At 57.4% G+C, this 549035-nt stretch overlaps 19 protein-coding genes across 23 annotated transcripts; 11 read left to right on the top strand and 8 right to left on the bottom strand.

The window, feature by feature from the left end:
- Positions 1-11960: 11960 nt before the first annotated feature.
- On the bottom strand, positions 11961-15782 carry NME6 (NME/NM23 nucleoside diphosphate kinase 6). 2 transcript variants are annotated; one of them, XM_074144660.1, is made up of 6 exons: positions 15665-15782; positions 15436-15538; positions 15280-15319; positions 14651-14811; positions 14207-14384; positions 11961-12812 (listed from the first exon to the last, which is right to left on the bottom strand). In XM_074144660.1, the coding sequence occupies exons 1-5, from the start codon at positions 15752-15754 to the stop codon at positions 14218-14220; spliced, it is 561 nt and encodes a 186-aa protein (XP_074000761.1). In that variant the 5' UTR covers positions 15755-15782; the 3' UTR covers positions 11961-12812; positions 14207-14217. The 2 variants fall into 2 exon arrangements, with proteins under 2 accessions (XP_074000761.1, XP_074000760.1); XM_074144659.1 differs by having other exon boundaries at positions 12493-12812; positions 14288-14384; positions 15665-15763.
- Positions 15783-16026: 244 nt separating this feature from the next.
- RABL2B (RAB, member of RAS oncogene family like 2B) lies at positions 16027-32202 on the top strand. Its single transcript, XM_074144658.1, has 8 exons — positions 16027-16157; positions 16262-16291; positions 16463-16542; positions 27536-27615; positions 29051-29162; positions 31034-31131; positions 31379-31462; positions 31756-32202. Exons 1-8 carry the CDS (start codon positions 16051-16053, stop codon positions 31834-31836), a joined length of 672 nt encoding a protein of 223 aa, XP_074000759.1. The 5' UTR covers positions 16027-16050; the 3' UTR covers positions 31837-32202.
- A 994-nt stretch (positions 32203-33196) lies between these two features.
- Positions 33197-35552, bottom strand: LOC141479283 (acrosin-like). The gene is made up of 5 exons (XM_074168379.1): positions 35335-35552; positions 34826-35029; positions 34472-34737; positions 34044-34189; positions 33197-33731 (listed from the first exon to the last, which is right to left on the bottom strand). Exons 1-5 carry the CDS (start codon positions 35403-35405, stop codon positions 33384-33386), a joined length of 1035 nt encoding a protein of 344 aa, XP_074024480.1. The 5' UTR covers positions 35406-35552; the 3' UTR covers positions 33197-33383.
- A 645-nt stretch (positions 35553-36197) lies between these two features.
- ARSA (arylsulfatase A) lies at positions 36198-41603 on the bottom strand. The gene is made up of 8 exons (XM_074167840.1): positions 41374-41603; positions 40816-41056; positions 40149-40367; positions 39526-39695; positions 38951-39075; positions 38651-38778; positions 38141-38243; positions 36198-38027 (listed from the first exon to the last, which is right to left on the bottom strand). The coding sequence occupies exons 1-8, from the start codon at positions 41601-41603 to the stop codon at positions 37726-37728; spliced, it is 1518 nt and encodes a 505-aa protein (XP_074023941.1). The 3' UTR covers positions 36198-37725.
- Positions 41604-46479: 4876 nt separating this feature from the next.
- Positions 46480-48661, bottom strand: LOC141478882 (acrosin-like). Its single transcript, XM_074167832.1, has 5 exons — positions 48453-48661; positions 47944-48147; positions 47590-47855; positions 47162-47307; positions 46480-46827 (listed from the first exon to the last, which is right to left on the bottom strand). Exons 1-5 carry the CDS (start codon positions 48521-48523, stop codon positions 46480-46482), a joined length of 1035 nt encoding a protein of 344 aa, XP_074023933.1. The 5' UTR covers positions 48524-48661.
- A 3803-nt stretch (positions 48662-52464) lies between these two features.
- Positions 52465-54890, top strand: LOC141478873 (acrosin-like). The gene is made up of 5 exons (XM_074167821.1): positions 52465-52682; positions 52988-53188; positions 53503-53768; positions 54051-54196; positions 54531-54890. Exons 1-5 carry the CDS (start codon positions 52612-52614, stop codon positions 54888-54890), a joined length of 1044 nt encoding a protein of 347 aa, XP_074023922.1. The 5' UTR covers positions 52465-52611.
- A 32858-nt stretch (positions 54891-87748) lies between these two features.
- On the top strand, positions 87749-440161 carry SHANK3 (SH3 and multiple ankyrin repeat domains 3). Its single transcript, XM_074166270.1, has 23 exons — positions 87749-87796; positions 94590-94916; positions 129223-129426; positions 133220-133291; positions 145504-145612; positions 161475-161626; positions 162895-163062; positions 164118-164234; positions 165523-165600; positions 188583-188649; positions 204063-204396; positions 240457-240650; positions 290512-290625; positions 313406-313481; positions 350777-350859; positions 364138-364262; positions 389254-389389; positions 392023-392103; positions 395044-395067; positions 399132-399259; positions 400650-400755; positions 413310-415635; positions 439618-440161. The coding sequence occupies exons 1-23, from the start codon at positions 87749-87751 to the stop codon at positions 440159-440161; spliced, it is 5613 nt and encodes a 1870-aa protein (XP_074022371.1).
- Positions 440162-448428: 8267 nt separating this feature from the next.
- On the bottom strand, positions 448429-461535 carry MAPK8IP2 (mitogen-activated protein kinase 8 interacting protein 2). The gene is made up of 12 exons (XM_074168934.1): positions 461471-461535; positions 456268-456373; positions 455378-455611; positions 453622-453724; positions 451030-453477; positions 450517-450592; positions 450228-450400; positions 450016-450125; positions 449801-449920; positions 449314-449384; positions 448966-449064; positions 448429-448501 (listed from the first exon to the last, which is right to left on the bottom strand). The coding sequence occupies exons 1-12, from the start codon at positions 461533-461535 to the stop codon at positions 448429-448431; spliced, it is 3678 nt and encodes a 1225-aa protein (XP_074025035.1).
- A 4753-nt stretch (positions 461536-466288) lies between these two features.
- On the bottom strand, positions 466289-468074 carry LOC141462538 (adenylate cyclase CyaB-like). The gene is made up of 4 exons (XM_074144441.1): positions 467912-468074; positions 467536-467637; positions 467264-467389; positions 466289-466601 (listed from the first exon to the last, which is right to left on the bottom strand). Exons 1-4 carry the CDS (start codon positions 468068-468070, stop codon positions 466458-466460), a joined length of 531 nt encoding a protein of 176 aa, XP_074000542.1. The 5' UTR covers positions 468071-468074; the 3' UTR covers positions 466289-466457.
- Positions 468075-468192: 118 nt separating this feature from the next.
- Positions 468193-472664, top strand: CHKB (choline kinase beta). Its single transcript, XM_074168060.1, has 11 exons — positions 468193-468393; positions 469339-469447; positions 469671-469784; positions 469976-470109; positions 470328-470432; positions 470802-470860; positions 471018-471105; positions 471211-471319; positions 471419-471525; positions 471674-471755; positions 471886-472664. The coding sequence occupies exons 1-11, from the start codon at positions 468254-468256 to the stop codon at positions 471940-471942; spliced, it is 1104 nt and encodes a 367-aa protein (XP_074024161.1). The 5' UTR covers positions 468193-468253; the 3' UTR covers positions 471943-472664.
- A 2931-nt stretch (positions 472665-475595) lies between these two features.
- Positions 475596-488600, top strand: CPT1B (carnitine palmitoyltransferase 1B). 4 transcript variants are annotated; one of them, XM_074144198.1, is made up of 19 exons: positions 475596-475654; positions 477847-478010; positions 478115-478254; positions 479109-479280; positions 479703-479804; positions 479892-480029; positions 480361-480438; positions 480531-480638; positions 481341-481425; positions 481539-481734; positions 482407-482592; positions 482676-482781; positions 483786-483902; positions 484353-484517; positions 485462-485596; positions 486429-486581; positions 487381-487494; positions 487729-487821; positions 488323-488600. In XM_074144198.1, exons 2-19 carry the CDS (start codon positions 477870-477872, stop codon positions 488410-488412), a joined length of 2319 nt encoding a protein of 772 aa, XP_074000299.1. In that variant the 5' UTR covers positions 475596-475654; positions 477847-477869; the 3' UTR covers positions 488413-488600. The 4 variants fall into 4 exon arrangements, with proteins under 4 accessions (XP_074000299.1, XP_074000301.1, XP_074000302.1 ...); XM_074144200.1 differs by lacking the exons at positions 475596-475654; positions 480531-480638 and having other exon boundaries at positions 477870-478010; positions 480361-480458; positions 481358-481425; XM_074144201.1 differs by lacking the exons at positions 475596-475654; positions 486429-486581 and having other exon boundaries at positions 477870-478010; positions 488323-488591.
- A 2918-nt stretch (positions 488601-491518) lies between these two features.
- On the top strand, positions 491519-493482 carry LOC141462414 (dromaiocalcin-1-like). The gene is made up of 5 exons (XM_074144229.1): positions 491519-491573; positions 492014-492111; positions 492202-492345; positions 493199-493307; positions 493415-493482. Exons 1-5 carry the CDS (start codon positions 491519-491521, stop codon positions 493480-493482), a joined length of 474 nt encoding a protein of 157 aa, XP_074000330.1.
- Positions 493483-499896: 6414 nt separating this feature from the next.
- Positions 499897-501845, top strand: LOC141462436 (rheacalcin-2-like). Its single transcript, XM_074144253.1, has 5 exons — positions 499897-499963; positions 500043-500137; positions 501038-501202; positions 501308-501413; positions 501778-501845. Exons 1-5 carry the CDS (start codon positions 499897-499899, stop codon positions 501843-501845), a joined length of 501 nt encoding a protein of 166 aa, XP_074000354.1.
- Positions 501846-503426: 1581 nt separating this feature from the next.
- On the top strand, positions 503427-505817 carry CIMAP1B (ciliary microtubule associated protein 1B). Its single transcript, XM_074168957.1, is given in 7 exon segments — positions 503427-503535; positions 503644-503847; positions 503935-504036; positions 504655-504678; positions 504681-504775; positions 505495-505635; positions 505740-505817. Coding segments are annotated over 7 exon segments (753 nt in total).
- A 1630-nt stretch (positions 505818-507447) lies between these two features.
- TYMP (thymidine phosphorylase) lies at positions 507448-512477 on the top strand. Its single transcript, XM_074167808.1, has 9 exons — positions 507448-507574; positions 508064-508266; positions 508349-508447; positions 509099-509228; positions 509333-509451; positions 509814-509976; positions 510580-510810; positions 511433-511573; positions 512314-512477. The coding sequence occupies exons 1-9, from the start codon at positions 507448-507450 to the stop codon at positions 512475-512477; spliced, it is 1377 nt and encodes a 458-aa protein (XP_074023909.1).
- A 623-nt stretch (positions 512478-513100) lies between these two features.
- Positions 513101-514249, top strand: SCO2 (synthesis of cytochrome C oxidase 2). Its single transcript, XM_074167797.1, has one exon. It carries the CDS (start codon positions 513101-513103, stop codon positions 514247-514249), a length of 1149 nt encoding a protein of 382 aa, XP_074023898.1.
- Positions 514250-515829: 1580 nt separating this feature from the next.
- On the bottom strand, positions 515830-526720 carry NCAPH2 (non-SMC condensin II complex subunit H2). Its single transcript, XM_074167981.1, has 20 exons — positions 526613-526720; positions 526330-526431; positions 525853-525908; positions 523572-523650; positions 522841-522912; positions 522593-522672; positions 522015-522166; positions 520455-520523; positions 519905-520014; positions 519732-519803; positions 519468-519534; positions 518859-518966; positions 518311-518364; positions 517592-517662; positions 517406-517481; positions 517196-517261; positions 516931-516983; positions 516414-516515; positions 516070-516219; positions 515830-515967 (listed from the first exon to the last, which is right to left on the bottom strand). Exons 1-20 carry the CDS (start codon positions 526718-526720, stop codon positions 515830-515832), a joined length of 1785 nt encoding a protein of 594 aa, XP_074024082.1.
- Positions 526721-528317: 1597 nt separating this feature from the next.
- LMF2 (lipase maturation factor 2) lies at positions 528318-536818 on the top strand. The gene is made up of 14 exons (XM_074167980.1): positions 528318-528414; positions 529247-529500; positions 530866-530894; positions 531173-531369; positions 531609-531787; positions 532008-532146; positions 532512-532646; positions 532771-532876; positions 533192-533288; positions 533421-533603; positions 534673-534841; positions 535060-535171; positions 535423-535531; positions 536480-536818. Exons 1-14 carry the CDS (start codon positions 528318-528320, stop codon positions 536816-536818), a joined length of 2145 nt encoding a protein of 714 aa, XP_074024081.1.
- Positions 536819-537678: 860 nt separating this feature from the next.
- Positions 537679-539818, bottom strand: MIOX (myo-inositol oxygenase). Its single transcript, XM_074167788.1, has 9 exons — positions 539660-539818; positions 539438-539518; positions 539179-539341; positions 539016-539083; positions 538448-538557; positions 538277-538344; positions 538095-538144; positions 537879-537991; positions 537679-537787 (listed from the first exon to the last, which is right to left on the bottom strand). The coding sequence occupies exons 1-9, from the start codon at positions 539816-539818 to the stop codon at positions 537679-537681; spliced, it is 921 nt and encodes a 306-aa protein (XP_074023889.1).
- Positions 539819-549035: the final 9217 nt, after the last annotated feature.

The raw sequence follows: 549035 nt of genomic DNA, 5'->3' as shown, positions 1-549035 counted from the left end.
CTTAAAAAAGCACAGGTTCCAGCTGAGGATGACTCACCACATGCTGTTTGTTGAGCCACAGGTGAATTTAAGCTATTGGGGATCTCCAGTGGCCTGGGCTTCCTGACCTTTCTTCCATCATCCTATTTCAATTTTCGCCTGGACACAAGGGTTTTACTGGTGTGTGAAGCTCTGATGACCGTGTCCACATGATGGATGAGGCACAGGGAAGCAGTTACTGCTCATAAGCCTCAGCCGAGGGCTGTTGAAGGTAGTGCTTGCTGAGTGCCTGTGGCCAGGGCTGCTGCTGCCCACCACACAGGGCCACGAAGCCCAGCAGATGTACTTCCAGGTGCTTTGGTGCGCAAACACTGCCTGGTGCAGCAGCTGAGGCTGCTGAAGAAATTGGGTTGAGAGAGGAGTTAAAAACCACCTGCAATCACCTCATTTTGGGGTGTAGATTTGTCCCTGTCAGCACGGGCACACACAGCACTCAGCTCAGCCTGAAACCAGGGGCTGCTCTCGGCTGGGTGAGGAGAAGGATCCAGAGAGACTTAAGCTCACAGATATGACAATATGGGGACAAATGGCTGGAAAGCATCAGGGCAGGCTGGCTGTGACAATACAGGGCACCTCGGGAATCACGGGTGGTCTTGGGGCTGTACATAATAGAATCCTGTTCTCCCTCTGCAGCTTTTCCTTTGGTTCCATTCGGTTGCTTCGGTAGATGTCAGGACTAAGCTACCCCTGAATCAGAGCAGAAGGTAACTGGCTGCTGTACCGGCTGTCGCTGAGCAAGTGTTTGCCAGGAGCTGTGGTGGGAACAGCTCTGGCTTCTGGGCAGGTTCTCACTGACAGCACTGGGGTGCGGCTGGGGTGCGATGGAGGATTGTACATCACCGAACGCATGGATTTAGTTCCCTGCTATTCTGACTTGGAAATCATATGCTTCGGAACAAGGCTTGCCCCAGTGCAGGGAGCTTGAGCCGCTTTTCCTTACAGGTAACTCCGGCAAACCTCCTGTGCTCAGGGTTCAGCAGTGTTCCAGGCGTGCCATCAGCTCTTGTCACTCTCCCTTACTAAACATCAAAAATGTCACCTGATGGCTATGCAGGGGCCCATCGCCATTATATAAGACCAAGGTGAATATGAGCAAAAAAGAGAAAACATTCCTTTCCTCTATATAGATGCATTTTTAGCAACTGAGGTTAACTGTCATGTCTCTTCACAGGATTAGACAACACAGTTAAATTTCATGTTGGTACCCTTGCTTTAGACTCATTAATCTGTTGTTAATTTCTCTGTCCAATGTATCTACATACCTGTCATGATTTTAAAGCGTTGAGCAACGGAGAATTCACTACTTCTGTTGGGAGTTTTTTTCTTATAGCTACTCACCACAAGAAACTGTCACAGCACTGTTAGAAGTGGTGTCCTTTTTTTCCTGTTAGAACTGCTCGAATGTCAGCTCTGTCTCATCCATAATTTTCAGGTCTTTCCCTTCCAGATTAAGGACCCTCAGTTCTAATAGTATTTTCTCTTTGCTTCTATTTGCACACGGTGATGAGAGTATTGGTGTTTACTAAGTAGAAGAGCAGCAAAGTTCTGATTAATTTCTCATTTGCTCTCCAGTTTTTGAACTTTCTTTTTTTTTTTTTTTTAATTTTAATATTGAGGTCTTGACCACTGACTGGTGAAGGTCTCCAGCAGTCCCCCAGATCAACATATTCTTGAATAATTTGGGGTTTTTTAATTAGTGATTTTGCATCCATTGGACAGGTATGTAAGGAGTACACCATCCAATATTCTGGAAATCTCGGGCCATTGCTCTTCCTTCAGGCAGTCACGTGCGTTTTGAGGCGAGAACAGCCCAACCTCTCTGGCCCAATGAGGCAGCCAGGAGCCAGTGGCCAGAGAAGGGCAGGAGCCGGGAGCCACCGCAGCAGCGTTCCCTGGGAATCAGCTCCTGCCTCAGGCTGCCCCTCCCTGCAGAACTACACAACCAGCACCTATACATTCAAAATTATGTATGTGTGACCTTCCACAGCACTAGAGCAGTTGGTGGTTTTGTTAGGGCACAAGTGCCTCCCTGGTGTAGGTGTGAGAGGAAGGGTGTCTCCAGGACCTTGTTGGACGCTTTTACTACTGACCTTTTAGCCAGAGGCAGGAGTCTCCTGACAAGTTATGCTGAAGCCAGCACCAGTGAAGGTGGGGACCTGCCTGTTACACGGGAGGAACAGGGGAACTCAGGAACCAGAGTAGGAGGTTGGGCATGTAGGGATTAGTCACCTGTTTATGCTCCGAACTGGGGCTCAACACATGGAAATAAGAGCAGGTGAGCATGAGGTGTGTGAGCCCAGCACATGTGACCAACGAGCCCTTGGTTTGATGTGGGTGCACAGCGATGATGTGTAAGTCACCATATTTGCAGCAGCAGCAGCAGGGACCTTTAGTTCCACTGCAGGAGGGACAGTGAGTGCTAGAGAGCTGCAGATGATGGTCTCCCCTTGCCCACAACTTCAGGCTGGATTGGGCACGGAGCTACAGGGCTGCAGTTCAGGCACAGGAGTGATGACCATAATTTTTCACTGTGGTCTGGGGCAATGCCAGTGGACACCGCCACATGGCAAGAAATGCCAGATTTAAGCCCTTTGTCCTCAGACATGCTGTACACAATGAAATAGGAAGACAAGGTAGGAAAATCTCTCTTTCGCCCTTGGACTGCACAGGAATGAGCCTTGAAAGAGTCTCCACCTTGCCTCAGCTCCTTTCCTCTCTCTCACACTCTCACTGATTTCTCTTGGTAACTAATATTTAGCTAATAACCAAGTATTTCCCAGTGCAGCTACACCTTTTCCCACCGCTGACCAGTCCAGAAAGGTTGGACAGGGGCAGAGAGGGAGCACTAATGCCACCAGCACTGCGGAGGCAATTCCCCTGGGAGGAGGAAAGTGCCCCTTCGATGGCGATGCACTGGCCCGAGACCCAGCTCAGCCCTGGTGCAGTCCCTGAAGCAGGGTCCCTTACATCACCGCTGTGCACTTCGGTACAGCTCCAGCGTTTTGGGATGCATTATGTCCCCCTTCCTCCTTCAGGAGGCCAAATGTGCTCCGTGCCCACCCAGGGAAGCCAGTGCTGCTCCTGCAGGAGGATGTGGCTTTCCTGGCCAAGCCACCACATCCCATCTGCACAGGTGAGCAGACCAGGTAGCCCAGAGCACAGTGCCATGGGAGGCATGGTCCAGTCCCAGTTTGAGGTGACGGCTGAACTGAGGGAGCTGGCAATAACACAGGATTAATTTATCCTGAAAAGGACTGGATTGTCTTGTTTGAGACATCACCAGCAGCCACAGCCTGCTCGCATGGAGCCCTGGGCAGCGGTACTGGGTTTGCCCCCAGGCAGAGTGCCAATAGGGACCCCTGTGAGGGTTCCACCATGAATGAGACCCTGCCCCACCACGGGGGGGTCCTGCCCTCCCTTACCTCCTGGTCCAAGGGCAGACAGTGGACGGCATCCAGTGCTTAGTAAGAAGGAAGAACTAGCAATGGCCCCAGGTGCTGTCCGGTTTGTCTTACCTGTGTGAGGAAGAGCCTCTGTGTCCTCCAGGCTTGCGGTGGGGGAGAGGCTTTTAACCCAGCGAGGGCCCTGGGGGAGATGCTTCCAGAGATAGCTCCTGTTCAGTGGCAGGAGCAAGGAGCGGAGGAGCATTCCCCCAGTCAGCCTGCACAAGCGGGATCCAAGCCCACAGGACAAAGACCCCTGGTACAGGACCCACCTCGATCTCCTGTTCTGCTCCAGGCTCTGCCCAGTGCAGACCAGGCAGAGGTCTCCAGCCCTGACGTCCTGCTCCAGCCCCATGGCAGCTCTTGGGGAGCCTGGGCTTCAGCACACCCAACCATGCCAGGGCTCTGGACCACAGGAGGGTGGCTGGCTGAGAGCTGCAGTCCCCATGCCCTAGGTCCTTCTTTATGACCCCGATTTATCTGTTTTAGGGCTGTGAGGTGCCTACACCGGCCCATGCCAGCAGAGGGGCAGCAGTGAGGAGGGCTGGGCATGGGCCGTGCTTGCAGCAACAAACCTGTGGGCAATGCAGCCATAAGGTGTGGCATCTGGGTCACATCCGTGCTCCCACCAGCTACAACAGCCATGGCCACCCAGGCTGGGCTGCACAGGGCTCTCTGGAGTGGAGAGTGTGGTCCAGGGGACTAGGAGAGGACATGGCCATAGTGGGACTGTGATCTGGCAGCAGCTCTGACTGGACTTAGTTAAGGTACCAAGTAGGGTCCTGTGAGTTCTTGAAGAGCTGGGCAGCAGGATGATGTGGGCTTACACAGGGTGAGCACTGCCTGCTCTGAGCCTGGAGCTGTTCCCAACAGAAACAGTGGGTTTGGGCTGGAGTTCACCACTTAAGTGCCACAGAAATGTGAAGTGGGGAACCCAGAAAATGTGATGACTGCAACAGGGAGCGAGTCTAGAGGTGAAGACTGAGACATGATTGTTTCTGCAGCAGGAATAGAACATTGCTTTATTGAAGTCTTTTTGCAGCCTCTGTTTCCTGATGAATAGGAGTTGGTCCTATAACAATCTCTGTAGCTGAAACTTCAGAAGTTGAGGAGCTGACATTGGACACTTAAGGTTCAGCAAGACAGGGAGCTGGGACACCTTGTCTAGACCATGGTTTTGCCAAGAAAGGTTGGACCAGATGATCCCTGAGATCCCTGACAACCTGGAGTTCTGAGATGCTATGATTCTGTCATCATTTGGAAAGTAGGGAAAGCATTGACAACAGCCCTGCAGGGGAAGGAACACCCTGTGTGGATGGTCAGCACAGACACCAGAAGGAGCTGCTGCCTCAATGAGGGGAAGATTCGTATCGGAGAGGATGTCTGAGGTTGTAAAAGCTGAATTAGAGGTAATTAAGAGCCCTGAACGTCTAAGGGCATGTTTTCAGGGAAGCTGGGCTGATGGGGTAGAAGAACCATGATAACATGACTTTGTCACACAGCCATTTGCTTTGAGTTTACAAAATTACACCTTTCTCTTCTGGCAGTGATTAACATTTCCTTATTTCACGCAGCAACTCAGCAGCATAGCATTCCGTTATAACCTGGCTGCTCTCCCAGGGTTTTAGACCAAGGCACACACTGTCAGCATTCAGAGAAACCCCCTTCCACAATGATAATTGAAATAGGGCTTTGCTGAGACCACTAACACTTGGCACAAATATTAAAATATACTGAAATCTTGCCAGATGCCAGAAACTTGGTGTTCAGTTCTGGTAATCCCTATCTATTTTCTGTGGTAATGTTTTCAGGGCAGCCTTTATGAGAAGAAATATCAATGTTTGTATCGTCCTCGGGTCTACTGAGTCATATCAAATACAGCTTTTGGGGCCCAGTGAGGAAATCAAATCTCCATGAATTTGTTAAAGGATTTGATTTTTAAACCAAATGCCTAAATTTGAGGGTGTAACCCCAGGAATTGGGCCCAGTTCCTGTAAGTGCTCATCACTTCTAGAAATCACTCTTAACTGGGTGCAGGGCCCTTACCTGCTCCAAGCATGTGTTGCACTTCCCAAAAAATAAGCGTGCTGTTGTAAAACTGGGAACTTCTCCAACTCACGTTTCCCTACTTGTTTGGAGAGATGCATTCTTCCAGCTCAGGGATTTGTTCTCAAGCCAAAACCAGCATCGCTTTTATCATGGCTCACTACAGCAACACCGCCAGCTCGCCATTAATGGTCTCCACATGTGCACAAATTCCTCCTTTGGATGCAGAGACAAGGAAAACAGTACAATTCATGGTGTTCAGTGTGGCAGGAATCTGCTTGCTGGATCCAGCCCCCACCCAAAGCACAGCCAGCTCCATGGTCAGGTAAATCTTCTCTGGGCTGTATCTGCCTAAGACCAGAGATCCATCTGAGACTCTGCTCCACTACTTACTGATCCTCAGAGTGACTGTTGTTCCTTACATTCAGGTGGAAGAAAACCCCTTGAACTTCCAGGTCTGAAACCTCTGGGGGGTTTGGTTGATGGTAAGCTCAATATGAGTCAACAACGTGTCCTGGTGGCCAAAAGGGCCGGCTGTATCCTGGGGTACAGGTAGCTGGTCAAAAGAAGTGATTGTCCCACTATACTTAACTCTGCCTTAAGTACTGTGTGCAGTTTTGGGCTCCACAATGTAAGAAGAACATAGAAATGTTAAGTTGTGTCCAAAGGAATGCAACAAAGATGGTGAAAGGACTAGAGGGCATGACTTATGAGGAGCAGGTGAGGTTACTAGGTTTGTTGAGCTTGGAGGAGACTGAGGTGACCTCATCACTGTTTACAACTTCCTCACGAGGGGGAGTGGAGAGGGAGATGCTGATTTATCTCTGGTGTCTGGTGATAAAACACGAGGGAATGACTTAAAGCTGTACCAGGGGAAGTTCAGATTGGATCTTAGGGAAAAGTTCTTCACTGAGAGGATGGCCAAGCACTTGAATGAGCTCCCCAGGGAAATGATCATGACTCTGAGACTGTCAGTGTTCAAGAAGCGTTTGGACAACGCTTATATATATGGCTTAACTTTTAGGTTGTCCTGTGTGGAGTCAAGAGTTGGACTCAGCGATCCTTGAGGGTCCCTTCCAACTGAGAATATTCTCTGATTCTTAGGAACTTGAAACCTGGCGAAGTTCCTGCTGACTGGAAAAAGGGGAACATAACCCCGATATTCAAAAAAGGAAAAAAAAGAAGACCCAGGGAACTATAGGCCAGTCAGCCTCACCTCTGTGCCTGGCGAGATCATGGAGCAGATCCTCCTGGAATCTCTGCTAAGGCACGTGGAAAATAAGGAGGTGATTGGAGACAGCCAACATGGCTTCACCAAGGGCAAATCAATGCCTGACAAAATTGGTGGCCTCTTACGATACTGCCACAGACTTGGTGGACAAGGGCAGAGCAACAGAGGTCATCTACCTGGACTTATGCAAAGCATTTGACACTGTCCCACACAACATCCTGGTCTCAAAATTGGAAAGCCATGGGTTCAATGGATGGACCACTCGGTGGATAAGGACCTGGCTGAATGGCCGCACTCAAAGGATTATGGTCAATGGTTCAATGTCCAATTGGCAGCCAGTGACGAGTGTTCCTCAGGGGTTGGTACTGGGACCAGTGCTGTTCAACACCTTTGTTGGAGACACGGACAGTGGGATTGAGTGCACCCTCAGTAAATTTGCCGACGACACCAAGCTCGGTGGCACGGTTGACACGCTGGAGGGAAGGAATGCCATCTATAGAGGGACCTGGACAGGATTGAGAGGTGGGCCCATGCAAACCGCATGAAGTTCAACCAGGCCAAGTGCAGGGTCCTGCACCTGGGATGTGGCAATCCCAGGCACAAATACAGGTTGGGCGGAGAATGGCTAGAGAGCAGCCCTGAGGAGAAGGACTTGGGGGTGTTGGTGGATGAGAAGCTCAACATGAGCCGGCAATGTGCACGGGCAGCCCAGAAAGCCAACTGCATCCTGGGCTGCATCAAGAGAAGTGTGGCCAGCAGGTCACGGGAGGTGATTCTACCCCCCTCTACTTTGCGCTCGTGAGACCCCACCTGGAATACAGTGTCCAGCTTTGGAGTCCTCAACACAGGAAGGATGTGGACCTGTTGGAACGGGTCCAGCGGAGAGTCACGAAACTGATCAGAGGGATGGAGCACCTCCCCTATGAAGACAGGCTGAGAGAGCTGGGGTTGTTCAGCTTAGAGAAGAGAAGGCTCCGGGGAGACCTCATAGCAGCCTTCCAATATCTGAAGGGAGCCTAGAGGAGAGCCGGAGAGGGACTCCTTGTCAGGAAACGTAGTGACAGGACAAGGGGTAATGGTTTTAAATTGGAAGAGGGGAGATTTAGATTAGATATTAGGAGGAAATTCTTTACCGTGAGGGTGGTGAAGCACTGGAACAGGTTGCCCAGGGAAGCTGTGGATGCCCCATCCCTGGAAGTGTTCAAGGCCAGGCTGGATGGGGCTTGGAGCAACCTGCTCTAGTGGAGGTGTCCCTGCCCATGGCAGGGGGGTTGGAACTAGATGATCTTTAAGATCCCTTCCAACTCTAACCATTCTATGGTGTCTGGACTTTCCCTACTGCCTCTCATCCTCCCTCCACGTCGCGTTGTGATGAGCCTGGCGTTCTTTTCACCATAACCTCCCCACAGGCACTGGGAGGCTGCTCTTTGGTCCCCCTCCCCAAGGCCATTCCTTCTGCAGCTGAACAAGCCCAGCTCCCTCAGCCTCTGCTCACACTGCAAATGCTCCAGCCCTGACCATCTTGGTGGCTCCTCACTGAACTCTTCTGAGTTTGTTGGTGTATTTCTTGTTTCGGGGAACCCAGCACTTGATGCAGTACCCGGATAGGATCTCACAAGTGCTGAGTAGAGGCCGATAATGACTTCCCTCATTCTACTCCCTGTCTGTTCACACAGCCCAGGATGCTGGTGGTCACCTTTGCTGAGAGGGCACACGGCATGTCTGGCTTGCTGCCCACCAAGGGTCCCTTGAGGGGTCTTCTGCAGAGCTGCTGCCTGGACAGGCATCCCCAGACTGTCTTGTTGCCAGGGGCTCTTCCTTCCCCAGTGCAGGACTTGGCATTTGTCCTTGTTGAATTTCATGGGGTTCCTTCTGGCTCATCCTTCCAGTCTGTCTAGGTCTGGATGGCAGCCCTGCCCCTGAGCGTGTTGCTGGTCCCCTTGATGTGGTGTCACCTGCGAATTCGACAAGAGTGCACTCTGTCATCTCTTTCATGTCACTAATGAAGGTGTCAAACAGGAGGGGTCCCAGGACAGATAGCTGTGATGCTCTATTTGTCACTGGCCTCCAGGCAGAGCATGACCTGTTCACCACCACTCTCTAAACCTGGTGATCCAGGCAGTTTTACACCACTGTTTTCACTGATGGTGCTGTTCCTTTGACACAGGTAAGCAGGTACCTTTCATCCTGCATTTCCTGCACACACTTCTGCTGGCTGGGAACCTCATTTTCCCTGGCTTTCTGTGGCCAGATCTGGCGCAGGAGCTGGGTGGTTTGTTAGCAGCAACCTCTCTCCCTGCTGGCTGCAACAGGCTTGTGCTGTTTTTCCCTCAGTGATTTTTGACTATCACTGATGCAGTTTGGATGGTGCTAAAACCACTGTCCACTGCAGACATCACCCAAACAGTAGTTCGGACAGATTTCATACAAACAGTAGCTCAGACTTGTGTGTTCTCTTTTTCCTTTGAACATCCTGAGCAATCTGCTCTAGTGGGAGGTGTCCCGGCCCATGGCAGGGGGCGGGTTGGAACTAGATGATCTTTAAGGTCCCTTCGAACTCTAACCATTCTATGATTCCTTTTAAAAAAATCTCCATGGGCAAGATTCTGCATGATTTTCTTATAAATGCCACTCAGAAATGTATCACTCAGACTTACTTAACAGAGATTATAGCAAAACACTGTTTTACTATGACATCAATATGGTCGAGTGTCCTCAGCTTTCAACTCCCTGGTACCAGCCAGATGTTGTCATACTGGTGGAGGTCCCAGAAGAGGCCAAGGAGAGGCTGACACCACTTTGTTCAGCCCAGAAAGGAGAAGGCGAAAGGGAGACCTTCCTGGTGTCCGGAGCTACCTGATGGGAGTGGGGAGAGATGGTGGGAATGGACTTTTCTCACAGTTTCATGGTGACAGGAAGATGCAACTGGCACAAGCTGTGACAGGAGACATCCTCACTGGATGTCAGGGAAACTCCTTCAGGCACCGGATCAGTCCTGAGAGGCCACGGACTCTCTGTCCTTGAAGACACCCAGCACTCGCCTGGCCACAGCCCCGAGCAGCCTTTGCTAATGGGTCCTACTCTGAGCAGGGCTGGGACCAGGGACTCCTTTCCACCAGCACAAGTCTGATTTCTGGAATTAAAATCTCATCAGGTTTTGTAAGAACAATATTTCAGGTTTTTTCCCATTGATTTTCTCAGGGAAAAAGTTTCCTTTGGGATTTCATTTTATTTTATTTGTTTTTTTAGATAGGTTGCTGTAGTTGCCTGTTACCTGCCAGGCAAGAAAAAAGAATAAGCAGAATTTGGCATTTCCAGTTTGGCCCACCCAAGACAGGACAAAAGCCTCACACTGCATCTTGTGAGAACGGTAATGGATTGTTGTCTGACTTTTTTTTTTCCTAACCCTTGATAAGGAGATTTTTTTTTGGCTGAAGAAAATTGCTGTCTCAAAGCTTTTATCCAGTTTAACTGACTGCTTGTGTTCATATTTTAGAAAAAAAGAAAGGCAATGAGGGTTGCACCTCTACGACCCAACTATAAAACTGGCCAAAGCTGACTGGATTCACTTGTGTTTGTCATGGGCTACGAGCGTGCACAAACTCGAACACCATGATCACACAACCTGAAGTGACTTCTTACCCTGTGGTGTCACCCATCCCTGCACTGCAGGGTTTGGGGACAGGTCTGACACCTACAGAGAGTCCAAGAAAATGGAAAGTGGGGTCCTGGCACCAGCCCCGGGGTCAAGTTTTCTTTCTGGCCAACCTGTACTCAGAAAGCGATGAGGAAGGTCTTTCCTGTCTCCACCGAGCAGTGCTTTTGTCTAGTGATGGCTGCCCCGTGCCTCCTGAACAGTACCGGCCCTGTCTCCATCCCTGCCCCTTTCCACGGCCAGCCCTATCCTCCTGCAGCACCGAGCCAGCGCTCCCGGGCCTTGGGCAGCAGCTCTGCCCCAGCGGCCAATCAGTGCGCTTCAAACGAGATGCTTTAAAGAGAAGGCTGAAGTTTGAGGAAGAAGTTTTCTTGTTTTCGGTGTCTGCTTAATGCCCGTTCCCCACAGGCTTCTCCCCACTGAGAAGATGCCACCAGGGTTTCAGCGTCAGTGACTAAAAGCCTTGAGCGCCTCACTCCCTCCCCAGCACATTCTTGTGAGACTTGTAAACGAGGCACAAAGTGGGCTATTAAAAGTTTGAGGCAGTCGCTGGGGCAATAATTTCGAAGCTGTTTACAGCTGCTGTCATCAATTGCATCATAGGGCAGAAGTTGAATGAGACACAGAGAAAGAACATCTTTGTTCTATGTAGACTTCCCATCTTTGAACTATTCCCACTCTAGGTGAAAAAATACACAAAAAATTGTTGAAGTATTAAAAGGAGAAAAAGGTAAATAATACAGCAGTACTTCAGCAGTCAATATGAAATACCTGAATAACAGTAAGTTTTATGGAAACCATAAGTTACTGAAAGATGAAATGCAAAGCTGAAGTTCCACAGCCATTTGTAATATCAGCTGCGCCATCGATTGTGCTTCTTGCACAAACTCTTGCTCTGCTCCGAGGCAGTGGATCTACAGCAGGTATGTATGCTACAGCCACAGGCAGAGACTGCTATAGGCATGAGGGGCAGTTTGATATCCCTAGCTTTTACCGGGAGCTATGGGTTCCTCACCCATCTGTGGGGTGGGTGCATGGGAAACAGGTTGATGTTTAGTGTCAGCCCAGGCTGGGGACGGAGGGATGGGGAGCAGCCCTGCCAAGAAGGGCTTGGGGGGCTGGGAGGGAAGGGGAAAGCTGGCCATGAGCTGGAAACGTGCACTGGCAGCCCAGAAAGCCCCGCGCACCCTGTGCTGCATCCCCAGTAGCGTGGCCAGCAGGGCGAGGGGTAGGATTCTGGCCCTCTGCTCCGCTCTGGGGAGACCCCCCCCCCAGTGCTGCCTCCAGCTCTGGGGCCACCAACATCAGAAGGACATGGACCTGCTGGAGTGGGGCCAGAAGAGGCCACAGAGACAGCAGAACTGGAGTGAAGTGTGAATATGATTAAGAGATTTAAGCATTTGAGATGTGAGGAGAAGCTGAGAGCTGGGACTGTTCAGCATCGAGGAGGCTGAGGGGTTTATCAAGGTGCATAAATACCTGACGTGAGGCAGTGAAGAAAACCAGTGGTATCCAGTGAACAGACAAGAGAAAACAGGCACAAACTGAAATACTACAAATTTCACTTAAACTTTTTTTTTTTTTTTTCCTGTAAGGGTGATAAAACAAGGTCCTGAGCGACTTGCTTGAGGCAACGCTCCTTCGAGGCAGGGATTTTGGACTAGACAATCTCTAGAGGTCCCTTCCAGCACCCAGCTTTGTGTGGCTCAGGTACATGTGGCACCTGTGAGGGAGCCTGTACATCACAGGTGAGGACTCCAGGGTGTAGCTACAGAAGATACACGGGGCAGCACGTGGCTACATGAGTGACAGGTCAGTGCTCTCCTTCCTCCCAGCATGGCTTTAGTTCAGACTACACCCACCTCAGGGGCTCTGCTGCTATTTAGTATTTCCCTTTCTGCATTTCATCTACCCCTTTTTCAGTAGCTGGTGTCCCCAAGACTGTGGAGAAGTGAAATGCTAATGACAATAAAGACAAGATATGTCTCTTTGATTTAAGTGCATCTTATAAAGACGCATCTTATTTTACAGTGCTAAATAGAAGGAAGTCATAAGATGACAAAGAATTCACGGCGTTTGTCTTATACCAGGCCTGATGTTTTCAACAGTAAAGACAGAGATGCCTGAGAAAGAAGCCACAGAATAAAATCTCAGGCAAAATAGAAGCAATACTGTTCAGGGAAGACTGTGTGCCAAAGATTCAATCCACCTTAGTACTGGAAGTACCACGGTATTAAATTGCAGTCTTGGACTGTGAGGGTAACAACCACGTCCTCAGTCAGCCTTTCTACCGTGCCAACCATCAAACTGCCAGGCTTGCACCAAGCTGTGGACTGGACATGTCCATGTGTCTTCTGTGCAGGAAGAGGCACCTTCCCAGTTCATACATTCTTCAAACCTGTCAGTAAAACAACAGAAAAAAGTGATGAAACAGCCAAGAAACCAAGTTATTATGTGCTGAAGTGTGGCAATGCCAGGTATCAGAAGGCTGGGATGACAATAGGTGACAATATGCGCGAGTCTCTGCAGTGTGTTCTCAGTCCCTTTTATCATCATTCCTAACGTTCAGCTGCCTTTTGACCATTCCCAATTGTTTAACTGAAAACACGTCGTGTAGCAGAAGTGCTTTACTGAAAACATGTCATGTAGAAGTGCATCTTGTGGGGCAACAGGAGCCCACAAGGGCATACGAGAACTGTCAAATAAATATGAAATAAAGCCCACAGAATTCAGCTCTCCTTCCATATGTGGGCCTACAAACATCATCACTCTCATCAGAGAGCTGAGAGAGGAATACAACAGCTCTCTTCATTTCGAACAAAAGGGGCAGAATCCGTTCATTCCCTTCTAACTGCAAAGAAAAACGGGTCCCTTTGCCTAGGATAAAAATTCCAAGACATTTGGAATTTATTTTTTTTTCAAAGAAAAGGCTTCCTATCAGAAATAGAGACTAACCACGGTGCAAGATGGCAACTACTAGTTATTTTTCCATACTGGATGCTTCGTTTGTGTTGTGTTCTCCTAGAGGCACATGCCACATTCTCATTTATACACTTCTAACAGGCTCTGTTAAAGCAACTCACCCCTGGACCTGAGCCCCCACAAGCAACATTTCAGGTGCAGAGACAATAGACACCTGGTGATACCGCACTGTAATTTACAGGGGGGCTCTCTGACATAACTCCAGTTGTGACTGCAGGCCTAAGAAGGTCTGGAAAACATTCTGCAGGGAAAAAATGATGGGAGGACTATCTGCAAGTTCTGTGCTCGCTGCATTTTTCCAGTCTGTGTCCTGGTGTAATCCTCTATCAGTGGTGAGCCCGGGTCCTGCCAGCAGGTGAGAATCCCTGCGGGATGGCAGAGTTAATATTGCCCTGCTTACTGCTGCATTTTCTCATATTCTTTTCCCCGCTCTTTTCTCCTTAAGGGGCTGTGGGAACAGAACAAATATTAAGAATCTGAGGCCTACTATCAGCAAAACCAATCATATCCTACCTGGAACCATCAACCTCCTTTCCACTAGCCCATTGACAAACTCCCCTGTACCGCTCACACCCAAATAAACACGAGGGATCAGTGAACTGTAAGGTCAGACCTTCGTATCAGGTGGGAGTACTGCTGCTTGAGAAGTTTTTCCAAAAATGCCCCAGCACCTGTATGCTGCATGAATAACATGATCCTAGGTAGCACAACATAATGTCCGTGAGGTCTTTCCCACCCCCACACTCCTAAAAACATACCCTGGCTCTATGTCTTGCTATGGGGCTGACCCCAACAGTCAGTAAACCGTACCCCCAGGTAACTCAGAGCAGCTCTTTTCCTTCATCCCCAACAAGGCAGTGGACACGCTCCTCTGCGTTGTAATACACCTGCCCGCAGCGCAGACGTGGCTCTTCCTGCTGGTACCAGAGCTCTTCGTTGAACTCTGGGAAGAAAAATGCAATTTCTCTGCTGGCTGATGCTGGTGAATCTGTTAGACAACAGAGGAAAAGAAGATGAGAGATGCCAGTCTGCCACCACAAATATGTGCTGTGTTCCAAAGGGAAGGACAGAAGCCATAAAGAAAAGCACCAGGCTCAGTCACACCAGGAGAAGTGTGAGTGGAGCCTGCAGAAGTGAGCAAATCATGAACTTTGACTCCCAGAAGGAAGGCAGACAAAGGCAGACAAAATACCATCATTCACGCCTCCCTGAGCTCTAAGTCTTTGCCCAACACTTATCCAAGGACAGGTCTACCTGAGCCATGAGTGGTATTCCTGGTGTCAGTGAGGCCATAAGCTCCTCGGATGGAGTCTGGGACGCTGTTTCGGGCTCGGAATACTTTGGTGGGTCCCATCAGGGATCTCCAGAGGGAAACAGCATTCTCATGGGCCAAGATATAAGCCCACATAGGGCCACTGAGAAAAGGACCAGTGAAAAGCAGAAGTAGATAAGGTTACATAAGGATATAGCTCTTTCATTCTTATAAATACAGCAAGTGCAAAGAAGCAAGGAAGTGCAACTGCCATACAGTGCTTTCTGGGAGGGGATACAGACCTACCATGACACTAGACACTGAGACCGTGGCTCAGAAGCAAAACATTTGCACAAATGACCTCCTCCTAGTGACGGTACCCACAACCTTTGGGGATGCCACCCACCAAGTACTACTGTTGTCACAGCAGAGTTGGTTCCTGACATTTCTCCACCCTCGAGCCCAGAGCCTTCTCCCTCGGTACACTACAAGCACCAGCTCCCAGTGAGATGCATCCCTCGCCGAGAGGGACCCCTCCAGGTGGGGAAGCATCGCTCAGGCCAGGCGAGGCTCCACTTGCGAAGCTTCCTCCCCCTGCCCCGCGCAGCCGGGCTGCGGGCGTGGCGGGTACCTGGCCATGAACTCCACCAGCCGCTGATAGAAGAATCGCCCTGCGGGAGAAAGGGCCCGAGTCACACAGCCCGGCTCCGCCGGCACCGGCCCTGTCCGCCGGCCGAGGCCGCTGTGCTGCCGGTCTGCTGCCCGGTGGGAGCCCCGGCCCGCCTACCGGCGTGCTCCCGGTAGAAGCGGCGGCTCTCCTCCCGTCCGCAGCGCAGCTCCTTGGCGCGCACGATGAGGAACCGGTTGCTGAGGATGGTTTCGTGCACGGCCTGCGGGCAGAGGGGAGCGGCTGGGCGGGCGGCACGCACCCGCAGGACGCCCGGGACGGACCGGCAGACCAGGCCAGGCCAGGCCAGGCCGGGCGGCGCCAGCGGCGCGGTGCGACCAGGCCTCACCTCCAGCACCAGCGGGTGGGCCACGGCGTCCGGCTTCAGCAGCGCCAACGTCAGCTGCAGCGGCCGCCCGCCGCGCCCCGCCGCCGCCATGGCGCCCGCCGCCGCCAGGCAGCGTCGCGCTGGTAACGTCATGTGAGGCGCAACGTCGCGGGAGTGACGCACTAACAAGGGGAGCGGGCAGGGCAGAGCACAGCGTGCGGTGACGCACAGACGGAACGTGAGGGAAGGGCGGGGCCTGAGGGGAGGCGGGGCCCGAAGGAGGCGGGGCCTGAGGCGAGGCGGGGCCCGAGGGAGGCGAGGCCTGAGGGGAGGCGGGGCCCGAGGGAGGCGGGGCCCGGGTCAGGCCCCGCCGTGTCGCGTAGCAGCGGGGACGCGGAGGCGGTGTCATGGCGGATGCGGCGGCGGAGGAACAGGCCCAGGGTGAGGCCGCGGCCGGCGCTGAGGAGACGGTGAAGATCATCTGCCTGGGCGACAGCGCCGTGGGCAAGTCCAAGTGCGTGACCGCCCGGCCGGTTCCCGCGGGGAGGGGAGCGGAGCGGAGCGGCGGGGGGGCGGCTCAGTGCCGCGGCCTAACGCGTGTGCGCTGTCTGTCCGCAGGCTGCTGGAGAGGTTCCTCCTCGACGGCTTGTATCCTTGTGCTGCGCCCTCCGCGGGGGGCGGCCCGGCCCGACGGGAGGGAGGCCCGGCCCCGGGAACCGCGCGGGGCCCCACGGGGGAGCGGGTGCCGGGCGGCGGCGGCGGTCGCTGCGGCGTCGGGGGGGGACGTTTTGCTCCGACGGCTCCTTAACGCGGTGGCAGCCGCCCCCAGCAGCTCTCCACCTTCGCCCTGACCCTCTACAAGCACCGCGCTCGGGTGGACGGGCAGGCGGTCCTCGTGGGTAAGTGGGGCGGGCGCTGCCGGCGCGGCACCGGTCACCCCGTGTCACGGGTGGAAGTTCAAGAAAAGCGTTGTTTTGTTCTGTGGTTTGAGTTGAGGCTCTGCACTGCTGCCTGTGTGGCTGCTGTTTCTGTGTTTTCAGAGTGCTGCAGCTCAGGAGGGGACTGGGAGAGGTCGTCTTGCACAGCTCTGCACCGGAGAAACTCGTTACTTAATGATACTCTTCATTGATATGGATAGATATAATGTATTTAAAGACTTCCAGTGGCAAAGACTGCTTAGGCCATCTATTGCAACGTATCGAGGTTCTTACTGCTAGAAAGTCTTTCTTGATACTTCTTTATTCAAGGTAGACCAGTTATTTCCTGTGTTTCCTGGACACTAAACACGTTTTTTCCCTTCCTGTTTTGACGCGCGGAAACAAACCCTACAACTCGCAGAGAGTTATAAAGCAGGTATGTTTATTGCGGCGCCGGGTGCAAGGGGGATTTCTCCTCCTAACTTGCACACCCTTAGGCTGAACCCGTAGTTATTTATAAGGTAAATCATACATATGCAAACTATGGGATGGACTAATACAATTAGTTCTAAGCATAGGTGTGACTATGTTAATTATTTCCGGGGCCTCATTATAATAAGTCTCCTCCTCCAGGCATGTGCGTATCTTCTCCTGATGTTTTTCTTTGGGGGGGCGTTTCAGGGAGTAAGTTCCACAGTCACTGAGCCGGTTCCCATCGATTGTTTTGCTGATAGAGGCCGTAAAGCCTCTTGCTATCTTCCTGTAATTGATCAGGATGTTCCGTTTGTCTTCTGAGTGGTCTGACAGGGGTCGTAAAGCTTCTTGTTATCTCTCCTGTTATCGGTCGGGATGTTCCTGTTAGCCTGCGAAGTGTTCTTTCAGGGCTGAGGCCCACGTCCGCTAATTGGGCAATTCTTTGTTTTCTTTCTTCCCCTCCAAGGTTGAGATATACGTCCCTGTCATGGTTAATCCTTCTATTTTCTGTTTCAATCCCCCCTTTTCTTTATTCATTTGTAAATTCTTTTACAATTGCCTATAACACACTTTCCTTCTCCATCTGATTTCTAAAATACTTCCCTGATTCCACTCGTTCCCAGAGCTGATGCTTCTTCCATTGAATGTATTCGTCTTTGGCCCCCATGGTACAACACATAAAACATCTAGCTAATACACATACTAAAATTCCTAACATGAGTATTGCTACTAAAAGGATAAACAGTTGTCTAAGCCATGCCAGGTTAGGTAACCATGTGGTTAACTTTTCCCAAAAGTCTGAGAACCCAAATGTGGTATCATCTTGCGCGGTCTGATGCAAAATCTGAGTTTTAGCTATGAGATTTTGTAAGTCTTTCTCTATCCTTCCGCTTTGGTTTACATATGAGCAACAGCTCTGATTAATCACTGCGCATAAGCCTCCCTCTTTCCAAGTTAATAAATCTAATGCCGTTCTATTTTGTCCAACCACATTTGCTAATGACTGGACTTCTTGTTGAAGTGCCTGTATAGCATCGATTGTAGATTTCTCAAGTGCTTCTATAGTAGCTGATATGTTTACAATTGCTTTCTCCAATTCACTAACACCCAGGGATGGTATAAGCCACCTTACAAAGCTATGGAATCTTGTTCCCCTTGTCACTAAAGGGTTTTCCTTTGGCTAGTTCCAGCGCTCGGGTTAGTGCTATTATCTCAGCCTTTTGGGCTGATGTATTTGGGGCCAGGGCTTTGGACTCTATTACCTTCTCTGTGGTGGTTACCGCATAGCCAGCTTTGCGTATTCCCTGTTGAATGAAGCTGCTCCCGTCGGTGAACCAGGAATCCTCTGCATCTTCCAATGGTTCCTCTTTCAGATCTGGTCGACTGGAGTACACCGCCTCGATTGTTTCCAAGCAGTCATGGGTCACTGATTCTCCTGCAGTTCCGCTGAGGAAAGAGGCTGGATTGACAATATTAGTTACTCTTAATTCTACATCATCTTGCTCTATCAGGATAGCCTGGTACTTGAGAAACCTCTGAGGTGAAAGCCAATGCCCTCCTTTTACTTCCAGTACTGCTGAGACGGTGTGTGAAACCATAACTGTGATTTTCTGGCCTAGGGTGAACTTACGGGCCTCTTGGATGTTTATTGCCACTGCTGCCACTGCTCGGAGACAGCTAGGCCACCCTTTACTTACTCCGTCGAGCTGTTTAGAGAAGTATGCCACCGCCCTCCGATAGGGTCCCAGATTCTGAGCCAGGACTCCTAAGGCCATTTCTTGCTTTTCTTAGGAAAACAACCAGAAAGGTTTAGTAGTATCGGGTAATCCCAGGGCAGGTGCTTCCATTAACCTCTTTTTTAACTGATGGAAGGCTCTGTCCGCTTCCTTGTTCCACACAATATTCTTTGAGTTAGATTTTAATAACTCGTATAGCGGCTTTACCAAGAGTCCGTAGTTATATATCCAGAGACGACACCATCCTGTCATCCCTAGAAAGGTCCGAAGTTCCTTAGACGTCTGTGGTCGAGGTGTCTGGCAAATGGCCTCTTTCCTCTCCTTCCCGAGTGTCCGTTGGCCTGCGGTTATTTCATATCCCAGATAGGTCACTTGCTGCTGGGCTATCTGTGCTTTCTGTGGAGAAACTTTATAGCCATTAAGTCCAAGGAAATTTAGCAGGCTCACAGTCCATTCTAGGCATGTTTCTCTGGTGTCAGTGGCGAGTAACATATCGTCCACATACTGCAATACCACTCCTGTCCCAGGCGGGCGTTCCCACTGTTCTAAATCTTTGGCTAGCTGATTTCCAAAAAGTGTTGGGCTATTTTTAAAGCCCTGTGGTAGCACAGTCCATGTAAGCTGTGTTTTCCTTCCAGATTCTGGGTTTCCCCATTCGAATGCAAATAAAAGTTGGCTCTCTGGGCTCAGAGGCAAGCAGAAAAAGGCATCCTTTAGGTCCAAGACGGTAAACCATGCCAATTCAGGTACCAATTGAGTTAGGAGAGTGTATGGATTTGCTACTACCGGATGTAAATCCTCAACAATTTTGTTGATAGCCCTGAGATCCTGTACTATGCGATAGCTACCATCCGGCTTCTTAACAGGTAATATTGGAGTGTTATACTCTGATTCACATTCTTTCAGCAGCCCATACTCGATGAACTGGTCTATAATTTGTTAGATCCCCTTCCTATCCTCTATCCTGAGGGGATACTGTTTGACTCTCACCGGTCGTGCTCCTTGTTGAGGTTTTATCACTATTGGGGAAGCACTTTTTGCTCTCCCCGGCACTCCCGAGGCCCATACCCCCAGATAAATTTGGTCTTTAATCTCCTCAGGTACTCCTGGAGTAATGGGAGTTCCTATCAGGGCCAAACTTAGTACTTCAATTAGTTGATCTTCTCTTATCCGAAGTTCAATTTTTCCTTTTTCGAATTTAATTTCTGCTCCCAATTGTTCTAATACATCTTGCCCTAGCAGGGGTTTCGGGGAGCTTGGCATATATAAGAATTTGTGTATCCCCAATTGTTTTCTCAATTTGAACCTAAGAGGTTTGAGAAAATATGCCTTTTCACTCTGGCCAGTGGCTCCCTTTACTGTTACAAAATCAGTATCAATAGGGGTCAGGGCTTGATTCAAGACTGAGAACGTTGCTCCTGTATCTACCAAAAATTCTATTTCCTTTTGCTTTTTCCCTAGCCTTAGAGTAACCAGTGGATCCGCTAGGGTAGATTCCCCAGGTCCCCGCCAATCTCTTTTAAAATGGGCCTGAATTTTTTCTTTTCATTTCTTTGGACACTCATTCTTCCAGTGTCCTTTCTGCTTACATCATGCGCATTGATCTCTTTCTAATGGTTTCCTAAAGTTCCCATTTCTTATTCCCCCCTCCTCTTGTAGTGCTGCTACCAGTGCCTGTTTGTCCTTTCTCCTATCCTCTTCTTCTCGGTTGCTAAATACTCTCCATGCCTCATCTAACAGAGTCTCTAGATTTCTACTTTCAGTTGTTCTTAGTTTTTGCAGCTTCCTCCGGATATCACTAGCGGACTGCCCTATAAAGAGGGATACTAACTGCTGGTTTCCTATCTCTGATCCAGGGTCCAAGGGGGTGTAGTGTCTCATTGCATCTTGTAATTTATCCAAGAACTCCGAGGGAGTCTCCTTCGGCCCTTGTCTTACAGCGTATAGCACTGACCAGTTAATGGCTTTCGGGATAGCTCTCTCCATCCCCCTTATAACCCAGTCTCTATAACTGTGTAATGCTTCCAAGTGAATGTTCCTATTTGGGTCCCAATGAGGGTCCTGCAAGGGGAAATATTCTTTAATGTCTCTTCCTGAATCTCTCAGGTGGTCCGTGGCTATATCTTGAGCAGCTTTCAAAACCAGTTGTTTCTCGGTTTCTGTCAGGTGATCTAATAATAACTGGATATCACCCCAGTCAGGATTGTGCTGCTTTACCAGAAACTGAAAATGTTTAGTGACCCCTACGGGATCATTCCGATAATTCTTCGCCACGTTTTTCCAGGTTTCTAAATCAAATGAGGAAAAAGGGACTTTTATCAATATAGGTCCTTCCGGACCCACGGCTTCCCTTAAGGGTGCCTGAATCAATGCTCGCCCTGTTCCCTTTCGGGTACGGGACAATACCGGGCTATCAGGTGGGGTTCCGGAATCAGTTTCTCTATCTCCTTGGGAAACATTTTCGTCTCCCATTACCTTAACCGGCAGTAAGTAAGTTTCAAGTAAATCCTCTTCTCCAAAACCCCGAATCTTTCCAGGCTTTGTGCATCTCTGCCCTATGCTACAGGCCGAACAACATCTTTTTATATTTGCCTTCATTTCTTTCCTTTTTTCTTTCTCTAAGGCTAATACCATCAGGTCTTGTGGAGGTAATAGCCTGCAGTCCCGTTGGTACTCCGGGTGGTTCCGAAGGGTGAAAAACATGTCCGCATATGTGACTTCATCCCACTTTCCTTCCCTTCTAAGGAATAGCATTAATTGTGATATAGTATTGTAATTAAGGGTCCCATTAAAGGTCCATTTCTCCTGATCATCTAGCTTGTAAAGGGGCCACCATTGATTACAATATTTAATTAAGGTTTTCTTGTCCACGCTGCCACCTGGTGGGCCTCCGATCTCCTTCCAGTGTGCTAAAATACATCCTAGGGGACTTTTTTTCAGTATCCCGCCTCCTTGATTATTGCCCATTTATGTCTTAACCCTTGGTTAAGAGGTGACCCTGATCTCCGTGTGTCACCTGGGTGTTATTCCTGTTTCCCTCCCGGGAAATGGCACAACTATATCCCTGTCGCTACCTTTATCTCCAGGGGTAGGCTATGTCTCCACAGATTACTTCTTTCAACTCTCCCGCCCACTCGATCTTTTCCCACTCAGTCCAGCTACCACACTGTGGACACCAAAAATTGTCTTCCTGATCTACCCAAACCTCCGTATTACAAGCAAAACACTTTAAGATAAAAGTAGGATCACAAACGTTATCCGAATGTCCAAGACACTGCCACTTAATAGTCTCAATATTAGGTTCACACAATGTTTCTTTACAGTCTGTCATACGCTTCGTTCGTCTCCGGCCACTCTCCTCGCGGAGAACACGGAACCGCGGATCGGAACTCCGCACTCGCTCCACAGCAGTGCCGCGTCTCAATCACTCATTTCACTCATACAGTAATTTCCACCTTATATTAGACAATAACACGGTCGTGGTGCCTTATGACAAATACAACAAGTAACAAACAGTATTACAATTCCACACACTGACACAAAAACCAAAACCGAGGGATCCCACACAAGCATAACCCAACCGTTAGCCCAAGCTTGAGCATACCCCGGGGCGAGTACGCCGACTCTTTACCACGCGTAGGACGTCTCCTTACAACTTACAAGTCCCCCCCTAAGAAAACTCTAAACATACCTGGTCCGCAATAGATGGTCCTTGTCTGTCCCCGCGGTGATCTGGATGAGTGGGGGAGTCCGTCCGAGAAATCTCGGGGGTACCCAGAGGAGTCCCGTCCTCAGCAGGTCCCGCAGCCGGACAGAGGGGGTCCCATCTGGGTCGCCAAATTGATGCGTGGAAACAAACCCTACAACTCGCAGAGAGTTATAAAGCAGGTATGTTTATTGCGGCGCCGGGTGCAAGGGGGATTTCTCCTCCAAACTTGCACACCCTTAGGCTGAACCCGTAGTTATTTATAAGGTAAATCATACATATACAAACTATGGGATGGACTAATACAATTAGTTCTAAGCATAGGTGTGACTATGTTAATTATTTCCGGGGCCTCATTATAATAAGTCTCCTCCTCCAGGCATGTGCGTATCTTCTCCTGATGTTTTTCTTTGGGGGGGCGTTTCAGGGAGTAAGTTCCACAGTCACTGAGCCGGTTCCCATCGATTGTTTCGCTGATAGAGGCCGTAAAGCCTCTTGCTGTCTTCCTGTAATTGATCAGGATGTTCCGTTTGTCTTCTGAGTGGTCTGACAGGGGTCGTAAAGCTTCTTGTTATCTCTCCTGTTATCAGTCGGGATGTTCCTGTTAGCCTGCGAAGTGTTCTTTCAGGGCTGAGGCCCACGTCCGCTAATTGGGCAATTCTTTGTTTTCTTTCCTCCCCTCCAAGGTTGAGATATACGTCCCTGTCATGGTTAATCCTTCTATTTTCTGTTTCAGTTTGCACCAGCTTTCTACGTGTTTGAACACTGTTACCTTTCTCCTTTATCGGTGAATGAAAATCTGGAGATGAGCTGTCAATACGCTCTTGCAGCCCAGGAAGCCAATTGATCCTGGACTGCGTAAAAAGAAGCACGGCCAGCAGGTCGAGGCGATTCTTCCCCTCTGCTCTGCTGGAGACCCCACCTGAAGTGCTGCATCCAGCTCTGGGATCCCTGGTACAAGACAGACACAGACCTTTTAGAGCAGATTCACAAAAATTATCCGAGGGCTGGAGCACCTCTGCTGTGAGGACAGGCTAAGAGAGTTGGGGTTGTTCAGCCTGGAGAAGAGAAGGCTCCGGGGAGACCTTACTGCGACCTTTTGATATATGAAGGGGGCTTGTAAGAAAAGTGGAGAAAGAGTTTTTACCAGGGCCTACAGTGACAGGTCAAGGGGCAACAGGTCAAGGGGCAACAGTTTTAAACTGAAAGAAGGTAGGTTCAGATTGGGCATCAGGAAGAAATGTTTTATATTGAGGGTGGTGACACTCAGGTACCACTGGCCCAGGTTGCCCAGAGAAGCTGTGGCTGTCCCATCCCTGGAGGGGTTCAAGGCCAGGTTGGAGGGGGCTTGGAGCAACCTGCTCTGGTGGGAGGTGTCCCTGCCCAGGGCAGGGAGTGGCACTGGGGGGGCTTTAAGTTCCCTTCAACCCAAACCATTTTGTGATTCTATTTCTTCTCTCTTTTAGGGTAAACAACCTCACTTTATTCTGCCTTTTCTCATAGGGCATGAATTCTAGATCCTTTGTCATTCTTTATGGCTCTTCTAAATGATGCCCCATCCCTGGAAGTGTTTAAGGCCAGGCTGGATGGGGCTTGGAGCAACCCGCTCTAGTGGAGGTGTCCCTGCCCATGGCAGGAGGGTTGGAACTAGATGATCTTTAAGGTCCCTTCCAACTCTAACCGTTCTATGATTCTGTGATTCTGTAAATCCTGTTCAGTTGGTTCATGTTTGAAATACGTTTTACAAATACAGAGATGGTTCTTCATCAGAATTCTATCAGTATACATCACCACTGAGTGAGGAAATCCTGCAATTCTTAAACAACTATTATCTGTAAAATAGCAAAACATCATCCACCTGTTTTGCTGGTTGCATTGTTCCTAACCTGATTAGTAACAATGGTTTCAATAATAAACTAATGCAGATAAACTGGGATGGTTTTTAATATGGTTCCATATAAGTTCATAAGGAGAATTAGAAACCGTCCTGGGAGGCAAGAAAGAGAATGAACAGTGCTTAGCTGATTATAAGCTTCAAAAGAGGGATGTATTCCAAACAGCTGTGGTAATATTTGGATATAAAATCAGAATATTAATTTCAGAGATTTTATAGCTATCCCAAATTTGAAACATTAACTAACATTAACATTTGAATCATTAACTAAGACTCCTTTTTAAAACTACTACAGCAAGACTGTGTCTAATTCTTATTTCTGTGATTCAAGAAAAGCATTGAAAATTGGTGGAGGTTTGTGGTGGGTTGACCTTGGCTGACCACTAGATGCCCACCAGGCCACTCTGTCACTCCCCCTTCTCAACAGGACGGCAGGAGAAAATATGATGAAAAAGCTGGTGGGTTGAGGTAAGGACAGGGATGTTACTTACCAGTTTCCATCATGGGCAAAACAGACTCAACATGGGGAAATTAATATAATTTACTGACAATTAATTGTAACAGAGAGGGATAGTGAGAAGTAAAACAAAACTAAAGCCACCTCCTCTCCATCATCCCCCTTTTTTCCCAGGCTGAACTGCACTCCTGCATCTTCTGCTCCCTCCTCCTCCCCCTGAGCGGAGCAGGGGAGCGGGTAATGGGGTTTCATAACGCTTTGCCTCTGCTGCTCCTTCCTCCTCACACTCTTCCTCTGCTCCAGCGTGGGGTCCCTCCCATGGGATAGTCCTTCACGAACCTCTCTGGCACGGATCCTTTCCACAGGGTACAGCCCTTCAGGAACGCACTGCTCCAGCGTGGGTCTCCCATGGCCACCGGTCCTGCCAGCAAACCTACTCCTGCGTGGGCTGCTCTCCACAGGCCACAGCTCTTGTCAGGAGCCTGCTCTGGGGTGGGCTCTCCACGAGGTGTAGCCTCCTTCAGGGCACATCTATCTGCTGCAGTGTGGGGCTCTCCCCAGTGTGGACATCTGCTCCACCACTGTCCTGCAGGTGGAGGACACCTGGACATGGGGGGACCACCTGCCTCACCATGGCCTTCCCTACGGCTGCAGGGGAATCTCTGCTCCGGGGCCTGGGACACCTCCTCCTTCTTCACTGACCTTGGTGTCTGCAGAGTTGTTTCTCTCACATTTTCTCACTCCCCTTTCTACAGCTGCTGCACAGTGTTGTTGAACCCCTCCTTAAAAATGTTCTCACCACCATCGCAGAGTGGATGTGATTTGGCCAGAAATGGGTCTTTCTTGGAGCTGACAAACTGGCTCTGCCTGATGTAGGATCACCTTCTGATGCCTTCTCACAGAAGCCGCCCCTGCAGCCTCCCACCCTGCAAAAACCTTGCCACTTAAACCCAAGACAAGGTTTCAGAGAAGAGCCATCAGAACAACTGAAGGGTGGTAAAAAGGGGCCTGGTGATGAGAGATTCAGTCTGGGTAACGTCTGAGGGAGAAGGTAAAGCATCAGAGAACAGGAACCTGGCACAAAAGGAGGCTTCAGCATAGCAAGAAATATTTAACAGGCTCTAGTTAATGTTAGGTAAACTCAAATAAAAGATAAGGTGGCTTATTTTTTTTTAACCAGGAAGTGAAACTACTATTAAAGCAACTTGCAAAAGTATGGGTTCGTATGTTGGGGACTTATTTTTACCATGCATTATTAAGTAGCTTGCTCTAGTTTAAGTAATTCATCTGGCCTATGTTATGCAAGAATTCACAGGGTCTTCTGTCCTCACCTTTTATGAACACAATGCTGTCATCCAAGCTGCCCTGCAGAGAAGACCTGTCATGAAGCGCAGTTTGTAAAGGCAGGCAGTTTGATCTGAAGACTTTAAATTGTGCTGAATTACCACTTCCCTTGCTAGCTTAATTTTCACTCTGCTGAGCTTTTCTTAGTGGCCATCATCAAATTCCAGGTGGTAGAGTTAGGAATGCATTAAAGTGTGTATTTCTTTACTCTGTGAATCTTATTTTTCCCAAGGATTTTAAGGTTGATAAATTCCTATGTTGTGGAGTGACATGGGGTATGACAGGCAAGATCTGGAGGATTTAGTAATAAAAGCAGCAGTGTTTTTCAGTAAGCCATGGCACATTCTCTCAGGAGAGCTGCCACATTGTTGGGAAGTTAATTTAGGGACATCCAGTATGTCGTGGTCACTGGCACCTCTTTTTTCCTTCTAGGTGAGGATTCTGAAATGACACATTAAAAGGATCAGGCAGTTTTAGAAGCTAAGCAAAATTACCCAAAATGAATGCAAATACGTTCTGATGACTACTTGTGTATATTTTGGGCAGTTTGAGAAGTCACCATCCTGCAAGTCTGATACAGTATCCAGTCAGAAACTAATTTCAGTGCAAAGTAAACACAAAGGAAAGTGGCTTATTTGTCTTTAGGTGGAGCGGCACGACTCAGTCTGGCTCACAGAGGTATAACTGCATCTGGTGGTTCTTAGTTGAAACTAAGTTTATACAACAACTAAGACACAAGTATTAGTCAATAAATCCAGTAAGAGGAGGGGGGGAGATCTCTACCTGAGACGCACAAAGAGAAAAAGGCATTAAAATGTTGATACCTGCTCAGGTGTCCTTCACGACACCACGAACTGGGTCCTGTCTGACTCGGGGTAACTTGCCCGTTGTACTTCTAGAAGGAGTCGTGCCCCTGGGAAGAGCAGCGAAAGGCGATGGAGCATTTCCCGTGGCAGGTGCCTGGCTACTTATTGCTCTATCGGAAACCAAGTTGTTTCAAGACGTTTAGGTTTTGTTTCGTGTTGTCAACTCTAGTAACAAAGTACCAAACATTGTTATCACTCTTTGCCCTTTTGACTTTTAGCTCTGTCTTACTGTCTTGTGTAAGTCATGTCACGACGACTTTTCTTTTGGTAAGGTGTTGACAGCGGTGTTCAGTGTCAGCACGACTCATAGCTAAGCCTAGCTAAGAAAAGGTCCTTGTTTCGCATAATCTCTTCGCCCTGGAATGTTTCAGATGAGCAAGGTGAAAGCTAATTTGTGACTCTGAGTAGATGGACTGGGCTTTGTGTCCTGTGTTCAAGTTGCGAGGAAATCAGAACTTGGGAAGTTGTGTCATTCTAAGCTTGTTTTTTGTCTTGCAGACTTCTGGGACACAGCTGGACAGGAGAGGTTCCAGAGCATGCATGCGTCCTATTACCATAAGGCTCATGCTTGTATCATGGTAAGGGTGGTGCCTCAGCTGTGATCTGCTGGGATTTTGACTAGTAACAGTCCTGGCTGACTCTTGGCCTGTGTGTTACTTTTTATGATTACCCTGCCTTCTATTTCTTGTCTCTTCCAGTGGTTTAAAAAACTTTCCTATATCGTTCTTTCTTCTCTCACCAGATTAAACCACTGTAGTTGGGTATGTTTAGCTCTCTGCTGTCTTTCCTGATAGCCTTCTTACTATATTCCATGGCTTTGCTGTCTTCTAAATTTCCTTACTGTTGACACTGTGTTTTCAGCAAGGTGGTATGTGCAACTGAATGTGCTCATTTGGGAGCAGTCCTGTCGGAGGCGATGCGAGGGAGAGGGCATTCCTTTTTCTGTGGTGTGACTGTTGGAGGATTATGTAGCGCAAAACTGTTCTGACATGTTCTGCAGACGTACCACATAAGACATTCTTCTCTGGTCTTCTGCTCTTTCTATTTTCCTATACTTTGTGCTTCCCATTTAGTAGCTCAAATCAGTCTTGATTCCTGACTCCCGACCTGCTTCAGTCCCTTGATTTGTGCTGTTGCTCTAACTTTCCACTGTTTCTCATCACTTGTGAGCATCAGTCAACTTCATTGATATTTTAATTGTTAATTGTTAAAATAGAGAAGCCTCTCATCTGACCCTGCTTAGCAGAACAGATTAGAAGCAGAGCAGAGCAGAAGAGAGTCCAGCGCAGGGCAACAAAGATGATTGAGAGGTTGGAGCATCTCCCTTATGAGGAAAGACTGAGAGAGCTGGGGCTCTTTAGCCTGGAGAAGAAAAGGCTGAGGGGAGACCTTATTAATGCTTCCAAGTATCTAAAGGGTGGGTTGAAGGAGGAGGGAGCCAGACTCTTTTCAGTGGTTCCCAGCAACAGGACAAGGGGCAACGGGCACAAGCTGGAACATGGGAAGTTCCATTCAAATATGAGGAAAAACTTCTTTCCGGTGAGGGTGGCAGAGCCCTGGAACAGGCTGCCCAGGGAGGGTGTGGAGTCCCCTTCTCTGGAGATCTTCAAGACCCGCCTGGATGCAGCCCTGAGTGATGTGCTCTGGGCAACCCTGCTTTAGCAGGGGAGTTGGACGAGATGATCTCTAGAGGTCCCTTCCGGCTCTGACAATTCCGTGATTCCCAGTGCTTGTTCACTGTCACGGGTGATAGAGTGCTTGTCATAATACAAAATAAGAACATAAAGGAAAATGAGGGACTGTTTCCTGCATCATGCAAAGAAACAGACTGGGTGCATGTTCAAGGCTTGCTGGGTATTCTCGCTTTTCTCCTTCCTCCTTTCTAGCAAAGGCCACTTTCCTTTGTTGATGTCCTCCTGGGACAATTCTGGATTCTGACTTGTGCTTGGTGCAGTGGATTGATACAGGGCTGTCTTGCTGTTGGCCCCACAATAGCTGGTTCTTTTTTGGAAGGTGTTTGATGTGCAGCGGAAAGTCACCTACAAGAACTTAAACAGCTGGTACAAAGAGCTGAGAGAATTCCGCCCAGAGATTCCTTGCATTGTGGTGGCCAACAAAATTGATGGTGAGTATATCTTCTTCTTTCAACCTCTCAGGATTGCAATGTGATTCTCTTCTGACCCAGTTGAGAAAGAATGTCATTCGTCGATTAGGTCCAGATGAGTTCTTCAGTATTAGTCCCTCAGAGCTGTATTTTACCACAGGAATAGCTGAGTCCTCTACTGACCTTGCATGCTGTCTTATAGGTCCTAGACCTTGCTTGACTAGCAATTAAAAATACAAACTTGATCCATTTAAAGTTTATGCAAGTGATGTCCTTCCAATTCTGTCCTTACCATTTCATCCAGCAAGAACCCAAAAGCTGATTGGAGCAGTACCTAGTCAAAAATTGCAGGATGTCTTGCTGGAAAAAGAGCATAACTTATTATGTGGCTTCCCCTGATACAGTCAGTAACTGCCTGTGCCTTGCTAATTCAGCCTGCAGGTTTCTGTGGGACTCCTCTGTGCTAAAGTGTCTAAATATACCTGCTGGCCAAATTCTTACCTTCCTCTGCAGGTGACTGGATGATTCCCTCCTCGTAGGAATGCCAGCTTGGCATTCGTTACTGCTGTCATGGGGGTTGTGATCTGTCTCTGGCACCCTGTCAGAGCACATAATGCAGCAGCTCTCTGCTCAGCATCCACAAGAGAACACATCCCCTTGGACCACATTCTCCTGCTATTCTCTGCCAAGTACAGCGTCAGACGTGGGCTTCCTTGCTGACATTCATGGCAGAAATCATCGCAGCTATGAATAGGTGTCTGCACCTGAGTAAGGTGTCTGGGCTCCCTCTGTAGTCTGAGGAAGTTCATTTGGTTCAGTGGTGTGGTTTAGAGTTAATAAAAGCCTTTCCTATAGGATGTGTCAATCCAGCCTTGAGTCCGCTGGTTGCACGATGGTACAGGGGATCCGAGGCAAATGGGCTTGGTGTTGATGGCCGTAGTGTAGACAGAACCTCTGGGTTGATGAATCCTGCATTCTGTGTGAGTGGACACTGCACCAAGAGAGTCCCCTGCCTTTCCTTCTTTGCTGTATTCTGCCTGCAGTAGGAAATGGCCAGCCCAGAGCTCTTAATGCAGGCCCAGTCTGCAGGAGAGGCGATCCAGCTTCCTGCAAAGCGGTGGGGAGCGGCTGCCTGGGCAGTGCCCACTGGGAAGCATCTGGAGTCTGAGCTACTTCAGCTGTTGCTTCCTTGAGAAGATCATCTGGAGTCATCCCCCTGAGCTGGCACATGGGTGTCCGTCTGTCACCACTTTGAGCTGCTGCTGCTGTGTCAGCACCTCCTGAAAATACACAGTAGGTTTGTTCCAGAACTGAAAAAAAGCCTCTGGCCTCCTGAGGTTGGGGCAGCTGGACCTAGCTGTCTGTTAAGTAAAAATATGTAACAGTGGAGTAGTTTGTACACTGTGAGCGTGCCCCTGACTCACAGGAATAGAGGTAACATGGCATTAAGGGCAGTGGGGAGTTCTGGTTAAAAAGGCCAAGCTGGAGAGAGAGGCACAACTAGTTCTGGCAGCGGTGTCCAGGTCACGTGGAGACAGAAAAGGCATAGGGACATGCCTGGAAAACATTCATAGCTACTGCACGGCAAATGGTATGTTCTGAGCTGCAAAGCATTATTCGTTTATAGCACATCAGCATCCATCAATAATTTAGTCAAGCACCATGGATAAACCAACAAGAACTCTTTTCTTTTTGTATCTTCTTGTCAATGGTTTCCTGATGCTGCTGCTTTTAAAACGCTATAGCTCTCAGGGAGGACTCTGCCAGCCTTGTGCTGCAGTGAGGAGGCCCTGACGGCTAAATCGGGCTCCATCTGTTCCACCCCTCCTGCATATGTGGCATTCCCCCTACAGTGATGTCTTTCTGACCACTTCTCCTTTTTTTGCCCTCAGCGGACATGAAGGTGACCCAGAAAAGCTTCAATTTTGCCCGGAAGTTCAGTTTGCCCTTTTACTTTGTGTCTGCTGCAGATGGCACCAACGTAGTGAAGGTAAAACACAGCTATTTGGCTCAGCATCCAGGACACCCCTGTATGGTCCAAGGACATGGGGACTGCTGTAGGTATAGAGAGCAGAAAATGGGCTAGCGCCTCTGTTGGGCTACTTGTGAGGTCCTGGTAGCTATAGGTAGTTGCCAGATTTGTTTTATTTTTCTCTTGGGGTGTGGGAACAGTTTCCATCTGTTACAGGAACCCAGTGCCCCTTACTTTGAGTGACAAGCATTCTCCTTCCCATCAGCTCTTCAACGATGCGATCAAACTGGCGGTGGCTTACAAACAGAATTCGGGAGATTTCATGGACGAGGTCATGCGAGAACTGGAGGTAAGAAAGGCTCTCCTTCCTGCACTCCTCCTAAGTGATGAGGACTCTGCACTTTTTTGCCTCAGAGAAAGCAGAGCCTGTGGCAAAGGTTGAACCTTTGCAGGCATGGAAAGATTTGCCTTATGCTGGTTACGCCATGAGGTTTGTGTGCTGCCAGCGTCTAGGTTGGGAGGGGTGAGGTGTTGACCCTCTGAAGAGCCCACACTACCCTAGGCCGAATTGGAAAGAACCACAGCAGAGTGTAGCTGTTGCTCACATGCTTCTCAGCAGCTCCTTCTCCTGCTCCTTTCCAGAGCTTTGACCTGCAGAAGAAGAGTGAGGATTTGTCGGATCAAGAGGAGAGCTGCCCTGAAGAGACGCCCCCATCTGCCTGAGCCCCACACCCTGAGTTTGTTTTTCCCCTTTGCTCTAGATTTCGGGGGCTGGTTAGAGCTACCTTCACAGAGGAAAGTGATTTTTCTCACCCCCGAGAGCTCTGGTGATGGGCAGCTGGGCCTCTGCCCTTTCCAGGGGAGACTGTCTGGGCATCCATCCTTGGCTTGGCCCGAGCCACTGCACCTCCTGGTCAGGAAAAGGGTGAGAGTATCCACATGGTTGCTCGTTACTGCACGCTCCTTCAAGGCAAAGCTCACCAGGAGAGCTGAGCCGCTCCTGGACCTGCAGGGCAGGGTCCTGCCCAGATGCTTTAACGGTACCTCCTGGAGCAAACTAACACTAAAGAATTTTTTTCTAAAGCTTTGAGCTTGTGTCCTTCCTGCACTTCTGTTATAACGCAGCGCAGTGACTCTACAGCATGAGTCCAACCGCCAGCCCTCCCCGCTGCTGCCACAGCCCGGACAGTGCTGCCCCTCTGTCCACCCTGGGGTCTCTGCTGCAGAGCTGCTCTGGGTCTCCTGCCCCATTCTGTTGGGCAGCACCAGCTCCAGCAGACTTGTGGGCACAGGGGATTTCACCTTTCAGGTCTGCTAGAGCGGAATCAGGTGGCTTGTCCTGTCCCAGCCCGATGGATACGGCTGCTGCTTCTCCCATGGGTATGTGCAGGAGACTTGCTGCATTCCAAAGAGCTAGAAATGCAAACACACACACGGATGGCCACAACTAATGTGAATGGCAAAACAGACTGACACAGAGCAATGCCTTTACCAGCACTGATGTATATGTAACCACCACGTACATCAACATGAACACACTCCAGTCCTTCTCTGCATTTCCAGGTGATCAGGATGGAATGTTTACAAGTGAAACATGAACACACCTTCACCCCTAGATTCATAAGCACAGCACATGCACAGATTCCTCAAATAGCAGTATGGAAATTAAGTAATTAAGTGTTATGTATTAGCTGTGGCTGGATGTCAAGCTCATTGCGCAGTCATTGCTGCAAATCTTGGGTCTTTCTAGATCCGTGTCTCCTGTGTCATGAAAGAGCTCAGTTTCAAGTTCACTGGTGCATTGCACACACAGACACACACTCTCTCTCAGGGATCCCACCAGTAGCCGGCCTAAGCCACTTTGTGTTCCCAACTGCTGTCCCCGAGACCTCTAGCCCCTCATGACCTGTGTTCCCTTCTTCCACTGCACCCTTACCCTCCTCTCCCACCAGGCACATGTTCAGCCCTTTGGGTGACTCTCCCCCTTCGTGCCCCACTCTCTGCCCACGGCCTCATCCTGCAGGTGCCAGGCATGGAAGTCCTTGCCTGGCTCCACAGACTGAATTGGACTGAAGCATGGTTAGCTGTGAACATCAGTAACTTTATTTCAACAACCAAGTCAACATCAGCATCTGCGTGCGCTCAGAGGAGCGTGGCAGGACAGAGCAGGCCTTGGGCACTGAGGCTGCCTTTGGACCAGCAGGCATGGCCCCAAGAGGAGATGGTCGTGGGACACTGCAGCCTGTGCTGGATCCTCTTCATCCTGCTACTCAAACGTTTTTCCCCCTGAGGGCCTGCAGGAGCTCCTGCAGCACATTAAAGAATTGCTCCAGCTTCGGGCGTGAAAATGGACATGGTGAAAACTGGCTCGATTGTGTTGGGATTGGCCTTGGGGTTTGAGAAGGAGCGTAAGTGAAGGGCACATGTTGTGTTGGAGTAGCCGTTGCTGCTGGACGCAGCCCCATCTGGACCAGGATCCAGTCGTAGAAGTGCTGTGTGGAGGTGTAGACCCCGGGCTGTTTGGCTCTGGCGCAGCCTTTCCCCCAGCTGGTCACCCCAACCAACCAGAAATAATCCGCAGTTGTGTCTTTGCACACCAGGGGACCACCGCTGTCCCCCTGCAGCAGAGGAGAGAGGATGGAGGTGTGTTGGTGGCCACCGTCAGCACTACGGGGGCTCCTGGATGTGTGGAAGAAGGATGTTCTGGGACTGGGATCTGGACCTATGGCTGCCAAGAGCAGGGATGGGCTTTCTGGGCAGAGTCCCGCCCTCTGGGACCAGGGGAGACACTGGGCAAGGACCTGCCTCTGGGGAAGGGGAGGCGAGCCCCAGCAGCGGTGGGGAGCCCATCAGAGCCCGTGCCAGGGTGTGTGTGGCGGCGGTGACAGGGCTGCTGTGCTGCTGGGTCCGGGCTGGGGGCACCCTCCTACCTGGCAGGTGTCGATGATCCCGTACGCGTAGCCAGCACACAGGTTGTTGCTGTGGATGGCCCCTGCGTACCACCGGCTGCTGTTACAGAGGTGGGTGTTGAGGAGGTGGACCGGGGCCTCCTGCAGGACATCAGGTCGTCTGGAACCTGTCAGCACAGAAAGCAATTAACCCCAGCAGCTCGTTGCCAGTTCTCCCCCCTCTCCCCGCCTGGTGAGCCCCTTCCCCAGGGCTCAGCTTTGCACCCGGGAGGCCTTGGGTCGGTGCTTCCCTTTGGTCTCGTGCTGGGCAATGGGCCGGGTCCATCTCCCGATGGGCACGCGTCTCCACAGCCCGACTTTGGCCTTCGCCCCTGCTCTCGGGAAGCCCAGCCCGTCTCCCCAGCGAGCCAAGCTTGCCCTCGGGACACCAGCACTTTTGGGGAACTCACTTCTTGCATTCGTGGCGCCCCAACCACTGACGTAGCAGTTTTTCAGCTCCGACACCCTCAGCGAGGCGTCGGGCACGCAGGCCAGCTGTACGTAGTAGCTGCACTGGACTGGGTGGTCCAGTTCCAGCAAGGCGATGTCGTTCAGCTGCGAGATATTGTTATAGTGCTCGTGTATCAGGAGCCGCTGGATGTGGCGCACCTGGACCTCCGGGCCCATCTGAGACAGCCGGTTGGCCCCGATCACCACGCGCCACAGGAGTTCGGGCCTGGAAGGCAGATGGAGAGGGGTGAGAGGGAGCGGAGCCCCAGGCTGCAGCAGCCCAGCCCTTCCCTGCCCCAGACAGTGCCCCTCACCTGTTCTCCAGGAAGCAGTGGGCTGCTGTGAGGACCCACTGGGCGCTGATGAGGGACCCTCCGCAGATGTGCTGCACCACGCCGCCTTCCCAGACTATCTGGATGCTGACCATCCATGGCCAGGCCCCCGGCTGGGCGTCTGTGCCCCCCACGACGCGTGACGCACCGTAGCGATGAGCCAAGGGCCGGAGACCGCAGCTCGCTCTGTAACCAGCAACTCGTCACTCTCCTGCCCCGTGGCTCGCTGCTGCTCGGGCTCAAGGTCACCGACCCCCCTCCCCACAAGGCGCTGCAGGGCCAGGGGACCCCCAGGGCGAGCGCCTGCCCACTCCTGTTCCTGCTTTAGCCCCACAGAAGAGCTGTGCCAGCAGCCTGGAGGCTGTCCGGGATCTCAGGCTCCCCCCTGGCGCTGGGGAAGCTGTGGCGTGGCCACGGGGGATAAGCGGGCACCCTCCAGTGAACCCCGTAAGGGTTGCCCAAGCTGCCTCCCAGAGCCTCGGGCCGCTTACCCACAGTTGTCCCAGGTGCCCTGCACGGGCCGGCACAGGGCCAGCAGGACGAGGACCAGGAGCACATTCATGGTGCCAGTGGCACGTGGCAGATGCAGGAGCCGAGAGCTCGTTGTCACCAGCAGAGCAGCAGCCCGGGCAGTGCTGGCAGCGCCGGCAGCGCTCGCGGTGCCCTGGTTGCCAGGGCTGATGTCACAGAGCCCCTGGCTCCGAGTGCTGGGCAGGGGCCTATCAGGAGGAGGGGGGGGCAACATGGGGGGTTCCGAGCAGGAGGGGTGGCAGAAGCTGGGCTCAGACACCCCCGACAGGCCCCGCTGATCGCTCCGGTTGCGGGATGAGGGTGTGCAGCCCCATGGCCAGCGGCAGCGCCTGGCTCCAAGCCACCGCCTGCCGACAGCCCACAGGAAAACCAATGTGGCACCACAGCCCCTTGGGGAAGGTCCCTGCCGCCCTGCTCTGCAGCCCTTGGCCACCACGTCCTTCCCAAATCACACACCAGAGAGCAGAACTGTGGCCGCACGCACTCGGTTGGGTGCTGCAGAGCCCCTCTGGGGATGGCAGTGATGCGTGAGGCCAATAATTCAAGCACGGCCATGCTGTGTCCCCCGTCCCGCACAAAGCAGCGTCCCCTCCTGCTCTCGCTGTGTCAGCCATGGCAACACCCCCAGCAGTGCATGGGCAAAGAGATGCCACTTTAAGCTCTAGATAGAGACGGATGCTGCTGGTCAGCCGACCTGCCATTCTCCACAGCATTGGTAAATCCTTGTCATGATTTAACCCCCACCACTCAGCCACTCGGTTACCCCTTCTCTGTCCACAAGGGAGACGAGGGAGAAAAGGAGAGGAAAGGAAAAAAACCTCATGGGTTGAAATAAAGACAGTTTAATAGAATGAGATCGGAAAAATAACACAAAAAATAACAATAACCACCTGTCCTGGTTGGGCCACTGAAACCAACAACAGATGCTCTCCCCCAACTCTCTGTCCACGGAAAGAGGCGACCTTGGTTGTTATAGCAGTAAGTATAAGCAAGAGCCCCTCTGCATGCCGTTCCTTGGCATAAATTAAAAATAATCAGGTCTTATCTCTCTGGGAGTGAGCAGTGTCTCAGCAATATGCTGTTAACTTCAGACAGTTCAATTAGTTAGAAGAGCCTCAGCTGCAAAGTAAAATTAGTGAACAGAAAATTGGTTCTGGTTTACCTCAGACCAGGAGCCACCACCTGCTGAACTGGCACCATCCTGAGCTGTGATCAGGCATTCCCACCCCCTGGCCAACCCCCAGTTACCTACTGGGCATGTCTGTGGTATGGAATATTGCATTGGCCATTCCATTGCTCTATTCTTCTATGGAAAGCTAAAAAATAGTCCTTGATTAATGTAAACATCAAGGATCCCATCACACACAGGCAAGCTGCTGGTGTCTTTCTTGTTTGACTGAGCCCTGCACCTGATCACCTCAGTCCATCCCACCTTCTTCTTGAGAGTGATTCCAAACCTGGTGCTGTGTGGCCCCGCTCTCTACCCGCTGGGTGGTGGGTCCAGAGGCTGCCAGCAATGGTGAAGGGAACAGAGGCCCCAGGGACCCTGCACCTGGAAACACCCAGTGTCCAGGGCCAGCGCCAGGCGGGAGCACCGTGTGCGTGTGCCATTCGATAGCGAACGTGGAGCTGGACTTGCTCACGAGCAAGGGGGCAGAGATCCTTTCAGACATGTGGGTGGCACATGGTTGCAGCCCCCCTCGTTGATCAGACCCAGCATCCACAGACCTTACAAGTGGCCCCGGCTGCCAACCCCCGGCCACGTCTCCACCTCCCGGAGTCACGTGGAGGTGCTTGAGCATGCATTCCCTGAGCTGCTTCCTGCCCACGTGTGTCCCCTCTGCCCTCGCAGCACAAAGTCCTGCCTCTGAAGCTGCCAGGACCATCCATCCCCTCCTTCTCTTGCTGGGCTCCTGATGCCTGGCAAGGGATGGTGCTGCAGCTCCCAGCTCCGTTCCCACCCGGTGCACAGCGTGCCCCCAGCTGAACTGGGATCTCTGGACACTGGGACATGCCCTTTGCTTCATCTTGGTCATAGTTTGAAAGGAGCTGTTCTGGCTCTGGAGATGATGCCGTATTGTGGTCCCTCCCTGAATAAGCCAGGGTTTCCGCCAAGAGGCCTCATTTTGAACGTCCAACACAGTGCACAGGGTCCACTGACTCACACGCCTCACGAGCCTGGTCACCTCCCTGTCCCACAGTTTGCTGCCCCAGTTCTGCATTAGTCATAGCTCTCACTGAGCCAAAGACACAGGGTAGCTCCAAGGCTGAGCTCAGTTAGTTGGGGGTGTTGGGGGGGTTTGGGATAGGGTTCAGTGTGGAGCAACCACAGGGGACGGAGCAGCAGGAGGCTAGGAGCAGCGGCAGCAGGAGGGCTTAGGGGTGCAGTTGGGCGCGCAGCAGGGCTGCAGGGCAGGATCCCTGCCCTTCCTCATCTGGCTTTCCCCGAACTCCATGCGCTGTTCAAACAGCACTTTCTGCAGCTGGATCTCCTTCAGGACCTGCAGAATCTCCGGCCCCGCGCCGCTCTGCAGCAGGTCATAGTTCTCGGCCGGGTCTGATTCCAGGTCAAAGAGCAGCGGGGGCAAGTGAGGGGCCAGCGGGGTGAGCCCGTGGCAGGCCTGGTCTGGGGTTGTGTCACTGTGGAAGGAACCTGCAAAAGAAGCCCCCAGGGGTAGCACGGTTTCTCCTCTTTGAGCTTTGGACAGCAAAACCATATGGGACCTCACAAAGCTGCCCGAGCCGAGGAGAGGAGGCAGCACCAACCTTGTGTGTAGTAATGGGCCTTGTACTTCCCCAGCCTGACAGCGAAGGGGCCGTGCAGCGGATCGGGAGACGGCGGGTAGAAAAACATGGTCCGACGGGGACTCTATGGGAAGCAGCAGAGCCATGGTCACCTGTGCAGCCACCGGGCTGAAGAGAAGCCTGGAACAGGATCAGGCGGAGACTCCCGGGTGTCACATGGGAGCCCCAACACTACAGCCAGAACACGGCCAGAGAGAGAGGAAGCTGACGAGCAGCAGCACCCTGTTCGCTCCCTACTCACAGCCACAGGGGCTCTGCCCATCCTCTGCAGCTGTGGGGGTTTGGCCTGGCAACATGCTGCAGGTGTTAGAGCTGAGCAGCCTGGGAAGCTGCTCCCCCTGGCATGGGGAGCCCCATGGCATGACCCTACCAGCCAAAAGGTCCCAGCTCATGGATGTCCCCTGGCCCCCAGCTGGTTCGACTCTGCAGGCACTCAGCCTTCATGCAGCCAAACCAGCCTACAGGACTCACCTTCCCTGACCCAAACAGCACTGGACTCAGGTCATAGCCATCCAGGGCAACTTTGGGAAGAGCTGCTCCAGCCAGGGTAGCCAGGGTTGGCAGGACGTCCAGGGTGCTTGCCATCTCATGCGTCACTCCTGTCACCCACCACAGCAAGACACAAGGAAAGGTTCAAGCGCCTGATCCCACTCCCACCCCTGCCATCCTTGCTTCTCTCCCACCCTCTGCTTGTCCTGGGGCAGCCGGGTGGCTGTGACACCCCTGCCTTGGCACCGGCACGCAGAAGGCATGAGCAGTGCCAAGTCTCACCTGGAGCGATACGGCCTGGCCAATAAGCCACTGCTGGTTCCCGCATGCCACCTTCGTATGTTGTGCCCTTCCCACACTTCAGAAGGCCAGAGCTGCCCCCACGCGCCATCCGCATAGTGGAGGGGCTGTGAGAGAGAAGAACCACCTACCATCAGGTTCACGCTACCCCTTCCCTGATGCTGCCAACGGGGCCATGACAAGAGACATGGTGCCAGCGAGTCACACTGCCATCCTCCTCAGTCTGGTGAGGGAGGAGGTGTGGTGCAGGTGACGAAGACTGAAGCCACCCACACACAAAGGGAATGGGGGTACATTTGGGCTGCTGCATGCTCCTGGCCCGAACCCTGTGAGGTTTCTGCCCACAAAGAGGGGCACAGCTGAGTCACAGGAACATGGAGCAGATCACGCACTGTGTCCTCTCCAGAGCAGCATCCACCTCTTGCCTCACTTCAGGGTCTCACCTGGCAAAGCCACATCCCTTTTGCCCCAGTCAACCAATGCCCCATTCTGGTTCCCCCATGCCACAGAAGCAGAATCTTACCAGTGACAAAGTGCCCCCTGCTGAGCCCACTCACCCATTGTCAGAGGTGAAAAACACCAAGGTCGTGTTTGCAAGACCATTTTCCTCCAGCGCCTGCAGCAGCTGTCCCACTGAGCCATCGAACTCCAAGAGAGCATCACCAAACGGCCCCCGCCGCGACTGCCCCGCGTACTCCTGGCTCGCAAACTGGGGGTAGTGGGTATGCTGGAGACAGAGCAGAGCAGATTGCTGCGTGAACTCCCAGAGCTGCAGCTGGTTCCCAGTTCACCCAAGAACAGGGAGCACCCCAGCTAGGACATGGAGATATGTGACAATACCCAGGAGATGAGAAGTTCCCCAAGTTCAGAAGCACCTCTCAGAAATGGCAGAAAGGAGCTGAGCCCCAGGAGAGGATGTGGAGCCCCAGAGTGGGAGGGTTCCCAAGCTGGACTCCTGGCCCAGAGAAGCAGGCAAAGCTCCAGAAAGATGCAGCCCAAGAACATTATCAGAACAGCGCTGCTGTGAGACCTGGACCTTGGAACAGCAACTCCAGGTCATCCAGGAACAGGCAATCACTGCTCAGCACAGGCTGAAGAAGCTGAGATGCCTCCCTGCTCTCCCCAGAGGACAAGAGCTGCCCTCCCCACCCTCGGCCTGGAGCAGCCCCCCCCCTCCTACATGGGAGGCATAGTAGAGCAGGAAGGGGAGGCCTCGTCGGGCACAGTCAGCGATGAAGTCCCGGGAGAATTTGTTGTAGAGCGGCACCAGATGAGGGAAAGAGACCGGCTGCTGCACGATGCTCTGGTTCCAGAGCAGTGGGACGGGCACCATGCCTTGGTCACAAGTCCCAAAGCACTTGATGTCGGGTGGGAAGCAGGTGAGATTCTGGCAGGGGCCCTGGAGAGAACAAGCAGCACTTTGCCTTTTCCCTGTCTTGCATGACAGGGAGCAGAACAAAGTCTCCCAGAGGCCCACCACCAGGTCCTACAGACACCCTTGGGGCAGCCACTTCCAGAAGCCATGGGGTCCGTGCCCACCCTAGAACTGCGCATGGACCACGCTGCTCTAACATCATTTTCTCCTGGCAGCCATCCAGATGTTTCTTTGTAGCCCAGAAGCTGACCTTGACAAAGGACACGTGTCCCCACACACAACTGCCACCAACGTTCTGCAAAACTGCCCTGTCATCCACCAGCACCCACCTCTCGTGCTCGCGGCCCCCCACTCCCTTCTGCCCAGGCAAGCACTAACCCCGCCTCTCTATGTGCTTTCAAGGCAGCTTCATCTTTCAGTCATTGTCCCCAGCCAGACCCGGGCACCCTTCAGGGCGCGACAGGTCTCTCACCTGGTCGTGGGAGTAGGGCACTCCCAAGAAGTGGTCAAAGCCCTGGTGGATGGGCAGGAAGGAGCCATTAACCCCCAGGCCAAGGTGCCACTTGCCAACCATGGCTGTGGCATAGCCCTCAGCCTTCAGCACCTCTGCAATGGTGACCTCGGAGAGCGGCAGGCCTCCCCGCGAGTCGGGGTTGAATACACCGGGGTAAACCCCTGAGCGCATCTGGAAGCGGCCGGTCAGCAGGGCTGCCCTGCGGGCGAGAGTCGAGAGAGAGGAGACAGCCATCACGCTGGAGGCAGCGCGGTCACGGTGCTCGACCTCCTCAGCGGGTGCCCCGTTCCTCGGGGCCCGGCAGCGCGGCTCCCCAGTGTCACGGCTGCCACCTCCCCTGTCTGTGGGGACACCGCAGCCGGACCTTTGGGCCTCCTGGGACACGGCACCCCCGTTCCCGCCAGCGCTGCACCTCCCCAGCTGGGCGTCCAGCCCGGCCTCGAAGCTGCCGCCATTCCCGCCCCGGGGCCCCGCAGCAGCCGCCAGCCGGCGGGGCGGAAGCGGCGGGGGACGTACCGGGAGGGGCTGCACACCGGGGAGCTGCTGTAGAAGCTGGTGAAGCGCAGCCCGCGGGACGCCATCCGGTCCAGGTGCGGCGTGGCAGAAGAGGGGTGCCCGTAGCTCCCCAGGTCCCCGAACCCCAAGTCGTCCGCCAGCAACAGGACGAAGCTGGGGCGGGCGGCGGCGGCTCCGCGCAGGGCCAGCAGCGCGAGGGCCCACGGCAGGGCCCGGCCCCGCGGCCCCATGGCGCTGCCACCGGGGGAGGCCCCACGGCCCGCGATACGCGCGCTCAGCTCAGGCTGCAGCGCTGCCCTCCGCGCTCGGCCCGGCAGGACCCGTCCCGTCCAGGCAGGGCCGGCGGCTCCGGGACCGGCGGGGCCGAACGCGCCGCGGCCAGCTGATCCGCGCGGGGCGGTCACGTGACCCGCCGCCGCCGCGAAGCACGCCGGGAGCTGTAGTCCGCCGCCGGAGGCGCCGGTCGGGGCGGCCCCGGGCCCTTCCTGCCGCCGCCTCCCGCACCGCCCTGCCCGGCGCAGGCGGTCTCCGGGGACCCGGGCCCGTCCCCGGGTGCAGCGGTCGAAGGTGGTTTATTAACAACAGCGGTGGCCGGGTGGCCCGAGTGGCCGTCCCCTGCCTCCCTCCTGCGGTGGGCGCCAGCCGCCGCCAGGCCGGCTCAGGCCGCTGCTCCCGGGCTCCCGGCTTCTGGAAGAGCAAATGAAGCCGCTTCTCTCCAGATGTCCCCAGGGTGCAAAACCGCCTGGGACAGGCAGAGAGCGCGGCGCTGTTTGGGGCAGGCCGGGCTCTGGGGGGGCCCGAGCGCTTCTCAAGCAAAGCGTGTTTCCCTGCAGCAGTGTCCAGGCTCGGGGGCTGCTGGTTGTGCCTGACCACGTCCTGCAGATCAGCGGCTTCTAAGCAGAGCGAGGAAGGGGCAGTGGAAAGAGCAACAGCAGTTCTCTGGAGGAAGTGAGTGATAGGGAGGACAAGGAGGAAAAGGGGAGGTTCTGCAGCCCGGGAAGGCTGTACCTGTTGCTGTGTCTGGTTTTGCAAACTGGAGAAAGCTTGGAAGACAGGCACAGGATCGAGGGTGAAAGTCTTGAAGATCCAGTTTCTCCAAAATAAGAGTAAGGCAAGACCAGGGGTGATGTACAAGCACAGGCAGAGCACAGGCAGAGCGGTCTGGCATTAACCACACAGCAGATGTGGGGACTTTCAGCCCAAAGACAAAGCCGGAGTAAGGCTGGCTAATGTCCTTGCCTGGGTCTTCCTACATGGATGTGCCTGTGTTTTGCATCCAGCCAATGTGATCAATCTGCTCTGGGCTCTCCTGTTATTACTAGTCAGCATTTCTTAAGACCCATCCCATTTTTACAACCACTTTCTAATGTGCCAGTGAACTCTGCTCTCTGTTGCTCCCTGTCCTCCGTAGCTCGGTCTGTCCCCGTAGCAGCCCTCCTTCCCTGCGTGTCCAGCCCCAGGCCTCCTGACGGGCTGGCCGCTGGCAGGAGGAGGATGCTGGGGCTGCTGCTGTGCTCACTGACATCAATCCTTCAGGGCCAAGAGGCAGAGCAAAGGTGGCTGGTGCTGCAGCAGGAGGTGAAACTCCTGCATAATTCATGGAGCCCACTTCGCTCATCGGGCACTGCATCTTGCCCTGCAGTGCCTGGCCACAGGGATCAGGAGGTGGGAGCCACAACACTGAGAGGAGAGCAGAGGGGGCTCTGAGCTCGGGGAGTGGGGCAGAGTTTCAGAGACCAGAGAAGGAGCAGGACAGGAGGTGTGGGATCCTGGGCGCTGTGTGCAGGTTACTCAACTGAGCGCGGTGTGGTGTGACTGCCCCAGGCTGCATGAGGCACTGGTGGGCAGAGGTGGGACATGGGCATGAACGGTGTCCACGCAGCCAGGCATGGGAGGAGACTGTGGCAGAGCAGTGGGACCACACGCTGAGACACGTGTGATGGGCTGTGTGTGTGAGTGGCTCGTGAGCGTGTGGGGGGCTAACAGGCTGTATGTTTGTGTAGGTGCAACACTTTCTGTGGGTGCACACGTGTGCCTGTGTGTATGCCTGCGTGTGTGTGTGTGCATGGACGCGCATGTGTGCACACATGGACAAGTAAGTTTGCGTGTGCAGCCGTGCGAGGTGCAATCTTTGTGTGCAGCATCGCTGGGTGTGTGCTGTGAGCATGTGGGGGGATGTGGGAGCACACTGAGTGCATGCATGGGTGCCGTAGGGCGTGCGTGCACTGTGTGTGTTCTGTGTGCGCGTGTGTGTGAGCTCTGTGCATGCTGTATCCAGCCCATGGTCCTCCTAGAGCATGTCTCCTTGTGGAAGAGCTGGAGCTGAGTTGGGAGGACTCTCATTCCCAGGAGGTTTCTCCTGTCTCAGTCCAGTGGATCTGACTGCGGTTCCCATGTGCAGGTTCTAGAGACTCAGTTTATCTTCCAAAGAGCCAGACCACATGGAAGAACATAAACACACACCTCACGGACATGAGTGGCAAAGCAGATTGACAAGGGTAGAGCAGTACCTTTATCAGCAGCCACTTCACACAAAAAGCACAACCCAGCGCTTGTCTCTCTCTTCTGCTGATCAGGACTGATGTCCAGGAGTGAAACACACACAACACTCCCTAAATTCCAAGCACAGCATGTTCATGATTTCCTTAAATATTAACATGGGAATTACGTTCAATTAAAATCTGGGTCTGGATGTCAAGCTATTGGGACTGTTTAGCATGAGGAAGAGAAGGCTGAGGGGAGACCTCATCACTCTCTACAACTACTTGAAAGGACACTGTAGAGAGGTTGGTGCTGGTCTCTTGACACGGGTAGTTAATGACAGAACGAGAGGGAAAGGCTTCAAGCTCCAACAGGGTAGGTTTAGACTGAACATTAGGAAAGAATTTTTCACAGAAAGAGTGGTCGGGCATTGGAACAGGCTACCCAGGGAGGTGGTTGAGTCACCATCCCTGGATGTGTTTAAGAGACGTTTAGATGTGGTGTTGGGGGATATGGTGTAGGGGAGAACTTTGTAGTGTAGGGTAGATGGTTGGACTTGATGATCCCAAGGGTCTCTTCCAACCTGGACGATTCTATGATTCTATGATTCTATTTATCGTAGAATCATAGAATCTTTTTGGTTGGAAGGGACCTTTAAGATCACCGAGTCCAACCGTTAACCCAGCCCTGCCCAGTCACCACTGACCCATGTCCCTCAGCACCACATCTTTTAAATCCCTCCAGGGATGGTGACTCCACCATTGCCCTGGGCAGCCTCTTCCAAGGCTTCACAACCCTTTCGGTGAAGACATTTTTCCCAATATCCATCCTAAACCTCCCCTGGTGCAACTTGAGGCTGTTTCCTCTTGTCTCATGGCCTGTTACTTGGGAGAAGAAACCGACCCGCCCCGGCTCCACCCTCCTTTCAGGAAGTTGTAGAGAGCGAAGAGGTCTCCCCTCAGCCACCTCTCACATCAAATCCCCCTTAATTACATGTGAAATCTGGCTCTTCCCTATGGTACTGTAACTCCTGCCGGCTTCTCAGTCTGTTCGTTGTAGGCAGCGTGGCTCCAGCACAGGGTGGCCCCAGGCAGAGAGCCATCTCCTGGCACAGGGCTGGCCTCGCTGCAGCCCGCTGTGGTGGCCCCAGCGGCACTCACCGAGCTCTGCGGGCAGCTGTGGGGCTGTGCAGGGCCAGAGCCTTCCCCTCGGGCCAGGAAGGGGGGCACAGCATGGGGCAGGGCAGGTGGGATTCTGGGCTCCCAGTCACCTGCAAGTTTTCCTCTCTCGCCACACCACCTTGCTCTGCTCCTGTGAGCACCCTGCCCTCCCCACTCCCAGTGCCCCCCCAATCCTCAGTACCCCCCATGAGCATCCTGCCCTCCCCACTCCTGGTGCCCCCCCCAATACCCAGCCCACCAAATGCGCTCCAACAGGTGAGATGACGACCCAGGCACTAGTTTTGTGGAGCAAGGTGGGTGTTCAGCTTCTCTGGGGAGACCCACCTAGACATGAGGAGTGCCAAAGGCTGCATCCATCTGGGTGCGGGTATGGGGAAGGGCAAGGCTACTCTGTGGAAGCTTTGAGGGAAGAAAAACCCCTCCCGGAGCAAATGCACCCTCCACAGCCCTGGCTCTTGGCAGGAAAGACACCAGATCCTGCCCCGAGTCCCAGCAGCAAGAGGCATCACTCCATTCCCATGCCGCAGCCAGCCCCAGGTCCTCTCCTCTGCCCGGGTCTGCCCCATGGACACCACCCAGCGTTGCTGGAGAGGACAGCCCAGCCTAGAAGGGTCCGGGGCAGGGTCTGTGGAGGGTCTGGGCAGGCTGCTGCAGAGCCATGCAGTGCTCAGGCTGGCTCCACAGAGCATGGCCTGCCCCAGGCCACCCAGACACGAGGGGTGCCACCCAGATTCGTGGTGGCAGACCCCTTCACCCTACCATAGCCATCCCCATGTTGCTCTGCAGCCCAGGATAACACAGACAGGAAAAGGGCGAGAGTATCCATGTGGTTGCTCGTTACTGCGTGCTCCTTCAAGGCAAAGCTCGCCGGGAGCGTGGAAACGTGGCCGGGGGTTGGCAGCCGGGGCCACTTGTAAGGTCTGTGGATGCTGGGTCTGATCAACGAGGGGGGCTGCAACCACGTGCCACCCACATGTCTGAAAGGATCTCTGCCCCCTTGCTCGTGAGCAAGTCCAGCTCCACGTTCACCTGTCAGCTTCTCGCTCTGTTGGCTGTGGTCAGCGATGTCTCTTGTCACGCTCAGGAGTGTCCCAGGGTGGCTCTGAGCACCCTCCTCTCCCACCAGGCACATGTTCAGCCCTTTGGGTGACTCTCCCCCTTCATGCCCCACTCTCTGCCCACGGCCTCATCCTGCAGGTGCCAGGCATGGAAGTCCTTGCCTGGCTCCACAGACTGAATTGGACTGAAGCATGGTTAGCTGTGAACATCAGTAACTTTATTTCAACAACCAAGTCAACATCAGCATCTGCGTGCGCTCAGAGGAGCGTGGCAGGACAGAGCAGGCCTTGGGCACTGAGGCTGCCTTTGGACCAGCAGGCATGGCCCCAAGAGGAGATGGTCATGGGACACTGCAGCCTGTGCTGGATCCTCTTCATCCTGCTACTCAAACGTTTTTCCCCCTGAGGGCCTGCAGGAGCTCCTGCACCCGAGTGAAAAATTCTACCAGCTTCGGGCGTGGAAAAGGGCAGGAGTCAAACTGGCTCGATTGTGTTGGGATTGGCCTTGGGGTTTGAGAAGGAGCGTAAGTGAAGGGCACATGTTGTGTTGGAGTAGCCGTTGCTGCTGGACGCAGCCCCATCTGGACCAGGATCCAGTCGTAGAAGTGCTGTGTGGAGGTGTAGACCCCGGGCTGTTTGGCTCTGGCGCAGCCTTTCCCCCAGCTGGTCACCCCAACCAACCAGAAATAATCCGCAGTTGTGTCTTTGCACACCAGGGGACCACCGCTGTCCCCCTGCAGCAGAGGAGAGAGGATGGAGGTGTGTTGGTGGCCACCGTCAGCACTACGGGGGCTCCTGGATGTGTGGAAGAAGGATGTTCTGGGACTGGGATCTGGACCTATGGCTGCCAAGAGCAGGGATGGGCTTTCTGGGCAGAGTCCCGCCCTCTGGGACCAGGGGAGACACTGGGCAAGGACCTGCCTCTGGGGAAGGGGAGGCGAGCCCCAGCAGCGGTGGGGAGCCAGCGGTGGGAAGGCGACTGGCCCGTCAGAGCCCGTGCCGGGGTGTGTGTGGCGGCGGTGACAGGGCTGCTGTGCTGCTGGGTCCGGGCTGGGGGCACCCTCCTACCTGGCAGGTGTCGATGATCCCGTACGCGTAGCCAGCACACAGGTTGTTGCTGTGGATGGCCCCTGCGTACCACCGGCTGCTGTTACAGAGGTGGGTGTTGAGGAGGTGGACCGGGGCCTCCTGCAGGACATCAGGTCGTCTGGAACCTGTCAGCACAGAAAGCAATTAACCCCAGCAGCTCGTTGCCAGTTCTCCCCCCTCTCCCCGCCTGGTGAGCCCCTTCCCCAGGGCTCAGCTTTGCACCCGGGAGGCCTTGGGTCGGTGCTTCCCTTTGGTCTCGTGCTGGGCAATGGGCCGGGTCCATCTCCCGATGGGCACGCGTCTCCACAGCCCGACTTTGGCCTTCGCCCCTGCTCTCGGGAAGCCCAGCCCGTCTCCCCAGCGAGCCAAGCTTGCCCTCGGGACACCAGCACTTTTGGGGAACTCACTTCTTGCATTCGTGGCGCCCCAACCACTGACGTAGCAGTTTTTCAGCTCCGACACCCTCAGCGAGGCGTCGGGCACGCAGGCCAGCTGTACGTAGTAGCTGCACTGGACTGGGTGGTCCAGTTCCAGCAAGGCGATGTCGTTCAGCTGCGAGATATTGTTATAGTGCTCGTGTATCAGGAGCCGCTGGATGTGGCGCACCTGGACCTCCGGGCCCATCTGAGACAGCCGGTTGGCCCCGATCACCACGCGCCACAGGAGTTCGGGCCTGGAAGGCAGATGGAGAGGGGTGAGAGGGAGCGGAGCCCCAGGCTGCAGCAGCCCAGCCCTTCCCTGCCCCAGACAGTGCCCCTCACCTGTTCTCCAGGAAGCAGTGGGCTGCTGTGAGGACCCACTGGGCGCTGATGAGGGACCCTCCGCAGATGTGCTGCACCACGCCGCCTTCCCAGACTATCTGGATGCTGACCATCCATGGCCAGGCCCCCGGCTGGGCGTCTGTGCCCCCCACGACGCGTGAGGCACCGTAGCGATGAGCCAAGGGCCGGAGACCGCAGCTCGCTCTGTAACCAGCAACTCGTCACTCTCCTGCCCCGTGGCTCGCTGCTGCTCGGGCTCAAGGTCACCGACCCCCCTCCCCACAAGGCGCTGCAGGGCCAGGGGACCCCCAGGGCGAGCGCCTGCCCACTCCTGTTCCTGCTTTAGCCCCACAGAAGAGCTGTGCCAGCAGCCTGGAGGCTGTCCGGGATCTCAGGCTCCCCCCTGGCGCTGGGGAAGCTGTGGCGTGGCCACGGGGGATAAGCGGGCACCCTCCAGTGAACCCCGTAAGGGTTGCCCAAGCTGCCTCCCAGAGCCTCGGGCCGCTTACCCACAGTTGTCCCAGGTGCCCTGCACGGGCCGGCACAGGGCCAGCAGGACGAGGACCAGGAGCACATTCATGGTGCCAGTGGCACGTGGCAGATGCAGGAGCCGAGAGCTCGTTGTCACCAGCAGAGCAGCAGCCCGGGCAGTGCTGGCAGCGCCGGCAGCGCTCGCGGTGCCCTGGTTGCCAGGGCTGATGTCACAGAGCCCCTGGCTCCGAGTGCTGGGCAGGGGCCTATCAGGAGGAGGGGGGGGCAACATGGGGGGTTCCGAGCAGGAGGGGCGGCAGAAGCTGGGCTCAGACACCCCCGACAGAGTCCCTGACTGAACAAGATCAGAAAACAAAAAATAACACTAACAATTATAATAACATAAGGCACTCTAACCGCCCGGTGAATTGCCATTGTCCTGAGCAGTGATCATGCATTCTCATCGCCTTATGCCCCCCATTTATATATTGATCCTGATGTCTATGGTATGGAATATTCCACTGGCCTTTCCATCATTCTGTCTATTTTTCTACGGGAAGTTAAAAAAAAGTCCTTGAATAATCGTAAACATCACTCAGCACCAATTAAAACAATAGTTATTCTTGACATTCCCGTCACAGCAATCCCTAGAAAGAAAAATTAATTCTTTCCCAGCTGAAACCAGGACAACCCTCCATCAGCCCCATCTCCTCATTAGCCTTCTCCAGCCGCACGGTGCAGCCTTGCTAACACGCAAGCAAGGGCCCGGCAGCCACGGGAGGTCTTAGGAGCAGGAGCAGCCACGCACATGGCATTTGCTGAGCAGGGCTGGTCCCTGGAGGGCAGAGAGCAGGGGCTTGAAGAAAGGAGCCTCAAAGCTGGTAAAAGGTGCCAGAGCCTCCTGCTGCCATCCCGGCTTGTGTGGCCAGGAGGAAGGCACATGCCTGAGAGGGCAGCCTGGTCCCTGGTGTGGCCGGGCAGGCCCTGTCTGAAAGGGCAGTTGCTGCTCTCAAGGCCCTGGAGGTGCAGCATGGCTTCATGGGCACCACAACTGGGCCCCAAACAAACTGGGCTCAGTCAAGGCTGCTCTGTTTTTTGAAAATTGACCTGAAGGTGGTGCCCCGTATCTGCGTAGGGTAGACAGAAGGCAGCCCCAGAGAAGGTCCTGTCTTTTGTGGATACCCTGCTTTTCCAGCAGCACATTTTGCAAGTGGTTAAGGGGGGATGATGAGAGAGGTGGCCACACTTCTCAGACAATTGAAGGAAGAGTTGGGGTCATTTTGGGGCAAGGAATCTGGCAGGGACACAGTACCCAGGAAACCCCATCGGTAATGCCATGGGAGTCCAAGGTGATGTCACTCAGAGCTCCTGAGACACCAATCTGTTCACAGATGGAGCAAACCCAGGAGCAGGGTGGCAGATAGCCCAGGGGGGGCGTCCCTGGTTTGGGAGGAGAGACAGGGGTGGAGAGAGGGAGGAGACAAAGAAGATGAAGGGGATGTACAAGCATGGAAAATGGAGACGAGGGGACATGAAGGAGCCTGTCACACATGGGCAAGCTGCTGGTGTCTTTGCTTGTTTGACTGAGCCCTGCACCTGATCACCACAGTCCATCCCACCTTCTTCTTGAGAGTGTCTCACATGCCCATGCAGCATCCTCCACCACACAGACCATCTCCAGCACCCCCTGGCACCCAGCCTACAGCCTAAGCATGCAGATGGAAAGAAGCAGACATGGCCTATGGAAAATAATGTCAGGAGCGGGAGCGGAGAGAGCCCATCAGGAGACTCCAGCTGGCATGTGAGGGGTGGTACGGGGCTGTGGAGGGACATCCCAGATCCATCTGCCACCTGGAAGCTGCGGGATGTCTGCCCAGAACCACCCCCAGCCCAGGAACACTAAGGCCTTCAGCTGGGGGCAATCCCCTGCTGTATCTCCTCACACTGGGGTGGCAGAGACCAGGTCTGGGACCAGGTCTCCCCACGTCAGGAAGCAGAAGTGACCCCGACCCTTCTCCTAGAAGGGAGACAGACTCTCTCCTGCACTGCAGCCCCCTTTCTGTGCCCCCTGCCAACAGCCCCTCCACACCTGCACCTCCTTGGTGCAATCCTGCATCCCTGCTGCTCAGGCAGCCTTTGTCCATGTTGCTCCTGCATGCCAGGCTGTGGCTGCATGTGCTGGTGGCACATTGGTCCCTCTCCCGTGGACACCCTCAGCTTCACACTTATCTCCAGGGCCTGGCCTCGTGGGGACAGAGACCTTTGCCTGCACCGTCACTGGGTTGTTGCAGAGCTCTCGATAACCATCACACCAAGACAACATAGAGCAGCTCTCCAAATGCTCATTGATGTCCCTGTGATGCCGTTTCACAGCACCAAGCCCTCTGCCAGTTGTAGCACCTTGAACATGACTCCAGCCACCACCCTGCAGCACCCTCTCCTTGCTGCTCTGCCCCACCAGACACACAGTGCTCGGCTGCTGCCAGCACGAAGCAGAGACCCGGCTGCTGTGCAGGGAATTTGGTAGAGCTCGCTTGAGAAGTGTGTCCCTCCATGGAGCTCTGCTCGGGTTCATAAGTGTCACACAGATGTCACTGCATGGGGTGGAGAAGAGTCCAGAATTGCCCTTGGTGGAGCAGCTGCCCTGTGGACATCATGGTTTCCTGTGCCCTGCGAACCCTTGTTCTTGTGTCTGCAGACCTGGAACTCCAGGGTGAGTTTTTCCCCAAGTCTCAGCTCTTCTCAGCCTTTGGCCCCGGACAGCCTCGGGGGCACACACCCTTCCCCTCAGCGCCAAGTGGCTCCTGGAAATGCCACCTCTGCCATCAGCGCGTCTGGGGGACCCCGCTCCCCCGGGAGCAGCACAGAGCTGGCTCAGAGGCGGCTTTGTGCAGGGGGGGACAGGGGTGACAGGGCTCTGCAGGGGAGCAGCAGCATCCTCAGCACAGCCCTGCTCTGAGCAGAGCCCAGCTCCCAGCCTCAGCGGCCAGAGGACAACGGAGGCACAAGGACGTGGCTCCCCGGGGACAATCTGAGCTGGGGGTGCTCCCCTGCATGTGTGGAACAGGCGCTCTACCCTCACCCCACACCGACCCCACAGCTGTCCTCCCCACATCTTCCATGCCCACCTCCTCCTACCACCGCAGGCTCCCTCCTTTCCCCCCTACCCTCCCTCTGCCTCCCCTTGGCAGCCCCAAATCCCGGGAACCGGGTTGCTGAACCCAGGCAGCCAGAGCTCCTGTGGGGTCCTGCTGCCCGCAGAGGGACCTGCCCTCAGCCCCCTCTGCCCCCAGCCCAGCGCTGTCCCCTGCCAGGTGAACACTCCGGGTAATGCACACACTGTGCCCGTTGTGCCCAGCAAGTGGAAGGCACGCACACTCAGCATGCACGCACACTCACAAAAGTGCATGCACATGCAGCCTGCCTGCGTGCACACAATGCCCACACAGACTGCGCATGCTCTGCCCTGTGAACACACGTGTGGTGTGTGCATGCTCACAGGCTCACTTGTATGACAGTGCACATCTATGGTGTGCACCCACAGTGTGGTACATGGATGCAGAGTGCACCAGACACTGACTGCACACACACACACAGTGCACACATGCCGACATGCCAGTGTGTGTGCACCCAGACACGCACACACAAACAGCGTGCATCGTGGGGGCGTGCAGGGTTGTCCCACTCGCAGATCATGGTGTCTGCCCCGGCTGTCACCAGGCGGGCTCTGCAGCACCCAACCGAGTGCGTGCGGCCACAGTTCTGCTCTCTGGTGTGTGCTTTGGGAAGGACGTGGTGGCCAAGGGCTGCAGAGCAGGGCGGCAGGGACCTTCCCCAAGGGGCTGTGGTGCCACATTGGTTTTCCTGTGGGCTGTCGGCAGGCGGTGGCTTGGAGCCAGGCGCTGCCGCTGGCCACGGGGCTGCACACCCTCATCCCGCAACCAGAGCGATCAGCGGGGTCTGTCGGGGGTGTCTGAGCCCAGCTTCTGCCGCCCCTCCTGCTCGGAACCCCCCATGTTGCCCCCCCCTCCTCCTGATAGGCCCCTGCCCAGCACTCGGAGCCAGGGGCTCTGTGACATCAGCCCTGGCAACCAGGGCACCGCGAGCGCTGCCGGCGCTGCCAGCACTGCCCGGGCTGCTGCTCTGCTGGTGACAACGAGCTCTCGGCTCCTGCATCTGCCACGTGCCACTGGCACCATGAATGTGCTCCTGGTCCTCGTCCTGCTGGCCCTGTGCCGGCCCGTGCAGGGCACCTGGGACAACTGTGGGTAAGCGGCCCGAGGCTCTGGGAGGCAGCTTGGGCAACCCTTACGGGGTTCACTGGAGGGTGCCCGCTTATCCCCCGTGGCCACGCCACAGCTTCCCCAGCGCCAGGGGGGAGCCTGAGATCCCGGACAGCCTCCAGGCTGCTGGCACAGCTCTTCTGTGGGGCTAAAGCAGGAACAGGAGTGGGCAGGCGCTCGCCCTGGGGGTCCCCTGGCCCTGCAGCGCCTTGTGGGGAGGGGGGTCGGTGACCTCGAGCCCGAGCAGCAGCGAGCCACGGGGCAGGAGAGTGACGAGTTGCTGGTTACAGAGCGAGCTGCGGTCTCCGGCCCTTGGCTTATCACTATGGGACATCACGCGTCGTGGGGGGCACAGACGCCCAGCCGGGGGCCTGGCCATGGATGGTCAGCATCCAGCAAACCTGGTACGCCGGCTGGAGGCACTTCTGCGGAGGGTCCCTCATCAGCGCCCAGTGGGTCCTCACAGCAGCCCACTGCTTCCTCGAACTCAGGTGAGGGGCACCAGGGCACGGGGCTGTCTCCACCACCCCAGCTGGTGCCCTGTGCCAGCACCACATGCTGCTCTCGCCCCAGTCCCTCACCCCGCGCCAGGGCACTCCCGAGCCAGCAGGGACTGCTCAGGAGAAGGCTGGGTTTGTGCCACAGCTCCCCAGCAGCCATGGCCTCCAGCTGGCCATGGCCTGTGCCCGAAGCGCCTCCATAATGTGGTTTTGCTCCCTCCCTGGGGAAGCCAAGGGCAGGGAAGGGCTGGGCTGCTGCAGCCTGGGGCTCCGCTCCCTCTCACCCCTCTCCATCTGCCTTCCAGGCCCGAACTCCTGTGGCGCGTGGTGATCGGGGCCAACCGGCTGTCTCAGATGGGCCCGGAGGTCCAGGTGCGCCACATCCAGCGGCTCCTGATACACGAGCACTATAACAATATCTCGCAGCTGAACGACATCGCCTTGCTGGAACTGGACCACCCAGTCCAGTGCAGCTACTACGTACAGCTGGCCTGCGTGCCCGACGCCTCGCTGAGGGTGTCGGAGCTGAAAAACTGCTACGTCAGTGGTTGGGGCGCCACGAATGCAAGAAGTGAGTTCCCCAAAAGTGCTGGTGTCCCGAGGGCAAGCTTGGCTCGCTGGGGAGACGGGCTGGGCTTCCCGAGAGCAGGGGCGAAGGCCAAAGTCGGGCTGTGGAGACGCGTGCCCATCGGGAGATGGACCCGGCCCATTGCCCAGCACGAGACCAAAGGGAAGCACCGACCCAAGGCCTCCCGGGTGCAAAGCTGAGCCCTGGGGAAGGGGCTCACCAGGCGGGGAGAGGGGGGAGAACTGGCAACGAGCTGCTGGGGTTAATTGCTTTCTGTGCTGACAGGTTCCAGACGACCTGATGTCCTGCAGGAGGCCCCGGTCCACCTCCTCAACACCCACCTCTGTAACAGCAGCCGGTGGTACGCAGGGGCCATCCACAGCAACAACCTGTGTGCTGGCTACGCGTACGGGATCATCGACACCTGCCAGGTAGGAGGGTGCCCCCAGCCCGGACCCAGCAGCACAGCAGCCCTGTCACCGCCGCCACACACACCCCGGCACGGGCTCTGACGGGCCAGTCGCCTTCCCACCGCTGGCTCCCCACCGCTGCTGGGGCTCGCCTCCCCTTCCCCAGAGGCAGGTCCTTGCCCAGTGTCTCCCCTGGTCCCAGAGGGCGGGACTCTGCCCAGAAAGCCCATCCCTGCTCTTGGCAGCCATAGGTCCAGATCCCAGTCCCAGAACATCCTTCTTCCACACATCCAGGAGCCCCCGTAGTGCTGACGGTGGCCACCAACACACCTCCATCCTCTCTCCTCTGCTGCAGGGGGACAGCGGTGGTCCCCTGGTGTGCAAAGACAACTTTGGGGACTACTTCTGGTTGGTTGGGGTGACCAGCTGGGGGAAAGGCTGCGCCAGAGCCAAACAGCCCGGGGTCTACACCTCCACACAGCACTTCTATGACTGGATCCTGTTCCAGATGGGGCTGTACCCACAAGTAAGGGCGTCTCCAACATCACGGAATTGGAGTCATTTTCTCACCACCTCCACACCTTACCAGAGGCCGAGGCCAGTGCCAACACAATCGGGCAAGCTTGGCTCCTGCCCATTTCCACGCCAGAAGCTGGTAGAATTTTTCACTCGGGTGCAGGAGCTCCTGCAGGCCCTCAGGGGGAAAAACGTTTGAGTAGCAGGATGAAGAGGATCCAGCACAGGCTGCAGTGTCCCATGACCATCTCCTCTTGGGGCCATGCCTGCTGGTCCAAAGGCAGCCTCAGTGCCCAAGGCCTGCTCTGTCCTGCCACGCTCCTCTGAGCGCACGCAGATGCTGATGTTGACTTGGTTGTTGAAATAAAGTTACTGATGTTCACAGCTAACCATGCTTCAGTCCAATTCAGTCTGTGGAGCCAGGCAAGGACTTCCATGCCTGGCACCTGCAGGATGAGGCCGTGGGCAGAGAGTGGGGCATGAAGGGGGAGAGTCACCCAAAGGGCTGAACATGTGCCTGGTGGGAGAGGAGGGTGCTCAGAGCCACATGACAAGAGCGTGACAAGAGACATCGCTGACCACAGCCAACAGAGCGAGAAGCTGACAGGTGTTGCAGTGCCGTAGGGAAGAGCCAGATTTCATGGGTGGTTAAGGGGGGATGATGAGAGAAGTGGCCACGCTTCTCAGATAATTGAAGGAAGAGTTGGGGTCATTTTGGGGCAAGGAATCTGGCAGGGACACAGTACCCAGGAAACCCCATCGGTAATGCAATGGGAGTCCAAGGTGATGTCACTCAGAGCTCCTGAGACACCAATCTGTTCACAGATGGAGCAAACCTGGGAGCAGAGGGGGACAAATAGCAGAGGGGGTGTCCCTGGTTTGGGAGGAGAGACAGGGGTGGAGAGAGGGAGGAGACAAGGAAGATGAAGGGGATGTACAAGCATGGAAAATGGAGATGAGGGGACATGAAGGAGCCTGTCACACACAGGCAAGCTGCTGGTGTCTTTCTTGTTTGACTGAGCCCTGCACCTGATCACCTCAGTCCATCCCACCTTCTTCTTGAGAGTGATTCCAAACCTGGTGCTGTGTGGCCTCGCTCTCTACCCGCTGGGCGGTGGTTCCAGAGGCTGCCAGCAATGGTGAAGGGAACAGAGGCCCCAGGGACCCCGCACCTGGAAACACCCAGTGTCCAGGGCCAGCGCCGGGCGGGAGCACCGTGTGCATGTGCCATTCAATGGTGAACGTGGAGCTGGACTTGCTCACGAGCAAGGGGGCAGAGATCCTTTCAGACATGTGGGTGGCACGTGGTTGCAGCCCCCCTCGTTGATCAGACCCAGCATCCACAGACCTTACAAGTGGCCCCGGCTGCCAACCCCCAGCCACGTTTCCACGCTCCCGGCAAGCTTTGCCTTGAAGGAGCACGCAGTAACAAGCAACCACATGGATACTCTCACCCTTTTCCTGTCTCTGTTATCCTGGGCTGCAGAGCAACATGGGGATGGCTATGGTAGGGTGAAGGGGTCTGACACCACGAATCTGGGTGGCACCCCTCGTGTCTGGGTGGCCTGGGGCAGGCCATGCTCTGTGGAGCCAGCCTGAGCACTGCATGGCTCTGCAGCAGCCTGCCCAGACCCTCCACAGACCCTGCCCCGGACCCTTCTAGGCTGGGCTGTCCTCTCCAGCAACGCTGGGTGGTGTCCATGGGGCAGACCCGGGCAGAGGAGAGGACCTGGGGCTGGCTGCGGCATGGGAATGGAGTGATGCCTCTTGCTGCTGGGACTTGGGGCAGGATCTGGTGTCTTTCCTGCCAAGAGCCAGGGCTGTGGCGGGTGCATTTGCTCCGGGAGGGGTTTTTCTTCCCTCAAAGCTTCCACAGAGTAGCCCTGCCCTTCCCCATACCCGCACCCAGATGGATGCAGCCTTTGGCACTCCTCATGTCTAGGTGGGTCTCCCCAGAGAAGCTGAACACCCACCTTGCTCCACAAAACTAGTGCCTGGGTCGTCATCTCACCCACCCAGCAGCCTGAAAACGGAAGGTTAAAGTGAAGTGAGCTTATGGTGGGGTTCTGTGTGAGCAGGAGAGAAAGCTCCTCTCCAGCCACAGTCACTCCGCGTGTCTTGGCCTCGAGCTGTGCGTGGACACTTCCCACAGAGCGAAGTGGGGGAAGTGAGCTATGGGTCCCTGCAATGAGCAGCCCCATTGCCAGGCCATGGGGACGATGCGCTGACGGCAAGGCCTCGGAATGCAAAGCACAGGCACGGGTTGGGAGCTGGGCTCCAGCAGAGAAAATTTGTGACGGGTCTTTAAATGAAGCTGGTTGCATGTCATGCAAGAAGACCCTGTTCCTGCAGAGCAGACTCGGGTGCAGCTGAGTGAGCAGGAGCAAGGGGAGGCAGCAGACTGCAGGATGGTGCCATGGCCCCTTGGGGACAGAGCGGGATGTTCTCGGTGCCATCCAAAGTAACGTGGGAAATTGGTATTTTTCCCAAATGAGAGCCAAATGCAGTTTTGTGCTGCAGGAGGCAGTTGCGTCCCTCTGGGCTGAGGCTGTGCCCGGTGGGTGATCCAGGCAGTGAGGAGGGGAGGCGACAGGCTGAGGGGAGAGGAGCGGGCTCGGGAAGCATGGCAGACTGCGAACGCCTTGGAGATGGCAGGCTGAAGGGCAACGTGTCCAGGGAAAGGTGTTACAGGGGAAGAAAGTGCTGCTGGCAGCCCGGCTTTCCTCCTTTGCTCACCACCCTCTCCAAAGCCCAGTGATGCCTCCCCATCGCAGCCAGCCCCCGAGCTGGCCAGGCCATGCAGAGCCCTTTCCAGCCACGCTCCTGGCTTGGTGGGAGGGCTGGGGGTGCTGCCTGATGCTCTGCCTGGAGCAGAAGGGTGAGCTGTGCCCCCAGACAGTGTGTCCTGCAGAGGGTTTGGGACATGTAAGGCCTCAGCCAGCTCTGGGGCTGCAGCCTGTAGCATCCAGAAAGCCCCCTGCCCTGCTCCCTGGAGCAGGACCCCAGGGGACAGGCGGTGGGAACTCCTGTGTCCTCAGGGCTCAGGGCTGGGACGGCTGATGCTCAGAGCAGGGCGCTGGGGCAATGGCCATGGAGTCGGGGCAGAGCGTGTATGGTTGTTGGAGTGCATTTGGGGGGCTGGGGATTGGGGTGGGGCACCGGGAGTGGGGAGGGCAGGATGCTCATGGGGGGTACTGAGGATTGGGGGGGCACTGGGAGTGGGGAAGGCAGGGTGCTCACAGGGACAGAACAAGGTGGTGTGGCGAGAGAGGAAAACTTGCAGGTGACTGGGAGCCCAGAATCCCACCTGCCCTGCCCCATGCTGTGCCCCCCTTCCTGGCCCGAGGGGAAGGCTCTGGCCCTGCACAGCCCCACAGCTGCCCGCAGAGCTCGGTGAGTGCCGCTGGGGCCACCACAGCGGGCTGCAGCGAGGCCAGCCCTGTGCCAGGAGATGGCTCTCTGCCTGGGGCCACCCTGTGCTGGAGCCGTGCTCTCCTTCATTGCGCTGAGCTGCTCTTCCACACCCTGCTGCTTCCCACAGCTTGTCTCTCCCCCACCTCTGGCAGCTGCCAGACAACATTTCGGGAGATGGAGCAGACATGTCTGCAGCAGAGACTTCAGAGGGGCTGGGGAGCTTGCAGCAGCTCTGCACAAAGGAGGTGGTGTGCAATCAATCATCAGATCCCCCCACCCCGCACGCTGCATATTTAATGGCTCTTTGGGTCTTAATGTTTAAATCTATCTAATGAGCATTTAACTGCTGCTCAATATTTAATGTCTGGATGTTCAGAGTAATAGTCCCATGTATCACAGCGGGTGCTGGTCCATCACTCGGGCACGGGGAGAAGCTGCAGGAGAGGCTTTAGGGCAGGGCCAGGGAGGCCGGGGGGTCTGCTCCACGACATCGTTTGCAGGGATGGCAGGTTGTCTCTGCACCATGAACTCTTTCTGACTCTCTCTGATGTCTGACTCTTCTCGGCGGTGCAGTAAAGCTGGAGCTCGTCTGTGCTGGCTGGGGATGAGGGCCTGGTGTCCTGCTGTGGGGCTGGTGCTGGAGCCGTGGGCTGGGAGCGGCCCCGGGCAGCCAGTCCCACTCGCTGACACCCTGGCCCGGGCCCACAGCAACACCCCGCACCCAGCCTCTGCCCACAGCAGGTCTGCAACCCGCCCGATGGTTCTCCTGAGCAGGCAGCCCCACCGTGGCTGTCACTCCACAGAGGCTGCATCGAGACCTCTGGACACTTGGAGGTGACTGCAGGGTCTGTCTCCGTCCCTGCTGCCCCCATCACTGCCTCCCCAAGGGCTGCAGCACATGGTTTTATCCTCATGTTCCTGCTCATCACTGGCGATGACTGCAAAGGCAATTTGTAGATATGCCTGTGGCTGGAGCAGGCAGCGATGTGGTGTGGAGTGACCTCAGCTCCCAGAGGAATGGGCACAGCTGCCCTCAGGAGCCTTGCCTATAAGCTTTACTGCTGGACAAATGCCCGTGGCGCCAAAGGTGAAGGATGCTGACAAGAGTCATCATAACCAGGCTTTTGGCCCATGTGACAGATGGTACGTGAGACAAGGAGGAGACCCTGAAGTTACCAGAGTAGTTCCTGAGGAACCAGTTCACAGGGACGGAGACATGGAAGGCTGGTGTGAGCTGGCTGTGGTAGTGCATCCTTTTGGGTGTCATAACATTGTCACTGTGTCACGATGGGCTGGTGTGAGCGTGCAGTGTGCCCTCCTGGTGCCTTGGGCCTGGGTCCTGCTCTGTCTGTGAGTGCTGCGTATTAGGATTGTGCTCCTGAGGGTTTCACGGGTTTGTTTGCCACAGCCTGTGCCCAGGACTGCCCCGTGGCACAGGGTCTGCTCACCGGCTGCTCTGCCTGCTGGTGCCGTGGGGCTGCCTGTGACCCACTGGAGGCAGGTTCCGTGTAGGGCTTTAGTTGTGGCAGAGACTGGGGATTGCCTGGAATGGTTGGATCGGGAATCCGGGCAGGCAGCCTGGCAGTGCACCCTGTCTGCATCTCCTTGGTACTCGGTATCTATGTGAGCACACCAGGACGTGCCTACACCAGAGATGGTGAGGAGGGGAACACTGTGCCCAGACGCAATCTGATGTATGTGCAGCAGGCTCTGGTGCGCACGCTGTCCCCCCAGCTCAGTCCAAGCAGATCTTGGGCCGTCACATCACGTTCAGCAATGCTGTGGCACGTTGCCCCTTTTCTGCAGAAATCAAGCACCTCCCTCGTGCTCCTCTCTGTGGCTGTTACCCCGAGGTGGGGTTTGGTTCCTGGGGCATCTCATGCTCTGGGCTTATGACTGCAGCAGCTCCACACCCCCTGGACAGGTGTACAGATGTAAGGCAGTGACTTTGCCCCAGTGGGGTCTGGGGCAACTGCTCATCTTCTGGCATGAGCCCTGCTGGCTCCCCAGCTGCCTGCCTTGTGCCCTCAGCAGCACACTCCTCCCCAGGGAGGGATGCCGAGGATCCCCCCCACCCGTGTCTGCAGGTATGTCCCTTGCCAAGTGCTCACGTGGGTGAGATGCAGCCCCGACCCCACCCCTGACAGCATTCTCCATGCGTGTCCTGAGCACCCACCACGTGCTCCCCCCTTGCCCATGGGATAACTGCTGTCTCTGGTGTGGAGGCTCACTCTCTGCCATCTCAGAAGGGCTCCTCCATGTACCAGGGGATCCCTGCCCCACTCTGGGAGCCCCAGAGTTGCAGAGCTGTGCCCCAAACTGAGCACTAGCAGACGGGCAGAGCAAGCCCTGCTGTGGTCTCATACAGCCTGCTGTGTTAATATGTGCCTGTGAAATCCTCCCCCGCTGCCAAACTGTGCTTGGCCTCCTCTGGTTTATCTGCCTCCCTGCCCTTTCCAAAATTACCCTCTCTGTCCCTGTCATAGAATCATAGAATCATAGAATGGCTAGAGTTGGAAAGGACCTTAAAGATCATCTAGTTCCAACCCCCCTGCCATGGGCAGGGACACCTCTCACTAGAGCAGGTTGCTTAAAGCCCCATCCAGCCTGGCCTTGAACACTTCCAGGGATGGGGCATCCACAACTTCCCTGGGCAACCTGTTCCAGTGCCTCACCACCCTCACTGTAAAGAATTTCTTCCTTATATCTAATCTAAATCTCTTCTCTTCCAATTTAAAACCATTGCCCCTTGTCCTGTCACCACTCTTCCTGACAAAGAGTCCCTCTTCAGCTCTTCTGTAGGCTCCCTTCAGGTATTGATAGGCTGTTATAAGGTCTCCCCGGAGCCTTCTCTTCTCCAGGCTGAACAACCCCAGCTCTCTCAGTCTGTCCCCAGGCCCAGACCCGTTCCCAGTCCCATCACCATCCCCACCCCAGCACCATTCCCGTCCCCATCCTGATCACTGTTTACATTCCTGTCGCCATCATGGTCTCCACCTCTGTGCCTCTCTGTCGTCTTCCCGGCAGCTCCCTCCCCACCCGCCGGCTACTCCCGCCGATCGCTGCGACTGACTTCCAGGGCTTCTGAGGGAGAGAGATACCTGATTAATCCCAGAGTGAGCTGTAATCACATGGCAATAACTGCACGACTCGTGCTTATCTGAATGTGTAATCACAGCAATGAATAATATTCAGGGCTTAGCACCTCACTAATTAGCACGCTGCCGGGAGGGGAGAGGCTGCATCAGCTTTATGCAGCAGGTCCCATCCCTCTCCGGGACCAGGCTCTGCTGTGGGGAGGGCAATGACCCTCCTCCTGTTGGGACACTGCTCCAGAGGTGCCACATGTGTGGCCAGACACCATGCTGTAGTCCCTGACCCACCGCAGCAGTGGGGACCCTCGTACCTCCCCAGCCCAGCTGTGATGGGGACATTGTCCCACCTCATGCAGTGACTCCTGCGCTGCCAGGAGGTCCTCATCTGCCTGTGCTCCAGGCAGCAGCCATGCCCGGCTTGTCCCTGTGTGCTCACAGAGGATGTGGTGGCAAGGCACCATTCCCTGAGCCCAGTGTCTCCCATGGGGGCTGTGGGATGCCTGTGCAGCATGGGCATGCCAGGCTGTGCCATGCTGTGCCCTGCTGACACACAGGTGGGCACCCAAGGAAGATGCTCCTGGTCCTGTGGCTGGCAAAGCTGCTGGCTCACATGCCCCTTGTCTGCCTGCTGGTCTCTCCCAGCCTGCAGCAGCGAGGCAGAGGCTTTGGTGCAGCACAAAGGTGACAAACTATGGCTATCCCAGCCATCCCTGCAGGAATATCCCAGGCCACAGGCTGCCGGTACCATCAGCTCCAGGTGGCAGAGATGGTGCCTCCCTAGCCTCGCTGCATTCGGTGTCATCGACCCAAAGGGAGCAGGAGGCCCTTCTGCCATGGCCAAGAGTGACAGAGGAAGGACCTGGGAGTGGAAACCTCTGCCACGATCCATGCCTGTGCTAGTCACAGTACTCCATCCAGAGAGCCAAGAGGGACAGGCTGAGAGTGCTGCCTGTGCCATGCCCTTGTGGGGTGCAGTGAACCACCACTGCCTGTGCCTGATAACCTGCCATCAGAGGGGGCAGAGACCCTGCCAGCTCAGCCTGGAGACCTCAGTACTGCCGTCATCCCCACAGACCTGCTGTGAAGTGAGGGACAAGCTGCAGTGGGTCTGGAGCTGCTGCCTCCTCTCACCACTCACAGGCAGCCCTCCCAGTGTGTCATGGCACTGACCCCCTCTCTGCTGGCCACCCAGCCCTGCCCTTTGCTGGCCCCAGCCACCACAGCCCTGAGGCTGATGTGACATAGACCAGGGACATCAGCCAGTCCTTGCCAAGTGGAGCAAGACCTAACATGAACCAGCGACACATGTACCATGAACAGTGAAAAGACACACTGTCCAGATGAGCAGCGTCCACAGCTTCATGTGGCATGTGGTGAGCACAGCCCCCAGTGAGCACCATCCCGGTGTGCATCCTGCCCATGGTGACACTACCCGTGTGTGTGTGAGCACAGCCCAGATGAGCCCTCCCTGTGCACACATGCACATGGCCCTGCGTGTCCTTGCTCCACAGACAGCACGTCCCGCTCTCCAGCACCCTGATGGCTGAGGTGGGGTGTGTGGAAACGGCTGATTTTCACCACCCTCTGTGGCGAGAGCCTGGGGCAGTGGGGCTGTGGCTCTAGCAGGGCCAGGGCACGAAGGCAGGGGGCCATGCCATGGCCACGCCAGAACAGCATGTCCTTGCAGGCAGGCCGGCAGAGATGCAGCCTCTGGAAATGTGCAGTGTCACCAAATTAAGAGCTTAATTAGCAGGCATGTTTCCCTTAAGGAGCTGTCGCCTCATTATCATAGAGAATGGTGATTAAGCAGCGGGAAGGGGCAGGTGCTGCCAGCAGAACCTGGGGAGGCAGGCAGTGAGCGCTCATTCCTCTGGCAGGGCAGGGAGTGTGTCTGACACCATCCTCTGCCCGCCTCCTCTCCCCCCTCCATCCCAGCACAGCCCTGCCCTGAACATCTCACCCTACCCAGTTGTCCCCCCATGAGCTCCCTTTTCCCCTTGTCCTGTCACTGCAGGCCCTGGAAAAAAATCTTTCTCTGTCTTTCTTATAAGCCCCCTTTATGTATTGAAAGGCTGCTATGAGGTCTCCCCGGAGCCTTCTCTTCTCTAAGCTGAACAACCCCAACTCTCTCAGCCTGTCCTCATAGGAGAGATGTTCCAGCCCCCTGGTCATTTCCATGGCATCCTCTGGACCCACTCTAACAGGTCCATGTCTTTCTTATACTGGGGAGCCCAGAGCTGGACGCAGTGCTCCAGGTGTGGTCTCATGAGAAGAGAGTAGAGGGAGAGAGAATCCCCTACCTCAGCCTGCTGCCCTTGACTGTAGCTCTTTGGACAGGACCATCCAGCCAATTCCTTATCCATATAACTGTCCATCTGTCAAACCCATATCTCTCCAATTTAGCAGCAAGAATGTTGTGAGGGACAATATCAGAGGTCTTACAGAAGTCTGGGTAGATGACATCGTAGCTCATCCCTTGTCAACTGATGCAGTTACTCCATTGGAAAAGGCCACCAGTTTACTCAGGCGCGATTCACCCTTGGTGAAGCTGTGTTGGCAGTCTCTAATCACCTCCCTGTCTTCCCTATGTTTCAATACCTCTTCCAGGAGGATCTGCTCCATGATCACACCAGGCACAGAGGTGAGGCTGACGGATTGGTAGTTCTGAGGGTCCTTCGTTTTATCCTTTTTAAAAATGGGCATGATGTTTCTTTTTTTCCAGTCACTGGGGGCTTTGCCTGACTGCCACAACTTTTCAGATATGATGCAGGGTCAAGTGCAGATGGTGCTTAGGCTGGCTGGTGGCCTGGCTGCAGGTCAGTGTCCCTCGCTGCCCAGAGGACATGGTAACACACCCAGCCTTGGGGTCAGGAGTGACCAAAAGGGCTTGGAGCCATCCACAGATGGACCATGGGCAGGTACCAGGGGTCTGAGCCCTGTCGCAGCCCAGGCTCTGGTTTGCACCAAGCAGCGTGGACGCTGCTGTGGGGACCCACCACCAGCTGCGGGCAGTGCGGGAATGGGGCTCGGTTCCATGTCGGCAGAGACGGTGGCTGTTCTGGTTCGGCAGACCAGCATCTGTTTTCCCAGTGGGGACTGCAAACACTTGGCTTGTTTTGAGTCCTGGGAGCACACAAAGGGTACGCCTTGGCGCTGGGGATGCCCCCCAGAGGAGATGCAGTTGTTTCTTGCTGTAAAGCTGGTCAGGACTTGCATTCAGGGTTCTTTGCAAGGTGGTAGAGAGAATGCTTTGAAAATATGTTTATATGCAAAATAGGCTCAGAAGGCTGAGCACGTAAAGTGCTGGGCTGTGCCCAGTGGGGTGGAATAAAGTCTTTTGCCATGTGAGGTGACTGCACTGCATAAAGCACCGGGGGAGCCGAGAGTCCCTATAGACTCTGGGCACAGGCAGCCACGCGTTGCCATGCTCAGGGGCCCGCAGCGTTCCTGCACACCGGGTAAGGTGGGCTGCAGCTCTTGGGAAAAGCACAAAGACTGGCATTCAGGGAAAGAGTCAGTGTCACCCTGAAAAGAGGCCACGGGAGAGTTTGGTATGCCGTCTGCAGCACCAGAGCAAATTACTCTACAGGGAAACAAAAGCCAGGGCAGAGGTTTGGAGAAAGGACCAAAGGCTTTATCACTGTCCTGAAGGTGTGATGTGGTTAGAGGGACAGAGATAACTCTGCCCTACGGCACAGGGAGCTGTAAGTAAAGCTTTTCATGTCACTGACCTGCCTGATCCTAGGCACGGCATTGTCGGTGGTTGCATCCTAGTAAAATCATTCTCAACTCTTGCAATAACGTTTGTTTTGTGTTGAGGGTTACCTGAGGCACACGCCAAGGCTTCATCTTCCGGGTGGGTGCTGAGAGCAGCCCACTGTAACCTAGCTGGGTGCTCAAGAGACACGGTGTTTGCCATGCGGCATGATGAGCTGGAGAAGGAGCTGGTAACACAGGGCACTGGTAGAGCAGAGGCATTTTCAGTAACAAGTGTTAGCCAGAGGCTCTTCAGCAGCACCACTGCAGGGACTGTGTCCAGACCTCGGCATGGGAGGTTCCCAGAGCAGGACAATGCTGCTGAAAGCCATGCACAGGCTGCAGGTGAGGAGGTTCTGGACTCACCTCCCAGCACAGCACAAGTGACAAGGGCAGGAAATGGTGTGAGATACGAGGTTCCTTATATGCATCGACGACGCAGTGGTGCTGCATGACGTGGGTTTTGAGAAGGCATGGGCTGCAGCCAGTGTCCCAGGAACCCCCTTGCCGTACGCCTGCGCTCTCTGCCCAGGCAGATCACGGGTCACAGCCTGAGCCGGGGAGATGCACAGTTGGGTACATGCGCTCATCAAAGCCTCTGCGGCAGGAAGCAGAGGGCTGAGCATGGGGTGCCCTTAACGGCGCGCTCAGAGGCTGCTGCTGGCAGAGCCCAAGGCTTATCTGTGTCAGTGAGGAAGATCTGACATTTCAGAGTCCCACAGCAGCTGCTCCTACACCATGAGCTCGGGGAAAAGAGGCAGCTGCACCTTCTGCTATCATCAAGAGCTGGAAAACACAAGGCCTCATCCTGCATTTGTCCACCTTTTAGAGATGTTCTTGGGCCACCAGCTTTGTACCAAACACCCAGGAATGGCATGAAGGGGACAGCATAGGATCCAGCATGTGGGACATGGCACAGAGATGGAATCCCGGAAAATAAACAGTTTATTCTATGAACAGCCAGGCGGGACTCAGTGCAGAGGCAGAATGCAGAACGCTGGGTCCAAGCAGACCCCAAATGCAACACAAGCAGTGCCGGTGGGCAAGTGCAGGCGCTGGGGACTCACCTCGGGAAGGGCGATGTGGGGACAAAGGCCGTACACCATCTGTCGGTGTCTGGGCTGCTCTGCACCCACGGTGGCAGAGGTGGCCCAGCAAGGAGCGTCAGTGCTTGGAGCAGGAGGCAGGGAGGCTGAGAGAGGAGCCTGGCGAGCTCACTGCAAGCTGTCCCTGAACTGGTACGTCCCACCCTGGCTGGGGACAGTGTCCTGTGCCTGAGGAGCAACGCCGTTGGCCATGGCATTCGCCCAGGGCTCCTGGTGTTGGTTGGGGCAGTGGTGGGCCCTGCAGATGAGGACCCAGACCCTGAACTTGGCTCATTGTTCTGTGGGACTCAGAGCCCAGCAGAGACCCGAGGCTTTGCTTGAGGAGCCACACTGTGAAGGTTTGGGTGATGCATCATCTCCACCCGGAGCTCTCAGCAGCATGACTAACAAAGCTCTGGGCACCAGCAGGAATCACCCTCACCAAGGGCTGCAGAGAGCAGCAGTGAACTGGGCTGGAGGGCTGCCCGGTGCACAGGCTTGTGGCCACGCTCTGCTCACTGTGTTAGCCCTGTCCCTGCCTGTGCTCAGCTGGAGCTGGTTGCTCCTCTCCCTGGAGCCAGTCCCTAAGCACACGGAGTGCCTCAGGGGAAGTGGTGTCCCTGTATGGTGAGAGAGGCATTTTGCTGACATGCAGAATCATAGAGAGGTTTGGGTTGGAAGGAATCCTTAAAGATCATCTAGTCCAACCCCCTCTGCCATGGGCAGGGACACCTCCCACCAGACCAGGTTGCTTGAAGCCCCATCCAGCCTGGCCTTGAACCCCTCCAGGGATGGGGCATCCACAGCTGTGTTCTCACTCTAACCAATGCCAGAGGGAAAGCCTCTCCTGCAGCTGCCCAAGAAGTTCCCTGCCCGTGCTCTGGCCTTCCTGGAGACTGGGTTTGGGGGGAGGCCGAAGGAGCTGGCATGATCCTCTCTGTGCTGCCAGGAGTGCTGGGCATGCTGCCGGCCCCATGGCGACTGCCAGCCCAGCCCCTCTGCTTTCATGAAGAGATCTCCCTCTCACCGTGCAGTGCACCGGAGCATGGGGGCAGCCTCTGCTGCCACAGCCTTCCCTCCAAAGGACAGCAACTGAGGGGGCTTCAGCCAGCCTCCCACCTCCCCACCATCCCATGCTGTGCCATGGGCCACTTAGTGATGGAAAGAGCAAGTGTGAAGTAGGGGGGCCCAAAGGAGGAGGGGGAGCTGAGCTGTCCCTCTGATGCTGGGCCCTGCTGCCCCATCATTTGCCCCCATCAGGGCCTGCAGGACCTCAGCAAAGCGCCCTGACAGAAGTCGGGCACAGGGAAGGCAGTTCCCTGCTCCAGATGGAGCCCAACTCATGCACCGAGTGTGAGATTCAGAGACACCACCTGCCTCTGCTTCCCTGCAGTGAGACCCCTACCTTGGGCATTGTGCAGCATCCCCTCATGGACCCACAGCAGCCACATCTGCTCCATGGTGGGCAGGAAGCAGAGCCACTTGGACTCCCCCCAGAGTCCCATCTGCCTGGCCCTTTGGCCCTCTGGCCTTTCCATGGTCATCATCCGAGCTCCTTCCCCGTGGGCTGTATCCCAAGGGCGAGTGCCTGTGGAGCCTCCTTGGCTCCTTTGCTGGACGTGGTTTCCCAGCCCTGCCCTGGTCTGCCCGGGAGGAGACTCTGCCAGAGCTGGGCGGCTTGGACTGCCCCCTGTGTCTGCCCCTTCCCCTGCCTCCCCTGGCCCCCTACATGGTCCCTGCTCTCCTCCCGCTGCCAGACTGGAGGGACCAGATGGGCCCTGCCTCCGCCTGGCTCCGCGCTCCTGTCTGGGAGACACGGCTTCCTGCTGCTTCCCACTCGCCAGCATTTGCATCGCACTTGTTCCCTGACCTTTGGAGAAGGCAGCGCAAGCAGCGAGCTCCGTTCTGCACGCTGAGGCCCCGTGCTCCACGGCACAGCACTCTTCTGCCGTCCCTGCCCCATGCCGGCCCCAGGAGGGGACCCCCACCCCCACTGAGGCCCCCCAGCCCCGCTGAGCCTGGTGTGCCCATCTCCCCCCAGGAGTGTGTGCACCACCATCGAGCCCCCCCAAGTTTGGGACTCCCACATTACCGGGGCAGAGCCCGTCTGTCTGTGCTGGTTCAGGCTCCCAGGCTGACCTGCCCTGCGTGCTCGCACACACAGTGCCGTGCCCACATACCTCTTTGGAGGCTGAGGCTCTGCCAGGACCGGCACGGCCCCGTGGTCAGTCAGAGTTGTGTACAGAAGCTTCTCATCCGTGCATGGACACAAACATGTGTCCCCTCCGCGGGACTGCACTGGGCCTGCCCTAAGGGGCAGAAGGGATGGCTTCCCATTCCTCCTGGGCTCAGAGGTGCGGGCCTCATCCAGCTGCATGTACAGACATGGGCACGAGGTTCCTCACTGTCTGCACTGCACATACTGACAGCTGCAGAGATCCCCTAAGCTGGGCACACTTTGGGCTATTGTCCCCTGAGCGATGTCTCCTCTCCCAGCTCTATTTCACACTTGGTTGGCCTCAAGGGGAGCTGCCACATCCAATATCTCAGGAGCTGCTCGTATCGAGCCGCCCTGTGCCTGGGCTGCAGTGAGAAGGAGCTCAGGAGCGGGCTGCCCCACCACAGCTCAGAGAGACCTGGGAAAAGGTCTCCCCCTCTGCCCTCCTGGGGGATTGCTGGCCAAAAGGAGGAGGTTCTGCCCCACATCACCCAGCTGAGGCCCATCCCTAATGGTTTAATTGCTCCCTGTGCCATGCAGCCAGGCTCCGCTTGCTGGACCTCCACCAGGACCCGTTTACGTGTTGTTTTGCCCAGAAGGGGTTCCCAGGGCTGCGAGACCCATACCCATCCCACTGCCCTGTGTCTAGGGCATGGGCCCACCCCTGTGACCCCAGGACCTGTCTCCCTCCCGTGCAGCTGGAACTTGCTCCTGATGCCGTGAGGCTGCAGAGCGTGTCACAGCTCTGAACTGCTGGTGTGAGCGCTGCAGTACCCAGAAAACGCCCGGAGTCATGGGGCTGGGGGAACGTGTCAGCTTTATAGGAACAGTGCATTCTCGGCTCTCCAGGCCTGTGAAGGAAATCTGGGAAGTTTGCCTCCATGAGACATGCCTCCTATGAAGACAGGCTGAGAGAGCTGGGGTTGTTCAGCCTGGAGAAGAGAAGGCTCCGGGGAGACCTCACAGCAGCCTTCCAATATCTGAAGGGAGCCTACAGGAGAGCCGGAGAGGGACTCTCTGTCAGGAAGTGTAGTGACAGGACAAGGGGTAATGGTTTTAAATTGGAAGAGGGGAGATTTAGATTAGATATTAGGAGGAAATTCTTTCCTGTGAGGGTGGTGAGGCACTGGAACAGGTTGCCCAGGGAAGCTGTGGATGCCCCATCCCTGGAAGTGTTTAAGGCCAGGCTGGATGGGGCTTTGAGCAACCCGCTCTAGTGGAGGTGTCCCTGCCCATGGCAGGGGGGTTGGAACTTGATCTTTGGGGTCCCTTCCAACTGTAACCATTCTTTGATTCTATGAGCTAAAAAATACCCAAAGAATTGCAACTAAACATCTTATGACCAAAACCAGGCCAAAGGCACAGACAAAGCCTGGACGCTGTTTCCCAGCCTCTGAGGTGGCAACACCGTCCTGGAAAGTAGCAGGAAGACATCCCTTGTTGGCTGCAGCTCCCCTCGGAGGGTGGAGGAGGGACATGTAGGAGCAATGGCCAGCGCAGGTCATGGGGGATGCTGAAAAGCTGCCCCATCGGTGGGGAGAAGAGCCTCGAGAGGTCCTGTGGCTGGCTGGGTGAGTCTGTCTCTCCTGTGGCTTGCCTGAGCCGGGGGTGACTACTGTGGTGTGACTCCCGCTGCCCAAAGGTGGGACTATGGTCAGGCAGGGACAGAGCCCGGGATGAGGCAGCAGCTTGTTCCTGGAGGGGACACAGCATTCAGGAGAGCTGGCACCTGGGTCTCTGCAGCTGGCAGGCACAGGTCTCTGTGCAGCGCAGGCCATCAAGGGCATGCCTGGCCTCCTTTCAGCCGAGCCCACTCCGACATGTGTCCCTGCGGCACACTGTGACTGCTGTGGCATGCACAGAGACCACCGAGCGGAGCAGGGCCAGGGGCACACCGGGTCAGGCAGCCAAGGACATGGGGACACAGCAGGGAGGGCACGTGGCGGGAGGGGGTGTCCCCACTGGCAGGACAGGGTCCCTCCTCTAGCCAGAGCTGTGCCAAGGGTGCTGCTGCAGGGTGACACACTGGTCCCCTGTGCCCTGCCCCACTGCCCTGACCCTGCCCACGCCTGCCCAGGGCAGACTGTGTGCCCCAGCAAGCACCCTGGGCCAGGGCACCATCTCTCTGTCCATCCGTCTGTCTGTCCATCCGGCACTGCTGCGGGCAGTGCTGCCTTTCGGTGCTCTGCTCTCGGCACCGCAATGGGGTTTCCTCCCGGCCGGCGGTGCTCCCACAGGAAGGGAGAATCTCTGCTTTGGCAAGGTGTTTCCTGACTGCCCAGATAGGATGCGGAGGCACATCCTGACCCCCGCAGATGTGCACAGACCCCGGAGCTGTGCACAACACAGACCCCCTGTGATGCTCGGCACCCCGCTGCACCCCAAACACACACAGTTGTGTGTGTGCACGCAGGACCCCGTGGCCAGGCCCAGGACGTCCGTGTGTCCCAAGGCCGCTGCCTCGGCCCATCTGCGGCAGGACGCAGGGCGCAGAGGGGGGCGGTAGCCTGGACGGGACAGGGGTGTCCCCTTCCTGACAGGAAAGGGGCTGAGCTGGCGGCCACAGGTTTCCTGTAGGCTCCAGCTCCGCGGGTGCCAGGAGCCAGAGCAGCCTGTGCGGGAGCACGCGGGTCCATGCCAGGTAACAGCAGTGAGGCTGGGCTGGGGGGCCCGGCAGCCCCCGAGCGGTGTGGGGCTGGAGGCTGCTCTGCTCCCTGCTGGGACCATGGGGGAAGCCCTGGGAAAGGCATCCCGGTGCCCCCGTTGGGGCCAGCAGGGCTGGGGCAGCTCCCGTACCTCACCCTGGGGTCAGCAGGGTGGGCTGGCCCCGGTGCTTTGCAGTGGGGTCAGTGGGGCTGGACTGGCAGCACAGGGCTGGCCCACGGGCTTTGGCTGCGGCTGTGGACAGTTCAGGCTATGCCGTGGGGCAGGTGTGTGGGGCAGGGCCGTGGGGCAGGTGTGTGGGGCAGGGTCGGGGCTGGGCCATGGGGCAGGGCCGTGGCCGTGTCGGGACCCCAGGGCGAGGGTCCCCGCCCTGCTCGCGGGGCGCCCCGCTGTCACGGCCCGGCCCCGGGGGCGCGGGGCCGCCAGCGCGGCCGTGCGGTGCCCCGGGCGGGGGTGGGCTGGGACCGTCGCTGCCGCCCGCCCGCCCGTCCGCTCTCCCCGGGGCCGTCGGGGCCGGAGCCGCCGTCGGGGAAAGGCCGAGCCGGGGCCGAGCGCGCCGCCGCGGGCCGGGGCGGGCGGAGGGTGCTGGAGGGCAGCGGGGTGCAGCGGAGCCGCGGGGCGCCGGGGGCGCGGAGAGCCCGGGATGCCGGCGGCGGGCGCGGGGCGGCGGCCGGTGCGGGCGCGGGGACCGGGGCCGGAGCAGCCGCCTCTGAAGTTTTCCCTCCGCCCGCCCCTTCCCGCGCGCTCCGGCTCCCCGTTGCCATGACAACGCCTTAAACTAACACCCGCTGCCGGCGGCGGGGGCCGAGTTCGCGGAGGATCCGCCGCGCGCGCCGCTCCCCGCCCCGGCCCCGCCGCCCCCGCCCCGCCCCGCTCCGCTCCGCTCCCGCCGCCGGCGGCCCCGCTGCCCCCGGCCGCGCCGCCGCTATGGTGGCTCGGGCCCCGCCGCCCGTCGCCCCGCAGGTAACGGGCGGCCCCGGGGCAGCGGCGGGGGCGGCGCGGCCGGGGCGGGGGCGGAGGTCAGCCCTGCGCGGGGGCGGGCGGGCGGGCGGCTGCGCTGCCCCGGGGATCGCGCCCGGGCGCCCGCGGACGGTCCCGGTCCCGGTGCGGGTCCGGTCGCGCAGGTGCGCGGCGGGCGGGGGGCCGGCGGCTCGGCGGGGCACAGGCGGGAGGGCTCCGGTGCCGGTGTCGCGGCGGGCGGGCTCGGCGGCTGCGGCAGCCCCGCGGGCAGAGGGAGGCTCGGCGGCGGGGCCGGCGGCTGTGCGCTGGCCGTGCGGGGGGTGCCTGGCTGCGGGGGTCGCTGCAGTGGGGACTGTGGGGTGCGCCGTGGGGCAGGGGCTGGGGTTTGCCTTGGTGTGCTCCCGGGTGGGGGCCGTGGTTTGCAGAGGGGCGTCTGTGCTGGGCATCGGGCCGTAGCGCACAGTCCCCTGCGTTTATGCCGGGGAATTTGGGCCGTGGTGCGTGAGTCGGTGCCCATCCTGGGGACGGGGGGCTGTGCAGAGCGGTGGGATGTGTGCCGTGGGGAACGGCGCTGTGGCTTCCATTGGGGTGTATACGAGGGTGGCCGTGGCTGTGGTTTGCAGTGGGAAGTCTTGGGGGATAGGGGCCATGGCTTGCATCAGGATGCTGGCACTTCAGGACAGGAACTGTGGTCAGAACTGGGGTGCCTGTGCTGGGAGGTAAGGGCTGTGATGTGCTGTGGGGCTGTGGTTGTAGGGGGAGTCTATTTTGGGGGTTAAGGGCTGAGATTTGCAGTGAACAATGCGTTGGGGTTTGCAGCGATACGTACATGCCGGGAGGTAGGGGCCGTGGTCAGTGGATGGGATGTGCTGGGAACAGGAGCCCTGCTTTTCGGTGACACGCAGGCAGAGCATCCATCAGAGGACGGGGACCATGACACCTGGTCCAGGAACATTAGTCAGGCAGGGGGACTTCTGCTGCAGGCATGGTGTTGCTTTTGTGACTTACCTGTTTGTGGTCCTTGTGTATCTGGCACAATTGGGTATATCTACCCTCAGGGCTTCGCACATACCTGTGCATGATGCTCAGCAACCATTTTTCTGTGTGCTCTGTTGCCTGTGTGTAAGCACAATTTGTGAGGTAAGGCATCTCCACCCTGGGCTGTCACGGATAACGAGCTGTTCTCTGGGCTCGGGGTGTGCTGGACTGTCCTGTGTACGGGGTTTGTGTGGTTGTGCTTGTGTCTGGGCCCCAGCTTGCCATTTTGCCGGTCCCTGATGTCTCGTGGAGCTGCTGGAAAAGTGAGAGTCTGCCACTCTTCCAAAACTGGGTCAAGGAAGCAGGAAACTCCAGAGCGGGGTTTGACCGCAGGGGTGCTGGTACCCGCGAGTGCCTGTGGATGCGTGTGTGAGTCGGGGTGCCGGCATGAGGGGAGCTGGGGAGTTACACAAATAGGATTTAAATCGGAACCGAACCTGCTGTTACTTGCCCTGATGTCTATGGACTGGGATGCTCAAAGCCTTCGGCGATGTAAGGGTTACATCTGTTGGGCACCTGTGAGAAACACACGAGGCAGATGTTGCGGCTGTACCTACAGCAAGGCCTGGTGGGAAGGTGCCTTGCTGTGCGGGTGTACGAGGCGTTCTTCCAGCCGCTGTGGGTTTGTGCCGGAGCCCTGGGTTGTAAAGATGGGAGCTGAGGGCCTGGGCTCTGCTCCTCTCTTGCTCTGGGTCTCCTGGCGAGTGCTTTGCCTGGGATGTGCAGTTGCTCTCGGTCAGTCAGGGCTGGCCGAGCGACGCTGGCTGCAGCCCTCGCAGATGGGAAGGTGGCACAAGACCCCGTGCTCTGAGAGGGGGAGCTGGAGACACTGGGACTGGGGACTGCACGGGGTGTGGGCATTGCTTGCCTGCCCGCGATGAGGCTCGGGGCTCCACTTGCCAGGGGACAGTGTGGGGACAGGGATGGCTGTCCCTGGGGCATGGTGGGGTCTTTCCCTCAGGAACTTTATAGACTTCGCTAAAAGCTTCCCTTGTCATCTGTCTCAGCAGTGACATGCAGGTAATAGAGACAACGCATCCCAAGTTTCCATAATTTCTTTGTTATACTGACACTTAAATGCATTGCAAAGTTCTTCTGTGTTTTGCACCTGCACAGTAGCCCTCAGTGGAGATTCTGCTGACTCTGCCAAACCTGCAAGGTATGTGGCAACAGGGGCTGAGGGCAAAAACGGGCACAAAGGAGAGTATTACAAGGTCCTTTTTTCAAATAATAACCTTTTTTTGCTGTTGTTGTACAGCATGTAACAACTAAATATTCATATAACACCTAAGTATTCTTAATATTGGTAGTATTATGATATGAATAATGCATATCTGCACTGTTTGTGTTTTGTACTGCATTGTTCACTTAAACCACTATTGTGTTCTGGAGGTGCACACCGACAGACACACGAGCAGCCTGCTACAGAATATTCTGCTGAGATTTCCACCAGCTAAAAATTATTGCTGCTGCCTCCGCACCCGAGTGCGTAAGTGCACATGCAAATGGTGAGGCACGCGTGCGGAAGCGGTGAGGAGCCGGGCACGGGGCTGTGGGGTGTCCGTGGGGTGGGGAGGGGGCCGGGGCGGCAGGCTGGGGTCCCCTGCCCGCCTTGTCAAGCTGTGGCATCCCAGCAGGGTGAGGGTCTCCGACAGAAGCACCGCAGGAGCTGGGGGGCAATGGCAAAGCAGGTCCTGTCCTGGAGCACTGCACAGAACTGGGGTGGGGGTCCGCAGAGCTGGGCTGGGGGCTGGTGGTGGGGTTTGGGGTAGAGCTGAGCTCCCCCGTGAGAGCCGGGGCGGGGGCTGGCGGTGGGGTTTGGGGTAGAGGTGAGCTCCCCCGTGAGAGCCGGGGCGGGGGCTGGCGGTGGGGTTTGGGGTTTGGGGTAGAGCTGAGCTCCCCCATGAGAGCCGGGGCAGGGGCACACGTGTGGTGGGGACGTGGGAGAGGAAGCTGCTCCGGGTGCTGCCCTCGGGATGAGGAACGTTCCAGGGATGGCCACAGCTGGCAGGTCGCGTTGGGAGGGCCAGCAGCGCTCCTGGCTCCTGCCCTGCTCTCCCTTTGTGTGGGAGCAAGGAGGGGCTGCAAGGGCAACTGGGACAAGCTGGGAGCAGAGCTGTGGGGCAGGGAAAGGGTCCCCTCCCGGGCAGCAAGGGGCCCCCGCTGCCTGCCTCCTTCCCCAGTTCATGCCCACTGCTAGCCCAGGAGGTGGGATTTGGTGGTCCGGCTCTGCCCCTGGCACTGGGGACACAGGAGCAGGAGCCGCGGGGGTGCAGTGGGGGCTCGGCCGCCTTGGGGGGCTGGCAGTGCTGTGGGGCAGGAATCCCCTCCGCCACGGCAGGCCTGGAGCAGGGGGAGGCCGTGTAGCTAAAATGAGTACAAAGAGTAAATTGCCATCCCACTCCTAAATGCAGCTGAGCTGCTGTAACTGTGACAACAGGCAAAAGCTCTGGTTCATGGGAGCCTTGGCTCCCGTTGGCAGCGTGGGAAGGGGAGGCAGCACTGGCTTTGTGAAGGTCTCCCCAGGATCAGCCCGAACTTTCAGGGCTGGGGGGTCTGTGCCGGTTCCCGCGGTTGGGCTGCCCACCTCGTTAGGAGGAGTGGAGGGTCGGGACGTTGGTAACCCAAGAAGCAGGTCGATCCGGAGACTCGTCTATCATTAAATATTGAACATTCTCTGGCGGCAGCGCCAGCAGCTCAGTGAGTTGGTGACTCTGGATGCTGTGTGCGCTCAGCTGTGACTGCACGGGTGACTTGGTGGGGGGGGAACGGGGCTGTGCAGAGCTGGGGACGGTGCAGGGAGGACCACCAGCCCCAGCTCCTCCCTGGTCAGAGCCGATCCCCCAGGACGTGTTGCGCCCCACAAGCAGCCTCTCCTTGCTGAGAGCCCCCCATGGCGGGGCCGGGCGATGCTCCAGCCCAGCCCCTGCTCTCAGGGGCTGCTCGTTTGGAAGGAGTTGCTCCTTTGAGTCGTTCTTTCATGCCAAGGAGGATGACTTTGCAAGCTCCGGAACAGCAGAGAGACCTGGGTGGGCAGGGGTGGGTTTGATGTTTGGCTGGGCCTTGTTGGCACCGAGAAACCCGAGGGTGCCGTTTAGTTCAGGGCTGCGCGTCTCCCCAGGACGGAACCGCTGGGTCCTGGGCTGTGTCCCACCTCCCTACAGCTGCTCCCCCTGGGGACGTGGGGCTCCCTCCCCGGGGAGAGGCTGGCATTCCTGGCTTATTTAAGGAGTGGTTTAGACTTCCAGGTCTGGATTCTTCTGCTTTTTATAGACATCCTCAGGGGAGTGCAAAGAATGGCAGGAAACGTGGCGGCCCCGCAGGCACTCGGCCCTGGACGCTATTGTTCGGCGCTGGCGGAAGCCAGCCGCAGGCAGGGCTGCCTGGGGGACCTTCCCCTGACCGGGGGAGGCTCCGTGGGGGCTCAGCCACGTCCTTACAGCATCATGTAATGTTTCCTGGCCTTGGTAGGAAGGGACTACAGCTCCCGGCGTGCATGGGGATACAGGACATCGCATGCTGGGGCTCGGGGGCCGTGGGCTGAACCCCTTCCTCCTTGTCTCCTGCTCCTCTGCAGGGTCGCAGATCCCTGGGGCTGTGACAGGAGCCTGCTGGGACATGACAGCCATACTCCAGCTCGCCCTGACTGTCTGCTCACCTCCAGCCTGAGTCCCACAGCCCCCTGGAGTGGCTGTGCCGAGCCAGGCTGTGCCAGGCAGTGCCGTGCTACCGTGGCCGTTTGGCTGCAGTGTGGCGAGTCCAGTGGCTGAGCTTGGGCTTGTACAGAGATGTGCAGCGGTGTCTGCTCGTGGCACCACAGCCCTTGGCCAGGGCTTGTGGCTGCCCCATTGCCAGGGAAGGCTCGACGAGACAGGAAGGCATTTCTTGTCTGGAGCAGCTGGAATGGACTCCTTGACGATGCTTGAGGGAGGGACCAAGTGGGGTAAGGGCCCCGGGAGACCTCAGGAGGCAGAAATGGGCACATCCCCCCGGTAAGAACCCTGATCACAGGCATCTGTGTGTGTCCCATCTGCCGTATCATAACCCCGTGGACATCCCGCTGTGCAGAGAGGCATTCCCACAACCCTCCTGAGACAGGAGTCTCCAGATGCTTCCCAGCTCCCAGTTCTGTCTTGGGGACACTTTTACTTCCAGTGACTTGTCATTTTTGATCATGTCGTGTTTGTCAAACTGCTGGGGACCAGCTGCTGTGGCTACTGCGAGTCTGCAGTCCTCGCCTCTTATCCTGGAAAGGGAAAAAGCTGAATGAAAAGCAGGGAATCTGGACACTTGTGATAAAAGAGTCAGACTTGGACAAGCAAAAGGGGAAAGGCAGAATTGCCATTCATGAGCAGGAGGACTAACAGCCTCCCTGGAGCTCTCCCTGCCAGTCTGAACAAGGCCCCTCTGGCTCCACAGACAGCAGGATCCTCAGGGACTGCGAGGGCTCGGATCCTGGCGGTGTGCAAGCTGCAGTCTAAATACATCACAGATCATCTGCATAATTTATTCTTCTGTGAAGAGTTTAATTTATCAGGTCCAATAATAAACTCATAAATCTCCTTTGCCTGTTATCAGGGTTGGGAGAAGACGCTCATGTTATAAGCGTTTAATTTATCTCCTGAGCTGCTTCCCGAGCAGATCGGTGCCTTTGACGTTGCTGGATGCATATTCCCATGGTCAGCGTTCCACCGGGTCCTCCTCACCTGAGGACAGAAAAGATAGTCCTTGAGAGGCCCAGGTCAGAAGAAGCTCAGGAGGTTGTACTGACCCAGACCTGCTCTGGAGGTGAGGGTGGGATGGAGACAGTGGGGAGCCAGGAGGAAGATCCATCCTGCTGGAAACTGAGCAAGGCTGGTGCTGGGAGCCACCCTGCAGTTCAGAGCCACCCTCGGGGGCCCTCTCACTGCCCTGGACCACCTCTGGCACTGCCCTGGGGCGTTGGTGACTGGCTGGGGACCCACTGCCTGCACTGAGGGTTGATGCTGCTGGGCACCAGCAGAGCCTGCCCGAGGGGGCTGCGTGGCCTCACCAGGTTTGCTGCTGTTGGTAACTTGGGTTGGTGTCATCAGCCACAGAAACCTCTAGATCTGGCTGGGAACTCTGGGTTCTGGGCCTCAAGGGCTTCCTGTGGCCGCGAGCGACACCATCGAACTATTTCCTTCTCTTACTGCGAGATCCCACCACATTTTCCGTTGCCCTCATGCTGTGAGATGAAAAGAGCAGAAGTGTTGTCTCCTTTCTGCGGACTGATCAGGATGTTACAGCCTTTTATCTGTGTCCCTTCCTATTTGCCTCCTTCTAGGGCAGCAATCTCCACTCTTTCCTTTCTCTACTGATGACAGTTTCTCTTGCCCTTTGGTCATTCTTGCCTCCTGTTTCTGAGTCCCCTTGGTTGTGCATTTCCCCAGGGACCGCTGGTGCCCAGTCCTGCACCCTTTAGACGTGTGGGGCTGTGCCCAGGGTGATGGCACCTATTCCCCACATGCTCGGGTGCCCATTTGGCTCCCAGTGCTGCTGGCGCTGCCCCAGCGCCCCCATGCCCAGGGGACGGTGGTGAGGGGCAGCCGGTGCTTGGCTGGATGGGGGACAAGGTGCCTCTGGGGGCTCGCAGCTCAGCTCCCCGGGGCTGTGCCGTAGCTGTCCCGGCAGCCGTCACAGCCTGGGGCCTTGGTGTGCCTCTGAGGAAGGCTCCCACGCTCCATATGGCTGCCACGTGTGAGGGGTTTGGTTAGATGTCCATTTGATGCCCATGTGATGGCCCAGAGGGTGTGGGGCTGGGCCACCAGGCGTGCTGGGGTGCTTGGGTTATGTCACCTGTGGTGACAAGTAGCTGTAGCCACGCTGCTCCAGCCCAAGCCCACTGCCTCCCTGGGCTGAGGCTGGCTGGAGGTGGCGGAGTGAGCTGGGAGCAGGGGCTGCTGGAGACGCCTTTGGTGGATGGGGAGTACTTGCTCTGCAGCACCGTGCCACCGGCCCCCTCATCCCAGCTTCCTAATTGCAGCAACCAAGTCTCCTGGCACCGCTGACAGCCGTGGGGCGGGAGGGTTTGGGGCTGGTCTGTTCCCTGGCCTGGCGTTGGACCGCGCTCTGTGCTGCAGCGAGGGATTTTGGGTGGTGCGTGGGTGGGAGGGAGACTGTGTCGGGGTCCCTGTGCCCAGGGGTGTCACCCCTCAGCCCTGCAAGGCTGTGCTTGCTGAGGCTCTATGTCCCCGCAGACACAGCAGTCCCCTGCCCACTGCCGGTCCTGCTCAGCCTTGGTGTTCCCGGTGCGAGGTGCTGTTTTGTTTAGGTCCTACATGCACAGCTGTGGTGGGTTTCCTCTGTTTTCATGGCAGCGGCGTCCCGCGAGCTTTTCTGGAGAGGGGAGTCAATGGGGCAGTGGCAGCTGTGTCCGGAGCATCGTGCTGCGGCCCCGCTGGGACCTGGGCAGCGTCATTTTACAGAGGCACACAATAGCCGCTAAGTTTTCCAGGTGCATCTCAGTGTCTGTGATCCTTCTGCCAGGGGAGGCTGGAGTGTATCTTATGAAATGTTTAAAGCCTGGTGGCACCCCGGCTGCCCGCGTGTCACCCCGCCAGCGCTCCACAAAGCCGGGATCCCTGTGGCGGCCCCTTCCTCCCCCAGCACCTTGCACTCACCGACACCAGCTGCAGCACAACGGGCGTGCTCCAAGAAATCCCAAGTCATACATTTTTAATTTTCTACAACACAGCAGCCATTTCAGCCACTCACCCAGAAAGGATCTTTAATGAGAAGCAAGGAGAGAGAGCAGCACATAAGAGAGCAGAGACATTATAGATACCCTGTTCTCTTTTCCTGGCTGCCCGTAGCTCTTCCTAAATGTAGCCTGGGGCACTTCCCGTGTCATCTTCTGGAGGTGGGCACAGCTGGGCCCTGGAACCATGCTGCTTGTCTCAAACTAGAGGATTGACCCTGTGGAGGAGCTGACCCTTAATATTGCTGGCATTTCAGCTCCAGCCTGCCCAGAACCCTGCCTGGGAGTGGGTGACACAGGGCGGTAGAGGTGCAGGAGGACCCCCCTGGCCCAGGGTGGGAGAGGTGTAGGAGGACCTCCCCTGACCCAGGGTGACTGTATCCGCCTTTCCTGATGCTTGGGCCGGGGCTGTTTCCTCAGGAAGCTGCATTCCCCTTGCTGAGCCGTGATGTGACCAGCAGAGGCAGGGGGCTGCTGGTCCCCCAACCCACCTGGGAAAGGGGCACAGCCCCTGTGGCACTCCCCGGGGGGCTGTGGAGGTGCCAGTCCATGGGGCAAGGATGGCCCCTTGCGGGCAGGAGGGCTCGGGCGCAGGGGGGACAGGGACACTCTGTGGTGGGGTGGCAAGTGGTGGTGCGAGCTGCAGGTGACCTTCCCTCTCTCCTGGTGTCCTGCAGGAGGTTTGCTCTGGGGATGCTCTTGTTCCCAGCTCCGTGGGTTCCGCTCCAGGGCTGGATCTGCTGTCTGCATGGGTGCTGCATGCCCAGGGGCCGCGTGGGCGCTGCGCTGTGCTGATGCTGTCCTTGCTTTCCGTTCTCCACAGGTTGATGAAGAGGGAGGAGCACTGTGACCCCGTGCCTGTGACAGTCATTTCAGGTAAGTGCTGTTCTGTCCTTCCCTTTCTGCCATCAGAAACACCCTGGGCCTCCAGAGGGCAGGAGGTGGGGAGAGGGCTCAGGCTGGTGAGGGTCCTGCAGCCTTGTTCCCAGGTCTGGGACAGCGGGGACAGGGGTGCGGCTGTGGTGCTTGGGGGAAGCTTCATGGAGAGCTGAGGGCAGAAACGGGGGCTGTGAGGGCTGGCAAAGGATGGCAGGGCTGAGGCTGGAGGGGACAGGACGTGTTCAGGCGGGCTGCAGGTGATGTGGCAGCAGTTACAAGTCAGGGGTGGGTCATTGCTACGTGATGTGCTTTGAGGAAGACTCAGGCGGAAAGGTCTCAGGGGGACTGGTGAACCAGGTCTGCCTGGGCCCGTCCAGCTGGATCCAGGGTGACCCCTCTGATGGATCCCCCCAGACCCATCCAGCTGGGGTCCAGGCTCTCTGTCTGGGACAAGTACCACTGGTCTCGGAGGTTCCCGGACATCACACTGGTGTGGTGCCCTGGCTGCTCAGATATTCCTCATGCAATGGGGCTTTTTCCTGCCCTGCCGGAGGACACCGGAGCCTTCGCAAGCGCTGCCCGTCCCCAGCGCTGGTGTGGCTGGTGACCGTGTCACCCAGGGCTGTGCTCCAGGACTGGGTGCTGCCTGCAGACCGTTCTACAGACCGGGACGAGTCTTGGTGGGCGCTGGGTGCGAACGTGCAGCACGTTGTGAGCAGCATTTTCTTTGGCCACACTGAGTCTTTAAGGTGCTGACTCTGTGGCTGCTGTCAGGCTGGCCCCAGGGGAGTTCGGTGCCGTGGCGTGAGGGCAGCTGGCCCCAGATGTGCACAGTGAACCCCCACCACCGTTGCTGGCAGGCACCAGAGCTCATGTCCCACAAAGGGCATCAGAGCAATGGGGGGTGCCCCTGCCCCAGGTTGCCAGGCCGAGGGCAGGGGCGGTACATGTGTCCTTCCAGGGCACCGGGTGGATGTGGGCAGGGGAGGGACGCAGCAGCTGCTCGCTGTGACCGTGGTAGGGCCAGAGCCTGGCACTGAGGGAGAGAAGGGGAGTGAGAGCTACGCTGGGGACAGGAAAGCACGAGGGACAACACGGGAGAGGGGAGCGGGGAAGATACTGCCCGCAGCTGGTGGAGAAGCAGCTTGAGGTGCAGGACACACTGGGGAAGGGTAGGGGAGAGATGTCCCGTGGGGGTGGGAGGTGGCGAGTGACAATCATCTGCCCATGACCTGGGGCTGGTCTGCCCCCTCCTTGCCTTACATTCGTTGCTTGGTGGTGGGAGCAGTCTCCTGCCCTGTGTCCTGCGCTGCCCTGGCCTCTGCGTGCTCCTCTGAACAGCCTTCTCTCTCCCCTCTCCACAGGGGTTTCTTGGTGCCCAGCACAGACCCCAGCCCCTGCCTGGCACGGTACGGGCTGGTTCCTGCCAGTGGAGAATCTGGCTGAGCTGTTCCCGCGCCTGGGTGTGCTCCCACCTCCTGCTCCCGTGCACCAGTGCACCCAGGGCTGGGACTTGACTCCAGCTCCTGCCCCCATGCCCAGGCTGTGACCTGCCAACCCCCTTCACTGCAGACGTTTGCCATGTCCCACCTCAGGGCAGGGACCCCCGTGCACCCCATATGGTGGGTTGGGGCTGGGGCTGAGGCGGTGCCAGCCTCTTCTCCCTGTGTCCCAGGCAGGCTGAGCCGTGGCGTGCAGCAGGCTGTGCATGTCAAACTTCAGGGTGAAGGCTTGGAAACCAGAGGATGAAACAAAGGAAGCACGAAATGCTAATGTGCAAGAATAGTGGGTGCTTTTTCTGGTTTCAGCAGGCTCCTTTCAGAGCCTCGTTTCAGCCTCATTCCAGGACCCCTGGAATGCGTTGCCACTTCACCTTGTGATTCCCCAGATAATCCAGGCTGCCCGTACAGGGCTGGCAGTGCTGCGTGGGCCGAGCCGCGGGGGCCGCGCTGCGTGTTTCCGCACGGGGGCTGCGCTGCGCTGCGGGGGCTGCGCTGCGGGGGCTGCGCTGCGTGTTTCCGTGCAGGGGAGTCGCTGTGCCATGCTGTGCTGTGCTCTGCCATGCCATGCTGTGCCATGCTCTGCCGTGCTGTGCTGTGCCGTGCCATGCCATGCCGTGCTGGGCGGTTCGGGGCTGGGGGGCTGCGGTGTGGTGAGGGGTGCTTCCCTGTAGGGCTGTGCTGGTTGTCTCAGCACCGGCTGCCAGTGCAGGGCAGGTGCAACCTTGGAATATGTGCAGTGGGGATGAATGGTGTTTGTGCTGAGATGTGGGCATTGATCCAAGCTTTTCTTCTGCTGGCTTGTGTGTTCAGTGAAGTCAGTCCTGCCTGGTCCCAGAGCTCATCCTTGACTTGCAGGGCCCAGATCTGATTGCTGTGGCAGCATCCTTTCTGAACACTTGCAGCAGGTCACTCCTCAGAAGACAGTGCTCTAACCTGCTCCCCTTCGTTCTGCTGCAGAACAGCAGATCCCAGTGGGAGCGGGGCCCCGTGGAGCTGGGCTTGGGGAAGGCAATCCCTGTTGCAGGGCTTTGTTCCTGGCCCTGAAGGGGAAGGACTGTCCTTCCCTGCTACAGCCCGAGCCCAGGCCTGTGGGACACGGGGAGGCTTCTTGATGTCTGTGGGAGGCTGTGGCCGATCCAGGAGCCTGGCTCGATCCGGCTCCGCTGTGTCCCTGCCGTGGCTGCCTGGCCGGCTGCTGCCTGGCACCTCTTCCCCGACTCCTGCCTGTGGTGGGCTGGGCGGGCGGCTGGAGCAGGCAGGGGTGCAGGCAGGGGAGGATGCCGGGGAGGCGATTAGCGTCTCAGTCCCAGACAAACAGATGGAGACAGCGTTATCCTATTACCTCTGGGCTAAGCGGGAGAGGCTGAGCGGTGTGTTCGGGCTGGCTGGTCAGTGGGTGCTCCGGGCTTCTGCGGCAGCAGGATGTTTTTCTGTGGTGGCAGCCACCCCGACGCCAGCTCTGGATAGTGTCTGCACCGGACAGTGTGGAGTCCTCGGGAAGAGGTCAGGTACACGCGCTGACAGGGGGTCAGCATGGCAGTCCTGCGCCCTGCGCGCTGCTGCCATGGCCCGGAGCTTTGGCAGGGGGGCCAGGACGCCTGCAAAGTTGGGTTGCTGGGGCCGAGGAAGAGGATGGTGATGGCACCTCACTGGTGGCGATGGCAAGGGGGCAGGAGGTCCTGACAGCAGCAGCTTTGCTGATTGTGTAACTCCTGGAGGTCTTTGGGTTTCTTGCTTCTTGCTGTGTTGTGCTCCTCCTAAGCTGGAGCCGGGAGGGTGGAGGAGCCGTGCGGGATTGCAGGAGGCACAGGGTGGTCCTGGAGTGTGTGCAGGGTGGCACGCTGGGCCAGCCTGGGCCATGGTATCACCCACACATCCAGGGGCTGTGCTGCCGTGGGCTGTGCCTGCTGCCCACTATGCAGGGACACAGAGGTGCCTGCCGAGATGAGGGTGGGAGGTGTAGGAACCCAATGCTTGGATTTATTAGTTCTTGAGCTGTGCCATCTTCCTGGACTGGGCTTACAGTTGTGCCCAGCAGTGATGTGGTGAGATGGAGGGAGCAGATGTGCTTTCTGCCAGCCTGTCCATGGTGGGGCTTCTCCAGGGTCTGTCCTCATGTGTGTCTGACCCAGGCATGCTCCTCTCCTGCATCGATGGGCTGGGAGTGTGTGTGGGGTCCTTATGCTCTGCCTCCACATGAGGAGCTGAGGGGGGTTCAGTGACTTGTGGGATGGGAGGACATGCCAGTCCATCTGGTCACACCTCTGGGCAGAGGTGTCCATGGCCAGGCTGGTCCATGGGACTCTGGAAGGGTCTGACTCCCTGCTCTGGTCTGGGAGGTGATTTCCAGCTGCTCCCGTGGTACTGTGGGTGGTGCAGTGCCACCAGTGAGGAGAGGTCTGTCCCTGTCCCTGCTGGTCTCGCTCGGCAGCGTGACCTGCGGACTGGGCAGGCACCAGGCTGCAGCGTGGGTGCAGGATCGGGGACCCCCACGGGGTGCACAGGGCCTCGCACGTGCTCCGTGAGAGCGTGTAGCTGTGGTTACCAAGGTGACCGTGTTAAGTGATGTTCCTATGGCTACACACCGCTCCTGCTCAGAGTTACTGCGGGGGGGAGTGTGCGGAGCTCCCAGGATACCTGGTGCCTCCCGGAGAGGCTGTTCTCATTGACACCGTCCCCTGGCTCCTGTGCTGGGGACGCCTTCCCGGGGTGGGAGAGCTGCGCCATGGGCCGTGGGCTCCGCTGGGCTCTGCTGGGCTCTGCAGACCTGAGGGCCCGGGGCTGAACCAGCCGTACAGGTCTCCATGCCCGTCAGGGAAGGACCTGTGGTTTGCAGACACCCCTGCTGGGACAGACTCGGGGCAGGCCCTGTGTGGTGATGGGGCTCTGGGGACACCAGAGCAGCCACCGCATCCTTGGAGCCCTGCACTAGTGGTGCTAGCTGGGATCCATGGGTCCTGCAAGCTTCAAATCCTTCAGCCACCTCTGCCTTTCCCCAGGCTCTGTTCTCCCCCTCGTCTGGGTGCACCCTGAGGTGGGGTGCTGCGGGGACAGGCTGGGGTGCTGTGTGGCCTGTGCTGCACAGGGAGGGGTGAGGGCAGTCCGGGAGGAAGGACTGTGGTCACTGGTGTTTTGCTGGGAACCGGGAGAGATACAGGAGGGGGCTGCAGGGCGGGAAGCAACAGGGACTTGTCCTGACTGATGGAGAAGAGCCTGGAGGGATCTGAGACATGGGTCAGTTGGAGAGGGAAAGGGGATGTCGGGGAAGTGGTTCTCCACTCTGGATTTGCACTGGAGTGAGCCCAGGCTGGGAGCCTGGAGGGACTGTCCTCACCTGGGCAGTGTCCCCGTGGTGCTGACCATGGCAGCCACTGGCATCTTGTTGCTGCTGCGGGATCCTGGAGCCCCGCACAGGGATGTTCTCCCCGGGGGCAGCCAAGGATGCACAGAGCCCAAGGAGTGAGGCTGGGATGGTGCAAACCCAAAGTTGCCTGGGAGTTAACTGTTCCTGTGCAGACCAGGAGGTGGCTGGCTCAAAGAGGGAGGGGAAGCAGCCAGAGAGCAAGCAGCAGACCCTGGGGAAGGGGACATCGGACAGAAACAGGGATTTAAGAGGCTACACATATGACCAGGGCTGTGTGTGCGGGCTGATGGGACTGGGTTACAGGCTTTCCACCCCAGCCCCTCATCCCTGCTCTTGTGTCATTGTTCATTGCCATTTCTGCTTTACAGGAACAGCTAGAGCTGCGAGCTGCTCCTGCTAAAAGCCACCGGCACAAAATGGGCTTGTTTTAACCTGGGCCAGCTCCTTGGGCCAGCTGGCAGCGTGGGCTGCGTGTCCAGCCCAGGGGTGGAAGTGAGTGCACAGGGATGGGGACAAGGACCAAACTGCTGTGTCCCAACATTGCTGCTACAACGCCTGTGTCATGCAGCCTCAGCACGCACGTGCTGTCCTGCCTGCCCAGCTTGCCAAGGGCAGGGGGTACGTGGCCAGGCAGTGGGCAGGGCTGAGCCTGGCAGTGGCTGTGCTGCCCCCATGCCACACTCAGGGCTGTGTGGCCATTGCCTGGCACCAGATATCACTGTGTACCCCGTGTGGGGACCGCGGGGACAGAGAGAGGGTTCGCCGGCCTGTGCTCCTGACTGGGGGCAGCCATAGGTGCTGCTCCTCCACCAGGGGAGCCGGGGGGCCTGGCTGGGGCTGTTGCTCCTGCTCTGCCCTGCGCAGGCTGGCAGGGAGCTCTGCCGCCCATCAGGCCGCCTCCGAGGGCCCTGGCTCCTTCCTGCAAGGGGGTCAGTCCTGCGTTCCCCACGGCTGATGGGGCAGGGACGGGGCAGGGACAGGGCAGGCGGTGTGGCCGTGCTCTGGAGCTGGGGATGCAGGACCCTGAGGGAGGTGGGCAGCCAGGGGTCCGTGCAGGGTTGTGACCCGCAGGAAGCGTGCGTGTTTTGGGGCAGGGATTGCCACCATCTGTCCTGTTGAGCTGAAGAGATGTCTCTGGCTGGGACAGTGGTGGGGGTGAGCAGAAAGCCTTTGCTCTGGCCGAGTGGGGCTGCCCCAGGGCCAGCCCGGTGGGGAATCAGCTCCTGTGGTTTTGTGGCGCTGCACTCCCTGGTGGCCACACAGCGGGTTCCTCTCCTGCAGTGGTGAGCAGTGGATGTAGGCAGATGGTAAGGGGCTGCAGGACAGGTAAGGACAACTCTCGGGAACCCCTGTGCCAAAGGCTATTGCTCCAGAACTCTGCAGACAGGAGTCCCTACGAATCGCCACCAGCTGTGCACTGCGGCTGCCTCCACATGTGTGTGTGCGGGGGGGAGCTCAGGGGTGCCCCCGTCTCTCTGCTGGGTGCTCAGAGACACTGATGAGCCCCGGCGTTCCCGGGCCCGCCCTGGGTGGGTGTTGGATGCTGCTCCTTATCCCGCTGCTCTGCACCGGGGTCGGCACTGCTCCGCTGTCACCCTGGGAGAGCCCAGTGCTGGCCGGGTTTGCTCCTGAGAGCCGTGTGTCGCGGGACTTGCCCTTTAATCATCTGCACATCCCCAGTGGCCCACTAACCCTGGCCAACGGGGAAAGGGAACATCAATTGGCAGGAGAATTACCCGTCAGGCACAGTAGGATGCTGCGGCCACGGGCAGGCTGATCAATGAGCTCCGCTCCCTCTCCTGATCCTCGTTAGCTCTGTGCATCCTGACATGGTCTGGGGCTGCAGTAAGGACAGTCCTGCCCCTGCCCCTGCCCCTGCCCCTGTCCCTGCCCCTGCCTGCATGGGCCAGCTCTGGAGGACATGGGCAGTGGTGGCAAAGGACGAGGTTGGGCTGGTACAGACCGCTTTGTGCTCCCTGTCACGTGGGGCTGGGACGGAGCCATGGCAAACAGCAGGGCCGACTGACCTGCTTGTGCCCAGATAAGCGGTGGGGACGGCTCCGGCAACGCGGGGCCCTGACTCTGGGCACGGAGCTGGCAGGGCACCACGGACCAGCCCTGGGTCGGGGGGAAGTTGGCCCGTGGGAGCCCCAGACTGTGGACACCCCACGCGGGACACCCAGCTCAGGCCCCGTGGTGGGGGCAGAGCCGCACAGTCCCTCCCGCTCCCCGTCCCCCCCGCGGAGGCCACCGTGCCTTCCACAGTGCTTGCAACCATCGACCGTGCGTTCCAGCTGCAGCCGCAGCCGCCCCTGGTAAATCAGTAACGTCTGGCCTGTGGGAGAGGACGGCTCTGCTTGTCCCATGGGCATTGCCAGCCAGGCGAAAGCGGAGGCTCCCCGCTCCTTTGAGGTGAGAGCTTGACTCCGTGCAGCCGCGTGGGAGGGCCAGGGGCTCGGGCAGGGCTGTTAAACGTGACCCAGGGCTCCCCGGTCCTGAGAGGACTCAGGGGTGATGAGGAGCTTGCACAGCACCTGCAGGCAGAGCCGGGGCCAGGCTCGGTGCCACCGCAGGAGCGGAGCCAGGCGTGCTGTGGGAGCTGCTGGAGCAGGTGTGGGGTCCGGTCTCCGGAGGGGCAGGCATGACCTGGGCTCCATGGCCGTGTCTGAGGGTCTGGCAGGGCAGGGTGGGTGCTGGTGCAGGTGAGTGAACGTGCTGCCCTGTCCCCGGTGCAGCTGCCTGGGTGCTGATCTGGAGCAAGTCGGGTGAAGTCTGTCCCCGTTGGTCCTTTCACGAGCAGCGGCTGTACCCCAACAGCTCTTCCTGCCACCACTGCAACAGCCCCAGCATCTGGTGCCATTCCCAGTGATCCCAGTGGTGACAGCCCCGTGTGCTGCTCTCTGTGCCCACCCTGGCAGTGACACCCCAGGAGGAGCTGGATCTCCCCTTTCCCCCCGCTTGTGAGGCTGGTGTATCCACCCACAGCCCCGGTGCGGTGCGAGGAGCCCTGGAGCACAGGGACCTGCTGCAGTGGTTCCCTGCCTGCCGTGGGGAGAGCTGGGGTGTGTGTGCTTCTCCCACACCCCAGCATGACCCAGGTACTCGCTCCCTGCCGAGACGGTGCTGCACGAGCTGTCGCTCCCGGACATCTCTCCTGGGAGAACAGGACTCATGCTAGAGCAGCTCCTGCAGGCTCCGGTCCCGAGCCCGAAGCGCCCTTGCTGGGCAGGCACACCTGGGGATGTGGGAAGCCAGATGCTCCCATGCCTGTGTGTATCCAAAGAGCCTGTTCCTCAAAGGGCCGGGCCTTTCTGGAGTCACGGAGTCACTGGGCAAGTGAGCGGAGAGATAAAGCCAGAGGCAGGGCACAGCAGGAAAGCAGGGCTGGAAAGGGGAGGGAATTTAACCCTGGTGCAGCCAGGGAAAATTGCCAGTCCCGAGCAGGCTGCGTTGCTGGCTGTAGTAGACTGGTGCTCAGAGGTCTCTGCAAGGGAGTGTGGCTGGGTGCAGGTTAACCCACTCAGGTGCTTGTGGCCACCATGGCTGGGTGGCCAGCAACCCCCGCAGAGGAGGATGCGGAAGGTGTGCAGCTCTGCTTTGCTGAGACTTGTAAGATCTCCCTTAATTCTGGAAAGATTGTCGCTGTTGCTGTTTTGGCATCAGCTGCTGTTATCACTGTTTCCTTTGCAATGCTCCCTAGCAGACCGTCAGCATCCGTGGGACTGCGGCTGGGGTGGGAGCTGAGACCTGCCCGCGATGCACACGCTGGGTGATGGTTTTTGTAGCCTGGAAAGGCAGGAGCCACACACAGGAACCCTTTGGAAGCGTGTTCTTTTGTGTCCCTATGAATCCAACCTTGGTCCCTGGGACCGAGGCCCCTCCTGAGTCCGTCAGTCCCTCCAAGTGTGTCCCTGGGGAAAGGGGTCTGCCATGCAAGAGCAGACCACGTCAGTGGCACTTGTTTAGCCTGCAAAGTGAAGTCTGAGCGTGGATCTAATTGCTGCCTGTGATATGTATATAAATACTTACATAAACAAAGGAGGGGAGAAGAGCCGCACAGGCTAACAGACAATGCTGACGCAAGAGCCCGGTAAACTAGCCGTGAATGTGTGGGCTAGAAATTAGGCCATTTCTAACCATCACAGCAAGGAAGGGTCTGAAACAGCTTTCCAGGAAGAGGAGAGCGCGTGAGAGGAGAACTGGAGGCAGGAGTTTGGTAAGGGGATTTCAGAGGTGGCACCAGGGGTGCCAGCAGCCCTGTCCCTAAGGATGGAAGGACAACACTCCCGCAGCCCGGCGCTGGCTCTGCACAGCCCTGGGCTCTCCTCCCAATGCTGACAACAGCCACAGGCCTTTTCACTCTCTGGGCTCCTGTTGTCTGCGGCACCTTACTTCCTCCCAGGGAGGTGCCACCTTGCCCTGTCTCAGGAGTAGTTCCAGCTGGCAGCCCTGCTGCCTTGGTTTCTTCTTCCTGCCCTTACCATGCACTGGGGATGCTTGTCTTCTTTGGATCTCACCTCTTGCACCTTTCCAGGTCTCTCCACCGCGGTGCAAGCACTGCGCATTTCCCGGGATCCTCCTAGCCAGATCCCTTCCCTCCAGAGGAGAAGTAATTCAGTGACACGCCAGGTGACAGCCATGGTTCTGCAGAACCTCTAACCCAGGGGGAACCCGGAGCCCCGCTGGGGAACTCAGACAATGCCAGAGCAGTGTTCAGCCCTGTGGTGTGGGATGATCCCATGGCAGGGCTGCCCTTGGTGGAGGGGTTTGTGAGGGATGGCAGGGAAGGTGGTTTAGGCTCTGTAACACAAGGAATGGAGGAGAGTGGGGCAGGACATCTGGGAAACCTGTTTCTCACAGCATAAGAGGTAAAGGTCGCTGGACTTTCCAGCTTCTTGTGAGGGCTATAGCAGAGTGTTTGGAAATCCAAATAAACTGCTCTACGCTGGGTTTCACCTTTCAATGCTCCTGGTGGCACATGCAGGGAGCTCCACTAGACTAGTGAGGCATGACTTTCTTTGGTGGAAGCATTACTGATTTGTTCCTGTCACTATAAAATCTTCTTGAAAGATTTTATAACCCGCTTTGATGATTTTTCATCCGTTTTTCCTGGTGTTAGAATAAGACTCATTGGATTATAATTTCTAAGATACTCAACTTGTATCTTTTTTTCAAGATAAGTGATTTTTTTCCTCAGTGGAGAAGTTGATTTAATAAGAGAAAATGAATGTGAATGACTCTGCAAGTCTGTAATGGAGTTTGGGGGTGGCCAGTGCATTTTTCCAACCATTCACAGTTGTGTCTTAAACATTATTGGGAACTAATGAGGTACCAGAAGATTGGGAAAAAAAGCAAGAATAATCCTGACAATTACTCTCTGGAGCATTTAATTTTTACCCCTAGTGAAATAACAAGAGGGGAAAAAAAAGAAAGAAAGAAAGAAAATCAACGAATGGTACTGTTTGAACAGAAGTGCAGGCGGAGACCGCGGGCACAGGCTCTGATGGGTGCTGCTGCCAGGCTGGTGGAGGGAGATTTGTCCCCGAAAGGCCACGAGCTGGAGCTGCCTCTGCCCACTGGGACACCCCGGCTGTAGGACTGGTTTCAGGGGTAGATTCTTGGGGGGCGTTGGTGGATGAGAAGCTCAACATGAGTCGGCAACGTGCACTGGCAGCCCAGAAAGTCCCCAGCATCCTGACCTGCATCAAAAGAAGTGTGGCCAGCAGGGCGAGGGCGGGGGGGTGCAGATTCTGCCCCTCTGCTCTGGGGAGACCCCCCCTGGAGCACTGTGTCCAGCTCTGGAGTCCTCAGCACAGGAAGGACATGGAGCTGTTGGAGCGGGGCCAGAGGAGGCCACGGAGATGCTGGGAGGGCTGGAGCCCCTCTGCTGTGGGGACAGGCTGAGAGAGTTGGGGGGTTCAGCCTGGAGAAGAGAAGGCTCCGGGGAGACCTTGGAGCCCCTTCCAGTCCCTCAAGGGGGGGCTCCAGGAAAGCTGGGGAGGGACTCTGGATGAGGGAGGGGAGCCCTAGGAGGAGGGGGAAGGGTTTGACACTGAAAGAGGGGAGATGGAGCTGAGATGTGGGGCAGAACTTCTTTGGTGTGAGGGTGGTGAGAGCCTGGCCCAGGTTGCCCAGAGAAGCTGTGGCTGCCCCATCCCTGGAGGGGTTCAAGGCCAGGTTGGAGGGGGCTTGGAGCAACCTACTCTGGTGGGAGGTGTCCCTGCCCAGGGCAGGGGGGTTGGAACTCGATGTTTTTTATGGTCAGGTGGTGACAGCAAATTGTGTTGCATCACTTTATTTTGTATATTCTTTTACCATTACTATCATTATTATTTTTCTCTTCCATTACTGCTGTATTAAACTATCTTTATCTCAACCCACAAGGTTCCCCCCTTTTCTTTTTCTCCCTTTTCTGCCTACCCTTCTGTAGGGGGGGCAGTGAGTGGGTGGCTGCGTGGCCCTAGGTGCTGGCTGGGGTGAAACCACGACAGCCATCTCCCTTCCTGACCACTCTTACTCCTTTGTCTTTTGTTCTGTGAGAAACCTCAGGTCCTTGGCTGTTGGTGACTCATGGCCGTTTCATCCACTTTTTCCCCTCGCCAGCCCCACCTCGTCCCTGGTGACCCTGACTCAAAGCCGCAGAGCCCAGCCTGTTCCCTGCAGCCCTTGCTTTTGCCAGGTGGCTGTTCTGCTGCAAAGCCCGCATCCCTTCTCCTGGGACCCGTGAGATGCTCAGCCCCAGCACGTGCTCTGGGGAGCTGCAGGTTTCACGTGCCTCTGCCTGGGGCCAGGACAGACACGGGATGGGGATCGCTGTGTGCTCTGAGGAGCAGGAGGCTTTCCGACACCCCCAGTCTTCTCTCCTCTTGCCCCCCTGCCCTGCTAGAGAGCTGCTCTCAGACCCAGGGAGACCAGCAGGAGAGCTGCTGCGGGACAGGCACCCTGGAAAGGTGTGTTTTCGGCTTGCTTTGCCACTGGGCAAGGATGTTTTGTTGTACCTTAAAAAGGGACTGGTTGGGGATGGCTGAAACTGTCACGGCACTGTGTCTTCCTGTCTGGGCACAGGCTTGACCCATGCCAGGGTGATGTTGTGGGACCAGAGGCGACGGGGGCCCAGGGTGCAGGGGAAGCTGGAGACTCCCTGCTCCTTGCCTCTGTGAAGCAGCAGCAGCCGGACAGGACCTGCGGCTCTCCAGCGCGGGGCTGCAGGTGTGGGTCGAAGGAAAGGAGGAGCCGAGGGACCGGCTGGAGGCTCCTGGGATGATCTCGTCGTTTGTTGTGATGGAGCCATGATTTCTGCCTTGGGGCTACTGCCTTGGACTTGCAGTGCTCGTGCTCCAGCGCCTGTTAGGCTCCCCCGGTGACCCCAAACTTCCAGGTCTGCAGGTGCATCCTTCCCCGCCTCTCAGTGCAGCCGGTGCAGGGCATTTGCAGCAGATGCTGCTCCAGCTGGGAGAGTTGCTGGGGGCCGGGTGTCCTGGCAGAGTTAGGCTCTGGCTGATGCCTGCCTTGTGCAGTCCCTTGGCCTCAGGGTGGGAGGGCCGAAGGAAGAGCCATTAGTCATTTCCTGGACAGATCCAGGCCATACTGTAAATCTCTCCAGCTCTCAGTGGTTTGGGGGCTATTTCTGTTTGAGGATTGTCACGTAGATTAAAGCCTTGAATCCCAGCCAGTGATGGACCGGACACGGTCCCATGCACAGTCCTGCAGGGCTCAGCCCAGCGTCCCATCTGCTCTTGGCAGGGCGGTCACCAGCCTGTCCTTGCCTGGGAGCACGGGCTTGACCTGCTGGGCAGGCAGGGTCCTCCTGGCCTTAATTAGCCCTCACTGGCAGAGGGACTGTCAGAAATAGCAGCCCGTGGTGGCTGCCGCTTGTGTCTCTGCTCTATGCTGGAGCTAATGGTAGCGGTGCCTGCCACCACTCCGTGTGTGCACACGTGGCTTCTGACTGAGACGGGTCCCTGGGGCGGAAACGCAGGTCAGCCCTCCTCCACTCCCAAAACCTTGGCACAAGGGCACTGCTACATCCTGTTGTCCAAGTTCGAGCCAGCTTGGGAACCCCCTGGCAGGCAGCCCCAGCTCCTCGCCTGATGGGCTGTGGAGGTGCTGCTGGAGCCTGCAGCCCAGAGGCCAGCCCGGGGTGGGCAGAGACACATGCTTGGTGGTGGCCACCTCTGTGTAGGGGTGTCAGGGACCTCACAGTGGGCAGCACTCCAGCAACTGCAGGATGAACAGGGCCAGAACCAGACTTTTTCTGTAAAACCCAGAGACAGGCAGGGTGCTGAGCTCCCCTGAGTCACACCTGCTTGTCCTGCTGATGTCTAGCCTCCTCCACCCTGGCAGACAGGGAAGAAGCCAAGGATGCCCTCATACACTGGTGTGGATGGAGGATCATGGTTGCAGATGGGACAGGGCCACTGGGATGAACCGCAGGCACTGGTGGTGATGTGGAGAGAAGGCAGTTGATCAAAGGAGCAGAGCAGGCCCCGGAAGCTGGGACAACCTGTCTTCTGCCCCAGGGGGCTGTGCCCAGCCCCCCTGCGCTGGCTCTGGCATGTGCCCTGCGTGCTGAGCCCTCCCTGGGGGAGTGGAGGCTCTGGGTGTTGCAGCGATGGGGTCGGCCCAGGGCAGGTCCATGCTTTGCTGGACCGACAGGAAGAGTCCCTTCTGGATGGCTGGTGGGAGTCATTGCAATGGGGGCTGTACCCACTGTGGGGGCCAGGGAGGGCCAGCAGTGGCAGTTGGCCCTTACTGGGGTATGGGGGGCACGTGTGGAGGTCCCTGCATGGTGTGGGGCTTCTCAGTGAGGTCCCTGACATGAGGATTCCCATGTAGGGTGGGGGTGGTCCTCTGCAAGGTCCTCAACATGAGGATCCCTGGGGGTGTGTGTGTGTGTGTGTCCCTGCAGGTCCCTGCCATGGGGAACCCTGTGGGGGTCCCTCTGTGGGATTCCTGTACAGTTGGTTGGGGGTTCCAGGGTGAGGGCCCCGGGATGGGGATCTCTGTGGGGGACAGTCAGGGGTCCTGTACGAGGTCCCTGTGGGGGTGGCCTGGGTGGAGTGTGGGGGTCCCCACCAGGTCCCTGTGTGCAAGGGTGAGGGTCCTCTGCCGGGGCCCCCCCCCGCGGGGATGCCCATGTGCAGGGTGGGGGTCCTCCACCAGGTGCCCCCGCGGGTCGCGCTGACCGCCTCTCCTCGCCCCGCAGGGCCCCCGGGCGGGCTGTGAGCGCGGCCCCCGGTGCCGGTGCCGGCCGCCCCGCCGCGCCGCACGGAGCATGCCTCTGAGCCCCGCCGGCAGCAAACATGAGAGCCCGGAGTCGCCGCCGCCAGAGCCGCCGCCGCCGCCGGAGCGACAGCCCCGCGCCGCCGCCGCCGGGGAGCCGGGCGCCGGCCTGCGGGAGGAGACGCGGCTCGACCCGGCCCGGGGCCCCGGCGGGCCCCGCTCCCCCAAGCTGGCGGCCCCGGCGCGCATGGAGGAGCCCGCGCCCGGCGCCATCGTCGTCCGCATCGGCATCCCCGACCTCCAGCAGACGGTGAGTGCGCGACCCGGCCCCGGCCCCGACCCGGCACCACCCGGCAAACTTCGCACCCCCGCGGGCAGGGGGGCGGCCGGCCCCGGGCCCGGCAGGACGGCTCCCCGCTGCCCCACTGCCCATTGCCCCTCTCCCCGGTGGCGCCCCTCTCCCAGTTGCCCCTCTCCCCGCTACCCCTCTCCTCGGTGATGCCCCGCTCCCCGGTGCCCCGCTTCCCATTGCCCCTCTCCTCGATGATGCCCCTCTCCCTGTTGCCCCTCTCCTCGATGATGCCCCTCTCCCTGTTGCCCCTCTCCTCGGTGATGCCCCTCTCCCCGTTGCCCCTCTACCCCTCTCCTCGGTGATGCCCCTCTCCTCGGTGGTGCCCCGCTCCCCGGCTCCCCTTTCCCCGCAGAGCCCGGCGCGGCGGCGGGCGGAGCGGGCCGGGAGCCCCGGCTGCAGCGCTGCCTTCCCGGGTGCTCCGGACCGCCGGGAGGGGCCGCTCCCGCCGCCGGGGCCCCGCACCGGGACCGGGCTGCGCTCCGCCGCCTGCCCCGAGCGCGGGGGAAGCGGGGATGGAGGCGGGGAGCGGGCACAGCTCGGGAGGCTCCAGCACCGCCCCGACACCGGCACCGGCGGGTCCGGGCTGCGGGAGTCTGGAGCCGCAGCCGCTTGCTGGCAGCGTGGGCAGGCAGGAGCAGGCGGGGTGTGCGGGCCGCAGGCTGATCCCAGCCCGGTGCGGGTGTGCGCGGGCGGTGCGGGTGCCGGGTGTCGGGCCCAGGTGTGGCACAGCAGGGTGCGGTGTGTGCTGGGCGCAGCACCGCGCCGGGTGGTGGTATGGTGTGATGTGTGAAGTACCGCGCCACGGTGCCGGTGCCACAGGCAGGATGTGCAGGTGTGACCTGCCGGGAGCCGAGGTGTGACACAGGAGAGCACGGGCGTCGTGGTGTGTTGGCCAGGGCGGCTGTGACGTGGGGCAGCGTGTGTGACACAGAGGGGCAGCGGGTGGCACGGAGGGTGTCTGGCAGGGCACAGCGAGCCGTGGAGGGTGTGTGGGGCTGTTACAGACCGGGGCAGTGCTGGGGGGGAGTGAGAGCTTGGAGACTGATCCTGGTCAGTGCAGGGGAAAACTTCACTGAAGGGCTGCCATGACTGTGGCCCTAACGAGGAGTGCTCGTTAGCAGTGGAGTGCTGGGAGCTGTGGCTTGCCTGGGGATTGGTGGGCTGCGAGGCACAGGGAGCTTGTGCTTCTCCGGGACAAGGCAGGAGAGGGGGTGTCCCTTGGGGATGAGGGGTGGGAAGAGATGAAGAGATGGAGACTTGGGGCAAGCAGAGAGTTGCTGGGGCTGGAGGGGACTAAGGGAAGTGAGAGCTCCCCTCTTCTGTGGGGAAAGGTTTCTCTTTTGGAGACTGGCTGGGGGGGCTCCTGCTTGGTGACAGAGGGGTAGCGGCTGGGGCCAGAGAGTTGGCTGGAGGACGGTGGCACTGGCACACTCGCAGGCAGAGCTCTGCAGGCTCAGCTGCCAAGCGCTGGGGAGCGGCAGAGGCAGGCGAGGCAGCACTGCCTTTGCTGTCGAAGAATTGGACAGACGCTCTGCTCTGGCGAGGGCTGACCTTGTGCTGCAGGAAGGGCTTTACACCCGCTCGCTTTGCCCCTGCCCCGGCTGCGGTTGTGAGCCAGGCTCTCAGGGACACGGTGCCTGCTCTTTCCCTTCGCCCCGACACATCAGCTCTTCCTCTGCCATCCCTGAGCTGATGCATGGAGCCGGCTCTCATCCTGCTCCAGCCCTCACCCCAGCAGCACGGGGCAGGGTCCAAGGACTCTCAGTGAGGGCAGGTGCTCTGCTCACTGCCACGGTACCCACCTCTCTGCTTTGCTGTTCCTTGGGCACTGCTCTGCACCTCCCTGCCCTGCCCTGTCCTTGTTTTGGGATTGTGCGTGGGCACTGGAGGAAGCAGGGATGCTGGAGTCAGTGTGATGGTGTGTTGTGACCCCCCCCACCCCTTTCCCGAGGCAGTGGGGGGAATGGGGGCTTCATGCAAAGCAGAGCATCTTTGCATGTATAAAGTAGGAATTTCCCTCCCAGGTCTCCCTTCCCCGGGGGCAGATGCATATCGGAGAGCTGAAGAGTGGAAATGTTTCTGGTGCAACCTCTGGGGGCTGGGGGTGGGAGCCAGCAGAGAAGGAGTCCTGGGGGGCACCTGTGGGCTGCCTGGGGCTGGTGGCCCTGCTCCCCCTGGACACTGAGGGAGGCGGGCAGGCAGCAGAGGGGCAGTGGGGAGCGCCGGGGAGGTGTGTGCGGATCAGAGCACCACAGCGCTCGCATCCTGGCAAGCGCAGCCTGCGCACTGCGAGCCTGCTTGGTGTGCAGAGGAGCTGGCTGCAGCCGCAGCTCGGGGCTCTGGCTCTGCAGCGTGAGCAGCGGGAGCTCGCAGGCCCTGCGTGGCACTCCGGGAGCGGCAGCGTTGCCCCGGCAGCCCTGTCCCTGCTGCCTGTCCCTGGGCTGCCACCCCATGGGGCATCCTGCGCTGGATTTGCCGGGATCCAGGCGGGAGGCTGCGCTGTGGTACCTGCCCCTCCTGCAGGGAGAGGCGGGATGGAAGGGGATGTGGGTGCAGGCATCCTGCGGCACAGTCTGCTCAGGGAGGTGTGGGAGGCAGGACGGTGTGATGGATGCTCTGTCGGACCCTCTGCTGCTGGGCGAGGGGAGCCGGACCCCCCGTGCTGCTCCCTGCACTGAGCTCCCGTGCTGTCACCAGCCTGCGGCCGTGCTCGGGTCTCTCTCTCAGACCAAGGCAGTGCCTGCAGAGGGCTGTTGCGTTCATGGCTCCGGTGGGGGCTGGCTTCCTAAATGAAAACTGCCTGTTTTGCAGACTCCTGTGCTAGCTGAGGAACCTTCACTTAAAGGGAGGCAGGAAAAGCCCAGTTGGCTTAATGGTATGCATCCCGAAGAGCTGCATCGTGTACTGTGAGTGGCCCTGAACTTCCCCAGGCTCCTGCCCATCATGCCTACACATCAGCTCCCTGATCCAGGCACTTGCAGTGCTCATTCCTCATGCCTGGAGCAGGCAGGCTTGGTCCCTGTCTGCAAGGTGACATCCAAGCAGGTGGGGGTCTGACCAGTGCGAAAGGGGATGAGGGGAAAACCAGCAGTTGAGCCTGTTCCATCTGCCACTGCCGGGCTTGCTGCTGCTCTTCCCTCTCCCTGCGGCACTCTGGGATGCGTTGGAGGATATCTGTTGGGTTTTGGAGAAGCTCACAGGACGGATGCTTTAGAGCTGTGTGTGTTCCCTGCCTCCTTCTCCCCTCTCCTTGGCCTCACCCAGCTGAGAGCAGTGAGCATCCTAGACCTCTCCCCTCTTGCTGTAGCAAGCACTTGAAGATGGGGATTATCTCTTTTGGTATCTCCAGGCACAGGGCGGACAGGCAGCTTTTCAGTAACCAGTCAGACTCCGTTAGCTGCCAGCGTTTCAGAGATCGGGACTTCAGCTGGGCAAAGTTGAGTTTATTCAAGTTCATGTCTTCTCTCAGGGTTGGAGCCTCCATGTGGGTTTTTAGACTGTCAAGCAGCTGACTTTTGAAGTCAAGTTTCCCAGCTCTCTTGGAGTTGTCTCCAAGACCCTTTTAGGTTCCTTTGCAACTCTCCATCACTGTCTTTATTCAGCTGAAAGCCTTTGAATTCACTGTTAGTGGTTTCCATTGTTCAGAGCAAATCTCCACCCCAGGCTGTGACCTTGTCTCTGAAAAGGCAGTCTCTTCAGGTACAGCACTGTTTACATCCTAATGATGGGCCAGCACTTCCAACTTAAGCAGTCTGAGTGACCTGCACCACCTCTGAGCTCTGGGAAGAGGGGTTCAGCTGCCCTGCACCCATACAACAGCTTGAGAAATGGAACCTGGAGCACGGGAGGAACAGGACACGTCTCCTACTCCCGCAGACACGGGAGATGCAGAGAGGCAGGTGGGGATGGGGCAGAGGAGGAGCCCGTCTGCGGTGCAGAGGCCAGGCAGGGGTGTGCTTGGGTGGGAAGGGAGCACATCGGAACCACCAAAAGGAGAGTCCCTTCCTCACAGTGCAGAAGTAGCTGGTGGCATTCCCTGCCGTGTAGGTGAAGATCTCTGCTGGGGACAGGGACAGGCTATAACCCCCCCAGTATACCGACCCACGCGGTTTGCAAACGGCCGTCCTTTCTGACAGGCGGAGCTGCCCCAGGGAGCTGCAGGGTTGCCAAAGCCTATGGGCATGGGGCAGCCTTGTGGTGATGGGGGCCATGGACTGTCCTGGGCAGGGGCTGAGGCTGTGGGAGATGAGTAGTGCTTGGCACATGCTGGCACATGATGCTTTTCTGCTGGGTGCTGCCTGGGACCATAGTCAGGAGCCACACGATGCCCTACAGCCTGAAGGGTCCTCTGTCCCGCATGGCCCCTGGCAGGCACCCCACTACTACCTGGGTGTCTTTCATAGTGCCCAAAATTTGCTGTCCCCTGTTGCCCTCGGTGAGCTCTCTGTGTGGCAGTTGAGGCATTCAAGGCAGGTGTCTGGGGAAAGGAAGGTGCCACAACATCTTGTTGCTTCAGTTTTGAGTCCTTGCCTCCTCTCCTCCTCTCCTTTCCCACTGGTGGTTTCTGAAGGAGTTACTGGCTCTGAGTCACAGCGTCCTGTGTATTTGGGGGTTGAGCTCTTTGGGAGATGCCTGGGTCCACTGTGATGGGACACTGGCTCCTGCTGCTCCCACCCGGGCTGTGGGCAATGTGCTCCTGCAAGGAGGTTTTAGGGGACAGTGGGTGCAAGGGGGGTAGCCGGTCTGCGGGGAGCCCCGAGGTGGAGTGAAGTCAGGGCAGGTCATGGCGGTGGCTGGGCAGGAGGAGGAGGAAGGACAATTCATGCTGTAGTGGAGGGGAAGAGTGATATCGAGAGGCAGGTGCTGATTTGGGAGGAGAGGGAGAAAGCTGCGTGTGTTGGAGGGGCACGGAGCCGTGGATGGGCTCCTTGCGGTGGTGCCATTCGGGAGCGTGCGGGCTGGGACTGGGCAGTGCAGGGAAGGCGGGTGTGCGGGGACACCGGCTGGAGGGACCGTCCATCCACGGGAGCTGTGTGACCGTGGCTGCCTGGTGATGCCGGGAGCACGGGCTCTGCCCCTTGGCACTGGCACTGCCGAGAGGGAGCAGCCCTTCTCCTGGCGTCTGTGTGGGCGCAGCCCTGCGGTGGTGGCCTTGGTGGCCTCAGGCCAGGTCACTGGTCCCCAAACTGGCAGGGTCACAGTAAGGTGTAAGGTGGATTTGCAGCCCTGGGCAGAATTTGGTCTCATCTGCAGAGCGGACCATGCTGCAGTGCAGCCTGTTGGCTGTGTCGCGGCCGGGCCGTGCAGAAGGGTCTGCATCCTGCGGAAGGATGTCTGTCCGGTGGTGTCCCGGCAGAGGGTCTGACATACCTTTCCTGTGCCGGCGTCTGTCCTGTGGGAGGGCTCCTCCGCCTCACAGGGCTTTGGGGATGTGTCGTGGACCAGCGAGGAAGTGTCCTACAACCAAAGGCCCTCGGAGGCACGGAACCAGCCCCCATTGTGAGAGGCTGTTTGAGGTCCCCGCTGAGGCCAGGGCCTCCCTTTGCGGTGGGATGGAGCTGCTCGTTTCCCTATGAGGCTGCAGAAAAGGCTCTCCCCTCATCCCGCTTCTCAGTCACCTGATACTTCATGTTAATATTTTCTGACTTGTTATCTCCTTAATGCAAATGAAAGAAGAGCCTGAAAACCAGTGCAGAAAGCATTGATTCTTCTGTTAAGCCAAGGGAAATGAAGAAATAAATTTTCCTATTATAAAAGAGAGATAGGCAAAGTTTTCCTGAACTTCTGCTTAGCCAGGACTGGTGGAGGGAAAGTGAGCTGCTCGGAGATGGCGTGGCTTGCCGTTCCTTCAGGATTTGATGTGAATTCACAATCCCGTGAGCGCAGCTGCAGTCCCTCCTGCGAGCAGTACCAGCGCTGCCTCCCTGCAGCCCGGTGAGGCAGGGATGGGGTCGCCGCACGCCATGGGCATGGGCCGCCCAGCGATGATGGGGGCACGGGGACGTGGAGTTTGCCTGTGGGCGGGGGGAGACGTGGTGCGGTGGGCGCAGGGCGGGTGGGGAGGGGGCTGCGGTGCCTTTGCTGATGTGGCTCTGGGTGCTGCAGAGGGGCCGTGTGACAAGGGACACTGCTTCTGACCAGGCAGCTTGCAGAAGAGGGTGCTCTGTCTGTAAATAAAAGTCCCTTCCTGTAAAACATGCTACCCGCTGTGCTGTTTCCTCTCCCCGAAGGAAAAGCAGAGAAAAGGCTGGGGGACTTAGGAAATCACAGAATCTTCTTGGTTGGAAGGGACCTTTGAGATCATCAAGTCCAACCAATAAAAAAACCAAACCAAACCAAAAACCAACACCAAAACCAACACAAAACAACCAACCACACACCACACCCACCCACAAACAGACAGAAACCAACAATCTCGGGCACTAGAGCATGCCCTGAAGTGCCATGTCTACATGTTTCTTAAATACCTCCAGGGATGGTGACTCCACCACCTCCCTGGGCAGGCTGTTCCAGTGCCCGACCACCCTCTCAGTAAAGTAATTCTTCCCAATATCTAATCTAAACCTCCCCTGCCGCAACCTCAGACCATTTCCTCTGGTCCTGTCATTATTCCCTTGGGAGAAGAGGCCACCACCCACCTCTCTACAACATCCTTTCAGGGAGTTGTAGAGGGCAATGAGGTCTCCCCTCAGCCTCCTCTTCTCCAAACTAAACTAAAATGCCGGGGGACACATCTCCTCTGAGCCAGGGAGTGCCAAAGCCTCTTGCTGTGCTGCGGTGTGCTGTGTCCCCTGGTGATGGCCCACCACACAGGACGGACAGGGCTATGAGTGGCACATGAGGTGGTGCTGGTGGATGCTCAGCAGCTCCCGGGAAGCAGCTGGGAGGGCGGCTGCAGCACCGCGCCAGCAGGCATGGCCGCAGATCGGCTCGTAGCCCACTCTGGCTTCCTGGGCAAGATGCATCCGTCACACCAGCTGCTTTCCTGTAGCTACAAGGAGTTTCATTCTGCACGGCTGGGTAACACGGCGCTGGATGTGGACACCTCAACAGGCAGAAATGCTGAGCTCATGAAAGTAATTGATAGGAAAAGGATGAATGAAACTGTTCTTAACATTTGTTGTGGGTTAAAAATCCAATAGTAAAAATCATAGTGGAAATCTGCTGACATCTGTGCTTTCTGTAAACTACTGTCCTACATCCACGTTGTTTCCAGGGTGGCTTCAGGTGTTGGCAGAGCAGGAGAGGCTTCCTGGGGCGGCGGTGGCAGAGGCCTGGGGCAGCACCATGCTCTGGGGTGTCCCGGCTCCCCGCAGCACCCCCTGCCACCAGGGCTGATGCAGTTGACGTGCAGACTTAGGGTAGCTCTGTCCTATATACGCTGTGGTATGGATCAACACAGGGGACCACTCAGTGGCACAGAGTCCCTCCTCGACATCAGCTGCTGCTGCACGGGAAAATGCGAGAGGCTGCTGTCATATCAAAGGAGGAGGAAGAATCGCCTGGTCGGCAGCGTAGGCTTTGAGCAGCGGCGTGTGATGCTGTAATTAAGGCCTGTGAGGTGCTGAGCTGCTGGGGGGGCAGGGCCAGTGTGCCCCTTGCTCAGCAGCTAGCTCAGTGCCCGCCGACAGCCTGGCCGGCAAGTGCCGCTCTCCCCTGGCTCCAGGGACCATCTCCCGCGGGATCCAGCACTCGCTGGGAGACCCCATGGTGCTCCCAGCTGCCCTGTGTGTGTCGGTGTGCTGCGGGGCTGAATTTGAGGTGTAACCCTGCTCGATGGGCTGTGCGAAATGGAGGGGACGTGCGGGGTGCAGGCACGGGCAGGGCTGAGCAGACCCTGTGGGAGAGCAGGGCTGCAGACCAGGGTCCGAGCCTTGCACTGGTCCCAGTGCAAGCCTGTGGCCACTGTCCCGTGCCATCCCTGCTCAGCCGTGCCGGGGGGCAGTGGTGCGGGAGCTGGGCTCGTTGCTGGCGGTGCCGGTGTCCGGTGTCAGTGCGGTGCTGGTGTTTCCCTCCATGGACCCATCCATACTGTGGCTGTAGGGCAGGGAATTGATTTGGTGGCCCAGGCTCTGTAGGGACTTCCAAGATAGCAATTTATTTGGAGTTTGATAACCTGGGAACCTCCCCTCCTCCTTTAACCCCGGTCTGCATGCTGCATGAGCTGCTGGTGCATTCTGGTGCTGGCCCTTGCCCAAGGAGGGAGCGTGACCTGGGCAGAGGAAGGAGGATATGATGTGCCAAGCCCTGAGGCTCCTTTCTAATGCTGGTGGAGGTTCTCTGTCTTGCCCGCCGGCTCCTGCCTTTGCTCCGTGGCAGCTTATCCTCCGGGAAGAGCCATTTCAGCTCAGCTTTTGGCTGAGCATTTCTCTGTGGGAGAGGGTGGTGGAGACCTGGGATAAAATTATCTAAAACACCTACAAGATTTATGAGATTATACTCTGTTTTTTAAGGAGCCAGAAACATGCCCAAGCCAAGGTTTGTGTCTCTGAAATAGTTACGAATTGTGGGTCTGTATCATTAAAACATGTTTGAAAACCTATTCCCAATGTCTTGCGGTGGGAGCGCTTTGGAAGTGAGTCGCAGCCTTGCTTGGGGCCTGGGGGTAGGAAAAGGTGGAAATAGAGAGATAATCCCAGGAGAGCGCAGAAATGCCTCCAGCTGCCGTCAAAGCCCTCGCTGTCTGCAGTGTGTGCTGGTGCGGAGATCCTGCAAGGTGTCTGACCAAACCTGGGGTACATCCCATGGGAAAACGCCTTTTGCAGCAGGCGGTGGGCGGCGGTGGCCACCCTCCACAGGGCCAGTTGCCACCAGGCTTGTAATGGCAGAGTGGTGAGGCACAGGTTTCCTATTTACTTTTTCACTGGAAGCAGGGAAAACTTGTTCCAAGGAACCACGGCTCAGCACATCGCATAAAAAATGTATATGTAGGGAGCTAAGAGCCTCCTGCAGAGGAGTGGTGCTCAGGAAGCTGCTAACTCTCGGAGAGCTGGAGCTTATTGAAATAGCTCGGAAAGATCTGGAGGAACGGTGATGTACAGCTGATGAGACTTCCTCCCGGAGATTTCCAAGGGCCTTTCTTCTCCATTGTGTGCTGGCAACTCTTTTTCCTTTGCCTTTTAAATCATGTTAGAGCCAGACTGAGGAGCTGCTGTAGGTTAAGATAACATTTTTCCCCATTAGCTGTGACCCGCAGCAGCTCCCTGCGCCGGGTCAGCACACACCGGTGGAGCTGGGGAGGAGATGGGCCCCTTTGGAGGTGGCAGCAGCCTGACGTGTCTGTGACCTGCCTCCATCGTGGGGGACAGAGGCCTTTCTCCTCGTCTGGGTTGTGTTCAGCTGGATCTGGTGCCACATAGAGCCCACCGGCACTGGTGGAAATGGTGAGTGCCCATCCCTGCCCCACGTGGAGCCAGCACCGGCACTTGTGCTGCCCTGGGGCGGATCTGGTGTTTTACTCCAGGTGTTTTATTCCAGCTGTTTACACTGAATCCCCGAGACCAGAGATGAGTTGTGAGCTCCCGCCGGCGCGGATGGAGCCTGCAATTTAAATATACACCCACCCACACCTTGCTGTGCTTGGGTCCGTGTCTGCTATCGCAAAGCAGGAGTAAAAAGCTCAGAATCATGCTCTCGCATTTCATCTTCTCCGCGGTGATTTTTAACTCGGGGAGTGGAGGGGCCTCCCTTCACTAGAGGGGCCTAGGAGGACATGGCCCTGGTCCCCAGGCCACTTGCTCCTTCAGGAGGAGGAGGAGGAGGAGGAGGAGGAGGAGGGCACCGGCCGGCGCAGCCCCTGGGCGCAGGCTCCTCTCCTCTGCCCTGGGCTTCGCCTCTCACCAGTTTCCCAGTACCAGGTACATCCTAAAATTCCTTTTTCCGCGCTCTGTTCTGTCTCAGCTAAGTGAGCAGTGAGAAAAAAGAAAATCAGGAGAACTTTATTGCTGCAAAGGGGAGATCCGGAGGTCAGGAATTGACCCCCAGCGTGGCCTAAACCTGTGCTGAAAACTTTGATCCTTGGCCAAAGCGTCTGCTTTGTGCGGCTGTAAAAATCTCTAGCTGTCAATAGCTGTATTGGATTTTTCACCCCTTTTAGGGGAGAATCAAACCACTTATGCACATGCTTTGAGATGCGTTTTGATTACAAGCTGCACATTGTTTTTCCATAGGAGCCCGGGCTCTTTCAGATCAGATTAATAGTGCTCGATGAATGAGGCAGCTGTTCCGCTTTTTTTTATCTTTCTTATTCACTGTGCAGCCCCGCGCTTCATTACCGTGCGCTGCTGAATGCGGCACCAGCCATGACACATTTTAAACTCCCTTTGTAGCTTTATTTTGCATCTGTTTTCCTAAGGCGGGCGTTTGAGTGCTCTGTCAGCACCCAGGCGGTGGGGGCCGTGGAGGAGCGGACCCCAATCCCCCCTGTAAGAGACCGTTGCGCTTCACCCACCCTCCCTCACACCCGGCTGGGGGGCTTGGGGCCGGCACGGTTCCCTGTGTGAAGCCGGTTCAGGTACTGACCCAACTTGTCACCGTAAATCAGTGCGTTTCCCTCGTTACAGCCGGCTCAGCCCGCGGGTGAGCGGGTCCAGGGGACGAGGAGCCCGGTGGAGGCTGAGAAAGGTGGGAAGAGCTTGCTTTCCTCGCCCGCTCCAGCCATAAAACGCAGCCTCGATAGGGTGAGACCCACCGGCTCCAAGATCTCGATGGCTGCAAAGAAACAGTTAATTTCAGTAACTACTGATAAAAATCCCTTTTTATGCCTGTTGCCTGTGGGTGCAACGGGTATTTTGGTGGCTTACACACTTGGTATGAATTCAGCACAGGTAGTTCAGAGCAGTTGTATTTAATTTGTTAGTACTCAGAAATACTTCAAGGTGCTAAATGAACATATTTTAATGCCGGTTTTTATCTTGGTCCACTTTGACTTAAATCGCAAGTCAAAACCTACTCATCCTCTATTAAGTAAGAAATATGCTATTTCTAAAGTATTAGGGTAAAATTAAAAAATTGAATTTATATTTTATGTTATAATTGCTTAAATAGATGCATACAGTTACAGAGTGTCTACTTAGGAAGAAGCACTTTTGGTTGTAAAGTCTATATTAAATTACAAATTAATCTAATGTAATGGTTAGGAATTGATCCGACTCAGCCTTTCTTTAGGAAAATAGCTGAGGACTACCAATGCAAAACAGCATCAGGCTTGATTATTTACATCCAGGTTCTCTGCCAGCTGATTTATCATGGTTAAAATTGGTGATCGCTTTGACTTAAATCAATCCACTTTGCTTTATTATCTGTGTGGAGGGAGGCTCTCGCCCGAAGCGGGAGAGCTGGGGTCACTGCGCCGGACCCGGGGCTGCGGCTGATTATTTTGGGGACTGGGGAGTTTGGCTGCCAAGCGTCGTGCAGCATCCTTTGGGACAATGTGGGTGAATTATTTAATGAGTTGTTTTGAATAAGTGCAATTTATTTGCATAAAGCTGTTCAGGCTTGATTTAAAGCAAGGCGTGTGAATATGCCCGTGTGCGGCAGCGTGGCGGATCCAGCCCTCCGCTTATCAGCAGGGCAGAGCCCGCAGCTCGCCCTGGGCGCCGCTCTGCGGGCATCGCGCCGCCCCCACGGGGAAGGGAGCCTCCTTCTGCAGGGCACAGAGGGTGTTTTAGGGTGTTTCGGGCACCAAGGGCGGTGTGTTGTGAAGCCCGGTGGCTGCGGTGCGTGGGCCGGCTCCTGCGGCCGGGTCTCTCCACGGGGAGAGCGGGAGGACCTCGCCGTGTGGTGTCACGCCGGGGATCCCTGCGTTTTGTCCCCAGCAGCGGGGTGGCTGGGTTGGCTGCAGTGAGGGCTGTCCCTGGATGCCCGAGCTGGGGGTGCAGCTGGGGGTGCCCAAACCTCCCTCCAGGGCAGGGGCTGCAGAAGGACAGGCTGTCCCTGGCCGCGGGGTCTGTCCCGTCCTGGGGCACTTGGCAGCTGAGGACCAGGCTGAATGGGGCTTTGAGCAACCTGGTCTGGCGAGAGGTGTCCCTACCCAGGGCTGGGGGGTAGAACTAGATGATCCCTTCAACCCAAACCATTCTATGACTCTATGACCCTTCCTCGAGGTGTCTGGCAGCTCGGGAGGAGCCTGTGGGTCCCGGGCACTGCTCTGAGCCCGTATTTCTCTCCAGTTCATTGCTTTCTCGTCCAATTGCTCTGAGGAGGTTTGAACATGACACTGGCTAATGAGACACGTCCCTCCGTCTTGTACGTTTGTTCCGAGTTCGCACCGTTCCCTTTGGATGGAGCGGGACCCCCATGCAGGAGGGGCTCCGGAGGGTCCCTGGCAGCGCGTGGGGCCGACGCACGGGCAGTGCTGGTGTGAGCAGGGCGAGGAGAGGGGGCCGGGGCAGGCGGCTGGAGCTCCCACAGCCGTGCTGGTGGTCGGTGCTGAGCATCGCAGCTCCTCGTGACGCCCCGTTCCTCGTGTTTCACTGGGAGAAGGTGCTGAATTGGGGGGGGAAGTGTTTTCCTGGAGCTGAGCATTCACGTCTCGTTTCTGTTTCCAGTGATGCTGCTCAGCCCCGCAGAGAGCTTGTGATCAAGTGGGTCAATAGCAGTTACCTCACCCTAACGTTTGGGACGTGCCCTTCGCTGTTTAAGGGCGGGCGCCAAAAGCAGCGTTAAGTGTCGTCAGTGCAAGAGCTGAGGCGAAGAGTCACGGTCCTACTTGGAGGCTCAGAGACACGGATGGTGGAGGTGATAAGTGATGGAGAGAGAAATGGGAAGAGGTTTCACCCGTGATGACTACACATCTGAGCTAGAATTTTTCTCTCATTAACATGGGTTATGCTTTTGCTTCCCTGACTTCCAGCTGGACACACTCATAAATGTATTTAACATACAAATGGGAGCTGCGTTTCATTCTTCCCTGTCAGGTTCACTCCAGGGCCTCCAGCATCCTTGGATAATTTGCTGGTGCTTCTGTCCATCCCTGTCTGATGCCAGAGCCAGCTTTGTGGTAGGGCACGCTGGACATGGCCCGAGTGAGGGACCTCGAGTTCCTGCGGGAGCTTCCTCCTGCGGCATTTCTGTGTCCATACGAAGAAATATTTTAACATGCTAAATGAACATGTTTTAATGCCAGTTTTTATCTTAGTCCACCTTGACTTAAATCACTTTTTCTACTTAAACAGAGAAAACCTCTTTTCTTGCAAAGTCTCTACCGTCAATCTGTCCGACGGTTGCTGCTTTGCTGGCTCCCTGTGCCAGGAGCCAGCCTTTGGGGCAGAAGGTGGAGGAGGCAGGAGGTGCCACCACAGCCCCACGGGATGGACCTGCTGGGAGGGAGGTGGCAATGCTGGTGGTGATGGGGCTGGGGGCCAGGAGACTGGGTGGCTCTCTGGGGTGTGGGGAGTACATAACTGCCAGTGGAATGGATGGAGGAAAGCTTCAACAAGGCACGAAGGATACAGTGGACACATTTTCCTTGGGCTAAATTGTCAAAATGGGTGTTTCTCTCGTCTTTCTGAGCTCCGTCCCCTAAACAGTTGCAGACCTGTAATTGCCAGAGCTTTTGCAGCTGGAAGGTTCAGCCATGGATCCACGCCGGGAGCTGAGGGTCTGTTTGTGGCCGACATGGGCAGGGCAGGGTGGGTTTCACGGATCATCAGAGGGAAAGTGCTGCAGAACACGCTGCGCTGCGAGCGCGAGGTCCTGCGTGTGCGTGCGGCGAGGAGCTCGGAGCAGCCACAGGCTTGTGCTGGGCACTTGATTTTTTTTTTTCAGCAAGAAGACATGAGGGCAGCCCTCTGTCTCTTTCCCTGCCTGTGCTTAGAGGGCAAAGTGAACATAATTGAGCCATAATTCACAGTTACTGGAAAGAAAGCATGGGCCACAGTATGAGAAGCAGTATTGGAGCTTTATATTACAGCTATCTCCAGAGGAGATTATTTTTATTAAAATCTGGGTTGGTGGAAAATTCTGAGATTAGCTTCATTTTTAATGTATGGTTCTCTGTGGATCAGCCCAAAAAGAGGCTTCCTGCTGTCTCCAGCTGCCGAGCTGCCAGCGTTCCTGTGCCCGGCAGCGCTGTGACACGACACCCGGTGTGCTGAAGATGCCCAGGTCGAAACGAATGTCCAAAGTTATTTATCAACATTTCCAAAAAAAGCCAGATGTGAAATCTTAGGTGAAAACCCCACATAAATTATTGGACATTTACAGTAAAACCAAGCAGTGCTGCAGGCCCACTTCTTCACAAAACTTCTGCTGACTCTATTCGTGTGCAAGAAAAGCGTGCGATGGCAGAGCTGGAAGTGGGAGCGGAGAGAGGGAGCATCTCTGCCCGCAGGGATTTGTTTCACTGAATTTCACTGAATTTCACTGAATTTTTAGAGTTGGAAGGGACCATAGAGATCATCTAGTCCAACTCCCCTGCTGAAGCAGGATTGCCCAGAGCATGTCAGAGCATGTTACTCAGGACTGCATCCAGGCGGGTCTTGAAAATCTCCAGAGAAGGGGACTCCACACCCTCCCTGGGCAGCCTGTTCCAGGGCTCTGGCACCCTCACCGGAAAGAAGTTTCTTCTCATATTCGAGTGGAACTTCCCATGTTCCAGCTTGTGCCCGTTGCCCCTCGTCCTCTCACTGGCAACCACTGAAAAGAGTCTGGCTCCCTCCTCCTTCAACCCACCCTTCAGATACTTATAAGCATTGATAAGGTCTCCCCTCAGCCTTCTCTTCTCCAGGCTAAAGAGTCCCGGCTCCCTCAGCCTTTCTTCATAAGGGAGATGCTCCAATCCTTGAATCACTGCGGGGCCCTCCTTGCCGGCGGCATCCCGTGTCCGTGGGACGGGTACATGGGCAGACCCTCCCCAGGCGTTGTGTCCCCTCCATCCCGTGGCAGCCCGGCCAGCGAGCCAAGGGCTGAGCCCTGTTTGTGCCACCAGCAGCCTGGCTCCATCCCTGCTGGTGTGGGCACAGAGTGACCAGCAGCTGCCACTGGGCCAGTGCCCGTGGGCAGCAGGACCACCCGCTTCTCGGGGGACCAAGATGCGTGCCCCCCTGCAGGCCTGGCAATGAAGGTGAACGCATTCGCTGGACCAGTGTCGGCACTCGTGGGGGCTGTGTGTGCCCTCCTGATGATACTTTGGTCTAAGAGGTGCTCTTTCAGTGAAATGGGTGTGAAGGATGCACAAGTAGGGGCTGAAGCTGGCACATTCCCCTGCCGGACAGCGCTGGGCTTTGGAAGAGCATCCCACGTGCTGTGGGAATAACAGGTCGTGTAGGAACAGCTGCGTAGGGCCAGTGCCGGTGTGCTGCAAGGGGAAGGACATCCTGAAGGACACCTGGGTCCTGCTGCAGGCTGCCAGCGGTCGGCTGGGCAGGGTCACCACTGATCCCCACCGCGGGGCTGCCCGGAGGTCTCTGCTGACTAAGAGATCTGCTGACTGTCCTTGCCCATGCCTGGCCAGGGTGGAGACTTGCACCCCATCAGGGTGCCGGCACTGTCCTTGAAGCCTCTGAGGTGTCTTTCTGGTAGCTCTCAGGAGGAACCAGCAGTTGGACTCGTACCTTCGGGGTGCTACCACCCAGCAGCTCCTGGGGACACGGTGCTCCTGGTCACACGCTGGGGCCAGGGGCTGTGGCTCCGGTCCTGCCCTTGCCTTGCGTGGCTGACACCTGCTCCAGTGTGGCCAGGGCTCCTCAGCACCCATGTGGTGCCTGCAGGGACCTCAGGAGTGTCCCTGAATTTTTAAATTACGTCTGGAAAATTTCCTGATGCGCTTTCACACATGGGGTTCTTCTCTGCTGACGGCCTGGCGCTGGCTGTTGGTGACTCTGGATTTGATCTGCTAATGCATCGCTTCTGAGCGTATGTCTGGAGTGATGGGGACTCTGGGGTTTGCTGCCGTTGGACCAGTTCCCTGATCCCACTCATCCTCTGCGAGCGCTGCCCTCGTGGGAGGGAGAGGGGGATGGCTTCTCCTGCGCTGGGTTCAGCTCACCCCACCGCTCAGCCTCGGCTCCCTCGGTGCCATTCATCCCTCCCTCCCTCAGTTAATTGAAGTGTAATGATAAATTTACGAGGTAACCTTTCACAAAGTACACGCTGTTGGATTTCTTTGTTGCTCACATTTCGCAGAGACTCGGGGTGGTACACAGAGCGTGCTGTTTGTTTTCAGACTGGGGTTTTATCAAGCCCGGGTGAGGTGACTCATGGTGTTTTCTCCTTGGGTTTTGGAGGAGGGCTGGGACCTGTGCATGCAGAGAGGGGCTTGGTCTGAGCCCTGCGCCCTGCCGCGCTCTTCAGCATCCGCCTCTGGCTGTAAATTGGGGGCTTTCTGTCCCCAGCATTTCTCAGCCCGTCGTTAGAGTTTTTGAACTATATACCTTAAATGGGAATATCTAAACAGGGGCTGAAGAAACATAATTGAAATTATTTCTTTCTTAGTGTCCTGCAGGGACCGAAGGCAGTACAAGAAGTTAACAAAGAAAGGCTTTAAGAGGGAGGCACGGGAGTGCGCGTTGTGCACAGCTCCGGAGGCGAGCTCTCTGCCTGCCTCTAGCTGTGTCAGGAGTTTTTATGCATTTAGTTAGAGAGTATATTTTTAAAAACTTGCAGTGTTGTGGATGGGTGTGTGGCGGGATGGACCGGGCAAGCCAACGTGTGAAGGTCCTTCTTGCAGCAGTGGGTGAGGTGACGTCAAAGGTGAGAGTTTGGCAGGCGGTTGGAAGTAATGGCAAATCTGAAGATGTTCAAACTTGGACTCTCTAAATGTCCCATAGAAGCTGGTTCTGTGGTGGATTCTCTCCTTTTTGCCCATCTCTTGTTGTGTCTTGTCCCAGATATTTTTGTGGCAATGTGGGCTTTTGTCTAGAACTTTGGACCACTTGTCTGCTGTCTGCTTCTTGTCGGAGACAGGAGAGGGTTGTGGAGCAGCACTGTCCTTTGTTAGATGTACTAATCTTGTCCCTGCCCAGGGCGGGGGGGTTGGAACTTGATGATCTTTAAGGTCACATCCAACTCTAACCATTCTATGATTCTAATCTACCTGGAAAAAGCAGGCGAAGCTCTCCCAGGCCGAGGAATGGCTGGTGGGCCTAGGACCCTGTCCGTTTTCTGTAGCTGTATCGGCTGGGTTGGCAGTTGACAGCAGGCAGCACCTCTGGCTTTACGCCCGGGCTGTCGTGCAGCCGCAGATGGCAGTGCCAGAAAAGCGTGGGGTAGCAAACCCTTGGGAGATGTGTTTCCTCACCTTGGCCTATGGCGCCTGGCCAGGATGTGGCAAGAGCTGTGGGGATCAAGCTGTGAGAGAGTTCCAAGTGTGAAAATGCGGTTTGTTCGTTAATTGTGGCCGTGGTGCAGTTGGGTGTCGGGATGGTGCCTGTGCACACCCAGGACACGCCGGCTGCCCGCTCCTCGGTGGTCCCAGGTCTCCCATGACATCTTCTGTGTCCCCGAGGCCACGGGCCAGCTGGTGTGAGCTCTGTACCTTGACAGCAAGGAATCCCCCTTCCTGGGCTCCTAAATTTGCAGAGGCCCCAGAGGATTTGTTCTCAACACGGGGAGTCGTGACTCGTGAGAGAATAGCGTGGTTCTGGTTTGCCCAAATCCCCTTCGCACAGAGGAAGCTCAGAGTGAGAACATGAGCTTTATGCGAGGGAAAAAAATGTTAAATCCCAGATTACAAAGTCAGCAGTGCAGTTACAAAAGAGGTAACAGAACACAGTTTTAGAATATATCTTGCATTTACATTTTTATTCTTTCAGCTGCAGGAAGCTGAATTTTCTGCCTGCCAGTGTTCTGCATCCGATTTACTGATCTGGAGCACTTTCTGATGCAGAAATCTTGATCTCCAGTTTATGCTCTTTATTTCCAAATTAGCTTATACATACACAAAATCTCAAAGCCTGTCATGCTGCCTACCTCTGTTCTCTACTGATGATGGGACCTCTCGGTGTTGTGACCATGGGTTTAGTTGCTTGTTTCTTTGAAGAGAAGCCCAGCAGAACGTATAAGCATGTTTGAGAAAAAGCATCTCTGATATCAGAGATTCTCCTGCTTCCTCTCCAGCCTGTTCATTTCTTCTTTCGAAAAGCAAATGGAATTACTTCCATAAACTCATGTTTTGCAAACTATGTAGTAAGAAGTTCTTAGCGTTGTTTTCAGTTTGGCTTTCGGTTTAGTGGCTGTTCGTGAAGATTTGGCATGACATGATGTTACATGCTGTGGGTCCCCAGGGACAGTGCACACCGTTGGCTTTGCCTCAGAGCTGTACTCCTTTCTCAGCCTTCCACAAACTGAAATTTTATCTTTCATTTCACTGGGTTTGGTCAATTGGTTTGCTGTAGGATGAAGAACAAGGTCTGCAGCGACCCCATGATGGTGGCTGGAGGGGGAGGTGGGACTGGCCGGTGGGCTGCCAACCTGTGGTGGGTTGGCCATGGGCAGGGATGGAGCTCATGGCTCCAGTCACACCTGGGGCAGCGGCTGGGTGAGTCCTGCCAGGGAGGGAACGGGACCGCTCACCGCAGCCCTCGTGTGCGGGTTCAATACCCGTGATGTGTGATTTTAGTCCCTGCTGCCGCCTCACGTTTGCCCTCAGTGAAGAGTCAAACAGGATTTGAGATCCCAGTGCTTTGGGACGGGGCTGGGTACATTGGGTGTAAGGGGTCTTGTGACCCCCACAATCGCAGGGGTTTCTCCAGCGGGGAGGCAAAGCCGATGGCTGCCCTGTGGTGAATGCGGTAGGGGATGGAGGAGTGCGGTCTTGCTGTTGGCAGCTGAGTCCAAGGGACCAACTGATGTGTCAAGGTGGGGCCCCACCAGAGCCCAGGACAGGGGTTGCGAAGCTGCTCCCGCGATCCCTCTGTGGTGCTATGGTCACGGGCTGGGGGGCTCCTTGGGGCACGTTGGCTTGTACCAGGAGAAGTTTTCTGCAGGTGGGGAGTGCGGCAGTGCTGTCCTCTCCCCCTGGATGTTCTCTTCCTGGGGATCACACCTGGAGCGGTGATGCTGCTTTGTCTCCAAGCTGTTTGCCCTGGTGTTGGCCGTGCCTGGCCCCAGTCTGGGCGTTACGGGGTGTTCTCTGAGTGCATGGCGGGTTTTTGCCGGCAGCGGGAACTGAAGGGTGTTTCTTCCTGCGGCTTGTGCTTGTTTATCAAGGCACAGATGAATTTGGGGACGGGTGCTGCGAATGAAGCTGGACTGGGGCTGGATGGGGGTCATGTCTCTTCCCTGTTCTGTGATCTCACAGGGTGTATTTTTCTACAACATTTCTTTTTCTCTCCCCCCCCCCCACCTTATTGCTGGTGAATGTATTTCTGATTTGCTGTCTCACGTGTAGGTCACTATCAGGCATTGCAACGCGCGGTTTCTCTCCTCTGCTGAGTACATCTGTGTGGGAAGTTTTAAAAAACAGGATTAATTTTTGCTGAATCTCATCTTACTGTCTAGAAACATGCTGCATTTTGTGGTATAACTCATGATGGTATATACTCGGTGGTATAACATCCCACTTATTTAGAATCATGGAATCATAGAATGGTTAGAGTTGGAAGGGACCTTAAAGATCATCGAGTTCCAACCCCCCTGCCATGGGCAGGGACACCTCCACTAGAGCGGGTTGCTCAAAGCCCCATCCAGCCTGGCCTTAAACACTTCCAGGGATGGGGCATCCACAACTTCTCTGGGCAATTTAGGATTAGGATGCAAAATTTATTAGTGTCGTCTTATTTCCTTTTAATAACTTCGCTGTTTGATCGACCCCAGATGCCATCCAGCCTCCACTCAAGTCGTTGCCATTATTTACTCTTACTACTATATGTCTCTTCAGCCCTCAGTTGGTCTGATGGCAGCATATTCATGGCAATTTTGATTAACTAAAATGATGCAAACCAGATGTCATGAATCAGTGTTAAACAATGACTCTAAAACATGGCATCCAGTCCCTTTCCAGGGCCCAGCAATTTCACAGTTCTCAATATAAAGAAAACTTCGGTCAGTCTGTTCAAAGTCAGGCTTTTCCCGATGATGCCAGTTTTAACGAAACTGCCCGAAACCAAGCTTTAGGCTTGGAGCTCAGTTTTGCTGTAGACACTGATTGGCTAAATGTGTCCTGACATTCACAGGTCATTGGCATCTTAAAGGCCTGGTTGATTAATTAAACAGCCAGCTCGCCTAACGAAATCCTCTTCCCTGCTTCTGATTGGCTCTCTCGTTCTCACTGGCTAATCGATGGAAATTCATAGGGTTTTTTTTATACCCATCGTTTTACAAAATTGACTTCTGTAACGAGCGGTGAGAAATCAGAGCGGAGGAAGCCTCGGGTGGTGACCGGGGAAGGCAGCGAGTGCCCGGGGCAGAACCCGCCGGGCAGCAGCGTGTGCCGTGTGCCATGCACCACGTGTGTGCGGGATGGGTCACGCGTGTGCGGGAGGGGCAGCAGCGTGTGCTGGCTGTGCTGGGCACAGTGGAGGGCGTCGGGGCAGGAGCTGATGCCGGCTGTGGACGGGGAGCACCGGGGGGGAGGGTGCAGCATCCTCTAAGGGGTGGAAAGAGGTCACAGCCCCGATGGGCAACGGGCGGTTGTTGGAGCATCAGGGCCTGTGTCAGTTCAGCAAAGGCGTTTTCATTCTCTCCCCTGAGTAATGTTTTGGCATTAATTTTCCTCATAACGAGGAGGGAACGCAGAGTGAAGGTTGTGCCACAAGCTGTCCCAGGCAATGTCGGGGTGGGCGCTTGGCGGGGTCTCCCCAGCGTGGAGTGAGGCTCAGATGATGAGCTGAAGCTCGGATCACCTCCTTTTGGAGAGCACACGTTCCTCTGCTGCCACCCATTCTGCAGGGGTTTCACCAAATTGTTATCTTCTGGGCTAGCTCACCTGCCAGTACTTTGAGCAAAATACTAATATATACTACATACATATACATATATATGACTCTATACTAGCTGTATATATATACACACCATACACCAGGTAGCTGGAATTATGGCACGTGCCTCAGGATGGACTTGTCATTGTAAGTTATGGAAGTCTGTAGCACTGTAAAATGATTTGTCAAATGTTTTATTTAGAATCATAGAATGACAGAATGGTTTGGGTTGGAAGGGAGTTTTATAGACCATCCAGTCCCACCCCCTGCCCTGGGGCATCTTCCAATAGATCAGGTCGCTCAACGCCCCGTCCAGCCTGGCCTCGAGTTTCAGAACAAAAAACTTAGAAATTAGGTAACACATACTTTTAATATTTTCCTTCTCTGTATTTGTTAATGTTCATACTTCTTCTGTTCAAATCCTCCTTTTCCTTCTTAGTGATGTGGATGAAAGCTCTGCATCTTCTCCTTAGAGTTTCAACAGTGTTCATTTAATTGATATCCTTGTTTCAGCTTCCATTAGACCAAAGCGAATGTACAGATAACATTTTTCATGGTTAGTGACCATTTTTTTTTCTTGCTGAGAAGCATAAAGAAATTTTAACATAACATAAAGAAATTACAATTTTTATATGGTTTTTAGATCATTTTTAGTCCACTGTGTTTCCCCAGATTTTTATTGCATGGACACGTTCAATTGTTGTCTTTTTCTTCACTGGGTTGGTTTAGAGTTTTTCCGACTTTTTGTGCTGCTGTGACCAAAGTAATTGAATCCTGCCTCAGGGTCTTTGTTTTCTGTGGGAACCGTGATATAAATTTCCAGATAGGCCCAGAGGGATCTGCAGCATTTAAATGCAGCAGCCTGCAAACTCTACAGTTGCTAATAGAGGAAAAAATGCTAATTTTTTTAAACTGGGTAAAATATGGAAGTAAGGCAGTCGATATTGGCCCTCCTAATACTATTTCACTTACTATTAACTTTAGTTTATTTGACAACTTGGAATTCCTTTGTACGGCAGAATTTTTATGGAAAACATGGTAATATGGTGAAGTTGTCCTGTGTGAGCTGGGGGCCGTGGTTGCCTGGGAACAGCCCAGCTCTGGGGCTGCCGCTGGGAGGCTGCCAGGGCTGCGCACGTCCGACAAGTGCTGGCTGAATTGATCACCAGAGGAGTGGTTAATAAATTTATCAACATTGTCATTATTTATTTTTAATTAAAAGCCACTGAGTGGAGGAGCACGCCTCTTCCAGCATCCCATCCATGCCAGCGTCTCTCCAGCTGGCACCTCTGTGAGCATCCCTGCTCTCTGGGTTCCTGGGGGGCTCCGTCGCAGGGGGGGTGGGAAGGCCAAAGGGGCAGCTCAACCGAAGGGCTCGTGCCAGGGCAGAGCCGCCGGGACCCCCGGCCACCACCGCCCTGTGCCCGAGTCCTCGGTGACGGCAGAGCGTGGGGCTGTGGCCGCTGCGGCACCTCGGCCGCGGCAGTGGGGTCCCCTTGGGGCAGCCGGGGCTCGGGGCAGAGCCAGGCGAGGAAGCAGTGGGGGACGGAGAAACCGAATTAACGACCTAAAGCCGTGGGGAAGTTTCACAAAAGAATGGATCAGCAGGTGAGTGCTGAAGCAAACTGATTTAAAAAAACAAAACAGTAGGTAATTACTGAAGGATTTTTAAGTACGAAGCGGATGAGTAGGTAGTAATAATGTGCATTTTCTTTTCACTCAAAACAGTTATTATATCAGGGAAAAGAGATTAGCAAGAAGGAACTGTTGAAGCCATGTTTAGCAAAAGCCTTAGTGTCAATGTGGAGAGCTAACAACCAACGGACTTGTGTGCCATAGTGGTTATACCCATAACGGAGAACAGGAAAATTTATCAGCTGGGAAATAATTTCTGGTGAGATTTAACCATTGCATTTTCAGAAGACTGTGTGTCCCTAATCTATTTTAATTCTTTAATAAGAGAGAATGGATATGAGGGAGCTGACTGATGGTGATGTAAAAACTGATGGTTTTTAGATGTGGTGTTGGGGGATATGGTGTAGGGGAGAACTCTGTAGAGTAGGGTTGATGGTTGGACTCGATGATCCCAAGGGTCTCTTCCAACCTGAACGATTCTGTGATTCTATGATTCTGTGGGATTTATCAAAACTTCAAAACAGCTTGATGGAAACGCTTCTGAAAGGGCTGCAGAAGTTACGCAAGGGGAGCAGAAGAGCTGCAACGTGCCGAGTGCCAGGGAAAGAGATCGGCCTGGGGAGACGTGAGCCAGTGAGGGATTCTTGTCTGCAGGAGAGTGATGGGGTGCTGAGGGCAGGAGAGAAAACACCTCAGAGTTCCAAACTTTGTTCAGAGTATTAATAATGTGAAGAGGAGCACAGCGAGCAGGACGACGTGAGTGTGGTGACATGGGCCAGACAGAGTGGGGGATCCAGCAGGGTCCTGTCAGGAGCGACAGGCAGAGCTGTTGCCCCTGGAGGGGTGAGGACAAGCCCTGGAGGGGTGAGACAAGGGACACGCACACGGTGACACCTCCCCAGGGACCCCTCCAGCCTATATTGGCAGTTGGCTTAGGGGGTCCCTGGGCTGCAGGTGGGTTACCTCATAACCCCCAACTGATGTCTTTTCCAGGAAACTGTAGTTATTATATTTTGAATGCATATCAGCTCTTTGTGCTTGCACCGAGGGTGGGGAAAAAGGGAGCTGCAGGGAACTAGTGGCCTCTCAGCCTCATCTGGGTCCATGGGAAGGTGATGGAGCAAATCCCCTTGGAAACCCTGGCCAGGCACATGAGGGACAGAAGGTGATTTGGAATAGCCAGTGTGGATCTATCAAAGTAAAATTGTACCCAACCAACCTAATTGTTTTCTCCTGTGGGGCAGCTGGCTCTGGGCGAGGGGAACACAGTGAAGGTTGTCAGCCCCGGTCGTGGGGGAGGTGTTCGGCATGGTCTCCCACAGCATCCTAATTGCCAAAGGGGACAGGAGGATGGCAAGGTAGGTGCAAAGCTGGCTGGGCCATCGGGCTCAAAGGGTGAGGACGGGCCATGCGAGTCCAGCTGGTGGCTGGGTACGAGCCCATTCCTCAGGGATGGACAGGGGGGCCAGTACCATTTGGTGTCTTCATTGACACAGACTGGGGCCCCGAGATGCCGTGGGGTCTCTGCCCTTGGAGATGCTCAGCACTCGCCCACCACAGCCCCGAGGAGCTGCCTTTCCTGAGCTTTCTCCAGGACCCTTCCCCTGCCCTGAGCCTGTGACATGCTGGTGTGGAGCTCCACAGCAAACACATGCCGGGTAGTGAGGAAATACCAATCCTCTGACCTGCTTTGACTCTGCTGGTTTCACTTAGTACCCTCCCGAGTTTTGTTTTGAAAGAGACTTTTTTGCTGTTGGGTAGGAGTTAGTGCAATTTAACAGAAGCGATGCAGTTGTAGCAAACAAGGTGTATGTGCAAAGTCTTGGAGTCTTAAGTAGGAAGGAAAAGGATCCAGCCACGAAATGATACTGATTGTTGAGACCTGGAGGCAGAGGGGGTGTGGGTTGATGTAAGGCGGGAGAAGTTGCAGCTTTGAAGAGAAGGGTGGTGGTAGCCTGTAAGCCCGGAGTTATTGCTGCAATTAGAGTCAGATCTGGGTAGGGCACTCCGCATGGGTTAAGCCAAACGCCCGGTGACGCGCACTGTGCTGATTTGTGGTTGTGACTATGCAAGAGAAGGGACCGGGGAGACCAATTTGGAGTCAATTGCCGGAGCCTGCCGGCACGCTGTGGAGCACATCAGTGCCAGGGTGCCTAATAAAGATGTCCTATCTGTCACCTTGTCTTGTGGTGTTTGCAGCAGTTCCCGAGGAGATAATACCTGCTTGTCTTTCCCGTGACACTTCTGGTTTTGTCACATTCCTTCTCAGTCTTCTCTTTCCCAGACTGAAGAGTCCTGTCCATTCAGTTGAGCCTCACACGGATGCCACTCCAGGCCATTGATCTGTTCTCCCTTGTCCGCTCCTTTTCCACTCCTGCTGTGTCCTTTTCCACTCCTGCTGTGGCCTTTTCCTGCTATTCTGTGGGGGACCTGCTGAGCATGTCTGTGGTGGGGTTGCAGGACTGCTGGCCACCGCTGGGCAATAGCCAGCCCAGACCCTGTCAGTGCATTCCACTTGCATGGGGTTGATCTGCTCTGTCCTTCAGCCACTGGCTCTGTGAGGTCCATCTGCTGGGTTTGGCAGTTGGTTCTCAGTTTTACCACGCCAGGGAGCTTCGTTGTTGGCTCATGGTTCACCTCCCCTGCCCAGACCATCCCAGACCATCCCAGTCCTGCCAGCCGCGCTGGCACTGGACGAATCCTGCAGGTCTCTGCTGTGAGAACTGCCTGGCTGTCCCGCCTGCCCTCTGTGGCACATCTCTCGCTCAGCTGTGGTGGGACCCTGCCCTCTACCCCTGGGCAGCAGAGCTGTTCAGCCGCAGGGAACTATCTGCAGCAAGCCCCCAGAGCAGGTTCAGGGGGACCCAACCTGGAACACAAGCATAAAAACCCAATGGACAAGAATTAGGGTCGATGATGCAAAATGAAGCACGTTGAAGAGAGAAGCATGAACTACTTTAATGCCTGTGCAATGGGCTAAACCGAATCCTCAACACCGGGAAGACACACGGGGGTTAATGTAAGAAATTTGGATCATAAAATCCGTAAGGGTCTAAACATTGACCCCTGTGTTCTTACATTAACAACCTGATCCATAAAGATCTTATGAATCCATAAGATTCATTATGAAAGATCCATTATTCATTATAACAATCTGTTGTGAATCCGTAAGATCTTTACGGATCCGGTTGTCAGGCTGTGCTGGAAATGCCTGTTTTGCAATATGCTCAGTATAAAAATACAGAAGCAGGAGTAAATATATCACCTCTGTTGACAGTTCTTTCAGATGACTACAAGCAGTGGTGAGTTATGAATAAAGATGTGAGCATGGGTGCCATAAACAAGAACAAAAAGGCCCCACTGGGGCAAGCCCATGTCTGTGTGACCCAGTGCCCATCCCCGGCAGTGGCCAAAGGACAAAGGACGCTCTTCAGGGAGTGCACGGTCCGGCCTCTTTCTGCAGCCTGTTCCCCCCACGCTCCTCCAGTTTCAACAACTGCTGCTTTAGGGTTGTTAGAGGCTGCATCTCCATCTTCTCTCTTTTTTTCTTTTTTTTTTTTTTTTTTTTTTAATATACACATAGACCAAATTAGACCTGGGCCCATCAAAATCAATTATCTTTTACTTTATTCACATGCAGAGTTTTGCAGGCAGCAGAGGACTGATGCCAGGTCTCGGAAACCAGGAATGCATGCTGGAGAGGACGTGGGGCTTGGCCCTCTGAAGGGAACGAAGCAGTCAAAGGAACCTGAACCCAAACTGCCACGTGCTCTGATGGGATGTGCTGATGTGACGCCTGGAGGTGGAGGCAAGGGGAGAGCGAACTGAGGCTAGGACAGTATTTTATAGCTGTATGTGACAGCTGGGAGACAGATGCTGGAATATTGCCTCTGGCTCTGATTCTGCACTTTAGAAAGTGTATTTAAAATTAAAGAAGGTGCTGAAAAGAGCAACAGAAATTATTTGAGATCTGGAGAAAATGCACTGCCATTATGAACACCAGCCTCTTCTCACCCTAACCCAGACTGAGAGGGGACGGTGTCAGACAGGGGCTACCAGTGTGGCAAGAACCTACTGAGTACTAAAGAGCTACTCAGTATCGCAGAGAAAGGTATAACAAGAAATAATGATTGTATTGGAAGTTTAAACAAGGGAAATCAAGTGAGAATGAAGACACACCTTTTTTCATTGAGGATAAGTGTTTGCTTGTTAATTTATCCAAGGAGGGAGCATTGTTTCCGTCATGTGATGTTTTTAGAGTCAGGTTGGATGCTTTTCAAGAAACTGTTAGCCAAGTTCACGTAATTTCGTTCATTATGGGAGTTACTGGTTGAAGCTTACGGGGCAGTGACACGATGCTCAGGCGAGATGATAAATACTTCAAGGGTGGGTGTCAGGAGGATGGGGCCAGTCTTTTTCCAGTGGTGCCCAGGGACAGGACAAGAGGGAACGGGCACAAACTGGAAGAGGGGAAGCTCCATCTGACCATGAGGAGGACCTTGTTTGCTGTGAGGGTGTCAGAGCCCTGGCAGAGGCTGCCCAGAGAGGTGGTGGAGTCTCCTTCTGTGGAGACATTCCAACCCCCCTGGAGCCGTTCCTGTGGGACGTGCTCTGGGTGACCCTGCTCTGGCAGGGGGTTGGACTGGGTGCTCTCCAGAGGTCCCTGCCAGCCCCAGATCATTCTGGGATTTTGTGATTCTTGGCTTTGCATTTCCTGAATCAGAGGGGATGCCAAACGTGCTACGAAGGCAGCTACAGTATGCTCTTTTCACTGCTTTCTTCCATTCTCTACTCAAACTTGGTTTCATTTGCTGCTTTATACTGAGAAGTTCCGTATCTCTTCTGCGTGTGTTTGTTAGGACCTATCTGTCCTGCTAATGTGTCTCAGTCTGGATGAACAGAATATCTTATTCCCTCTTCTCCAGAAGAAGCTTTGCTCTACATCGCTTTTTCCAGCCCTAGGTAAAGCTAAAGCTCCCCAGGTCCTCTTTTTCCATTGAGTTAGACTCAGGGTTTTTGGGTTTTTGTGTGGCTGTGGTTGCTGTGTTGCAATGGGCCAAGCAGGAAACAATCCAGGTCACTGAAGGTAGCACTTGTCTCTTTAACTTCTCTTGGGCTCTTTGGTGGGATCAGCTTGATTTACGGGTCCAGCACTTCTGCAATTCCCTCTGTGCTGCCTTCTCTGTATGAAGAGTTCAGGGTTGGATGGAACTGGCTGGCGATTTTGCTCTTCAGCAGCCCTTTCCACGCAGGTGGCTAATAATAAAGCTCTTGTAGCTCTGTGCAAGGGGGAGGTTTTGCCTGAACCAGTCACTTAGAGTTAATCAGGAGCTGAATCTCTTCAAACATTCATTTCAAGCTGCGTTTGTATCAGAGGCAGCTGCTCCTCTGAAAGCACTGACTGGTGGGACTACAGGATGGGGCTGGTTGTCACTGTCAGTGCTACTGAAGAGTTGTAATAAGGGGGCTCTTGGACGCCCGTTTTTTTAAATAGAAGTAGCTGGATGGCTTCCTGTCTCAGGCGGTGGGTTCCGGGGGATGATACAACAGTCAGCAACATCCTTCCAGGCTGGCTCTGAAGCAGCAGCCGTTTTGCTGGAAAACCCATAGAGCCAAAATACTTCATTATCTGCAGCACGTAACTCTGCAAGAAGGGCTCGTGCTCCGGGTGCTTTCCTGCTGGGAGCCGAGAACCTCCCTCCTGCTCTTTATCTTGTTTCCTTTTGGTGGAGGCAGCTTCTCCCAGCGTGGCGGTCAGCACATCAGATGGCAGGGCCAGAGCTTTCCTCAGGAGGTGATCTAAGCCCAGAAATTCCTGTTGTTTTGCCAGCATACACAGCTTGCTCTCTAAGCTGGTCCCAGTTTGCCTTTCACCAGCATCCAGAGCACAGAAAGCTTGTGCTGGTTTCTCCTCTCCACCACTGAAATGTAGGGTGGTGTTTGCTCTGGTCCCTGCAGAGCCCATCTCCTTCCCTGGACCATGGTCCTGCAGGGAAACAAGCCTCAACGGTGATGTTCAACCTGTCCCATCATCCCTGACCAGCGGGGGTGCTGCTGCTGACCCCCCAGCCGCTGCCGTCGGGGCTGGGGGTGGGTCTGAGGGGTGGCTGGTGGGAGTGCTCTGGGCCACTCCTGGTCACAGCTGCCTTGTGGTCCCTTCTCCTGCCAGTGGCTGAGCGAGGCCGGGAGGGTCCTGTGGGATTTCCCACAGGCAGGGGAGCAGTGACACCTGCCCCGGGTCACAGGAGGAGCTCGCTGCTGGAATTGCTGCTTGAGGGGACAGGCTTTTCATGAGTAATTGGGAAGGAAAAAAAATGCATAATTGGAGAAAACCCAACATAATCTTTTCAGGAAAGGTGAAAAGTTACCTGTTTGTTTTATGCACCGTGTCTGTTCCTGTGACTCTGTCCCAGCCCCAGGAGCTGCTGCTGGCTTGGCGCGATGCTCGGTGCGGTGCTCAGTGCTGCAGGCTCCCTGCCACGCTCGGCTCCGGTCTGTGTGTCCTCTCCAGACTGCTCTCTGCCTCTGGTCACCTTTGTCTTCTTTCCCTTTACCTTTTTCCTGTTTCTGTTGTTTCCTGAAAAGACGGGGTCACCAGGCCTGCTCATGATGCAGAAGATCTGGATGTGCTGCCAATTCATGAGTGTCACAGCAGCCCTTTCTACATCATTTCAGCCCAAATCCCAGCCTGGGCCCCACGTGGCTTCAGTGATGAGCTCCCGTGTCAGGAAACCTGCCTGGTTAACCTTCACCTTTGTTTACTGTCATCCTTGTCAATGAGGGATCCAAACAAGTGCTTTATTGCTCCTGGCACTTCAGTTTATGGCAGCAAGGGACCTGTTTGGGAATGTGCGTGTGTACTGGCAAGGAGGGCAGCCTTGTTCTGGTAGGTGTGGGTTTCCTCCATGCTCTCCTCATAGGTGTGAGGAGACTCCATACAAAATAAGCAGATTTTTCAGCAACATAAATGTTTGAGCAGTTCCTGTCCATGTTCCTGGGACAGAGGCCAGGCCTTTGGGCCAGAGCACGGCAGGATCACAGAGGCCCTCCTGGGTATGGAGTCATGGAGTTGTAGGATAGTTTGGGTTGGAAGGGACCTTTAAAGCCCCCCCAGTGCCACCCCTGCCCTGGGCAGGGACACCTGCCACCAGAGCAGGTTGCTCCAAGCCCCCTCCAACCCGGCCTTGAACCCCTCCAGGGATGGGGCAGCCACAGCTTCTCTGGGCAACCTGGGCCAGGCTCTCACCACCCTCACAGCAAAGAAGTTCTTCCCCACATCTCAGCTCCATCTCCCCTCTTTCAGTGTCAAACCCTTCCCCCTCCTCCTAGGGCTCCCCTCCCTGATCCAGAGTCCCTCCCCAGCTTTCCTGGAGCCCCCTCCTTTAGGGACTGGAAGGGGCTCCAAGGTCTCCGCGGAGCCTTCTCTTCTCCAGGCTGAACCCCGCCAGTTCTCTCAGCCTGTCCTCCCAGCAGAGGGGCTCCAGCCCTCCCAGCATCTGCTTGGCCTCCTCTGGCCCCGCTCCAACAGCTCCATGTCCTTCTGATGTTGGTGGCCCCAGAGCTGGAGGCAGCACTTAGGGGGACTCCCCAGAGCGGAGCGGAGGGGCAGAATCTCCCCCTCTTTGCACTTGTGCTCTCAAACCCGCCGTGATCGTGCATCTTCTGGGGAGCTTTTACTCCTTGTCTGCATGACCCTTTGCGTTCACATCCGCTGGGACCGTGACCAGCGAGGAGCCCATCCTGCAACCGGTCCTCACGTCTGGAGCTCCAGGACTCCTCCTTGGGTGACCCTCGTGCCCCGGCTCCTTGCTGGCGTCACCCACTTTGCGCCGGGCTCCCCCTTTCCTCTGCATTTGTTTGTTTTTATGACTTCAACGCCATTGTCCTTTCGCATGTGGTGTGGCAGGATTGTGCTCTTCTCTGTGCCCATTCTGAGGCAACTCCCATTTTCGAAAGGAATTCTTTTACTTTTGGTCGATTCTTCTGCTCTGTTGATTTGGCAGCTCCGTCTTTCTTAGAGGCTGTTTTTTTCATTTTTGCCATACATTTGCTCAGAGTTTCTGATGTGATATTATGAAATACACTCCCTGCTGCCTGCAAGCACATTACCTTTTCAGCTGCTTCTTTTAATTTCCTTTCAACTCTTTCTCATTTGTGTGCTCCTCGATGAAGAATTTTTGGCTTTTTTGCTCTTAAGGGATTGTTGAATGTAAGTTCTTTATTGTCATTATTGCGGGGTGGCTCTTGAATAGATATTGTCTGTCATCCTGCGTGTTGCTGAGGATTGAATCTGCAGCTCTGAGCTCTTTCTTCCTTCAGGAAGGAGTCATCCGTGCTGTCTAAAAGCTGAGAAGCTGTACCGTTTCCTTTCAGGAGTTGTTCGTAAGGCTTTGATTGTTGTGATCAGAGCTTATAATTGCATGGAAGAAATTATCGCTTGTAACCGCAAACCAGAGTGAGCAGCTTGTTCTGAAAGCTGTTCCCACCCTGCCCTGCTCTGAGCCCGACGCCTCCGGGACCTGCCCCGGCTGCAGGGTGGGCTCTGCCGTGCCGTGCCATGCCGTGCCGTGCCATGCCATACCGTGCCATGCCATGCCGTGCTGCTCCATGCCATGCCATGCTGTGCTGTGCCGTGCCCTGCCATGTCGGTCCATGCCTTGCCATGCCCTGCCATGCTGTTCCATGCCATGCCGTGCTGTGCCATGCTGGCACGCAGGACTGTCGCTGCTGCTGCTGTGTGCTCCCTGCTCCCTGCAGAGGTGCCTCCTTTGGCACCCTGAGATCCTCCTGGATCTTCTGGGAACTGAACCAGGAGCAGCGCTGAGCCTCTTGTTTCTGGAGAGCATCAAGAGGAAGGGAGCAGAGACCTTTCCTCCCCCTGCTCGGGGACCGAACAGGGCAGTTTGGCTTCTTTTAATGTTGACCTGAGTGTCCAAACCCCCAGGACTGGGAGGTCCTGTCACCTGGTGTGAGCTGCTGTGAGTGCTGTCTCTGGGCTGGATCTCTCCATGGGTGCTGGCAGGTGCCCCTGGCTGTCCGAGCTCAGCCCCCTCCTCCTGATGGAGACGGGACCAGCGCCTGGCACGGCATCATCTGCAGCTCGGGAGCCAAGCCCTGCTCTGCCCGGGACCAGCCCGGTGCCGGGGGTGCCGGGAGGCTGGAGGAGAGCATCACTCCCCTCAGTGGGACGGGAGCCGGAGGAGCCCTCTCTGATGTGGCTCCTGGAGCAAGGCCACCCTGGTCCGTCCCCCCCCCCCCCGGGCACTGAGCAGCTTCCTCCTGCACAAAGATGCCCCTTGCAGCCCTCGGGGCAGGGCTGGGTGGGATTAGCCTCATGGTTTGGGTGACCCCCGGAGGGCCCATGCTGCATCATGGAGTGGAATAAGCAAGTTTAGTTGCAGGATCTCTGATACGAGAAAGTCATTAATACGTGCGATGGCGTCTGGAGAAACAGAGCTGTAAGAGCCCTGGAAGCAGCTGGATTGTGCCCCCAAGGGGCTGTGCAGTGTCCTGACCTCGCAGCTGAAGCAGGCATTTTCTTCTTCCTCATTTCTGATGCAGGTTAAAGACAGAAAGAGACACACTGCGGGGTGGAAGCTCTTTTCTCTCTTAAATATGAAATGGTAATACTCCCCAGAGTACATCTCTGCAGCATAAAGTTTGGTATAAAATTCCGTGTTTTTTTTTCTGGGACCCTTCTTCAGCCAATGCCTGTGCTTGTGCACATGTGCCTGTCTGCCCTTTTTCCATTAGATACATATTTTAATACTGAATAACATAATTCGACAGTGAGGAAGAGTCCTAGAGGCTAAATAAGCACGTAGGAAGGTATAGGCAACGTTTATTTTTTATTTACGGGTCCCTGAAAGAATGATGCATTTTATCTTCTCTGAGGACTGAAAGAGGACAGAGCTGGCGTTTCTCAAAGGTTCCGAGCTCCTGATTTCTCACCCCAGCAGCCGTCCGCCTCCTCCTCGTGCCCCGTGGCCGGACGAGCCCTGGTTGAAGCGCTGGCTCGCTGATGCGCTCAGCGACGGAGCAGATAATGCTGACCCCGCTGTGCAGTACAAACACCCGCTGCCCAGTGCAAGGTACCCGTGCCCTGGAAAAATGAGCCGTAACATCAGCTCAGTGGCTTTATGTCTCACACGGTGGCTTTTCTGGGTGACGACACACGGGTGGGTTGTTTGCTTCTCTCTGGGCAAAGCTGTTTAATTTTTTAAAACCCCTGCCCGTTTAATTCACAGAACCCCAAAGATGCTGTTAAGCGGAACAGGGACCAAAACCAGCCCTGGGTTGTTGGAAGTGGGGCCAAAGGGGTGAGTGGGGATGTGCAGTTACGTCTGATGCCCAGGTGGGTGTCCTTCTCCGGGTCTGGGGGACACGGTGTGGTGGTGGCAGGAGCTCTGGAGCTGTGGGTCCATCGCAGCCGCTGGAAGGGCTGCTCAGCAGGTGGAGGAGGTAGGGATCGGGCCAGTCTGTCTGTTGGAAACCCGAATGGACGTCCGTGTTCCAGCCTTAACTCTTCAGTTCCTTCATGGACAAAATGCACTTATGCCATATGGAGATCCGTGCTGTGCCGATCCCTCGGACATGGCGAGCGCCTCCGGTCTCCCGTTGGAATGGTGATGGTGTGGGGCAATAGCAAGGGTGGGCAGAGGGGTGGAGTGCCTCTGTGTGACGAGTGGAGCAGGACTCGGCCTGGAGAGCCGCCGGGGGAGCACCGCAGAGGGTGGTTGTTCACTTCTCCTTCCAGCACAAAAACCAGGAGCGTTAAGCGGGGCTGACAGGCTGTGGCTTTGAAATGAAACGCTGAAGCAAGTCTAAAGGCTGTCTTCTCCTGCAGAAAGTGTGGAGGAGGAGGAAAAACAAAGAGGAGAACAGAGCGATGGGAAATGAAGAACAGTTGAGGGCCAAAATGCAAACCCCAGGACCTGGGAGGGGAAAACGGTGGCTGCTGACAGGGACGGGCTGTTGCGAGACTGACCTTGGACGCTGCCAGCGCGGAGTCCTCTTGCCTTCCTGCTCCTCGCCCACAGGATGCGGCGATGGTGCCGCAGTGCCCGTGCCGTGCCAGACTGTGCCATGGGGCTCGGTGGGCTCTGGCCCAGGCAGGTTCCCACTGGCTGTGAGTGTGGCAGCGGGGGCCGGGGCTGTAGGAAATACAGTCTGAAGATGATGGGTTATAAATATGTGATGACTTGGGTCCTGAGGAGGCAGGGAAATGCTTACGGTACCAGGGAAACCCTTCTCAGTCCCAGGGTGAGGAAGGGAAGTGTGACTTTCCATGTGGGGAGGCAGAGGGTTCTTCTCCTCCTCTCCTCCCACTGGAAAGACCTGGCTGGATCCCTCCAGCTCCCGGCAGGGCTCACGGTGCTGCCCTTCATCGCTCCATTGCGTGCACACCTGTGAAGTTTGTGGTGGAGAAGTCAATAGACTCTTTACAGCCCATCAGGGATTTTTAAGTGAAATTTTGCTCTTATATTGGTTTTAGGCCATCAAATGTTCTTTGGCACTTCTCATATTTTATAGGATGTTACAACATACAGGGCTTGAGTCTGCCGTGAACCCCATAGAATGCATTAGGGGGGGAACTGCTAAGTCTCATTCTTCTCTAACTCTTTTTTCCCCTTCCTGTGATCCACTGATATGGAAAAGGTCGTGACTTTTCTAGTGTATCTGTCTCCTCATTGTTGCCGTGGCTGTTGCTGGGTGCAGCTGTGGGGTGCAGGTGATGCTCGTCTCTCACTGCCCTCTGCGTCTCTCCACAGAAGTGTCTGCGGCTGAATCCGGACGTTCCCGTGTGGGTTTCCAAGCAGCGCATCCTCTGCACTTTGAACCACAGCCTGAAGGATGTTCTGAACTACGGGCTCTTCCAGCCGGCGTTCAACGGCAGGGCCGGGAAGTTCCTGGATGAGGAGCGCCTGCTGAGGGAGTACCCCCTGAACCCCGACACTCCCGTCCCCTACTTGGAGGTAGCCATCTTCTGCTTTTTTTAAAACATGTCTATATCTATATACATGTATATAGAGATATATACATACATGTATATATGTGTACATAAGTATGTAGGACTTCTGTGATCCCTTCCACTGCAGTCTGTGTGGACACCATGAATATTAAGGTCCCCTGTCCCCCTTCCCTTCTCTTCCCCATTTCCCTTCTAGGAGCGAGAGCGTAGAAATTCGTGTGGGTGTATGTTTACTCACGGAGAATCCATTGAGGGAGAGCTGAGGCAAATGCCTCTGAGTTTCAGTTGCTCGTGACTGTCTGCTCGAGAGCTCTGTCACATCTGTCATAGCCCTGTGGAGCAGCTCCCCTGGTTTCTGACCCTGGTGATGAAAATTCCCATTTTTCTCCTGGTGTATAACTGTCATGGGAAATTGCAGTAACAGAGGGAAAGCCAATCTGGTAGGTACAGAGGGAAAATCACAGGGAGATCTTTGCATATGAGGCTGAAGGGCTTGAGTCTGATATTTTATTTAATTTACAATTAACGTAGAGCCTGGAATGCAACTGTGTGCTTTGGCAGCAAATGACTGTCCCTGTATGGACCTCAATTGTGTGATGAGCATGGAGGATAATCTATACTGTTTTCTGTTCCAGAAAATTAAATAGAGGAGAAATTAACAAAATTAACTCTCTAGTTACATTCACTATAGGTTTTGCCTTGGGCAGGGGTTCAGGTGATTGCATGTAGGTTTTTATTCTCAGGTCACCCGCAGCATTTCTTGGGCTCCCTTCACTGTCACTGTGGACACCCCCACTGGCTGTGATGGGGCTCGTTACCTGCACGTGGACTTCTAAATTTAGGAATCTTGTGCTATATTTTGCCCACAAAGTCTATTTAGAAAGCATTACACGCCTAAGCTGCAAGAGCTCTTATAAATGCAAGCGTGAATGCTGCTATTACAACTAATCCTGACTAATTTGGAAAGAAAGTGCAGCACAATTTTTGAGCAAACTAACGTTTAATGTAGACAAAAACATTTGGAACAACATTAAGAATGCTTGCAAATAAACCTTTGAGGTAGTAAATTCCTTAATGTTCCATATACGGGCTTTAATGCTTTGGTTTTGTATAATTTAGCATAATGTCCACACTTAATGTCTTAGCACACACATCTAAATGCAGACTTGACATGGGTATTTGTTGTGTGTAATTTTGATTCTTCATAACTTGGTAAGAATGGCAGCAGAACACTGGAGAATCCTATTGGAAAACCCCAAATCCCGAATATATTTACAAGACACAAATCTTATGTTGATACCACTGAGGTTTCTTGAATCCAAAAGACAAATTAGCCCTCAGGGCTGCGTATGAAGGTAATCAAGTAAATGAGGGGTTTGTGTATATTGACAGAAAAATTACATTAAAAAGCAGGTATAGTGTAGAATCATAGAATAGTTTGGGTTGGAAGGGACCTTTAAAGGTCCTCTAGGTGGCTCTGTTCTGTACCTGGGGAGCTGCAGGTACCCCAGATTCCCTCATCGGAATAAACCAGCAGCTGCAATGCAGTGTGTTGGTCATTGGGCAACACGCAGGGGGGTCACCTGCCCATCTGCTGCCATCCCGTTACCCTCCTCTGTGTGTGGCGGTACTGGCTGTGTCCCGTATTATCTTACTGGGTGTTATCTACCGTCAGAAGCTCATTGTGTCCTTCTTAATGAGGTAGTTATTTCATTTGTGTGCCAGGCACATTGTTCTCACTGTTATTAAACATCACACATTCAGTTCACGCACCTTGTAAATTTGAGTGAGATTTGGAAATTCCCATGCTTCTACGTCCTCCCTGTGGGGTCCGGTCTGCGGGTGAGCTGCTGGAGCCAAACCAATGGGTTGTGTCTTGCTGCCCACTTCAGTCACTCCTTCAGAAGTTCTGCTGCTCAGTTTTGAGCAACGGACTGTGTGTTTTACAGCTGAACTCTCCTCAGGTGGGGCTTTAGCCTTGCACCTGGATGGCGGCTTCCATTGGTCTTGCATCAAAATCATAGAACCGTTGAATTGTCTAGGTTGGAAGGGACCTTTCAGATCATTGAGTCCAACCATCAACCTAGCACAAGCCGATGCAGCCTGACCTCTCCCTCAGCCCTGCCTTGCTGATGCCTTGCCCCGGCCCCTGCCTGTGCTGCTGGAGGCCCTGAGGGACCTTCCCCATGGTTGGTCGCTGGGGGAGCAGCAGTGGGGAGTCCCCCTGAGCCAGCGCCGTCGGGCAGGACGGCGAGAGCCAGCGCTGCCCCGGAGCGGAGCGCGACTGCAGACCCTCCATGGCGGTGCCGGGGGTGAAGAGGAGCTGCTGAAGGATGCTTGTGTGACTGCGTAGGGATGGACAGGGGAACCCTGACACTGGCAGCACCCGCAAAGCACCAACATCTGTAAATCAGTGGGCAAGACGGTTTTTACCTTGGAATGATTTAAAAAAAAAAAAAAAGTAGTTGTGTGAGAAAGCATGTGCCCATCAGGACAAATGCGTGACGGACTGGAAATGTGCTAATATTTTGCCAGTATTGAGAAGTAAGTGGGATGAGCTTAGTAACTGCAGCCCAAAGATAACTTGGTGTCAGTTCCAGCTGAAATAATGAAATGTTGATGGAGGATTAAGTTTGTAGCAATTCAAAATCTCAGAATACAATTCATGCATTGAAAAAGATCTAGTCAAACAAATCCAATTTCATTCTTTAAGGAAACTGTAACTCTGCTTGATAAAGGTAACTATACTAAGGCAGCAGCCTCTTGGGGGTACTTGATACTGTTGTACATGATATTCAGTTCAGGATTAGCACTGTAAAAAGTCGGTAAGACAAGTGCCACTGGGTAATTCATTGATGGCAAAAAGCAGCTGTCACTGCTTCATACGTAGACATATTTCTATATTCTATACTCTGCGTAGATGTAGATGTGTAGAGTTTCCGAGGGACCGATGGCAAGCTTGGTGTGGTTACCCCACAGATCTGGGTGTCAGTTTAAAACCACTGCTGATGAAGTCTGATTTACACGGAGTTTGGCAGAGAATACAACAGCGTGGACTGTGCTGTCTGGGGCATTTGGTAAGTGGGGGTCCCATCACAGCACGCTCCAAGTCAGCCAAGTGACAAGCACACAGGGACAGGCATTGCTTGCTAGGGAAGGACCCTCATTGTGGAAAACAAGGCTTCCAAGGAAAATTTTTGAGCCTTTTTGTCCAGAAACCTAACAGCAATTCCCAGTGTGATGCTGTGGCACAACGTACCCCCGTAATCCTTTGGTAGTGAGTTGGTTTCAGGGTGCTTGGGGTGGAAGTGGCTGGTTTTGGAGCAGCGCGTGGGTGACAGTCAGTGTTCTTGAGAGGGCGTCGGAAAGAGCCCTGGCACAGAAAAGGGCAGCAGAAATGATCTGAGAACAGCAGAGAAGATGCCTCAGTGAGAGATTTAGAGCTCAGCCTGCTTAAAGGGAAATCGGCTCGAGATCACCTGAGAGGTGAGGAAACCGTTCTGTTATTAGAAAGATCCCTAATTGATTGGGAAGAAGCAGAACAAAATCCAAACCTTCTGGAAGCTGTAGCCCGACAGATTCATATGAAAAACTGGTCAGCATTTCTTTAGTGAGGAAAGCAATTAACTGTTAGAACAAATTATGGTGGAGAACGGTGTATCCTGTATCGTTGTTGTTGTTTTCAGATTTGGGCTGAACGTCTTCACGCACGCTGATGGCTACTGGAGTTGCTCGAGAGCCATTTGATGCTGAGTGGGTTTTGCTGGTCTCACATCTGACATTCTTCCCTCTTGCAGTTCCGGTACAAGAGGCGCGTGTACACCCAGACGCTGCTGGATGACAAGCAGTTTGCCAAGCTCCACACAAAGGTAAGGCTGGAGTCCAGCTGGGCCAGCTCAAAGCCTTGAAGCATGTTCAGCACCGATGGTGGCCTGTCACAGAGACGATACCAGGCTTTGGGATGTTTCGGTCGCCTGTGCTTGCCAGACTGCAGAGCACCCCCGAGGAGTGGATGGTGCCTGCCAAAGCCTGAGATGGTGTAGGTGGGGGTGCAAGCTGGAGAACCCCAACAAGCCATGGTGGGGTGCCTGCCCAGGGACAGACCTGTGCTGTGCATGTGTGTGTGCAGGTGGGTGTGGGGTTGGAGGCTCTGCAGGAGAGCGTGGGGCCAGCTTTCTGTGGGGTGGTGAGGCAGAGGAACACATGATGGGCCGGCTGAAGAGAAGCTTTATTCTCTGGCCTGGAGGAGTCACTAAATGCCTGGTGAGCACAATGGTGTGCATTGAGGAGTGCGCCTTCCCTCCCCCCAGTGAGAGGCAATAGAACGCCTCTGCCTTGCACTCCTATTGCCTTGTCTCTGGCTTTAACCCGTACCTTTGGGTCAGGATGTCGCTGGTAGGACCCACACATGCAGTGGAAGGCACTCTTGGTCCACTGAAGCCCCGACGTGTCGTGGGCAGTGATCAAAGCCTGTGTCAAGTTGAATGGTGCAGCAACTGTGGCCCGTCTGGGTGTTTGGAGAAGAGGGAGTGAGGCAGGAATGGTGCTTTTTTGTGCATGAGTGTTTCCTGGGAGGAGAAATGCCCCACCAAAACCACTGGGCTCTGCAGCCAGGGACACCCCAGCTGGCAGAGCCGGAGGGTCAGGGATGCTGAGGGTGGCCAGGCCTTGGGCACGTGTTTTCTGGATGCCCTCCTGCGTTGCTCTTCCCCCGGACAGCTGTGATGGTCCTGTGGTGTCACTTCTTGCCCAAGAAGTTGGGCAATGGTTGTGGGGAGGTCTGGGACCATCAGAAGATTTGTGCTGCCACTAATGATTGTGCCTTCAGATGGCATGTGGCCCCGTGGGGACTTTGGTGGTTCCCAGGAGGCCAGGGCCAGTGGTGCATGGGAACTGTGAGACGGGATGAAGGAGGTGGGCTCCAGCAGCGCGGTGGCCATTGCAGAGCTGGGTGGCTGCAGGCACGGGGCAGCATCCAAACTGCTGGGTGGCATGGGGACACCTCAGTCCCTATCAAACTCATTTTCTGGGAGAGTCTGTGGGGCAGGGCAGGGAGCAGTGGTGTGGAGAGGCTGGTGGGGATGTCCTGTGCCTGGAGGGCACCCTGCTGGGGAAGGCCACACAGAGAGGCTTTGGGGCTTCTTGTGTAGGAAGGACGTGGGACGGGCTGGGACGCTGGGGCTCCCTGCTGGCTCCCTTCCTGCTGTGTCACACACTCCCTCGGAAAACCCCTGTGCGGAGCTGCCACTGCCCGAGGGCCGGGCAGCCTCTCGGCTCTTCTCCTTTCACCCTCTGACGGGAGAGGCACTGTTCTCTGCCTCGACCCTTCTTGTCCACCCTCGCCTGGCAGCGGTGGCTCCAGGACACCTGCAGGAGGTGCCCAGGGCCAGGTGACGATGGTGGTTCCTCCTTGGCCCCTGACAGCCCTCATCTCCACCGGGCACAGGTCACCCCTGCGTGGCTCCTGCCGTGGGTCTGCAGGGCAGCGCTTTGCTTTTGCAAGAGGCAGGCAGGCAAGGGGTTCAGATTTTCAGAGGTGGAACAGCAAGAGCTGAGCTAGGTGGAGCCACAGCTGTAAAGCAGAAGGGAAGAAAACCTTCTTCCAGAGGGCTTGACCTACCCCAAAGGTGAAGATCTTCTTGGGAAGCAGCAGGGCCTCTGTCTTCTGTAGAAGCAGAGCCGCAGGAACAAGAAACAAAATGCTGCTGAGGTTTGGGTTTGACTCACGAAGATTAAAGTCACGAGGCTTATGTCTGGTGGCATAAGAATATCCAGGCAGCAAGTCTGGAAAGCTCTCAGCATCTTCCTGGCGCCAGGAAGCGTGAATCATGGTCCCCCTGAGCCTTGTCAGTGAGAGACCGTGCCTGCCGGCGGGAGGGCTGGAGGCGCCTGCCATGAGGAGACCTGGGTGGCAGCATCTGAAGACTTCCCCTATGAGCATGTAGTACCCATAAATGCACTTGATTAAATACTCGCTTCATCTCTATGCTTTAATTTCTACTTAAAAAACAAATCTCCTTCATGTTTCTTTATTTTTAAACCATCCCTTTCCGCTAAGATGTGGCATCTGAGCGAGCTCCTGCAGCTCTGCTCCCTCTTGCCTCCATCAAGAGGATGCTGGTGAGTGTTTCTTTTGGCGGGTGTTTCCCCGGAGCCCGTGGGCACCGTGGGCGGTGGTGCTGGTGGGGGTGGAAGGGGAGCCCCCGTCCTGCCCCGGGGCAGGGGTGCGATGTGAGGGGGGCGCTGGAGGCAGCCGCAGAGGGTAGCGCTAGGAGAGGTGCGAGCAGAGACATGCTGGTGCCGGCCACTTGTTGGAGCGATGCCAGGGCTGAGAGCTGGCATCATCGTGACTTGCCCGCCCGGCACAGAGTGAGGCGGTTTCGCCGGGAGAGGGTGAGAGCGGAGCGTGTGTCTGCAGCAGCTGGATGAGGGTGCGAAGGGGACGGAGCGGTGGGACATGGACTCCTCTCTGGCACGGCGGCTGGCTGAGCAGAGAGACGACCGGCGAGCTGCTGGGGACCACGCACCCCGAATGAAGAGCACGGTACTGCTCCTGCCCTGACTGCCACGCCAGGCACCACCAGGCGAGGGGCGCGGGAGGACAGTCCTGCTGTGCCCCCCACCCCACGGAGGGACCCTGCGGGGGCTGTGGGGCTGGGCGGGGGGTCCATGCCTCACATCGGGGGCGCAGTGGGGAGGTGTCTCTGGGCCAGCGCGGGGAATGGCTGGCGCAGGCGTGTATGGGCATACGTGGGGTGGGCTGCTGTGGGGGTTTCTGCTCCTGCCCATGCCTTCAGGGGTTGGTGTTCTCTTCTGGGAGAGCAGATGCGTGGACGGGATGTCTCCGCTGTGTGGTGCAGACCGTGCCCGTCACTCCAGGCGTGATGCTTCCCTGTTATTTGTAGTGGTGCTAATCGCTCAGGCAGCGAAATAATGTTTTTATTTCTGAGATGTGGTAATTTAAAGGCCTATGAAGGGTTAGCTATAGGTCTAACAGGATGGTGGGACCGCTCCTGAGGTTGTGGTATGTATGAAGTCTTCAGGCCTGTGGCTAATGACAGCAAAGTGTCAAAATGTTTGGAGTTTAGAGTCTGACTTTTAGGGGCAGGATACACTACTTGAGTCTTTTAATGACCTTGAAACATGTTTCTTAACTGCCATTAAGAAAGAAAAATAAGAAAAATGAAAATAACTCCTGTTTTTTGAGTGCCAGTGGACTTGTTTTAAGAAGCAGGGAAATTGATTTCTTGTATTGCTAGCAATAACGAAGTGACTTGCTAAAATCGGTCAATCAGCCTCAGTCCCTTGTGCCTCTTGGGATCTGCAGGCAGTGACATTTCTTGTAGATATTTTTCCTGCTGAATTGCAGTAGGCCATTTAGAAATGGGAGTGCAAAAAATGCGTGTTGGAAAAGGGCAATCGCATTGTGCTTGTAAATGAAAATCTGCGCAGAAAAAACTTGGCATTTACCATAATGTTCACGAAGGGCATTGTGCTACCAGAAGTCTTGGGATATTACCACCTTGAAGGGGAAAGAAGCAAGACGCTTAAAGCACACTTAAAGTAATTATGAGGAGCACATATGCCATTACTGTTGTAGACGACTGACGGTAGTGTAGAGCCAGAAGCGCTGGCCACAGACGCCGATCCTCTCCTGCTGCTGATGGTACGGTTGCGGAGGGACGGCAGCCCTGGCGAGGGCTGGGGCAGTGCAGGCGGGGGCTGCAGGCAGACCCAGCGCCACGAAGCAACGAGAAGGTGTCAGCGTGGTGGACAACACCTGCGGCAGGTCCGCAGCGTGACTGTCACCGCTGTTCCTGTTGGGGTTAACGCACAAGGGGTGGCTGTAGCAGGGAGGGGACGGTGGCACTGCTTGGTGGAGCAGCAGGACATGGGGGACGCCTTCGCCCGAGGTGCAGCTGGGTGAGGGGAGTGAATGCCATGGCCACGGTGATGCCAGGAGGAGGAGAGGAGCTGACGCAGGCTGTGAAGGACCTTTGGAAGAGATGGGCTGCTGGAGGTGGATGTGGGAGAAGTGTGCGGAGGCAGCGTGTAAGGGGGGGCTTCACCTGCCTTCGGGATGGAGGGATCATGTGTGCCTGGTCCAGAGGAGGAGTTTGCGTCAGTAGTGGCTGAAGGTGATCAAGGCTGGAGCAAGGATTCCAGCCTTGAGGATGGAGAACAGAGTGGTGTCTTGCTGCTGGTTTGCACTGGCATCAGTGCCCTCTGCATCCTGGGACCCCTCCACGGCAAGAAACATAGCACAGGACCTCAGCACCTGGTGTATCAAAGGTGGGCATGAGCAAGGCTGGCCCTACCTCTGCTGCAGGAGACCTTTTGCTTGTCTCTGGCTTCTCCTTCTGCCCAGACGAACCAATGGATGAAGGGCAGGACAGCAGAATCTAATGGCTGCCCTGGGGTGATTGCAGACCACCTGGCCCCCCATCCTCCTCTGGTAACAGCAGATGCGGATTTTGGTGTGTCTTAGGAGAGAACTGGAAGGGTAAAAGTGGGAAAACTGGTGGGCTGAGATAAGGATGGTTTAACAGGTAAAGCAAAAGCTGTGCAAGCAAAGCAAGCTCAGGAATTCACCCACTGCGCCTTGTGGCAGGCGGGGGTTCAGCCATCCCCAGGCCAGCCGGGCTCCATCACGCGTGACAGTGACTTGGGAAGACAAACGCCATCGCTCCAAACATCCCCCCTTCCTCCTCCTTCCCCAGCTGAGCAGGACGCCCTGTGATCTGGGACATCCCTTGGTCAGTTGGGGTCACTGTCCCGGCTGTGTACCCCCCAGCCCGTTGCTGGCGGGAGGTGAGGCGCAGAGCAGCCCCTGGGGCTGTGAGTGCTGCACAGCAGCGACTGACGCACCCCCGCGCTATCGTCACCGTTCCCAGCACAGACCCCGGGCAGAGCCCCGCACCAGCCACTGTGAAGAAGCTCGGCTCTATCCCGGCCAACACCGTTACATCCCGGCGGTGTCCCGTGTGGAGGCGGTGTCCCTGCTGGGGGTGGCGGGGGCTGTCCCCTGTCCTCTGCGAGGGCTCGGCCCCCTCCGCGCCTGGGCCTCCGCAGGGCCTCCATCCTGCGAGTGTTGGAGGGGCTCGGGGCCGGTGTGGAGACGCTCCGAGGCAGCCTCCCAGCCAGCGTTAAACATTGCTGTGGTGTGTCATGAAATCGATTATTGCGGGTTTCTGTGGGGATCGATGCGGTGTCTGTTTGCTGCTGCCTAATGGCCGGAGCGAGAGCGTGTCCAGCCGCCGGCTGGAGGGAGGAGGTCGGTCTCTCCAGCCTCTTCCAGGGCCTGTGACCCCGCGGCAGCCGCCGCTCTCTGGAGAGCGGATGGTTTGTCTTAATTCCAGCTGCTGTTGGGGCAAACTGGACCTCAGTAAAAGATTAGTCTTTCTTTGCTACTGACATTGCCAGAAACATCAACATGTGCTTGGCTTGAAGGGGCCGTGCCGTCTCCGCTCGTGCTGGGCGCCTGAGCCGGGAGCCTGCGGCTGCTGCCCCTCAGCGAGTGACAGAATGGTGTCTCTGCAAGAAGAATACCTCCTTTATTTTCTTTCTTTTCCATTCGAGAGAAGCTTGTTCCCTCGCACCAGTTTCCTCTCAGTGAGTGTTTTTCTTCTGGAGGGTGTTGTGTTTTCTTGTGGTTCGGTGCTGGCGCAGGGTGATGGGCTGCGGCAGGGCGGCTGCGGCCGGGCGGCCGAGCTGCGTCCTGTCCCCAGGCTCTCTCCCGGCCTCAGCACCCTTCCCACGTCCCTCATCCTTGTGAGCAAACAGAAGTCCCTCAAACTTGAGGAGGTGGGAGCTCAGTTTCCTCAATCGCCTCCTCGGCGCTGGCGCGGGGCGAGGGGGGTCCTGCCTGCCCACAGCTCCCGGCCCGGCCTGTGCCACCGGGGAACGGAGAGACTTAAAACACCCCTCAAAAGAGCCAGGGGGAGTCTTACTCGAGGCCTTAGTTCTGTTTGTGTGAGTTTTTGTTGGGTCTTGGGGATTTTTCCCTCCCCAGAGAAAGCTTGCTTGGCTCTGTTGAGCACTGCCATTCAAAGATAGCCATTTGCAAATCGCCATCATCCTCACACTAAATACGGTGCTTTCGCTCACAGGAAGATCCACGATGAGTGTTTGTTCAAGCATTCAGAGAGCTTTGTATAAATACATTCAGGTTTAAATTTTTGCATATAGGAAAAAATGGGATGAAATGCCTTTTGATTATTTTTTTATTCTTTTGATTTCTATCAAACTGCATTTGGATGAAAGCTGAAATCCAATTAAAATTAAAGGAAAATAACATTTTAAATTGTGTCTTTATCACTTAAATAAATGTTGCTTTGAATGTACTGGACACGGAAGACAAAAAGTAAATTTATCAGTACATATCTTTTGTATTTAAAGCTGACTGATCTTTTAAACAAAGGAAGATTTGGTTTGTATGAGTGGTTCTCATCACAAATTCTCAAAGGTATTTAAGTGCCAGAAAATAAGTAAGTATCTAGTGAGATTTCAAAATTGCTTAAGCGGTTTAGGCATCTGCTTAGCTCCCCTTCATTTCAGTGGGAGTCTGACATTTGCTCTCTCTCTTCATGTCTAGTCACCTTAATACATTTGAAAACCTGGCCCCAAATCCCTCAAATTCTTAGAATAATGAGATCTCATTCCTTTCCCACCAGGGTTTTATTCATAGATTGGGGGAGGAAAACAAGCTTCCGTACTCTCTCAGTTCTCAAATCTCCCTTCAGCTTTGAGTGAATCAGTCCAAATAATAAGGAAAATACTCTGTGTTTCTAGCTAAATTGAAGTGGAAAAGAATCAGATCGGAAAGCTTTTCTGTGCAGCATAAGCTGAAAAACCCACATGGAAGGATGTAAATACCAGCATTCGCTTCATTGTGAGAAGTGGATGTAACGTGCCCGGCAAGGGATGTGGCTGTGACACATTTGTAGGGTTTGAGTTGGTTTCAGAAGCTAAGTGTGTTTTGCTTCAGATTCTGAACGATTCAGAAAAAGCAGGCTTGGATTCGTGACTGTTGGCAGAAGGGTCATTTAACCAATGCATTTTTGTAAATGCTTGTAAATACAGACACCCGCGTCAGGCGTCGTGCTGCAAACTGGGGTTAACCGGGGGTGTTTTTAAGATGGGGGTGTACCTTTAGTGTAACTGAAATCTCCTGTAATTGTTGGTTTGGCACAGCCCGGTGTGCTGTAGTGCCGGGGGCTGCTGTGGTGACCACGGTGGAGCCCGGGTAGGGAGCAGGTCCCCAGGAGCCCCCGTGTCCCCTCTGTGAGGAGGAGGCTGGCAGGGATGGCCGTGCCAGGGGTGGGATGGCCACACTGCGCTGGTCTGATTTTGGTTAAGCTCTTCGGTGTTGGTTCAGATGTTGGGTGCTGCGGGTCCGGCTGCACCAGCCTCCTGGGGATGGGCAGCTTTGACCAAACCCGCTGAAACAGCGGATGGGGGGGCTGTCGAGGGGGAACCTTGCACCCCGCCTGTCGGCAGACACCTCAGCAGAGCTGGGGTTCCCCTGTGGAGGCTCCCCAGACCTGCCGTGACTCCTCCCAGTGACCCTGAAGGACCCCCAGGAGGAGCAGGGAGCTTGACGGGGCATTCCTGTTCTCCGGTTGTTGGGCTGCAAAGGCAAGGTGTGCGAGAGGCCTCCAAGGAAGAGAGTCCCTGCGCCTTGATGCATTGGTTTCAAGCATATAGTGACCAGGGTGTCTCAATTAGCAGTTTCCTGTTATTTTACCCAGTCCAAGTTCTGTCATTTCCCAAACTTGGCTATTGATGTGGCGCCCCAGAGCTGTCCGGGAAGCAGCGGGCTGCGTCTCCAGGATTTGTGTATGGAAACGGCAGTCTCTCTCTCTGTGGCCATAGAAATATTGAACTTGAATGAAACAACGTATTTTTTTCTAGCTTTATTCTGGAAAACAGTTCATCTGAGCTAACCGTATACCTCTCTGTTGGTAAAGAATCAGAAACTGAAAACTCCTGGCAAAGGCAAGCGCGGGGCTGCTCTGCTCTGCTCCATACATGTGCGGTGACCCCGCTCCTGGCTCTCGGCCGTGTCCTGCCTCCACTGCACGAACACAGCCCTTCGTATGGCCGGGCAGCAAGCCTGGCCAGAGACACCATCTAGGTTGTGATCCTCTTTTTACTTTTCCCTTCGTTTGGTCTCTTTCCTTGTTTTGCCTTATTTCAGGTTGGTTTGTAGTGGAGAAAGGCTGTCACTGAAATCCTGGGCAGGGGATTCTTCTAACACCATAACATTACACCTCTGGTAAATAGCCTTTTTCATTCTCTATATTCTTGGTTTTCTTAGGCAGTTTTGTTGTTCCCTCAGGACTAGGACCAAACCCGGAGGAGCAGCACTGGGCAAGGGAGTGCAGAAGTCACCGTGCTGGTGTCCTGCCCCCTCCCATAGCGTTAAGTTTGGGAACTGCAGCAGCCTCTGAACACGGGCACCGAGCGGCAGGGCTGGGGCACGGCTGCAGAGCAGGTCAGCCACGACAAATTGATGGAAATGCAACATTTTTCTACATGAAAGTTAACTGGCTAAGTTTCTGGGTTGTATAAATTATTTTTGAAGCGCTGCTGTGGGTTTGGTCCAAGACCTTGGATAGATGAACCTTCTGTGTTCTTCATCGGGAAACGCAGGGCAGTAACTGATTTCCCCCCAAGGGAAATTCCATGTGTAGGCCCGTTAACGGCCGCATGGTGCACATTAACGCCTGCGTGGTGCACAGGGCCGTGGTGACGAACACGCATCTACAGCGGGAGAGTGCACATCCCAGAATGGAGGATGCCTCTCTCTGCATCCTCCTTTTGCTCTTGTAGTCTCTTCAGTTTCCTTTTTAAATTTAAAAAGTACCATTAAAAGTTGACATAGTGCATCAACTTCCTGCTATCAAACAATGTTTTAAATTCCTGAGCAGTTGGAACAGTAGAGACCTGAAGGAGCCGGCGGCTGCTGGGCACTAGGATATGTTTCTGGGGCTGTAAGTGAGTCGCTGGCAGACCCTCGGGAACAGAAGTTGGGGTTGGTGCCTCAATGTGTCTGACTGTGGCACAGAAGGGAGACTGCCACCAGCTGCTGTGGCATGGCAGAGGTACGGCATTGGCCTCTGCCGGGAGCACACCCAAGTGTCCCTCTGTCCCTGGGGACCCTGGGAAGGCCACTGGAGCAGGGACCTGTGTGGGCAGAGGCTGCCAGCGTCGAGGGGATGGGACATGTTGGGGAGTCCTTTCCTCAGCTTGTGCCTCCACATGTCCTCCGACCGCTGGTGCAGTTCTTGGTGGGACTGGCAGCGCCATGGGTTTATTGGGGCCACGTGTGGAGGATGATCCTTTGGGTTTGGTCAGCATCGTCTGCTGAACGGCTGCTGGAAGGACATGATGCGTGTGGACAAACGGGAGCAGAAGGAACAGGGTTAAATCTGCACAATCGGGTGATGGTTGGGAAGATGCATTTTGGAATGGCATCCTGGAGGCGGTTGCTGGAGTTGTCAAGCCCCGTCTGTGCTGTTGCTGGCAGGCAGCTGTGATTCCCGTCAGCGCGTCTGTACTTGTGCGGAAGCTGAAGGGATACGGAGCAGGAGGTGGGGTTTGTTTCAGCTACTTGTGAGGCGAGAGGGGATTTGGGGGAGAAGTAACACCAAGCAGTGGGGGTTAGAATCATAGAATTGTCTGGGTTGGGAGGGACCCTTCAGATCATCAAGTCTAACCATCAACCCAACACTGACAAAGCCACCACTGACCCATGTCCCTCAGCACCACGTCTGCCCGGCTTTGAAATCCCTCCAGGGATGGCGACTCCACCACTGCCCTGGGCAGCCTCTGCCAAGGCTTCACAACCCTTTCAGTGTAAAATTGTTCCCAATCTCCATCCTAAATCTCCCCTGGTGCAACTTGTGGCCATTTCCTCTTGTCCCATCACCTGTTCCTTGGGAGAAGAGACCGACCCCCCCCTGGCTACACCCTCCTTTCAGGGAGTTGTAGAGAGTGAGAAGGTCTCCCCTCAGCCTCCTTTTCTCCAGGCTGAACACCCCCAGCTCCCTCAGCCGGGGAGGGGGCTGTGCTCCGCACAGAGGCACCAGCTGTGGCTCCAGCCATCCCCAGTGACTCCCTGCTCTTGGCTCTCCCCTTACTGTGCTCTCACCCCTGGGGCACAGATGGCAGTGAACCCGGTACCTGAATCGTGTGTCTGTGGCGTTGCACATTATCCGGTGCGTTCCCGTGGCACCGGCATCTCTGCATGTGTGGGTATTGCCGCAGATGGCCAGAGCCAGTGGGTTCAGCGCTGCCGTGGGTGCAGGGGAGCTGTGTTTCCGTGCGGTTTTGCCCAAGGTAGTTAGCTCTGCTGAGATGCAGTGACGTTGCAGGGGGTGGTGCTCTAGGATGGCTGTACAGTTTTACATACCTCACCTGGCATGTTCATGGCACAGCTCCACAGTGCTGATTTTAGAAAAAAAAGGTGCTCTGTGTTTTAGGTTTGGTTCTGCAGACTCACCACACAGAGGCTGGGTTTGTTTTAAATTGGGTTCACATCTCAGCATTAATTTGTCTCATCCTTGGAAAGTTTCATCCAGGTGGTGTTTTCTGTCTGACTTCTCGCCACAGTCTCCTCAGCGTGTCAGAGGAACAGCACCCGTGAACTTTGTGGGTCCCAAGTTTTGGGATTTGCAGGCTCCTCTCTAGAGCTGGTTCTAAAGGTATTAAGTTTTCCCCTGAGAAAATTACATTTTGACAAAATGAAAATATTAGGCAAAATAATATGTGATGAAATTTTGTTTAGGAAGCCTTTGAAAGGAATTGGACACATTTCCACATCCTGTTGAGTATTTTTCAGATTTTTTTTTTTCTATTTTCCAACTGGGAATGTTCAAAATGAAATTTGAAGTGAATCACTTTGGAATTCATTTTGCTGCATACAAAAAAAAAAATTTTTCTGTATCAAATTAGGGGAAAATGTTGAAACTTGAGTTTTTTCGCCGGGTGGAAGATCTGCTTTGCTCGGCCGTGTTCAGGCAGCGGTGCAGTGGTTGGCAGGAGAAAGAGCAGTTCCCTGACCGTCGGTCGCAGCCTGACTGGTTGGTTAGAGCTCTTCCCAAAGACCTCACTTGCACGGTATTTCTGCTGTGTCAGACACTTTCTAGCATGCCTTCCCTGAAACTGGCTACTGCAAGGTTTGATTAAAATTAACTCAAAAAAGCCCCAGCCAACCTGCAATCACAAGTCTGAAGATCTGGACTGGAGATGTGTGAGATGGGTGTTTTCAAACTGTAGCCTGTCCAAGTGTTGCCTGTCTGGCAGAGCTGCAATTTCTAGAGTCTAGAAATTAATAAAATAATGTATTCATCCAGTATAGCTGTCCAAAAGAGAAAACAGGGAAAAAGCCAACAACCCAACAAAAACCAGGCGGACTTAAAGGAGAGCATTCTGAGCCCTCAGTCCCCTCAGGAGAACAAGGTTTGGTCATTGGCCAAAGACAGGAAATCCCACCAAGAATAAAGCACAGTTTCACAGCAGACAGCGGGGCAGCCGTGCCCGTCACACTGTGCAATAATAGCCGGTGTTTGTGTGGCCCGAGCTTTCCTGGGAAGTGTTTTAAGTTCAGCAGGCAGGTGGGTGATAGGCATTTGCAACACGGCACACGTACATGGCGTTGGGGTGGGAGGCGGATGACCCTCGGGCTGTGCCCACTGTGGCTGGGATGCTCTCCTGCAGCCAGCGCTGTGCCGTTGAGGGGTTCATGATGTTCCGTGTCTGTGGATGTGTCCGTGTCACAGGCACGTGCAAGGTGTGTGCCAGCCCTCACGGCATGTACCAAGAGAAGGTGCCTTAGCAGGGGACTTGTGGTGGGGCAGGGGGTGGTGGCTGGCAGCCCCTGATGGTCTCCATGGGGCGATTGATCCCAACTGAGGAGAGGGATGGAGGAACCATGGCCTCTGGTGGGTGCTGCTGCGTTATTCCTGCTGGTTGCCTTGGGTCTCCTGAATGGGGATATTCCTCCGGTGCCTTCTTTCTCCATACTGGGGTGTTAACACTCTGTATTCTGTGTTTTCCTGGGGTGTCATGGCTGCAGGCAAACCTGAAGAAGTTCATGGAATACGTGCAGATGCTAAATGCAGAGAAGGTCTGCAGACTGCTGGAGAAGGGACTGGACCCCAACTTTCACGATCCGGATACTGGAGGTGAGACTGGCTTCTCCAGAGAGGGGAGGGTGACAGAGCAGGGTTGGGGGAGAAAGCTTCCAGGGGACACAGTGGGAATCTGGGGGAGTTGTTGTTTTTGAGGAGGTGTAGCAAACTGTATTTTGTCTGAAATGTAAGGTGTGGAGGAGAGGGATGAAAATTGAATTTGTCAATAGCATGTCTTCTTACGATGCTTTGGGTCTTGGGATCGTGAAGCTACAGAAGGCTCTTGGGAGAAGATGGTGTGTGTGTGGGAAAGACACAAAGTCTGGGAATACGGCACAAAATGAGAGAGCGGCAGGGCCGTGCACCTTTCCGTGTGGGATTCTGGGGAGGATGAGGCTGTCTCTGAGACTGGTGAGTTGGAGTCGCTGCCTGAGGATCTCTTCGTGAAGCAGTCAGAAGATTTCAGTGTTTTGGGGCTCAGGAAAATCAAATCTTGGCCTCTGGTTTCCTTGATTTTTTGTTTTCTCATTTTTGTTTTTTTCCCCTGTGTATGTGAGCAAAGTTCACAAAGTACACCCCGCAGAGGTCTGGTTGCTGGGGTGCTGGTGGGCTCTGGGCCATCTGCGGGCTCCTGGCCGTGAGCAGTGAGACCAGACTCCAGCACGTGCTCCTCATTGATGGGGCAGCAAGGGAGGATTCTCTCCTTTTCCCCTGCTGTGAAATCTCATCATCTTGTTCTGAGAGGAGTTACTGCTTTTGTTGTTCCTCTCTTAAAGTAATGCAGCTTATTAGTATTTATTATAGAGTTGGACTCCTGTGTGTGAATCATGGGCACGTTTCCAACCCGTGAGCAGACTCCAGCCTGGTGATTAATTTCCTGTGTTTCTGGTTCAGTTGGATGGTTTTTCAGGTTGTTTCTGAAACACTGGCTACCCCTGTACTCGGGAACTCGGTGTGTGCAGACCGTTTTTCAGCAGTGGGATCAGGTGGCGGAGCATGGTGTCGGTGACACTATTACCCTCTCTTGTCCTCTCAGACAAGGTGGCTGCATCCCACCTGCCCTTTGGGAGCAGCCCCTGCCAGCCCCTGAGCTGGGAAGGTGAAAGCTGTTGCAGCCCAGCTCTGGGAAGAGCCATTTGCACGGTGCCCAGGAATGTTTAATTTGCTGGTGTAGCCGCTCTGTCTGAACCTGCCAGAGTGTCCCCATGAACAACTCAGATGAAAAATAGCTGATAGCAGGCCAGTGCGGTCACCGTCTGCCCTGGAGCATGTCCAAACAGCTCAGCTCCACATGCTTTCCACTTTTGCCCAAGACCTTACAAGCATTTTGAGGGATCTTTCCTTTTAAAGAAAGCCCTCTGCTCTTGTGAAGCTGATTCAGCTTTCCAGGGTATATTCTGTTGCAGAGCTGCTTGAAAAGATGCTGTGAGAGTCTGGGACCTGATACGGGTTGAACCCAGATGTTATTTCACAGAAAGGTAGAGGCTCAGAGGAGCCGGCTCTTGAGCACTGAAAAGACTCTTGGATGTAGAGGGGGAAGAGGGGAAAACACCTGACCCAAATAGTCATTTGGATCCGGTTCAGAACCCAGGGCAAAACCAGATGTGAAAATAGAGTGTTAGAGCAGAGGGAGTCTTGCACACCTCACTCTGGAGTCCTCATTCTTGTGCAAAACCAATTCATTACTGCTTGCCTTACAGTCTGTTTGGTGAGCTTGAAAGAATGACATAAACCTGCTGTTTAGTATTCATGGGCTCCTGGAATTTAAGACCAGATGGAGCTGTCGTACCATCCAACCTCACCTCTGGTGTCTTGCAGGATGCTCCTCACCCTCTGTGTGTGCCTGTTCACTAAGCAAAGCTTACAGAAAGTCATCAATCTTGATTCAGGGAACAGAAGATCCCTGCCTTTCCTTCGTTATTGGGTTAATCACCCTCATGGTTTAAAATTCGTCTCTCATTTGAATTTGTATGCTTCATCTTCCAGCTGTCGTTATACTTTATCTTCCAGATTAAAGACACTTTAGTACCTGGTATGCCTTCACATGAAGGTATTTATACATGGTAATCAAGTCAACATTCAATCTTCCTTTCCTTAATTAAAGAGAGGCCAGACTCCCCCAGTCTTTCATTTGAAGGTATTTTCTCTAGTTTTCCTGTCATTTTTGTGACTTATATGTCACTACTCCATTTTTAGGTGGTTTTTAAGAGCGCAGGTAGCAGACAGCATGCTGCCTCCTGTGCCACCCATCCTGGGCAGGCACAACAATTCCTGCAGGTCCTTGATCTGTGGCCTCTGGGTGTTTGGGAGGATGGGGGTGACTGGGGAGCTCTGGGCTGGGACCCCACATTACGTCCTGCTGGATGGAGGGGCCAGGAGGACCTCCCTTCCTGTTCCTCCTCCTGCCTTGTGTCCTACCCCCACCTTAACTGGGGTTACTGGGCAGAATGAAGTGGAACCAGTAATCAGTTCCTTGCTTGGGAGTGTTGTTTTGGGGAGGTTGTTTTTCTTCCCAGAATCACAGAATGATATGAGGTTGGAAGGGACCTCTGGAGAGCACCCGGTCCAACCCCCTGCCAGAGCCACTGGCCTTCTTGGCCACCAGGGCACATTGCTGGCTCCTGGGCATCCTGGTGTCCACCAGGACTCCGAGGTCTTTCTCCTCAGAGCTGCTCTCCAGCAGGTCACCCCCAACCTGTCCTGGTGCAGGGGGATATTCCTCCTCAGGGGCAGCACCCTACACTTGCCCTTGTTGAATTTCATCAGGTTCCTCTCTGCCCAACTCTCCAGCCTGTCCAGGTCTCGATTCCCATTGATTTCCCACACAGCCTGGGCTCTCAAAGCCATCATCCTGCAGGGCCTCTGTGCCCGTGGTTCCTGGTCCTAACCCAGCCCCACTTGCTCCTAGCACTCTTCCAAGCCTTGTGGCATCTACAAGTCTGGTCAGTAATTTGCATTTACCTCAGGATAATTGTTGAGGATCTAGAATAGAGTCAAGTTCCAACACCCTGAAGAGCCTCTTCAGCGCCCACGTGGTGGGCCACGTTCCCCAGTGACTGCTCCGACTGCGGCTCTTCCCTGTTCGTTTGGAACATGCCGGGCTGATGTTTAACACCACTTGTTTTGGTGCTGTGTAGGACCCAGCTGTAGGACCTTGCATGAGGGCAGCAACCTGCATCAGCCAGACTGGTGGTGTACCAAGGGAAGGCGTTAGGTTTGAGCAGGAAGATCTATTTACTGTAAAGCTTGATTGGGAGATGTTAATAATACAGGTATTCTTTAATGCTGTGTCCATTAAATTCCAAATCACTTTTCCCAGCTTTTTCCCAGGATCGGTATTATTTCTCTGACTTGTATTTTCATGGATTGTTTTCCTTCTCTCTTTTTGAACACTGGCCTGACGCTGCTTTGCTTCTGGTCTTTTTGAATGTCCCAATATTTCAAAATGTATTAAAATTTAAGTTTTTTTGGACCAGGAAAATCTTTGAGGAGAAGATAAGGAGGATGATACAAAACATTCACTAGATGTAAACAATTTATTAAATATTAGGTAGCTCATGCCAATTATCTTATTTGGTAATGGAAGGAAAATAATGCATTTTCACAGCAGCGAAATAAGAAAATGATGGGTCATTTTTCTGTCTGTATTTGCTAGCAGTTACACGCTATCGCCTGGTGACGGACTGGCTCGCACGGGGACCGGGAAGCCATTTCTGTGCTGCTGACCTGAGAGGGGCACGGGGCAGCCATTCTCCTCTTGGATTTACGGAGCTGTAGTTCTGGGTCACACAGAAATTGTTCTTCAAGACTTCCCAGTCACCTTTTACTTTCCCTTTTTAATTTTAAACCTCCCACACTTTCTGTGATCAGTTACCTAATCTAATTTCCCTTGATTGATTCCCTCAGGAAGCATCAAATACTCACCTGGCTAGTTGGGATTTTCTTCTTTCCGTGTCGTTCCTAGCTGACTGGACAGCAGTCAGGTATTTAGCAGATGTTTATTTATGATATTGAGATCCAAGGTAGCACTCCCTTATGTTGGAGTGAAACAGTATCTAGAGAAAAGTGATCAGTTTTCTCTTTTTTAGAAAATCAAATGATATTTTATTGCTTGTTGGCTGGGACAGCAGCATTTTTCTTCACAGTGGAGTTGCCCCAATAGTGGAAATGATAATTTATACAACTTGGAGATAAACACTTAGAAATTAATGCTTTTTTTCTTTAGTGCTTCGTAACAAAATCTTATAAAGGACCTTTCAACTTACTACTTCAGACGCTAATCCACACGCACTCAGAGTCCTGTTCTGAGTAGTCAGTGGCCACAGGAGAGGTGATGGGATTTGAACGTGAACTCATTCTCTGGTCCTCCCCTGCCCACTCGGCACTTTCTCATTCTCCTAACAATCAGGCATCCTTGATATTCTAAAATGGTGTAATTGTCTGTAGATGTCGGTACAATTATATCACAGCTCTTACTACCCGTAAAAGCAGTCCCCATCCTTTTCCTTGTGTTCCAGCCTCTGAGCATTTTGCAAAGAGGAAGCAAAAACCTTCCTCACATTCTTTGTCAAATGGCTTTAATTACTTCTGATACTGTGCTTGCGCTCTGCTTCTCTCTTTGGAATCATTTTGCTTGTGTTCTTAGTTAAGCGTATTCTTAATTGCTCTACCTATTTCTCAGCCGAGATCATTATCTCACCTCTGGGTTGGGAAGAGCTGGTCGGGTCATTCACTGAGAATCCTCCAGAACGGGCCAGAACATCCCAGTTTTGCTCCCATCATGTGGCTGGTGAGTCACATCCAGTGGCTTTTTGTGGGATCCCTTGTGGTGCTTGTAGGACTGAAGGGATCTCTGGGATGAGAACATGGACTTTTCCGTCCTTCAGCTTTCCTTCCATGTCCTCGTGCCCCATTGCCAGCAAGTTCCTGCCCTTTACCTGCCCAGGCTCATCCAGCGCCAATGGAGAATTGTGGGCTGTCCTCAGCTTCTGTGGAAATGCAGTGCCGCTGCGTGGTTTACGTTCCCTTGGCAAGATTTCCAGGTTTTGGTGAAGGGCACCCAGACACATTTCAGCATCTGGCCCTGAGGCTGGAGTCGGTTGCCTGGATGGGGCACCTGGCACCAGGGAGTGTGAGACATCAGCATGGGGCTGGCGGGGGAGCTGTGGGATGGGGTGGGATGGGGTAGGATCGGCGCCCGCGGAGCCAGATGGGTCCTTGCTGGGCGGCTGAGTCCCACTCGCGGGATTGCTCAGCTGCACTCCACCGAGGTGTCACCTGGTCTCCATTAACTGTGGAGGGAGCTTTTGTACCCACAGTTATGTGTGGGGATGGATCCCCCCTCCCTCTGTGTTCAGCTTGAGGAAGATCATCTGCTGTTTTGGTCTGCTGCTTAGAACAGTCTTTCTTGGTGATGCTTTTCAGGACCTGGGCCTCTCATGGATCTTAGTATAAAATATGAGAAATATAAGCTGATGGTCTTGCTAAAAGCAAATAGAAATCATAGACAATAAAATACTTATTTTTTTATTAACTATTTCACTTCTGGCCATGATAGTACTGAATGCAGAGTTAGACTAGGAAAGAAAAGCCATCTCAAACTCCCTTCTCCATCCCTCTTTGACGTACCCATTTTGCCTTGTTTTGGACATGGCTGTTTCTGTCGTAACTCCTTGCTCCTTCCAGCCGGGTTCCTCGCAGCGGTGCTGGTCGTGGTTGATTCTCCTGTTCTGTTGCCCACCTTGATGCTCTGCTCTCCTGCTTTCTCTGTCTCCCCAGTTCCCTCCCTGCAGATCTTCTCCTCAGGCTGCCTCTAGGGCTGGCTCTGAGCCTCCTCTCCAGCTGTCCTCCCACGAGTCTTTGGATCTCAGATGGTGCACAATGGTGCAATGTGCACTTCTGACCCGTACCTTTCATTTGTCACCAGCTCACACTTCATATTCAGGACTGGTTCTCTCCCTCTGCAGCAAGGAGAGCATGGTGCATCCTTGGCACAGCCCTTCCTCTGGTGCGGCTGGGACAGATCCGTGCCTGAAGAGGAGAAACCATGTTCCCTATGGAACGCCCCTTTGGCAGTCCTTTTTTCAATGGCCTTGTTCACTACACTGGAATTTCCTGAGTTGCTGGATGAAGGATGCAGAGGAGGCAGAGATGCTGAGCGCAGCGTGGTGGGCCCTGTGCTCGGGTGGCAGTTTCAGTGGTCATGTTGGCATAGTTTGAGGCTGGGCATGTGCAGGGTGGTGATACCGTCACTGCGTTCCCATCCCTGGGTGACGCATGAGCAGCTCTGTCCTGTGTGGTCTCCTCATGCATCTGCAGCTTGGTGGGCGTCACTGTTGTTGTTTCTTGTGGCTTTTGTGTTGACTGGGGGGGAAATCATGCAAGTGACCTTTCTGAGAGCGGTAGGGCCTCAGATTCCTTCAACAAGGACTCTTCCAGATGGACCCATCCAAGCGTGGGGGCCCTGCTGTTGTGTGGTCATCTCTAGCTCTGTTGTTCCATCACCCATAGGGCTTCTCTGAATAGAGCTGAGACTCCAAGTCTGGAGCCATCATGTGTGGTGGTACTGCCATTCTGATGAGGTGGGCTCAAGCAGAGGAGGCACATAGCAATTCCCATCAGGAAAAGTTTCTGGAATTTATCATGGACTTCTGGTTCCAATCTGCCTGCCTTCTGTTCCTCTGCAAGAAGATAAATTAGTTATCTCAAGTACCTAATCATTCAATTAACCACAGTTTTGGAAAATAAAGTGGCTCATTTTTACTGAAGATCATTAGGTGAGGCTCCTGTGACGAGCTGAGCGCATGCCAGGATGGAGCCCCACCAAGGGCTAGCAGTGAACAGTGGAGGAAGGCTGGGGGAAGCAGCCTCTTCCGCCAGCACAATTCCAGTTGGAAGTGGGTATTTTAACAAGCCTTCAGGGTGTTTCTGTGTAAAATTGTGCTGATGTCATTTATGGTATATTTTAAAGGCTGCACAAAGCAGCAAAGATAGTTGCTTTAATATGAATACCTTAACGTTGGTTTGGAAGAGACTTAACAAATAGCTCTTTTATAAAATAAATATATTTGGGCTATTTTTCTTTAGTCTAGCAATTTTTTTCTTTTTTTAAAGTAAACATCTGTACCGTGGCAGCGCATATGGATGGAGCCTTAGGTTAGAGTTCTGTGTGCAAACCCGCGTGGAACAGCACGATGAGAAAGGACACTTGCCTCTCTACCTCCTGGAGAAGGTCTCAGTGCTGCCAGTGATGCCTATTCCGTGATGCTGATCGTTACTAGATGTCAGCGGTGGTGTGCTCCATGTTCAAACCCCCTCGGCAGAATGCGGTGTACAAGCTCTGCATCTTTGTGGTGTCTGACTCCTCTGACTGGAGGCCTCTCCCTGTTTCCTGTCAATGCTTTTTGGCTGTTGTTAAGAGCCCGGTGCATTTTTATCTGAAATTGGGCATTGGGCAGAGAGAAAGCGAATTATTTTTCTCAGACTGTCTGCTTTCTGCTGCAGGTTTTCATCCTGCCCGTTGCAGGAGCATGGTACGCAGTATGATTGATGCCTGTCAGTGGTGATCCTTTTTTGTACCATCTTGTCCTGGGAGAAAATAAATATACATATGTGCAGGGTGGCGTTTTATTTTGGTGAATGGTGAAGTAAAAATGTAGTTGTTCTGTGTCCTTCTCGCTCTGTCTTTATGTTAGCTAGCCAGGGGTGATGGATGGAAGAAAATTTTGTCCTGTAGTTTTATATTCTAGGGGCTTGACCAAGTCTCAGTCTGCAACACAGAAGGTCTGCTAACATGAGCCTGTGCTGTCCTGGAGGTTAATCAGGGGAGGATGCCACTGGCTTCCCCAAACTGGGAAGGACACTGGGACTTGCCAGACACAGGAAACCTGGGAACGGAGGGAGCTGCTGAGGATGAAGCCAGTGAAGTCTTGTTGCAGGACACCGTCTCCTTGCCAGTCCCTGTGGAAGCGGAGAAAGGGTGTAGAGAGAAAGGAGAATATTAATTCAATGCTTAATATCCTCTTCCAGAATGGGGAAGACCCTTGGTGATTTGGAGTTTGATTATGCCAAGGCTGAGCTGGTTCAAGAAGTGGTTTCTGTGCCTCCAGTTCTGGACGGAGCCTGAGGGGGTCTGTAGGAGCTGCCTTGTTCATTGCATTTGCTCTTGAAGCACCTGCAGGCTGCCGGGAAGCCTCCCGTTGCAGCACAGAAGCCTTTGATACCGTTATTGCATCCAAACCCATTTGTCAACCTACATGTGCCTGGGAATTATCCCCCGGGACCTCACATTCCCTCCAGTTGGCCAGGGAGGTCTGCAGATGTGGCCAAACTTCCCATGGCAAAGCCGCATGATGTGGTGGCCAGCGGTGTTGGGACCTGGTCTCTGTGATGAGGAATAACGCTGTGAATGGGGCTTCCCTCCTCTGGGGAGTGGGGAGCTGTTGCAGACCAGGCTGCTGAGCATTCCCTGCGTGCAGGGGATCCCCCCGAGAGCCAGCACACAGCAGTATCCGACCATAACAGCCAAAGTGGAGACAGTTTCCAGCAATAAGTCCTCCTCTGGCCCTTCACTTCCTGAAGACAACAATGCCATAAATTTCCATAAGTATTCTCTCTTCAGGAGCCATCCCTCATTACACCACCTCCAGGAACCCAAAATCTTTTAGACCTTGTGGTTTTGTTTTTTGGCTTTGGCTTTCTTCAGCTACTCAGAGACTTCTTGAACGTCCTTGTCCCAAGTTCTTCTGAACCAGTGCTGCTCTCCATCTTTGCCAGGAGATGCTCACCTGGTCCACCAGCCAGGACTCTGCCCTGTGGGAATCTGGTAAAACCTGAAACTAGAGAGGATACAGACACAGGGAGGAAACAGTCTCTTCCAAAAGGTCTTAGAGTTTTCTTGCCTGCTCCCCTGCGTCTCCTGTAAGGACCTGCAGGGATACTGTGCATGGAGAGAGAAAAGGCCACTTTGCTGCCTCCTTGCTCCTAGATGCTTTGAAAACTGTAGTCTTCCCTTGGTTGGGAATACTTCTATACTGAATTTTTAACCCGGAGCTTTCAGGTTTGTCAGTGAAGGGATGGGACCGTGGGCAGATGTCCAACCAAGATTTCAAGAGAAGAGATAAATAAATGATGGTATTTCCAGTGCTTGGTATTTAGCAAAGGTAGAAAAAGCTGCAGTGCATAAGTGCTAGCCTTAATTTCTCAGCCATCCTTTACGAAATCACTGTGGTAAATCTCCTCTCCTTTTCAGCAGAGCAGCACCGCTATTAGCAATGCTCTTTTATCCGCTGTGTCTCTGGGGATGAGTCTACCAGGGATATTGCAAATAAGCCCTGACACCAAATGCTCCTTTCTGTGTGGCCTGGACTTCAGCAGCCTGGATAATTACAAACACCATTTATTCTCCTTCCTTATACAAAAGTGGAGGGGAGAACACAAACCCTTGAGGTTTTAGAAATTCATCCTTTCAGCAGCTAAAGCTTTCTTCTTCAGCCGCTCCTGTGCAACACAAATGTTCTCTTATCCCCGTCCGAAGGCAGTTTGTGGCTGCTCTGCTGATTTTTGCGGCAGGGAATGCAGTGTTACTGTCCCAAAGACTTTGCAGTACAGACCCCTAATAATGACTCATCCTCTTCTCAGTTTCTGTAACCTTTTATTCTTCCCCTCTTAACCAGGGGGGAAAAAATGTTCCTGCAGAAATTATTTGTGGGTCATTATCCATGGTCTTATTCAACAGAGGGAAATTCAGTCTTACCTGCAGCCTGCTGGGTTTCCCAGAAAGCAGAGCTCTCCCCTTGCTCAGGGACTATTTCTTTTAAAGGAGAGAAGTCATACAGCCCTGCCCGAGGTTTGGATTCTAGCAGTTCAGAAGGGGATGTGTCTGTCGTAGATGGGAAGGACGACGCACAGTTGCCCAGTTCATCTGGGCCACCAAAACACCTGCGCTGACTCTCGGTTTCTCTTTCCAGCAGCCACGGTCTGGGACTTGTCATCCAACTTGTCCCTGTTAGGAGGGGAATGGTTCCCTTCTGCTGTTAGTGCAGCTCGCTTGTATTTCTGACGCCAGTGCTAGGTTTGGGGTGAGACACGGGGGTTTTGGTCCCCTCATGCCTTGTCTATGTGGGTGTCACACGCTTGTCACAGAATGCTATGGGGTTGGCAGGGGCCTCTGGAGAGCACCCAGTCCAACCCCCTGCCAGAGCAGGGTCACCCAGAGCACGTCCCACAGGAACGGCTCCAGGGGGGTTGGAATGTCTCCAGAGAAGGAGACTCCACCACCTCTCTGGGCAGCCTCTTCCAGGGCTCTGACACCCTCACAGCAAGCAAGTTCCTCCTCATGGTCAGATGGAGCTTCCCCTGTTGCAGTTTGTGCCCGTTCCCTCTTGTCCTGTCCCTGGGCACCACTGGAAAAAGACTGGCCCCATCCTCCTGACACCCACCCTTGAAGTATTTACAGGCATATAAATAGTCACGTGTTATTCTGGACCAAGCGGATATCCCTGCTTGGAGTGAAGTTCTTCTACGGAAGTAAATCCAATTAATGGACTTCAAACAACGCCAGCTTCACCGTAAAACATCCTGTGCTCTGTGGTGCCATCCCCACAGCAGAGCCACCAGGGAGACACGGCCTCATCCCAGCCTCTTCAGCACAAAGTCTGGGATCTTCATTTAAGCTGCTTTTGGGAGCTGTTCTAAGCTGCGCTGGGACAGCTGAAGGGCAGCGCATTGTCCCCCTCCCCTGGCTCTGCTGGGGTGAGAGGGCAGAGAGGAGCCACCTCCTAAACCCTCCCAGCCCAATTTGGCACCATTCATGTTTCAGCGCTGCAGGATTCCTGGGAAGATGTTCTGGGAGAGACGAACAGTCTTTGAAAGAGATTAAAAGAAAAATTTCACAGTTGCTTTCTGTAGGTACATTTTAAGGGTGTAAAGAAAATACTTGCAAAGTTACCGTTATTCTAAAATTAGAGCCGAGCCTGAGCGGTAGTTTAGCATGTAGAAAAGAGAAAGTCAATCCTCAATATTTAACGTGGGGTGGCAGCTGGGGAGCAGCAGGAGAATGAGAGGAAATCATTGCATTTACAAAGAAGAATCTGGGCTGCGTGCAGCAGCAGGGACTGCGGTCCCAGCGCGATGCGAGGACAAATAGCAGCGAGAGTAGGTAATTGGGGAGGAACACTTGCTGTGCGTGGCAGAGCCTCCCCAGCTTTCCCATTCTGCTGGGAAAAAGCCCCTGCCCCAGGCACGGGGAGCTCACTCCGGCTCCGGCTGCGCCGCGTCCTGGCCAGCTGCGGCATTGTGCCTTCAGGGTACACGCGCAATTACTTGATTAACAGCCTGAATAACTCACCTTCAGACATGAAATATTTTCTGTTGCTTTCAGTTGTCATAGCTAAAGGTTGAGCTTTGGTTGAGCTGGCCGCAGTGGTTAGACGGGGAAACACTGGCTGAAACTCCAGTGGCTTGTGGTTTGTGAAGTTATTGTCCTTCTTGGTTTAAAATCTGTTCATCTAGTTGCTTTAAACCGTTTTGGTTTTTTTTAAGCAATTGGTGTCATCTCTTTGAATTGAATGTGTAACTGGAAATTAATGAAAAATGAGTTGAACTGAAACTGGAGATGAAAAACAGTTCCACGAGGTTCCACTTACAGGTGTATTTGTGACAGGCAGATGTTTTCTGTGGTTGTGTGCTGTGGGTCTGTGTAGGAACACAGTGTGGACACTGACCATGCTCTCCAGGAGCTTGCACAAAAACTTTCATATCAAGCCTGTTGTCATCTCAGCCTGAACAGAGGAGTGTCCCTTTTCCTAACTGACAAACGAAGTCCTGGAGTGACACAGATTTTTTTAATTTATTTTTTTTTTAACTCTGTTATCAGAGTGGAGAGGTTGTTTCTGCTCGTGTTGGAACACTCTCTGGGGCTTCTCACCTTCCCTCGCCATGTGAATTCGGTTCTCATGGCACCTCCAAATGTGAGGAGCCTCCTCAGCTTGCTGCTTCTGCAGCAGAGGAGCATCCCCATCCCTGACAGGGTGGTGTCCTCTCAAGTTGTCTCTTTGCTGCCGGCTTCTGGGGGGTGTGTGGATAACACCTGATGTGGAGACGGCTGTGGTTGGCAGGATGGGGATCTCAGACCGGTTCTGGGTTCAGGAGCTCAGGTGTTTTATTGAACAACGCAGCCTTGTCTGGATTCATTGCTTTCACAGAAGTGACTGCCCTGAGCATTGCCAGAATACTTTCTGTGCAATTAAAACATTAGCAATGCTTTTCAGCCTAAGCTGCTTTTAGCAGAATGAAGAGAAAACATAGTTACAAGACAAAAATGTAGAGAAACCACTCTTTTAAGTGGAGCAGAAATGAACTAGAATCATAGAACAGTTTGGTTGGAAGGGACCTTAAAGCCCCCCCAGTGCCACCCCCTGCCCTGGGCAGGGACACCTCCCACCAGAGCAGGTTGCTCCAAGCCCCCTCCAACCTGGCCTTGAACCCCTCCAGGGATGGGGCAGCCACAGCTTCTCTGGGCAACCTGGGCCAGGCTCTCACCACCCTCAGCGTAAAACATGTCTTTCTAAATCTTCCCTCCTTTAGTTTAAAGCCATTTCCCCTTGTCCTGTCACAAAAGGCCCTGCTAAACGCTCTGTCCCCATCTTTCTCATGAGCCCCCCTCAAACCCGGGCTGCGGATCCCGGCTCCCTGGTAGCCCACAGGCAGAGCCCACCCCCAGCTCCTCCTCACGCCCGGGCATCAGGCTCTTACACGTGCAACGTGCAAGGCCTTGTCCTGCTGGTTCTTGCTTTCTGCTACAGATCTTATGCACTTATTAGTTAATTACCTTAAGCATATATTTGGATACGCACGTTTCCAAGAATTAACAGAGCGTAATCACTAAAATCCTAGATTAAATAATGATTAGATTAGATTTAGTGAACAAATTACTGGCTGCAGTTCATTCGGTGCATCTCGAAGTGCTCTACTTGGACCTTTCTCAGTCCTCAGGATTCAAGACAACCTGATAGATTTTTTCAATTGAATTTGGCATATTAATAGCTGAGACTAAAGGAAGATTCAAAGACTTGTTTCCTCTGTCTTGTGCCTATTTGAAAAGTTTGTCTCATTTAAGTGGAGAGACTGAAACGAGCTGTGTGTTCCTCGTGCAGCGATGGGAACGGGCGCCGGGAGCAGGGACTGGTGGGGATGCCTCGGTTCGTAGGCACAGCCTGCAGTTGGTAACAGCCCGAGTTCTATCACTCTGCAAGGGCCAAGTGTGCACTCTCAAAATAATTAAAAATAACCATCAATAAACAAGAGATTTTATAGAAATGATGGTAGAAAAGCAGTACCTGAAAGCCAGTGATAACGACAGAAATGAAAGCAATGGTGTTTGGCACAGGAGATAAGTGATGGTGCTTAAAGACCATAACTTCACTGGGCTCTCCTGTCTGGCTTCCCTCTGCCTTCGGCTGGAGGTGGGCGCTGGGGAGCTGCACAGCGGGTGGTTTTGTCGTTGGTGGGGAGGAGGAGAAGGGCTCTCCTGCCCCAGGAGCTCACCCATGGTCTCCTGTTCTTCGTCTCCCTCGGTGTGCGGTGGGTGAGTCAGAACCTCATCCCCATCCTGCTTCGATGGAAGAGCAAACTGCGCTTCCACCATGGCTGCCCAGCTCTTCTGAGCCACAGCCATGTCCCTGCCAACTCCATCAAGGTGTTCGAGAACCTCCCCCGGCACCACATCAGCAGCGCATCCATCCTTCAGTGGTGACAAATGGTGGTGTTTTCCACCATCTCTTGGGCTGCGTCTGGCGCTGCTCTCTCCCGGTGTGAGAAGGGTTGTAGACCCTCCACCGAACCCTTGTCTTCACAGCTATCGCTGAGCTGCGGAGATGTTTCCACTGCTTTTTCTCGATGGTGCTGGTCGTGTGGATGTTCCCGTGTAATAGGGATGTTGTTACAATGGTAATTACCCTCATGCTTAAAATATGCCCCTTATTTTCTAGCTGTGAAGCATCGCACCTGCCCTCTGCTGAAGTTTGATGTTGGGCAATGTATGCATGAAGCTTTTTTATTCCTTGTACCATTGACTTTGCCATATATAACATTGGTGTGTGTGTGTGAAATCTCTTAGAGATTACTTCCTGTTTTCTTCCAGATTGTTGTTAAAAATGATTGACAGTTTTGAGCAGGGAACGGGTCCTCAGAAGACCCAGCTGCAACGTTCTCATTTACTGGTGGTTCCTCTTATTGGTGAACCCACTTTAATCCTCTTGACAACAGCCCTCAGTAATCTTCCTTTTTTTCATATTGGTGTCTTGTAGCACAAAACCCAGAGAGTTTTCACAAAGCTACAGGACCTTGTGTGACCTCTACCTATCTCCTTTAAAAATTTGGCTAATAGCAATGCTCTAAAATTAATATTTGTAATCTTTTTTAGTTGTATTTCAAACCATTTTATTATTCTCATTTAAATAGTTATTTCTACTAAATCGAGATATTTTAATTTATGTGCAAATTACTTTTCTAAAAAATACACAACTGTATTTCTGGCTGATGGCATCTTATTTCACACAGTGTCAGCATTGCTGCTTGGTGGTATGGGGGTTTGGGTGGAAAAACGTAGGGATTTGTTTGAGAAAGAAGGTGCATTTTTTTTTTTTTTTGAAATATTGCACTCTGAAGAAAACAAATTATTTAATAATCAAAATGTTCGGAAAAACATTCTGTCTCTTAAGGAGGTTTTACTCATTTTCTATCAAAGGACATTTTTTCTTCCTTCTTTGTGCTCTCACGTCAGCCCGTGGGCAGGCGACCGCGGTCCTCTTGCAGCTCAGGTCGGGGTGGGACAGAGCCCCCCACCCTGTGTCGCTGCGTGGCCCCCGCCCAGGGAGGGGTCCACCTTCACACGTATCCACCTTCACGTGTGTCGGCGCGGGACCATGCTGGGGTCCTGCAGGGGCTGGGGTCAGGTTCTACTTCTGGAGAACTGAGGTGGCCGCTGAAATTGGGTCCTTGAGAGAAGGGTGCAGAGGTTGGGAGAGGCTTTGTCTCTACGGCACAGAGCATTTTGGAGCTGCAGAGAGCAGCAGATGGGCATCGGGGCTCTGCTCCCACCTGAAAAACAACAGCAGGGGGTGGCTGGGGCCGGTGGGGGTGCACTTGGTGAGGGGGGACTGTTGGAAGGGATTTCCCTAGTTCTTCTGTCGGCTGCTCAAATGATGTCCCTAAGGAGAGCCGGTCCTGCGTGCCCGGCGCTCCTGGGAGTCGGGACTGCTCCTGGTGGGAGCCGTTGAGTTTGTGCAGGTCTGAGCCGGGCTCCTCGGAGGTGAGGGGGGTTGCACAGATGCAGGGGGGCTGTGTTTCACGTTTGGAGCTTGCTGCTGGTGAGGGGGGGTGGTGAGGACCGGCCGTGGGACAGCCGTGCCCCAGGGAGCCCAGGGCAGCTCCCTGGATGCTGGGGGGTTCTGGGGTGCATAGCTGAGCCTCTCCCCCACAACAGCAGCCCCTTCTCCATGCCTTGCTGTGGGGAGAAACTAAACAAAGATGCCAGTTTTCACCCCCCTTCTTCTCCCCTTCGTATAAATGGTGTGTCCAGGTGCGTGCTTCCCTGCAGGGCAGGAGCCAGCAGCGGCATTCCTGCAATTCCTTAGACTGCCCGCGCTTTCCTGCCCCTCTCCTCTGCGGGGCTCGCACCCAGAAGAACCCATGGGCAGCTGGTTGCCCACACGGCATGTCAGGGAACAGCTGGAGTCTGAGCAGGGCTGGGAGCGGACGCAGGGTTTGGTGCAGCTCCCTCGAGGTGGGGAGCAGGGAGCACCCCGCGTTGCTGGAGACCGGGTGGGAGCCGTGGCCGAGCGAGAGGTCGGTGGTGCCCGTGGATGGGGTGGGCGTCCCCGCGGTCCTCACCCGTCTCCCTCCTGGGGCTCTGCAGAGTGTCCCCTGACGGCGGCCGCCCAGCTGGAGCTCAGCGCCGAGATGATCAAGGCGCTGCGCAACGGGGGAGCGCACCTGGATTTCCGGACGCGGGAGGGAATGACCGCTCTCCACAAGGCTGTCCGGTGCCGCAACCACGCGGCGCTGCTGGTGAGTCATAGAATCATAGAATCACAGAATGGTTAGAGTTGGAAGGGACCCCAAAGATCATCGAGTTCCAAGCCCCCTGCCTTGGGCAGGGACACCTCCACTAGAGCAGGTTGCTCAAAGCCCCATCCAGCCTGGCCTTAAACACCTCCAGGGATGGGGCATCCACAACTTCTCTGGGCAACCTGTTCCAGTGCCTCACCACCCTCACAGGAAAGAATTTCCTCCTAATATCTAATCTAAATCTCCCCTCTTCCAATTTAAAACCATTACCCCTTGTCCTGTCACTACACTTCCTGACAAAGAGTCCCTCTCCGGCTCTCCTGTAGGCTCCCTTCAGATATTGGAAGGCTGCTATGAGGTCTCCCCGGAGCCTTCTCTTCTCCAGGCTGAACAACCCCAGCTCTCTCAGCCTGTCTTCATAGGGGAGGTGCTCCGTCCCTCTGATCATCTTTGTGGCCCTCCGCTGGGCCCGTTCCAACAGGTCCATGTCCTTCCTGTGTTGAGGACTCCAAAGCTGGACACAGTCGGGGGGCTCTCCTTCCCCTCTGCCCTGCGCCCCAGCTCCCTCCCGCCCCATCCTGGCTGATGGCAGGGTTAGAATCACAGAATGGTTTGGGTGGGAAGGGACCTTAAAGCCTCCCCAGTGCCACCCCCTGCCCTGGGCAGGGACACCTCCCACCAGAGCAGGTTGCTCCAAGCCCCCTCCAACCTGGCCTTGAACCCCTCCAGGGATGGGGCAGCCATGGCTTCTCTGGGCAACCTGGGCCAGGCTCTCACCACCCTCACAGCAAGGAAGTTCTTCCCCACATCTCACCTCAATCTCCCCTTTTTCAGCTTAAAACCCTTCCCCTTCCTCCTATGGCTCCCCTCCCTCATCAAGAGGGAGCTTCCCTCCCCAGCTTTCCTGGAGCCCCTTGAGGGACTGGAAGGGGCTCTAAGGTCTCCCCGGAGCCTTCTTTTCTTCAGGCTGAACCCCCCCAACTCTCTCAGCCTGTCCTCACAGCAGAGGGGCTCCAGCCCTCAGAACATCTCCGTGGCCTCCTCTGGCCATGTGGTTCTGTCCTCCCTGGGCCAAAGCATCTTGTGTGTTGCTCTCGGGGGGCGCAGCCCATTACAAGAGCACGGCAGTGATAATGTGAGCCCTGGGGGGAAGATTGGGTGGGCACTGCCCGCTGCTGTGGCCACAGCATCCCCAGACCCTCTGCAGGGCAGGTTTTCCTCCTGCGCAGCTGCTCGAAGGCAGAGCGAGGCAGGCGCTTCTCTTGCAGACGCTGCTGGACCTGGGTGCCTCCCCGGACTACAAAGACAGCCGGGGGCTGACACCCCTGTACCACAGTGCCATGGTGGGGGGGGATCCCTACTGCTGCGAGCTCCTGCTGCATGACTACGCCCGGCTTGGCTGCGTGGATGAGAACGGCTGGCAGGAGATCCACCAGGTGGGATGGATGGCGGGACGGGATGTGGCTGGGGTGACCACTGTCCTGCGGCCGGTGGAGAGGCTTGTCCTGTCCCCATGGGTGCTGCAGGCGGTGGAGGCCCTGTTTGTCAGGGGTGGCCAGCGCAGGGGCCAGGCTCTGGTGTGTAGGACTCACACATGGTCCAGGAACAGCCCTGGATCCATCCCGGGCCAACGCTCAGGCTGCTCTGTTTGGTCAGTGGTGCCTGGGATCCTCCCCATATTGCAGCTAGCTTGTAGGATAGTGCTTTGGGATCTCAGTCCAATGCCCAAACCACAGTTGTACATGTCCCCGTTTTACACACTAAGTGGGTTTGGTATGGGGAAGACATGGGCCAGGGGTTAGGTGATGTGAGCTGGCCTTGCGCTTCAAGACTGAGAAACTCTGGGAGAATGGAGGATGCTCTGGCTCTGCCCGGAGTCCCCTTGTCTTGGGCCATTAGGAGGACAGGTTGTCTTTGGGCCTGTGGCCTCCTGAAACAACCCAGCTCTGAGTGCCCTGCGAGGTGGATGAATACTGGCACAGCCATGGATGAGTGGATGAGAATGAAAAAACAAGAGATGTGTGTCTGTGATCTCGATTCGGTGAATATGACTGCCCTCCTTCCCCATCCTACCTTCCCTTGGCAGGTCTTTGAGGGCTGCTGGTCCCAGAATGGACCAAATGTAGAGGAAAATGCCACAGCAGTAAACTAGGGATGTAGGTCCATTGCCCTCCTCTTTGCCTGCTTGTGCTTCAGGGCTTCTTTTCAGCAAATTATTACACTGAGAGAGCAAACAGTCTGGAGGAGGCCCTGGTACCACTGTGATGCTGACCCCAAATTTGCAATTGATGTAGAGGTAATTTCTCCAATAAGTATTGGGTTGTATATTGCTCTGAGGAGCAGCAGTGTGTGTACATGCATGTCAATGGGACTTTCTAGTTACAGGTCCAGCCTGATTCGACTTTTCTACCATGAGGGTGTTAAGGAATTTATCATCTTCCTGCTGCTCCTTGATTTTCTATTTCATTTTTCTGTTTTGGGTTTCGAGCAGGCATGTCGTTATGGCCATGTTCAGCACCTGGAGCATCTTCTCTTCTACGGAGCTGATATGACTGCACAGAACGCCTCAGGAAACACTGCTCTTCACATCTGTGCTCTCTATAACCAGGTACATCCGTGTGGTTTGGGGCATGAGAACAAGGTGTAGATGGGCCACCTGCCTGCCTGAGACAGAGCACGACATTGGGCTGGGACATCTTCTCATGGTTACAACTGTTCCCAGACCCAGAAAGGTTCTTCTGAAGCGTATCGACACTCTGACCTGGGATGAGGCTGATGCTGTTTGTAGCACCGGCCTGATTTTGGATTTCCCAAGAGGCAGGACCAGAGAGCAGTCCATGGTTTAATCTGTTCCCCTTCCCAAGATGTTTTTGCTGATTTACTGCCTAAAGTGCTGTAATTTCTCCTCTGGTTCCTATTCCTCCTTCGCAGCCAGCCCCGCTCCTGGCTGGGAGGGAGCGGTTTGCCTGGGTGGAGAGTTGCTAATTGGGCCCAGGTGATCACATTTAATCTGAGGCAGCACCTGGGGACACATCCTGTGGCTTTCACCCTGCTCTGGGAAAGCTGTGGGGACTGGGGTCCTGTCCTTCTCACAAATGGCCCTGAATTCTTACTACTGATCTCTGAATTTTGGAGAAGACTGTCCAGGCAACACAGGGCACTGTTTCTGCTTTATCTGCTGTGTGGTCACTAAGCTCAGTTCAGGAGGAATGGAGGGTGGTGGAAGAGCCCTCTCTGATCTTGCAGGCCCCCTGTTCTCTTTCTGAGACATGCAGGTCAGTATCTAAGGATTTCTTATGTAGGTTTGCTCTTCCTGGAGTTTTTTTATGCATTGTATTATGTGGCTTTTGATTATAAAGGGCATTTTCAGTTTGAGGTTTCCATGCTTTAAAAATGGAACCCTGTGATGTTTTTCTGTGGACAGTGGTACACGGAGGGTGATGTGTGGTCTGTTGGGTTCTCACGGGTGCGTTCTGCACACCAGGAGCTCCTGTACCTGGGGTCTGTCCACTGGGGTGGGTGGGCAGAGCGGCATTGAAGAGCGCAGGGGCTCATAAACACATTGAATTGACATCATTCAGAAGCACAGAGCGTTCAAAACAAAACCAATGAAAGGCTTTAGGAAACAGCAATATTGGGGAACGTGTGGTGGCTGCTGTGCTTGCAGCTGCGCTCCTGGGCTGGTGTTGGGGCATGTCCACGGCGCCCCAGGGCTGCATGCAGGTGGGTGGACTTGGTCAGCGTGGGGGTGGGCAGTTCGTAGGGGCTGAGCATCTTTCCTCGCTCTTGTCCAAGGAGGCTTTCTGAGGGCGATCAAACCACATGATTTGTTTCTTCATTGTCACGTCTGCGGTGCTAATTGGCCTCTTCCCTTTCCCCCTCGCTTGCCTTCACAGGAGAGCTGCGCTCGGGTTCTCCTCTTCCGCGGGGCGAGCAAAGACATTCGCAACTACAACAGCCAGACAGCATTCCAGGTGAGGCAGCAAGCACCGGGCCCCGTCCCCCCGCAGAACCCCTCGTGGTCCCCAGCGAGGGCAGCCCCTGCGACGAGTCCTGGGCATGTGGGGGGTAAAGCTCACGGCAACAAACCTATCGGTTCAGGGTGTCTGATCTGACACCGGCTTAATTGCAGGGGCCGGAGGGAGGGAAGAGAATGCGGGGTGCACATAGAAAGGGCTGTGAAGGTGGTGTCTTATGGTGGGAGACTGCAAGAGCTTGGCTTGTTGGGTCATGCAGAACGGGGTTGGAAAGGAGACGTTATTGCTGTCTGTAGAAATGTTGCAGTAAATGTTAGAGAAGGAGCAGAGTCCTTAGAAATAAAGGACAGTGATGCCACAGAAATCAATGCACCTAAACTCATTAATTGACTTAAGCTGGAAGTTAGAAGACCTCCAGCCAGAAGAGGAGTGAGACTCTGGAACAGCTTTCCAGTAAATACACTGGATAAGGCAGGTGGAGGAGGGAAACTCGGGCATTTTGCAGTTTGGCTCCTTCCGTAAGTTTGCAGCTGGCGGGCAGCGACTGCCTGCAGGCTGTGGTGTGCGATGCAGGAGGGCTCTTCCCACCCAAGGTCTGCTTTGCCCCTCTTCTTTAAAGCTTTTGAGCTGGGAATAGCCGTTCTGTTCTGTCTGTGCTCTTACCAAAGTGCGGTCATTTGCCTGAGGAGCTTTCAGAAATGTTGTGACTCATTGTCCGACTGATACTAATCCTCAGGTGTCCCTTGAGAGCAGAGACCGTCTGTCGGCGTCTTACTCACACACCAGCTCGGGTGGCTGCAGATGAGCTCACTAATTATTAGCCCTTTAGATATGCCTCTTCTCGCTTCTCAGTGTTGTTCATAGCGGCTTTAGGTCATGCAGTCCCTGCGGACATCACAGGTGGCCCCTCTGAGATAGAGGCTCCGTTACAGATGTGATCGGCGCCGTTGGAGCGGCAGCACGTCCAGGGGTATGCGGGCAGGGAATGGCTGGGCGGATGCTCTGCGGGCAGGAAATCGGCCACGCTGTGCTGGGCTGTGCCAGCGTTCCTCTGTGCAGGAGCGGTGGGTACGACCAGTGACCCTCGTGTGTCCCGAGGGACCAACTCCACTGAAAAGGCACCAAATCCCTGTGCGGCCCATGCCAGGAACACGCAGGAAAGCTGGAGAACATCTGACCCGACCTGGCCGCTTGCTGGCCGTGGACTCCCCAAGCCCCCTGCTGCAGCGGTGCTCTGTTCTGCATGAGGATTTCATGCAAGTGTTTCATTCAAGTGTTAAGTAGGTTTTAATTCAGATTAAGCGTATTATCCTAAAAAGAGTGCATGGAACTCGTGTGTGTGCTCACCACGGTTGTATAGAGGGATCAGGCAGCCGTGTGGAGATAATCACTTGTGAATCACCTGTGTGTACAGTGTGAGGAACTGGAAACACTCAGGTAGTTTTGGGAAATGAATTCGTAGCTTATAGTCTTGTTTAAAAGTACTTTCTTTATTAAGGCTGAGATGATATTACTTTCAAGCTGTGTTTTGTTTTGGTTTGGAGGCTGAGGGAAAAAATGGGCCTTGAAGGTCAAACTGAGCATCCTTAAAGGCGGTCTGGTGTTTTGCCATGTGCAGGAACTTGACATTTACACCATTCAGATAATTCTCCTGTTAGTGATGGTTGTCTGGTCATATCTGGGAATGTCGTTTGTGTGATGAAGTGTGGGTGTCTCCCTGCAGAGAAGGGGAGACTCGTCCTCCCCTCCACAGAGGCCTGGGGACCACAGTGGGACTGGCTCTGGCGGGATGCTCAGGAGGATGGGTGCCACCACAGCTTTGCTCTGAGCCATGGCATGACCTTGCCAACCACAGTGGATGCTGGAGGATGCCTGAGCTCAGCCCTGTTCTCTGCAAATCCACCGTGGCTCAGACCCTCCTCTTTCTGCCCTGTGATATCTCCTGCCTCGCGAGGTGGGTCATGAAAGGGCTTCATGTGGCAAGGTCCACTCAAATATGAGGAAGAACTTCTTTCCGGTGAGGGTGGCAGAGCCCTGGAACAGGCTGCCCAGGGAGGGTGTGGAGTCCCCTTCTCTGGAGATCTTCAAGACCCGCCTGGATGCAGCCCTGAGTGATGTGCTCTGGGCAACCCTGCTTTAGCAGGGGAGTTGGACGAGATGATCTCTAGAGGTCCCTTCCAACTCCAACAATTCTGTGATCCTGTCTGTCCTGCTCGGAGACTGCTGCCCTCTGTGCAGGGAGTTGAGGACAGTCCCATCTGACTCCTCTCTGATTTAATGTTAAAATATTTATTTCCAGGGAAGGCCTTTTTGCAGGAAACTGCTGCCTCCTTTTTGAGATGAGCTGAACTTTTGGAATCAAGAGATGGAGAATCACAGAATCTTCATGGTTGGAAGGGACCTTTGAGATCATCGAGTCCAAACACAAAAAAAAAACCCAACAAAAAACAAAAAAACAAACCGACAAAAAAACCCACACCAAACAAACAGACACAAACCAACAATCTCGGGCACTAGAGCATGCCCTGAAGTGCCATGTCACTGGGCAGTCTTTGTGCTTTGGGTGTTTGCAGGACGTGGGGTGGTGTGGCAGGTGGTGGAGGGTGGCAAATGGCTCCTGCTCGTGTCCTGCAGAGCCCTAGTGGGTCTTAATGAGGGAAAAACGGTGTTTGTCTTTCCCGTTTTGAAGTAGTGCGAGCAATTGGAAGTTTCTGTTCCAGAGACTGAAAAGTGTGGTTGGTGACCCAATGGATTTGTGTATTGGCAAATCCAAACCAGAATTTAGTGTTAGTGATGTGCTGCCTTCAGTTCCCAGCTGTCAAAGAGGAACTCTCCGACTCACAGCTTCGGTCTCTTGCTCGAGACTTCAGCATGTCATTAAGTTGGTGTCCCCTGAAAAGTCTGGTGCTTTCTCCTGTGTCTCCTTCTCCTGGCCGTGGTGATGGGGTGCTGCCTTCCAGCGGCTGAGTCCCACCCGGCAGAGGGAGCGGAGCCGGGATGAGGGGTGACACCCCAGCCCTTCTGTGGCTGCTGGCAGCTCCTGAAGATACCTCTGCTGCTGCAAGGCTGTTTGGTCAGGTTACTGTACATAACTCCTGTTAATTTGATTGCTGCAGTTAATCAGATAGCTTGGTGCCAGTGGCCTGAGATGACTCGAGATAGCAGGGAGTAATTTAGCGGGTTGAGAAGCTGTAATCTACTTGGTTATCTTCCCCGAGGCAGATCAGCGTGCTCATGGCCCAGGGTGATGTTCTGCCTCCCGCTGTGCGGGGCTCCTCCTGCTGCAGAGACCGGTTCCCCACTCATGGAGTGTGGGGCAGGAGTGCCCGGAGCAGCATCACCTCTTTGTGGCTGCAAACAGGCTTCAGGGGGGAGAGGAAGAACAGGGTGGGTTTAGGGGGAGAGTTTTCCCAGAGTATCTTCCCAGCTTCTGGCAGTCTGACCTCTGATGTCCCAAGCCAGGTTTGTACTTACGTCTTCAACTGCTCTTAGCTGGCTTTTCATCCATAAATTGTCTAAGAGAGTCCCCTGTGCAGGTGCAGTCCTTCCCAAAGCTTCCCCGCCTCATCCAAATATGTTCTCACAGAAGGATGGAGACACCATTTTTCAGGTTATATATTGCATACTCAAAATTTACTGGACGAAAAGAAAGTTGGAGGGGTTTTTGTTATTTTTTTTTTCTTTCTTTTTTTCCCCCTTCCAGCTGCTTTAGCAGTATTTTTGATCAGAAACAAATTGCTGCCAAAGCACTCGTCATAGATTCATAGATTGGTCCAGGCCAGAAGGGACCTCCAAAGGTCATCTAGTCCGACCTCCCCGCAGTCAGCAGGGACACCCCCAACTAGACCAGGTTGCCCAGGGCCTCGTCGAGCTTCACCTTGAATATCTCAAGGGAAGGGGCCTCAACCACCTCCCTGGGCAACCTGTTCCAGTGTTCCACCACCCTCATGGTAAAGAATTTTTTCCTAATATCCAATCTAAATCTCCCCTTCTCCCGCTTAAAACCATTGCCCCTCGTCCTGTCGCTGCAGGCCTTTGTAAACAGACCCTCCCCAGCCTTCCTGTAGCCCCCCCTCAGGTACTGGAAGGCCGCTATGAGGTCTAATGAGGTCTATGAGGTCATCTCTCAAACCTCCCCTGTGTCTTGAGGTGGTCACTGATGGGACCGGGGGTGTTGGCCACTGGAGTGTGTGGTGGATTGGGAGCCTGTGATGGGAAGGACAGGGACTCAAGCTGGGACCGTGAACACTGGCAGTTGCTGCTGTGGATGTGGTGAACCCACCACCCGCTTTGAACAACAGGAAGGTACCCAGCAGAGGGCTGGAACGTGTGGACAGGCCCACAGGAAGGCAGTTGCGCAAAGACCGTGAATGGTGGCTGAGTCAGTCAGTGGTGTCCTCCCTCCCACCCTGGATCCCAGGCAGCTGAAATCCTGTATCCATAAGTTTAAGTTCAGGATGGGAACGTTTGGCAACGTTCTGTCCCTTAGGAGGGTGAAGACTTGTCTATAAGTCTTTTTCTTTAAGAGGTGTTTTTTTATGTTGTGATAAGATTACCCACCCTCACTACTTCAGTCTTGTTCTTGCATGGGACTATCAACAGCTCAGAGTCCCCCAGGTCAGCTTGTCTACGCTTTCTTGTGGTGTTCACGAAAGTATTAAGTGCTCGCTGCTGTTCAGCTGCAGTGCTTTGGGTTTCTCTTTTCCCTTTCCTCAATGTCAGGTTGACAGAGTGATTACAGAAGAGAAGACCTTTCAAATTCTGTGAATGACTGTGTCCCTCCCTGAGCAGGCAAATCACATGATTTGACTTGGAAATGAAATCATTTACCTTTGCAAGCTGAACTTCATCAGAAGGATGATCCACACCTGGTGGTGCAGACAGACCATGTGAAACAGCCTTCCTGTGTCACACTGGGGTTTGACATCCAGCTGATGAGAAGTGGTTTGATGGGGTCTTCCTTAACAAGGGTGTGAGAGGAAGGGAGATACCCTCTACTCTTTTCAAAGTCACTGTCCCCGTGGCTCTAAACTGGCCTGTTTCTCCAGCCTGTCCAGGTCCGTCTGGGTGGCAGCCCTGCCCTTGTGGATATTGACCATTCCCCCCAGTTTGGTGTTATCTGCAAACTTGATCTCTGTGGTGTCCACCTGTCACAGAATCACAGAAACAGAATCATATGGGGTTGGCAGGGACCTCTGGAGAGCACCCAGTCCAACCCCCTGCCAGAGCAGGCTCACCCAGAGCACGTCCCACAGGAACATCTCCAGGGGGGTTGGAATGTCTCCAGAGAAGGAGACTCCACCATCTCTCTGGGCAGCCTCTTCCAGGGCTCTGACACCCTCACAGCAAACAAGGTCCTCCTCATGGTGAGATGGAGCTTCCCCTGTTGCAGTTTGTGCCCGTTCCCTCTTGTCCTGTCCCTGGGCACCACTGGAAAAAGAATGGCCCCATCCTCCTGACGCCCACCCTTGAAGTATTTAGAGGCGTTGATCAGATCCCCCCTCACTCTGCTCTTCTCTAGACTGAAAAGACCCAAGTCCCTCAGCCTTTCCTCAGCAGAGAGATGTTCTAGTCCCCTCATCATCTTGGTAGCCCTTTGCTGTGCCCTCTCCAGCAGTTGCCTGTAGTGCTGTTGCAGTTGCCAGTCACTGGCCATTGGGCAGAGAATGATCCATTAACAACCACTCTGAGCCCAACTATCCAACCAGTTTTTCCCCATCGAACTGTCCACTTGTCCATGCTGCAGTGGCCTAATCTCTGCACAGATAAAGATGAGACATGGAAGACTCCATCTGTCTTGCTTCCCTGTGTCCTCTGAAATAACTACTGGTTTCTCCACCTCCATATCACAGAGGTCGGGCCATCTGTGCCACTCCTGTCTCAGCAGTCTGCCTTGTGTGGGGCTGGAGATCTGCTGCCACCGCAGGAGCCCTCCTCTCCTCCATGTAGAGATTTCCCTGTAAACAGCAGGAGAATCCTCAGTGGCTGCTGTTCTGTAGCCGCACCAAACGGTCTGGTTCTGCTGCCTGTGCCTCTGCATCTGCTTCCCCATCAGTCCCAGCTGCTCCCTGTGGGAGTAAGACCCTGCCTTAACCGGGCTAAGCCCTTTGGTTTCTGATCCCCTGGTCTCTGCCAGTGCATCAGGTCTCGCTTTCCTTTTCCTCCCTGATTTTTAGATGTCTTAAGGACTCACTCAAGTGCTTTCTTTCTCAGGAGCTCAGTACTCTGATGGGATTAAACCAGGTGTCACATACTGGCATCCCTGTACTTTGAATCTCTGGGTCATTTTTTCACCTTTTTAAAAATAAAAGTAGCTTTTCCAGTTGCCCTTACCCCTGCGTAAAAAGTAGGAAGGGTTCAGGTCCTTATGGTCAAGTCATGGCTTGCCTTGCACTGTGTTTCCCAGTGGCCTGTTAGAGGTGCCAGCAGTTTCTAACAATCATCCAAGTTTTTATCTTATTCACAATATGAACTTCCCTGTGTTCTTTCCCAAACCTCACATCTCTAACATGGAGACTGAGCTTTGTGTTCTCAATGTCAAGATGGATTTTCCTCACCTGGAAGGTTTTGGAGGTTCCTTAAGCTGCCCCTGTATGTTCTTGGAAGGTCTGTGGGTCAACCATGGTGGCTATATGACAGCCCTTGCTGTAATTGGTAGTTCAAGGGGAAACGAATGGGTATTGGAGTGTTTCTAGTTCACAGCTGTGTTTGCATGGGCCTAAGTCATCTTCGTTCTGCATGTGTTCTTGCAATCCTCCTTTCCCAGCAGTAATGGAAGGTGGTTCCATTGGAATCATCCAAATGGAAGATAGCACCTTTGACGTGCCTTTTCTGGATGGAGGCTTCTCATCTGTGTCTTCCACAAATCTCGTTGCTTGGCCAAAGTCAAAGGAGACTTTTCCCTTGTCTCCTCGGTGATGTTTCTGATGTCCAGACTGTGGCCATCAGGGCTGATGGTACCCAAGTGCTGCTCATAGTACCAAATCACGCCATGTAAGAAACCATGGGAAACCATTTGGCTCTATTTAATTTGCACTCTGCTTTGGTCCATTTACTTACCCAAGGCATACACTAGAAAATTATTATAAATGCATGAGCTTGTTATAAATGTAGCTTTTAGAACCAGTAAAGATGGCTATGAGGACCTATCAAAATGTGAACTCAGCACTGCAAGTTTTAATTGTCAAGAGTTAATAATCCAGTGTTATTTATTTGAAAAAAAAAATCATAATTTTCTAAAGGTTTGCTTGTGTATGTGAGCAAGTGACTGGTATCGAGTCTGGTATGTGAAACTAAACATAGAAGGTGATTTCTTTCCCATCGAACTTGCGTGCCAGGGGAGCTATGGGATCACTCGTGTTGGCTCTTCACAAACACGTCTGATGTAGGCTTCAGAAGTGCAGACAAGTTTCTTAATGATCAGTAAATGCCAAATTTGTACAAATTTCTTTGTTCTCATGATACTCATGGTTGAACTTTTCCATTTATACAGGATTATCATATGCAGAATATAAAAACAGTATGCAAGGAGTTGTTTCCAATTTCTTCTAATTCCACTGAACTTTAACAATGAGAGCTGCTGCTTTTCTGTCAGAGAGTTATTTGTCCTTTTGATTGCCATATTTTTGTGTGGTGGTTTTTTTATCCTCCCCTTTCCCCAGGTTAAATTCTTCTAAACACATCTTTGTGGTGATGGGGTTTTTGGTGGTTTTGTTTTGTACATAGTCACGCTTTAAGTGAACAGAGTTTCTTGTTATCACTCGTAGAGGCTTTGTGGATGTAGAGCTGCTCTGGCTGTGGTGCACCCAGTCACTTGTGCTGGTGTCTCTAACTGGCAATACTGGCCTTGGTCATGAAATTCAAGCATGTGCCAGAGGTTTTAGTCATAGAATCATAGAATGGTTTGGGTTGAAGGGACCTTTAAAGCCGCCCCAGTGCCACCCCCTGCCCTGGGCAGGGACACCTCCCACCAGAGCAGGTTGCTCCAAGCCCCCTCCAACCTGGCCTTGAACCCCTCCAGGGATGGGGCAGCCACAGCTTCTCTGGGCAACCTGGGCCAGGGGCTCACCACCCTCAGTGTAAAACACCTTAGATCTACTCTGAATCTCCTCTCTTTTACTTTATTCAGCCTTTAAGTTGACTATGAACACTTCAGACAGATGTTTAACTTGATGTAAGGAATTCATTGCCTGAACTCGGGGTACTTGTAGAGCGATCACCTCCCTGCAGAGCCTGGAGGGTGCTCTACAGGGAGGTGCTGGCTAATGATGGTCAGACACAGGGCAGGGGGTGTTCTGGCTGGAGCCAGGTCTGAGAGGCCCTGGGACCCCCCAGGCCTTTTCAGGGAAGCTGGTTGCCCCATCCTGCTGTAGCACACAGGCAGGACCTGGCCCTGGTCCCGGCTGAGCCCCACCGGTCCCCATCTGTCCCTTTCTCCATCGTGGGGAGGTCCTGTGGACAAGCATCCCTGCCCTTGGCTGCTCCCCAGGTTGGTGACAGGGATCTCCCTCCATTGTCCCAGCAGTCAACGAAGACACCAAACGGTATCCCTGAGGAATGGGCTCGTACCCAGCCACCAGCTGGACTCGCATGGCCCGTCCCCACCCTTTGAGCCCGGTGGCCCAGCCAGCTTTGCACCTACCTTGCCATCCTCCTGCCCAGACCATCCCTGTCCCCTTTGGCAATTAGGATGCTGTGGGAGACCATGCCGAACACCTCCCCCACGACCGGGGCTGACAACCTTCTCTGTGCTCCCCTCGCCCAGAGCCAGCTGCCCCACGGGAGAAGGCAGTCCAAAGCTAGGACTGCAAAGGGACCTGAGAGGATTTTTTGGGCTGTCCTGCCCCCCACCCCAGGATCGGCTCCGTCTGACAGTTCTATGTCTGGTGTTTGCAAAAGCTGCTGGTGACCCCCCAGGGTGCCTGCTCCTGCCCTCCGAGCCGCCTGCGCTCTCAGAGAGCCTTTTCTGACACCCAACCTGAATCTTTCTTATTGAATTTTAAGCCCATTACTTTTCCATGGCTATTGAGAACAGATTATTTTTGTCCTCAGTGCAGCTGCCTTCTTTCTGTTTTTACAGTCAGATCACCCCTTCCCCACCCAATCTTCTATTCTCTGGGCTGAATATCCCGGGGCACACAGGCCTCCCTGCAGAGACCTTGAAAGCATAATCCGATCATTACTATTGATTTACTCTGGATTCTCCCCGTATCTTTCATTTAACTCTGTTCCTAAAAGTAGCCTTCTCCAGCTGAAACCCAACCTATTCTGCACCAAGCAGAGAGTTTACATCACACGTGTTAGAGGTGAGGCTGCTAATTGTAAATCCTGGTATGTTTTCCCTTTTCTGCCACAGCGTGACTTTGTTGACTCATTTTCAGCTTGTGATCCTGCAATCCTCAGATCTTCGTCAGGGCTGCTGCCTGCTGTCTCCGAGCCAGTGTTTGCGCCCGGTGCCGCAGGCTCTGAGCCATCCGGGCTGGGGATACTCGGGGGTGTCTCTCCTCCAACCCTCCCGCTCCGACGGGATGGTCCCATGGATGCGGAGGGTGCTCAGGTCCTTCCTGGCTGGGCTCATCAAGCCGCCTTGCCTCGAGGGCTCCCACCTTGGGCTCATTCCCGCGCTCAGCCCTTCTCCTGCTGAGGAGTCTCTTCTCCTGCTGAGGAGTCTCTTCTCCTGCTGAGGAGTCTCTTCTCCTGCTGAGGAGTCTCTTCCTTGTGCCCAGACAGACCTTCCCCACTGACTCCTGCTCGGAGCACCCCTCGCAGGAGGGGCTGGCTCCATCATCTGTGATCCCCATACATGAACTGTCATTACATTTGTCTCTATCAACTAAATCTTCCCGCCAGCCCACTTCTTGAGTTTCCAACAACCATTTCGATTCTAATCCTCTAATGACTTTGCAGCTCCTTCCAGCTTGGTCTCATCTAGGAATTTAATATTCGGCACTCCATCACCCGGGCTGCTAATGAAAAAATTGAATACTACTGAACCTGGGGTAGGGTCCTGTGAAATCCATTTAGCATACATTTTTAGTCTGACAGTTAGTCATGAATTAGCTTTCTGATCAGTTTTTCATCGCTTGGCAGGAGTTTCAGCTAGATTTAATTTCTGTTGTTTCTGAGAATGTCACACAAGGCTGTCATTTTTTTTGCAGAAGATGGCTATGTGATACCTTCAGTTTCTTTGCTGGTCACCAAGCCTGGCTGCTGCCCTCTCCTAGAAGTACCTTGGAGCCCTTCAGTTTGGTTAGCTCTTGACAAATTGCTGATGTTGGTTATCCCTGTTTTGCCTGGCATTTTCTGGACAGTAGAATTAAGTTTCCTGGTCCATAGGGTGATGTTCCTCTCCTTGCTCCATGCCATTGAAGCTGGTTGGAACTTCTCTTTGTTTCCAGGCATCTGAGATCTGTTGCAGATGATCTCAGCTCCCCACTGACAGAATCACATGGGGTTGGCAGGGACCTCTGGAGATCATCTAGTCCAACCCCCTGCCAGAGCAGGTCCACCCAGAGCAGGTCCACAGGAATGTCTTCAGGCGGGGTTTGAATGTCTCCACAGAAGGAGACTCTACCACCTCTCTGGGCAGCCTCTGCCAGGGCTCTGACACCCTCACAGCAAACAAGGTCCTCCTCATGGTCAGATGGAGCTTCTTATGTTCCAGTTTGTGCCCGTTCCCTCTTGTCCTGTCCCTGGGCACCACTGGAAAAAGACTGGCCCCATCCTCCTGACACCCACCCTTGAAGTATTTGTAGGCGTTGATGAGATCCCCCCTCACTCTGCTCTTCTCCAGACTCAACAGACCCAAGTCCCTCAGCCTTTCCTCAGCAGAGAGATGTTCTAGTCCCCTCATCATCTTGGTAGCCCTTTGCTGTGCCCTCTCCAGCAGGGTACAGCATGACACCTGCCATGACTCCTGGCAGGGTTTTGGCAGTGTGACTCTGCCCATGGTCTGCACATCTCTGGCTCTTTGTTGAACAGTAACGGCAATTCAGAATCGCGTGCAGAGCCAGGCACAAAGGAGGTCATGCCCCAAATTCTGTGTGTCAGATTTGAGGCACAGCTGATCTGGTGATACCTGCTGTGTGATGGCAGTGACTGTGGAGGAAAAAGCTCCAGCAAAAGGCCAGCAAACCCCTTGGCACTGGTGGCACCAACGCTCCCCTGTCCCCCTGATGCAGTCCCTTGGCTCCCCCACTGTCCCCCCAGGCTCCGCGCACCCTCCTGGCTGGGTCCTGTCTTGTACCTCGGCCTTTCTCAACCTCTCCTGTGTCTGTCGCGGGTGTAATCCGGCCATTCAGCAGTGTGAGTGGCTCTCCTTAAGCCCTTAGAGACTTACACTTTGATGTTATCTTAACACACCATTGGTATCAACTTTCTGGTACGATACAAACAGGTTGTTAGATGTATTTTCTTCAAAGATTTGTATCTTGTTGCTTTAAAATAGACATCATGGTCTGAACTCTCCAATTTGCAGTCATGTTGCCCGGGCAACAGAATATTCTCAAATGGAGGGATTTTGTTAAAGAATGTCTTCAGTTAACTGTGATTTCTCTAATTGAACTGCAATTCTAGCTGACAGTGTTTGAATTTCAAAGTTATTAATGGCATCGTATCTTGTGATGTCATAGAAATTCACAGATTTAATTCTACTCACATAGGTTATTAGTGCTCAGCGCTAAGGACGCTTGGAAGGAGGTGATGGAGGTGGTAGATGTTTTACGGTTTAGTGGCTCAGCTGGGAGCTTGCATCGGTCCTCAACGTGTGTGAAGCGCGGGAACAACATCTGCTCTTTGCTGTGTTTTAAAGGCTTAGTCCTAACTCACGCCAAAAATTTTAGCTGATGTGAGGGTGCCTATAGCATTATTTTTACTAATAAGCTCCATATTTGTCTTGTTGTCGCTACAACAGTCACCTTGTCCTCCTCCATCTGTTCTCTCTTGTCACACATTTGGACACTCAGGGTTGTGGGTTTTGCCGGTGTGTGCGGAGCCTACTGATTCTGCTTTCTCCCTCTACTATAGTGGAAATTAAAATAATTTATGGAGGTGTGGAGTTCCTGTTGGCACTTGGAGTGGTTATTCAACCTGTTATGTATTAAAAATGCAACACATCTTCCTCAAACTTACTGCCTCTACTATCTGAGAGGGGAAACTCAGCATTTAAAAGCATGATTGTTAACTTCTAACATACAATTAATTAAAGCTTGGGACTTCTGAGAAATCAATCATCTGTGCTCAGGCTCTTTGCTGTCCTTAACGGTCAGGTAACACAGTAACCCAGCTTCTTCTAACCCTTCTTATACTTCAGATTATTAAATCTTGCTCATAATCCAGACTTTAAAAGTGCAGTTTCCAATGAAAATAAACTATTAGTGACTGCAATGCCCATTTGTTCCTTTTAGAGTGTCGATGTTTTCCAGGGGTGAGATCGGTATCTCTGGGTTTGGCTGCGGGGCCGAGCTGGGCTCAGCACCTCCTGGGGGTGTGGGGAACTGTCCCCACCACCAGACGGAGAAGCTCTTCTCATGTGCCCAATACGTGACAGTCCTGGCTTGGGTAGGGGTGGCTTCTCCCATTCTTCAGTCGTTGTGTCTCCTTACGCCTATTGGGAGTTACAGGTTAAGTGGCCGCCTCCTCTTCCTCCTGAAAGTAAAAATTCATTAACTCTCTGGAGTGCAAGCTCAGTCTTGATCCAGGGCTGGAAACGGGGTTTTGGGGGCACCAATGCAAGGTGCAGGCAAACCCATCCCCCTCATCCCGGGGTGGGATGGGTACTCGGCTCTGGGCTCCGCGGGGCTGCCAGGTCCACCCGCTGGGTGGTGGAGTCTGCCTCCTCCCTTTGTGTTACCTCCACTGCTAGAAATCATCTCTTACCTCGGTGTTACTCTGCCTGGTTTAACCATCCTGTTGTTAGCTCTCGTGTGTGTTGCAGCTGTTGGAAACCCTTGCAGTTGGACTTCTTCCCCACACCTTAGCTCCTACGCACAGTGGTCACCATCTCCATTGAGAAGGACAATAGCTTGATCTCTTTAACTTTCATATTTTAAAGGCTACTGGATCGCCTTTGTGTCCATCATGTGAATCTTCCGCTGTCCCTACGTTCTTTTTCACCTTGGCTCCAGGAGTGACCCAGAACTTTTGCACAGCTCCTGCCACTGTGGCAGGTGGAGCTCATAGCTGAATTCCTGCATATTCCTAATTGATACTTTCAATTAGTCTTTATGGTTCAGTATCATTCAGAGAGTTTATGCTGAAGTTTTTCCCTACTGTCTGATGGGGTGCCCTTGCTCACAGCCCTGTTGTCCCACCAGACCATGCACCTTCAGTTTTACCCTCGGCATCGATACCTTGGGCTCAGTGGTTGTTACTAGCAAATGGGAGGTTTGGGCCAGGAACCTGAGCGGTAGCGTCGCGTAACATCCTGCTTGGTGATTACAAAATACAGTTTTGTATTAACTGTGTTATCAGATACAGTTTGAGCAAGATAAATTGTATATAGCAAATTATAAACGCACACACATGTATATTCATATACATATCTAGATATTGAGATATACTTTCACAGAAAAAGGTGTATGTGTTGTATTCTACATTTCTGGGCACAAATGCCTTGTATGGAGGTCAAGATACCACTTTTTCTAGTTACTCAGAGTAGGCAATCAGCCCTGGAAACGTTTGTCAAATCTGCTTAAAAACTGTCAGCTGAGGAAACCCTACATTTAGTCGAAGTAGGGTTTTCTCAGTCCTCCTCTGTGCTGAGAAAATCAGGAATTTGTTCTTGGATTTTAATCATTTTTTCTTGCAATGTAAGCGTATTTGTCCTTCGGGCAGTGGACTGGTGGGATAATCCATCACCAGCCTTTTTGTGATACTCTTTTAAGATTTGCGGTGAGCAAACCCACTTCTGTCAGTCTCTCCTCAGTGGTCAAGATTTTCAAGTGTCTTTTCCAACTCCTAGAATTAAATTTGTCTTTATGCAATGTCACCGTTTTCTTGACTTGTGTTCAGTTGGGGTTACCGCCGTTACTGCGCGTTGTTTCGTGCTTTACACGGCCCAGCCAGTTGTTCTCCGCCTCGGGTTTAGTCACTTGGTTTCTCCATTCCAAGTGTAATGGTTTGTACTACACCTTACTGGGTTTCGTCTTCCCGATTTCAGATGTCGCTGCTTCTGTCAGCCAGACTCATAAACTTGTCAATCAGACTTTATGTGTTATGCTTTTTTCTTTTAACAAGATTTACTTTCCCAAAACTAGGGAAATTATCAGTAAAACAAGAGTAAAATCTAATTAGAGTCTACGGTATCAAAACTGGCATAAAGTATGCAGGAGGAAATAACTCAGAAAAGCATTCTAAATGCTAAATACGTGTCGGTGTTCTTAATGTACCATACAGGGCCCCTGTGAAGATTTTACAAAGCAACCTAGATGTTGTGAGTGAGGTGACGCTGGGACTGATGCCAGGTGGCTCGGCCTGTGGTTCTGAAGTCCGTGCTTTTGATAATTGTAAGTGTTTAAAAGCACTGATAGTCCTCCTGTTCCCTGGAATTTCTCTGATTTCCCAGGACCCAGTGTTTTAGAGGGTATGGAAAGATCCTCCACTTGTTTTTTCAAGGCTTTCTGTAACTTATGAGCACTTGCATATTTGCACATTAATGACTGAGCAGATGCTGCCTGCCGTCCTCCTCTGCCACAGCTGGGAGGTCTCCGCGCTACTCGGGGAGGATGCGTTCCCCTGTCCCTGCAAAGCTCCTGCCTTCTCGCCTCTTCTGCCTTGCTGTCTGCAGCTGTATCGCCTGTGATGGACCGAGGACAGACCTCTGACTTCTCTTCTTTGTGACAGATTGAAAAAGTTTTCTCCGGGTAGCTTACTGCTTTATTCAGCTTCTATTATCAATCATAATGTGCTTGAACTCAGGGCTTCCCATTGCTGGAGTAGAAGACTGCAGACCATGAGAAGACTATCTGCCCATGAATGATGTTCTGTCGCTGTAAGAGGCTGGTGGTTGTTTTTCTGGGAGGCTGAGCGTGGGCAGGCTCTCAGGGGGGTGTGTGTCCCGGGGGAGCAGTACCCCAGCCTTGCCGCCCCGCGGGGGATGTGCGTCTCCCTCTCCCACGTGGCACCTCCGTGGGCACCGTAGGTTCTTGTGTGCGCTGCTCCAGGCGCGGGGCAGTCTGCTTGCCAAGAGCAGCTTTCATTTGCCTGATGAATTCTTTTTTTTTTTTTTTTATTTATTTACCTACTCTCTCAAGGCTTTCTTCTTATCCTCATTTTATTTGATTTGCTTTCTCTCTCTTTTCATTTAAAGTTTGTCTTGTAAAAATTGATCAGGTTTCTGGCCTCCTGGCTCCCTCCCACTCCTCCTCCAGTCTTCAGTGTGAGACTGATCTAATTCTGAGTCAGATGCCATCTCAGCTTCGATTATCCAGATGATGTTGCTGACTTGAAATTTTCCCTGACCCGCAGTGGTCGTGCTCCAGTCACTGATGCTGCACAGGAGTCTCTGTTCTGCTCAGGAGGCCCTGCATTTCCCCATCCTTCAGGCTGGGTTTGGTAGCTCTCGGAAGGTCTGTCAGACCCATGTCTAATGCTGGTGGTAAGGACTGTTCTGGACACAGATCTATGCACTCTCCAGTCCCTTGAGAGCATCCTTCAGTGCTGGCTGGACCAGAGACCAGACTGACCAACTCTTCCCCAGGAGGACCAGCCTGTCCTCTCTATCCTGTTCTGCCTGCTCTAGGTAGCACTATCCATCATGACTCCATCTGAAGAAGGCAGCCAAGAAATATCCTCACTGATATGTCCGCCCTCTCTCCTGTGTCTGAGGTACTCTCTTCCCAGGCAATGACTATCCATGGACCTTGCATTCGTCTCCCTGTGACAAGTAGCCATGACTTGAATTTTTAAGGCATGCTTTTGGTGTTGGGAGGTTTCTGTGCAGATGGCTCTGGCCAAATCTGTCGTTCTTCCCTTGCAGAATCTTTTTTCTGAACTTTCAGGAGATGCCACCAACCCACCTCTGGTCTCTGCAGGAAGCTGAAGCTTATTCCCAGAGCCTTTCTGCAGCACAGCATGCTCATAGAAATTGTGACCTCTGGGACATGGCGCTTTTTGGCCTGTGTGGCTGCCCAGCACGCCACTGCCGTGGCCCTCAAGTGTCATAGCAGGGTGTAGGGGGGCAACATCCCCGTGCCAAGGCTGCTGGTGGGGCTGGTACCAGTACTTCTTGGATAACACACCACTGTTCTCCTTGTAGCCTGTACCGATGGTTATCAGCCCTGCTGGAAACGTCAGTCCTGACAGAGGTGAGATTCACTCCTCTCAGTCTGGAGGTCACGTTTCTCCTCCTCCAGCTCAAAGGCTTCCTGAGCATGATGGCTCCAAGGTGCCTTTGTAAGGGTTGTTCCTGCTTCCCGGAAACATTCAGAGTTGAGAACACCCTGCTGCCCTTGATGGAGGAGATCACAGCGTCGTCCATCTCTCTTTAGGGTAGTTTTGTGATGCATTTCAGTGGGAGAATCATCTTGTTTTCCCAGTAGTGCTGTGCGCCTCATCTGAAAACACTGAGAAAGGTCTCTGTCTCTCTCAACCTGGAGCTGAGTGGTTGCAGCTTTGTATATTTTTTGTTTCTCATGTTTGTTTACATTTACCCACTGTCTGATCCAGATCATTCGCAGATGCACCTCGTAGGTTTAATGGCAGCAGTTAGTCAGGCTGCCTGGCCAAAGGGCCTCTGCTAAGGCACAGGCTCAGTGTGTGGTCCATAGGAAGAATAAATGCTCATTTGCTGTATAGACCATGCAAGTTGGGTGTTTCCAGGAGGTACTGGATCTACTGCATACGTGTTGTATGGCTGGTTTGCGGGCACAGAGGGCATCCGAGATGGGTTTGTCCCAGATGAGCTGTGTGGCAGACGCGCAGGAGGTCTGTCTGTTGCTTCCAGGAGGTGTTGGGTCTACAGCGTAGTCATACGGTGACTGACCCCGGCGACGTGCCCAGGAAGCATCAGACCGGCTGCATCTGTGCAGTGTGGTGGCAGCACACATTGCTGCGAGCGTATCTAGAGTCTCTGCTCATATGGCAGCCCAGATGGAGCCGCCGTATGCGAGCGGTGGGATTGACCTACTGGGACTGCCAGACTTCTGGAAATCTAGAACAAATATAGAACATGCCTGAAGTCTGCCTGGCCAAGGGAAGGTAGACAACTTGGAAAAAAGTCCAGACATAGAGCAGTGCTACCTGATTAAATAAAGTGTGATGATTAAAAAGACTCATTCTGCTGTTATCTGGGATAATGGAGGGGTAGAACATCATCAACAGTGGGAAGCCTCAATAATTGGAGAGGTCTTGGGTAAAGCAATACAAAAATAGTTGACAACAGAGTCTGGCATGTTGACAGGGTCTGAGGAGAGCTGAGTAGATTCAATGTGTTCTGACAATAAATTGGCTGCCTGCACCCTACCCAATGAGCCCTTTTACATTCCTCTTCCACGGAAGGTCTGCTCCGTTTTTGCCCAGCAGCATCGCTGGTGGTTGTTTCCTTCTTGCTCCATCATCTCCTAGAGCCACTGCTGCCTCATTTCACCTGCCTCCTCATGGCTCTGCCTCTGCGCCCCGTGTCCATCGCTGCTCCTGGTGCCTCTTGCACACGTAGGATGGTAACAGCGAAGTTCTGGACTTCTCAAATTGCTGCAGTTTGAAACTGGGAAACACCTCTGAGAGCAGGGTGTGCTTTAATATGGAGTGAACGACATGGGGGTTTCTTTGGTTCAGAAAGAGTCTTCCCCCTGTCAAGTGAGAGGTTCCAGCGGGGTAGGGGGTGGGGGGGGAAGTATGAGCTTTTTCAGGTATGAAAATATGTGAACATACCAGTGTTTTCAGAGCCGCTCTGGCATCTACTTGGTGTTCTTCTGACCTACATCCAAGTAACTCCCTTTTGAAGTTATCATCAAAAACATAAACACCTGCACTGAACTTGATCTCTTTGCCTCCCTCTCTTACTTTTTCTTCCCACTTTGTGAAGATCTTTATCAGCTTTTATGTCAACTGGATGCTTCCCTTAACTCGGATGCATGTGGCTAGGAGTCTGTGACTCATGGCTACTTGAGATGTTTTGCTACTCTTCTGTCTCCCGGTTCCCAACTCTCCTTCTCTTTGAGACCGTTACAAGGTGATGTCTCCAGTGGTGGCAGCCTGTCCGTAAGCTTTGCGTGCCATAGGACCTGTCCCTTCCTCATCACAGGGGAATAGGGCTTTACTGTGGATATTTTTAGGGATCAACAAGCAGATGATGGTGGAAACCCACCTTGGACCTAGCAATGTCCATACTCATGAGGACAAGTTCAAGGTGATTGTATCCATTGTCATTGCACCAGGAAATTTTTTTTTTTTTTCCAGTCTTCAGGGTAGCTATTCTTCACATTTCCCACGTAAAATACCGTGTTGCAGGTTGGCCAGGACTCTTATCCCTGAAGATATTCCTACCTGAGCCCTCCACAGGAGCACTGAATCCTGGCTGTGGTGGCAGGATCATCAAAATAGAGTTCATATTCCTTTGTGCTGGGGTTCTTCCTTCCCCAGGAAACCTGCAGGACTGGAGCTGGAGCTTCCTGCCGGGCACTCTGAGGGCAGGAAGAGTCTTTGTTCTTTGCTCGACATCATAAGTTACAACTCAGTGCCAGGAGATAACAGATCCTTCAATACCAGTGTACGGTGATAATTCAGAACAAGAAAAATAAAAGGAGGCCCAGGATGAAAACCCCATTAGGTGCCATGGTTTAAAGTTGTTTAACCCTCCAGGGAACTGCTGGAGAGGGCACAGCAAAGGGCTACCAAGATGATGAGGGGACTAGAACATCTCTCTGCTGAGGAAAGGCTGAGGGACTTGGGTCTGTTGAGTCTGGAGAAGAGCAGAGTGAGGGGGGATCTGATCAACGCTTCTAAATACTTCAAGGGTGGGTGTCAGGAGGATGGGGCCATTCTTTTTCCAGTGGTGCCCAGGGACAGGCCAAGAGGGAACGGGCACAAACTGGAAGAGGGGAAGCTCCATCTGACCATGAGGAGGACCTTGTTTGCTGTGAGGGTGTCAGAGCCCTGGCAGAGGCTGCCCAGAGAGGTGGTGGAGTCTCCTTCTGTGGAGACATTCCAACCCCCCTGGAGCCGTTCCTGTGGGACGTGCTCTGGGTGAGCCTGCTCTGGCAGGGGGTTGGACTGGGTGCTCTCCAGAGGTCCCCGCCAACCCCACAGCATTCCGGGATTCTGTCTCTGTGCATCTTCGCTTTCCATTTGGTGGCAAAGCAGTGAGTGCACACCTCTGTGAGAGACCTGTGCGAGGTGGAGCGAGGAGGCAGCCGCCCCAGCCAGCTGTGCCCAAGGCCTGCACAATGTGGACATGGGCTCCTTTGGCTTCTCTTCTGTAGAGACTGGGTACCCCCGTGTGCTCTGAGGGCCCCCCCGTGCTATCGCTCCTCGGCAGGCTGCTGCTCTTGTGTTCGTGGTGAATCCTCAGCAGCCCCTGCCCGAGCTCTGAGCCAGCCGGTGTCACCAGGGGCAGGAGGCGCTGGGGGACCCTCTCACGGTTTCATGCAGTGCAGCGGGCTTTTTGTTTGTTTGTTTTCCCAGTGCTGTTATCTCCAGAAGCTGGGTTAGATCTCAGAGCTATGACTCTTACCAGGCATATCCAGGCATATTTAAATGGTCTTTCTCTGCTGTTAAGTTTTAAGACTTTAAAAGCACAGAGAGATGACGTGCTGCAGAGCTGGTTCGGATACCCCTCCTTCTTCTTTTGGAAATTACTGATTTTGCCTAAAAAGATAAAAATAGGCAAATTGCTGTTAGATTAGAAAGCGTTGTCACTTTGATATCAGGCCATGGAATGACTCAAGGTGTTACAGTGTTTGAGAAGGTAACCCCGTGCCAGAGCCATAGCGTGGTTGTCTGTCTTGTGTGGCCTGAACGTGGATTTTCGGTGTTGAGTGGGTGCCGTGGGTAGGACAGAATCTGTGTTTGTAGCATCGGGGCAAGACATGGTGGGAGATGCCCTTTGCATGATGTCTGCTGTCTCCGTGGCATCTCCCGGGTAAGAAGCTTGGCTGTGATGCTAGGATGGCATTCCTATGTGGGACACCTGGCTTTTGGCTTGAAATGGCGTCATTTATCTTCTGTGAGGAAGTCAGGCTGTTTTTTCTGATAGTCAGCAATTCCTCCCACTTTGGTGTAGAAGCACTAAGATTGCTAGCTATGAAATATTAAAAAAAGTAAATAAATCTGTTTTCTGGAGTTTCCATCCTTGAGACTTCCTTTTCTTGTTTACCTCTCCCCAGAAAGCTGCTGCTGGTGACTTAGAGGAGTTCAGTGGCAGGGTCTGTCGTGCGGTCTCTCGGAGGGTTTCATCAGTGTGATTGCGTGCAGGGAAGAGATGCTGGGATGGGGGCAAGCAGGGGGCATGGGGACACCACCGTGGCTTGTAGCCAGGGGAGCCTGTGTGCTGGGAAGCACCGGCTGAGGCCACGACGCCATACGTGAAGCCCTTCCCTCTCCGTTGCTTTTTCCAAGTTAGACAGAAAAATGCGACCGGCAGAGCTTGTCTCCCTTCCCGGGGATTTGTGTGAGATTGTTCTCAACAGACTTCTCATCCAGCATGTTTCTTCTCCCCTTCCCGGGAAGTTGTAGCACTTCAGGGCCGGGAGGAGGGATGGAGGGGGTGTCTGTTGCCCGTGGTCCCAGCGCTGGGACCTCCGGGGGGTGGGAGACCGTCCCCTCCCGCGGCTGGGCCGGGAGGGACCCCGCGGACACCGCAGCGGAGGAGGCTGCTCCTGGCACAGCACATGCGTTCCCCATACATTCACCATGCGTTCCCCATACATTCACCATGCGTTTCAGGAATTATTCTCGGGACCCACATCTGAGGAGACTCAGAATTTGTACTTGGAATTTGGATTTTTCACAGAGACAGGAGAACGTACGTTAATTGTTCGTTTGAGGAACTTCAAGTGCTTTTTCTAAACTCTCCTTTCTAGTCTTTGGTCAGTTTGGTTATTTTTGCTTTCAGATTTCCCCAAATTCAGGTCATTTGCCCTTCTGCACAAAAGCCTGCTCAAAGAATGTGACCTCTGGGAGAGCAGACCTTATAAATGCAGATGTATATATAAGGAGAGACAGAAAGACCGCAATTTGAAGCAAGCTTGGGGGGAACACAGAGATTCGTACTCTATTTTTCTCTGCTACTGTGGCCTAATTTCCCAAATGCAGCAGGAAGGTTTCCTTTCTTCCAGCCACCACTGATCGCTTCCAGCTCTGGCTGAGGAGGTGGAGCGCGAATTCTGGGCCTCAGAAAATGAAAAAAAAAAAAAATTCACATAAACATTGTTGAGCTGAGGATAGTAAGACTATTTCTGCTGATAAAGGATCATAGTAGAGAGGTGTGCATGCTGCACTGAGTCACCAAGTTAAATATATCCCTTCGTCACAAGTTAGTGGTAAAATGCAAATTAAGCCCGTATTTCGCAAAGCTGTTCTTGTGGGAGGGCCGGGAAGCGTTCAGCAGCTGGAGCTGCCAGCGCTGCTGCTGGTGTCTGGGAGGGCTGGGTTTCTGATCAAATACCTTCCTCTCAAGCACCGACACACCACGTGTGTTCGTCTCAAATGCCAACCCTAAATGAAAAGAAGCAGGGGGCCGGGGGGTGATGGTCCCAGCAGGGACCGGCAGAGCCAGCAGCTGTGTCTCAGCCTGTTCGCACACCCCTTTTCACCCTCCGAGCAGCAGCACTTTGTTTTCACCCAGAATCAACTGGATCCAGCTGCTCCGCGTTCCCAAACTAGCTGCAGGTGCTGAGCGAGGGCACCAGTCTAAGAGGCCCAGCAGAGACTGGGGGGACTGGGGGTGCTGGGAGGGGTGGGAAGGGCAGAGGTGGCTGTGGTTCACGGGGGCGTCGGGCGCGGGACTCAACCAGCTCAGCCCAGAGCAGTTCTCCCAGTTTAATTTCCCAGGGACCAGTGATGGATTTTGTGTGCTCCTACCACCTCACTGCAGTTCTTTGCCACATTAAAAGAATACTTTTGGGCCTTGTTCTGGAAATATTGGGTTGTTCTGCATTGCTAGCTGTGATGTGGTGCTGTTCTGGGTTTTTTTCCCAAATATGTAAGAAATCAACAAGGAGTCAAGTGACGTCACTAGTCTGTCGGCTGAAGCCTTGCTTCAGGAGTGGCACCTCAGTCTCTCTCCTCTTACACATGTTGGCCTGCCCTGGTGGAACCGCTGCTGTTCCGTGGTTTCCCAGGACCGAGCACCTCTAGAAGCCGTTCCCGGTGTAAGACAGACCGGTTTAGTCTGTGTGTTTTGCTGACAGACCCACGTTCGGCTTCCCCGCATCCCTTGTTCTTTGGGTTCTCTATGTTCTTCCCGTGGAGAGAAACCACAGGACAGGTGGTGGGCAAATCGATATTCAGTGTTGGTGTAAAATGCTGTGGCTTTACTGGGGTGAGCTGGTGCTGCAGCGTTGGGAGCGGCAGCGGTTCCTCGGGCAGCGCAGCCGGGAGCGAGCAGGAGTTAGTCCGGGATGGTTCAGGTGAGACGTGCGGGGAGCCCGGTTGCGGGTAAGTCACCGTTCATCAGCTAATGAGGATCCACTGGAAAGCTTCAGGCTGGAGAACATCTTGTCAGTACCCGCAGGACCTAGGATCAATTCCTCGCTGGCATTGGGCGTTATCACCACCAGGCTGTGAGGAGAGGGCGACGGTTGTCTCTGAGCTATTCGCCACCCTCTGGTTGCATGAGCCACGGACGTAGGCTCTCCCCGCGGTGCCGAGAGCGTGTTTCCACCGAGGGGTCCCTGACTGGGTGAGCTGAGGCAGAACAATCGCTGGCGCCCGTCCCCTCGCAAAGCAGCTGTTAGGAGTCCATATGGCGCGGTCAGAGCGAGTGAGCGCAGGGTCGGTGCTGCTTGGAGCCGCTCAACTCTCTTCCCTCCCTCTCTTTTCAGGTGGCCATCATTGCAGGAAATTTTGAATTGGCTGAAATCATCAAAACCCACAAAGAGTCTGATGTTGGTGAGTTGGATCTTTCTTCTTCCCCCTTTTCTCCCTTCTCAGTCTGGCCGCAGAGCGCGGGGCCGTCAGCCTGGGTCTGCTATCGGGGGGTTTCCCTGCGGCGGCGACTGGAAGCTGCGGCTCCTTTTGGGTGTGGGGGGCGGCAGGAGAGCTCTGCTTCCTCCTGGGGCCACCAGAGTCCAGTTTGTTCAGTCCAGTCTTTGCTGGTGACTGCTGAGGTTGCCAAGCTAAAGAATTAGCCGCGCCATTGGTCTGGAGAGCTCTGAAAAGCTCTTCTGTAAAATCCCTTACCTTTTGCATCCTTGTTTGCCTGTTTGCCTCCTTGAGGCCATTTCATGCTAGAGATCCTCTCCTGCTGAGCTGTTAGCTGGGTGCTGCAGGAGGAGACAACCTCTGTCTTAGTGATAATGGTCACGGAGCTGCCCCACGCTGAAGCTCCTGTAAGTACAAGGGAAGCAGCAGCCGCTCTGCTTGGACTTGCTTCTGATGGAGGGGTATTTTTGGATTTTCTCATCATCCTTTTTCCTTGTGGAGTTTCTTCTGTGGGGTAGGTATTATCATGTGATATATTATATGCTGTGCCAAACTGGGCTTTAGGTCAGATATAAAATCAGTACTTACTGAGTTTTCTTGAATTATTCTGAGAAGTTTGATGGTTCGGAGCTCTCTAGAGCAATGGAGGAACCGGTGCAAAGAGTGAGTTCACTGTGTGTGTGCCTGCACGGAAGGTGCAGGGTCATCAGGTCAGCAGCTGAAAAAAGACCTGTGGAGTTTGAAACAGGCAGCAAGTGGTGGCCTTGGTTCTTGGAAGGGGCTGTGAATCTAGAAACCTGGGCCCCGAGGCACCCCTTGTCTCTTCTTTTCTCAGGCAGCTATCGCTGAGAGCTACAAACAGCTGCTGAGGATGTGTGGGAAGATGTAAGAGTCAGAAAGGACGTGGGGAAAAGCCTGAAAATTCCTTATAATTATGTCAGTGAACAGTGCGTGCAAGAAAGTCACCCTATTAATTCAAGAGGGTAGTGACTGTCTGTGCTGAGAGAGGGGTTTTGGACTCCATGACCTCCAAAGGTCCCTTCCAGCCTAAATTCTTCTGTGGCTGAAGCTGAATCTGTGGGTGACTGGCTCAATTATTTTTATTGGAAAAGTGTAAGAAAAAAGGGCATGAAAACATGTCAGGTAGGATGAATTCTTCATGTTTTTGATAAGGCTGTGTATATAAAATAGGTCAGGTAACAGTTGCAAACTAATCACACGCAAACCAGCAGGTCCAGATGGCTTCCACCTGGGGTCACGGGAGCTGGCAGTGAACTTCCCCAGCAAGGAGAAATTGTCTTTGGAAGTTCATTAAGAGCTGAGAGTGTCTGATCAGAGGAGAGCAGACTGGCATTACTGGGGAGGAGGAAGGTGCAGTGCTTGGTCTTTTCTCCGATAGTTCTGTCAGAGCAGCTGAAGAAATCCTGAAACCCAGAATCTGGTGGGAAGGGCAGCCTGAGGCAGCCTGGTGGGTGATGGCTCCTGGAGAGGTCTTCCTCTTGAGTTCCCATTGTTAGGCTGCACTTGTCTGACTGTGAGACAAGAATTGGTGGCCCCACCATCAGGGATATTGGGGGAGGACCTGCTGTGTCAGGGCTGTGGGAGGAAGGATGGTCAGCAGCAGCTTTTGCTCCGTTCTGCAGGACAGCCCTTAGCACACAGCTGCACTTCCAGGCTCTTCAAGCATTCATCCATGCTTCTGTCTGGACCCGAAAGCTCTTCTGAGGTGGAGCTGGCCATCCCCACTCACTGTGCTTTGTCCTACAATGTAGAGCAAGCCTGGAGGGTGTGAACTGAGTTCCTTTCAGGTGAAAATAACCCAGAAACTGTGTTTCAGAAAAACACCTGATGTGCTCCATCTGCTGAGAGGCATTCAGCCATGGGCCCAGCCAGGGTCAGCACAGCGGGAAGTAAGGTGCCCAATGAAGGCAGCGGGTGGTCAGTGAGAGCTGTGGGTGGCTCACTGGGCTGCAGGACTTCTCATGCAGGCTTTGCTGTGGTTCCCAGCGCTCAGGTCTCCGTCCCTGCAGTCAGGGCAGAGACCGAGAGCTGCTTGTTTCGTCGCAGCCACCGGCACTGGGGTCCAAGGAGGTCAGAGTGGAAACTGCAAATTTGGGGAGGGAGAACAGGTTCTTACAATTAGAAAACATTTGCAGAGACTGTGGAATTGGGCTGTTCCATCATTTCTGGTTTTTAACTTAGTCTCATGTTTTAGGGATCTGCAGGCAGGGAACTCCATGAATGGCAACTGCTGTGCTTTATTTTCTTGGTTGGACCGGAGAGGTTGGGTTGTGAGGACTTGTCAAGGCCACCGCAGACCCTCTGTGGCATATCCTGGTGCCTGTCGGTCAGTGCAGCCCCTGCAGTTGCCTGCATGGGAATGGTTTCTGTGGAGTGGAAAGGGCAGCCCTAACCCTCTTCCTCAGCAGCAGGAGGGTCTCCTGGGGTACGGCCGCAGGGGCTTGTCTCCCACCGCCCCAGGCAGGTCTGGAGATGTTCTCAGTTCAGCACATTTACTGGTAATGTCTTGGGGAAGCCTGAGCCACCTACTGCAGCACCCTTGAGTTGGTTTGCAGGGGCTGTATGTAAAGGGAGGGCTCCCTCCAGGGGGGTCCTGCGCCGGGTGTCTCCTTCCCAGCACAGCCCCCGGAGATGGCCCTGGAAAAAGGCTGCATGTTGAGCAAGAGCACCAGGAGCTGGTCAGTGGGAAACAGGACGGTGTCTGAACCCCAGGGCCTCTCTGGGGTGCCACTGCCAGCCTCCTGGCACGTCCCTTTGGCACTCAGGTCTGAAGTCCACAGCAACATTTATCAGTCCAATGTGCAATTCCATTGGCACAGTCAGATGTGCACCGCTGTACCTGGTGTCACTAAGACATTTGCAATGGTGTTAATTGCACTTCGGATTTTTATCAGTTGGATCCTGTGCTGGGTGCTCAAGAATTCTCATGATCCATCTTTGTAGGAAGTTTTCCCAGCCTGCAAGTTTTAAAGTATTTGTTTCAGTGACTTAGTAGCCGCCTCTGCTTTGCCATCATGATGACACAAATGCCTCTTCCTGCTCCTTTTAGAATATAATTCTGCATCTACAAAACAGCCCAAAAGCTTTCTTTGAAGTTTCCTCTATGCTACAAACCACTTGTTTCTCCGTAATGTTTTTAGCTCCCCTTATCGATTTTGAGTGTATTGTAACTCTGTATTGATTTCAATTATTTTCCATAATTACAGAATAAATATATTCTGTAGTAGCAATTGATGTCTTCATTTTGCCACTCTTATCCAAATAGGCATTTAACCATAGTTGCTTTGTTTCATAATTGTGGTTTTATAACTTTTCTTTGTTTGCTAATTTTTTAGAAACTCCCAATTTTCATTCATATTTTCTTTCCCTGCGTGAGAGTAGATCTGGAGGAATAATGTAACATGAGTTCAATGCTGAGAAATTATCCTTAAGCATTACATGTGCATAAGGCTGGCTGGGGCTGCCTTCCCTTTTCTTACGCTGAATATAATCAGGTCATGATTCATGGTCACTAAGCAACCACCAGCTTCAAGTCAAAGGAATTAATTCATTATCAGTCATAACGAGGACCAAACCAGTTGCCCCGTATGACGTGGAACACCTTTTTGTTGGAGGACAGTGATGTGCAGCTCTGCCTGAGCTCACCAGCGCTTGTTGCCCACCTTGAAGCGCACGGTAATAGCACTTGTTTTCCTCCCGTGTGCGGGCAAGGCTGGGGAGTAGCCCACCCGTCAGTGACCCCGCCGTGTCCCTGCTTTTGGGATGGGTTGGTCTCTTGACCAACGTCTGCTTGAGGCCCTGCAACCCTGATGCACCATCAGCTCTGTACGGGCAGTGCTGCTGGCAGAGCCTTCCCCTCTCCTGCTGCTTTGCGGTGGGTTTTTTCAAGATATTTGGGCATATGAAGACATAGATTGGATGCAGAAAAGGTCGGAAAATGACCTGGTCACCAAACTTCTCATTAGGTGTCCATCCCAGGTGGAAAGCAGTGTGTACCCATATGCACATGTCCCCGTTCCCTAGTTCCTTCTCAGTGTGAGCTGACACCGGGACGTTGATTTAGAGCGTGGCATATTAGGAAGATTATGTGAGACTTTGGGCATTGAATTGTCAGTTGTTGCTGAGAAATCTCAGCTTTATGATGTTTTATACCTCAAACCAAAGAACAAGTTACTTCTCATTAATGAGGGTGTCCTGGAGCCAACCCAAGATCAGTTTCTCCCTGTCCTTCAGGTGCCCTCCTTATCTGAAGCCTGTCCCAGGTATGTCCATGTGCTGCCAAGCATGTCAGAAACGCTATGTGGGACCTCAGTCTGGGGTTACCCAGAGTGTGAAAAATCTAACATCTTCCCGTGCTACCCACTCTTCAAGTTCTCCCCTGTCAAGAGGAGAACAAGTTTGAATTGGAACAAGATGATCTGTAAGGTCCCTTCCAACCCAAACCATTCTACGATTCTATGAAATCCACCCCAAAGGATTTAAAAGACAGCATTTTGCTTCCTTAGGAGACTATGACTTCATATCACTTGTTGCTAAGATTCAATAACTTGTTCATAATATTCACCGTCTGTCAAACATTTTTTGTCTCATGAGGGAAACGATGCCATTTCAGTTCTTTGACCATCCATGTTTCCCTGGCGTGAACCTTTTCTGGCTTACTCATGTCTTTTTTGAGATGGGGGATTTCTACAGTGGCATAAGGATGTCTGCTTTCCTTTCTGCATTTTCCTAATGGTATCCTGTGTTTGAAAAGTGTTTCTAGCCACTACCAAGCTCAGAGAGAACTTTTTCTTGGAGCTGTGCTGTAGAATGGCATAGAGCCTCTCAGGCAGATGTGTATGACAAGCAGAAGCTATGACGTTTCTTCTTCCTTTGTAACATTTCCCCTGGATCCCTTCTCAGAGGAATTTTTGGAAAGTGCTAAAGGAGGTAGATGTTGAAAGATTTTGTGTGGAAGCCATAAATGAGTTCTTGTACAATGGAAAGCTTTATTTGTTTTTGTCTGATTTTGTCAAATGTTCTGGAATGTGTAAAAATGTGGATGTTCTTGTTGAACTTGTTCTATTTATAAGGATAGTTGGAGATCTGTGAGCTGGCAGTGGTGAGGAGAGAAGATGGAGAACGTTGTATGTGCCCTTCTTCTTTGTATGCCTTCTACAAAGACTTTTTTGCTCATTATTGTGGGACAGAATACAAGCTACATGAGGCTTTGGTCTGACCGGCCCAGCAGTTCCTAAGCAAGGCTGTGGTTCTCTGCCACAAATGCAGTAGGAGGTGGTAGGACAACAGGAACGGCTCTTGGATCCTGCCAGAAGCTGTTCTTCAATTACTGAGGGGTAGAGAGGGTTTCGTACTCTCCTGGGCAGAGCAAATTCAGTGGTCCAGCCTAGGGATGTTCCACTGCAGAAGTCATAGAATGGTCATAGAAGATAGATGTTCTGCAGAAAATTGCTCCTGGCTGGGAAGACTGAGTAGTGTTTGGTGGCAGGACTTGTTTGGAAGCGGAGTTGAAATCCCTTGGAGTTGAAACTCTTGGAGTTTATTTGTACGGTGGGAGTGAGAAGAGCAGCTCCTCAGGCTGTGGGCTCCCTTCTCTGAGGAGCAGGGTGGTGGTGGTGCTCAGACACCTGCACCTCACTGGGAGGCTTCTTTCTCCGTGGTGAAATGCTGGCGGTTGTTGGTCCCTCATTTTGACCCATGGCTGGCGAGGGGACCTGCGCGGGACGCTGGGAGCCTGTCCCCAGGACAGTCCTCCTGTCCCCATCTCTCTGAAGGCTCTTTGCCACCCCTTCTGCAGGGGACGTGGTCAGTCCCCCAGTGACCATAGGCCTGCACATGGGTGACCTCACAGGAGAAATTTATTTTTTCATTGTGAATTTGAAAAATTCCTCAAAAAGCTACTGATGGAACAATAAGTTTTTAAGACCAGAGTGACCGGTATTGTCCTCTTGTGATGAAACCAGTAATGCTTTCACAAGCCTCTGCAAACTTTTGCGTAAGAGCTCTTTGCCAGTCTACACATCTGACTGTGACTCTAACTGTCACCTTGGGAAACCATGAATAGCTGCTGTTCCTTTATTTTCTTAATATAGATCAGGTTGACCAGCTTCTGGACCATTACATGGCTTTATTTTGAACACTTGCTGTTTTTTAACATTATTTTTAGAAATGTGGGCTGAATTGAGATGCATTTTTCCATCATAATCTCATGGATGAAGAGCGGATGCTCCCTTTTTCAGGGGTTGATGTGTCCCTTGGTTATGTTAGCTCCTCTGCTCATGATGTTGGTCTTGGAGCCTGACCTCAGATGGTTTGTGTCAGGACTCATGGGCTTGTTTCAGTTTTGCTGCTTCTTGAGGAACTGTCCTGTGTTGTACAACCTCTGTTGGTGTTCCCAGATGCTCCCTCCTGCATCAGGCTGTGATGGAGCATGTTGAGATGATCCTATCTTAAGAAATTCCCAAGATTTCATTGTGTTCATACCTGTGAGAACGCTTTCCTGTATGTCACAGAATCACAGAGTGGTTTGGGCTGAAGGGACCTTAAAGCCCCCCAGCTCTGGGCAGGGACACCTCCCACCAGAGCAGGTTGCTCCAAGCCCCCTCCAACCTGGCCTTGAACCCCTCCAGGGATGGGGCAGCCACAGCTTCTCTGGGCAACCTGGGCCAGGCTCTCACCACCTTCATTGTAAAAAACCTCTTGCTTGTGTCCAATCTCCATCTCCCCACTTTCACTGATGACGTTTGACCAATGTCATTGCACCAGTCATTGCATCACCTGTACTTCTATTGCCAATGATCAATGACTTGCTAAGTCATCGATAAAGACAAAAATATAAATACTGCTGTACCAAGAACCGACCTCCTGGACAATATTGGAAATATTCCCAACCGTTGTTCTCCATTAACAGTCATTATTGGGTCTGTTAAAATGTGCTCGGTAACTTCTCCAGTGGTAGCCTGCAATCAGGGTATCACAGGGCCAACAGTTTCACCCAAGCTGTGATGTCAGCAGTTATTTTTGTCAGTGAGATTTGAGGTCTTAAAGCCATCCTGGCTGACATAAATTAAATTCTCATGCCTTCTTATTAATTGGTAAGTGTCCTGTTTCCGTTTTTCCCAGCTTTTCCTAGAAATGATATGAAGTTAAGCTCTATACGGTTATTGGAACCATCCCCCGACCCTTTGAGAGCCGCCTCCCCATCTCTGGAGCTTTTGAAGGAATATTATAAATATAGGCCAGTGACTCAGTGAGCTGTGTTGAAAATTCTTTTGAACTTTGCTGCAGAAGCTTTCAACCTGCTGATTTGGATGTATGTGACTGAGCCAATGTCGGTTACTGCCGTCGTTGGCCTTGTGGGGGAAGTTTTAAATGCTCCGTTTTGGTCTTGGGAGCATTTTTTCCCAGTACAAGGGTATGTATGGGTATTATTTTCCAAGACAGACCAGAAATACTGGTTAGCTTGTTCTGATTTTCTGTTATCATCATTGTTGATTTAATTGTGTGCTGCCTGTAACAGGTCTGAGCAGCCGTTGGGATTTCCTCTGGGGGGTGGCAATGGGCTACAGCCCGAGCAGGACCCTCCATGTGCTGGGTGTCACCAGCGAAACAGGGGGATGAGAAATGCACAAACTCCTGCAGAGGAAAATTCCAGTGTTGAGTTGCATCAGGCTGGTGGGTTTTATCTGAAGAGAGAAGCTGAAAATCTCCTCTCAGAGTAGCCCTCACAGGTGAATGGCAGCACATTCCAGAAGCCCTTGTAGGGGAAAATGAGCAAGTTTAATGAACACGTGTTTTTAGCAGTTTCAATTTCAGTTTTACAAATGCAGAGCAAAATCTGTTTCCAGCTGTGAAGGGCTGGCACTGAGCGGGACGAGGCGAGAGACCTGTGTTCAGGTGGAGGAGTGAGGAGGAGGGTTCTGGGGGACGGTGTGTGTCCGGGGGTGGCTCTGGGGGGCAGCGTCCGGGGGTGGCTCTGGGGGGCAGCGTCCGGGGGTGGCTCTGGGGGACAGTGTCTGGGGGTGGCTCTGGGGGTCAGAGTCCAGTGCTGTGGCATCAGGTGTGAAGGTTGGTAGCTGAGAGGCAAATGGAGATGGCTGGAGAAATGGTTGGAAGATGATTTTTTTTTTTTTTAATTAAAAAAGCCTAATGAGGCTGTAATTCCCCTCAGCGGACCACTTCTCAGTGCCGAGGTAAATTACCAGCTCCCTCGCTGGAGCTGAGAGGTTCTGGGCTGCCTCGTCCTCTTGTGCTTTTCCTTTGGTTTCCCTTGCTAGAGAAGGCATACCTGGACAGTCTCTGGGAGCAGCCTCTCCCTCACGCGGGAGAGGAGCCCGGGCACAATCTGCCTCCCGCGGCGAGGTGCTGTGCGCCTCCTCGCTTCGCTTTGTAATTTTCCACTATTAAAATGTAAATGTGGCCTCTCGGCTTGGAACTGTGGAGACATTTGCACTCCGTGTGCTTTTGCTCTTTCACATGAATATTTAACATTGAGCCAGCAAATCTAAATAACCTCCCAGCGTTGATTACTCTCTGGCTCATTAGGCTGCAGCGCGGCTTGTCGGAGCGTGGTCCAGGTGATGCCCAGGTGCCCGTGCAGCGTCCTGGGGCCGGGAACTCCTCGGGGAGCCCCGGCCGTGTCCTGCTCCCACCGCACCGCGGCGGCGAGAGGCGTTTTCCAGACGAGAGCCACGCGTTTCCCTTCTGGAGGGCAGGGAGCAGCCGCGGGAGCGTCGGATGAACCAGGCTGGCTGGTTGTGCCGCTTGGAGCAGCGCTGTCATGGTAACTGAAGTGATTCATTTTGCTGCGAGAAACCCAGTAAACATACTTTGATTAAACTCTTGAGAAGGTATAGAAAAGAATCTTCAAAGCTGGTTGTATGAACTGCACAAAGTTGGGTTTTTTTGGTTTTTGTTTTTTTTTTTTCCTTTATTGCTCTCGCTTCCCTCCCTTCCCCACTGGGGACAGTGGATTTGGGGGATGGGGAGAAGAAACCTTGGTCAGAATTGGCTTTGTGGCAGCAGCCTGGAACTGTCCTATTTCTGGCACTGGTGGCTGGAGTCCAGGCTCAGCTGTTCATTGTTATTACTCGTTTTGGGCAGGTTGAGGCACAGGGAGAAGCCGGCCGTGCCTCAGGACTCGTAAAGTGGTTCGGAGCATCATGGCACGCCTCTGAGCCTGCTGGTGAGGGGTTCCCCTGCGAGCCGAGGCAAAGGGGCTCCTCCCCGTGTCAGTCGGTGTTATGAGTAAACTGCCCGTGCAACTCCTGAGTCCCCACACCGAGGTCTGATACATCAGACTCCACGTCACATCACGCTTCTGGCCTCGGAAAGCTGTTGGGTGAGACACATCTCATGTCCTGCAACAGGTCCCCAGCCTGCCCTCTCCAGCCCTCCCTTGCAGCTGCCTTCTCTCTGGCCAGGAGCGTTTCAGTCCCTGGTGCTGCGGTGACGGTGGCCGGTGATGGTGGCCAGCAGGGGACGGGGCAGAGTCCCACCTCAGTGACAGGCTGGCGTTTGCACAGCGGAGAGCAGCGTGCAGGAAACTGTGCTCAGCGTCCCTCTGAGCAGAAGAAGACTTAAACTCTCTATAAAGCTGAGGGCAACCTAAATTTTGGCTGAGTGAAGCCACGCTGCTGTGCTGGAGAGGGCTGGCCAGAAGAGCCGTGGGAGCCAGAGGCAGCGGGACCGCAGCATCCTCACTGGCACGGTGCACGGGCCGAGCGCTGGCCGTCCTGCAGGAAAGCATGGGCAGAGGGAGGCTCCTCCTGCATTCTTGAGATATCAGATGAGATGAACCTGGGGTTGTTGCATGTTCTGGAGACCTGGATGTAGCTGCACAAACGTAGTTGGGCTGTTGTGAGCATGTGGCTGGTCTGTGCGTGGTTCCCTGTTGGGGAGCCAGGGGCTCTGGACCACGATGCTCGGAACAAAGAGTTAGGATTAATTCACAGAATCACAGGATCACAGAATCTTCATAGTTGGAAGGGACCTTTGAGATCATCGAGTCCAACCAATTCGGCCCTTCCAGCCCTGGTAGGAAGTTCCCACCTTTCACCCCTCTCCCTCAGAACAGCAGAGGGTTCCCCCAAGACTTTGGCTTTTGAGCACAGGGTGCTCCCCCAGGGAGAGGAGCAAACAGCAAACCATGTGTTGGGGTTGTTGGTCCCTCGCTGACCTCTCCTCAGAAAGGCCGATTTAAAAAGAGCAGTAAGAGGATGCCTAGAGGGCTGCGGCGCTGAGCCGGGCTCTGCTGTCCACGCAGGCTGCAGTGGTCCATCGCTGCCCGTGTACATGGTGGCCTTGATTCTCTGTCTGCTGCAGCCTCTGATGTGTCCCTTTGCTGTCCTCGTGACCGCGCCAAATGCTGGTCTCCTGCTGGACTTTCTCATGCAAACAAGTGCACCCACAGCACCTTTCAACATCAAAGTGCCTCCACCGGTTCCTCTTCTGCTTTACGGGCTTGCCCCAGCCCACTCCCCCGCAATGTGGGTAACTCTCCTGTCCTTTTTGCCATCTGGCACAGACGATCTTCTCTTCTGCATTTCTGCCACACGCGACAGATTTCTCTCCCTTGCTGTCTGCACCTCGTTGTGTATCGTGGCCAAGAACATGGTTGTATCTCTCTTGTACATCTAATTTCTGTCCAGAAAGACCCAGGCTTGTGCTGTCTCTGCAGAGCCTCCAGACTGGCCGGATGCAAGTCTGTGCTTAGATGAGGCCTTTGGAAAAGCTCTGGAGCATCTGGGGAGAGAGGTCCTGCATTGCTCACAGGAGCAGTAGCTGTTTTCCTGATTGCCCTCCTCCTGTGAAGCTGCCTGGGTGTGTGCTCATCGGCGTTCTCAGTGAAAGCCAGGCTTTCCTGGAGTGTACTCTCATTTCTGGCTCTCTGACTTCTGTGCAGAAACATCTCATCTCAGCCCAGTTGCCTTCCTGGCTGGAAGGAGCCCTGGAAGGGGCCTGAGGCAGCCCAGGTGCCAGAAGCCAAGCACTGAAGTCGGGGCAGGGGAGGTTTCCATCACCTGCACCTCCGCTCTGAGGCTCCCGAGGGCTCTGCTGGTCCCCCCGTGCTCTCCCCGGCGTGCCAGGGCAGACACCCTGGGTCCTGCTTGGGTCAGGAGCCATCGGAGCCGCTTGGGCACCACAGAGCCTCGGGAACAGTCCAAACGTAAAGTAGCTGAAAGTCTGTGCTCCTGGGACAGAGCTGGAAAGCAGGCTTTGTCCCTCATTTCTGGGACTCGTGTGACTCCCTTGTCTGTAAATCCCACTGTGGCAAATGAAATAGTGCCTGGACCCCCCCTCACTGGGGTTACTGTGCACTGGGGCCAAATTAAGTTGCACCGATAGTGCAGGGACGTCCTGTCTTTGGAGAGGCCTTTGCAGCTGCGATACTGTCCTCTTAATATGCTTCTCGAATTAAATACTGGGGAAGCTTTGGCTTTACAACCTGTTATGTGACCTGGATACCTTCTCCCTTGCTCCTGTAAACGCTGTGTTATGTTGTGCTTCAAGGGGTCTTGTACTTGATGTTACGATAAATGGATTAGTGAGCAGCAGGGCAGTCCTGGGCTGCTTTCTCCAGTCCCTCTGCTCTTTCTTCTGATGTGAACCTGAGACAAGAGGTTGTCTTTTTCGTTGCTTTTAACCTGTATGCTATAATTCTGCTGTTGGGAGGGAGCACTTTGAATGTATAAGGTGGTGACTGCTCTTGTGTGGAGTGTGGCAACGGGTGACCAGGTGATTTATTTGACAGGCTGAATTAAAGCACTTGCCCTGACCTGTGTCAAGGATTATAAAGTACCTTCCCTTTTACCAGTGAGTCCTTGAACAACCTGTTTGCGTCTCATTGCCCAGTAATTGGCGCTTGCTGGGGATGTCTTGCCACGGACCGTGCTCATCTTCCCCCTGCGAACCTGACCCCGACCCTTCGGCACCTCCCTGGTGAGGAGCCCATGCCGGTGGCAGCGGGGAGAGCGGGGCTGGGACAGGCTGACTGCTCTCCAGCTCCGCTCAGACAGCCGGCACAGAGGAGATCTAGCACAGACCATCAGGACCTCCTGCCTGGCCTGTTTCTTTCTGCCCTTGCAAGATGGATACCTGCTTTTTTTTTTGCCTTTTTTTTTTTTTTTGCTTTTTTGCATTTCTTTTGCCAACTTGGTGAAAGCAGCTCACCAGTAGGATTATTTCAGAATAAGCTTGCCTATCGTCAGCTCAACATACAGTTGGGATTTTTTTTTTTTCCTAAGCAATTAATATGAAGAAACTAGTATTTAATTTATAAAACACATTGTTTTCATCATTGCACTCTTGTTCTTCTATTTCTTTTGTTCTCGTTTTAGTGTCAAGACCAATGATGCTGGTCCCAGCCACGCACGGGAGGGGATGAGCCAGGCCAGTACCTCGGCATGGGTCTGGCTGTGGTTCTGGTGCTTTGAGTGGCCCTCTTTCACCTCCTCGTAGTCCTGGACTTGCACAGGGGGAGCGCAGTGTGGATGGGTGGCAGCGGTCACCTCCAAAGTGCTGGCTGCTGCTCCTGCCGCCTTCTGGGAAGGGGGCGGAATGGTCCAGGCAGATTTTTCTAGATCTTTATTTTTTGTCTTGCTGAATATTTCCTGTTTACCAAAATTCTCGTACGGTGTGGATCCAAACTTGGCATTTCTGTAGCTGTGACGTTGCCTACTGGTGGAGCGCCGCTGAGACCACCTCTCAGGGGTGTCACTGCTCCCCAGCTCCGACCTAGCAAGCCCAGATTGACTGTTCTGGTGGAACAGTACTGAGCTGTTCGGGTGACGCTGTCAGCTCATGGCCTTTCTCAGGTGCCAATCCCGTCATCACTTGGTGTCACCTGTGGTGTTGGTCCCTGGAAGCACGCCATGGATGTACTCATTTGACCACCATGTACCTTGGCCTTTGGTTTGGAAAGGTGTCCAGGCCACCGACTGATGTGTGCTCATCACTGGGCAGGGTTCAGCACTTTCACTAAAAGTAATTCTGCACTTTTTTCCCAAGAACTGTGCTTAGTGTTACTGACTTGGCTCATTTTGAGATTAGCAGGAAACTTCCTTGTGTTTCCAGTCACTATTTCCAATTTCTAATAATTTCTAAATCTGCCAGTTACCGTGACATGCATCCATTTAATATTTGCTTCTCTGATTTTTTTAAGTGGTTTTCTATGAGAAGTGATGTAGTACAAAATCAAATGTCTCCTGGAGATCTATCATATGTCTGGATGACACATGGACTCGGTCAGCGGTCCTCATCAGCCAAACCTGCTCAGCGTTGCCCGTGAAGCGGCTGTAGTTGGCCCTGGCTGTGGCTTCCCCTCCACAGTGTTGCGGTGGTAGGACGGGCTGTACGTGAGTGTTCTGGGGGCCACAAACCTGCACTGAATTCAGCATGTTTTACCCCAGGGACCGCATCACAGCCATGGCCCAGGCGCTGCTTCTCTCTGTCCAACATCCCTCCTCCCCTGTGGCCTCTGGGTGACCATTTTGAGGGTGTTTTCCTGTGGGGGTGGCCTGGACGAAGGGGGCTGGTGGTGCCGAGGCTGTGGGCAGGAGGTTGGGGAGCCGCCGTGGGGAGCGTGGACGCTGCCGGCAGAAATTCCCCCACCGCGTGGTTAAAACTCATCAGAGCAAATGCATCACGTTGCCATGACAACGGGAAGATTTACAGCAGCCTGAAATTCTTGTACTTTGAACCTAAAATATTCCTTGGAAAAATATTCCAAGTGTGGCTGCACAGCACAGCTGGGAAGTGCCTTCAGGGTGTTTGGTCAGGGGTGACACAGATCCGAGGCCTCGCTCGGTGTCAGGCAGGGTCCTGCCCAGTCCCCTGCCTGCTCCTGTCCCCCGCAGCCCCTTGGCGGTGGCCATCGGAGCCTGTTTGGGGCTCACACACCTCTGTGCACGTGTCCATGGGAGGGGTGGCCTTGGAAGGGTGAAGGTGGGGGAGTCTCCAATGCGGACAGGGCAGGAGGTCCCCTGTCAGCAGGATCCCACCGCTTCTCAGCGTGCCCTTGAGCAGGAGGGCAGGAGACTACTGTGGGCTTTACCTGTCCCCTTGCTTTTGCCACTACGTGTGCACTGGAAATGGGCTGGATCACAGAATGATATGGGGTTGGCAGGGACCTCTGGAGAGCACCCAGTCCAACCCCCTGCCAGAGCAGGGTCACCCAGAGCAGGTCCCACAGGAACGGCTCCAGGGGGGTTGGAATGTCTCCACAGAAGGAGACTCCACCACCTCTCTGGGCAGCCTCTGCCAGGGCTCTGACACCCTCACAGCAAACAAGGTCCTCCTCATGGTGAGATGGAGCTTCCCCTCTTCCAGTTTGTGCCCGTTCCCTCTTGGCCTGTCCCTGGGCACCACTGGAAAAAGATTGGCCCCATCCTCCTGACACCCACCCTTGAAGTATTTAGAGGCGTTGATCAGATCCCCCCTCACTCTGCTCTTCTCCAGACTCAACAGACCCAAGTCCCTCAGCCTTTCCTCAGCAGAGAGATGTTCTAGTTCCCTCAGCATCTTCGTAGTCCATATTGTCACCTCTGGGTTCCCTGCTGGACGTTGCCACACATCAGTCAAACTTTAAGCATGTTAAGCTTCAGGATGGAGATGGATTCATTCAAAAAACCATAGGAAGCTCTGCCTTTCTTGAGGTGTGGTCTGCAGCTCTGTGGCTCCGCAGCAGAACCCTCTTCCCCCACGGCCACGTTGGGTCCCCCGGTTCCATTCCCTCTCCCTGCGCAGAGCTGCAGCAGAGGCAGGAGGTTGGCTCGGGTGGCTCCGTGAGGTCCGTTTGTTCTGGGCACTCCTGAGGGTTTGGTGGAGGGTAAGGGAGTTGCTGGTATTTTATTCTGTGCATTGTCTTCTCTAGGCTTGCGCTTGGCTATGCCTCAATCTATAGAGTTAGGCCTTCCCTGCCTCCGAAACAGAGGAGCGAGCGGTGGCTGGGGTTACTGCCAGTGTCACTGTGTCACCACCTCCGAGCCGGGGTGTCAGCTGGAGGTGGGCTGGCAGGTCCTGCTGGTGCCCCGTGCACCTTCCCGTGTGCCCTTGCTGGTGCTGCCAGCGGGCAGTGCTCCTCGAAGCTTCCCAAGATGCCACCTCCAGGTCCTCCCCATGCCAGAGTGCCATGGTTGGGCTCGCCTGCCCCGTGTGCTCCCGGGGCAGTTTCCCCTGGTGTGGTGCAGGGAGAGGAGCTGGAAGCAGACTGAGCTGCCTCCTCCTCTGCCCTGACTGTTCCTGCTCTCCCGCCCCAGCTCCGTGTCCTTTCACAGCCCTCCTGCTTGGCCACCATCTTCCCGCTCGAGCATGGCCGCCATCCTGGTGTCTAACACCGCTCTCCCTGGCTCTTTTTGCAGTGCCTTTCCGAGAAACGCCGAGCTACACGAAGCGGAGACGGATCCTGGGTGCCGGCGGGCTCTCCTCCCCGCGCCTGCTGCAGCGCTCGGCCAGCGACAACAACCTGAAGGCGGAGAGCCGGGCGTCCTACTCGCCGGTGCCCTCGCTGCGCAGCCTGCCCCCCCAGCTGCTGGTGCAGATGCAGGAGGCGGCGGCGGGGGCCGGGGACGGCAGCCTGGCCAGCTCCAGCAGCGCCCGCAGCGCCCACAGCCGCTCCCCGTCCCTCCAGCGGGTGCAGGAGGAGAAGGAGGCCGACCTGCCCACGCTCCGCAGGAGCAGCCGCGGCAAGGCCAGGTAAGGGCACGGGGGTGGCAGGGCGAGGTGGCCCCGTGGCATGGCACCCACCGGGGACCCCGTCACTGCATGGGGCCGGGCACCCGAGGGACCCTGGCTGGAGAGCGGGATGGCCGGTGGAGCCCGATGCGGCCCTGCGTCTCCCTGCCCGGGCCTGGACCCGGACCAAGTGCCGAGGGGTTTTCTCCTCGATCTTCTCCCCCTCGGTCTAATCTTGCGTCTCAGAAAGATGGTAAGTGCATCAATGCCGCGTTGCGCCTGGTGTTGCCATGACAATGAATGCATCTTGAAAGCTAATACTCGGAGGTGGCACGTTGCAGATAAGCCAACACCTAACGTGTCCCGACCCCCCTGCGGTTATGGCGGTTGCCGGAATGCTGCCCGCGGGCCCGGGCTCTGCCCCGGGGCTGGGAATGGCTGATGGACACCCTCACCCCACCCGCCGAGCAACACGAGGAGTTCTTCCTTGTGCGTTGGGAAGCTTTGGTGGCCTGTAGGCATGGCAATGATGTGAACCTCCTGTTGTCCCACTGCTCCCCACCACTCGCTGGCCACGTGCAGCGCCAACGTCGGCTCTGACGCCACTCACTGTGGCCGGTGCTTGCCTTCGGCTGGAAGCCAGGCCTGGGCACCCCTGCTGGTCTGGGAGGATGCGGCTTCTCCCTCAGACAGCAGAGGAGCTGCTGGAGAGCCTTCGCGGCTAAGGGTCCCTTTGGTGGCCACCGGGGCCAGGCTTTGCTTTCGGAGGCCCTCTGTTAGTGGAGAGGCGAGAGCGACCACGGCCATGGCCGATGTGAAGCTGCGTCTGCTCAGAAGGGGCTGGTGGGAAACTCGGGTTCCGTGAGGCTGGAGCAGGAGTCTGAAGAGCAGGCACCAGGTCTGGGCTGTAGCTGTGTTCACGAATGACCAAGAAATGGATCTGAGCGTTGAGGAACCACTCTGCAGAGGGTGGCTGTTTACATTAACTCTGCAGCAGAACCAGCTCTGAGGCCCTTTGAGGCAATCTAAAGAATTTGGGGAAAAAGAAACATGTCAGCGAATAAAAAATAATGAAAATAAATGTAAAATAGCTACTAGAGGGGAAAAAATTGCATCACTCGGGTTCTTAATTAACAGTTTAACTCAGGAAAAGTTGCAGGGTGTTTTCTAAACAGCCCAATGGAGGCCTCTGCTCGATGTGCAACTTCGGTACAAAATGCCGCGATATTAGGTGACCCCGCAGTGTGGTGGATGGCAGTATGGAAGACAGTCCAATGCCTTGCTGGCCGTCAGTGACGGCACCTCAGGGTGCCATACCTGGCTGGGCACTGCTAGTCGGCAAGAAGGGTGTGAGTTAAAGGGTTTGGGACATGCAGTGACAATGATCAGGAACGAGAGAAAAAATACCTCTGCTTTGAAGAGAGATTTAGAAGAGCAGGATTGTTACCTTAGAAACGAGATGAATAGGAGGAAGTAAGTTAAAAATATTGAAAATACTGACTGGCTTATCAGAGGGAAATGGGGAACCTCTGCCCGTTCATGGCAGAAGGAGAAAGGCACGTGCAATGACATTAATGGCAGGCGCACTCAAAAGCAGTACGAAACAGTGGGTTTTGCCCACCCTGCAGGTAGTTTGGGGACTCACTGCCATGGGACTGCTGAAGGCAGAAGCACAGTGGGATTATAAAAGCTTTAGGGGGTTGGTGTGGGCTTTTATAATCAATAAGCTTTTGGGAGTATTCTCAAAACTACCTGGAGCAGCTGCTGGCAGGGCAGGAGGAGGCAGCCAGGGCAGTTCCCAGCAAGGGGAGAGCGGGAGCACGGCTGGGCATGGGGGTGCCAGGGGGTTAGGGTCTGCCAAGGGCAGCAGCACAAGAGGGCTCCCAAAAGTGGGTCTGTCGTGCTGCTGGAGGAGCTGGTGGTCAGTGGCTGGTGTGCTGTGCCGCTGGCTCTGAGCCGGGTAGCTGCTGGCCCATTGGCTGGCCCTGGATCAGCCTGTGTGCTCCCTGCTGAGCACGGGAGGGGTGGGATGCTGGGGCAGGGGTGGGATGCTGCAGTAGTGGGCGGGATGCTGTAGTAGGGGCGGGATGCTGGGACAGGGGTGGGTTGCTGTAGTAGGGGCGGGATGCTGGGACAGGGGTGGGTTGCTGCAACGGCGGTTGTGATGCTGCACTGGGGGTTGGGATGCTGGGGCAGGCTCCAGGCTTCTCTGGGTGCCCAGACCTCCAAAATACCCGCTGAGCCTTTGTGCGTGGGGTACTGGCTCCGTGCTGAAGCCGGGGGGAAGGCTCCTCACCGTGCCGTCACGTACCCAGGCAGGGCAGAGGAAGGCAGCTGCTTCCTCCTCCTGCTGCCAAGTGCTGCTAGAGTGAGTCTCTGCCCCATTTTCTTCTGTCTCCTGCCTCTGCAAACTTCTAAAGCGTTGCTAGAGATTACTTAGTTATTCCTAGCCATATGCATTTATTAAATGCATATAAAAGTGCATTTTGCTCCATTATTTTCAGATACTTGTCTATTTTTGCAGGGACAGGAGGATTATGAAAGTCATTCCACTGTGGTTGGGGCATGTGACAGTGACATGCACACAGCCCGGGTGTTCGATGGCTGGTACACGCTGGCAACTTCAGAGCTGTCGAGGCCGTACGGAGGTGGCTTAGGGATGTGAGAAGAACAGCGGTAATAAGTCAGAGGGGAGGGAACACAAAGGCTGTTGACCAGGCAGCGGGGTTTGAGCCCAATGGCTGCTGCCCCGCGTCCCCTTGTGTCACTTGTGTGGTGGGCAGGGGTGGGCTGCCCCGGGCTGTGAGCAGGGCAGCGCGAAGGGGACGTTCGGGTGTAGGGCTGGCTGTCACCGTCACTGTCACGTCGCGTGGTGCCGGTTGGGCGCAGCTCTACAAGTCCCACGGGCTGATACTCTTTGAAATTACAGAGACGTAGCGCACACTGGTGCTGTGCAGCACGAGGCCGTGTGCTAACAACTGCTGAGAGCAGCTAATTAATAGTGGTGTTTTGTTTGACCCAGTATTTCTTTCACTTGTTGTTTGGCCTTATCGCTCTCCCGGCCGGTTCCCGGTGTGTTTGTGTTGGTTTGACAGAGCTTTTATTCACTCCGGGGCTGGGGAAGAGCGGTGCAGTGATCCCTATCTCGTCTCAGTGCTCGGTTCCCGGGGATGTTTTATTTTCAAACAAGAAAGCCTTCGCTTTGTGGGAAGTGACAAGTCATCCATAAACACGCGGAGCCCTCTCACATCTTCCTTGAAGAGTCTTCCAGAAAAAATGATTCTGGGTCAGATTTTTATTAAAGTAAAATATCAAGAAAATTTAGTGTCTGTAATGTTGCCCTAAAATTCTTTGTTCTGAGGGCAAAAGCTCCCAGCAAAATTCTGATTGTTTTGCAAATATATTCAGGGTGTCAAAGAGAATTTAAATGAAAATGAGTTCAGGGTTAGCGTTTCATTTTTCCCAGAGCAGATGGGCAGCAGCAGCTCCTGTGCCCATGGGCTGGGCAGTGGTGCCCTCAGCGCTGGCGCTCAGCCTTGCCACCAGCAGGAGCAGTGACTTCTCCGTGACACTCTAACGACTTTGGCCGGGCCAATGGTCCTGGTGACCGAGTCCTCCCATGGTCGTGGCTCCCTGACCTCCGTGGAGGCTGAGCGGAGTCCCCAGCTGGCGGAGGCTGAGTGTGGGAGCACAGGTCTGGCCCTGGAGCAGGGGTGGTGGGGGCAAGCCCGGGGTGGACTATCCCTGTGGTGAGGGATGGACCGTGGCCAGGAGCCTCTGGAGTGGGACGGGCAGGGCTGCAAGGAGCCTGGAGTGAAGGAGCTGGGAGGTGCCGGAGGTTAATCCAGCCCAGGATTGGGTCAGCCTCGCACAGCGTGTCCCTGGATGCCTTTTGGTGGCATTTGTGTTAATAACCCACCCCGGGGGAGGCTGTTGCTGATGCAGTTGACTCTGAACCCCCAGTTGTGTTGTGGCTCGTGGGGGTCTAGGGAGGAGCAGTGGGAAGGGTCTAACCCACAGAACACCGACTGTGCTCATCCTGCCTGTTCTGGGGAAACCCCAGTGCTGGATGTGCCCCGGTGTTTTCCTCACTCTTGCCTCCCTCTGTCCTCACCGCTAGGAAGCTTTCTAATGTTTGCTCTGAGTATTTCCTCCTCCGGTGAGCTACACCGCGCTGACTCTGCATCGGTACGGTGGGGAGCTCGCTCACTTTCCCTGGCAGCAGCCTTGTGTGCGCTGCAGGCAGCTTGCCGTGTTTTCCTCGGGGTCGGCTGTTATCCCCCATTGCCCGCCCTTCCCAAAGCTCCGTTTTCTCCCAGCTCCTGCCGGGCTCCTCTCCTTGCTCCTGCAGCCCCCCTCCTTGCCGGCAGTCGGTGCCGGAGCAGGCACCAGCAGCAGAGGAGTGCGGCAGCAGGTTACCTTGCCTGTTTTTCAGGCTGTGGTTTTGATAGCTCATCACACGGCGTTTTATGGGGTGGTGTGATGTCTGACTCACATTCCACGTGTGATAGCCTCCACGGTTTTTCCCCCTCAAAACCCACTACGTATCCAGCCGTTCCCCATCTGAATCCCTGTGCAGCTGATGATTCCTGCCTAGATTTAGTACCTTCGGTTTACCAGGATCCATCTAAACCCTAATCCTGTTCTTTGGAGTATTTTGCAGCCCCTTTGTACTGCCGGTAGATTTGGTGAGGATCCTCTCCAGCCCGTTGTTCGTTTTGCTAAAGGAGACGCTGACCCCGGTCAGCCTGTTGTCAGGGGGGTCGGGGGGTCTCGGGGCAGCCGTGGGGCTGTGGGGAGCCCAGCCAGGCCGGGATGTGCGGCTGCTGCTCGGAGCCGGCTCCTCTCGCTGTCTGCCCTTGACAAATCCCTTCTGACTGTTCCCGCACTGCTTCCCTCTAGGCAAGTACAAACACTTCGAGTTGTTATTTGCTCCGATGTTCTTTTTCCAAGAAGTGAAGTGACGGTATTTCTTTAGTTTTTCTTTTCCCTCCTTTTTGGCCATTTGCTATTTTTCCACTCTTTTGGCCACACTTTCTATAACATAAGCCTTCAAAGATGACCTTAGGTGTTCTTAGATTGCTTCAGTCTGTTCTTAAACTTCCCAACACATGTGTAGTCAGGCAGCTCAAAATATTCTTAATTAATTCCTGCTACTGGTTTCCAGGTAGGATCTTAGCTCCCTGCCTCTGAGATCTCACGCTTGATCTCTGATTTAAAGACGAACAGGTATTAAGCACGTTGGTCTTCTTAGTCTCCTCTGCTGAAAGCTTTCCCTCTCTGCAGTTAGCCAAAGGGACACCGACAATTGCCAGCAGTCCCTGGGATCTTTTTCTTGCTGTCAGTGTATTTACAAAACGAATACCTGCTTCTCACCATGGTGGCATCTCCTCTCGTGCTTGTGCTGTCCACGTGTTTGCTTCTGTTGGGTTGTGCTTTCCCCTTACATCTGTCCACAACAATCACTCCAGTTTATGTAGTGTATTCGAAGTCAATGACTGTCTTGTGATTTAGCTGGTTTCTTACCTCACTGCTTATGCACCCTCCCTGTCGGGATAGGTCTGAAGTCTGTTTTCCTTTGCCTATCCCTGTTGTGGGATCATGTAATGGTTTGGGACCTCTGGAGGCCATCTGTCCCACCCTGGGCTGACCTCCCATGAAACCTTGCCCCCAAGAGCGTGTAGAAGTCGGCCTCAAACTGCATTGCTTGTATTTTGCTGGTCTTTCTTGCTTTCTTCTTCATCATTGTTCCTGCCAACATTACCTCTGCCTTCACATTTTCAGCCACTTGGAATCAAAATTCTAAAAGAGCTTCTATGGCTGTTTTCTGCACCTTCTCTATAAAAATGGATTGTCATTAATGTATTCCAAGAGCTCCCTGGGCAGTTGGTGTCCTCATGCTTCCCTGGTAGATCTCTGGATAAATGCAGTCTCCTATCGCCCCTCAGTCCCACACTCCAGCCTCGGAGGGGCGTAGATGGGACACTGCCCCGGCTCAGAGTGGACATTGCCAAGCCCCGGTGTCTTGTCTGATGCCCCTGGCATGTGCCTGAAGGGCAGAACACGTGCTGAGGAAACCAGGGATCATCCTCCCTGCTCTCTGAAATCCCTCCTCCTTTGGTCCTGCCCATGAGCATCTTGGCACACGGGGATGGGAACTGCTGATGCGCAGCTGCCCGCTGGAGTCCTCTTCAGACGGAGACTCTCCATAAAAACCGCGCTGAGCCCAGTGCTCCGCAGCGGCAAGTAAATACAGAGCATCCTTCTCTAGCACCTCCCCTGAAGATTCTTGGCACTTTGCCACCTTGAACAAACATCCTTCTTCTGAAATTGCTAAAACTGCAGTTATTGCATCAACCAGAACCTGGGGACTTTATTTCTAATATTCTTGACCTCTCCTCAGGGGGTTTAATAAAATAAATGCCTTGTCCCAATCTCTTTTTTGGTATTATTACTTTTAACAATACGAACTGATTCACTATTCCCAAGCCCTTTTTTCCTCAGCAATGAGAATGAGATCCTGGCCCTAAGTATGAAGTCACTGGTTCATTTATTTATTTATTTATTAAAAGCCTGAGACGATTTGTTTTCCCTTCCTGCCTTTTTGAAAGGGTTAGATCCATTTGATTTGTTCTACCTGCATCAGGGATTTGAGAAGAAATTACCACAATTTGTTTCATTCTCTCCTCTGCGCCTCTCGGCTCTCAGCGTGGCACTGGCTGGTGATTTGAGTCCCCTCCGCGTCTCGGCTGCAGCCTCAGAGCCCCCACAGCAGCTTCTCAAAAATGCACCCCTGGGGTGGTGCAAGGGCCACCCACTTCTCTGGGTGCTCCTGGGGCCACCAGACTGCTTTAGGTCCTTCTGCACTGTCTGTGGCTGAGCTGAGCAGCACCACGAGGCCAGCCCCATGCCCCGCACAGGGGTGTGATGTTTCAGTGTAGGGCAGGATGGTGAAGAGCATAGGTAGGAGAGCTCTTCCTCCTGGTGGGACACCATAGCCCAAGACAGCTCCACCAGTAAGCAATTAGATGGACAGTGCTTTGTGGAGAAATGCGTGGCAAGAAGACCGTGAGTCCCCAGTTGTCAGACTGGAGACCTTGTGCAGGAAATATGGGATGTTTGCAGAGGAGTTACAGACTTGCGGAGTAATTTAAGATGATGGAAGGGACATCTGGAGGTCATCTGGTCCAGTCCTCCCATCTGAAAGAGAAAAGTGAGCTCCAAAAACTTGTTGGTAAAGCAGCTGGCGGGGCCTCGTCTCTCCCCCCATCCCAGGAGTGCTCCTGCCCCTCGCTGAGGGCTCCGGCTACCCCAGCTGGAGTTGGATTCTGGATGGGGCTGAGCCGAGAGGGTGCAGAAGTCTCGCTGGGGACAGCCCCTTGGCTGGGGAGCTGCCCCTGAGCACAGGACCTCACCACCGGTCCCGAGCTACGCCGTGGGGTGCCTGTGCCTGGCAGGCTCCGGGACCCGCCTCATGCCCAGGGTTGGCCTGGCATTCCCAGGGCTTTCCTGGCATTCCCAGGGTCTCCATCACTGCTCCCCTGTCTGGGGGGCCAGTGCCAGCTCCCCTCCGCCGTCCCTCCCCTGTGGGTGGGAGAGAAACTCACCCGCGCGGGTCCCCCAGTGCACACCAACACACGCCTGATGTAACTGGGACAAACGCCTTTTAAGTTCTGATAAACCGAAAGGGAGCCTGAGCAATATTCAAGCGGGATTACCTCCTTGCCAGGCGTGTTTGTCTCTGTAATAGCTTTTTCTGCTTGCCTCAAAGTTCCCATAAGGATATATGCTGTCAGCTTGGCATGCCAGAGAAGCTTCGGGAATATTTATTTCAGTTGGGCAAGATTAAAACGGGACTAGATCAGAGGGGCAGCGGCACCCAGCGGAGCCCTCTCCTCTGCTGGGGTGCAGATCCCAGCCCTGCCCCCCGTGACCATCGTCCCAGCTTCTTACCGAATCCGTACAAAAACCTGCAGTTGGAAGAGAGTGAGAGATGCACAGAGCTCCTACCATCACCATAACTCACCACCCGCATAAATAGCAGAGCATTGGGCCAGGCTTTCGTGTATCCGTTGGTTAAAACATGGAGTTTTGTGTCTGCAAACGATACTGCAGGATTTCTGAAGGGCAGCAGATTTCCGAAGGTTTGCAGGACCCTCCTGGAGATGTGTTTTGTTCTTGGTGAACGGGAGGTCCTGGCAGTGGAGGAAAGTCTTGGGGTGATGGTGGGGTGAGGAGACATGATAGGCTAGCATTAAATCTGATCCGAGGCGTGGGAGAGAAGATTAGATCCGGGATGGCCGGAGCAGTGTTGGGGAAGGTTTGGTGGAGTCTGCGGAGTTGAGCTTTGAAGGGCTGAGGTGATGCAGAGCTGTCATGAGGACAAACCCCGAAGCCTAGGGGTGTGGGAATTGGGGGGCTGCTGGAGCCTGGCGGTGAGGCGGCTCTTTTGGGGGCCCCATGGTTTTGTGTCCTGGGCCAGGAGCTGCAGGGGGTGCATCATGCTCCATCGGTGATCCCCCGGGGACCGCTGCCTCCCGAGCGGCTGCGCTGCCTTTCTCTGCTGCCCGTGCACAGAAATAGCCCCCCATAGAGAATGTGGAGCAGTGAATGACAACAGTTTCACTGGGCTCAGCATCTTGAGGGAGGAGAGGCACCAAAAACACTTGCCATGCCAACTTCCAAAGGGGAGTTTCAGAAAGATAAGAGAAATTCATGAGAACGGCCTGAAAACTGAAAAACAGTGCCACCACCCGTAAGGGGGATGGGGAAGCGCTGGCTGATCTGGGCAGAGCTGCACGAGGCAGGACCTGTGGAAGAGGACATCGTCAATAAGGCAGCGTAGCTGGTCTAGGAGACCATCCGGGCGTAATGGGACCACAGGGAGTGGGATCCTGGGTTTGGGGAAGGAGCGAGAGCTGCTGAGAGCCAGGTGAAGGTGTCTTCTGAAGGAGGAATTCGTGTGGACGCTGGTGGCATCTGATGCCTTTGGCCAAGGTAAGGTCCCAGGGCAAGAGGTGGGATATAGCGAATGTCCCCAAGGAGAATTCCCCACCCTGAGCCGGCAGGACAAATTGAGGTCTGGGAAGAGAAAACCCGTGTGAGGGAACAGCGATGGCAGACGTGGACAGGACGGCACAACGTATTTGTGTTGAGCAGCGGGGGCTGCGGGGGGGGGAAGGCCTTACACTGCAATGGGGTTCTGTTAGCAGGGGATTTCAGTTTCTCCAGTCCAAAACATTAAAGCTTTACATTATAAATGTTACAGTGATGTGCAAATAACATGTTAGAGTGGGGGTTTTTTCCCCCCCCATACAGTGTTTTGATCATTTTGATCCCAGTCCAGGGCTGGGAGCAGCGGGACGAATGATGGAGCTGAGGAGCAAGGGCCCAGCGGGAGAGGGGAGTGGGGGCACAGAGCGAAGCGCAGGGGATCCCTGTCCGGAGCCGGCCCCGTGGGTCTGGGACCTTTCTTTAGGTTTCCCCTCGCGTGAGGTTAATACGGGAACTTCGGGGTATGATGTGGAGCAACGGCATGAACTTCATCTTGGAGAAAAGAAATTATCCACGGTAAAAATGACTTCTGTGGTGAAGTCATTTTACCCTGCTGGGGTAAGTTCTCCCCCTCATCTCCAGCCTCCGGCTGGGCAGTGTTTCGCAGTGTCTCTGTGTTTACCGGCTGGGTTGCCCACCCCCCATCGCCCCGTCCCGGAGCCGTTTCAGCGCCGTGTTTCTGGGTGCCGCGGCCGCTGCCCGAGTCCCCTCTGCCAGGGCTGGGCAGGAGCCGAGATGTCACCGCAGCCACCGCGGGGAGGCTTGGCCCGCGGCACAGGTACTGCCAGAAATTAAACAGGCAGTTTGGCAGCAGAGAGACAGCGTAGTGAGTAGCAGCAAAGACATCCCTGCGCCTTTTCACCCATCGGTGGCACAGCCCAGTCTGAGCATCGCGAGCGTTATTGGGCAGCCTGCGCTGAACAGAGCTGCGCGGGGGGAAGGCAGAGACGAATGCTGCACATTAGCGGGGGCCTGGAGATGCTCTCTTGGAGGCAGAGATGCTGGAAAGAATGGGATTAAACAAGGAGGGTGTGATTTAATGTAACGGTTGGTTTGGAGGAGCCATAAAAGCGGCAGTCTGTTCCGAGCAGGGTGGAGGTGCCCGTTTGTAACGATGCCCTCCCCGCAGAGATTCACTGGCGTTTCTCCCAGCGTCGCTGTTTCTGTAAATGTGAGCAGATACACGTTTATTTATAGATGATGGATGGGCCGGCAGGCGGAGCGGCGGCTGGTCAATACTGACTGTGCACCTCGGCGGGAGATGCTGCAGAGCCAGCTGCCCTGGCACGGCAGGAGGATGCTGTGGTGCAGGGAAGCGGTAGATGATTTCAGTGTTGTCGGTCCAGAGTATTGAAAACATTGGCTGCAGGGCTGACTCACTGCAAAAGGGAGCAGGGACCCAGCAATGAAATCACGAGCTGTAAAGGAAGGTCATTATTGCCAGTCAGGTAACGAACGTGGGGAAATCCCAGAGCAGGCACAGCATGTCCCAGCACCTGGGAGTGATACCCCTGGCCGAGGACCAGGGACTGCTGCTGACAGGAGTTAGGGCAGGGGGGTTACAGCTCCTCTCAGGGGGTTTGTGAATTTCTAACTGGGAGTGGAGTGTGGGGCAGGTTATTCCTGGCTTGGTGCTATGGGGTTTTATTCCTTCAGCCTTATGAACTAACCTGCTCCCCTCTGGGGATTGTGCAGGCTGGACTTTAGTCCTGAATCCATTGCCATTTCTGGGGTTATACTGCCGTTTTGCCATAGCCTCTCTCAGTTACGTGGGACGGTGCCTGGCAGAGGCTGTCGTTCCTGGCTCTGTGGCCGTGCCGCAGCGAGCCGGGCTGGCAGTGCTGCCCTGCCGTCCCAGGGCACAGGGAAAGCTCCCGTCCCCTCAGACTGCCTCTCAGCTCACTGCTGAGACCCCCCAGAGCTCAGTGCAGCAGTGAGAGTCAGCCAGCCCTGCTGTCTGCCAGCAAATGCTGCTCTGGTCCGGTTAGAGCGTGGCCAGCTGCAGGGAGCTGCCCCACACTCCTGCAGGCGAAAATGGGTCCAGTGTGGTTAAACTGGGCTAAAGCTGAACCTACCAGAGTTCACGAAGCGTCTGCACGATTCCCAGCACGCCTTTGTGCTTTGCTTCATCTGCTGCTGCGATGCTCACCTTCAGCACAACCCTCGGCGTCGCCCGGGGTCTCAGAGCAGAGAACAGCCGCCGGTGCCGGGGTTTTTCCCGTGCACGGGAGGCACCGCAGTAACCCCGGCACCGCAGAGCCCGGGGCCAGTGCCCTGCGCCCTGTGCGGGTGGGCAGGAGGCCAGGAGGAGAGGGGGGAGCAGTGCTCATGGCACCTTGTGCAGTGGGGACTTTGGCTCCAGGACAGCTTTTAATTTTATCTGAAGATGGCCAGCTTTGAAGCACACACTAAATCTAGAAGGCCGGTCCATAATCCCGATTTTTACCTGCTTCTCCCAAACAAGTGCCCTAATGCATGGCCAGGATGATTAAGCACCTCCTCCTTTGCAGGCTCATTTCGGCATTACAATTCCTGTCTCCCTGCCCGGAGAGCGGCTCCGGTTTGGCAGAAGTTTGGGCAGTGCAAGCTCTTGAATGACACGCTATTTTGGGAGGTCATGAGCCTGCACCCCCGGGAGGTGAGGGCTGCCTGCCGCTCCACGGCCCCCACAGCACCCATGGCACCCATCTCCCATCCCGGCGGGGACTGGGCATGGCGCCGGCACCGTGCACCCCTGCCTTGGGTGCTTCTCTGCTGCCACTGTGGGAAATCCAGCCAGGGAGGCTCGCAGGGGGGACCCAGCACCCGAGAGTGGTGAAGAGGCCCCCGGTTACGGGGCTGGGCTTCAGCCCAAAACAGTGGTATTTTAAGAATTTTGTGTCTTGGTTTAATGTTTCTGTGGCTCGTAACCAGCAGGCAGAAGTCTCCCTGTAAGACTGTGCCAACGGCACTAGGGACCCCCGGGGCGTCCTGGCGTGAGCCACGTGGAGTGACCCCGCGCTGAAGCAGAGAATGGACCGTCATTGCCATCTCAGTGGTGCCCTATTTATTACACATTTTTATAAGGCTTCCTGGCTGTGGCGTCTGCACCCCAAATAAGACCAAACTTTATGGCTTGGCATGAAATTGCTAATATTGCCTGGAATTCAGTGTTGCTGACACTGGGCAGCAATCTCAGCTGTTGTAAAGTGCTGTTGTTTCCCATTTATGGAGCTATTACTTTACGGTGGGTAGAAGTCTCGCCGGTGGCATTTACTGAGCTAGACTGCTCGTAGCGAAGGATTTTTTTAGCTGGCTTTAATCTTTCTGTTCACATATCTTCCAATCTGAAATTTTCCAGGTTTTTCATTGCTTCTGGCTCGGTTTCAGTTAAAATGGACTGGAATTTTTTAAATGAGGCAAGGTGAAGGAAAAATGGTTGCAATATATTCTTTGAGTAGACATGATGCTTTTAAAAAACCCCAGCATGATAGAAAGCTAATATTTTACACGGGTGTTAGCAGTGAAGCAAGTAGGTGACAGTTAGCGCTTCAGAGGAAATGAATTCTGATTTTGCATGGTAGTAGGGATTAGAAAAATCAGGTTTTGTAGGTGTAGATTTATTTATCAATGGCAGTCTACTAAATCAGGGTCCCATAAATGCTGTTGTGGCCTAGGTCATACCTCTACAGAGAGATTTACTTTGGCTTCACTCCCCTCTCCTGCAGTCACTTACTGATCCTTGCCCCAGCAGATACATGGGCACCTAATGGAGTGTGTGGATTAGGAGGCCAAGTGCAGATCCTCATCTCCCGCGTGTGCCATCTCACAGTGATGGACATCCATGCCTCTGACCGCGCTCAGCGCTTGAGCCGGCAGTGACACTTCTAGTTCAGAATCCTGAAATTCACAGCCCATATAAAGACCTGCCTTAGAGCAGGGTGGGGAGCCCTTCCCTGCAGCACGTTTCTCAGAACCCAGCTGTCCCCGCCAAGGTGAAGGGGAAGAGAGGTGAGCATCCAGGCAGAGATGATTTGAAGAGCCCTGGAAGAGGGCACCTTGGGTGCTGGGTGTCCCTTGGTCAAGGTGCACACTGCTCTCCCTGGGACACACCATGGAGCCAGCCCTGGAGAGGGCACCTTGGGTTCTTGGGTGTCCCTTGGTCAAGGTGCACACTGCTCTCCCTGGGACACACCATGGAGCCAGCCCTGGTGTGGCTGCGGCGCTGGCAGTTGGCGGATGCATGGAGTTTGCCACGCTTTTCCCTCCACGCTGGAGCTCACCGTGGGATGCCCAGTGCTGGACCAGCAGGGGATGGCCGCAGAGCATGCGGCCTGAGGTGTGGATCTTCCAGAGAAGGGCAACAGAGCTGGTGAGGGGTCTGGAGCACAAGTCTTATGAGGAGCAGCTGAGGGGTCTGGGGTTGTTCAACCTGGAGAAAAGGAGGCTGAGGGGAGACCTTCTCGCTCTCTACAACTCCCTGAAAGGAGGATGTAGCCAGGGGGGGTCGGTCTCTTCTCCCAAGGAACAGGCCATGGGACAAGAGGAAATGACCTCAAGTTGCACCAGGGGAGGTTCAGATGGGATATTGGGAACAATTTTTTCACTGAAAGGGTCATTAAGCCTTGGAATGGGCTGCCCAGGGCAGGGGTTGAGGCACCATCCCTGGAGGTATTTAAACGAGGGGTTGACATAGAGCTTAGAGACATGGTTTAGTGATGGTTTTTATCAGAGTTGGTTGATGGTTGGACTCAATGATCTGAAAGGTCCCTTCCAGCCTGGACAATTCTGTAGTTCCATGTTCAGCCTCGTCTCCTGGTGCCTCTGCAGGTGCCAGGGCGGGTTTTGTGAAGGTTGTCAGCTTTATCTTGCCCTCTCCTTTGAGACGTGCCCATTGCTGCTGTTCATTCGCTGGTGCCCTGTGCCACAGCGAGCGCTGTGCCCAAACCCAACGTGGAGCCCAGCCTTTGGCTTGTGAATGGTAGCAGAAACCTGTGGTTGTGATGGTTCCTTGCTCCTAGCTTGGAGCTGCAGAGCTCAGGAGGTCAGGAGGGCCTCGGCCATTGTCTGCCCCGGCCGATGAGCGCGTGGCCTCGGGTGGCCGTGGGCAGCGTGGCATTTTGAGCTGAGGTTTGCCCAGAAGCGTGATCAGACATTTGTGCCTAATGTGTGACTCTTATGTCCTCCTCCACACCTTCTTCTGCGTGATCTTTCACACCTCCCTTAATTCCAGGATCACTGGAGCAAGACGGCTCATCTTCAGCCTGGACTCCCCGGTGCCGTGCCAGCTCTGTGCAAAGCCTTCCCGGACAGACACAGCAGACGTGGTGATGTCTGCCCTGCTCCTCGCAAGCCATTGCTTCTCAGACTCTCTTTGGGGTTCTCATAATTGTGAAATTACCCTTTGTACCCGTCAGGAAAATGTTTCTGGTCTCGTTTGTGCCCGTGGGCAGCTGTGGGTCCCCCTCTGGCTGCGTTGGTGCTGTAGGTGTTACTGGGGCAGGTGGTTGCCCGTATCAGTTTTCCCCTCTGTGGAATAGATGGGGTTGCACGTGCCGCTCTCGAGCAATACAGTGTCCTTCCATGACTCAATGACTTCATTAAAATACGTGCTGCTGGTCCACTGCTGTCCCGTGCCAGCTCCTGTGGAAAACTCAGGTGAAGATTATCCAGTGTCCTCTCTGGACACAGGAAACTCCAGGGTTTGCCTGGACTTCGCGTGTGTTGGTTTCCATAGTCTCGTCCCCATTAGCCAGCCAACCTTTGCGTTACATTTCTATCAAAAACCAAGGCAAAGCATTAATTTAATTTTTCAACTATCTTTCTACCACTCTCAGCACATAGCACCTCATCTCTTTTGTCTGTGTCCTTTTTTTCTGAGAGCCTGAAGAGCTTTTCCCCGTCTGCTTTAATTTCCGTTGCGAGGTTTTCCCACTGCCACAGTTTCCCAGTCCTTGTCTTCTCACTGCCTTCTCACACAGGGGCCTTCCCAGATCTTCAGCTGCTTCTTTCTGAGTCCTCCCACTCCCAACCTGTTGTGTCTCTTGAGAGAAAGAGACCAGAACTCCTCTCCCAGCAGTGAATCACGCACGTGGGCACACTAGGTCACTTTGGGGTCTCAGACCAGAGTCATCCAGCAAGAAAGAGGAAGCTGCAGGTGAGTATATCCGCCAATTTAGGAAGAGATTTGAAATCCCTCTTTAGGCACAGACCAGCTTCCCTCCAGGAGAAGTTAGGAATAAACTTCCCCAATGGATGATCCACCTGATGTTTTGTTTTTTTCCTGGAAGAACCTGGTACCAGTTGCTACCAGGGTTCGAAGGACTGCTAAGCTGGTGGGGACTGGGAGCCTGTACTTCTCTTTTTGAACAACTGAGTGGGCTGTAAATTATTTTACATACAGAAGGATCTCCTGAGCCTTGTGCTGAGAGCGAGGATGGCTCTGAACTTCTCTTCAACGAGAAAGAGCGCTGTGTGGTGGGACATCAGCCTCCATGCCTGGCTCACGGGAGGATCCCCTGCACTTACAGAGCTCAGGGTTGGAAGCAGCGGGCTTGGGAGAAGACTCCTCTGCTCGCACAGTTCAGGAAAAGGAGCCGTTGTCATTCACAGCAGAACCCCAGCCCAGCCCTCCCCAGTGTGAGCCAGGCCTGGCAAGGAGCAGCGAGCAGGAGCAGCAGTTTCTGCACAGAGCACTGGTTGGGCACCGCTGACTTCTGTGTCCTGACGTGCTGGCTGTGTTTTCAAGAGGAATTTGGAGACACGTTGGAAGGGAGATACCAGAACTACTGCTATTCTCCAGCTGTGTGGTGGAGGACTAGCACAGGGACGAGGGGGTGCCATGCTCTAGCCAGGGAGCATCGTTCTGAAGGCAATTTCTGTGGTCTCCGCTAGAGGAAGGTTAGATTAGGTGACTACAGTCATCTCACCTGAAATTTTAGGAGCCATTTTCAGCCTTCATCTCAGCATAGGCTCTCTGCTTCCTCTGGCGACAAAAGCCCTCGTTACTGAAACACGTGCATGTGAGACAAGACTTCCCATGTTGGGGAGATTTTGCTCACCCCACATGCTGGCATCGTGTCTTCTCTTCTAGATCATTTCTTGCCGCTGAGGCTCTCCATTCTCTTCTCAATTTTACCAAGCTTCTCTTAGCTGCAGCCTTTGCTTGTCGTTCTCCATGGTGTCCTGGAAGACATCTTCGTCCTTTTCTAACAAGGCTGTGGGTGCCTGCCCTGAGAGCAGCTGAAGGACGTGTCCTCCAGCAGTAGAGTGCGTGGGCACGGCGTTATAGAGCTTCTGCTGTTTCATAGGATTGTAGAAGGACAAGGTTGCCCAAGAGCTTCACACCAGTGTTACTCTGGGGGAAATGACAGAGCCCGGGACATCAGTGGTGGCATCCCAGCCGTGCTGCCCCTCATGCACACAAGGCCGAGAGTGGGCACAGGTCTGGTGTGTGGTCCATGGATTGTGGTGGTGCAGTGAGAGGGATTTGGGCATGGGAAGAATGGGAGAGCCTTTGGGGGCAGGGGGACCTGGACAGGAGAGACAAAGCCAGTCTGCTGGTACCGAGAAGTGACGGGTCACGGGGAGTATTTAAACCAGTATTTAAATGCATTCACAGGAAAGCCTGAGGGAATCGTGGCAATTTAGAAGTTAGTTTGTCTTGTGGATCCTTGCACAATGTTGCTCAGATTGTTTTGAGGGCCTGAGAATGGCATGTCCAATGGATGAGGTGAAAACCCTCTCTGTAAACGCTGATGTGTCCTCATCCTCAGCCCCTGCACCAATGCTGTCTCCAGCCTGACCCCGGCTCGGTGCAGGGACTGCTGGAGCTCTGTGGAAATGGCTCCTTTTGTCCTCTGGTGTCTTGTGGTTCTTCATCCCTGTGGCCAGAGCCTGCTCTCCTGCTGCTCCAGCGTTTCCCCGGGCATGGCTCAAAGTCCCTCTTGTAGGTGAAACAGCAGGTTATGGTCGTCCGGGGGTTGTTTTGGACTACTTCACAAAGAGGAAATTTAAATGGAAACTCCACCAGTCCCCCTTGTCTTCTTCCTAGAGTTTCATTTAAGGTATTTACATGCTCTAGAGATCCTCTTGCCCGCTGACTACCAGGCACATCCCACTCTTTCCATCAGCTCTTCCTCCTAATCTGATTCACATATTCAAGAGCCAGTTCTAAAATTCAATCAGATCCCCTTTCTAGTTGCCTAATGTACTCCAGCAGAGTTTTTATTATTGGGATATATTAAATTGTGTTGTTCCTCTCCCATTTCTTAAAGGTGCAGTTCTAGTTTCCCTTTTTTTTCCCCAAAATGAATTCTGCAGAACAACTTAGAGAGGACTGCAGTGAGCGGAGCTCGGCGTGTTTCTCCGCTCACCGTCCCCGTGGAGAGGAAGGTCTGACATGCTCTCCGGCTCAGGCACTTCAGTGAAGTAATGTTTTGTGACATCCTTAAATCCGGTTATTTTGCTGCTGGCTGATTTGTCCGCGGGGATGCGGGTGTACCTCCGCTGATACCAGCCGCGCTGGCAGGTAACTGCTGGTACCTGTGGCGGCTCCAGCGTTGCTGTTCCCATGCAAGCCTCGTCTATCCGCCAGCTCCCTGGCTTTGTGGGGGGGTCCTGGGGAGGGGAAGGGCCTGGAGAATGGCTGGGGCTGAAGCCGTTTGTGTATTTGTAGTCCAGGGTGTTGGGGTGAGGAAGTAGCCGTGGCAGTCACTGCTGCAGGAGGGTTTTATCAGCGTCAAAATCTGAAGGCTTAGTCAAAGACAAAGGATAGATACTATGGTGACAATCTACGTGAAGAATTACCGCTTCTGATAAGCAATGTCTTCCCCTCAGTTAAATTCCAGTTTGTATATTTATAATCTGCTTATCTAAATTCCCTATGTGCTTTCAATTGAACACAGCATTCTGCTTCGCTTCCTGCATTAAACCGATTTGTGGCGTTGCCGTGCGCAGCAAACCAGCTCTCGTCGTGCACCCCGAGGTGGTGAAATTCCCTCCATCGGGGAAATTATTGTCCCTCAGCCTTTACCCGAGAGGGGACGTGGCCCTGGTGACCGCTGCAGGGGACCCGACAGCTCTGCCCGCAGGAGTCGGTGCAAGCGCAGGTTAGTGCTGGGTGCCGGCCGCAGCCATCACTGGCCCAGGAGGGCTCGCGTGGTGGCACGGGCCGGCCACAAGCAGCGTGTGGGCTCCCCGGGGTCACACTGGTAACGTCAGGATGGGGATTGCTGCGTGGGGTCAGGGTACTGATAAGGATCGTGTAGCTCTGGGAGCTGTGGCTTCCACCTCCCTGACTGGTGTGCCCGAGGTCCCCTGTGGTGGCCTGTCCTGCTGCAGCAGGGAGCTCTGCCGTGGTTGGGGGTGCCGACAGCGGGGCCGCGTTGCTGGGCACCGAGTCAGCCAGACCGGCCATGGCACTGTCCCAGACGCCGCGGTTATCCAGGTGGGGGTCTGGGAGGGGGTCCCGGGTGCCTTCTGCTGCCCGGGGATGGCATGCGTGGTGAGCAGGCTCGAGTTTTCCCTGTTGCCTTTTGTCTCTGCAATTTGCGGTCGATGGGAGAGACTGGCTGGCGAGGAGCCTGGGCAGAGACCCGGCACAGGGGAGGTGCGTGTTGGGTGGTGGCAGAGATCACCCTGTCATGGGAGCTGCCATAAATACGGTATCGGACAACCTCATTTGTACAGCAATTAGCATCCCCTGCCCTGCCCGGAGTGTGTTGCAGAGCCTGTGGCCGAGGACAGTGCAGGAGATGATGATGGACGGTGTCTGTGTTTGAGAGGGCAATGATGACACGTGAAAGGCAGCGGCGAGACGATGGTTTGAGAGAAGGTGTGAAGGCGGGTGAGGAGCTCCCAAGGTGTGAAGGCACCTGGAGGGTGCTGGGAGCCGCAGGAGATGGGGAGCAAGGCTCTTCCAGGGCGACAGCCTGTTGTGTGCGGGGACAGAGCTGGGCTGCGGACACCCATCAGGGGTCCAACCCCGCAGCTCGCCGAGGGCTGGGGCACTTGGGGGGTACCAAATGTGTGTTTGTCTTTGAAGAAAGGAAGGTAGAAATAATTAATGTAATCTAAGTTTATTGTCAAAGGAGGCAGCTCTCGCATCCAAGCGGGGGGCAGCTGGTGGGTTTGTGGTACCGTGGCCATTGCCTGGGGCCAGACCATGGGGACTGGGGCTGTGCCAGCACCCAACGTGTCTCTGCTGCTGCCAGAGCGTTGCAAGAGCATCCCCGGGGTGGGAGGACCCCTGGGGAATTGTGGTCAGGTGTAGAGGCCACTGAACCCCAGGGATCCAGTCTGGTGTGGAGGAGGAGGGGATGCATGGATGGCGAAAGAGCTGTAAGGAAATCTGGGGCAGGGACCTGTGGGTGTTGGAGCAGGGAAGTGGGGGCACAAGGCAATGGGGTGGTGATGCCCTGCCCGACGGCAGGAGAAAACATGCTACGGGAGACCCAGAGCTTTGGGAAGTGGTTCCGCAAGGGTTAAGGCAAGACGGGAACTGCTGCACCCCATGGAGAAGTGTTTCTGGGAGCGGTGCCCATGGAGGATGGTGTTAATTTGGGAAGCCTCGGGGTTGCAGCAGCCTCCCCTGGCCTGTGTCACCACCCCACTGCCACCAGCCCTGACCCGCTCAGTCTGGATGGGACAGGACAGGGTCTTATTCTCAGAGCATCCCTGTTTCCGTCGCCAGAGGTTCTCTGCAGCTGGAGGCTCGGAGTGGAGCAGCCAAACCTCACTGCCCCCCCACTGCAGAGTCGTGGGAAACACGGGCAGGAATCGGCTCGTGGTCCCACGGGGATCACAGACGGAGTCTCCTCCTGCCTGGCCAGAGTACATGGAAGCTGAATTTGTGTGTTACAGCGCTGTGAAGATGCACACACCTTCATACATGCATATGTAACGTATAGAAATGATTTATTGTGTCTTGCCCTTTATCTCTGTAATCCGTGATTCAGGTTTTAGGGAGCATGTGCATCTTTTTGTGCCATCACTAAACTGAGCCCTCCTGGGTTTACACGTGCTACACGTGCAGCTCCCCAGCAAAGCTGAGCAGAGTAGATCTAATCCATCCGGGCAGCAGTGGGCATCTGATATAACGCCCTGTGTTACACGGTTGGTTCTGGAGCACGTGGCATCGTGCAGAGGTGTAAGGGAAATAAGCAGAGATCTGAATGTGCTGGAGCAGTGGGCTGCTGGACGGGGCAGTGCTGGGGCGGAAGGAGGTTGGGAGGTAAAAATCAAGTGTTGGTCTCGTGAATGGTCTTTAATGTTTTCTGTAGCGTCCTTGACATGAGAAGCACTCTTGAACTGCACTGATGATATAAAGTTGGTGCTTAGGAGGATCGGAATATTAGGAATAATTTGAAGGGTGGGAAAACTAGAAATAAGATAAAACAGTAAGCAAGCTGTACGTAAAAGATAACAACAAAACTTTTGACTATGAGTTCCTAGTTGCCTTATCTGTTAGAAACAATAGAGGGAAATGTTTGGGAATGTTAATCAGGAGATGATGGCCAGTGTCTGTTGTGACACGAAGGCAAAAGCTACTGTAGTTGTACAAAATCCTGTGGGACTTTATATAAAATAGTGTGTACTGTTCACCGTTACAGAGGCTCAGAAAAAGATGAACAGAAGCTAGAGCAGAGGAGGGCTGCTGGTAGGGCCAGGAGACATGGGGGCGACCATCCTGGGACCAGGCCTTGGGCCCCGGGTCCTGTCCCCAGTGACAGCGGGTGCAGGGACAAGTCACAAAATAGAGCCAGTGCCCAGGGGTGACTCCCATGACATATTTGCCCGTAGCTGGTGAGGGGGTCCCCGGCACAAAGCCTGCCCGTGGATTATCCTTTTCTTTAACCAGCAGTGGATTGTCCTCCATGAACTTGTCTAATCCCTTTTTGAAGCCGTCTCTGCTGTTGGCATTCATCGCGTCCTGCGGCACCGTCCCTCCGCTGAGAGAAATGGCTTCTTGTCTGAAACTCCATGTCCCTGCCACAAGGTTAACGGATGCAAAGGCACTGGAAAATGGGCTTGTTTATCCTACGGAATTGGAGACAGAGATGGGATTAAGCACCAGGAAAGGGCAAAATTAACAGAAATGACAGACAGTATTGGCGCAAGTACAAGTTGGTATAGTTTTTCCACACATCAGTATGGAACTGCAAAGTAAAAAGTGACCATCAGAGCTGCAAGGGGAGTTCTTCCAGTAGAAGCACCTTGAGTCGGGTGTTATCTTTTGAGTCCTCCTTGGGTCAGACTTGCTTTCTTTTGTACCTGATGGCTCTTGGTGGAGATGTTTCTGCCTTGACTTTGCTCTGTGGCTTTTTAAGCCCATGTAATCTTTCCACAACATCAGGCAGGGGGAAAATTTTGCAGCTTCTTTACCCTTATGTGAGTAAGTGCCTCCTTCTCTCTAGCGTGGACCGACCCTCTCCCCACTTCGTTTCACACCGTCCAGTTCCTGCCTGTGAACAGCAGATCCCTATTGACCCCTCAGTCCCACCCCTGGTTTCACAGATCTCTGCCATGTGAGAAAACCCCCCAGGTTTTCTCCTCCCAGGCTGGGGATGCTTTGGTTGTGAATCATAGAATCACAGAAGGGTTTGGGCTGGAAGGGACCTTTAAAGGCCATCTAGTCCAACCCCCTGTCATGAGCAGGGACATCTTCAACTAGAGGAGGTCACTCCTTGTGCAGAAGCCATTGTAGCCCTCTGCTCATCCCGGTCACAGTTCCTTGTCCTCTTCCAGATCTGCAACAGCCTTTTGGAGGCAAGAGACCAGAACTGCACAGAGATTCACAACAACAGGTTGTCCATCCACACGGTAGCCTTCATCTTTACATAGCTTCTCGTGGCAGGTTTAATGGTGTGCCATTTCTCTCACAGATACATTTTAATAAGTTGCTGGCCCATTTGCCATGTTCTGGTGCCGAAAGCAGATCTGAGGAGCAGGTGATGCACCACCGTTTGTGGTTCAGCCCTTTCAGCCCTGACTCCGCCGTGGTTTCTCACTGTTCTCACTGCCTCTTTGCTGATGGCGACTCTCTTGGCTCCTGTCAGGGCTGATGCAGTCTCCGATACGCCGTCAGCCAGGAGGAGACCCAGTGTGGGGTCGTCGCCAATCTCTAGCCAATCTCCTGAAAACATAGATGGCAATTTTCATTTTGTTTTTCTACCATGGCTTTATTCTCTTTGAGCACTTCTTTTATACCTCAGTTATCTATTGGTCTTTTAAGTCCCTGACAGGTTTTCTGTTCTTGATGTTTCTGAAAAATGAGTTACCAGTTTTTAGGCTTTCTACATGTTATTCTTAATATTTTCTTCTTTTTTACTGTTTTTTTTTTTTTTTCATTTTCCCCCCATTTAACAAAATAATGCACGATCTGTTCTGTTTTTTCTCATTTAAATACAACTTTGTCTTTTTGACTGCCGTTCCTTACTCCTTACAGCCTGACTTACTCAGCTGTTCTTCAGTCTTGCTGGCTTCCTTTAGGTCTTTCCGAAGTCCTTCTTGACAGGCGGTATGTGTCTGAGCATCCAATAAGGTGTCTTGAAGCAGTCTCCAGGACACCAGCAGGGGCTTTGCTTTTAATGGTCCCTTTTAGTTTCTTATTACCAGAATTAATTTTTATGAATTTTGAAGTCCCGGTGCTTTAAACCAAGCACAAGGGCAGTTGATTTATGGGCTTCCATTGCTTCAGCAAGATTACAAACCTAGCTGCACTGGGGTCACTGTTAAATAATGACTCTTAATTAATAAGATTATGCGCTACAGCACGCTCGCTGGTCAGTGCGAGGTCAGGAATGCATTTTCCTGCGGTTTGTTCCCCGCCCGGCTGCTCCGCTGGCCATGCCTACAGATGGAACCTTGTCATCATGCCCCGACACTGACGGGCAAATTGGGTTCCCTGCCGTTCCCTGGTTGTCCTCAGCATCGCCGTGCTGCCTGGGCGGCAGGGTGTAGTCCCGACCACAGGCGTCTCCTGCTGGAGCATCGACCCATGGCAAGTCCGTGGTCCTTGCTGGCACAATTAACTCGTTAATCGGATTTAGCCTAATCCATCTTTGCAGCGCTCGCCTCCTCCCTGCCGGAGCCCGCTCTGCCGTCCCCAGCGCTTTGTGTGACGCTTCCCTACTGTGTCCGTCTTCCTCCGCGCTTCCAGTGCATCCCCCGTGCCCAGGTCTTTATTGAAGGCATTCTGCAGCTCCCGTCTGGTTTCTAGGGCCGCCAGCTCCTGTGCAGAGGAGCGTACGCGTTAGTTTGGGGGTTCTGCTTTTTCATTCTGTTTGTGCAGCTGCTCCTCATGATTTTTTATCTGACTTTGCCAGCTTCTGTCCTGTCTCTTTGTGGCTTCACCCCACAGCATGAGTCATCCCAGAGCAGGGCTTGTCTGCGTACGCCGCCTTTCCTATCCCTTCAGCTGTAATGCTCTCCTCTAACCTCGCTGATGTTAAATCCCAGCAGCTTGCTTCCAGCGGGGTTTGGAAGTGGTACGTCCCTGCGGCATGGCTATCATATTCTCAGAGTTCTCCTCAGTTTCTAATCAGAACACATCCTTCTTTTTCACACCATTTTCTCAGTCATGCGGTGGGATTTTACCTCCCTGCTCCTCTATCTGCCTTCTGCATGGTGCCCAGGGTACTTCAGAAAACATTAACATGCAGGTCTTGACCTTCAGCTCCCTAGCAGTTGTCTCCAGCTGCTCCCTCCCGCCCTCCTCGTTTCACAGACCTCAAACCCGGGATCCTCCCCAGCGTGCCCAGACATCCCATGGGGTCTGTGATGTTACCAGGAGGGACATCAGTCACCATGAAGTCTACTTGTGTGTCACAAACCTGGTCACCTCTGTGCTGGATAACCAGACCGACTGCTCTGGAATTGGCCTTGTCTGGTGGCATTTCCCCCTTCTCAAACTTTATTCTTTCCTGCCATGAGACTTGCCCCCCTCTTCAGCGGCACCGAGACTGAAGCCAGAGCGGGGATGGCTCCATGCAGTGGGACTTCAGCTCTTCTCTCCTGACGCTGCAGTTGGGTCTCCACCTTCGCCAGATCTGCTCTCTGGTTCAGGGGTTGGCTGTAACTGCTGACTCAGCATCCTAGACCCCTGCAGGGGTTCGCTTTCTTCAGCTGTCACGTTGTCTTTGCTTCTGCAAACTTTCATGCTCGTTTCACTTTCACACCTCCACGCAAAGCTACAAACGACGTGCACGGCTTGTCGTCAGTTGTCCTTATGGCATACGTTTTAGGGTTAGACTTCCCAGACTCGGAGACATTAAGAGCAGTCACACAGCGCTCCAGAACAAAGCCACCCTGTGTGACTTCAGCGGCTCTAATCAAGCGGCTCATCTGCAAGACGAAGCTGGTGCTAAACGAGCTGAGGAGTGACTTTGCAGCGCAGGAGCCAGTTTGCCCCCGGCGCGGATGCTCTTCCTCGGGAGCAGCGTGGGGCTCCGGACCCCCCGGCTGCACGGGGAGTGAGCGCTCACGGCCCGGGACGCCGCCGGTCGTGTTCACACCCACTGGAGTCCTGCACAGACAAAACCCCTCGTGTGCTCTTTGGCCGTTGGCGAGTTGGAAACGGCTATGGTTATTTCAGTAAGTGAAGTGGGGTCAGAGCACAGCCCGAGTGGCACTGCCCAACTGGAGCTGCAGCCACGGCCCCGCTCCTCTCCGGCTGCCTTCATCCCGTGGGCACCAGCTCAGCCTCTGGCACACCTCCGGGGGAAGAGGGGACTGTTCAGTCCTGTGTTTGCTGAGCTGAGTAAGGAATAGGCCTCACCACCCCGTGTCCTGCAGGGGACCTGTTCACGGTCATCCCTCTCAGATGCTTCTTTCAGTGCCTTTGGTAGATCTCAGCTGGTCAGGGGCAGTGGTGGAAACCTCAGTGTTGTCTTCTGCGCAGCCGCTGCCGCTCTGAGCACTGGGAGATGAGGGACAGCCCAGTGGGCCCATTTCCAGAGCCTTTGGGTCCCATTTCCACCTGCTGTGGCTGGCTCTGTCTGCAGCCTTGTCTTTGGGTCACTTTGCCAGAAGCTGGGACATGGCTCCTGATCCTGAGAACGTTTGGAGTGCTGGGTGACCGTGGTGGCCAGGGCTGGGGTCCCATGTGAAGGTGGTGTCACTGCCGTGGTGAGCTCTGGATGCCTCCTGCCTGGTGCCACCACTTCTGCAAGAACTGTGTCACTGCCTGGATCCTGAATCAGACTCTGTGGTGGCAAAACATCTCTGGTGGCAGCAGTGGGGACAATAGTCCCCTTCCCAGGTGCCTGTCTGCTCGCGGCGGCACAACACGCCGCTCTGCCCAGGCGCGTGACTCACCACCCTCCCTTTTTGAGAGATACAGATGCGGAGTAAATGGGAATCAATTACGCTTCCTACACAAAGAATCCCCTTGATTTGGCATCTGACACAGACACATCCTTCCTTCCCAGGGAATGAAATTGAAAATTAATTTGCGTTCCAGGGAAATTTCAATTATGAACGCTCTTCCTCAGCGGTGACTCTGCTCAGCCACGTCACACACGTGAGAGACCCCACAGCACCGGCACTGAGCGTCTGCGGTGCCAGAGGGTCCCTTCCCGAGCAGACCCCCGGGGCTGGGCTGTGCTCGGGGGGACGGTCCCCGCGGACGGAGCTGCTGCTGCCCCTTCCCCTCTCCATGGCGGGGACGGACCCCCTTCGCCCTGCAGCCCCTGCGATGGAATCAGGGGCTGAGCTGAGCAGCAGCCCCAGGAGCGTGGCGTCCCCTCGCACCGGTCCCAAACGTTACGTACCACAAGGGTCTGTGTGTGCACGTCCGGGAACGAAGGAGACGGGTGATTTAACTGCCGAGTACCGAGGGGCTGTGCCTCGAGGGGCTGGGATGGATATTCAGCACTACCTTCACCCTGTACCTCGGGCAGAGGCAGTGACCAGGGACCGGGAGAGGTCCATGAGTGGTCTCCAGGACACGGGTGACGGACCTGACTCCCTGCGGTCTGGGACATGGCATTGGGCAAAATGCCTGAACTCCTGATCCGGGGCTTGAACAGCAAGCTGTGTTCATGTCCAGCATCTCCTCTATGCTCTCCCTTATTTTGCTTTATCTGAACAATAATATGGAAAATAAAAGAAGGAAAAGGAAAAAAAAATTATTTCCATATATCAAGCAGGCCCATAGCTGTTTCCAGATCTCTTTCATCTTTCTGGAGATGCAAACTGGCAGGTCCCGGTGGCCGCAGACGTGGTCTCGGTGGGGCTGGCATGCTCATGGTGCCTCCTCCTCACCTCTGCTGGCTTGGGCTGCGTCCCCGGCAGACCCAGCCCTCCTCGCTGGAGGGACAGCATGTGGTGGAGAAACATCCACAACACCATGAGTTCAGGTAAAAAATTCTTCAGGACTGAGTGTCTTACAATGTCATGGAAAACATCAGTATTCCCAAAGCACCAGTCCTTTGAGAAGAAATCTCTTCCTCTGTGCCATGCGGGTCACCAGTTTTCTTTGATCAGTCTTGGGCGATGACGGTTTCGGTGAAAGAGCGGTTGCTGACAGGAGGTGTGGATCCGAGTGATGTGTGAACCACAAGGAGATGGCTGCAGCCACCCTGGGTGTCCCCTGGAGGCCGTGTCCCCGGCTGGAGCTGGTTTCCACATCTCACAACCAGGACGGTTTGGCCCCGGTGTTCTTGGTAAAGTGCGTTACGTCCAAGTTTTGAAGCTGCGGTTTTCTAAGCAGAGCCAGTGTCTGAGCAGGGACGTTGCTGTCAGGGGCTGTGGCGTTTCTGGGACGCTCTTGGCCGGGCTCTGCTGTCCTCTCTGGGGCCACGGCCCCCTCGCTGCCCCGGGTGCTCCCCGGCGCCGCAGCAGACAGCGGCTCCTCTCTCTGCCCTGCGAGGAGGGGAAAAGAAGGGCTCTGGCCCAGCCGCGGGACAACACTCTGCGCCCTGCCGGCGCAGGGGGAATTCTGTGCAAAGCTGCTGCCTTCTCTGGGCCTGAGGTGCGTCCCGTGTCCTCCCGCACCAAGGGCTGCTTCTGGAGTTTGGGTCAGGCGATGGAGCAGTTGCTGTGTGACCTTCCACGCTGCCTTTCCTCCCCTGGGGACATTCTGAGCTGCGTTTTGGCAGGGTGGGATACGTTTCTGTGCAAGTCCCCGTTCTTTGGCCTTATTTTAATCCTTTAACAGTTCCAAGCAGTTCCAGTAACTTCTGGACTCAACCGTGGCTGTCTCCCAGCCACTGCTCCCGTGATGAAGGGTCTATGTGGGCAGAATGAGTGAATATCACTTGGTCAAATTATTTAAATTCACCATTGAATGCGAGTTGGAAAGTAACTTAGAGCTGCCGTCGCAGAGACAGAGAGTGAGTGCTGGAGCCCGGGGGGTGTGTGAGAGTGGGGTCCATTAGGAAACTTTGGATCTCCAGCAGCAAGGACAAAGAGGGTAATGATCTATGGGCATTAGTCCAGGCCAGCCGTGGCATCTGCCTAACAGAGCTCAGAGTGACGACCGTTGTGTTTGGAATAGAAATACTGGTGTCTTTGTGCTGGCTCTTGAAACAAACCCACCAGAGTGGGATATTTAGCTTGGAAAAGGCAGTTTCAGGATCATCGTTGCTGGTTTCTCGGAGGCGTGGGGGGCTACGTGTCTCTAGCTGAAGGGTGTGCAAGGAGAGTGCCTTGGGTTGAAGAATCTGTTAGATGCACAAAGGAGAATCAAAAAGTGGGCCAAGAAGGTGTTCTTGGGTGAGTTGGCCAAGAGGTGCCAGCATTTTCCTAAGGGGGGGAGAGCTAATGTAATTCAAGGAGTTAGCTGCAGGCTTCTGATTAATAAAATAATAAAAATGGTCATGAGTTAAGCAAATAAAGCTTAAAGACCAACGTTCCAGACTACAGTGCCAAAGTCTCAACTCATTCTCCTCGTGGTTCTTGCTGCAGATGCCTGTACCATCTAAACGGTTCTTCCAAGGTCATTTTAGTGAAGGCAGAAGGTGTCAAGCTGTGGGTTGTGGAGTCAGAAGGTTGTGCTGGAGTCACCAGATCTACCTCAGCCTTTGTCACGGTGCTCTGTGGAGCTGCCTGGGCACCTGGAGAGAACCTTGTAGAAGAAGTCCTTCTAGACTTCTAGGTCTGCTCAGTGTCTGGCCCCGTACAGGGAGGCTGTGATGTGAACATTTGTTTATGAGGAATGGAATGTGTACCCCCAAACCAGTTGCACACAGCAGATGCCGAATGCCATGTGTAGGGCACTGGGTTTTGACCGAGACACACAAAAGGACTTAGCAACCAAAGTATTGAAGGTTTTGCAGTCACAGGCTTTGCAAATGATTTCTGTCTTTACCAAGTAGCTCCTGCCTTCTGCATGGCGTGGGTTCCTCCACCTCTGGGAGCTGCAAAGACACAGACCTTCTGAGATTGGAAGGTTCATAGTGCCTAAAGCAGGGAGGGACCTATTAACCATCTTCTTTCACTCCTGGGCAACACTGACCACGAGATACTGCTGAAATTACTCTGCTTTTTCTTTTTTTTTTCATAGAGCAGAATTTCTGAAATATCTTGTCATGATCAGCAGCAGCTTGTGAGGGTCTACCTGGACCTTTGCCTCCATCCTCCAGGGGGGTGTGGGGTTCGGAGATCCTCTTGCAGCTCCTTTCCGTTACTGTCTACCATGAACTTGTGTGCCTTCAGCAGATTGAGGTTCTCTCCCCCCTTTGTGAAGAGCACCTGCCAGAGAGTGAGGTGTGCATGTTAATTGGTGGCGGTTGCCTGTTCCTGCACTTGCTGGGCTTATCAGACAGGTTGTCCAAATTCCTAAGGACTGTGATCTTGCGGGATAGGCAGGATTAGAGGCATAATTTTCAGAAATCCCGTTATCCTCTTTGTCAACTGATAAAACTATATTTTGTCTTTTCAGTAGGACTCTAAGATCTGATGGAGCTGCCCAGTGATATAGAACACTCTCAGCTGTCAGGGTGGAGAGGCACAAATCCAGCTACCGCTGGGGATGTTCCACTGGCAGGGATGCAACAGAGTGCTTTAAGGAGTGAATCAATATCTGTGATTATATAAAGGGAGACAAAACCTTTTAATTAATTGTCTCTCTCGGGTTTCCAGTTCCGCTCCATCTTCTCCAGACACGTTTGTAAGGCTGCAGCCACAGCCGGGGGAGGTGTTTGTACTTGAGGGGAGGCAGCTCAACACCCCGACGGATCATTGCGCTGAAGCCCGGGGAGGAGGGTGCCAGCAGGACCTCTGCCAGCTGCCGCTTTGGCCAGCTTTCATGGCCGTTGCCAGCGTGTCCTTGGCCGCAGACTCTCACGCCAGGCTTCTGAAGCATCTTGTGGGTCAGGGCTGCCAGCGCTGCTCGGACGGACGCTCCTCTTCCCAGGGTTTTTGCGTTGGGCTGCTGGCTGAGTGGCTGACATCATCCCACACGGCGTTTCCCTCGGGGAGGATCCCCAATGAGCTCCTGCTGCTCCCAGCGATGCCGGGATCTGACCCAGGGCTCCGCAGCTCCTGCTTTACATCGTTGCTCGGGCCCTTGTGCTAATTAGCTGAGCGCTGGTCTGGTGGCTGTCAGAGGAGGAGCAGGGAGGGCGAGTGACTCCCGTTCTCCCGTTGCCTTCCTTTTCCCGAGCAGTGGGAATCTGCCACTAATTGGCTCTCGTTAGCAGGTGACTGTGCTATTCTCATGTAGCTGTGCAGAGAGGATCTGAGACCAGAAGTTTCTCAGCAGACGGAGCAGCAAGCTAAATGAGCTGTGCTCTAGGAGCTGGAAGGAAGAAAACCGTTTTGTGCGAGAGCACTAGCAGTCGGCCCCGGAATATCAGCCGGGGTCTGCCTCGTTACCCAGCTCGGGGAGGGGAAAGGGGGGGGTCCTGCTCTGCCTCTTTGGCTGGGGGGGAGCCCCAGTAGTGAGGCATAAAGCTCTCAGCATCAGAAACTGCCTCCTGAATTTTGGGCAGAACCTGTGTCTCTTGGTCGTTATATCTGTCCGACCCAGGCGATACCCTCAACAGAGTGTCCCTGAAGATCTCTCCCATTCCTGAATTCAGGATTGCTCCCTAAGTAGCTGATGGACAGCCAGGGGAAATTCCTGTTGACCCCGAATGTATGCTGGGGGGTACCCTGCTGGAAAGCAGCTTTGCAGAGAAGGTCCTAGGGGTCCTTCTAGTTGACACTAAGTTGAGCATGAGCCATCAATGTGCCCTCGCCACAAAGAAGGTGAGCGGTCTCCTGGGTTGCGTTAGGCAAAGCGTCTGCAGCAGGTTGAGGGGGTTGATCCTTCCCCTCCGCTCAGCACTGGTGAGGCCACACGGGGAGCGCTGGGTCCGGTGCTGGGCTCCCCAGGACAAGAGAGAGATGGACATACAGGAGAGAACCCTGTGAAGGACCATGGAGATGATAAAGGGACTGGAGCATCTCTCCTGTGAGGAAAGGCCAAGAGAGCTGGAATGGTTCAGCCTGGAGAAGACTCGGGGGATCTCATCAATGTGTATGAACACTTGCAGGGAGGGTGCCAGGAGGATGGTGCCAGAAGGATGGAGCCAGGCTCTCCTCAGTGGTGACACAACCAGAGGCAAACTGAAATGCAGGAGGTTCCCTCTGAACATCAGGAAACACTTTTCCACAGTGAGATTGACAGAGCACGGGCACAGGTTGCCCAGAAAGGTTGTGGAGTCTCCGTCCTTGGAGATGTTCAAAAGTCATCTGGATCCACCGGCTGAAGGTGTCCCTGCTTGAGCAAGGGGTGGGATGGGGCGACCTCCGGAGGTCCCTGCCAGCCTCAACCCTTCTGTTCGATTCTGTGAATCTGGGAAAGTTTTGGAAGCGACAAAGCTGCTGTTTTCTTGCTGGAGCTGGAATCGTTTCCACCAAACCCAGTCTGTTCCCGTATCTGTCAGCCAGGCTTGGAGTAACAGTCTGAAACTCCGGATCAGCAAAAGCGTTTCTTCCAAGGGACACGCAGTAAGTGCCATAATCGAGAAGCAGCGTTTGGTTGTCAGTCACATTCCGTCTGACGGTGCCGTGTCAGAAGGACCGGGTGGAATTCCTAGTGCTGCTTGTGCGATGGCAAAATCTCTCTTGCCAAACCCCCAAAGAGCGTGACTCAATGGAGACCGCGGCCGCTCTCGCTGGGGGACAAAGCTGAGGGACCGTGGCAGGGCGCGTGTCCTGCGCTTCTCCCCACCACGCGATGGGTGCCAGTGCCTCCAGAAAGGTTCCTTCAGAGAAGTCCTCTCCAGGTGCTCCGTGGGTGCGGAGCTGTGTGTGTGAGAGCAGATAAATGTTCTCAGAGCAAGGGGAGCACTTTACAAACCCTTTCTTCCATGGCCGAAGTGAAAGACAGCTCCAGCACCAGAGACAAATAAGCTGGAAAAAAAAAAAGGCAAAAAAGCATGCTTTTGGGATTGGAGCCTTGTGGACAGGAACAATTTAACAGTCATACAGTTAGGAGGAAAGGCTAACAGGTTAACTGCAAAGCTGCCAAATACATTTCATTCCTGAGGGGATCAGCTTATAGCACGTTTTAAAACAGCAGGAAGTTTCTCCATGCAAAAACCTTTCTGTAGCCTAAAGCAACAAAAATCTGATATTCAAAGGGGAAAAATGCAGGATCTGTAAGAGATATTTTCATGATAATGTGTGAGACACCTTAGTGTGCTCATCGGAGTCAGGCAGGAGCGTGGCCAGGCAAACCCTGGGTGATTCCCACAGCTCTGGCACAGCCCCGTGGGCTGGGATCAGCCATGGCCCCTGGTCCTACCACCGCGGCTCCCCCAAAACCGACACCTCGCACCGCGGGCACTCTGCTGGGACAGTGGTGGGCAGGAACTCCCTGAAGAAGGGGGAAGGAGGAGGAGGTGGAGGAGAAGGAGGAAGAGAAGGAGGGTTGCTTAAACCTACACCAAGAATCCTTCAGCCAGAACTCAGCTCACAAAAAGTGATTCTCTTCTGATCAGCCCCTTGAGAGCGCGGGAAAATTCAAGGAGCCGCACTGGGTGTTTGGGGCTGCTCAGTGTGTCTGAGGTAATTGTGGGGGCTGTTACGGTTTGTTCATTCACTTGTGGTGGTTTGAACCTACCCCCCGCCTGGGGAAGGGACCTGTGGCTTCCCTCAGAAAGGACGGTGGCTTTTTGAGTCCCGAGTCCACTCTTCGTGAGGAAGCTCCTCCGTAGCAGGACCCAACACTGCTTCTGGTGGAGGTGCTGTGTCAGATGGTCAGGTCTCCATCACCATGTCCAGGTGCTGTTGAGCCTGGATGCTCACGGGGGCTAAAATATCTGTAAGAAGCATGAGACATGGAGTCGAGTCCATCTCAAATAGTTATTTTCACCAGGCAGAGCAGGTGTGAGGCCTCAGAAATGTCATCCAAAGGCGTGCCATCAGGTTTGCACTGCAGCGTTTCTGGAGCGCTTATCTGTGGGAGACCCAAACCCAAGCAGCCCCCCCGCAGGACCTGACCAGGAGGAGCACCACATGTGGGCGAAGCCTCCAAAGAAACCCCATGTCAGCTTGGCGGTTCCTGGAGAAGGTCACTGGTTGCAGAGGCAGCGTGTGAGATGGGAGGACATGTCCTCCATCCGCTGCGGAGGCTGCCGGACCAGAGGGTTCCTCTCACCAGTGTCCTTTGGTTGAATGATGCCCACCGCTGGGCTCATTCACCCAGCGTCCCTCTCCCGTCCCTGCGGTGGAATCCGACATGCAGCTGGGAGGGAGGAATTCCAGATAAACGGCCACTGCAAAGAGAAGAGCCCCGTGATCCTCAGGGGCAGGGTCTCCTTCAGCAGAGGAAGGGGCTGCTCCTCTTCCGCAGTGACTGCATTTTATTTGGGCTGCACCCCCAGCACCTCGTGGGGAGCCCTCTCCTCTGGCGCCCGGGGGGCCCCGCGTGTCTCGGGGAGGAGAAGGAGGATGAGGATGTGGGCATCGCTCAGCGAAATCACGATTATCCACTGGGGACGTGAGGAAGCTCCTCGGCTGCTGAATAAACACGGACGTGGCTGTGTGTGTTTTATTCATAACGTCCCCGGAGCCCTGGCTGCTGCTCGGAAATGAGCCCCGCGTCCAGCCCCCACGGGCTGCAGCCGAACTCGGCCGAGCAGAGCACGAAACCCGCTCCTCCGGGCCCCCAGGCGCCGCGTGGCCGGGGTGGTAAAGGAGGTGAGGAAACACCTTGTCAGCTCGTGTGGAAACGCGCCAGGAGACGCTCCGCTCCCGACGGATGGAGAACAGAAAACTCCTTCCCCGCAGCTTTTTCCACGTTTTCCGGTTGGGAATACAGGTAGAAATGTTCCCTGAGCGGAGCCCAAACCTGGAGCAGCTGCACGACTGACACAGGTCTCTATCAAGCAGGCATTAACATGAAATATGATTAAGCTAATTAGCATCCTTTAATTGAAATTGAGCCTGCCCAAAGAGGGCAAACAGAAATGGTGCTATTCTTTGAAACGATTACAAAACTTGTTATAAATGTACCTCTGACATAATGGATGGAGGCTTCGGAGACATTTAGACTTAATAACTCCTTAACGATTAAAAAACGAGTGTGCTACGGAATTGATATGGCAGATCGGCACCGGGTTGCAACCACATAATTAACGCTTCCCCGGCGGTGCTGCTCCAGAGGAGCCGTGGGACGCGGGGCTGTTGTCATCTTCCCGTCACCCCTGCAAGGACCGGCTCTTGGTCCAGCAGCGGCACCTTCAAACGTCACGCGGAAAGCGATGGATGCCAGGTTGTTGCTGAGAAAACGCCCCAGCCACGGTGCATCGAGCTGCGGGAGGGTGCCAGCATCAGGGGGGAGCGGTGGCTTCCTCGGTGGCCTTGGTGGCTGGTAGTGGGTACCCTGGAGAAGCCAAGTGGCTGGAGCGGGGTCCCCCCTGCTGACAGGTCTGTGCGGGCACCCAGCGGTGCTGGGGGGGGTTCATAGCTCCGCGCCGCAGTGTTCCCCCCCCCCCGTGCACCACCCGCCCTCTGGGTGCTGGAGGCTGCGTGCCCCCCGGGCATCGCGCGCAGCGGGGTGGGGGGCTGCGGCGTCGGGGATGCGCGCTGCACCCGGCAGATATTTCTGTGCAGCACCTCCATTCCCTGCGAGCTCCTCGTGACTGCGTCTGGAAACACACCGGGGCCTTGCAGCCACCCCAGCCGGGCTTTAATATCTCTGCGCTGACTAAAAATGATTCTGGAGTGACATTTACAAGTATTATAAGGAAAGGGTAGCTATTTATTTCTTATTAAGTGTTTTTTCCCTTGAGGGACTGTAACTTTGCAGCGCTGAAGCGGCAGGGCTGAGGCGGGCAGGTCATGGCGCGCGTCCCCCTCCCCGTCCCCCTCCCCGCTGTGGCAGTGCCTTCTCTGGCGCCTGCGGTTCGGGCACCCCGGGGGTGGGGGGTGGGACAGGGGGTTCGGGCACCCCGGGGGTGGGCGAGACACGAAGCCCTGCTCCCTCCCCCGGGCCGTCTTGGCGTTGGGTCACCCTTGGAGCGCTGCGCCCCGATGGCGAGGGTGCTCCTGGGGGAGCAGAGACTGTCCCAGGCCGAGGGACGCCGTCCCTTCTCCTGGCTGCCCCCCGCTTTCCGAGGAGCAGTGTCCTTTGGGGTACAGCCGTTTCTGGGGTGCGCGGATGGGGCAGCTTCTCCTGCCGCAGCGGCTGCTCCCCTCCGGCACCGGCACCAGGCAGCGGAGGGTCTGCAGCAGGGGACCCCCTGCCCCGCCGTGCCCCTGCCCCTCCCGGGGGGCAGCAGGAGGGTGGCTGGGGGCAGCCCCACTGGGGCTGTGGGTGCCCTGCCCCACGGACCTGGGGGGCGTGGGCGCTGTGGCGGGGCGGGGGGGGATGTCCGCACCCAACAGGGGCTGTGAGTGCCGATCAGGGGGGCTGCGGAGCGCGGGCGCTGGGGGGCTGCAAACTGCAGGGGCTGCGGGAGGGACGTGGGGCGCTGCCAGTCCCGACCCCCCCCGTGTGCGGGGGGCTGCGAGCGGGAGGACTGCGGGGCGCGGGGCCGGCAGGGCGGGGGCAGAGGGGACACACACCCCCACCCCCCCCGGCACTGCCCCCGTGCAGCGGGCACCGCTGTCACCCCCCGCGACACCGCTCCCTGCCCCGGCACCGGCAGCTGGGCACCCCCGCCCCCGAAACAGTGCACCCCCCAGCGGCCCCCCCCCCCACTGCCTCACCGGGCATTGCCCCCCCAAAACTGCCACCCTCCACACCCCCCCACTGTCTCGATCCGCATCGCCCCCCTCCCCCAAACTGCCACCCCCCTGCATGCTGCCTCCCCGGGCATTGCCCTCCGGAACCCTCCTCCCCCGCGTCTCGCCGGGCATTACCCCCCCAAAACTGCCCCCCTCCGCTGTCTCGCCTGGCATCGACCGCCCCAAAGCGCCCCCCCGCGCACCCCCCGAACTGACCCCCCGCCCGCTGCCTCGCCGGGCATTGGCCCCCTCTAACCGCCCCCCCGGCTCTCTTCCCCGCACGCTCCCGCTGCTCCCCGGGGAACCCCCCCATCTCCCCGTCACTGTGTGTCCCCCCCCCCCCCCCCCCGCCCCCGGAGCCGCCCCCCGGCGGTGCCCCCCCCGCCCCGGCTTCCCCGCCGGCCGCCAGGGGGCGGTTCGGTGCGCGGCCCCGGCCCCGCGGCGGCGGCGGCGGCGGCGGGTGGGTTCGGCGGCGGCGGCGGGAGGCGGCCGGGGGCGGGCGGGCGGCGGGAGGCGGCCGGGCCGGCGCCGTCCCCGCCCGCAGGGGGAGGAGCCGCCGGCGGCGGCACCTGCCCCGGGCCATGGTGCGCGCGGCGGCGGCGCGGCGCCGGAGGGAGCGGAGCGCGGCGCGGGGCGGGCGGCGCCGCGCCATGGAGCCGGCGGCGGGCGGCGGCCCCCCAGCCGCAGCCGGTGCCCGCGCCCGGGCGGCGCCGCGGCGGCCGGGGCTGCGCTGAGCGGCCCCCCCCCCCCCCCCCCCCCCCCTTCCCCTCCCGCCCCCCGCCCCGTCCCCGCCGGCCCCGCCATGGCGCAGCCCGCGGGCCGCGGCGGGCCGAGCCGCGAGCTGCCGGGCATCAGCACCGTAACCTACGTCTTCGTTTACAGCCCCGGCGGCCCGGCGGGGTCCCCCGGGCCCGGCCCCGGCCCCGAGCCCGCACCGCACGCCGCGCCCGCCCCGCTGCGCGGGCCCAAGCGGAAGCTGTACAGCGCCGTGCCCGGCCGCAAGTTCATCGTGGTGAAGAGCTACGCGCCGCAGGGCGAGGGCGAGATCCAGCTCAACCGGGGCGAAGCCGTCAAGGGTGAGTGCGGGCGGCGGGGGGCGGGGGCGGCACCCACCTGCGGCGGGCTCCGGTCCCGCCCGGCCACGGGCTGGCGGCCGGCGGCGCCGCTCGCCCCGTCTGGGGCCGCGGGGCTGTGGCCCGGCGGTGGGGGCGGCGGAGCCGTGGCGTCCCCGGCCAGCTCCAGCCCCAGGGCCGCAAGTCCCTCGGTCGGGCCCGGGTGCGATGGCCGGGCCCCGGGGCTGCCCGGTGGCGGGGTCACACCTCCTCAACGTGGCCCTGGGGCTCTGGCCCTGCGGCCGGACCCCGGGTCGTCGGTCCCGCCGTGCGACGCGGGGCCGTGGGCGCCGTGCTCTGCCGGGACCCCCGGGAGGAGCGGGCGTCTCTCCGAACCCTCTTCTCCCAGCCCGGGGTTGACTTTGTGCCCCGAGAGCTGCTCCTGCCCAGTGCCGTGGGGCGGCTGCGGGCTCCCCGGTTGGCAGCCCACCCCTGGCGCGGGCGAGAGGGGCGAGGGGGAGGTGGGCGAGGAAGCGCTTCCCAAACAAAACTCCCAACCAGGCGACGCGGAGCTGCCGGGGGGCCGGGAAGCTTAGAGGGACGATGGCGCTGCCCGTGAGGTTGGGCCGGCTCCTGGAGAGACAGGGAAACCCCACGGTAGGTTGTACGGCGGCTTCCAGCAGGCAGGGATAAGAGAAGGCTTCCTCTGCAAGCGGGCTCATTCCACAGTTTTTCGTAGAAAGTTTAAGGATCTTCTTTTAATCTTCCTACCTCCACATTTTTTTGCTGATGCCGCTCTCACTGCGGGCTGGAGCAGCCGCCAGCCTGACTCCTTGCATTAGCTGTGGTGTGGGAGCGAGACGGGGCTCCCTCTTCCACGCTCCAGATGGAGGCCTCCTGAGCTTCTGAAGCAGCAAAGTCCTGTGCTGCGGCTACTGAAACCTCCCCATGCAGGTGGCACTCCCACCAGGCTGGCTGTTGCCCCACCGATGTGTTCTTGCCCCCCAAGTGGAGGAGGAGACGAGCGTGTGGTACCCATGACTCGGCTGATGTGCTGGATGGTGGGGCTTTCTGCTGGGGCGGCTGGAGCTCAGGGGGTGGTGGGGCTTTCTGCTGGGGTGGCTGGAGCTCAGGGGTGTTTGGTGTGTGGAGCTGTGCATTGTGTGGTTGTGGGTAAAGGTGTGTGGTTGTGGGTAAAGGTGTTTGTTTCTGGGGGGCTGGAAGGAATTGACAGATGGAGAGGGCTGTTGGGTCAGAAGGGCTCTTCCCATCTCTTCACCCACTTGCCCAGCGCTTCCTCCCACACCCTGCCGTGTGTCCTCATGCCTCGGCGTTGGGCTGGTGGTCCTGGTGCCGTGCTGTAGTGGTTGCAACAGAACCCTTAGTGCACGTGTTCACCTGTGGCTGTTTGCGTACCTTCTTCATTCACGTTCTATGGCATCTCCAGAGAGGAAGCAAGTTGTGGAAGTGCCGTGGGGAGGGAGAGGGGACTTGGTGGGCAATGGCTCCTGGGGCTGGTGGCCCTCAGCTGGCCTGCTTGACATGTGGCTCGGGAGGCTTAATAAGAGTTAAAGGAGAAAGGGTTTGGTGACATGCTGATGGAAGCTCTCCAGGCAGTGTAGATGGGCAGCGCTCGGTTATCTACTGCTTTGGAGGTGCTGGGGGGTTTTTGCGAGGACAGGAGTACGGGCAGTTACTGGATAGGGGCCCTGGCGCCGCAGACAGGGGGAGCGATGGGGATAAACAGGACCCAGCGCTCCGAGAAGAACTGCCACGGCTGGTGCTTTGTCACATTTGGGGGACTTGTGACTCCTCTGGAAACGGGGTGATCTTCGGTTGGTGGGAAGAACCCTCTCCCACCTGGCCTGCGGGACATGGAGCTTGTGTAAGTGAAGGTCCCTGACTTCTCCTTCCAGCTGAGGGGGTGCAGGGCGTCTGCAGACGGGCAGCGGTGGTGGAGACCTTGGGAGAGTGTGGGCTGAGAGGACGCCTGGCCATGGGCAGCTCTTCCATCAGCCTGGGGGGCTTCACATCAGGGTCCCGAAAAGGCTGTCCCAGCGGGGTGGGGACTGGCTGAGCTGCCCGGGAATCGAGGTGTTGGGGTGCTGGGGGTGGGGGGTCCCAGAGGGAGAAGGTGGCAGTGGGAGGAAGTGTTGAAATGTGGTGAGGATGAGCAGGGGAGCTGTTTGGGGAAGGGTGGGAGCAGATTTGGGGTGTTGTCAGAGGATTGCTGGAGGCAGCTGCCTCCTGAGACGAGCTGTGTTTGGGGAGGGCGAGAGCCCCGCATGGAGGGAGCTCCGAGAATGATGCTGAGGGAGAAACGCCTGTGAAGGTGCAGGTCTGAGTGAGGACTGATGGCAGGTGGGAGCGCGCTGTGGGAAGGGACCTCCGTGGGGAGGGCAGCGCTGGGGATGGGAGATGGCTGGCCCAGAAGCTGTGATGGGGCCGGTGTCCCATCTGAAGATGTGTGGGTGAGGACGCTGGACGGCCATCCCGTGGATGCAATGGAACGCAGGGGTTTCAGGTGGCTGGGGCTGCGAGCAGTTAGGATCGGAGAGGAGGAGAACAGCAGAACATCGGGCAGGTTTTATCTGGAGAATTGCAGCGAAGACAGAGAAGGGTTTGAGGTGGAGTAACATGAGTACCGGTGTGCGAGCCGTGTGAGGGTTTGTGTGCAGCCCTCTTTGACATGTGACAGTGTCACGGAGCAAACGCTGCTTGTTGGTGTGTGCTCTTGAGAGAAACCCCTTGAGAGGGTCCTTGAACCTTCACCCAGGGTTACATCGGAGGCATCTTTCCTGGTTGACAGCAAATGGGCTCCTGCGAAGGTTCTGCTGAAAGGTCTGGTTGGTGGAGCCAGAGGTGCACTGAACCGTGCATTGGGTTTCCTCGGGGCTTTCCAGTAGGAGTTGGTTTCAAGAGCGCGGTGCCGGCTGGGGTCTGTCTTGACGGAGTGCTGTGTCTGGTAGCTGGTGGATGACAAAAGGCAATAATCAATACAGTTATTACGTTTGTAAGATAGCTTAAGAATTCAAGCAGAGGAGAGTCCGTCCTTGATCTGCTCGTTGCTGATAATGAGAAATGAAATGAGATGTGAGCGCCCCAAGCAAAGGGAGAACCAGTAGTCACCAGCACTGGAATCGCAAGGTCATGGGGAGAAACGGTTCAACGATGAGGCACAGCGAGGACTGAATCTCCAACCAGGGAGAAATGAGGAACACTGTCAACGTGCTGGTTTTGGAGTCTCATTTCTTTGTACTTGGTGATGAGGAGGAGTTATTCTCATGAGCTGTTACCACGTGCATCCCACAGTGGGTTTCCTCTCTCGTGTGGCTCCTCGTGGACGTTCCCCACTGCAGTGTCTAAGCCAGCCCTCTGTGAAATGAAGGGCAAACGGCATTCCTGTTGGCTGTGGTTATGGTTTTGTTGAACTGTTGTTGTTGCAGGTTGTGGTTGTGCCGAAGGGGGTTCAGGCAGAGATTCAGTTTGTTTCACCTGTGAATAACGCTGTTGTTGCGCAGTGCAGATGGGTTTCGTTAGAGGAGGGGTTTGCAGTTTGTGTTTGATGCTCAGACAGACGGTTTTCTCTGGACCTTCTTTATCCATCCAGAAGCACGTGGAGAGGCTGCTCACGCAGGGTTGGCCGGGTGCGGGGTCCCGGCTGACCCGCAGGGAGGGCTGTTCTGGGGGTTCCGTGCAGGGGGTTGGAGATGGAGCTGTGAATAACTGGGGAGGTCGAGCCCAGGCTTTAAACTTCACCCTCAAACCACCTGTGCTGGTGGTCATCTAGAGCAAGGGGGTGACAGGCTGCTGCCCCGGCATTATTCCCGGCGTTGGAAGAGCAGAGGTGGAGTCTCCTGGTCGGTGAGTCGAGACCGTGGCCCTGCAGGGCTTCACAGTCACCTGGAAACTGGTCACGTTCCAGCTTTAAAACCACTGAAGCTTTCTTTCTACCTTTCTGGTGGGGAGGCAGCTCTAGAACCTTCCGGGCTTCATCTCTTCTAACGGCTGAAATCGGTGTTCGTGGCTGGTTTAATCATTTTTTGGTGTGGTTTTATACACAGCAGACTGCTGCGATCTGGCTGTGAGACATCAAAGGCACTGTGACCAGGTCCTCGTTTGGAAAAAGGAGACTGATTTTTTTCTTCCCTAACGAACGAAATGACTTGGTCATGAGCGCTGCCTGCTCGCCTTGTCTCAGGGATCCCTGGGCTCGCTAGCTCCAAGGGCTGTGTGGGAGAGCAAGTGTCCCACCTGATGCTGCAGAGCATCCACTGGTCCTCCTTGTCCCCGCGGTCTCTTTGTCTCAAGCCACCCTGTCCCCAGGTGCTGACTCCAGGGGGTTCTCCACAGCTCCAGGCAGAGCTGGGGGTTGTCGGGAGCCTCCTGCCCCCGGAGCTCCTGCTGCTTCACTCTCCAAGTTCTCCTGTAGCCCTTGTGCACCGACCCTTCCTGCTCCCCCTCTCACGGGGACTGAAATGGATTAAAAACCTGTCTTTGACCCCAACATTGTGCGTTTGCCGAGAACTGGACTGTGAGAGTGGGCGAATGCTCTTCCAGCTCTCAGCAGTAATTAGGCAGGAGGTGGATCCTCCCAGGCCCTTGGAGAACAGGAGTCGTTATCTCTGGTCCTGCACTGGAGGGGGTGATGGCAGACAGCGGCACAGAGCTGTCCCCGTCCCCTGGGGAACGTTCCCGGACACTGGCTTTACCGAAGGTGCTCTGCCGTGAGCCTGGCCGCCCGCCCCGGGGTGACTCCAGCGGTACCTCGTTTGGGAGCCGAGCACAAGGCAGGCTAATTGGGTGGCTGAGGCTGTTCGGTGTTGTGGGAGCCCGGGAGCTGTGCTTCGGTGCTGTTTGTCTGACGGTCAGCGTTTGGAAGTTAAAAGATTTTTCAGGAATAATGAGAGCTTCTTGAGACGTGGATGAATTATTTCCTCTTGTTGTTGGGAACTTTGCAAAATGAGTCATGGAGGAGGAAGAAGAGAAGAATTGCTCATGAAAAACAAAACAAAATGAACTGATTAAAACCAAAATATCTCAGAGATGCAGAAAAATTTGTTTGGAAGACGTGGGGGTTTTGTTGCTTACGATTTGTACAACTGCAGGGCCAAGCCTGGGGTGACCGGGTGATGGCTACAGTCCTGTCCCCTTTCAGACCAGGGACAAGCAAGTAATGCTTTTCCACTGCAGGCTTAGGTGATTTCTCTCCTAAGGTCTGAGCAAGGTCCCGTCCCTGGAGGGTGGTTAGTCTCTGGGGGCTCCTGGAGAAGGTGTGGTAGCCCAGAGACCCGCAGAAGAACCAACCCTCAGGAAAGCCCAGTGGTCCTTGTCTGGCTCCTGTCCCCACGCAGGAGGAGCCATGGTCCCCGCTGTCAGACTCTTCTCCTGAGGCAGGTGGACATAAGCAACCCTTCCCCGTCCCCTTCCCCGTCCCCTTCCCCGTCCCCTTCCCCGTATGCTTATTTTCAAGCCATTTAAACATTTTCAACATTTGTCCCCTGTGTGGAGATTTCAAGGCCAAGTTGCTGGGGACCTGGTGGCGGAGGTGGGGGGAGCAGCCGGGTGAGGTCTGATGGAGCCCCGTGTCCCTGGCCCCGCACCGCGGCTGTGCGAGCTCCACGGGGGGATCTGCCACATTCTGGCCAAAGAGGAGCGAGAGGGTGGTGGGGCAGTGTGGGGCTGGAGGGGGAGAGCCGCTGCGGGTGCACGGGGAGCCACGGAGGGAGTGATGGGCTGTGCAGGACATGGACCCCCACGCTGTGGCCCAGCGGTGGGCTGCGGGGTCACTGGGCTGCCTTGTCTCCTGCCCAGTGTGTCTTCTGGCCATTCTTGTCTCCTGTCTAAATATCTGACCTCCTTCTGGTCCCTGCTGTGCTCCTTGTGCCAGTTGTGTCACACGGCAGCTAATTATGCCCGATGCAGAGGTGTCTAATCTTACTGGTTTATAAATATGTTCCTCTTCAGTTTAAGTGTTCTCTGGTTCAGATGCTCCGTGGAAGTTCTGGGGTTTTGAAACCCCACTTGCCATTTTATGTGCCCGTTCTGTATCTGCTTAAACACACGTTGCTTTGCCGTTAACGTGCCCCGTTCTTTACATCTTTTCCTGTGATATTTTTTTTTTTTTTAATGCCTCCAGTCAACCCTCCTGCTCTTCTCTAGCCCAGTTTGGTTTCTTTTGCAAATAAATAGGTCTTTGTGATTGCCGTCTTGGGTGGTGTGCAGGTGGATCTTGCATTGCTTTGGATAAGTGATTTAAGATAAAAAGAACATAGAATTTATATACTGTTTTATTTTTTTAAAGCAAATAAACTTTACAAAGTTTAGGAATACTAAATACATTTAGCTTCAGCTGTGAACCTCCCCTCCCGCCCCTCTTGCACGTTTATTCACTTGTTCGCCGTGGATAACGGCCCGTGAGAGCCACCAGTGAGGGTGGTGGTACTTTATTTGGAGCCTCTCCAGGGGTGTCACAGCTTGGACTGCGGTTTGCACAGTTGTTCCAAGGCTGTGCTGTGACCGTCCCCTCCTGGTTATCGAGGAGGGGGCTGTTGGGAGGTTGGGAAGTGACGGCGTCATCCTCCCCGGTGCTCGCCATCACGGAGCCGCGTGGCACCAGCAGCTCCAGGGACCGCGCTGGGTTTCTCTGGGATCGTGCAGGAGCCCGGCTCTCGGCATCGAGCTGGGCCCTGGCACCTGAAATGTCACTCGCTGGCGGTTTGGTGGTGGAACAGAGCTGGACCGCAGGGAGGAATGTGCTTTTCAGAGGGAAGTCAGTCTCGTCCGTTCAGAGCAGGCTGCAGGCTCTTGGTGATTTTGGATTATACCCACCCCAGCAGCACAACCTAGAAAGAGCGAGTCCAAAGCCGGGACAGAACTGTAAGGGTTTGGCTCCGAGGACCCTGCCTGCCTGAGGATGCGGGTGATCAGAAGTCTGCGAGATACGTGTGTCCTCCTGGACAGCCCCCATCACCAGGGACATGTCCAGCGCTGGGGCTCCGAGCGTTTGCAAGACATGGCCATGAGTCTGTGAGGTATGCTAGGACACTGGGGAGGGGAGGACAGCAGCTCGTTAGAGTCTTACAGGCTTTCTGGAATGCTGTTCATGGTCTAATATCAATCAAGCATTAAGAAGGTCAGGTGGGATCTGATGAGGACAGTGCAATGGGAAGAAGTGTCAAAATCTACTTCAGAGCAAAGGAGAGATGGAGATTCCCTGAGGACACGCGGAACAAGTAATCCCTCTATGATTATTAAACCTGCCACCAGTTGGCGTTATAAACTCTATTTTTAGTAATCCTAAACTATGGCTAGAAAAATTGGTCTGGCCTAAAATTTTCTCGCTCTGTTTAAAGTTTAATTTTTGCCACAGATCAGGCTGCGCACGCTCAGGGTCCTTGAGCTGTGGGAAGGGCTGGGGCTGCTCGGTGCCGAGGGCACAAACCCCCCGCATCCCGTGTCTCCCTTTCTGGCTTTATTTCAGTGAGTGAGTTCCTTACGGAGCGTCTCTGTTGTCTGCTTCAGGGCTGGGAGAGACTCGGAATTACTCAGAATTACTGGTGAAGGTTTTCTGAGGCACCGGGGTCAGGATATTCTCCTTCTGTTCCTTCTTGTTTTGCCTTCTGGGAAGGTCATCTTGAAAGAGATGGGAAGAAGCCAAGATGCGGCTGGTTGCTGTAGCCCGGTGTGAGAATTATACAACCTCCCGGGACTGCTGCCTGTCATAAGTCCTGCTTTCGGCTGTGCTAAATTTCTTTACTTGAGGTTAGGGAAGGATTTTTCCACTGAGATCTCACATGTTGCAGGTCAACAGTGTGGTTTCTGGAGTGTCGGAGCTACTGAACTGAAAATCTCCTGCTAAGGCCAAATAACCCTTCTGGCAGTCAAGGTGCCATTGACGAGACATTCTCTGCTTAAGAATTTGGAGGAAAAAAAGAAATCACAAAAGGAAGGGAGGATTTAGAGGTGGTGTCAGGCAGAACCGCGTCAGGATCCTGGGTTCCTCTGCTGCACGTAGGGAGGACAAAACTGGCCTCAAGTGTCATGGTCCACTTGCCTCCAGCGTTGCTTTCCGTTCAGGTACAGAACGAGCCGGGGAGAGGTTGTGCTCACTTACCATAAAACACACCTCTGAAACTTTTTTGTAGCTTCTTTTTTCTTCAGCATAAGTCCCTCTGCCAGGGAATATTAATCTTCAAAACTTAGAATCATAGAATGGTTAGAGTTGGAAGGGACCTTAAAGACCATCCAGTCCCACCTCCACCCTGGGCAGGGACACCTCCCACCAGACCAGGTTGCTCAACAGGAGCTTTCTTCAGATGTCAGCTTTTTTCAGTCCCAGCTTTCTCCCAAGGGGTCCGTTATCCGTGTAACACCTCACTGGTGGGATAATGAGATGCTGGGGGAACAACCGTGTGAGACACAGAGTTTGTGCTCGTGGGTCTCGCGCGGTCCCACCTCTTGTGCCCTTTCCCACACAGGACTCTGCTCTGCTGCCGGTGCGTGTTTTAAAGCACTGGAGCTTTATGGTGTTGGGAAGCCTTGAGGTCAAGACAACTGTTCCCTGCGGATGTTCTGGATTTTTCATTCTTTCCTTATCTGCGTCTTTTTCAGGGAATTTCTTCTCTCCTTTTATTAAGGGTAATAAGGGTTTCCTGTGTCAACAGCTTTGTGTTTGTATATTCAGCAGTGAGTAACCGTGCCCCGGTGTGTCTGAAATAAACCGAAACGAGATTCGTTAGTGTGTGGATCAACTACCATTTGAAAGTCATGGAGGTACCCGCTGTGAGGTTGGGTTATTGCATATTGCCATAAGAACAGTGGCATTTGTACTTGGTGTCTGCGATGATACGCTGAGAACCCTTATCAGCTTGTCAGTGCAGGGGAGGGAGCCTCGTGGACGCGTCAAAAGGACGAAATACCATCAAATCCCGTCAAAACTCTTACTTCCGTAGGAGAAATCCTCTGTCTCCTGCTTTCCTTTCCTCGTACCTGAGGAGGTAGCTACGAGCCCAGCTTTATGGCGGGGACACGGGGGGTTCCCAGCAGAGGTCCCGCGGCTGGTGTGTGTGTCACTTCTGCAGCCGGGCCCCAGCAGGGAGAAACAGACCCCTTGGGATGGACCGGCACAGAAACTGTCCTCTGCTCCCAGCCTTGTTTCCAGCAGGCTGTTCGGAGTTGCCTCTGCCTCTTCTTGCCTCTTGCGTTTGGATGGGCTCTCTCCTTTGAAGAAATATTGTGTTTTCCCCTGAAGATACCTCCTGTTTTATTTTTTTCTTTTTCTTTTTTTTTTTTTTTTTTTTTACCGAACCTGTGATCCAGCTTGTTCTTCATCCAGTGGATACTCCTCTAGCGCAGCAGTACTTACGGATGCAGGTTCTTGGGGAAAAATGTAACATCAATCATCTTAATTTAACGCTGAGAGTGTTTTGCAGAAGGTGTGTTTGTGGGGGTGGATTTATGCTCCTGAACTCTTTCTGAAGGTCTTTCTCCATTTCCTGTGCTTCCCTACATCTGAATTCTACAGCAGAGAGAAGTGTCTCTCTAAACACTGCGCTGCTGAACGGCGTGTCTGAAAGCATGAGGAATTTAAAGAGCGTCCTCACGAGTGGCTGCTGAACCAAGTACTTGCCAAAATAATAGCCAAGGTTATTCCCCCCTCGGGTTTCTTCCAGCAAGGTATGGTTCTCCTTAACGCCGTGACATTTTCCGCTTGTTGACAGAGGAAGAGCAGGACAAATACAAATGTCTCATCCCATCTACCACGTGCTCCTCCGCTTCCCGCATCTGTCAGATGCGCTTTGAGGACGGTCGGGTACTGACAGCCACCATCGCCTCCCTGTCTTAAATCAAATTACAGCCAGGTTTGCTTCAGCTGCTGAGTGTCTCCAGTCAAACTCCTGGCAGATGCCGGGTGGTGCTACCAGGCCATCTTCTTGTGAGCACAACCTGTCCCATTCCCGGACCAGCAATTAAACATTTCTTCCTTTTGGATCAGGCCTGTCCTCAGCCCATGCCGGTCGTGAATCATAGAATGGTTAGAGTTGGAAGGGACCTTAAAGATCATTGAATTCCACCGCCCTGCCCTGGGCAGGGACACCTCCCACCAGAGCAGGTTGCTCCAAGCCCCCTCCAACCTGGCCTTGAACCCCTCCAGGGATGGGGCAGCCACAGCTTCTCTGGGCATCCACAACACGAGGCTGGCCCCGGCTGTCTCCACCAGGCCGTGTGTCCCTGGTGCTCCCCAACCTGCCTCGGGCCATGGCTGCACGTGGGGGCCTGCTCTTTGCTGCGGAGACTTGCTGGTGGCTCCTTCTTTCTTTTTTTTTTTTAATTAAAAAAACCCACATGAATAGCTTGAAATTTGTGTTAGGTTATAACACAAAAGTTGCCTGTTTATATTCCCAGAATTTTATTTATAAAATATATATATATGATATATACTATATATATCTAAAATACATATATATTTAGCTGGTTGAGGGGTCTGGAGCACACGTCTTGTGAGGAGCGGCTGAGGGAGCTGGGGGTGTTCAGCCTGGAGAAAAGGAGGCTGAGGGGAGACCTTCTCGCTCTCTACAACTCCCTGAAAGGAGGGGGTAGCCAGGGGGGGTCGGTCTCTTCTCCCAAGGAACAGGTGATGGGACAAGAGGAAACGGCCTCAAGTTGTGCCAGGGGAGGTTCAGATGGGATATGGGAACAATTTTTACGCTGAAGGGGTCATTAAGCCTCGGAATGGGCTGCCCAGGGCAGGGGTTGAGGCACCATCCCTGGAGGGATTTAAACGAGGGGTTGACATAGAGCTTAGAGACATGGTTTAGTGATGGTTTTTATCAGAGTTGGTTGATGGTTGGGCTCGATGATCTGAAAGGTCCCTTCCAGCCCAGACAGTTCTATGATTCCTGTATCTGTGTGTTCGTGTGCCTCTGTCTCTATAACTTTCCCTAATCCCACAGGCCCTTTCTGACATCCCGTAAGGAGTTTCACACAGTCCCCCCATACCCCAAACTGCTCCTGCTCGTCCTGTGTCCCTGCGGGGGCCACTGAGGAGGTCAGGGTCTCCCTCCAGCGCGGTGCCTGCCCCCGGGACAGACCCGGGGCGTCCTGCTCTGTGCTGTCACCTCTGCTGTCACCTGCTGCCGGCGCTCGCCTGTCTCCACGTACCCCTTCCTCCGGTATTTCTGCCATACTCGAGCAGTTCCAAACAGATTCCCTGCTGGACCGGACGCCTTCCCCTTCCACGTGTCCCCGCAGGAGCTCTCCTGGGCGGGTTGGTCCGTTGTCTCCAGAGTGTCTCTGCGGAGCAGTTCCCCGCTGCAAAGGGACTATTTTTTCCTCCCAAGGTGTTTTCCCAGCTCTGGAGTGTTTTGTCCGTTGCACTTGAGCTGGTTCTGTGAAGGGCAGAAAGTCTGATATTGCCCCCTTCATCAGCTGTCTGTTGGGTTTCTCAGGCTGATCTGGCAGAAGGGAGAGGCTCCGGTGGAAGATTCCCTTAACCAACCCGATCTCTTTCTATGACCATGTCACCCGCCTTCTGGATGCGGGGAAGGCTGTGGACGTTGTCTACCTGGACTTTGGTAAGGCCTTTGACACCGTCCCCCACAGCGTTCTCCTGGAGAAGCTGGCGAATCGTGGCATAGACAAGTGTACTCTTCACTCGGTAAAAAAATGGCTGGATGGCCGTGCCCAGAGAGTTGTGATCAATGGGGTGAAATCCAGTTGGCGGCCGGTCACCAGCGGTGTCCCTCAGGGCTCAGTTTTGGGGCCAGTCTTGTTTAATATCTTTATTGATGATCTGGATGAGGGGATTGAGTGCACCCTCAGTAAGTTTGCAGATGACACCAAGCTAGGTGGGAGTGTTGATCTGCTTGAGGGTTGGCAGGCTCTACAGAGGGACCTGGACAGGTTGGATCAATGGGCCAAGGCCAATGAGATGAGGTTTAATAAGGCCAAGTGCCGGGTCCTGCATTTCGGTCACAACAACCCCAGGCAACGCTACAGGCTTGGGGAAGAGTGGCTGGAAAGCTGCCCAGCAGAAAAGGACCTGGGGGTGTTGGTGGACAGCCGGCTGAACATGAGCCAGCAGTGTGCCCAGGTGGCTAAGAAGGCCAACAGCATCCTGGCCTGTATCAGGAACAGCGTGGCCAGCAGGAGTAGGGAGGTGATCGTGCTCTAGTGCCCGAGATTGTTGGTTTGTGTCTGTTTGTGGTGGTGGGTTTTTGTTTGGGTTTTTTTTGTTTTGTTTTGTGGTTGGACTCGACGATCCCTTCCAACCATGAAGATTCTGTGATTCATTTTGCCAAAGTCTGGGGTCTTTAAAAGCTCCTCCTGAGTGAAGGCACCTCTGAACAAGGATCTCCTTGGGGGCAGCAAGTGCAGACCAGACGCTGTTTGTGGATGTTCCTGGACCTGGAGCTCTGCCGAGGTCCGGGGCTGCCATGGTCCCCATCCAGACCCGTGGGGCTGGTGTCCCCCCGTGGCTGGCAGAGCCGCTGCCGTGTTGGACGCATGGTGCCATCTCCCCTGCGGTCCAGGGGAGGTCCAGGGGCGGTTCATCTGCCCGCCTGCAGCTGGGTGACGTGCCCCGCTGGACTGGAGGTGCCCGTCTAGACTCCCCGCAGCCGGCGGTAAGAAATAGCTCTTCCAAAGGGCAATTTATCTCATCCCAAGTCAGACATTTAAAATAAGTCTGATGAATCACACTCTGAAATAGCCTATTTCTCTGTTGACTAGCTCGGATATAGATAGCCTTTTAGCTGTGTCTTTCATCTCTCTTGGCCATTAGCGGAGGCTCCTGCAAGCCAGAGCAAGGCTTCGTTCGGCTTCAGCATCCTCCTCCCGTCCGGAAGGTGTGCTCTGCTGTTGTCGGGAGCGTCCTGCTCCAGGAGTTAATGAACAGGGCTGTCATCAGTCTGACACCCCCCAGCCCGGGGGGCATGAACCAAAGTTATGGGTCTTCTCCTGGAACCAGCAAAGGTTCCCTGGTGAATCAGGGTGCTTCCCCGGCGCCGAGGCGTTCCCGTGCTCTCCGTGTGGCCGAGGCATCCCCTCGCAAAGGCAGCCAGGGACAGACAGATGCTCATGGCTGCCTCGGCGTACGCCGCCTCATTTAAATAGTGGATTCATCTCTTTAATCTTTTAAAGGTGAAGTTAATTAACGACTGAACAAACCTGCCGGCGGGTATGTCTTGCATGAAGATCAGATGTGTTTCTATTCAAGGCTCTGGAGAGGTGATGCCGGCGCCTCAGCAGTTGGCTCCCGAGGAGGAGCTCTGTTGTTCCCCTCCCTGGGACTCGGCTGGCACCGGGGCTGGGGGATGAGCTGGAGCTTCAGCTCGGGGAAGGAGCCTGCCAGCAGAAATCTCCACGCCTGACAGGAACAGCTTGCTTCGGATCCAGCCGCGTGTTTGTGGATTCAATATGGACCCTGGGTCTAACACCTGCGAGAGGCACCGGGGCTGCCTCTCCCGGGCTCTCCAGACGGCGCGTCACCGTCTCTGGGAAGTCGAGGTGTTGCTGTCACACCAGCTGGGAACGGCTGGTGGGCATGAGGGGTCTCCTTGGTGTGTTCGTTTCTTGTCTTGATTAAGGGTTGGTAAGGATGCACACGCTCTGCTCCTCCTGTAGAGCTCGCTGTCAAACCCCCTCTGCGGATTCCCGTTTTCCTGTGAGCCCCTGCCTGTCCTCGGCAGCCTTTCCTCCTCGGTGGGACGGCGCTTGATGCCGCTGAGTGCAATGTTGGGACTGTCGTTGATGGAGGCTGCCCACAGCCTGGGCGAGGGATGTCCCCGTGTCCCCGAGGGCCGGCACGTGGCTGCTGGCTCGCAGGGGGCCGGGGGGCTCCATCTGGGCGAGCACTGGGAGGGGCTCAGCTCGGGTGTAATGTCATGGCTGAACCTGGGGCACGGGTCTCGGACGCCGTCCATGGGAGCCATGGGGGGATGTCCCAGTGGACATTCAGGAGGTTTGATGAGGAGAAGCCATGTTATCTATTTCTGAAATACAAGTCATGATAAGAATCATTTGTGTAATTCCTGTGTGTTACCTCTGAATACTGTTTGGTTAGTGTTTAATTGTTAGAGTAACTGGAGTTTCACAGGAGCAGAGGAGTTAGGGTTCCAAGCTGCTGTAGCCGGTACCTGGAGAGGTGCCCAGCGCTCTCTACGAGCTCCTGAAGGACGAGGGGACAAGCTCCACTGAGCTGCGGGGACATCGGGGGGCTGAGCGGGGTCGGAGAGGAGCAGCTTCTGGCCCTTGTACCATGGGTCTGGGGGAGAGGCTTCAGCGGGGCACGGATCCACAAGGGACAGGCTCAGATGAAGACTTTGGTAAGTGGTTTTTGGTGGTCAACCCAGCTCCCAACCCTGTTCTGGTCGGCCTGGGGTCACCTCTCCGGGACAGGAGTTGCTGGTGAGGCTGGGGGCTGGCAGAAATGGGACCAGCTGTAATTTGTAATTACAGGGCGCTGCCGGCCTCCAGCTCTCTGAGGGTGTTCCTTGCGCCCGTCCTGGGCTCCGTGCTGTGGCCCCGGCACCCAGATCCGCTGCTGGCAGTTTGGTGGCTTCTTCAGCTAAAACTTTTTATCATCATCATCATTTTTTGAACCCAGGGACTTCATGTTAACTGCCTGTCTGTAGCCAGCATCGGCACGGGCGCTGCCGGATGGAGAATTATCAACAGCGCGGTCCTTTGAGAATCCTGTTTGTTGGATCCCACAGTTCATTTTTTCCCTTCATGGCTTGGCCAGATGGGGAAACCAGAGGAGCTGATCTGCGCTGCCCTTTGCAATAGACCGTTTACCCACTTGAAGTTGTGGCCTCTGACTTGGAACTAAAATAGTTCATTTGGTTTAGTTCAATTGACTCCCAAGGCTATAATTATGATAAAAGAAATTATATTTGCTTTAATTCTGCAAAAGAGCATCCACTTGTAAATACGATTTGCTGTGACTAATACATTTTAGTCCAGATCTCTGATATAAATTAACCCATCTTTTTGCACATCAGAGCCCTGGTGTCATGACAGATTCTTTATCGGTGACAGATAAAGGGGATGCACCTGGAGGTACAACCGTGCTCCAAGGCGGCCAGGATGGACACAGGGCTTTCGCCAGGGCTCTGTTTACAAACTGTTGGACATACAAATAGTCTACGTAGTCATAAACTTAGTGTAGTTTTACAAAATAAACAAACCTCCCCCTCTTTCTTTTAAGGTTTAATTAGGACATTCCTGCCTTTCCTGGCACTTACTGTGTGTGTAATCCCATGGTGTGGTCCTCGAGCATCGCTTTTCTCTGGGGAAAAGAGTTCCCTTGTGCTCCCCCTTCCTCGCTGAGATTCCTGGGGGCCGTAAATCAGTTTTTAGAGTTACGGGGCCTTCCTGCAAATGCACGTGAACCAGATTGCCAAGGAGAACTCAGGTACTATGGAACACACTCTTTGGGGGAGGTTGGGGGTAATTTTTGGTGATTTGGTAATTTTGGGCTAGACTCCTTGGAGTAGGAGGTAGATTTGCCTCGTGCCTCGGCTGCAGACAAAGCTGGTGAGGTGGCAGAGGTGTCTCTTTCTGCCAGACATCGGCAAACAAATTTGGAGCTAAGATGTGTTTTGTGGATGACCTGTGAACATGACCTGCTGGAATTTGGGGATGCCATTTTAGCAATACATGGTCTGTCTTTCCTTGGAAATGACTTAAATTAGTGAGAGGTTCAAGTCAAATGCGTTTAGGTGTGCGCCGAGCTGGCAGCTCTCCCTATTTACCTTCCAGAATTAGAAAATGCTTCATTAATTCAAGTCAGCATCTTCTGTGTGCCTCAGCTTGACCTTAGCAGTGTCCCAGTTTCTGACGGGGGGGCACACAGACCTATTATTAGAGGGAGGACTCGGGTGGGAGCTCGCCAGGCTTTCATTGCCGTAGGATGAGGTACCTTTCTGCTCGCTGAAGGAGTGCGCACAGGGTGTTCACGGCAAGGTGCGGCTGTGCAGAGGAGCTGAAACCTGTATGTTTGTGTGTCTTAATGTTCTTCAAGAGCTTTTGTAGTCAAGTTCTCAGGCAAGGTAGTGAAGGGCTGGAAGGGATGTCCTCTGGGGAGCAGCTGGGGGCTCTGGGTTGGTCTGGTTTGGAGAGGAGATGGCTGAGGAGCCACCTCATGGCTCTGCAGCTTCCTGAGGAGGAATGTGGAGAAGGAGGTGCTGAGCCCTTCTGCCTGGGATCCAGGGACAGGACACCTGGGAACGGCTCAAAGCTGCACCAGGGGAGGGCAGACTGGACACGAGGAAGCTTTTCTCTACCAAGAGTGTGGTCAAACCCTGGCACAGGCTTCCTGGAGAGGTGGTTGATGCCCCAAGTCTGGCAGTGTTTGAGACGTTTGGACAATGCCCTTAACAACATGCTTTAACTTGGTCAGCCCTGAATCGGTCAGGCTGTTGGACAGGATGATCATTGTAGGTCCCAACTGAAAACGTTCTGGTCTGTTGTGTTCTGTCTGAATGTAGGCCAAAGGAAGGGCAAGAATTCAGTGGAGAAAGCCAGCAAAGATAATTCAGAAAGCAGTGTTAGAAAGAAGAGGTATTGATGTGTTTCTTGATGATGGGATTAGTTGTTCAGCCCTGGAATCACTTGGAGCTTCTTGAGGACGTTAGTGGACAGACCAGATGGACATCTGTCTGGATTGAGTTTTCAGGAATACCAGAATCTCGTGGGTGTCCAGCTCAGCTTAGACAGCCCATGTGTTGTGTGACCTACACTGCTGACACGGCCAGGAGATGGTTTATGCAGAATTGCTGTTGTACATCAGATGTAGGAGGGGGATCGGTAGGTGAACAGGCTGTCTGGGGGAGGAATCATAGCATCATGGAAGGGTTCGGGTTGGAAGGGACCTTAAAGCCCCCCCCAGTGCCACCCCCTGCCCTGGGCAGGGACACCTCCTCCCACCAGAGCAGGTTGCTCCAAGCCCCCTCCAACCTGGCCTTGAACCCCTCCAGGGATGGGGCAGCCACAGCTTCTCTGGGTGACCTGGGCCACGGTCTCACCACCCTCAGCATAAAAAAGTTTCTTCCGAGATCTAGTCCGAATCTCCCCTCTTTCAGTTTAAAGCCATTTCCCCTTGTCCTAACACAACAGGCCCTGCTTAAAAAGTCCTTCCCCATCTTTTCTGGAGCCCCTTTAGGTACTGAAAGGCCACAATAAGGTCTCCCCGGAGCCTTCTCTTCTTCAGGCTGAATGGTATAATATGAACATGGTGGACTGTCCAGCTTTGAGCAGGAGGTGGTGCAGGGAGCAAAACAAAAATGCTTTCTATTTTTCTCCTGGGCAGAAGGGACAGAGGAAACTTTTATTTTTATCTTTAGTATATGGACTATTTCATAAATCGAATTTCATTTTCTGTTCTGGACCAACAGGGCCTTGTGGAATGGGTTTGTCTCTTGCATGCGAGGCCATGGGGTAGAGGAGCCAAGAAGCGTTACCTGTAAAGGCTGTGGTTAGAAAGTGTGTGGACCTCTGGGTTTTGGTAAAGCAGACACTGGCTGTGGGATGCCAGGCTGTCAGTGCCCCGTTGCTGCCCACGGCCCAGACGTGTCATGGTGACTGAGCTGGAGACAGCTCTTGTCCTTCATTTCTGTGTTTTTCTGCTTTGCTCTCGGCTTGTGCATGTGTCCCATGTTTTTTCTCTTTCATTTTCATTCATGCTTCGCAGTAGATGAGCAGCTTCGTGAACTAGGTAACTATGAATTTTTTTCTTTGTTTTCCCTCCACTCCACTGCATCCTTCTCCGCTTTTCTCCTTCCTGTGTCCTCTGTGTGTGGGAGTTTACAAGGGCTTTTGGAGACCATTCCTTCCTCCTCCTTCCTTGATTCCTGCTCTCTAGGCTGGACGGGGTTGGGGGGCAGAGCACAAGGAGGGACCTTCCTTTCCCATCCTGCCAGTTTTCCCGCAGCCCCTGAACTTTCTCCGTCCTTGTATGTGTGAGGGACATGGGAAGACCGACCGAGGAGATGCACACGCCTCCCAAGAAGATGCTCCTGTGGAAAGAAGTGAGCCGATCCTGGAGGAGCCTGCAGGAGTGCTGCCGGTGTGGGATGGCGGGGGAGAGGCAGCCCCAGACCCCGCTGCTTCCCTGTTGCTTGTGAAGGGGGTGGTGGGGGTCCACACCCGGTTCCTGTGGTCTTGGGGTGGGCTCTTCGGCTTTTCAGTGCCAAGGTACAAGTATTTGAGCTTAGTCTGGAGGGACAGAGGCCATACTGTGATACCAGTTCCCCCAGGCTGGAGGTCGCACCCCTGATCTGGGAGAATGTGACTGGGGAGTGTCGGGGGGAGCAGAAGTGACCCCAGGAAAGGCTGTGCCCCACCACCATCCCCCCCCTGCTCCCATCAACCTCCTGGGGGGGCTGAGCCGAGTCCCACTGAAAACATCATCTCTTCCCTGCATCTGCAGAGGAAGCCCCGCTCGCTGCAGGTAGATGCGCACCCCAAAGAGGGTTCACCCCGTGTTCCAGCATGGGGGGGCAGGTAGCTTCAAACCCGGTCTGCCCCTTCCCGGCTGCTGTTCCTGGTGGCAAAGCTGCAGGTTGGTGCAGGAAGGGCAGAGGAAACAAAATTGTCCTCCTAATTCACATTGAGGAATGGTTGGCTTCTGCCCCCAGACACTGGCGTAGTTTACAGCCGCTGGCGGCTGAGGTGGCCCTGCACCTTCTGGGCTTTCCCAGCCCGGCTTCTCCCATCCGTGGTGTCTGCTGTGGCCTCTGCTCGGGAGGCCACCCGTCCCCCCTGGGCAGCGGGAGGAGGAGGAGAGGAGGAGCAGCTCCGCAGGGAGGCTGCGGGCAGCTGGGGACCGGCTTCGGAATGGGATGTGGCGGGGACAGCACTGAAGGGAGACCAGGAACAGATTTGGAAGCGTTTTTCCTCCCTGGGATGGAGCAGTGGACGCTATGTATTCTCAATGAGAATAGGCTTCAGAAAATGATCTGCAGACCTGGGAAGGTGACAACAAGCATGTGTTCAGCTGACTTTGTTTGTTTTAAAAAAAAGCTTAAACTTTTCCCAAATGGGGTTGGTTTTGTGTGTTGGTGGCTGTAAGCACCTTGCAGAGACCTTTTCTGGGTCTACAAAGGGCTACAAGGATGCTGAGGGGACTAGAACATCTCTCTGCTGAGGAAAGGCTGAGGGACTTGGGTCTGTTGAGTCTGGAGAAGAGCAGAGTGAGGGGGGATCTGATCAACGCCTCTAAATACTTCAAGGGTGGGTGTCAGGAGGATGGGGCCAGTCTTTTTCCAGTGGTGCCCAGGGACAGGCCAAGAGGGAACGGGCACAAACTGGAAGAGGGGAAGCTCCATCTGACCATGAGGAGGACCTTGTTTGCTGTGAGGGTGTCAGAGCCCTGGCAGAGGCTGCCCAGAGAGGTGGTGGAGTCTCCTTCTGTGGAGACATTCCAACCCCCCTGGAGCCGTTCCTGTGGGACGTGCTCTGGGTGAGCCTGCTCTGGCAGGGGGTTGGACTGGGTGCTCTCCAGAGGTCCCTGCCAACCCCATGTGATTCTGCCAAATTTAAGTCTGTCATCTTGGAACATAGGAGGTTCCACTCAAATATGAGAAAAAACTTCTTTAGGGTGAGGGTGCCAGAGCCCTGGAACAGGCTGCCCAGGGAGGGTGTGGAGTCCCCTTCTCTGGAGATTTTCAAGACCCGCCTGGATGCAGTCCTGAGTAACATGCTCTGACGTGCTCTGGGCAATCCTGCTTCAGCAGGGGAGTTGGACTAGATGATCTTTATGGTCCCTTCCAACTCTAAAAATTCAGTGAAATTCAGTGGAATCTGGAGTGTCCGAGTGTCACGGCTGCCCGTTGGGAGTATTTGTAAGAGTTCTTTCGTGAAGACAGTGTGGAAATGTTTTTTTTTTCAGCTGTAGTTCTGAACCTCAACTGGGCTCCAGTTTTGTTCCAGGTCTGGCTAGAACTTGTTATTCAGAAGATCCTTGAGGCAAATACTTGCTGTAGGACCAGTCGTACCAAATGGTTAAAAGGTGCTGAAAGGAGAATGTTTTAGTGAAAGAAGGTGAGGCGACATAGCGCCCTGGCAGCTCCCCTTGGTGATTTATCCTGTTGTAAGCCCTTGCCGGCGTTTCCCTGAAACGCTATTAGATTTGCAAAGGCTGGTTCTGCTCGGGAGCGTTTCCCGGCCTCTGCTGCCTCCCGAGCCCGGGCTGGCCCCGGCGGGAGGAGCATCGGGGCTCTCCCGCGGTCTGGGGCAGGAGCAGGTCCCTGGGATGCAGATGGAGCCTGCTCCGTGGAGCTCATCCCCGCCCTTCAGCATCCCAAACCCCATCTGGCGGGCGAGGTGCCATGGGGGACGTGAGTGTGTAAACCCCCAGGAAGGGCTTTCCCGTTCCTTAGGAGCAGCGTGGGGCCGTTCTCCTGTGGGGCGCTCGCTGCCACGCAGGGAGACAGAGCAGGGAGCGCTGCCCCAAACGGGAGAGGGGGGAAGAAAGGAGTTATCAGTATCTGCTTCAACTGTAGTGGTATTTCTGCAGCTGCTGGGGCCTCTCTCCTGCTCTTTTCACTGGGAACTTCCCAACAACGCATTAAGTTTTGGATCCAGCACTTTCAGTAGCCTTTGACTCTTCATTAAGAAATGGAGCTCCTCCTCTGCCTACACACTGGCTACTTGCTCTTCACCCTTGGCTTCCCTGGGCTACTTCAGAACCACTCCTTTAAGTACTTTCATAAAAATGGAATGTTTTTCTCTTCCTTCCCTGTGATTTTCTTTGAATTTTTCTTCCCTCCCCTTGTTTCATGTCAGGGATGCTGCTGCAGGACGTGCCTGGAGCGTGGCTGCGAAGGGCCCATCGCTCCTTCCCGTCAGTTTTCTAGACAGGAGTTTCTCTTGCTTTCCTTGGCAGCTTCGTTAATTAGCACATTTCTTTCTCCCCGAAAGGTTTTCCTTCAGTTTGCAGCACTTGCGCCGTGGATGGCACATGTTGTCAGCCCTACGCCACTCCGAGTGTCTGCTGCGCACGCGGGTCGCTCGCTCTGGTCTCTGCTGAGAGCCCGTGACACGGGGGTCGCTGGTGACATTTCTCACTGAACACCCTTCCTTCACACCAAAACTGACGGGCACGAGCAGGACAGCACTTAGCTTTCGGTATTATATTTCTTCATTCTTTCTCCTTTATTTTCTCTTCTTTAAAAGCCCCCAGGATTTTCAGTCTTTCACCACAAACAGCCCTCCCATGGCTCTGGTCGCGCCACTTGTTGGTCTCTCACTTCTCTGGAGCTGTGAAGTGCTCTGGGGATGGAGTGGCTGGTGTCATGCTTGATGTGTGGGTGAGGTGGTCCGTTTACTGTGTCTTGCATTTTGTTCTTCTGATTTTTTTGATTTTTTTTTTTTTTTTTTTACAAATTTTTGGTAGTTATGGCAGCTATCCAGAGGTCTCAGCACCTGCTGGGACTCTCTACAACTCCCTGAAAGGAGGGTGTAGAGGTGGGGGTCAGTGAACAGGTGATAAGACAAGAGGAAACAGCCCCAAATTGTGCCAGGGGAGGTTCAGATGGGATATTAGGAACAATTTTTACACTGAAGGGGTCATTAAGCCTTGGAATGGGCTGCCCAGGGCAGGGGTTGAGGCACCATCCCTGGAGGGATTTAAACGAGGGGTTGACATAGAGCTTAGAGACATGGTTTAGTGATGGTTTTTATCAGAGTTGGTTGATGGTTGGACTCAATGATCTGAAAGGTCCCTTCCAGCCCAGACAGTTCTATGATTCTATGACTCCTGGGGTCTCCTTGCTCTGGGGACATACTTAGTTTGAATGCAATAAAGGGGGAGCTTCTCAGCTTTGTCTTAGTTCCCTGCATGGTGCCCATCACACAGACCGCTGCCCATGAGCAGATGGCACAATTAGCTGCCAGGCTCTGGATTTTTCATGTCCCTTGCATAATCACCTTGTCCCAATTAGCACCAGTAGTTTTGCGTGATGTCAGCTCAGCACAAGGGCACTTCCTTCTCTTCCCAGCGCCATTGTCCTTTGATGTAAGAACATAAAAACGGTCATGTTTGGTGAGGACCACAGGCCACCCGGTTCCACTTCTTGTCGGTGGGAGGCCGGAAGCCGGGGTCTGCAGAAGACTGAAGGGAGGAAGGTGCCTGGCAGTGCTTGGCTCGGCTGGGAAGTCCCACTTGTAATGACCCAAGGCTTAGTTGATAGCTCTCGGTGATGGGTTTTCCTTTGGTTAATTTCTCCAGTGGCTGTTGAACCCACAATAACTTGTGCTGTCGATAAGGTCCTGTGGTAGGGTGCTCCTCAGCCTTGCAAGCCCTGTGTGAAGTTACCCCTGGGTTTGGTTTAGACCCGTGTTTCGGTTGATGCACCCACCTCCCATGTTAGGAGAAGCCGTGAGCGGCTGGCATGTGCCCGTCCTTTCCCGTCCACATGCGGTTCCACTGGTCTCTTGCCACTGGAGGGTCCTGCTCTATGGGTCATCGCATGTGCAGATGCTCTTCCAGAGCCTTGTTCTTGCCCTCCTCCGGGACTTCTCCCGCTCCTCTTTGTCCGTTGGGTGGGGGGCTGGAGCTGTGTGTGCCATTGACTGGGGGGGACGCCGGAGGTTACGCGGTGGCTTGGTGACAGCTCTGCTCCTGCTTCATCTGGCCAAACCTGTGGCAGCCAGAGGACAAAGCGTGGGTCCCCCCTGGGAACCACCGCCAGCCCAGCCAGGGGAGGGGGCTGACGACGGTGCTCCTCGTCGCTAACAGCGTGCCGGGGGCTGGTTGTTGCCATCAGCTTACTCTCTTCGACAGAAGCTGGCTTTAAAAGCCCTTTTAACTTTGCATTAACTATGGAAATTAAAGAAAAAAATAACTTCAAAAAATAGAAAGCAGTGAAGGAGAGTGTCGGTTTAATGTTTCCTCTCTGGGTCCCGGGAGGGAACAGCCTTTGAAGGCCTCACGCTCATCATTTTTGTGTTGGTACCTGCCATTTTGGGGAGGTAAAGTAAGAGTTGGCTGTGAAGGTCTGGAGCAGCAGGGTGGAATCTAGGCCTCCTAAGACAGGGCAAAACAAACATTTTATGCTCCTGATGCAGCGTTGGGCGTCTGCACGGAAGTACCTTGTGCAGCACAAACACATCCTTATTTCCCGAGCACTGAAGATCTGGAGAGCACAGCAAGAGCGCGCGGTATCATCAGCCCTTCAGAGACCTGATAAACTCATGTCACCTCGAGGCTCTCCGAGGCTGTGCTGCTTTTGGTCAGAGGTTCAACGTAGCGTTATGTTCCTCCATAAGCTAAGCCGAGCTTTTCACAAGAAATGAGGAGGATAATAAATGAAGTAGTAGTAGAGGGACAAAGTGGGAGTGAACGGAGAAGGCAGGGTGGGAATGCGCTCGCTCCGGATGGAGGAGGAGGGAAGCTGGCAACGTCTGGCCGCTGTGGGCAAGCGCTGGGTGATGCAGGGCTGGTGGGAAAGGCTGAGGTGAGGGGGGAGCCGCTCACGCTGCGCTGTCGGCACGGCTCGGGGGGGACGGGCAGGAGGAGCTGCTGCACCTGCCCCCGGCCGGCGCGGGACAGGACGGGCTGCGGGGGCGGCTGCTGACCGGGAACGGGTCCTTCCTCTCCTCCGCTCCCTCCCCTGGCTCCCGTCTGTGCGGGTGTTTCTCTCCAGCAAACTGGGCTGGGGGTTGGTGGAGCCCGTGGGAAACGTGGTGAGTGTCGCTCCGGCTGGCGGCTGCAGGCGGCCGCCGTGTCCGGTGAGGAGCACCGGAGCGGTGCCAGCACCTACCTCCGGCTCCTGCTGCAGGCCATGGGGCAACTGTGTGCCCGGTGACTGGTGGGGAGGCTGGCACGAGCCCCGCGGCCCCGGTGGCCCTCGAGCCAGTGTGGGGACAGGGACCGCAGCCGTGCCCGACGGGCGGCCGGTGGCCTCGGGGGATCTTCCAGCCGCTGGTGGCACTTGATCAGGTCCAGCCCCTGGAGCGGCCCTGGCAGAGTCATTTGCTTCTCTGTCCATAATGGACTCTGGAAGAGAAAATTAAATACAGTATTAATGAATTTGGGGGTTTCCACGGGGACTGAGCAGGATTTTAGTGCCTTCTGTTTATTTTACAAGGAATTTTGATGCTGGCTGTGTAATTGCTCTGGTGTCTACTGTGATTTGGACCTCAGAGCCCGAGCACGAGGTCCCTCTCCCCCTTTGCTGTCTCCAAGCAGAGAGCTTCCCAGCTCCTCTCCTGCCCCCCTGGCTGTAGTTGATTTATTTCCTTCATGGCTTTAAAGTTTTCGGGTCGACTGTGAAGTCTTTTGGTTGTGCTCCACAGGTGATGACACCCAGCGTTTCCCCTGGTTGGGCCATGGTGGAGCAAGGGCTGAGCTCGGGGAAGGGCGGCAGCTCTCCCTGGCCCTTTCCCAGGGTCGGGCTGGCGCTGGGGCTCCCTGGGGCTCCCCAGGGTAAGTTGTCCCCTGGGTCACTTTGTACCCTGCCATCCTGGGAGAGAAAAGGCAGGGCCGTACCCCTCTGGAAGCTGAAGCGCCCCTAAGCAGCGCTCTGGTTCTGTGCTGTGTGCGTTTGTGTGGCTCGCAGCGTGTAACAGCACAGAGGATGTTTAATTCTGGAAGCGCCTGGGCTGTGCCGGGGAGAAGTGCAGCGTCATGCTGCTCCGTGCCGCCGGCGGGAGCACAGCGCCCTGCTGCTCCTCAGGGAGCTCCCGGCGCTTGCAGCTGCAAGGGTGTCGGTGGGCTGCTCACAGGGGTATGGTCTGGAGACTTTTGGGTTTGGTTTTTTTTTTTTTTTTTTAAAAAAAAAAAAAGAAGGCAGCAGTGAAATGGCTAGGAGTGGTAAAAAAGGAGGTGCTACTGGCGGCAGAGCTGCAAGCTGTCTGCGGAGTCGGGCAGAGAAGGGACCCCCGTGTCTCCCCCCGAGCACTCTGCAGGCACCGCGGCCCCTGTCCGTACCTGGGGGGGGGGGCAGCTGGAGAGCTGAGGGGGTGACGTGGTGCAGAGTCAGCGAGCAATAAAATGCCTGGTGTAGTTCAGAGCCAATAAATGCAAATCATGGGGATAGTGAAGAATAGCCCGAATGGTACGTACGCAGCAGTGGGAGTCAATTAGCTGTTGGCCTTCAGATAGTACATCTCGGAGAAGCAACTTCTCCATAGCATTGTCGATAATAATTATAAATAAGGAGATAACCAGCAATGCTCTCTGTACAGTCAGCGCAGTGCCTCAGGACTGGCCAACCCCACCCCAGCCGGTGGAAGGTTAGGGGTCATCAGGACAGCTCTTACGATGGAAACCAAACCCATCAACTTGCGCAGTGTAAATCCATCGCGTACCTCATCTGACAGCATGAGGATGAGCCTGCAGCTGGAGCACTGGGACCAGTTCTGGGCTCCCCAGTTCCAGAAGGAGAGGGAACTGCTGGAGAGGGCACAGCAAAGGGCTACCAAGATGCTGAGGGGACTAGAACATCTCTCTGCTGGGGAAAGGCTGAGGGACTTGGGTCTGTTGAGTCTGGAGAAGAGCAGAGTGAGGGGGGATCTGATCAACGCCTCTAAATACTTCAAGGGTGGGTGTCAGGAGGATGGGGCCAGTCTTTTTCCAGTGGTGCCCAGGGACAGGCCAAGAGGGAACGGGCACAAACTGGAAGAGGGGAAGCTCCATCTGACCATGAGGAGGACCTTGTTTGCTGTGAGGGTGTCAGAGCCCTGGCAGAGGCTGCCCAGAGAGGTGGTGGAGTCTCCTTCTGTGGAGACATTCCAACCCCCCTGGAGCCGTTCCTGTGGGACCTGCTCTGGGTGACCCTGCTCTGGCAGGGGGTTGGACTGGGTGCTCTCCAGAGGTCCCTGCCAGCCCCAGATCAATCTGGGATTCTGTGAGCCCCTGTCCCCCCGGCGTACAGTGGTGCTGGCAGGGCACAGGGAGGGGTACGGGGGTGAGCAGGAGCCTTCAGTGGCATCTGCGCAAGGAGAGACCCTCGTGCAGTTTAAGACTTATCCCTTTGGGAGATTGGTGCGTGAGAGCCGGCTGCAGCCCCGTGAGCAGCTTGGAGAAAGGCTGCTCGCTCACCCTCTGATGCCGGGGCCAGGAGGTGCTCAAAGAAATATTGGCTCCAGCCTTAAGACAGAGGAGAGCACTTTTTTGTGCAGTGTGGTGTTAAACCGCAGGATTTATTGCTGCAGGACACTGTGGAGGCCAAGAATGTGAATGGATTTTAAAAAGGTTCACTTATGAAAGGCAGGTTTGTCGGTGCCCGTTCTGCGGTGCGACCGCTGCAGTCCCCGGCTCCGGAACCCCCAGGGCTGCCGGGGGCTGGGGGCCGAGCTGCTGAGCCCTCGCCGGGTCGCCCGGGCTCTCACTGCTGAGTTTGCCGTAGCCGGGGTCTCGGTAGCCATCGCTCACGCAGCCGGTGTGGTCACGGAGGCCTCCGCAGCGAGCCCATGCCCATCACTCTGCTTTCTGCTGCTGCTCCAGTGGTGTCTGGGGGGGGATTCCTTCTCAAGAGGCCACCGAGCGCTTTGCCGGTCAGGATTTCCTCTCTGTACGGCTCTCCAGTAGGTGTGGGGGATTCCTAATCCTCCTGTCTTTAAGAACAAGCTCTCTCGGCTGCAGCAGTAAATTAGAATTGCAATTGCCAGTCCCTGCCCAAGTGTCTGATCCCGAAACGTTCCTCAGAGCGGGGCTCGCTCGGCGAGGGTTTAGTAAAATCACATCAACCTGTAATAACCTCCAAGACGCTTTCCTGCCTTTCTTTGACAAGGCATTTTAGCTGCTTGAGTGGTGTTAATGTGGCAAAGCACGTCACGGCACTTCAGCGGGAAGAGGATTCAGGCAGCAGACAGAGGGCTTTCCTGAACTCTGGGATGCTCCTGCTGGAAGCGGCTTGTCGGCGCGGCGCAGCCTGGCACGGTGGCTGCCTGTCTCCTGGGTCTCCCCTTCCTGGCACCCCCTTGCCCATGCGTGGCTGTGAGCAGGGGGTGCGGGCCGGCTGGGGGGGCTCTTGGCTGCCTCTCCGTCTTCAGGAGCCGGGGAAGTGTGTGCTGCTGCTGCCTTCGCACCGGCAATGCCACCGGTGCCATGGAAAGGGGGCTCCAGGAAAGCTGGGGAGGGACTCTGGATGAGGGAGGGGAGCCATAGGAGGAGGGGGAAGGGTTTGACACTGAAAGAGGGGAGATGGAGCTGAGATGTGGGGAAGAAGTTCTTTGGTGTGAGGGTGGTGAGAGCCTGGCCCAGGTTGCCCAGAGAAGCTGTGGCTGCCCCGTCCCTGGAGGGGTTCAAGGCCAGGTTGGAGGGGGCTTGGAGCAACCTGCTCTGGTGGGAGGTGTCCCTGCCCAGGGCAGGGGGTGGCACTGGGGGGGCTTTAAGGTCCCTTCCAACCCAAACCATTCTATGGTTCTCCTTCTTCTGCTGTCCTTGCTGGGGAAGGAGGACCCTGGCTGCTCTTCTGCCTTGCTCTTCAGGCCGTTGTCCCAGCGTGTCCCCTCACCCCACGTGCAGCACTGGTAGCCTGCAGTTCTTCCTTCCCTGTGCCGGGAAATAAAACAGGGGCTTATATATCACTTTTCATGTATATATTACACTTCTTATGTGCTCTGTGTATATATTAGCAGTAGAAAAAACCAAAACCCACAAAACCACCACCATCCCAGGAGAGAGGGAGAAAAAGGGCTTTAGTGTTGCCTCTCCTGCAGCAAGAAAGTCCTTGATGTCTAAGGAGCAGAGAACACCTTCTCCTGGGGTCTTCTTCCCAGGCCTCCTGGTCCTTTCAGCTGCTCCATGAGAAGCCAGTGCCGGAGCCTGGCCCCTGTCTGGCCAGAGGGGCTCGTGTCCCCGGGTGAGCCCGGGGGGTCCCCGAGGCTTCGGGGGGTGGTTGTTTCTCTGTCCAGTCGCACAGAGTGTGTGAAAACAAGACCAGGCCGTTGTCCTTCAGGGCGATACTGAGCGTGCAGGTGTTTTTCATACATACTGCTCTGCAGGGCTCGAGAGCGTGAGGGATCCGGGAGCCTCCCAGATTTTTCATTGGAATGGGCTGCCCAGGGAAGTGGTTGAGGCACCATCCCTGGAGGGGTTCAAAAGACGGGTTGACATGGTGCTGGGGGACATGGTTTAGTGATGGGGGTTTTTTTGTCAGAGTTAGATTGGTGGTTGGACTAGATGATCTTGAAGGTCCCTTCCAACCTAGATGATTCTATGATTCTATCTGTGTAATTATATGTTAAAAAAAACCCCACAACACCACATCTGCAAAGTCACATCTTTCTCATAGTTAACTTCTAGCTGCTATCTGTGGATGTTTTGCCAAGCAGTGGGTCCTCTTGGTGCTGATCCTGTGGATGGCCCTGGTGGAAGGTGGGTAGAGCTGCGTTGGGTGCTCACAGTTCTTACTTCCATTTCTGCTATCCAGCCGTTTAATCTCCTGGTTGCCTGCAGGTGTCAGTTGTACTAAAAAGATTGATCCTTCCAGAATCTTGGCATGTGAGGGATCCAGCAGCAGGAATACAATTACCTGCAGCTCTTTCTGGGTACACCTTCAGAAGAGTTTCTTACCTTTGTGTCCCCTTTCTCCCCCACCAACACAGGGGTGTTTCATGAGCACTGTCTCTGCATGGATGGGAGAAGTTCTGGTCCTTCCCAGGCTCTGTGCCTGCTGCATGCCCTTCCCTTGGCAGGACGGGTCTGAGGACCAGGAGATCTGCAGGTGGACAGGAATTACATGGTCATCCAGAGATGCCCATGTTGGCTGTTAAAACTTCTAAGTGCTGACGAGAGATTTCAATGACCTTGAGTCCTTCTCATCTGGGCAGCCCCTTTGTCATTCTTGGCCTGTGGATTGTACTTCCATTGCTGTCTCCCGAGTCTCTCTGGTGTCTGTACTTTGGGGGAGATGTTGGCAAATCAGAAGTGCAGAGGACATCTTAGGAGAAGGTCTGCCTCTGGAGAGCTCACATGGCAGCTTTATGGAAGGCGGGGGTTAATGGAAGAGGTTCTAATGTAGCGCAGAAGGAAACAGGATGGAAGAAGCTGAAATGAAAACTTCAGACTACAAGACTGTTGCATTGCAGAATCCCAGAATGATCTGGGGTTGGCAGGGACCTCTGGAGAGCACCCAGTCCAACCCCCTGCCAGAGCAGGGTCACCCAGAGCACGTCCCACAGGAACGGCTCCAGGGGGGTTGGAATGTCTCCAGAGAAGGAGACTCCACCACCTCTCTGGGCAGCCTCTGCCAGGGCTCTGCCACCCTCACAGCAAACAAGGTCCTCCTCATGGTCAGATGGAGCTTCCCCTGTTGCAGTTTGTGCCCGTTCCCTCTTGTCCTGTCCCTGGGCACCACTGGAAAAAGACTGGCCCCATCCTCCTGACACCCACCCTTGAAGTATTTAGAGGCGTTGATCAGATCCCCCCTCACTCTGCTCTTCTCCAGACTCAACAGACCCAAGTCCCTCAGCCTTTCCTCAGCAGAGAGATGTTCTAGTCCCCTCGACATCTTGGTAGCCCTTTGCTGTGCCCTCTCCAGCAGTTCCCTCTCCTTCTTGCTGCTTGGTTGCGCTGTTTGGTTTTGTCTTTTTTTTAATCTCGGGGCTCTTTAACCACTGACTATTTTATCTCACCAAGGGCTGAAGAGGGTTCCCTGCCTTAGGCATCCACTCCGGCCCCAGAGTCAGTGAATTGTTGGGACACTGAGGGCGGGATGCAGTGGATTCACCATCCCCTGAAGTTAAAGAACAATTTAGTGTTTCTTTCTAAAGCACTTGGTCTAATACAGAGCAATGGGCAGGACGCGGAGATTCTGCAGTTGGTGAAGCAGGATTAATGCAGCAGTCTCCTCCATCCTCGAAGAACACGAGCTCACACATCCCCATGTCCTCGAGCATGCGGTGTTTGCTGTGCTCCGTGACCTGCCTGAGCCCAGTGCCCACGGCTGCGGGAGCTCCCTGGGGACAGGGGGAACCGACTGGATGGAACATGGGACTCCTCCAGGCAGTAGCTGTTTGTGAAGTCCCTGCTGGGACCTGCAGCATGAAGACCCAGGCCCACACGTGTCCTGAAACCATCAGTGGGCAGTGGAGGGAGGTGGAGGAAGAGAAAAGTGTTTGGATTTTGCAGCTGGAGCTTTTTGAGGCTCCGGAGGTGAAGTGGAGAACAGTGACCCTGGTGTGTCCTTGAGAGCTTCTCTCCAACCCTCTCCGAGCAGTGGAATCTCTGGTCAGCACAAAATCCTGTCCAGCCTTGGCTCTGGTGTCCTGCTGACTGGTGGGCAATGGCCGGGGGCTCCTCTTACTTGGATTGAGCTTAGTGTAGATGTTGGAGCCCTTTGCCTGTGTTCCTGCCTCCCCTGTGGGCTGGTGAGAGACGGCGCAGCAGGGACAGCAAAGGTGAGAGGGGTGGGACCACTGGAGTTGTGGTGCTGGTCCCTGTGCCATTATTGTTCCTTCTACGATAGTGACCTGTTTGCTTGTTTTTGTCAGAGTTAGGTTGATGGTTGGACTAGATGATCTTAAAGGTCCCTTCCAACTTAGACAATTCTATGATTCTATGTTTCTATTCCTTTCTGGCCTTGTTTCTCCTAGAATGAGCAGTCGGTGGCAGTGGGGACATGCCGGCCCTCCTGCGGGGTGACCCTGTTACCAGGTGCCATGGACAGGATGTCTGCCTGATCCCTGGCAGAGCTGGCACCCGTGCTGCCCTGAGACCTCCTCCGGCTCTGGGCACCTCTGTCAGTGAGGGCTTTCCTGCAGTGGCCTGCAGGGGACAGAAGTCATGAGGTGTAAAAACCTCTCCTTCAGGTACAAACCGGCTCTTGTGACAGATTTGGGAAGGCACCCCCCCTCCCGCATCCCCCTCCCCAAGGCAAGGGATTCTGTTCCAGTCTGTTAGACGGAGTCATGGAATCCCAGACTGGTTTGGGTTGAAGAGACCTCAAAGCCCCCCCAGTGCCACCCCCTCTGCCCTGGGCAGGGACACCTCCCACCAGAGCAGGTTGCTCCAAGCCCCCTCCAACCTGGCCTTGAACCCCTCCAGGGATGGGGCAGCCACAGCTTCTCTGGGCAACCTGGGCCAGGCTCTCACCACCCTCACACCAAAGAACTTCTTCCCCACATCTCAGCTCCATCTCCCCTCTTTCAGTGTCAAACCCTTCCCCCTCCTCCTAGGGCTCCCCTCCCTCATCCAGAGTCCCTCCCCAGCTTTCCTGGAGCTGCCCCCTTGAGGGACTGGAAGGGGCTCCAAGGTCTCCCCGGAGCCTTCTCTTCTCCAGGCTGAACGAGCTCCCGTTGTTTTAGGCACCGAGCAGAATCTCCTGTCTGCTACTGAGCCCCCCCGGGCTGGGGGCAGAGGGGAGGTGCTGGAGCAGGCGATGGTGGGGGGACTCGGCAGCCCTTTATCTCCCCCCGTGCACCGCACCGGCACCGCAGCTCCCGGCCGAGACTCATCACCCGGCAGGTGCTCCGGTTGGGGAACCGGCTCAGTGAAGGTGAACGTGGGGCTGGGCTTTTTGTGACCGAGGTGATAGGGGGACAAGTGAGAGCTGGGACGCGTGTGAGTGGGAGCCTGGAGCGCGGGGCTGAGACCCCCCCGTGGTCCGGGCGGGATGTGATCACAGCAGCAGGAGTTCCTAGGTGTGGGATTGCCCGTATCGGTTCCTAATCACCAGCAGAGGTGGAAAACGGGCTGCTTTCAGGATTTTCTATTTGCAGCTTTTAGTAGTGTTTCTGACGGGGGATCGTTGACCAGTTTCCACTTTATCCTTCTGAGGCAGACACTTCTGTAGCTTCAGCTTGTCCTCAGGCTTCAGCCTTTCACCTGGCCTGGCCGGATCCAAGGGCTGCCAGATGTGACTGCTGGTGCCTTATCCTCTGTTGCTGGCAGATTGGAGGACGAGGGGATGAGTGGGGGAGTGTGTGTGTGTGTTGGATATTATGCAAGATGCACGGCGTGGTTTTTTTTTTCCTCCTTTTTATTTACCTGGCATGCCTCTGTAGCCATTCCTCCCTAACGGACAGAAAGGAAGATCACTGGAAGCGGGGTCTCTGCGCTGCTGCCTCCCTCCGCGCCGTGCTCTGGGGCTCGGGCAGTCCCCAGGTGCTGGTTTTTGTCGTGGGTGAGCTCGGAGCCCACCCGCTCACGGGTACCACCCACCTCACCTTCTGACCAGCACGTCGACAGCTGGTTATAGCGGGAGCGGATCCATTGCTGCCTAATTACCAACTGTGTGTCTTAATCAGGGCTCCTTAAAATCACCCCGGTTTGTGCTTTGTGCGTGTATCGATGCCGTGGGCGCAGAAGGTGCTGGACGTGCCTGTTGCCTGCGACTCCTCCACCCACACAGGGTGCCCCAGCTGTGCCCGTGCCCCACAGCTGGATTTACGGGTATCTGAGGCGGCCCCCGGGCTTTCCCAAAAGTCTTCCTGTGTGGTGAGGCAGATGCTGCTGGCGCAGGGGAGGAAGAAGAGGGGTGGAGGTGTTGCAGGCTGAACTGTGCCTATTCCCGGTATGGGAAGTGAAGAGCATGGATGGGACCGGGTTTCTGTTCAAAACGGCTTTCTTTGGGGCACCTTCAGGATGCCAGAGAGAGGGGAGTCTGGGCTTCTCCCTCCCTTTCCCTCTCTCGATGCCATCAGCCACGCAGGGAGGGATGAGGAGCTGTGACGAATCCGACTGAAGTCTGCAGCACCAGAAGAACTCCCAGAGGACTTCCCATCAGGTCTGGTGTTCCACCTCAGAAGGAAGGGGGGCTCAACACATACGAACAAGAAGCTTTAGAGCCAGGACATGACGCCAGGCTTGTGGTAAGGTGCCAGTTGCACACAGGAGCTGGAGAAGTGTCTCTATGGGAGTCTCAGGTCAGTCCTGGTGGGACCTCTTCAGGGATAGAGGAGTTCTCTGGAGGCCTAGGAAGGGGATGGATGGATGTGAGCAAGCTGGAAGGGCTGGCTGTGTCTGTGCTCTGTGGAGGGAGGGAAGAGATGAGTTCACTGTGATGGGGGTTGCTGCTGGTGGTGCTTCCTTGGACGAGTTCTCTCTGACCACTTTTGTCCAAAGTTTGGTCTGGAGGCTCTGCTTTCCTGTGAGTGCGTGTCTCGGGGAGCCGTGGGGAAGCAGAGGTGGGGAGAGCATGTCGCCTGCCTGTGCCCGTAGGGACTGCGTGCCCAGGGCTCTTCAGGTTGTCTGGGTGCATGGGGGAGAAGGGCCGTGTCACAAGGAGACCACTCCGGCGGCGCTGTGTTCTCATTTACTGGAAACTTGGGATGCTTCCTAAAAAGTCCCCTCCGGCGAGTTGCTGTTTGTGGCTTTTGGAGGGTTGGCCAACCGATGGTGGGTTTGGTCCATGCTGGGGTCTGGCGGAAGAACGGCAGCTTCCTGGGGTTCTCCTGGGGTTCTCCTGCCCTTCACCGGTGCCCACGGGTGGCGTCTCCAGCACCAGGGCAGCACCTGCTTGAACTCCTGTGGGACGTGCTGCAGCTACGAGCCACGCAGCCATCAGGCCCACGGGTTCATGAGGTACCAGAAGGGGCAGAACGTCGTCAGGAGAATCCTGTTAGTCCTTGGCCTGATCCAGCCGGTGGGAATGGGGGTAGGAGCGGTCCCCCAGCCAACCCCGGGTGCCGGGGAAGCGTGTGAGGGTCAGAGCCCTCCCGCTGTGTCCGTGGGCCCTGACAGCGCTTGGGGGGCTGTAGGGATCTTCTGGCACATACAAATTCCTTGCAGCTACAGCAGCTTAACTGTGCGTTGTGTGAGAGGCCATTTCTTTTGAGGCTTTTTTGACCTTCTCTCTGCTGGTTTTGCTTGATGACCCTGAAATCTTTGGTGAAAGAAGCAGTGGGACCGGGATCCCTGTTCCTGCAGGGCTGCTCTTGACATTGTGCACTTCTGTCTTCTCCTGCAGGCGAGAGGCTGCCCGTTCCTCGGCCGGAGCCAATCCTTTCACTGTCCTTGTCACCCTTTTCCGAATCTTTACCAGTTCTGCTCGGAGCTGAGGGAGCTGAGCTGCTCGTGGTGTTTGAGATGCTCTTCCTCCCCTCATCATCCCTAGCACTCGGTTGGGTTTTTGTTGCTGTTCTCGCACAAAGATCTAAGTCAAATCCTCATTCCAGAGGGGTGACAGGTCAGAGCATCATGTCATCAGGTCCCATGGTACCCCAGCAGCGCAGGAGGAGAGGTGGGGAGATCTCAGCCCCCGAGACAGAGAAAACTCTTGTAGGTGAAGCTGCTGGGGGTGCCTGCACTGGGGTGCCAGGCACAGTAACTTGCTGTGATTCATCCCAGTTTTCCAGGGCAGACCTGGCTTTCGGGAAGGTTTGAGAGGCCCAGCATCCCGAGACGTCTCCCTGAAGATGCTGGTGAGGCCTGGGGGGCTGCTGGGGCTGGGGCTCTGCACATCCCGAGCAGTGGATGGATGGATGGATGGACGGACGGATGGATGGAGAGACGCTCTGGCAGGGAAGGGTCCCCGGTTCCTGGGTCCGTGGGGACTCCCCTCGCAGTGTGGCAGTCCTGCTGGTGTGAGCAGCCTCGGTGGGATTGATGTCCCCGGGAGGTAGGGGAGGGAAAGGGGAGAAGATGGGCTGGTGCTGGGGGAGGAAGGAGGTAGGCACGGACAGCAGGAGAGAACGGCAGCCGTCGCCTTTCAGCTCTGGCCATCGGGGTCAGGGCCACCCCGCTTGAGCTTTGCTTATCACATTCCGAATCTGCTCGCTGGGTACCAGGCCCTGAGGCTCTGCTTAGGCTGAAAAGTCCTCATTAACATTTTGGGAATACATTAATTCCCTTCCTTTCCTATTCCAACCTGCTGACTTTGATTGGCACTATTTTTTACAATAAATGCTTAATTAAAGGCATAATGACTGTATAATGATTGTATTAAAAGCAAGATGATTATAAAAATCAGCTTAGCAGCTGGAGGCTGCGGGGCTGGAATAGCTCAGAGCAGAAATCAGAGCGGCGGTGCTGCGCTGGCAGGTTGATTATCTGCAGCCTCTCTGCCGCCATCGCCGACCCTCAGCCCCGGCCCCTCGCTCTCAGCGCCCTGCGGAGGGGGGTTCACCGCAGAAACACCTTCTGCCTGGAGGGGTTTCAGCCTCAGCCACCAGTAGGTGGGGGAAGGCAGATGTCCCGATGCTGCCAGCCACCGGCATAACTGCGGATGGGGAGCAGAGCTGTGGCATGAGAGCACAGGGAGGATCTGATCAGTGCTTACAAATACTTAAAGGGTGGGTGTCAGGAGGATGGGGCCAGTCTTTTCTCAGTGGTGCCCAGGGACAGGACAAGAGGGAATGGGCACAAACTTGAATATAAGAAGTTCCACCTAAAGATGAGGAGGACCTTGTTTGCTGTGAGGGTGTCAGAGCCCTGGCAGAGGCTGCCCAGAGAGGTGGTGGAATCTCCTTCTGTGGAGACATTCCAACCCCCCTGGAGCCGTTCCTGTGGGACCTGCTCTGGGTGGACCTGCTTTGGCAGGGGGGTTGGACTAGATGATCTCCAGAGGTCCCTTCCAACCCCATATCATTCTGTGTGATTCTGTGCCAGCTGCAGAACCTAATGCTCTTCTGCACCGGCCACAGCCTCAGGTCTCTGCTGGGCTCTGAGTCCCATGGACCAACGAGCCAAGTTCAGAGTCTGGTCCTCATCTGCAGGGCCCACCACTGCCCTGACCAGCACCAGGAGCCCTGGGCGAAGGCCATGACCGACGGCGTTGCTCCTCGGGCACAGGACACTGTCCCCAGCCAGGGTGGGACGTACCAGTTCAGGGACAGCTTGCAGTGAGCTCGCCAGGCTCCTCTCTCAGGCTCCCTGCCTCCTGCTCCAAGCACTGACGCTCCTTGCTGGGCCACCTCTGCTGGCCAGCACACACGGTGGGTGTATGGCCAGACCAGGTCCTTCTCTGGGAGTGAAATGGGACAGTTGGGTGCACTGGCCATCCTTTGTGGTGTGTCCTTAAAGCTCTGTGGAGCGTGACATGAAACTCGTATTGAGCAGAAATGGACCAGGAGAGGGAGCGTGACAAACCCCTGCCGAGCCAGTGGCTTGTCTTCTGTTGGGCCACGTGCTGTGCTGCAGGACCGTGCAGGGCCAAGGGCAGCGTGTTCTGCTCTTACCCCCTCTGTACGGGCTCCTGCCCTTCCCTTCTAATGGCGCTCAGGTGGCTCCCATCTGCTCCTGGAGAGTTTTCAGGTCCCCAGGCTGTGAGCTTAATTGCTTTTACCGGCCTGCATGGGATGGTGCCGGGAGGCTGGGATGCAGTCGGTGGCAGATGGTGTGGGCCAGGGTGGTCTGAGCTTTCTCTGCCCTGCCAGGTCCATCTCCATGCCCGTTCTCCAGGTTGTGTCCCCGTTCATCCATAGTGATCTCATCTCCTCCGCTGCTATATTTGAGCTCTGTGTCACCTCAGGTCTCGTTTGGACCCAGCTGTGCCTCTGGTCCTCTGCGGGAGCTGGAGCCCCAAACTTAACAAGACCCAGGAGAGGTGATGTAGAAAGTGCTCCTCACCCCAGACTGTCGCTTGTGCCGTGCCTGGGTCAGGGCACTCTGTGCCAGAAGCCAAGGCTGCGAGTTTTATGAAGCATAAACACTAAATACGATGTTCAAGGGCAGCTTTAAAAAAAGTGGCAAGCTATTTAAGTGAGCACTGATACAGCAGTGGTAGGATCAGACATCAAGAGAAGTCCTTTTTGTTTCTTGTCTGGAGCTGTGTGCCTCTGGAATAGGTTGTGTCCAGGTTGTGTTTGCAGCAGCAGATGTTCTCCTGGTCCTGGGTGGGAAGCACCGTGTGTCTCTGCTGGAAGCGTTTGAGCCCGGGTTGTCCCTGTGGGCAGGAGCTGGGTTTTATTGGCACCACCCAGCTTGGCCGGGGAGGCTGTGGGTCTGTGGAGCTGCTCTGTGTGGAGGATGCCCCTTTCATGGGGATAGAGGGAGGTGCAGAGATGCCACCACAACCCGGGCCTGGGCTGTGCGATGCGAAGGGCTGTAGGGGACCACGTGCAAACCTCTGCCAGAGCCACCAAGGCTCGCTTGGTTTGTGTTCTTCTGAACTGGGCTCAGCAGATGCTGGTCCCTCGCCTGCGCTGGTGGGCCTGAGCTGCTGGGGAGAGGACGAGAGGTGGTTTCTGCTCCTCAGGCACACAGCGTGGTCCCCAGCGAGGGCTGTGCTTCTCTTTTTATGGACAGAGCTGGTCCAAGCTTGTAGGAGAAACTGTTGCAGGAAGAACCCAGCAGAACCTTTCTGTCCTCAGCTTCCAGCCCAGCCCCACCAGGGCACGTGGCTGCAGCAGCGTTGCTCGGCTGAGTCTTTGGACCACTCTAAGATTGACTTTTCCCCAGGATTTCATCAGGAATGCTGAGGAAACACACCCCACCCCTCTTCATTTATTACTAATAGAGCAATGAAGGTTTTCCTTCCTTTTTGTCCTTCTCTGTTTTAATAATCGTTTAGACATAAAGCGCCATGAATGCAAAATAGTAGGGTACCAAAAAAGCCACGTCCATCATCCTGGACGTAGGAATGTAGGAAGCATGTAGGAAGCAGATCAAAGTGCCCTGTCCTCAGAGTGCTAACTCTGAGAGGTAGCTTGGGTTTGGGGGTCTGTTTTGTCCCTTCCTCTTGGGATAATTTGCATTTTCTGCCTGACGTGGCAGTCTCTGGTCTGGTCGTGCTGAGCTGCTGCCGGAGCTGCTCGGCTTTACCGACAGCTCCATTGGCGCTGCTGTTCCAAAGATGCTTCGGGAGCACCCTTTCCTTGGTAGCCACACACTAGACCAGGTAGCCATCTCTGCTCGGTCAGTTCGGTGCGGCAGCAGCCTGGGCTCAGCCGGCACCTGCAGCTGCCATATTCCCTTTTTTGAGCACTGGTAACTATAAATGGTACCAACAGCTTCATGGGGCTGCTGGAGGCTGCGGTTTGAGCGAGCCGAGGCCGAGGCTGAGCGGCATCGGGCTTTCGATGCACTGAGATGGTCTGTGCTCGGGACCAACAGCACCTTAAAACCTGCCGTGCTGCGATGGCAGCTTTAAACTCTTAAAGGTCTCAGTCAAACAGTTCAAAAGAGGATTTTTGGTCACTTCTGTATTGTCTGCATATTTGCGCTCTTACTTGCTGGCGTAGTCCCTACTGTGATTTAAGGAAAGATAAGTTCAGAGACACAAGAATTCTTCAGTCTTTATTAATTTGCCTTCTTTATTTTAGGGGGAAACATTATTCTGCTGGCAGAAGTAAACTTGCCTATTAGATTCTGAAGCTGTCCTAAACTCATCATTTTATCTGATATTGGGTCAAGATCTCCACTAAGATTAGTCTGTGGTCCTGGAGAGCATCTGCAAACTGCAAGAAGAGGGTAGAAGTTCTCGCCCCAGTGGTGTAGAGCCTCTACGGCAGGGAACGCTTCCCCTGCAGACTCGTGAGGGTCTTCAGCAGGGAGAGGTGTGGAGGGCCCTTGGTGGGGAGAATTACACAGGTACAAAGGGCTGGGAGAGGGTCCGGCCTGGGGGTATGTGTAGAACTTCCCAATGGAGAGCACAGTGTTCTCCTGGTGAATCAAAACTGCACCAGGGTGGGCTTCTGTTCACGGCAAGGTGGGGACGGGTCATTGTCCACGCAGAGCCCCATGGTGTGTTCCCAGTGTGCGTCGGTGTGGGTATACTCAGTGGGAGGGTGGAGGTGGTTTTGGAGTAGAAGACCTCTATATCCACGTCTGACTGGCGGGAGGGCTCCATTCCCATGTTGTGTGCAGGCTCTGGCTTCTCAACTGCTGTCAGTAAAGGAGCAAGGGGTGTCTAGTGAAGGCTTCAAGCGTGACCAGGGTCAAAGCCTCCCCGGAGCATTTCAGTGGAAGGTTATGAGGCCGCTGGACAGACCATTTTTTCTGTTCATCTGGGAGTCCCATATGAATCTTTCTTATTTTCCCCAATTTCTTTAACTGCCAACTTGCCTCTCCCTTGGTTTTTTATTATTAAACCCAAGTGAAATCTGTTGTTGTGGTGAAAAGACCCTGCAACATCTGCCAGATGGATTGTACGCAGTCAGTTTATTAATTTGATGGGGCATTTAAAATCAGCTTTTGTAATTGCATTTTAATTTCATAACAAATAAAGCAGCTGTGCCGAGTGAAAAGCTGGGCTATTGCGGCGTACACCGGGGGCTCATTGACTCTGGAAATGCCCTGGGTTTCACAGCTTGACCCGTCAGGGATCTGTGAACTTCATCAGATGTCGGGGTTTGCGAGTCCCCCGGCTCGGGGCGTTTGGAGGGCTGTAGCTCTCTATGCTGGTACCAGGGACTGCACCTTCCCGCGTCCAACATTCCCGGGACCTGCTTGGCACAACGGATGGGCTGCTTCTGGAGTGTGGCGGTGTGCTCTCCCTGTTTTTTTCCCTCTTCTTCCCCCCTGCCCCGGCTCCTGCTCGGGCCATGGCCACCATTGGTGGTGGCCACCAGAGGGTGCTGCTGCCGTGAGGTCACAAACACTCCTGGGGTTTCTTTGGGTGTCACGAGTGTGATTAATTGTGCACTTGAGAATGTGTGCTCGGGCTTACCAAGTGTCCTTGTGGCCAAGAAGGCCAATGGCATCCTGGGGGGCATCAAGAAGAGCGTGGCCAGCAGGTGGGGGGAGGCCACAGCTGGAGGAGCACTGGGACCAGTTCTGGGCTCCCCAGTTCCAGAAGGAGAGGGAACTGCTGGAGAGGGCAGAGCAAAGGGTTACCAAGATGCTGAGGGGACTAGAACATCTCTCTGCTGAGGAAAGGCTGAGGGACTTGGGTCTGTTTAGTCTGGAGAAGAGCAGAGTGAGAGGGGATCTCATCAACGCCTCTAAATACTTCAAGGGTGGCTGTCAGGAGGATGGGGCCAGTCTTTTTCCAGTGGTGCCCAGGGACAGGCCAAGAGGGAACGGGCACAAACTGGAAGAGGGGAAGCTCCATCTGACCATGAGGAGGACCTTGTTTGCTGTGAGGGTGTCAGAGCCCTGGAAGAAGCTGCCCAGAGAGGTGGTGGAGTCTCCTTCTGTGGAGACATTCCAACCCCCCTGGAGCCGTTCCTGTGGGACGTGCTCTGGGTGACCCTGCTCTGGCAGGGGGTTGGACTGGGTGCTCTCCAGAGGTCTCTGTCAACCCCGTATCATTCTGGGATTCTGTGTGTGTGCCCTTGGGGTGTTGGAGTTGAGCCGGGAGTTCACAGGGCTCAGAGCAGAGGATTCGAGGCCATGTGGAACTTCCTGTCGCTGGGCTGACCTCCAGGTACGGCTGTGGCTCAGTATAGACACAGGCAAATTAAATGGAAAGGAGGAGAAGACCTTCCCCAGTGTGGGGAGACAGTAATAGGAAGAAACTCAGAGCCTGACAAGCTCTGGAACGAAGTCAAGGTCACAGCACAGTTCTGCTGCTCAGATGAGGGACTTGACCAAAAAATGGGTCAGTTGCTGGCGGTTTTTCAGAGCTCAGCAACAGTGATTTGCAGCTGACAGTGAGCAGAGCTGTGCCACGGTTCTGGCACCTTCCCTCTTTCTGGGTCCCTGCTACGGCAGCGGCTCGGAAGTGAAAAACATGGTTGAAAGGCCGTGTCACCTCCGCGTGGGCCTCAAAGAGGTTTGGGAGCTCTGTGTAACACCCAGGTGACACGAGAGATTGTCCGGGACGTGGAGTTGTTGCACAAGTTGAGGCAATGTTTGCTTGTTTGCTGGGAAATGGTTTCAGAATAAAACAGCCCAGAGACCCATGTGCGACAAAAGTGCCTGTTTCCTCCTGACTTACCTTGGGTTAAGCATGTAGGGGTGGTGTTCCCGTGGTGTGAGGTCAGGGTGCCTGTTCCACTGCTCTTCATTTTGTAGCCTTCTGGAGCTTGTCTTTGCTCGTAGCACGTCTTCCAAGGACAACCTCTGCAACAAGATAAACTGGAAGAATCACAGAATCACATGGGGTTGGCAGGGACCTCTGGAGATCATCTAGTCCAACCCCCCTGCCAAAGCAGGTCCACCTAGAGCAGGTTGCATAGGAACTTGTCCAGGCGGGTTTTGAATGTCTCCAGAGAAGGAGACTCCACCACCTCCCTGGGCATCCTATTCTAGTGCTCTGCCACCCTCAGAAGATGATCTTGGCCATGCAGTTGAGTTTATGGCTTCATCCACGCTTGGCAGCTGCGTGTTGTAGCCAATCGTGAACTGCAAGTAGTCCCGCATGCCTGGGGACGAAGGAAGCCCTGAGGCACATGGACAGCAATGGTGCTATTAGCACCAGGGTCCTAGGTGGCCTTCCTCAAGGATTGCTGAGCACTTGCAGTCAGGTACCAGGCTTGAGAGAAACACGAACGCTGCCTCTGCCCTCCTCCCTCACCCCTGAGGGCATCTCTCGTGGTCAGGGTGGCTTCAGGATGTCCCTTCCATCAGGGTGGCTAGGCACAGTCTCTGAAACCCAGGTCTGATCCCCCTCTTCTGCCATCAGGACATCTCTTTGTGCTGCCTTTTGCAAAGACACAGAGTAATGTCCTGAGGTGTCCCTTGTCCCGAGGTTCTGAGGTGTCACTTACCATGGGGCTCGAAAGTCTCTGCATTCAGATTCTGTATCTGTCCCCTAGTGGCTTCCTAAAAGTCATTGAATAGATAAACCAAGCAGAATGGCTTTGTCCCCCATTTGTAGCTTGAGATATAAGATGCAAATTCTGATCTTTTTCTGCCCCTCAGGGGGCTGAAACTAAATGAAGCCGTTACCCAGGAATTTGGCCATGGCAGCTCCCGAGGACACAGGGAGCACCCGAGCGCGGCTGGTGGGAGCTGCTGGGGCGAACCGAAGGGAACACACCAGGTCCCGTGTCTCGCACTCAGCAAAGGCAAGGGCAAGTCCGAACGGTGCCAGAGCGGCCCAGAGAGAGCTGTGCTAAATGGGGTTGCGCTGGAGCATTAGCGAGGGTCCCAGGGAGGACCAGGGCCGCCCCCAGATGCTGCCTGTGCCATTTGGCAGAGGGTGCTGGGAAGAGTAGGGACCCTCTGGCACTGCTGGGAGTGGGGGTTTGGTGACACCATTAGAGCAAGTGGGAAACTTGGTGGTGAGTTACGTGTGAGGGACCTCGGCAGAGTTCAGTGGGGGGGTCCAAAGGGAAGGTGAGCAGAGCTACGGGCAGGGGTTGATGTGAGGAAGCCTGTGAAAAGGCTTGTAGAGAGGTGGGGGTCGGTCTCTTCTCTCAAGGAACAGGCAAGGGGATGAGGAAATGTCCTCAAGTTGCCCCAGGGGAGGTTTAGGATGGAGATTGGGAACAATTTCCTCCCCAAAAGGGTTGTGAACCCTTGGCAGAGGCTGCCCAGGGCAGTGGTGGAGTCACCATCCCCAGAGGTGTTTAAAAGCCGGGCAGACGTGGTGCTGAGGGACATGGGTCAGTGGTGGCTTTGTCAGTGTTGGGTTGATGGTTGGACTCAATGATCTGAAAGGTCCCTTCCAACCTAAAGGATTCTAAAAATGAAGTTAAGGGTGATTCACACTGGGAAGCAGGACCTGCAGAGTTTCTCTTGTTCCCTGCTAAGTTGTTCTTTATCTTTGTGCGTTAACTTGTCCCCAGCACAGCAGAATCTGGACTGGAGGTCACGTTTGGAGATGGCAGTAGCTGCATTGCAATGGGTGGGTCCTTTCAGCTTCCCCCCTCGGCAGGGACACGGCAGCGCTGAGTGTGGGCCGTGGTCACACGTGTTTGGCTGTGAAATCCCTTGATCGTTTGATTTTCGTGTCCTGGAATAGTCGATGGGTGCAGTGTGTTAGGAACTTCTGGGGCTGTGTCATTGGCTCTGGGGTGACAAATGGAAAGCATGCAAGTGGGACCCCCCCAACACGAGAGCTGGCCCGTATGTGGGATGGTCAGCAGCTCTGGTGTGCACCCATCACGCGTCTTCATCTGGGGGTGGAGGTAATAAACTTGAACATAGAAAGTTCCATCTGACCATGAGGAGGACCTTGTTTGCTGTGAGGGTGTCAGAGCCCTGGCAGAGGCTGCCCAGAGAGGTGGTGGAGTCTCCTTCTCTGGAGACATTCCAACCCCCCTGGAGCCGTTCCTGTGGGACGTGCTCTGGGTGACCCTGCTCTGGCAGGGGGTTGGACTGGGTGCTCTCCAGAGGTCCCTGCCAACCCCACAGCATTCTGGGATTCTCATCTCTCCTCCTAGTAGTGGCTCTAGGCAGGAATAACAACCAAAACATTTCTTAAAAGACGGAGGGGTCTGTGGGCGGCGCGGGTTCAAGCTGAGCCCCTGCGGATGCAGGTGGCCAGGTCCCGCAGCTTCTCAAGCGAGACTTGGAGTGGGAGCGCTCCCTGGGCTGTGCTGTGCTCCAGGCATGGTGACATCCTCGGGACACCACGGAGAGCCTGGCAGGGGGAACGTGGCGGCGCATCCCTTTGAGGGTAAATCCTCTGATGCTGAAGAGAGATCCCGTCCTCCTCGGGAGGGGACTGCAGCTGATGAGCAAGCACCGTGGGAGCCGGGCCAGGGGCTGCCGCGGCCCCAGCCCCTGCCAGAGGGATCCTGGTGCTGGCAGAGCAGAGGAGGGAGACGGTCCTGCGAGACAGAGCAGGGGAGGAAGATTCTGCCTGAGCAGTGACTGAGACAAGGGCTGGCCCCAGCCCAGCCTCCTGAATACATGAGCAGCTTGGGTGCCAGGAGTGGCATTTCTCACAGGGAGGGAAAAATAACAAATCAAAGCGGGGCACATCTGTATCTGAGAGACTGTGTGAGGGAGCAGCTTCTGGGATTACTCTGGGAAGGAGCGATCACATACCGGCATGTAGGGGACTCAAGAAAGGGAAAGCCCATGGCCACTGTGGGTTGGATTGGGGGTTTTTTTTCTTTTTTTTTTTCATTTCTTTTGATCTTGGAACCTGTGAAGCAAAGGAAAATAAGAGCTTCAATAGGAACAGAGGCGGTAGGAACAAACTAAAGAGTTCTGAAGTCCCAGGTGCCTGTGGTGTTGCTGGCCCATGTGAAAGGCACATCTTGGCGTCATCTAGAGTCCTGACAGGTTGGAGACCTGCTTTGTGCTGTGCCACAGAGAAGAGGCAGGACCAGGTCCTGGAGCTGCAGGCTGTAGAGTTGAACAGTAGAAGGGCTGGCGATGCAAATATGGGGTGCAAAAAGGTGGTCTTGAAGGCCTGGCACTGCTGAGCTGGTTCTTTATGTAGGCTTCAAGGGTTAAATGGGATTGAAATGGATGGACGGAACACAAGGGAGAAAAGCATAGTCTTTGGTCAGGACAACTGCCTTGTCACTCACAGCTGGCTGGGGTCCATAAGCATCACTCCAGTAGGGAATTTTCCACAAGACCCGAAGGATGCTGTAGTGGATTCTCCAAGGGAGAAGTTTGGAGGTACAATGGAGTTTGTAGGAGACAGCAGAAGATGGTCTGGAAGACGTGTTTGGAGATGAGTAAGGGTTGCAAATGAGGCGGGGAAAGTAGGGCCATGTCCATGGTAGAAAAGTGGTGGAAGGTGTGTTTGTGACTCAAAGGAGAAGGTAGGAATGTCTGCATTTGCTGTAAGTGTGGAGAGGGAGCCAGGGAGAGAACCCTCAGGAGCGGCTGAGAGAAAGCCAAGATGATTTCAGTGGCTGCTGTGGGCTTTTCCTCCAGGGTCCTGCAGCAGCAGGTTAAAGGATCCTTCCTTGCAGGCAAACCCGGCTGGAGAATGTGGCAGTCACTTGGGCTTCCTCGTTCAGGCCTGGAGCAAACAGCAGCGCGGCACGACGCTGGGAAACGGCACTGGGACTTGCCTGGCTGGGGTCTGGGGTCCAGAGCTGATGAGCTATGACCTCCTTCGTTAAAGAAACTTTTTTCTAGTGTTCTTTGTTTGTTAGTTTCTTCAGAGCATATTTAAGCACTTCGTGTGCGCATCCCGACGCGCCTGGGTATATGCCTCATTACCATCTTTATGGCTATTCAAATTACCAGTGACCTTCAGAGCTGATGGTGGTGTGGATGAGGCGCCCAGCTTGCGTCCGTGATTTGTAGGCCTCGGTAGACCATTTATTCCTCTTCTCCTGTCAGCGCCAGCTTTTCCTTGACCGCTGTGGTATTGCCCGGTCTGTCTAGGACCCCCGCGGGAGAGGAGGGCTGTCACGGGAGCTCACAGGAGCTCTGAGCCTGGTGGTGAAGGAGAAGGCCCTGACTTTGCAGAAGAAAATGAAACAGTCTTTTGGAGTGACTTGTCAGGAGAGACCTGGAGAGACTGCGGAGAGATGGCATCCACGTGTCAAGTCAGGCCCTGCTGAAGTCCAGCTGAGTCCAAGCTGCTGCTTTGAGCGTGTCCTTCAAGTGTGCCAGGCACACCATCTCCTCCTCTCCCTGCCAGCCCAAAGCTCATTCTCCGTGCCTCGTTTCTGAAAAAGTTGCATGTTTATATGGCAAGAAAAGTTTGCATGAGCTGACTGAGGCTGAGGTACCCACTTTCTTCACCTTAGCCTTCGCTGGTAAGACCAGCCTTCAGCAGTCCCAGGTCCCTGAGACCAGTGGGATAGTCCATGGTAAGGCTACTGGTACCCTCAGTGGAGGAGGGTCAGGTGGGGGAACATTCAAACAAACGGGACATACTCGAGTCCCTGGGCCTGATGAGATGCACCGGTGAGTGCTGAGGGAGCTGGCTGGTTGCATTGCCAGATCACCTCCATCATCTTTGAGAGGTCATGGTGGTCAGGAGAGGTTCCTGGTGACTGGAAGAAAGCAAATGTCACTCCTGTCTTCAGGAAGGGCAAGTAGGAGTGTGGGGAACTCCAGGCTGGTGGGTCTCATCTTGATCCTTGGGAAAGTGGTGGAGGAACTAACCCTGGGAACCATTTCCAGACACGTGAAGGGCAAGATAGTGAGTGGGAGTAGCCAGCGTGGAGTTGTGAAGGGGAAATCCTGCTGAACCAAGGCAAGAGCCGTCTACAGTGCGGTGACAAGCTTGGACGAGGGGAGAGCAGTGGAGGTTGCTTGTCTTGGCTTGAGCAACCCATGTTGTTTCATGTAACAACCTCAGAGACAAACTGGTGAAATATGGACAACTTTACATTTTCCCTGTCATTAGAATAGACTCGGTTTGCTGCTACCTTAAAATCTGGGTTCAGCTTGATGCCAGACGAGGCTGAAGCTTCGGTCCTTCCAGTCCTCAAGCAGTAGCAAATCCTACAAAGGAGTACGGCACGACTGAAGAGCCAGGCATTAGGAACACAAGAACAGAGGGCTCTGGAGAGCTGGATGAGCTCTCCCCCACGAAGGGCTGGTTGGGGATTTGGAAATACAAAGCACTAGCAAAGGGAAATTTTCCATTGGGGAGCATTAACAGAGAATGGACGAGAGCAGTGGGAAATAAGGTACAGGATTTGGGTCTGTTCCAAACTGTGACAACATCATAACCTTTGGAGAGCTGGACCATTTGCATCTCAAGGGAAGATCTGGAGAAGAGAGTGAAATGAGTCTCCTGTTTGGCTGGTAAATCAGGCGGGTTGGTTTGTTTTTCCCCTGCTCCCTACAGGAGTAACACCTCGAAACGGGCAATCGTCAGGTTCCTCTCTTTGGGAACGGCTGTGGCTGGCGTGGAGCAGCGCTTCATTTATTAATAACTCCGGTGCTTGGCTTTAGCTGTGAGGGACACACGGGCACTGAGGTGATGGGCACAGGGATGAATCCCAGAGTGCTGCCTGGGAAGTGCTGGGAAGGAGCTGGATGGGAAAGGTGGCAGAGTGTGGATGTCTCTGTGCCTTCTGCCAGCCGGGATATCAAATACCATAGGAATTCAGGTGTTTATTTGTTAACTAATTAAAGAAAAAAAAAGAGAGAGAGAATTGTCCACTCAGTTACCAGCAGCAGAAACCCTGGCCTGGCAGTGGGACCGTGGTCCATGTCGGGGTAAGGTGTGCTGCTGCGTGTGTAATCACAGATTCGTTTTTTATAGAATCCCAGACCGATTTGGGTTGAAGGGAGCTTAAAGCCCCCCAGTGCCACCCCCTGCCCTGGGCAGGGACACCTCCCACCAGAGCAGGTTGCTCCAAGCCCCCTCCAACCTGGCCTTGAACCCCTCCAGGGATGGGGCAGCCACAGCTTCTCAGGGCAACCTGGGCCAGGCTCTCACCACCCTCACACCAAAGAACTTCTTCCCCACATCTCAGCTCCATCTCCCCTCTTTCAGTGTCAAACCCTTCCCCCTCCTCCTGTGGCTCCCCTCCCTCATCCAGAGTCCCTCCCCAGCTTTCCTGGACCCTCTCCCTTTAGGGACTGGAAGGGGCTCCAAGGTCTCCCTGGAGCCTTCTCTTCTCCAGGCTGAACCCCCCCAACTCTCTCAGCCTGTCCCCACAGCAGAGGGGCTCCAGCCCTCCCAGCATCAAGGAGAGGTGTCTCCTCATGCTTCACCTGGGGGTGGAAGTGTCTCCGTGGGGAGGTGACCTGAGAGGACAGCTTTTGGGGTGTGGGGGCTCACCCTTCCAAACTGGGCACTTTTGAGCATTCCACAAGAGTGCCCCTTCTGAGGTGATTGGTAAAACAGGGAGGAGCGACGGGATCCTGGGATTGTGCAGAATCCGTGTGCTGTGGTGAGGATAACTGCTGGTGGTGGGGCTCCGACACCCCGCACAGCCACAGGACACTTGCATAGCCTTGTGCCCTGGGGTACAAATTGTATTATTACTGGGGTTTATCTCAAGGGCTGTTCCTACCGAGGACTGAAGATCCGGTTGCCAGGGATCGTGTCTCGTTTGCTCGGTGGTTTCTTGCATCTGGAGCTGAGCAGCTGCTGATGGATGGCAGGTGCAGCGCAGCCGAGGCAGAAGGGGACAGTAAGGTGTCCCCGTGCTGCCTGGATGCCTTGTCACTGTCATCCTCTTGCCAGAGGGCCTTATCTGTGATCAGCCACAGGAGGTTCCTCATCTTTTATGGGGTCCTGCCTGATGTCTGGAGCGTCCAAGGCCACTTTTGAGCTGGGTGAGGTCCCCAGGATGCCCTGCAGACCTCTCCCTGTGCTGGGAGCAGCCGCTCTCGCTTTGGCTGCCGGTTTCCCGGGAGTACGTTTCGGACTGTAGGCGAGTGCGGAATGGAGATGGGGTTTCTGCTATCAAAGCCGCGAGGTTAAGTTATGGTTCCAAAGCTGGAGAAACAGCCACAGGAAAAAAAGTACAAGATAAGATGCTGCAAGTTTAAAATAGACCCAATGTCAGCCTTTTCTTTCTCCTGTGGTCCAGGGGCTTGGGGGGCCAGTTCAGTGTCCCCCTCTGTTCTGAAGGGTCTGTAATGGCTCCTGAAGTTTCCACGTCTCTGTGCTACCCAAGGGGATCGCTTGATGCGGTGGGCTTGTGTTTAAGAACCCGTTATCCAGCTAATGCTGAGGGGATGCTTTTGAGACCGTCGACAGCAGGGACCGGGGATGCTGACTCCAGTGTTTGGTTTTCGTCTGGATGTCAAAGGAGTTGCCGTTAGGAACGCTGCACCGGCATGTTTTCCAGAGGATGTATCACAAGCTTATCACTTTCGGGTGATGAGCAGTGGTTTCTCCTGACCTATAACGTTTTCTAGACTACATCCAACACATTAATTCACCATCAGTTCCGGAGACCACTGTTACAAGGGTCAGGGAGGCGTCGTCAGCCGCGGGAACCTGAAAACTTAAGGAACTGCTCCCCTTCCCCGCTTCCTGTGATCAGGATGATGCAATTAATTGGCCTTGTAAGTGCTTGAATTCAAGTGAGAGGTGCACATCAGCCATTTTCTGGACAAAATAGGGGCAGTATCTGGATATAATACATAAATGGGGAGGATCTGGAAGGATTGCTAATGATTCTCATCTCCCTTTTTTTCTCTCTTGCGTCGTGCGCGTTTCTGTTCCCTTGGGTGCTGTCGAGTGACCGTGGTGTCCTCTGAGGCCACAGAGGACACACGCCACATGCAGTGGTCACAGCTGATGCTTTTTTAAATGTCCCCGAACAATGCAGATGCTTCTCGCAGAGCCTGGTAGCATTAGGTGTGGGGTGTCCAGTGGCAGGGACCTGGGAGAGGAGACCTGACGTCAAACGCACATTGGCTGGCCATGGTTTTCATGGCAGGAACCTCAGGGTGCTTTGTAGCCTGGAACTGTGCTGGTTGCTCTGCTTTGGGCCCCAGTCCGTTCTCCGGGTGTAATAAGAAGCACTGGTTTTGTCTGTTGCTCTCGGGTGGTTTGTATCCTGGCTGCCCAAAAGCCTCCTCTCCGCCAGCAGTTGGTGGGGAGCTCAAGCTGGTCCTTCCCTGGTTTAATGAGGTCGCTCCTGATGTGATTCTCCTTTAAAATCTCCTTGCGTCTGAATTCATTTTAATCTTCAGAGCACATTTCAAGACTTGCTTTCTGTTCCTCTAAGCTTTGAGCAGGTAAAGACAAGGCTTAATGGGCTGGGAGGATTTTGCTGTGACAGTGAAGTACCTTCCTGTTCGCTGTGTCATTTCCAGTGAAGCAGCTCTTGGGTTTTGAACGCGGGACAGTCAGGACCCCCCTGTCCTCAGAGGGACTTGTCTTCTTGCCTTGGCCAATTTATTTCCCTCTGCGTCTCGTTTTCCTTATGGGCCTGTGGTTTCTCTGTGTCTCTGAGGATGTCAGAAGTTGCTGTAGGTGGGATCTTTGCAGGAGATGGTGTTACCAAAGCCCGTGTCATGGCTGGGTCCCCATTAACAATCCTTCTTACAAAGGTGGATGCTGCCAATTCGCTGTTTGGTATTGACAGCACGTGGCTGCATGAAGGCCACTCTGCACCGTCTGTCTTCAGGACACGGGCGGAAGAAGCTTTTGAAGGCTTCTTGAGGTGCTTTCTTCCTCCAGACCACACCTGACCCCAGACACATTTTCTGTGCTCTGCCCTTCCGTGTTTCCCTGCGTTAACACCGTACGATGGTCATTCTGGCATTCCCTTTCCCTGGAGCCCTGCTCATCCTCACGCCCCTGTTTCTTTCTCCCCGCAGTGCTGAGTATCGGCGAAGGTGGCTTTTGGGAAGGAACCGTGAAAGGAAGGACTGGCTGGTTCCCGGCAGAATGTGTTGAGGAGGTGCAGATGCGACAGTATGATCCACGGCAAGGTAAGCTGTTTCCTTAGACCCGAGTGTCTCAGCGGAGACACTGGGCAGCCCCGGAAATCCAGAATTACTCATTTGACATTTCTAGCAGTCTCTGGGTTTGCCCATTCTTTGCAGCGGGTGATGGATGCACCCGCAGAACTGTGTCTGAGGGTGGTAGTGCGTGTTCCTGGGTGGGTGCATTCCCATCCAGCAGTGGGTCCAGGCTCGTCCATGGTAAGCGTGTGGGACTGTCACGAGGAGAGCAATCGCCGGTCCCCACTGCGGTGGCAGGGTCTTCTGCAGGCAACGGTGGGTGATGGAGCCGGAGAGCACGTGACTGTTGATCTGAACCTCCAACCCTGCTTTACATTTTAGGAGGCTTCAGAAGAAAATAGTAATTTGCATGTATTTGTTCTGGTCCAACAGAAAATAGTAAAAATGGCCGTGGCTCAGCCCTGGGGCTCCTGACCCTCTGTCTCCAGCACCAGCCACCACCCGGGGGAATGTGCTGTTCCTGGAGGACAGCGGCGTCAGGAGGGGCTGGCATTGCGTGGGCCAAACAGCATGGTGTTCTTGGAAGTCACCGGGACTTAATGGGTCTCCTGCTGTGGTGGGGTGTATCACGCCACGGACATCGCCCGGGCAGCTCCTCTCCCAGCCCGAGGACGGGGTGGGAAACGCTTCTGGCGAGCCTGACCTTGTCCTGGTGTCAAGCAACTGAAGAGAACATCTGGATTATTTTTTTTTTTTTTCAATGTATTACTCAGGAGAGAAGTGGCTCCGATGTGACAGATTCAGTGGAGTTCACTTTGCATATTAAATGAGCTTTAAAATTCACACAGCTGGATTCTGGAAAGTGAGATTGCGGAGCTGGAAACAAAGTTGTAGAAGAGAAAAGAGAATTAAAAAAAATACAGTTCTCTGTTTAGCACAGCAACTAGTTTTAATTAGTTTCTGGAAGCCTGAACCCACTTATAAAGTCTTTTCTTTGCTCTAGTCCCAGTCCTTCCTGGGAGTGTTAAATGTGTATGTTTGCACCCTCAGGCATCTCCTCAGGATGCTTGGATTCCATCAGTGAGCCGCTGGCTCGGTGTGTGCTGTGATGAGGTTGTGGCAGGTCAGGGGTGCCCTGGGACACTGGCACCTCCATCCCTGCTCTTGTGGCCACGGAGGGTGCAGTGGGAGCAGAACTCCATGGGCAGCAGAGCTTTCCTCCCCCCGTCTCTGAACCGGTTTGGCTGTTGGCTCTCCAGTCTGGAGCTCCAGCTGGTGTTCCCAGTGCTTGTTCATACTCTTCCTTCAGGTTCTCTTTCTACGTGCTTCATCTCCCTGTGCTGGTCACCGCTGCTTCTGCGCTCTCCTTGGCGGAGAACCTCCCGTGCTGTGAACTCAGCTGGGCTCTGCACCCCTTAGAACCGAAGCAAATGTGTTTCCGCTGTGCTGGTGGGAGAGCCTTGATGATAGTGAAGATTTGAATGAGATATTCCTCCTTTTCCAGGGGTGATTAGGGCTGGTGAGTTGGGACTTCCACTGAGAAGGTCCCACCTTCCTCCCTCTCGTGCTGATTTGGAGCTACGCTCTGGAGCTGTGTCGGTGTGCAGGGGCTGTTTGCCTGTCCTCTCACGATGGTGAATAAAAAAGAGAATAGATTAATCCATGTGGTTCATAAGCCCTTCCCGTACCTGGGAGTTCATGTTTGCTGGGTGTTTTCCTGGAGAATGCCCCATGTTTGGGTTAGATTGAAGTCGTGCAATGAAGTGTGAAGAATAGATGGTGCTTAGACGCTGAAGCTGGAGCAGAGGTGTGAGCACATTCCTCCAGTCGTCCATACTGTTTAGCTGTTGCCATGCCCATGGTTTTGGGTTTTTCCGACTTTTGCTTTTCCAGACAAAGCTCAGGCAGAGTTTTGAGGTACAGATTGTTTGCAGGAGGCAGTTTGGGTAAGGATATCATGTTTGTGCACGGAAGGAAGTTTAGCCGTGTGGACATGACGTTGCTCTGCCACTTCTCACCGAGATCAGAGAAAGAGAAGTGTCCATCTTCCCAGTTCCAGTACAGCCCAGCAGCTGGTTGGGCTGTGCACTGGGGGAAGGGTTTTGGCCTGAGGACACTTTGCTGGGGAGCAAAGCTACGTCAGACTGGTGGACATCTCCAGCTGTGTTTATTGACTGAGGAAGGCAGCAGGGTTGCATGGCAGGTACCTGATTAGACTCTTGCTGGAACAGATGGAAGATGACTGTGACAAAGATGGGAGCAGCTCTGGAAATCCACTGTGATCTTCATTGAAATTCAGAGAGAGCAACTTACGGGGTTGACATTTTGGAGATGGTATTAGGATGTTCCTTTAACCCGCATGTATTTTCATGCTTTGAGGGAAAAGGCCATGAGCTGCATATCAACCTACCTAAATGAGCCAGGTTCTTCTCCAAGGGTGTCTCTGGGTCAGCACATCCCTCCCAGGTCCCAGTTCGTAGACCCTGCAGCGCTTGTTGACTCTGAAGGAAGATGTCCTGTTGTCCACCTCTGTGACAGGCCCCAAGGCAGAAACTTCATTTTCTCATTTCCCAGTCTCCTTAGGTATCTGCTGCCTGTGGAACTGGAATCCTCTGAGGCCTAAACAGAGTTTCTTTGGTAAATAACTCGAACTTTCTGTGTGTTCTAAATTTATTTTTTCTAGCCCTGCTGAGTCTGAGATCTCTGCTTTTGCCCATCTTCCCATAGAGATGGTCCTTCTTGCATCATCCTGACATCCCGAGAGGAGATCCGAGTTCTAGTTCTCAATTCCATCACTTGGTGACACACTTTTATTCCCCTCTGCACCTCCTCTAACACCATACCCTAGATTCTGCTAAAAGTGGTGTGACGTTTCTGCTAGATTCAGGGAATTAATCTTTTTGTGCCTTCCGTGTGGTTGAAACAGGCCTGGTCTTTCTGCCAACGTAGGACCAAGCTCCTCAGGTGGCCCTCCAGCGGCTGGTAGTCTGAGATCTGTGGGTGTGAGACCCTGCATGCAAACACTGGTGGGTCAGATCTCCCCGTCTCTGGGTCCATTATGAGATTGGGGCACGTAGATCTGCCTCTGGGCAGTGGGAGAGCCTCCCCTCACGTCTCAAGCTGCATCGTGTGATTCTGCACAGGAGTGTCTTTGTCTCCCTGAGCGGAGGCACTGGTGGAACTTTGGACCAGAGGAACTTCTCTCCCGCTCCCGCTTGTTGAGCAGCCACTTGGAGCTTCATTCACTCTTGCAGAGCATGAATGGATGCCACTCCATCCCCTGGAGTGTCACCAGGGGATGCGAGAGGTACCATGGGTGGGCAGCACTTGTGCAGGTACCCGAGAGATGCAGATCTATCTCCAAGGGATGTAGGAAGATGATCTGGTCCTTCAGAAATCAAAGTGGCTGCAAACCAAGAAATGAGGGGGGTGATTTGGGTAGGCTGCTGTCTGCACCTCTGGTTTTAGTGCAAGAGGAGGGAAATCAGACAGACGCCAGCAGATCTTTGCCTGAAGGAATGTGGGAGAGGAGGCAGGTGGCCAGGGGAAAGCACCGGCAAAGAGGCAGCCTGCTCTGGGAAGAGGTTGTCCTCTGCCGGTGGAACTGGTTGGTGCCCTGTAGGATAAGGGAGAGGTGTTTGGAATACACACGCCAGCTCCTGAGTGCGGAGGGGAAGAAGCTGAGGCAAGTGACTTGGTCAGTCCAAGAGCTGCTGTGGGCCAGGACAAGCCAGAGCAGGACGTCTGGGCTTTAGCGGGAGGTAGAGGGGACAGGGAAGCTGAGGGTGTGATGTGAGTGTCTGTGATGCACGGACTGCACAGAAACAAAGACAGGACGAAAACATGTACCATTACATTGCTTTGGAAAATGATGGTGTAAGATATCCTAAAAATAAGGATAGAGTCTAGATTTTTATATTTGGTAAAAAAGAAAAATGTAGTGGAGTAAATGGAGTTTACTGTCTTTAGTGAGTTAAAATAGAGGTGGGATCTTGAGTTAACATTTTAAGTCAAAAACCTGCCCTGGTATGTATTCCTGGCAAAGCGAAATCTTGCAGGTAGGGAATCCAAACACGATTGTCCCGAGTCCTCTGGGAATAAGCAGAGCTCTCCAAGAACAAAGACTAAGTTTCATCTGCAAAAAAAGCTGTATCAGGGGATCTGAAATCATAAATGTAAGATGCAACTTGCCAAAAACTCAGCAGAGCCAGACCTTGAGCATGTGAACAGGAGTGATGGCAGATTCTTCAGCTGTACAAATAAACGAGCGAGGAAGGAGGGTGTAGAGCTATTAAGCAACAAGAATGAGACAAGATCAGAGCTAATTAGATGAAGGTCCAAATCTACCAAACAGTTCCCTGTCAAATCGGGCACGATGTTGGATGGATGGGCTGTGGTGGGACTGATACTGCCAACTGGGGAGGAGAATGTCAGGGCCCTGAGGGCACTAATATGCCTTAATGTCCCTGACCAGCTTCACCTGGGCTCTCCTCCCACACCACTGGTCCCAGGAGCTCTATTTAAGCTCAGACTGGGGCTTTCGGTCCCTGCCTGAACTATGTTGGAGGAGTTCTGATCTCTAGCTCAGTCACGGCTGTGGCCATGGACCCTCCTGATCCAGACCCCGACCCATAGACTGATGTCCCAGCTTGACCTCAGACCTGCCTTGTGACTCTGGACCTGCCCAGTGATCATCAGACCTGGCCTTAACCCTGACCTGCAGGTTGGTTTCCTGGCTTGTCTGGAGACCTGCCCCATTGGGGCAGAGTGGCTGAAGCTGCCCGGCAGGAAAGGACCTGGGGATGTTGATCGACTGTCGGCTGAAGGTGAGCCAGCAGTGTGCCCAGGTGGCCAAGAAGGCCACCAGCGTCCTGGCCTGTGTCAGGAACAGCGTGGTGAGTAGAACTCAGGAGGTGAGCATCGCCCTGTACTGGGCACTGGTGAAACCTCACCTCGAGGGCTGGGTCCAGTTTTTGGCCCCTCACAACAGGAAAGACATTGAGGTGCTGGAGTGGGTCCACAGAAGGGCAACGGAGCTGGGGAGGGGTCTGGAGACCAAGTCTTGTGAGGAGCACCTGAGGGAGCTGGGGGCGTTCAGCCTGGAGAAAAGGAGGCTGAGGGGAGACCTTCTCGCTCTCTACAACTCCCTGAAAGGAGAGTGTAGCCGGGGGGGAGTCGGTCTCTTCTCCCAAGAAACAGGCCATGGGACAAGAGGAAGCAGCCTCAAGTTGCTCCAGGGGAGGTTTAGGATGGAGATTGGGAACAATTTCTTCCTGGAAAGGGTTGTGGAGCCTTGGCGGAGGCTGCCCAGGGCAGTGGTGGAGTCACCATCCCTGGGGGGATTTAAAAGAGGGGTTGACATAGTGCTTAGTGAGATGGTATAGTGATGGTTTTTATCAGAGTTGGGTTGATGGTTGGACCACATGATCTTAAAGGTCCCTTCCAACCCAGACAGTTCTATGATTCACAGAATCACATAGGGTTCTGGAGATCATTGAGTCCCCATTCCATGATTCTGTTGCTGTGCTACTGCCCTGTGAGCTGGACTCCTGGCTGGACCTGGCCACGTCTCTGGGTCTGTCCTGCTGGCCTTGGTGGAGTCGTGGCCAGCGAGGCCCCTGCCCTGCTGGCTGTGGGGTCTCCTGGGTTCCTGGCCCACTTCCCTCGGGAAGCAGCCCTGCCCTTGCACCCCCAAACAAATGAATGACACCAGCATGTAAAAAAAAAAAATAAATAGGGAAAATGAGTGATACATTAGCAAAGGTTTCAGTGAGGTGACGGCAAACCTTGTTTGTGGGAGAGCTCTGGGCAACCCCTGTTGAGGTGCTGTGAGTCCACTGGCACAAAAGGGCTTAGAACGGATTTTGAAGGAAAAGGGAGATGGGGGAAGCTGGGAAAAGGGGTGGGACAGAACGGTGTTTGTCCAGGAACACTTCTGTGCTGAAGGAGATTGATGGGCTGTGTTGGGTAAGGAAATGTCAGTGTTCCAGCTTGCTTGGGCTTCAGGACAGTGGCGTGTGGGAAATGATTAGTAAAGTGGGAGGAGATGTGGGGAAGTGTCATCTGTCACTGGGTGGTTAACCGTTTCACCTATTAAATGCTTTCACTAATAGCTGTGGCTGAAAGAAAACTGAAATATGCTGCTAACGTTTCCTTGTGACATGTTAGGAGGTGAGGACATTGTACTTTCAGAGCTGGGTGAGCTGGTGTAACAGATGGGGTGGAATTCAGCAGGATGAAATGCAGGATCTTGCACTTCACAGAAAAACCTTCTTGGTAGTCACGCTGTCATGTCACTTCTCTAGACAGCAAGGGGAAGCATATCCCTGGTTGAGGAGGTGACTGCAGCGTGGTGTCTGCCAATGAGGCCAGCCTGAGCCTGGGGTGGCTCGTACGGGGTGTCCCCAGCCCGTGGGAGGCCACAGCAGGAGGAGCTGGTCACGGCTGGTCTGGGATTGTCACTGTGGTCACTGTCCGCAGCAAACTGGGTTCATGTCGGCCTTGTTCTCCTCGTGTGAGCACGCTGCTGGGGCTGTGCTGCTCCCATGAGAGAAATTCAATGTGTGGGCAGGCTCGGTGAGGAACCGAGGATCCATGGTGGGATCCCTTCTTGGACGGCCATTGAGTAACAGCTTGTAGGGCTTGGACTCGCAACACACTGAGCTTCCACATGCAAATCTCAGTGATATCGTTAGGGAATATTTGCAATATATGCAATTAAATGTGAGTATCGGTTTTTCAGGACCTGGTTTGTCAGTTGTTGGACAACTTTGTGCTGATGTTGGCAGTGGAATGGCTGCGAATCAGCTTTGAGCACAGCTCATTTTGGAGAGTAAGTCTTGTGAGGAGCGGCTGAGGGAGCTGGGGGTGTTCAGCCTGGAGAAAAGGAGGCTGAGGGGAGACCTTCTCGCTCTCTACAACTGCCTGAAAGGAGGGTGTAGCCAGGGGGGGGTTGGTCTTCTCCCAAGAAACAGGCAATGGGACAAGAGGAGATGGCCTCAAGTTGCACCAGGGGAGGTTCAGATGGGATATCAGGAACAATTTTTTCACTGAAAGGGTTGTGAAGCCTTGGAATGGGCTGCCCAGGGCAGGGGTTGAGGCACCATCCCTGGAGGTGTTTAAAAGAGGGGCTGACATAGAGCTTAGAGACATGGTTTAGTGATGGTTTTTATCAGAGTTGGGTTGATGGTTGGACTCGATGATCTTCCAACCCAGACAGCTCTATGACTCATTCTTGCTTTGGGTTAATTACAGAGCGGTCCTGAGCCTGTGGTCCAGGGAAACGTTGGGAGAAGGACCTGCAGCTTTGATTAAAATTGCAGAAAGAACATTTGGTAACTGCAGTTAAGACAAAATTACTGCTGGGAATGGGTTGCAGGCACTGTAAAGTGTGCATTTATTTACTGTACCTTGAAATGTGGCGGTCCTGTGGTGGTGTCAGTGTCCAAATCGGGCTCATTTCACCCTGAGCTGTTGTCTCTCTCTCCCCTGATCTGCACTCCCTCGCGTTTTTCAAAATCCCCTTTTGGGGCAGATCCTGAGGGTCTCTCCCAGCTGATTTCAGGGGTGGAACAGACCTCCTCTGCCACGCTGGGCTCACTGGGCTCTCGGGAATGAACACCCAGAAATTAAAGGAGGAGTTTGGCCGCGAGAAGCAGAATGTGCCAAGTGGTTGGGGGCAAGTGTGCCAGCAGCATGTTGTCACAGTGACCGGTCCGTGGACTGAGAGAAGGAGTGAGAACGGAGCATGAGGTCCTCTGAGCACTTGGAACCTCTCCGTGGTGGGATTCCAAGGCGGTTGGGTCTCACATTGCTACTGTTTGCCCCTCGCGAGTTACGTGTGTTTGGGGAGATGCTGAGCTACCTCCTCCAGGAGACATTCTGCGCCGAGTATCTGCTTCCACATGCAAACCGCAGGGAAGCTCTTTGTAAACTCCATCTGTGCTGGTGGGCTGAGGAGCACGAGCAGGCGTAGGGGGCCTGGGTGCTCCTGCGGCTGCTTCCCCACCGCCCGGGGACGAGCGGCTGCCTCCTCCCTCCGGAGCAGCCGAGGATGGGATGCTCTTGCTTGGATTCCTGTGGAAGGATGTGGGAGTTGGTGGCGTCCAGGGAACCGTCTGTTTTGTGTGGCAGAGACCTCTCCTTACTGCTCCTTCTCTGCCTGTTTGTTTGTGACAAGATTTCCAGTTGTTTTCCATCATCATGGCATCTAAATTACTAATACCTGAAACCTCGTTAACCAAGTTCCTGGTGGACTCAGTCTTTGACATCTCTTCTTCTTCTGAGGAAAGAAAAATAACTTTAGGCGTGTAACACACCCCACTTGTATGTCAGGGATGTATTTAGTCACTTCCTTGGCACCTGCGGGTTGCAGTGGAGCTGGTGGAAGTGCTACCACTTCTTCCCTTGGTGGAAGGACATTCTGAAGAAAGAATTAGGAGCTTGAACCATCTTTTGGTCAAGAAATGAGTTTCTTGTGTAAGAAATGTTTTGAAACTGGAATAATGATCGTTGGGTACTTCACGTTATTTACCAGTGTCATAGCGAGAGCGTTTTGCTGGCTGGGTCTGTCCCCTCACTGTCTCTCCCCATGGCCGGTGTAGACATTGGAAGAGCAGATGGTATGACAACACGGTTTGAAAAAATGACTGGTATGATTTGTGAACATCGTGTGTATGTTTCTGAATCATCCATTCCCACGGTGTGTAGGAGGGTCAGAAGTGTTTCCCAGCCTGGTGCATCAGAGGCTCCCGGGCCCATCACCGCTGAGGAAGACGAAGGGCTGGTGGGCGTGCTTGGCCCTAGTGGTCTGAAGCCGGACCATGTCCTCCAGGGCCCAGCCCAAGCTCTGCCGTCCTTGGGAGAGCTTCCTTGGTTCTGTCCCTGCTGCCTGGGCTCAGGGCAGGAGGTTGTAGAAGTCGTTGGCTGTTTCTTTTGGTAGAGGGCACTGTTGTTCTTCACTCGGCTCTGGTGCCAACCTCAGGTGATGCAAATGCGTAGGTTGCAGAGGAGGAGGAGGATGATTGTGGAGGATTTTGGTACCTTAATGAAATACAGCTCTCCCATTTCCTGCACTGAATTGATCGTCTCCCTCCTGGAGGTCTGCACCAGCCTTTGGGGAGGTCGGCTTGTTTTGTTGTGGTACCCATTTCATAGCTCCGTCTCTGTGTGTCCTGCATGTGGAGGGACGAGTTCTCTGTTCCACTTTCTCTTTTGTTTTCTTGGTACGTTACGGAGTCTGCCTCGTCTGATGGTGATGCTAAAGCGAGCCTGGGGTGGTGTTGAGCTAATGGGGGATAGAGCCTCATCCACGGGGAGGCTGGGTGGTGTGTAGAGCGATGGCATGGAGTGGTAGTCCTGCAGCTGAGAGGCTGCTGGTGTCCCCTGTGGCCATGTGCATGTGTTGGGTCTCGTTGCTTGAAGGGGGTCGCATGGAGCACCCACGTACCTTGCTGTAACTTGGCAATCGTTGCTTTTGACAAATACCTTGCTTTTTGAAGAAAGACTGCACTAGGAGAGGATGTACGGGCAGCAGGAAATGAAAAAATTGAGTCAGTGAAACTTCCCAGGGCTGAAGGGAGAAACCCCGGCCAAGCAGGAAGCACCGAGACCAAACACAGTGGCTTTTCTGAGCGGGGGCTTTGAGAGTCCCTGCGTGAGGGGAAGGAGCTCCTGAGGAGGCATCTGCAGGTCGGGAGTGAGAGTGGCAAAAGCTCAACTTCAGGAGCTGGAGCACTGTCCCGAGAGCTCCTCTTGGAAGGAAGGTCCCTCTTCTACTTTTCCAGCTCTTGGATGTGGCCTTGCAGAACCATCAGCGAGAAGATGGATGTGCCAACATTCCACTGTGGCCGTGCTGGGGAGTGGACCTGCACTGCGGCACTGCATGACGGAGCTGGACCCCTTCTGGCCACCAAGTCATCATGTGTCACCCAGTGCTCAGGCTTTGCCCAGGTAGAGAGCCAACCTGAAGGAAGCTCCGAGCTTGGGACAGGAGAAGCGAGGGAAGCCAGGGAGCAAAAGCATGGATTTTTCCATGGACAAATGGTGCCTGGCCTGCCTGATGGCCTTCTGCATTGGGATGGCTGGCTCTTTGCACAGGTGGCGGTTGTCACCTTGGCTCTTGCCAAAGCCTTTGACACAATCTCCTCTACTATCCCGGTACTTCCCCGTGAAGCGCGGTGGAAAGAGTCGATCTGCCACCTGAAATGGCTTCCTTGTTAACAGGCAAAGAAACGGGTCTGCTTTCACCACGGTCTCTGGGCTGGAGAGAGATGTCTCTTCCCGTGTGGTCACTTGCAAGGTGACAGTCCCTGACAGAAGGGGAAATGAGAACTTCCTCACCTGCAGCCGGGAAGCCTGTGGCGCGTTGTGCAGCTGGAGTCAGGCGTGTGGCCCGGGAGCCCGGGAGCCGGTGGCAACAGAGCTGTAGAGGACGGAGATCTGACTGACACTGCCCCTGGAAAAGTGTGCTAATTAAATCCATCTTCAGAGAGCCCAGACAACCCCTCTTCTCCCCCGGGCCTCCTGCACCCTCTGGCCTTCAGGCAGAGCTGCTTTCCCCGCAGGGTGCATCGCTTGTCACGGGCGAGCTGGGAACGAGTCCTCCGGCTCCTTCTCTACCGGCGCTTTAAAAACCCGCTTGATTTCTCTTTCACTTTCCTGACTTCCTCCCAAGACCCCGTCTCCGTTATATTGCTGCTGCTGTGAGCCTTCCTCTCCGGCTGGGCTGCCTTTAGCCTTCATCCCCTTTCTTTCCCTGGACTTTCCTCCTCTCCTAATGAATCTGCTGCTCTGCTGGCAGCTTCCTCGTGAGGTCGAGAATAAAGGTCAGTGTTACGAATATCCCAAGGTGCTGCTTACATTTTAAAGCTAATATCTATTAGATTTGCTGCTTTTCCCCTTTCTCAAAGTGGGAACTTAACAGTTTTGATACTAGATTCTTTCCAGATTCACTTTTTCATAATATTTCTGGTAATGATTCATACTGTTTTGACCACTTGGCAAGAAAACCATAGATGTGTGGTGAGTAGTTTAGTGGTCAGGTTGAGGTACTGCAGATGTTCTGGGCATGCATTGACCACCCCGGTTCCTTAGTGGTGGGTGTGAGGGTGCTGAGGTTGGGCAGGGGGTACCAGGAGCAGCACTAAGTACCCAGATTTCCCGTGCCAGGTACCCATGGACCTCTTATCAGCACCCTGCACTCTCGGCGCCTTTATCTCACTTGCATCTGTCTCCAAGGAGTGAGGATGTGGGTTCTCTTAAAGCACTCTCAGGCTGACGTTGAACTGTTCTGAATGTTCTGAATGCAAGGGAATTTGAAATGAAAAAAAAAAAAGCAGTTGCTTAAAGTGGTTTCTCTTGGGCTGATTTGTTTAGGTATGTAAAAGGAAAAAAAAAGTCTGTAGCATTACTTAATTAAAAAAACCCAAAAAAAAAAACCAAAACAACCCACATCATGGCTATTTGGCCTCCCGCAGAAAGGATTTGGACTCAGTAAGACAGTTTTATTGACATTACAAAGAAATGGATGCAAATCCTTTCTATGTGTACTTCCCTGATTTTCTCAGGTAACTCTTTCTTTTCTTGTCTCCTGGAGCTTGCAGAAAGAGTTTGTCCAGCTTCAGGCTGCTGGTGAATGGTGGAGGCCTCTTCACGAGGTGCCTCTCCCCAGAGCTGGCTGGGCTGCCCGAGTCCCAACGTGTGTGTGTGAAAATGCCTGTGGAGTTTGCTCAGGAAGCTCTTTGGTTTGGGCAGCTCAAGTTCCAATGAGAGGGACCCGAGTCTGGAGCCTTCAGGGGTGGTGGTCTTGCCCATGGGACCCCGGTGTCCTGCTGGGGCCGGGTGTCCCACTGTGGAGCGTTGGTTAAGGTTGGGTTTCCTTCAGGCACCCCAGGTCTTCTCTGTGACTTTGTCACCGAGTTGCGATACGTGCTCCAAAGGTAGAACACGATACAGCACTGCTGCTAAGTTCCAGGTCACCCATTTGAGTAATGTCAAAGTTAGCTACCAAATCAAATTATTAAATAGTCACGTTCTTATTGGGTTTAACATGTGCCTCAAGATCAGTGTCCATCTTTTCTGCCTCAACTACAAGAGTTGTCCTCACTCATCCTTGAAACCCTTGCTACCTACTCAGCTTTCTTCTGCTCCCCGGTGGTTCGGGGCTTACTGCAAAGGTTCTTCCAGAGAGCGTCAGTGAGAGCCTTCCTGGATCCTGGCTAAGAACTCGCTGAGAACTCCCACCTAGAACTACTGATTTTAAGGTACTCCTCTCCCATGGTTGTTGTTTGGCATCTCCTGTAGTTTCCACTGGAATAAAAGCTACACAGTCAGTACACATCGTCTTCTCTATGTATGAGGGGGAAAAAAAAAAGAGGTCTTGCTTAAGGAGTTTAACCTTAATTGCATTATTTTTCATTATCGTCAGAGACAGGCACCACTGCCAGGATATAAAAACCAGTCAATCTGATTTGGGTTTTTTATTGCATCTTATTGCACCAGGCCAAGTGCAGGGTCCTGCACCTGGGACATGGCAATCCCAAGCACAAATACAGGTTGGGCGGAGAATGGCTGGAGAGCAGCCCTGAGGAGAAGGACTTGGGGGTGTTGGTGGATGAGAAGCTCAACATGAGCCAGTGACATGCGCTGGCAGCCCAGAAAGCCAACCCCATCCTGGGCTGCATCAAGAGAAGTGTGGCCAGCAGGTCACAGTAGAATCACCTCCCCCCCTCTACTCTGCGCTCGTGAGACCCCACCTGGAATACAGTGTCCAGCTTTGGAGTCCTCAGCACAGGAAGGACATGGACCTGTTGGAACGGGTCCAGCGGAGGGCCACGGAGATGATCAGAGGGATGGAGCACCTCCCCTATGAAGACAGGCTGAGAGAGCTGGGGTTGTTCAGCCCGGAGAAGAGAAGGCTCCGGGGAGACCTCATAGCAGCCTTCCAATATCTGAAGGGAGCCTACAGGAGAGCCGGAGAGGGACTCTTTGTCAGGAAGTGTAGTGACAGGACAAGGGGTAATGGTTTTAAATTGGAAGAGGGGAGATTTAGATTAGATATTAGGAGGAAATTCTTTACCATGAGGGTGGTGAAGCACTGGAACAAGTTTCCCAGGGAAGTTGTGGATGCCCCATCCCTGGAAGTGTTTAAGGCCAGGCTGGATGGGGCTTTGAGCAACCTGCTCTAGTGGAGGCGTCCCTGCCCATGGCAGGGGGGTTGGAACTCGATGATCTTTGGGATCCCTTCCAACTCTAACCATTCTATGAAATTCTATGAAATCTTGCAAATTAGTGAAAACTGGAATAAAGCAATGTTTTATTGACTTCCTCATTTTAAAGCCTTTTTAGGGGGAAGTCCGCTAGATGTCCTACAAATCTCTGAAGGAGTCAACAAGCACTGGGGTGAGGATTGATATGGTGTTATATAAAGCTGCCAAGTAGGCTTTCTCAAAGTCTGCTTTAAAAAAAACCACAACACCAAACCAAAAGTGGTTGAAAGATAAAAAGCAAAGGATAGAAAATAGCAGGCAGGTTCTACAGCAGATGGATGTTGCCAGTGGTGGCCACAAGACTTTCCAGATGAGGAGAGACTGAATTAAAAAAAGAGGCAAGTGTGAGGAGATGGGCAGGAGAACACAGTGGGAGTCTGGGAAAGTATGGAGAATTGGAGTGATTTATTGTTTGTCTAAAAGTGGGAATTAAGGGATAGCCAGTGACTTTAGGCAGCAAGGTTAACACCACAAAAGGAACTATTTCTACACGGCGTGTGGTTGTGGGTCGCATCGCCACAGTTAGTGCAGATGAAAGTCCATGGAGGTTGCGTTCCTTCGGTTGAGTACAGTAGTGGTTCAGGTACTCCCGCTGCTGAGGGATGAAATGACGCCTTTTCTAGCACATTCTTTGTTCAGAGCATCTGCACTGACCGCTGCTGTTTGCCAACATGCAAAGCCTCCCCAAAACCATCCTCCTGGAAGGTCTTCCTCCAGACCCTTCCCATCTGGGAAGTCTTGTAAGTCGTTGTGGAGAATGAGGACACCCCAATCTTTGGTGCCAATCCCAATTCTCCTGCAGCAGGAGTGTAAAGTTGGAGGATCGTTGGACAGAAACACAAGTGGTCCTCCCCAGGCTTGCTGTGGTTGCAGTTCCTGCACCACTTGCAGTGTCACCATCCTCAGTGCCCAGTGGGTGCCCGTGTCTCCAGAACCTCCATTCTCCATAGCTGGTGCCGAGTTCCAGGTTGGTTGTGCTATCGGTGGGTTTCCTAGCTTGGCAGTGAGCTGTTGTGGGGGGACACATCTCACTTGCCGGCTTTCCCTCTGTCCTCTTATTGATTCCCCCCTCTTGGCTGGGCGCTGGGACAGCACTCTCCAAAGAGCAGATTGTCTCGGAGGCATCATTCCCTCGTGAGAAGATGGCTCTCCACTCCCTGTGGTGACTACTGGCTATCATTGTGGGGCCTCTTCAGCAGGATGTCAGATTTCTAGCATCTTTGCACACACTGAGCAGTGAGAACATAATTTTAGGTGCTGTGGGCAAAAGAGCATGTTCCAGACACATTCCTATATTTTTTGTTTTGCCAGATGAGCGGACACACTTCATTTATAAGGTGTGCCACCCTCGGATGGCTTCAGCTGTGTCTGTGAACTCCAGGAAGGATATTACAGGCTCTGGATAAGATCCAGCTCACAGCCAGAACCTCAGTGGAGGCTGCCCTGGGGGTCGTGGGCACTAAAATGTCCTCAGGCCTGGGCCGGGTCATATCTTCCATGTGATCTTTTTGACTCTGGAGCCCTTACTCTACTAGAAACACCCAGGCTTTGGTGTGGCTGTTCCTCTCTGGTATCATCTTCATGTTGAGGACAGATGCAGTGCCACGTTCATAGGAGGGTTGTGGTTCTGTCCGTGTGCTCGGGGACAAGGGGTTCAGCCAGTTGGTGTGGGTCAGCACCGGGCCTGCTTCGGTGGCTGGATCGTCTGCATGAGAGGTTCCTGCAGGCATGGGTCCCAGGAAGACATGGGGACGTTGGCTCTGTCTGCAGAGGACAAGGACAGGAAGCATGACTATGACTGAAGGGCTTCTGTCCCACCAGAGCAATGCGGTTGGTGGGTGCGGAGATGGTTGTGCATTTGGCATAAAGGGGTTTGATGTGGATTCAGTGGTGTAAAGGGAGATGCTGCACCCTCTGGAGTGCAGCTCTATGGTGAAGAACTTTGCTCTCTCTTCTCAGTAACCTCCTCATGCCTCCAGGGAGACAGCCGTTATGTCCTCCTGAAGCTGTCTCCTCCTTGGTCTCATGGCGGGTGGCTCCTCAGTGCTGTGATGGGTGAACACCCCTCTCCTCTGCTTCACCTGGTCTTGGTGAGGGTGCTTTTGTTCTAGCTTCTAGCTCTTCAGGCACAGGAAAAGGAAGGTCTCAGTGCTGTTCTACGCAGAACTTCAGGGCTTGTGGGACCCTCGGGTGCCTCCCCTGACGCCTTGTGGCCTCTGAGGAGGCTGTGGACGAGGATGGCCCACCCCGAGCACCTCAGCCCACACTGGAGGAAGGCGAAGCTGGGCAGAGTCATCCCCCTGAAGACTTCAGGCTCGGTCAGAAATGACTACATCTGCCAGGATGGCACTTCTGGAAATACCTTCATTGCACAAATGTGGATAAATCTACATGGAATAGCTGTGGAGACCTCCTGCTGAAGATAACCTCCTCGGGCCCTGCTCTGCTAGGTTTGTTTCCTTAGTGTTGTGTCTTTAGCCGATGTCCCCGCTTCTCTCTAGCTGGCAGCCCAGCCCCTGCGTCCCTGGGAGAGGTGATGCACAGATGCTGCTCTCTGACTCATAGCTGTCCGAGAGTAGACTTTCATTTTATTTGCATTTTTTCAGTTACAGATAAGCCAAAAACTCTAACAAGCACGATTTTATTGCACGTATAACTCATAAGTGAAGGGCAAGAGGGACTAACACAATTATGTATGAAACTAAGAATGATGCAGCAAAGCTTCTGAAAGTATTCACTCCCAGAGAAAAGTTGTATTTGAGCTTCACAGGATCAGGATCAGTCATGGGGAAAGCATGAATTCGTAGCCATTCTGCATAAAGTATAGAAACACCACAAATGGGTAAGCAAATACTTTCTTGGGCTTTTTGCTGTTCTCGGTCAGTGCATCCAGGTGCCACAGGGACATGAACTGGTTTGTTCTCCTGGTGGCCCCGTGAGAAGGGGAAGAGTCATTCCTGAAGGGCTTCCATGCTTTCTTGCACATGGTGGTGGCATCAGGCAGAGGCCCTGCCCAGGGTGTCCCGGAGCACCAGCCGGCGGGGATGGAAGTGATGGACTCCAGCATCTGACTTGCTCCAGCTCCTCAGGTGGAGTAGCATCAGGCTCCTCTCTGGTGTCGGGCACTGTGCGTCCTTCCTCCTCTCAGCAGAGTTCAGCATTTTGTCTTCTGAAATCATTCCCTTCATCTTCCTCGCTGGTGCTCTGAGGCCACCCCAGCCAGATTGGCTGCCTGGCATGGAGCCTGGAGGAGGCTTTAATTGTGGTGGCATCTGCTCATCAGCCTACTCGGAGTCAGGCGCTCCAGAGCCCGGCGTGGGACACGTGGGTGGGATCCACAACGGGCAGCAGTGCTCCCTCTGCCCGTGCCGGGCAGAGCCATCCTTGCTCCAGGGCTGACACACTGCTTCTTGGACATGCTGTGGAGCCACAGGTCTCCCACCAAACCCCTTCCCAGCTTTGGAGGGTTCTGCTCCCTTGGTCCCAGTGCTGGAGCAGCACAGCTCGCCCTCGGCACAGGACAGCTGTGGCCAGGCTTGTGGTCCAGCTGCTGCAAGAGGATGAGACCATCTACTGCTTGTCTTCCCTGGGAGCATCAGCTGAACGTGGTGTCTCTTCCTGAGTGATGGGACAGTTCAAAAAGCAATGAATCGGTACTTCTGTACTGAGACAGGGCTCCTTGGCACAGGAGAGACACGGACCTGTTGGAGCGGGGCCAGAGGAGGCCACGGAGATGCTGGGAGGGCTGGAGCCCCTCTGCTGTGAGGACAGGCTGAGAGAGTTGGGGGGGTTCAGCCCGGAGAAGAGAAGGCTCCGGGGAGACCTTGGAGCCCCTTCCAGTCCCTCAAGGGGGGGGGCTCCAGGAAAGCTGGGGAGGGACTCTGGATGAGGGAGGGGAGCCATAGGAGGAGGGGGAAGGGTTTGACACTGAAAGAGGGGAGATTGAGGTGAGATGTGGGGAAGAAGTTCTTTGGTGTGAGGGTGGTGAGAGCCTGGCCCAGGTTGCCCAGAGAAGCTGTGGCTGCCCCATCCCTGGAGGGGTTCAAGGCCAGGTTGGAGGGGACTTGGAGCAACCTTCTCTGGTGGGAGGTGTCCCTGCCCAGGGCAGGGGGTTGGAACAAGGTGATCTTTAAGGTCCCTTCAACCCAAACCATTCCATGATCTGTGGAGGCTCCTCCCTGGATGTGTTGGCACAAGAAGTGTCCGTGTACTCGAGATAGCAGGAATAGGGACCCCGGCCTTCTCCATCCCTGAGACCACTTCTCTGACTTGTGTGTTACTGCTTTTAGTTGCCATTTCAGCTTAGAAGACAGAATCTGTTTTAGACTGTCTTTTGTGACTAGCACAGAGTCTGAACGGGTGTCTCCCTCAGTTCCTTGTCTGCCTGGTGGCTCTATGGTTTGCTGTCACCTTGAGCTCTCGGGTGGTCTGATGTAGCTCTTGGATGGCAACCACCATGTCCCCGCTGCTGCATCAAATGATTAGAGATCACTTTCCAAAATGTGACTTGTCGTTCTTCACCCAGTGCCGCTGTGCAGGCGTCCCCTGCGCTGGCCCAGAGGACACGCAGCCGGTGACATCGGGGAAGGCGCGTGTTGGGGCGTCTTGGCAGCAAGGTCCAGCCCCGTGTTGGATTGTCCACCTCTGGGAGTGCCTGCTGTTAAGATGCTCATTGTGGTGCAGGAGCAGTTGGTCAAAAGTAGATGAGGAAAGAGAAATTGTTGCCAATAATTAGAGGTGCATAAATCTTGCATTTAATAAGATTAAGTTAAATTAAATTCTAAATAACATTTAGAAATATAATCCCAACATTCTGTAGAAACAAAAAGGTGTATTTTAACATTCCAAAAGAGTTGTTTTTTCTACTTGCAACGCAGTGTTGGTGCCTGAGAGCAGAGGGGATGGGGACAGTCCGGGTGCGTGGGAATGCCACCCAGGCTTCTCACCAGCCTGGCCCAGCACGTCTGGTGGGTCTGAGAGCTGCTCCTCTCCCAGAACCTTTTCTCTGGCAGGTCCCGGCTGCTCTTGGCCAGCCATGGGATGTGAATATTCCCATGTTTCTATCTAATGTATCAGGCAGACTTACCTAGAAAGAAGAATTGCCGTTAAAAACTTGATAAAAACTCTTTCCAGGCAGCGTGTGGAGCATGAGGAGAGCCCGCACCCATCCACATCCTCCTGCTTCCCCGGCCGTAGTTCTCCAGCGTTCCCTGTTCCTGTCTCCCAGCTCGTGCCCATCCCCTGGGGTGCCAGCGCTGCTGCTGAGCCCCTGCCACCCCTGGGCACAGCCCGTCCCCCCCCGGCTGCCACCGTCCTGCTCCCTCTTCTCTAAATATAGAGCCTGCCCCTCCAAACCCATCTCCCGGTGACTGGCTCCTCTCCATCCATCAGCCTCCCTCCCCGGTGCCTCCCTGACGGCTCCATTAGGCGCGGGCTCGGCAGCAGCTAAATTTAGGAGTCGGGAAGGGAAGGAGCCTTTGGGCCGTGGACAGCCCATAAATCCAGCTCCCGTCACCGAATCGCCTTTCTTTTGCCTGGAGTGGGATGGCCGGAGGTGTTTGCAGATGAGGCACACGTGCCGGTGGAGGGAGGCGGGGGTGAGGAGGAGGAGGCAGAGCAGGGTGGAGGAAGGGGAGGAGAAGGGGCTGAAGCAGTGGAGAGGTGAGGAGGGGGCTTCTGTCTGAACGGGGCTGTGCCACAGCAGCACCTCCCTCGCGGGAGGCTGGGGGGCAGAGAATGTCTCTGAGGAGCATCTTCTCCTGCCCTGCGCGGGCGGCTGCGCTCACCATTGCTGCTGGGACCTACCCCTCCATGGAACCTCTTTCCTCCCCTCTCCCACCACCACCCTCCTGTTTTTCATAGGATCACAGAGTCATAGAGTTGCCTGGGTTGGAAAGGACCTTTCAGATCATGGAGTCCAACCATCAACACAACACTCACAAAACCTATCACTAAACCATATCACTAAGCAAATTTTTTTGGCCGGGGAACCAGGAGGAGGACATGGATGGGTGCAGGCTCTCCTCAAGGCGCTCCGCACGCTGCCTGCAAAGAGCTTTTGTCAAGTCTTTAAAGGCAATTCTTTCTAGGTGAGTCTGGAATATTCACATCCCATGGCTGGCCAAGAGCAGCCGGGACCTGCCAGGGAAAAGATTCTGGGAGAGGAGCAGATCTCAGATACATTATTTTTGTACATCCATGTTAAGTTGGTAAGAGTTGTGGGTGCCAACTCGTTCACAGGCACAAGCCTTGTCCTTTAGGTGTGTTTTTGGCCTGGGCTGCATTTCCTCAGCCCTTGGTGGGAGCACTGCATGTCCCCATGGTGGTCAGGGCATCCCCATGGCAGCTGCTCCCCCCTGCCCTTCTCTGGCCGCTCCGGCAGCAGTGGGAAGGAGCCGCTGTGGGGTGCAGGGGGTTCCCTGGCAGCATGTCGGGGTCTCCGTTTCCTCCTGGCCACAGCGGGCTCTGGGTGTGCAGTGGGGGCAGAGTCTGGTATTGCCCCCAGCCCGGAGCTGGGATCCCTCTGCCTCCATGGAGGAGCCTGAGCGAGGTGAGAAGCTGCCTCGGCTGATGCGGGCGAGAGGGATCTCTCTCCTTGAGCTCTCTGTGGCGTGTGGCTGTGCCCGTTGGTCCTTGACATCTCCCTTTCTTGGCGTAGCCTCTCTTTTTGCAAGTAAGATTAATCCCTTGGTTCTTTGAGACAGTTTTTCCCAGGACTGCAAGGACGGGGCTCGGTGGACGACCACCTCATTGGAAGATTCTCGGGGTGCCCTCAGCCCCCCTTGTACCATGGGCCTCCAGGAAATCTCCCTCCGGATTAGGTAAACGCATCAGGCGAGGCTGGAAGAGCACGTTGGGTCACCGGGGGATGCTCCCTGCATGGTGACATCCCCCAAACCCCCCCAAAGCGGCGGCACTGCGGGGGCTGGGCTGCTCCTGGCCCGGCGTGGGGGTGTCCTGGCCCCCGCTGGCGGCGTGGGGTGGCCGGGGGCTGCTGAGCACCTGCGGCTTGGGGGGGAATTGCCAGAGCCCCCACCTTAATCCCTGTGATGCTGCACATCCCACACCTCGAGCACTCACCGCTTTGGTCACGGGGACCCGCTGTAAAAACATGTTTTTGAGCACACCCCCCCCATACACAATTCATTTATGTGTATATATACACACCTGTTATAAACACATATATATACACATATACCTACGTGTGTGTACATATACCTGTATATACACACACATGTATGTATATACACACACACGCGCTACTCTGCTAATGGACTGTGTGCACTGTAAAGCAAATAGAATAGAAAATATTGTATATGCAAAAACAGAAACCACAAAATAGTGAGATAAGGATGGAATAAACATTTTAAAATATTTTTAAATTTTATTACTGGTACAAAAAAAATGTTTTCTTCCCACACCCCTGTGGATTGTCTCGTGGCCCCGCTTTGGAAATTGCTGCCGTAGGAGGGAGAGCCAGAACCGCAAAGAGCAGGGCGTTATTCTGGGGGCACCAAGTGCCAGCACACCAGGGCTGTTGTTCTTCAGCTCTTCTGAGAAAGAAAGGAAAAAGCCAAAAAAAAAAAAAGGGGAAAAAAAAAAAAAAACCAACAAAAAGGCAAACGAATTGGGAGTGGGGAAAAAAAGCAAGGCTGTGTTTTCCGTAGTATAAAGAAGTACTGTATTTGGTGATTTTATTTCTAAACTTTGGTAAAGTTAATTGTTCTGTCAGTGTGTTTGGGTGGGGAGTGGAGGTGTGTGCTGAGGGCGAGGTTCCTGGGGCAGGACGTCTGTGCTGGGTCACGGACCCCGTACCCCAGGGCAGAGGCGCCTTTGGGACCCCAGAGGCTGCAGCCGAGGCTCTGGGAGCGGAGCCCGGTTTGGAGGGCAGCGGGGCCGGTCGGGGAGAGGTGGGAGAGCGTGATACGGGGTGACACGGCTCCGGCTGCTGCCTCGAGGGCTGTGGAATGTCCCCAGGGTGGGGAGCTGGTGTGTGGCTGCCGTCGCGGCATTTCCCTCTGCCGGCAGCGACGGTTTGGTGTCATCGTGAGACCGTGATGAAAGGCTGGAAAGTGCGTCCTGGCCTGGGCTCAAAGCAGAGTTTGTTGGGTGGGTGGAACAGTGGCAGCTGCCCCTCTGCCCTTGCAGCCCCTTCACCAGCTGGTGCCGCTCTGAATTCCAACGCAGGTTAGAACAAATGCTTATTTTAGAGTCATAGAATGGTTTGGGTCAGAAGGGACCTTAAAGACCATCTCGTTCCAACCCCCTCTTGTGTTGTTACTGCTTTGGGTAGAAACAGGTCCTGTCCCTACTGAAGAACCAAAGGTGAGTCTCGTCCACACTTTGCTCTTCATTTCCTCTCTCGCTCGCCCTGTTGTTCATTCCCTCTGTCCAACTGCCCCTGTTATCCTGCTTGGTGACCTGCTGGATCTCGGTCAGGCCAACAGCTCCAGCCAGCCGGGGGCTGCACAGGGGAGTGGTGGCAAAGCAGAGGAGTGGAGCTCCCTGTAGTTCGGAGTCCCATCACCCGGCTGAAGCCGCGGATGAGTTGGTTCAGTGTAACGTATGCAGTCGGGTTGGGGGGAGGACCTGGTTGCTTTCCCCGGGGTGAGCACGCACCGGTAGTCCTGGGTCATGCAGTAGATTTGGGGTTGGCAGTGTGATGCACATTCCTTCTGTGCAAGGAGGATGGTAGCTGGGAATGTCTGGCTTAGACCATTTTCTATCTCCCTGCTGCGTCTCCCGTTAAGCTCCTAGCTGCAGACCCTATTTCGGATGTCTCGGTGGCACTTCTGTCCCCGTAGCCCCGAGTCGGGTGCCTTCCCCCAGCACCTGCGGCCCTGGCATCTCTTTCTTGTCGGCTTCACGGATGGGGCTGGCAGGTTCTCTGGCTCTTTCACACTCTGGGGCTGGGAAGCAAAATCCTGGGTTGTTACACCCTAAAGGGAGATGGGTCCAACAAGTCTGGCCTGAAATGCCCACTGTCCCGACTGTGGCCAGAGCGCTGGTGGGACCGGAGCCAGCGGCTGGTGGAGGAGCAGTGACAGAAGTCTCTGGGTTCCTGTGCACCGGGAGAGCGTGTGACCACCAGGGAGAAGGAAGGCTCACGGGACTGTTACCAGCTCTTCCGTGGGAGCTGCATCCCTCTGTGCTGAGACAGTAGAGATTGATGTGAGCAGAGAGAACAAGGGAAGGGATCTGGCTGCTGCCGCAGGACGTGGAGTCTGTGTTTCCTTTCCCAGAGCTGATTCTCCTCTTGGGCTCCGCTCTGGAGTCGTGGTGGAATTTGATGCCTTGATGTGGTTTAGAAGTTTCGATAAAGCGATGTTACATTGAGAGAAGCTGTTGGTGTGCGTATGGGACTGCACACGAGCACGCACGGGACTGATCGCATTGACACGTGGCACCCGGATTATTGTCTGTGGATAAATGCTTGCATGGGAGCGGGGTTCACTGTTTGCGCGCGGGTGGGGGAAGCAGAGACCACGGGGGAGCGTTCCTTTAACTCTCAGCTTTGTGATGTGTCTTTTTTCTTGTAGAAACCAGAGAAGACAGAACAAAGCGTCTCTTCCGACATTATACTGTGGGCTCTTACGACAATTTCACCTCGCACAGGTAAGCAGCAGCGTCTTTCCTGGGTGATTCCGAGGAAATTCATTCCCATGGAAGTGTCTCCTTTCCCTCACAGCGGTAAACGTTTTCATTTCATGGGAAGGAAACTTTTGTGGTGGTTTGGTCAAGTCAGTGATAGTCTGAATTATAAGTCCTAGGAAAGGCTTGGGTGAATAAAGTGTTGAAGCTGCAGAGAGGTCCAGCTCAGGTCCCAGTTGAGGAGCGAATGTTCTGGAGAACTCTTGGTCTTGGTGTGCTCCAGGAACTGCAGGACATGCGTCGGATGCAGGTGCAGAGTCACAGCTTTGCTCTGGAGGGGAAGAACGGAGGCTGCTGTTATGCAGGGATGGCACACAGATGGCCCCAGCTGCTGGCAGTGACCATGGGGGTGTCCACGGGGCTCTGCTGGCTTGTGGCCGTTGGGCACACTCGCCATGGTGTGGGGACTGACCTTTGGGAAGATGGTCAGACTTAGTGGGGAATGAATCGTGAAAGCAGGGGTGACATTGCTGCTTTGTGGTTGGTCTTGAGCACCCGTGGCTGGTGGACACGTTCTAGGAGGCTGGGCTCCAGGAACGGGGCTGCTGGTTGGGTCTAGGAACGTGCTTTTGGCACTGGGTTTCTGTGTTTGAGGGATAAATGTAGGGTCACTGTGGAATCCAAGCTCTGCTTGCAGCCAGGCTTTAGTGCTCTTAAAAACTATTGGTCTTGAAAGGAATTGAATGGGCTTTACTGCTTGTGACGTGATGGAAGCAAATTGTGACAATTCATTATACAAAAACTGGGTTATCCTGAAGTCCTAGAGCAACCAACAGGGCAGTGAATGTGTCCTGCTTTGCTGAGCTCCTTATCCCAAAGTCGTCTCCGTGGCTCTGAGCGCTTTTTACTCAAAGTAACGTGTGTGACTTGTTTGGTTTTCAAAAGTCCCGTGATGTGCTTCTTCAGGGCTGTTTATATTCTAAACTGATCGTGGGGTGAAAGAGAAAGTGCTGCTGTGACTCAGAAAACAGTAAAGAAGAAAACCAGAGAGGGGAAGACAGTCTGTTTCCACCATGGCCGACCGCTGCAGGGAACCCCCAAAAAGTCTGGGCTGGGGTCACTGCTTGCTCTTGGGCTTAAAAGGCAAGAAATAAGTTAAAATTTGCAGATGAGTCAAAATTACATTCCTTAAGCAAAACAAGAGTAGGTGGATGGGATCGCATCAAGCGGGGTGGATAAACAGTGTGATAGTAAAACAAGATTATTTCTGGCACATGGAAGATGACACACACAAACACTGAGATACTCTTGCCCATTAAAGATTTTTCAGCTCCTCATAATTGCTCAGGAGTAAAGATCTGACATCACTGTGGCATCACAGTGAAATCATCTTCTCTAGCACTGAGGCACTCAATAGAACAGATGAAAGAGTAGGTCAGAATCACAGATCTTCATGGTTGGAAGGGACCTTTGAGATCATCGAGTCCAACCACAAAAAACAAAACAAAAACCCTACAAAACACACCACACCCACCCACAAACAGACACAACCCAACAATCTCGGGCACCAGAGCATGCCCTGAAGTGCCATGTCTACATATTTCTTAAATACCTCCAGGGATGGTGACTCCACCACCTCCCTGGGCAGGCTGTTCCAGTGCCTGACCACCCTCTCAGTAAAGTCATTCTTCCTAATATCTAATCTAAACCTCCCCTGCTGCAACTTCAGACCATTTCCTCTGATCCTGTCATTATTCCCTTGGGAGAAGAGGCCAACACCCACCTCTCTACACCCTCCTTTCAGGTAGTTGTAGAGGACAATGAGGTCTCCCCTCAGCCTCCTCTTCTCCAAACTAAACATGCCCAGTTCCCTCAGCCTCTCCTCATAGGACTTGTGAAAATGCAACTGAAGCGGTTGTGAGGAGGGTCCCTGGTGACCCTGGTACTGGATGGTCAAGAGCAGCAGAACACAACACAGAAAACCAAGAAGTAATACTTATGGGGGAAAAAACAGTAGTAATATTTCATATTTGGTGAAGGTGTTGCACTGACTTCTGCTCAGGAACAAGGTTTGGGGCTTACTTTGAGTCCAGTCCGAACCTGCAAAAAAAAAAAAAAAACGAAATTTTGGAATTGTTACAAAAGGAAAAAAAAACAAAACAGAAAATGTAATTATTAATATCTTTGCATAAGTCTCTACTACACCCACGTGTTGAAACCTGCATGCACTTCTGGGCTTTCACACTTCAGAAGTAATACTTGAAAAGCTGGCAGAGAAAACTAAGAGGTGCTCAAAGCTGTGCAGCATCTTCCATAAGAAGTGAGATCGGATAGACTGGGACTCCCAGGCTGGGAGAGTGGTGGTGAAGGAGAGGGGGTTTGGTAGAAGTCCATAAATGCGTGGTACAGAAAAGGCGAACCAGAGGTAGCTGGTCTCTGCCTGTCCCTTCCCATGCAAGAACATGAGGTACTGAATCATAAAGTCATAGATCATTTAGGTTGGAAGAGACCTTTAAGATCATGGGGTCCAACCATAAACCTAACACTGCCAAGTCCACGACTAACCCATGTCCCTCAGTCCCACGTCTACACGTCTTGAAACAAGAACGTGGAAAGTGAACAAAAGGAGGAGGTTCTCCCTCTAACGTACAACTGAGCTCTGCAGCTCCGTGCTGAGTGACACATGGGGAGCTGAACACTGGCAGGGGTTCAGAAGGGACAAATCCCAGGGAGAAAAATTATTTTCAGGCTTGTGAAGATGAAGAGACCAGCTCCGATTCAGGGACCCGCTTCTCATCCAGCGGCAGAGGTCAGGAGACGTCACGCTGTTCTGGCTCTGCTCTTCTCTCCTGGTCGCGTTCTGCTCTCGGCTGTTGGGGGGAGGTCGGGAGGATGCCTGGCCTGACCTGGGACGGCTGCTGCTGTGAGCTGTGGTGGGGTGGGCTTTCCTCTGAAGCCCAAAGTGAGGTTTACCAGCCCTACAGGGAGCAGATTTCAAGGCATGGCTTTCTCCTTGATATCCTCTGTGGCTGCTGAAGTGGCTCTGTGTCAGGCACCACAACAGTGGTCCTGTTCCCAGGCTCGGGACTCTTCACTCCATGATGGAGGAATCCTGGGCATCTGACCTAAACGTCTGGAGAGCAGACTTCAGCCTCCTCAGAGATCTGCATGGCAGAATCCCATGGGATACCACCCTGGAGAGAAGATGTGTCCAAGAGAGCTGGTTCCAGGATATCCTTCTCCAAGCTCAGGAATGGCCCATCCTGACAAGAAGGAAATCGGGCAGGGGCAGCAGGAGGCCTGCAGGGACACACAGGGAGCTCCTCGCTAAACTCGGGCACAAGAAGGAGGTGGACAAGGGGTGGAAGCAGGGAGAAGTGACCTGGGAGGGATATAGGGACACTGCCCAGTCCTGCAGGGATGGGGTTAGGGAAGCCAAAGCCCACCCGAGGTTGAATCTGGTGAGGATGCAAAGGGAAATGGGAAAGGATTCTGCAAGTGACCTCAGCGGCAAAGGGAAGACCAGAGAAAGCGTGGGTCCACTGCTGAATGGGGCAGGGACCCTAATGACTGAGGACAAGATGAAGGCTGAGGTAGTAAATGCCGCCTTTGCCTCAGCCTTCAGCAATCCCTGGCCTCTCAGACCAGAGGGAAAGCCTCTGGAAAGGGAGAGCAAGAAGGTCTTGCCCTGGGTAGAGGAGGGTCAGGTGAGGGGACATTCAAACAAACGGGACATACCTGAGTCCCTGGGCCTGATGAGATGCACCGGTGAGTGCTGAGGGAGCTGGCTGGTGGCATTGCCAGGTCACTCTGCATTGTCTTTGAGAGGTCATGGTGATCAGGAGAGGTTCCTGATGCTCGGAAGAAAGCAAATGTCACTCAGGAAGGGCAAGTAGGAGTGTGGGGAACTCCAGGCTGGTGGGTCTCATCTTGATCCTTGGGAAAGTGGTGGAGGAACTAACCCTGGGAACCATTTCCAGACACGTGAAGGGCAAGATAGTGAGTGGGAGTAGCCAGCGTGGAGTTGTGAAGGGGAAATCCTGCTGAACCAAGGCGAGAGCCGTCTACAGTGCGGTGACAAGCTTGGACGAGGGGAGAGCAGTGGAGGTTGCTTGTCTTGGCTTCGGTAAGGCTTTTGACACCGTTTCATGAAAGGCCCTCATAGATGAGCTGACAAAGCACGGTTACATACATGGAGAGCGAGGTGGATTGAACACTGTCTGAATGACCGGGCCCAGGGCGTTGTGACCAGTGACACAAAGTCCAGTTGGAGGCCGTTCATTAGTGGAGTACCCCAGGGGTCAGTACCGTTCAACATCATCATTAGTGACCTGGACCTCTTCTGCACCCAATCATCTGTGTCTTCTCGCAGATCATAGTCCGGTTGGTCTTGGCATTCCCAGGCAGTCAGTGCACGCAAAGTGCTGATGAACTGGGCTACTCTGCTGATGTGTGACTGGGATCTGCTGGGTGACGGTAACGGAGCTGACACTGGCTGTGGAAATTTGGGGTTTTGACAGATTTTGGTGGGATTGGAACATATTGGAGGATTTTAGCTGCATCCCTGTAATATGGTGTGTAGTCATGCGACATAAACATAAACACTTCCCATCCCTGGAAGTGTTTAAGGCCAGGCTGGATGGGGCTTGGAGCAACCTGCTCTAGTGGAGGTGTCCCTGCCCAGGGCAGGGGGGTTGGAACTCGATGATCTTTGGGGTCCCTTCCAACTCTAACCATTCTATGAAATTCTATGATAAAAGCGTGGGGACAGCCGCTGTGGAGCACAGTGCAGGTCCTTCGGGCCGCTATCTTGTAGTGCACGGTGGCCAACGGCAGGTGCTTCATGCCGTTACGCGAACAGAAGCAGCAACCCCAAATATTATTCCTGCCTGCAGCAGTTTTCTGTTCAGAGCCTTCCTGAGCCAGAGGCAATGTCTTTATCTTTAATGCCTTTAATGGATCATTATTCCGTTAATTTGCCTGATGACATGCAACTCGAGTGCTTCTACCCTCTCTCCAGAAATGGAAAAGGAACCAGGGCTGGCTTTGGTGGAGACGATGAGACAGTGGTGGGGCTGAGCAGTGGGTGCTGTGTCTTCTGCTCCTGCTGGGTCAAAATACCTCGTTTCCTGTCTTCCCACTGTAAGAAGTTGTTTCTTAAAGCATATATATGTGCTCACCATTCGCTCATAGGTTGCTCTGGCCACAAGTGAAACAGCCTCACCCTTGAGTTAGGGAAAACCGGTGCGAGGTAGAACAAGTGGGGCCTTTGTCACCTCCCCTGAGACGCCGCGCTGGAGCCTGTGGGCACCCACCACCCCGTCTCTGGGGTGGCTGGTGTGAGCAGCGCCGCTGGAGCCACCAGCCACCCAGCCAGCAGAAGACATCCCACGACAGCAGAAGAGGTCCCAACGGGCGCTTGCGGAAGCACCATTTCAGCGGAGGCTTCTCTGCTCTGTTTCTGGAGTTCAGAACATGGCTGTTGCCGGAGCAGGGAGTCGATGTGGGGCTGAGCACAGGGGAGCGGGGCTGTCAGGGCCCTGAGGGTGTGTGTTGATGGTGTTTCGGGCTGGAAGTGGAGTTTGGAGTCAATAGCAGGCAGCTTGTGGAGGTGGGGTGGCCCTCGGGAGCGTGGTATGGGGATCCACGTGGTGGTTCTAGGATCGCCTTAATCAATAGGACAAACAAAATGGATTTTTTTTTCCTAGTTTTTAAAAATATTAAACATTTTGGCCAATAGATTCCTTGAGAGCAGAAATGAAGGACTGACTAAGGTGCGGTAAGATGACTGCAGCAGATCGATTAGCAGGATTTGCAGGAGAGCGCTTATTCCATCATCTCTGACTTCACTGGAGGTCTCAGACGTGGGAGAAGATTAACATAATGACAGTGTTTGAGGAATAACTTAAAAGTACTTGAGAAAATTACACACAAGTGACTTCAGATTTCAGGAAAAGCCTTTGAAATAGTTGCAGGTTTGAATGGATGCCCTGTGCAGTGGAGCAGGGAACACGGCTGAGCTGGAGGCCGGGGCAGGGTATGTAATTTGGTCTTTTTTGGCTTAATAAGGTGAAAAGAAAGCTATGGATACGTGGAGGGGTATGGCTGAGAACATGAGAAGACAGGAGGCTGTATAGTGAACAGAAGTATTGTCTTCGGTGGAATCAGGCCCTGGGGAAGCAGAAGAGACAGTTGGGGTGAGGTCTGCTCGGGCGGAGGGTGAGGGGCTGTTCTGGGACAGGTTCCCCCCTCTCATCCATCCCCCTTTGAAGCGTGACTGCAGTTAAAGCAGAGAGCAGGAGGCTGCTCCCGAGTGGGGTTTGCTGGGGTGCACCCCAGGTCACCAGAGAGCAAGGAGAGCCTTCCCCAGGCCCCTGGGGATGAGGAGCGTGGGACAGGGCTCAGCAAAACCTAATCTGGTCTGAAATAGGAATAAGGCAAACGGGGAGAGAAGTCTGAGCTTGTTCTTATCAGAAAGAGGCAATCACAAGGGGAATTGACTTCTCTGATCAACTATGTTAAGGGAAGAGATTAAGGCGATTCAAAATTAACTCTATAAAATTAAGAGCCCACATTCTGCAAGGCACAGCTGGGAAGAATAAGAATTGGGAGCAATAGACAATTTAGGATTTATTTTTTTTCATTATTCAATCACAGGGATTAGTTGACCAGGGAGAGAGATTACAGCCATGGGCATTCACAAGCCATCTGGATGGGCCTCCCCTTAGAAGAGGGGAAAAGCATGAGGAGGTCTCTGAGCAGGCATTTCTATGCCCTTAGATGCTGTGGCTGGCCAAATATGTCAATACACAGAATTATAGAATAATTTAGGTTGGAGGGAACACATCTGGAGGTTTCTAGCACAACCAGTTGCTCAGAGCAGGGCCAGCTCCATCAGGTTGCTTTGCATGTCTCCAAGGCTGGAGGTCCCACCGACCCCTTGGGCCCATGGTTGGTTTCCAGGCTGAAAAAGTTTTCTATATACCTCATTGTAATTTCTGGTGCTTCAGTCTGTGTCTGTTGCCTCCTGTCCCATCCCTGTGCACCTCCAAGAGTTTCCTTCTCTCTTCTGTACAGCCTCCTGTGAGGTGGCTGCAGGTGACAGTGAGGTGTCCACCACCTCTCCTCCAAGCTGAGAAAGCCCAGCGCTCCCAGCCTCCCGCTGTGGGCTGTAGCCCCCATCTGCTCGGGGGGACTGAGTGAGAAAACTCACCTGGAGACATTGGGACCGCACCGATGACTTGCTGTTTCTCCTTTCCCCGACACGCAGGAGAGCAGTACCATGTTTGCCCCCGTTTGGTGGCCTCGGTGGCTGCTGTTCTCTTCTCTCCCCAGGTCCTGTCCTGGGGTCATCCCTCTTGGCAGGGTGGTCGTAGCTCTACTCCCCCGTCGATGCCGGCACCTTTGCCCACGCTGGGCACTGGGATCCCCGTCCCCTGAGCATCTCCTCTGCACATGGGTCTCCTGTTCGGAGCCGTGCCGGTGGCGGGGATGGACCAGCAAAGAGCTGGTTCCCGTTATTCCAGATGGGACCAAGTAAAGGAGTCGCTCTGGATTTCCTGGAGCCGTTTCGTGGCTGCGTGTGGCTCTGAGACAATGTTCTTTGGTCTTTTCCATTCTGCGGCGTATTTATTGGCTGTTCCTGCCGCATCAGCCCCTGCTCGCTGTTGGTTTAGGATTGCTATTAAGGAGTGGAACTCTCCCCGATTTCTGCTCCGGCGAGTTGCCGTCTGGAGGCAAAGAGCAGGCGGGGAGCAGGAAATTCCGTCGGCTTTGTCTCTCATTGGGTCTAGTGGTGACTCATCAGCAAACCTGGAGAGAAGCCGTGTCCCGGGCAGGGCTCGGTGAGGAGCAGGGAGAGGTAATGGCCGTGCAGGGAGGGCATCAAAAATACCCCCGGAAAAGGGTGTTAGAAACAGGGAATTAATCTTTGACAAATGTGGGATTTGGGCTGCTGGCCAGAGGGTGGCTGATCCCGAGAGGTCCCTGCGTTTGCGGCGGTGCAGGCAGCGGGTTTTTACAGCGGCAAACCCATCTCCTTGGGAAAAGGTAATTTGCACTGGGGCAGTGCAACCTGCATCTCTATAGCAACTGAAGTGCAGAGGGAGGAAATTAAATCTCTTCTTGAAAAGGCTTCTGTATAATCTCACTTGTCAAATTAACCTGCCTTCAAAATAGTCTTTTCAGATCTTTTGGTGAGCGGTATCTTTGGGGACCACTTACTACTTTCACAGAGAGGTTCGAGAACGTGAAATGGTAAAAAGTGAGCTCCCCCAAGCCTGAGCCCTCCCTCGGCAGTCCGTGTGCTGGGGTCCTGTGCCAGACCCCTCAGCTCTTGCTGAAATGTGGAATTTCATTACAGGTGGGTAATACAAGACTTTGGGGCCTGTTTCATACACGAAATAGGACGAGGGGGTGATATGAACTGACTGAAGCAGAGTCAGCCACCAGTGGGCTGCTCAGAGGTGCCCAAGCTCCAGCCTTCAGAGCTGCTCGTAATGATTAAAGGAGCTTCGGAAAAGGGAACTGTTTGTTAAACCCCATTCATTCATGTGCTCTCTACAACTCCCTGAAAGGAGGGGGTAGCCAGGGGGGGTCGGTCTCTTCTCCCAAGGAACAGGCGATGGGACAAGAGGAAATGGCCTCAAGTTGCTCCAGGGAAGGTTTAGGATGGAGATTGGGAACAATTTCTTCATGGAAAGGGTTGTGAAGCCTTGGCAGAGGCTGCCCAGGGCAGTGGTGGAGTCGCCATCCCTGGGGGGATTTCAAAGCCGGGCAGACGTGGTGCTGAGGGACATGGGTCAGTGGTGGGTTTGGCAGTGCTGGGTTGATGGTTGGACTCCATGGTCTGAAAGGTCCCTTCCAACCTGGACAATTCTATCATTCTATGATTCTCCTCTTTAAAAAAATACTCCGGATGAGTGGTGAGCAGTTTGAGAAGCAGGTCCTGGGACACTGCACGAACAATCTGTCCAAAAATTATTTGCCAGGCGCAGAAAAGTTTGTGGGGTTTCCCTGGAGTTTTCCCTTTCCTCTTGCAGCAAAGTGCCCGTGGCTGTGGGTGAGATGCTGGAGCAAAAGGCTGGTGGTGGGAGGGACGGGGCGCAGCGTGCTCGGTGTTTGTCAGGAGACTTGGCCAAAGGGGCCCCGTTTCCTGCAGTGTATTTAGTCGGTTTTGGTCGGTTAATAGACGGGATACAACCAGGACTTGAAGGAGGTGACAACTGGTGGAGCTGTCGGTCACTGAACAACTCGTCTGCCTGAGACTAACGTCTTTCTGGCTCCTGCTGCTCCCAGGTTGACACTCCTTAAAGCACACGCGTCCTTCCTGATGGACTCCCATGGGACGTTCTACTCCCAGAGGTTTTGGAGTCGTATGGGTAGTTCTCGGTGAGCACCAGCAGGGCAGCGGCTGGTGACACATAGGGGATGTTAGGAAATAGGAAGGAAATAGAAAGTCTACTAAAAATAGCATTCTACTTGTATGTGGATCCACAGTTTGACAATCCCTGACTTGCAGTGGTAGTTGACCCGTCTAAGACGAATTAGAGAAGGTTCAGCAGCTGCCAACAGGGGTGACCCGGAGCACAGACCGCTTTTTGTTTGAGAAGAGTTTCAATAGACTGGAACTCTTCAGCTCGGGGAAGGGGTGCCCGAGGAAGATTTGACAGAGTTTTATGAAATCATGAGTAGGCAAGGAGAAGGTGAATATGGAACAATAGTGATTTCTCGGTACAAAGGAATGAGGTGGCACTCTGTGGAATTAGCAAGCAGCAAGATTAAAATAAAACAAAGTACTTTGTCACACTGCAGGTGATTAAATTGTAGAATTTATTCCTGCCACATGTTGTGGAGGCCAAAAATATAAATGGATTCGAACTGGGAGTACAAAATTACTGAAGAGTAAATTTGTGACCAAGAAGCAGGGTGAGCTGCTCGGGGGCCCGAGATGAGGACGCAGTTACTGGCTGTCGCGGGGAAGGCATCTCACGGGGGGATCACGGGGCTTTGCTTCTCTTTCTTGTTCTCCTTCCTTTGCTCTTCGTTACTGACCGGTACTCACGAGGGGACGCTGGTGTCAGCGAACCCCACATCTTCCGCAGTACCCCCTCCTTGTTTTCTGGTTTACGAAGGGGCGTCAGGGACCAGCCTCCCTCTGCGCTTCCACGTCGAGTGCAGTTGAACTCTCAGGACTAACTTTAAAAAATCCAACAAAGCAACAACCACAAAGTCAGAGATGCCATAGAGGGTGTGTTCTCGGTCCTTTGCGCTGGAAGAATAAAACAAGTTAGACCATGTTGAAGCCTCTTCGTTTCTTCTCAGCCACCTGTAGAGAGAAGATGACTTGGTTGGTTGAATGTTTTACGGCATTGAGCTGAGTGGTTTTTCTTCTGTGATGCAGTTCTTCGGTTGGTCTTTGGAAGCTTTATTTTCCTACCAACGATTTGGTGTCCTTGAGCAAGGTGTGGATGTTTTCTCTGGTGCTGCACTTCATGTAATGGTTTTCTCCCACCTACTGGGTGGGGGAGAGGAGAGGCCTTTGTCCTCTGCTGTTAATGGAGAAGTTCACCTTGTGTAACTTCAGGCAGTTCAGTACCCGTCTACCTGGCGTTATCGCCAAGGTCCTCTTTATAGTATGGAGCAGCAAAAGGGGATCTGCAGGTGCAGTTAATTTCCATCTAAAACAGTCGTTGAAGTCAGATGAATCATGACCTCGTTGTGTATCTTTGGCTCCAGAGGTTCTGAGGGCACCACGGTGGTGCTAGTGCTCATGGGGACGTGCACACCATAACTGTCCAGACTTAGGCAAGGTCCTACTCGAGGTGTTGGCAACACAAAGCTCTTCATTTAACTACCTGGTTAAACCTGGTGATTTGATGCTGAGAAATAGTCTTCCGTGGTAAAATTTCCCTGAGTTCAGACACGTTCCCTGCCGTGACGTGACTCATCCCCTGCCATCGGTGCCTTTCCCCTGTTGCACCAAGAGCTGCTGCTGCTGCTGTGGTCCCTTCTCCTGAGCTGTGTCCCCGTCGATGTCTCCAGCTCCGTTACTGCTGACTGCTGACTGGGAGAGCAGAAGGAGTGGGAGAGGAACCCGCAGCCCCTCTTAACTCCAGCTCCCAGAGTTGGGAGCACTGGGAAGCACTGGGACAGGCATCATCCTTCCCGTTCCAGAGAAGAATACTTGCTCGATGAGGGATGGAGGCTGCTGCGAATGCCCTCGGTGAGTCACAGCAAACGCTGCAGAGCTGTAGGCAGGAGGAGAATTCAGAATCGCGTTGACAGGTAGAAACTATTGTTTGAAGAGGCTTAGATGCAGTTCGGCACGGAGAAATGCAGGTTACCAGAGCTGCAGGAAAGTGATCAGCTGCACAAACGCAGGCAGGAGAAGAATAGAGAAAAGGCTCAGAAGTCATTTCTGAAGTTCATTTCAGAAGTATATTCCTAAGCTGAACATCAGTTAGCATGTCCTTCTACGAGGACAGGCTGAGAGAGCTTGGATTGTTCAGCCTGGAGAAGAGAAGGTTCCAGGGAGACATTATAGCAGCTTTCCAATACCTAAAGGGAGCCTACAAGAAAGATGGAGAGGGACTTTTTACGAGGGCGTGTAGTGATAGGACAATGGGTAATGGATTCAAACTGAAAGAGTGTAGATTTAGATTAGATATTAGGAAGAAATTTCTCACTATGAGGGTGGTGAGGCACTGGAACAGGTTGCTCAGGGAAGTTGTGGATGCTTTATCCATGGAAGTGTTCAAGGCCAGGTTGGACGGGGCTTTGAGCAACCTGGTCTGGTGGGAGGTGTCCCTGCCCAGGGCAGGGGGGTTGGAACTCGATGATGTTTAAGGTCTCTTCCAACTCTAACCATTCTATGATTCTAGCAATACCAAAATGTTGTGAAAACCAAAGGTAATGGGATATTCAAACAGAAGTCCAGCAAACGCTCCCCGTAGCTGAGCACTGGGACGGTTACACTGGGGTGCGGTGCTGGGGGAGCACATGGTACCAACCTTCAAATGCGTAATTCAGACTGCAGAGGTGGGGATGAACACTGCACCCTGCCTTTTGAGCAGGACAAGAGGTGATGGGCAGCAATCACAGCAAACAAAATTTTAGCTGGGCAGTAGGAGAAAATTGCTAATTATAAGGGTGGCATTGCATTAGAAGAGATTGTCCAGGTAGTTATTTAAAGGTCTCTCATTGGAAAATAAAGAACGTTTTAGACAAACATCTGTTAGGAATGTTTTGGTATCCCTGGCTTTGCACTGGGACAAGACTTCTTCTAATCGCTTGCAGACTGGGGGTTCTGTGATGGTAATTATTGCTCCTGAGCATCACTTGGCAGCTCTTCCTTGGGTGCCATGAGGCGGGAAACAAACGTAGCTCCTCAATGAGACCAGTTGTACGGTGTTGGTACTTACTGCCAGAAGGCAATTAAAAGCAGATATTACAGGAGACTCTCATAGTTCTCTGAGCTGTATCATTATCCGCAGAAGGTAGAATTATGAAAAATACTGTAGATTCTTACAAGATCTTCTTAGTGAATTTTGGTGGATTTTTCCTTTGATTAGAGTCCACTGGTTCTGGTTCTTCCAGGCAGAAGATAATCAAATCGGTATAAACAAACAAAATTTAAAAAACGGTGTCAAATGTTCTTTCCTCCAGCACTTCCTCAACTCCCGCTACTTCAATTAAATAGGGAAGAATTGCCAAAAGTGTTTTATGTTTTGATAAAATGAGCGTGAGAAGGGGCAATTACATTTAATTTGACTTCCTGTGTGTAACAGCCCATTAAATTTTACCTGGATGTTGTGTGCGATTACAAAGACTTTTGGTAGGCTAAAACATCGGCATTTTCCCAAGACTAAGCTGGTCTTCGCCTGGAGAGCCCTTCCACATCCAGGGAATTTCAGTTTCCCAGCAGAGGACTGTCCTGTTCTCACCAGTTTTTGTGTCTCACCTTTGCCTGCAGCAGCATCGCGCAGGGATGACCCGTATGTCATGGAGAAGGAAGAGTCCACCACTTTCTCCACGCAGTGTTCAATCGTTAGCTGCCCTTTCTGGTGGGAATTCTGCCTTATTTCCAGGCTCTTGAGTCACGTCTTGAAATCAGATCTTTTTTCTCAGCATTGTTTGAAAATTCTAAAATATTGAAAGTATTTTTCATTCAGTGTGTACCTGTATATAGTCATATAGATGCCTCTTGACCTTCTCTTTGATAGGAATAAATCACGCTGAATTTTGCATTGTAAGACTTCCTTTCCTACTCCTGGGAGTCTTTTTTCATTGCCTTGTCGTCTTGAATGTTTTTGTGTCATTCTCGAGGACACTAGCTCTTCTGTTCTGGTGATGCCACGTGTATGGTGGGGAGAGCGTTTTGTTTCCACTGTGTCATTTTTACAAGTCCAGAGATGGCCTTTCTTCACGTGATTGCAGCGAGAGCTGAAGATGTGGCAGTATTTCCCTTTGGAATTGCTGCTTTCCAGGAATGTCTCTCATCTTGAAAAGAGAGCCTGTATTTTTGATATTTTGCATTTACCTGCAGGTAAAAGTACCAAAAACTCTTTTTGTCCTGAGTATTTAATGGGACAGTTGGGATTGCTCGGACAATCAGTCGCTTCTTCTCTGCTGGGGCTCCGTTCTTTGTATCCTCTTCAAACAAAGATCCTGAGTTTCTAAATCAGGGGTGTAGATTGTTATTCACAAACGGGATGTGGCTTGTTCAAAGCGTCTTTCCAGTCTCTGAATTTATTTGGGGTGTTTCCTGATACCTGTGTGGTCAGCCCTGGGGCTGCTGCCGCGCTCGTGGGACCCAACGGGGATGATCTCTGGTACCGACACCAACTGCAGAAGGGATTGGGATGGGTCCTTACGGGGCGCCTGGGGACGGCGGCCCCAGTGGTGTCTGCGTGCTTCTGGTTACGCTTTTTGGCCTGTTGGTGAGCACACTTTTAGTGTGTTAATATGTCCTGTGAGAAGGTTAATGGAGTTTGGAGTTAATCCATGTGCAGTGGTACCAACCCTTAAGCCACAGCACGTGGTCTCCTGGGGCTGCCATCGTTCTGTTGGGATCTTGACAAGATGCTTGACAGGATTGACCTCACATTGACTGCACCGATGAGATTTCCTATTCGATATTCCAAATACAGCAGCATTCTGTTAATTTGCACAGGACTGGAGTCAGGCTGATAGTTTATAGCTCCCGTGTCATTCCTGGCAGTCCAAGTTTCCAGAATTTCTTAGATGCTGACATTTGTTACTGAGATCGTGCCTTAGCTGGTTTCTCTAAAGCTCTTTGGTGTAAAGTCTTCTGGCTTTGGATTTGAAAATGCTTTCTTTTATCAGATGCTGCCTCGTGATCTCCGTGGAGGTGACACGTCTTCTGTTCCACCCACATCATTCTAGTAGCTGATGACAGTGCCCTCCTCTGTTCCAAATTCAGCATGAAAGTACCTGCTGGACATTTCTGTCTTTCCTACGTTACAGTTCACATTTCCTTGCCCGCCTCAACGCTGGTCTTATTTGGAGCACAAATCTTGTGAGGAGCGGCTGAGGCAGCTGGGGGTGTTCAGCCTGGAGAAAAGGAGGCTGAGGGGAGACCTTCTTGCTCTCTACAACTCCCTGAAAGGAGGGTGTAGCCGGGGGGGGTTGGTCTCTTCTCCCAAGAAACAGGCGATGGGACAAGAGGAAACGGCCTCAAGTTGCACCAGGGGAAGTTCAGATTGGATATTGGGAACAATTTTTTCACTGAAAGGGTTATTAAGCCTTGGAATGGGCTGCCCAGGGCAGGGGTTGAGGCACCATCCCTGGAGGTATTTAAACGAGGGGTTGACATAGAGCTTAGAGACATGGTTTAGTGATGGTTTTTATCAGAGTTGGATTGATGGTTGGGCTCGATGATCTGAAAGGTCCCTTCCAACCCAGGCAATTTTATGATTCTATGCTTGAGCCACGTCTAACTTGTGGACAACCTCTTCTTGCCCTGGTGGTGCTGTAGGAGCTGTGAAGAATCGATGGTGAAACGGTAGCTGGTGTGTACTACAGGCTGTGAATGCTCTTGAAGGAGTGAGGTACTTCAAGAGAAATCATGAATCTTGACACCCAGTCAGTGAACACAGTGTATTTTGCCCCATGGGACCCACGCAGAGTCACCTCGCTGCAGAGCTTTGTGAGACCAGATTATTCCAATGGGACTCGTAACATTCCAGCCAGAGCAGGACCTGCAGCGCTCAGTGACATCCCTTGTGCTCGCTTAAAATGAGAGGTTTCTGCTACAGGTTTGTTGGCTCATTTGTTTTAAACTGTCCTCGGGCAAATGTTTGCCAAGATCCTCTTTATTCCGGTGGTGTCCTGAAGACGGAGTGCAGGACGTGGTTTGTGGTGGTGTTCTCCCCGGGACTGCGTGCCAGGTGCTCGGCTGCCTGTATCTCTTCCCGCGGAGGAACTCGTGACTGGAGCTGGGATTGCAGCGATGGGTAATTCTCACCCTGTGATACACCTGCCAGAAACACGCCTTGCAAGAGCCAGGGCTAAAAATGTGATGCAAATCATCTCGTCAGAACAGGAAGGCTGTGATGGCTGTTTTAGTGCTCGCTCACCCCTGTGATCACGACACGGCAGCCGGGGGGTGCTGGGGAGATGCCCCGGCGCCCGCGGGTCACGACAGATGGGCTGGAGTCTGCTGGCAGGGGCCGAGTACCGTCACTTGGCAATAACACAAATGCTTTTAAGGGTGAGGGGTAATTCATTGTGAAGCAGCTGAAGAATACAGCAGCCTCCCCTCCGCAGGTGACCCATCGGCGCTGGGCACTCGTGTACCCAGGCAGGACCAGCACGGTGAAGATCTGCAGCCTCTTCTGTACGAGAAGCTGCCCTCGGTGAAGACCCTCTGATGAGTAGCCACCCCCTTCGGGGCAGGGGGTTGGGACCGACCGGTGAACAGGGTGGTCGCAGCGAATGCTCGATGCCGGTCTTGGGACCTTATGCCACCGTTGGCCGTGGGTGTCCGAGGTCAGCACTGCTGTGCCAGGAGGTGTCGGGGCCAAGCTCTGGAGGAGGCTGCTGTGGTGGGCTCTGCTCAGCAGACCTGGGTTCCTGTCCCAGTGCCAGAGCTCCACCATCTCTGGACAACAAGTTGCCCACGGGCCAGCAATGTGCCCTTGTGGCCAAGAAGGCCAGTGGTCTCCTGCGGGGCATCAAGAAGAGCATGGCCAGCAGGTGGAGGGAGGTCATCCTCCCCCTCTGCTCTGCCCTGGGGAGGCCCCAGCTGGAGCACTGGGACCAGTTCTGGGCTCCCCAGTTCCAGAAGGAGAGGGAACTGCTGGAGAAGGTACAGCAGAGGCTGCGAGGACTGGAGCATCTTTCTGCTGAGGAAAGGCTGTGGGACCTGGGGCTGTTCAGCTGGAGAACAGAACACTGAGAGGGGATCTCATCGATGCTGAGCAATAGTTAAAGGGCAGGTGGCAAGAAGATGGGTGCTCAGTGGTGCCCAGTGACAGGACAAGGGCAACAGGCACAAACTGGAACATGGGAGGTTCCATCTGAACATGAGGAGGACCTTGTTTGCTGTGAGGGTGTCAGAGCCCTGGCAGAGGCTGCCCAGAGAGGTGGTGGAGTCTCCTTCTGTGGAGACATTCCAACCCCCCTGGAGCCGTTCCTGTGGGACGTGCTCTGGGTGACCCTGCTCTGGCAGGGGGTTAGACTGGGTGCTCTCCAGAGGTCCCTGCCAACCCCTACAATTCCATGATTCTGTGATCACCTCCTGAGCGCTGGGGGTACCAGGAGCAGGGCATATCCCTGGTCACCCCCAACCCCTTCAACACCACATCCGTCCGTCCCTGCAGAGCCCACTGGTGAGATCCAGGTGAGACAAGCCCTGGCTGGGGAGGGGCTTGGGCTTTGTTTCTGGCCAGTGGAGCTACTCCAGGGGTGCGGAGGGGCTGGAGCTGGGCACTGCCATCTCCTGGCTCCTAGGTGTACCCCAACCTCATTGCTTCTGGACCACCCCACCGGTCATGGGCACCCTGGCCAGGTGGGGAGTTCCTGCCAAAGGCCGTCACCCACTCAGGGTGTAGGTACCCCTGGAGTTCAAACAGGAGTAATGGGGTTTTGTTTTGTGATTTGAATTTAATCCAGTTAATACAACATTTAATATGCTGACATCAGTTATGGGGATTTGAAAGTAGCTTCTTGGCCCATCTTCTGTAGGAGATGCTGAGGAAGAGACGATTCATTCCAGAGGAATGATTACAGCTGGTTCTGGCACTTCACATAAAGGCCAAGCAGGGTTTTGGTAGGGTGAGGGAAAATTCAATCACCAAATGGGAAACTGGATGCTTCAGTCAGAGACGTCATTTAATAATGGGTCCCGCTGGTGTTCTGGAAGAGCTGTTTTCATCCTCAGGAAATTAAATACCTCACTTTCTCCAGTGGGTTTCATAGATCTTGTGGCAAGAGAAGGTTGAACTGCAGATCTTGGAGGCAGCTGACTTGGGCAATCAGAGAATCGTTGAGGTTGGAAAAGACCTTTAATGGTCTGGATGGATCGAGTCCAACCATCAACCCAACACTGACAAACCCACTGCTGACCCATGTCCCTCAGCACCAGCTTTTAATTCCCTCCAGGGATGGCGACTCCACCACTGCCCTGGGCAGCCTCTGCCAAGGCTTCAGAACGCTTTCGGGGAGGGAATTTTCCCCAATCTCCATCCTAAACCTCCCCTGGTGCAACTTGAGGCCGTTTCCTCTTGTCCCATCACTTGTTCCTTGGGAGAAGAGACCGACCCCCCCTGGCTACCCCCTCCTTTCAGGGAGTTGCAGAGAGCGAGAAGGTCTCCCCTCAGCCTCCTTTTCTCCAGGCTGAACACCCCCAGCTCCCTCAGCCGCTCCTCACAAGACGTGTGCTCCAGACCCCTCCCCAGCTCCGTTGCCCTTCTCTGGACACGCTCCAGTCCCTCGAGGTCTTTCCTGTCGTGAGGGACCCAAAACTGGACCCAGCCCTTGAGAGGGGATCTCACCAGCATCCAGTACCTGTGCAGTGCTACCGCGTTCCTGACGGTGCGTTGAGCAGCAGTTTGTGCCCAACTGAAGGCCCTTCCCTGGAAGAGCAGATCCCAGTGCTTTGGGAAGAGGCACAGAGACACTGGTGAGTTCAAACCGTGGGTAGAGGTGATGGCAGGGAGCAGCAGACGCTGCGGGGTGTTGTGTTGGTACAACATAAGCATGGTTTGAGCAAGCAAATTCGACAGTCTTAAATTGTCTCTCCACCCTTATTTCCATTTCTGGGACCGCACTTGTGTTCCCATCTATAAAAGGGGTAATGGCTTTGTGCTGAAAGAGGGGAGATGGAGCTGAGATGTGGGGAAGAAGTTCTTTGGTGTGAGGGTGGTGAGAGCCTGGCCCAGGTTGGCCAGAGAAGCTGTGGCTGCCCCATCCCTGGAGGGGTTCAAGGCCAGGCTGGATGGAGCTTTGAGCAACCTGGTCTGGTGGGAGATGTCCCTGCCCGGGGCAGGGGGTGGCATTGGGGGGGCTTTAAGGTCCCTTCCAACCCAAACTACTGTATATAAATAATGAGTTAAGTCTGTCAGTAGCTGACCTGAATGCTAATTATCCCCCAGTATAATTATCAGCTTCATAACTGATACCACAGGGGAAAAAAGCCTTTTCATTGCCTTCTACTGTGCTTGTGAAGGCATCTTTAATGGCGTTGTGAAGACATGCAGAAGATAAGCCTGTCCCCCTGCTCTCTGGCCAGATGGGGTCCCTCCAGCTGTGGTTTGTGGGTCGTGGGGCCCGAGCTGGACCGATGTGGCTGGTCCCCCTCCTGCCGAGCGCGGGGTCTCGGCATCCTTGGATGCGTGTGGAGCTACCCATACCTTATCTGCATACATTTGCATGTATGAATGCTAACAGGCGTGTGCACAGCAGGGATAACATGCTCACAAATCACCGTAGGCTTTGTAATTATCTTTCCCGGGTGTAAGTTACTGCCCGAGCTGCGGGGGCAGAGGAGATTCAGGCCGTGAATCCGTCCTTCTCCCTCCCCACAGCCCCTGCAGCGCCAGGAGCCCTCCCGGGTGCCGGAACGCTGCTGCTGCTGTGAATGACTTGTGAGGGTGATGTTCACAATTGTGATGTTTGTTTCGTTAGGAATGCTAATTAACTTTCAGGCTAGTGATTACTTGGATCACTTATCTTTAAAAAAAAAAAGAAAAAAAAAAAGTATTCTCTTTGCTTTCCCTGAGTTTCTACTACATTTATGTTCTTTTCTGTCTTTCCAGGAATGGTTTTTATGGTGGCTATGCATGTTCCCACGGTGCAAGTATTAATTATCAAAGTATTTCCATTCCTGTTACTGTCCTGGGGTTTTTCATGATGTGGTCTTCATATGCAACTACTTTTTCATTTCCTCGTTGTTTAAGCTGAAGTGGACTAATAAGTACGTAGTACAACAAGTCGCAAGCATTGCATCACTAATAAATGTGGGGTTTTTTCATAGAGTCATAGAATCGTTCAGGTTGGAAAAGACCCTTGGGATCATCGAGTCAACCATCAGCCCTACTCACTGTCTGCCATCCCCTGGTGTTAAGAGAAGTCTCTGCTGTGTGACTCCTGCGCTGTGACTGTGGATGTTAGGAGTGTGAGTGGGAAGAAGGTGGACCCTGGGGTGACCAGGCCGAGGTGGTGGTCGGGGTCTGCAGAGGGTTCTGTCTGTCTCGTGGTGATGGGATCCGCCTCTGTTTTAAACAGCCTCAGAAACACAAGGCTTCAGATAAATTATGTTCTTCTGCTTCCTTGAGTAGCATCCGTGCCTGAGAGCTACTTTCCACGTTTGTTTTTTTGGCAGATCATCACTTTCTCCCATACAATCCTCGCCACGACGTTGCATGCCTGTGTCATGGTCATGTTGGCCTTTTCATGTTTTGAGGACTGCTTGTAGGCTGGGCGCTGTGGCACAGAGCTTGCTTCGTGGGGGGAGAGCTGGGCTGAGCACATTCTGTGTGCGCTGCATCCATTTCCAGCTCCCACCCTCGGTGGGGAACGAGCCTCTCTGAGAGGTGAGCCCCAGCTCTTCCATGGTGGGGCTCCGCTGGGGCTTTGGCCGTGGGATGCTGGTGGAGTGCGGGGGGCTGGTGCCCCCCCAGGATCCCAGAATGCTGTGGGGTTGGCAGGGACCTCTGGAGAGCACCCAGTCCAACCCCCTGCCAGAGCAGGGTCACCCAGAGCACGTCCCACAGGAACGGCTCCAGGGGGGTTGGAATGTCTCCACAGAAGGAGACTCCACCACCTCTCTGGGCAGCCTCTGCCAGGGCTCTGACACCCTCACAGCAAACAAGGTCCTCCTCATGGTCAGATGGAGCTTCCCCTCTTCCAGTTTGTGCCCGTTCCCTCTTGTCCTGTCCCTGGGCACCACTGGAAAAAGACTGGCCCCATCCTCCTGACACCCACCCTTGAAGTATTTAGAGGCGTTGATCAGATGCCCCCTCACTCTGCTCTTCTCCAGACTCAACAGACCCAAGTCCCTCAGCCTTTCCTCAGCAGAGAGATGCTCCAGGCCCCTCATCATCTTCATAGCCCTTTGCTGTGCCCTTGCTCGGGAGCGAGCCCTTGGCTGGGAAGTGACCCTGCTCCCTTTGCTGGTGGGCTCTTCTGCTGTGGTCACGGTCCTGCTCAGAGACGGGCCTGGGATGGTCTTTCATAGGAGAACGTGTCGTTTCCAGGTGCTTTTTTATGGGTGGAAGGACACTTGGGGCTCCAGACAACCAGCAGATGTTCTTGTTGGTACAAAGTTAGAAGGAATAAACATGTTTCTGGAAGAGGTTCCTGAACGAGAGGTTTGGGGTTTGTCTGCAGCCCCTTTTACGTGCGTGATGGTAAGTAAGGAGTGGGGGAAAGAAAGGGGAGGTGATTGATTATTAATTAAAATCCAGTGATGTGGGGAGAGGTGGCTGGTGCCAGGCTCCTGGTGAGTCACACCGGCATCGCTCCCTCTGTCCGTTGGAGAGGTCCCCCCCCACGTGGAGCTGGACACGGAGCAAAGGGGGGCTCCTGTGGGGTGTCAGCAGGGTCGGGGCTGTGCAAAGGGGATTCCGCTAACGCCGCTTGGAGCCGTGTCAGTGGGATAGATGCCTTTGTCACTAACGGCAGCAGAAGTAGCTGATAAACGCAGGAGGCCGCTTAGTGAATTAATTGTTTTCCACACGATGTCGTTGCCGGTTGGAAACCCGCTGTAAGCACTGAATGTGAAACCACCAGCATGTAAAGTACAAAAAAGAGGGCTTGTTTCCGGGTGTTCATGGTCTAAACAGAGACGATGGAATATATTGTAAGAGCCAGAGTGTGTTAACTTCAAGTTATTCTTAATTACAGTAAGGAGTTAGTGGTGATTATTGCAGAGGAAATGTGTCAGACCCAAGGGAAGCAGCCGCTGTATCAGAGTGAGAGCTGTGCGGGTGGTTGGATACCGTGAGTAGGACGTGGAAATGTGAGAGCAGGAGGAACAGGCAGGGATGGAGGGTGCTGTGTGGGGCTCCCCGGGGGGATGTCCCCCCCGGCCCCCTCTGTCCTGCAGCGCCGTGGTGCCAAGTGGGCCCGGCCAGAGGTGTGGGATAAGTTGCGTTCGCCTGATGGATTAATTTGTGAAGGGACCTTTGCATGGTGCTGCCCCTGAAGAGGAGCCGAGCGAGCTCCGGGTGAGCTGTCGGCGATGGTTTCCTGCGGGCTCTCCCCCAGCCCTGGCCGGAGCCACATGCGGCCACTGCTCCTTGCAGAGGGACCACCACGGCTCAGAGACCCGGCAGCTCCCCCCAGTTCGGTTCATGAGAAGGGGGTTCAGCCAGACAACTGGAGGCATAAAACCAAAAAACATCATTCAGGTTTTTTCTCCTTCTGAAGGTGCTAAGTCCTTTAGGAGAGGGACAGGAGCTGTCAGGTAGGGCCGTCAAGGCTGTGTTGATCGATAGCGAATCCGCTGCGTGTGCCGAGTCCGGAGCGGCTGCAGTGACGGCGTACACCTCATACCGACGTGCCTGCTGGCCAAGGGTATTTCTCCTCGCCAACGTCATGGAAAGGATCCGTCCGTGCGTGTGTGCAGCCAGGGGAAGAGCCTTCCTCAGCGCCAGCGGCTGCTGCCGCCGGTGGGAGCGCTGCCCAGGGACACGCTGATGATCAGAGCTGAGACACGGGCGTTCTCTGTTCCGACACACACAAACCCTCCTCAAGGTGGGCACAGCCACTCGCGGCATCACCGACAATTATAAAGGTCCTCTCTGAGTCATCTCATGAACCAGCCGATGAGAGGAGCCTGCCGGCACTGGGAGCCATCCCCGTGGATTGCCGCAGCAGCAGGGGAGCAGCTGGAGCGTTAGATGCCGCATTCGTGACATCTGGCCTCCTGGAGAAATTAAATAATTGCCATTGAGCTCCTAGAGAATTAGGGCTGAATTGGTGAAATCTCGAGTTGCAGCAGTGCACCTGGTAAAATAAAACGGTTTGTAAAGCAGCAAGGATAAAGCGATGCCTCCGCTGATGGAGGCTGTTGAAAGTCATTTCCAACGTGTGACCCTCCAGCAAGCTGCTGCGTCAGCCCATGAGGTTTGGGGTGATGTCAGGAAGTGTCGCGGCCATCGCAAGGAGCGGGGTTTACCTTTAATGCGAACCGGCGTGAGGTGAAGAAGCAGTGCCCATACCTTGGGCCACATACACCTCAGTACCATTGGGTATCTCAAAGAGCAAGCCCGGAGGCGCTCTGCGGGGTGCAGCAGTTCCCAGTACGAGAGGACCGAAGCACCGCCTGGGGGTGATCAGCTCATTAGACAAGCATGCGTCAGGAAAACCTGGCATTTGGTGACACTGGATGAGTTATTGCCCTTCTGCACTGAGTATCTCCTGAAAGCGAGCATGACAGCTCCACCGATGGAGCTGGTGGGCACAACCAGTACCACCGCCTGTGCCGGTGTCACCGCGGGACAGGACTCCAGATACCGGGTGAGTCCTGGTGTGGAGAGAAATACAAAGGGTAGCATCATGAAATTATCAATGGAAATGTCTGGAGGAGCAGGGACCGAGGGAGACGGTGGGTCAGGGATGACAAGCATGGCCTGTCCTGGTAACCCCAGACACGCTGGGCAGTGAAACCCCTCCACTGGGGGCTGCGGTGCTGAGCCGGGCTGCCCGTGGTGCAGGGAATGGAAGTCCTGGGTGCTGGTGATGCCACCACACAGAGGACTCATCAGCAGACCGCCTGCACCCTGGTAACGGGAGGATGGCCACAAGGTGTGTGTAGCATTCCTCATCCTTCCCATCTGCAGTCCCTCATACCCCCAGTGAGGAAAGGAAAGGAGTTGTCAGCGGCCTCCCTAGGATCGGAGAGGACAAAGCAAGAAAGATCCAGGACAAGGACCATGTCATAATAACCGTTGACTCCTACAGGGCCTGAAAGACCTATCCAAAGTGTAGTTTGGTTTTCATAGAATCACAGAAGGGTTTGGGTTGAAGGGAGCTTAAAGCCCCCCCAGTGCCACCCCCTGCCCCGGTCAGGGACACCTCCCACCAGAGCAGGTTGCTCCAAGCCCCCTCCAACCTGGCCTTGAACCCCTCCAGGGATGGGGCAGCCACAGCTTCCTTCTCATTTTGCCAAATGAGAGGAAACCAGGAGACATGGTGAGAACTTAACAGCTACCGTCCCTTGTACCATCACATGAGTGACCTCTGTCCGAGTATTTGGTTGCTCACACTTTGGCGTTTCTGAGTTACATGGTTGTGGGGCTGTGAGGGGACAGAGCCAGCTTAGTAGGAGAAGTTAAATACAGCCCAAATCACCTTCTTCAGGGAGGTCTTGCACAGAGTTCCCTTGATTTAATACTTACAATGGCGATGACCAAAGGGGACAGAAGCCGGTGGCTGATGATGGGCTGGCAGGGGCGGGCTGTGCTCTAACCTTTCCTCAGCTGCTGAGGCTGAGGCTCAGGCCTCCTAAAAGGTTAAATGGTTAAATGCTTGGCTCTTTCTGAGCTTTAATCTTTTGGTTTAGGGGTGAGGCTTTGTTTTCCAGTGTCATACCTGAACAGAGCTGTCAGTGAGCATCACTTCCCACATCCCGGGTGCCACAGCACGAAGCAGGGTGGCCAGTGGGGTCACTGGTGGTCCTGGGGGACCGAGCCTTCGGCACACTCTGTGGGGCTGATTCTGAAACTGCGGGTTCCTGAGAGTGTGGTGAGGGACGGTGGCCGCGTGAGGAGCTCAGGGGTGTCTGCTCCTCCAGCAATGGTTCCTACCAGCAAGGCTTTCAGAAGTGATTGAGGCGTGATGGGTTGAATTCCTTAGAGCCACATTGCTTTTCAGACACTTAAGTGGATTTTCTAGAAGAAAAGACTTTGAGCAGTGTGATGGGTACGAACTGCAGACGTGACTTTCCTCGGGTGTGTGATTTGTGAGCTGAGAAGGGCTTTTCCGAGCTTCCTAAGAGGGTCGTACTGGCTTAGGCAAAGAGTCCGCTTCTCCTTTGACTGAGACCCATCCAGGGTGACCAGGGAAGGATGTGGGAACAGGGGATGTATGTGGTGATGCTTCCCCAGCACACTCTGTCTATGTCCATCAGCTTGTGGGTTGGAGATTCTCCATCCAACGTGTCCTGAATGCAGTAATGCCTAAGGGATTGCTCTGCCAGGAGTTGTCCAGTTGCTCCTTGATTCCATGTCAATTTTTAGCACAGTATCCTGTGGCAGGAAGAAGCTTTATCCCATGTTGTGAAAAATGCGGTTTATTTCAAACATTATCTTCTAGGTTCGTTTGATGTGGCCTTGTCCTTGTGCTGGAGAAGGCAATAGACAGGGCACCGTTAGCCCCCTCCGTAGCACTCAGGATCTGGTGGAGCCGTTTCCCCTGGGTGGTGTTTCTCCAGGTGAAGTGGTACTAAACAGCACCCTTCCTTGGACAGAAAATCTCTCCATACTTTGGACAGTCCGTGTCATCTTCCTTTGTTTCCAGTTTTGTTCTATTGTTTTCCAAAGTGGGGGATCAGAGTTAGTGCAAGTGTTGAAGGTGTGTGGGCACTTTGGTGTGCCGGTGGTGTAACGTCCCTCTGTCCGGCTCGCTTCTCTGCTGGCCATTGTAGGACGTTAGGGTGACGCTCTTCATGAACTGTCTGCCGTGTCCCCAAGTTCTTCATCCTGTCGTGAAGGTCAGCTCAGAGCCTGTGATTCTATGTATAAGGGGAGAATTAGTTTTTACCATGTGCACCAGTTTTTCCCACTGTAGATTTCATCTTACATTTTAAGATCTTTCTGCAGTTCCTCACAGTTTTCCTTTTTTTTATTATCCTGGGTAATTGAGCGTTATCAGCAAACCTTGTTACCTCTCATTCATTCCTCTCTCCTAAATGATCGTGTTGAGCAGCACAATCCTGGCACTGATCCCCATGAGACTCTGCCGCTGACCTTTCTTCTGATGTGAAATACAATCATTTACTTTTATTTTAAACCTTTTAACAAATTTAACCTGTGAAAACCTTCCTTTTTATCCCATGGCTTCTTATCTTCCTCAAGAGATTTTAATGAGAGACCTTGTCAAATGCTTTTGGAAATTTAAGTAGACTTTAGTTAGGTTTTTGTTGTCAAATAACTCGGATCTCTGCCTTTTTTCCCATCGGTCATTTCCTCGAGCTGTGTCCCAGCTCACCTCTTGTTCTCTTCCGGTGTTGGCTCATTGCATCTCTGGAACAAAACCTGGTTGTGGTTCTGGGGATATTTACAGAATGACACAGAATCACAACATGCCAGGGTTGGCAGGGACCTCTGGAGAGCACCCAGTCCAATCCAGCAGTTCCTTGTCCTTCTGGAACTGGGGATCCCAGAACTGGACACAGTAAATTTAATCCTAGTGGCTCCAGCCTGTCCCTGTCCCTCTGGATGCCATCCCTTCCCTCTGGGGAACCAGCTGCATGCTCAGTCTGGTGTCATCTTCAGGGCTTTGGAGGGAGCCCTGGATCCCACTGTGCTGTTAATGACAGTACTAAATAGTGCTGGTTCCAGTGCAGGGCCCTGAGGGACACCACTCCTTACTGGAGTTTATGAGGCAAGACATTCACTTAAAACACCACATTGGCTTTCCCAGGTGTGATATTTATCCCTGTAATGGCTGCCTCCCTCTTGATTCCAGTTGCTGGAGCCTGGCCCAGGGAGACGTCAGGACGATGGGCCTGCAGCACCTTCCTTCTCTGCTGGCCCCCCTGTAAAAACAGTTGCCACGTGCTGTCCTGGCCCCGGGTCCCTCTCTGCTTCTCACCGCAGCCTGGGCACCGGGAGTGGGACCGCTCTGTCACCCACAAGGTGCTCTGGATGGTCAGCTGCCCCACTGCCTGCTCCTGGTGGCTTGTGCCTCTCCTTTTTCTTCCATCACCTCTTGTAGAGACGTTTCACGCTTCTGTCTGCAAGTCTCTGTGCTCCTGAAGGGGAAACCCCCCACAGCAGGGGGGCAAAAATTGTGTTTAGTTACTCTGTTCTGGCCTTACCTTCTCTGGGTGCTGCTTTGACACCACATCATCTGACCCCAGAGATGCTCTGAGATCCAGCTCTGGGGGGACCCTCTGGGGACCTCTGACCCCAGAGATGCTCTGGTCGGTGTCCTGCTCCCTGGGGACCTCTGACCCCAGAGATGCTCTGGTCGGTGTCCTGCTCCCTGGGGTCCTCTGACCCCCGAGATGCTCTGGTTGGTGTCCTGCTCCCCGTGCACTTGGGAACTGGTTTAGCATTAGTTTTGATGCCTTTTGCAGATTGTTCCACAGATTGGGTTTTGGCCTGTAGTCCTGTGTTTTTACATTTAACCTGCCAGAGGTCACGATTCTTTCCGTGTTCCTCATCGGAGTATGGTTCCAGCCCTGTGAAGGGCGGTTTCCTGGGTTTGATCACCCCCCCTTTCCCTGCTCTTCGGCCTCATCAGCTTCTTTCTGGTCTTTCTCAGTCTGTGGCGTGTATTTGTCCTGTGTCTCCAGCACAGTGCTGGTCTCCATCGGTCTCCTTTGCTGAGGAGGCAATAAATCCACATTGTAGAGTTTGGATTTTCTATGACTTGTTTTTATTATTTATAGAAATATGCATTGTTCCTTCCTGACCGTGTATTGGGCAAGAGACAGATGTAACATTCTTTAATCTCCTTTTGTTTGAGCAAAGGGGGATTTTAGGTGTCGTCTGTCCTTTCCCAGTCCATGTGACTTCTGAAGGCAGCGGTGGGACTAACTCCTGTAACATCCCTCTGGTTGTGACCGTTTTCCCCTTGGAATGTAAGCAGAATGGATTTCTGAGTGAGACATCCTAAGACGTGAGATGCTGTTGTGTGTTACCTTCTCTGTGCGTCTGCGCAGCCGAATGGCTCTGGCACCAGCTTTGAACGGTGCTTTTCTATGGAGCAGAATTCCCGGGGGGGACAGGGGTGATCCGGCAGCGCTGAGCGCGGATCATGGGCTGCCTTTGCCTCCTTTCTTAGCAGGCAACATTTTGCACCGTTTGCTGAAGAAGTGATGATGGGAGGCTGTGAGTGATGGACCCGAACTCCTCTTCCTGCAGACTGAGACCACCTTTGCTCACCCATGGTCCTTTGTCACTGTCAGTGTCAGGTTTGGCCCATCTGGTGGAGAGCATCTCCAGGGACAAGGAGCTGGAGAGCAGACCTGGGAGCTGGAGAGCATCTCCAGGGAGAAGGAGCTAGAGGGCAGACCCAGGGGGAAGGAGCTGGAGACTTTAGGAAGAATGACTTTACTGAGAGAGTGGTCGGGCACTGGAACAGCCTGCCCAGGGAGGTGGTGGAGTCGCCATCCCTGGATATATTTAAGGAATGTGTAGACGTGGTACTTTGGGGCATGCTCTAGTGCCCAGATTGCTGGTTTGCGTCTGTTTGTGGGTGGGTGTGGTGTGTGGTTGTGGGTGTTTGTTTTGGTTTGGTTTTGGTGTTTGGTGTTGTGTTGTGGGTTTTTTGGGGGATTTTTTGTTTGTTTGTTTGTTTTGGTTTTTTGTTGGTTGGACTCGATGATCTCAAAGGTCCCTTCCTACCAAGATGATTCTGTGATTCTGTGTGATTCTGTGAGCTGGAGGGCAGACCCGGGAGCTGGAGAGCATCTCCGGGGGGAAGGAGCTGGAGATCAGACCCAGGGGGAAGGGGCTGGAGAGCAGACCCAGGGGCAGAGGCTGGAGACCATCACCTGCTCAGCTGCAATGCCTCTTCTGGCAAGTGAGGGTGAAAATCCAGGACAAGCAGCTTCCTGTTGCCAGTACAAACACAAGCCTGATTATTCTGGGAGCTTGTCTTTTGTGCATCTCTGCGATGGCATCTTTTCCTTGACTTGACAGCTTTTCGGTGTTCTCAGCAAGGATTTAATGGCTTTCTCAGTACTACTGCTCATTTGGAGTCCAGGCGAAACATGCCTTGGACTTTCTTAGACTTGTTGTACCTTTAATGAGCTTTTCTTATTTTAATGTTTGGGTTGATGGCCTAGAAGTTACCAGGTTGGTGTGTTTTAATGAAATGAATCCAGTTCTGAAAATTTTGTGTGAAAACTGTCCCTGTTTGAGTGGGGAAGGTGCTGCTTTTCAGGGCCTTTCGCTAATGGTTCCTCACGTTCTGCAATGGCCAATCTTTGGAATTTCTCGGGTGCTCACAGCCCACGTTTCCTCTGGGACAGCAGCGCTGGCTTTGGGCTGTCACCTGCGGTCGGAAGTGCCTTTGGCTGGTGCTGGAGGGAGGGTGGTCTCAAAGCAGGTGTCCTCCCTGGGCTCGCTGTGCTTTCAGATCATGGAAGGTGGTTTCTTCTGGAGGTAGTTGCTCTTCATCTGTCAGTTTGCTTTTGACGTAGTTCATAATCAGTGCCTTGATGAGCTGCCTCCTGACTGAATTAAACTGAAAATCTTGCTGATGATAATCATGGCTTCAGGACCAGCCAGGAGCCTAAATAGGCTCCTTTCTGGCCCCCTCTCCGTTCCCTGCTGTCCTTTGCTTTCCATACAGAAGTACCACCGTCGCCTGCGTTCCTAGAGGCTTCTCCATCTGCAGTGGAGATCTAGGTGGTTTGTTTTTCCCTTCCGGATAGGGTTTTTCCCAGTTTCACTTCTGATGTCGTTGCTGAGGTCCCGGGGCTGGGAGCTCTCCTGAGACAGCAGTAGGACCCTTCAGACGTGCTCCGTTCCCCTTCTCCAGGCGGCTGCTCTCAGTAGATGGTCGAGACGAGACATTTGATCTCGACCCGCTGTGGTTGTTCTTTTTCTCCCATATTCATCTAGAGCCAAGGAATGGAGCTGTGCCACGCTTCGGCCGGCATCTGCGCCACAGGAGAGGGGGTTGGAGCGGGAGCAGCCCCGCAGGGCCGGGTAGGGCTCTCCATTGCTGTGGGGGACAAACTGTTCAGTGGTGGTATGTCCGGCTGGTCCCACACCTCCAGGACGTGCCTCTTCCATGGTGGCTTCTGCTAGAAGCTCACCCGTTTGGTATGGAAATCCCAGGGTGATGAGTGAGCTCTCCCTAAAGCTTACCTGCTCTGGGAAGTGGGATGGGGCAGGAAGGACACCTCTTGTGTTCATCCGTGCTGTTCCACTGCTGGCTTGCTCCAGGGGATAAACGTGATCCAGGCCAGGTTGCACCCTCCTGGACAAACCCAGCCATGGCACCAGGCCAGCTCTAGCCAGAGGCAATTCTGAGAATGCAGGTTGGAAAGAGCTACCCTGTGTTATGGCTTTGATTTTGGGGGGAGAGAAGAAAGCGTGTCCGTAAAGACTCAGGCTGTACCACATGCTCTTGGGGCCACAGCACGGCCTGCACCCACTTTTTACTATTACTATAAATCATCCTTCCGGGGTGGGAGATGTTTTCTGCAGGAGGTAGCTGAGCAGAATTAAACCCCTCGCACTGCCTGGCTGTGGGAGTGGAACACCCAGTATGTGAGTGAGGATTCTACTGGGGGAGGCCTGGGATGGTCCATCTCTCCACCAACATCAGCGTCAGCTGATCTCCAGTTTTTCTTGAGGGAGACTTATCTAAAAGCTCCCAGTGAGTGGCTTCCATCCCCACCCCGTTCCCATGCTTCAGCAATCATAGAATCACAGAATCATGGAATGGTTTGGGTGGAAAGGGACCTTAAAGCCCCCCCAGTGCCACCCTCTGCCCTGGGTAGGGACACCTCCCACCAGACCAGGTTGCTCCAAGCCCCCTCCAACCTGACCTTGAACCCCTCCAGGGATAGGGCAGCCACAGCTTCTCTGGGCAACCTGGGCCAGTGTCTCCGTCCGTCCGTCCATCCATCCATCCATCCATTTGTTCCCCACATCTCAGCTCCATCTCCCCTCTTTCAGTGTCAAACCCTTCCCCCTCCTCCTAGGGCTCCCCTCCCTGATCCAGAGTCCCTCCCCAGCTTTCCTGGAGCCCCCCCCTTGAGGGACTGGAAGGGGCTCCAAGGTCTCCGCGGAGCCTTCTCTTCTGCAGGCAGTTCCACCCCAACTCTCTCAGCCTGTCCCCACAGCAGAGGGCCTCCAGCCCTCTGATCATCAATATTCTGCTGAGAACTCGTGTGACACCTTCTCAGCATTTTCTCATGGAAATAACCAAGCCAATTGATCAAACCAGGTTTTTCCTTTCCCACTGGGCCTTTTGCCTTCCAGGGGTGCTCCTCGGGACTCTCTCCTCTTGACCCACATCCTTCTGGAGGTGCGAGGCTGAGGACCGGGCAGCTGGGGTGTTACCTATCTTTAGCGATGCGATTCGCGTCACCCGGTTGTAGGTGTCTGCCGTGTAGGTGTGTGAGCTCACCGCCCTGGCTCGCCCCGGGAGTCGCTGCAGATGTGAGCAGTCACTGGAGCCAGGGGTGCCATTCATTTGACAAAATGTGGGCGGTCATTTCAGCGCGGGGTGAATCACAGCTCCATTGACTTCACTGAATAGCTCTCCATTGAGTCTAAAAGGAGCCCAGAGCGACTTGCTCACCGTAGGTGCCTGTGTTACTCACGCCCACGGTTAACCAGATGACTCCCGAGGCTCCTGCGCCATGGGGTAGGGCAGGAAGATTATTTTGGGTCTCAGACAGCACTCCTGTTGGTGTATCTCCCATCAATCCGTCATCCTTCTCTCACAGGAGTGTGACACTGCTGCTGATGAGTCCAGGAGGGTGTTCGTGGCCCCTCCTGCCTGCCCGGCCTGTCCTCCTCCACCTTCTGGGTGTCTTCTCGTAGTTCCTGACTGTAGAACCTTGCACTTCTCTTTCCTCTGGTATTTTCCAGACCGTTCCTCCAGTGGTAGTACCCCGTGAATCCAAATCCGCTCTTCCCACGTGCTGCTGCCCTCTCACATGGGATCTTCTGCAAATATAATTTACTCCCTCTTACATCCTCGTCACTGGTGAAAACACCGAGCTTGTCCCAGGACAGACCCCTCTGAAATCCCACTTGATACATCCTTCCAGTTCAACAGCCAAAAACGTGTCAAACCAGCTATTTACTCACCTTGCAGTCGTTTATGTTCTCCTTATTTTTTGTGAGAATGCCTTGTGAGAGCATTCAAAAGGCTTAACTGACATCAAGATACATATCACAGAACTGCCTTTCCCATGTTCCTGAGACCTATTATGTTCAGACAGAAATTAGGTTCATTTAGCACAATCAGTTCTTTCAAATCCATGTCACCTGGTATTTATAACCTCCTTTTCTTCTAGATGTTTTATTAAACTGTTGTGGTGTTTGTTAGAGCATTTTTCTGGGAATTAAAGACGAGTTACTTCATTTTATATCTCCTTTGATCTCTCTACTGCCTGTTTAAAGATGAGAACCATCCCTTTTTGAGATCTTCTGGAGCGTCGTGCACCCCATGCAGGATCAGGGAGATAACCCGTCGCGGATGTCAGACACATTCCCCTGGCTGCCGAGGCACTGTCAGTGCATGTCACCGGGCCCAGACTATTGAAAAAAACTTTAATTCTTCTAATGGCTGTTTTCTCACTTTAGGGTCAAAGTTTATCTCTGCTGTTACGGTTTTACCAGGAGTCAACGGTAGCTGTTTAGTACAGCCATAACCATGCTGCTTTTTTATTGTTCATTTGATAGATCTATTAGAATCATAGAACGGTTTGTGTTGGAAGGGAGCTTAAAGCCCCCCCAGTGCCACCCCCTGCCCTGGGCAGGGACACCTCCCACCAGAGCAGGTTGCTCCAAGCCCCCTCCAACCTGGCCTTGAACCCCTCCAGGGATGGGGCAGCCACAGCTTCTCTGGGCAACCTGGGCCAGGCTCTCACCACCCTCACACCAAAGAACTTCTTCCCCACATCTCAGCTCCATCTCCCCTCTTTCAGTGTCAAACCCTTCCCCCTCTTCCTAGGGTTCCCCTCCCTGATCCAGAGTCCCTCCCCAGCTTTCCTGGAGCCCGCCCCTTTAGGGACTGGAAGGGGCTCCAAGGTCTCCCCGGAGTCTTCTCTTCTCCAGGCTGAACCCCCCCAACTCTCTCAGCCTGTCCCCACAGCAGAGGGGCTCCAGCCCTCCCAGCATCTCTGTGGCCTCCTCTGGCCCTGCTCCAACAGCTCCATGTCCCCCTCAGGTCCTTCTGGGCAGGGCTGCTCTCCATCCCTCCATCCCCAGCCTGGGCCGGGGCTGCCCCCACCCAGGGGCAGGGCCCTGCCCTTGGCCTTGTTGAACCCCGTGAGGGTCACATGGACCCATTTGTCCAGCCTGTCCAGGTCTGTCTGGATGCCATCCTGTCCCTTCAGCATGTCACCCCACCTCTCAGCTTGGTGTCATCCGCAAACTTGCTGAGGGTGCCCTCAATCCCACTGTCCATGTCATTGATGAAGATATTGAACTGTACTGGTCCCAGTATGGACCCCTGAGGGACACCACTTGTCACCAGTCTCCATCTGGACATTGAGCCATTGACCACTACTTTCTGGATGCAACCATCCAACCAGTTCCTCATCCACTGAACAGCCCACCAATTGAATCCATATCTCTCCAATTTAGAGAGAAGGATGTTGTGGGGGACAGTGTGAAAGACCTTAAAGAGGTCCAGATAGATGACATCCATAGCTCTTCCCTTGTCCACTGATGTGGTCAATCCATCATAGAAGGCCATGAGGTTGTTCAGGCAGGACTTGCCCTTGGTGAAGCCATGCTGGCTATCTCGAATCACCTCCCTGTCCTCTGTATGCCTTGGCAGAGCTTCTAGGAGGGTCTGTTCCGTGATCTTCCCAGGCACAGAGGTGAGGCTGATGTTGGTGGTTCCCAGGGTCCTCGTTTCTGCCCTTTTTAAACATAGGTGCAATGTTTCTCTTTTTCCAGTCACCGGGGTCTTCACCTGAATGCTGTGACTTTTCAAGTATCATGGACATGGCTTGGCAATGACATCAGCCCATTCCCTTAGGGCTCTGGGATGCATCTCCTCCAGTCCCCTAGACTTCTGTGTGTTCAGGTTCGTCAGGTGGTCATGAATCTGATCTTCTCCATTAGATTTGTCCCTCTGAAGAGTCACAACATTACTGAAATCATTTGCCCTAGTCAAGCGTCTTGTGCATTAACTGCCTTTAATTTGGTTTCAAGAAAAGACAAACCAGGAGAAGGTCTGACACGCAACCCTGCCGGAGAGAGAGACGGTCCGGTAGACCTTGTGTCATCTTGAGGAGCAGCCCTGAAGAGCTGTGCTCCAATGCCTCGTTACATCAGGTCATCCGTTTGTTCATTCACCAGTTCTATGTAGGGCACATAATCTGGCAGTGAACTCAAGGTGCTGTTTTCCACTGGGTATCATAACGTTATTTAAACATTTATGTCACAAGAGTGTTAAATCATTATTTTGCTTAATCTTGCTCTGACACCTTAAAATAACTCCCTACTACATCTTATTTTTTGAAAGCTCCTATTTTTATTTAGGCAAAAATAAGAAACATGAGTAATTCAGGTTATTTTTTGGTATGACACTATCACAGGTCTTTGATTACGCGGCTTCATCTCCTTCCCCAGGCTGGTTTTTAAGGCTCTTTCCAGCCCGCGGAGCTCCCTCCGGCAGTGCCCATCAGTGGCACCTCGGGTGTCTCTCTCCTCCCCCACAATTCTAGTTCACACAGATGTAGGGATTTTTCATTTCACCTTTTATGTACATCTATCTGTAGAACTAATTAGTGTGGTTACATCAAAACGTGAAGGTCTCCAATGGATCTCACTGCAGCCAGTTATGAACCTGAGGACATTCAGGTGCCCGTGGAGCAGGGTGGCCACCGGCAAAGGGGTGGCAGGTTCTGGAGGGACTAAATCTGGGATCCCTCCTGCAAGTCCAACATCATAAATCCCTCTGTGGACAACACAGCGGAAGACGTTGAGCTGAAACAAGTATTTCTAAAAATATTTCTAAAAATCCCACAGGTAGCTTCACACACCTACTTTTGGGGTGCCCAGGGCCAGAAAGCAGCGTGTTGGGGAGTTTTCCTACTCTTTCTGACAAGTTTAGGGATTTGAGCTAAGGTACTTCTTGCCAGTTTACTTGTAGGAGGAGGAATAATTCAGAGGTGGCAGAAAGAATCAAATATTCTTTGCGCAGAATAGCTTTGGGTAAGAGCAGCAGCAGGTTGAACTTATTTAAAGGCTTACATTATTGCAGGAAATCTTGGCAGCTGAGGATTGGTGGGGGAGGCCGGGTGAGATTGTGCTTATACAGAGTACAAGCAGCTTCGTCAAGAGTTTCCTCAGTTTATCGTGTAGATGAAACAGCCCCAGAACTCCTGTGGGAAGAATTAGAGGTCCAGAATTTTCTTTTGTCGTGGTTTCCTCCCTTTCTCGTTGACAAAGCAATCGCAGCAGGACTAATTGGGCACTTCAGCCCCCCGCCAGGTAAACAGAAATCATGATTTTGTACATAAACATCTGTTTCCCTTTCCTTCTCTCTCTTTCTCTTGCGTCTACACATGCACAAATGCATCCTTGCAGAGGTGGCAGAACTTGCTCTGGGTGTGTGGTTAAGATCTGGCACAGGTCATCTACAAGGGATTGACATGTTGTATGGAAAAGGGGGGATATTCCTCTGGATGCAGAATGTGTTGGGTCTCGCTCTCTTCCTAAATGGTAAGTCATAGTTCAAATGGAAGATAGAATGGTTTGGGTTGGAAGGGACCTCAAAGACCATCCAGTGTCACCCCCTGCCCTGGGCAGGGACACCTCCCACCAGAGCATGTTGCTCCAGGCCCCGTCCAACCTGGCCTTGAACCCCTCCAGGGATGGGGCAGCCACCGCAACTTTGATCCAGGAATCAGGGTTCGAGGTTCTCTGGCTCTCGTTACGTGGACGGGAGGATGATGTTACCGTAATGACCTCTTCTGGTAGTTGTGACTCTGTGTCCAGTAGGACACTCTGCACTTGGAAGAGAGGGTTTTGTTGTAGAGGGGAGAGTTCTATGCGTATTGAGGAGCCATATGCATAACCAGCTCTGCTTTTGAGAGAGAGGCAATGTGTTGAAAATGCGACATACAGGGATGACTGTGTGACAGCAGCCGCCTCCTTTAAAGCAGTTCACGTAGTTTTGATGAAGTTTATCCCCATCTAGGTACTTTGTTGCATGAAGTCACCGCTTTTATAGCTAAGCTATTTTTTTCATGGATGTTGCCTAAGCATGTCCAAAATTACAGCGTGAAGTGAACTACCAGGGAAGTCCTAGGGATTCAGGCACTGGTTTCCGTGGATGTATGTCTTGGAGCGACGCGGTACCTGCAGCTCTTGCGTGTGTTGGCTTTCGTGATCATCTTCCCTTGGTCTGGAAGACAAAGGAGTGTTTCTATCTGCCTTGCCAGGAGCTGGGTACGGTGGTGTTAATGGCGGAATCACAGAGCGACCTCCCAGAAAGGGATTGTGAAGCCTATAAACGCGGGATGGTGACTCCTGTAAATGCAGCCCTGGCCGGTGAGGCTGCAGATGGCCGGGATGCGGAGAGGCGTCTCCTGTCCCGGTCCTCGCCGGCCACAGTCCCCGGCTGCCAGAACTAGACACGGGGATGTGGGCTTCCATCCCGGTCCACGCGGCAGCCCCGTGAGCCCATCGCCTCCCACCCCCTCCCCGACCCGGGGATGCTGGTCGGGGTCCCGGCGGGCGACACGGGGTGCGGCGGGGGACGCCCCTTCCCCGCAGCCGGGGTCGGGAGGCGTCGGGCTCGGCGTGGCGTGTGCCCGCAGCGGCGGCGGCACCGCGCATGTTGGGGCACCTCATACCGCAGTGTGCCAGCCCAGCCCGCTCCCAGCCCGCGCCTGTCCGGGGCCGTCGCCTCCCTCCCGCAGCGCGCCCCCGAGCAGTGCGGGGCTGCGGGGGGCTCTGTCCCCCACCGGGGACCAGCCCTGGGGGCCGCCCCGCGCCATCGCTCCCGACCCCGGCTTTGGCTCGCTGTCCAGAGCTCCTTCCCCGCGCCGCCGAGGAGGACCGAGGTCCCTTGATTAATTCCGCTCTGATGTCAGCCATGCGGCTCTGCTGGGAGGGATTTGCAGGGCTGCGTTCGAGCTGCCGTTTGCTGAGAGAATCCCGCTGCCGTCCCCCCTCCCCGCGCGCCCCCCGCCCCTAGGGGTGGTCGGCTGGAAGGGTGGCCGGTGGCCGGGGTCCGCGCGGAGCTGCGCCTCCGTTCCCATCTCTCCACCGCTGGATTTTCCCCATTCTTCTCGACTGGCCGCGGCGGAGGGCAGGGAGAGCGGCTTTGTTAAACTAGGACAATGCGATGCATCCCCCCCCCTGCTAATGACAGACCGTTCCTTAGCAACGCAGGGGGGGATTTTCAGAGAAGATCGGAGCGCCGGGATGAGGATATAAACTCTGCTGTTCTCCCTCCCGGGGAACTCACCAAAGAGGCACCTCTCCTTTTGTCAAGCGTCTAATTTTTGCGTACGAGAGGCAAGCGGAAAGTCTGAGAGAGCTGCTTCCCCGATGGCTGGCCGGCTGCCTCCCCCCGCGCCCCCCCTGCCCGGGCGCTCCGCTCGCCCCTTATACGCTAAGGGCATCATTTAAAGGGAAGCCCCGAGTGGGATCAGTAAGCTCCCTGCATGCGTATGCAGGTGACTGAGGAGGGGGCCGGTGGGCAGGAGGGTGATCCAGGCAGCCGGGGCTTTCCTCCGCCTACACCTTGAGGGAAAGTAGCTTTCGTCTCTCTTTTTTTTCTTTTTTTTTGTTCTGACTTTGGGCAAGGGAGGGAGGGAAGCAGATTGTGCCCAACTCCTTGCTGAGATGAAACGGTCGATGAGAAGAGGTCTCCTTGTCACAGGCACAAAGGCCACCTCCGCCTGGCAGCATGGTGCTGAAATCTAACCCTAGCATCATTCTCTTGTGCTCTTTCCTGCCCAGTGACTACATCATTGAGGAGAAGACGGCCGTGCTGCAGAAGAGGGAGCATGAGGGATTCGGGTTTGTGTTGCGAGGGGCCAAAGGTAAGGGCTGCTTCTTTCGCTGGGTCCCGGGGCTGGGAGGGAAATCTCCTTCTCCTGGCTCTGGCTGCTGCTCGGGACCCCCTTCGGCCGCGCCGAGCAGCCCGGGGGTCTCCTGGGGGAGTCTCCTCTCCCTCTCCCGCGGCTGGGCAGCGCCGGTGCCGCTCTTCTCGGGGTACGTGCGGTGCAGGGACAATGCCGTCCAGGGCAGGCGTGCTTCTCTCGCACGTCCCGGGGTGTTCCTCTGGCACAGATGCCGGTACTCGTCGCTCTGCGTTTGTAGGAGTTTTCACTCCTGCCTGCTCCCCGGGCGTGTGCAGTGCGTGTGCTGTGTCTCAGGTGCAGGTGGGAGCCCCCTGGGGCAGGGCCCGTGTCCTCCATGGCTTTTTTCTTTTTTTTTTTAAATTATGCTTGAAGTATTTCACTATCCTTTGGCTGGGTAGAGTTGGGGGTCCTTCTCCTGGGAGCCCTGGCTGTGTTGGGGTTCAGCCCCGGTAGGGGGGCACACCGGTAGGTGTCTGTCCTGCAGCCCCCACCATTCCCTCCACCCTGTGCTGCCCGGCAGCCGCTGCTCCCACCCGGGGCATGAATCCCCTGTGAGACCTGGAGCCCCCGAGCTCCTGCAGCCGGTGCCTTGGACCCGCTTGTCACCCAGGCTCCTCTTGCCAGAAACCCATCGTTTTGCTACCAAAAAAAAAAAAAAAAAGAGTCCCTTGGGGACTGGTAATGAATGTGCTCGTGTTCACGTCGGGACAGGCTTGAGCAGGTCCACCTCTGGCTGCGGGGTCCTCTCTCCTGAAGGCCGGGGAGAGGCGAGGGGGTCTCAGAAAGGCAGCTGCTGGCAGCGGTGCGTGCCTCCGTCCCCTCCCTGCATGCAGGGAGCGAGATGCAGGAGGGAAAGCGTAAACCAGTGGCTGCCAGCGCCTTTGGTGGTGCTGCTCCTCTCCTGGACCTCAGCGTGGCTGGAGATGGATGGGATTTGGGCTTTAGTCTTGGGTGTGATTTTCTGTGGGGGTTCCTGAAGTGTCTTTGTTCTGTCCGTGTCGTGACAGGGCTCTGTGCCGGTGGGTGTGTTTGTGTCCCTGTCGGAATATGGTTGCTGTCTCTTCCTCCCCTCTCTCTCCCCTTCCCTAGATGTGTGACATACGTGTCTGTCCGTGTGCTGCTCACATCAGTCTGTGTAACATGAAGTGAAACTTCAGGGCTCGAAATGGCATCCATTTTTTTTGCCAGATCAGACTTGCAGCTATTGTGTTCAGAAAAAGGGGATAAATCTTGTCCTGTTTCCTTTTCTCTCTCTTTTTCCCTTGCATTCCCTCCTAGCGTTTGTCGGCTCTGTATTTCCCTTTGTCTGCTGAGGCTGAAGGAGAGGACTCGGAGCGGATTAAGCAGTGGGTGTGATGCTGTGTGGGACTGGGGTCTGCCTTAGGGATTCGCAGCCCGGCATTGCTGCAGGGGGCACCGAGCGGCGCGTGGCTGCAGAGGCCATGGCTTGGGAGCCCTGGCAGGGTGGGCATGGTCTGTCGTGCCCACCTGAGTCTGCTGAAGCCCCCTGGGGAGCTGGATGTAGTGGTTCTGAGTCACCCCCACGTTTCCCAGCCGCTCAGCCTGGTGCTTCATGCTGCCGTGGGGTTTAAGCTGGAGAGAGCCTTGGGACTCTGTCTTGGCCCCATTGGTGTCACCACCGCTCACCCTTTGTTTAGACACTGTGTGCAAAACACCTCGGGTCTCGTGGGGTGAAACGGAGAAGGGGTCTGAAAACGGGTGGGACCAGAGCATCAGCAAAGTCCCTGCGGAGGGAGGGAGCTGGTTATTAGGTGAGACTCAGAGGAAACTGCACTTTGTGCTGCAGAGGGTGCTGAATATCTTGCATGGCTTCTGCTGGTCTGTCTGAGGGTTGGTTCCTTCCCAGGCCCGAATTTTCCCATCCGTGTGAGCTGCTCCATCAGCTGCACCTCCAGCAGAGAACGTGCCCCACCACCCCGGGGAGCCGGTCCTGTCCCCACCTCTGTCCGGTACCGGGAGGAGGCGATGTCCCAGTCAAACCAGCTGAGCGTTTGCACAAGGGTTGTTTTACCCTGGTCCCCGCAGGAGATGAGCTGCAGCTTTTGGACATGGGACTTGCCTGCAGCCATTGCCTCGGGGAATCACGTGGAGCAGATGGGAAGGGGTGTCACAGCCCCTTCATGCAGCACTGTGGTGGAAAGTGAGGAGCAGGTGGATTCACCTCTTCATTTCTTGGCCCAGAGAGACCATCCCTGCCTTTCACATGCACAAATGAGAGACCTGGGCTCAAAATGTGGAAAGACGGTATTTCTTGGCTTGTAGTGTCTTCTGTGCCTGGACTAGAGCAACCTCCCTCTTCCTGGCTGACTGACCACAGATCAGACACTGTCTATTTACTAACAGGATTCATAAAATATTGACACCTACTTCCCCGGGGCCATCCCTGTAAGCAGTGGTTGTTACAGCTGATACGGTGACTGCACCTCACACGGTTTCAGCAGATCCATGCTACCGGTTCCCTGGGCAGAGGAGTGGTGTTCCGAGGCCAGTTCATGCTTGTTGGGGTCTGGTTATGGTGGGTTCTGGGGAAGTGGTAGAGGAACACGCAGTCCCTGACTTGGGAATTTACTCTCTAAGAAAGGAGTAGGTAATTTTGTGAATAGGCCCTCCTGCTGTCTTCTGCCCACCATGGCCTCCCTGAGCCCTCCTGCTGTCTTCTGCCCACCATGGCCTCCCCGAGCCCTCCTGCTGTCTTCTGCCCACCATGGCCTCCCCGAGCCCTCCTGCTGTCTTCTGCCCACCATGGCCTCCCCAGGCCCTCCTGCTCTTCTCTGCCCACCATGTCCTCCCCAGGCCCTCCTGCTCTTCTCTGCCCACCATGGCCTCCCCAGGCTCTCCTGTTCCCCTCTGCCCACCATGGCCTCCCCGAGCCCTCCTGCTGTCTTCTGCCCACCATGGCCTCCCCGAGCCCTCCTGCTGTCTTCTGCCCACCGTGGCCTCCCCAGGCCCTCCTGCTCTTCTCTGCCCACCATGGCCTCCCCAGGCCCTCCTGCTCTTCTCTGCCCACCATGGCCTCCCCAGGCTCTCCTGTTCCCCTCTGCCCACCATGGCCTTCCCAGGCTCTCCTGCTCTTCTCTGCCCACCATGGCCTCTCTGCCTCTCAGTGCTCCTCCTGAGTCTGCTGTGGGTCCATGCATTTCAGCTGGACCATTGAGGAGCATTTGTCAAACCAACAAGTTACAGCTTGTCACCACAGTGTCCATCCATGGGACTCAGCGGTGGCGGGGGCCAGTCTGTACCCCATCCCTGTCCCTCCCAGCTGGGCTGCAGCAGGGCCCTGTGGCAGCCATTGCTGTCCCCTGCCCCATGGTCACTCTGGAGCAATCCCAGCAATGTCTTCTTGTGTCCAGCATGGCCAGAGAACTGGGCACTGTGTCTTCAGCCTCAGCCCTGTGCCTGGAAGTCCCCTCAGCCACTGCCAGTGCCCCCGTGCCCATGCCTGGCCGCGGGCGAGCTCATGCACAGCACGCCGGGTCCCTCCTCCGGCGGTGCCATTCAGCGGTGACTGGGTCCTGTGGCCAAGACACCTGCTCCCTTCATCAACTCCCACTTGTCTTTTCCCGTGTTTTCTCCACAGGAAGGTTACGGTTTGATGTTAAGCGTCAGATGTTAGTGTTTGCACCCCTTGGCGTAAAGACCAGCCAGAGCAAGTGGTGTTGCAGTGACTGAGACATCTCCTTGGGTGAATTCAGTGATCCAACCACCCAAGTGCAGAACTTGCTTGAGCAACCTGGTGTGGTGGGAGGTGTCCCTGCCAGGGCAGGGGGTTGGAACTAGATGATCTTTAAGGTCCCTTCCAACCCAAACCATTCTGTGATTCTATGATGTGCAGCAAATCACTGGATCATTTGAGGGGGGTTTAGTTTTGTTTCCTGTCCAGCACTTGGCATGAGGACCTCAGGCTCAGAAGCCTCTGCAAGTTGAGTTTTGGTGCTGTGAAGTGCCTGGAGTTGGGTCTCATTGACCTGACAGGGGTCTGTGAGAGCCACAGCTCCTGCCCTGCACAGCCCTGGGACTGCGGTGAGGGAAGTACGGTCAAAGCTTGCGGATCCATGGAATCATTCAAGGCCAGGTTGGATGGGGCTCTGAGCAACCTGATCTAGTTGAAGATGTCCCTGCTCATGGCAGGGGGTTGGACTGGATGGCCTTTAATAGTCCCTTCCTACCCAAACTGTTCTATGATTCTATGATCTTGCTGTTGGTCTTGCGCAGAGGGGAGGTTGTCCTAAAGCCCTGCAGCAAGTTTTGGGACGTAGTGCCGGTGTCATGAAGTTTCATGGAAATGGAAGAGCTGACTTGGCTCTTGTGCAGAGGAGTTTTGTGGCACTTTGTGACCCCCAGAATGGACAGAAATTTGGGAGAAGTCAGAGAGAGACTCTTTGTGAGGAAGTGTAGTGACAAGACAAAGAGTAATGGTTTTAAATTGGAAGAGGGGAGATTTAGATTAGATATTAGGAGGAAATTCTTTCCTGTGAGGGTGGTGAGGCACTGGAACAGGTTGCCCAGGGAAGTTGTGGTTGCCCCATCCCTGGAGGTGTTCAAGGCCAGGCTGGATGGGGCTTGGAGCAACCTGCTCTAGTGGAGGTGTCCCTGCCCATGGCAGGGGGGTTGGAACTCGATGATCTTTAAGGTCCCTTCCAACTCTAACCATTCTATGATTCTATGAAATTGGGTCTGGAGCTGTTCGGACAGAGCATGTCTAACACCAACCCTGTCGTCTGTGTTAAGGGTAGTGTCTTAGAAGGGCAACGGAGCTGGTGAGGGGTCTGGAGCACAAGTCTTATGAGGAGAGGCTGAGGGGGCTGGGGGTGTTCAGTCTAGAGACGAGGAGACTGAGGGGAGACCTTCTCGCTCTCTACAACTCCCTGAAAGGAGAGGGTAGAGAGGCAGGGGTCGGTCTCTTCTCCCAAGGAACAGGTGATAGGACAAGAGGAAATAGCCCCAAGTTGCGCCAGGGGAGGTTCAGGTTGGATATTAGGAAGAATTTTTTCACTGAAAGGGTTATCAAGCCTTGGAATGGGCTGCCCAGGGAAGTGGTTGAGGCACCATCCCTGGAGATATTCAAAAGACGAGTTGACATGGTGCTTGGGAATATGGTTTAGTGTTGGTGGTTTTTTATTTTGTTTGTTTTTTTGATTTTTGGGGGGTTTTTTTTGTTTTTTTTTCAAGGTTGGACTAGATGATCTTAAAGGTCCCTTCCAACCTAGGCGATTCTGTGGTTCTGTCTTCATTATGCAGATATAATGGAAAACTAGAAACAAGGCCCAGTCTAGGTAGGGCAAATGCTACTTATGACCCACCTTTTATAGTAGCCTTAGAAATTAAAAAATTCAGGAGCTGATTTTAAATAACCGCTGTAGTACCCTTTTCTCCCTGCCCCAAATACACGTCCTCCGTTGGTGCTCGTTGTCTGTTGACCACCCGGCTGGGAGCAGGTCCCTGCTGCTCCAGCGCTCTGGGTGCCAGAACAGCCATGTGTGCCGTCCTGCCCCAGCCTTTAACTGGGACACTCCTTCTCCTTCAGGATTTTAGGTGGGAAGTACCAAGGCAGCTACAGTATCATTTTATTTTTCACTCTGTAAATGTGTTCCCGGTGAAATAACTGGGATCTTAACAATTTGCTCTGCTTGAATTAACTTGTAATATCTTTCACTGCTAAGCTTGGCTGGTAATAAAAGTAACTTGTCCAAAAAAAGCAGTATTTGCAAGGAATAGAGTATTTCCAGTTGGAAAGAACCTACAATGATCATCTAGTCCAGCTGCCTGACCAATTCAGGGCCAGAAGTTAAAGGCATTGTCCAGCTGCCTCATAAACACTGACAGACGTGGGGCATCTCTCCAGGAAGCCTCTTCCAGGGCTTGACCACACTCTTGGTAAAGAAAAGCTTCCTCCTGACGCAGCTTTGAGCCATTCCCCGGTGTCCTATCCCTGGATCCCAGGCAGAAGGGCTCAGCACCTCCCTCTCCACGTCCCTCCTCAGGAAGCTGCAGAGCCATGAGGTGGCTCCTCAGCCTCCTTCTCTCCAGACCAGACCAACCCAGAGTCCCCAGCCACTCCCCAGAGGACATCCCTTCCAGCCCTTCACCAGCCTGGTTGCCTTCCTCTGGACCATTCCAGGACCTTCACGTCCTTCTCCAATGGTGGGTCCCAGAGCTGCACACAGAGCTCCAGGTGAGGCCACCCCAGTGCTGAGCACAGCGGGACCATTCCCAACGGCTGGTCGTGCCGTGTTTGATGCCCCCTGGGATGGGGGTTGTCCTCTTGGTGCCAGACGTCCCAGTGTTGTGGCATGGGTGTTCCTTCAGGATGTCAGTGTGACGGAAGACACTGGTGTCTTCCCGGGACCGGTGGCATGGTGAAGGCATTGCCAAACTCTCTCAGGGACCCCCCCATGGCCTTGAGGGGCTGTTGGTGCCCCTGTGCCGTGGGGCAGGAGCAGGGCACTGCAGGGCCTTCGCCCTCAGCCCCTGCTGTTGAGGGTCTTCTCAAAGCCACCCCAGGGCTTCATGGTGACCTGGTCTTCCAAGCTGGTGTGCCTGGTATGATCAGCCCAGAGAGGGGACTGTTGAAACCAGGAAATGGCCACCGTGGTCACAAGCAAAGCTGTAGTGTCAACGTGATAATCTCTCCTCGAGAGGCACGAACTCTGCTTCCTGGGATTTAAAGTCATGAGCTTTTGCAATGAACGGGAGACCTCCTTGTTAGGAAATTTTACCTCATTACCAGCGAGAATTTCTGTAATTTAATTCCAAACGTTTTGATTTAGTTTTGCCTTTGCCACTTGGATAAGGGCCCCCTTAAATTTTATTTCCTTCCTGGGCAGGGACTTGCAGATGAATTGTCACCGAATTACGTACTTCTGACCTAAAGCTTTCCCTGCAGGCTCTGGTCTGGAAATTGTATTTTGGAGGGTGTGGTCCCAGTCTGGTTTCTGTGGAGACTGGTCTGCTGCTCTCAGCCTTTGCCTGGGCCTCCATGGGAGGCAGAGGTCAGGATTCCCAGGCTGTGTTGGGAGTCTTGGTGTCCTCCTACTCCATCACCGGGGCTACAACCAGCTCTAATCGCTGTGGGTGGTCCTGGTTAATACTTCTTCTTCTTGTGTGACCAGCAGGTGGAGGGAGGTCATCCTCCCCCTCTGCTCTGCCCTGGGGAGGCCCCAGCTGGAGCACTGGGACCAGTTCTGGGCTCCCCGGTTCCAGAAGGAGAGGGAACTGCTGGAGAGGGCACAGCAAAGGGCTACCAAGATGCTGAGGGGACTAGAACATCTCTCTGCTGAGGAAAGGCTGAGGGACTTGGGTCTGTTGAGTGTGGAGAAGAGCAGAGTGAGGGGGGATCTGATCAACGCCTCTAAATACTTCAAGGGTGGGTGTCAGGAGGATGGGGCCAGTCTTTTTCCAGTGGTGCCCAGGGACAGGACAAGAGGGAACGGGCACAAACTGGAAGAGGGGAAGCTCCATCTGACCATGAGGAGGACCTTGTTTGCTGTGAGGGTGTCAGAGCCCTGGCAGAGGCTGCCCAGAGAGGTGGTGGAATCTCCTTCTGTGGAGACATTCCGACCCCCCTGGAGCCGTTCCTGTGGGACGTGCTCTGGGTGACCCTGCTCTGGCAGGGGGTTGGACTGGGTGCTCTCCAGAGGTCTCTGTCAACCCCATATTGTTCTGTGATTCTCCTGTTGGTGTTGAGGCTGTAGGAAAATGGCCAGGCAGCTGATGAGGCTGAGATTAAGCTAACGAAGAGGGGGCAGAGAATGACTGGACATGACAGGAGAGATGGGACGTGACAGTGGTGAGGGACTGACCAAGTCACAGCTTTGGAGGAATGATGGCATTCCATCGGGGCGGGGGGGGATGCTGTAAGTGGCCAAACTTTACAGTTGACTGATGGGGAATATGGGAGACCTTCAGGGGTGACCTCTCAGTGATGCCAGATAGGGCTAAATTACCTCAGTAATGGTCTTGGAAATACCAGATTTGAGTGCAGATGTAGCAGAACTGGGGTGGGTGAGATAAAAGTAGCTAGAGGCAGATTGTTCATTTGGGAGGGACACCATGCCAGGGGGTTTGGAACTCGATCTTTAAGGTCCCTTCCAACTCTAACCATTCTATGATTCTATGATTCCATTCCATTCCATTCCATATATGGTTGGACTAGAGGATCTTAAAGGTCCCTTCCAACCTAGACAGTTCTATGGTTCTATATCCTTCAGCTGAACAGGTAAGGCAGGGTTGGGCCTTAGCCCCAGTGATAAGCTGTTTTTTCCAACTTTTTGGGCAGTTACCAGGAGATGTTAGGTCCGTGTACCGCAGGAGAGCTTCCTCCCTTTGCGGGTCCTTTGCAGTCAGGCACAGAGCAGCCTCAGTGCTGCCCAGGTATGAGCACAGCACCAATGTATTTGACTAAAAGCCGCTGGAAAGTTCTGGACCACGGAAGCACATTTTCCCCTGTATTGATGGAGTCTGAGTGAGCTGAGGCAGGTGGGATGCCCAGTGCTGGGTTGCACCTCACCTGAAGGTCCCAGCTTCTCCATCCACGGCTTGACACAGCCGCTGGAGACAGCCAGAGCAGTGAGTCCTGCCTGGAAAAGGGGTGGGTTAGTTTAATTTCACTGGCCCATTGCTAGATCTTCTTTCTCGTTCCCTGTGACCAAGTGCTGGGACTCCAGGCAGTGGCAGGGGAGGGTTTCCTCTGCCTACATTTTTTCCCCTCCTGTATTAGATTGTGCTTCCAGTGTTTGTTCTGTAAGGAAACGGTTCTGACTCGAGGATGCATTTTCTTGTTTACCGAATCTTTAAGGCACTAGTGACACTTTACAAATCGCGTGTTGCGGCGTGCAGTTACTGGAGATGGATGGCTTCCAGCCCACGGAAATGGTGTGCCTGGAGTCCTCCTGTCACTCATCAATAATGCAGGTGACAGAATTGGCCATGACGCTGGGTTTCCTGGGTTAATTTTATCTGTATTCCCTATCCGTTTGTGTCTTTGATTACCAATATGGAAAACGCATCCTTGAGCTATCCCTCAGATGGCTCTGGGGCATGATTTGGGATTTCCCCCTGTCCGCGGGCTGTCCTCAGCCCCGTGGCGGGGAAACAGGGGGCAGCGCTTCTGAACCGTGGGATCGCATCGGGGGAAGCCCGATGGGGGTATGTGGAGCTGCTGTGATACCTGGTGCCCTCACGTCAGGCTCCTCCTGCCTGGGAAACGCAGTAAATTGTCATCTCTCCAACTCTGTCCTCCCCGGGGATCAGGACTTCCACTTAACCTTTTCATGACTTAATTATGATGCATGTGCAATGAGAGGGCAGTGCTGGTGTGTCATGCTGATGCTCTTGCTTTGGGAAGTACAGTGCTCATGTTCTATGGAGACCATGCGTCTCATTCTCATTATATTTATAATTTACTTGACATTCAGGGAGCCTGAGTCTTCCCTTTTCTCATTTTGAGGGGTTCAGGCAATACCCAAGGTCTTTCTCACCTTAAACCCCGTAAGTCAGTGGGCACCTGGTTCTGCAGCTACAGTCTGCGGAAAGGTCCTGTTTGTGGTTCTTGGAACTTCAGAGTGTGGAAAGAACTTGCTGGTCAACGCTGATCCAAAGAGTTGAATTTAAAGCTGGGGAAGGATTTGGAGAAATCAAATGTTACATTGGCATTTCTAAAGATAGGTGGGATGACTTGTCAACTGTTTGCCGCTCAAGCTAACTTCCATCAAAGGAAGAAGTCGTGGAAAGCTGCTGATAAAAAAATCTGAGCATAATCAGATCATTCAGCATATTAACATCTCGTCAGACAAACCGTGCCTTGGTCTGGTGCTAGCCGGTGGCTATCTGATTTAGCAGAAAAAATCTTACATAAAAGCTGTAAATAAAATAATTAAAAAGCAGTATGGTAAATGATGGAAATATTTTTATCTGTATAAAATCAGTGTCTATACATTTTACAGAAATGGAAGGGAATGTAGGTCACGTTTGCTGGAGTGACCTGACATCAAAGGAGACGGATGCACAAGATCATCCGCTGACTCTCTAATTAGATCTACTGCTTCATTAGAGTTTTGATACAGCTCTTAGAAATACTTTGTTTCGATAATGGACTGAGAGTGATGAATAACTTACCTAGGTCTGTCGATACAATACATTATTTTCTATATTGATAACAAAAATAAGCCATGCTTTCTGCGTACATCAGCTGAGGTGAGAGGTGGACCTTCAGGGACCTCTGTTGAAGGCTCTGGCGTGGTATCAGATGAGATAATCATGGGCTTTCCTGACATGATTGTTGCATTTCTCAAAGGCAAACGGTTTGTTCCAGCACCACCAGCCACTAAGGAAGACATTTGGTGCTTGATTTCTCAGAAGGTTATCCTGGATCCCTCAGTGCAGTCCCTGCACTGGCCGAGTGTCCTTTTACCGCTGGCTCTTCTGAAGTAAGATGAGATGATGAACCCCACAAGGACCAAAGATTCATGTGAGCAAAAGCCACCTCCATCAGTCTGCTGAAAAGCCCTGAGTGAGAGCCTTTGGTTCTCCTGGCCCCAGAATTGCCAGCCTGGGCAGGGTTTGGGGAGCATCTCTCCGTCTTGCGTTCCTGGGCTCTGGGTCTGTGTGAGCCAGATGTTCATGGAGCTGTGGCCTCGCTGGGGCATTTCTTACCAACCGCCTTTGGCTGCTCTCTTACATCGGGGAGAATTACCCTGCTCGAGGGCGGGATGGTACCAGCCAGCGCAGCCAAGCTCTGAGAGTCTTTGGGCTGGTTGTGGTGGTGCTGGTTTGCCAGCCCTTCGTCACGCTCCTGTGTTAATTGCCCTGCCGAGAAAGCAGTGCAAAGTAATGCATCGCAACACCAAACAGGCCCTGGGCAGGGACACCTCCCACCAGAGCAGGTTGCTCCAAGCCCCCTCCAACCTGGCCTTGAACCCCTCCAGGGATGGGGCAGCCACAGCTTCTCTGGGCAACCTGGGCCAGGCTCTCACCACCCTCACACCAAGGAAGTTCTTCCCCACATCTCAGCTCCATCTCCCCTCTTTCAGTGTCAAACCCTTCCTCCTCCTCCTATGGCTCCCCTCCCTGATCCAGAGTCCCTCCCCAGCTTTCCTGGAGCCCCCCCTTTAGGGACTGGAAGGGGCTCCAAGGTCTCCGCGGAGCCTTCTCTTCTCCAGGCTGAACCCCCCCAACTCTCTCAGCCTGTCCTCACAGCAGAGGGGCTCCAGCCCTCCCAGCATCTCCGTGGCCCCCTGTGACCCCACTCCAATAAGTCCATGTCCTTCCTGTGCTGAGGACTCCAGAGCTGGACACAGTGCTCGAGGTGGGGTCTCCCCAGAGCGGAGCAGAGGGGCAGAATCCCCTCCCTGGACCTGCAGGCACTGATGTCTTCTGGTGCATGATGTAGACTGCATCATTAGGCAAACCAACAGCTCATTAGCCCCATCTCCTCCTGCTGATCTAAGTGTGCTCAGGAGCTCCTCAGCAGAGTGTCTGTGGTCACAGGAGAGGACTCCTGCCCTACGACTGCGACCTGTTATTTGACAGCCAGCCCTGAGCAGAGGGGCTGTCCCAGGAGTAATGACAGCCACTGGCTGACCCCGCAGTGTGTCACTCGGGTCTGTCACAGCCTCTCCGGGGCTTCCAGCCGCTGGTTCCTGATGTGCTGATACCTTCCATTGCCCATGGCAGGCGGGTGATGTGGAACACCACAGGTCCGCTGGCACGAGTGGTTTCAGGATGGCACCTTCACCCCCCACACCCAGCTTCCTGAGTACTCATTTTCATCCTCATCCTTGCGGCTGCTGCTGGCTGAGAACAGCTCCAAAGTCAGAGCAGCGCCGATGGCAGGAGGTGGCACAATCCCCTCTCCAGCCCCGGAACTGTCACTAAGCAGAAGTAGGGCTGGAAGGAACCTGCTCCCCGAAAGGCTGCACAAACGGTGGCCAGGTGTCGTGGTGCTGAGAAGCAGCACTTGGAAAGGCAACTTCACTCTTTCCTCACCCGTGGTGCAGGCTTTTAGGAACACCCGTCTGTCTGGTGACACGTGGAAGCCAGTAAGGAGGTGGCATGACGTTAGAAAAGGGGTGTCTTGAGCTTCTCCAGGATCTGCTTCAGGTGTTCCCAGTCATACAAGGCCTGGTGGAGAAGTCCTCGCTGATCCAGCGCTGTGGTCTTGTGTGGCAACACAGGAATCCCCTCTGCACCAGAGCAGGTCCCCAGGCACCAGGGCTGGTCACAGCACACAAAGGGAAAACAAAAGTCTTCTTGGAGAATCATGAGCAGCCCCTGAAGCAGCCACGGTAGATACACCCTGTGCTGGGGAGAGCAGCCCATCTGGGTACCACTGGTGGTCTCAGGTGACCAGCGTCTGGCCAGATGTGTGAAGAGTAGCTGTGGCCTTTCTCCTTAATGTCTTTAATGGATCTGATGTTTCTGAACATCTGCAACAGCCTCCTCCTGACACACAGACAAAGGAAGCTTTTTCCTTCGTCACGTCCCTCGAGCTCCTCTCTGCTGTAAGATGGGTGTCCCCCCTGAAAAATTCCTTCGACCCGGACGGGCAGTGAGGCCCGACGGGCTGGAGCTGGATGATGTAAGTGCGCTGCCTGGGTCCACCTGAGAGAGCCCCTTCCCTGGAAATGGCGTTCTTTTGGAGCAGGTTTTCCAGCCAGGAATGCAATTAAAACCTCACTGATGAAGAGTGGAGTTGATTTATAGATGTCCATCAACAAGTGGCCCCTCTGCTCCTGGGCCACTGGTCCTGGGACCAGCAGGAGGGAGGTGCTGGGATGCTGGAAGCCGTGTCCTGTCCGCAATGGGGCACGCGGTTACTCCTCTGCTGACCCTGGAAGAGGCTTGGAGCCGCCAGCTCAGGGGTAGGCACAGGAGGAGGGAGTTCCACCCCTCCTGGCACCGGTGGTAGGTGGTGTTCTCATGTCATCTGTGGTACTGGGGATGGGAGAGGCTTCAGGGACCTTGTGGGACCAGATGTGACTCTGGGAGTCACTCGTGTCCGGGCGGCTCTGGGGCCGGCTCAGGTCTAAGCTGATGGATGCTGCAGAGGGGTAGCACTAGCTCTGGTTCCTCCACTGAAGTCAAGCCGAGCCTTGCGTACGTGTTCTTCCTGAACCAATATAGAGAGATTTCCCTGCGCTCCTGGACATTCTTGTCCCAACCTCTGCTTGCCTTCAGCCACACTGTCTCAATCTTTGGTTTTTGGTTTTTTTTTTGTAGCTGAAACCCCAATTGAGGAGTTCACCCCAACCCCAGCCTTCCCAGCGCTCCAGTACCTGGAATCAGTGGATGTGGAAGGAGTCGCTTGGAGAGCGGGGCTTCGGACGGGAGACTTTCTGATTGAGGTGAGCGCGGCCGCGGCAAAGAGTGACCGATGGGTCCAGCAGCACCTTCCTCTGCGGGGCAAGGGCCTGGGGCTCGTGCAAAATTGTTGTCCTTTGTAAGATGCTTTGAGAGCGGGGTAGTAGTTGTTACTGAAATGCCTGCTGCCTGGGTGTCTCGATGAAAAAAGTGTTCTTCAGGTGCAGTAATTCAAGCAGATGCGTGCTCTCTGTGCTAGCAAAGGAGCTGGCAGGTTCCCTTCTGCTAACTGAAATTACAGGGAAAATGGAGGTTGGAGAGAAGACTCCTTAGACGCCGTCTCTGGAGACCAGTCAGGACGGGTTTGTGCTGGTATTCATTACGGCTGTGCCCAAGGGGGTGCGCGTGCTGGGGTCTGTAGAGAGGAATGGGATGGAGCGGGTGGGCACGGCTCTGCTCTTGTGTTGCCCCCTGGCCCTTTCTTTTTCTGGAGAAGGCCGTGTTGACTCTGGTCCCGCTGGATTTCCCTACTGGTGTTTGAAAGAAAGGAAAGGAAGGAGCGGAGCCACCTTAAAACAGCAGCTTCATGTTAAACAAGTGGCTGGAGGGCTCCCTCGCTCCCGCAGCTTGGCGCTATTATTATTATTATATTTTGTTAGTGTTTGTACTAGGGTATGGCCAGAACCTCTGCTGGGGGTGAGGAGGGGGCTGTGGTGGGTGCTGTGTGGTGGGGGACGTCTGCGCGGCACGGGTGGTGACAGCGATGTCCCACCGCAGGGACGGGGCCATGGTGGCCGTCCCTGGGCAGTGGGGGACACTACAAGGAGCAGCCTGGTTGTATAGTTTGAAGGAGAGATTTAAGAGAGAGCCATATCATTAATTTGTTAATGTTTATTAACAAATAGCATGTTCCCTGACATAAAGGGACTCTTTGTCAGGAGATGTAGTGACAGGACAAGGGGTAATGGTTTTAAATTGGAAGAGGGGAGATTTAGATTAGATATTAGGAGGAAATTCTTTCCTGTGAGGGTGGTGAGCCACTGGAACAGGTTGCCCGGGGAAGCTGTGGATGCCCCATCCCTGGAAGTGTTTAAGGCCAGGCTGGATGGGGCTTTGAGCAACCCGCTCTAGTGGAGGTGTCCCTGCCCAGGGCAGGGGGGTTGGAACTCGATGATCTTTAAGGTCCCTTCCAACTCTAACCATTCTATGATTCTATGATTTATAGGGACTCTCCTCGCTGCAGGAGGAAGGTGTAGCAGACATTACTGTGGTACTTGCAAGTGAAAATCACACTCTCTGTCTCTGGTCTGTGCCAAATCATAGAATCATTCAGGTTGGAAAAGACCCTTGGGATCATCGAGTCCAACCATCAACCCCACTCTACAAAGTTCTCCCCTATACCATATCCCCCAACACCACATCTAAATGACTCTTAAACACATTCAGGGATGGTGCCCCAACCACCTCCCTGGGCAGCCTCTTCCAGTATCTGACCACTCTTACTGTGAAGAATTGTTTCCTAATGTCCAGTCTCAACCTACCCTGTTGCAGCTTGAAGCCATTCCCTCTTGTTCTATCGCTAATTACCTGTGCGAAGAGACCAGCACCAACCTCTCTACAGTGTCCTCTCAAGTAGTCGTAGAGAGTGATGAGGTCTCCCCTCAGCCTCCTCTTCCTCATACTAAACAGTCCCAGCTCCTTCAACCGCTCTTCATAGGATTTATTCTCCAGGCCCTTCACCAGCTTCGTTGCCCTCCTCTGCACCCGCTCCAGCACCTCGACATCTCTCTTGGATTGAGGTGCCCAAAACCGGACGCAATACTCCAGGTGTGGCCTCACCAGTGCTGAGTACAGGGGCACAATCACCTCCCTACTTCTGCTGCTCACGCTGTTTCTAATACAAGCCAGGATGCCGTTGGCTTTCGTGGCCACCTGGGCACGCTGCCGGCTCATATTCAGCCGCCTGTCAGTTGGAACCCCCAGGTCCTTTTCTGCCAGGCAGCTCCAGCCACACTTCCCCAAGCCTGTAGCGCTGCAGGGGGTTGTTGTGGCCCAAGTGCAGAACCCGGCACTTGCCCTTGTTGAAGCTCATCCCATTAAATGGGCATGGGATGAAGAGGCCAAGTCTGCATTTCTCAAAGCCAGAGGAAAGGCTGTTGCAATAAGGTGGCTGAGAAAGGATGAAAGCGTTTGTGAATCCCTCAGGCGAGGTGCCCCTTTCTGTGCCTTAATGGAAAAGGGGTCCCAGGGAGTTTGTGTCACACGGAGATGTGTACAGTCGGTGCAGAACGGGGTGTGAGATGAATCCTGCCCCTTCCAAGGACACAACAATGGCAGAAGAGGTAGAGAGAGACCGAATGGACATGGAGTCTATGAAGGGAGCTTGTGTTGGATGGGAAGGGGGACTTTGAGTGAAGGTTTGAGGTGGGTGTCGTGGTTGGGCTTCGCTGCGAGTCTCCTCACAGCAAGTGCCGAGCGGCACACAGGGGATGGGCAGCCCGTACAGCCCGTTTGATGGTTGGACTAGATGATCTGAAAGGTCCCTTCCAACCTAGACAATTCTATGATTCTATGATACAGTCCAAGGAAGGGCTGGCATCCCGTGGGACTCGACTTTCTCGCATCTTCCCATGCAAAAACCATGAGGCTTTAAGCCCAGCAATGCAGTCTCTGAAACCTGTGCTGGTCCAATGCGGTGGTGGTGGTGGTGCCCGTTGTGGTTGTGCATGGTGTGAGGCAAGTGGAGGCGTGAAGCTGTTCTGGTCATGGAAGTGCTCTTGGGAGTGGGGAAGTGGGCAGTGAGGCTCTGCTCAGCTCCGCCGTCTGAAGCTTACACTGGAAAATGGTCTCTTCTCCAGGGGTGGCCATCACCGCTGCACTGGGCAGTTGGGCGATGCTCCCTGGGGCTCCCACAAGTGCTCTAGCACTTTTTCTGGAGTGAGTGCCTCAGAGTGATAGGCATTGGGTGCGTAGTTGATGGAAAGCCTGTGCCTGAAGCAGGGATGGGCTGTGGAGTGTCCGTGCCGAGGTGCCATGTGTGCTTCACCCCAGGTGAGGGTGGAGTGGTGCCCACGCCATCGCCCTGCTGCGGGGCAGCTGGGGGGACTGGCACCAAGGTGTGGGGACGTGGGGCCATGTGCTGCCGGGAGCCCCACGGGGGAACCCCCGGCTGGTGGAGCACAGGGGCAAGGGGAGAGGGGAGCAGGGCTCGGGGACCTCCCAGCAGAGGGGGGGTGGGCGCTTGGCCTTACTTGCTGTGGGGAGAGCAAACCTCTCCTCCGCTGTCCTTTCTGCCCTTAGTGGGGCCCAGCTTTGCCCTTTGGACCAAACCTTCTGGGGAGCAGCTCCCGGGGAGGCCGTTTGCGCCGTCTGTCCTGCGCATCAGCTCGGTTCTTGCGGGTGGAGAGTCCCCAAAAGCTGCAGCGGGAGGGGGCTGGCAAGGGCTGCCTGACCCAGATAGCCCGGGGTGTCGTCTGCAGCCTCTGAAGAACACCAGGGAAGTACCAATTGTCCTAAAGCTGGCAAAGTCATTACAGCGCTGGTGCCTTTTCTGATGCGTGGTGTTAGAAACATCACAAAGCGATGAAGAATTCCAGGTGCAGGAAGAATTCCAGGTGCGTCTGAAGCCTCTCGGGGTGCGAGGAGGAGGAGGTTCGTGCTGCAGGAGGACAGCCTGGGCCCGGCTGAGATTCGCAGTCCCGCTCCCCTCCCTCCCGGTCTGGATGTTCAGCTGCAGAACAGATGTATTTTTCTGGTAGCCTGCCCTCGACAGGTCACCGTTCCCTCGGGATCAGCTGGCTGGGCTGGGTGCTCATCCCGTCTCCGGCAAGCGGAGCAGTAGCCACGTGTGGCTTCCCTGGGCAGGGGGCTGGGGGTGGGTTCGGAGGGAGCAGAGCAGCTTTGCAGCGACATACAGCCACATCCTGAGGGCGATATTCAGGAGGGAGTTGTTGTGCTGTAGCTTGAAGCCTTGCACAGGTCTCTGTGACCTTCTTCAACCTGTCCAAGCGTATGGATTAGAGATGTGTTAATTTAGGTGGAAGGTGCGTGGGCATTTCAAGTTTGAGACTTCCTTTCCAGCCTTGTAAGCTGTAGCCTGAGACCGTCTCTTGCAGAAATTAATGCTTAGTCTTTTAGCTTAGAGGTTTCTGAATGTTGGAGGTCAGTGCTGGACAGCCAGGTACGTGTGGACCTGCTCTGGCAGGGGGTTGGACTAGACGATCTCCAGAGGTTCCTCCCAACCCCTTATCATTCTGTGATTCTGTGAGGTGCTTTCCCATGGGAGTTAGCAAATTCAGATAAAGCAGTGCAAGTGGGAAGCTCTGAGAGGTGTTTGCAGGTGGAGAAGTGTTTGGTGACAATAATAGTCCTCACGCAAGAGCTGGCCTTGCCCAGTGGTGGGAAACAGCTCTTCCAGTTCCACAAAACAGCTCTTTCATGTGAGGACCAGGCAGCAGGGACACTGCCTACAGCCCTGACCTGCCCTAGTCTTCCTCACCCTAATTCAGCAATGAAATCAGCCTCTGGGGCTGGGGGAGGGTGGTGGCTCTGATGCTAGAGGCAGTCCCCTGGGTGCTCCAGCAGGTCCCTTCCCTCCGCAAGGCTCCCTTTGGGGAAGGGGTGAGATGAGTTTCTGTGTGCCCTGGCATGAGGAGCCCGCAGAGCTGCCCACCCCGTCGTACACCGCTGATGGTGACCTGGAAGAGGCAGCAAAGACCAGAGAAGGAGGGGAATCTGCCCCTGAAGGGGAGCAGAGCTTCAGGCACATCCAACGTTCAGTGTTGAGGCTTTTTGATTGACTAATACCAACCTATAGCTCTAGCACAGGACCTGGCTTGTGCCGCATTTAACCTGCAAAGTCCTAGCCCTCTGCTCAAGCCTGATGGGCTACTGCTTCCCCGGCCCATGGAGCCCTTCGTTTCTCACCAGCACCTTCCCTAGGAACAGAGGGCCCAGGCTGGGCTGGACTAAGGCGAGGGGCTGCGTGGTCAGCACGTTGGGGTGGGTTGTCCCTGGCTTTGTTCATGAGATCCATGGGATGGCCGTACGGGGTTCAGGCTACACATTCAATGAGCATTGGTGTCCTCACCTGGTACTTTCTCCAGCAAGACTGGTCTCTCTTGGGGTTTAATTAGGAAGCCTCTGCCTGATTTTGTGAAACATCTCTCTGCTGAGGAAAGGCTGAGGGTCTGTTGAGTCTGGAGAAGAGCAGAGTGAGGGGGGATCTGATCAACGCCTCTAAATACTTCAAGGGTGGGTGTCAGGAGGATGGGGCCAGTCTTTTTCCAGTGGTGCCCAGGGACAGGCCAAGAGGGAACGGGCACAAACTGCAACAGGGGAAGCTCCATCTCACCATGAGGAGGACCTTGTTTGCTGTGAGGGTGTCAGAGCCCTGGCAGAGGCTGCCCAGAGAGGTGGTGGAGTCTCCTTCTGTGGAGACATTCCAACCCCCCTGGAGCCGTTCCTGTGGGACGTGCTCTGGGTGACCCTGCTCTGGCAGGGGGTTGGACTGGGTGCTCTCCAGAGGTCCCTGCCAACCCCACAGCATTCTCGGATTCTGTGATTCTGGGACCCTGCCACCCACGGCGCCCTCCCCAGCTGCTGGCAGTGCTACCTTTGTGCCCACGCACACAGAGATAGGCAACACAGAGCTCAGCCTCACCCAGCAGCAGTGCAGTGACGAGACGTGGCAGAGTGTGGTGCCCAGGCATGGCCGGACAACTTGGTACGCTCAGCTGGCCTCTTCCACACTCTTCTCCCTTTGTTCTCCTGTCCTTGCTCTTGCCCGGCTTTTCTCCAGCTCCCTTCCTTCTCCAGCTTTTGATCCTTTCACTAAGCATCTCAGTAGGTCTGGCACAATCCCAAAATGTTCCTCCTGGCTTCCTGGAATGAGTCCTGTACCCCCACAGGCAGAAGTTCCCCATGGTCGTCAGGGTGACCAGCAGAGAGCCTCTCCCACCGACTCATCCCGTGGTTTCCGAGCGTAGGCCGGGGCTGACCCCACCGCTATGGTGGCCCTGAGGGTAGCTGAGCCGGGGTGCAATGACACCAGTCAGGTTGTGGGGGTTCCTCCATCTGCTGTTGTTCCTCTGCTCCGTTATGGCTGTGGTGATTACCGTTTGATCACCGAATCCAACAGGAACAGCCCATCGTCCCATCTGCAGCCTGTACGTGCCCACGAGCGCTGCCTGCTCGCCCTCCCCGGGGGAGCTTGTCTCCTGCTCATCCCAGTCTGACTGCCCAGCTCCCTTACGCTTCTCCACCTTGGATTGTCTTCTGGCTGTGGTGGGGGGAGCCTGGAGCTGTGGAGGGACGTAACCTCGATGCTGCAATGCCACCTATCAACAGAAGTTCAAACACCAGAACCAGCGTGTTTAAAATTTTGCCCTTGCAGCTGAGTCCCTTCCAGCAACCGAGTCCCCCGAGAGAAGTCCTGGCAGCTCTGAAGCACCACGATAGACTGGAGTAGCTGGCCCTTGCTCTCCTTCCACAGAGAGATACCATCTCTTTTTTCCTCACCTTCTGGGCTTGTTGCTTTTTCTGCTCTCCTTTGTCATGCTTCAGATCCTCTCTCTCAGGAGGTCTGGACACTTGAGCCTTCTCCTCGTGTTGGCGTGAACAGGTTCATTTTTCAATCCCCGGCAAAGCACGTGGAGCGCTCACAAGTGCTAAATCTCCTGATTTTTTTGTGTTGACTCAGCCCCTGCTCGCTGCAATTTTGGGTGGGAGTCTGATCCCCATTTTATTACTGCTGAAGATTTTACGCCTCGTGTGGGTTGTGAGGAACGGTCAGGTGCCTGGCCCCGATTATCCTGGCCCCTTCGGTGCCCTTCGCGGAGGGAATTCTGCCTTGGGGAGAATAAAGCCTGCGGGAGAGGGAGGGAGGGATGCTCAGGTCATTTCAGGTATCACACGAGCTGGGCAGAGGGATTCGTCACCCGCTGCCCTTCTCTCCAGTGGAGCCCGGACGGAGGTGTCCCACTGCGCTGCCATGCCCTGGGCTGGCTCAGGGAGAGAACGGGCAAGACATCGAGCCCCTTGGTGCCAGGGCATCCAGCTCCGTCCCCTGCATTTCTCCTGTGATCCGTCAGCATCTCCCCACGAGATCGCTCATGATCTTAGTTTTTTATCTACTTCATAGCCCCTTCTCTTACTTCATAAGCCCTGTCTCTCCTTTTTCATCCCCTCCATGGCCACTCTGCCAGGCTCTGGTTGTGCTTTCAGGTGGCCACACTCACTGCCTGGTCATTTACCCGGTGAACGCCCAGAGACCTCCAAAATGTGCCTCTGCCCAGGTTTCAGGAAAAGCAGTTCCAGGTGAACCTCCAGCATCCTTTGGCTGCTGATCCAGCAATGAAAGAACCCTATTTTGCAGATTCTTATGCTAAAATAAATCCATGAACATGAGTTATTTTGTATCATCGGGTCTTCTAAAGAAGGACCGTCGGTTCATCACCAGTGAGAAGGCTGCCCTGTCTTCCTGGTGACTGCCCTTCCCATCTGCGATGAGTGTGACTCAGGGTGGCCACGGGCAGACCAGCCTCTTGTTGGGTGACATGAGCTGCACCAGGAATGTGAAGGGACAGAACATTCCCAGGGCTTCTGCTTGCTTGGGGCAGACGGATCAGAGGCATCGAGCTCTGCCCTTGATCTTCCAGCGCTGAGATCACCACCCCTCACCCTCTCTCCCACGGCATTTCTATGTATAGAAATAGCTCGATAAGTAGCCTCAGCATTTACTCAGCATCTCTTCTGGCTGCTATTCCATCGTGTGCGCTCCGAGTGGGGTGGATGGAGGAGAGCTCCAACATGGAGCCAAGCAGCTGCTTTTCTCTGGTTGACACCAGAGAAAATGGTGTCAGCCAGAGAAAAATGGCATCCTGGGGGGCATCAAGAAGAGCGTGGCCAGCAGGTGGAGGGAGGTCATCTTCCCCCTCTGCCCTGCCCTGGGGAGGCCACAGCTGGAGCACTGGGACAAGTTCTGGGCTCCCCAGTTCCAGAAGGAGAGGGAACTGCTGGAGAGGGCACAGCAAAGGGCTACCAAGATGCTGAGGGGACTAGAACATCTCTCTGCTGAGGAAAGGCTGAGGGACTTGGGTCTGTTGAGTCTGGAGAAGAGCAGAGTGAGGGGGGATCTGATCAACGCCTCTAAATACTTCAAGGGTGGGTGTCAGGAGGATGGGGCCAGTCTTTTTCCAGTGGTGCCCAGGGACAGGACAAGAGGGAACAGGCACAAACTGGAAGAGGGGAAGCTCCATCTCACCATGAGGAGGACCTTGTTTGCTGTGAGGGTGTCAGAGCCCTGGCAGAGGCTGCCCAGAGAGGTGGTGGAGTCTCCTTCTCTGGAGACATTCCAACCCCCCTGGAGGCGTTCCTGTGGGACGTGCTCTGGGTGAGCCTGCTCTGGCAGGGGGTTGGACTGGGTGCTCTCCAGAGGTCTCTGTCAACCCTGTATCATTCTGGGGTTCTGTGACACTGGCTTGTCAGTGTTCTCGTTCACGTTTCAACACCCAGGTTCCAGCCATCCATGATGCACTTTAATTTCCTAGGTACTGCTAGGCTCCTATAACCCCCGGGGCTGCTGACAGAGAGAGATGATCTCAGCACAAGGCCTTTGGTAGAGATCTATTGTGGGATTCATCTCGCCTTGCTTCAGGCTGTGAGGGTGGTGAGACCGTGGCCCAGGTTGCCCAGAGAAGCTGTGGCTGCCCCATCCCTGGAGAGGTTCAAGGCCAGGTTGGAGGGGGCTTGGAGCAACTTGGTCTGGTGGGAGGTGACACTGGATGGGCTTTAAGGTCCCTTCCAACCCGAACCCTTCAGTGATTCTGTGATTCAGTTGCCTGGGTGCCTGCACCTATCTTCCTCCTCTAGTCTGCTGGTTCTGCCTGGGAGACCAGATGGATCTGGAGATGGAATTCAGGGGGTAGTGAGTTCGTCTGACCTGGCCTGGGGTCTGCCGTAGGATGTGAGGAATCTGGTGGATTCACGGACCAGTTCTCCCCTGACAGACAGGGATCCCAGGGTACCTTCTTCTGGGAAAGGTGCCCATTCTGTGGAGAGCACGTTCTGCCAGGGGAATCCCAACACTGCGGGCTCTGGCAAAAGGCAGATTATTCTGTAGCACCACGGGTGGGAAATACCAGACATGGAGCAGCTCCTTGGAGCATTTGGGGTTTGTTCTGTGCTTTTGGGGGGGTCTCTTGGAGGAACTGCTGGAGTCTGAGTGCTGTCGACACTATGGATAGAGCTGCACTGGTGCTTCTAGACTCATGGGTGGCAAAGCCTTGGCAACAAACCAGCAATTCCTCTCCAACGTGAAGTCACAGAATTTTGTGGCATCCTGACCTCTCTGGAGACTCAGAAGTAACACTGAGATTGCCCTGAGTCTGTCCTGTTTGCTGTCCTCCAGCAGCAGACGTAGGAGAAGGAAACCCTTCCTGGACACCGTGCTTTCATTTGGAGATTCAGTCTTTGGACGTGCCTCTGAGCATGGTGTTTCCATGGCCTCAGGAAGAGATCTGGTTCATTTCTGGACCGAGATCTGCAATAGCACAAGGTTTCCTCACAGCTCTAAGACGTTCCTCAAGTCCATCACTGTGGAGACCATCCACATCCCAGTCTGGGCGTGTTGAGCCATATGGCAGCAGGCGAGTGTTACACCGTCCCAGCATCTCCAGTCTCCCAGATATTTTTTCTTGGCTATCTCTGGAAACTGCAACTTTTCACTCCATGGCCTGGGTGTCAGAATGTCTGAAAACCATTCATCTCCTGTGAGAAACGCTCCTTTTAGTAACAGAAGGACAATTAGCAGATGTGTTTTTGTGGCTTGGTGGACCATATTTTCAGCCTGAGATACGGTCAGATCCTTACCCATTGTAGAAACTTGTGTCTCAATTATATATGAGTCTTTTTTACATCCTAAAATGGAGGGATTTTCTCTTAGTTCCCTGGAGCATGTGTCTCCGTACAGTTTCCAAATATCTTTTAAAGGGAAAGTGGAGAGAATATTGTCCCGTCTCTCCTTGTCAAGGCTCTCTGGGGATCTTTGAGGGTTTTTCCATCAATGAATTACTCTGGTTTATAATGAAACCATGAGTTTAGTCTGATCTTCCCCCTGAGCCAGCTTTTGAATTCACAGCTGTATGCTCTTTCCTCTGCATAGAAGTGCTGGCTGGAGGGTTCTCTGAGATCGTGCTCTGAGAAGGACTGCGTTAGGTCAGCTGTGGCTCTGTCCTGCCAAGCCGTAGAGGCCTTCTGCAGGGAAACCATCTGCAGGATGGTGGTGCTGCCGTCCTTCTGGTGGTCTCTTCTGGGGCTGTACTGCACTCCTGAGAAATTTCTGTTTGCTGAAGTCCAACCTGAACCTCCCAACCCATAATTTGTGCCTGTTGGCCATGTTCGTTATGTGATCTGCCGCTTCCAGGAAGAGTTTGGCTCCATCGTCTTTGTAAGGTGCCCTGCAGGTAGGCCGCTCGCTTCCTTTTGTCCCCATTCGATGTGGGTCTGGACCTTCTTCAGTTTCTCCCCATCTCTCTTGAACTCCGTGGCCAAAACACAAACACAACATTCCAGGTGCAGCCTCACCAGTGCTGAGCAAAAAGGGTAATAACATCGCTCGATCTGCTGGCCAGGCGGCTCGTTATGTAGCCCAGCTTGCCTTATTCCCCGTCAGAGCGCGTTACGGGCCCGCACACAGCCTGGCAGTCATCGTAAATCCCTTTCCAGCCTCTTCAGCGGAGCTGCTGCTGGGGCGGTCTCTCCTGGACCGGGGTGTTGGGTTGGTTTGCTGCAGATGCACAGCTTTCTTCCTGTTGTTGAACTTCATGAAGTTTCTGTTAGCCTGGTCCTCATGTTTCTCAAGGTCCCTCTGGTTTGAAGCTCTGCGGTTCACCATGTGAGACGTTCCCCTACTTTAATATCGTCTGCACTTTTGCTGATGGTGTCCTCTGCATCCTTTGTGGTGTTGATGAGGCCGTTGGACAATTTGGGCCCCAGGACTGGCCTCCAGAGCCCTCTGCTCATTGCCAGCTGCCTCGTCATTAGTCACTACCCCTTCACGCACCGGTCCAGTCGGTTCCCAGCCCACCCGGCTGTCCGTGCATCTGGTCCGTGGGTCCTTGGTTTCCAAACGAGAGTGCTGTGGGGGTCGGTGTCAGAAGCCTTGCTGGAGTCATGGTTTGTCATGTCCACCACTCCCCCCTTGCCCACGGAACTAGTTGTTTTGTCACAGGAAACCGCCGTATTGGTCAAGCACAGTTTGCTGTTGGGAAATCCATATTGACTGGTCCTATTTGCTGTCTTGTCCTTCAAATGTCTGTGCATGAAGAAGACATGCTCTGTGGCCTTAACAAGGCTGAGGAAGGGCTGACTCTCCATCCCTCCTCAAAGGTGAGTGTCACATTAGGGACCAATTCTCAGGGACCTTCCAAACCACCATGATTTCACCTAGGGAATTGCTTCAGCAACTTCCTTGGCCACCTCTGCTGAATCCCACTGGGCCTGTGGACCTGGATCACAGAATCATAGAACGGTTTGGGTTGGAAGAGACTTTTAAAGGCCATTGGGTTCAACCCCCTGCTAGGGGGGATCAGGGACATCTCCAACTAGACCAGGTTGCTCAAAGCCCCATCCAACCTGACCTGGAATGTTTCCAGGGATGGGACATCCACAGCTTCTCTGGGCAGCCTGGGCCAGTGTCTCACCACCCTCATTGTAAAAAATGTCTCCCTTATATCTGGTCTGAATCGTCCCTCTTTTAGTTTAAAGCCATTGCCCCTTGTCCTATCACTAGAGGCTTCTTCTTTCTTACAAGCCCCCTTTAAGTACTGGAAGGTCTCTCCGGAGCCTTCAGCCAGGCTGGACAACCCCACCTTTCAGCCTCTCCCCATAGCAGAGGTGCTCCAGCCCTCAGATCATTTTTGTGACCTTCTCTAGACCCACTCCAATGGATGCAGCAGCGCTTCTAAGAATTCCCTAACCTGTTGCTTCCCCACTACTGGCTGCCCACCTTGTGTTGTCCACTACACTCCGAGGTCTGGGAGTATGCTTTGTCCATGGACACTGAGACATAAAACACAGGTGAGCACTTTGGTCATGTCTGTGTTGTCCACGACTGACTGTTCATCAGCAGACTCGCATTTTCCCTGAACTTCCTTTTGGTGCCAGTGTTCCGTTAGAAGATGGCCTTGTTCTGCTTCATGTCTTTGCTCCATCCAGGCTTTGTTTCTCCTCCTTGCGTGTGCTTGATCCTCACCAAGCCAGCCTTCTGCAGAAATACCCACTCTTCCGAAACGACAGGGTGGGTGGGTTCTTCCTGAGATGGCAAGAATTTTTCTTAGAAACCAGCACCCCCTTTCCTTTGGGTTGTTTCTCAGGAAGGTGAAGTCTGTCCTGAGCCTCGGGATCCCAGCTCTGCTGCTCGCCTTTTGAGCCTCCCTCCAGACACTCAATGCAAACATCTCGCAGGTGGTCGGGAGCTCCATCCCATGGAGACACCTCCCTTCCCTGATCAACATGTGCTGTCCCGAGTCCCTGTGTCTGACCCCATCATATCCCTGTGACTGCAGCAGGACGTGCAGCTCTTCTTCGTGTTTGCAGTCCACGCTCCATGAACCTGAGGAAAGCCTCCAAATGCTCAATCCTCTGGAGAAGAAAATTAATGTCCCCCTGTGGACCTTTACAGGCATGCCTCCTCCACACCTTCCTCTCTTCTCGCTGGGCTTAGGTCCCCATTCTCTGATGGCCCTAGTTAAAACCTTTCTCTCCACATCAGCAAGTGTGGTTGCAAAGGTGTTCTTCCCTCTTGTAGTTACCCAGGGTCTTTCTCTTCCTGGTGGTCTTCCATCATCCTCCAGTGAGGCACCAGGATAAGGAACTTGGATCTTTGCTGGCAGCATCAGCTGCAGGGCTGGGCGTCAGTCTGTGTGCACTCCCCAGTGGATCTTTACTTCTCCCAGAAGAGGTTCTGGGGACAGACTCTGTCCAGAGCACAGCTGGAACACACTCTTGCCAGTCTCCATTGCCCTTGACCACAAAGCCCTGCAGCCACCTGGTTTTTCCTGGATGTATCACTGTCACCTTGAGCAGCAAAGGGTAGTAATCCGAAGGGCGGAGGAGTCCCAAAATCTTTCCACAACACCACCAATCCATGCTCTGAGGCAGGCAGCAAACCTTCCAGGACAGTAGCTCTGGCTGGCACACGGTGTCTTTGTCCCATGGATGGTGACAGCCTTCCCCGTGGCAGTAACATGGGGTAGGGTAGATAGCTAAAGACCTAAACACGCTTCCTCACTCTTCTCCAGCAGGAGGTCACCTGGCAGAACCAATGAAGGTCTTTTAGCCAAGATGGCCTCTGAAGTGCATCCGTTTTCTCCCCTGGGCGTTGTTCTTCCAAGGCAGAGCTCTCTCTCCATTTTAAATGTGTTCAGTTCGTCTTTAGCCACTGGAGAAGATCTGTTAGGAAGACCCCTGCATCTCACGTCCCGCAGCAGCAGTGTCTGAGCAGGCCGTGTCCCAGCGCAGTGTCTTACCCGAGAGCAGCACACGGGGACTTTGGTCGCTGAGGTTGTCACCGAAATCGGGAATAAAACCCCTGAACACTTGATTAAAGAGCAGGCATTACTTTATTCGGCACCGGGGGGATGGGGGATCTCTCCACCCAACGTGTCCACCCATCGGAACTCCCCGCGTGACTTTTACACACATTTTACAACATCATTACGATATTAGAACCTCCCACCTATATTTGATTGGTCAGTAATTTACATACGATTACAGCATCAAGTTCCAGCTCCCACGCATGCTCAAGGGAAGGGTCTTCACCCGGGCAAGGGTCTTCTTGGCCTGTGGGCGTGATGGTTAATGTTATAATGAAGGTAGTTCAGCTTAGGACACTCAGAATTTTCACTTTCCTGCCAAGTTGGCTAAACTTCTCAGAACGTGTAGATTAGCACCATCCTCAAGGTCCTTATGCTCGATGTGCCTCCTCGAGAATGATACAAAACTTGCCTCCCTTGATTAGGAGCCCTTTTCATTAGCTCATGCTTGATAAATTCAAGGATAGATTCCTCGCTATTGGTGAGAACACACATAAGGCCTTTCAGAAGCACCAGTTACTGATAACATTTCAGGGATGTGCTCTGGTGGCTGCTGCCAGCACCTCTCCAGGCACATTTCCGTAGGGTTTGGGTGTCCTCCAGGCTGCCTTTGGGAAGGGTCTCCATTCCTGAGTCCAGCATGTACCACGCAACGTCACTGCCAGTCAGGTGAGACACGGGGCTGGGGGGAGCCGTGCTGTCACCTCCCCGGCCAGCAACCCCCTCCGCTGTTGTCACCTCTCCACTGCGTGGCCTGAACCGCCGAGCGAGGATGCCCAGAGGCAAGTGAGCTGAAGGAGAAAGGACGTTCCCAGGAACTCGTCACCCAGCTCACTCGGCATCTTCTGGGCTCTTTTGCCCGGAATGAGAGGTTTGGCAGATGGGAGGAGTAGGGTGGGCTTTTCCCTTTTCTGCCACGTTCACGCAGCCTGGGTCACCAGACCCTGCAGATGAGCATCCGTGCTCCAGAGCTGGGACGGACCCTCAGCCAGAGTTGGGAAGCGCCAGTGGGCAGTGCCCGGTGAAGCTGCTCCCCGTGCTGGTGGGTGATCTCCAGAAGGTGGCGGGGGTGGATGTGACCGTCACAGTGTCACGTTGTGGGACGGAACACAGGAGCACAGGGAGGTGGTTTTTCTTGAGGCTTCCGTGAAACCTTTGCAGGTTTCAAACTGCAGAGACGTGGGGGATCACGCCAATCAGGCGTTTCCGAGCTGCCTCTGGCCGCAGCGGGGTTTGACTCTGGCCGTGGCCGCAGAGGGTGCCCGGTGATGCCTCTCCGTGCCCAGCACCAGAAGGAAACGCACGGGCAATTACACCGTCGGGCAACTAGTGCTCACCGGCTCGCTGGGGTTGGTGGGACACCCCAGGCTGTGGAGGTGCCACAGCTCAGGACTAGCTTAGACCTTTTGGAGTGTGGGATTTGGAAAATCCCACCTTGTTCTGGCCGGGACTCAGGAGCAGGGTCCGTAGTGTCCAGCCCTGGGTCTTCCTCTGAGCCTGGCAGGTTTGGGAGCCGCGGTTGTTTTATCTCGAGGAGCCCGTAACCAGTGATGGAGACGACAGCCTTGGTACGTACACTTCCGTTTGGTACATCCATCGAGCGTGTCTGCGTGCACACACGGGACGTCTGGGCTCCGGATACAGATACGGACATGTATTGGTGGATATTTTCATTATTTAGGTCTGTATTACTTAGTCGCATTGTTAGAAGAAGAGGAAATGACAAATAACGATGGACTGCCAAAGCAGGGGGTGTGCAGGGCAGCGCGGGGGCTTCGGGGGGGTGTCTGCGTGGGGGCTGGAGAGACCCCCCCCGGTCCCCTTTCCTTCTGGGTGGGGAGAAAACCCGCCGTGGCAGAGCTGAGTTCAAGAGGGGAGCGTTTCCCGGGTGTCGCTTCTGCCTCTGGTGACACAGCCTGGCTGAGAGATGGTGTCCTCTGGGATTCGTTTCCTTTAACAGATTAAAAAAGGCTTTGATGGCTCCAGTAGGACCTTTCAGGTGCTGCAGCAGAGCCGGTGGCTGGGCTCGGGCTGTGTCAGCAGCCCCTGAGGGTCTCCTGCGGGGGGGGAAAGTACCATTCTTCTGAACCTCAGAGGTTTTGATATTCGGGAGCGTAAAATTTTACATAATTAACAAAATCTAAGGGTTATTTGAGGACAGGCTGCTAAATGAAGTCGGGGAGGGGAAATCAGAGGGGTAAAATCTGCTGGGCAAGACATCTCCCACTTCGGTGAGATAATGAAGGAGCGGTTAAATATTACTTACAGACACACGTATCCCCTTCTCTCTGCAAAGGTCAGCAAGTAAAGGAGAAGGAAATGCGGTTAATTTGAGCTAAAGTGTGTGGGAGGTTGATAAGGGGAGCCAAAGGAAATATCAAAGGCTGATATGTAAAGATATTAAGAAATTTTGGAGCATTAGAAGAAATAAAGAAAGTCTGGTAGAGATCCATTTCTGTATGTAAATGATAAAATTGTATATTCTGGTGCAAAAAAAAAAAAAAAAAAGGCAGAAATGTTCTGCTCCGAGTTGGGAACAAATCAGGAGGATGTATCTATCCATATGATGTGCTTGGAACAGAAAGTTTCCCAGCTGTAACCAAGGAGAAAGTGAGATAGTATTTGCTAAAAATAAACATACTCAAATTAACAGGCTTGAATAACATATACCCGAGCATCTGAAGGAGCCGAGCTGAGGAGTTGTCTGAGCCGCTGGTGTTAATGCCTCAAAATCCTGCTCATCTATGAAATTTGGAAGAGTTGGTATTTCTGAGGGTATAAAATAGGTGTTCAGGAAACTATAGCTTGTTTAGCTCAGCATCAGTGCTGCGTAAAGTAATGGAGCAATTAATTTGGAGCACAATCAACAAAGAATTAAGAGAATGACAGTACAATTAATCCCATGGAGTGTGGTTCCAGGGAAGGTGGAAACAAACCTTTCTCGGCAGCATCTCGGGCTGGTTCCAGTGAGGACTGCGTTTACGTGGTGTGTTTTGACCTCCTGAACAGCCATGTGACTTGTGGATGAATAACCCTACGATAAGTGGAATTAACAGAGCGAAGGTGGCTGAGAAGCCCCGTGAAGTGTCAGGAGGTGCTGCTGAGGAGAAGGTGCCGGTGTGGGGGCCATCACCAGCAGGGTTTCTTTACGAGGTTTCTTTACAATTTTTGATCCCCGCAGCTCAGCACTTCTATCGGTGTTTCAGAACGGTCTGTAAGGGCGGCAGGGACCAGGAATGGTGGGGGAAGAGCCAACAGCAGAGCAACTGCTGGGGCATGATCCGCCTTCCCTGCTGAAGCAGCCACGCTCCAGCAGCCCGGGCCAGGGGAGGTGTCTGCAGGCAAGGAGTGTGGATCCCGGGAGATGAAATTCCCCAGGAAGAGTGTAATTCAGCAAAGGAGATGGGTTTCTCCGAGGTAATGGTATTCGCGGTAGCAGATTGCGTAGGATGTGGCCGAGATGTTTGGGACACATGAAGGATGGGCTCCCAGAGGGAAGTTAAGTTGCCTGTTGGGGCTGCAGCTCTGGAAGGTCATGGGGACATCCCTTGGTGCAGGTCAGATGTTGCCTCCATGGGGTGAGTCTGATGTTACAAGTGGAATTCTCAAAGACCCTCAGAGTGATTCTGGAGCTGGAAAAGGTTTGAGGCGTAAGGAGTCCCTCTTGCTCAGCTGATAAGGGCGATGGTTCTGGGGGGTGGGCATTGACTTCCTTCGCCCAGCTCGGGGGGAGGCAGCTCGTTGCAGATCCCAGTGCGTGTACAGAGCATCCCCTGCGTAACCACAGGCATGGGCTTTGGTGAAATCCCATTTCTCAGCATTTTCGCACCAGTAGGTCCTATGCCCGGAGAGTGAGATTGCCTGGGAGAGGTGGGAAAGACGGTTTAGAGCTCAAGCTCTTAGAAGGAACATCTCAGGGTCTGAATAATCTTGCAGCTTTTCTCCAGTTTGAGATGCTAAAGGGTGACGTTGGCAATCGGAAACCCAGAGAGCTCTGCTCTCTGGAGTGACGTGCAAGTCTGTTCCTGCTGGTGAAGATTTTCCCCCAAAACTCCCTGAATTTTGTCCAGAGGTCTGTGCATGTCCTGGCTGATGGACCTGTTGTTCTCCTGGTGGATGGCCATAATGGAGCTCTGGAGCAGAACAAACTTAGTTCATGCTTCAGAGCCTACATGTTCCTCTCAGTAACTTCTTGTTCCTGGGAACGTGCGAGGTTCGGGTGATCACCGTCAGGTCAGTCCTTACGTACAGACGGACACCGCGTAATGGAGGTGGGAACAGGTACCACATAATGCCTGGTTCTCACGGTCTTTCCTCAGAACTCAGCCCTTGTCATTCTCTGATAATACTGCGCATTTCTCAGAGCTGCTTCTCACTGGTTGACATCCAGAATGGACCACAGCATGGTCGCTGAAGCTTCGAGGACAGTCCCTTTACCCTCCTTCCACAGTCAAGCTCCGCACTGTCGTAGCTCTGGGTGCCAGTCGCCATTAAAGGGCTCCATCCTCGCAAGGGGACAGAGTTTTCTCATCTCTTTTTGCCCCGGTCTGACTTCAGCTGGGAACATTGTGTTTGTCCTTGTGCTGCTGGCACCGTGCTGGGGCCTGTGTGGATGTGCCATTGATCTCTGCCTTGGTGGCACCTCCTGGGGGAGGAGGTTTTCTCAGGCTTTAGAATCGCCAGACGTGCTGAGCACAGGTCACAGTCCGGTGCTCTCTGACCAGCTGCTTTTAGATGTTCCACACGTGGCAGGTTCAGTGTTTCCTACCAAATTCCCTTGCTTGAAGATATCTGACATTCCATGGGATTTGGATTTAGCAGAGTGGTACCGCAATGTGCTTAAATTAAATGCAAATAGGAATTGCACTTAGCAGAGTGTAGCAGATGCAGTGTACAGTGAATCACCCTGCAGATGTGATTCTCGTTACCCGTCTGTAGAACCTGCTCACCATCACCACACTGGCCATCCCCCATCACTCTGAAGGTGTTAGTGGGTTGACACCAGCTCAAGCCCATTGGTGTCTTTTGAGCTCTTTCTGTTTGTTATTCGGTTTTCATATTCTCTATTGCGCTAACCCAGTTAGAGAGTCCTTCTCCTCCATTCTGGTTCTTGCTCACTGAGGAAGACTTTCGTTCTCTCCTCATTAATTCAAGGATGATGTTTCAGAGCTGGTGACCCCCTCAGCTGGCACAGCCGGATGATCACTCACCTGGATGGTCCACTTGCCTGGATGATCACTTAGCTGCTGTGGCCGGTTGATCTAATCCAAAGACTGTGACCTGGTCCCCTTGGAGCTGAGATCGGTTCAGTTTTGTTGCAACAGCTGTGGTCAATCCCTCCCAAGGCCAGGTTGGACGGGGCTTGGAGCAACCTGGTCTGGTGGAGGTGTCCCTGCCCAGGGCAGGGGGTTGGAACTCGATGATCTTTAAGGTCCCTTCTCACCCAAACCATTCTATGATTCTGATTCTACGTTTTTCCCTGAGCTTCAGGAGAACATAGTCCTTGCCTGTCTTTTCAGAGCTTTCTCCTGCTGTAGGGGTTCATTGGGCAGTCACAAGGGGGAAGTATTCATGCTATTACTCAAGTGATAGAGGAGCTCATCTGGAGTAATATTCACCACCCTGGAAATCTGTGTTCAAGAAAGGTGGATTCAGGCTGGAACAGGAGCATAGAAAAGCTACTGAAACCGTTGGGAGAATGGGGACGTTATCTCCTGTGACAGACTACTAAAGCTTCGTATCCATATCAGCTCGCTGGGAGGGATCAGACTGGGTGTATGAAATGTCCCACTGGGCCAGGCTGGTGGTCCATTAGCCCCATTCCCTGTCCTTGACAGTGGCGTTACTATCAGTTAAGGAGAGCACGTGTGCTTGGACATTTTGGGCAGCCCTGCACATGCTCTGGAGGTGTGCACGTGCAGGATCAGCATAGCCCCCAGTGACATCGCCCACCTTGCTTTCCATCTCCTCCCTGAGAGGTTTTCTTGGCTTTTTTGGCTGCTGTTGTGCCCAGAGCCCGTGATTTTGAGAGCTGTCAGTATCAGAGCCAAGACCTATCTGGAGCTCTACCCACCAGGTCCATGTTCAGCATCATGCAGTGTGTTCAGATGGCTCTTCCCTAGAAGCATTACTGTGCGTGTACCTACATGGTGGCCCATCTGCCACCTTTTGCCCTCTCACTCAGTCTGGGGTTCCTCCTGGAGCTCATCAGCACCGATGCACCATGGGGCAGTTTATAATGCCCAGTTTATAATGCCCAGACTTTGAAATAACGTCTTCCCATTTCTATGTATGTTCTTTTGCAGTTGTTAGACACTCTCTTCATGGTTTGACTCTTGATCTGTTCCAGGCCAAAAGCATATCTCCAAGAGTAGGGCAGCTTTATCAGGCAGTTGTGCCCAAGAAACTGGATGTTTTCCTTTATTGCTGGATCAAAACTAGTCACGTTTCCACCACTGCCTGTCTGATCCTTCTCATTCCAACACCTCCCGTCTGAGGGCCAGCAATTGTTTGGAGTGTTTAATTCAAGGGGCAGGACTCCCCGCCGCTGGTCTTCTTGAAGATTCATTCCTGCACTTCCCAGGCTGGGACCAAAAAGCTGATTTTTGTGTGTGTGTCTCAGGCAATTCCCCCGTGTGGCTCTGCCATCATCAGACAGCCCCAGGCTCTGTGTGACAGGGATCCTCCGTGCACGGGTCTGCTCACAGAGATGAGACAGTTTGCTTTGTTCATTTCGCTGCCTCCTCTTTTTATGTCTAAGAGCTTTTCTTCCTCCTGTGGGAGATGTATTGTGCTCCCGGGAGCGCGATTCTGACGTTCCGGTTCTGCTGAAGGTGGGGGGTGGCTTGGCTGAGATCATAGAATCATCACAGAATGGTTTGGGTTGAGGGGACCTTAAAGCCCCCCCAGTGCCACCCCCTGCCCTGGGCAGGGACACCTCCCACCAGAGCAGGTTGCTCCAAGCCCCCTCCAACCTGGCCTTGAACCCCTCCAGGGATGGGGCAGCCACAGCTTCTCTGGGCAACCTGGGCCAGGCTCTCACCACCCTCACACCAAAGAACTTCTTCCCCACATCTCAGCTCAATCTCCCCTCTTTCAGTGTCAAACCCTTCCCCCTCCTCCTAGGGCTCCCCTCCCTCATCCAGAGTCCCTCCCCAGCTTTCCTGGAGCCCCTCCCTTGAGGGACTGGAAGGGGCTCCAAGGTCTCCCCGGAGCCTTCTCTTTTCCAGGCTGAACCCCCCCAACTCTCTCAGCCTGTCTCACAGCAGAGGGGCTCCAGCCCTCCCAGCATCTTCAGTCCTCTCCCAGTTCGGTGGACCATCAGCACTGTTGAACCGCAGCCCCTGTTCCCCCTCGGGCACCTTTTCCCCAGGGTCTCTGGCTGCTGTGGCTTCTCCTGGCAGCCCGTCAGGGGGCTGAAGTGCCAGTGTCGGGTCTCCCTTCCCGTGGTGGAAGAGCATCCCAAAGCACTGGTTTGCTCAGTGGTGATGAGAGCCCACCTCCCTGTGGGTTACGGACCAGCGGTGGTGCCGGGCGCTGGGCTCTCCGTGCGGTTTGTCCTGCCGTACTGGGTCAGCCCAGCTGGGAGGCTGGAAGAGAACTGGAAACCTCGGCACCGTTTTCTGGGTGAGCTGCCCCGTGTATCTGACGTGTGCCTCTCTTTGTATTTTGATTTTTTCAAGAGCAACCATTAGAGAGCACCCGGGTGGGTGTTCAGCCAAAGCTGTTGGCAGTTGTGGAGTTCTGTGCTTCGTCTTCTTGGGTATCCCCAGGAACCGGGGCTCAATCAGGAGGCTGGGTTTTTCAGGAACTGTGGTTTTTTTCCCAGACATTCTTGCACAGAACCAGCAACTGTCTGAGCAGCCTCCCCCGTGGTCAGCCTTGCTGTATAACATTCATTCGTCACCTCCGGTGTTATTTTAGCCTCTTGATTGCTTTCTTAATCCGCTTTCTGCAAGACGGCGTTCCCGCTGGCGGGGCTGAGCTGTGGTTTCCTGGGGTTTGAGCACCTGCTTGTTTTTACTCCCTCTTTCAGAGAAAAGGCCTGGCAGCGTGGGAGCGACACGTTGAGGTTGCCACGGAAAGACCATTAACGTGCTGTTCCCTCTGGTTCAAACAGCAGCAGAGATGTTATTTTTCCCCATCAGCCGAATCACTCCCGTTCACACCCCAGTGACCAAGATTTGCAGCTTTTTAACCTGCCCCGGCTCTGGCACGGTTCTGGCCGGTTTGGTTGTGGCTTTGGGTTGATGTCCTTCTGGCCAAGGGTGTTTCAGAGAGTCAGGGTCAAGTCGGTGGTCCCGGGCAAGCGTGGCACTGAGACTCTCTGCACAGACTGGCCAGCCTCGTGGTCTTCTCCTCTTTCCTGGCTGGTCCTCAGCCGGCTCTGTAGGGCTGGTCGTCGCTTTTTGTGCTCGGGACAGTCCAGGGGTGCCCAGGGGTGGGTGAAGTTGCACAGAACAGGCTGAGTTGGGGTCTCACGGCTGCGGTAGGAGTTGCCCGTCTGTGGGCACATTCGAAACACGTTGGGCAAAACGGTGTCTGAGCGCGTCAGTACCTTTTCCTCAGCCCTGATCTCACCAAGTTACAAACAATTGAAAAAATCAACATTTTCCATCTGTCACTTGACTGTCAGCAAAAACGCAGACGGTTGCCGTTCTGCCGGAGCACCAAGGGGACACGGGGCTCCGACGGTGCCTGTGCCAGGCAGTGCCACAGCAGCCGGGGCTCTCCCAGAGGCCACGTGCCCAGCCTTGTGCCACCAGTGCCGCGGGGTGGAGCGGAGGGAGAAGGTCTCACCTCTCCATCCCTCAGAGCGAAAACCTCCCGCTCCCGCCGCTCTGCCTTTGAGCAGTCTGAAAAATCTGACAAATCTGACCCGCTGCCCATTGGGGTGGGCAAGTTCGGGTGCTTGAAATGAAACGGAAAGCACAGGCATGTTCTGTCAGAGTTTCTGGTCTTTATTTGGAAGGGAGCAGGGTGATGTGCCTGCATCACATGCAGATGAGGAAGCGCTTTCCGAGCCATTAGTAACCGAGGCTGACAGCATCTCCCAGGGGGTAATTTTGCACTTTTTGCATTTTGTGACGGCGTGGTGCTGGGACGATGCCAGGCAGGGCGCTGGCGTGGGGAAGGGGCAAGGGGATGATCCTGTTAATTACAAACCTCTGAGTCTGGTACCAGATGCCGGCAAAAAACAATCAATCAGATGGTGTAGGCTGTTGATAAAGAGTTAAAGAGCAGAATGTAATTACCAGCCAAAAAACTCATCGAACAAATTTTGTTTCATTCTTTGAGGTGTCACGTTTGGTTGATAAAGGTAACAGTTTACATGTAATAGATTTTATAGAACCATAGAATCATTTTGGGTGAAAAAGACCTTTCAGATCATGGAGTCCAACCATGGACCCAGCACTGCCAAACCCACCACTGACCCGTGTCCCTCAGCACCACGTCTGCCCGGCTTTGAAATCCTCCCAGGGATGGTGACTCCACCACTGCCCTGGGCAGCCTCTGCCAAGGCTTCACAACCCTTTCCATGAAGAAATTGTTCCCAATCTCCATCCTAAACCTCCCCTGGAGCAACTTGAGGCCGTTTCCTCTTGTCCCATCGCCTGTTCCTTGGGAGAAGAGACCGACCCCCCCGGCTACCCCCTCCTTTCCGGTGGATTTTGTCTGTGTCGGTGTCACATCCCTGTGACAGAACCCACCTGGGGAGCGGTTCCCAGATTTGCCGGGTGATGGGTCTTGGCAAGAATCTGTCAGTGAGGAACTGCCATGGCTGGGGTTTCTGGTGGGTCTCTCTGGGACTTTGCTCATGACCTGATGCTGCTGGGTGACTCCATATGCGTTGGGAATGAACCTGGAATCACGGCTTATCCATAACAGATGGGAGGGACCCACGTTTGGCGCTGGGGACGCCCCTCAGCCCTGGGCTCTGCTGCAGTGGGATAGGGTGGTGAGAAAATCCAGGATAACTGTGCTCCGGGATTCAATCCATTCCATCTGGTCGTCCAGAAAAAAGATCAAGAGGTGATTTAACTGGAATAGGCTGGTAATTTCACCAAAATCAAATTTTCTGAGGAAAACATGTGTTTTCATGCAATTTTCATGCAAATTGAATGATTACCGAATCAATTATAATCCAAATCGAATCAATTGAATAATTAAATATTTGAGATAGAACGATTATTTCAAAAGCTTTGCGTCTTAGAAAGCACTGATGTTCTGTTCCAGCATTGAGTTGAGCCTGCGCGAGGACGGGCAGCACAGGAGCCCGGGGCTGAAAACCCATTTCTTGATAGTGACGTAGGAACGAGTGGGGGGTTTTTCAAGCGGTGGGAATTACTGAACACTGGGGTCAGACCTGCAGGGAAAGGCTGGATTCCCCGACTCCGGGTGTCTGTGAGACCTGGAGCCGGTGGCGTGCAGCGGCTGAGCTACAACGCCTCTGGTCTTGGACTCAGGGTGATGAAACCAATGTTGTGTGGACAACCTAAACCTGGCTTTTGAGTGCTCCACTTCTGGAAACGTGAACATTAACATAAATGCTAACAAAGGTGCTCCTATATTTATTGCCCATAAATAATCACCTGTCTCAGTTGTTACCTCACGCCTCGAGTAGCCGTGGTCCCGGAGAGCCCAGCACATTTCCAAAGCGAGCACCAAAGAGTGCAAACACGGCTGGTTCTTTCACAAAGCAGGCGACAACCGCAAAAGTTGACGCCAGTTTTTCCAGCCGTGAAGAGTCCTCACCCCCATTTCACCTAAACCTGTTACCCAGAATGAGGGTCCATCTGTCCATGCCCTGTGGAGACCCTTGGGTTCGTTGGTCCTTGGTGGACACCCAAGTACTGAGATGGCATTTTCCAGTTCACTCTTTGGTTTGTGCCTTGGGGATTGCCCGGCCTGGCCTCCCACCCGGGCTTGTTGGCCAAGGAACTAACAGGTCCCACTTGGGCTGAAAACGACAGCAGGGAGGGGAGCCACAGGAGGAGGGGGAAGGGTTTGACACTGAAAGAGGGGAGATGGAGCTGAGATGTGGGGAAGAAGTTCTTTGGTGTGAGGGTGGTGAGAGCCTGGCCCAGGTTGGCCAGAGAAGCTGTGGCTGCCCCATCCCTGGAGGGGTTCAAGGCCAGGCTGGAGGGGGCTTGGAGCAACCTGCTCTGGTGGGAGGTGTCCCTGACCGGGGCAGGGGGTGGCACTGGGGGGGCTTTAAGGTCCCTTCCCACCCAAACCATTCTGGGATTCTCCAGAATGTTGTGGTCACTGGTAGGTGACATCGCACAGGGACAGCTTTTAACAAGAACATGCTGGGCTGTAAATCCAGATGCAGAGATGCAAAATTGTCTGGGTTTGTGGCTTGACAAGCGTCGGTCTCACCCTCTGCCCACTCCCTTTGTGACCGGTGCCCTTACACCGCGCTCTGTTTGTGTCCTAGGTGAATGGTGTCAACGTGGTGAAGGTGGGACACAAGCAGGTGGTCTCCTTGATCCGACAGGGGGGGAACCACCTGGTGATGAAGGTTGTCTCCGTCAGCCGCAAGCCAGAATCAGAAGAAGTTGTTCGGAAGAAGGGTAGGTGTGGAGTCTTGTGGTTCTCTGACTGGGGGGGTTGTGTCACCTGTACGTCAGCCAGCGTGGAGGAGCCCGGGAAGGAGCGGGTGGGTGGCCGTGAGGCTGCTGAGCTGCAGCTGGGGAGGATGGAGGGCACCGGTGAGGGGAAGACCTTCCCATCCGGGCACAGAGATCTTGGCACCAGCCACGCTGCCGCACTGGGACACGCTGAGCGGCACAGTGGGGACAGGGACGGTGGTCGGGTGGGGGGGCTGCGGCAGAGCACTGCCACCGATGCTGGGACAGCCGGGCACAGCCGGTGGCTACCATCCGGGCCTCCTGCAGGTCCCATCCATGGCCGGGCTGTGGGACACCAGCAGCTCTGTTCTCCCACCGGAGCTGTGTGCGCCCAGCAAAGGCTGGAGCCGGCTCCTCCGTGGTGCCAGCGGCAGGCTGTGCGGGAGAGCAGAGACCCCCCCTGAGGGGGTGTCATGGTGGGGAACTGCCTGCTCTTTTGGGGTGTCGTGGCAGCGAGCCGGCCCCACAGTGTGGGGGGGATGATGGAGAGCTACCCCTGCGAAGCGTGGGGCTGTCGGGGAGCAGGACCGTCCCTGTGGGGGGTGTTGGGGTGGGGGACAGAGCCCACAGGAGTGCAGGGGGTGCCAGGGTGGAGGACAGCCCCATGGCGGCGGGGAGACCAGGCTGGAACCTGTCCTCTCTGGGGAACACCGGGGCTGGGAGCTCCCGGGCGCACGGCCAGTCCTGGGGCTACGGGCCACGTGTGGGGCTTGCCTTAAACTCAGGGGAGCACGGGCGGCCGTGGGGCCCCCAGAAGGCTCTCGGGCTTTCACCCCATTGTCCCCCGGCCCTGGGGGCAGAGCCGAGACCCGCAGCCAGAGGTGGGGCCGAGGGGGAGTTTGGTGGCGGGCTGATGTGCTCGTGGCCAGTGGGGTAGGGGGCATCTGGCTGAGGAAGGCAGGGGCACATCTGGAGGGCAGCTGGATGGGAGGCAGCCAGCTGTGTACGGGGGGGGCACATCATGGCATACAGCTGTGGAGGGCAGGGGCACATCAGGGGACAGCCAGCTGGGGAGGCTGGAGGCACATCTGGCAGCAGCTGGCTGTGGAGGGTAGGACCTCATCCCGGGGCATCCAGAGGTGGAGGAAAGGGGCACATCTGGAGCAGCCTGTCGTGTCCACCCCCATTCCGGGCTGTGTGTGGGGTGGCAGGCTGTGGGGCAGAAGGGTTTTCTGGGGGAGCACAGCTCGGGGGGACAGGAGTTGGGGGTCAGGAGGAGCAGGGGGCGGGAGCAGGGGGAGAGGAGTGGGGGGACGGGAGCTCCCATCGCAGCACGCGGGGCGTGGGGGAGGGAGGCAGCTCTGCGCGCTGACACTAAGAGCTGCAATTATATTGTCACGGCACAAAAGCACGACTCGTGGGAAAGGCTGAGGCTCGGGAGTCGGTGCTGGGACCACCGCCGGGGCCGCTTCCCGCTCCTCCTGGTGCTTCCCGCCCTGACGCCGGTGAGCAGCTGCCCTTCGCTGCCCGTGCCCTGAGCCCACGGAGCTGGACGGCCGCTCTTCCAGTGCGGGGTGCGGGGACCGGAGCCGAGTCCCCCTCGGCGGGACCCCGGGGAGGGGGCCAGACCCCCGTGTCCCCCCCCCGGCTGGGGCTCGCCTCTTCCTGCGGGTGATGGAGGCCTGTGTGGGACTGGCGTTTTCTGGCTGAATCCGCCCCTGTTGGGGTCTCTGATGCAGGCAGCGCCAGCAAAGCCTGAAGCTCCGGTTGCCATGGCAATGCCTGAGCGTTGAATCCAGCATTGTCAGCCAGCGAGCGCGAGGAGGAGGAGGAGGCACCCTAACTGAAGAGGAAGAGAGCCTTCAACTCGTCCCTGCTCCGGTGGGCTCATGGCATGCGGCGCCTGCGGGGCAGCCCCATGGGCCGGCCCGGCTAGGCATCCCCTGGGGACCCCCCCGCGCCCCGGCAGGGCACCGCGCCGCCCCGGCACGGCCATGTGCCCCCGCTGCCCGGCACGCAGCCGGCCGCCCCCGGAGCGTCGCTAGGGCCACCGGAGCTCGCCCGTCCTGGATCCGGCCGAGCGGCAGAGGAGGGTGGGTGGGCTGCGTTTCGCTGGGGGCCGCGCCGAGGCGGGAATGAGAGACTGAGATCGGGCCGGCTGGACTCGTTCCTCCCTCCTACCCTCCACCCATGGCGTGTGCGGAGGGGAAGCAGCCATCAAAGCTGTTTGCTGAGTCCCGCAGGCAGGCAGCCAGCTGCCTGAGACAGATTTAATTCGCGAGAGGCTTTCATAGCCGTAGCTCCTCCGGTAGCTGCAGGGGGGCAGGCGCAGCCCGGGGACATGACTTGGACTCTCCTCCGCTGAGGGCTGTGGGAGCCTGGGCAGCCGGCACGTGCCTGCGGGAGCCACCGGCCCCTCCGCGCCGGGGCCTGCCCCGCGCCCCGGGACTGTGCCGCCGAGACCATGAAGAAGTTTGCCTCCACACGCAGCCTCAATAAGATCCTGCAGCAGTGCGACTCCTCATCCCGCGAGTACGAGGAGATCCAGGCTGTGGAGAAGAAGTGGCACCTGCATCTGGCCACTCCTCGTAAGTTCCTGGACAAGAAATGCAAAATGCCGTCTCTCTTCCTTTCAGCTCCGCCGCCTCCCAAGAGAGCGCCCAGCACCACCCTGACGCTGCGGTCCAAGTCCATGACGGCCGAGCTGGAGGAGCTGGGTAAGGGGCGGCGGGGGCCGGCGCCTGCATGCGGAGTCGCGGGGCGGGGGGCATGCGGGGCATGCGGGGGCAGTGGCAGCTCCCCCCACGTCCATTTTCCAGAGGGGTGCATGAGCTCGAGGCGACACGCACACCCCCAGTGCCGGGGATTCCAGGGTGCTGGGGTGCGGGGGTGCTGAGACCCCACCATCGCAGGGGTGCGGGAGCCCCCCCATAGAGCCCGTCCACCCCTTCAGTGCCAGGGGGGAGGACGCTGGGTGCCCCCGTGTGCTTGCAGAGAGGCTGGCCACCCCCGTGCCCCCTCCGTCGGGCACCCTGCTCCTCCCACGCTCCAAACAACCCCTCATTTTTATTTTTCTCTACCTCCGGGCAGGTGCCACACACCGCCAGATTTGCTGGCGTCCCCGCAGGCTGCCCCCCCCGCCCTCCCTTACACACACACACTCACGCTCACACGCTCTGCTGTCACTACGGAGCCGACCCACGTTTCCAGATGCTTTGGTGTTCCAGCTTGTACCTCCATCTTCCCGTCTTCTCCTGGAGCCTCTCCACCCTCTGCCCCGTGCTGGAGCCCCTCGGCCTCCCCGTCTGTTCTGGCATTGAACCCACACCTTCCCCGGTGTCACCCTCCCGGCCGGGGGCTGTGGGGGTGCCGGTGTCCAAACACCCTCTGAAGGGCCGTCCCTTCCCTCTGCACAGAGCCCTTTGCCCGTTTTGCCACGCATTGTCCCCGATGCGCCGCAGAGGCCGCAGGGCGGCTGAGCTGGCGGTGGCGGTGCCAGGGAGGCTGGCCAGTGGAACGGCAGCCGCGCGGCCCTTGTGGCCAGCCGGGCACAGGAGGTGCGGGGCATCCCCCCCTCCTGGGGGCTCCGGCGTGATGCTCGTGCCCACCAGGTTGGCTCTGCCTGGACGGGCTCCTCAGGGCGGGAGTGGGACGCGCTGCGAGCCCCCACGGGCAGAGCGAGGGGGAGCTTTTTTAGGTGTATTTTGGTTTTTGCTGCGCGAAGCCGGGGCGGTGTGTGCGGGTGTGCTTGCGGGGCACGGCGCGGGGGCTGTGCCTGGCAGAGCCCTGTCCTGCCTGCGGGAGACCCACCCGAGAGGCAGAGACCGAGGCAGAGACCCCACCGCCCCCTCTCTTTTTCAGGGTGGAAAGGAAGGTCCGTGACCTTTCTCGCTCCGCTCCCTGTCCTACACCCGTGCCAGGGCTCTACAGCCCTGCGGGCATCTTCTGAAAGAAACGCACCTTGGGGGGTCGGGCTCACGCTCAGACGTGGGTTTGAAGGGGCAGGTCTGGCCGTTTAAGCGTTTGCCCCCGCTGGTTGGTGGCCGCTGTGATTTATTTCACCCTGAGCCCACTGCCTCCATTTCCACCCTGGCCTGTTCCCCGCTTCTCCAGACCTCTCTTACTGGACCCAAAGGCGCTGCGTTTACGAGTAGCCGTGAGGAGAGGATGAGGAATAGGCCGTTTCTTCCACTTTTTGCTCTTCCCTTGGCACAGGCAGTGCACAGAGCCCAGGGTTCCTGTTTTCCCCCTGGGTTGCTGGCCCCGGAGCCGTTCCGGGCGCTGTGCTGGGTTCCCGCTTGCGCGCCCGGGCAGCACGATGCCTCTGGGAGAACGCCAGCCCCAGCTGCATGTCCCCATCCTCGGTGAACATCGTGCTCGAGCCAGACCCCGGCGCAGGTCCCGCGGGTGCCTTCGTGGGGTGACGGGGGCACCTCGGCCTTGCGAGTGCCGGGTGGGGTGTGGGACACCCCCACGGGGCCACCGGGGCCGGGGAAGGGACCCGTGTACATGTGTTCGGGCAAGCAGAGCTGCGGGCTCGAGGGGGAGGAGAGCGAGCTCGTGGAGAGGGAGGTCAGGACGAGCAGAGAACCAGCTCTGCCAGAGAATGTATTGAAGAGGAGTCCTTGGGTCTCCCTGAGGATTGTGCATCTAGACACTGCCTTTCCACCCGGAGAGGGACCAGGAGCAGCAGTCGCCCGTGTCTCCTGGGAGAGGGGTTTGTAGCCAGTGGCTGGTGTTAGCCCACACGTTTTCCAGGACATTGTAGGGGTTAGTCCCTGCTTCACGTCCTGTGGGTTGGGGACTGTGCTGTCGCCGGTGCCACCGTGCGTCCCCATGGAGCACGGCACAGGGAAAATGGGGGATCCTTCCTCCTCCCGCGCTTTGCGTTTTGGTGGTTGATCCCCTGGCTCTGACACGAAGGGGCGGTTTCTGTGCAGGTCGGCGTCCCCCCACCTCGGGGGTGTGCAAGCTTAGAGCCCGGTCCCCTGGTCTGAGGGGACGGTGGCATTACTGGAAGAGACATTGCTACCTGCAGCTTCTCTAAGGGAGCTTTGCCGGATGGTCCCTGCCCCTGTTCCTGTCCTGCAGAGCACCCCACATGCCCGTGACCGTACCCTCACGTTTGCTTGCTGCATGTCGTGCCTGTCCCCAGGTCCCCAGCAGGCTGCTAACGAAGCTCCTGTCCCGCAGCCCGGGCCTTCGCTGGGTGCGGAGGAAACGGGCTCTGGGGGACGCGCAGGCTGTATCTCCTCACTCAGCAGGGAGACATTCAAAGCCTTTCAAGGAGTTTCTCCATGGCTTTAGGTGCCACCCAGACCTTCTCCTGGCCTTACTGCCATCCCCCCTTCCCGGCCGAGCGGGAGGAGGGGGCTCAGCGGAGGGCTGGTCCCGGCGGTGGGGCCGGCGGAGCCCAGGCTGTGGTGGTCCCCGTGGCCGAGGGGGATGCCCAAGGAGCTGCACCCTCTGCCCTGCCTGAGCCTTCCTCTCCAGAGCCCCGGCGAGGCCGGGAGGCGCTCCACCATCAGGGCCTGATCCTGCCAGCATGCAGGGAGGCAGGAGAGCCCGCGGAGAGGGCAGGCAGCCAGGCTGGAGCTGGGGATGGAAGCAGGAACTGTGCATGCCATTCATGTTGTCTTTTGTTTCTTGATTCCAAGCCTCCATGCGGAGAAGGAAAGGGGGTGAGTGAAACCGCACATCCTGGGGCTCCTCCCTTCCCCGTCAGCCTCCCAGCCGCCGCGCTCGGCGCCTCCCAGGGGTGTCCCCGACCCCAGGTGTCACGGGGAAGCTCAGCCCAAAGGCAGGTCCGGGGGTCGGCCTCCCGCCGGGGAGCAGCCCCATGCAGGGCTCCGGCCGGGCAGCGGAGAGGCCAAACTCGGGGCGGTGGCGATGGGCTCCTGTGGGGCACGGGCAGGAGCGCCCCTCTGCCAGCCGGGGCCCGGGAACCTCCAGGTCTGACCCCCCAGGTGTTGCGCCTGCTCTGTCTTTGCTCCTTGGTGGAAATGCCCAGCTCCGGGGACAGACCCGAGTGAGCTGGGGGAGAGCCAGCTCAGCTGTTAACTGTGCCAGCTCCGGGTGGAGAAGGCCACCATGGTGGTGGCCTTACCCACCACGAAGGCCACGCTAGCGCTGCCCAGGCTGGCGAGGGTGAAGCTGGTTGTGGCAGTGCCCCATACATGACAGTTGCACTAGACAGTGTCCACGTGGACATTGCACGAGGGACACTACAGGGCCAGGAGGTTCTTGCTGGGGCTGAGAGCCAGCAGAGGACACTCCTGAATGGAGCAAGGAGGCCCATCCCGTGCCAGCTCACGGCTCTGCTGTTCCCCAGCACAGGCACAGGGTAGAGGGAAGGAGTCACAGAATCACATGGGGTTGGCAGGGACCTCTGGAGAGCACCCAGTCCAACCCCCTGCCAGAGCAGGGTCACCCAGAGCACGTCCCACAGGAACGGCTCCAGGGGGGTTGGAATGTCTCCAGAGAAGGAGACTCCACCATCTCTCTGGGCAGCCTCTGCCAGGGCTCTGACACCCTCACAGCAAACAAGGTCCTCCTCATGGTGAGATGGAGCTTCCCCTGTTGCAGTTTGTGCCCGTTCCCTCTTGTCCTGTCCCTGGGCACCACTGGAAAAAGACTGGCCCCATCCTCCTGACACCCACCCTTGAAGTATTTGTAGGCGTTGATCAGATCCCCCCTCACTCTGCTCTTCTCCAGACTCAACAGACCCAAGTCCCTCAGCCTTTCCTCAGCAGAGAGATGTTCTAGTCCCCTCAGCATCTTGGTAGCCCTCTGTTGTACCCTCTCCAGCAGTTCCGTCTCCTTCTGGAACTGGGGAGCCCAGAACTGGTCCCAGTGCTCCAGCTGTGGCCTCCCCAGGGCAGAGCAGAGGGGGAGGATGACCTCCCTCGAGCTGCTGGTCACACTCTTCCTGACGCACCCCAGGATGCCATTGGCCTTCTTGGCCACAAGGGCACATTGTTGGCTCATGGTCATCCTATTGTCCACCAGGACTCCCAGGTCTTTCTCCTCAGAGCTGCTCTCCAGCAGGTCACCCCCAACCTGTCCTCTTTCATGGAGTTATTCCTCCCCAGGGGCAGCACCCGACACTTGCCTTTATCGAAGTTCATCAGGTTCCTCTCTGCCCAACTCTCCAGCCTGGCCAGGTCTCGCTGTATGGCAGCACAGCCCTCCGGCAAGTCAACCACCCCTCCCAGTTTTGTATCGTCAGCAAACTTGCTGAGGGTACCCTCCATCCCCTCACCCAGGCCATTGATGAATATATTGAAGAGGACTGGACCCAGTACTGACCTCTGGGGGACTCCACGTGTTACAGACCTCCAACTAGATTCTGTGCCCCTAAGTCAGTCTGGGGACCTGACCCCAGTTCTCAGTCTTGCAGAAGCAAAACTCTCTGTCCTGGTGATGCGGAGCAGGAACAGGAAATGTGAGGGACCAACTCTTCCACCATAATGGTGGTAACGTAGGGAAGGAGCTGAACAGGGCTCACAAGCGAGAGGTCTCTGAGGGACCCCCCCCAGACCTTCTCTGTACGGAGCAGGTCTGTCAGTACCCAGAGGTAGAGGAATGCAGAGGTCCCGTGATCAGAGTGATCACCTGGAGGTCACCAGGGAAGTCCAGATGTTGAAGATGGCCATCTCCAAGTGCATGGTGGAGAGCCCTTGACGCTTTGGGCAGCCAGAGCCATTGGGGTGCAGCCATGCCTGGGGGTCCCTCAGGGCGGCTCCGGCACTGCCTCCCCCCGCAGCAGCCTGGGCGCAGGCAGGATCCGGGATGCTCTTCCACCCCCTGCAAAGGCAGGGCAGATGCAGAGAGCAGTCGGTGGCGATTGTCTCCCTGCACTCTAACGGCATTAAGAGATGGAAATTAGAATGAAGCCGGGAGTGGAGGCAGGTGGAGGGGGCTGAGCATCGCTCCTACTCCTCTTGCAGCACTGGGGTCTCCAAACTAATGTCGCTACAGAGCTGCCCAGAGCAGCTTCCAGAGCCGCCCATGAGGCAGGTTTCCAGCACATGGTCTTCTTTAGAAGACCCCACAAGGGATAAGCCAGGTCCCCTCTGAGAAGGGCGAACCCCCCCATGCCCCCACAGTGAGTGCAGCGCGAGTCACATGCCAGCGAGGAAGAGGAGCCACGAGGTCCCCCGGAGACAAGGGTAGGAAGGCCTGGTGGTCTTTTGCTGAGGACATTCAGGGGCTGTTTCCTTGGAGCAGATGTAGGTCCTTGGTCCCAGGGCCTTGGTGGATACCTGCCACCAAGAGTGCTGGCCCCAGAGGGCACCTGAGTCCCCTTGGCAAAGATGGGTGTTTGTCCAGGGCTCGCTCCTCCACAGCTGGGCTTCTGAAACGTGTGGGGCTCAGTTCCTGTAGCTCAAGGGTGCTGGCTCACAACCTGCCACGTAGACGGCTGCCGGGGCCACAGGGTGCCGAGGGACTGACGCCGTCCTGGGAGTCACACCAGCCCCGGCAGGGTTCTGTAGGAGCACAGACCTGGTGGTCAGAGCTCTGCGGGTGTCTCGGGTCACAAGGATCAGCAGCTCCCACACCACAGCGGTGACATTTCGCAGTCCTGGGTTCAACAGCCAGGCTGGAAGGAGCCCAGAAGCTGACAAGCCTTACCTGAGGGGAGGCAGAGCTTGTCCCCCGTAGGGGACAAATGCTGCACGTGTTCTCCCCTCTCCATGGGCAAGTTCCTGGGCCAGTGGCTTCCTTACGCCATGAAAGTAGATCCATCTCAGCCTGATGAGTGCCAAGGCAGACCCCCCCAGCACCATACCAGCGTGATGGCCATGCTCCAGGGTGACACCATTTGTGACACAGAGCCAACAGACTGGGCTCTGCTGGGCCCAGGGAGGTGGCAGAGCAGGAGCAACCACACCTGAAACAACCCTGCCCGGGCTGAGCACCAGCCCCCTTCGTTAGCTCAGCTCTAACGGAGGTTGCTCCAGAGGGGTCTGTGGTGACAGTGGCCAGCAGTGGCCACAATCTTCCTGCTGCCCTCTCCAGTGTCCTGGGTTTCAGGATGTTTTACAGCCCCAGACAAAAGCCCAGTGGCCGGTGCTGTGTCCGAGTGGATACATCCTCCTGGTGCAAGTGGTGTGTCCACTCGGGGAGAAAATGTCCCAGTTTGCCCCAAACGGACCCTAGAGTGACATAGCTTGTGCTGGAGCCAAACCAAGTCCCGTGGAGTCCCGTGGACTTCCGCGTCGCTGGTGGTCCCCATGGCACTGAGGTTCCCCTTACCTGCTGCCCACACCCCCCCTCGCCCGCTTCCGGGGTCTCTCTCTCATCCTGAACATCAAAAATACATCTGGGCAAGAATTTGCTCGTCTACTGTAAGGATGGGGGGTTGCTCCAGGTGCGGCACAGCTGGGAGCGGTGTCCCCAGCGCTGGCAGGTCAGACCCCGGCGCTGAGGGATGCTCCGGGTGCAGCCGGGGTGGGAGAGCAGCGCGGCACGGCACGGCACGGCACGGCACGGTGCTGCTGTGCTGGGGTGTCGGCTGCAGGTCCCCTGGCTGAGCCCAGCCTGGCCCTGCGCAGCGGCGGGTGGGCAGCTCCAGAAACACCTCCAAAATCAGATGGCGAGCGGTGACTTCTTCAACTCTGTGCTCAACAGGCCCCGGAACAGCTCTCCCCGCGGGGACGGGGGCTCCGTGCTGAGCAGGGGACGGGGCTCTCTTGGGGAGCGACCTCTGCTAACCCCTTTGCTTTTTCTTTTGGGTTTTTAGAGAAACTGGACGAGATTTTGGCAGCAGCCGAGCCGGCGCTGAGAGCAGACATTGTGGAAGCGGATTCCAGAGCAGCCACTGTGAAGCAGCGACCAACAAGCCGGCGCATCACGCCAGCAGAAATCAGTGTGAGTGAGGAGGGCTAGTGGGGCAGGGGCTGATGGCCAGCACCACCGACTGGCCCTGGGGAGTGGGTGTCCCCGGGGAAGGCAAGGAGAGGGTCGGGGGAGAGGGAGACACAGCAGGAGCCCGGGCAGGCGGTGGAGGAGCCACCCCGGGCTGGTGGCTCACAGGTACGGGATTGCCACGGGGAGGGCTTAAGAGCAGATCTGAAGGAGTGTGGAAGGCTGAGCTGGAGAGCTCAGTCTGGCTGCAGTGTTCTGGATGTGAAGCTGGAAATTGGGAGGACTCAAAGAAGAGAAAAGCCGCCGTCTCTGAGGGGAAGCATGGATGGAGTAGGAGTGGGGCTGCCAGCTCCAGGCTGTCTGGATTGAGAAAGTGCTGCAGGCGGTGGGAGGCAGCTTCTGGAGCAGGAGGGAAAATGGGACAGGCAGCTTCTGAGCAGAGACTGGCCTGAGAGAAGCCTTCCCATGGGAGGAAGGCTGCTGCGGGAGTCAGCATCGCTCTGCCACCCCACCCGGGGGCATCGCTCTGCCACCCCACCCAGGGCACAGGGAGATGGAGAGCCAGAGGGGGAGCAGGCAGGGAGAGCAAGCAAGGGGGAGCAGGCAGGCAGGGGAGGGCAGGCAGGAGAGGGCAGGCAGGGGAAGCAGGCAGGCCGGAGGGGGCAGGCAGGGGAAGCAGGCAGGCCGGGGAGCAGGCAGGAGGGGGCAGGCAGGCAGGGGAAGCAGGCAGGCAGGAGGGGGCAGGCAGGCAGGGGGAGCAGGCAGGGGAGGGCAAGCAGGGAGAGAAGGCAGGAGGGAGCAGGCAGGCTGGGGAGAGGGAGGAGGGGTTAACCCTTCAAAGGGCAATAGCATAGGCTTTGGAGACACCCTGGATGGGGCAGGATGGAGAAGGAGGGTTGAAGGTAGAGGTGAGGACAGGATCCGTCCTTGTCACAGAACCCCAGAATGCTGTGGGGTTGGCAGGGACCTCTGGAGAGCACCCAGTCCAACCCCCTGCCAGAGCAGGGTCACCCAGAGCACGTCCCACAGGAATGGCTCCAGGGGGGTTGGAATGTCTCCAGAGAAGGAGACTCCACCACCTCTCTGGGCAGCCTCTGCCAGGGCTCTGACACCCTCAAAGTAGAGAAGCCTCCCCTCCCGGGGCAGTGGCAGTGCCAGCATTGAGTGCAGGGCGGCAGGGGCAAGGTATGGGGACAGGGACGGGGTCCAGAGGCAGGGACATGGTCTGGGGACAGGGTCAGAGGACAGGGACAGGGTCTGGGGGCAGGGTGACGGGTAAAGCCCTGCTCCACCGGTGGCCAGAAGGGTCAGGGGGACTGAGATGAAACGTCGAGTCCTTTCAGCTGAGTCTCGCTGATGTCCAGAACGGAAATTTCCCTTTTTTCTCTTCCAGTCCCTCTTCGAACGCCAGGGAATGGCAGCACACTCGGGGGTCCTTGCGGGAGCTGAGAAGCCCCACATTTCACTGCGCAAAGGAATTCCACGGACAAAATCTGTAGGTAAGGCAAGCCGGGAGGAGTCCCCTCCTAAAGAGGAAAGGTTGTCCCCGTGGGGCGCTCCTGCCTGCACGGGAACCCGCGGGAAAGACACGACCCTCTCTGCTGGCTTGTGGCTAAAGGTCTGCAGAGGGGATGTTTGATGCGACTCCTACTTTGAAGGCTGTGCGAGTCCTCAGAAGCCTGTTCTGTCGCTGCCGAGGTTTGAGAAACCCACAACAATTTATTGGCATTTAGACAACTATTCTCTCACCCAGTGACTCCTCCCCACCCGGGAAGGGGAATCGGGGAAAAACAAGGGAACGTGAGGGTTGAAATGTAAATAGATTTAATAGGATAAGGCTAAATAATCACCATTAATAATACTAAAGAACCAGTATTGATCCCGATATAAAGGGGATCCAATATAAAATCCACAAGGACTATCCCCAGCCCGTTCCCCTGCAGGGACAGCCAATGCGGGACCCTGCGAGCGCTGTGGCTTCGGGAAGAAGGGAATTGCTCAGGCCTCCGGCACTGGGGCAAGGAGTTCTCAGGATCCCAGCCATCTAGGGAGGGAGAGAGACCTCCTCAGCAAACTTCCTAATTTATGTAGAATGTGCCGTTCGTGGTATGAAATAACCCTGTTGGCAGCTTGGGCCAAGTGCCTGGGTCTCTCCTCATCACTGCACCTGGAGAGGCTTGAAAACACCAAGACCTTGGATCCCACAGAGCCTGGCTGCCTGTGAAGTAAATATTTTCACAAATTCAGACACTAGAGTCTTCTAAACACGCAGTTTTCCCAAGCATTAGAAGAGAAATTAGTCCCATGTCACTCAAAGCAGGACAAACGCTGACACCGGTCCTGCTCTGAGCAGAAGGTGGGACTGGAGACCTCCCAGGGTCCCTTGGTCTCTCTGTCTTTCTGGCGCTGCCGGGGCTGGGGGAGTTCTCCCACCCCCTGAGCTGGCAAACCAGGGTCGGTGGGGGGGCGGTTCTGCTGGACCGTGCAGCGGCTGGGCTGGGAGCGCTGAGCTGGGTGCTTGAGGGTGAACCCATGAGCTGCAACAGATTCAGATGATGGAGCAGGTCACAACTGGGGCTTTTCCTAAGGAAGAAGAGGGTCTGGAACAGGCACCCATCTCTGGGCTGTGTGGGCATCCTTAGACCCTGTCCCGAAAGGTTCACAGCGCGACTAGAACCAGAACTGGTGGAGGCGGGAGATGGGAGGAGGAGGCAGGGCGAAGGCAGGCTGGTGGGTCAGTGGTGATATGGGGGGGGTTCATGTTCTTCTCGTGGTTTTATGGGGGGGTGTAGCCAGGTCTGAGGCCGTGGGGGTCAGAGCCGGGGGAGGGCGGTATCTCTGGCGTGAGGAAGCTGAGGGGCGGGAGGAAGGTGATGTGCTGTGTGGCGAGGGCTGATTCTAAGTAACCCCAGGGCATCATCTGATAGCAGTGATAATGCCAAAGCAAATTGTGCATTTAACACACAAAATAAGTGAGTAGAAAGTAAATTCTGCTTCAGGCTACAGCTGAGCAGCGCAATCCCAGCAAGGATGTAAAAATTGGTTGAAAAATGCAAGGGCTGGTATTCAAAATGTACTTTTTAATGCGCAAAGCCACGGAATTGCTGTGCATGCGTGACTCAGTGGTGTTTGTGTGAGAGCAGCTGGTACCTGTAGTCCCACGTGAGGTTGGTCTGAGAGTAGTAGATAGCGAGAGATAATCAAATATGTGGATGATTAATCCGAAAAACAAACTGGGAGAGATAATGTTAAAAAAAAAAACCCAAAGGCGTGGGCGTTTAGCGGCTGCCCTGGCGTGTGCTCACACACCGAGCTGTAACGCTGCTCTCCTGCCCCGAAACCTCAGGCACAACCTCCCGCAGCTCTGGGGGGGCCCAGCCAGACCCGGGGATGAGCTGCGGTGCTGGAAGCGATCACAGGCATTAATTAGCTGCTGTACGTTGCACTACTGTTAACATCCATGGCAGAGGGGAGCAGAGCTGGGTGCCCGGGGTCACCACGGCTCCGACCCACGGATGAGCTTGGGTACAAATACCAGTTAATTTTCTCCTGAAGGTAAAAGTGATCAGGAGCACGTGGAGGGTGGGATCCATCTCATCCAGCCGTAATATTAACAATGCAGAAATCTCCATCTGAGCAAGGTGCCCAGGAGCCTCAATAATGACCAGGGGGAAACAGGCACTTCTAACATGATTTATCTGATGTCTTGATCGTGGCAGTGTGTCCTGCACAAGTGCCCGTGGGCTGTGAGGGGTATCCAGGGACCACTGAGCCCTGGGCTGCCGGGCAGACAAGCGTCCATGGCCAGCTGGATCTGAAGTGCATCTTTATTTTGTAAACTATGTCCTGGATGTTTGGTTTATGTAGGAGAATATTTGTGGAAATGCTGCTAAGCAGAAGTTGTTCAAGGTTTAATCATAGAATCACAGACTGGTTGAAGGGACCTTAAAGCCCCCCCAGTGCCACCCCCTGCCCTGGGCAGGGACACCTCCCACCAGCCCAGGTTGCTCCAAGCCCCCTCCAACCTGGCCTTGAACCCCTCCAGGGATGGGGCAGCCACAGCTTCTCTGGGCAACCTGGGCCAGGCTCTCACCACCCTCACACCAAAGAACTTCTTCCCCACATCTCAGCTCCATCTCCCCTCTTTCAGTGTCAAACCCTTCCCCCTCCTCCTAGGGCTCCCCTCCCTCATCCAGAGTCCCTCCCCAGCTTTCCTGGAGCCCCCCCCCTTGAGGGACTGGAAGGGGCTCCAAGGTCTCCGCGGAGCCTTCTCTTCTCCAGGCTGAACCCCCCCAACTCTCTCAGCCTGTCCTCCCAGCAGAGGGGCTCCAGCTGGAAATCACATTAAAGGGGATCTATTGAGTGAAATAGCATCTTCACCCAATGATAGATCATAAACTGGAAAAGTATTCATTAAATATGAGATACTTGCCCTTAAGGAGCTGGTTTTTGCTTGTGAAAGCGGAGTCAGTGACTTGGGAGGTCCCTCTAAAGCTACACCTCCTTGTGTGACACTCATGCTGGTGTTGAGGGTCTCGGTGTGCAGAGAGCTGTGAGAAGAGGGTCTTGAAGTTTGTAGGTTTATGCAGCTGTGGGGTTTGCTGGGTTGTGTGTAGGGTTCTTAGGCTTGTGAGCATAGAGTGTGATGCCCCATGTACGGCTGTTTACCCAGAGCAATGAGACCCCCATCCTCGCATGGATTCCCAGCCCTTACACCCCGTGCAACAAGGGGATTGGAAACCCTGGATTTCATCTGCATCAGGGAAGATCAAAAGCAGACCTGTGACCTGTTCTGAGCAGGAGTGGCTGTAGCTGTCACAGGCACAGCATCCCAGCACAACCCTATAATAAATACAGGGAGAAGAATCACACTTAGCTGTTGAAGGGCAGAGACCTGCTGGAGAGGGCACAGCAAAGGGCTACCAAGATGCTGAGGGGACTAGAACATCTCTCTGCTGAGGAAAGGCTGAGGGACTTGGGTCTGTTGAGTCTGGAGAAGAGCAGAGTGAGGGGGGATCTGATCAACGCCTCTAAATACTTCAAGGGTGGGTGTCAGGAGGATGGGGCCATTCTTTTTCCAGTGGTGCCCAGGGACAGGCCAAGAGGGAACGGGCACAAACTGGGACATGGGAAGCTCCATCTGACCATGAGGAGGACCTTGTTTGCTGTGAGGGTGTCAGAGCCCTGGCAGAGGCTGCCCAGAGAGGTGGTGGAGTCTCCTTCTGTGGAGACATTCCAACCCCCCTGGAGCCGTTCCTGTGGGACGTGCTCTGGGTGACCCTTCTCTGGCAGGGGGTTGGACTGGGTGCTCTCCAGAGGTCCCTGCCAACCCCACATCATTCTGGGGTTCTGTGTTAATTACGGTCAATCCAAAGGCACGTGTCTGTCTGCACCCAAAGGGAGCGATTCCTGGTGAAGAGGGGACAGCAACGTCTGGTTCCCAGTTTGCCTGCCACAATGCACACCAAACGCAGCGCCTCTTAGGAACCAGCTAATTCTTGTGGAATTCCAGCTTGGCTAAAATAGAAAACAGCCAAACAGTGGAAATGGGGTTGCATTTGGCTTGTTTTAGAAGTCCTTCTTGAGCTGTCATTTCCCACCCACGGTGACAGGCTCATACGCTGTACAGTCAGTTGACTTCATGATAAAAATCACTACTAAAAGCAAGGAACTAGATGAAAAATAAGCAGGGGCTGGTTGGTTGGTTTGTTTTTTTGGTGAAGAAATGCTCTGAATTATTTGCATTTTACACAGCTGGGTTAGATTCCCAGGGACCTGTGACAAAAGATCAAAGCGTTTTATGTTCGCATCTATAAATTTCTGGAGACCAAGGGAGTTAACCCTTGACTGGCTGCAAAGAAAGCAGAACAGAAGAAATATTTCAAAAAAAAAAAATATCTGAAGAAAAGAAATGCCTTGCAGCGGGGAGGCTGATAGAAAAGCAGATCTCTGTCAGGCTTCCAGGATAGCTGCCGCGCCATCTGCTCCAGCAGCACGAGTTAAAAACACTTGCAGGTCTGCAGAGGTGCCATGGCACCCGCTAAGGCTCTCCCCGGGCACACGTAGACGGGACGATGTAGATGGCAGGTTAGCTGGGCCAGGAGTGGTGTGTCCCCGTGTCAGCCCTGGGCTGCGGGCGCTGGCTGGCGGTGGCAGATGCACCACAAGGAGGAAGCCTTGTCCTGCTGTTCAGAAGGACGTTGGGGATGCCAGGCTGCTACCCTGCCAGCTCGGGGTGAGCACGCAGCCTTCCGCATCTTTGCTGCATCCTTCTGCATCCTTCCTGTAGCCTTCTGCAGCCTTCCTGCATCCTTCCTGCATCCTTCTGCAGCCTTCCTGCAGCCTTCCTGCAGCCTTCCTGCATCCTTCTGCATCCTTCCTGCAGCCTTCCTGCAGCCTTCCTGCAGCCTTACTGCAGCCTTACTGCATCCTTCCTGCAGCCTTCTACATCTTTGCTGCAGCCTTCTGCAGCCTTCCTGCAGCATTCCTGCAGTCTTCCTGCAGCCTTCTGCATCCTTACTGCAGCCTTCTGCATCATTCTGTATCCTTCCTGCATCCTTACTGCCCGGGTCTGGCAGGGTGGGGACAGCTCTGCCACCAGGACTGGCCATCCATCCCCCCCAATCCCTGTCCAGGACCATCCTCCCCTCTGCAGACCCCGGCAGAGCTCCCAGCGCTTCCCCCTCTCCTAAACACGGTCCGGGGCTGGCCCTGGCTGCCGTTTCAGCGTTGTGCCGCAGCAGCCAGCACTGGGCTGTTATTGCCCTGCTCTCGGAAGGGCAGTGGGCTTCCCTCCTCCTCCTCTTCCTCCTGGCAGTGCTGTTGTTCCCGGAGCCCTGCACACCCGGGGAGGGTGACTTTCGCCTGCTCTCTCTTCTGGACAGGACCCCTTTCTGCCCCGGCTCCGGGGTGGGAGCTGCTCTGTCATCCCTGCGCGGGGAAGGCGAGGTTGGGCACGGCGGGGTGTGCTCTGGAGAGAGGCTCCTCATTAGCCATCCCAAATGAATGCGCAGCCATGGATTCTCACAGGGATTTAGGCTGTTATGGCAACGGGCCCAACAGCATTATGGAGAGTTTTTGTGTTTTCCTCAGAGATTAATAATGCAGGGAGCGTGCTGGGAACAGCAGAGGGGGGTTGCCATGGGGCTTGTGGCGGTGTCAGGCTGCGCTTCGGGCACGCACGCGGGGCACGATTCTCATTTCAGAGCAGTTACTCAGGGCGCCTGGGGATGGGGCTCCTCACTGGTCCCTGCTGGAGGCTCCGTTTGGACTCGGGCTTTTTATTTCTGCATGTGCCGATGGCTGTGGTTGGATCCTGGTGAGGTCTTGGTGCTCTTTGTAAGAAGCTCGTGTGCCCCACTGGGGTGAATCAGAATCCCAGAATGGTTTGGGGTGAAGGGACCTTAAAGCCCCCCCAGTGCCACCCCCTGCCCTGGGCAGGGACACCTCCCACCAGAGCAGGTTGCTCCAAGCCCCCTCCAACCTGGCCTTGAACCCCTCCAGGGATGGGGCAGCCACAGCTTCTCTGGGCAACCTGGGCCAGGCTCTCACCACCCTCACACCAAAGAACTTCTTCCCCACATCTCAGCTCCATCTCCCCTCTTTCAGTGTCAAACCCTTCCCCCTCCTCCTAGGGCTCCCCTCCCTCATCCAGAGTCCCTCCCCAGCTTTCCTGGAGCCCCCCCCCTTGAGGGACTGGAAGGGGCTCCAAGGTCTCCCCGGAGCCTTCTCTTCTCCAGGCTGAACCCCCCAACTCTCTCAGCCTGTCCCCACAGCAGAGGGGCTCCAGCCCAGATGTTTACAAGTCAGCAGGAGTGGAGCAGGACAAGAGCGAGCCGTGCTTTCAGCTACTGGTATTTTAGCTAAACTCAAACAGCTTCTCTCTCCATTTCAAGTTAACTACTGGGATGGTTCCACCGCTCTTGTGGCTGGTCCCTCATCTTTTAGGAGGACCGGGGGGGGGGTTCTGTAAGACCCCCCTCTGTTGGGGTCTGTGCAACTCCAGCCCCTCTGCAGGGGTCGAGCACAATTCACAAACCCAGCATCTGATTGAGACACGGGATTCGGAGCCCGCTGCCCAGGGATTGCTGCCTTTGTGCAACATCAGAGCCTCCCTGGGCAGAGCTGGATCCTGCGCACAGTAAGTAAAACTCAGCGATGATTAGTCTCATGCTCAGCTATAAACAGATGCTTCTCCGTGTTCAGGGAGAGGTTCCATTCTGCCCGTGTGATCACACTCAAACATCAGCGAGGAGTTTCTTTCTGTCACAAAGGCTGTATTTTACAAAATTCCCCGTCGCAGCAGGAACGGGTGGTGAAAGATTTGCATGAGAGAACATGATAACAGAGCAACACAGTTCACAGAAAGCCTTGTAAAAGGGCTTTACCCACCAGAGGGGCATCGAGTTAAAACGATAGCTGGAGTTTCAGAGGAAAGCAAAGGAGGTTACTCTGTGTGCGGGGCTGTGAGCCACAGAGCTCGGGGCTGCGGGGTGTTGGGAGTGTGAGGAGTTTGCATCAGCCCAGAGAGCCCTGACACGTGTCGGGAAGAAGAACATCCTCCAAGGGTTAAACACAAAGGCTCTGACTCAGCCAGCTCCTGAGCAGCAAATTGCTGGAAGCTGGTGGAGTTCTGGGGAGGGGGGAAGCATCCTTTGCTCTTGTGCGCTCCCTCGGGCAGTGCTAGAGGCAGCAAGGTCAGCAGGACCATGGGAGTGAGGGAGCTGCGTGGAGAGGAAGAGGTGGAGGGGGAGGTGGATGGAGGGGAGGCAGAGGAGGCAATGGATGGAGGAGAGGCAGAGGAGGACGTGGATGGAGGGGAGGCAGAGGAGGACGTGGATGGAGGGAAGGCAGAGGAGGATATGGATGGAGGGGAGGCAGAGGAGGCAATGGATGGAGGAGAGGCAGAGGAGGACGTGGATGGAGGGGAGGCAGAGGAGGACGTGGATGGAGGGGAGGCAGAGGAGGATATGGATGGAGGGGAGGCAGAGGAGGCAATGGATGGAGGAGAGGCAGAGGAGGACGTGGATGGAGGGGAGGCAGAGGAGGACATGGAGGCGAGGCAGAGAGGGAGATGGAGTGAAGGCAGAGGAGGACATGGATGGAGAGAGGCAGAGGAGGACATGGATGGAGAGAGGCAGAGGAGGTGGATGGGGGGAGGCAGAGGGGGAGACGGATGGAGAGGCAGAGGAGGACATGGATGAAGCTGTTTGTGCAGGGCTCGGATGGCAGGCACACAGACACAGCGAGCAGAGGAGCCATGTCAGAATGGGGAGCTGCAGGTAGTGAAGAAGGTGCCTGCCAAGAATTTGCTTTCCTCCCACCTCTCCCATCACTGCTCGCTCCCGAGTGTTGATTTTCTTGCTGAGGAGCAGTAGGATCTGTTCGTTTTCACAGGGAACAGATGTTGTTCCCGCTATTCCAAGGAGCAGGGTTGCAGGGACGGTCAGCTTGGAAACCAGAGCTGGAATGAAGCCCCTCTTCTTCTGCCGTGGGGTCAAAGGATAATTCAGGTTGGAAGGAGGAGGTCTCTAGTCCAACCTCCAGCTCAAAGCAGGATCAACAATGAGATCCGATCGTGTTGCTCAGGGTTTTATCCAGTCTGGTCTTAAAAACCTCCGAGGATGGAGACTGCACACCCTTTCTGGGCAGCCTGTTTTGCCGCTTGACTGTCTTCATCGTAAAATTTCTCCTTCTGTCCAGTCAGAACCTCTCATTTCAGTTTTGCCCATTGCCTCTTGTGCCCCCACCATGGCCTCTTGTCCTCCCACCATGTACCAGTGTGAAAAGCCTGGCTTTACCTTCTTGATAACCTCCCTGTGGGTACCAGAAGGATGCTGTCAGGCCCCCCAAATCCATCCCTTCCTCAGGCTGAATGATCCCAGCTCCCTCAGCCCCTCCGGACAGAGCAAGACCTCCGGCCCGGACCACGCTGGTGGCTCTCCACTGAAATCCCTTCAGTGGATTGGTGTACTTCTTGTATTGAGGACCCTAAAACTGGATGCAGTATTGCAGGTGTGGTCTCATGAACGGAAGTGAGAGGGAAAACCTCTTTGCTCTGTCTGTGCCCTTGGCTCCTCTTCACACAACCCAGGATGCTGTTGGCCTTTGCGGCCAAGGCAGGGGCCAGCCCATGTTCCTGTCGCTGCCCACCAAACCTCCCCAGTTAGAATCATAGAATCACAGAAGGGTTTGGGTTGGAAGGGACCTTAAAGGCCCCCAGTGCCACCCCCTGCCCTGGGCAGGGACACCTCCCACCAGAGCAGGTTGCTCCAAGCCCCCTCCAACCTGGCCTTGAACCCCTCCAGGGATGGGGCAGCCACAGCTTCTCTGGGCAACCTGGGCCAGGCTCTCACCACCCTCACACCAAAGAACTTCTTCCCCACATCTCAGCTCCATCTCCCCTCTTTCAGTGTCAAACCCTTCCCCCTCCTCCTAGGGCTCCCCTCCCTCATCCAGAGTCCCTCCCCAGCTTTCCTGGAGCCCCCCCTTTAGGGACTGGAAGGGGCTCCAAGGTCTCCGCGGAGCCTTCTCTTCTCCAGGCTGAACCCCCCCAACTCTCTCAGCCTGTCCCCACAGCAGAGGGGCTCCAAGTTCTTTTCCCCAGAGTTGCTTCCCCACCAGCCTGTCCTGTCACAAGGGGTTCTTTCTTCTCGGGGGGGACTTTGCATCTCTCCTTGTTGAAATTCGTGGAGTTCCTACTCTCACCCTCCTCTACCCTGTCTCGGTCCTGTTGAGATCCCTGGCTGGGCATTGAACTGGGTCGTGCTTCGGGCAGTGTCCTGTACAGGGCTCCCCTCCTTGTTGAAGAAAAAAGCGGGAGGAGAGCTGCTTACAGCCCAGAGAAATACCAAGTGGGGAACAGAGAGAATAAAGCGAAGAGCTGTAGAAGCAGCTATGTAAAATAAAACAAAAGCTAATACCCACGCCTTGAATACCTTTAGATTATCTAACTGTCCCCTTCAACCCTTCCTTCACTTGAAATACTTCGCTTTTAACACATTCAAAGATCTTCACAGGAGGACTGAGCTACCGGGGCTTGTGGAAGCCCCCGAAGGTAGAAGAGGGGCTACCAGACCTACAGCTGCTCACGGGTGGCAGCCAGGGCTTTGGACCAGCCCAGGGCTGTTGGTAGCCACTGTCCTCTCCGGCCTGGCGGCCGCTTGGCCAGTCTGCTGGTTGCAGGTCAGGAAATTCGAGGGAGATGGACCAGCTTCCCGGGTTTATTCCCTGAACGAGCTCTGTAGGTGACACAGTACCTGTCCATGGGATGGTCGGCACATCCCTAAGACAATCCCTGCTGGCGCTCGACCCTGTTCTGGGACACTCTGGGCACGGTGACACAGCTCAGGGCTGCGCAAATCTCCGTGTTTCAACTCCTGGCCCTTCCCAGGTGGGAAGTAGAAACAAGCATAAAGACATGATGGGTTGTTTTTTGGCTCCTGGTGCTGTTAAGAACACGCCGGCGTCGGTGCTGAATCAGACCGTGGCTCCATCTAGTGCGGGAGCCCGTCCTCAGCATCACTGTGAGGCAGGCGCCCCGGGGAGAGGGAGAACAGGGCGAGGATGTGGGATTTCTCCTGAACGCTCCCCCAGGCAGCGGCTATCTTCAGATCAGAGGTTTCTGTGCAAATCATACCCCACAAAAACCGCATCCTCCGCGGCTTTGTCCAGTCGCTTGTTGAATTTGTTCTGTGCTTCCAGTTCATTGTGCTCCCTCGGTACGGAACCCCCCCGGGCTGCGTTCAGCAGAAATAGCTCGGCTTTGAGCACAGCCATGGGCTGAGCGGTGTGGGGAGATGCAGAGTTCTGTGCTCACTGGCCAAAATAGCCCCTTTTTTTCCCCCCGGCGGGCCCTGCATCTGCAGGCGTTTGGTGAAACGGCTGATGTAACGCCGGGCAGCGTTGCCAAAGCTCCGAGTGCTGCTGGGCATTACAGAAAAAGGCGATAGAGCCAGAAACGCAGGTGGTCGCCGCGCTGCCGTGCCAGGGCCGGGCTGCCTGCCATCCCCAGCCTTCTCCCCAGAGCCATTTGGAACCTTGAAAACAGCTGAACTGTGGCCGAAAAGCAGGAGGTTTGGCGAGGGAGGGATGAGGGCAGAGCGGGGCTGGGTGGAGAGGGGCAGGGGCTGGGGCAGGCCAGGCTGGTCGGCTGGTGCCCGGGCGAGTGCTTGCACCAAACTTGCTGTATTAATGGATTTTTCCCTCCTAAGGGAAGGACATGGAGCTGTTGGAGCGGGGCCAGAGGAGGCCACGGAGATGCTGGGAGGGCTGGAGCCCCTCTGCTGTGGGGACAGGCTGAGAGAGTTGGGGGGGTTCAGCCTGGAGAAGAGAAGGCTCCGGGGAGACCTTGGAGCCCCTTCCAGTCCCTAAAGGGGGGGGCTCCAGGAAAGCTGGGGAGGGACTCTGGATGAGGGAGGGGAGCCCTAGGAGGAGGGGGAAGGGCTTTAAGCTGAAAAAGGGGAGATTGAGCTGAGATGTGGGGAAGAAGTTCTTTGGTGTGAGGGTGGTGAGAGCCTGGCCCAGGTTGCCCAGAGAAGCTGTGGCTGCCCCATCCCTGGAGGGGTTCAAGGCCAGGTTGGAGGGGGCTTGGAGCAACCTGCTCTGGTGGGAGGTGTCCCTGCCCAGGGCAGGGGGTGGCACTGGGGGGGCTTTAATCTCCCTTCAACCCAAACTCTTCTGTGATTCTAATAGGGAAGGGAATTTTCCCTCCTAATCTTGCCTTTACTTTGCAAGGTTCTCACACGCTTTCACCGGGCATCACAAGCCCGAAGGAGCTCCCGCCCTGCACCCGGGTAGTGAGCGAACGGGAAGAACGGCAGAATATGGCTTCTGTGAGTTCTTCCAGTTCTCGAACTGCATAACTGGAGCTTCTGCTAGACCCTGCTCTGCATTCTGTCTGGCACATCGGAGCATATGTAGCCCCTTTGGTTGGGGGGGGGGGGGGGTGAAAAGGGTGGAGTGTGACACGAGAAGAGCGAGCGGCAGAGTGCGAGAACCCGCACATGGGAGACGGCAGCCGTTGCCGTGAGCGGCACAGCCCGGTTGCGCTCCCCCCGTCTCACACGTTGGGTCTCAGGAGGCGGGGATGGAGCGAGCGTTGGGCGCTGTGGCGGCTGCGGTGGGCTGGGAAGCGTTCAACCTGGTCGGAAAGTGTTGGGCACAACTGTCTGAGGGATTTAAAACAATCGGAGATGTTGCGAGAGCCAGCGCCCCCCCGTTCTGTGTCACGGGGGCACGAGCAATGGGCCAAGCTGCCAACGCTGGCAGCAGGCAAAGGGAAGGTGACGTGGAAAGTCATCACCTCAGAGAGAAGGCAGGGTGGGGGGAAGAAAGGGATTTCATATATCCAATTTGCAGCAACTGTCACACTCTGGATTCTTGCCCTTGTGGCCAAGGTGGCCAATGGCATCCTGGGGGGCATCAAGAAGAGCGTAGCCAGCGGGTGGAGGGAGGTCATCCTCCCCCTCTTCTCTGCCCTGGGGAGGCCACAGCTGGAGCACTGGGACCAGTTCTGGGCTCCCCAGTTCCAGAAGGAGAGGGAACTGCTGGAGAGGGCACAGCAAAGGGCTACCAAGATGCTGAGGGGACTAGAACATCTCTCTGCTGAGGAAAGGCTGAGGGACTTGGGTCTGTTGAGTCTGGAGAAGAGCAGAGTGAGGGGGGATCTGATCAACGCCTCTAAATACTTCAAGGGTGGGTGTCAGGAGGATGGGGCCATTCTTTTTCCAGTGGTGCCCAGGGACAGGCCAAGAGGGAATGGGCACAAACTGGTACATGGGAAGCTCCATCTGACCATGAGGAGGACCTTGTTTGCTGTGAGGGTGTCAGAGCCCTGGCAGAGGCTGCCCAGAGAGGTGGTGGAGTCTCCTTCTGTGGAGACATTCCAACCCCCCTGGAGGCGTTCCTGTGGGACATGCTCTGGGTGAGCCTGCTCTGGCAGGGGGTTGGACTGGGTGCTCTCCAGAGGTCCCTGCCAACGCCGTATCATTCTGGGATTCTGTGATTCTCTAGAGACTTCCTCTCTGACTTCACTGTCTTTCTTGTTTTCCAGGTGAAGACGAGAAACTTGCTGCTTCTTTGCTAGATGGGAAGTTTCCCCGGAGCACATCGATGCAAGACACTGTTAGGGAAGGCCATGGGATTCCACCACCACCTCAAACAGCCCCACCTCCGCCTCCTTCTCCATATTACTTTGACACAGGCCCCCCTCCATCCTTCTCGCCACCTCCACCCCCAGGAAGAGCTTACGATACCATAAGATCAAGCTTTAAGCCAAGCCTGGAGGCTAAACTCCATGGACTCCCGCAGGTCATTAGCGCAGCTGAGATGTACGATCAGGCAAGGACTTCCATTCCTTACCCTGAAAGGCAGAAGAGAGCCCGGTCCATGATAATCCTACAGGATTCCTCTCATCTTCCCGTGGAGCCAACAGAGATCCCCCGGCCTGGCCCATCCGCCACCCCTCCGGAGAAGCTGAAGAGGAAGGGGAGAGTGATTGACAACCCTTACGCCAACATGGGTCAGTTCAACGTCAGCCTGTTTGCTCCCACCAAGCCACAGAGGAAGAAGAGTCCTCTTGTCAAGCAGTTACAAGTGGAGGATGCCCAGGAGAGAGCCACACTGTCCATCACCGGAGGCTTTACAAGGGAGCCCTCTCCCACCCGCAGGAGCCATCGCCTGAGTGGGGTGGAGTATCAGCACCACGCCGGCATCGCTCAGGTTGAAGCCACGAGCATCCCCTTTGCCACTGCCATCGCCGGAGTCATGAAGGACAGAGACCGTCGTCTGGATGAGAGGCGGAAATCCACTGTCTTCCTCTCGGTTGGGGCCATCGAAGGCAGCCCCCCCAGCAGCGACATGCCATCCTTGCAGCAGTCCAGGTCTATCGATGAGCGGTTGTTAGGAAGCCGAGATGTACTACTGCCTTCCCCTGTCTCAGCTTTAAAGCCATTAATTAGCAGCTCATCCTCAACGTTCATCCACCCCCTAACAGGAAAGCCCTTGGATCCCAACTCGCCACTGGCGCTTGCGCTGGCCGCAAGGGAACGGGCCCTCTCAACTCAAGTCCCATCCCGGTCGCCCACCCCGATCCACAGCCCGGACTCGGAGAGAGCAGCACCCCTGTTTGTGGACATCCAAACCAAAGAACCAGAGAGGGGGGAGCTGGAGAGCTTGGTGTCCCCTGCCTACTCACCTGGAGGCAAAGGGGCAATGGGAACAGATGCTGGGACTTTGGCCCCTACAAAGAGCCAGTGGGGGACTCCCTCCACCCTGAGAAAAGAAACCGAGGCACGAGCAGAAACACCAGGGAAGGAGGAGAAGAAGCAGGAAGACAAGAAGTCCATGATTATCAGCATAGTGGACACATCGCAGCAGAAGACCGCTGGCCTCATCATGGTACACGCCACAAGTAATGGCCAAGACGAGATTGGACTTGAGATAAAAGAGGAGAAACCAGCTGTCCCTGAAGCATGCACGGAGCCAGCAGAGTCCCCCAAAGCAGAGACCCAGCCCAGTCCCGTGGGAAAGCCTCCGGTCAGTCCAGCCTCTGACAAGACGTTGGGACAAGGGAGTTCGGAGGAGGAGGTGGAGCCCTACACGGTTACCCTCCCACCAGCTCAGTTGTCTTCAAGTGACGAAGAGACCAGGGAGGAGCTGGCCAAGATCGGGCTGGTGCCTCCACCAGATGAGTTTGCAAACGGGGTACTGGTCACCACCCCTGGCACACCAGTCAGCCACCTGGCTACGCCTAGCACGCCATCCATACCAGCGGCAGCAGTAGCACCTTCTACCACTGGCGGAACACCCTCAGGGAAGCCCTCTGATGCCCCCGTAGCCCCAGAGTCTGCTGCAGACTCGGGAGTGGAAGAGGTGGACACCAGAAGTTCAAGTGACCATCACCTGGAGACCACAAGCACCATCTCGACAGTCTCCAGCATGTCTACGTTGTCCTCAGAAAGCGGGGAGCCTACTGACACATACACTTCCTTTGCGGATGGACAAACTTTTATACTCGAGAAGCCACCAGTGCCTCCAAAGCCAAAACTCAAGTCCCAGCTCAGCAAGGGGCCAGTTACTTTCAGGGACCCACTTTTGAAGCAGTCTTCGGACAGCGAGCTCATCTCCCAGCAACATGCGGCCACTCTGGCATCAGCCAGCATTGGCCGGCCACGCTACCTCTTTCAGAGAAGGTCCAAGCTATGGGGGGACCCCATGGAGAGCAGGCCAATCCATGGGGCTGATGATGACAAGCCAACTGTGATCAGTGAGCTAAGTTCCCGACTACAGCAACTGAATAAGGATACACGATCACTGGGGGAGGAACCGGCCGGGTCCACCTTAGATCCCGGGAAGAAGTCACCGGTGGTCGCGGCACGGTAAGACGCTGGTCGCCGGCCGGGGCGGGGGGGTGGGCGCAGGGCTTAGGCCCCCGGGGGGGGACGGGGAGGTGCGTAAGGAGTGGAGCTGTGCCGAGTGTGTTTCGAGGGGCGTTTCAGAGATGTCAGGACTTCTCAGCTGCACGGGGAGAGACAACGCTGAGACGCGCTTTCCAGAAGCTGGTGTGATTTGTTCATGGCTCCTCTCTGCGCAACTGCACACGCAGCCAGCTCCCACTGTTGCTTTTTCCCCTTGAAACTGCCTTCCTGTCGTTCCGTGTTCCTCCTCTGTCTCGGTGCTGGTGTTGAGCTGCTGTATTTAGTCCTGGGTTCCACTTCTAAATGTTTGCTCCTGAACAACGAATAATGGTCTGTGTTTCTCTAGTGCTTGTCATTTCAAAGGATCTCCAAATGTTGTCAGACTCTGTATCAGAGCCCTGGTCGGTCCCCACGGGTCACCAGGGTGGGCTGTGACAGCCCTTAGAAAGGACATGGATCACCAGGGTGGGCTGTGACAGCCCTTGGAAGGGACACGGGTCACCAGGGTGGTCTATGACAGCCCTTAGAAAGGACAGGGCAGCACCACCCCGACCGTTGTTCGTTTCTGGGACAAGCTGGTCCTGGTGCCCCGCAGGACAGTGCTTTGGCAGGGCACAGGGGTGTTAGGGGTGGCTCTGGGCAGGGGGTGCAGCTGGGTGTCCCTCCCCTGGGTACTCATGGTGGCCGAGTTGTGCTGAGCGCTGGGTCCCTCACATCTCCTGGTCATGGGACTGGCAAGTTGGCTGCTGGCTCCAAGGTATCTACACAGCGCCAAAGCATGGTAGATCCTCTCACCTCTTGTTCTCCTCCTCCGCTCAGCCCAGGAGATCTGGAAGGTGACAGCAGAGGGACCCCAGGACATGCAGGACCCTCTTTCATTTGAAGTCCTACTCAGGTTCCCTCATGGAACTCAGGAGACACCGATTCACTCTGCCACGCTGGAGATGTGACTGTCACACTCCCCAAGCAGCATGGACCTTTTGCCCCACCATCCCCCCCACTGTAAAACCCAACTAACCCAAAAAAACTCTACATTAGAGCCCAAGATTTGAGAGTGAACCCTTCCAAGGCTTTGAAACTTAAAGTTACAGCAGGAAGTGACCCAAAACCTCCAGTCTCGCTCCACCCTTGCAGGATGCAGCCGCAGTGAGCAGGTCCCACCGGTGTCACCAGCGGGTGGTTGCTGGGGGTCAGCCCGGAGCTCTGAGCTAAGGGGAGCCCTTCTTTGGAAGAGGTTTTTCCAAGCAGATGACCCCAGCGATGGGTCACAGGTCCAGGTGGTGCTAGCACTGCTGGTGACGTTTCAGGCTGTGGCACAGGGGGACAAAGCGTCCGGTCCTGACATACCCCCCAGAGTTCGTGTAGCTCCATCCTCCATCAGGCTCAGGTCTCCCTGCCGGCACCGGCGTTGGCAGTGCCAGCCCAGCTGCACCGCTCACCCACCTCTCGGGGGGTACCAAACTCATAGGCAGGACCGCAGTGTGGTGCAAAATCTCTGCATCCTGCCCTGCTACACCCTCCTGTCTCCCTGCATTTGGCCCCCCGATGCATGTGGCGGCCATTCCCTGGGGACCAGTGTCTCCCACACAGTCCCTTCCCCCTGCACGGCTCGGTCAGGAGCCACGGGGTCCCGTGCTGAACGCTCGTAGTTTAATTGCATTTGGGGACCCTTTTGAAATGAGGCACACCATGCCTCCTTCTCCTAAACACTGCTGACTCTGCCTGTCTCCGGTGACGCTAGAGAACGTGGATGTTCTCAGCTTTTCATGGCGACCAGGCACGGCATCTCCAAGAGCTTACCCCTGCCAGGCATTGGCCGTGCTGATTCCTGTCCTGGCCCCACCAGCCCCCCCCTCACCCAGGGCTGCTGGAGAGGCTGCTGGGTCTCCTGCCCCCTTTGGTCTCCCAGAGCCAGCGGTGAGAAGCAGCCCCCTGACCCCACTCGTCCCTCCTTCCCTGGTCTCCCCTGTCCATCCCGATCACCATCGACCTGCTCTTCCCCATGCAGCCCCCCTCCTTGGGGTCTAGGGGACCCCCCTTCTCCATCCTCTGCCTCTCTTTAACCCCCTCCTGTCCTCCACCGCTGCTTCCCTTGGGTTCCTGCCCTTGCAGAAGGCAGTGTGCTCCCCTTGCCCCATCAGGAGCAGCAGACCCTGCCTGAGCTCCTGCACATCACCTTCCATGGAGACCCCGTCCTCCTGGTCCACCCTCCCCTTCCCAGCCCTGCCACTGGGTGCCTGGCACTTCCCGCGGCCCCGCAGAGTTAAACGATCTCATTCCTTTTTCTGAAAGCCATGGCCTTTCATCTCTGAAATTCTTATGCTCCCAGTTGATGTCAAAGACTTGAAATATTTCCCAGGAAGTCAGCTGTAAATAGAATATCTAATGATGTCAGCCACTCTCCTTCATTGTGAAAACTCCTCTCTTTTGTGAAATTGCTGTAAATTCAGAAAATAATGCGAAGATTAGTTAGATAAGCTTAGACGGGCAATTCCAGAGCATGTTTTCCAGTCTCTCCTGAGAGCGACAGTATTACCCTGCCACAGCGGCCACCCCTACACACAGGAGCGAGGTGGGACCGTGCTGGTGGGATGCCAGCCCTGGAGCGTCCCCTGTGTCCCTTTGGCCAGGCTGGGTGACAGCCAGAGCCCATTTGAGCCCCTCCACGGGGGCATCTGGAGCAGTGAAGGGCTGTGCCCCCACGTGTGCTGCAGCTTTCTCCCTCATTCCTACATTTAACTCTGCTCCAGAGAGGGTCGTGCCCCAAGCTGAAGCTCTCCCCTAGAGCCAGAGGTGTCCTGGAGTCCCATGGGACGTGGGGAGGATGGGGTGACCCTGCAGAAGCCACCCTCGAGGTGCCAGTGTCCCTCCAGGGGCTGCTGAAGCTGGTTCCATTGCTGGAGGTTCTCTCTAAGCACATTAAATTCTGAATTTACAGTAGTTCCATCTAAGGGCAGGAAGGTCCCCTCTGCAGGTGGTGGCTGCAGCACGGGCCCTGGTGCCTTTCTCTTGCAGACGTCTGTGAGGGTCCCGGCTGGGGACCCCGGGAGCAGAAGACACAAACCGCTCTCTCCATAACTCTAGCTCTGGCGGTGTCTCCTTCCAAGACGGGTCTTCCGCGGGAGGACGTTTGATGAGAGAGAAAGAGGCCAAGAAATGCTGAGAGTGAGAACATAAGGTCAGAGTTAAGGCGATCAATAGAGATGATGTTTATTCCATCCTCCCGGGGCCAAGTGTGGCGAGGGAAGCTCTGCCCGCTCGCCGGCACACAGCCTCCTGCACTCACCGAGATGCTGTAGTTGGCCAACGGTGACAGTGACAGCGGAGCAGAGTGACACCTTCCACCCGCCCTGTCCCACGGGGGTAAGCGATGAGCTGTGCCCGCGGGGAGCTGCCCTGACAGTGACGATGCCGTAGCGTGGCTCTGGAGGCCGACGTGGGGCCGGCAGGACCTACCTTCATGTTTAACCTGGACAGGATCCTTGAAGATCCGGTGTCCCAGCCCGCAGTAGCCTTTGTTGAGCAGCAGGAGAGCCACCAGACGTCCTGGGGTCTCTCTGACTTGACCATCCCGGCCCCCCCGGCCCGAGCTGGTGCCGCAGCAGATGCCCATCAGCCCTTCCCGGGGGCAGGAGCGGTACCAGGACCCCGCGGCTCAGAGCTGGGCTCACTCTGTGACATCCACGACCACAATAAAGCTGACGCTGACCAAGAGGTGTACGTTTCTGATTAGCCATCAGTGAGTCATAGCTAGCCATGCAGATGCCAGCCCAGGAGCTGCAGCCCAACTCACGCGCTTCAGGGTGACTCACGGCTTCAGTGTGCTCCGTTAACCCCTGTGTTGAGATGGCATTTCCCTGTGCAGTGTCCCCTCGTCCTGTGAGTGGCCCTGGCCATCCAGCCTCATCTGGCTTGTGTCATTCCTCGTGGCGCATGGTCACACGCTGATCTCCTCCACCGCCACCTCGGAGGGGGCTCCCACCCCCGGGGCTGGACGGGGCTCACGTGGGCTCCAGCCAGGAACATCTGAAGCATCAACACGGTTCCCACTGGGGCTCCGGCTCCCGCAGCCAAGAGCCTGGGGTGGAGGGCGCTTTGCAAAGGGGGGGGTTCTTTGTCTGTCTGTCTGTCTGTCTGTTTGCTTGTTTGTTTATCTTTAAGCATCAGCCGAACGTGCCAAATGTATCGTGTGAAGCAGAATTTTAGATGCAAAACTGAGTTTTTCAGGTGCTGTTCTGGAAACCCACAACTGCTTTGTATTTCTACAGATCTGAAAGAGAGAGAGAAGAAAAATAAGCCCTTTAGGCATTTAGCTCCTAGGGTAAAGCTACCTCTTTCTATATAAACTCATCAATTAATTCTGTTTCAGTTAAATGGTGTAACATTTCTGGTGCAAGCTTTCAGCCGCTGCAGATACAACCCCCTGTTTCCTTGTAGGCTTTTTGTCCCTCCGTGGTGTCTAAGCCCCTGCACAAAGCAGGGCTGAGCCTTCTTGCCACAGTCCAGGGAATTGTCCGTAGGGAGCTGAGGAAGAGCAGGAGATGGGCACGGGTGAGGCCAGCTGAGATCTGCGCTGCCCAGCGCCTTCCCCAGAGGGGGGTTGGGTCATTTGGGGGGTTTTTGGTGCTGCCCTGAGCTCTGGAGAGGAGGTGGCCATCCAGCTGAGCAGGGGGTCCCGGCCAATGTGTGCCAGGAGGCTGAATCCCCTTGGCAGGTGACAGCAGCATCCTTCGGTGACACCAAGCTGGGTGTCCCCCAGCCCTGCCTGGAGCCGCCGGGCAGCTGGTGGCCACAAAGCCTGCAGAGAGGCGAGTCCCAGCTGGTGGTCGCAGCAGCTGTTCTGCCCTGCGAGTCCCCAAACCCTGCCCCCCCCCAAAGCCCCCCACCTTCCCTCACGTGCCACCAAGGAGGAAGGCGGACCTGCAGCCCCGTGAGGGAGGCTTGGCAGGTCTCCCTCCTGCTCCCCCGCGGCAGCCGGGCGTAAAGATGCTTGACGCATCTCTGTCGGTAACTAAAGGCGCACCCCTCGCCCCGTGGACTCCCCGTCCCATGGGAGGGGGCTTCTGCTCGTGGAGGTGTTCTGCAGCGGGGCCACCGTCCCTGCGGTGGGGGCTCCCGGGCGGCGTTGGGGCTTGCCAGGTGTTCTGCAGGCAGCCCGGAGCAGCGTGCAGCGCAGTGCAGTGAGTGCAGCGCAGTGCAGTGAGTGCAGTGCAGTGAGTGCAGCGCAGTGCAGTGAATGCAGTGCAGCGCAGTGCAGTGAGTGCAGTGAGTGCAGTGCAGCGCAGTGCAGTGAGTGCAGCGCAGTGCAGTGAGTGCAGCGCAGTGCAGTGAGTGCAGTGCAGCGCAGTGAGTGCAGCACAGCGCTGGAGGATGCTCTTCCCTCCTGGTTGCCATGGCGTTTTCCCAGCCTTCGCCACAGGATGTCGGGCTGAGGATGGGGCCCTCCCCAGCCCCGTCTCCCTCTGCGGCTTTCCCAGGCAGAGGCGCCTCCGCAGGGAAGCACGGGCTGGTTAGAGAGGAGCTGAGGGAGGCTGGGTGCTGGGGAAGACGAAGGGGTCCTAGGGGGTGCTGCGAAAGCGTAGTAATGGAGAGAGCACCTCCGAGGGCAGGGAAGCGCTGCCCTCCCTCCCAGGTGACACCAGCCCAACGCGTCCTGCCACGGGTGGCTGGGGGGGGACTGGGGGGGGTGTCTGTTTTTGACGTGGATGTGCTTTGCCTACAAGGAGACAGGGGCATTGTGGGTAGCAGGTCTCCGCATGTGTCCGTGTCACAGCAAGCACAGCGGGCTTCACCTCATCCGGTCACTAACATCTACTAATCACAGCTCATCTCCTCATCCCCCCCCACAGTGAGTAGAAGAGCAAACCGTGACCCTGCCTCATGCTTGTCCAGACTTGGGAAGAGCAGGGAGGGGTTGTCTAGACCTTGGTGAGAAGAACCCTTGGTCTAGACCTTGGTGAGAAGAGCCCTTGGTCTAGACCTTGGTGAGAAGAGCCCTGGGTCCCACCAAGACTGTGTCAGTGCCAAAGTGACCCCAAAGAGGGAAGGGTTAAAGCCTGCAGGGTTCACTCGTGGCCGAGTGTAGCTCTGGGAAGGTCCCACCGTGGAGCTGTTTCGTCCCCCAAGCGCAGGAGAAGAGTTGTGAGGGCAGTTCCTTTCAAGGCTTTAGTGCACCAGAAGTGGACCTCACAGAAAGGGTTTTTTTTTTCCTTCTGTATGGAGAAATACGGAGGGACCCATTCAAATTTCGGTATTTTTGTCACCCAATGGGAGGCAAAGCTCCGCATGGGAAGAGGCCTGTGTGCTCCCATGAGCAGTTCTGCTCGCAGTCTGCGCAGACTCTCCGGTGAGAGCTTGGGAAGGGACTGTCTCGGAGAGTCCCAGGGGCAGCTTGGGGGGAGACAAAGTCTCCTGCAGATACTAGCCCTAAATTTCCTTTTCCTACAAAGAGGAGATGAGAGGAGGACAAGGAGGCTTGCTGCACCGAGAGATGGAAGGGTTAGTTAAGACAGAGGCAGCTCTTGCGTCCGTAATGCTCTGACCCTGCCAGAACCTGGTTGTAAATATTTGCTGCCATCGGGGTTCGCTCCCAACTCCCCCTGTTCCCTGACGGAGCGCAGGCAGGAGAGAGAGCTCCTGGCTGAAGGACTCGCAGTCCACTTTCAGCACCATCTGCAAAATTGCCCAAGAGAAACCTTAGCGGGAGGCTGAGACCCTCCTGTACGGAGAAGCACGAGAGGGAGAGTGTCCAGAGTGCGTTTAGGAGTCCTCTTGCTCTTCTACATCACTCCGTTGGTCACCATGACACAGCCGGGACACCGTCCCTGGAGGTGCCCGGCATTCCCCAGGGGATAACCACGCGTCCCTCGGCCGGCCCTGGGGCTGCCCAACGCTGGGCTAGATCCTCCAGCTGAAAGAGGGTGGTCTTCACTTGACCTGCTCTTAGTGACCCTCAGCAGCAGGTACCTGGTGGGGCTTTCCACCTGCACTCCCTGTTTGGCCAACAAACCCTGCTCCCCACTGGGTGGCCATGCTCTCTGCACGGCTTCTGGCCCTTCCTTCCCCTTCTGTGTGTGGCCACGTCACCTGCAGCAAAGGGCTGACGGTCTGCGTGAGAGCAGTGACCATTTGGTGTTGGTAGCCACCGTGCCAAACCTGGGCACGGCCGGCAGCCCCCACTACGGCACCGCAGACCAGGGAGACAAGGAGCCCCTGCTGGGGCTATGCCATCTAGGAGAGACCAGGCCTCCTCCTCCCTCCCGGTGGCCACAGCCGAGGGGTTTTACGATGCACGAGGAGGTTTAGGAAGCTCAGTAGAGACCCCAGCGCCCGGGCAGGGGCTGCAAGGTCTCTCTGGCCCCTGCGAGGAGCTGCCAGCTGTGCTCCTGCTCCCTGCACACCAGATGTTGGGTTTCCCCCCCCGCGCCAGCCCAGGGCAGGTCCTTCGGCTCAGCACGGACCTCGGCAAGGGGTTCCGGCAGACTTTGTGCTGGAGGAACGGTGATTATCCCCTCTGGGAAACGCTAACTCGCTGGCAAGGCCCCCGTGAAACCCCCACGACCCGTAGCTGTAGCTGTCGTTCTCACTCATAAAAGCACAACACATAACACTGCTGCTGGGTGAAGTCGGAAAAGCTGTTGAACTCTATTTGCCGCTCTTTCTTGTTCTTGCTGTGGGGCATTTTTTCTCATGCATATGTTGTTTCCCCCCCTCCCCTTCCCTCCTCTGCCCTCCCCCAGTCCCCGTCCTGTCCCCCCCCCCGCCCCCCCCTCTTCCTCCCCCCTCTCCCCCTACCACTGTCCCATCCTTCAGGCTTTGGCTGTCGAATCCATGCGATTATGAGTGTCCCATTTCCCGTAGTAAACACACGAACGGAACCTCAGCCGCTGCGGAACGTCCCGACCTTCACTGGCCCCAAAAGCCCCGTGTTGGCCATTCCCTGGGTCCCCTCGCTGCCCCGGGGGTCCGGAGCAGCCGGAGCTCCGTGTCATCGGCCATTCCCTGGATTCCCCTTCCCCAGGGCTGCCCGGGGCTCAGCCCCTCGCCCCAGACGGTTCTGCCTTCCCCACCACGGGGACCGTGCCACCGCAGCCCCCCTGTCCCCACGGCGCGGGGGACCCTGCCGAGGCGCCCGGGCCCGCAAGGTGGCCGGGGTCCTGCCGTGACGAAGTCCGTTCGCTCTTCTCCGTCTTGTTGCCGCCCCGGACCGGAGCTAACATTCTCTCTCATTGCCTCTCTTCCTGCTCTCCATCTGCATGTCCGCGCTGCTCTGTCTAGAACCGCCTCTGGCCTCCGGAGGGTGGGCGAGTTGTGTAAGTGAGCATGTTCTCATCCCATAGCAGCCTCACCTCGTCTCCCCCTGACCCGCTCCCCGCTCTCCCGCCGCCCCGGCTGGCCCAGAGCGGGCGGCGGGGCTTGCTCTGGCATGTGAGTGTCCCCCACCCCGTCCCGTCCCACCCCGCTGTGTCCCGGTAGCATGTCCGTGTCCCCGTGCTGTGATGTCTGTGCTGCTGCTCGTAGGTGACGACTGAGGAAATTCCCTCGGGCTTCCATGGGATTCCCACCACGGCCCGGATTAGACCATGTGTCCCTGGTGTGGCTGCCTGGGGAGGGGGGACACCCAGCAAGGGTTGCACAGGGGCAGTGTCCCCTTGGCAAAACTCAGCCCCACGGGGAGGGACCCGTCACGGGTGAGGAGGGACCCCAGCAAGGGTGGGGATGGACCCAACAAGGCTTGGGATGGACCCCACCAAGGGTGAGGGTGAACTCCAATCATGGGTGGAGAGGGACCCCAGCAAGGGTGAGGGACCCCAGCAAGGGTGAGGATGGACCCAGCAAGGATGGGGATGGACCCCAGCAAGGGTGAGGAGAGACCCCAGCAAGGGTGAGGAGGGACCCCATCATGGATGAGGAGGGACACCAGCAAGGGTGGAGAGGGACCCATCAAGGGTGAGGAGGGACCCCAGCAAGGGTGAGGAGAGACCCCAGCAAGGGTGAGGAGAGACCCCAGCAAGGGTGGAGAGGGATCCAGCGAGGATGGGGATGGACCCCAGCAAGGGTGAGGATGGACCCCAGCAAGGGTGAGGAGGGACCCCATCATGGATGAGGAGGGACACCAGCAAGGGTGGGGAGTCTGAGCCAGCTGCCACCCCAGGTGGAAATGTCCCCGTTTGAGCCCCAGCAGCTCCCCCTGTGCAATCGATGCACCAGGCTCCCCCTTCCCTGCAGGTTTGTGACTTCCCAGTTGCGGGGTGTCCCTTGGTCACCGTCTGCAGCAAAACTCCCATCAGGCAGAGGAGGTGGCACCATTGGCTCTTGCTGCTCTGGGATCATGCAGCCGTCCCAGGCCGGGGCTCCACTGCCCTGCAGGGAGGGGGTCTGGAGGAGACCAGAGCACGTTGCTGCCTTCCAGCAGGCACCCCAGGGCCACAGGAGCTCCAGACTGGTGACCCACAGCAGGAGACGTACGGTGTCCCCAGAGAGGTCACTGTAGGCACAAACGTAAACCATGGACAAGTGTTCACCTGAGACAGCTGTAGGAAAGTCAGGGTACAGAAAACTGACACCCCCCCTTCTCCCAAACTGGTTAATGACTGCCACTGGAGCAGTCCTTGCTGCAGAGTTGGTCCATGTCCCCACCAGGTCTTGCTGTCCTTGCTGGCAGAGTTCCTTGGCCATGTCCCCAGGAGGTCTCAGTGTCCTTGCTGGCAGAGCTCCTTGGCCCATGACCCCGCTAGGTCTCCGTTACCACCAGAGCTGCTGGAATCCCTTCTCAAGCCCGTGGCTGATGAGCTGTGGGCATTCACCAGGCTGGACCTGGCAGTGAGACCCCGAGAGAGGCCATTCCCATCTGCATGAGGGTCACTTGGGCTGGGTTGCAGGGTCCCCGTCCCTTGCCGGGAGGTGACCTGCAGGCCTAGGTGGACACCGGGGGGTTGGAGCTGTGGCACATGCCCCTGGTCCGGGTGCCCACCGGGCGAATTTCCCCAGCGTGCATGGCCAGCCGTGTGGTCCCGGTTGTGCTTCTTCCGTGTTTGTCTGTCCGTCCTGGTGTTCTGTTCCCGTAGTGTGTATGAAAGTAGCTGCTACATCCCTGTCGCTTCCATGTGTGAACCCAACCCTGGAGCCCGCGCAGAGCTCTGGGCAGTCTCATGTTTGATTTTTTTTTACATGTCATTTTCTGCCAAGTGCTGAATTTCCCAGTCTGCCCCCCCTTCCCAGTGCCCGGCCGGATGGGGCCCATCCCGGGAGAGCAGGATGGCAGTGCTAGGAAACTCCTCCTGCCCAATGCCGCCGGGTCAGCGGGGGCTGCTGACGGCTTCCCAGCCGCCTTCCCAAGGGACCAGCTCTGCTCCGGCCCCGGGCTGAGGCGCAGGCTGGTTTAAGCAGAGGTGGGGGGCACTCAGCAGCCATCTGACCCCACTTCGGTCCTTCTGGTGGAGCGAAGGCTGGTTGTGGAGCCCCCAGGTGCAGCCAGGGATGGAACGCTGCTCCGGCTGGAGCTGGGCACAGAGGTCGGCGCAGGTTCTGCACAGCAAATCGTGCTTCGTCTGCCGCGGTCGGCGGCGGGGGGGGTCCTCATGCCATCGCATACGCCCGTGTCTTCATGCCTTCAGTCCTGTCGCTGGTTGTCGCAGAGTGTCTGCGTGTCGGGGTGGCTCCCAGGGGAGCTCCGCCGCGGTGCCGGCACTGTGGGTGCTTGGCTCATCCCTCGGCGCAGGAGGGGGCCGATTTCACCTGCTCAGCCCGTCTTCAGCCCCCAGGCCATTAGGAGGCTGCCCAGAAAGGGCTGGGGGACGGTGGCTGGCTGCGCTGAATGGGAGCCGGCCGGTCCCCGTGCCGCTGAGCCGGCATTTCAGACAATGGCCGTGCCTGCTCCCGTCCAGCACCGTCTGGCCCACCCTGACCGTCAGCTGATGTTTCCCCTCTGCTGCACAGCACTCTTTGTGTCAAAGCTCTGGACATTGTTCTGCCCGCGCCCGGCATCCCTGCCCGACTCCCAGCATCAGCTGCAGCCACCCTGCCTGGCCCCTGAGCCATGGCCCCCAGCCCCTGAGCCCCGGTCCCCAGCCCCTGAGCCCCAGCCCCCAGCCCCAGCCCCAGTCCCGAGCCCCAAGCTCAGCCCCGGCAAGGGGCCAGCGCTGCCGACGGGCTGTGAGCCTTGGCTAGTGCTGCCCAAAGAGGTCAGGGTAGGGGTAGGGTAGGGTTAGGGTAGAGTTAGGGTCATTAGGGGTAGGGTTAGGGTTAGGATTAGGGTAGGGTTAGGGGTCAGGGTCATTAGGGGTCAGGGTCATTAGGGGTAGGGTCATTAGGGGTAGGATTATAGGTTAGGGTCATTAGGGTTAGGATTGTTAGGGTGGGGTTAGGGTCACTAGGGGTAGGGTTAGGGTTTGGGTTTGCGTTAGGATTAGGGTAGGATTAGGGTTTGAGTCTTTAGGGGTAGGATCATTAGGGGTTAGGGTCATTAGGGGTAGGTTTAGGGTAAGGTCAGGGGGTTAGGGTTTGAGCTAGGGTCATTAGGGCTAGGGTAAGGTTAGGGGTTGGGATAAGACTTGAGGTTAGGGTTAGGGTTACGGTCGTCAGGGTTAGGTTAGGGTTGGGGTCATTAGGGGTAGGGGTTAGCTTCTGTTCTGGTCCAACGGGATCAGCAATAAACCTGGATACACAAGCCATGCTGACTTTCACAGGTCCCTGCTTTGCTGAGCACCTTTAACATTTTCTTAGCGCAGGTTTTTGCATTTAACTCCCAGGAAGGCGTGGAGCTCTAAGCCCAGGGGATTTTTAGGGCGCACAAGCGAGGAGACTCAGTTCTACACCCTGGGTTCAGGCGCAGGAGTGCTCGCTGCTGGCTGGAGGCACGGCGTTACCTCCGTGTACGCAATTAGCTGTTGTCTGGCCCTGGAGATTAACCTTCTGTGCCATCGCCATTGAAACACTGCTGGGCCAGCTTCCCCTCGCATTAGCTGCGCCAAGGGTCAGGCGTTCGCTGCAGACTGGGCTCATTTTTCCCCTGCAACACAATTTGTCACCTGAAATGCAAAGCTTTTTGCTTCCCAGCCCTGGCACCGGGCAGAAAGCTGAGCCCGGAGCCAGGCTCAGGTTCTAGTTGCGGTTGAGATTCTGAGGGGAGCTGGCTCTGAAGGAAAGCAATGGAGCAGCTCGACTGACCCCTCCGTGTCCGGCCACGATGCCTCTGCCCTGCCTGAGCCCCAGGGCACCCTCCTGGGTGTCTCAAGCCACGGACGCTGCTCTCTCTGCCCGCAGCACCCGCAGTGAGCACCGTGCAGGTGCCTGGAGCCACATTCCCCCGCTCTCCCACACAGGCAGGGTGTCCCCAGGGGTCCCCATGGCCCACACGGTGCCCACTGTCAGGGATGACGGGAGAAGGGATGCGCCCTCTTGGCTCCCAGAGCTCAGCGCCGGGAATTCGGAATGGAAAAACACACACAAACGTACCCTCCCTCCCCCAGCTCATCTGAGACCAGCAGGGAACAAGAAATAGGAAGAGTCCCAAGTCATAGAATCACAGAAGGATTTGGGTTGAAGGGACCTTAAAGCCCCCCCAGTGCCACCCCCTGCCCTGGGCAGGGACACCTCCCACCAGAGCAGGTTGCTCAAAGCCCCCTCCAACCTGGCCTTGAACCCCTCCAGGGATGGGGCAGCCACAGCTTCTCTGGGCAACTTGGGCCAGGCTCTCACCACCCTCACACCAAAGAACTTCTTCCCCACATCTCAGCTCCATCTCCCCTCTTTCAGTGTCAAACCCTTCCCCCTCCTCCTATGGCTCCCCTCCCTCATCCAGAGTCCCTCCCCATCTCTCCTGGAGCCCCTGCTGGAAGGCTGCTCCAGGAATCACCACAGCTTTCTGGAGTACATTTTCATTCTCTGCTTTAAGTGAGACACCCAGAGCTGGAACGGACAGGCCTTCCCTTGTTGCTTCAGTCGGGTCCACACCGTCTCCCAGCCTGACACGTCTGCCTTCTCTTCCATCCATGTCCACTTGCCTTCGCCTTCACCGGGCTTGTCCATTTTCCTGGGCCGTGCAGAGTGTTCCATCGTCGGTGTGTTCTGTGCCTGATGGTGTTCCCCGACCCTGCCCTCCCCCCTGCAATGTGCTGGGCTGGCTACGAGGGTCAGACCAGGGCTGGACCCTGGACCTGCTGTGGTGGGTCGTGGCTCTCCCGATGGTACCCACAGGGTCTCCTTCCAGAACCCTGTCTGGCTCTGCCCCTGTGGTGGAGCAGCAGCAGCTCAGCCCAGCAACAGTTCAGGGTCTGCCACCCCGTGCTATGGCTTGTAGGAAGTTATGGCTTCACCAACTTCATATGTTACTCCCATTTTTAAAAGTAATTGTCTCCTGCTGTGCAGTAGAGCGTTCTCCATGGGTAGCTCCCATGCTCATGGAGCTTCTGGCTGCATTGCTGCATGACCATCCTGGGGTCCTAAGTGGGCTCTGCAGACTTTGCTGGTCCTACACGATCTGGCATTAGGGTTTATTAAAAACTCACGATGTTAAATGAGGGTCTCTGGCTGAGCATCCGAACAGCAGCACAGAGCTGGCCTGGTCACACCGATGGTCGCTACGTGTTCACCTTCTGCTTCAGCTGGAGGAGTCAGCTCTCCTGTCTCTCTGTCAGCCCCAGAGGCAAGGAAGATGCTGAATCTGTGCTAGTTCTAGGACTTCTTCCCTGGCCGGCTCCTGCAATTAGCAGACGGAAGTCAGATCCCAAGGAGACCGAGGAACTCTAGAACTTCACTTCTTAGATGTAGAAACTGAAATCTCTCTCCTCTTTCTGCGTTGTAGCGTTGTGTGACGTGGATGGGGGAGGCTCTAGCTCTAACCAGTCCCCGTGCAGAGGTGTCTCAGTGGTCCACATGCCTTCAGGCAGGGAGGTTTGTCCTCTGCAGACTCTTTCATTGTCCCCAGTGTCTTCCACTTCTCCAGCGTTGGCGGGTCTGCACTCATCCAGGGACTGAAGTCTTGGTGTGGTGGCTGGGCACCTCCAGTGATGCGTGTGGGATGCTTTGGGTTCCTTGGCATTCTCCTCCCCAGACAGACAATTCCAAGTGGATTGGTCGGGGTTTGTTGTCTTCCCAGTGGTTGGACACCGCGACGGGACTTGAGCTGAAGGCTCTGAGTCTGAGGACGCTTGGCTGGAGGAGCTGGGTTTGTTCCACACTCGATGCTCCTCAAGAAGGCCACTCTTGGGCAGATGAGCTTGTGCTCTCCTGCCGACTGCCCTGTCTCCAGAGCAAAGGCAGCAGTCCTTGTTCCAGGCTGCGGCTCAGGAGCTGGGCATCGGAGCCATGGGAGAGGGATTATTAATATTGAGGAATTCTTTCAGAGCAAGAAGTAAGACTTGGGTCTGGGCGTGTTTTTCAGAGAAAAAAATACCAGCGATGAAGAACAGAAGTAGCTTGTTGGTTTTCAGCATGGAAAAAGGCTAATATCAGACAGGCAGATGTTTTATAGCAGGGTCCCGTTTCATTTAATATATTTATTAGTTGTATAAAACCCACTGTGATTAATAAGAATTAATGATTTGCAGAAAACATGGAAGTTTTGGGGGACATAGAACTTGGAGAGGACAGTGAAGAACTAGAAGGAAACTCACCAAGCTAAATGAGCGCCCTGTGTGACAGCAGAGACAGCTCAGTGCTAATAAATGTGAGGAGATGGGCAGCTGGGGGCAAGAGCTGGATTCTGTGGGCCAAAGAGCATGGTCCCCATGAGCTGTGGCCATCTGATGGTGGCAACCTTCCTGATGCCTCCAGTGCTCTCTGCACCACAGGTAGTGAGGAGAGAGAGCTGATACTGAAGGCTCCAGGAAAGCTGGGGGGGGACTCTTGATGAGGGAGGGGAGCCATAGGAGGAGGGGGAAGGGTTTGACACTGAAAGAGGGGAGATGGAGCTGAGATGTGGGGAAGAAGTTCTTTGGTGTGAGGGTGGTGAGAGCCTGGCCCAGGTTGGCCAGAGAAGCTGTGGCTGCCCCATCCCTGGAGGGGTTCAAGGCCAGGTTGGAGGGGGCTTGGAGCAACCTGCTCTGGTGGGAGGTGTCCCTGCCCAGGGCAGGGGGTGGCACTGGGGGGGCTTTAAGGTCCCTTCAAACCCCAACCATTCTATGATCCTCCCGGGGACTGACACAAGGCTGGCCAGCCTGTCCTTCCTGGGGTCCTCCTCCTTGAAGACAGGAGCTGTGTGGTGTTACTGCTCTGCTGAGCACCTGCACCGTAGCTGTGAGCCAAGACAGGCATCAAGAGGGGGCTGACACTTGCCAAATATTAGGCTTAGACGAAGCATGTTGGTTGCCATAACAACCCGATGGGCTGTGGAAGGCAAAGAAGAGGGATTTCCTTCTGGGTGCTGAGTGTCCTCCTGGTTGGTGGCTGAGGGGGCTGAGCCCCAGTATAGCCAAGGTGCATTTCCTTTCCTAGAGAAATGCAGCGCAATGTCACAGCGCAAGGTGAAGCCCCTGCAGATACCCCCACCACCCTCCTTCTGCCTGAGTGCCACATGGGTTGCCATTCCCACTATCTGGAAGCTTTCCTGCCCGGTGCCACCCGAGTTCTTTTCCCAAACACCAAGTCACCAGGTCCTAATCTCTTTTAGCACTTGTACTGGCCACCATCCTGAAAGGAACAGACATCAGTCTGGTCCAAAGGACCCGTCCTTCTCAGAAGAGGGGTGCAGAATCCCAGAATGCTGTAGGGTTGGCAGGGACCTCTGGAGACCACCCAGTCCAACCCCCTGCCAGAGCAGGGTCACCCAGAGTACATCCCACAGGAACAGCTCCAGGGGGGTTGGAATGTCTCCAGAGAAGGAGACTCCACCACCTCTCTGGGCAGCCTCTGCCAGGGCTCTGACACCCTCACAGCAAACAAGGTCCTCCTCATGGTCAGATGGAGCTTCCCATGTACCAGTTTGTGCCCGTTCCCTCTTGTCCTGTCCCTGGCCACCACTGGAAAAAGACTGGCCCCATCCTCCTGACACTCACCCTTGAAGTATTTAGAGGCATTGATCAGATCCCCCCTCACTCTGCTCTTCTCCAGACTCAACAGACCCAAGTCCCTCAGCCTTTCCTCAGCAGAGAGATGTTCTAGTCCCCTCAGCATCTTGGTAGCCCTTTGCTGTGCCCTCTCCAGCAGGTCCCTCTCCTTCTGAAACTGGGGAGCCCAAGCCAGAGGTGCCCAACCTGGGAGTTCTCCCCAGAACATGGACCTTTCCACTGGAAATGTTGTCTGGGCAGAATGTGAAGATTTGGGGTGTTTGCCTGGGGTTCCCCGCCAGGTTCCAGGCTGGTCTGAATGGCCGCAGCAGGGCTGTCCCGTGGGGGGAGGCACATGCTCATTATACTGCACTTGTGCCGGTTGCGTTTGGGAAACATCAGCTTTCTTGCTGATGCACAACACAGTCACCAGGCCCCTTCATAAGGTCTCAGACCCCTGTGAAAGGTGTTTCGGGAAACATTAGACCATCTGCACGTGTCCAGCGCTGCCGAGCTGTCTGTGTCAGGAACGGCAGAGCTGTACCAGAGGTAACCCAGCTGTGCAGACCAGGATCCATAGGACCAAGATGCCTGACTCAAGGGCCTGCATGCCTAATGCTGCCTGCAGGTTCCACCTTTATTTCTGCTCAGGAGACTCCATGCAGAAGTGTGACAGCTCTTAGAGGGACAAAATTTAACAGTTCTCTTCTGGTTTGCTCATAGAATCCTAGAATCACGGAATGGTTTGGGTTGAAGGGACCTTAAAGCCCCCCCAGTGCCACCCCCTGCCCTGGGCAGGGACACCTCCCACCACACCAGGTTGCTCCAAGCCCCCTCCAACCTGGCCTTGAACCCCTCCAGGGATGGGGCAGCCACAGCGTCTCTGGGCAACCTGGGCCAGGCTCTCACCACCCTCACACCAAAGAACTTCTTCCCCACATCTCAGCTCCATCTCCCCTCTTTCAGTGTCAAACCCTTCCCCCTCCTCCTAGGGCTCCCCTCCCTCATCCAGAGTCCCTCCCCAGCTTTCCTGGAGCCCCCCCTTTAGGGACTGGAAGGGGCTCCAAGGTCTTCCCGGAGCCTTCTCTTCTCCAGGCTGAACCCCCCCAACTCTCTCAGCCTGTCCCCACAGCAGAGGGGCCCCAGCCCTCCCAGCATCTCCGTGGCCTCCTCTGGCCCCGCTCCAACAGCTCCACGTCCTTCCTGTGCTGAGGACTCCAGAGCTGGACACAGTGCTCCAGGGGGGGTCTCCCCAGAGCAGAGCAGAGGGGCAGAATCCCCCCCCTCACCCTGCTGGCCACGCTGCTTATGATGATTTTGTGTTCATCTGACGAGGAGCTCTTCCAGTGCTCCCTCAGCATCGTCAGCCCCCAGATGCTGGTGGAGTCACTGCATTGCCTTCGGGAGGGACAGTATGTTGGGCACAATTAACCCCACCTGTTTGTAGCCGTTTTTCAGGTGTTCCCTTGCAGCATCCCGTTGTTTTTCTCCTGTGAAAGGGAGGAACTCTGAAGCACCAGATTTATCTTCCCTAATGAAAGTGCTGGCAGCAGTAGTGGAGTCCTGAGAAAAAAAATAATGACAGTGGGAAATTAGATCACCTTCAGTGAAAACCCTTGTTCTCAGTAGTTCTTCGGATGAGCCTCACGCGCTGCTGGGCACCCTCTTACCTGTGGGCTTTCTTTATGGGGATAAGCAGCTCCTCTCCTTGGATCCTTTTTGCTGGGAGCCAGGAACAGATTTCTTGCCGAAATTCAGTAGTTCAGGAAGAGCAGTGGGTTGACAAATGGTCCCTGAGAGCAGCTCATCAGTCTCCCAGTGACGTGGCCACCACCGGAGCCGGGGGCTGCTGCTCTGGGGGGGCTCACGGGGCAGAGCACACGGCGCGGGGGGCAGGTACTGGTCCAGCCAGGACCACCCAGGTCTTCCCCTTCCCCACAGATGGGCCGGGCAAAGAGGAGGGGAAAGGAAAGGGGAAAAAAACTCATGGGTTGAGTTAAAGACAGTTTAATAGAACAATAACAGAAAAAAATAGGGAAAAAATAATAATAATGGTAAAGTACAAGATGCAGTAACCCAGCACAAGTCACTCTCACCACCCGGTGATCGGTTCCCCAGCCCATCCCCAGCAGTGATCACACACTTCCACCCCCGGCCACCCCCCATTTCTCCACGAAGCCTGAGGTCTGTGGTACGGAACGTCCCACTGGCCCTTCCATCCTTCTGTCTGTGCTCCTTCCCAGCTTCTGTGGGAGCTGAGAAAGGTCCTTGAATAGTATAAACATCACCTAGCAACAACTCAACCAATATGCGTTATTGACACCGCTTTCATACCAAATCCAAAAAAACAGCGGCCGCTTGAAAGAAAATCAACTCTGTCCCAGGTGAAACCAGGACAGGAGAGAAGGGCTTTCCTGGCTCCTTCCTGACCAGGCTTCCCTTGGCCCTCTGGTCAAAGGGGCTTCCTGGAGGTTCTCTGAAGAAGTGTATTTACTTCCAGCTTTTGAAACAGGCCTGTGGACCTTCACCAGCTCCACCAGGAGGAAACTCATCTGAACAGAGCCCGTCAGCCCGAGCTGGGGCAGGCATGGGGTTGGGGAGTCCTGCTGTCCCCTGGGCACCATGAGAGCGTCCACCCCGTGCCAGCGGGTATAGGTCCTGTTTGGTGGTTGTGTTACTTCCACAGTGACTCGTAGCACAAGTGCTTCTGATTTTTGGTTTGAGGGCTATCCAGGGAGACCTTCTTTCCTTTCTGTGCTCCTCCCCTTCGTCCCCCCTTGTCAGGGACAGTTCTCATGAGACAATTCTGGAAGGCAAAATCCTGTCAAAGTGGGTGCTGTAGAGGTGTCCCGTCCTCTGGGCATGCACCATTCTAGGCAGGAGGCCCCAGAGTGTCCATCTGCATTCCGAGCAAGGAGAGAGAGGATTAGTCTCCAGCCCTGGCCCTCAGGCACAGCCCGGCCATGGGCACAGTGCCGAGCTCTGCGCCGGTGGAGAATCACGAGAGAGGTCTCGTGTCTCACCAGCGAGTGAAGGTTGTTCATCATAGGAGACAAGTCCTTCATGCAAGTGTGAGGAAAAGCAATAGAGAAGCTTTTGAAGGCCGGTACGAACACACCTGGAAGCCAAGAGCAGCAGCACGAAAGACTTGCCGAGGAGAAGCGGAGCATTTCTCTCTGGAGCGATTAGAAGTGCGTTCCTCTGTTGCTGGGTCTGTCCTCACCTTTGCTACCCTCGGAGAAATTTGGACTGAGATACAGAGTTCTAAGGAAGAATCCTCATCCATTAGTGACTCATTCAAGAAGTCTGCTTTTTAATACCTTCAGTGAAAGTAATCCCAGAAGGGTTAATTAGCTGTCCTACAAGTGCGTAATCCCTCTTTCATTGGTTACAACTTCCCTTTTCATCAGGCTGGTGTTTCTTTGTGAAGCTGCTTCCCCTGAGACCCCTCCTCCCTCTTTGCTGATTGCAGTCAGGTCCCGGCGTGTGCTGTGGGCACCGATCAGACCTTGTCTTCTGCCTCTCAAAAGACTTAATTTTTTCTGGCTACGCTGACGAAGAAATCCAGGCAACCCATCTCCTGCTGCTGCTGCTGCTGCCAGACTGCCACCGCCGAGCTCCACGGCACAGGGCTTGAGAGCTGCCAGAACCTGCATTTCAGGTGTTCAGAGAAGACAAGCTTGAAGGCAGCCCCATAACGGTGATTAGGGCTGTCACGTCCCAACTCACAGAGTTGGGCCACCTGTGGCCACCAGTGATCCCACCATCTCTGGGCTGCTGGTCTTCCGAGGCCCGGCTGGAGCACCACCAGAAGCAGAAAGTGAAGACAGCATTCTGTTTTTCTTATTGAGCTCCCCAGTTACATTGACTTGATGTTGCCTAGAGGAGAAGTGGACGACGCCGTAGCACTCACGAGACCTGACAAAGCTGAAGTCCTCAACAGCAGCACCCTGAGATGTGGCAGCACTTGGCCTCGGCTGCCACATCTCCGTCAGTGTGTGTTCCTCGGGCAAAGCGTGTGACACGCCAACACCAGCCTGCGGTGACGAGGAGCAGTGATCCAGGAACAAACCCTCTAAGCAGAAGTCATCGCTGCACAAAATGTGCAAGTCCTTGGCAGGGATCACAGAATCCCAGAATGATATGGGGTTGGAAGGGACCTCTGGAGATCATCTAGTCCAACCCCCTGCCAGAGCAGGTCCACCCAGAGCAGGTTGCACGGGAACATATCCAGGCGGGTTTTGAATGTCTCCAGAGATGGAGACTCCACCCCCTCCCTGGGAAGCCTCTTCCAGTGCTGATACGGTGCTGAGGTGAGCCATCACACCCAGAAGAACTTACCTGGCTTCAGAGCAGGGTGAAGGGCCTGTGACCGAATAGCTGGACCAGTGGCCCGTAATGAAGTCAGCTTCCAGAGCTGGAGAAGACGTCAGAGACTGGTGGGCTGTCTGCGTGGCTGGCAGAGCAGCACTGCTGACAGTGTGGAGAGCCAACGGCACATTGCCAACAGTCCGTTGCACTGGCCAAGCCCAGTGTTCTGCAGAGAAGAGCAGACCTACAGACTACATCTGCTGGCCAGCCATGCCCAGAGAGGTCTCCTGTGGCACTGCTGTCTCCCCGCTGCAAGGACATGCCGGCTGTGGAGCTGATTCCTCTGTGGCTCCAGCAATCCCGTTCCCTGAGAGCAAGAAGAGCCAACGTCCCAGGCCCCGAAGGCTACCAAACCCAAAAGAAACTGTGCTGAGAGGCAGGGAGGCCTCGCCAATAATGTGGGTCTCTGTGGGACCCACATCTCCGTGGCTGGCAATGCCCAGGCTGCCGGACAGCCCTCGGGCATCCACCGCCCCGGTGAGGAGCACAGGCTGCTGCGGGGCTCGGCACCCTCCGGCTGGAATCTCCTCTCCCTTCACAGGCTCTGGCTGCAGTTACCCCCTCTGTCCCACCCTGGGTGGGTTAAACAAGCCTTGGGCACATTGGCTGCCGTGTCTGCAGCCATTCCTCATCGTGTTCACCTTTCTTGAACATGAGTGACCAGAACCATGCTCAGCATTTCAGATGTGAGTGCGGTGGTGTCTCCCCTGGCGACGTGAATTCATCCTTAATTCTGTGAGAAACACACATCTTGGATCTTGCCTGTTTCTTTTGCCTTTCACAGAATCATAGAATCATAGAATCATGGCATGGTTTGGGTTGGGGGGGACCTTAAAGCCCCCCCAGTGCCACCCCCTGCCCCGGGCAGGGACATCTCCCACCAGACCAGGTTGCTCAAAGCTCCATCCAACCTGGCCTTGAACCCCTCCAGGGATGGGGCAGCCACAGCTTCTCTGGGCAACCTGGGCCAGGCTCTCACCACCCTCACACCAAAGAAGTTCTTCCCCACATCTCAGCTCAATCTCCCCTTTTTCAGCTTAAAACCCTTCCCCCTCCTCCTAGGGCTCCCCTCCCTCATCCAGAGTCCCTCCCCAGCTTTCCTGGAGCCCCCCCCTTTAGGGACTGGAAGGGGCTCCAAGGTCTCCCCGGAGCCTTCTCTTCTCCAGGCTGAACCCCTCAACTCTCAGCCTGTCCCCACAGCAGAGGCCATGCGGCGTTGGTACCTCCCAGTCACCCCCTCCTGGGATCTACCAGAGCTTTCTCCCCCTCCATCGCTCCCAGGCGAGAGCCGAGCTCTCTGCCAGCCCCCCGGGCAGGGGGCTGTCTCTTGCCCCGTCACTCTCCCTTCTGTCTCTTGTGCCGCAGCCCTCAAGGTCGATCGGCTCTTCCCCGTCCGTACTGATGGCGCTTCCCAAATGTGACTCATCGTCAGGCTCCTTTATAACCCTCCTGCTTTCTGTGCCAGCCGGCGGGGAGGCAGGGGTGAGGGGAACCGTGCCTGAGCCCGCAGACGCTGAGCAGACCTTCACATTGGCCTTCAGCCCATCTTCGCGGGCCACCTCTCTAAGAAACCCTTCGTGCTCCTGAGCCCCCCAGAATTGTGGGTCCGGTGCAGCGTGTGCGTGTTCGTGGCAGTGTGACCCGTACCCCTGGCACTCCTCTGGCCAGAGCAGGTTTTCCAGGGTGTCCCATCTGTTCCCGGGGAGGGGGCGGGACCTGAGATGGGATGGCGGAGCTCAGAGGGCGGCAGGGGAGCTGGGGGACGGGGCTGCGTGCGGGGGCTCCGTGCAGACAGCCCGAGGATGCTGCTTTGGTGACCGATGTCACGTACAGACACCAGGGAGCTGTGGGTCGGTGGCATTTTGTCGATTAGCTTGGAGGACCAGCACAGTGACATTGCTGACCCAGACGGGTGGCCATGGACTATTTAGCCGTGCGATAACCAGCCCAGCCCCAGTAACGACAGGCCTCTTGGCTCGGGGCTGCGCGGCCCTGAGGCAGCGGGGTCTTCCTCCCCTTCCTCCCCTCTCTGGCTCCCTCACGGCTGCAGCATTCCTGCAGTGGGGCTCCAGAGCTGCCGCAGGACATGGGTTCCTGCTGAGAGCCCTCCTGGGAGCTGAGACCCCACCACGGAGCAGGACCAAAGCCCCAGGATGGGTTTGGTTTAGCTGCCAGGACAGAGACTGCACGGGAGCCCCAGGTCTCAGCCGTGTCCCCAGCCGCAGTCAGCGGTGGGTGCTTGTGGAAGGGGACCCCAAAGCAGGGTAGGGACGGAGTCGGGCCCAGCAGCGCCTTCCCTGTCCCCCCCAGGCTGAGGAACGCAGGCAGCTCATTGTGCTTGAAGGACTCATCCTCCATGACCTCACCCTCTCGGGTTTAGACAGAATCACAGAAGCGTAGAATCATCCAAGTTGGAAGGGACCTTTCAGATCATGGAGTCCACCCATGGACCCAGCACTGCCAAACCCACCACTGACCCACGTCCCTCAGCACCACGTCTGCCCGGCTTTGGAATCCCTCCAGGGATGGCGACTCCACCACTGCCCTGGGCAGCCTCTGCCAAGGCTTCAGGGAAGACATTTTTCCCAATCTCCATCCTAAACCTCCCCTGGCGCAACTTGAGGCTGTTTCCTCTTGTCCCATCGCCTGTTCCTCGGGAGAAGAGCCTGACCCCCACCTGAATCCATTTCTTCTCTAGTACCCAGGGCACTTGGTGCCAGGGCAGGCAGCGAAGGCAGGAGGCGATGGCAGAGGGAAGGCCTGCGTGCAGCCTGGCTTGTCCCCCATCAGACTCTCGTCGTGGTGAGCAGTAGGGCCAAGTGCTGCAGGAGGGGCTGTCCCCTGCCCGGCTCCGTGGCCTGTCCCCACCACAACGCAGGATGAGGCCAGGGAGGTGGACATGGTGTAGTGCAAGGGGAAGAGCCATGCAGGCACCTCTGGGCTGCCTGAGCCCGCGCTAACCAGTGGTCACCCTCGGGTGAGGGTCAGACCCTGCTGCCTCCATCCTCAGGGTGGTGGGATGGTCCTCCCGTCCCCACTCCATTCCCTGGGGAGATGCCGGAAGGATCCCTCTTGTCCCAGCACTGGTTTGCTCCGAGTCCGTGGTGGGACCCACGAGCATGGGGACGTGGGACAGTCAGCGAGGGGAGACAGGGGTCCCCGGTGGGAGACAGGGCCGGTGGCTTTCGTGCAGCTTGGGCAGGGCGAGGCGCAGGATCTTCAGCTGCAGCAGGTCTTGGTGTGTGCCCAGGGGCCACCTTCCTCCCGGGCAGGCGGCCGGGGGCTTCAGAGCGGCAGCAGCGGGGAGAGGTCTGGCCGGGAACCGGAGATTCAGGAGATACTTGCTCGAACCTCTTCTACCTCCTCTGGAGCAGCCCTGGCAGGGCTTGCAAGGAAGTCTTGGCTGAGGTGCTCCGAGCCGTGTCCCCCGAGCGCTGCAGACCCCCCCACCCCGCCTCAGCCCTCCAGCAGCTCCCCACCCCCCCCACCCCCCAAACTGTGTGTGTGCTCCTGTGTCTGGGGACCTGCGCCTCACCCCTGCCCTCTGCTCTCTCTCCTCTCTCTCGCTGTACCGTTCTCTCTGCAGACTTTTCAGTAGTTTAGGAGAACTCAGCACCATTTCCCAGCGGAGCTCCGGGACCACCTACACAGTCCGACCTGGCAGTCGCTACCCCGTAACCCGACGTACCCCCAGCCCCGTGAAGCCGGCTCTGGATCGGACGGAGCCCCTCAGCACCGTCCGGCCCTACGGTCTGACCCCTCCCACCATCCTCAAATCTTCCAGCCTCTCCATCCCACATGAGCCCAAGGAGGTGCGCTTTGTGGTGAGGAGCGTGAGCGCCCGGAGCCGCTCCCCGTCCCCGTCCCCCTCTCCAGGGCCGCCCCTGCACACCCTCCACCCGCCTCGGCCCTTCATGCAGAAACCCCTCCACCTCTGGAACAAGTACGACGTCGGGGACTGGCTGGAAAGCATCAACTTGGTGGAGCACCGAGACAAGTTTGAGGACCATGAGATCGAGGGCACGCATCTGCCTGCCCTCACCAAGGAGGACTTTGTGGAGTTGGGGGTGACCCGGGTCGGGCACCGGATGAACATTGAGCGGGCGCTCAAGCAGCTGGTAGACAGCTGACCGTCCCAGGCAGCCCTGGCCTCTTCCAGAGCCACCACGGGGGGGTGGGGGGGGGCGTTTCTACTAGACTAATAAAACCCACTTTGATTCTCTTTCTATTCTGAGCACTGCACTGACGGGCGCGGAGCCGAAGGGGCTCCCGCCCGCTCCCACACCGCCCCCCCCGGCGAGCCCCCGCTCGGCCCCGCCGGCCCCCGCGACGCCTTCGGGACAAGGAATGTTGCATGAAATACATCCTCGTTTCTGTTCCTCCCAGAGAGTCTGGCCTGTATATCGCTTGATGTGCTCTTCCCCGGGGGCGTCGCTGGGGGCCGGCGGGGCCGAGGCACCGGGCGCTGCCCAGCCCCGGGGTCCCCGTGGTGGAAGGTGGGGAGCGGGACGGGGCCGGCGGCGCGGTCAGGAGCCCAGCCCTGGCTTTAGGGAGAGGGCTTCTGCCGTAGCCCAGGCGCTTGCCCAGGTTGCCCAGGTGTGTCAGGCAGGTTGGAGAGCGGCAGGGAGGCGAGCGGGACGGGCGCGTGCCGCAGCTCGGGCAGGTCGGGGTGTCCCATGGCGTGGAGACCCCCCAGCTGCCCCGAGCCGGCGGGAGGCACCGCGGCCGCGGTGGTGGCCCCAGCCCCCGCGCCGGTTGTCCCCGCCGGGGTCGGAGGTGCCCGGAGGGCAAGGTCTCCATGGCGCAGAGGTCTCCGAGGAAGGGCAGTGCCAGCGCGGCGGCTGGGCGGTGGCGCCAGCGGTGACACCCAGACCTGCTCCCTCCCCGTGCCAGCCAGAAGAGCCGTTCCCGCGGGAGAGACTGGCCCCGGACTCTGTGCTGCTGCTCGGCCGGCCCCGGTGAGAGAGGGACTGAAACCGCATGGATAGAAGCATGTTTGGGGATGTCGGAGGGAGGCTGGTGGGGAATCCAGCAGAAAACGCTTTGCCAACGTTCAGTGGGGGGGGTGGGGAGGGAGGGAGGGAGATGTTTTATTTCCTCTTGGTTTGGGGTCTTGTTTCCAAGGGGGACACGTTGATGGATAATATATAATCTCCGTGCATTTATATAGAGAGCAGCTGATGATCTACAAGAGATGATATTGAACTACAGGATTCCCACTCCGTCCTAGTCATCCTTATTTTGCATCTTTTTAATCAGCTATATATTTGAAAAGAGAGAACAAATATCTATATATCTATATCTATAGCTATAGCCACCTGATTTTGTTATAATTTTACTAAATCTATATATCTGGACTTGTTGAGATGCTGGCGAGGTGGTGCCTGCACCCCTCCCCTGGGACGCCCATGGCTCATGGGAGTTTTTAGCGACTGACTGAATGAATGTTAAAAAAAAGTCTTTTTAAAAAAAAACACCACAAAAAAAAAAAAAAAAAAAAAAGAAAAAAACCAACCAACCCCAACAGCTCCTTTCAGACACTCTGGATTTTAAAGATTTAGAAACACAAAACAAAAAAAAAACTTGGTTTCTTGGGACACACCGAGTCTTCCACCCCCCGCCCGCCGGGCAGAGGCTTCCACCACCCGGCAGAACCCGGCGCCTCTGGCAGGCACCGCGTCCCCGGGGAGCCACCGCCGCCCTCACGCCCAGCGCTCCCACCGGGCCACCGGGCCACCACCAGCTGGGCCACGATGGCCGGTGGCAGCGGGAGGAGGCCGGCATGCGGGTCCCGTGGCCGGGCTGGCTCCGGCCACGCCGCTGGGGACCCCGGGGATGGCAGTGCCGCGGTGGCACGGTCACAGGGGACACCGAGGCAGCAGGGCTCGGCGATGGCCACTCCATCAGCCGATGGCTTTGGGGGAGCCGGAGTGACCCAGGCACTGGTGGAGGTGGCGTCCCCGTCCCCCAGCGTGGTGCCCGGTGCCCCCTCCTCAGCCGTCCCCGGCCCCTCAGGGGTGGCCAGGGCTCGGGAGGGGACGGCTTGGTGACCGGTGTTCCCAAAAAGCCGAGTCCCCCATGAAGGCATTAACTCTTCTGGTGCTAGAGGGAAGGACAAGGAGGTTCCTTCTGACCCTCACACATCTCCGAACCTTTACAACCTTCAGCCAGGGAAAAGGCCCAGGCCCAGGCCGGGGGTGGCAGCCCCCCCTGGGCACCAGGCCCTCCCCGGGACGGTCCCTGCCCTGCGCCGGCGCACCAGGCCCTCCCCGGGACGGACCACGCCGAGCTGCCGTTCCCTGTCCCCGAGCTCCCGCGGGGCGCCCGTCCCAGCGGCTCCATGCAGAGCTCCCCGGCAGCCGCCGGTCCCTGGGGGTCCACAGCCTCTCCCCCCTCCCCGGGCGCCATCCCGCTGCTCCCAGCCGGGTCTGGCACCCAGGGATGGCGTGAGGGGCTTGGAGCTGGACCGGCGAGCAAACCAACTGCCCAGGGTACCCCGAGCCTCGCGCCCCCCAACCGGGCGAGCCAAGAGGTGTCCGAATCGCGATAGCAGCCATCGCGTCTGCCCGAGCCCACCGCCTGCTCTCCCGGGGGTGTGCCATCGCACCCCGGCAGGCGACCCCAGCCCCCTCTGTGCCAACGCTGCCGCTGTCCCGTGGGACCTGGCACGGGGACCCCGCAGACCAGGTCCTGCCCCTTCTGCCCCCATGGCCACAGCCTGGCCGGTCACCCCTCGGCCACCGTGCACCCCACCACCTCTATTTGCCCCGCCAGGCCCTTGCCACGCGTCCCCTCCATGTTCCCGGCACCTTCAACCCCCCTGTGCACTCCCCGCCATCACCCCCCTGTACATCCCCCACCATCACCGCCCTGTGTACCCCTCACCATCGCCCCCTGTGCACCCCCTGTCATCGCCCCCCCTGCTCTGCCCCGCTGGGCTCTGCACGCCTTGCCCGTGGCCAGCAGCATGTGCAGCAGCATGTGCAGCCGCGTGCATGCCCCGTGCCCCAGCTCAGCATCCCCCCCCGGCCCCCCTCACCCTCCATTGCCCGCGCCCCGGCTCCTTCACCCGCCCCAGCACCGCTTGGCACCCACCGGTGGCAAGGGCTGGCTGGCACGGGCAGGGACGGTCCCGCTCCGGAGACGTCCTGTGCCATCACTGCCGCTGCCACCGCTGCCACCGCTGTTCTCGCGCCCCCCGGCCCCGCGCTCGCTCCCTCCTTCGCCATCCAGAGCCCCACAGCTCCGTCCATCTTGTCCCTCTGCCGCGTCGCGCACGCTTTGCAGCACCCGCGTCCCCCGGTGCTCACAGACACCGGCCATGAGCCACGCTCGCCGCCTGTCCCCTGCCACCAGAGCTCGGTTCTCCCTGCCACCGGAGCTGGGCTCTGCGGGCTGAGGCTGCCTCCCCAGCTCCGTGCCTGGCGAAGCGGCACCAGCACGTCCCGGGGTGCCGGCGAGCACCCAGCTCCTCCGCATCCCCCCGCACACCACAGCCCCCCGAGGAGCCCCCACTGCACACAGAGGGCCTGGGCACGTCCCCGGGTCGGGGTCGCAGCCTTTTTCCCAAACCCTAGAAATCAGGATTCCCCAGGAATTCATTTGGCTGCTTGTTCCTGGCACTGCTTCCACAAGGCTGCTCTGGAGCCCCCCGCGGATGGGGAGATGCTGGTGTGCAGCCCGGGGGTGACGCGGGGACCTGTGCCCGCTGGCTTTGGCCCCTGCTGCCACTTGCTTGCAGAGCCCCCCGCCATCCCCGCTCGGGCTCCATCCCCTGGGACCCCCCAGGGCTGGCTCCTGCTGCGGGGACACGGGTGGCAGAGCACGCTGGGGGTCCGCACGCTGTGGCTTGGCCAAGTCTGCACTGCTGATGGCTTGTCCCCGGCTGTGCGGCCCCTCGCCTGGCTTGGAGCTGCCAGTGCCCTGCAGACCCTCCGCATGACCCCTGCCCACCTCTGCCTGCCCCTGCCTGCCTGGCCACCTCATCCCACCGCCGACCCCTTCATCTCTTCCCCTGCCGCCCTTCATTCCCATCGCGCTGCTGGCTCCATCCCCGCTGCGCCTGCAGGTAACGGAGACCCTGGCAGCCCTCGGAGACCCCGGTGGCCCTCAGAGACCCCAGTGGCCCTTGGAGACCCTGGTGGTCCTCGGAGACCCCGGTGGCCCTTGGAGCCCCCCATGGCCCTCGTGCCCCCTCGGGGCGGGCGGCAGGCGCTGCTGGTGGAAGTGTGAGGTGTGTTAGCCTGAGTGCAGGCTGCCCGGTGGGTACCCGCCGGGCGAACCCCGAGTCTCTGCCCCTTCCGCAGCTGTTTCTGGGGCAACCCCAAGAGACCCCCCGCCTGCACCCGCCTCTTGCCGCAAGAGGCCAGAAGTCTGCAGAAGCGCAACTGGGTTTGTTTTTTTTCTGCAGAAAGTTCGGTCTGGGACCCGGGAAAGCTGGACGCCTTCTTGCCATTTCCGAGGAGCCCCCCTCTGGTTCCCCCCGCTGCCCCCTGTCCTCTTGGCCAGGGCTGGAAATGGTGGATGCACCGCTCTGCCCCAGCAGCGCCGGCGGCCGCGCCGCCCTCCCCGTGCATCCCAGCTTCCCGCACCAAAGCAGCTGCAGCCGTACCTGTGTTGGCAAACACTGCGTGACCCCCCCCGGGGACACCACGGCTCGTCCCAGTCAGGCCTAACACCAGAGAAGGCGACTTTCCACCACGCTGCCACCCCGTCACCCCCCCACCCCAGTCCCCGGGGGCTGCCCGGGGCTGCCGCAAACCTGCTCCCCTGCCCCAGCAGCCCCACACCTTCATCCTCCTCATCATCCTCCCGCCCAGCGCTGTGCCCCCCCTGTCCCCCCACACCCACCGCGGACGCGTGGCAGAGCCGGGGCTCTGGAGGTGGCACCGTCCCCAGGCAGCACCGGGGACACCGGGCGAACCTGCTTCGCCGCGGTGCCTTCGTGCTGGGTGCCGAGACCCCCTTCTGCTGACCTGCTTGTGCCCCCCCACCCCGAGCCGCAGAACCCCTTCCCACCCTGTCTGCGCCCCCCGAGCCCGCGCCACCGGGACGGCCACGTCCCGCACCTCCCCGGCGCCCGCAGGGTCAGGTCCCTCGCCCCAGCGATGCGGTGCCTTCACCAGGGACCGCGGGCTGGCCGAGGGCTGAGGTCTTGTCCTGTGGCCGTTCCCCACCCCCCCCAGAACCGTGACCCCCCGCTAACGCAGCCGCTGCTGCTTGACGTTTATTTTCTCAGCTGAAGCCGAGAGGATTTCCCCCAGGTGTAGATAGCGCTTTCCTGCCTCTGTATCTATTCTGGCCGCACCGGCATCTCCGCTCCCGACATCTCCCGGCCCAGTGAGACATTTTGCTTTGAAAAGCCATCCAGGAGAAGGCAGAGGGGTAGCGGGCGAGGAACCCACCCCCGGCGCCCGTGGCGCGGCCGGCACCAAGCACCCGCAGCCCTGGGCCGCGCCGTCCCGTCCCGCCCGGCGGTTACTGTGATTCTCATGGCTTCTCAACGACTTGGGGTTTCTGCTGTAAAAAGGGATACACTTTTTTTCTTTTTTTGGGGTTTTTTTTGGGTTTTTTTTTTTTTTTTTGGCTTTGAAGGGTTTGGGTTTTTTTTTTAAAAAAAAAAAAACAAAAACAAAAACAACAAGTTGTTGGTATTTTTCCTTTGTCCAGACTGACGCCATCGCCCCCCCCCGTTCTCCATCAGCTCCTGTCTGTAATTCTGACTGTAGGAGAAGAGAAAACAGAACCCAAAGCGCTTTGTTCCCGGGGGGGTGGTGATGAGGGGTTTCTCCGGCCCCCTTCCCATCGGGCACAAAGTGCAGGGTGGTTTTCTCTCTGTCCCGTCCCCCCGCGGGCAGCCCCCACTGCCGCATGCGTGTGTCACCCGCGGGGACCCCCCCCTCACACCCTCTGCATGTGCATATTCCGGCTCCCGCCCTCGCACCCGCGCGTGCGACCACGGCCCCGGCATCCACACTCTTGTTTCTTTACCCCGACGGACTCACCTGTGGGTTATATATATATATTATTTTTTTTGTTTGTTTTTGGGTTTTTTTTGTTCCGTTTTTAATTTGACAGGGTCGGTTTGACTTCACCCTTATTTTGTATGGATTTTTCGGAGGAGCTTTCTCCTTCTCCAGAGTCATGGAGGTGTGGCCATTCGCCTCCTGCCCTTGACGTTGTGATACACATACCCCACAGAGATCTATGTTTCTTATATTATATTATTATTATTAATTATTATTATTATTATGTAATAAATTTATAAGAAAGCTCTGCTTTGTTCCGTGGTGTCTCTCCGCTCCGGCAGCCCCCAGACCAGGGCTGCTGTCTGGGACCCCTCCACAGGGGATGTACTGGGACCCCTGGCATCCCCAGACCCCAACCCTGGGCAGCTGTAGCCAGCTGTGGCTTCCTGCCCACTGGGGGGTTGTGTGCTCCCCCAGCCCCAAACCAGCATCAGGGATGGGGGGGGGGGGAGTGAGGCTGGGCAGGAGCGACGTCCTGCTGCATTTGGGGGGGGGGGGGGGGCGGAGTGGCTCGCTGCTCCCCAGGGCTACTGGTCTGTGCAGGGTGGCATGGGACAGACCTGCACCCATAACCCCTCCACACCTCAGGGCTCCCCGGGTGGGGGGGTGGCAGGTTCCTGGGGTTGGTAACCCATGGTGGGGAGCCAAAGGCGGAGTGTGCAGGGGGTTGCTGATCTAGGAGGGGTCTGTGCAGGGAACCCATGGCCGTGGGGCTGGCAAGTGGCACCATGACACCAGCCACGGTGGTCTGAGGGATGCTGTGCCAGCGCAGGCTCCTGCCCACCCCACCCTGCTCATGGGGTCCCACCACCCCCAGGGACTGCTGCCACCCCACCCCGAGGTCCCTGCCCTGGCAGTAAGTCCCCATGTCCCTCCCCAGCCCTGAGCCCCCCAGGGTGCCCGGCCGCCCCGTGGCCATTGCCCCGCTCCCAGGGTGGGCTGCGGAGGGGCTGCCTCCACAGGGAACCCTGCCCTGTCCCCCCCAGCCCTGGGGTCTCCCCACGGCACCGACCCAGCATTCCCAAGTGCAGTGCCCCCCCTGCCTTGTCCCCCCCAGCCCTGGGGTCTCCCCACGGCACCGACCCAGCATTCCCAAGTGCAGTGCCCCCCCTGCCTTGTCCCCCCCAGCCCTGGGGTCTCCCCACGGCACCGACCCAGCGGCCCCATCCTCGCGGTCACACCAAGCATATATTTTATTGAAAGACCAAGTGGATGACAAGGCGGTGGGGGGAGAACCTTGACCCGGGGTTTGTACAAGTGTGGGTTGCTCAGGACCCCTCTGGCTGGTGGGGTTGAGGAGGTCGCTATCGGTACAGAGCGCGGAGTGGAGTTTTCGGCACTAAACTAGCTGGGGCGGGGGCGGGGGGGGCGGCAGTGGTGGGGGGGGCCGGCAAGCAAAAGAAATCACCAGGCACAGCAGTGAGGAGCGGGGGCGGCCACCGGCCCGCTGCCACGCTCGGCCGGACCCCCCGGCCCAACCCCCAGCCTTCCTCTCGCAGGGCACACACATTCAGGCCGGGGGGCGTTCCCACGGGGCCTGCAGCGTTGCCCCCCCCGCCCTGTGGGGATCCCCCCTGCCCCAAATGTCAGTCCTGCACCCCACGCCCCCCCCCCCCCCAGGACGGGAGGGGATGGCAGAGCGGCAGTGGGGCAGGGGACACCGATGGAGGGGAGGGGGCCGGGGGCAGGAGGGGCTGTGCTGCAGTCCCCGGGGGCTGTGGAGGGTGCATTGGGGTGCAAGGCTACTCTGGGGGGACCTGCAGCGGTGGGGGGAGCCCCCCCTCAAGGGGGCTGGGAGGGTGGTGCTGCCGCTGTGCAGGGGGACAGCATGGACGTGGGGGGCTTCACAGCTGGAGATGCTCACCCCATCACTCCCACCTCCCTGTGCCCCCATCAGCCCCCCACAACCTCCCCACATCCCCGTTCACCCCCTTCCCGCTGCCCCTGCAAGCACTTCCCCCCCCCCCCCCCACTCCCTCAACCCCGTTCACCCCCCGGTGTCTCCTTTCCCGCTGGGGGGCTCGGCTGGTCCCCGCTCCTGCGGCCCCGGGCTGGCTTTGCTCATGCAGGGGGGGCAGCTTCTCCCCCGGCCCCCAGGCTCGGCTGCATCTCCCCCCTGGCCGGGGTCCCCATGGCACGGGGCCGGGGCGGCGCTGGGTGCACCCCGGATGCCCACCCAGGGTCTGCGGCTGCGGCCTGGCCCCCGGCCCCCCCGAGAAGCGGTGAGGATGTGTGGGGAGTCCGTGGGGCATGGGCTGGAGTATGTGCAGGGGGGGGCCAAGCCAGCTGGTTGTGGGGTCAGACAGAGTCTCTGGCCGTCTGTGGGGCTGGAGGGGGGTGTGGAAGCAGGAGACACAGTGACCGTCCCCTTACTCCAGGTAAATGTCCTCTGTGGGGCAGGCGTACTCCAGGTGCTCCTGGTAATATTCCTGAAACGCTCGTCTGCAGGGAAGGGCACAACAGGGTGGCTCAGGGGGGGGCTGGGGTACAGACCCCAGCACCGCAGCCCCCCCCACCCTCAGCCCCAGCACAGCCAGGCCCCCAGCACCCAGACCCTCTGTACCAGCAGAGCCAGCCCCCCTGCACCCAGCCCCCCAGCACCCAAAACCCCTGTAACCCTCAGCCCCGGCACAGCCAGACCCCCCTGCACCCAGAACCCCCCACATCCCCAGACCCATCAGACCCAGAACCCCAGCACCCAAAACCCCGGTAACCCCCAGCCCCGGCACAGCCAGACCCCCTGCACCCAGAACCCCAGCACCCAGAACCCCAGCCCTGGCACAGCCAGCCCCCCCGCATGCAGACCCCCCAACACCCAAAACCCCTGTAACACCCAGCCCTGGCACCCCCAACCCGCAGCCCCCGGCTCCCCCAGCCCTCCGCGGCCGCCCCCGTCCCCATCGTACCCGACACACTCGGCCACGTGCCGCATGGATTCCTGGGAGACGAAGACGTGGCAGGCGAAGCGGCTCAGCACCGGGTGCTTGGTGATGAACCCGAAGTAGCTGCAGGGGGGGAGCAGGGTGAGGGGGGGGGACACGACACCCCACTCCTGCCCCGGCGGGGGGCTCTGTGGAGGGGACACCCACCGGGGCCCTGGGGCTGGGGCAGCCACGCCAGGACGGGGACCAAGCAGGGGGACCTGGTGTGGCACCACAGGGGTGTGGGTGTCTCGGGTAGGGGATGAGGGAGGGGTCCCTTGGGGCTGGGAATGCCCAGGGGGGCTGTGGGAGGAGGAGGAGGGGGGGTCTCACCAGCTGTTACGGGGGTGGCACCCGCAGAAGGAGATGTTCTTCATCTGGAAGAAGTGGCTGCAGCGCTCAAACTGGAAGAGAAGCGGGAGAGGAGAGGAGAGGAGAGGAGAGGAGAGGAGAGGAGAGGAGAGGAGAGGAGAGGAGAGGAGAGGAGAGGAGAGGAGAGGAGAGGAGAGGAGAGGAGAGGAGAGGAGAGGAGAGGAGAGGAGAGGAGAGGAGAGGAGAGGAGAGGAGAGGAGAGGAGAGGAGAGGAGAGGAGAGGAGAGGAGAGGAGAGGAGAGGAGAGGAGAGGAGAGGAGAGGAGAGGAGAGGAGAGGAGAGGAGAGGAGAGGAGAGGAGAGGAGAGGAGAGGAGAGGAGAGGAGAGGATCCGAGGTGTGGGTGTCCGGCTCATGGCAGGGCAGGCACCTGCACCCACCACCACCTCGGGGGGTCTCACAGGACCCCCTCTCCCACGGCTCTCCCCCTCCTTGCCCCCCGCCCCTCACCTCCTCATCCCGGCTGTACTCGGTGACGGTGAGGATGAGCTTGATGCCCTGCAGCGTGATCTCCAGGTCGCAGCTGGCCGGCGGGCGCAGGTGCACCGTCAGCTTCCTGGTGGTGGCAATCTAGGGGGGCACGCAGTGGAATCATGACATGGGGGGCTCACGCCGGCGTGGGGAGGAAGGGGGGCCACACCGCCGGCCCCCTGCCGTGGGCTCACCTTCTGCATGGCAGCGCAGAGGATGCCGTTGCCCTGGTGGTACGGCACCTCCACCGAGCCCAGGAACTGCACGTTGAACCGCTCCACCCAGCACGGGTTCCTCTTCAGGCCTGTGCAGGGAGAGGGGACGAGGAGACACCGCCCCGAGCCCCCCACGCCCCCCACAATTTCCAACACCCCACCACCACCCTGGGGACCCCGCAGGCTCCTACCGATGGCGTCCCGGGCTTGGCCGACCACCTCGTGGGCGTAGAAGGCGGGGAAGATCCCCCTCTCCCCCGTCCGCATGTTGTAGCCCCGGTACCAGTAGTCATCCTCCTCCAGCTCCACCAGGATGGGGTCATCCACGTCCAGCTCCAGCTCATCCTCGTGGCGGGGGATGAACCTGGGGGGGGATGCGGGATGCAGGAGGTGGGCAGGGAGGGGCAGAGCCATGGGAGAGGGGTGTCCTATGAGACCCCCCCCGAGGTGCCCGTGGCCAGGGCCAGACTGGCTGCTCACCTGAAGACGGCCCGGTGGGTCTGCTCCCGCTCCTCCCCGTTCACCATGCAGGAGAACAGCCCGAAGGACTCTGTGCCTGTGGAGGAGGAGGCTGCCATGGGGCCGAGGGGCAGCTCCCACCCACCCCACCATGCTGGGGGCACACCCCACCTCCACCTACATTGGGGGCTGCAGGACCCTCGGGGCAAGGGCAGTGGGGAGCAGATGGCCATCACCCACCACCCCATCTCAGGGGGGTCCCACCAGAGCCCCTGGCCCCGTGCCCCCCACCCAGCAGCCTGGGGACAAGAACCCCGCAGGATGCTGGTGCGAAGGGGTGTTGGGGATCAGCCACCAACGGGGGAGACCCCATAGCCTTCAGGTCCAGCCCCACAACGCCTCCTGCCCCATTTCCCGTGCTGTGCCACACAGGGACCATGCCACAGCCAGGGTGGCTGAGGCAGGACATGGGAGGGCAACCAGCCTGCAGAGCAGCCCAGGATGGCACGGCATGGCACGGCACGGGTCACTTACTGGAGGAGCGTGAGGTGCTGTTGACAAAGACGTTGAGGAACTTCTTGGAGAACTGCAGGTCGGCCTCTGGGGACGAGTCCTCGGAGGAGCTGTGGGCATCGGGGGCCACCAGCCCATCCCCGAAGGCGGCCTCCTCCTCCTCCAGGTCGCAGCGGTCGCAGGCGCGGAGCAGGTCGCTGTCGTCGCTCAGCACCGAGGTGCAGCGCCGCAGACTCACCAGCTCCAGCTGCGTGTGCTCGTCCACCACCAGCGTGTACTTCACCGAGTCGTAGGCCAGGGACTCGTCCAGCGCCCGCGGCTCCAGCCCCCCGGGGGCGGGCGGCAGCTCCCCCCCGAAGCTCCCCCGCAGCGGGTCCTCAGGGAAGGGGGAGCCCTTCAGGTAGGGCACCTCGTCCTCGTCCGTGGAGTAGGCCATGGTGAAGCCGCGGTTGGTCTTGGCGGTGGAGACATCCAGGGCGGGTGGGCAGCCGTCGGGGCTCTGCCCCTGGGGCGCTAACCGGACGTCGTCGATCATGGCGTCGGCCTCCAGGATGCCCGAGTCCAGGTCCCGGTCGATGGCCCAGTCCTCCGGGACGGTGGCCGGTGGTGATGGCGCCACGGTGGTGTGGTGCTCCTCGGTGGCGACCTCGGTGCGCGGGGCGGCACGGGGTGGCCCCGAGCGGCAGCCGAAGGTGGCCAGGACCTCAGAGGCGCCCAGCCTGTCGAGGGCGACGGGGCGCCCCGGGAAGACGGGGGCTATGGTGTCGTTGGTGGGGTTGCTGAGGAAGAGGAAGGGGCCCGGCTCGTCGGCGGGCAGCTCCGGCACCGGCTCCGTGCCAGCGCCCAGGGCCTGCTCATCCTCGGCGCGCTGGAGGGAGCTGCGCAGCGTCTCCATGTCCACCAGCTCGATGGCGCGCTGGCAGCGGGGCAGGGGGGCCGGGTCCCCCGCCCCCACCGGGGAGTCCCGCGAGCCCGGCCCCTCGTCCAGCGCCTCGCTCAGGATCTCGGGCTCCAGGTCGGAGGCCGGGGAGATGGTGTCGCAGAGCGAGTGGGTCTGCTGGAAGCACTCGTCCGGGCACTTGATGGGGTAGGAGCCCTCCGAGATCATCTTGTTGACGAGGTTGCTGAGCAGCCAGGGCGAGTCCGAGTCCTCGCTCAGGTCGGGCTCTGACTCCGAGTCGGAGTCATACTCGCTGTTGTCCTCCTCGTCTGCCTCGGGCATCAGCTTGGGCCCCACTGGCAGGTAGAAGGAGCGCCGGATGCTCTCCAGGCTGTGGTCGGGGTCGATCTTCAGGTCCAGGGGGCTGGAGACGGAGACGTCCGTCTGGCCCGCGGGCGCGGAGGAGTCCACGGGGTCCAGGCTGTCATAGTAGCCCTCCATCTTCAGCTCAGCCAGGCTCTCCCGCCTCACCACCCCGCGCTCCGGCAGCTCCCTCTCCAGGGTCTCCTCCTCCTCCTCCTTGCCCTTGTCCAGCAGCAGGGAGTCCTTGATGCCCATCAGGCCGGGGGCCTCCAGCTCCGTCTCCAGCTCGGCCTCCGAGGTGGGCGAGCTGGCCTCCTCGATGGAGTTGGTGAGGTGGGAGGACCTGCCGCTGCTGCTGTCGCTGCTCAGGTCCAGCTCCGTCTCCGAGATGGAGGAGATCATGTTGCTGACCAGGCGCCCACCGGCGAAGGCCGCCTCGATCTCCCCCTCCACGTCCGAGTCGGAGCCGGGCGAGCTGAGGTCTTCTCCGTGCCGGCCGCCGGGCAGGAAGGGCTTGGTGGTCCGGCTGGTGAGGTCGGCCTCGATGCCGGGGTCCGAGGAGGGCGAGGTGGTCTCCGAGGAGCCCGAGGGGTGCCCGCGCATGCTGGCCGCCCGCCCGGGCTGGGGGCCCTCCCCGTCGGAGCTGAGGGACTCTGCCGGCCCCGCGGGGCGCTCGTAGGCACCCGTCAGCCGGGCGCCCTGCCCCTCCTGCCGCTCGGCGACCACCATGGCCACCGGCTCCTCCCGGCACCGCGGGGAGCCAGCCTTCTCTTGGGGGGCCGTGGGGGACCCCGGGCTGCCGGCCCCCGAGCCACCCCCTTCGCCAGGCGCCAGCCTCTCTCGGCTGGGGGCCGCCTCATGCTTTGGTGGGGCACGGCGGCCATCGACGGCGGCTGGGGGGGCCCGGGGCGGCAAGCCCGTGTCGGGGGGGCCGGGGGGAGCCGCAGGCCCTGTTGGAGAGAGAGACGGTTTAGGGGGCGGCTGGCAGAGGTGCGACGGGGAGTGCGGTGCTCGGAGCGCAGAGGAGATGATATTCATGTTATAATCTTCCCCGGCTCTCGGGGGCGATGGGTTACCATGTGCCAGCGACTCGTGGCTGTTGCCTTGCGAGTCAAAGGGGGAGGGCTGCAGCGAGGCGGGGGCCTGCCCGGCCCCCCCGGGGCTCGGCCCCTTCGGGCTCTCCAGGCAGGGTCCATCTTGGATGCAGGCGTGGGGAGACGAGTGTCCTGCGAGGGAAGGCAGAGGCCCGCGTCAGCCCCTCGCCCCGGGGCCAGAATCCTGGCCAAAGAGGGGTTTAACCAAGGGGGATGGCTGCAGGACCCCCCCAGGGGGAGTGAGTCCCTGCCCCACGGACCCCATCCTGCACTCACCAGCGTGTGAGGAAGAGGAGGAGGAGGAGGAGTGGAGAAGGGCGTCCTGCCAGGTGGTGCGGTGAGCGGGCTGTGGGAAGCTGCCATTGTTGTTTAGGGAGTCCTGGGGGGAAAGCAGAGCCGGGGTGAGCGGGTGGGGGGGGGAGGTGAGCCCCGGGAGGGGACGCGGGGTGGCCGAACCCAGGGACATCTGGGGACACGGCCAAGGGGATGAACCGGGGTGCCCGGCCAGGGCTGTGTCAGGGTACAGGGGCACCGAACGCAGCTGGAGGGGTCCAGGGGTGCCCCTCGGCACGGCTCGCTGCTCCCCACCAGCTTGGCAGCGCCCAGGCCACGTGCCCAGGGGCTTATCCGGATTAGGGCCACCACGTCCCCAGCTCCCCTGCCCGGCCAGACGCTGGCCCCGGCCGCAGAGCGGGATGGAGGGACGGCATGCTGCCCGTCCCACACGGCCCCGGGGACCACACCGCGCGTGGCATGCGCCCACACCAGCACTGGCCCCGTGGGACCCCCAAATGGGGCCCTGCTCTGCCCTGTGCCCCCCAGAGCAGAGCCCGACCCGGCGAGCAGGATGCCCTACTGCCTCCCCAGAAAAGCCGCCGTCCCCGCCATGCGGGCAGGGGCCGGCAGGGCCATGGCTGCTTGCTCCGGCGCGGCAGCAGCTGCAGATTAATCCTGATGGGAAGCGCAGGCAGCGATAATCCCGGCGAGCGGGAGATTAGGGAGCGGGGCTGGCGCCACGTGCCGCGGGGCACGCACGAGCATGGCAGCGGGGAGGGGGGCTGCCACAGGATGGGTGCTGGGGGGGACGGAGATGGGTGCTGGAAGGGGTTGGCACCCCAAGATCAGTCTTGTCCCCCCCCGGGGCTGGTGCAAATGGGCTGGAGCAGGGATTACCGGGATTTGCACCCTGGTGCCAGATCCGGCACCACCGGGGGCTGCGCTGACACCCCAAGGGACGATGGACCGGGGCGGCTGGGTTCACGCACCCCCCTGGGGTGCAGCACCTTGGGGCTGGGGGGGCTCTGGAGGAGAGCCCTGGGGCTTTGTCACCCTCCTGCGCCCGCCCCCAGCCCCCCGGCACCAGCGGCGTGCGGTGCCCTCCCGGGAGGGGGGCTGAGGATCCCAAAAGCCCCCCCGGCACCATGGCAACGCAGGCGGATGCAGGCAGCACCGCAGGCGGCTGCCCACGCACTGCGGCGGCGCAGCAGCTCCCGGCCGGCACCGCACCGGCATGCGTGCCCACGGGGACACGGGGACACAGGGACACCCCTGCGGCACCACCTCTGCGGGGGGGACACCCCCCCACCCCGGGGGAGCCCCTCAGCCCAGCTCCGGGGGTGGAAAAGGAGAGATGGGGCGTGCACAAGCACCTGTGTGCGCGCATCTGTGCACACACACAGCCGAGCACACGCGTGTGCGATGCACAGGCCAGCCCCGTGACACCCGCTGTGCCCACACACCTCACAACCCTGCACCACGTGGAGGTGTCCCCAACCCAGACATGGGGACAGGACCCCCCGGGCCAGGGCCTGGCAGGGGCCCCCCCAGACCCGTCCCCAACATCCCCAGCTTGGCTCCACCACTGCGGAGCTGGAGCCGGTGCTGTCTTTGTCCCCCCACCACGCTCCCATGGGCAGACCCCCCCACACCGCATCCCATAGAGCCCCCACTCCTCCTCCTCCTCCACCGGCTATAGGGTGCAGAGACACCGAGGGGAGGCAGAGAGACCCATCCCAGCTGCCCCCACCCTCACCTGGGTGCCCGGGGCTGTCAGGTTGAGGGTGGTGGGCCGGTGCTTCTGCGTCTCCTCCAGAGCGGGCGAGGGGATGGGTGAGGCCGAAGGGGACGGTGGAGCTTCCAGCTCATTGCCCTCCTCCTCCTCTTCCTCCTCCTCCTCGTTGTCATCGATCATCTCGAACTCCTGGAAGTCGTCCTGGAAGGTGCAGACGGGGTGCGGCTGCTCGCCCCGCTCCAGCACCAGGCAGTCCTGGGGATGCGGCACACAGTTAGTGGCCACGGTGGCCACCATCACAGCCCCACTCCCCGGCACGGTGTGGCCACCGGGGCACGACCCCCCCCCAGCAGCTCCGCCAGCGCCTCCGCTCCCGCCCCAACAGAACGGGGGGCTCCAAGAGGAAAGTGCCCTGTGCCAGGGAGCAGGGACCCCCCAGCTCTGCCAGCACCTTGCCCGTTCCTGCCCGTCCTGGCCCCAACACCCACAGCTCATCCCACCCACACGCCTGCCTGGCCACCCCCCCGTTTCCCCAGCACCATTCCCCCGGGGGCAGGGCAGAGCTGGGGAAGAGCTGAGTAAGTGGGAGCCACGGTAGCCACCAGAACCAGGGGAGCACCGTGGCAGATGATGCCCTGACACCCCAGCGTTGCCCGAGCTGGTGGTGGCTGTTGAGCCACCCATGTCCCCTGTGGCCACCCCACGGGGCTCAGCCAGAGGTGGTGAGAAGTCCCAGGGTGTCTGAACATGCCGGGGGGGGTCCCTGCCTGCACTCTGCAGTGCACCCCCTCAGCACCCTGGCACAGGGACCCCCACACCCTTGACTCTGGGGGGGGCTTTGCCGGGAGCATTGGTCCCCACCAAAGCCCTGGGCAGCCCCCGGGGGGGCTCAGCGCGCTCGGCTCCTGCACCTTCTCATAGTGGTCCGAGTCGTAGTTCAGCCCGATGCCGCAGTCGTCCGTGATCTCCGACAGGTCCTCGTCATCAAACTCCTCCAGGCTGATGTCCTGGGGGGGCCTGGGGAGAGGGACAGGGGACGTCAGGGCTGGGGACATCGTGCTGGTGGTGACACACCGACAAACCCCAGGGAAATGCCTCCCGTTTCCCCCATGGCACTACGAGGGCCCGGAGAGCTGAGGGGCACCGCAGGCATGTGCTGGCATTGTACCGCCGTCACCCCAGGGTGCCACCATGGGACCACCACGCCGGTGGCACCACAGGGACACGCTGGTGTAACCCTGTCACCCCAGGGTGCTGGCATGGGAGCACCACCCTGGTGGCACCACAGGGACATGCCAGCATAACGCCATCACCCCAGGGTGCCAGCATGGGAGCACCACCCCGGTGGCACCACAGGGACACGCTGGTGTAACCCCGAGCCGGGCTGGAGGTGACGAGGAGGGCGATGGCCACTGCAGAGTACGGGGTGGCTACTCAGCACCGCACTCACCACAAACTGCCCAGATTCACCGCCAGCCTCGCGCCGGGACGGTGAGAGCCCAGCGCGGCTCATGGCCACGCAGGTGTGGGTTGTCCCCAGCCGTGTGGCGGTGCCAAGGCCACCACCACGGCGCGCAACGAGTCTCCCGAGTTCCCAGCCCAGCAAAAACCCTGGAGCCAAACCCCAGGCGTGTGCGGGGAGGGCACAGCCGGCTGCGGGGTGACCCCTGCCGCGGATCGGGGCCGTGCCACCCCGTCCTCGCCCGTGCCACCTCCCCGCCTGCCCCGCAGGTAGGGGCGGCCAGGGGTGCCGAGCCGCTCCCTCGGGAACGGGGGCGTCATGGAAACCAGCGGTTTCTGCAGGGAAAGGGAAAAAAAATTAAAAAAAAGAAAAAAAATAGGAAGACGACGACAACTCTTGGCAGGATTTGGTGTTGGAAAACGGAAATTGAGTGTTTTGGGCGGCTCTGCAGGGTGGGAGGTGCGGCAGCACCCGGGCACCAGCCAGGACCCTCTGCCCACCCTGCCGGGGTCTGGGGACACCCAGGGTCCCCCCAGCCCGGCCCCGAGGGCACACGGCATCTCCTGGGGGGGAGGGAGGGGTGGGACACATGGGGCTCCTCCGGTGGGGACAGGTCTGGGGTCTCATGGGGACCTCACTGGGGTCTGGGTCCCAGTGGGACTGGATCCACAGTGGGAGCGGATCCCCCTACATGGGGGGTCAGAGCCCCCACAACCACCAGAGCCACCTCCCCGGTTCTGCCCCTTCTTTTGCCCTGAACCCCCCTTCTCCAGCCCCTCGCCCAGCACGGGGGGCCGGGCACTGACTCCCGTTTCCCAGGGAAGATGATTTCCCCTAATCACATAATTCCCAGAAGTAGGCCATGCAGACAGCGGCCAATATTCCCAGATTTGTGGCAAAAGCATCTGAGCCAGCGGGGGGACCCATGGCCTCGGCCCGCAGGGGGGCAGGGGGCTGGACCCCAGACCCCGGCCAGGGGTGGGGGAGCCCTGGGGGTGGTGAGAAGCAGAGCCCTGGGGGAGCAGAGCCCCAGGGATGGTGGGGGGCAGAGCCCATGTCCTCAGCCCTGGGGACATCGGTGGCTGCTCTCCTGCAGGCAGTGGGGGGTGGGCAGAACCAGTCCTGGGACCCACTGTGCTCCCCAGGGGCAACCAGGGGCTTCAGGGGTCCCTCGGCCACCCGGAGGGAGGCAGGTGGGAGGGCAGGGACAGCACGGCCATGAGTCCTCCTGGGATGGGGATCTGCTAGGGTCCTGCAAACCCCTGTCCGGGCTCTGCTCCTGCAGCCCTGGACCCTCCTCACCCGGGGGGACAACTGCTCCATCAGCCCTCGCCCAGCTGAGGGGACACGCATGCTGGGCTGGCACAGGACGGTGTAACACGGCACGGGTGCCCTACATGGCAGGGCTGGGGCCTCTGCCCCACACAGGGCTCCTGCCCACCCACATCCCGGCTCTGGCTGCCCGGGGCGGGGGGGCGTTCCTCCCCTCAGCGAGGAGCAACCACCGCAACAAACCACAGCTGAAGTTTCTAGGTCACAGTGCTGCCGAGCTGGGGCGGGCACGGCAGGATGGCACAGCCACGGCGGGATGGAGCTGCCACGGTGCTGATGGTGCCACCACGGTGCTGATAGGGCTGCCATGGTGGGATGAAGCCACCACAGTGCTGATGGGACCGCCACAGTGGGACGGAGCCACCATGGCGCTGATGGTGCCACCGTGGTGGGATGGGGCCGCCACGGCGCTGATGGGGCCGCCGTGGTGGGACGGGGCCGCCACGGCGCTGATGGGGCCATCACAGTGCCAACAGGGCCACAACAGTGGTATGTAGCCATCATGGAAGGATGGGGCAGCCATGGTGGGATAGGGCCCAGCTCCAGAACCTCCCCAAGGGGACCCAGAAGAGGCAGCATCAGGGCTGCCGGTGTGGGGACACGGGAACGGGCACCTCAGATGCTCTGGCGATGGGCAGTGGGCGAGAAGGACGGTGTCCATCCCTGCCATGGCTGCACAGGACACCGCAGCCGGTCGGGGCAGAGGTGGGCGTGGGGAGCACCCGAGTGAGGGTCTGGAGCAGAGGCAGGGGTTTGGGGAGGGGGGAGTTTGCCCCAACCCCACACACGGGCAAGGGGGGGTTGGGAAGCGCCCCAGTGGGATGCCGCACCATGGGGCGTGCTGGGACCCGGCCCCCCACCGTGCTCCCCGAGCCAGCCTCGCCACCTCCACTTTGGGGTGTCCTGAGCTGGGGGGGGCACAGGGTGAGGGCTGCGAGCCAGACCCCAAAGGGGACCCCAACATCACCCACCCCTGGGGCAGAGGGAGCAGGGCTGTGCAGGGATGGGGGGCACAGGGGGATGCACCCCACCATGGCACAGCACACACCCCGGTGTTCACCTGGGAGCTGGGGGGGCCGGGCTCCCCCAGGAGGCGCGATGCCTGAGCAGGCCACGGGAAGACTGAATTTCCTCGTTATTTTCAGCCCAGCTCCCCGGACACTTGGCCCTGGCAGGGCTTCTCCTGCAGCGGCTTCTCCCGTGGGGACGGGCCGGGGACCAGCACAGCAGACGTGCCTCCAGCCCCCCCCAGGGCCCCCCAGACCCCCTGCTGTGCCCAGGACAGGGACACAGCTGCAGTGAGGTCAGTGTTGGCCACCGGGGACCCAGCCCCGGCTGGCGTCCCCCACCCCAAGCCTGTGACCAGCACCTGGGGCTCCCACGGCCTGACCTGTGCCTCCCCCCCCCCCCAGGGCTGGACCCCCAGACTTGGGGTGCAAGACCCACCCTCCAGGAGCCACACCGAGGCCCCACCACGTCTCCTTTCCACACCACGTCAACTTCACTGCCCTCTCCTTCCCCTCCCATCAGGGGATCTCATCCCACCAGGCCCACCGAGCCCTGGGGTGGGCACGACACCCCCAGGGAAAGGGCAGGATCCACATCCGGATCAAACCGGATCCAGATTTGAACTGGCACCAGCCGAACCCACTGCCACGGCATCCCCCCCACAGAGCCAGCTCTCCCCAAACTGCCTCCCCGCATGGGGTAATGGTCACAGCTCCAGCCCCCCAACACCCGTAATGAGCCATCGTGCCCCCCAGGGCTTGGGACCACCATGGGGGACCTCGGAGACCAAGAGCTCCCGCAGGAGCCGGGGTGGGGGATGGATGCTGCGTGGCGGGGGGAGCAGAGGTGGCCAGTGCAGGGGCCAAGTGGCCACTGTCCCCCCCTTGCAGAGGGCAAGGGACGACGTGGGGGAGTAGAGAGTTCAGTGCCAGGGGGATGGAACCCCATGGGGGGGGGGGGAGAGAAGGGGGACCCGGGGGGCTCCGGCCTCACGTGCCCCTCGTGGCCACTGCCAGGACACATCACTGGCCCAGGCCTGAGCCATAGCGAAGGGCAGAGACGTGCTGGGGGCCAGGTCTGAGGGGCAGGGGCTGGATGGGGACCACTGCCAGGGGGACACTGCCAAGACCCCCCCCAGGGAATCGCCCAGGGCCCAGATCCCAGGTGAGAGGCTGGAACTAGCCAAATGGCCACCACAGAGGCCATGTCCTCCCCACTGCTCGCCATGGGGCCCCAACACGGGGTGAGGGGGTCCTGCCAAGGTCAGGTGAGGTGCGGGGTCCCCCGCACCTCGCCTGACCTTGGCAGGACCCCACCCTCCCCCCACCCCAGGTTGGGGCCCAGCTGCATCCTCCACCCCATAGGACCCGCCAGGAGGGCCTGACCAGTGGCCCTGCGTCTCCGGTAGCCCTGCGGTAAGGTGACCCGCCATGGGCACCGCTAGGCCCTGGCGCTGCTCCCGGGGCGGGGGGGACGGGGGGGACACACGTCTTTTGACACCCACAGTCTTTCACCCACCATTGACCCCAGCAGCACCCAGCAGCCCCAGGGCGGGGGGGGCTGCTGAGGCCCCGACCCACCAGCGATAGGGGTTGTGTGCCCCCCCGCTTCCTCCCCCCGGGCCAAGCGACACCAGAAGGGCCCGATCCCGGCGCCAGCACCGCTGCGGCGCGGCCGGAGAGACAAAGAGGCGGCGGCTCCCCCCGCAGCGGCGGGATGCGGCGGCACCGGGCACAGCCCAGCCTGGGGGGGGAGGCCTGACCCTCCGGTAACGATGGAGGGGGGGATGGCGGGCAGAGAGGGCCCCCCCGAGCCCCTGCTGCCGGAGCTGAGGATGCTCCGGGAAAGGGGGACAGAGCGGCCCCTCCATCCTCTGCTCCCGAGGCTGGGGATGATCCATGGGGATGATGACGACAGAGGGGCCCCCCCATCTTCGGGTCCCGGGATGCTCCAGAGGGGGGGGGGAAAGGGCAGAGCCCCCCTCCCCCGAGCCCCTACTGCTGGGGATGGGGATGCTCCAGGGACGGGGGGGGGGGGGTGGGATGCGGCGGCCCCGTTAATGGCCGGGCCGTGCGGGCGGCCTGCGCGGCCCCGCATCCCAAGGTGAACGGGCGGGGGAGCGGGCGGGAGGCGGCGGGGGAACGGGAGGGGTCGGGGGGATTCGGGCCCGTCGCCGCCGCCGCCCCCACCGGGCCCCATCCCCGCAGCCCCGCTACCCGCCAAGGGCAGCCCCGGTACCGCAGTGCCCCGCTACCCGCCGGTCCCCCGTCCCCCCCGCCCTCCCGCACGGCCCCCCCCCGGCCCGGGCTCACCTGCAGCCCGGCGGGGAGAGCGAGTGGAAGGTGGAGAGCGAGAACATCTCGGCGCGATCCGCCATCTTCTCCCGGCCGGGGCTGCGCCGGACTGCGGAGCTGCGCGGGGAGCGGCGGGGGCGGCGGGGGGGCGAGGGAGGGGCCGGGCAGCGCGGGGGGGGGGGGGGAGAGTATAGAGAGGGAGGGGCCGGGGAGCAGAGGAGGGGGGAGAATGGAGAGGGAGGGGCCGGGAGGGGCGGGGGATGCCGGGGGGGGGGGAGGAGGAGCGGGGGGGGGGCTGGGCGGGGGTAAAAGAGGGAGGCGGGGGGGTATAGGGGAGATGGAGGTGCTATAGGGGAGATGGAGGGGGTATAGGGGAGATGGAGGTGCTATAGGGAGGGATGGAGGTGCTATAGGGGAGATGAAGGGGGTATAGGGGAGATGGAGGTGCTATAGGGAGGGATGGAGGGGGTATAGGGGAGATGGAGGGGGTATAGGGGAGATGGAGGTGCTATAGGGAGGGATGGAGGGGGTATAGGGGAGAGAGAAGGGGTATAGGGGAGAGAGAAGGGGTATAGGGGGCCGGGAGGGTATAGAAGAGGAGTCGGGGGGTACAGGGAGGAGAACAGAGAGCGAGGGCGGGGGGGTACAGAGAGGAGCAGGGGGTAGTATAGAAGAGGGGCGGGGGGGTATAAGGAGGGATGGGGTGGTATAAGGAGGGGGCGGGAGTGTTTACAGAAGAAGGGCGGGGGGTGGTATAGAAGAGGAGCGGGAGGGGTATAAGGAGGAGCGGGAGGGTGGTATAGGACGCAGCGGGGGGTGGTATAGAAGAGCAGGGGGAGGTATAGGGAGGGCCAAGGGGGTCTACAGAAGAGGGGCGGGGGGGATAGGGAGAGGATGGGGGGATGGTATAGGTGGGGGGACTGTCTAGAGGAGAGAGGGAGGGGCCGGGGGCTCTCTAGGGAGGGGGGGGTGGGCTGTATAAGGAGGGGGCCCGAGGGAAGCTCTCTAGCGGGGAGGAGAAAGGTGCTGGAGGTTCCCTATGGAGGGGTGCAGGGGCTGTATAGGGTGGTGTGGGGGCTGCACAGAGGCGCGGGCGCTGTATAACGGGGGACAGGGACTGGGCGGGGGGCACATGGTGGGGAGTGGGGTCAGGATGCGGCGGGGGGGCAGCGGTGTGCAGGGGAGGGGGCAGAGCTGCACGGGGGGCCCTATAGGGAAATGTAGGGGGATGTGTAGGGAGGTCCAGGGGGCTGTGTAAGGAGGGGCAGGGTGGGTACGGGGCGGTGCAGGGGGTCCATAGGGAGGGGAGGGGGCGGGGGCTGTATAGGGAGGGGAAGGGAGTCCATAGGGAGGGGAAGGGTGAGTAGGGGAGGGGTAGGGCGGTGCAGAGGGTCACTGGGAAGGGGCGGGGGGTCTATAGGGAGGGGAAGGGGGTCTATAGGGAGGGGCAGGACGTGTACGGGGAGGGGCAGGACGGTGCAGGGGGTCCATAGGGAGGGGCGGGGGGTTCTATAGGGAGCTGTAAGGGGGGGTATGGGGCCCATAGGAATAAATGAGGGTTCTATAGAGAGATGTAAGGGGGGGCAGGGGGTCCATAGGGATAAGTGGGAGTTCTATAGGGAGATGTAAAGGGGGCAGGGGGTCCATAGGGAGCTCTTAGGGGGCAAGGGGTCCATAGGGATAAGGGGGGGTTGTATAGGGAGCTGAGGGGCGGGGGCGTCTATAGGGCGCTGTAAGGGAGAGGCAGGGGTTCTATAGGGAGCTGTAGGGGGTCTATAGGGAGCGGGAGGGGCGGGGCCCGCACAGGGGGCGGGGGCGGGGCCCGCGCGAAGGGAGCTGTCCGGCGTGGCCGGTGCTGACGGGCCGCGATTCGCTGTCCGAGACCCGGTGCTGAAGGGGCGGGGGGCGCCGGAGGGGTCCCGCTATGGGGCAGAGAGCAAGGGCGGGGGCAAGAGATGGCCGATGTCAACGAGGCGGGAGGGTGCACTGGGGGGAGATACGGGAGAGGGGGTCCGCGCTTTGGGGGGGCTCCGGGAGGAGCAGGGGGTCTGTGCACTGGGGAGCAGGGTGGAGTGGGGGGGGTCCGGGAGGACCAGGGGGTGCTCCTGAGGCTTTTGGGGGTCCGTGCATGGAGGTGACGGGGTGAAACGGGGCGGGGGGGGGGGGGGGCGAGAAGAAGAGAGGAGGGTGTAGAAGCCGCAAGGACTTGGGAGGGGGGTCCTTGCACTGAGGAGCAGGAGGATACAGCGAGATGGGCGAGGGGCCAGTGAGGACAATCTGCACCGGGGGGGCCGGAAAATGGTAGGGGCACAGGGAGACAGCATAGATCTGTGCATGGGGGGAGCCCAGTGCTGGTGGGGCACAGGACGCCGGGGGGGGGCAGTAAGTCCCATGAGTCAGTGGTGTTCGGGGGTACAGTGTGGTGGGTGACAGGATGCAGGGAGGGGCAGGATCTGCTGGGGGGCACTGGAGGTGGTGGGGGTCAGAGAGGCAGCACAGGGCCATGAGGACCTGGAGGCAGTCGGGAAATCTGTGCCCTGGGGGGGTCCAAAGGCAGTGGGGAATGGCAGTGGTGGGTGCTGAGCCTGGTGGGATCCTGCAGCCCCTCCTGGCCCCCCCTCTCCCATCACATCCTGGCCACCCACCCTCCCAACTGATGGAGGAGTCCCGAGTGAGACTAAGGCCAGCTTTGTGCTACCACAGAGCTGCATGCAGGGGGACAGCTATCCTGGTGACACCCTGAGTCCCCAGCCCTTGGAGGGGCACTGGCCCTGCCTCTCCTTCCCCAGATACCCTGGGCTGCATCCCCAGCAGCGTGGCCAGCAGGGCGAGGGGGGGGATTCTGCCCCTCTGCTCCGCTCTGGGGAGACCCCCCCCAGTGCTGCCTCCAGCTCTGGGGCCACCAACAGCAGAAGGACATGGAGCTGTTGGAGCGGGGCCAGAGGAGGCCACGGAGATGCTGGGAGGGCTGGAGCCCCTCTGCTGGGAGGACAGGCTGAGAGAGTTGGGGGGGTTCAGCCTGGAGAAGAGAAGGCTCCGGGGAGACCTTGGAACCCCTTCCAGTCCCTAAAGGGGGGGGGGCTCCAGGAAAGCTGGGGAGGGACTCTGGATGAGGGAGGGGAGCCCTAGGAGGAGGGGGAAGGGTTTGACACTGAAAGAGGGGAGATGGAGCTGAGATGTGGGGAAGAAGTTCTTTGGTGTGAGGGTGGTGAGAGCCTGGCCCAGGTTGCCCAGAGAAGCTGTGGCTGCCCCATCCCTGGAGGGGTTCAAGGCCAGGTTGGAGGGGGCTTGGAGCAACCTGGTGTGGTGGGAGGTGTCCCTGCCCAGGGCAGGGGGTGGCATTGGGGGGCCTTAAGGTCCCTTCAACCCAAACCATTCCATGACTCCATGATGGGTGGCAGCGCTTGGCACTGAGCTGGGATTAAGCTGGGGCCGTGGCTGTGCCAGGAGTGGAGCCCAGTGGTGCCAGGGGCAGCGGGGGGGCCTGGAGATGCTGCAGCAGTAGATGGGTGAGCGGGGAGCTGGTGGGCTGGTGGCATCTGTGCTGCTGTGCCATCTGCCTGCTGCCACGGTCCTGTGCCTGCCTCATCCTGTACGCGGGGTGGGGGGGGGGGCAGGGCTGGGGGGTCTGTGGGGCAGCATGGCTTGTGGAGAGGAGGTAGTGGCTGGGGACTGGGCTGGGCAGGGCTCACCCTTGGGGCCAACGTGGGGCAGTCCCCCCTGCACTCCCTCCCCAGGGAGCAGGGCTAAGAGCCGCCCTGGGGCTGGGACCCCTCTCCCTGCCGTGGTCCGGCCCCTCCACTGGCACGGTGACTCACGTCATCTACCGGACTTACGCAAAGCATCTGACCCTGTCCCACACGACATCCTGGTCTCTAAACTGGAGAGATGGGGGTTTGATGGATGGGCCACTCAGTGGATGAGGAACTGGCTGGATGGGTCCACTCAAAGGGTTGTGGTCAACAGCTCCATGTCCTGATGGAGACCAGGAACGGGTGGGGTCCCTCAGGGGTCCGTACTGGGACTGGGGTTGCTTCACATCTTTGTGGGTGACATGGATAGCGGGATGGAGGGCACCCTCAGCATATTTGTGGATGACACCACACTGAGCGGTGGGGTGACATGCCAGAGGGACAGGATCCAGAGGGACCTGAACAGGCTGGAGAAGTGGGTCCCTGTGACCCTCACGGGGTTCAACAAGGCCCAGAGCAGGGTCCTGCCCCTGGGTGGGGGCAGCCCTTGGTCCCAGCCCAGGCTGGGGATGGAGGGATGGGGAGCAGCCCTGCCCAGAAGGGCTTGGGGAGGAACATGGAGCTGTTGGAGTGGGGCCAGAGGAGGCCACGGAGATGCTGGGAGGGCTGGAGCCCCTCTGCTATGGGGACAGGCTGAGAGAGTTGGGGGGGTTCAGCCTGGAGAAGAGAAGGCTCCGGGAAGACCTTAGAGCCCCTTCCAGTCCCTAAAGGGGGGGGCTCCAGGAAAGCTGGGGAGGGACTCTGGATGAGGGAGGGGAGCCCTAGGAGGAGGGGGAAGGGTTTGACACTGAAAGAGGGGAGATGGAGCTGAGATGTGGGGAAGAAGTTCTTTGCTGTGAGGGTGGTGAGAGCCTGGCCCAGGTTGCCCAGAGAAGCTGTGGCTGCCCCATCCCTGGAGGGGCTCAAGGCCAGGTTGGAGGGGGCTTGGAGCAACCTGCTCTGGTGGGAGGTGTCCCTGCCCAGGGCAGGGGGTGGCACTGGGGGGGCTTTAAGGTCCCTTCCAACCCAAACCCTTCTGTGATTTGATGACTGTGGGTGCCCTGACCTCGGCACCAAGCCCCCAGCACCCACCAGAGCGGCTGGTCCCAGGCACGGATCCCATCCGTCCCCAACGTTTATTGTGCAGCAAAGGGCATGGGGCATCATTTGTCTGCAGGGGGGGGATGAGGGGGAGCTGGCCCAGCCCTGTCCCCCTGCTCTGGGTGCTGTCACAGCCCATTAAGGGGTGGCAGCGAGGGGCCACCAGCGAGCCCTCACGAGCCTGACTGCCCCTTGGCCAGGAGAAGGTCCAGGTAGGCCCCGGAGATCAGGTCCTGCTCCTCGATCCCCAGCTCCTTCATCAGCTGCCGGGCCACGCGCTCACCATCCTCCACCGTCTGCTCCTCAGTCAGCACCACCTGCGGGCACAAGGAGGATGAGGCCGGGCCCCCCAGGGACAGCCCCCATGCCCCAGCAAGGCCCCACCATCCTGGTTTCATCTGGGACAGAGTTAATTTTCTTTCAAGCGGCTGCTGTTTTTTCGGATTTGGTATGAAAGGGGTGTCAATAACGCATATTGGTTGAGTTGCTGCTAGGTGATGTTTATACTATTCAAGGACCTTTCTCAGCTCCCACAGAAGCTGGGAAGGAGCACGGACAGAAGGATGGAAGGGCCAGTGGGACATTCCGTACCACAGACCTCAGGCTTGGTGGAGAAATGGGGGGTGGCCGGGGGTGGAAGTGTGTGATCACTGCTGGGGATGGGCTGGGGAACCGATCACCGGGTGGTGAGAGTGACTTGTGCTGGGTTACTGCATCTTGTATGTTCTTTTACCATTGTTATTATTATTATTTATTATCATTAATATTGTTATTTTCTTTTTTCTGTTACTGTTCTAATAAATGGTCTTTATCTCAACCCACCAGGTTTTTTCCCCCTCCCTTTCTTTCCCCTCCCCTCCTCTTCCCTTCCCTTTCCCCCCCTTTCTTTCCACCCGCCTGTGGGGAAGCGGCAGAACTGTGGAAGTGGCTTCGTGGTCCCAGCTGCCGGCCAGGATGAAGCCAGACAACCCCCCCTCACCTCCAGCTCCAGGAAGTCCCCCAGCCCCTCCACGCTGTCCAGGTGCACCCGGGTTTGTCCCACGAGGTAGAGGAGTCGCTCCTTCCTCACCACGCCCAGGATGCCCAGCGCCTGCCCCAGCACCGCCTGCAACACAGGAGAGGAGCTGGGAAGGGGGCAGCCACACCAGCAGGCCGTGCCAGGGGGGGCAAAGCCAAGGGCAGGAGCCCCCCGCAAGGCAGGGAACAGCCAGCACCCCCGGGTGCGCTGTCCTGGGCCCCCCCAGCACTCACCTCCAGCCCGTCGGGGTCGTCTGTGGGGGTGATGCTGAAGCAGGAAAGCTTGGGGCCGGCGGCGTCGGGGCGCTCATAGAAAATCAGCTCCCCCCCGCCATCCTGGGAAGGGGCAGAGCCAGGCAGCAGAGGCAGGGTCAAGGTCAGGCAGAAGAGGCAGGGTCCACGAGGGTCAGGGTCAGGGTGGGCAGAAGAGGCGGGGTCCACGAGGGCCAGGGTCAGGCCAGGTCGGGGTCAAGGAGTGTCAGGAAGGGTCAGGGACCGTCAAGGGGGGTCAGGGACCATCGGGGGGGTCAGGCAGGTTCCGGGTCCGCCGGGCCGGGCCCACAGGCCGCGCCCCCCCAACCCCGAGAACCCTCCACCTCCCCGCCCTCACCCTCCTCCGCCGCAGCTTGAGCCGACCCCTGGGGACGCGGAAGAAGGTGTCTGCCTGCACCAACACCTCCCCGGCCCCCCGCTCCTGCAGCCGCTCCGCCGCCCCCCGCGCCGCCGCCGGCGCCCTCAGCCGCGCCTTCACCTCCACGTTGCGCCGCATCCCCCGCCTCTCCCCATCATTGCTGGTGCGTCGTGACGTCATCACCGGGCGCGCGTTCCCATTGGGTAGAGGCGGACGGGCGCGCCGTCCCATTGGACAAGCCACCGCCTCGCCCCGCCCCGCTGGGCCGCGACGGGCGGATCCGCCGCCCGGCGCGGCCCAGCGGGACGGGGCGAGGCCGCCATGGCGGCGGGGGGACGGGGTGATGGAAGCGGGGCCGTGCCCGCCGCTACCCGCCTGCAGGCCTACGCCTGGTGCCGGGAGTTCCTCGCCGGTTCCTGGAAGCTGATCGGGCCCGAGGAATTTGGCATCGGGCCCGTCAGGTACGGAGCCGCTGCTGGGGGGGGGGGGGGCGGCGGGAGGGTTAGCCCAGGGGGGGTGGGGGGGTGCGGTGACCGGGCCCCTCCTCAGTCTTGCCCGGTGTCCCCCTGTGTCACCCCGGTGTCCCCTGTCCTACCCGCCTCGGTGGGCCTGTTGCCGCACCAATTGGTGGCCCCTGTCCCTCTCCCGGGGGCCCAGTTCCGCCCTCGACCGGTGCCCCTGTTGTGTCCCCCCCCCCCCGACCGGTGGCTCTGTCCCCCTCCTCGTGCCCCCCAGTTGCCCCCCCAACTGGTGTCCCTGTCCCCCTCCCGGTGTCCCCCAGTTGCCCCCCCGACTGGTGTCCCTGTCCCCCTCCCGGTGTCCCCCAGTTGCCCCCCGACTGGTGTCCCTGTCCCCCTCCCGGTGTGCCTGTCCCCTGACTGGTGTCCTCCAGTTGCCCCCCCCTCCCAGGGTCCCTATCCCCCTCCCAGTCTCCCCCACTTGTGCTCCCAGCCAGTGACCCAGTCCCCGTCCTGGTGCCCCTGTTGCCCCCCCGCCCGGTGGCCCAGTCTCCCCCACACTGTCCCACTGTTGCCCCCTCCCGGTCTCCCAGTGTCACAGTCATCGCCCTCCCAGTGTCCCCTAGTTGTCCCTCTGACCAGTGGCTCAGCTCGTCCCCAGACCAGTGTCCTTATCCCCCTCCTGGTACCCCTCTCGCCACCCTGACTGGTGGCCCAGTGCCTCCCAGTTGCCCTCCCAACCAGCGGCCCTTTTGCCCCACTGACCGGTAGCCCAGTCCCCTGACTGTTGGCCCTGTTCCCTGCCAGGTTCCCTAGTCCTACCCCTGCTTCCCCCTCAGGTGGCCCTGGCCCTCTCCCAGTCATGTCCCCACCCCAGGTTCCCCATTTGCCCCCCCCCCTCCCCCCCAGTGACACCCCCCGCAGCCCCTGACCACCCTGTCCCCGCAGCGGGGGGCTCAGCAACCTGCTCTTCAAGTGTGCGCTGCCGGAGCACATCCTGAGCGTGGGGGACGAGCCCCGGCAGGTCCTGCTGCGCGTCTACGGGGCCATCCTGCAGGTGAGTGCGGGCGCTGGGACCCCCCTGACCGGCAGCACCCCCTGACCGGTAGCACCCGGGCAGCTGCAGGGCTCGGGGGTCTGCCGGCATCTTCCCCCCAGCAAGGGCCTGGCAGCTGCCCTGTGTCTCCCGAGGGGCTGCGGGGGCGGTGGGGGATTTGGGGGGGCCATAGGGGGTTTGGGGGGCTGTGGAGTCTTTGGGGGCTCACGGCCTGTGTCCGCAGGGCGTGGACTCACTGGTGCTGGAGAGCGTGATGTTCGCCATCCTGGCTGAGCGGGCGCTGGGGCCACGGCTCTATGGGGTCTTTCCCCAGGGGCGGCTGGAGCAGTACATTCCGGTACAGGATGGACCCCCCCCCTCACCCCATCCCGCTGGAGCCCACCTCGGGGGGCTCCTCACCCCGGTTTGGGCCAGACACCGCAGGGAGGGCCACCCCATGGGGCTTCTCGTGGCGCCGAGGGCAAGGCTGGCCCCCCTCGGGGTGGGTGAGCCCCTCGCATCGCTGCTGTGTGTCGTCCCCCCCCCCAGAGCCGGCGCCTGCGGACGGAGGACCTGCAGGACCCCGACATCTCCAAGGAGATCGCGGTGAAGATGTCGCGGTTCCACGGCATGGTGATGCCCTTCAACAAGGAGCCCAAGTGGCTGTTTGGGACCATGGAGTGGTGAGGGCACCCGCCATCCTCCCGGGTCACCTCCGCCCCCAAAATCCCCCGGGATCCAGAGCACGGGGATGCTTCCTGGCTGCCGGTGGGACGTACGGGAACAGGGCAGCTCCGCAATGGCCCTGGCTCGATGCCGGGCTCGGGAGAGAGGGGATTTTGCGGGGGTGGCAGCACCCAGGGGTGTCCGTCCCACCGCAGCGCCATCTCCTCGGCTCCAGGTACCTGAAGCAGATTTCGGAGCTCACCTTCTCCGAGGAAGAGCAGCTGAAGAAGTTCAACCTCCTCCAGGCTTACAACCTGCAGGAAGAGATGAAGAGCCTCAGGTGAAGCCTCCCCTGCCTGCTGGCACGGCGCGGGGCGGGCACGGACCCTCTTTCATTGCCAACCTCCTCGCGTGGGGGAGTCTGGGGGGGGGGCACAGCTTCTCTGGAAAGCGGTCCCTTCTGTCACATGTCCTCGGAGGGTGCCCTCCGGCTGAAGGCCGCACACGGGTCCTTGGGGGGCAGCTCTCAGAGGGGTCCTGGTGTCCCCGGGGCAGGGTCCCCACCAGGTTCCTCACGCTCTGGGTCCCAGCTGTGTCTGTAGCTCTGTCCGCCCGCATGCGGTGGCAGCGGTGGCCCCCATGTCCCTGTGTCTGGTGGGCGAGGGCCAGCGGATCCTGCCCCCGCTGAGGCGTCTCTCCTGACCCGTAGGGAGCTGCTGGAGGCCACCCCCTCGCCGGTGGTCTTCTGCCACAATGATGTCCAGGAGGGTGAGTGCAGGGGCTGTTCCCCGGGGGGGGGGCGGGTCTCTCTCCCTGGTTGCCCGCCCTGGGCACAGGCTCGGCCTCCTGCCTTCCCGAGCTGCCCCCCAGCTTGGGGAGAGCTGGTGGGCCCCCCTCAAGCCCCCCCCATCCTGTCTGTGCGCAGGGAACATCCTGCTGCTGGCCGGGCACGAGGCTTCCTCCTCCGAGAAGCTCATGCTCATCGACTTCGAGTACAGCAGCTACAACTACCGGTGGGTCTGGGGGCTGGGGGGGGCCCTGCAGCAGCCCCCACAGCACAGGGGGGGGCTCCTGCCTGCGAGGGGCCGGGGCTCTGCTCACCCTCCCCTTTTCCCCAGGGGCTTCGACATCGGCAACCACTTCTGCGAGTGGGCTTACAACTACACCCACGACTCCTGGCCCTTCTTCAAGGCGTCCCTGGAGAACTACCCCAGCCGCCAGCAGCAGGTAGAGCAGGGGGTGCTCCCAGTGAGGGCGGGGTGCGCCTCGAGGAGCCTGGGGAGGGTGTCCCAGACCTGGCAGTGCCAGCTTCTGTCCCCCTTCCAGTTGCATTTCATCCGGCACTACCTCTCGGAGGACTCGGGGCGAGGTGGGGACACCACGCACCAGGAGCAGGCCCGCATCGAGGAGGAGATGCTCACCGAGGTCAACCGGTGAGGAGCACGCCGGGGCCTGGGGGGAAGGGGGGTTTCCTGCGGCCACAGGGGCCGTCCTGGGGGCACAGAGAGGGCAGCATCCCCAAAACCCTCCTGCGTTGGTGTGGGGGGGGTCCCAGTGGGGCTGACGGCCGCTCTCCACCAGGTTCGCCTTGGCCTCTCACTTCTTCTGGGGGCTGTGGTCCATCCTGCAGGCGAAGATTTCCACCATCCAGTTCGGGTACCTGGTGAGCGCTGCCCGTGGGTGCCTTGTTGCCAGGGGACCCCTTGCACGTCCCCCCTCCTCTGCCGTGGGGGGGCTGGGGGGGGTCAGAGAGGGACATGAGAAGCCCCTGACTCCCTTTTCCCCCCTCCCAGGACTATGCACAGAGCCGCTTCGAGGCCTATTTCCAGCACAAGGCACAGTGGTCCTGAGAGTGGCAACCTCCGCAGCCGCCCCCCCCCAGCAGTGCCAGGGACACAGGACATGTCCCCTCCCCACGGGGCTGCCCCCTGTGCTGCCGGGGCGGGGGGGGGGCTGCCCCCCAGCCTGGGCTGTCCAGCCCGGGTCTATAACGGTTCGGGGGGGCTGGTGCTTGTCTCCGCTCCCCAGGGCGGAGCAGGGAGAGAGGTGGGTCTGCCTGGGTGCGTGCCCCCCCCCCAGGGGACATCCTGCCCTGGAGAGGGGGGGGCACGTTGGCCGTGGGGCTGCAGTGCTGCCCCCTCCCTCCTCCCTGCCTCTGTCACAACCCCCCTGCGCTGGCACGTCCCTTGCCTCTGCACTGCTGGCACCGAGTGGGGCTTGAGCTGCAGGTCCCGACTGGGGGGAGCCCCCTGCCCCAGCTGGCAGCAGGGGGGGCTGGTGCAGGCTGTGCTGGGGGGGGACACACACTGTGGCTCGGCTGTCTTGGCTGTCCCCTGCACGGTCCCGGTGCTGAGAGGGGTCCGGGCAAGGATGCTGAGAGTTCCTGGGGTGCTGAGGGGTGCGGGGGACCCACATTTGCGTCTCATTCCACCCCCGTCCCCCTCCCCGGACCCCCCTGTGAGCCACTGGCCATCCCCAGGGGCTGCTGCTGACACACACACACACACACACACACCCCGACAGCAGAATGTAGCCTGCCCTCAGACCAATAAACGCTGCGCTGGTGCCCGGCTGCTGGCTCTCCGTGTCCCTGCGGCCACTGCCCCCCCTCCCTGCTAGCCCCCCCGCCCCGGTGCCTCCCAGGCTCTGCCCGGCCATCCTGCCCCGCCACTGCTGGCTGGTGCGGAGGGTGGGGGGCTGCCCCACAGCAGCATGTGCTGGCCCTCTCCCTCAAACCCCTCTCCCTGGACCCTCTGTCCCTTGTCCTCCCATCCCCAGACCCTCTGTCCCTTGTCCCCCTCTCCCTGGACCCTTTGTCCCTTGTCCCCCTGTCCACAGACCCCCTCTTCCATGGCCCCTCTCCCCCATTCTCCCAGCCCTTCTCCCCTGTCCCCCTATCCCCAGACCCCCTCTCCTCTGTACCCTCTCCTGCTGTCCCCAGACCCCCTCTTCCATGGCCACTGTCCCCCGTTCTCCCATCCCTTGTCCCCCTTTCCCCAGACCCCACTGTTCCCTGTCCCCAGACCCCCTCTCCCCCGTCCCCTCTTCCTTGTCTTCCACTCCCCAGACCCCCACTGTCCCCTCTCCCCCGTCCCCAGACCCCCTCTCCCCTGTCCCCTCTCCCCAGAGCCCCCAGCCAGTGCTGGGGGGGGGGGCAGGGGGGGCTGTGGTTTGGGACAGGCGGTGGGTGCCGCAGCTGATGCCTGTCCCAGGCTGGAGAGGACAATGGGGGGCACAGGCTGCGATGGGGACACAGGAGTCCAAGGCTGTGCCCACTCCACACCCTGGGGGGGGGCTACCCCCCCACCCTGCCCCTGTGCCCGGCCCCGAGGGTCTCGCCCATCGCAGTGGCTCCAGTTTGCCCTATGGTGGGGGCGATGCTGCCCCGTCTCCCCCGACCCGCACTGCTCCGGGGCCTTCAGTCCCCCGGGATTATTTCTGGGTGACGTTTGGTGCTGTCCTGACCCCCCCACCCCCAGCCCCCCTGGGGAGGGGGCGATGCTCTGGGGGTGCTCGGGACGTGCAGGTAAGTGTGGGCTCGCTGCCTGCCCCCTCCCCTGCCCCACAGTCTCTGCTTCCCCCAGTGCTGAGGTGTTGGGGGGCTCATGTGTGTGTCCGTGCTCCAGCTCACTGTGGCCCCCCCAGAACCTTCCCTGGCCAAAGCCATGGGGCCATGACCTGATGGGGGCCCGGCCCTGTGTGCCCGTCCCTGGCTCTAGGGTCTGAGTGTGGGGCAGCATGGGGGGGCTACGTGGGGGTCCAGGCCCCCGCGCTCTCCCTGGGCTCTCGCCTGGCTTCTCTTTCACCCATGGCCCGGATATTTATAGCCCAGTGGCCAGCGAGCGGCTCCGTGGGGCTGGGGGGTCCTTCCCCCCAGAGCAGGGAGGGGGGCAGAGGCCTGGGGGGCTGCGCAGGGGGTGAGCTCTGGCCATGGCCGGCACCGGGCACACGCTCCAGCATGTCTGCATGTGCCACCTGTGCACACGCGTGTGCCACGCATACACATGTGTGCCCCACATGCATCCCCCCATTGTTTGGGGGGCAGCTCTGCCCCGGGACGGTGTCTGGGGGCTGTACTGGGGGGTCTGTGCTGCTGGGGTCCCCTCCAGGGAGCGGAAGGCCAAGGCCTCTGGTACGGGGGGCAGACCCCACCCGGCCATGGCACAGGATCAGGCCCGGGGAGCAGGATGGGCTCTGCACAGCCCTGACCCCCGGGCAGCCCCACGGCCGAGACGGGGTGGGGACCAGCCTGCGTGGGCAGGGACTTGCCCAGGGGTGTGGGTCCCTTCTGGGGGTGTCTGTCCCTTCCTGGGCTCTTGGTCCCCTCCCGGGGTGCCAGTCCCCTCCCGGGGTGTCAATCCCTTTCTGGGCTCCCGGTCCTCTCCTGGGGTGCTGGTCTTTTCCCGGGGTGTCCATGCCCTCCCGGTGTCCCCGTCCCCTCCCAGGGTACCGGTCCCTTCCTGGGGTGTCCTGGTCCCCTCCTGGGGTTCCAGTCCCCACCCCGGGGTGCAAGTCCTTTCCCGGGGTGTCCATCCCTTCCCGGGATGTGGGCCCTTTCCCAGAGTGTGGGTCCCCTCCCAGTGTCCCAATCTCCTCCCGGTGTCCCGGTCCCTTCCAGGGGTGTCCGTCCCCTCCCGGTGTTCCCGGTCCTTTCCCAGTGTCCCTGTCCCTGTCTGGGGTGTCCCGGTCCCCTCCCGCTGTCGCCATTCCCTCCCAGTGCCCCAGTCCCCACCCGGGGTCCCAATCCCTTCCCGGGGTGTTCCAGTCCCAGTCCTTTCCCGGGGATGTCCATCCCCTCCCGGTGTTCCCAGTCCCCTCCCAGGGTCCCAGACCCCCTCCCGGTGTCCCAGTCCCTGTCCGGGGGTGTCCATCCCCTCCCGGTGTTCCCGGTCCTTTCCCAGTGTCCCTGTCCCTGTCTGGGGTGTCCCAGTCCCCTCCTGGGGTAGAGGTCCCTTCCGGGGGTGTCCATCCATCCCCTCCCGCTGTCCCCATTCCCTCCCAGGGTCCCGGTCCCTTCCCGGGGAGTCCCAGTCCCCTCTCGGTGTCCCAGTCCCTGTCCGGGGGTGTCCATCCCCTCCCGGTGTCCCAGTCCCCTCCTGGGGTCCCGATCCCTTCCCGGGGTGTTCCGGTCCTCTCCCGGTGTCCCAGTCCCTGTCCGGGGGTGTCCATCCCCTCCCGGTGTCCCAGTCCCCTCCTGGGGTCCCGGTCCCTTCCCGGGGAGTCCCAGTCCCCTCTCGGTGTCCCAGTCCCTGTCCGGGGGTGTCCATCCCCTCCCGGTGTCCCAGTCCCCTCCTGGGGTCCCGATCCCTTCCCGGGGTGTTCCGGTCCTCTCCCGGTGTCCCAGTCCCTGTCCGGGGGTGTCCATCCCCTCCCGGTGTCCCGGTCCCCTCCCAGTGTCCCCTCCCGGGCCCCGCGGGGGGGGGCGGAGCGGCGGCCGTTTCCATTCCGGGCGTTGTGGCGGGTCCCACCCGCCGCCGGAGTCCGGTTACCGGCTCCCGGACGCCGCGGGGGCAGGAGCCGCCGTCCCCGGGGCCGCCGCCCGCCCTCCGCGCCCCCGAGCAGGTACCGGGACCCCGGGGAAGGGGACGGGGGGGGGGGTCCCACACACGGGGGAGCCCCGCGGGGGGCGGGGGGAGCCGCGCTGGGCGGATACTCCCCGGCGGTGGCGGACCCCGCACCTCCCAACGTCCCTCCAACGTCCCCGTGGGGGCGTCCTCCGCCCCCCACCCAGCACCCCTTGTCCCCCCCCAGCCCCACGGCTCCCCACGCCGCCGTGGGTCCCACCGCTGCCCCCCGTGCTGCCCCGCCCCGTCCCGCTGCCCCGGTGACCTTGTGGCCTTGGGGGGGGGGGGGTAGGCCGGACCCACGGGGGGGTCGTCCCATGGTGGGGGGGGAGAAGACCCGCGATGGGGGCCTTCCCACCCGCGGATGTGGGGCCTGGGGGGACACTGCCGCGCTGTGACATGCAGTGCCATGCTGTGCAGTGCCAGGGCGTGCCATGTATGACTGTGTGCAGTGCAGTGCCATGCAGTGCTGTGCAGTGCAAGGCCACGCCACGTATGACTCTGAGCAGTGCAGTGCCATGCTGTGTAGCACCGTGTAGTGCTATGCCGTGCAGTGCAGTGCAGTGCTGTGCAGTGCTGTGCAGTGCAGCCTGCAGCCGGGCAGTGCCACGCACTGCAGTGCGCTTTTCCTGCAGGGTGATGCCGTTTAGCACTGTGCCGTGCAGTGCCATGCAGTGTAATGCAGTGTGGCGCGGCACAGGGCAGAGCGGTGCAGTCCAGTGCAGTGTAATGCACCCCACTGCGGTGCGGTGTAGCCGTGCCGTGCGGTGCAGTGCGGTGCAGTGCCACGTAGCCGTGCAGTGTGGTGTAGCCACGCAGTGCAGCACGATGCAGTGTAGCCATGCTGTGCAATGCGGCGCAGTGCAGTGCAGTGCCATGAGGCCATGCGGTGCGGCGCAGTGTTGTGTAGCCATGCAGTGCGGCACGGTGCAGTCCGGTGCAGTGCAGCTGAGCAGCGCAGTGCGGTGTAACCATGCGGTGCGGTGCAGTGCAGTGCAGCCATGCTGTGCAGTGCGGTGCGGTGGAGCACGGTGCAGTGCAGCCGTGCAGTGTGGTGCAGCGGTAGCAGTGTGACTTGGCTCTTGCTGAGTGGCTGCCGTTTCCTCCAGCCCAAGAATGCCCTTGTGAGGGGACACCCTCAGCACCGGGGCCCCCCCCTTCCCCACGGCCCAGGCTCCAGCAGCACCCGCAGGCTGAGCTCTGGGCTGGCACTGGCTGTGCTGACACTAGAGAGTCCCCAGAGACCCCCGCCATCCCCACAGAGGGGGCCCCCCCAAGCTGGCACCAGCTGTGCTGACACCAGAGGGTCTCCGCGGACCCCAGCTGTGCCCACAGAGGGGTACCCCCCAAGCTGACACTGGAGGGTCCCTGGGGACCCTGGCTGTGTCCAACAGAGGGGTTGCCCTGGGCTGGCACCGGCTGTGCTGACACTAGAGGATCCCCAGGGACATCCGTTGTGCCCGCAGAGGGGTGCCCTCTGGGCTGGCACTGGCTGCACTGACACCAGAGGGTCCCCAGGGACCCCGTCTGTGCCTGCAGAGGGGTCCCCCCTGGGCTGGTACCGGACAGTCCCTGGGGACCCCAACTGTCCCCACAGAGGGGTACCCCCCGAGCTGACACCGGCTGTGCTGACACTGGAAGGTCCCCAGGGACCCCGGCTGTGCCCGCAGAGGGGTCCCCCCTGGGCTGGCACTGGAGGGTCCCTGGGGACCCTGGCTGGTCCAACAGAGGGATCCCCCTGGGCTGGCACTGGCTGCCCTGCCACCAGAGGGTCCCTGGGGACCCCAGCTGTGCCTGCAGAGGGGTCCCTCCTCGCCCCACTGCTCCTGCTGCTGCGGGGACGGGGACAGGGACACGGACGGGAACAGCGTGTGCCGCGTGTGCCACGTGCCGGCACAGGGGCAGGTGCAGCCTCGTCCCCCGAGGGTCTCAGGGCAGGCAGGGGACAGGCGGAGGGGGGTGTGTGTGTGTCAGCGTCACCGTCCCCTCTCCCCAGCGCCGGGGACGGTGCCGGAGGCGTCACTGACCCTTCCCTCAGTGGGCACCCGGCCAGCGCCGCGTGACTGGCCCGTGGCACGCACCCCCCCCACGGCACGCGGCCACTGCCAGCAAGGGCACCCGCCGTGCCGCTGGGTCCCCCCCCGCCATCCCGGGGGTGACCATCCCCGTGTTCCCCCTCACCCCCCGCAGGTGCCGGCAGACCCCCCCCCACCATGGCGGAGGCTCACCAGGCCGTGGCCTTCCAGTTCACCGTCACCCCCGAGGGCTTGGACTTCCACCTCAGCCGGGAGGCCGTCAAGCAGCTCTACCTCGCCGGCCTCTCCTCATGGAAGAAGCGCTTGGTCCGCGCTAAGGTGGGACCAGCCGGGGGCAAACGGACAGTGGGACACACCCCCCCCCAGTCCCCACCGTCCCCCCTGTCCTGGCCACCCTGACCCCCCCCTCCCTGTGCCCACAGAACAGCTTCCTGACCGGTGTCTACCCCGCCTCCCCGTCCAGCTGGATGGTGGTCGTGTTGGCCACCGCTGGCTCCTTCTACTGCCAGGTGGACCCCTCCCTGGGGATCATCGCCCGCATCCGCCACTGCCTGCCCGAGAGGTGAGTGTGGGCAGCTCGGCTCGGGGGGGAGCACCCCCCCCAAACCATGGACACAGTCCCACCAGCCTCCTCCCCCGGGGAAGACCACCTCCCCATGTCCCAAGCCATGGGCATGGTCCCACCAGCCACATCCCTTGGTGGGGACCAACCCCCCCACGAACCATGGGCATGGTCCCACCAGCCACATTTCCCTGGGGGAAACCACCACCCCCAAGCCATGGGGACAGTCCCACCTGCCCTGTCTCCCAGGGGCACCCACCCCACATGTCCCCAACCCCACCAGCATGGCCATGGGGGGCTGAAGCATCTCCCAGGGGGCGTCCCACCCCACACATCCCTACCCCTGTGGCATAGCCCCACTTGGGGACCTCTCCCAGGGGTCCCAGTACATGTCCCCCAACACCATGGTCATGGCCTTGCCTGGGGATGTCCCGGAGGGGGTCCTACCCTTGATGTCACTGGTGGCCATGGGAACATCGCTGGTGGCCACATGGACCTCGCTGGTGGCCATGGGGACATCACTTGTAGCCACGAGAACCCCCAGATGGCCACAGGAACCTCACTGTTTGCCACTGGGACCTCACTGGTGGCCTCAGGGACATCGCCTGTGGCCACAAGGGCATCACTGGTGGCCAAGGGGACCCCCTGGTGTCCACGGGAACCTCTCTGGTGGCCACAGGCATATCACTGGTGGCCACTGGGACCTCACTGGTAGCCATGGAGACCTCACTGGTGGCAACTGGGAAGTCACTGGTGGCCACAGGGACCCCGCTCGGGGCCACGGGGACATAACTGGTGACTGCTGGGACCTTGCTGTTGGCCAACCCATCACGTCCCCCCCTCTGCCCCCGCAGCCAGCTCCTGAGCCCCGAGAGCCGGACGGTGGTGAGCGCCGCGATCTTCTCCACTGGCGTCTGGCTCTCGGCCGTCCTGCTCTTCCGGCAGACGCTGAAGCTGCTCCTCTCCTACCACGGCTGGATGTTCGAGCCCCATGGCAAGATGAGCCGCAGGACCAAGATCTGGGTGGTGAGCGGCACCGGCACCAGCCGGGCAGGGCAAGTGGTGCTGAGCAGGGTGTTGCGTGTCTCTGTCCACGTGTGTGCGCACGTGAATGTGCAGCACGATGGGGGCTGGGGGGGCTGCAAAGCTGCTGCTGACGGTGGGAAGGAGCTGAGCCTGCTCCGTGGCAAGGAGACAGGGGTTGCTGGTGGCCCAGGGGGGCTGCAGGAACCAGGCAGCGAGGCTGAGGTGACATGGACACTGCAGGGATGGGACGGGGACACTGCAGGGATGGTACAGTGTTCAGGGACTCTGCGGGGCTGGGATGGGACAGGGGACACTGCGGGGATGGGACAGAGAACACTGTAGGGCTGGGACAGGGGACAGTGGACATGCAGAGCTCTGCCCTGTCCCCTGTGTCCCCTCCATACCCTCCCTGTCCCCTGCAGGCGCTGATGAAGGTCCTCTCCGTCCGCAAGCCCCTTCTCTACAGCTTCCAGACCTCCCTGCCCAAGCTGCCCGTGCCCTCCGTGGAGGCCACCATCACCCGGGTAAGGGGCTGGGGTGGCACAGGAGGTCCCATCGCAGTGGGACAGGGACAGGGGGTCACACCAAGTCCCCCCTCCTTGTCCCCTCAGTACCTGCAGTCGGTGCGGCCGCTGATGGATGATGAGAGGTACGGGAAGATGGAGGCTCTGGCCAAGGAGTTCAAGGAGAAGACGGCTCCACGGCTGCAGAAGTACCTCATCCTCAAGTCCTGGTGGACCACCAACTACGTGAGTACCCTCAGCTTCTCCAGTGCTGGAGGAGGGGGGACCACCACCGCGTGTCCCCCCCGGTGACTGTACAGCCGTTGGAGGGGACACGCGGCGGTAGTCCCCCCTTCCTCCAGCACCAGTGATGGTGACCCCAACCCAAGCCCAAGGTCCTACTGTCTCCCCATCATCATGGGAAGAGGGGACTTGGGTCCTCCTGGCTGCCCCAGCTGGGTCATTAAGGACAGGGGGGGTCTTGTCTCTATCCATCCCTGTCCTCATCCATCCTTGTCTCCATCCTTGTCCCCATTCATCCCTGTCCCCATCCTTGTCCCCATCCCTGTCCCTGTAGGTCAGTGACTGGTGGGAGGAGTACATCTACCTGCGCGGCCGTAGCCCACTCATGGTCAACAGCAACTACTACGCCATGGTAAGGGCGAGGGGGGACACGCGGCCCACCACTGGCAGGACCGAAACCCCCCCACCAGCATCCTCACCCCTTCCTTGTCCCCCCCACCCCAGGATTTCCTTTACGTCACCCCCAGCCACATCCAGGCTGCCCGGGCGGGTAACGTGGTACACGCCATCCTGCTGTACCGCCGGAAGCTGGACCGCGGGGAGATCCCCCCCGTGAGCATCCCAGGGAGGCTGGGGGGAGGCAGTGGGTCTGGGGGGCTTGGGGAGAGCAGGGGAGTGTGTGGGGCAGGGGTAGGGCCAGGGGGGAGTCGCTGTGGGGCTGGCACAGGGTGCCGGGGCAGCTGGGGGGCTCAATGGGTCTCGGGGGGGCTGAGGGTCTGGGGAAGGGGCTCTCAGGGGGGGTGGGGAGCATAGGGCTTGGGGGGGTCTGGTGGGACTGGGGGTCTTGAGGGGAGGAGGGGAGGTTGTGGGGCAGGAGTAGGGCCAGGGGGGAGTCGCTGTGGGGCTGGCATGGGGTCCCAGGGCTGCTGGGGGACTCAGAGGGTTGCAGGGCTGGGGGGGGGTCAGTGGGGCTGGGGGTCTTGGGGAGAACAGAGGGGCAGAGGAGGCTGTGGGGAAGGGGTAGGGCCAGGGGGAAGTTGCCGTGGGGCTGGCATGGGATCCCAGGGTTGCTGGGGGGGGGTTGGGGGTGTCTCGGGACGGGGGTGTGTGTGCAGGACGGGGGGGGGGTCCACTGGGGCTGGAAGTCTTGGAGAGAGCAGGGGGGCTGGAGAGGCTGTGGGCCAGGGGTAGGTCCAGGGGGGGAGACAGTGTGGGGCTGGCATGGGGGCTCAGGGGGCTGCTGGCAGGCTCGGGGGGCCGGGGTTGGGGGGCTGAGGTGCCCTGCCCCACCCCCCTCACCGCTGCCCCACACAGATGATGGCGCTGGGCATCGTGCCCATGTGCTCCTACCAGTCGGAGCGGATGTTCAACACTACCCGCATCCCCGGCAAGGAGACGGGTACAGGGGGACCAGGGGGGCTGGGGGGCCATCCCTCCTGCGGGGTCTGTCCCGGGTGGGCTCCCGGGGCCGTGGGGCGGCAGTAACACCCGTGTGTGTTCCCCCACCCCCAGACACGCTGCTGCACCTGGTGGACAGCAAGCACTTGGCCGTCTACCACAAGGGCCGCTTCTACAAGGTCTGGCTCTACTATGGGGGGCAGGTGCTGCGCCCCCGCGACCTGGAGATGCAGTTCCAGCGCATCCTGGATGACCCCTCGCCCCCCCAGCCTGGAGAGGAGCGGCTGGCGGCACTCACTGCCGGAGAGAGGTCCGGCACCTCCTGCGGGTGCTGGGGGTGCTAGGGATGTTGGGGATGAGGGGATGTTGGGAATGTTGGAGATGATGGGGGTGTTGGGGATGCTGAGGATGTTGAGGATATTGGAGATGAGCGGATGTCGGGGATGGTAGGGATGTTGGGAATGTTCAGGGATGGTGGGGATGCTGGGGATGAAGGGATGTTGGGGATTTTGGGGATGTTGGGGATGTTCAGGGATGAGGGGCTGTTGGGGATGAGGGAATGCTGGGGCTGTTGGGGACGCTGGACATGTCAGCCTGGGGGCAGCAGGAGCAGGCTCAGGGGCTGGGGGAGATGCTCTGGGATGGGGTCCCTGAGCCCCCCATGTGTGAGTCGCGGTGATGGGCTCAGAGGCCTCAGCAGGATGGTGGGCATCAACAGCCCTGTGCCCCCCGGCTTCTGGAGCTGGAGCCTGGGACCACCCTTGGGTGGGAGGGCTGCAGCGTGGGTCAGGATGTGGGGGCAGTGGGCTCAGGGGGCTTCATGGGACAGTGGCCATCTCCAGCCCCACACTTCACACTCCCGGTGTCAGACCCCGGCACCACCCTTGGGTGTGGGTCAGGGCAGTGGGCTCGGGGGGCTCGGCGGATCTTGGTGGGTGCGGGCACCCCCAGCCCACTGCCCTGACGCCGTGGGTGCCCGCAGGGTGCCCTGGGCCGAGGCTCGCGCCCGCTTCTTCAGCCACGGGAAGAACAAGGCGTCGCTGGACGCCATCGAGCGAGCGGCCTTCTTCCTCACGCTGGACGAGGAAGAGCACGGCTACGTCCCGGGCCAGGAGGGCTGCATGGATGCCTATGCCAAGTCCCTGCTGCACGGCCAGTGCTACGACCGGTGGGCACCCCCCCAGACCCCCACCCTGAGCCTTTTTCCCCCCCCTCCAGTGCCCACCCTGCCCTCACCCCCCCTCCCCACAGCTGGTTCGACAAGTCCTTCACCCTGGTGGTCTACAAGAACGGGAAGCTGGGGGCCAACGCCGAGCACTCCTGGGCTGACGCACCCATCATCGGGCACCTCTGGGAGGTAACAGAGAGGCAGGGGGTCACCCCTGGGCTGGGCACCCCTACGGGGCACCCCGGGGCTGAGGAACCCCTCCTGGGCACCCCTAGTTGGGCACACCTAGGTGGGCATCCCCCCTAGGTGGGCATCCCTGTTGGGGACCCCCAGGATGGGGACCCCCATTGGACACCTCCAGTTGGGCACCCCCGGTCGGGGACCCCTGTTGGGGACCCCCCAGTTGTGCACCCCCACTTGAGGATGCCTATGGGGCACCCTGGGGCTGGGGATTCCCATGGGGCACCCCAGCTGGGCACCCTCCTTCGGCACCCTGGGGCTGAGGCACCCCTGTTGGGGACCCGCATTATACACCTCCAGGTTGGCACCCCCAGTTGGGAACACCTGTTGGGGACCCCCCCATTGGGCATCCCCAGTGGGGACCCCTGTGGGGCACACCAGCTGGGCACCCTCCTTGGGCACCCTAGTTGGGCTCCCCCAATTGGAGACCCCTGTTGGGGACCCCTATGGGACACCCCGGGGCTGGGGACCCCCATGGTACACCCCAGCTGGGCACCCCCAATTGGGCCCCCCAGTTGGGCACCTCCAGTTGGGCACTCCCAGTTGGGGACCTCCCCAGGCTGGAGACCCCCACTGGACACCCCCAATTGGGCACCCCCAATTTGGGACCCCTGTGGGGCATCCCAGGGCTGGGACCCCCCATTTAGGTAACCCCCAGAGGTTGGCACCCCCAGGCTGGGCACCCCCAGAGGGACACCCCAGGGCAGGGGACCCCCAGTTTGGCACCTCCAAGCTGGGGCCCCCTCCTGGGGTGGGGGGGGTTGGAGGGGTCTTACTCAGGGGGAGCCCTGGGGCAACCTGGGGTGAATGGGGCTGAGGGGGGGTGCATGGGGCCACGTTGGGGGCAAGTGGGGCAGCTGGGGAGTGAGTCGGGGGGGAAAGGGTGATGTTGGGGGGCTTGGGGGACTGGGGGGCTGGTGTCCCACACTCAGGGGCACCTCTCCCCCCCGCAGTTCATGCTGGCGACAGACAAATTCCAGCTGGGCTACACCGAGGGGGGACACTGCCTGGGAGAGCCCGACACCCTGCTGGCCCCCCCACAGCGTCTCCAATGGGACATCCCCCAGGAGGTGGGTCTGACCCCCAATACCCCCTCCCCCCGGGCCCTGCAGGCAGGATCTTGGGGTGCCCCTGCACCCCATGGCAGTGGGGTGGGCTCTGTGCCCCTCACCAGCCCCCTGCACCCCACAGCATCGGGGTGGGCGCTCTGAACCCCGGCCACCCCCGTGCACCCCACCAGCCCCCTGCACCCCACAGCATCAGGGTGGGCTCTCTGCCCCCCACCAGCCCCCTGCACCCCACAGCATCAGGGTGGGCTCTCTGCCCCCCACCAGCCCCCTGCACCCCACAGCATCAGGGTGGGCTCTCTGCTCCCCACCAGCCCCCTGCACCCCACAGCATTGGTGCACCGGGATCCCATCACCCTGCAGTGTCCCGGTTTCCCTGGCATCCCCCTGCCCTGGGTGATGGGGGGGTCGGTTGTGGTGCCCCCCATTTGCCACAGCTGTGTCCCCCCTCAGTGCCGTGCCGCCATCGAGAGCTCCTACCGCCTGGCCAAGGCGCTGGCCGACGACGTGGACTTCTGCTGCTTCCAGTTCAACCGGTTTGGGAAGGGGCTGATCAAGAAGTGCCGCACCAGCCCCGACGCCTTCATCCAGATCTCCCTGCAGCTCGCACACTTCCGCGTGAGCGGCACCCACTGGAGGGATGGGGACAGGGATGGGGACGTGGGGATGGGGGCAAGGATGGGGATGGGGACATGGGGATGAGGATAGGGACGGAGATGGGGATGGGGACACGGACAGGGACAGGGATGTAGATGCAGACATGGAGATGGGGACGTGGGGACGGGGAGAGGGACAAGGACAGGAATGCAGATGGGGACATGGGGATGGGGACAGGGACAGGGACATGGGGATTTGGATGGGGACATGGGGATGAGGATAGGGACAGAGATGGGGATGAGGATAGGGACAGAGATGGGGATGGTGACACGAACAGGGATGTGGATGGGGACATGGGGATGGGGATGGGGACAAGGATGGGGATGGGGATGTGGGGACTGGAACAGGAATGTGGGTGGAGACATGGGGCCAGGGATAGGGACAGGGACGAGATGGGGACATGGGCATGGGGGCAAGGATGGGGATTGGGACATGGGGACAGGGATAGGAACAGGGACAGGTATGGGATGGGGACATGGGCATTGGGGCAAGGATGGGGATGAGGACATGGGGATGGGGATGGGGACAGGGACGGGGACGGGGATGCGGATGGGGACATGAGGATGGGGGGACAGGGATGGGGACACCAAGATGGGGTCATGGGGATGGGGACAGGGATGGGGACATGGGGGCAAGGATAGGGACAGAGACAGGGACGGAGACAGAGACAGGGATGGAGATGGGGACATAGGGATGAGGACAGGGATGGGATAGGGATGGAGACGTGGGGAAGGGGACAAGGAGATGGAGACATGGGGACAGGGACATGGGGATGGGGACAAGGATGGGGACATAGGGAAGGGATTGGGCAGATGGGGATGGGATGGGGATGGAGATGGGGATGAGGATGGGGACAGGGACAGCATCCCCCGGTGATGCCCCGGTCTCACCCGGTCCCTCCACAGGACAAGGGCTGCTTCTGCCTCACCTACGAGGCCTCCATGACGCGGCTCTTCCGCGAGGGCCGGACGGAGACAGTGAGGTCCTGCACCGCCGAGGCCACCGCCTTCGTGCGCAGCATGGTGGACGCCCACCAGACCGTGAGCAACCGGGGGCTGGGGCTCCAGCCCCACAACTTCCCCTCCCCACACCTCCCCCCCAGCCCTCAGCTCCCTCCTGCCGTCCCCAGCCCGGTCGGGGCTGTCCTTGCAGCCCCTCTCTCCGCTGGCCCCATCCCCTGGGAGGTCCCCATCCCTCAGGGATGTCCCCGTTCCTTGGGGAGGTCCCCATCTCTCATAGACACCCCTGTCCCTCATAGAGGGTAGGACCCTCTCCCTCATGGTGCTCCTCGTCTCCTGGGGAGGTCCCTGTCTCTGGCAGATGTCCCTATTCCTTCCAAATGTCCCTGTCGAAAGTGCCCATCCCTCACAGAGGTCCCCATCACTCAGGGAGGTCCCCATCTCTGGGAGAGGTCCCTTTCCCTGGGAGAGGTCCCCATTCCTCAAGAACATCCCTGGCCCTGTGGAGATCCCCATTCCTTGAGGACATCTCTGTCCCTCTGGAGGTCCTCATCCCTTGAGGACATCCCTGTCCTTGTGGAGTCCCCATCCCTCAGGGACATCTGTGTCCCTGTGGAGGTCCCCATTCCTCGGGGACGTCACTGTCCTTGTGGAGTCCCCATCCCTTGGAGACATCCCTGTCCCTGGGAGAGGTCTCCATCCCTTGGAGACATCCCTGTTCCTGTGGAGGTCCCCATCCCTCAGGGATATCCCTGTGGAGTCCCCCATCCCTAGGGACCATCTCCCCCAGGGCTTCGCGGCCATTGTGTCCCCAGGGCAGGACGGGGGAGGCCCCACCCCAGGCAGAGCACCCGGGGGGTGGCGTGTTTTGGGGGTGCTGGTGTCCCCGCCCCGATCCCGTCCGTCCCCACAGCGTGTGGAGCGGCAGCGTCTCTTCAAGCTGGCGGCGGAGAAGCACCAGCAGATGTACCGCATGGCCATGACGGGCGCTGGCATCGACCGCCACCTCTTCTGCCTCTACGTGGTGTCCCGGTACCTGGGGGTGCAGTCCCCCTTCCTGGCACAGGTCAGATCCGGGGCTGGGGGGAGTGGGGGGGGGGGGGGGGGGGGGAAAGGGACACGCGTGTGGCACGTGGGACACGGCACGGGCAGCGGGGTGCAGGGGCTGGGGGCTGTGACCATGGGTGGGGGGGTGCATTGGGGTGCTGAGGGGCCACAGTGGGGTGCAGGAGGGTACAGTGGAGGTGCAGGGGAGGAAAAATGGGGTGCAGGGGGGAGCAGTGGGGTGCAGGGGCGGCACAGTGGGGTGCAGAGGGGTGCAGAGGGGTGAAGGGGAGGGAAAATGGGGTGCGGGGGGGCAGCAGTGGGGTGCAGAGTGGTGCAGGGGCCACAGTGGGGTGCAGGAGGGTACAGTGGAGGTGCAGGGAAGGAAAAATGGGGTGCGGGGGTGAGCAGTGGGTTGCAGTGGGGTGCAGAGGGGTGCAGGGGGCACAGTAAGGTGCAGGGGGGGCACACTGGGGTGCAGGAGGGTGCAGTGGGGTGAAGGAGGGTGCAGGGGGATGCGGGGGGGAACAGTGGGGTGCAGGGGGGCACACTGAGGTATGGGGAGGGCAGTGGAGGTGCAGGGGGGAACAGTGGGGTGCAGCAGAGTGCAGTGGGGTGCAGTGGGGTGCAGTGAGGTACGGGGCATGCAGAAAGGTGCAGGGGGCACAGTGGGGCGCAGTGGGGCACTGACCCCCGTGTGTGCAGGTGCTGTTGGAGCCCTGGCGCCTCTCCACCAGCCAGACAGTGGGGTGCATTGTGGTGCAGTGGGGCGCAGTGGGGTGCAGTGGGGCGCAGTGGGGCACTGACCCCCATGCGTGCAGGTGCTGTCGGAGCCCTGGCGCCTCTCCACCAGCCAGACGCCGCAGCAGCAGCTGAAGATGTTCGACCTGAACAAATACCCCGACCACGTCTCCACCGGCGGCGGCTTCGGCCCCGTGAGCACCCGGGGGGGGGGAAGCTGGGGGGGCAGTAGAGGCTAGGGGGGGCAGTGGGGCTGGGGGGAGCAGGGAGGGCAGGTGTTCAAGGGCAGGAGTGTGGGTCTGTAGCACATAATCCCCCCCACCATGGCTCTGGGGACAGTGGGTGCCCCCCGCCCCAGCCCCATGGCCCACGGGGGTGCCGGGTGCCTCCCCAGGGGTGCTGTGACCCCGCTGACCCCTCAACTGCAGGTTGCAGACGATGGCTATGGCGTCTCCTACATCATCGCCGGGGAGAACCTCATCACCTTCCACGTCTCCAGCAAGTTCTCCAGCCCCGAGACGGTGAGAGCCCCGGGGGGCGTCTGGGGGGCTCCCCCGTGTGAGGGGGTTGGGGCTCTTCGGGGGGGGCTGCAGGGGCCATCCATCCTGCAGGGTCTCCTGTGGGGTCCCCATGGGCCTGGGGCAGCACGCCCCTACCCCAAGCCTGACCCCATTGTTTCCCAGCCCCTCTCCTGTGGGACCCTGGGACCCCCACCCCACCATGTCCCAGCCCCCATCCTGTGGGACCCCCCTACCCCACCATGCTCCTGTGGGACCCTGGGACCCCCCACCCCACCACATCCCAGCCCCTCTCCTGTGGGACCCCCCGCCCCACTGCATTCTAACCCCCCCGTCTTGTGGGACCCCCACCCCACTCCAGGCTCATGGTGCTGCCCATGCAGGACCTGCTGGGGGTCCCAGGGTGCAGGGGTTGCCCCAGAGGCTGGGGAGGGGGGGGGGCCGGGGCTGGGGCCGGGTCTTGGAGGGGGGGGGGTCTCAAGGCTCATGGGTGCCGCCCCCCAGGACTCAAAGCGCTTTGGGAGGAACATCCGCCAGGCCATGCTGGACATCGCCGAGCTCTTCGACAAGCCGGCCGAGAAGGGGGGGAAGTGATTGGTGGGGGACTCAGACCACCGCCCGGGGGGGGGACGACACACAGAGGCAGGGCCAGTGGGGGCCACTCCGAGCCCCGGTGCTGGGTGAATTGGGGGGGGGGGGAGGAGGGAGGGGGTGCGGGGTGCAGCGAGGGTGTTGCTGCTCTGTACATGCTTCCAATAAAGGCTGTTGGTGTGAGCCCCCCCTCCTCGCTCCCTGCCCACCGTCAGGATGGGGACCCCCACCGTGGAGGACCCCGGGGCTGGGGAACCCCTACATCAGGCAGGCACACCCCGGGCTGGGGTCCCCCGTGTCCCCAGGGGTGGAAGGGGGTGCAGGCAGAGGGGTGCAGGCAGGGGGTGCGTCAGCAGCTCCATGGGCGCCAGATGAAAGGTGCTGTGGGCCAGTGCCCGGTGCCTGGTGGCCAGTGAGGCGTACCCGCCGGCTGCCTGCGTGTGGGTGACGGGGAGTGTGCAGTGGGGCACGGCGGCAGGGACAGGTGCTGCGCAGAGCCCCTGGGCCATGTCCGGCACTGGGGGGGGGGGGGGCGCCTCGCCCCGTGAGACACCCCACGGGTGATGGGTGGTTGCCATCACCCTCCTCCCACTGGCCACCCGCACCCATCCAGCTCGCCCAGCTTGGCACAGCCTGGCCAGCACCCAAGGGTGGGGGGCAGCCAGCCTGGAGATGCTCGGCGGGTGGGGGCCAGGCTGGGAGCCCCCCATGGCCTCAGCCCGGGGTGCTCCGGCTCCAGGACACAGGCTGAGAGACCACCTGGCACCCATCCCCTGCCTGCACATCCCTGCCTGCATCCCCTGCCGGTACCCCCTGCCTTCTCATCCCTGCCTGCACCCCCTGCCTGCACCACCCTGCCTGCACCCCCTGCCTGCACATCCCTGCCTGCATCCCCTGCCTGCACCCCCTGCCTGCACATCCCTGCCTGCACCCCATTTCTGCATTGAGTCCATGTCCTGCCCCCAAGTCCTGCACTGGGGTCACATCTTGCACCCCAGTTCTGCAATGGGTCCATGTCCTGCACCCCAGTTCTGCAATGGGTCCGTGTCCTGCACCCAAACCCCACACTAGGTCCGTGTCCTGCACCCCGATTCTGCACTGGGACTGTGTCCTGCACCCCAGTTCTGCATTGGGGCTGCATCCTGCACCCCAATCCTGCATTGGATCCCTGAACTGCACCCTGACCCCACACTGGGGCCGCATCCTGCACCCAAATCCCACAATGGGTCTATGTCCTGCCCCCCAGTCCTGTGTTGGGGCCACATCCTACCCCCCTGATCCTGCATTGGGGCTGCATCCTGCGCCCGAGCCCCACAGCCCAGCCCCAGAACCCAGCCCCCAGCCAGGGGTCCCGGAGTTGGGGACCAGAGGTTGGAGCTGAGGAGCAGAGATTGGAGTCTGGGGCCAGGAAGTGGGGTTGGGGACCAAAGGTTGGGATCAGGGGACCCTGGAGGCCGCAGGCAGGGGGCTGTGCCGGAGCCGCCGGAGCGCATCTGGAGCCAGGAGGGGTGTCTGGAGCCAGGAGGGGTGTCTGGAGCCAGGGCTGGTCCCCGCTCCCTTATCTGATCCCAGCGTGGGCACCCGGCCCAGCCCCGGCCCCGCTCCGCTGCCCCACGCTCCACCGCCTCCACCCCGGGGGGGGACACACACCCCTGCAGCAGGGTGCTCCCCACCACCACCCCACTGCTCCCCACTACCCGGCATCACTGGGCCCGTGGGGTGCGTGGGGCTGGGCTGTGGTGCTGCACCGGGGGTCCTAGCTGCTGCCACCCCCACCCGTGGGGCAGAGACCCGGCCCCACACTGGATGGTGCTCACGCTGGTGTGGTGGGTGCTCACAGGAGCCATTGGTGCTCACAACGGAGATGTGGGTGCTCACGATGGAGCCGTGGGTGCTCATGATGCAGCTATGGGTGTCCCACTGGTGTGGTAGTTGCTCATGTTGGTGTGGGTGCTCACACCAGAGCTGTAGGTGCTCATGATGGAGCCATGGGTACCCCACCAATGTGATGGGTGTTCACCAGAGCCATCAGTGCTCACACCGGAGCCATGGGTGCTCACACCAGAGCCATCAGTGCTCACACTGGAGCTGTGTGTGCTCACGACAGAGCCGTGGGTGCCCACACTGGTGTGGTAGGTGCTCATGCTGGTGTGGTGGGTGCTCACAACGGAGCCGTGGGTGCCCACACTGGTACGGTGGGTGCCACAGGAGCCCGTGGCCAGGGCTGGCACAGAGGAGACCACCCAGTGAGGGGGTCTCGCCGTGAGGCTGTGCCAGCTCGGGCGCCCGCCTGCAGACGTCGGAGCCGTGGGGCGGCCGTGGTGCCCTTTGATGTGGGTGCCAGCAGCGGGTGCCACACGCCCCATCTGCCCAGTGCCCCACACCCCTGTGCCCCACACCCCCACACCCCAGCCCCTATAAAGGTGTTGGGGCGGCCACGTCCCATTCCAGCCGGGCTCATCTCCACCTCGCTGCTGCAGGAGCTGGTGGGTGCTGGGGCAGGGGGTGCCAGAGTGTGGGGTGCCAGGGGATGGGAGGTGGGTGCTGGTGCAGGTGGTGGGTGCCCGGGCAGATGGTGAGGTGGTGGGTGGTGGTGCAGGTGGTGGGTGCTGGAGCGGTGGGTGCCTGGGCAGATGGTGGGGTGGTGGGTGGTGGGGTCCCGGGCAGGTGGTGGGGTGGGGGGTTTCTGGGGCAGGCAATGGGGCAGTGGGTGCCTGGGAAGCCAGTGGGGTGGTGGGTGCTGGGGAAGGTGGTGGGTACTGGGGCAGGCAGGGGGGTGGTTGGTGCCCAGAAGAGTGCTGGGGTGGTGGGCGCTGGGGTGATGGGTGCCTGGGCAGGTGGTTGGGTGGTGGGTGCTGGGGAAGGCAATGGGGTGCCAGGGAAGGCGGCGAGTGGTGGGGAAGGTGGTGGGTACTTGGCAGGAGGTGGGTGGTAGGTGGCCAGTGGGGTGGTGGGTGTTGAGGAAGGTGATGGGTTGTGGGGGGGTGGGAGGCGGGGGCTGCCCAGGCAGATGGTGGGGTGGTGGGTGGTGGGGTCCCCACCCCCCGCCCCCACCAGGGGGCTCCCCAGAGGGGCTCCAGCCACCCCCGTGCCGCAGGGAAGGGAGAGGATGGGAGCAGCCGCTGTCCTGGGGCTCTGTCTGCTGGGCTGCCTGGCCCTGCATGGTGAGACCCCCCCCGTATCCCCCCCCAGCCCTTCACCCACCTCACCCAACCCTGCCCCCTCACCCTGCTTCCTGCCCTGCACCCCTGCCTGCACGGTGAGGACCCCCCACCGCATCCCCCCCCCGGCCCTTCACCCACCTCACACACAGCCAGACCCCCCCATCCTGCTCCCTCCCTGCCTGCACAGTGAGACCCCACACACACATCTTGCCCCCCCCAACCCTTCACCCACCTCACCCACCCAGACACCCCCCCCCGCTGCCTGCCCTGCACCTGGGGCAGTGCCCAGGGGCTCCCCAAAATGTGGGGGCTCAGGAGCAGCCCCCCTAGATGGCCGGGGGGTGCCCTGAGCTCCCCCACCCGGGGCTGCTGCCCACCGGGTCCCAGCTGTGGCCAGGTGCTGCTGGGGGGGTCTCAGTGAAGGTGTCCCCCCCCCCGAGCAGGGGTGCAGGCGAGCAAGTGCCCCCGGGGGTGGCTGGAGTTGAGGGGCCACTGCTACGGGTACGTCAGCCAGGAGCTCAGCTGGAGGAAGGCAGAGGTGGGTGCCGGGGGGGGGGTCCCTGCTCCCCCGTCATGCAGGCAGTGCTGCCGGCCCCCCCCCTCCGACCTGCCTGTCTCCCCCCCCCAGGCCTGGTGCCAGGCGGCCCACGGGGGGTGTCACTTGGCCTCGCTGCACTCCCCCGAGGAGCACCGGGCCCTGGCAGCCTTCCTCGCCCAGCGCCAGCGCCGGGAGGAGGAGGAGGAGAGCGTCTGGATCGGCCTCTACCACCGGGTGAGGGGCCCTGCCTGCACCACTGCCTGCACCACTGCCTGCACCGCTGCCTGCACTGCTGCCTGCACTCCTGCCTGCACTCCTGCCTGTACTGCTGCCTGCACTCCTGCCTGTACCGCTGCCTGCACTGCTGCCTGCACTCCTGCCTGTACCACTGCCTGCACCGCTGCCTGCACTCCTGCCTGTACTGCTGCCTGCAGTCCTGCCTGCACTCCTGCCTGCACTCCTGCCTGTACCGCTGCCTGCACCGCTGCCTGCACTCCTGCCTGCACTCCTGCCTGCACCGCTGCCTGCAGCCCCCATGCTCCGGGGGGTGGTCACCGCCCCCCTGTGCTGCCCCTGCCCGTGTCGATCTGTCTGTCCTCTCCCTGCCTGCACCCCCCGCCCTGTTTGCCGCTTGCCCCCCCTTGCCAGTACCTCCTCTTTCCCACCTACCCACCCCCCCGGGTCCCTCAGCACCCCGCAACCCCCCAACCTCCACCCCCTCCGTCCCCCCCAGCCCCCCCCACACCCACCCAATCCCTCCAGCCCTTCCCCCCCCCTCACCCCCCTACCCCTCCAATCCCCCAGCCCCCCTAACTCCCCAACCTTCCCACTCCCAGGCCTCCCAGTCCCCCAGCCCCCCAACCTCCCCACTCCGCCTCCACCCTCTCCATCCCCCCCACCCCTCCCATCCCCCCAATATCTCAGCCCTCCCCACCCCTCTCACCCCCACACCTCCTCCAATCCCCCAGCCCCCCCAACTACCCAACCTCCCCACCCCCTCCACTCCCCCAATCCCCCATCCTCCCAGCCCCCCTTTCCCTCCCCAATGCCCCACTCCCCCCCTGACTCTGCCCCCCCCCCCCCGCAGCGCCCGTTCTGGCGCTGGGCTGACGGCTCGGAGCTCCGTTATTCTGCCTGGGAGGGGGACGACGGCCCCAAGGGGCACCCCCGCTGCGCAGCGCTGGAGGACTCGGCGGGTGAGGGGGGGGGGGTCCCCGGGCCCCGGCACTGACACACACACCCCCCCCCAGGGGGAGGCGGGGAGCGACCCCAGCACCCCAACACCCCCTCTGCTCTCCCGCAGGGTTCCTGGTCTGGGAGGAGGATTCCTGCGGCGAAAGGAAACCCTTCCTCTGCAAACACCCCGCCTGAGGGGTGCCCTACTGCACCCCAAAGCCCAGCCCCACACCCCTGCCCCAGACCCCAACCCTGCAACTCTGCCCCATTGCACCCACTGCAGCCCGGACTCCCCAATCCCCTGTGCCCCATTGCACCCACCACAGCCCCAAACCCCGCACCCCCTCTGCCCCATGGCACCCATCACACCACAGACCCCCCCAAACCCCTCACCCCTCTGCCCCATTGCACCCATTGCACTCCAGCCCGGACCCCCAAACCCCTCTGCCCTATTGCCCCCGAACCCCAACAGCCCCCTCGCCGCCACAGGCAGCCCCCAGCCCCCTCCCTGACCGTGGGGGGAGACCCCACAATAAAGCACTTCGCAGCACCCATGGCCCCACGTCTTCCTCCGCTGTGTCCGTGGCCCCGATGCTCCCCCCCCCCCCCGCCTGGCTCTGGCAGGGCACGATGGCCCCCCTGGGGGGCACCCCACGGGACAGTGACCCATCAGTGTCCCCTCAGCTCCCCATGGGGCAAAGCAGGGGGGGATCAAAGCCCCCCCACTCTGGGGCTGCCCTGGGGGGGCAAGAGTGGCGTGTGGAGCAGGGGGGGCTCCGTGGGGTGCCCATGGATGCATTCCCGTGGGTGGGTGGCTGGGGAGCCATCCAGCGGGGGTGCAAACCCACAGCAGGGACCCCATTGCCCTCAGCCCCCCCCCCCCTTTGTCCCACACTGGGTTTCTACAGATTTTTCTCCATTTTATGGTCAAAATAACCCCAGCCCAGGGGGTTCCCCACTGCTGAACCCCCCCGGCCAGCAATGCCCGGGGCAGGGAGCAGGGCTGGGCACTGGCACCATGGGGCAGGGGGGTCCCTGGGGAGGGGGGAACACACCACCATGGGGTTAGCTACCAGCCATGTGGGGCAGGACGTGACCCCAAGGCAGGAGGTATCCCCAGCAGGAGGTGTCCCCGAGGCAAGAGATGTCCATCCCCAAGGCAGGAGGTGTCCCCAGGGCAGGAGGTGGTCCCAGCAAGAGGTGGCCCCAGGGCAGGAGGTGGCCCCAAGGCAGGAGGTGTCCCCAGGACAGGAGATGTCCCAAGGCAGGAGGTGGTCCCAGCAGGAGGTGTCCCCAGGACAGGAGATGTCCCAAGGCAGGAGGTGTCCCCAAGGCAGGAGGTGTCCCCAGGACAGGAGATCTCCCCAGCAGAAGGTGTCCCCAGGGCAGGATGTGTCCCCAGCCATGGGGCTGGGCACTGGCCACAAGGGACATGGGTGGCTTTGGTGGTGGCACTGCCCAGGCATGCAAGGGAAGGACAGCGGGCGCTGGGTGCTCAAGCCAAGGTTTATTGCTCACTGGGTGTGTGGGGGTGGTGGTGGGGCCGGGGGGGGTGATGGGCAGGGAGGGGGCTGTGGGGGCACCCCCAGGACCTGGCACTGGGGGTCCAACTCCCTCAGAGCTGGTGCCAGCACAGGAAGGGGAACCTGTGGTCGCAGGGGTAGTCGTGCCAGAGCTGGAAACCCGGGCGGGGGGTGGGGGGGAGCAGCGAGTTATTCCAAGCCCTGTTGTCACCCCACCCCCAGCACACCTTCTTGCACCTCCATCACCCCCCCACTCTTCACCTCATCACCCCTTTTATCTCCATCACCCCTTTTATCTCCGTCACCCCCCCCATCACTCTTCACCTCATCACCCCCCCCTTCCATCACTCCCACATCACCCCTTCCGTCTCCGTTACCATTGCCTCCAGAACCGCCCCCCTCCGCCACCCCCCCTTTACCACCTGACACCCCATCTCTCCCATAGTGGCTGGGGGTCCCGGTCAGCCCCCCGCCCCCCCAGACCCCCCCAGGCCCTGGCCGACCTGAGCTTTGCTCCAGCACGACACAGTCCTCCCTGTCCCCCCCGGTTGTCGGGCTGCCCCCGTGCCCAGCTCTGGTAGCTGTAGGTGGAATCATCCAACCACTTCCACTGCCTGCTCTGGGGGGGCCCGGGGGGGGCAGGGGCCAGTGGGCACCCCTGGCAGGAGATGGGGGTCGGCGGGTGGCCAGGGCGAGGGGCAGGGGGTCAGCAGGTGCCCGGGGTGGGGGGGCCAGGGCTCAGCGGGTGCCAAAGGAGGGGGGGGGACAGGGCTCAGTGGTGCCCAGGGTGGGTGGCCAGGGCTCAGTGGGTGCGTGGGGTGGGGGGGACAGGGGTCAGTGGTTGGCCGGGGGGGTGCTGGGGCAGCCCCCACTCGCTCACTCACGTGCTCCTCCTCGTGCAGCCCGATCCAGGTGTTGCCCCCCTCGATCTGCCTGCTCAAGTAGCGGGCCAGGGCTTTGGTGGCCCTGGTGCTGTGGATGGAGGCCACCCAATTGGGATTTCGGGATCAGGGACTGGGCACCAAGGAGGATTGATTAAGGATTGGGGAGCAGGGATTGGGGATGGGGAGCAGGAATTAGGGTTGGGGGATCAGGAATTGGGGACCACAGAACACCCACCAGAAGGTCCCCTGGAGCGGGGCTGGCTGGTGGCTGGCACCTCTCGAGGTGGGTGACCTGTGTCCCAGGTCCCTCCATGGGTCAGGTGAGGGCAGGGCTGGCAGGACCCCCCCCCCGCCAGGCCGGGCGCTTTTATGGCTGTGGTGGGAGAGGAACAGCCCGGGAGCTTCTGCTTTCCTGGAACAGGGTTCGTTACCGCAGCTCCTGCTGGGGTCACCAACGGAGAGACCACGGTGTCCCTGATGTCACCAGCAGGGAGACCACAGTGTCCCCGGGGCCCTGTGTAGGAGCCCTGGATGCTGTGTTGGAGCCCATATGTGATGTGCAGGAGCCCATATGGGATGTGTAGGAGCTCTGGGTGCTGTGTAGGAGCCCATATGCATCATGTAGGAGCCCATATGGGATGTGCAGGAGCCCATATAGGATGTTTAGGAGCCCATAGGGGATGTGTAGGAGCCCATATGCATCATGTAGGAGCCCATATGGGATGCACAGGAGCCCTGGGTGCTGTGCAGGAGCCCATATGTGATGTGTAGGAGCCTGTATGTATCATAAAATCATAGAATCTTCTAGGTTGGAAGGGACCTTCAAGATCATCTAGTCCAACCATCAACCTAACTCTGACAAAAAAAACCAAAACAAAACATCACTAAACCATGTCCCCCAGCACCACGTCAACCCGTCTTTTGAACCCCTCCAGGGATGGTGCCTCAACCACTTCCCTGGGCAGCCCATTCCAAGGCTTGATAACCCTTTCATGTAGGAGCCCTGAGTGCTGTGCTGGAGCCCATATGTGATGTGTAGGAGTCCTGGGTGATGTGTAGGAGCCCATATGCATCACATAGGAGCCCATAAGGGATGTGTAGGAGCCCATAGGTGCACGGCCATTACCAACTTCTCCTTTCCTGGAAGGGCCCTTCGTTATCCCCCTTTCTCTCTGCTGCCCTGATCACGGTGCCGGGGCTGCAGATAAGGGGAGATCCCTCCCTGACAGCACCTCTCCCTCACCCCGGGGCTGCTCCAGGGGTGTCAAAGGCTGGGGGCTGAGCCCCACAGTTGGGTGCTGAGCCCCACAGCTGGGTGCTGAGCCCCATTGCTGGGTTCTGAGCCCCATGGCTGGGTGCTGAGCCCCACAGCTAGGTGCTGAGCCCTGCAGCCAAGTGCCAAACCCCACAGTTGGGTGCTGAGCCCCGCAGCCAAGTGCCAAACCCCACAGTTGGGTGCTGAGCCCCACATCTGGGTGCTGAGCCCTGCAGCCCAGCCCCACAAATGAGTTGCCAAGCCCCATGGCGCAGTGATGAACCCCACAGCTGGGTGCTGAGCCCCGTACCTAGGTGTTGACCCACAGAGCTGGATGCTGAGCCCCACGGCTGGGTGCTGAGCCCCATGGCTAGATGCCAAGCTCCACAGCCGGGTGCTGAGCCCTATGGCTGGGTGCTGAGCCCCAGAACTGGGTGATGAACCCCACGGCTGGGTGCTGAGCCCCATGGCCGGGTGCTGAGCCCCCTGGGCAGGCGCTGGACCCCCGTTCAGCCTGACTGCCCCGGTGTTTCCATGCCACGCCGGCCGGCTTGGCGCAGGGCCTGTGGCTGGTTTGATGCCCGGCGGAGGCGTTTGATCTTGGGGCATGAACGGCTGCGGGGCCACTGGCACAGGACATGGCTTCGGTGGGTGGCCTCGGTGCCAGGGAGCCAAAGGAGCCACCAGCTCCATTGCCAGAGTGAGGGGCCAGGGCTGTGGCCAGGCTGGGGGGGACCCCTTGCCACCCGCCACCGTCTGCCGGGGCACCACCCTGCCCTTCAACCCGGGATGGAGCCGGGCATTCCCTGCCCTCTGTCCCTGATGATGCCGGGCATCCCCTGCCCTCTGTCCCTGATGATGCCGGGCATCCCCTGCCCTCCATCCAGGATGGAGCCAGGCATCCTCTGCCCTTGTGGGGCGAGGGAGCCAGGCACCCCCTGCCCTCCAGCCTGGCATGGATACAGGCATCCCCCGCCCTCTGTCCAGGATGGAGCAGGACACCCCTGCCCTTCATCCCGGGATGGATATGGGCACCCCCTGCCCTTCATCCTGGGATAGAGCCGAGCAGCTCCTGCCCTCTGTCCCTGATGGAGCCGGGCATCCCCTGCCTTCTGTCCTGGGCTAGAGCTGGGGACCCCCTGCCCTCTGTCCCTGACAGATCTGGGCATCCCCTGCCCTTCATCCTGGGATGGAGCCAGACACTCCCTGCCCTCTGTCCTCGGATCGGGCCAGGCATCCCTGCCCTCCATCCGGGATGGAGCTGGGCACCCCCTGCCCTCCAACCCAGCCATGCATGGGGAGAGGGATCTCAGTGAGCCCTGTTGCCCCCCCCAGGCGGCCCTGGCACCCCAAGCTCTGGGTGCTTTTCCCTTTGTTGGAGCAGCCTGTGCCGGGTCTATCACCCGCCAGCACCCTTCCCTGGCCGTGCCAGAGGAGGAGGCACTGCCGTCACCCCGGTGCCAGCATGGGGCGAGGGGACACGTGGCAGCGATGGCGTCAGGGACGCAGGAGCCGGGGAGGGACATGCTGCTCCTGCTGCTCGCGAGCCAAAGTGGGACGTGTGGGGCCGGGGAAGCTCTTTTCATCTCGGCCCCGGTGCTGGCACCCCACCCTTTGTGGGGTGACGATGGCAGCGGAGCCGGGTCCCCATCAAAGGGAGCAGTGGGGCCACGCGTGGCTGAGCCGCCCGCCTGCGTCGGTGGGGCCCACTGCGTCGGCCCTGTTTGCTTTGGGGCAGGGATGACATTTGGGGTGGCTCACGGGGCACCTTGCCACCCACCCCCACCCCCCCCACACCCCCCCCCGAGGATAAAATCCCCCGGGGCTGTGCCCGGCTCCCCACGGTCCCAGCCAGTGCCTGCCGCAGTGCCCAGCGCCCGGGGGACGCAGGTGAGTCCCTGCAGCCCCATTGCGGGTATGGGGGGGGCTGCAACCCCGCATCGGGGTGCTCTGGCCACAGGGCATCCCCCGTCCCTGCAGCCGCAGCAGCTGGGGAGCCCTGCACCCTTGCAACTCTGCACCCAGCACCCCACACCCCTGCACCCCTGCACCCCTGCACCCTGCAGCCCTGGAACTCTGCACCCTGAAACCCTGCAGTCCTTTACTCTGAACCCTGGACCCTGCATCCCTGCACCCTGTATCCCTGCACCCCTGAAACCCTGCACCCCTGAAACCCTGCACCCCCCTGCACCCTGGACCCTGCATCCCTGAACGCTGCATCCTGTGCCCTGCACCCTGAATCCCTGTATGCCTGCACCCTGTACCCCACACCCTGCACCCCAACACCAGCACGCTGCCCATCATGCACCCTGCACCCCTGCATCTGGCGCTCAGCATCCCTGTCACCCTCCACCCTGCACCCCAACTCTCTGCATCCCGCACCCTGTGTCTGTGCACCCTGCACCCCTTGCACCCACCCCCCCCTCAACCCCTGCGCCCCACGGCCCTCCAATCCCCCCACTCTGCACCCCACAATGCTGCACCCCCCACACACACCCTGCACCCCACACTGCACCCCACAACACTGTACCTTCTCACACCCTGCACCCCTGAACCCCACAACCCTGAACTCCCCCACCCTGCACCCCACAACCCTGCAACCCCTGCACCCCACAGTCTTGAACCCCCACCCTGCTCCCCACACTGCATCCCTGCACTCCCCATACCCTGCACTCCACCCTGCACCCCACAACCCTGCACCCCCAAAACCTGCATCCCCCAACCCTCCACCCCCAACATTCTGCACCCACAGCCCTGCAACTCCCACCCTCTGCACCCACAACAGTGCCATTTTTTTTGGGGGGGGGGCATGTCCCCAATGTCCCCCAGTCAAGCCCCCTGCCTAGCCCTCCTGTTGCCAAGCAGGGGGCCCAGGCACCCATAGGGTGTGGGGGGCTCAGCACCCACCCCCTCATCCTGCCACTGTCCCTCCCCAGGGAAGGGACACATGGGACCCACGAGGACGCTGAGGCTCAGTCTGCTGGGCTGCCTGCTGCTCGTCCCCTGGCTGCGCGGTGAGTGCCAGAGTTTGGGGGGGACACCAGGGTGCCCCCCACTTCCTGACACAACCCCCCACACACACCTTCCCCACAGGGCAGGAGGTGGCTGCCTGCGCCTGGGGCTGGGTGCCTTTCGAGGAGGGGTGCTACGGCTTCTTCCCTCAGGAGCTGAGCTGGAGAAGGGCAGAGGTGAGGCCATCAGGGGGCATGAGTTTGGGGGTCACACCCCACCCACGGGGCACCCCATCCACCCCCAGCACCCCACGGTGCTCGGCAGGCAGCTGGGTGTTGCTAGTCCCTGCTGTGGCTGCACATCGGAGTGTCGGTGCCACCTGGGATGGGGATGCTCCTCTCCATGGGGGTCCTGGCCCTGTGTGGGACCAGCTGCCACCTCGGTGCCACCACGGCCACCCTGTGCCGAGGGACAGTGTCCGGCTGCGCCAGGCACCGCATGCGCCCACAGCACCAGCCCTGCTATCCTCATCCTTGGTGGAGCCAAGAGTTGGGGACCAAGGACTGGGGTCGGGGTTTGGGTTTTGGGACAAGGAATTGGGGTTGGGGACCAGCGGTTGGGGTCGGGGATGGGGGGCTGAGGTCTGGGGCTGAGCATTGGGATTGGGGACCAGGGTTTGGGGTCAGGGTTTGGGATCTGGGTCCAGGGATTCGAGTTGGGGACCAGAGGCTGGAGCTGAGGACCAGAGATTGGAGTCTGGGGCCAGGAACTGGCCAAAGGCTGGGGTCAGGGACAAGGGACTGGAGTTGAGGACCAAATGTTGGGGTCTGGGGCCAGGAATTGGGGTTGAAGACTAGGGCTTGGGAGTCAGGGATGAGGGACTGGAGTTGGGGACCAAGGGTTGGGGTCTGGGGCCAGGGTTTGGGGTCAGGGACCAGAGGATGGAGCTGAGGACCAGAGATTGGAGTCTGGGGCCAGGAATGGGGCTTCGGGACCAAAGGTTGGGGTCAGGGATGAGGGACTGGAGTTGGGGACCAGGGGTTGGGACTGGGGACCAGGGATTGGGAACCGGGGCCAGGAACTGGGGTTGGGGACCAGGGGTCGGTGTCCAGTGTCACCCCCTGTCCCTGCCGCAGGCCTTTTGCCGGCGCTTCGGGGCGGGCACCCACCTGGCCTCGGTGCACAGCGCAGAGGAGCACGAGGCCATCGCCACCATGCTCTCCTCCTCCCACTCCGCCGAGGGCAGCGAGGAGGGGGACAAGGACAACGGTGTCTGGATCGGCCTCCACCGTCCCCTGGGGGTGAGTGTGCCCCTGGGGCAGAGCCGGGACCCCTGGGACCCCCTCCCGGTAGCCCCGAATGGCACCAGCCGGGGGTCACAGAGCCACTTCCCCCCCGCTCCCCAGAGCAAATACTGGCAGTGGTCGGACAGCTCGGAGGTGGACTACGGCTCCTGGCACCAGCAGCCCGGCCCCAGGAGGAGAGCCTGCGCCGCGCTGCAGGACACCACCGGTGAGCACGGGCCACTGCTGGCACCGGGGACACGGTCACCAGCATCCCTGGCAACCAGCATCCCCAGCCACCAGCATCCCTGGCCACCAGCATCCCCGGCCAGTGGTATCCCCACTCGTCAGGGTCCCCTGGCCACCAACATCCCTGACCACCAGGACCCTGGCCACCAGCATCCCCAGCCACCAACATCCCTGACCACCAGGACCCTGGCCACCAGCATCCCTGACCATCAGGGTGCCCAGCCTGACACATGCACACGCGTAGCCACCCCTTGCACATGCATGTACACACTCGGTGTGTGTGCCAGGCCACGCTCCCGGCCACAGGGGGATGCTGGGGGGGTGACATCCTCTGTCCCTTCCAGATTTCCTGACGTGGAACAGCGACGCCTGCGCCCGCAGAAAACCCTTCGTCTGCAAGTCCAGCATCTAGAGCTGCGGGCAGCCCTGCCTGCAGCCCTGCCTGCACCCTGCCTGCATCCTGCCTGCAGCCCTGCCTGCAGTCCTGCCTGCTCCCCTGCCTGCACCCTTGCCCTCGAGGGCACAGATGGCCACTGGCCACAGTAAATGTCACCGAGCCCAGTCTGGTCTCCGCATCCTTCATCCTGCACCCCCAGGACCTCACTGCTCGGATTGGGGACCCCACGCTGCCCTACAGTGCCATGGGGCTGGGGAGGGGGGACCCAACCAGGGCCTGGCGTGCACCCAGGGTCACCTGGTCACCAGCCACCACGGGGACAAGGACAGAGATTGGGATGGGAATGGGGACAGGGATGGAGATGGGGATGGGGACAGGGATGGAGACGAGGATGGGTCCGGGTAGTCCAGGGCAGGGAAAGCTTCTGCCCGAGGATCAGTGGGGCTGGTGGAGCAGCCGTGGGACCCCACAGCCCCCACAAGATCCCCCACGGCCTCTGGGAGACCCCCATCACCCCAGTGGGGCTCCAGAGGGATCCCATGCCCCATGTGGGACTCCCTGTGATCCCCTGCCATGGCCTTAGGGACAACCTGTCACCCATGTGGGACCCCCGTGGACCCAAGAGGATCCCCATAGTCTCAGTGGGATCCCATGTGGGATCCCCCACAGCTCTTGTGGAACCCCTATGGCCCCCCTCGGACCCTTATAGCCCCCATGGGACCCCCATGGCCCATGTGGGAGCCTCATGGCCCCCAGCAAACTCCCCCCTCCCCAGCTCTGCAGACCCCCATGACCCTGTGGGAACCCCATGCCCTGGGACCAGACTCTCCCATGGATGACTCCTGCAGTGGGGCAGGCCCATGGCCATGGCTGCCTGTGTCCCCACGCCATCCCTATCCCGTGCCTATGTCCGTCCCCCTATCCCCATGTCCCCATCCCGGTCTGCCCAGCCCAGTTTGTTGTGCAGGTGCCATAGTAACTGGGGGAGGAGAGCCTGGCCAGAGCTCCGCACGGGCAGGGTAAGGGGGCTCAGCCCCCCCAGGACCTCTGCCCCAGGGCTGGGGGAGCATCCCGGGGGATGCCAGGGGCTGCCAGGGGCTGCATCCATGGGGTATTGGGGGCTGTATCCATGGGGTATTGGGGGCTGCACCCATGGGGTGTTGGGGGCTGTATCTATGGGGTATTGGGGGCTGCACCCATGGGGTGCCAGGGGTTGTATCTATAGAGTACTGGGGGCTGTATCCATGGGGTGTTGGGGGCTGCACCCATGGGGTATTGGGGGCTGCAGCCATGGGGTGCAGTGGTTTATTCCCTGGGGTGTCAGGACCTGCATCGAGCTGATGTTGGGGTTCACCCATCCCCCTGCCCCAGTTAAGACCCGGGGTGCTGGGGGACCCCCTGGAGATCATTCCCACTGCGCTGAGCAGGGGGGTGCTGGGGTTCTGGGAGGGGGGGAGCTGCAGAACCCCAGAACACCCCAGCCATTGTGACACCGGTGCCCGCCGGCGCCCCAGCTGCGTCCCTGCGTCCCCCGGGGAGGGGACCCCCGGCTGGCTCCGGGCTGAGGGGCCGCGCTCGCTGCCGGCTGTGCCCGCCATGTCGGCCAATGCCTGGGTGGGCAGCTGGAGACCCCACCGCCCCCGCGGCCCCATCGCCGCTCACTACAGCGGCCCCGGGCCCAAGTATGGGCTCCCCACCAACGTCGGTGAGTCGGGGGGCGGGGGGGCCGGAGGGGCTGCGGTGCCAGCAGGGGGGTGCCAGGGGTCCCGCAGCCCACCGACCCTCTGTTTCCACACCACCACCCCCCCCCCAGGCTACCGTCTGCACGACCCCTCCCGCAACCGAGCCCCCGCCTACAGCTTTGGGGCGCGGGTGGGGGGGCAGCAGTTGGAGCGCTCCCCGGGGCCCGCGTACCTGGTGCCCCCCGGGACCACCATCAAGGGCAAGGACGGGATCCCCGCATACTCCATCTATGGCCGCCCCCATGACCTGCCACCCTTCCGCACGCCTGGGCCAGGTGAGGGGGGGCTAAAGGGAGTCGGGGGGGGGGGGCAGGGCTGGGGACCCTCCCAGCCGTGCCCACGTCCCACCTTGTTCCCCCCAGGCTGCTACTCCCCGGAGAGGGCCGGCAGGTTGACCTTCCCCTGCGCCCCCGCCTGCTCCCTCCGCTCCCGTGGCCGGCAGTTCTCCAGCCAGGAGACCCCGGGTAGGAGAGGGTAGCCCCCCCCATCACCCCTGGCCTGATCCCCCCCATCAACCCTGAGCCAAGTCCCACCCGTCTTCCCTGGTCTGATGCCCCCATCACCCCCAGACTGAGCCCCCATCATCCCTGGGCTGGGCCTCCCATCATCCCTGGGCTGAGCCCCCCCATCATCCCTGGGCTGAGCCCCCCCCTCATCCCTGGGCTGAGCCCCCCCATCACCCCCAGACTGAGCCCCCATCATCCCTGGGCTGAGCCCCACCATCATCCCTGGGCTGAGCCCCTCACTGTTGTCCCTGGACTGAGCCCCACCATCATCCCCAGGCTGAACCCCTCTCATCATCCCCAGTCTGGGCCCCCCATCATCACCAGGATGAGCCCCCCCCCATCATCCCCAGACTGAGCCCCCCCATCACTCCCAGGCTGAGCCTCCCCATCACCTCTAGTCTGAGCCCCCCCCCCCATCACCCCTGGGCTGAGCCCGCAGTCTTCCCTGTTCTGATCCTCTCCACCACCCCTGGGCTGGGCACCCCATCATCTCCAGGCTGAACCCTGGGGGGGTAACCCCCCCTGCCCCAGCTCCCCCAGCCCCCGGCTGGGCCCCCTGAGCCCCATCTCCCCCAGGCCCCGCCGCTTACCAGCTGCCCCCGTGCTGGGGCCCCACCTGGTGAACAAGAGCTCGGCCCCCAACTTCTCCATGCCGGGGCGCAGAAACATCGGCTCCTTCTGTGAGGACCTCTGCAAGGTGAGGGCTGGGGTGCAGGGAGTCTGGGGGGGGCAGGAGGCTGGGGTGCAGGGGGTCTGGGCTCTGGGGGGGGCAGGAGGCTGGGGGATTGGGGTGTAGGGGGTGACCAGGGAGCTGGGTGGGCAGGGGGTTGGCAGGTTTGGGGGTTCTGGGGGGCTGAGGGGCTGGGTCCTGGGGGGGTCTGGGGTAGTAAGGGGATGGGGGACTAGGAGATGGGGGGCCAGGGAGCTCTGGCTCTGGGGTGCTGGGGGGCAGGAGGTCAGGGGGGCCATGGAGCTGGGGGGGGTTGGGTGCTTGTGGGGCAGGGACTTGAGGGGCTTGGGGATTGGGGTTTCTGAGGTGCTGGGGGGCTGGGCAGCTGGGGTCTGCAGGGCAGGGGTGCAGGGGGGCTGGGGTCTGGGGGTCTGTGGGGTTGGGGTGTAGAGGGGCCAGGATGCGGGGAGCAGGGGGGCAGGGGTGGCCAGGGAGCTGGGGGTCTGGAGTGCTGAGGGGTAAGGGGTGAGGGTACAGGGGGTCTGGGGGGGTGGGGGGCTGCGGAGCAAGGGTGTAGGGGTGCAGGAATCTGGGGCGTTGGGGTGTATGGGGGGCAAAGGGGTTGGTGTGCTTGGGGGGGAGGGGGTCAGGGATTCTGGGGTGCTGGGGGGTCTGAGGTAGCGAGGGGCCCAGGGTCTGGGGGTCTGGGGGGGGGGGGGGGCCGTCACTGCAGCCTCTGCCCGCAGACGCCAGGGCCCTGTGGCTACCGCATGGTGGATGCCAACGTCTACAAGCAGCGTGCCCCGCAGTACAGCATGCTGGCCCGCAACTACCTCCCCGGGGACAACACCCTCAAGCCTGGACCTGGCACCTACAGCCTTGAGCAGGTCAGGGGGCACCCGGGGGTCCCGGTAGGGCGGGATGGGGTTCATGCGCTGGTGGTGCCGTCAGACCCCCCCCCCTCACCGCCACTGTCTCTCCCACCCCGCAGGGCCAGCAGCGGGGGCTGACCTTCGGGATCCGTCACTCTGACTACCTGGTTCCCCTCATCGTGGATGTGCTGGATTAAGGGGGGGTGCGGGGTTGGGGAGACAACCCCTGAAAAAACATCGATGCCTTCAGCCAGAGCCGCTCTCCCGCTCTCCTCCTGTCCTGCTGCGTCGCCACCCGGCCACCGCGGCCACCACAGGGGGTTGGGGAGAACCGGACCCCTACGAGCTGCCCTCGCCCCAGCCCATGCCCTTCTCTCCCAGAGGAGACCCTGGCGAGGCCATGGAGGGGGGGCGCAGGGCCCCACGGCCCCACAGACCCACAGGGTGGTGTGTGCCAGGGATGGAAGATGTGCTGCCCATGTGGGTGCCAGCCCCCTCCAGCCCCTACCAGCCCCTGCTTCAGCCCCGTCCAAGCTCCAGCCCCGTCTCATCCCATCCCCATCCCATCCTCAACCCATCCCATCCTCAACCCATCCCATCCCCATCCCATCCCCATCCTCATCCTCAACCCATCCCATCCCATCCCCATCCCATCCTCATCCCATCCCATCCCCATCCCCATCCCATCCCCATCCTCATCCTCAACCCATCCCATCCCATCCCCATCCCATCCTCATCCCATCCCATCCCCATCCCCATCCCATCCCATCCCATCCCATCCCACCCCATCCCATCCCCATCCTCATCCTCATCCCATCCCATCCCCATCCTCATCCTCATCCCATCCCATCCCATCCCATCCCATCTCATCCCCACCCCATCCCATCCCCATCCTCATCCTCATCCCATCCCATCCCCATCCCATCCCACCTCATCTCATCCCCACCCCATTCCCATCCTCATCCTCATCCCATCCCATCCCATCCCATCCCCATCCCCATCCTCATCCCATCCCATCCCACCTCATCTCATCCCCACCCTATCCCCATCCTCATCCCCATCCCCACCCCATCCCCATCCCATCCCATCCCATCCCATCCCCATCCCATCCCACATTTCCCACATCTCCCTCAGTGCCCCCTGCTGTGCCCGTCCCACTGTCCCCTGGGCCCAGCTCTGGCCACGGGTCCCCACCCGGGCACTCACCCCTCCCTGTGGCACCAGAGCCCTCGGCAAGCACCCACCCCATCCCCTTGTCCTGTGCCTCCCTGGGGCCAGCCCAGCAGTTGGGGCCACACATGGCCACCTGGACCCCCCTCGGGGTGTGGGGTGGCAATGGGGACACCGATCAGGGAGGGGAGGGGACACCCATCAGCAAAGCGTTATGGGGCACCTCCCCGCGCTGAGGGTGCTGTGGTTGCCACGGTTGCCACATGTGCCATGGGTACCACATGTGCCGCAGGTGCCATGGGTGCCACACGTGCAATGGGTGCCAAGTGTGCCACAGGTGCCCCAGATGCCACGGGTGCTGCGGGTGGGCCACCAAGATCTGTGCGGGTCTGAGGGAGGAGTGACAGTGCAGAGACCCCACGCACCACCAGGGCTGCCCCGTGGGGATGGCGAGGGGGGGCCAGCCCTGTCCCCCACCCACTCCGGCCTCTCCCTGCCCGGCCCGACCCGCGCTCGCTGCCCCGGGGACAGAGTCCAGCGCCGGGGACGACACCTTGGCACGGGCACGGGGCCAGGCTGGGCAGGAGCGGGCACCGGCTGGGCGGGATCAGGGTGACAGCTGTGCGGGATCGGGGTGACAGCCGTGGGGGGTCGGGGATGGCTGCCCAGACGTCCCTCCCGACCCTCATCCGCAAGAAGCGGGATGGCGAGCGGCTGGAGGAGGAGGAGATCCAGAGCTTCGTGCGGGGGGTGACGGACGGCACGGCGCAGCAAGGACAGATCGGTGGGCGCACGGCGGGGGGACGGAGCCCAGGGACATGCAGAGGGGACACGGGGGAACCGGGGGAGGGTGTCGTGGCAGTGGGACGTGGCAGGGGACACAGCTGGGGGACGTGGCATGGGGACGTGGCACGGGGACGTGGCACGGGGACGTGGTGGGGAACACGGTGGAGGCACAGCCAGGACAGACTCTGGGCGGGGGGGACATCACCGGGGGCCGTGGCACAGGGACACGGCGAAGGCCGGGGCAGTGGGACACACAGGGGGATGTGGTGGGGCAGGGTGGGGGTCCCCGGGCACGGGTGGGTCAGGGGGTCCCAGTGAGGGCGGTGGGTGGGACAGCAGGGCCAGCCCTGGGACGTGGCAGGGAGTCACGAGCAGGGGACACGGCTGGGGACGGGAGGGAGACCCCCAGGGTGGGATGGGGATGTCAGAACTGGGGGGTGGGGGGGACTGTCCCCAGAGACCCCCCAACCTGCCCCCGTGCCCCCAGGCGCCATGCTGATGGCCATCCGGCTGCGGGGCATGGAGGCGGGGGAGACGCTGGCGCTGACGCGGGCCATGGCGGGCTCGGGGCGGGCGCTGGAGTGGCCCCCCGCCTGGCGCGGGCGGCTGGTGGACAAGCACTCCACGGGCGGCGTCGGGGACAAGGTCAGCCTGGCCCTGGCCCCCGCCCTGGCCGCCTGCAGATGCAAGGTGAGGGGGGGAAGGAGGGGGGGGGGGGGTGTGTCTCTGTGCCCCCCCGAACCTCCCGCACCCACCCGCCCCCCGCCCGCAGGTGCCCATGATCAGCGGCCGGGGGCTGGGCCACACCGGGGGCACCCTGGACAAGCTGGAGGCCATTCCCGGCTTCCGCGTCACCCAGAGCCCCGAGGAGGTGAGGGACAGGGACGGGGACAGGGACGGGGACGGGGATGGGGACACCACCACTGTGTCACCCGGTGGGGACGGCAGGGAGAGGGGACCAGGGGCTGCAAAGGGGTGGGGGATGCCAGTGATGGGAGGTGGGATGCTGACGGGACACGGGATGCTGATGGGATGTTGACTGGATGTGGGATGCTGATGGGATGCAGGATGCTGATGGGATGCTGATGGGATGCGGGATACGGATGGGATGCGGGATGCTGATGGGATGCCAATGGGATGCGGGATACGGATGGGATGCGGGATGCTGATGGGATGCGGGATACGGATGGGATGCGGGATGCTGATGGGATGCAGGATGCCGATGATGGGAAGTGGGATGCTGATGGGACACAGGATGCTGATGGGATATTGATGGGATGCAGGATGCCAGTGGGATGTGGGATGCTGATAGGATGTGGCAATGTGAGATGCCGATGGGACATGGGATACTGATGGGATGCCGATGGGACGCAGGATGCCAATGAGATGTTGGATGCTGATGGGATATGGGATGCTGATGGGATGGGGGACAACAATGGGATGTGGGATGCCCGTGAGATGCCCGTGGGATGCCGATGGGCCGCGGGATGGGGATGGCGGCAGCGCACGGCTGGTCCCGCAGATGCAGCGCATCCTGGAGGGGGTGGGCTGCTGCATCGTGGGGCAGAGCGAGGAGCTGGCGCCGGCTGACCGGGTGCTGTACAGCCTGCGGGACGTCACCGCCACCGTCGACAGCCTGCCCCTCATCACGGGTACGGGGGGACGGGGATGGGGGACAGGGATGGGGACCCCGGCTCGGGGCAGGGCCGGGGCGGGGGGGTGAGGGCAGCACCCAGCGAGGTCCCCCCCGGCCCAGCCTCCATCCTCAGCAAGAAAGCGGCGGAGCAGCTCTCGGCGCTGGTGCTGGACGTCAAGTTCGGGAGCGCGGCCCTGTTCCCCACGCTGGAGAGCGCGCGGGAGCTGGCCCACAGCCTGGTGAGCCCCCGGGACCCCCACCCTGCACCAGCACCGCGGGCACGGGGGACACCTCCTGCCTGCACCCCCCTGCCTGCACTGAGCCCTGCCTGCGCTGCCTGTGCTGAGCCCTGCCCACACCGAACCCTGCCTGCACCCCCCTGCCTGCACTGAGCCCTGCCTGCGCTGCCTGCACTGAGCCCTGCCCACACCGAACCCTGCCTGCACTGAGCCCTGCCTGCGCTGCCTGCCCTGCCTGCACTGAGCCCTGCCCACACCGAACCCTGCCTGCACCCCCCTGCCTGCACTGAGCCCTGCCTGTCCTGCCTGCACTGAGCCCTGCCTGCACTGAGCCCTGCCTGCGCTGCCTGCCCTGCCTGCAGGTGGGGGTGGGCGAGCAGCTGGGCATCCGCACGGCAGCCGTGCTGAGCCGCATGGACCAGCCGCTGGGCCGCTGTGTGGGCAACTCGCTGGAGGTGCTGGAGGCCCTGGAGTGCCTGCACGGGGGGGGGCCCCCCGACCTGCGGGAGCTGGTCACCACCCTGGGTCAGCCATGGGGATGGGGACACAGGGGGCTGGGGATATGGGGGGACAGGGACATGGGGGGATGGGGATATGGGGGGACAGGGACGTGGGGGGCTGGGGACGTGGCAGGGCTGGGGACAGGGACACAGGAGGTCAGGGATACGGGGGGACAGGGACATGGGGGCTGGGGAAATGGGGGGACAGGGACACGGGGGGGCAGGGAGGGCATGGCCCAGGGTCCACACAGAGTCCCCTATGCCTGTCCCACCCCCCACAGCCTCGGGGTCCCCCCCCACTCACCCCCAGCCCTGCACCCCTCCACAGCCTTGGGGTCCCTCACTGTGTTCCCCCCCCCCCAACAGCCCTATACCTGTGCCCCATGTCCCCATGTCCCCATCCTCCTGACCCACCTCCCTGCCTCCTGCCGCCCCCCCCCATTGCCCCCAGTCCCTCTGAGCCCCCCCAGCCCCCTGACTGCCCCACGGGTGGATCCCCAGAGCTGGAGCTTCACCCCACATTCTCCTGCCCACCCAGGGTGCCCCGGGGGGGGGTGTCAGTGGGGCAGGGGGTGAGTGGGGGGGTCGGGGGGGTCCCAGTGTTGGGGTGCCAGCCCGTGTCCCGCAGGGGGGCTGCTGCTGTGGCAGTGCGGGCTGGCGGAGGACGCAGAGCGGGGCCGGGAGCAGCTCGGGGGGGCCCTGGACGACGGCTCGGCCCTTCGCACCTTCGAGGCCATGCTGGTGGCACAGGGGGTGTCCCCCCCCACCGCCCACCGCCTCTGCACCGGCACCCCCCCCCAGCGCCGCCAGGTCCTGGGGGAGGCCCGGGTCCGTGAGGAGCTGCCTGCCCCCGGGGGAGGTGAGTGGGGCTGGGGGGGGGGGCAAAGGGAGGCAAGGGGGGGAAAAGGGGGGGAAAAGGGGGGGAAAATGGGGGGACACCGGGGGGGACAGCCCCGCCTTCCCCAGCCCCACACACCCCCTTGCCCCACACTCCCCCCACCCCCACACCACTCCTCTCTAGGAGGCCAAGGGCCCCCCCAGTTCCCCGGGGTCCCTGCGCTGCCCCCCTCCCAGCCGCCCCCCCATCGCCCTCAGGGCTCCCCTGGTTTATGCCCCTGTGCCCCCTGTCCCACGTCCCCCCTGTTCCCGGGGCTCCCCACACCCCCCACGCCCTGCCCCACACCCTGCCCCCCTGCCCCATGTGCTCCTTACCTGGGGCTCCCCACGCGCCCCAGACCCTGTCCCCCTCTGGTCCCCATTCCCCCCCCCCCGCCCTCCCCTGCCTGAGCCCCCGGCCCCACATCCCCTGTTCCTGGACCCCCCTGACCCCCAGACCCCACCTGCACCTCCTGCCCTATATGCCCCATATCAGGGGCTCCCCATGTATCCCAGACCCTGCACCCCTTTAGGTCCCTGGGTCCCCGTTCCCCCCATCCCTGGCCCCCCCCCGCCCCACACCGTGCCCCACACTGTGCCCCCAGGCTGGGTGCAGGCCGTGGAGGCGCTGCCGCTGGCCCGTGTCCTGCACAAGCTGGGGGCCGGCCGGACGCGGGCCGGGGACCCCCTGAACCCCCGGGTGGGCGCCGAGCTGCTGGTGGGGGTCGGGGACCACCTGCAGGAAGGTAACGGGAGGGCGGGGGGTAGTGGGGGGGCCGGGAGGGAGGGAGTGGGGCGGGGTTGGCTAGGGGGGAGCTGGGGGGGGTAACAGGGGGAAGCAGAGGGGCCAAGGGGGACAGTGGGGGCTGGAGGGGGACCGGGGGGGGTAACAAGAGGGGCCGGGGGAGTCTGGGGGGGCCAGGGAGGCTTGGGGGCAGCTGAGAGTGGGCTGAGCGGTGCTGGGGGGGGGACTCAGGAGGTAATGGGGGGGGGGGTCGGGGGGTCGTGTGGGACCAGGGGAGGGCTTGGGGGTAATGGAAGGGCCTTGGGGGGGGCCAAAGGATAAGGGGGGGGCTCTGGGCAGAGAACGGGGAGTGCTGGAGAGCAATTAGAGGGGCTGGGAGGGTCCGGGGGGGGGGGGGGCAGGGGGTAAGGAGGGGGCTGCAGGGGGCTGAGGAAGGCTGGGGGTAATGAGGGGGGCTCAGGGGGGACTGGGAGCTAAGGGGGGGGGCTCTGGGCAGAGACTGGGGGGTAATGGGGAGCAGTGAGAGGGGCTGGGGGGGTCCTGGGGGTACCGAGGGGTGCTGGGGGGGCAGAAGGGGCTGGGGGGGGGGGGGGGCTGAGGAAGGCTCGGGGGTAATGGGGGGGGCTCAGGGGGGAGGCCAGGGAGCGCTGGGGAGTAACGGGAGGGAGCGGGGGGGACCCGGGGGGTGGCTGGGGGTCCACGGTCGCCCCCATGACACACACCGCCTCCCCCCCCCCCCAGGGCAGCCCTGGCTGCGGCTGCACCACGAGGGGGGGCTGGGGGCGGGGGGGCGGCAGGCCCTGCAGGCCGCGCTGCGCCTGGGCCCCGCGCCGCCCCCCGCCGCCCCGCCGCGCCTGGCCCAGACCATCCTGCCCCCCCCCGGGACCACCGGGGACCGGCAATAAAGGGCCACCGGGGCCGGGTCACCGCGGGTCAAGGTCAGGGTCGGGGTGTGGAGGGGGGGGGGGTGGGGGGTGTGTATCGCGCCTGCGCAGAGCCGCCGCCGCCGCGAGCTCCGTGCGCATGCGCCGGCCCCGCCCCTTCCCGGCACTTCCGGCTCCGGTCCCGGCGGCGCGGCGGGCGGCAGCGGGCGGGACGGGGCCCGGGGTCAGAGGGCGAAGGTCAGCGAGGGGTCAGAGGGCAGGGGGCGCGGGGGGAAGGGAGGGGTCAAAGGGCGGGGGGGGGGGGACGGGGAGCGGCCGGGCTGAGGGCCAGGGGCGCCTGCCGGGGGGGGGGGGGCTGGGGGTCAGGGCAGGGAGAGGGGTCAAAGGGCACAGGGGGGCGGGGGTCAAAGGTCAGCAGGAGGGGCGGGGGGTCAGAGGGCACTTGGGGCAGGGGTGGGGGGTCAAAGGGCAGCAGGGGAGGCAGGGGCGGGGTCAGAGGGCAGTGGGAGACCCACAGGACATGGGGGGTGGGGGATCAAGGGGCACGGGGGGGGCAGGGCTGGGGGTCAAAGGGCACGGGGGGGCCGGGGTGAGGGGTCAAAGGGGAGCCCATCCCCCATCCTGCCCCTCCCCCCAGCCCTGCCATGTTCCCCACCCGCTGCCTGCGCCGCCTGCCCCACGGAGCGACCCACGGAGCGACCAACAGCCTGCCCCACGCTGTGATCTATGGCCTGACCCACGGCGTGACCCATAGAGCGACCCACAGCCTGCCCCAAGGCGTGACCCATCACCTGCCCCACAGCATGACCCACAGAGCAACCAACGGCCTGCCACAGTCCGTGACCCACAGAGTGACCCACGGCCTGCCTCATGCCATCACCTGTCACCTGACCCACAGAACGACCCACAGCCTGCCCCATGGCATGACCAATGTCCTGCCCCATGGCACGACCAATGCCGTGCCCCTCCGCTTGACCCACAGCCTGCCCCATAGAGCAACCCAGAGCCTGCCCCATGGCGTGACCAACGTCCTGCCCCATGGCACGACCAACACCGTACTCCTCCGCCTGACCCACCGCCCGCCCCCCGGCCAGCCCCCCTGTCGCACGCTGTGGGGCAGAGCCCCCCGGGAGCGGGGCCTGCCGCTGTGGCAGCGTCTGTTGGTGGCGGGGGCGGTGGCGGGGGCGGCGGGGGCGCTGTGGCTGTCCCTGCGGGCGGAGAAGGAGCGGGGGCGGCAGGCCCGGCGGCGAGCGGAGCTGCGGGCGCTGGCCCTGGGGCAGGGGGAGTTCCAACTGCGGGACCAGGAGGGGCGCCCCCGCCGCAAGGCCGACTTCCGCGGGCGCTGGGTCCTGCTCTACTTCGGCTTCACCCACTGCCCCGACGTCTGCCCTGAGGAGCTGGGCAAGCTGAGCCGGGCCGTGGAGCTGCTGGAGCAGGAACCCGGCCTTCCTCCCCTCCAACCCCTCTTCATCACCGTGGACCCCGAGCGGGATGACGCGGCGGCCCTGGGGCGCTACCTGCGGGATTTCCACCCCCGGCTGCTGGGGCTGACGGGCAGCCCCGAGGAGGTGAGGGCGGCCGGCAAAGCTTACCGCGTCTACGCCAGCCCGGGGCCGCGGGACGAGGACGGGGACTACATCGTGGACCACAGCGTCCTCATCTACCTGCTGGGCCCCGACGGGCTCTTCCTCGACTGCTACGGCCGCAGCAAGAGCGCCCAGGACATCGCCCGCAGCGTGCGCCGCCACATGGCCACCTACCAGCCCCTGCCCCAGGACGAGGAAGGGCAATAAAGGCAACCGTGCCCCCCAAAAACGCCTCCTGTCTGCGCAGGGAGAGACCCCCGCCACCCCCTGGGGTGGGGAAGGGGGCGGAGGGGCCCTCACCATGTCCCGCAGCCCCCCAGCACCATCCCAGGGGGAGGGACCCCCATCACCCCCCAGGGCTGGCCCATGGCAGGGAAGGGGGCAGAGGGGCCCTCACCATGTCCCACAGCCCTCCAGCACATCCCGGGGGGAGGGATCCCAAGGGGAGGGACCCCCCACCACCCTCCAGGGCTGGCCCATGGCAGGGAAGGGGGCAGAGGGACCCTCGCCATGTCCCACAGCCCCCCAGTACCATCCTGGGAGGGGGAGGCTGCAGGTGGGTGGGGGGAGCCCCTGCAGCCTCCCAGGACTGTCCCATGGCAGGGGGGGCCATGGGTAGGTGAGCAGAGCGACCCCCCCACTGCCCTCATGGCACCCTAGCACTGTCCTGGGGAGGGGGGGGGGGGGGGGGGCAGGTACCCAGCCAGGGGGGACCTCCAGCATCCCCCACAGGCCCCCAGGACTGTCCCCTCGGGAGGGAAGCTGCAGGCAGGCGGGTGGAAGGATCCCCTGCAGGCCCCCAGTGCTGTCCTAGGGGGAGGGGGGGCCCCACCATGATGCCCCAGCACTGTCCTAGGGGGATCGGGGGCCCCACCAGGACCCCCCAGCACTGTCCTGCAGGGAGGGAGGCCCCGAGTAGGTGGGTCGAGAGATCCCTGCTGCCCCCCAGGACTGTTCCACAGAGGAAAGGGCCCTGGGCAGAGGGACCCCTGCCACTCCCCAGCCCCCCCCCTGCAGCCCCACAGGGCTGTCCCATAGGGAGGAAGGTTGTGACCCCCAGCACCATCCCTGCATGGAGTGAGGCCCTGGGTAGGTGGGTAGAGGGACCCCCAACCACCCCCTACTGTCCCCCTGCCCCCCAGGACTGTCTCGTGGGAGGGGGAGCTCCAGGTATAGGGGTGGAGGGACCCTTGCTAGCCCCCGCCACCCCCCAGCACCATCCCAGGGGGAGGGGGACTTGGGTGGGCAGGTAGAAGGACCCCCCACCACCCACTGCTGCCCCCCCAGACTGTCCGTACAAGGAGGGAGGGGCCGGGTCAGTGGGTAGACAGACCCCTGCCACCCCCCAGCACTGTCCCACTGCCCCCCCAGGACTGTCCCATAGGGAGGGAGGCCCCAGGAAGTGGCGGGGAGGCCCCAGGAAGTGGGGGAGGGGACCCCCACCACCCCCCAGCACCATCCCGGGATGGAGGGCCATGGTGGGGAGGTAGAAGGACCCCCCACCCTCCCCAGGACTGTCCCCACAAGGAGGGAAGCCCTGGGTAGGTGGGCAGAGGGACTCCCACCAGCCCCCAGCACCATCCCTGGGGGAGGGGGTCCCGGGTAGGCAGATGGAAGGACCCCCAAGACTGTCCCCACAAGCAGAGGGGAGGGTACCAGCCTCCAGGATCGTCTCCAGTGAGGAGGGAGGGTGCCAGCCCCCAGGGACGGGGCTTTTCCCTCCCCAGGACAGCAGAGCCTTTAGCAAAGTGGGGGTTTATTACCAGGGAAGCGGGGGGGGGTGCACCTCAGGGGCAGGCGGAGGGGGGCTGGAAGGTTTGGAAGCGTTCGTGGGGCCGCCGGTGGGTGAGGAGCCGCAGCCGCAGCGTGTCCAGTGCCTCCTCCAACCCCGGCTCCTGTGCCAGCTCCACCACGTAGTCATTAGCCTGGGGGGAAGCAGGGGGACAAAAGGATGGGTTGGGGAGGGGGGGTGTGTCCCAACAAAGCCCCCGGGGAGGAGTGGGTGGTCCCCACCAGCGTTTACTTACCAGCTGGAGGGAGGCCAGCATGTAACGGCACACCTCGAAGGGGGGTTGCCCCGCCACCAGGCTGGCGAAGGTCCGCCATGGCCCCAGGTCCCCGCAGCGAGCCGCCAGGGCATCCCCGTAGCTGTGGATGTCGAAGGTGGCTCGTTCCTCCTGGGGGAGGGGCAGGAAAAAAAGGGGGGGGGGCAGTTTGGCTGTGGGGAGGGGGCTGATGGACCTCTGCCTGCGTGGGCAGGGGTGGGGGGCCGGGGCAGGCAGGGACCCGCGTGGGCAGGTTTCCTGCCCACGCGGGTCCCTGCCTGCCCCGGCCCCCCACCCCTGCCCGCGGCGGGGGGGGGGTTCCTTGCCTGTTCCTGCAGCATCGGCCCCATCCTGTCTTCCCAGCGACGGATGTGTTGGGAGAGCTCCGTCTCCTGCGCGTACTTCTGGGAGTTGGCCATGAAGAGCTCCTGCGGGAAGAGGGGAGTCACCAAATCACCGAAAAATTGGGGTTGGAAGGGACCTTAAAGCCCCCCCCCACAGTGCCACCCCCCTGCCCTGGGCAGGGACACCTCCCACCAGAGCAGGTTGCTCCAAGCCCCCTCCAACCTGGCCTTGAACCCCTCCAGGGATGGGGCAGCCACAGCTTCTCTGGGCAACCTGGGCCAGGCTCTCACCACCCTCAGGGTGAAGAATTTCCTCCCAAGATCTCACTTCAATTTCCCCTTTTTTCAGCTTAAAACCCTTCCCCCTCCTCCTACGGCTCCCCTCCCTCATCAAGTTTCCCCCCCACCCCCTCAGCTTTCCTGGAGCCCCCCTTTAGGGACTGGAAGGGGCTCCAAGGTCTCCCTGGAGCCTCCTCTTCTCCCCTTCTCTCCCACCTACCACGTTCTTGCGGACCAGCTCCTCGTAGGCCAGCGAGCCCAGGTCGGGGAGGCCTGTGGAGGCGGGGGGCGTGGGGGGGCAGAGTGTCACCAGAAATGACACTGCACAGCCACCCCCTCCCGCCAAGCGAGGACAGGGGAGGGGGCAGGGGAATTTGGGATGGGGTACGGCAGAACCCCCCCCTCAGCTCACAGCACCGAGGCCGTGGGGCTTGTTCTGAGGGGATTACGCTTGCCACCCCCCCCAGTCCCCCACCAGCGCTCACCCGCATCTCCTTCCCCCAGCTCCTCCGGGGCCTCGGGCTGGATGTCCTCGTGCTCTGCAAAGTCATCTGCCAGGAGGGGACACCCATTCAGTGACCCCCCCAGGGCCCACCAGCCCCCCCCAGCCTGGCCCCATCTTGATGAGGGCCACCACCACTGCAGGAGGGGACCCCCAGCTGGGGAACGGGGGGGGATCTGGGGTGCCAAAGTACCTGCTCCTTCGTCGCAGTCGGCCCCGTGCTCCTCCTCCAGCAGATCCAGCTCCTCGCACGGCAGTGGCACCAGCCCCTGGTAGAGAACAGCCCTGAGTCCCCCCCGCCCTGGCCCCCTCCCATGAGGGCCATCTCTGTGCCCCTCAGCAGGGCGGGCGGGGGTCCCAGCTCCCCCCCCCAGCTCACCGCCCGGCTCTGCAGCTTCCTCTGCGTCACCATCCGCTCCTTCAGCTGCTTCCAGTACAGCACCTCCAGATCTGTCCAGGGAGGGGGTGCCAGGCCTAGGGAAGCTCCTCTGCTCCCCTCGGGGGGTGCTCAGCCCCACCAGCCCCCACCCCCACAGCGAAGCCCCCCCTGCCCTGGCACACCCCGGGCTCCCCTTTGGGGCTGCAGGGGTGACGCCTGCCTTTCCCTGTGTCCCACTGCCCCTGTGGAAGCCAGCCCCTCACCCCCAAGTCCCCCCGGCACAGGGGGGGCTCTGCAGCCAGCGGGGGCGAGGTTTAGTTCATCTGGATCTCAGGGCTGCTTTGGGAAAGAGGAATAACCGCAAGAAATCTCCTGCGGTTCCTAAACTGGAGCATCCCCCTCCGGCCCCCGCAGCCGGGCTCTCCTGGGGCCACTCATGCCCTCTGCCCTGAGCCCCCCCGGCTCTGCCTCCGCTCCCTCCCGGGTATTCCCCACCATCCTGGCTCCCCAGCGAGGAATCCAGCCGCTTTCCAGCCCCAAAACCACCCGGGGGGGGGGGCGTATGGTGAGGGGGCACAGCAGGCTGTGCTCAGCCCCAGCCAGGGACAGCCAGAGCTGAGGGGTGGGAGGAAAATGTCACCTGGGGCTGGAAGGGAAATGTCACCCCCAGCTGGGAGGGAAGTGCCACCTCCTCGACAGGCCCAGCGTGTCCCTCTCACCTGCAAACGTCGGCCCTTTCCTCCGGGTTTTCCTGCTGTCAGCGACATTGTTGTCTGGGGGAAGCAGAGAGGATTAAAGCTAGGATGGGTGGAAGGTGACAGACCCCTGAGGGCTCTTGGGGACACCACCGACCGCTTCTGCCATTGTCACAGTGCACAACAAGCCGGTTGTCACCTCCAGAGCCACCTCCTTCCCCCAAAGGTGGCCTGGCCGTGCCCAGGACAGCCACTAACAGCTCCAGTTCCAGCAGCGCCCGGGGTCTGGGGCAGCCTCCTCCCTCTGGAGCAGGAACGAGGGGCACAGCAAGGCCACCACGGCAGCACAGGAGTGGGGGGACTCCTGTGGGGACCCCTCCTCTTCCTCCCTGAAGCCCCCCCTTGCAGTACAGCCCCCCCACCATTATATCCAGGCTGCTGATGCAGAGACACCGGCTGCTACGGGACCGGAGCACCCACAGAGGGGTCTGGGCAAGGGGTTTCCTGGCAGAGAAGGGTCCTGCCGGGAGCCCGGACGGATCCTGGGGGAGCACCACGGCCACGGCACTCACAGGCTGCAGAAAACCATTTCATGAAGTCCTGGAGCTTCCTCGGTCCCTTCCTCTTCCTCTTGCCCCCGACCACCTCATCCAGGCCGTGCGGCACCAAGAAGGGTCTCCCTGGAGGCAGGCACAGAATCATAGAATGGTTTGGGTTGGAAGGGACCTTAAAGCCCTCCGCCCAGTGCCACCCCCTGCCCTGGGCAGAGACACCTCCCACCACACCAGGTTGCTCCAAGCCCCCTCCAATGTAGTCTTGAACCCCTCCAGGGATGGGGCAGCCACAGCTTCTCTGGGCAACCTGGGCCGGGCTCTCACCACCCTCACAGCAAAGAACTTCTTCCCCACATCTCAGCTCCATCTCCCCTCTTTCAGTGTCAAACCCTTCCCCCTCCTCCTAGGGCTCCCCTCCCTCATCCAGAGTCCCTCCCCAGCTTTCCTGGAGCCCCTTTAGGGATGGGAAGGGACTCCAAGGTCTCCCCGGAGCCTTCTCTGGGGACACTGAAGGACAAGCAGCTGACAAAGTGAGCCTTACTGCCCCTCTGCAGCCGGGCCCTGGCACATCCAGGGCAAACAAAAACCCAGGGAGGAGTCCCTTTTCCCCAGCTACACCTCAAATACCTTTCTTAAATGGTTTGTCCTCGGAGTCAGCGAAGGGGTCGAGGCTTTGCCATGGATCCAGCATCTCCTGGTGAAGAAGTGAGCAGAGATGAAGCCAGCAGAGCTCTGGGCTGCTCTGCTCCCGGCAAAGCTCTCTGTGGCACCCTGGGGTGGGCACACGGGAGCCAGCGGGCCCAGCGGGTCACCCCACCATCAGCAAGGAGGGCAGGGATGTCCCCCGCTTCTCACAGTGTCCCACACGGAGTCAGAGAGGCCTCCCCCTACCTTGATGTGGGCTGCAGGGTCCTCAGCAGGGGCTCGCTCCCGCAGCACGTAGCCCCTGGGCCGGGGCGCGCTCTGGCAGACACAGAACCAGGCAGTGAGTGTCCCGCAGCAGCAGGGGGCAAAGTGGGGGGCTCCGGGGCAGGACAAGGTGGTGGCACTGTCCCCATACCTACCCTCTGTGCCTCTTTGTGCTCGTGAGCAGCTGGAATCATTTCCACGTCGTCCTCTGGGGCCCCGGGCATGTCGTCCCCTCTGCTGTCATCCCCATCCGGCTCTGCAGCACCTGGGGGGGGCAACAAAAGGGTCAAACAACATAAAAGCCTTTGGGAGCCCAAGTTTATAAAATCATGGAATGGTTTGGGTTGAAGGGACCTCAAAGCCCCCCCCAGTGCCACCCCCTCTGCCCTGGGCAGGGACACCTCCCACCAGAGCAGGTTGCTCCAAGCCCCCTCCAACCTGGCCTTGAACCCCTCCAGGGATGGGGCAGCCACAGCTTCTCTGGGCAACCTGGGCCAGGCTCTCACCACCCTCACACCAAAGAACTTCTTCCCCACATCTCAGCTCCATCTCCCCTCTTTCAGTGTCAAACCCTTCCCCCTCCTCCTAGGGCTCCCCTCCCTCATCAAGAGTCCCTCCCCAGCTTTCCTGGAGCTGCCCCCTTGAGGGACTGGAAGGGGCTCCAAGGTCTCCCCGGATCTCCCCTCAGCCCACCCACCGCCTCACCTCCGTCTTCAGAGAAGCTCAACGCCTGGACGGGGTCACCACCGCTGCTGAGGACGCCGGACAGTGCTCCTGCTGAGATGACAGAGGCGAGAGGTCACCAGACGCCCCGAAAGGCAGGATTCCCACTGCCCCTGCCTACAGCAGCCCCGGAGCTGCCTCAGTGCTGCCCCTTCCCACAGATTCAGTGAGGCCAGTGGCCACGGGCAGCCTCACCCCAGCCAAGGAGGAGGTGCTGGCATCAGCCCCCTGCCCTTGCCCCGCACCTGACCACAGAATTATCCAGATTGGAAAAGACCTTTAAACATATAAAGTCCAACCATTAACCTAGCCCTGCCAACTTACCACTGACCCATGTCCCTCAGGACCACGTCTGCCCGGCTTTGAAATCCCTCCAGAGATGGCAAATCCACCACTGCCCTGGGCAGCCTCTGCCAAGGCTTCACAACCCTTTCGGGGAGGAAATTGTTCCCAATCTCCATCCTAAACCTCCCCTGGAGCAACTTGAGGCTGTTTCCTCTTGTCCCATCGCCTGCTCCTTGGGAGAAGAGACCGACCCCCCCCCAGCTACGCCTTCCTTTCAGGGAGTTGGAGAGAGCGAGAAGGTCTCCCCTCAGCCTCCTTTTCTCCAGGCTGAACACCCCCAGCTCCCTCAGAAGTTCTCCAGACCCTTCTCCTTGGTCTCCAGACCCCTCACCAGCTCCGTTGCCCTTCTCTGGACACGCTCCAGCCCCTCAACGTCCCTCCCGTCATGAAGGGCCCAAAACTGGACCCAGCCCTCAAGGTGGGGCCTCACCAGTGCCCAGTCCAGGGGGACAGTCACTGCCCCAGTCCTGCTGGACACACTGGTCCTGACACAGGCCAGAGTGCTGTTAGGTTCTTAGCTACCTGGGCACGCTGCTAGCTCATGTTCAGCCGCTGTCAGCCAACACCCCCAGGTCCTTTTCCAGCCCCTCTCCCCCCAGTCTGGAGCGTCCATGGGGTTGAGGTGACCCGAGGGTAGACCCGAGACTTCGCCTTGGTGAACCTCACACCATTGGCCTCAACCCACCCAGCCAGCCAGGCCAGAGCCCTCTGCAGAGCCTTCCTGCCCTCCAGCAGATCAACATCCCACCCAACTTGGTGTCATCTGCAAACTGACTGAGGGTGCACTCCATCTCCTTGCCCAGATCATTGATAAAGACATTAAACAGAACTGGCCCCAACACCGAGCCCTAGGGGACGGGGGACACCACTGTGACCAGCCACCAGCTGGACTGAACTCCATTCCCCACCACTCTCCACCCAGTTTTTCACCCAGGGAAGAGTGCACCCATCCAAGCCATGAGCAGCCAGTTTCTCCAGGAGAATCCCATGGGAAACGATGCCAAAGGCTTTACTGAAGTCCAGGCAGAGAACACCCACTGCCTTTCCCTCTCTGGCACCAAGGGGCCCTGCTGTTCCAGCAGCAGAGACAAGCAACACTCACCTCTCGCCCCAGGGAGCCGGGCTCTCTGGAGGCAGGGGCGCAGCAGAGCCCCCAGGCTGCCTCCTCCCACCCCCCTCACCCCGAGCCCCCCCTACCTGCTGCTCTGCTGGGGCTCCCCATGCGCTGCCGCTCCCGCAGGCCGGTGGGGGAGAGCCCCGCCAGCTCCAGCAGGAAGGCTCCGGTGGCATGAGGGGTGCAGGTGTTCATGCGGAAATCCCTCCGGCTGGCCAGGATCTCCCCTTTCCGGCTGAGGGAAAAAAACCCATCAGGGGAACCCCAAAGACCACGCTGTGCCCTGTTCAGCTGGGAGCCCAGGGAGGGGGCCACTGGCCTTTGGGTAGCCCCAGTGGGGTGTTCCCAAAGCCCGCCTGCTCTTGAATGGGGCAGGGAGATCAGCCCCATCCCTCCCTCTGGCTGTTCTCAGCCAAATCCTGCCTGGATTTCTCAGCACAGCCCCAGCTTGTCCCTCCCTGAGGACCCTCCTGCCCCTCTGTCACCTCAGGACTCCACATCTCCCAGTGCTCCAGGCCCTGTGGGATTATCCTGCCTGCCTGCCGTCCAGTTTAAACTGGGAAGGCACTACTTCCTTGGAGAGTCCAACCCTACTACAGCAACAGGGGGGCCCAGCTAAACCCACAGGGGTGGCTGATGGGCACGGCGAGGGGGCTGTCACCTAAACAGAGGGTTGTCCCTCTTCTCAGCCTCTTCCGGAAGGACCAAAGACATAGGAGTCAAGGGAACGATGTCCACGGCCTGCAAAGGTAAGGTGGCAGGAGGGTGGCAGAGCAGGACGGAGACTGTCCGGGTGCCACCGTCCCCACAGAGCCGGCCAGGATGGCGGCTGGCCCCGGGCGCCTGTGGGATTCATTCAGAGGAACCCCAACAGGGAGAGGGACAGAAAAGGAGAAGGGCTTCTCTTACGTTGGGCTGATGATCCTTCCTCATGTCCACGCTCGCCTGGCTGCTGTCCCTGATGTCATCCAGGGAGAGGAACTGCTGAGAGAGCCCCACCAGCGGTCACCCCGCTTGGCCTGCTGAGCCGTGTCACCACCGAGGGTCCCTAAGCAGGGTGGGGGGACGGAGATGGGGTGCTCCCAGGGCTGCTCCACACCGGCGGGACAGAGCCAGCAGCAGAGACCACCAAGCTGCAGCTTTGGAGGGGCTGTGGGGTGCGAGGGCAGCACCCCACAGGCAGGAGGAAAGCAAGGAGGGAAGGAAGGTGCCCGCTCCCATGGGAAGGGTCAAGCCCAGGCAGCTGCCGCAGCCCCTGGGGACAGATTCCCAAGGGACAGCCCAAGTTAAGGATGAGGAGAAGGCAGGTTAATCCTCGGGGTGGGGGGACAGAGGGAGATCCCCACACGCTGCACAGGTGCTGGCTCTTCTCCAGAAGATGTGGCAGGTCCTGTCCCTTGGAGGCCAGGACAGCATCGTGAAAAAATGCCCCTGCCATGCCCAGGGGCCGAAGCGGGGTGTGTGGGGTTGAACACCCCCTGCTAGGGCAGAGCAGGGGGGCATACACAGCCACCACGGCACCAGTCAGAAAGGGGGGAGTGCTGGAGGCCCCCCCGCAGCCAAAACCAGCCGTGCCCATGCCCCCAGGCTGCCGAGCACCCCCTCCCCACCCCACACCAGGGCACAGATGCCCCTCTCACCTCCTCCTGCTCCTCTGCCCCAAAGGTGGCATCAGTGTCTTTGCCGTCCTGCCCCACGGAGCTGGGCAGCTTCTCCCGCCTGAAACAGGGAGAAAACACGGGGTTGGCATCCGCCCGGGGGGGCGGCAGCGAAGCAACAGCAGATTCCCTCCAACCCCGCTGCAGCCCCTCAGAGCAGGAGCACCCCACGGTGCTACAGAGAGCATGGAGAGGTGACGGCATGACAGTCAGCACCGCTGGACAGCTGTGCCATCAGCGTCCCCTGAGGAGAGCAAACACGCTCCTGGTGCTCCTCTGTGCCTGCCCAGGAAGGCGCTGGGGGGCTGCAAAGGAACTGGGGCTGGCAGGAAGAAAGGATCCCTGGATGAAGGGATGGAATGTACCCTCAGCAAGTTTGCTGACGATACAAAACTGGGAGGGGTGGTTGACTCGCCAGAGGGCTGTGCTGCCATACAGCGAGACCTGGACAGGCTGGAGAGTTGGGCAGAGAGGAACCTGATGAACTTCAACAAGGGCAAGTGTCGCGTGCTGCCCTTGGGGAGGAATAACCCCATGAACGAGGACAGGTTGGGGGTGACGTGCTGGAGAGCAGCTCTGAGGAGAAAGACCTGGGAGTCCTGGTGGACACCAGGGTGACCATGAGCCAGCAATGTGCCCTGGTGGCCAAGAAGGCCAATGGCATCAAAAGGATGGGGGGGCATCAAGAAGAGTGTGGCCAGCAGGTGGAGGGAGGTCATCCTCCCCCTCTGCTCTGCCCTGCCCTGGGGAGGCCACAGCTGGAGAACTGGGACCGGTTCTGGGCTCCCCAGTTCCAGAAGGACAGGGAACTGCTGGAGAGGGGACAGCGAAGGGCTACCAAGATGCTGAGGGGACTAGAACATCTCTCTGCTGAGGAAAGGCTGAGGGACTTGGGTCTGTTGAGTCTGGAGAAGAGCAGAGTGAGGGGGGATCTGATCAACGCCTCTAAATACTTCAAGGGTGGGTGTCAGGAGGATGGGGCCAGTCTTTTTCCAGTGGTGCCCAGGGACAGGACAAGAGGGAACGGGCACAAACTGGAAGAGGGGAAGCTCCATCTGACCATGAGGAGGACCTTGTTTGCTGTGAGGGTGTCAGAGCCCTGGCAGAGGCTGCCCAGAGAGGTGGTGGAGTCTCCTTCTCTGGAGACATTCCAACCCCCCTGGAGCCGTTCCTGTGGGACCTGCTCTGGATGAGCCTGCTCTGGCAGGGGGTTGGACTGGGTGCTCTCCAGAGGTCCCTGCCAACCCCACAGCATTCTGGGATTCTGTGATCCAGCCCGACAAACCCCATCTGGGGCAAAAACATCCTGCCAATTCCAGCTCAGAAGCTCTGCTACAGCAGGGAAGGCTTCGCTTTAACCCCACAGCAGGGGATTAATCATTGGAGACTTTTGGAAACCTCCGCAGCAGCTTCCCCTTGCTCCAGCCCAAGCAGGGGATCCCTCAGATCCTCTGCCTTGACCTCCCCGAACAACCGGTAAGATCTTCCCAGTGGGGCAGAGCAGAGCCCGGATGGTTCCCTGAGGAAGCTCATTCGCCTGGTTGGAGCCAAGCGGTTGTTGGGGGGGAGGTGCAGCACAAAAACCTCATCTTTCCCCCAAATCCCCAATCTGAGCGCAGACGGGAGCGTGCCATTAGACCTCTCCTCACCAGGGAAGTTACACAAAGTTACACAAAGCACCTCCGGAGAGGCAAAGGGGAAAAATAAATCCCAAGTTGCTTTGCCGCAGGGGACAGTTTCTTGCCCACTAAGATTTCCCCTGCGGGACACCGGGCGCTGCCCTCTCCTTACGCAACAGCAAGGTGCTGCAGCAGGAAAACCACAGGACGATGCCGCTGGAAGATGCGTGGGGACAAGCATCGCCCCAGGTCCTCCGGGATGAAGCAAGTCCCACCAGGGGCTCTCCCGCAGCCACAAAAATCCTCCTCCTCCAAAGAACTTTTTACGGGGCTGGAGACTGACGCTGAAATGGGTTTGTTTGGGTTTTTCAAAGCGATGACTGCCAGGGACAGAGCAGTCAGCAATGCTCAGAGCAGGGCCATGGCCCTTCCCCCTGGCTCTCTCTGCAAGTAGGGGCACAGCTTCATCCCCAAAAGCAGACACACATCTCACACGCTCTGGGGGCAGGAAATCAAACCAAACCTCGGCAGAAGGAGCGCGGGGAAGCGCTCAGGCTCCACCACAGCGCAGAGGGAGGAGCACGAGGCAGCATTTTCTACCCAGGCAGCGAAGGGACTTTCCCCGGGGCTGAGGCTCTACTCACTTCTTGTTGGAGATGAAGTCAAGCGTCTGATAGACCAGCGAGTAGAGATATTCCACCTGCAAAACAGCAACCAGACCCTTGGAGAAGGAGGAAGTAGCTCCCAGAAAAGCCACTCTGGCTGATGCCGGGAGGAACCACCGCCCTCCTCTTCTCCCCAGGCAGCTGGAGTTCAATTCCTTGATAATCTCCCTGCTCTTTTCACCGTTCGAGCCACTCTGAGGCCAGGTTTGGGGAAGCAGGGTTTTGTATTCCACCCTCTGGAGGAGAAAAGTGCTGAACAACAAAACTCTTGCTCTTTTCCAGGCCATTAAAGGCACCGGATTTAGGAATTATGAGTTTATATCCTTCCATTTCCACTAGTCGTTATTACATTCAAGTCGTTCAAAATCCCCGAGCGGCCCCCACGGGGCTTGGACTCAGGCGGCGGCTGAGGGACGGCCAAAGGGGCCGGGTGACAGGACCGGGGCCACCTCTCACCTTCCTGCTGTAGACGCAGGCTGAGCCCTGGATCACCAGTGCCGCCTCAATGAAGTTCATGGTGGTTTTGCCATCATCGAAGGAAATGCAGATCTGATCCAGCTGCGAAACAGGCAAAAGAAGGAAAATGAAAGGCTGAGGTGCAGACGGGATCTGAGGGCAGCACATGGAGAGGGAAGAGCCAGGACCACTGACAGCACAGTGGGGGACACAGACAGAAACCCCCCCGTGCCAGCAGAGTCCTCCCCAGCCCCACACAGGGGACGCAGACACCCCCCCTTACCTCCTCCAGGTACTCCCCGAGCTGGGCGGCCACGTCCACCTCCCAGTTCTTGGTGAGGTCTCGGATGGGCTGCAGGAGGTGCAGGAAGCGCGACTCCACCTCCTCCATGGTGCCAGATCCCGGGGAGGGGGGGAGCTCACCCCCCGCCCCACCCCCGGCGGCGATTAAACAGGCTTAAAAACAGCCCTCTCTTGGCAGATGATGCCACAGGTGACACCTGAGGTCACCTAGAGCTGGGTGCTGCTGATGTCTGGTGACGGCCGTGTAGAAACCTGAAGTCAACTGGATTTTAACAGAAAAAGATCGGTTTTCCAAGGTCAGACTGGACAGAGCTCTGGGAAACCTGGTTGAGTTGAAGATGTTGTGTTGGGCTCAATGGCCTTTAATGGTCCCTTCCCACCCAAACCATTTGGCAACTCCATGATTTTAGGAAACACAAGCTTCAGTAAACATAGAATCAGATAATCAATTAGATTAGAAAAGATCTTTAAGATCATCAAGTCCAAACATTAACCTAGCCCTGCCAAGTCACCACTGACCCATGTCCCTCAGCACCACGTCTGCCCGGCTTTGAAATCCCTCCAGGGATGGCGACTCCACCACTGCCCTGGGCAGCCTCTGCCAAGGCTTCACAACCCTTTCCAGGAAGAAATTATTCCCAATCTCCATCCTAAACCTCCCCGGTGCAACTTGAGGCCATTTCCTCTCATCACAGAATCACAGAAGGGTTTGGGTGGGAAGGGAGCTTAAAGCCCCCCCAGTGCCACCCCCTGCCCTGGGCAGGGACACCTCCCACCAGACCAGGTTGCTCCAAGCCCCCTCCAACCTGGCCTTGAACCCCTCCAGGGACGGGGCAGCCACAGCTTCTCTGGGCAACCTGGGCCAGGCTCTCACCACCCTCACAGCAAAGAACTTCTTCCCCACATCTCAGCTCCATCTCCCCTCTTTCAGTGTCAAACCCTTCCCCCTCCTCCTAGGGCTCCCCTCCCTGATCCAGAGTCCCTCCCCAGCTTTCCTGGAGCTGCCCCCTTGAGGGACTGGAAGGGGCTCCAAGGTCTCCCGGGAGCCTTCTCTTCTCCAGGCTGAACCCCCCCAACTCTCTCAGCCTGTCCCCACAGCAGAGCCCTCTCCTATCCATTCCCTCATCCTGTCACTTGTTACTTGACAGAAGAGACCGACCCCCCGCTCTCTCCAGCCTCCTTTCTGGCAGTCGCAGCGCAGTGAGTTCCCCCCTCAGCCCCACAGAACAGCACCGCCCTGAGAACCCAGAACCACACCGCGAGCACCGGCCTTCGCCTCCCGAGGCAGCCGCGGTTGAACTGAACATAGACCCACCGGGAGGGGACACGGACCCACGGGGACAGCCCGGCCTAACGCCAGCCGCCCCGGTCCCTCTATCCGCCCCAGGTACCGCTGGCAGTCGGGAGGCTCGGCTCGGCCCGGCCCGGCCCTCCCTGCAGCCCCGCTCAGGGCCGGCCGAGACCCCGGGTCCCCCCATCGGGTCCCCCCAGACACCACGGCGGTCCCCCAGGGCCCAGATTCCGCCCCCTCTCCCCGGCCCCACCTCAGGCCCCGCTTCATCGTCGCCATTTCGGTCTTCCCGCCCGACGCGACGCGCGTGCGTGCGTGCTGACGTCTGTGCCTGCCACCGCCCATGCGTGCCGACGCAGCGCGCGCGGGGCTCGGGGGTACCGCCGCCGCCGCCATGGGGGAGCCGCCGCGGCGGCCGCGCTCGCTCTTCCTGACCGGGCTGGCTGCCGCTTACCTCGCCGCCTTCGCCTCGCTCTACGTCCAGATCCCCGGTACGGCGGTAGTGGCGGCGGGAGGGGTTCGGGGGGTCCCCGGGCTGTGGGGGGCCGGCAGGGCCAGCGGGGGGCCGGGGGGGCGTGTAGGCCGCGGCGGGGGGCCGTTAGGCCTCAGCGCTGCAGGCCCCATAGGCCTCACCGGGGCAAGCCGGGTCGGTCCCGCCGGCGGCAGCGGAGCCTGGGCTGCTCGTCCCGGAACCCCTCTCGCCTGGTGCCCGGTCACCCCCTTCTGCGTGTGGGGCGGGGGGATGTGGAGCCCCTTTTCCCCTGGAGGCGCGGGGCTGAGCCTGCCTGTTGTCCCTGCGGCTGTCTCGGGCACTCCCTGGGGCTCCACATCCCGTTGCCGGGCTTGGCAGCGACTCCCGGTAGCGGTTCTCCTTCCAGCATCCCGTTTTCCTCCCCGGGGGGCAGCGAGGGGCTGAGCCGTGCCCTGCCCTGAGCACCGGGGAGCTGCCTAGGCTAGCCTCCTTCTATGGAGAGAGGGTCGTTTCCCTCCGTGCGCCCCACCCCGGGGGGCCTCCCCAGACCCTTACGCCCGCCTCCCCGGAGCAGCGCAGCAGAGCTGTGCCCGCGCAGATCTCCCCTCCCTGCAGCGGGCAGGGCCTTCGTCTCCTTTCCACGTAGCCAGGCTGGGGCTGGCAGCAGCTGGGCTCTTCCCACTGCTGCTCCGTTCCCAGTTTCATGAGGAAACTGGGATGCCAGCGTGCAGAGAGAACTAGCTGGAGCCCCCCACTCGCCAAGGTGTTGGCCGGGGGGGCTCCCATTTTCCTTGCCCCACGCTTAAGGGGCTGGAGAGGCATTATCACCATTGTCACTGACCCCTTTCCAGGGCTGTACGGGAGAGATGGCATCTTACCAGCTCGCAAAGTGCTACGCCCCAGCGGGAAGGGGCTGTGGGAGCAGCTCCGGGATTTTCCCACCTTGCTGTGGCTCGGTCCCCAGGTGGGTTTGGATACGGAGCTGGGGATGGAGCTGCTCTGCCTCCTTGGCATCCTCGCCTCCTTCAGTGCCCTGCTGTTCGAGCCCCTGCAGGACAGCCTGCTCTTCGCCCTGCTCAGGGTGCTCTACCTCTCGCTTTACCAGGTAGGAGATCGGTGGGGCTTGGGAGAGGGGAGGCTTGTGGTGCCCTGGAGGGGTTGGAGCAGGGTTCTAGGAGGGCGGGGGGGTGATGTTTTTGCTTTAGCGTCATTCTATGAGCTGCTGGTATACTTAGCTTCCCTTTTTATGGAGCAGGGGAAGGTGCTGACAGCTCCTTGACTTGTGTTGGGGGGGTGCAGCCCCATCCTTGTGCCTTCCCTGGGATAACCCCCCCAGATTTACTTGCAAAGCCAATTCCGACACTGCTGTGGGAGCAGCTCCATCCCCTGCCCACCCACGACCTCACCAAGGCCTCACCAGGGCCCTTTCCCCACATCCCGTGAGAGCTCTGCGCCCCCCAGCCATGAATCCGCCCTCCTGAGCCGTTTGTGCTCGGTGCCGGGGCTTTGGCTTCCTGCGGAGGAGCTCGGGTGAGTCAGAGTCCGCTAGCACAGGCGGTGGGGGAGGAAGATTTCTCTTCCCTCTGAAACCAGGGGAATTAGAGAGTAAAAAACCAACATGTACTTGAAAATCCCTCCGAGGCTGGGCGGCTGTCACCCCAGGGGGGAGCTCTCCTGCCCTGCCCGAAGAAAGCCCAGTGCCACTCCCTCATGCCAGGGCTCAGGCTCTTCCTGGCACCGGTGGCTACAGGGGACGGGGCTGGGAGGCCGGGAAAACCCCCAGGAGCGGGGTTTCTCTCATGCTGGGGGACTGCCCTGCAGCGCTGTTACCCCGTCCCCTATGAATTGCTCATGGCTGTGCCGCATGAGGAGATGATGTGAGCCGCCCCCCTCACACGGGGAGCCCTGCTGAGCCCTGCCGAGCTGCGTGGGCCATATTTTGAGCCCAGGGAGAGGCAGGGTGGGAGCCGGGGCTCGGGAGTGACTGGCTGCCTCGGCAGGGAGAGGAAGCAGCACCCATGGCTGCTCAGGGCTGGGAAGCCCTGGGTGATTCCTGCCTGTGGTGACTCTGTCTCCCAGTGTGGCTGCAAGGCTGCCAGCCCCCCCCCCCCCCCCAGAGCAGCACTGCAGGGGGGTCTCCCCAGAGTGGAGCGGAGGGGCACAATCCCCTCCCTCACCCTGCTGGCCACGCTGCTGGGGATGCAGCCCAGGGGGTGGGGGCCTTCCTGGGCTGCCAGTGCATGTTGCCAGCCCATGGCCAGCTTTTCCCCCTATCCCCAATCCCCCTAAGCCCTTCTGGGCAGGGCTGCTCCCCGTTCCTCCATTCCCAGCCTGGGCTGGGATCAGGGGGAGCCAGGAGGGAGCTGGGGTCGCCTCTTGGCCATTCTGCCCCCTCTCCGTGGGGTGGTCGTGGGGAAGGGGCCAGGGGCCAAACTGTGCCCCACTCACTGCCTGCTCCCTCTCTCCATAGGTGGGACAGATCTTCCTCTACTTCCAGTGGTAAGTCAGCCCCACCTCGGCCCTTCCATTGCGCTGACCCGGGGGGCTGCCATGGGGTGTCCGTGCTGGTGGAGCCATCCTGCCACCGCTGCAGCTGGGCCAAGCCTTGCCCAAGCCCCGTGGCATGCAGGGCTGTGTCCCCTGCAGGCAGTGGTGACCTGGCTTGCCACCTTTGGGAAGGGGTGTCAGGCCAGCCTGCCCCTTAGCACCCCGGCCTCTCGGTGCAGAGCTGCCCCACGGGGTCTGCAGCGGTTCCCACACACCCTGTGTTCCCACAGGGACAGCCTCCTGCTGGAAGCGGGGTTCCTGGCGGTGCTGGTGGCCCCCCTGCACCTGCTGAAGTGGCGGTCCACGGCCTGGCGTCCCCACGACAGTGTCACCTTCTGGCTGGTGCGCTGGCTCCTCTTCCGGCTGATGTTCGCCTCCGGTGTGGTGAAGCTGACCAGCCGCTGTCCCACCTGGTGGGGGCTCACAGGTGAGGGGTGGCACGGGCTGGGGGGTGTCACAGGCTTTGGGGCACCCCTGCTAAGCAGGGGAGGGGCGAGGAATGCCCTCAGGCTATGCCTCCCATGCCTCGTAGGCAGCTGTGGGGCTGTGGGTGACTGCTGCCAGCTCCTCTCCTGTGTTGGGCACAGCTCTGTGTCAGCTCTGCCTGTTCCGAGCCATGTCCCCGCACCCCTTTCTGCACCTCTGACACCTCCTGTCCCCCCCCAGCTCTCACCTATCACTACGAGACCCAGTGCATCCCCACACCGGTCGCCTGGTTCGCCCACCAGCTGCCCGTCTGGTTCCAGAAGTTTAGCGTGGTGGCTACCTACGTCATCGAGATCGCCGTCCCGCTCCTCTTCTTTGCGCCCATCCGCCGCCTCCGGCTCTTCGCCTTCTACAGCCAGGTGGGTGGGCAGAGCCAGGCCCCCCACTGCTGCTCCGGGTGCCGAGGGGCTCCCCGGGGGCAGGGACCCGGCTCAGCCCACAGGCAGGACAGGCTCCTCGCTCTGCAGGCCCTTGCAGGCAGGACTCTGGGTGCTGGGGTGGCCCCACTGCTGCTGGTGGGGTGCTTGATGTCCTCTGCGCCCCAGCACTATGACATCCCAGCCTTTCACTCCTCCCCAGGTCCTGCTGCAGGTCCTCATCATCCTCACGGGTAACTACAACTTCTTCAACATGCTGACCATTGTCCTGGCCTTCTCCCTGCTGGACGAGGAGCACGTGGGGCGCTGGCTGGGGCGCAGCAAGAGGAGACACGCCAGCAGTGAGTCCCTGAGCGCCCTCTTTGGGGAGGTGGGGTCCCCTTTCTGCCGTGCCCAGGGTGGGAAGGGGACAGGCCGCTGTCACTGACCATCCCTGTCTGGGTGTGACAGTGAGAGGCATCATTCTGGCTGCCCCCTGGCTTGGTGCTGTGGGAGCTGCTGCCTCTCAGGATGGGGGGGTCTGTGCTTGTGGGGTGCTTGATCCGGGGCTGCCATGAAGCAGCATGTTGGCTCCTGCTGTGGTGATGTGCCCAGCGCTGCCCACTCTATGCCCGGGCTCTTGGGCCACCCTTTGTCCCCCACTCAGTGCCGCCGGGGGGTCAGTCTCGCCAAGCCCCTGGCATTCAGTAGCCCTGCTCTGTGGCAGCCTGGCCCCCCAGCCTGCGGTCCTTCCTCTCCACCCTGATGGAGCTCAGCGTGTACGCCCTCCTGCTCTACTGGAGCGCCCAGTCCTTCGGCCTGGAGATCAACTGGGAGAAGAGGCTGCTGGACTCCAAAGTGGGTACGTCACAGCCAGGCCCGCAGGGGCTACCGGCCCGTTGTCCCCATGGCCCAGCCTGGTCCCCTGCACCCCCTATGGCTCAAGAGGCTCCTCGCTGACCCCTGAGGGTTTTCCTTCTCCCCAGCCTTCACCTATCATGAGTTCCAGATGTGGTTGCAGGCGGTGACCCTGCCGCTGGTGGGGCTGGCCTTCCTCTCGCTCGCCTGGGAGATCCTCCTCGCCTTGTACAGGTGGGTGTCGGAGGGCACTGGGCCCCCCCCCGGGCCTCGAGGCTCTGCTGTGGGGGGCTGAGCAGGAACGGGGTGGCCGGTGCCATCCCTGAGGGTGAAATTCATGTGTGGAGGGACATGGGGGAGCTGGAGTGGGGCACTTGGAGTCAGCGTGGGGTGGGGGGTGCTGGGTGACTTAGGAGGGATGCGGGAGTGGGGCTGAGCTCTCCATGGCTTTGGGCACAGCGTGGGGGGGCTCTGGACCCCACAACTCGCCACTGCAGCCCCAGCCCTGTGGGGCTGTGCGGCTCTGATCCATTTTTGCCCCGTTTGCAGGTGTCTCTGTGTCCGCGGCTGCTTGTGGAAGCTCTGGGCCACACTGCAGTGGGCCGTCTTCACCACGGCGACCGTGGGGATGTTCGCTGTCAGCCTGGTGAGCGGCTGGGCAGGGAGGGGACAGCGGAGGACACCCGTGTCTTGGGGTAGAGGGAGCGGGAGGCTCCTCCTGGCCCCCCCCGAGCCGCTCTGCCCCACAGTGATGGAGCCACTCTCTGCCACTCCCCAGGTGCCCTTCACCTACATCGACCACGAGTCCAATGACAAGCTGTGGCCCGGCATCCGGCAGATGTTCAAGGCTGTCGAGCGCTACCAGGTGGTGAACTCCTACGGGCTCTTCCGCAGGATGACGGGCGTCGGGGGGCGGCCGGAGGTGGTGCTGGAGGGCAGCTACGACAAGCAGAGCTGGACGGTGAGCTTCCCCCTTTTGCACAACCACAGAATCGTTGCGGTTGGAAAAGACACTTGATATCAAGTCCAACCATCAACCCAGCACTGCCAAACCCACCACTGACCCGTGTCCCTCAGCACCACGTCTGCCCGGCTTTGGAATCCCTCCAGGGATGGCGACTCCACCACTGCCCTGGGCAGCCTCTGCCAAGGCTTCACAACCCTTTCCATGAAGAAATTGTTCCCAAACTCCATCCTAAACCTCCCTTGGTGCAACTTGTGGCCATTTCCTCTTGTCCCATGGCCTGTTCCTTGGGAGAAGAGACTGACCCCCCCTGGGTACCCCCTCCTTTCAGGGAGTTGTAGAGAGCGAGAAGGTCTCCCCTCAGCCTCCTTTTCTCCAGGCTGAACACCCCCAGCTCCCTCAGCCGCTCCTCACAAGACTTGGTCTCCAGACCCTCACCAGCTCCGTTGCCTTTCTCTGGACATGCTCCAGTCCCTCAAGGTCTTTCCTGTCATGAGGGTCCCAAAACTGGACCCAACCCTCGAGGTGGGGCCTCACCAGTGCCCAGTCCAGGGGGCCGATCAGTGGCCCAGTCCTGCTGACCACACTGGTCCTGACACAGGCCAGGGTGCTGTTGGGTTCTTAGCTACCTGGGCACACTGCTGGCTTATGTTCATCTTCTGTTGACCAGCAGCCCCAGGCCCTTTTCCACCTTTTTCAGCCCCTCTCCCCCCAGTCTGGAGCGTCCATGACCATGGAGCTTGGGGTGACCCCGTGGCCCCTCTCGGTGAATTGAGTTCAACAATCGATTTAGGTGCCGGGGGGGCTGCAGGGAAGGGCTGAACCACGGCTGAGGAACGGACTCCACTAGAGCCAAATGTCCCTGTCCCCCTGACGTGGTCCCTACTGGGGCACCCATCTTGTCCCCCCATGGGCTTTGTCCCTCTGGAAGGAGCCCATAACCCCAGGGGGGCAATGGGGGCGAGTTGGGAGGAGCTCTGCCCCGTGACGGCAGGGCTGGGGGAGACCCAGATCCCACCCCAACTGCTGGAGGCCCCCCCAGCCCACTCTGCTCCCTACCCCGCAGGAGATCGAGTTCATGTACAAGCCCGGCAACGTCAGCGTGGCCCCCCCCGTGGTCGCCCCCCACCAGCCCCGCCTGGACTGGCAGATGTGGTTCGCGGCGCTGGACCATCACACCAGCAGCCCCTGGTTCACCAGCTTCGTCTACCGCCTGCTGCAGGGCAAGGAGGACGGTGAGTGGGGCTGGGGGGCCGTGGGGCTGGGGGTCGTGCTGGGGGCTCCAGGCAGAGCTGTACCCACCCCGATGGGGACCATTGCTGCCCCCCCTCCAGTGGGTCTGCGCTCCAGGCCCTTCCCTGGGGATTCGGTGCCGCTGGGCTTCAGCCCCACAGCACTTTGGGGTGTCCCCCACAGTGAGGGCGGGGGGGCTAACGTGGTGTTTCTCTGGCAGTGGTCCGCCTGGTGCAGGTCGATGAGTCCCGGTACCCCTTCAGCGCCCGCCCCCCCGTCTACATCCGCGCCCGGCTCTACAAGTACTGGTTCACCAGCAGCGCCGAGGCCAGGTGAGTGGGGCTGGGACCCCCCCACGGCCACTCTTCTCCCCAAAGGGGTGTGACACTGCTCTGGCAGCTCGGCAGGGGGGGGTGGTATTCTGTGTATTTGGGAGCTGCTTCTTGTTTGGCTAATTGGCTCGTTAACTTGCTTTGGGGAGGCTGGCTCACTGGGGGGGGACACAGGAGCCTTCCTGCTCCTGCCCGAGCCGTGGGGGGGGACAAGGGGGCCTGCCCGTGCCCTGAGCTCTGTCATCCCGCAGCCAGGGCTCAGCGCTGTGGTGGCGGCGGCAGCACTTCCAGGAGTTCTTCCCCACCGTCTCCTTGGGAGACCCCACGCTGGAGACTCTGCTCAGCCAGCACGGCATGAAGGTAGGGCCCCGCGCCACGGCCACGCCGCGAGGAACCCCCCCCAGGTCCCCCTTGTGCCACAGCCATGAGGAACCTCCCCCAGATCCCCCTCGTGCCATGATCATGCCACAAGGAACCCCCCAGACCCACCTTGTGCCACGGCCACGCCGTGAGGAGCCCCCCCCCCCAGATGCCACTTTTGCCGTGACCACACCACACTCCCGGCCAAGGGACCCCCGGAACCCCTCCCTCGTGCCGTGGCCACACCGTGCTCAGGCCAAGGGACCCCTTGACCCTCTCCCTTATGCCATGGCCAAGGGACCCCCCACCCTCCCTCCTTGTCCCATGGCCACCACCACTTTCCCACCTGAGGGACTCCTTTACACCCCTCTGTGCCATGGGCACGCTGTGCTCAGGCCAAGAGCCCCCCTGATCCCTCCTCCCTTGTGCCACGGCCACGATCCCAACCGAGGGACCCTCAGACCCCCCTCCTTGTGCTGTGACCACCCTGTGCTTGGGCCAGGGGGACCCCCTGATCCTCTCCCATGTGCCATGGCCATGCTGTGCTCGGGGCGAAGACCCCCTGACCCCCCTCCTCATGCCGTGGCCACCCTTGTGCTTGGGCTGAGGGACCCCCAGACCTCCCCTCCCTCATGTCACGGCCATGCCGTGTCTGGGCCGAGGGACCCCTTGTGCCACGGCCACCACCACACCACGCTCCTGACCAAGGGACCCCTTGACCCTCTCCCTTGTGCCGTGGCCACACTGTGCTGGGGCTGGGGACCCCATGACCCCCTCCCTCGTGCTGTGGCCACCCTGTGCTCGGGCCAAGAGACCCCCTGACCCCCTCCCTCATGTCACAGCCACACTGTGCTCAGGCAGAGGGAGCCCCTTGACCCCCCCTCCCTCATGCTGTGGCCAAACCGTGCTCGGGCTGAGGGACCCCCTGACCCTCCTCCTTACCCCCAGGACAAGCCCTCCCCCCTGCGCCCGGCGGACGCCCTCCTGCCCTGGTTGCTGCGGTCCCTGCGCCAGCTTGTCCGTCCCTTCTCCGGCCCCACCGTCCTCTGGTCCCTCTACCTCGTGGTGGCCACCGTCTGCCTCCTGCGGGCCCTGGGCCGCCGGCCCCGGGGGGGCACGCCCCCCGCCCGCCACAAAGGCCCCAGGAGGGGGGAGCCTACGGACCGGGGGGGCGGTGAGAAGAACGGGCAAGTGCGGAGGAAGGAGGCCAAAGACGGGGAGGAGAAGGGCGAGGGCCGGCACCGGGGGGCGGCTGATGGCCATGGTGGCACCAAGAAGAAGAAGTGATGCCTGGAGACACTGGCCCGGGCCCCGTCTTCCACCCACGGACTGATGGCGCGGCCCCCCCTGTCGCATCCCCGGCTGGGGGGTGGCAGGGTGGTCCCCCCCCACTGCTGTCACGCTCCCAGCGCCTTCGCACACAGCGCGGTCATCGCTTGCCGGTGTCACCACCACCCCTCACCCCCTCCTGGGGCCTGGCCAGGCCGGGGGGGCGATGCTTTGTGCTTGGGGGGGTGCTGTGCGCTGGGGGGGTGCTCTGTTTGGGGGGGGGGGGATGCTCTGTGCTGGCAGGAGCAGCTTTAAGGCAGCGCCAGCCCTCACGGTTACCCTTCCCACCCCCCCCAGCTGCCCCCACCCCCATGCTTGGGGCAGTTTGGGGTGCTGTGTGTTCCCCCCCCGAGCCCCCTGCCCCCCTGTGGGGGTGCTCTGGCTGTAACGTGCTTCCTTGGGGGGGGGGGGGAGCACAGAGGTTTCCTATAATTTTCTAAATAAAGCCTTTGACATTCCAGCCCCATGGCTCTCCCTGGGGCCGGAGGAGGGGTCCTGCCCCCCTGGGGAGGGGGGACAGAGACAGATCCCCTGCCCCTCCCCACTGTGAGACACCACCCCACCCCCCCCCAGCAGGGCTGGGGGCTGTGACCGGCACTGGGGCTATGGAGAAGCAGGTTTATTGAGTCGCTGTGCCGTGGGGTGGGGGGGCCCCCGGTGCAGTGGAGGTCCAGGTGCCGTGGTTGTGGTCCAGTGGGGGGGTCGGGTCGCAGTGCAGTGCTGGTGTCCCAGTGTGGTGCAGGGGTCCTGGTGCTGGTGTCCCCATGCGGTGCAGCAGTGCCGGTGGGGGGGTCCCCGCCGCAGTGGGGGGGTCCCTCTCACCAGCAGAGCTCCCCGGGGCAGTACTTGTCGATGAGGGACTGGTAGTAGCCCCGGAGCTGCTGCACGTCGGGCAGCTCCTCCTGCTTGGTGTAGAGGTCGAACTTGCTGCGGGAGCCGGGGGAATCAGTGCTGGGGGAGGTGGTTCTGAGCCCCCCCCCCCCCCCCCCCCCCGCCCTGGTCCCCCCAGGCCACCCACTTGAGCTCTCGGACCCAGGGCAGCATGCGGAGGTCCTCCTCGGAGCAGAGGTGCAGGTAGTCCCCGTGCGCGTGCCAGGGGTAGAAGGAGTGGAACCGCACCATGTAGAAGGCCTTGGGGGGGGGGGGGAATGACACAGGGATGTGCCAGCCCACCCTCCCCTGCCCCACGGCACTCGGGGCTCTGCCCCACAGGTCCCCCTCCCCAAGCCCTCACCTCCTTGGGCAGGGCGAAGCGGTTGAACTTCATGACTCTGTACATGTACTCTGGGGAGAGAGGGGGGGTGCAGGGCCGGGGCTGGACCCCCGTGTGGGGAGAGCACCCCGAGAGCCCCCACCCCACACAAAAGGGCCCTGCCCCGAGGAGGGGACCCCGGCTCCCCCCGCCCCGCTCCTTACCGTCGTGTCCCCAGGACATGAGGACATTCTCCAGGCCGCAGTGGGGCTGGTACATCCCGTACTCGGTGCTGGGGAGGGAGCCAGGTTGGGGGGCTCAGGGCTGGACCCCTCCCTGCACCCCATAGTGCCCCACAGCACCCCACGGCACCCTGCCTAGAGGCCCAGCCTCACCTGTACAGGGGGTCTTTGGTGTCAGGGTTGTCGTGGAAGGTGGTGTCCCCGAAGACCACGGACTTCTGCACCTTGCAGCCCACCGGGAAGGTGTCTCCCACCACGGCCCACTGCAGGGGGGGGCGACAGGTGTCCCCCGGGGGGGTCCTCAACCCATGGCCTGACCCCGAGGTGTGGGGCAATGTGTGGGGGTCTAACCCCAAGGTGTGGGGTGATGCAGATGGTTCCGACGCCGACGTATGGGGCAGTGTGTGGGGGTCTGACCCCAAGGTGTGGGGTGATGCCCATGGGTCCACCCCCGAGGTGTGGGGCGCTGCAGATGAGTACGACCCCAAGGTGTGGGGTGATGCCCGTGGGTCCACCCCCAAGGTGTGGGGCGCTGCAGATGGGTCCGATGCCGAGATGTGGGCGTCCAACCCTGAGGTGTGGGGCAATGCATGTGGGGGTCTGACCCCGAGGTGTGGACATCCGACCCCGAGGTGTAGGGCAATGCATATGGGTCTGACCCTGAGGTGGGGTGATGCCTGTGGGTCCGACCCCCAGGGTGTGGGGCGCTGCAGACGCTCACCTGGGGCTCCCCGAACAGCGCCAGCACCTTCCCCAGGTCATGCAGCAGCCCCACGAGGTGGAACCAGTCTGGGGGCGAGCGGGGCCGTCACTCCCTGCGGGACGTGGCCCCACGGGGGGTTCCGCGTCGCCGGGGGGTCGGGGGGGGGTGTCACCAGCCCCACCTTTGTCGGGGTGCGCCCTGCGGATGCCTTCGGCCGTCTGGTAGGCGTGAAAGGAGTTGGGGAAGTCCACGTCGGGGTCTGACTCGTCCACCAGCTGGTCCAGCAGCTCCAGCGCCTCCATGGCCCCCATCTTCCGCAGGGAGCAGCTCCCGTACTGGGCGCTCTGGGGAGACAGCGGGCGCTGGAGGGACTCCCCCCCCCCCCCGGGGACCCCCAAGCGTGGTGGGGGGTATGGGGAGGGAGGGTGGGGGGCTCGCACCTTCTTGCGGACGAAGTCCACGGTCTGGTGGGTGTGCATCTGCAGGTAGGTGGTGTAGACGCGGTCCAGCAGCTTCCCCTCCTGCAGTGGGGGCAAGATGGGGGGGGGGGCACTAAGGGGGTGGGAGACACCCCCCCCCCATAGCGTCCCTCCGGGCAGGGACTGTCCCACGGGACCCCCAGAACCCCCCTGCCCCGTCTGTCTGTTCCAGCGTGACCTCACCCTGTAGTTGCGGTACTCGGACTTGGCCTTGCCAGACTCGGGCCCCTCGGGGGGGGTGGCGTCCTGCGGGGGGGGGGGGGAAGGGTGGGCTCGGTCAGTGGGGTGACAGAGAACACCTTGGGGGGATGGGGGACATGTTCCCCCCCCCGCCCCCAGCATATCCTCTGCCGGGGAGTGAGTTCCCCCACTCCTGTGGGGCTGGGGACCCCCTTCAGGTGGTGTCCCTGTGGGGCTGGCACCCCCACTGCAGGGAGGGCATTGGGGGGATCTCCAACCCCCCCACCCCCCCCAAAAGGCACCAGCCCCAGCGCTTTGCTGCACCAGCCCCCACCCTGCCCACAGGGAGGCGCTGTGGGGCTGTGCCCCACGGCCCCAGGGGTGTGTACCTGGGGGGAACCTGCACCCCCACGTGTGGGGAGATGAATGTGGGGGCTGACCCCGAGGTGTGGGGCAGTGTGTGGGGGTCTGACCCCGAGGTGTGGGGCGGTGGGGGGGGGGGTCTACCCCCGAGGTTTGGGGTGGTGTGTGTGGGTCCAGCCCCGAGGTGCGGGGTGATGCATATGGGAGGTCCTCCCTCGAGGTGTGGGGTGACCTGGGGGGGGGGCCGACCCTGAGGTGTGGGGGTCCTCCCCCGAGGTGTGGGGCGATGCCTGTGGGCCTGACCCCAAGGTGTGGGGTGATGCGCGTGGGTCTGACCCCGAGGTGTGGGGTGATGCGCGTGGGTCTGACCCCGAGGTGTGGGGCACGGGGGGTCGGGCCTGCCTGTACTCACCGCCTGGAGGCTCTTCATGCTGTGGCGAGGGGGGGGGTGGGCGCAGGCTCTGGGGCGGCCCCCGTGACCCCCCGGCTTTATCCGCGTGGGGGCAATCGGTCACCAGTTAACTGGCCCCCGGTTAATCTTTGAGCCCACGGCCCCGGGCTCGGGGGGACGCTGCTCCCCGCGGGTGGCCAGGGGACGGTGGGGGGCCCGGCCCCGGCTGGGGACCTCCCGCTGCAGCCCCCCCCGGCCTGGGGACCCCCCACCCTGACCCCCGGGCTGGGGAGCCCCGGCCATGGGTGGCCCCACCAGCGGCTGCCGGTGGCCCTGGACTCGTTGCGGGGGCAAAGGGACACCACCAGCCCCGGCGACCCTGCGGGACGGGGACACGGCGAGACCCCCCCCATGGGGACATGGCGCCCCGATGGCACGGTGAGGGGCTGCAGGGGGGCAGGGGGGGGAACAGGGGTCTTGGGCAGCAGTTGTGGGTCACCACCCTGGCACGGCACTCGCTGTCCGGCCACCGATGGCCACGGGGCCACCAGGGCTCCTGCAGGACCCGTGTCCGGGTGGGCCGGTGGTGACTGGAGTGAGACCCCCGGCTCGGTCCCCGCACCCTCCCGCAGGAGCCCCGACACGTGTCTCCCCTTCAGCCTCCTCCTCTTCTTCCTCCTCCTCTCGCCCTTCACCCTCACCCTCCTTTTCCTCCTCCTCACCTTCCTCCTCTTTCTCTCACCCTTCCTCACCCTCACCCTTCCCTCTCTTCCTCACCCTCCTCCTCCCTTCCTCACCCTCCTCCTCCCCTCACCTTTCCTCACCCTCCTCGTCCTCTCACCCTTCTCCTCCTCTCACTCTTCTTCACCCTCCTCCTCCTCTCGCCCTTCTTCACCTTCCTCCTCCTCCTCTCGCCCTTCTTCACCCTCCTCCTCCTCTCGCCCTTCTTCACCCTCCTCCTCCTCTCGCCCTTCTTCACCTTCCTCCTCCTCCTCCTCTCGCCCTTCCTCACCCTCACCCACCTCCTCCTCTCACCCTTCCTCACCCACCTCCTCCTCTCGCCCTTCCTCACCTTCCTCCTCCTCTCGCCCTTCCTCACCCTCCTCCTCCTCTTCCTCCCCTTTGGCTCCTGCCCAGACCTACTGCCCTTTGCCAGGGCTGTGGGTGCCAGGGGGGTGCTGCTGGCACCCACACTGCGCTGCTGCCCACCCCCCCACACCCCCCCGCACTCGCTGCTGTACCCCCCGTATGACTGTCCCTCCTCTCACTGCTGTGTCCCCCCCGCACGCCTGTCCCCGCAGCGCTGCCCCCCCCCCCCCCCACGCTCACCGCACGAAGCAGCCGGTGCCGGTCACCTTCTGTCACCGGTGGCCGTGGGACGCGGTGCCCCCCGGCTGCCCCGGGCCCCCCCCCGTGCCCTGTTCCCGTGGGAAGTCGCCCCCCGCCCCCAGCACCAGAGGTCACGCTCCTGCACGCTTTATTTGGCACAAAACGGGGTTTCACTCGCTCCGGGGGGCACCCGCGGGGCTCAGCGCCGACCCCCACCCAGCAGCTGGGGGGGCACCCAAGGGGCGAGGAGGGGGGAGGAGGGCCGGGGGTCCCCGCGTGTCCCAGGGCAGCACCGCGCCGGTCCCCGTGGGCTCCCTCACCCCTTTGCCAAAGGGGGGGCTGCGGCGATGCCGGGGTCGGCCCCGGACCTCCCGTGGGGACCCCCCCGTCCCCATCCTGTCCCCATCAGGGGGTTCGAGCGGGAGCCGGGACCCCCAGGAAGGAGGGGAAGAGGGGTCGGGAGCAGCACCCCTGGGTGCTTCCCCCACCCTTGCCCAGTGCTGCTGGCAGGGGGGGTGGGATGCTGTGGGAACGGGGGTGCTCCGGGAGGGGGGGCTGATGAAGTTGCTCCCAGGGGGGGACAAGCGTGCTCGGGGGCTGGGGGACGAAGGTGCTTTTTCTGGGCGGGGGGCTGCACCCAGGGGTCTGGGGGGGCTCCCGGGAGGGATGAGGGGGCAGGAAGGATCAAGGGAGCTGAGCTCCCTGCACGCCCCCTCACCCCCCCCACTGGATCCGCCCCCCACCCACCCGTCCCAGGGCCGAGGGGCAGCCCGGGATTGGGGGGGGGGGGGGGGGGGGCAGGGACCCCCACGGGCTGGTGACTGGGGCAGCACATCCCCATCCCGCCAGGCCATGGGGGTGACAGCATGGCCGGGGTGACACCGGTATTCCCGGGGTGTCACGGCGTGGGGGTACAGGGTCCCAGCCCCCCCCTCTTCCCCCCACCCTGAGCCCCTGGGGGCACAACTTGTCCCCAGGGGGGCCAGGGGCTCTCCCCAGCCTGCCCAGGGGGACTGGAGGGGACAGGAGTGGGGAGGGGACAGGGCAGGAGGGGGGCACAGGCTCCCCCCCACCATTCCTCTGCTCCCCCCATGCTCGGGGACAGCTCGCCACCCCCCAGCACCCTGTCCCTGTGTCACCGCAGGGCTGGGGGACGGGACTGAGGGGGGGGGGGGGGGGCGGGTGCCAGGGGAAGGGGACGGGGAGGGATGGGGACCCCCGAGGTGCCAAACCCGACCTGGGACCCCCATGGGGAAGGTGCTGGAGTGGGGTTCCCCCACCCAGTCCTCGCAGGACCCCCCCACCAGGTAGCCGTGCCACCCTGGGCGGGTGCAGGAGGGGGTCTGGGGTTGGGGCGAGGGGGTGCAGAGGGGTGGGGATGGGGGGGGTGCAGTGGGGTAGGGCCGTGGGGCTGGCCCCCCCCTGCGGCCGTGAGTGCCGTGGCAGGGTGCTGAGCTGCTGCGTCGCGGGGCGGGGGGAGCACGGCCTCTTGCACAAGGCGCCGGCGCTGCTGCCGTCAGCAGGATCCCCCGACGCCCCTTGGACCCGCCGTCACCGGCCCCGGCCACCACGGGCCACCAGGGCCACCGCCGGCCACCACGGGCCACCGCCTCCCCTGGTCCTGTCTGCTCCGTGGGGCTCCGGCCGGCGGCCGAGTCGGGGCGGGGGGAGCCCCTCCGTGGGGACGCTCCCCTGTTCCCGGTGGGGCCGCGGCTCTGCCGGGGGGGCAGCGGGCACCCCCAGGAAGGTGCAGAGGGAGCCCAGCCACGTCTGACTCTGGAAGCGCTTTAGTGGGGGTCCCGCGGGGCGGGGAGCGGAGGGGGAGGGGGAGCACGGCCGTCCACTGCGGTGCCCCCCCTCCCCGCTCACCCGTAGCTGTGGGGGCTGTTGGGGTTCATGGGGGACGAGTCCTGCCGGCCCGACTGGCCCATCAGTTGCCAGAGGCGGTGGCTCAGGTTCTGCACTTGGCAGGTGCCCAGCACGCAGCCCACCCGCAGCAGCTGCCCCTGCGCCAGCCGCCCCGCAGCGTGCCGCCGGCCACGCGGGCCACGGCCCACCGCCAGGCGGTGGCCATGCCGGGGGGCGAGCCGGGGTCCGTGCCGTGGGACGAGGGGTCTGTGCCGGGGGGCGAGCTTCGGGCTGTACCGCGGGATGAGCAGTCTGTGCCGGGGGGCGAGTGGTCTGTGCCGGGGGGCGAGCTTCGGGCCGCGCCGGGGGGCGAGGGGGCCGTGCCGGGGGGCGAGCTTCGGGCCATACTGTGGGATGAGCAGTCTGTGCCGGGGGGCGAGCTTCAGGCCGCGCCGCGGGACGAGGGGTCCGTGGCGTGGGGGGCCGCCGGCCGGCTGCAGCGGGGCGGGGGGCTGCGGTCCTGGGGACTCCCCGAGGAGCGGGGCCGGGGAGGGTCTCCGGTCCGGGGGCTCCCTGCAAGAGAGCGGCAGCGGGGTCAGCGGGGTGGGGGGGCAACGGCAGAGCCATGGCACCGGGGACGGGGGGTGGCTGGCTGTGCCATGGTGGGCCAGGGGGGATGCAGCCCCCCCCGCCTTGCTTGCCCCCCCCCAGCCAAGTCTGCCCCGGGCCAGGAGGAGGAGGAGGAGGAGGAGGAGGAAGCATCGGGGAAGAGGAGCTGCTCCCTGCAGCCGCACACGTACTCCCCGCTCCGGCGTCCTGCCGTGGCGGCACCGGCGGGGGGGCCACCCGCCACAGCCAGCCCCTTCCCCCCCCGCCACCAGTGGGGTTGGGACACCCCCGTGCCCCCCCATCCCGCTGGGCACCCCCCGCAGAGGGGACCCCATGCCCCGTGGGACCCCTGCCAGCCCCATACCGACCCACAAGCACTGTCACCGCCGGGGCCGTGCGGGGTCCCCAAGCTCCCGGGGTCCCCAGGGACCACCCAGGGTGCACAAACAGGGACCCGCAGCACGGGGGTGTCACGGGGACACGGCAGCGCTGGCGGGAGAACCCCGCACTGCACCCCCCCAGCCAGAGCCCCCCCGCACCCACACCCCCACCCCTACCCGCACGGTAACGGGCACACGCGTGTCCCAGTGTGTACTCACTCCCTCTGTACCCCCCTACGCGCAGAGCACACCCACGGCCCCGCGTGCGAGCAGACACGCACGCACACGGTGATCACTAGCCTCACACGCCAGCACACACGTGTCCCAGCATGCACACACACTCCATAACCCCTCTACATGCCAGCACATGCATGTCCCAGAACACACACTCTCCACAGCCCCAGTACATGCCAACACGTGTATCCCAGAAAATACACACTCCTTAACCCCTGTACATGCCAGCACACGTGTGTCCCAGAACACACACACGCTCTATAACCCCAGTACATGCCAGCACACACATGTCCCAGCACACACACACTCTAGAGCCACTATACACAGGCAGGTACACATGTCCCAGCCCGCACACACTCCATAATCCCTCTACATGCCAGCACACACATGTCCCAGCACACACACACTCTAGAGCCACTATACACAGGCAGGTACACATGTCCCAGCCCGCACACACTCCATAACCCCTCTACATGCCAGCACACACATGTCCCAGCAAACACACACACAGTCTAGAGCCTCTATACACAGGCAGGTACACGTGTCCCAGCGCGTACACACTCAATAACCCCTCTACATGCCAGCACACGTGTGTCCCAGCACACACACACACTGGAGTCGCTGTGCACATGTGTCCCAGCACACACACACTCTCCATACCACCAGTACATGCCAGCACACGTGTCCCAGCACACACACACACTGTATAACCCCTCTACGTGCCAGCACACACGTGTCACAGCACACACACGCTCCATATCACCAGTACATGCCAGCACACGCATGTCCCAGCACACACACACTCTAGAGCCCCCGCACACACCCAGGTACACCCAACACCCGGCTGCACACACACACACACGCTCCCCTGGCGCCCCCAGCCCGGCGTGCGTGCACCCCCATGGCGTGACCCGCTGCGAGTGTCCCATGTGCACACGCAGCCCCGCACATGCTCCGCACCCACCTCCGTCCCGCTGGGACACCGGGTGCCAGGGGCTCGTCCTGGCATGGCCACGTCGGAGGCCGGATGCCACTTGGCCACGAGCCACGGGAGCGGGGACAGAGGCCAAATTCCTGCGGCCCTGCAGAGCCGGGAAGCCCCGGGGGGGCCGGCGAGCGCCCGCTGCCCCTTCCCCTCCCGCGAGGTGTTTACAGGAGGCGGCCGGTGCCCGGAAACACCGGTGGCCTCGGCTTTCCCGTCCCGGTGTCACCCGGGCCACGGCACACGGGACTTTCCCGGCCGGCTCTCTTCCAGCCCCGGCACCGCCGGCCCCCCCGCCCCAAGCAGCCCCCGCTCCGGTGGCCCACGGGATGGCCACGATGCTCCCCACGGGGAGGAGGGGGTTCTGCCCCGGCTTCGCCCCCGACGCGGCGGGCGCCCACCTTGGCCGAACTCCGGGCGCATCTGGCGGCGCGTGGGATCCCGTGGGAGCCGGAGCGGCAGCGATCCCACGCCTGGTCCCGAGGCTTCACCACGGGGCACCCACCCACCGCGGGGCTGGCACTGGTGGCACCCGCAGCCCCCCCCAGCACTTCCCACAGGGCTCCCAGCCCCCTCTGCCGTGTTCCCCCCGCCCTGTGTCCCATGGCTTTTGCACCGGCGCAGAGCTGGCACCCACGCTCCCCGGCTGCCAGCACCCCCCCCCGGGCCCCGTGTGGTGGGGTCCGGCGTGAGGACACCCCCGAATGTGGCACACAGCTGCCCCCCTTGCCTCCCCCCCGGGACCCCTATGCCTTAGGGACCCCCACGCCCCAACCCATGGATCTGTGCCCGTGCCAACGCGCTCAGCCCGTGCCCGGTGTTGGGGTGCCCTGCCCCCCCCCCCCCCAGTCCATCCCATCACACTCAGGGCAGGGCCCCCCCCTGCCCCGCACCCCCGGGAGCGGCGCCGACAGCTGCCTGCGGCGCCGGGAATCCCTCCGGAGCCAGAGACGGGCTTCCCATGGGGCAGGCACGGCCCAGACCCGCTCCTCAGGCACCAACATGCACACGCGGGGCCTGCGGATGCACACGCATGCACACACGCACAGGGCCTGTGAATGCACACGCATGCACACACGGTGCCCACAGCGGGATCAGTCCCGGCCCCAGGTGCCTCCTTCAGCAGGAGACCCTGCCCCCCCCCCCTCGCCTTGCACATGTGTGTAAGCCACACACGCACCCTGAGCTCTTGCACACGTGTGCAGGCACACGCACCCCTGGGTCCTTGCACACGCACCCCCTGGGCTCTCACACACGCATCCTCTCCATCCCAGCGTGAACTGAAACCTCGTCCAAGCCTTGCACACCCTGCCCGCCCTGTGCACACGTGTGAACACGCGTGTGCACAGGTACCGCTCTGTCCCCTGTGCCCCCCCCAAGCCCGGCTCGCCGTGTCCCCACAGCCCTGGGTGCATCCTGCCCCCCCAGCACCATTCCCCCCCGGGATGTGGGGGAAAGCCGGGACCCCTCACCCCGCTCCCGCCACCTCGTCCCCTCGTGCCCCCCCGGTCCCCATGGGCGCCGCAGGGCTGGGGTGCGGGTGGGAGATGGTGCCCAAGAGACCCCTCCAGCCCCTCCCACCACCCTGCAGCCCCCCCGGGACCCTGCCCACAACCTGCCGCAGGCCACGGATAGCAGGGCTGACAGACAGACAGACGGATGGACGGACGTGCTGCCCTGCCCAAACCCCGAGGGACCGAGGGCAGGCGGCTGCGGGACAGACGGACATGGGGGGGCTGGGGCAGGAGCGGGGGCACCGAGCCCCCCACCCAGGGCTGGGCCGGGGGGCGTGGGGCAGTCGGGCCCCATGGGAGGGTGCAGGGGCAGGTGGGGGGGGGACAGAGCTGCCCTTGGGGGGCTGCGGGCAGGGGGGGGGGGGCAGGCAGGGGTGCACAGAGCTGTCCCGGGCGGGGGGGGAACAGGTTGGGGGGGCACAGAGCTGCTGTGGGCAGGGGTGCAGGCAAAGCGGGGGCACAGAGCCTCTCCAGGCAGGGGTGCAGGCAGGGGGTGCAGGCGGGGGGGGGGGCACAGAACTGTCCCAGGCAGGGAGGGGCAGGCGGGGGGGCACAGAGCCGCTCCGGGCAGGGGGTGTGGGCAAGGGAGAGGGGGGGCACAGAGCCGGGCAGGGGTGCAGGCAGAGGGTGCGGGCACAGAGCTGTCCCGGGCAGGCGGGGGGGGGCACAGAGCTGTCCCGGGCAGGCGGGGGAGGGGGGCACAGAGACACTCCGGGCAGAGGGGCAGGTGGAGGGTGCGGGTGGGGGGTGGCACAGAGCCGGCCCGCTCAGGGGGTGCGGGCAGGGGGAGATGGGCAGGGGGGGCACAGAGCCGTCCCGGGCGGGGGGGGGTGAGCACGAGAAGGGGGGCACAGAGCAGCTCCAGGGAGGGAGGGGGCGCACAAGGCGGGGGGACACAGAGCAGCTCCGGGCAGGGGGGCGGGCGGAGGGGGGGGACACACAGAGCCGAGCCGGGCGGGGGGTTGCGGGGGTGGGTGCGGGGTCCCGGCTCACCTGCGCTTGGGCGAGCGGCCGTGGGGCAGGGCCCGGCCGTGGGGCAGCTCCAGCAGACACAGCACCAGGCTGATGCAACCCAGCGCCAGCGGCGGCGGGGCTCGCATGGCGGGGCCGGGACCGGGACCGGGCTGCGGGAGAGAGACGGACCGGGGCTTGGTGCGGGGCTGGGTGCAGGGCTGGGTGCGGGGCCGGGTGCGGGGCCGGCCTCGGCTCGGCTCGGCTCAGCCCCCCCCCACTGCCCCCCGCTCCCTCCATTGCCCAGCCCCGGCCCGGCCCGCAGCCCCGGGGGGCGGTGCGGGGTCCCCCGGGCGTCCCCACCGCCCCCCGGCCGTACCTGGGCGGAGTGCGGGGGTTCGGGTGCGGGGCTCAGGTCGGGTCCGTGCCTCGCTCGGCGCTGCCGCTCCCCGCCCCGGGCCAGGTTAAATATCGCCGGGCTCGTCGGGCGAGGAGGAGCCGAGCGGCCGCGGGAGGAGCCACCGGCGGGGGGGGGGGACAGCCCCGCACCGGTCCCGCACCGCCACCCCCCCCCCCCCCGAGCCCGCTTCCCGAGACCCGCCCGGCCCCGGGACCCGGTCGGAGCGGAGCTGGGACGGGATGGGGGGAACCATCCGGAGGGGGCGGGATGGGATGGAGCTGGGGGAGCGGTCCGGGGGGGGGTCGGGATGGGGGAGCCATCCAGGGAATCGGGGCTGGGGCTGATGAGGGGGTCAGGGTACCCCCAGCCCCCTGCCCG

Source organism: Numenius arquata, chromosome 2 (assembly GCF_964106895.1).
Source record: "Numenius arquata chromosome 2, bNumArq3.hap1.1, whole genome shotgun sequence".
Classification (NCBI taxonomy): Eukaryota; Metazoa; Chordata; class Aves; order Charadriiformes; family Scolopacidae; genus Numenius; species Numenius arquata.
The sequence above is the reverse complement of the archived record's forward strand: the minus strand, read 5'-3'. Positions and strand labels throughout refer to the sequence as shown.

Bases quoted from the DNA above. Each gene is read 5' to 3' on its own strand.
- MAPK8IP2 (XM_074168934.1), bottom strand. From the start codon at position 461,535: ATGGCGGATCGCGCCGAGATGTTCTCGCTCTCCACCTTCCACTCGCTC. The intron at 450,593-451,029 runs GTAAGTGACCCG...CCTCCTCCACAG, and splicing joins CAGCACCTCACGCTCCTCCA to GCACAGAGTCCTTCGGGCTG. The intron at 449,385-449,800 runs GTGAGGGGCGGG...CTTCTCTTCCAG, and splicing joins AGTACAGCCGGGATGAGGAG to TTTGAGCGCTGCAGCCACTT.
- LOC141478873 (XM_074167821.1), top strand. From the start codon at position 52,612: ATGAATGTGCTCCTGGTCCTCGTCCTGCTGGCCCTGTGCCGGCCCGTG. The intron at 53,769-54,050 runs GTGAGTTCCCCA...CTGTGCTGACAG, and splicing joins GGGCGCCACGAATGCAAGAA to GTTCCAGACGACCTGATGTC. The intron at 54,197-54,530 runs GTAGGAGGGTGC...CCTCTGCTGCAG, and splicing joins GGATCATCGACACCTGCCAG to GGGGACAGCGGTGGTCCCCT.
- ARSA (XM_074167840.1), bottom strand. From the start codon at position 41,603: ATGGGGCCGCGGGGCCGGGCCCTGCCGTGGGCCCTCGCGCTGCTGGCC. The intron at 39,076-39,525 runs GTGAGTGGGCTC...TCTCTCTCACAG, and splicing joins TTTTTCACCTCTGACAATGG to CCCCTCCACTATGCGGATGG. The intron at 38,028-38,140 runs GTTGGTGCTGCC...CTTCTTTTGCAG, and splicing joins GGCCCATTACTACACACAAG to GTTCCTTCCACAGTGACACA.
- NME6 (XM_074144659.1), bottom strand. From the start codon at position 15,754: ATGGCGGCGGCGGGGCGCGGCGGGCGGCCGCTGCAGCTGACGTTGGCG. The intron at 14,812-15,279 runs GTACCCGCCACG...TCCTTTTCTCAG, and splicing joins CTGGTGGAGTTCATGGCCAG to TGGCCCTATGTGGGCTTATA. The intron at 12,813-14,287 runs GCAGGTGTATTA...TTTTACTGACAG, and splicing joins GAGCCACGTCTGCGCTGCGG to GTTTGAAGAATGTATGAACT.
- LOC141478882 (XM_074167832.1), bottom strand. From the start codon at position 48,523: ATGAATGTGCTCCTGGTCCTCGTCCTGCTGGCCCTGTGCCGGCCCGTG. The intron at 47,856-47,943 runs GTGAGGGGCACT...TCTGCCTTCCAG, and splicing joins CACTGCTTCCTGGAGAACAG to GCCCGAACTCCTGTGGCGCG. The intron at 46,828-47,161 runs GTAGGAGGGTGC...CCTCTGCTGCAG, and splicing joins GGATCATCGACACCTGCCAG to GGGGACAGCGGTGGTCCCCT.
- LOC141462538 (XM_074144441.1), bottom strand. From the start codon at position 468,070: ATGCGGCGCAACGTGGAGGTGAAGGCGCGGCTGAGGGCGCCGGCGGCG. The intron at 467,390-467,535 runs GTGAGTGCTGGG...CCTGTGTTGCAG, and splicing joins ACGACCCCGACGGGCTGGAG to GCGGTGCTGGGGCAGGCGCT. The intron at 466,602-467,263 runs GTGAGGGGGGGT...TTGTGCCCGCAG, and splicing joins GGGACTTCCTGGAGCTGGAG to GTGGTGCTGACTGAGGAGCA.
- LOC141462436 (XM_074144253.1), top strand. From the start codon at position 499,897: ATGGGACCCACGAGGACGCTGAGGCTCAGTCTGCTGGGCTGCCTGCTG. The intron at 500,138-501,037 runs GTGAGGCCATCA...TCCCTGCCGCAG, and splicing joins TGAGCTGGAGAAGGGCAGAG to GCCTTTTGCCGGCGCTTCGG. The intron at 501,414-501,777 runs GTGAGCACGGGC...TGTCCCTTCCAG, and splicing joins CGCGCTGCAGGACACCACCG to ATTTCCTGACGTGGAACAGC.
- LOC141479283 (XM_074168379.1), bottom strand. From the start codon at position 35,405: ATGAATGTGCTCCTGGTCCTCGTCCTGCTGGCCCTGTGCCGGCCCGTG. The intron at 35,030-35,334 runs GTAAGCGGCCCG...TGCTGGTTACAG, and splicing joins GGCACCTGGGACAACTGTGG to AGCGAGCTGCGGTCTCCGGC. The intron at 33,732-34,043 runs GTAGGAGGGTGC...CCTCTGCTGCAG, and splicing joins GGATCATCGACACCTGCCAG to GGGGACAGCGGTGGTCCCCT.
- RABL2B (XM_074144658.1), top strand. From the start codon at position 16,051: ATGGCGGATGCGGCGGCGGAGGAACAGGCCCAGGGTGAGGCCGCGGCC. The intron at 16,543-27,535 runs GTAAGTGGGGCG...TTTGTCTTGCAG, and splicing joins CGGGCAGGCGGTCCTCGTGG to ACTTCTGGGACACAGCTGGA. The intron at 29,163-31,033 runs GTGAGTATATCT...TTTTGCCCTCAG, and splicing joins GGTGGCCAACAAAATTGATG to CGGACATGAAGGTGACCCAG.
- CPT1B (XM_074144198.1), top strand. From the start codon at position 477,870: ATGGCGGAGGCTCACCAGGCCGTGGCCTTCCAGTTCACCGTCACCCCC. The intron at 484,518-485,461 runs GTGAGCGGCACC...GTCCCTCCACAG, and splicing joins TGCAGCTCGCACACTTCCGC to GACAAGGGCTGCTTCTGCCT. The intron at 485,597-486,428 runs GTGAGCAACCGG...CCGTCCCCACAG, and splicing joins TGGTGGACGCCCACCAGACC to CGTGTGGAGCGGCAGCGTCT.
- MIOX (XM_074167788.1), bottom strand. From the start codon at position 539,818: ATGCTGGGGGCGGGGGGGGGAACATGTCCCCCATCCCCCCAAGGTGTT. The intron at 538,558-539,015 runs GTGAGCGTCTGC...CCCCCCCTGCAG, and splicing joins CGCTGTTCGGGGAGCCCCAG to TGGGCCGTGGTGGGAGACAC. The intron at 537,788-537,878 runs GTGGGTGGCCTG...CGGCTCCCGCAG, and splicing joins CCCTGGGTCCGAGAGCTCAA to CAAGTTCGACCTCTACACCA.
- LOC141462414 (XM_074144229.1), top strand. From the start codon at position 491,519: ATGGGAGCAGCCGCTGTCCTGGGGCTCTGTCTGCTGGGCTGCCTGGCC. The intron at 492,112-492,201 runs GTGGGTGCCGGG...TCCCCCCCCCAG, and splicing joins TCAGCTGGAGGAAGGCAGAG to GCCTGGTGCCAGGCGGCCCA. The intron at 492,346-493,198 runs GTGAGGGGCCCT...CCCCCCCCGCAG, and splicing joins GGATCGGCCTCTACCACCGG to CGCCCGTTCTGGCGCTGGGC.
- SCO2 (XM_074167797.1), top strand. From the start codon at position 513,101: ATGTTCCCCACCCGCTGCCTGCGCCGCCTGCCCCACGGAGCGACCCAC.
- LMF2 (XM_074167980.1), top strand. From the start codon at position 528,318: ATGGGGGAGCCGCCGCGGCGGCCGCGCTCGCTCTTCCTGACCGGGCTG. The intron at 529,501-530,865 runs GTAGGAGATCGG...CTCTCTCCATAG, and splicing joins TCTACCTCTCGCTTTACCAG to GTGGGACAGATCTTCCTCTA. The intron at 533,604-534,672 runs GTGAGCTTCCCC...CCTACCCCGCAG, and splicing joins ACGACAAGCAGAGCTGGACG to GAGATCGAGTTCATGTACAA.
- NCAPH2 (XM_074167981.1), bottom strand. From the start codon at position 526,720: ATGGAGGAGGTGGAGTCGCGCTTCCTGCACCTCCTGCAGCCCATCCGA. The intron at 519,804-519,904 runs GTAGGTATGGGG...TGTGTCTGCCAG, and splicing joins AGCACAAAGAGGCACAGAGG to AGCGCGCCCCGGCCCAGGGG. The intron at 516,984-517,195 runs GTGAGCGCTGGT...CCGCCTCCACAG, and splicing joins GCTGGGGGAAGGAGATGCGG to GCCTCCCCGACCTGGGCTCG.
- SHANK3 (XM_074166270.1), top strand. From the start codon at position 87,749: ATGGGCATTGCCAGCCAGGCGAAAGCGGAGGCTCCCCGCTCCTTTGAG. The intron at 145,613-161,474 runs GTGAGACTGGCT...GGGGCTCTGCAG, and splicing joins TCACGATCCGGATACTGGAG to AGTGTCCCCTGACGGCGGCC. The intron at 392,104-395,043 runs GTAAGGGGCGGC...CTTGATTCCAAG, and splicing joins GGCCGAGCTGGAGGAGCTGG to CCTCCATGCGGAGAAGGAAA.
- CHKB (XM_074168060.1), top strand. From the start codon at position 468,254: ATGGCGGCGGGGGGACGGGGTGATGGAAGCGGGGCCGTGCCCGCCGCT. The intron at 469,448-469,670 runs GTGAGTGCGGGC...CTGTGTCCGCAG, and splicing joins TCTACGGGGCCATCCTGCAG to GGCGTGGACTCACTGGTGCT. The intron at 471,320-471,418 runs GTAGAGCAGGGG...TCCCCCTTCCAG, and splicing joins ACCCCAGCCGCCAGCAGCAG to TTGCATTTCATCCGGCACTA.
- TYMP (XM_074167808.1), top strand. From the start codon at position 507,448: ATGGCTGCCCAGACGTCCCTCCCGACCCTCATCCGCAAGAAGCGGGAT. The intron at 509,452-509,813 runs GTGAGCCCCCGG...CCCTGCCTGCAG, and splicing joins GGGAGCTGGCCCACAGCCTG to GTGGGGGTGGGCGAGCAGCT. The intron at 509,977-510,579 runs GTCAGCCATGGG...CGTGTCCCGCAG, and splicing joins GGAGCTGGTCACCACCCTGG to GGGGGCTGCTGCTGTGGCAG.